The 576,716-nt window shown below is 42.1% G+C and overlaps 9 protein-coding genes, 1 long non-coding RNA gene and 1 pseudogene across 27 annotated transcripts in view; 5 read left to right on the forward strand and 6 right to left on the reverse strand.

Moving 5' to 3' along the window:
* Positions 1 to 4,717: 4,717 nt before the first annotated feature.
* ptch2 (patched 2) lies at positions 4,718 to 36,043 on the forward strand. Its single transcript, XM_024435600.2, has 20 exons — positions 4,718 to 5,252; positions 7,141 to 7,333; positions 16,335 to 16,524; positions 16,625 to 16,694; positions 16,831 to 16,922; positions 20,467 to 20,662; positions 20,786 to 20,907; positions 22,698 to 22,845; positions 23,837 to 23,968; positions 24,103 to 24,351; positions 24,631 to 24,756; positions 25,494 to 26,376; positions 27,316 to 27,458; positions 27,661 to 27,841; positions 27,954 to 28,234; positions 29,439 to 29,576; positions 29,842 to 29,984; positions 33,238 to 33,607; positions 33,741 to 34,266; positions 34,504 to 36,043. The coding sequence occupies exons 1-20, from the start codon at positions 5,106 to 5,108 to the stop codon at positions 34,536 to 34,538; spliced, it is 4,365 nt and encodes a 1,454-aa protein (XP_024291368.2). The 5' UTR covers positions 4,718 to 5,105; the 3' UTR covers positions 34,539 to 36,043.
* Positions 36,044 to 45,409: 9,366 nt separating this feature from the next.
* kif2c (kinesin family member 2C) lies at positions 45,410 to 67,945 on the reverse strand. 4 transcript variants are annotated; one of them, XM_042328777.1, is made up of 22 exons: positions 67,689 to 67,944; positions 65,539 to 65,633; positions 63,103 to 63,186; positions 62,945 to 62,993; positions 62,821 to 62,853; positions 60,835 to 60,966; positions 60,497 to 60,610; positions 60,179 to 60,279; positions 59,374 to 59,469; positions 59,234 to 59,288; positions 58,972 to 59,134; positions 58,706 to 58,796; positions 58,530 to 58,593; positions 54,508 to 54,599; positions 54,202 to 54,344; positions 51,617 to 51,821; positions 50,298 to 50,408; positions 49,955 to 50,022; positions 49,788 to 49,881; positions 48,865 to 48,948; positions 46,486 to 46,579; positions 45,410 to 46,353 (listed from the first exon to the last, which is right to left on the reverse strand). In XM_042328777.1, the coding sequence occupies exons 1-22, from the start codon at positions 67,747 to 67,749 to the stop codon at positions 46,277 to 46,279; spliced, it is 2,106 nt and encodes a 701-aa protein (XP_042184711.1). In that variant the 5' UTR covers positions 67,750 to 67,944; the 3' UTR covers positions 45,410 to 46,276. The 4 variants fall into 4 exon arrangements, 3 of the variants coding, with proteins under 3 accessions (XP_042184711.1, XP_042184712.1, XP_042184713.1); XM_042328778.1 differs by lacking the exon at positions 62,821 to 62,853 and having other exon boundaries at positions 67,689 to 67,945; XM_042328779.1 differs by lacking the exons at positions 60,835 to 60,966; positions 62,821 to 62,853 and having other exon boundaries at positions 67,689 to 67,945.
* A 54,545-nt stretch (positions 67,946 to 122,490) lies between these two features.
* Positions 122,491 to 135,546, reverse strand: kiss1ra (KISS1 receptor a). Its single transcript, XM_024435602.1, has 5 exons — positions 135,080 to 135,546; positions 134,025 to 134,149; positions 124,243 to 124,378; positions 123,888 to 124,126; positions 122,491 to 123,641 (listed from the first exon to the last, which is right to left on the reverse strand). The coding sequence occupies exons 1-5, from the start codon at positions 135,309 to 135,311 to the stop codon at positions 123,267 to 123,269; spliced, it is 1,107 nt and encodes a 368-aa protein (XP_024291370.1). The 5' UTR covers positions 135,312 to 135,546; the 3' UTR covers positions 122,491 to 123,266.
* Positions 135,547 to 184,877: 49,331 nt separating this feature from the next.
* On the forward strand, positions 184,878 to 194,241 carry atp6v0b (ATPase H+ transporting V0 subunit b). Its single transcript, XM_024435604.2, has 8 exons — positions 184,878 to 185,168; positions 185,947 to 185,995; positions 186,191 to 186,274; positions 187,931 to 188,008; positions 191,613 to 191,682; positions 192,527 to 192,578; positions 192,851 to 193,041; positions 193,182 to 194,241. The coding sequence occupies exons 1-8, from the start codon at positions 185,102 to 185,104 to the stop codon at positions 193,206 to 193,208; spliced, it is 618 nt and encodes a 205-aa protein (XP_024291372.1). The 5' UTR covers positions 184,878 to 185,101; the 3' UTR covers positions 193,209 to 194,241.
* A 1,167-nt stretch (positions 194,242 to 195,408) lies between these two features.
* LOC112260467 (beta-1,4-galactosyltransferase 2) lies at positions 195,409 to 329,695 on the forward strand. Its single transcript, XM_024435603.2, has 8 exons — positions 195,409 to 195,645; positions 195,914 to 196,397; positions 220,763 to 221,186; positions 275,407 to 275,642; positions 307,139 to 307,326; positions 308,882 to 309,004; positions 317,945 to 318,049; positions 326,104 to 329,695. Exons 3-8 carry the CDS (start codon positions 220,859 to 220,861, stop codon positions 326,252 to 326,254), a joined length of 1,131 nt encoding a protein of 376 aa, XP_024291371.1. The 5' UTR covers positions 195,409 to 195,645; positions 195,914 to 196,397; positions 220,763 to 220,858; the 3' UTR covers positions 326,255 to 329,695.
* LOC112260469 lies at positions 288,049 to 291,206 on the forward strand. Of its 2 annotated transcripts, none has more exons than XR_002955020.1 (3): positions 288,049 to 288,701; positions 290,119 to 290,219; positions 290,537 to 291,206. It is a non-coding gene; the product is annotated as an uncharacterized LOC112260469 (long non-coding RNA). The 2 variants fall into 2 exon arrangements; XR_002955021.1 differs by having other exon boundaries at positions 288,049 to 288,338; positions 288,607 to 290,219.
* A 9,438-nt stretch (positions 329,696 to 339,133) lies between the features above and the next one.
* LOC112260470 lies at positions 339,134 to 344,488 on the reverse strand (annotated as a pseudogene).
* A 93-nt stretch (positions 344,489 to 344,581) lies between these two features.
* ccdc24 (coiled-coil domain containing 24) lies at positions 344,582 to 364,388 on the forward strand. 2 transcript variants are annotated; one of them, XM_024435610.2, is made up of 9 exons: positions 344,588 to 344,958; positions 345,295 to 345,429; positions 351,100 to 351,266; positions 355,259 to 355,399; positions 355,551 to 355,658; positions 356,335 to 356,389; positions 359,512 to 359,578; positions 360,962 to 361,073; positions 362,681 to 364,388. In XM_024435610.2, exons 2-9 carry the CDS (start codon positions 345,307 to 345,309, stop codon positions 363,339 to 363,341), a joined length of 1,434 nt encoding a protein of 477 aa, XP_024291378.1. In that variant the 5' UTR covers positions 344,588 to 344,958; positions 345,295 to 345,306; the 3' UTR covers positions 363,342 to 364,388. The 2 variants fall into 2 exon arrangements, with proteins under 2 accessions (XP_024291379.1, XP_024291378.1); XM_024435611.2 differs by lacking the exon at positions 355,259 to 355,399 and having other exon boundaries at positions 344,582 to 344,958.
* On the reverse strand, positions 363,973 to 448,815 carry slc6a9 (solute carrier family 6 member 9). Of its 6 annotated transcripts, none has more exons than XR_002955022.2 (14): positions 408,756 to 409,002; positions 384,950 to 385,106; positions 383,104 to 383,235; positions 382,477 to 382,762; positions 380,222 to 380,354; positions 379,864 to 379,998; positions 379,482 to 379,585; positions 378,387 to 378,624; positions 377,964 to 378,098; positions 369,453 to 369,552; positions 369,232 to 369,332; positions 368,683 to 368,853; positions 368,062 to 368,386; positions 363,973 to 367,945 (listed from the first exon to the last, which is right to left on the reverse strand). XR_002955022.2 is itself a non-coding variant. In XM_024435608.2 (14 exons), the coding sequence occupies exons 2-14, from the start codon at positions 427,299 to 427,301 to the stop codon at positions 368,162 to 368,164; spliced, it is 1,947 nt and encodes a 648-aa protein (XP_024291376.1). In that variant the 5' UTR covers positions 427,302 to 427,547; positions 448,563 to 448,815; the 3' UTR covers positions 363,973 to 368,161. The 6 variants fall into 6 exon arrangements, 5 of the variants coding, with proteins under 5 accessions (XP_024291376.1, XP_024291374.1, XP_024291375.1 ...); XM_024435608.2 differs by lacking the exon at positions 408,756 to 409,002 and adding exons at positions 427,272 to 427,547; positions 448,563 to 448,815 and having other exon boundaries at positions 363,973 to 368,386; XM_024435606.2 differs by lacking the exon at positions 408,756 to 409,002 and adding exons at positions 427,272 to 427,547; positions 448,498 to 448,815 and having other exon boundaries at positions 363,973 to 368,386.
* A 4,953-nt stretch (positions 448,816 to 453,768) lies between these two features.
* Positions 453,769 to 456,518, reverse strand: klf17 (Kruppel-like factor 17). The gene is made up of 3 exons (XM_024435612.2): positions 456,296 to 456,518; positions 454,760 to 455,789; positions 453,769 to 454,615 (listed from the first exon to the last, which is right to left on the reverse strand). The coding sequence occupies exons 1-3, from the start codon at positions 456,380 to 456,382 to the stop codon at positions 454,440 to 454,442; spliced, it is 1,293 nt and encodes a 430-aa protein (XP_024291380.1). The 5' UTR covers positions 456,383 to 456,518; the 3' UTR covers positions 453,769 to 454,439.
* A 93,421-nt stretch (positions 456,519 to 549,939) lies between these two features.
* LOC112260475 (E3 ubiquitin-protein ligase RNF220) overlaps positions 549,940 to 576,716 on the reverse strand; it is a 158,064-nt gene continuing 131,287 nt past the window's right edge. For 3 of the 8 annotated variants that reach the window (XM_024435619.2, XM_024435618.2, XM_024435621.2), the window contains 8 exons: positions 575,872 to 575,993; positions 573,925 to 574,054; positions 567,655 to 567,838; positions 567,485 to 567,540; positions 567,243 to 567,357; positions 560,339 to 560,447; positions 557,677 to 557,751; positions 549,940 to 551,672 (listed from right to left, as the gene is read on the reverse strand). In XM_024435619.2, the coding sequence (XP_024291387.1) occupies positions 551,601 to 551,672; positions 557,677 to 557,751; positions 560,339 to 560,447; positions 567,243 to 567,357; positions 567,485 to 567,540; positions 567,655 to 567,838; positions 573,925 to 574,054; positions 575,872 to 575,993 (863 nt within the window). In that variant the 3' untranslated portion in view covers positions 549,940 to 551,600. Of the gene's footprint in view, positions 551,673 to 557,676; positions 557,752 to 558,002; positions 558,204 to 560,338; positions 560,448 to 567,242; positions 567,358 to 567,484; positions 567,541 to 567,654; positions 567,839 to 573,924; positions 574,055 to 575,871; positions 575,994 to 576,716 lie in introns of all 8 variants that reach the window. The other 5 variants (XM_024435617.2, XM_024435615.2, XM_024435616.2 and 2 more) reach the window with 3 other exon arrangements.

Raw genomic sequence — 576,716 nt, forward strand, 5'->3', positions numbered from 1 at the left:
CTTCATACACTGAGTGTACAAAACATTAAGAACACTTTCCTAATATTGAGTTACCCTCAAAACAGCCTCAATTAGTCAATTAGTTGCCCGTGTTGACTCCAATGCTTCCCACAGTTGTGTCAAGTTGGTTGGATGTCCTTTGGGTGGTGGACCATTCTTGATACACACAGGACACTTTTGAGCATGAAAAACCCAGCAGTGTTGCAGTTCTTGTCACAAACCGGTGCGCCTGGCACCTACTATCATACCCCGTTCAAAGGTACTCAAATCTTTTTTCTTGCCCATTCACCCTCTGAATGGCACACATACACAATCCATGTCTCAAGGCTTAAAAATCCTTCTTTAAATTAACCAGTCTCCTCACCTTCAGCCACAATGATTGAAGTGGATTTAACAAGTGACATCAATAAGGGATCATAGCTTTCACCTGGATTCACCTAGTCAGTCTGTCATGGAAAATATCAGCCGTTCTTAATATTTTATACACTCAGTGTATACTGTTTTCTATTGTACTAAATGTATGTAGTTCTGTCCTTGAGCTGTTCTTGTCTATTAATATTCTGTATAATGTCATTCTGTGTTATGTTTCATCTTTTATGTGGACCCCAGAAAGAGTAGCTGCTTTTGCAACAGCTAATGGGGATCCTAATCAAATACCAAATACCAAGGCTCATACTATATAACTACTGCTGTACATACCTTTTTTACTCCTATACTTTTCATAATGTCTATACACACCCTCGTATACATATATATTTATATTCCAGACTCTTGACATTGGTTGTCTTGATATTTCTTCATTATTTTCTTAAACTGTTGGGGATTTGTGTGTATTGTTAGGTATTACTGCACTGTTGGAGCTAGAAACACAAGCATTTTGTCTGCGATAACATTTGCAAAATATGTACGCGGCCAATAAAACTTGATTTGATTTATGTTTCAATGGATCATGATACAAAGATATGTCACAGTGCACTGACAACATGTCAAAGCATTTGATCTATAGTCTGTTCTCCTTGCTTTGTCTCAGTTCAACCCATCTCACAATATAGTCACATAATGGTTCTCTGATTCATAAGTGATAAGTTGATGAGAGCCCCATAAACAAGCAAAGTCTGATTCTGCCTTAGTTGCCACATGCTAAAGTCTGACAATACCTTTGTTAGAGAAACACAAACAAAGATGGACAGAAAAGTGTTGTTTTTTTCTTTAAAGAAACCATTCACTACAATGACAAAGGGGGAAAGAAATATATTATCATAATGAATCTTATCTCTGGCTGTGTGGCAGGTCTCTTCTTTTATAGACTGACAGAACCCTTACAATACTGATCTGTACACGTCATTCTGTTACAATGCACTTTTTGGCTTATGAATATTTAAGAAAGCCTTTTGTAAACATTCATTAAACCTGCACTCACGGAATATTGGTTTAGTTTGTCTTTTTGTTGCTCCAAACAGTAGGCCAATGGTAGAAGTAAACATCACTTAAAATAAGGTGATTTAAGAGTAAATAGGTCCCTCAATGGATTGAACACATGTACATTTGTGTTGTGTGCTTATTACTGTGTGTAAATATACTACTGTATATACTTCTGTTATTACTGTTATACTCTTATCACTTGTTGATTCAAATACATGATTGTTGTATGTTTTTTTATTTAATCAAGCCATAAATCCATTTAGTTAATAGTGATTGTAATAGATTATGGGTTCTGTTTAGACAAATATTGTTTTAAAGTGGACAATTTGTGTAATCTATCTAATGCGTAAAGGAAAATAAGTTATCCTTATACCACGGGCAACATTGTAATTACTTTGGCTACCAAAGTCCTGTACTCACACATACAGTAACAGCAATAGATTTACACATAGCCCATCAGCCAACGGAAGTTACAATTAGTTGCACTATTGTTAAGAAAATGTAAAATAATGTATCTATAGAGCTTTAAAGTTACTTATTTTGTTGACTTTCAAATTATGTACCAAAAAGGCACAACATGTCAATTTATACTCTTATGGGGTGGTTTCACGGACACAGATTAAGCCTAATCCTGGACTAAAAAGATAACTCAATGGAGAATCTTCATTGAGGGCCAATTTCCCATACACAGATTAAAGACATTCTCCGGTACTGCTCCGTATACTTTTTAGCCAGCAGTTCTATAAGTAGTGCTCATGAGCCAAAAGTGGTCCCCGAAAATTGCATAAGTACGTCACATATGTGCAGATATGTGCACCACGTCATTGCTCTCTCTCTCTCTCTCTCTCTCTCTCTCTCTCTCTCTCTCTCGCACTGTTGTTGGTGCATCTTGCTAGCTGTCACTCAAATGGCGAGGGGCTGAATCGCATTGTCTAGAACTCATATTGCTAGGGGGCTGGCCCACTTGGGGGGACATTTAGGAAAAATGGCACAGCACAGCTTCCAGAAAAACTGTCATTTTCAAACTAGGGATCATGTCAAATGAAGGTCAAATAGTAACTCTGCTCATAGATTATGCATGTATGAACTACACATTAACATATCCAGCCCAAAGTGGTAGGTTTTTTAAAAATGTAGTCGCCAAAATTCCGGAGCATGTCTTTAATCCTAATCCTGGAATAAAAAACTATTTTCAGGGAGAATTTCCATTGAGCATGCTTTTTAGTCCAGGACTAGGCTTAATCTGTGTCCAGAAAATCATCTCTTCTTAGGATTTTAAACTTGAACTTCTCTGCATATACTATTTCTCAAAATTGTTTCCCACCTTGTATGTGCTAACTTCAACTGCAAATGATTTAACCCTGTTAGTTCATGTGAACTCTAACCTAGTAAAATGTGTGCCTGTCTCCACTGGGCCATATGAAAAAAGAAATGCAAGCAGGCCTAGGTTTACGATAAATAAACACATGGTCGACTGCAGCACAGCTCAGCTGTCATGTGATGCGTGAGTGTGACAGTGGTTCTGTACTTTGCAATTGCACATACAGAACCAGGGCTATGCAGGCATGGCCATGGGCCAGAGAGAGCGGTTTATGTTGGGAGGCCTTGTGATGGCAGATATCTGGACAGCGCATGGTCATCTCTGGGGTTTATTTATCCAAGGCCTCTAGACCTTGGACCAGACCTCCCTCAGTTTGTTAGGCTTCAAGGGGCCACACAGGGCAATTCCTCACATTCCACATTAGCTCCAATTTCCAGCTGCCTTTTCCCCTCATCCAATTCAACAAATTGAGAAACTAGCTGATCATTAGTACCACCCCTGCCTGCCACCATGATATGAAATGAATATTGGGCTGAGTGTGTCCTTTCCCACACATCTCTGTCCACGCTCACAGAGTATTCTAGACTAGGCACGTAGGTAAATTATATTGTTGCCATTGTACATATATGCTTCTCAAATATCAAACATTTGAAAAAAGTGAATCTAAATCAAATTCGCAGTCCAATTGTCATCTTGAAGGGCTGGGTTGAAAGTGTTCTAGCTACATGTTATCCACAAACTGAAATGTTTGTATAAGTCGGGCAAATGATGAGTGGACTAAAAGTCAGTGTATATCTCAGTCATGTAGGTTTGTGCTAATCTATTTTAATGTGAAGCCATTGTCTTCTCAGCTTTTGAACAATGTTCCAAATGAAAGTGTTATAAAGTGGCAACTACTGCTGTTACACATCCAGAATGCAAGTAGCAAGTTTCTTTCCTTTAGCAGTTTGTTGTCCAAGCTTGATACCAAATTCATTTGTCATTATTTAAAAAAATGTTTAATAAAGTGGTTATGAAGACAAGGGAATTGATTTTTTTCCACTCCCTACTGACTTGTATTAAACCAATACAGTAGAGCACCAATATGTATTTAATTCACAAAGCTATACTGTGTATTGTTTTTGTGTAGGCCTGCACCAAGCTGGTGTATACATGTCTATTGTTCACTCTATAATAAACGATATTGCCTTGAGACTCGGGTAAACAATGTTAGAATAAAGTACTTGACAATGGACTGTGACAGAGAGGAAACAAATAACTACCTGGTTTAATGCCTTAATTAATCCAGGGTTGGTAGGTCTACAGCTGTCAATGTTAAAGACCCACACCACCCGCACTCATCACAGCTGTTTGGCAAACTGCACAGCACAGTGGAATTAAACATGTGTCAGTAAGTCCTTAGCAATTAAGTATAAATAGACAAGACAACTACACAGATGATACAGCAATGAAGGGATTATGTTGTTTTGTGAAATAGTGAGATTGGTATACATTAGTCCAATCAATGAGCAAAGTCAAGCAAATTAATGAACTTTGAAAGTGTGAATGATTAGCTACTTTAAACGTAACCTTGATTGTAGTACAGTTTATAATACTGAGTTTGTTTCTTGCCAATGAATAAAGCTAGTTTAGTACACAATTTCGACTATTCAGTCTTTTTTTCCCTTTTATTTGTGTGAGAAACCACTCTGGATTAATTTAGAATTTTGTTTATGTCAGACTGGATTAAATATAAAACTGTGTCTGTTGTATCAATATATGGCATGTGTGATTGCTTCGTATAACAGAGCTAAGGCAATTGGGAATGTGCAGAGCAGAGCCGGCAACAGTGTGCTGAGTTTATTGAAAGAGTTCCTCTCTCTGACGCCCCTTCGTTCTCCCCCCTCCCCTCGATTTGAAGGGCTGCCTGGGTGGTCTCCCTCTCTCTCCACTTTGGTGAGCTGTTGCTTAGCAGCTAATAATAGGAGATGTTTGCTAAGTAATTTGCCTCTTCCTTGGCCAATGAGAACCAGATCACTTTTCCACCAAACCACCCTTTTCACGATTTGCAGAGGGGCTAGTTTCTCCAAATGTCACTGCTACGGGATCAGAGGCAGACTTAAATATCTGCTCGAGACTTTACTTCGAAAAGTTGTTTTATAAGCTATCAGGACGGATGAAGACTCAAGGATCTATACGGATTTGGGCACATAATGTTGGGATGGAGTTGCAAGACTTTGGCTCAAGGAAAGACTAGTATATATTCTCCTAATTTCTACCCGGTGGATGCGCTAGTATTCTATCTTGGATTATTGTCGCTTTTGCTGAACTCGCACTGTTTCTCTCTCGCTTCGCTCTGTGCTTTGTTTTTCTTGTTTGGACTATGGCCTCGGATCCCAGAGTCCCAGGGGCCGGTGTTTTTGGAGATTTACCCCCAAGTTATACACGTTCTCCGCCGCGAGTAAACTCAGATCTTCTCCGGAGACCCAGTTACTGCCACGCTGCTTTCGCATTAAAACAGATTTCTAAGGTGACAAAATGCTTTCAATGGAATATACTTTGCTGTTTCATTCATCATCTCTGTGAATACGTGCTATGTTTTGGTACTTCTGAAGAAACGGGTGTTACTACCACTCGAAACGAGGAATATTTTAGGGAGTTTTATGTCCAAATGTGGTACAATGTGATATGCTGCCGTTTTCACATAATATTTCGATGTTACATTGTAACATTTACGAATCACTGGCACTCACATATTTTAACCTTCGATCCCGATCCCACTCTGAATGAAAATAACTTTCTCCGTTCATTTTTAGGAGCAATACAACCCATAATAGTTATTTCTACGTGTGTGGGATCTGTTCAACTCTATTAGTAAGAAGTTAGACTCGGGGTCCCCGTTGTAGGCTAGTTTGTTTAAGGCTAGTTGGTTTGAAAATGCGGTGGATCTTAGAGGAGTTCACTGATTAAGTTTTATCTGACAAAGCATCACTGGACCGCATGAACGGTTGGATATGTGTCAAAACTCCCAAGTGAAACCAAAACATCTGTCCAGTGTGTCTGTACTAGACCGGTGACATTGTTTGTAAAGTTTGAATGGGTATAGTAGACGGTCTTCAGCCAGTGTTTGAATTTTAAATGATAGGAGTAGGGCTTTTTGATATAGGAACTGCTTATTGTCAAATCCCTGCATAGCCTTTTAGAAGCTATGTAGCTTATTAAAGAAAGTATGGTTGGCTACATAACTCCTGACTCAAATGTGTGCAATCTTGTAATCTTTCGACTTCCACTTAAAACTAGGCATTAGTGCCCAACAGCATTAGGTTTCATAGTTTTTCCCAGGAGGTTGTTAGGGCAGCTGGCTGAGCATTTAAACATTAAATATAGGAAAAATGTTAGTCCTAGTCCAAATGCACAAAAGTGTTGTCAAATATATAGCCCCCAGTAGACCATAGATACTTATTTCATCCTAGTTGTTATTAGTGTATTATATATGTGTGTGTAATAGGCTACACCAGAACAGCATAGATGACTTTATATCCCATTTGACAAGTATGCCGTTTTGTTGTTGTTAAACCTGAACCCATGTAACCATAACTGTGAAGTCCTGTGTTTTGACTCCATAGCAAACCCCGTGCCTCTGGTGATGAGTGGTTAGACTCACCTGGCTTGTGCCAACTGTGAGGGCCCAACACCAAAGACTGGTTGGTCATTGCTTTACCCTCTTTGGTGTCGGGCCCTCAATTACCTACCATCAAATTAGGGTATCTTCTGACTGGTTATGTTCGGATATTCTCGTGGTGTCTATATATGACATCAGTTCAGGTGATCCAATTCACATATATATGATTTGCTTACAGGACATCTGACATGAAGACATATCACTCACGTATCTATCTAGTACAGTAGATACGGTAATGTTGAACATGCCCTTAAGTATGCCACGCTATCACAATCATACTCAGGCTATCTATTTTATTGGTATTCTCTGCCCTAGTAGGTCATTCTTAGTAATACTTGAAAGACCACTGTATTGATGGTTTATCTTACTTTTATAGAATTTTTATGTAACCTTTATTTAAACAAGGCATGTCGATTGAGAACAAATTCTTATTTACAATGACGGCCTACACCGGCCAAACCCGGACGACGCTGGGCCAATTGTGCTCCGCCCTATGGGACTCCCAATCACGTCCGGTTGTGATACAACCTGGATTCGAACCAGGGTGTCTGTAGTGAAGCCTCAAGCACTGAGATGCAGTGCACCACTGCGTCACTCGGGAGCAGTTAGATACAGTGTCGTCTTCCATTAGTGAATAGTTGTACTTGTCTATGCCATATCCATGCAGTCCATGTATAGCAATATGTTGTTATTAATGTGTGATGAAAATGTTTTCTCTCTCCTCCTGTCTCTTTAGGGGACGGCTGTGGGTCAGAAAGCCCCGTTGTGGATTCGGGCGAGGTTCCAGGCTCTTCTCTTTTCTTTGGGCTGTCACATCCAGCGACATTGTGGAAAGGTCCTTTTCATTGGACTGCTTGTGTTCGGTGCCTTGTCTGTGGGTTTGCGGGTTGCTGCCATTGAGACGGACATTGAGCAACTATGGGTGGAAGGTGAGTCAGGCGTTCAGTTTCTGGGTATGGTTTGAGGTGTTGTCTGGAAAGGGGAGAGAGAGGGGTATTCTTTTGCCCAAATTAACTTGTTGTAGACATTTTTCCATCCAGGCTACTGGAGGGGGGCAGAATAAACTGTATGGGTGCTGTCTGACTGACTTGTTGCGTCAGTATTTTTGCTCTAGTTATTTGAGGGGTGCTGCTCTTTAGTTGTTATTCATGATTGGGTGGTGGATACTATGAATTTGTATTTTTTTCTTGAATTTGACCATAACTTAGTCATTTTTGTATTGGAAGTTATTTTTAATGTATTCTAACCTCTGCACCTTTGTGTGTGTTGTTTGCTGATGGCAAAGCTGCTTTGCAATGGGAATGGAGAGTAGTTCAAGAAATTCCAACTTTATTGCATACAAGGAGCTCGTGTTGTTCCTTGCACACGCAAGCCTTCTCTTGTTCTTCTCATCAGCCTTGTATTGTTTGCCATGGTGGTTCCATGTTCCATGTTTTATTTGCCGTCCTTTCTGTGTGCAGGCTGGGTTATCGGTGCATATTCGGGCAGCTTTATTTGGTTTTCACACTGCCAAATTCCTTTTAAGCCCTCTAGGCTTTTGCCGCACTCCTGATCCCAAGAGCAGATGGGCTGTGTGAATCGTTAGCCATCTTTGAGGTGCTGACCCTCCCCCTAGCTCTCTGTGTGGTCCTTAACTATTCTTGGATTCCATTCAACAATAAAGGCACCCCCTTTCCTACAAAAAATAAGTGAATACAGCTGACGTTTACCCACCTGTTTTGCACACTCTAAAAAGAGTCACAACAGTTGTAGGATACTCTTAGAAAAAAAGGGTTCTGCGGCTGTCCCCATAGGATAACCCTTTTTGGTTCCAGGTAGAACTCTTTGTGGATAGGGTTCTACATGGAACCCAAAAGGTTTCTACCTAGAACCTAATGGGTTCAACCTGGAACCAAAAGGGGTTCTTCAAAGGGTTCTCCTATGGAGACAGCAGAGGAACCCTTTTGGGTTCTAGATAGCACCCTTTTTTCTAAGAGCGTATAAACACTCCCTTTATTCCTTCCCAAAACATTGGCTGGGAAGGGCTTAGATGTTGTCAATTAAATGCTTGTGGTCTGACACTGTGTTTGAGTTTTGGTAAAATTGGTGAAGCCAAAGATTTTCAGATTTGACTCATTCACTTGTCAGATTGTAGTTAAGTGGAGTCTGACTCACAAACAAGATACGAAATTATTGCAGTGTAATTTGTCACAATCATAGTATTTTGTTCATGTACTGGTGTGTATTTCGTACACATTAAAGAAGCTAACTGTTGGTCTTCTGAAAGGAAGTTGTTAGATAGGGTTTGTTGTGCCTAATCATGGAGTCATTCTGAGAGTGAAATACCCAAATGCTGAAAAGGAATGCTGTTCCTTTAAGAGGCAGTGGCCATGTTTCTAAAGTTTCTGCCTGCGTTGTTTCCCCAATAGCCCATTGACAAAGCTGCTCAGAGCTCAATGGAGAGTAAGTGGTTTGGTAACAAGGAGAGGTTGGTTCTCACACACGCACACACACAAACACACACACACACACACACAGAGAAACACATGCACACATCGCTCTCTCTCCCTCTCACTCACTCTCAAACACATACACATGCACACATAAACTCTTTCACAAAACAGAGGAGATATATTTCCTAATAGGACAGAGAATTGTATTGCTCTCTAAGAAAAGATGAGATGAGTGTCCAGGCAGCATCATTTTTTATTAGTAGCAGTCAGAGCAGTATATTTTTATTTTGAAGACAGGCATGTTTAAAGCTACTTTATAAATCAACAGCTTACATTTGGGCCTCAAACTTTCAAAATAACAGGTGTTGCAGGCTTAGTATTTTCTCAATAGAGAACGTAAGTCTATGTGGTCTTCTTGTCAACACATGCGGAGGTGTATTCTGACCACATATGAAGGATGAGGGTGCTGATATGAGGCCTCCTGGGCTCACACTCGGCCAGCTGGGAGTGCCTGGGAGCATATGCTTCCCATCATATATCCCCAGGCCATATCTGTCCCCCACCCAAATGTCATGTTTGCCACCTAGCTAGGGTAGATGACCTGCTGTGTGTGATGTCAGACCCCCAGGCTCTTTTTAATTGTTTCCTCTCGCCTACCCTAGCGTTACCCTACCTTACCCTATACCCTACTCTACCTAGCTTACCCCATCCCACCCTAGCCTAGTTTGCCCTACCCTAGCCAAGGATATTGTGCTAACACTTGGGCCATAGGACTGTGGAAAATAATGTTTTGGAGAGTATTTGTTTTCTCAACCTGATGCAAACCCTCCTGTACTCTGTAGCTTGTCTGTTCTGAATGTTGATAGGATATTGGTGGTAGTTAAACCAGTAGTTGGTGCCAGTCAGAAACATATGGGAAAAGGTGTAGTAGTTAAAAACAAGGTACCTGTTGTGAAAGGTGTTCATACTGTATGTAGTTATAACCGATACTAGTTCAACTGTTCCGTCTCTAGGTGGGTAGACTCATTAGACTGGTTGGCTAACACAGACAGAGTGCAGAGTGATAAAACACACTCAATTCAGCTAAAGATTTTTTTTTGTCAGTCATGTTTTCTTTTGGACGTTTATTTGATGAACTTTTCTACTGCAGAAGCAATGCAGAGCAAGAAATAACACAGGAAAATGGCCTGGCAGTCATGGGTGGGACCAGGGGGAGAATGTGACCTAGAGTGCATTGTCTCGAGGAAGAAAGGGGGGTAATAAAGAGGTGAAGTGCAGGCAGATGAGGATGGGGGTGGGGGAGCATTAGGGGCGAAGGTTTTAGGGGTATACACTTTAACATTTCCCCATTCCCTAAAAACAACAGTGTGGCCTCTTTCTCGGGACACATTTCTTTCACCAGTTCAAGCAGGACGAAGAAGAAAATGTATATTTGCTGGGTAGGGAGTTGTTTTTTCTGGAAGTAATATAAGCTTAGCTAGCATTATTACTATTGCAACAGTCATGTAGATTTCCCAAAAGGTTTGATATTTGGTAGTGGGTAGAATTAATAACACCAAAGAGCACCACGCAGTTTTGAATAGTGCATGTAGAGGGGGAAATAAAGGTTTACAAGTATGTACTTGTAGGCTAGCCCACATTAACTAAACCCATCCTTCTCGACACAGTTTTGGTGATCTTGACAGACATGTACACACAGACAAGCTGTGCAAATATTGCAACGTGCCAGGCCGCCATATGTTTTAGAAAGAGACTGTGTAGAATGGGGGGAAAAGAACATATACACAGCATGAATGAGCTACTCCACATGGCGAGCAGTAGGTACCTTCCAGAGCCCTAGCAGCATAAGCCAGGCCTTTCGGAGGGGAACATGTGGACGTTTCAATGTTTGGAACAGTTATCTAAACAAAAATGCAAGGTAAATGCTATAATTCATCAGAAAATACAGTCTTCCAGTTCAGGGCCTGCTAAAAGAGAAAGAAAGCTCTATGAGGCATTATTGGAGGTGAATGGAACGCCACAGTGCCCCAGCTAGATAAATAAACTCCAACTGCTGAGCCTCAGACCTCACCAGTAGAAAGAACAAACAAGGCCAGAGTCAACCTGGGTCAGTTGAAAATGTTTATTTCACCCCCCCCCCACCCTCTCCCTCCATTCATCCCCCCCACCACCTCCCACCAATCTGCAGTCCTCCAGCCCCAGTCCTCTCCTCAAGGAGCAAACACATGAGCTGAATACTAAACTTCATCAGATCCCTCCATTACTGAAGGAACCGTCCACTGTGTACTGCATTAATACACCGTGCTAATATCCTTTTTGGATATTTACAGTGTTAAAGCAGTGACTCGTATAGCGGTGTAGGCTTTCGCATGTTGTGTGGTGTTTAGTATTCCAAGGTATATAATAGAGATGAGATTTTATGGTACTTGTCTTTTTTACATTTACAGCAGTGCATCACACTTCAGCACTGTATGTAACCTGTATAGTGTCCTGTATTTGATGTTGCTTGACCGTCACTGTAGACACTGGGCCCATTTTTTGGGGAGTGCTGAAGGACTATCTCTGTTATAGAAAGCACTGTCTCACACATCTCCTTTACACTCTCTGTGTTTCTTGCACTTTGACACTTTTTATATCATGCCAAAAGAGATTGTTCTCCTTGGTCCACTGTAAATAAAGATACACCAGTCACTGTTTTTGGGGTAGAGTTTGTCTGTTTTCCTCTTACAGCATTTGCCCCCTCTGGAAAAAGAAGAAGGAAGAAAAACATTTTCTTGCTATTTGGGGGGAAATAAATGGTGCTTGGGCTCAATAAATTCATTTCTAGGCTGAATGAGACCAGCAATGTGGAAAATTTTTGCCATTCACCATTGGATGAATGTATGTTTCAACCACACATTAAGCTGCATTAGCAGCCAGTGGAGTGCCTAATGTGACTATTTTTCACAGCAGCCAACACTAGGGATGATTAGCATAATTAGTACAGGCAAGGCTATACATATGGAAATAGCAAGTGCCTAACTGCCAACACCAGTGGAAATGTATGTCAATGCTGACAGAAGTATCAAGATCTGAATAGATTGTAACTGAAGCGGATTATTTTTACTTTTTACTTTTGATGGCATTTTTACAGTTTTCCCTCTCAAATTGAACTTCATTTGTCATCCTCTCACTTTTTTTTGAAGGAATACCTCAAAATGTCCTTTTCCCACCCTGTCCAATTCACACACTCTCCCCCTCAAACACGGACACACAGACACACTGTATTTCTATCGGTAAGGTAGAAAGCCAAGCCCCCCACGCCTGCATTGTTTTATTTGCTGGGAAAAAGTCTTGGTCCATTTGCTTTTGTTGTGAAAGTTCCCCCGTTATTTTGTTCCTGTTTGTTGGGAAACATCTGAAAGAAATTCAGGAGAGGAGTGACAAAAGCCTGTATTCAATCTCTTCTGCCTTGCCTGGATCTTCTCTGTATAAGGGGCTTCTCCATCAGTAACACATTGGACTGGGATGGGGAGGTGCTGCAGCACTTGGTAAAGGATGGCCTATTGAAGAAAATGGCGGTAGGACTGAAGCTTGATTTCAATGAAGACTAATTTCGCTATGCCAGTCAGGGCCAAATCTATCCCTCTGGTGTTTATACTGCATGCTTTTTAAAACCATGTTAAATGGATAACGAAGTGCAGGGAATGGGCAAGATGAGGGACTGACGGTTCATAAGCAGAACCGGTCCAGCAAAGTCTACTTTCTGTGTGAATGTATAAGTGAGGGAGTGGGTGAGTGGCGAGGCTATGTGTGCGTTTGAGTTTGTACATTGTGTGTACTATAATCTGTGCTACGTTACAGGTAAAGCATGTCTCTTCCTTGTGGGACTTCCTCCAAAGCAGCATGGATCCTTTCAGTGGCTACATAATCCAGCTAATCTGACCCACAACACTTTGAAGGTGGTCTCTGCTAATGGAGAGTGGATTTGGACCTAGAGCTAACATGTGAATGGTGTTGCTGCTGGTTCAATCGTATTTGTTAATTGTTTCAAACAGTTGTGTTTTAGCCTCTGAGCCAAGCTGGAGAAATAGCTCGGCTACTTGTGTGGGACTTCTTCCACATTTGATTGGATACATTGTGTTGTCTGTGACCAACACTTTTGGAAGATACTGTTTGAGTTTGATGGCAAACGTTTACAATCACTAAACCTATGCACTAGTGTAGGCAGACAACATAGCATACAGGCAGACATGGAGAGGAAATACATTGATACAGTACAGTATGGCAACGGATCCCATACACAGACAGAAGCTCTTGACGACCACCAATCACGGAGTCTGAGGTTTTATTTTCAACATAAAATATCTTGATGGTAAAATTTTGTCCATTTTAGCAGTGAATGTAACAAATTAAAGGCCTATTATTATTATTCTAAACATTCAGCGTTATATACCATTAATACCTCCACCTGTTATTCATTTTGGATGACAGGTTGGAAAACGCTGCAGTATGGTAAGGGAAGGAAAGGGGGATACCTAGTCAGTTGTACAACTGAATGCATTCAACTGAAACGTGTCTTACACATTTAACCCAACCCCTCTGAATCAGAGAGGTGCGGGGGGCTGCCTTAACCTACATCCACGTCTTTGGCGCCCAGGGAACAGTGGGTTAACTGCCTTGTTCAGGGGCAGAACGACAGATCTTACCTCATCAGCTTGGGGATTCGATCCAGCAACCTTTCGGTTACTGGCCCAACGTACTGATGTCTCCTTTGGTCTCCTGAGGTCTGTGGGGCTGGGCTAGGCTGGGTGGTGGTGGGCTGGACATGAGGGAGATTAGAGCTGACAGGGTCCAACAGTGGTCTGACACCAAGGAGCAGGGGGCTCCTTCTCCTTGGTTAATTACATGCCACTTTCTATACTGCCCACTGAGAGGGGAACTAGCACTCGCACATACACACACATCCACACAAGCCTGATAGGCCTGCCTGGCCCTGTGTCCGGGCTTTGGGTGGGAGGCCTTCTCCCTCATACCTGCTACCGTTGCCTGTCTGTCTCTCTGGCCAGCCCCAGCCTAGTCCCACTGAGAAGCAGTGAGAACCCCATCTGGATGGAGATTAGCTTTAGCATAGGAATGGCTATTGCAGGCAGTCCTCACTCCAAAATGCCCAACGCTATAAAAAGGGTTGATTGATGGATCGTGTCCCTGCATATGCTTAGAAGATGAGATGGACCATAATTGTGGATAATTGGGCTGTATGGGGATGTCACCTCCGGGGGTTGATGTGAAAAATGGAAGAGAGGGAGAACAAATGGAGGTGCTTTGTTTGGAGCGCAGCACCCTGAGTGGCTTTGTGAAGAAGTATGAGCTCCCTGATCTCTTCTACCATGTTATGTTGATATTATTTACAGTTATCTGATTTCCCCGTCCAATATGGGATTGTTGAAGGATAACTACGTGTTACGTTTTGACAGTCTCCTCATGAAAAATGATTTGGGCCTAATGCTTCACATATGATTTCGCTCCACTTTTAATGTCAAATATTCAGAGAATCACAGGCCCCAAATTCCATACACTTTCCTCAAACTTTTCTGACTGCTTGGTGAGAAGTATTTGGGCGACTGTCTCTTTAAGGGCTGTTGGTTGCAGGCCGAGCGGATAGGAGCAGAGCGGAGCAGCCTCCATCTGGTGAGTGGCTGAGCTCTCTCTCTCTCGGAGCAGAACAGTGACTGAGTGGCGAGGCCGGGGCTCTAGTTGGGTGGTCCAGATGGGCGGAACAAGACACAAATAGCTATAATTTACTTCAGGAGCCCTGTAATTATAGGCCCAAAGATTGAAAATCAGTTCCTGTAGATGCCCCCAATGTATTAAATATGAGCAGAATGTCTCAAGTGAAACAAAAGTGTCTGTTCTTAAGCGTGGTTTGATTCTGTGAATTCACAAAGTCAACTATGAAGGCTATGAAGGCTAGAAGAAAGCCCAGAAAGATTTTCCAACCCAGTTATAATCTAATCTTACACTTCGAGAGCCGGGGAGAGGATCATTTTTTTCTTCTCCCTCAATTAGAGGAGCTACGTCTGGATTGGGTAAGGTGGTGCCAGGAAGAGAGGGAGAGGGGAGACAGAGGGAAAGAGTGGAAGAGAGAAAGCCAGGGAGAGAAGCTGGGAGGCGAGGTGGCTACAGTGAGAGCCAGCCTCTGCAGGATTGTCATGTAGTGGAACACGGAGGGGCAGACGGGCCCACTCTGATCCAGAGCGGTGCGTTTCATGTGCCCTTGGCATTGCCGCAGATACCCTGCTCACTCTTTTCAGGGCAGCCTCTGGTAATTACGGGGCTGGACTCCAGAGTTTCCTCTCAGGGCTTTGATGCTTTCATCCCGGCTCTGCATACCAGATCAACAGCATTTCTGCCTCGTTGTTCTCTCCCATCCAACCCTGCTACCACCTTTATCTCTCTCTCTCTCTACTAGAATCTCCCTCTCCTTCTCTGATGGGTTAGTTCTGGTATGGTGAAAGTCTGCTGTAAAAAATCGATGGTATGTTGTGCCTTCGTTTTGTACTGAAACAGTCTGACTAGGCTAGAGGCTGTGTTTTTGACCCTTGTCAGTTTTTACATGATCAGGTCCCAGGTGAAATAGACTGTGAAACTAGGGATGGTGGTGCTGCCATTCCGTGCCGTGTTGTTAGTGATGGGGTTTGGGGTTTGGGCACCAGGGCACAGTGAGGAGGAATTCCCTAACAGGACACATCTGTTTCACAGAGGGAGCCAATGAGAAGCTTTGACCAATTTCTCTTGGCTAGACGTCTTGTGTCTGAAGTGCCTTCAAAACCAACACGGGCAAGGGCGTTGGCCGATCTGTGTTCATGTGTATGTGCAGTGCATATGTGTACTACACTCACTATACTCACGCCACAGTCGTTTCAATACAGGGATCCAACTCGGAACTTGTGTGTGTGTTTGCGTGTCTGCAATGCTTGTTGTACTAGTGTGATTATAATATGAGCTGTGCATAGTCATATCCAGCAGAATTCTCTCCCTGTATATCTCGGTCTCTCCACCCCCCCCCACTCTCTGCTGTGGGTCTCTGTATCCTTTGGACCTGTGCCAAGGACTCTGGTTTGAACTACACAGCTATTTAGAATCCAAGTCTTGGGGAGTCAGAGGAGGGTTGGACAGAAATATGAAACTTAGAAAAGCAGCCTAATTAGTGGCTTTTTTTCCCACTACCGAGGCTGCAATTAAATTAAACTGTGAATCTTAAAAAGCTTCATATCTATCCCCAAAGCCCCCAGAACTGTACACTCTGTGGACCTTTCTGTGCTTCATTCGCTCTGTTGATTAACGTTTTAGCTTGCATCATGCTTCCTCTGCAGTGGTAATGAGGGTCAGTTGTCTTGTCAAATCGCAGCGCAACGAAGAGAAATAACCCAATAGCTCTTATATATGTGGGAGATGAGATGAGTCTTTAACCCAATCCCCCCCTCTCCATTTCTCTTCTTCTTCTTCTCTCTTCTAGCCGGTAGCCGAGTGAGTCGGGAGCTGCGCTACACCAAGGAGAAGCAAGGAGAGGAGTCTGTGTTCACGTCGCAGATGCTCATACAAACCCCCAAACAGGAAGGAACTAACATTCTAACCCAGGATGCTTTGCTGCTTCACCTGGAGGCAGCGCTCTCGGCCAGCAAGGTCCAAGTGTCTCTGTTTGGAAAGTAAGTAGACCCATGGGTCACTGGGGATTACCCTACAACTAAATAAAAGGGGGTTGTCTGTGGTCACATATCTGATGTTCTGTATGTCTTCTCTCCTCAGATCATGGGATCTTAATAAAATATGCTACAAATCTGGAGTCCCTATCATAGAAAATGTCATGATTGAAAGGGTAAGTTGAAAAAATGAAATATCCCTCCCTGTTATTTTTTGTCCATTGCGATCACCATGCATGGTTTTGGTTATGGATCTGTTTCATGTACTTTTGATAATGGATAATAACTGATGACTGTATCCATGTTTTGCAGATGATTGACAAGCTGTTCCCCTGTATGATTGTTACCCCACTGGACTGTTTCTGGGAAGGTGCAAAGCTCCAGGGGGGGTCAGCATACTTACCGTAAGTTCCAGAATATTTGTCCTTCAAATGGTGCAAATTATTTTCTTCCATATTACTTGGAAATACAGAATGTTTTTTTTGTGTTTTCACAAATCAGCTATCTTGAATCCCAGTATTAGAGTTACGGGCCCCTGTCCAGCTAGCTTGGCCCCTTTCACCTTATTTATACATTGGGTTTGGCAGGGGCCAGGGAATGTGGCTTGGCTACAAAATCTCAATTGACCTCCTGGTTCTCACACACTCTTCTTAACAAGAGGCTTTAGTTTGGATCCAATACAGTGGCAGCAGTAATAACCTACAATGGTGGCAGTAATAACCTAACATCAAGCTGTGACTAAAGAGCCGGTTAGCCCTGTTGTTAGGAAGAGGCCTACTTCAGTTGTCACCTATGCTTCTCCTGTCGTCGTAGCTCTGAGTGGTCTAACACACACACACACGCGCACACACACACATGCACACACACACGCACGCGCCCACGCACGCACACACACACACACACACACACACACACACACACACACACAGTCCCCCAGCCGAGCAGGGGAAGGCCCTCATGGAAAGGGGACAGGGAGAGGGAGGGAGGGAGGGAGGGAGAGATGGAGGGAGGAGATGGCTGCTACTGGGTGGGTTGGTAAAGGGGGGAGGGGAACCTTTGGGTCAGACAATGGTAAGCATTCTTTCAGTTTACGAGTGAGTGTCCATCAGTGAGGGGGCCCTGGAGGGGGGCTCAGCTTTGTCAGCAATGGGTAACACTGTGCATTCTCATGGTAATCGCTCGGGCTCTGAGCTGTAAGTTGTCCAACAAATAAAATGGGCATTATGCTTGGTCCCCAAAGAGCGTACAAGAAATGAACAGTGGAGTTTGGTTATTTTAAGATACTTTTTATCATATTCCTTGCGGGGGAAAAAATCCTAAAAGATAAGTATCACACTCTAAATTGATATTTCAATAAGTCCAATTGTTTTCACTTTCCGCATATCAAATATATTGATTATAAATTCAGGTAAAACCAATAGTTCAGTTTGAGGGTTTTGAAAATAGTTTTTTGCAGCCACAGGCGTGCACATTGAACAACAAACAGTGTTTTCTCCATTCACCTGGCAGGGAGCTCTCTCTCTCTCTCTCTCTCTCTCTCTCTCTCTCTGTCTCTCTCTCTCTCTCTCTCTCTCTCTGTCTCTCTCTGTCTCTGTCTCTCTCTGTCTCTCTGTCTCTCTCTCTCTCTCTCTCTGTCTCTCTCTCTCTGTCTCTCTCTCTCTGTCTCTGTCTCTCTCTCTCTGTCTCTCTCTCTCTCTCTCTCTGTCTCTCTGTCTCTCTGTCTCTCTCTCTCTCTCTCTCTGTCTCTGTCTCTCTCTCTCTGTCTCTCTCTCTCTGTCTCTGTCTCTCTCTGTCTCTCTCTCTCTGTCTCTGTCTCTCTGTCTCAGTCTCTCTCTGTCTCTCTCCCTCTGTCTCTCTCTCTCTCTCTGTCTCTGTCTCTCTCTCTCTCTCTCTCTGTCTCTCTGTCTCTCTCTGTCTCTCTCTCTCTCTCTCTCTGTCTCTCTCTGTCTCTGTCTCTCTCTCTGTCTCTCTTTCTCTCTCTCTCTCTCTCTTTCTCTCTCTCTCTGTCTCTCTCTCTCTCTCTCAATTCAATTCTAAGGGCTTTATTGGCATTGCCAAGCAAGTGAAATAGATGTTAAATAGAAATGAACAGTGAACATTACACTCACAAGAATAGAGACATACAGTACATCATGGCAATGTACGGTATTGTAAAAATGTGCACATAGTTGAAGTACAAAAGGGAAATTAAATAAACATAAATATGGGTTGTATTTACTTTTCTTCATGTAGTGTGAGAGGAGAGAGAGGGGAAGGGCCTTTGATGATCACAGATCCACAAGTATTCCCCTAAATCACGGTGTTGAAATATTTTCTTAAAAAATGTCTGTGTTGTTATTTATTTGCCATTTCTTTTTGCTGCGCTGAAGAGAGCTGGGGGTGGCCTGGCCACTGAGGCTAATGTCCCCTCTAGCTTCCGCTTCAGTTCAGCCGAGTTTTTTAATGCAAAAAGAGGGAGAGAGGGAGAGGGAGAGAGAAAAAAACTTGAGAGAACAAAGAGCAGCAATCTATGGAAAAACAAAAGGGCCTAGGCCGGTTCACTCAAGCAAAAAATAGCAGATAAAGGAGCCTCTCTTTGCAAGCAGGAGCAAAGGCGCTTGGTATGTGGGAATGGGAGAGTAGCAGCTTTATTTGAAGCCACTCTCTTCATGAATCATTGGAGTGAGGTTGGGCCCAGAGTTAGGACACTTTGGGGATTCTTTTCTCTCTCTACCAACTAAAGTAAATGGCCTTAAAGTATTTAGATTATTTTATTTATTTCTTTACAGCATTTACTTTTTATATGATTGGTACAGCATTATTTTATGACTTGTAATGGTCTGAGTTCTTGTTTCTTGTATATTTTTTGTTGTTGATAGTTTGATTATTGGATTTTTTTTGGAGATGTGAGAATGTAAATTAAAAATAAAATAATTCAATCGACCAAGGGTTATATATATATATATATATATATATATATATATATATATATATATATATATATATATATATATATATATATAAATGGACAATTTTAACACAGGAAGGAGGGAAAAGTTTTTTTAAAAACATTATGAGCCGGGAGACATTACGACCTTACGGAGCCGAGGCCATTTCTGGTTGTGTGGTGTATTATGGGTAATGTGGTAGAATACAGATGTTGCAAGGGCAATCCTGTAAAGCAGAGGATGCTTCCTCTTGACAAGTACTCTCTTTGTACTGGTGGGAGCCACTGAGTTAGCGCACTGTACTAAGTTTACTTGGTACAGCAAAAGCTGTCAACTGACACCAAAGAGTTATCCCTCAGGCCACATAATTGCCTGCTCCTTGGAGAAAATTATAAATGTAGCATGGAGGAGGACCCAGAGGCAGCAGCAGCGAAAAGCCTTAGGATTAGGCATTTTGAAAGGCTCTGTGAACATCACACCACTAAACAGCGTGAGATGCAGGCAGGCAATCAACCCAACAGAGAGAGCACACAGACAGACTCCCTGCTCAGCTACCCACCAGCCAGCCCTCTCACTGCTCCACTGCAGCCTTATCAAGATGTTTAGAGGCAGAGGTAATTGTTATGACTCGATGCACAAAGTTAAGAAATAGGCGCGAGCAGCCTGCCGCCGTGCCTTTCCCTCCGCATTGTGGCCCCCGTGTAACAGGATAATAAACGCTACTTTATAAACGCAGTATCTGCAGCTCCTCGTCACCAGGGAGAGCCCAGCAGAGGCGGGGCAAGATCAGAACCAGCCAGTAGCATACAGGAAGGGAGATGGGGAGGTGTAGGTACGGTGGCATGGGTGCAGCTGGAGGAGGAAAGGAAAGAAAAAGGGAGGGGCAGAACGTGCTGCAGAAAGAGCACAGCTGAACTGGACTTAACAGGACTGTATATAAAGTGATTTCTATAGCCATGGCATCGCTCTACTGTGCCCTGCGACTCCCACTGAGCCTGTATGTTGTTGTGTTCCTCTACAGGGGGATGCCGGACATCCAGTGGATGAACCTGGACCCTCTGAAGCTGATGGAGGAGCTCAGCCAGTTTACCAGTTTGGAGGGCTTCAGGGAGATGCTGGACAAGGCCCAGGTGGGCCACGCCTACATGAACCGCCCCTGCCTGGACCCCAATGACTCCGACTGCCCCCTCAGCGCACCCAACAAGGACCTGAGAGAGGTAGGCTGGTTCCACCCCACCCCCCCTCCTTTTAAAGAGGAGGGTATTCTTGTGAGCCTGATGTGCCTGGTTGTTAAATAAGCTAACTGTTAGCTCTGCCTGTCTGTCTCCCTCCCTCCGCAGAGTCCTGACATTTCTGGGCAGCTCCAAGGTGGTTGCTACGGCTTCTCCAAAAAGTTCATGCACTGGCAGGAGGAGCTGATCCTGGGCGGTCGGGTCAAGGACACCCAGAATGCTTTGCAAAGGTGAGAGCGGGAGGGGGTGTACACCGGGGACAGGGGGAGATTGAGGGCGAGGGTAGTGAGGGCCTAGCTAGCACTGAGGAATGCCTCTGACTCCTAATAACCTCACACATCTGAGGAATGCCTCTGACTCCTAATAACCTCACACATCTGAGGAATGCCCCTGACTCCTAATAACCTCACACATCTGAGGAATTCCTCTGACTCCTAATAACCTCACACATCTGAGGAATGCCTCTGACTCCTAATAACCTCACACATCTGAGGAATGCCCCTGACTCCTAATAACCTCACACATCTGAGGAATGCCTCTGACTCCTAATAACCTCACACATCTGAGGAATGCCCCTGACTCCTAATAACCTCACACATCTGAGGAATGCCTCTGACTCCTAAAACTTCACACATCTGAGGAATGCCTCTGACTCCCAATAACCTCACACATCTGAGGAATGCCTCTGACTCCTAATAACCTCACACATCTGAGGAATGCCTCTGACTCCCAATAACCTCACACATCTGAGGAATGCCTCTGACTCCTAATAACCTCACACATCTGAGGAATGCCTCTGACTCCTAATAACCTCACACATCTGAGGAATGCCTCTGACTCCTAATAACCTCACACATCTGAGGAATGCCTCTGACTCCTAATAACCTCACACATCTGAGGAATGCCTCTGACTCCTAATAACCTCACACATCTGAGGAATGCCTCTGACTCCTAATAACCTCACACATCTGAGGAATGCCTCTGACTCCTAATAACCTCACACATCTGAGGAATGCCTCTGACTCCTAATAACCTCACACATCTGAGGAATGCCTCTGACTCCCAATAACCTCACACATCTGAGGAATGCCTCTGACTCCCAATAACCTCACACATCTGAGGAATGCCTCTGACTCCCAATAACCTCACACATCTGAGGAATGCCTCTGACTCCTAATAACCTCACACATCTGAGGAATGCCTCACATGAAGCAGGATCAGTTTCCTCCTCTGACCCCTGCGTAGGACAGACCAATTAAACATGATGGACAGCCACATAAACTAAGGACAGATTTGTTGTGGAGGGGAGTGGGAGAAAGGTAGCCTGTCCTTTTAAGTCAGAGAAAGGAAAAGGGGACACCAACAATCATTTACAATACAGGGGTGTACTAGTACACATTTCCAGTGCTAAGGATTTGTAAAACATCTTGATAGACTGCCGTATGTGTGAGACATGATTCCTGGGCTCTTTTGAGTATTCTGAATACTTTCTTTCATTTCAATTTAATTTAAAACCACAGCACAAGTATGAATGGAGTGACAGTGTTGGGCCACTGCCCGGATCACGACCCTGGCAAATCTGGAGGGAAGTGATACAGTCCTTTAAAGCCACAGACTTTATTCCATGATTTGATTTACGGTAATCTCAATCACATTTTTACCCCAGAACTCCCACATCGGTGCCAAGTCGCCTTCAGGGCCATCTGTGCTCGCTGTGGAAAGGCAGCAAGACACCTGCTTTCCCCCGTTCAGGAGTTAGAGCCTGAGAACACTAGCCAACAGCTGACTTCTCCACCCACTTACACTGTATACAACCAGCTTTTGGTTTATATGCCACAGATCAGAGTATATAATATCTATGACAGCCAAGACAGGAGTCTCTTGACAAGAGGACTCCTAAGGTTCCTCTGTAGTATTTGGGGGGGGGGGTCTTGAATGGGGGGGAACATGACTCCTGTGTGTGGCTTGAGCTCACTTGGCCGCAGGCGTCTGACTGTGTCTCTCTCTCTGTCTCCTGCAGTGCGGAGGCACTCCAGACCATGTTTCTCCTGATGAGCCCCAAGCAGCTCTACGAACACTTTAAGGACGACTATGAGATCCATGACATCAACTGGAACGAGGACAAGGCCACCGCCATCCTGGAGTCCTGGCAGAGGAAGTTCGTGGAGGTATGTGTGGGTCAAAAGTAGTGCACTAAGTAGCGCACTATACCTGTTCAATTTATGACGTAGCCTATGTTTCTGGCCCCTAGCTCCCCCGCCTCTGCCACCTGCACCTTTCACCAACCTGTCTCGACCCATTTGAGTAATATACCGGCAAATAAGAAATCAGAGAGCAAATCATAGTGCGTCCTTAAAGTTGGCCTCGGGTTGGCTTGTTTTTCCCCTACCCTTTTAAGTATGAGTCATCCAGTTTACCTGCCACATGCATAGAGGAGGGGCTTTGGCCCAGGGACTGCAACGTCTGCCTGAATTCCATCAATCCTCAGCTGCCTAGTAAACGGAGTCCTCCGAGGAGGCCACTGACAGACTCCCAGTTATAGGAACAAGCTGTTTTTGTGATAGCTGACACCCAGCATGCTGACTGAATGGCTGGGGGGTCATGCCTCCAGCAATACCAGCTCGCAGAAGAGGAAGAAAGAGGGAGAGGAGAGAGGGAGAGGAGAGAGAGAGAGGGAAAAGAGAGGGGAGAGAGGAAGAGAGAAAGAGGGAGAGGAGAGAGAGAGAGATTGGGAGATGAGGAGAGGGGGATGGTCACTGTAAAAACAAAGTGCAGGGTGTTGGGTTCCCCTAAGGTTGTCGGCCATTCATGTTGCTGATGGAGTAGCTTGAGAGACCATGTGATCTCATTTGATCCCCCTGACCTTTGCTCTCTGGCATCTGTGGTCATTATTCCTGTTGTCAAGCTTCATAGGGGCTCAGCCATATCTTGTTTGCGTGTTGTTGATTTAAAATATGAAGTCATCTTTGAAGAATACATTGTTTGTATGGGAGAAGAATATCAAGAGGAATTTAAGTGTTAACTGACATGACCTCACGAGCCACAACCCAAACTAGGTCACTACTACTGGTGTACTTAATTAAAATAAAAAATAAACTGTACATTCTCTTTTTGACCCCTAACCTGTATTTAAATAAAGTTGTTTTATTTTCCCTCCAGGTGGCTCATGGCAGTATCCCCCAGAACTCCACTTCAGAGATCCACGCCTTCTCCACCACCACCCTCAACGACATCATGAAGTCCTTCTCTGATGTCAGTGTCATTCGGGTGGCTGGAGGCTACCTGCTCATGGTAAGTAGTAACCTACTCTCGCTACTGTAGGTTCATCATAGATGTCAATAGTTCTATACTGATTCCTTTTTGCCTGTGCTGAGTTCAAAGTTCAAAGCCTCTCACCCTCTCTCTTCTCTCTCGTCTTAATCTAGCTGGCCTATGCCTGTGCGACCATGCTCCGTTGGGACTGTGCCAAGTCCCAGGGGGCCGTGGGGCTGGCTGGTGTGCTCCTGGTGGCTCTGTCTGTGGCAGCTGGCCTGGGGCTGTGCTCTCTGCTGGGCCTGTCCTTTAACGCTGCCACCACACAGGTTCTCCCCTTCCTGGCTCTGGGGATCGGTGTGGATGACATGTTCCTTCTGGCCCACTCCTTCACTGAGACTGGCATCAACATCCCCTTTAAGGTAAGCTAGATACCTCCCCTCCCCATGACCCCCTAGTTCAATCACCTGTTGACCCACTGTAACCTTGTACTTAGTCTCTGTCCCAAAAGAGAGACACCCTATTCCCTATATAGTGTACTCCTTTTGACCAGCCAGGGCTCTGGTCAAATGTAGTGTGGTATATAGGGAATAGGGTGCCATCTGTGATGCATGCTTAGTTATGTTAGTTAGAACAACAACAGTTACTTATATTCTCTGGCTTGTCTGGTATTAACTGTTGGCTGTGTTTTGTCTCTGCAGGAGAGAACGGGGGACTGCCTGAGGAGGACTGGCACCAGCGTGGCGCTCACCTCCATCAACAACATGATCGCCTTCTTCATGGCAGCCCTGGTCCCCATCCCAGCACTGCGCGCCTTCTCTCTGCAGGTACTAGACTGTGCTGTATGCCCCACTGTGTTTACACTGCCTAGCTCTGCCATGGAACCAGTAGTGCCAGGCACACACACCAAGGGAAAACACACACACACCAAGAAAAGTGGGGCGCAGGCCTCTGCCACAAAGAGAAAGAAAAACTTTTCAGAAGTGACATTTATTCAGAGGGGGATCTTTGTTCTTTTCTCTTCCTCTTTTTATTGCTCACTGCACCTACAGTGCCAGGACAGCCCCCCTCTCTCAAGTGGGGAGGGTAGGGAAATAATCAGAGGAGGAGTGGATCAGTATATCACTGGGCCGTCAGCCTCTAGCTCTGTGATCTTCCCGCCTCCCCCTGGGTGGTCCGTGGTTCCTTGAAACCATACCGACTATAATGTCACCCCCAGGGCGGTAGAGTAGGGCGGTAGGAGGGGTCCTGCACAGACTCGCAGAGAGAGCAGCAGCAGCAGCCTTACGAGTCCCCTTTCCTTTACCTCAGTTCCCTGGCTTGTTGACTATTTTCGCTGGTGATTTAGGGAGCACTTTTTTTTTCTTTCTGGGACTGAATCCGAGGCACTAAAACAGCAAGGGAGCTTGAATGTAAAGCCCTTTTTTGTGGAGCTCAAGCGGCAGCTGTGGAGTCGGGTGGCGGCGTGGAGCGATGTCATGAACAGGGTTGGCCCCTCTCCTAAACAGTATTTCTCTCTCTCCTTTATCCCCCCTTCCCCCTCTCTTTCTATCTCTCTCCCTAGGCGGCCATTATTGTGGTGTTCAACTTCGCCATGGTGCTTCTTATCTTCCCGGCCATCCTGAGTTTGGACCTGCACCGTCGGGAGGTCAAACGTCTGGACATCCTGTGTTGTTTCTACAGCCCCTGCTCCTCCCGGGTCATCCAGATCCAACCCCAGGAGTTCTCCGATGCCAACGACAACACCACCCATAGCCACGCGCCTGGCGCCCAGACTACAACGACCTACACAGGCTCCACCATCACCACTAGCACCCAGATCACCACCACCGTCCAGGCCTTCACCCAGTGCGACGCTGCGGGCCAGCACATAGTCACCATCCTGCCCCCCACCTCCCAGATCTCCACCAGCCCTCCATCTGTGGTGGTGGCCACCTCCCCCGCTCCCCCTTCCCCCACCGACCCCTACGGCTCCCAGCTCTTCACCCCCTCCAGCTCCACCCGGGACCTCCTGGCCCAGATGGACGAGTCCAAGGAGGCCAGGGAGTGTGTTCCTCTCCCCTTCTTCCGCTGGAACCTGTCAAGCTTCGCCCGGGACAAGTACGCTCCTCTCCTCCTAAAGCCAGAGAGCAAGGTGGTGGTCGTGGTCCTCTTCGTGACTCTGCTGGGGCTCAGCTTGTACGGAACCACCATGGTTCATGACGGACTCTACCTGACCGACATTGTGCCCCGCGACACCAAGGAGTACGACTTCATCAACGCCCAGTTCAAGTACTTCTCTTTCTACAACATGTACCTGGTGACCATGGACGGCTTTGACTACGCCCGCTCCCAGCGTCTCCTCATCCAGCTGCACAACTCCTTCACCTCGGTCAAGTACGTGGTGAGGGACAGCGACCAGCAGCTACCCCGGATGTGGCTGCACTATTTTCAGGACTGGCTAAGAGGTAAATACAGGTTGCCTAAAGGAGATCTTGTTTTATTTCATTCCAGAAGCCCCATAGTGATTCTGTTATTAGGCCTAGTCAGTCAGTGTGTTTGAAAAGGAGCTCTGTTTGTGGATTCTTCCCCTGGCGGTATAGCGTTTTAGTGATGTCAGGGTCTTTAGAGGGAGAGGTTGGTTTTTGATGTTTACCTTCAGTGTAAGGATGAGGGTGGAGGATGGGGGGGTGAATAGGAGGTGAGCGAAAGCCTGCGGCGGTGAAAGTTCACCCCCATCCAGCAGGGCTGGAGGCTGTAGAAGAAAGGCCAGAGGTTACCTCCCTCACCTTTTGGCCTCTTCCCTCTGGCTAAAATATATTGGAGGTCCTAGACTAGTCATGAGGAAGTATTAAGCTATGAGGCGAATCGAGGCTGGGCCGCGGGTAACCAGGCTCGGCAATCCAAAACACGAGAAACAGAACTCTTCAATCGATTGAGAACTGGAGTGACATGAAAGACTCTCTCTCTCTCTCTCCACTCCTCCCTCCATGCTATTTCCTTTCTAGTCAGGTTCTCCCTGTAATTAGAGAAAGGCTGTCGAAACTGGTTTTTAACTGCCGCCAGACTTTGTCATTTAGAAAACACGAAAGGCTTTGCTGGTTAGTTTATTCAGCCCACAGACATATTAGGAACAGAGATGCGTGTTTTTGGATGTGTTTGTGTGTGGTTTTGTAGGAGGTTTATGTTCAGAACACTCTGTAAAACGTCTTATTTGACTTAGATGACTCATTCTAAACGTACCATCGTGTTTTCACTACTCTAAAGTATAACTCCTGGCATAGTGCTCCAAACATCTCAGCTTATGTTGTGGCCCTGTCAGCTGTATAATATAATAAACATGAGAATGTGGTGGTGGATCAGATCGGTCTAACTCTGTGCTCTCCTGTGTTCTCTCTCTCCTCTAGGACTGCAGGCTGCCTTCGATGCAGACTGGGAGGCAGGCAGGATCACCTGGGATAACTACCGTAATGGCACTGAGGATGGTGTTCTGGCCTACAAACTGCTCATCCAGACCGGCTCCAAGAAGGACCCCTTCAACTACAACCAGGTGTGTATTGTCACAGTACCACGCTCCTACTGCCTTCGATAGAACTCTGTTCCCCAGGTCTCCCTTGGGAAAAAGGTCTTCTGACCTCAATGGGACTTCCTGGTTAAGTAAAGTTTAAATGTAGCTTGAATATATTTGATGGTATAGTCCCAGTCCGGCTACTGAGAATGCTAACCCCAGTCCCTCTCTAAATGTCTAAAAGCTGACTTCGCGTCGTCTGGTGGATGAGGACGGTCTAATTCACCCAGACGTCTTCTATATCTACCTGACTGTGTGGGTGAGCAACGACCCCCTGGGCTATGCTGCCTCTCAGGGTAACTTCTACCCTCACCCCCGTGAGTGGATCCACGACAAGTACGATACCACCGGAGAGAACCTGCGCAGTAAGTCTCCCACTTGGCCTCTCTTTAAATTCACATGAAAATGCACCTTTTTTAATGAAGTTTCTACCATGAGCCAAGGTCATATGGTCTAACCTCTCGTGGTGCATTGCAGTCCCTGCCGCAGAGCCCCTGGAGTTTGCCCAGTTCCCCTTCTACCTGAACGGCCTGAGGCAGGCATCCGACTTCATTGAGGGTATTGAGAGCGTGCGCACCATCTGCGAGGAGTTCACCCGTAAAGGCGTGCTCAACTACCCCAACGGGTACCCCTTCCTGTTCTGGGAGCAGTACATCGGCCTGCGACACTGGTTCCTCCTGGCGGTCAGCGTGGTGCTAGCCTGCACCTTCCTGGTCTGTGCCATCCTCCTGCTCAACCCCTGGACCGCTGGCATCATTGTAAGTCCCCTCAGCTCAGCCCCCCTTTCCTTCTCTTTCTCCTTCTCCTCTTTCTCCTCCTACTCCTCCTCCTCCCAGGCCTCCCTCCCTCAGCACAGCTCAATAACCCTGCCACAGAGGGAGCGGAGGCCCCATCTCTGGGGAGGGCCCTTGGCGTGTTGGCCAGAGGGTGCTGCTCACACCCCCCAGGCCTTTGTCATTCTAATCTGTTCTGGCTGGGTTTAGAAAAGGAAATGCAAAGGAGCTCTCCTGAAGACTTTACCTCCAGCTCCCTTTGTCAAAGATTGGGGACAGGACGGATCTGCCCAGTTGCGACCTTGGCCTGCTAAACCCATCCATCAGGCCTGGGAGGGAGACGGCCTGTCAACTCAGCGGCTGGGAAACATTTCACAAAGCCTGGTGGTGAGGGGAGGGTCCCTGGGCCGCCCGCCTGGTCAGACCGCACTGAAGGGTGACTCTCGTGACCGACCATTGGGGCTGTAGTGGCACAATTCAGTCAGTGTGGCACAAGTTTCAGTTGGAATTGGAATGAATTTAACTTCTCTATTTAAGTAGTCAGTCCTACTGGAAGACAGACTGCACAATCTTCAGAGAGATTGAGAGAGGAGAGAGAGAGAGAGAGAGATATAGAGAGAGAGAGAGTGAGCAAGAGAGAGGGAGGGAGGGAAGGAGGGGGGAATGTCCTTTCAGGCCTACATGTGCACAGTCACATTGTCTCTCTTTAAGCTGGAGCCTCTATAGTTTCACTGCTTATATGTGGCCGTGCAATAAAACAGAGTTTTATCATTTCCAATTTAACCGTGACCAAATTGGGCCCCCTGCCAACATCAAAGGTTCACGTGGCTAAGAATTTTCAAAGTCCTCTCTCTCTATCTTGTTAAAAAATAGTGGAATATAACCCCGAGAGAGGGAGCAGCCCCGGGAGGGTGTGGAAGAGGGCTAGGGAGAGTGGGACTAGGGCCTGAGTGTAATTCGATGTCATGCAGATGACAGTGAGATCCTCCCAAATGTCAGGTCAAATATTCTGTTGTGTAAGACTTAACTCTTACCTAATAGAATCATGGAAACAGGCACTGGAGGTTATGGGTGCAAGACATGCTGTGAAAATGATCTCTAACATTTATACCTACTCTTTAATGGATGTGTTTCATTGTGACTCCAGAGTTTGAAGCAGTGTCTAACCAACCCGTGTTCCTCTCCTCAGGTCTTCATCCTGGCCATGATGACGGTGGAGCTCTTCGGTATCATGGGCCTGATCGGCATCAAACTCAGTGCCATCCCAGTGGTCATCCTCATCGCCTCTGTAGGCATCGGCGTTGAATTCACCGTCCATATCGCACTGGTAAGCATTTCGCTGCATCTGTTATAACATCTGCAAATGTGTGTATGTGACCAATAAACATTGATTTGATTTGATTTTGGTACGGATTTTTCCTCCCTCACTCTATGGACAAACTAGGAGAAAGTCAATGAAGATAAGAAGTAGAGATACACTACTACCATGGATGGAATGATGATGTCGCCACGAGCCACTACTCTTTCCCCATGAGTCTGTTCTGGACAGCCTGACCCTAACCCTCTGCCTCTGTCCTCTCTCTTGTCCCCAGGCCTTTCTGACGGCCGTAGGGAATAGGAACAGGCGTTCTGCGGTGGCCCTGGAGCACATGTTTGCCCCTGTGATTGACGGGGCCATCTCTACTTTGCTGGGAGTCCTAATGCTGGCTGGCTCCGAGTTTGACTTCATCCTGAGGTGAGTGTGAAAGGCTCCAATTCCTCCTGGGCAGATTCCCTCCAGTATTCCATATGTCGCCTTATGGAGGAAGTGCTAGTGTTGTGTTTATGCTACTGAAGGGGGCGGATGCATGGAGACAGTTGTCTGTTTCCCTCTGGGGGAGGGAGCCAGGGTGGTTGGGGGGCCACAGCGGTGCATGCAGGTGGGAATGCGCTCCCCCCCACCTGGCACTGTCTGTCAGTCCTTCGTGCTGCTGCCTGCAGGCCTCGCTCACCGCCCAGCGCCCAGAGGCCTAGTGGCCCCACCCTCACAGGAACAACAAATGGAGAAAACATCAAGGGTGTTGAACAGCTGCTCATAAACATGGACATGTTCTACTACCCACTGAGGGGTGGTGACTCGCACACACCACACATATGAGCACAGACACACACACACACACACATACACGCAAACATGAGCGCAAACTCACACACATACCATTCTCATAAGGAATCTGTAAACTTTCCAATCATCCGGCTGAAAACATTTCTGCCCAAATAGGGCACCACAATAAAAAAAAAAGCCTGGGTTTGAGCTGATCAGTGGTACCCTTACCAGTAGTCACCACCACCACCTCCAACCACCCCCCACCACCACCCCCACCCCCAACCAAGGCTTCTGGCTTCTGTTGGAGGGTTCTTTTTCACTGCTAAAATGCTTCAGTGGAAAAAAGCAAATAGCAATGTTTTTCAGCTGAATCTGGCCTCAGCTGGAACCAAACCACAGCCTTGAGAGCAGCCTCAAACAGGCCCATGACATAAAAATTGCTTACTGAGAAAGCAGGGCAGCACATTGAAAATATAAATACGTTCAGGGTGGCTTTTTGGCAGAAACGCTCCAAGCTTTCCCATTCTGTTTTTGTCAAGCGACATGGAGGAACTGGAAAGGATCGTTTTTCCACCAAAAAGGCAGAGAAGGAAAAAAAAGAGGAGAGGAGGAAGGACAAGAACAACAGGGTGGGAATAGAGAGTTGTTAGGAGGAGGAGGGTGGGTGGTTCTAGGAGAGTGGTGGAGCTTGGGAGGTTGGTTGGAGAGCTAACTGTGTGCGTTGTGGCGGTGGGCTAGCAGGCAGCAAGAGGAGGGCATTCACACTAGGAGGTCCTGTTTAGATGTAGCAGAGCAGAGCCGTCCCTCTCACTGGGGAGTAGCATAAATACGTTGTTGTAAACATCTCCTGGCGGTGGTACGCTGAATAAATAGGCCAGAAAGCTCAGCTGCCCCTATCCAAAGAAGCCACCCCTTCCAAACCCCGACTCCAAATGGAAAAGATTACAGTTTCTATAAACAACAGAATTCCTAACACTGTCTTCTTTGGAGGGAACGTGGATGGTTAAGGGTCTCTTTTTTAACCCTTAAATAAATCAAGCTCCACTTTCGGAATGTTGACGTAGTAAAATAAACACGTGACTTTTTTCCTTGACTTTTCACGGACGCAGGATTGTCATAGTGAGTGGCTGTATCTAACGAGTTGGACAGTAACTAGAGGTGAACACTGATGGGGGTTCCTGTTTCATCTGGTTTTCTGCTCTTCCTTAGGGCATGTGTGTTTTCATTTTAAACTACTTTCAAGGGCATAAGAAGTGACCAGTCACATTTGCGCCTCTTTTTGAAGTGAGGCATGGTCATGGCTGAGAAGACTGAACTGAAATGTTTGGTGAAGTATTTTGTCATAGCAAGTTAAGTTGACTTCCCAGAGTAAAACGGAGCGGACTCCATTGGCCTTGTTACAGAGACAGACACAGGGAGAGTGGAAGAGTAAATGGGAAGGCACAAGGGGAGGTGCACATGAGGTGCAGAGAAAATAAAGATACGCTCGATACCAAACTTAAAAGTGACCTTCCCTTCTGAGGTGTGACACCAACAAAGCCGGAGTGGTAGATTCAGGCGGGGATGAATGAAAGTTCCAGAATGCTATTATCCTTGTTCTTGTTTTTCATGATCCACTCTATTTTTCTTACTTAAGTCTGGACCGCAGTTAAAAGAGCCGAGCCCTCTGTTTTCTGTTAGCGTTTAAGTGGAGTCCTCTCTAATTTTCTCATACACTCTTTCTTGTGGCAACCGCAGCCCTTCCTCAGAGCACAGAGAGGCTCACAGAGACCCAGGCAACCTCACAGCTCTGTGGCCCATTACAGAGCACCCTTCACCACGCAATCATTTAGGGCAGAGCTAGGAACCACAACAGCTCCATACAACTCCAAGAGAGACAAAGAGAAGGCTCTTAACAGTACTACAAGCATCAAAGGATGTTTTAGTTGGAGCATGTTGAGAGTCTGATTTACCCCCTGCCCTTAACACACAAACACACATTTTCTTGCAGAGCAGCTTCCCATCCACTCCGGTTCCCTTCAGATACTAGACAGAGTATACAGTTCCCTCTCTGTTCTCATCACGAAGGGACACTGACTGTATATACACTACATGTATCTCTACTACCAATTGTGGCCCACTCCACACACTGACCAACAGTAGTAGTATTCAATATAAAACACGATAGTAGTAGTAGTAGTAGTAGCGCTGAGTGAGACTCATCCACCCAACAGGCCTTTGTTTATCTCTCTCATGTAGTGTCTGTGAGGTGTGAGGTGATGTGGCTGACATAGGCAGGCAGGAAGAGCAGGCAGGAAGAGCAGGCAGGAAGAGCAGGCAGGCTCCACTGGCCAGCCCAGTATAAACACAGAGGTGCCTTGCCCTCGCCACGGTGAAATTGGAGCTCATTGACTTCAGATATTAAGTTGTTGAAGGGAAAATGACATTAGCGGCAGCAGCGGCTCGGAGGCCAGAAGAGGGACACTTCTTCTCCCCAGCCTGCAGTGAGACAGGGAGGGGAGGGAGGGCCCTGGCGTTTCTGACGTGTAGGATCTGCTGGCTAATGTAAACACATATTTTCAGGAAGTGGCAGTGCTGTGGTGATAGATGAGGGCTCCCAGGCGGAGAAGATGGAGCCCAGGAATTTTCTTCCAACTTGTCAAGTTGCCAGTAGTAGAGAGGGACGGACAGAGGGAGAGAGGAAATGCAGGGGAAGGGAGGGAAAGAGAAGGAAATGGGGCCAAACATAGGGCTTGAGAGAGGGTGGTCTAATTCTACCCCCCCAGCTCTGCAGTGTCCTCCCTTCCAGTGCGTCCTCGTGTCGCCTGTTTACTAATGTGGCTGAGTGCTGGTGGCTCCGCTTATTCCCATTCAGAAGGAGCCTTGGTGACTAAATGTTCTCTCTGTGTTGGTTGTGTTCCAGGTACTTCTTTGCGGTGCTGGCTATCCTGACCGTGCTGGGGATCCTGAATGGACTGGTGCTGCTACCCGTGCTGCTCTCCCTCATGGGCCCACCCCCGGAGGTCACCCCGTCCGACAATGGCAGCTGCCTGTCGCCGGAGCCCCTCTCCCCTCCCATGACCCACCACGGCTACTACGCGGGACACGGCCCACTCAGCCCGCGTCAACAGGCCTTCTCAGAGTCCTCCGAGTCAGAGTGCTACTCTGAGACGACTACCACGTCAGGGATAGGGGAGGAGTACAAGTACGGTGACCGCAGTCCTTACATCACCCCTCCTACCTCCCACATACTGCTGGAGGCCAGCAAGAACCCCAGCTTCCCCAAGCTCACGGTATGAAAGCACCCCAGTATTAGTTGCTACTTCATACATAATACAGCCCAAATACAGTATGATGTGAAATACATTGTTATTAACAATGAATATCATGATTCTAATCATGTCTGTTATTGTTCTGCTCTTCAAGGTGGTGAAACCGTTCCAAGGGAACCAATCTGTAACTGCTCAGAAAGAACTCTTAAATGAATCTTTTCCGAATGCGGTTAACTCGGTCAGCTCTCAACTCAAGCAGTGGGATAACAAACATGATTACAATTCTGACCAGGGACCCAGGAGGCAACATTTACCCAGTGACAGGACCCAAGGTCCTGGGAGGACTAATCACTGTGGTCCCAGGTCTCAGACACACAAAGGGCCTCATCAGAACAGGACTAAGATGCCGGCCTATAATGGCGGTACCGTGCCCAGTAGTGCTGTTACTACCATGGTTACGGCCACGGCCTCGGTGACTGTGGCGGTGCACCCCAGCGTGCCGGGGGCCTACCAGGGTTACATGCATGAGGGCTACGAGGACAGTGAATCAGACTGTTTTGAGGACACTAAGAGGACTTCACAATCTTGTGGGAAAGCTCCCCAATCTTCCAAGCGTGAATCCTTGGAGCTTCAAGACCTGGAATCTGTACAGAACCACTATCAGGCAAACCTGGCACAAGGTGAGTCTAACACTGAAACACACTTTTACATACTTGAACTTTCATTTTATGGTAGATCAACATTAGGCTATATTAGAATATTTACACATTAACATTCTGTACATAGGCTGTCTGTGAATATGTCTGTGTGTCTGTGAATATGTCTGTGTGTCTGTGAATATGTCTGTGTGTGCAGCTATGACTGGTGTTCAACAATGGTTCTCACAGTTTTCTTTCTTCCTTGCTCTCGTGTTCCAGGTGGCCCATGGATCCAGGCAGCCAAAGATTGCTAGACACCCTGCTACCCCACCCTGCCCCTATGTCTGGAATCCTTCTCTGGCTGCCTCCGATACCCAGCCTGTTCTCTTTGATCTGTACATAGACCTCACACAGACAAGAGGATTTATTTGTAAAGATATTAAAAAAAGGTCTTGTTTTAAGAATATATAAATATATGAGTATATATTTTAATACTAAAAAGAGGGAAACAACTATTTAAAAGAGTACTGTATAACTTGGCTATTCTCTTGTGTAGAGTCAGATATATAAGATGATGGGGGGAGGGGGGGGTCCTCCCTTTGTATAGATTTAGAAGATGCTATATGTAAAACAGTTCAGAGTCAGGGGTTATTAAGATATTAGGTTGTTGAAAATACAAGGCCAGTGTTTGTTTTTTTGCTGCTACACTTCAAAAAATGGAAATAATTTGCAGTACCCCCCTCCCCCGATCTAAGTTGAGAATTAACTTGAGATATTCTAGATGTTCTTACACTGAGTGGAGGGTGCCTTATTGATTAAGCTCCGTAACACACACATACACACACACACACACACTAGCTATGATCCATTGTTGGTCATTGATTGCACTGTACAAATACAAACAAGCTCAGTAATCTTTTCTTCCTCTTCTACCAATAACAACCATTGTGCCTTCACAACACCAACCCTCTTGGAATTCATAAGCACAGTATATATATTCAAAGTTGGATGTAAATATGATATCTGTCCTGTTTGTTTGAGAGCATCATTTCATACCTTTTTTTTCACGTTTAGAATCCCCTGATATGTACAAGACGTGTCTTCATTTACTGGTGTGATATGATGCAAATACTATTAGCAAAACAATAGCATATTCTCCTTTGGTTTCTTCCATAATACACAGGCTGCTCATCCAGAATAAAGCCTGTGTTCAGACAGTAAATTAATATATTACCATGTATTGGTCCATTTCAATCACCTGTAGCTCTGTATGTCTGTGTGCAGTCAGCAACTTGACTTGGTGTCACTTTGGGTTGACGTTTCTTGAGCGTCGTTCATTGTTTCCCAGCTCACTGGCATGTTGCATTATGATCGTTGTCTCGTTGTTATTTTGCAGTCTACATGTTTTATTACTTGAAGGAGCTATGAGAAGAGTTTTTTTTCTTTCCTGGGGTTATCTAAGCTGTACTTTGGGTAAGGCTAACTTTGTCATCCCCCCTTGTCCTCCAACTCAACTGGGGTCTAAGGGGTCATATTTGACTAATGCTAGTTGTTTACCCAATTTTATTCTGAAAGGGAATTTATATCAAATGCAAAGGGAGGTTTTTGTTTTCTTTTAAATGTTTTGGCTGCTTTAGGTTTGTGGTAGACATTATTTCAACCCTGTGCAATTGTTGACTAGGTAGTGCATTTTGTGCAGAGAACTACTCCAAGAACCACTTACTGTCTCTCTCTCTCTCTCTCTCTCTCTCTCTCTCTCTCTCTCTCTCTCTCTCGCTCTCTCTCTCTCTCTCTCTCTCTCTCTCTCTCTCTCTCTCTCTCTCTCTCTCTCTCTCTCTCTCTCTCTCTCTCTCTCTCTCTCTCTCTCTCTCTCTCTCTCTCTCTCTCTCTCTCTCTCTCTCTCTCTCTCTCTCTCTCTCTCTCTCTCTCTCTCTCGCTCTCTCACGTCGTTGTAGCTCACATGCAAGCCAGCATTTCTGTGATTTTGTTTTTGTTTAATTTGTATGTTTGTATTATGGACAAAGTTCAGTCGTTCAGTATTGGTCACATCACTGCCAATTTAAATGCAGGGAAATGTAATAGATTTAAGTGTCAGCTTGGGTTTCTTTGGTACATAGAGTTATGAAAGAAAAATAAAGTAGCTACTGTGCATTCTGGAAGTAAACAACAAAATAATAAGAGAACAACCTACATTCATTCACTGCTTCAATACAGAAATACCTGAGTGTGTAAGTTATATGAGTGGGAGGGTGGGGGTTCGTTCAAATGTGTGTCATGCCATATAAATTATTTATATAACATTTTATTTTTGTAGTTTGTACAGATGTTAGTCACTAGACTGAAGTTCTATTTTTAAAGAGTAAATATATATTATATATAATTATATCTATTGTTACAGATTTGTTTTTTGTTGTTTTTGTTTGTTAGGTTGCTATTATTTTTGTGAGGGGTGGGAGAGCGGGGGGGGGAGTGGGAGGGAGTTGTCCACAATGAGTAGAGGGGGTTTCAGACAGACCCTGTTTTGTTTTTGTTTTTTGGAGAGAAGGGTACACTTGGAAAATGAAGGAGAGGTGTGGCAGACACTGTCCACCATGTTACGTTTCCTTACCTTTCCTTCTTCATTTAATGATTTGAAGTTGTACTCTTTTTGTCGATGTCTAAAACACTGTGACTTCCGAAAACTATGCTCAAGAAAACCCTTGTGTGACCATTATTTTCCCTCACCTTCTATAGGAATTTAACTAACAAAATAAATTCAAATGAAAAAAAATCCTGTCTGTTTCAATGTGTCTTTTCTCAGTCAACTTAGTCTGTTATGGTTTTTCTGTTAGCTTCTATTAGCAAAGTCAACAACTTAATGCCTCCCTAGGTCATCTTACAATTCTTAGACTTCCTGCTTCATTGTTACGACTCCAACACCACTGTCTCCCACAGGCCCACCTGTGTAGATGAAAGCTCTACGCTGTAAATTCCTGTACTTCCCACAACAACATCTCAGTTGTCAGCTACCTTGGGCCTGTCTGAATCTGATATGTCTGGGACTTCTGAAGTTACTGTCGTGCCCCTCGAGCCTTGGGAGAGGGAAGGTGGGTGAGAGGAAGGCTCCTTCAGTATTAAGTACACTGTGCATTACCTTCCTCAACATATTATACTGTGAAAGGAGCTTCAAAATGCCAGGATTTATAGTCCAAATTAAGCATATAATAAGCACAAAATTCTTACAACGTCTACGTAAAAGCACATGTATTACCAATACGTTACAGTCATCATTTCAGATAGAGGAATCAATGTGAAAGTGGTTATTCAAAGAGAGTTTATTGTCTACTTTCTATTTCCCATAATAGTTTCTATTTAAAAAAAGTAGTTGAAAAAGTAGCCGTCACTATTTACAGCTGCACAGAGGTGCTGGCGACCATGAAGTGGGAGAAGATGTTGCTTTCTGACCTCTATTGGTCAGCGTAGTGTTTGCTGAACTCCGTGGAGTGCTTAGGACTGTGCGACTGCACCGCACCATCTGGTTAACCTCAAATTGTGGTTTACAATTCTCCTCCAAACAGTGTCCAGACAGTCTGAAACCTACAGGGCTCTTCTGTCTCCAACCCAGGATTCACTCTCTCTCACCCTCACAAATGTAGTTTAATTGAGACAATGCTTACAATATGCATGGCTGGATGCATTTAGAAGGAAACAGTAACACTCCATACTAGGGGATAAAAGCAAAACGTCCAGTTTTCGATGGCATTGGTTCAGTCAAGTTCATTTAGATACGTTTTTCCAAACAACTAGAAAGCCACAGATTTTTTTTTTTTTTTTTGGGGGGGGTGATGATGGCACTGGAGGTTTCACAGCCCACAGAGTTTGGTCCTGACATAGTTTTAACCGCTTCTTCCTGTGGACCTCCGTGACGTAATGTATGATTTCAACAGTAAGCATCAGGCTGATGGTGGGAGTTGATATGGCACTGCTCATTCATGCCTGCTCCCTGCCTGGCACAGCTCTGACTGCATAGGCACTGAAGCCAAGAATCAGACTGAGTGGCACTTTGGGCAGCAGCAAAATCATGGGGGAGCTCTATTCTGTGAACAGTTCTCTCTCTTTATCCCTCCCGCTTCTATGAACTTTATCAAGACAGATTAGTGTTGAAGTTTGAAAAGGGGGTGGAAGGGAAGGATAGCGTGGGGGAGAAGCATGTGTGTGTGTGTGTGTGTGTGGGGAGAGGGGGAGTGAAGCTGTGCGTATGTGTGTCCATTAGGTGGGGAAGTGTGGAGGCAGGGGACAGCAGCTGGCACTAGCTGAAAGACCTTATCCCCCTTAAATAGCCAGCAATATGTGGGTGAGATAACAGCTGACATCTTTAACAACAGATAACTAGATCTTGAAGGCAAAAATCAGGACCAACCAGTCTCTGTAAAGAATTGGCTGAGGAGAAAAAACATATGGGGAACAAAAGAGCTAACATGATCTGCTTGTGCATCTTGGGTGGCCTGAGGATGAGCGGCCATTGTTGTTAGAATTCAATAGGGCTGATTAGTAAGAAGTGTATGTGTGTGCGTGTGTGTGTCTACATGCACTGGAATACTTGTTTGAGTGTGTGAGGGGGTTCTGTGTTTGCAAATTTGCAGCAACAGTGGAAAAAGGTAGGATGAATAGAATGACCAATGAAAAAAGGAAAAAATGTACTAGTTGAAACACATCTCCCAAAACTAATTCCTTCTGGGAAGTCTTCATTTGGATTAATACCCCTAAAGCATTGTGAAACATTTTTAACAGAGTGAATAACATCGCTTTAAAGAGGTACAACTCAAATGACTAATGCTATAATATTCACTGGCAATCACTATCTTAAATAGAGTATGCCACATCTTTTATTACTAACTTAATAGTAGTGGCAAATTAGCACAATATAAAACTTGATGCAATTTGCATTGTGTTTGTGCAGGCAGGCACCTATGGAATGTTGCTCCTATAGAATGTTCCTCCATTTTGTTTCTTCTAATCAGTCATCTGACTACACTCCATCACGCAGAGATCAATATTTACAAAATGTACGTCAAGCTAACAAATGTGTTTGCAATTTATACATTCTCTCTGACTGGAGGAACAATATGAATTTCCAGGCCGGCCCCTGCAGTGTAAACATGTTTTAAATAAACAGGAACCAACGTAATGCCCTTTTAATTGATTCATTCTGGCCCGCCATGTTTACAGAAGGGCCTAAATATGAGCTCGTAATGCAAACCTAGTGTTTAGAAGTGGTTTGTTTGGTTAAAACAATAACAATTTGAATGCCAGCCACATCGGGGTTGATTGCATTGTGTTTCCATGGCTGGGGCTCCGTTTTGGGATGACAGACTAGCGAATCCCTGCTGGCTACTCTTTTACAAATTACACACCACATCTCAGTGTGACTGTGAAATAACATAAGACTGGGTTCTAAATTCTAAATTGGAATGAATAATCATAAGGTGCCTTGGCATTGTACAGTGATCTGGAGAGGGAGAGAAGCAGAGGATTATAATTAAACACATGCAAGTGGCAGTAAAAGCTAATGAATAGTGCAGACTGGCAGGCATTTAACGTGGCCGGCTCAACATGGCGTATAGCTGTGGGAGCTGCACCATATGTCCCTCGCTCTGCGCAAACATCTCAGTTCTGTCCATAAAAAAAGATGCTTGAAACCAATGCTAACAGCACACTGATATGTTTCTGCACTAGCTATTTATGTTCCTTTTTATGTTCTCCCTAGGCTAACATACCTCTCTTTCTCTGTTCTGAATCCCAAGTGAATAGAATAGGATGTGTTATTAGCCAAAACAGCATATGTTATATCTTTATCCTAATGATGATTTCTATAGTCTAAAAACTACCTTGACTAATCATTTTGAGGAATGCATCCCAAATGCCACCCTATTCCCTATATAGTGCACCACTTTTGACCAGACTCCTATGGGCACTGGTCGAAAGTAGTGCACTAAATAGGGAATCGGGTGCCATTTTGGATTCAGGCCAGAGCTTTGGCCTGTTCTGTTCTATTCCAAACCAGAAGTCTGTCTGCTCTCAGCTCTACACTGAAGACCGACACAGGGTGGAGTATCAAATCAAAGTTTATTGGTCGCATACACAGATTTGCAGATGTTATCGCACGTGGAGTGAAATGCTTGTGTTTCTAGCTGCAATAGTGCAGTAATAATACCCAGCAATACAAAACAATAGCACACAATCCAAAAAGCGAAAAGAAAGAAATTAATAAATATCAGAATGAGCAATGTCAGCGTCTGGAGTATGTATGTACTGTATAATGCATAAAATGGTGTGTATAGATAGTATGGTCAGTACATGAATAGAAAAGGTGTGTACAGCAGTAGTTACCGTATATAGGATGTGCTTTGACTAGAAAACTGTATGTAAACATTATTAAAATGAAGTGTTCAATGACTATGTACATAGAGCCAAGCAGTCTCCAATGTGCAGGGCAGAGTACTGGGTGGTAGCTGGCTAGAACAGTGATTAAGGTTCAGGGCAGGGTACTGGGCAGCTAGTGGTGACTATTTAACTGTCTGATGGCCTGGAGACAGAATCTGTTTATCAAGTCTCTCGGTCCCATCTTTGATGCACCTGTACAGTCTCCTACTTCTAGATGGCAGCGGGGTGAACAGACAGTGGATCAGGTGGCTGAGGTCCTTGATGATCGTCTTGGCCTTCCTGCGATACCAGGTGCTGTAGATGTCCTGGAGGGCAGGCAGTGTGCCTGATGATGTATTGGGCTGACCGTACCACCCTCTTCAATGAGACTGAGGACCAATAGGGAAATTGAGAAAGACAGAGTGGCCCTACGGACTACTTACCACATGTAGAAAGGAGGGAAACTCTGCTCAAGCATAACAGCAGCTCCAGGAAAGGCCTCTGGAAAAAGACTGTTCAAGTGGGGACCTACACTACTAACTCTAATACTGAGTAGAGCACTGAAGGTCATCAAAGCTACAAGTCTTACAACTGTAGTTATTAGATTAGGTCACGTTATATGACTGTTATACTTAACTCTACACTATAGTGCATAGGAAATCATGTTGGAAGCTGTAAACATCATTTCTAAAGGCTGACACTGTTTTAGGTCTTAAGGTGCTAAGCACAATGAACTGTTTTCAGCTACAGTGTAATGGTTTGACTTGGAGGTTGATGCGTATGCCATGCTAGAGGAGGCTACAAATCCTTAACCAAATGGCTTTCATCTCCTACATCCATCAGTGGTGGGGAGTAGGTTGAGCTCTTCTAGGAGCCCAGACTACCTAGCCCCAACCCCAGTTCACCCAGCTCCAGCCCAGATTGCATGCTGCCTGTCCCAAAAGGGCCTTACCACATGAAACATGGGGTCTAGGCCAATGGCCTGTTCACAAAGACACATAAACTCAGCAAAAAAAGAAATGTCCCTTTTGCCCCTGTCTTTCAAAGATAATTCGTAATCACGATCTTCACGTAATTCACGATCTTCATTGTAAAGGGTTTAAACACGGTTTCCCATGCTTGTTCAATGAACCATAAACAATTAATGCACCTGTGGAATGGTCGTTAAGACACTAACAGGTGGCTGAAGTCCTTGATAGGCAATTAAGGTCACAGTTATGAAAACTTAGGACACTAAAGAGGCCTTTCTACTGTCTCTGAAAAACACCAAAAGAAAGATGCCCAGGGTCCCTGCTCATCTACGTGAATGTGCCTTAGGCATGCTGCAAGTAGGCATGAGGACTGCAGTAGTGGCCATGTCCGTACTGTGAGAAGCCTAAGAAAGCGCTACAGGGAGACAGGACGGACACCTAATCGTCCTCGCAGTGGCAGACCACATGTATCAACACCTGCACAGGATCAGGACATCCGAAAATCACATCTGCGGGACAGGTATAGGATGGCAACAACTGCCCGAGTTACACCAGGAACACACAATCCCTCCATCTGTGCTCAGACTGTCCGCAATAGGCTGAGATAGGCTGGACTGAGTGCTTGTAGGCCTGTTGTAAGGCAGGTCCTCACCAGACATCACCAGCAACAACGTCGCCTATGGGCACAAACCCACCGTCGCTGGACCAAACAGGACGGGCAAAAAGTGCTCTTCACTGATGAGTCAGGGTTTTGTCAAACCAGGGGTGATGGTCGGATTTGCGTTTATCGTTGAAGCAATGAGCGTTACACCGAGGCCTGTACTCTGGAGTGGGATCGATTTGTAGGTGGAGGATCCGTCATGGTCTGGGGCGGTATGTCACAGCATCATTGGACTGAGCTTGTTGTCATTGCAGGCAATCTCCAAGCTGTGCGTTACAGGGAAGATATCCTCCCTCATGTGGTATCCTTCCTGCAGGCTCATTCTGACATGACCCACCAGCATGACAATGCCACCAGCCATACTGCACGTTCTGTGCGTGATTTCCTGCAAGACAGGAATGTCAGTGTTCTGCCATGGCCAGCGAAGAGCCCGGATCTCCATCCCATTGAGCATGTCTGGGACCTGTTGGATCGGAGGGTGAGGGCTAGGGCCATTCCCCCCAGAAGTGTCCGGGAACTTGCAGGTGCCTTGAACTCCGGGAACTTGCAGATCTTTCTTACTTGTTGGCTTGGGGATTAGAACCAGCAACCTTTTGGGTTACTGGCCCAACGCTCTTAACCACCAGGCTACCTGCCACCCCATAGAGGACTAGACACTTCACATATCACTTCATTACTGTAAATAGGATCTTGAGTAAATGTGCTGCTATAATTTGTTGTGCGTAGGGAAAACATTTCTCCTGAATTAAGTATTGTAGGCCTAACTCAATGTGTGGATGAAATGTGAAATCATTAGCAGTGCTTGTAACTACTGGTCAAACAAATAGTATTTGGTTGCACCTGTGTGTACCAAGCTGACAAAAAGATTTTAGCAGCCAGCTGGGCAAAACTACACTAAAATGGGGTGTGGTTGAGCAAATGTGGATGGATGGATGCAGTAAATTCAGTAAGATCTGCATACAGTGCATCATTCTTGAGAACCGACATAAATCAAACGAAAATTACATCTATGCATTCAAAGAGTTTCGGGCAAAATTCTACAAATGTGACAGGTTGGACATTGTGTAAAGAAACAGGGCATTTCAGGATAGGCCACAATTTACAAGTATATACAGATTTTCTGGCATGCAGTTCTCTTTATTTAATCCCACTGAAAGATTGTATGAGTGGCCTACTTCATAGCAGCCCCTGTGTCTCCCCTGATTGCAGTTAGACTGACCTCTGCTGGTTAAACTGCAGAATGCATTATGAAACAGCACTCATACCAAAAACGGAGCCAATATTTCGAGCCAGGCAATTACAATAACAGAACAAAATGTTCTACAGATTTATTTTACTAAAAGTGTCAAGAGAATGTGACTAAGGTAAACAATCATGTTAATCCAAATAAAACATGATTTAATTGCATCATAGGTAAAGACAATACATATATAGGAATTAAAACTACACTTTCAGTCCCATGTTTGGCTTATGTATTCATAAGTGGGTCCATTAAAAGGATCAGCTTGGTGTTCAGTGCTGCAGACAGACAGGACTAATGTTGACAGACACATACACGCTCTTGTTCAGATAACAAACACCATAGAGACAGACAGCAGTCCTGAGAGGATTACAAGAAGAGATAATCAGAGGGAACAAGGGAAGGAGGCAGGAAGAAAAGAAAAACAAGGGCTGGCCCGGCGCTCCGCTGATGGACTAACTCACTGGGTGGTTTGTCTGTTTATTTAGTCTGTGGAGGTGATGGGAACCGAGCAGCAGCCACTGCCAATTTTCTTTGCACAGAGAAAATATTCATGTGGACAGCTGGAATCCAGGGAGCAGTCAAAAATGGGGCACTGGTCAAAAGGTAGCGCACTATAAAGGGAATGGAGTTCTATTTGGGATGCATCCAAACAGTCTCAGAGCCAAGAGATACAAGTCCCAGCTCACATGAAACAACACTCCCCATTCAAATCTCAGCATGGATGAGGCTTTAATTTTTTTTTATACACCCTCAAAAAATCTGAAAATAATTTGGAATTTGAAAGGAGACATAAGGGGATTTGGCAAAGCAATTAACAATTCCAAGCAGAAATTATCAGTGTTGTGAAATAGTAGATAAGAGTGAATTAAGGTCTGAATCATGAGCCTATGACCACCTTTTACAAATGAAAGATTCAACGATGTACTGCAACTGCTAGTCTCATAACTGATTGTGAAGTAAATGCAGTAGGTTGAGGTTCTGTTAATCCACTATACAACTGAATGTGCCTTTATAAAACCAACTATACTGAACATCACTATAGAGATCAGAGTGGTTCCTGATATCGCTGTATTTTACATAACAAAAGTGAACAATATGCTACCAGACGACTGAAGCACACAGCTGAGGGTGAGCGAAACAATTCAAATAAATTTTGGCAACACGAGATGGACATCAAGAAGCTATAGAACTTTCAACTTGATGTGGCTACGTGCGGTCTGTTTTCAAATTGTTTTCTAAGCGATCAAAAAGAAAAAAAAGGCAGAGCTACATATCACCACAAATAATAAAAACACTGCTCGTTAACCATTATTGAGACGCAGAGTTTAAAAAACGTTAGTGTTATACTAGGTCATTGAAAAGTGTTTTGCATAGCACTTGCCTGTGAGAACCGGCAGACAAGACTGCTGGTTGGGGGAGGGTTGGTTTGGGAGAAGGGAGGGGAGTACCACCCAGTGAGATGGGGGTGGGGGTTGTGCTCATAGGAAACAGTTGTGCTGCATGCAAGGCCTCACACCATGCTGTGGGGCCACCCAGTCGCCAGCAAAATTTGTTTATTTTTATTCTTCAGGGAAAATTGTTCAGTGTGAGATGTTTATTAGAGCTTTGATATGTCATGTGTCAGCTTTTGCTTGCAGGGTATGTGTATACACAAGCTGGACTTGTGTATAGTGGAGGTTGGGGTCGAGAAGCAGAAAGGAAGGAGGAAAAAAAGGGAGGTAGAAACAAAGCCCCCACACAGAGTGCTAGGCAGATGTGCACGGGTCATCCACCAGCGGTCTAGGTTGATGTCATGGGGCTAGAACACAGCTTCGTGGTATGGCATGGAATACAAACACATTTACATTTCTCTATGGAAATTAAAGAGCAGTAGCTAAATGGTTGGTTGATAAATGCTACAAAATAACATATTGGTAAATACCTTTATTATATTCACAAATCATTTAAATGCTGGACAAATGAATACAAATCAATTTAAAACATGAACTGTTAACATACTTTCACAGATATCTATGGTATGTAGTGAGAGGCTTTACACAGAGATCTATGGTATGTAGTAGTGAGAGGCTTTACACAGAGATCTATGGTATGTAGTAGTGAGAGGCTTTACACAGAGATCTATGGTATGTAGTAGTGAGAGGCTTTACACAGAGATCTATGGTATGTAGTAGTGAGAGGCTTTACACAGAGATCTATGGTATGTAGTAGTGAGAGGCTTTACACAGAGATCTATGGTATGTAGTGAGAGGCTTTACACAGAGATCTATGGTATGTAGTGAGAGGCTTTACACAGAGATCTATGGTATGTAGTGAGAGAGCTTTACACAGAGATCTATGGTATGTAGTGAGAGGCTTTACACAGAGATCTATGGTATGTAGTAGTGAGGCTTTACACAGAGATCTATGGTATGTAGTGAGAGGCTTTACACAGAGATCTATGGTATGTAGTGAGAGGCTTTACACAGAGATCTATGGTATGTAGTGAGAGGCTTTACACAGAGATCTATGGTATGTAGTGAGAGGCTTTACACAGAGATCTATGGTATGTAGTGAGAGGCTTTACACAGAGATCTATGGTATGTAGTGAGAGGCTTTACACAGAGATCTATGGTATGTAGTGAGAGGCTTTACACAGAGGTAAGGTTCTTTCATGTACCATTAAATGAAAGTTAGCAGAAGGGAATTTATGCCCAATTGAACAATAATGAATAGTTACTGCATGATAAAACTTATCAGAACATTATTCCCAAGTGAACAAGTTGAGGGATGTCCCTCTCAGCAATAACCTGATTTGGGTGACATCCTTGCCAATCGCTCTCCATCAATGGCAGACTGCAATGCCAGGACCGTGTCTGCGAAAAAAAAAAAAAATCAGTCAAGGCCACAGTGTTATAAAAGTTAGACGATACTTGGGATGAACTAGGCTGAGAATGTGTTGTTGATGGAATTACAAATGTAGCTGGTTTGTTAACACATCCACACACCCAGTAATTTTCTTGCGTAGTCCACAATATCGGTCGCCCCAGCCTCAATGTCATATGATGGCATCTCCATTAGCTTGATAATGTTACTTGCTCCCTGTACAACATAAGACAGTGAACTGAGTGATTTTTTTATTTTTATAAAATAAAGCCATTACACAGTATCATAAGTTGTATCATAAGTTGGTGGTTGAAGATATCCCTCTAGTGGTGTGGGGGCTGTGCTTTGGCAAAGTGGGTGGGGTTATATCCTTCCTGTTTGGCCCTGTCCGGGGGTGTCCTCGGATGGGTCCACAGTGTCTCCTGACCTCTCCTGTCTCAGCCTCCAGTATTTATGCTGCAGTAGTTTGTGTCGGGGGGCTAGGGTCAGTTTGTTATATCTGGAGTACTACTCCTGTCCTATTCGGTGTCCTGTGTGAATCTAAGTGTGCGTTCTCTAATTCTCTCCTTCTCTCGGAGGAGGACCTGAGCCCTAGGACCATGCCCCAGGATTACCTGACATGATGACTCCTTGCTGTCCCCAGTCCACCTGGCCGTGCTGCTGCTCCAGTTTCAACTGTTCTGCCTTCTTATTATTCGAACATGCTGATCATTTATGAACATTTGAACATCTTGGCCATGTTCTGTTATAATCTCCACCCGGCACAGCCAGAAGAGGACTGGCCACCCCACAGCCTGGTTCCTCTCTAGGTTTCGGCCTTTCTAGGGAGTTTTTCCTAGCCACCGTGCTTCTACACCTGCATTGCTTGCTGTTTGGGGTTTTAGGCTGGGTTTCTGTACAGCACTTTGAGATATCAGCTGATGTACAAAGGGCTATATAAATACATTTGATTTGATTTACATTTTTTAAACACTACAGTTATTTGTTATTTCAAGTCCAGTTGCAGTGATTGACATGAACTTTTCAGCCACTTGTCCAAAGGCTCAAGTCACTTGCTCCCTCACCCAAAAAAAGGTCTAACACCATTGACCAAAAAGGTGATTGAAAATGATGTTGTATGATGCAAGAACCACTACACAGAATAACCTTCATTATTATCACTAGTATTGACAATGGAAGGCTGCTGGTCTCTGATCCCATGTATTATATATATCTCCTCCCATTGAGGTCTTGAGCAAGGCACTTAACAAACTTACAAACTAAAAAACAGCACTGACAGGCTACTGTATAAAACACATTGGGTCCATCAACCCTTTATCTGGAGAGCGACTGGGGGTGCAGGCTTTTGATCCAACCTTGCTTAAAACACAAACTCAGATTATCTGTTGAGCAGCTGATTGTTCAAGCAGGCCTGGAGCAAAAGCCTGCACCCCCAGTATCTCTCGTGGATTCTCCAGGAGGGTTGGTCACGCTGCAACATTATTTTACAACCAAGTACTTTTAGTCTTCATAAAATAATTCCCTCATTCAACGAACTAGGGATCAAATCGCTAAGGCGGACAAGGTGGCTAACAAAAGACGTTTATCTATTGGTAAGGTTACATTTTTCAGTGTTCATGGGTAATCTTGACAGCATAGGAGTTACTTATCAACTAAGCTATTCTAAGAATAATTTGTCAGAATTACATGGCTAGTATTGAATAGTGGAGAACCCTAGCCAATTTTGAGTGCTTGAGACGGTTTTAGAACCGGAGTATGCAGCATTGGTTTCATCAACTGTGTTTTGGCCAGTTGCAGTTAAACAATAGTGCCAGTGAAAACTTATTTTAGGACATGGGACATTAATGCATGCTAACAGCTAAATAGTTCATTAGTGAGATAACCCAATTCAAAACAGTGTAGGTTGGCTGGTTATCATCTAGTTAGTCTGTTGTGTGTCATTATTTTACCTGCTTCACAAATGTCTTGCTCACTCCCTCCTCTGGCAACTCAAACGCAGGTGATGCACACATTATGACTTTTAATTGCTAACCAAAACTTTGCTACAACTGGGAAAATATCTCACTAGCAATTATCAACAAATGTGCAAACGCAGCTAGGCTCATTTTGACCTCAAAAACACATCTGGCAACTGAATGATTGAAAGACAGCTCGTGCTGTAAATAAATATACCCCGATGCGTTCTGCAGCGATTGGGAGGACAGTGAGTAAACATCACATCTGCAGGACACTGATCTAATTATGATCGGAGTAGCCTAATTGTTTGACAGCAATTTCTTTATTTTACTTGTCTGCTCAGACAACTTAAATCTATAGTCTGCTTGTCCAACAATTTGTTTTACTTGTCTGCTCAGACAACTTAAATCTAGTCTGCTTGTCCAACAATTTGTTTTACTTGCCCCGGACAAGCATTAATGTCAAGCCCTGCAGTTGCATCAAATTATATTGCAATTCCAGGATGTGTCAAACAAGGAGTCTTTGGGACAGAGATATAGGTATACCGTCAACTCCTCGTGCACCCTCTCCTCCAGCTCAGAAACCTGGGATATGGCCTCATACACGTCGGTCATGGGTACAATGGAGTCCTGCAAAGACCAGAAGTTAATAACATGCTCAGTTTAGTACTAATATACATATTTTTTAAAGGAACTCAGACCGGTTTTAAACTTACTCTTGAAAGTAGTAATAGTAGAACGCACAAGGTGCAATTTGGAAATAGGCTCGTGCATCAGCTCCTCTCGTCATGTCAGCCATTGCATACTTTAGAGTTATTTATAACCGGTCAGAAATGTCCAGATCAAGTAGCCATGTCAGATAACATTTTTGGGATTTTGTTTTTTTTAGCCCATAGATATTGCAGTAATGTTTTTGTCACATGAATACACACTAGACATAGCAAAATGTATATAACTGCAACAAAAAGTTAGCTTTAAACCTGTAAAGTTCTCTCCAACAACAAGAGGGGTGTTTTTATTTTTACTAGACAAGTCAGTTAAGCACAAATTCTTATTTACAACGACTGCCTACCCCGGCCAAACCCCAACGACGCTGGGCTAATTTTGTGCCGCCCTATGGGACTCCCAATCATGGCTGGTTGTGATACAGCCTGGAATCGAACAAGGGTCTGTAGTGAAGCCTCTAGCACTAAGATGCAGTGCCTTAGACCGCTGCGCCACTCAGGGCATGAACAGTTTGCCTCATGAACAGTGCTTGTTCCCATAGAAATAGACATGGCATGTGCAGGGGATGGGCACGGGATGCTCCCCAATGCTAGAAGAGCCCCCCGAGTGAAAAAGTTTGGGAACACCTGCTATAATACAGTCTGTCCCCTGAGGACCAATCAGTGGTAAGCAACTAAACAGGGGTTGCATCTTATTCCCTACATAGCGCTCTAATTTCAACCAGGGCCCATGAGGGGCCTCACCTCTTCTGATGAGCTGTCCTCCACTTCCATCTCATCAATCTTCTTGGGAAGATCCGCATCATTCATCTTTAACGTTCCATTCAGTTCCTTCACTCTAACAATAAATAAAAAGTTATATTTACACCTACTACTGAAAAATATCGATTGATCAATTGTTTTGACAGTACCTGTCTGCATAGCGTAGTGTGTTCACAGTGGAATCGCATGAGGACATTCCAGGAGACACCATTGCAATCTGGAAAATAAGAAAAACAACAATAACATTATGGCCAATATTAGGTCTACCGTCTAGTAATGTAGGGAGGGAAGGCCAATCTTTTAACTTTGTTTTATTTTAGCAATGTCTTTAAAAAAATGGTGAGCACATTATCCTTTTCAAGAGGGAAAAGGGGGGACCACCACAGCTTAGCCTGGTCCCAGATCTGTTGGTCTCGTGACAACTCCATTGCTGTCATTATCAAGCACATGTGCATCTAGAGCTAAAGCCCAAAGAAAGGAGACAAGCCTTACCATGCATGTCCTGGAGTTCTCGCCGATGAAGGAGTCTCGGAGTACCTGTGTCAGCTTGCTCATCCTGAAGGGGATGTGGTGGCTGTCCATCCCCAAGGAGCGAATGCATTCCTACAAGGAGAGGAAGGAGCAAGCACGGTTTAGACTAGGGGTGTCAAACATACAGATCCAATTAAATCCAGCATGTGGGTGGTTTGTGCAAAAAAAAAATAATAATAATAATAATAATCATTTGTTTATTTTTTTAAATAAACTAGAGAAAAACGATCTCAATTCGACACCGAAATGACTAAAACCTAGGGGTGAGAATCTTTCCCATTCAAGAGAACTCGATACGCATTTAGGTGCTCCAATACGACAAACTTTTTCGTTTGAAACGATTCAGTTCGATGCAGTAACATCTAATTAATTTTCCATTCCAAATCTGGTGCTGGGCCTCCTGAGCTAGATCTGTCCAAGCCGACTTCTCTGTGTGCGTAAATGATGCATGTCTATGGCGTATACTACTCTATGTAGGCACCTAATCTGAGCCCATTACCACCAAAACATTTGAATAGAAGATGTAACATTTAAATCTAAAATTCAATAAAATTACAGAAAAGGGGATCTCATGCTTATCTGAATAATTGTGGCCATTATCACGATGCATGTCATTAATTTCACAACGTAAGAAATCAACATTTGAAAATTGGACAATTGCTCTTTTGGATGCCAATTATGAGAATTCAGTGTTCTTTTACTTTTCTTGGCATAAAACAGTATATCGGCAGATGTATCATATTGGTAAGTTTTAACCCCCAAAATCCGGACGCAAAAAAATTGGTCAGGCTCTACTCCGGGCCTCGGGGAAGATCGAATGCAGCCTGCAAGGCTAACTGAGTTTGACACCCCTGGTTTAGAGTAAGGAGCTGCAGCTCACAGCATGGTTACATTTAGAAAGAAACCCTCCACAGAATTAGCTCCTCACTGAATATTCTCACATCATACACATTTAAACTCTCATTTTGGGTTAAGACACACACACATATATATATATATATATATATATTTTTTTTTTACATTAATACCACTGGTGACATTACCAACACATTTTTGAAGGGTTTTGCATGCCTGCTATATGATCATATTCACTAGGCACAAAACGGAAGAAAACTGACCGCAGAGGGACTAACTGAACATGTCCAATAAAAAAAATGTCAGTTTCCATTTTCCGTTGCAGAAGGTTTTGCTACCACATGTGCACTAATGAATAGGACCCAGGTAAAAGGGATGTCTAAAGATTGAGAATGAACGGACAGCAGGCTAGTAGTTGTATTCACCTTGAGAGCCAGCAGGCTGCGGTTGATCTCGGCCGTCTCTACGAGGGTCTGTCTGTCGCTACTGCGAACGTCAATGCCCCTCTCGTTCCCTGCTAGGTCCACCAGGGAGAACTTCCCGTGCACCTGGTTCCTCCTTCGCAGGATCACCTGCAGGACGGCGTGGGAGCGAGACGAGTTGGCGTTGGCTGACGTCTGGCCGGATGTCCTGAGAAAGAGGTGTGTCAGATCATTATTCACTACGCTAAACTTAATATATTGGCAGGGGTGAAAGTAAAGTGGTGCGGTACGTCAATCCGGCAAAAATAAAGTGGGGGTATGCTGTACCGGTAAAACATAAGCCTGTCACAATAATGAACACAATATGTCAAGAAAACTGTAGGTTAATAAACCATTATTTATCATTACCACATGTCAGAGGAATGAAGCATTTGCGAATAGACTTGAACGGGTGGTATAGTTTACGTGCCAACATGCGATCTGGTTTGACGAGAACAAGGCAGAGATGAGTGGCCGAAACCGAACGGGAACAGCAGTGGAGGCATTCATTCTGTCCTAATGACAATCGCCAAATGTCTTTACACTTGTGTTACATGTCTCTTTCCATTCACCTATTGTTTGGAGGCTTGAAATATGTTGCGAGTGAAGGAACGTGCGCGGCTAGTCTCGTAAAAGGAGCCCTTTGAAGTGACTGATAGATTAAAACAATGTGACTGGTAATACATTTTAAAAAGTCAAATCTTGATGACTAGGCTTACATGACTAGACCTGCTATTGAATTAATATGGATTTTAAATAGAACTCGATTAGGTCCCACAGCAGGCCTGCCCTTTAGGGTGGCAGTTTGATGTGGGCGACATTTACCGACCTAAAAACTGACCAACAACACATCACATTATTCTGCCCAAAAACAATGACAACTTCTCACCCAGTGGCATTAGGGCTATATAGATGAGCGCTGATGCCGCCCCATGATAAGCAGTGCCCACTTTGCCAAAGGCAGGGTGCAAATATTTAGCTTGTCCATGCCCAGCACGCCTCTCCAAGGGGTTGTTGGAGAGACGCAGCCCAGCAGTACTCCAGCAAATTAATTAACATAGGCTAAATGATGTAGCCTACAGTAGAAATAGTATTACCGTATGTGGTTTTTCTGTAGCCCATAGACTGGAGACCAAATGTATTACCATGTCACCAGAGACATTTAAAAAAAATCATTAACTTATGAGGAGTGTGCAGGACAAAGTCAACTAAAAAGGCAAACATCAGCTTTGGAGCGGATGTGGCAGAATCAGAAGTGGACATCAGCTTTGGAGCGGATGTGGCAGAATCAGAAGTGGACAGCAAACAGTGCAGAAAATAAGCATTTAACTAATAGTCTTCATTTTAATTAACTCCACTAACAAAAAGGGCTTTGTTGGAGCTTATTTCTTCCTATATATATATATATATATCTATCAAATCCTCCAATACTATCACCATGCACTCAGTATAGACTGAGGACTTTGTGTTTGGTTAAAACCAGGACTTTAAATTGAGTGAGGATATGCCATGCCCTTTCTTAAAAGGGCAAAAGGGACTTTACATTTTGAAATAAATAATCCAGATAATATAAAGTGTTTTATAACAATGCTTAACTCCATGATACCTTATGATAGAAACAAGCTTTAAAATAGCCACAAAAGATGTGACTGATGCATATGGGGATATATTGATTAGTTTCTATGACTTTCTGAAGCAGCCTTCAATATTTTAGGAGACAAAATGTACTTTGCTCTTTTGTCCCCATTAATTGAGCTTTTCACTTTCTAAAAAGAGAAGATGCTTAATGATTTTCTCAATGTAAATCAGATTGAAAATATTAGGATATGTTATGGATATTGAAGTGATTTATATAGCCTACTAACCAGATTTGTTAAAGGTAGTTTAAATTTGTAGAACAGGCATATGAATTGGGCTGCTGTTATGTTGCTCTGCTGCCTATTAGGTGAGAAAAAAAATTGGCCCAAGACCAAACCTACTGCCAGCCCCTGCTGTATCCTACACTACTCTAGTTTAGTGGGGATATTAGGGGGGCAATTGTCTCTAAGGCGGCAGAGTGTACAGGGCCATAATGCCGCAGATTTAAAAAAATATATTTTTTTATAGTGCACACACAGGAGGTCCCGTACTTAGAAGAAATGTCTGGAGACAGGAAAATGCACACCAGTGTAGTTGGAGTAGAACACTTAGAGAAAAGATAAGCAGTGCTCCGATGCAATGCTGCTTGCTTTTCTTTCCCCTTCTGAGAAAGATATTGGTGCCATGTCAAAAAAACAAACCAAGAACAACACACACACAGTTGACAAAGTCACGAGAGAAAGATAAAGGGGCCTGTTCAGGAGGGCGCAATGTAACAGAACGTTCAGATAGAAAAGTATTAGGTAATCAGAATAGGTAATCATGTCAACCATAAGAATTTGTTCTTAACTGACTTGCCTAGTTTAAAAAACAACATTCATTACGCTTCTATCTGTAAAGTTGAGTGTTTCACCTCCCTGAATACACCCTGGGTGGAGAGAGAGAAAAAAAAAAAAAAAAGTAGTGTGTACCTGCATGCACTGCCCATCTCAATCATCTTGATGACGTCTTCAGCACACGAAACGTACATCTCCTGCAGGCCGACCACCTGGACCTGTTGTTTCTCATCCTCTAGCACTCGCAGCTTGGCCTTCTTGTTCAGCAGATCAAATACCTGAGGAGTAAGCAAGTGTGTTAGCAAAATGTCAAATGAGTCTTCTCTACACTTTTGTCCTGTTATCATGGATTCTCCATCAAAAAAAAAAAAAAAAAAAAAAAACATGTCAACCATCCAAACCACCAAGCTGCTTGAGGAGCACTGAGCTTTTCCTTCTCACCTTGCTGTTGTAGATCTCAAAGAATGTCACGTAGGGACACAGGTCCAGACCGGAATATCTCCTCTGCTTCAGGAGGGCGAACACATCCTGAGCTGAAGAACAAGGATTTACAGGACACTGAAAGACATCATTGAAGTATGTCCTAAGTAAAGGTTATTCACATATAACCTTCATGTACAAAAACTTTTTCTTTGTATATAAAATGTGAGGTGGACAGATCTATTCCTTAGTCCTAAATATTTCTGAGATCAGTACTATCACAATATTTCCTAATCAAATAAGTTATCTGCTAACCTGTTTACGCGAGCAATTGTTATAGCGGGTGCAGCAAAACGCTTGTGGTTCTAGCTCCTACCAGTGCAATAAAAATGTAAGACAAGTACCAAAATCTATTTTAATAAATGAAAGAATCAAAGGATACCTCATAGGGATGTGCATCTTTCCCTTTAAAAAAAAAACTGAAACGTCTTTAAAGACTCGGTTCGACACGATTCAATAACGTGTTGCATAAACATACATTTTCCATTCTAAATTCAAATCTGCTCCTGATGGAGCTCATGAGCTAGGCCTCTCTGAACTGACCGCGTCTGGAAATTATTTATACGTCTATGGTGCATGTAGGCACCGGAGCTAAGCCATAAGGGAAACTGGGTATCTAGCCAGCAGCGTTGCAGTTCTTAACACTCAAACCTCTTGTCTTGCCCATTCACTCTTTCCAAGAGACTGACCAGCTGAATGCTATGATCTCTTATTGATGTCACTTGTTAAATCCACTTGAAATCAGTGTAGATTAAGGGGATTTTTAAGCCTCGAGACATGAATTGTGTGTGTACCATCGAGGTTGAATGGGAAAGACAAAAGATTTAAACTGCCTTTGAACAGGGTACGGTAGTCGGTGCAAGGCGCACCGGTTTGTGTCAAGAACGGAAATCCTGCTGGGATTAGGAAGGTGTTCTTAATGTTTTGTACACAATCCATGTCTCAATTGTCTCAAAAATCCTTCTTTAACCAATCTCTTCCCCTTAATCTACACTGATTGAAGTGGATTTAACAGGTGACATCAATAACAGATCATAGCTTTCACCTGGTCAGTCTCATGTTTTATTTATTTTATTTTACCTTTATTTAACCAGGTAGGCAAGTTGAGAACAAGTTCTCATTTACAATTGCGACCTGGCCAAGATAAAGCAAAGCAGTTCGACAGATACAACGACACAGAGTTACACATGGAGTAAAACAAACATACAGTCAATAATACAGTATAAACAAGTCTATATACAATGTGAGCAAATGAGGTGAGAAGGGAGGTAAAGGCAAAAAAGGCCATGGTGGCAAAGTAAATACAATATAGCAAGTAAAACACTGGAATGGTAGTTTTGCAATGGAAGAATGTGCAAAGTAGAAATAAAAATAATGGGGTGCAAAGGAGCAAAATAAATTAATTAATTAAAATTAAATACAGTTGGGAAAGAGGTAGTTGTTTGGGCTAAATTATAGGTGGGCTATGTACAGGTGCAGTAATCTGTGAGCTGCTCTGACAGTTGGTGCTTAAAGCTAGTGAGGGAGATAACTGTTTCCAGTTTCAGAGATTTTTGTAGTTCGTTCCAGTCATTGGCAGCAGAGAACTGGAAGGAGAGGCGGCCAAAGAAAGAATTGGTTTTGGGGGTGACTAGAGAGATATACCTGCTGGAGCGTGTGCTACAGGTGGGAGATGCTATGGTGACCAGCGAGCTGAGATAAGGGGGGACTTTACCTAGCAGGGTCTTGTAGATGACATGGAGCCAGTGGGTTTGGCGACGAGTATGAAGCGAGGGCCAGCCAACGAGAGCGTACAGGTTGCAATGGTGGGTAGTATATGGGGCTTTGGTGACAAAACGGATTGCACTGTGATAGACTGCATCCAATTTGTTGAGTAGGGTATTGGAGGCTATTTTGTAAATGACATCGCCAAAGTCGAGGATTGGTAGGATGGTCAGTTTTACAAGGGTATGTTTGGCAGCATGAGTGAAGGATGCTTTGTTGCGAAATAGGAAGCCAATTCTAGATTTAACTTTGGATTGGAGATGTTTGATATGGGTCTGGAAGGAGAGTTTACAGTCTAACCAGACACCTAAGTATTTGTAGTTGTCCACGTATTCTAAGTCAGAGCCGTCCAGAGTAGTGATGTTGGACAGGCGGGTAGGTGCAGGTAGCGATCGGTTGAAGAGCATGCATTTAGTTTTACTTGTATTTAAAGAGCAATTGGAGGCCACGGAAGGAGAGTTGTATGGCATTGAAGCTTGCCTGGAGGGTTGTTAACACAGTGTCCAAAGAAGGGCCGGAAGTATACAGAATGGTGTCGTCTGCGTAGAGGTGGATCAGAGACTCACCAGCAGCAAGAGCAACCTCATTGATGTATACAGAGAAGAGAGTCGGTCCAAGAATTGAACCCTGTGGCACCCCCATAGAGACTGCCAGAGGTCCGGACAGCAGACCCTCCGATTTGACACACTGAACTCTATCAGAGAAGTAGTTGGTGAACCAGGCGAGGCAATCATTTGAGAAACCAAGGCTGTCGAGTCTGCCGATGAGGATGTGGTGATTGACAGAGTCGAAAACCTTGGCCAGATCAATGAATACGGCTGCACAGTAATGTTTCTTATCGATGGCGGTTAAGATATCGTTTAGGACCTTGAGCGTGGCTGAGGTGCACCCATGACCAGCTCTGAAACCAGATTGCATAGCAGAGAAGGTATGGTGAGATTCGAAATGGTCGGTAATCTGTTTGTTGACTTGGCTTTCGAAGACCTTAGAAAGGCACGGTAGGATAGATATAAGTCTGTAGCAGTTTGGGTCAAGAGTGTCCCCCTTTGAAGAGGGGGATGACCGCAGCTGCTTTCCAATCTTTGGGAATCTCAGACGACACGAAAGAGAGGTTGAACAGGCTAGTAATAGGGGTGGCAACAATTTCGGCAGATAATTTTAGAAAGAAAGGGTCCAGATTGTCTAGCCCGGCTGATTTGTAGGGGTCCAGATTTTGCAGCTCTTTCAGAACATCAGCTGAATGGATTTGGGAGAAGGAGAAATGGGGAAGGCTTGGGCGAGTTGCTGTTGGGGGTGCAGTGCTGTTGACCGGGGTAGGAGTAGCCAGGTGGAAAGCATGGCCAGCCGTAGAAAAATGCTTATTGAAATTCTCAATTATGGTGGATTTATCAGTGGTGACAGTGTTTCCTATCTTCAGTGCAGTGGGCAGCTGGGAGTAGGTGTTCTTATTCTCAAATGGACTTTACAGTGTCCCAGAACTTTTTTGAGTTAGTGTTGCAGGAAGCAAATTTAGCCTTGGCTTTTCTAACTGCCTGTGTATAATGGTTTCTAGCTTCCCTGAACAGCTGCATATCACGGGGGCTGTTCGATGCTAATGCAGAACGCCATAGGATGTTTTTGTGTTGGTCATGTAAAGAGCAGGTGTTCCTAATGTTTTGTACACTAAGTGTATAGCACAACTTCGGATTTCACAGTCTCATAATCGAATAGTTTAGACCTTTTGGAAGTTGACAGATTTGGAGAGCTTATCTTGTTCTCTCGGTTGGACCATGCAGTACGGGAGGCAAAAGTATCCTGCGGCAGATGGCTATATAGGTCAGCTAATACATGACTAAAGTCCCAGTGCGCTACTTTTGTGAACAATATATATATATATATATATTATTTTGAATGGTGTGATGCAGCACCCCTACATCCCACAGCTATGCTAGAAGATCAATGACTGTCAACATAATTACATGCTTAGTGATCACAGAAATTAGTAAGAAAGACATTTAAGCAAAACAATTACGCAAACCCGTGAATCGTAAAATGTGAAACTATTTTCTGACCGTTGCATGCTACATTTGGATCAGTTAGGAGTCCCAGCCAGATCACTGCTCTCATGTCTTAAACATTTGAAACAGGGACCGATGCGCAACGGTGAATTGTTACATCCCTAATAACTAAGCCAAAAATGCAATGTTATTGAAGCCAATAGCAGGGAGACAATGAATTACCTGCCATGGCATAGATCCCTTTCGCGTTGTTCTGGCTTTTCCCTGAAAAATCTCCTCCCATTGTCTGGATAGGGTAAAAGATAGGTATACATTTTACATGACATGTTAAAAAAAATCTGGTGGACTTTGAGACAAAACTGCTCTAGTCAGTCTGTCAGGTAAACGGTAAGACTTACATGAGTTTTACCACTTCCAGTTTGTCCGTAAGCAAAACAAGTTGCCACCCCACCATCAAAGATGGTCTGGACAAGGGGCTTGGCAGTGAACCTACCAGTGAAAAATATTGGTATATAACCATGTTGCAAAAACAAGTAAATGATAAACTTCATAGGAGAACATACTTGCAAAGGGTATTAAGTTGTTTTTTTATCAGCAAATTGTAAAATAATCCTGAGAGAGAAAAACAGAACACTATTGTTTAGAAACCAATAAATGTGAATACCTGTACACTAAGTCATTGGTGGATGACTCGTCAAAGGAGTAGTCAAAATGGAAGACCTGGTTGTCAAGGTACTTTGTCAGGTCCACTTTCTGCTTGGGCTCATGAAGGAGCAGAGTTCCATTACCAGGGATAGAAACCACATCAATATCGTTCTTAGTCACCTCTAAGACAACCACACATAGAAAGTCAACATGAGAAGCAGCTTGGTGGATACAGGTCAGTCAGAGAAAAGTTTTAGTTTGGTCAATTAAAAGTAAGTAACCTTTACTGTTGAGAGGACGCTTGCGAACGCACACACAAATTCTACGAGCTTCAACCTGTGAATCAAAAATAAAATGACATAGCTGATAAACACTAGTTAAGAAAGGCCTCCCACATATTAACTCTTCTTCTCCATCTTACCATATCAGACAGAGATAAAGGAAGTACTTCCAAGGTCTCTCTGAATTCTTCAATCATCTGGTAAAACTGCTTGTTCGGTCGGTTTGTGTCTTCAAACTACAGCGAGGAGAAATACATGTAACGGAGAAAGTGATGGGTAGTAGTATTTAATATTGCTAATACATTAGTAAAGGCTTTTAATGTGTCCACAACGTCAAATGAAAATAAAAGGAGGAAATTGACAGTAAGTCCGATCTACCTACTGGTATGCATCTACAAAAAGAATTAACACAGGACACGGGCCAATAGTACCAGGTAAACAGACAAACAGTGGCCGTGTCTGAATACCCATACTAGAGTACTACATACTCAAACTGCAAACTAATTTCGGTGTTTGATCTAGTAGAACCCACTTGTCTTTTCCAACAGCTGATAATCAGATAAATTGACATGCCGTACCAAAATTAACAAATGACGAAGTCATTGCAAGTGCACATTAGGAGTACCATTTTCAAAATTTCACATACTATAAAACTTTATTTTCTCGCTACCATTTAGTCATGACCTCGACTAAACTGTACCCCCGCACATTGACTTGGTACCGGTAGCCCCTGTATATAGCCTTGTTATTGTTATGTCCTTTTATTGTGTTACTTTCTATTTTGCAAATATATTTTAAAAAATATTTATTGAACTGCATTGTTGGTTAAGGACTTTTAAGTAACATTTCCCAGTAAGGTCTACACGGTTGTATTCGACGTATGTGAAAAATTTAATTTGACTAAAATGGGTATTTGGACATTGGACATGTGACCAATTCTCTTACTTTTCCTTTCTTGGGCACCATGTCCAAGCTCTTGACTGCATGGGACAATCTTTTGTTCACTGGTTTGCTCATGTCTTGGGGTAGCACTGATCTCCGTCTGCCTGAAAGAGTGAAGTATCTAATGGGATGAAGATGCTCACAAAAGATAGCAGGGCGTCTCATACTAGGATCAGGTCCTCTGGTCTATTTAATCTTATTCATTGTGATCTACAAGGCAAAACTGATCCTAGATCAGCACTCCTCTTCTGAGGCAATATAAAAACACAGGCCCAGGGAAATAAACAGTGATGTGTGTGACTCAAAGTTCCTAAAGCTCACTTGAGGTGACTGAGGAAACACTCTTGGCCTCATTCTCCTTCAGGGCCTCGTTGACTGGGGGCAGGACAGCAGTCGGTCTCTGACTGTTCCTTTTCCTCTCTCGGTTGGGAACACCTGGAAAAAGGTGAATATCAAGAGTTCTCCGAGTCACTGAGTGAAGCATTCAGAGGGTAATGGGATAAATTATGCCAGTATGTTTGTGCCTTCATGCCAACTCCTTGTCACGCCAAACAAAGGTTTGACAATGACTGCAATGGAGTTGGCAAGAGCACAAACAGATCTGGGACCAGGCATTAGGGGAAAGGCAATAAGTCAGAAATCATTGAGGCACACCCCACCTGAAGCTTTGAGGACAGAGGGTGGATACTCTGAAGACAGGGAGTCATGCTTAGTCTTAGCAGCAAGCTCAGAGACAGGAGCAAGGGTCCGGAACAAGCATGTCTGCCGTGTAGACTTTCTTGGAAGTGGAACTGAGAGGAAATTAGTACATTTACCACTACAGTTAAATGAAGTAGATTAATAACTCCTGTTCATCATCCTACTGATCCCAAGACTAGACACCAAACCATAAAAATAATGATTTTATATGTAGTCCTACTAAACAGATGGCCACCTCATACCACCCCTAATAAGTGGGTTCAATTTTAGTTGGGTGAATCTGGCATGCCACAATCAAATGAGAATTGCAGCAAATGCATTACTTTTGATTTCAATATAAGCTGTAAAACAGAGATGAAGCAGAAACAGTGCAGTGTTTAAAAGAGAAAAGCTGACAGTAGCTTTGGGAACGACTTCAGTGCTTATTAGAAGGAATTGTGGCGAGTTTGTGGAAACAAAGAACACATTACTAGCATGCTAAGAAATAAGATCCAAATCACGGAGTCTGCATTTCACTAGAAAGAGTGCTAGTACACTTATGCAAACTGCTCAGGGTCACTATTCGAATTATATAGACATTCACACAGTCTTTTGGAACCCATCACATAAGGAACCTTTTGTCACAAAATGGCATTCTATACTGAACAAAAATATAAAAACACAAGTATTGGCCCCATGTTTCATGAGCTGAAATAAAAGAACCCATCATTTTTTCACATGCACAATCCCTGTTAGTGAGTATTTCTCATTTGCCAAGATAATACATCTACTTGACAGGTGTGGCATATCAAGAAGCAAATTAAATGGCATTATCATTACACAGGTGCACCTTCTGCTGGGGCAATAAAAGGCCACAAAAATGTGCAGTTGTGTAACACAACAATACCACCGATGTCTCAAGTTGAGGGAGGATGCATTTGGCATACTGACTGCCGGAATGTCTACCAGAGTGGATGCCAGAGAATTGTAATGTTAAATGATCTACCATAAGCTGCCTCCAACAGCATTTTAGAGAATTTGGTAGTACGTCCAACCGGCATCACAACCATAGACTATGTGTAACCAAACCAGCCCAGGACCTCCACATTCGGCTTCTTCGCCTGCGGGGATTGTATGAGACAAGCCACCCGGACAGCTCATGAAACGGAGGAGTATTTCTGTCTGTAATAAAGACCTTTTGTGGGGAAATACATTCAGATTGGCTGGGCCTGGCTCCCCAATGGGTGGGCCATGGCTGTGCCCCTGCCCAGTCATGTGAAATCCATAGATTAGGGCCTAATGAATGTCAATTTAGTGATTTCCTTATATGGACTGTAACTCAGTAAAATCGTTGACATTGTTGCATTTATATTTTTGTTCAGTATAGTTTATAGGTAACTGCCAAAATAAACGAAACACCAACAAAGTGTTTTAATAGATACGTCGGGCCAACACGAGCCAGAACAGCTTCAATGCCCCTTGGCATAGATTCTATAAGTGTCTGGAACTCTATTGGAGGGATGCAACGCCATTCTTCCACGAGAAATACCATAATTTAGTGTTTTGCATTCTAGTTGGAAACAGTACATTCCACATGATTATACTCTACATTAGTTAATCAGTCATGTACAGAAAACATACAGTCCCACTTTTGAAACAAAAGCATGTCCACTCAACCCCACTAGTAAGTAAAGACAGGAGTACAATTATTGTGCACCTGAAGATAGAACCACATAATGGCCTGTATCTTCAAATCAAGGTATCAGGCTGCCCACAGGGAGCCCCATTCCAAAATGTTGCCCAATTATGGGCAAAAAATCTGATCGGTCAAAAGACCAATTAATGTCAGAAGATCAGAATTTGGTTGTCTGTGTGTGTGGAAATAGGCCTATATGATGTGATTCCATCTCATATAAAGTGATTTAGCATATGATTTGCTTAGAGAAGAACATGCATTGCATGCAAACCTGTCTCCTCAGGAGGACCCGCTGGAGTAGAAGCTTATGAAGGAAATATCCATAATTAACCATCAAACACAAAACAATGAAATCCACACTTAAACCATACTGGAACTAGGCAAAAATCACTTACGACTGGAAGGAGCAGGGACCCCAGATGAACGAAGACGGCTTTCACATTTCTGGAGAAAAATCACAGGCAAACATTGCTCCTGACGTTAGGACCACAAACTTTCAAATGAATGCACTTTGAACCTCACGTTCCTAGGTCCATCCCTAGAGTACACTTACCTTCTCCGGAGGAGCAGGTATACTAGTTGGTTTCATGCGCTCAAAAAGCTCTTTGTTCAGGGACCATAATTCATTCATTTCAAGCTGAAGAGCAAAGGGCAGGAATAGTAGTGTCAACAATCAGTTTCAGTTGACAAGACTTACAGCACATAGTATCTTTCATTGATCTAGCTATGCTAATGTCTGTTAGTATTTTGATAATTATAGCACTGTTGATATGTCAGCAGTAAAGTTTTCAAGACGGAACATTTTCAGTACAAAGCTAGAAGTGTGACGATGCAAAATCATGACCCTTGCTGAATTGTACTCTAACATAATGGGCTAAACTCCACAGTGAAGGAAGTTCACCACAGAGTGGAGTTTAGTCCAATATCTGTACAGGGATGCAAACTGGTGAGGGCCCAAAAAGGTGACACTTTTTTTGCACTGAAACATGTAAAAGAAATCCCTGCTAGGGGGAAATACAGGCTAACTAATTAAACAAAGAATATGATATACATGATCAGTCTGTGTGTAAAATAAGTGGTTCATGTGAACCTAATACATAACTAAACAAATGTTTAGAGAATGTTATGTTGCCTAGACTTCACTGCAAATGACACTCGTTGTTGCTGCATTGTCGGAACTGGAAGCACAAGCATTTCGCTACACTCGCATTGACATCTGCTAACCATGTGTATGTGACAAATAAAATTTGATTTGATTTGATTTGAGCCTTGAGAAGAAAAAAAACAATACACTAAATTGTTGTTAGCCATGACAGCCTTTATAATAGAATGCTTGTGGCACATTCACAGAGTAAAAGCATTTAATAATCCCCCACACACACATTACTGTCAATTTCAACAAAACCGATATCTTTGGGCTACACTGCATTATACACTTTCTGCCTGTGGACATCTGTTCTACAATGTGCCAGCAGAGCATGAAACCCTTTGTTGGCATAATTGATCTCTTTCAGGTAGAGAGTACACCTGGCTACACTCTTTTAATCCACTATATTGAAAAAGTGAGAAAGAGAGAAAGTGTGTGGTGTTCCTTTCACCTAGTGGCATCCAGCTTAAGCCAGGCCCAACTCCACTTGTTTAAAAAGCAACATCTTATTTTCACCTAATTCTCCCATTCTGAAAATTAACCACATTCTGTAAAGGGAAAACATGACTTTGTTAGCTAATGAACACAGATTGCCAGAAAGCAACTAACACGTTATAACTTGAGGAACGGTGTTGTGCCAAAAATCTCCCCTCTGCCAGAATTCTTCCCACCTTCACGTGAACACGCACACACTCAATTCATTGCTGCAACTTGCTTGCTAGTTGAGATTCTGCCCTTCACTCCGTTGTCAGTTTAGCCAACATTTCACTGTGTCCTTCAAGATAGCTGTCAATGATCATGTTAAGCTGCATTTCATATGCCGGTTTGATCGCGGGGGAGGCACTAGTAATGTCTGCAGTTTTCGGTTTGACTATTAGTCTATAAATAAATCTCTTTGCAAAATTGAAATGTTTATTACCTGCCTACATTTTACTCCCTCTGTTTAATACAACACACACATACATTAATTATTAATTTTGGTTGCCTATCCTGACATGAAGCTTGTTCTATAGAAGGTATTCGACTCGTGACAAAAATAAGGAAATGATAAGGGGGGAGGGACAGCGCCAAGACCATTTTCTTGCCTGCTGAAATACTCCCCCTCTTCTAATTTCCTTAATTTTGTGGCTAGTGTCAAATACTTTCTATAGAACAAACTTTACATCAGGATAGGCAACCAAAATTAATACATGTGTGTGTTATATTAAACAGAGGGAGTAAAATGTAGGCAGGCAATAAACATTACAGAACAACTACTAGTTGAATAAGACATGGGAGAGATGACACATTTTGGCAAAGAGATTTATTCAGACGAATAGACTTGAAATAAATAGCCAAACCGAAAACTGCAGACATTACTAGTGCCTCCCCGCGACCAAACTTCCATAAATTTAACGAAACGCAGCTTAACGTGATCATTGACAGCTGCCTTGAAGGACACAAAAATGCATTCTGCTACTAAGATCAGTGAAATGTAGGATAAACTGACAAAAGAGTGAAGTACAGAAATCTCAACTAGCAAGCAAGTCGCATCAAATGAAGAATTGAGTGTGTTCGGCAAAACCGCAAGGAGTCGTATAACGAATTGGTTAGGCGAATCGTATAGCGAATTGGTTAGGTTACTAACGTTAGCTGTCTGACTTCATTAGCCAGCTAATTTTCACACCATGAACTCAATTCTTTGATCAGTAAAGTTGGCTCTTGCTCAACATTTATCTGGCTAGCAAAAGTCGTAGGTCACCTATTTTGGATTCAAAACAGCGAATTTCACCAAAAGGTGACTAGTTTGCATCCCTGAATCTGTAACATAGATAAGGCACTTGTCTCGCTCGAGCCACTTACCTCTTTTCCCCTGCATACAGATTTCTCTAACCATTCAACCGTCACAGTACGCTTTGTGGAATCCACAGATTTGACATTTGCAGTATGCACTCGCCCTGTAAAACACATTTAGAAGTAAGTAGTGATATCATGAAAATTAAACCTCGTTTGCTAGGCCACACCAACGCCCTAGACCAGAGCTACAGTTCTTTCAGAAAGTATTCACACCCCTTGACTTTTTCTACATGTGTTTCAGCCAGAATTTGATATGTTGTCACTGGCCTACACAAAATAATGTCAAAGTGTAATTATGTTTTACATGTATTTTTATTTACAAATTAATAAAAAATAAAAGCTTAAACATCGAGTCAATAAGTATTCAACCCCTGTTAATTAAGCCAAGAGTAAATAAGTGCTTAACAAGTCACATAAGTTGCATGGACTCACTGTGTGTAATAGTGTTTAACAAAGGTGTAACGTATTTAAGTAGTAGTTTCAAGTATTTTTACTTAAGTAGTTTGTGGTATTTACATTTGACAACTTTTACTTCACTACATTCCAAAAGAAAATTATATACTTTTTACAAGAAAATTATATACTTTTTACTCCATACATCTTCCCTGACACCGAAAAGTACTCGTTACATTTTGAATGCTTAGCAGGACAGGAAAATGGTTTAATTCACACTTATCAAGAGAACATCCCTGGTCATCCCTACTGCCTCTGAGCTGGCGGATTCACTAAACACATTCTTTGTAAATTGTCTGAGTGTTGGAGCGTGCCCCTGGCTATCCGTAAATTTAAAAAAGAAAAGTGCTGTCTGGTTTGCTTAATAAGGAATTTGAAATTATTTATACTTGATTATATTTTAGGGCCATTTGACCAAGGAGAGTGATGGTGCTGCATCAGATGACCTGGCCTCCACAATCACCTGACCTCAACCCAATTGAGATTGTTTGGGATGAGTCCATATCTGATGTGACCACCATTTGCCTCATGCAGCAGGACACATCTCCGTTATAGAGTTGATCAGGCTGTTGATTGTGGCCTGTGGAATATTGTCCCATTCCTCTTCAATGGCTGTGTGTAGTTGCTGGATATTGGTGGGAACTGGAACACGCTGTAGTACACATCGAGCCAGAGCATCCCACACATGCTCAATGAGTGACATCTGGTGAGAATGCAGGCCATGGAAGATATGGGACATTTTCACCTTCCAGGAATTGTGTATAGATCCTCGCGACATGGAGCAGTGCATTATCATGCTGAAACATGAGGTGATGGCAGTGGATGAATGGCACAACAATGGGCCTCAGGATCTTGCCACGGTATCCATGTGCAATCAAAATGCCATCGAATAAAATGCTATTGTGTTTGTTGTCCGGAGCTTATGCCTTCCCATACCATAACCCCACCATGGGGCACTGATGTCAACATCAGTAAACCGCTCGCCCACACAACACCATACAGTCTGCCATCTGATCGGGACAGTTAAATCCTGGATTCATCCTGTATAGCACACTTCTCCAGCGTGCCAGTGGCCATCGAAGGTGAGCATTTGCCCACTGAAGTCAGTTATGACGCTGAACCATTTTATTGTCCCCAGCACAAGGTTCACCTGTGTAATGAGCATGCTTTAAAACAGCTTCTTGATATGCCACACCTGCCAGGTGGATGGATTATCTTGGCTATGGAGAAATGCTCACTACTTTTTGTGCATATGGAAAATGTCTGATCTTTTATTTCAGTTCATGAAACCAATACTTTACATGTTCAGTGTAACGTTAGGTCACCTAACTTTAGCACTACAACGGCCATAACAAGTAAAAACATATCAAAGAATTGCTTTATTATCCTATAGCTAGCTGTGTCTACTAGCTGCTAACTTAACAACCACACAAGTTATGTTAACCGCACATGCACCAATAACAATACGTTTTTCGATTAGCTTGAGTGGCATTCAAGTAACGTTAGCTAATTCAATTCGTCGAGTTTTGTAACTTATTCACCTATAACTTACTGACCTGCGTTAAAGTGTATTACAACAAATAATGTTCATATTAACTAGGTAACGTTATTTATTTGGGAGGTAAATCTGGCTAACTGCAACACTAACAAGCGAAATAAACAAATTTAGCTAACAATTCCTTAAACTAGCCAAATTAGCTTACCATCGCTTCTTTGGATGTTGACTGAAAGTCCAACAAGAAGGTTCGCCATAGTTGAATCCATGTTAATGCGTAAACTCACTTGCCAAGTTTTTAAAAGTTATTTACATACAACCTAACGTTAGCTGGCTACAGTCAAGCACCAAACAAATCCCAATCCGCCGCCAAATGTTTGAAATCAGTTTCTCGTCAGCGGATGAAGTAGAAAAGGGCGATGCTGATTGAAGCAAGGGCGTTCTCAAAGATTGTCTATCAGAAAAAGTAGCTCGATAGCCATGTGGTATTATTGATTTTTTTATTAAGCTCAGTGAGTATAACCAATAACGATACATTTGAACGAATATAGTTTGGACATAGTGAAACATTGTTTGCATTTCCTGTTTTGAATACAGGTATATGGTGAAAAAAATAATAATACAGATAAAATACAATGCAATGTCATACATAACCACAGTGTGGCAGTAGCTAGCTACTATACAATTTGGAACCTCTGTAGCTACCAATTGCATGGCATGTTTGTTTGGAACCTCAATAATCAACTATTTGTTACTTTGACTCATTGCAAAGACACTCATTATTTGCTTATTATGTTAGTGTAATAAGTGCATAGGCCTACAGTCTTGAGCTTGATACTCCCAGCCCTGCCTGACCCCCCAAATGTTTTTGGAATCTGTCTTATGAGGACATCATTACCCTTTTCAGTGTGAATTGAGGGTAGTTACTTTATCTGCCATTTTATCGAGTTGTTTGGGATAATCATTTTGTTGGGCAATATGTTCAAACTAAAGTGCTACAGGTTGTTCTCTCCTTTATTTGTGGGTGGGTTTGAAAAAATAACTAGCCTAATCCATACTTGGGGTGGCAGGGTAGCCTAGTTGTTAGAGCTTTGGACTTGTAACCGAAAGGTTGCAAGTTCAAATCCCCAAGCAGACATGGTACAAATCTGTCATTCTGCACCTGAAAGGCCAGTTAACCCTCTGTTCCTAGACTGTCATTGAAAATAAGATTTTGTTCTTAACTGACTTGCCTAGGTTAAATAAAAACTTTTAAGTGGTTATAAAAAACTATTTACCAATACAGAACGGCCAGGTTACAAACCATGAAAACATATTTCCCCTGAGATAAACTAACTGTGGATGATAACCTTATGAGTCTAGATTAGAGGTAGATTAGACTCAATCAAAACCAAACCTGGCCAGAGTAGACATATTGTAGCTAAGATTGGGAACAGATGGACTGCGTTTTCAAACCCTCACTGACATGAGTTACAGTATTGTGGGGGGTGTTTACTTCATTGAGCTCAATGAGCTGTGATGATATTGTAAACAGAGTGGGTGATTGCAAATGTGACTAATAAAAACATTGCATTCAACCTCCCAATTTATGAATGCATTGTTTTTATTGTCAGAAACCACATAATTCCATGTTTGCAGCTGCACCCTGACAGCCTATGATGCTCATATAACATTAACTTTATGCAATGTATTTATGGATAGTATAGCTCAGCATGATGCTCGACTGCTCTGATCATTGAAGCACATGCTCTCTCCTGCAAACCAAATGTAATGAATAAACAAAGAAATAACATGAGGAGGATGGATCTAATAATAAACTCCTTGACGTTCATAAAACTAATGATGTACGCCTATTCTGTGAGGTAGCATTGAATGGCTGTAAGTGTAAAAAGTGTTGTGCAACGATATTGACCAGGGGTTTATGATTCACCACTCCTGCTGAGGTGGGAATAGGTTTGTTTTGGGAAGAGCCTATGAGGAGAAAGGTTGTTTCCCAAATGACACCCTATTCCCTATGTAGTGCACTACTTTTGACTATGGCTCATGCCCCTGGTCAAAAGTAATGCACTACATAGGGACAGGGTGACATTTGCGACGCCCTTATGCCTGAAGTGGTGTGAATGAACCTTACAAAACCCTGTGAACAAAACCAGCCAGTGTGATCTGAGCACTTACTTCTGTGTCTTATAACGGGGTTTAGGCCCAGAATGCTAAACCAGCTTTCTATGATAAAATTATGCCATATAAAATATTCTGCACACAATACAGTAAAAACTCAAGGGATTCTACTCAGGGTTCTTTCACTGACATAAATACACACATGAGGGAGATTCTCTTGATTGCCGAAGCAGAGCCTTGAGCAGAGCCTGTGATGTCATGAATCTTAATCTCATCTTTTGAGTGGATTTTGTGACCATGAAAGAAGACAGTTGTTCTTTCATTACAGTTCGGTCTTGCGTGAGAACTGGGGAGGGAGATGGATTGATAGACCAAAATAGGTTCTGTTTCTACTAAATCTGCATGAGGCCTATAAGACAAAGTTCCCCCAACCACCCTCTCTTGTACACATCTCTTGTACACATTTTTCTCTGACTCCATCGGAAGATGAGACATTGAAGACAAACCTGATCACTCAACAGAAAATATTAGTTTTCATTTTATCAGATTTCTCCACAGTTCGATTGATTCCTTCCAACCCCTAAAGACAAAGACAGATTGCTTCTTTATTGCTGACTAACCCATGTGCTGGTGATTGATGACTGACAAAGGGAAGAGTGAGGCCAGGGTTCGTATCCATAAAGCATCTCAGAATAGGAGTGCTGATCTAGGATCAGTTTGGCCTTTCAGATCATAAGTGATAAGATTATCAGGACAGGTGAGTCCTGATCCTAGATCAGATCTCCTACTCTGAGATGCTTTGTGGATACAGGCCCAGATCCAACTCTGGTGCTTCATCCCAGATGACTCAAAGATATAATATGAGAAAATATGTCATATTTTTATGGACTGCCATAATGACTGACTAGCTGAGGTTTATTAGTAGCAGTGGGACACTAGGCTATTTCACAGACTAAAAGGACAAAAACAGAGAACAGTACTTTTTTGAATGAATCTGGAGATTGCAAATGTGTCTAATAAAAACATTGCATTCAACATCCCAATGTATTAATGCATTACTTGTATTGTCAGAAACCACATAATTCCATGTCTGCAGCTGCACCCTGACAGCCTATGATGCTCATATAACATTAACTTTATGCAATGTATTTATGGATAGTATAGCTCAGCATGATGCTCGACTGCTCTGATCATTGAAGCACATGCTCTCTCCTGCAAACCAAATGTAATGAATAAACAAAGGAATAACATGAGGAGGATGGATCTAATAATTAACAAAAGAAGCCCTGTTTTACTCCTCGACGTTCATAAAATGAATAATTATGACTCGAAATAAGGTAAGTTGCATTTATGTTACAGTAGATTAGTGTATAGATTGCATCTGAGCTGTAGACGTGTGTGATCTGTTACTCAGTCACAGGCAAATATTTACACTGCTTCTGTGTTTAAAGCACATGGAGTCTGACAGGATGTGCCAGGACTTCAGTGAAGTACAGTAACTGCAGTGGTGCATGCAGTGGTGCATGCAGGATCTGTTGTTCCCATCATGCCATGGGAAGTAGGCGTCTACGTTGGCCTTGGCGGGGTGTTGCTTGTGTGAGTCACTCTCTCGTTGAGTCAAGCTTATAGTCCAGAGATGGATGATATCCGTAGAAATGACCACACCCATTGAAATGTCACCTTCAAATCTTCAAGCTACAGTAGTTATACTGTATGACCCCTTCACTTCCTCTAATAGTACTTCAAGTAAATCAAATATTACATTCCAGTCTTAGAAGAATGACAGATACTCAAATGACTGCTAGAAAATAAATATTGTTGTTTGTGGTGAAGAGTGTGTGAGGAAGTTCCTTATCCCACTTCAAGTGATGTAGGCCAATTCTGTGAGGTAGCATTGAATGGCTGTAAGTGTAAAAAGTGTTGTGCAACGATATTGACCAGGGGTTTATGATTCACCACTCCTGCTGAGATAGGAATAGGTTTTTTCTTGGGAAGAGCCTATGAGGAGAGAGAAAGGTTATGTCCCAAATGGCACTCTATTCCCTATGTAGTGCACTACTTTTGACTATGGCATCTTTTGACTAAAGCATCTCAGAATAGGAGTGCTGATCAAGGATCAGTTTGGCCTTTCAGATCATAATTGACAAGATTATCTGGACAGGTGGGGTCCTGATCCTAGATCAGATCTCCTACTCTGGACTGCCATAATGACTGACTGGCTAAGGTTTATGAGCAGCAGTTGGACACTAGGCTATTTCACAGACGAAAAGGAAGAAAACGGAGAACAACATTTGTTTTGGAGTGAATCTGAAAGGAAGAGCTTTTAATGCAAGTGTGTGTGTGCATGTCCTACATTAAATGTATGGCTTTTAAAGATTATCAACTGCCTCTAAAGACACTTTAAAGTCTAACAAGATGTGGTTGCCTAGTGAGCGAGGATAACTATTAGAAATAGAGACACAGTACATTGAGTTGTTGCTACTTACAGGGTTATGTTGCCATTCATATTTACTTTATTTTGATGTAAAATGTGCAAAATACTGTTACACAAGATACACTTTAAAACATATGGTCTGTGGTAGGCTCGGACACAGTGTTTCTCCAATATTAATTTAGCATTGGCGCACAGCCGCTTTAAAAAATATACAGTTGAAGTCGGAAGATTACATACACCTTGGCCAAATACATTTGAACTCAGTTTTTCACAATTCCTGACATTTAATCAGAGTAAAAATTCCCTGTCTTAGGTCAGTTAGGAACACCACTTTATTTTAAGAATGTGAAATGTCAGAATAATAGTAGAGAGAATTATTTATTTCAGCTTTTATTTCTTTCATCACATTCCTAGTGGGTCAGAAGTTTATATACACTCAATTAGTATTTGGTAGCATTGCCTTTAAATTGTTTAACTTGGGTCAAACATTTCAGGTAGCCTTCCACAAGCTTCCCACAATAAGTTGGGTGAATTTTGGCCCATTCCTCCTGACAGAGCTGGTGTAACTGAATCAGGTTTGTAGGCCTCCTTGCTCACACATGCTTTTTCAGTTCTGCCCACACATTTTCTATAGGATTGAGGTCGGGGCTTTGTGATGGCCACTCCAATACCTTAACTTTCTTGTCCTTCAGCCATTTTGCCACAACTTTGGAAGTATGCTTGGCGTCATTGTCCATTTGGAAGACCCATTTGCGACCAAGATACAACTTCCTGACTTATGTCTTGAGATGTTGCTTCAATATATCCACATTATTTTCTTACCTCATGATGCCATCTATTTTGTGAAGTGCAACAGTCCCTCCTGCAGCAAAGCACCCCCACAACATGATGCTGCCACCCCCATGCTTCACGGTTGGGATGGTGTTCTTTGGCTTGCAAGCCTCCCCTTTTTTCTCCAAACATAACAATGGTCCTTATGGCCAAACATTTCTATTTTTGTTTCATCAGACCAGAGGACATTTCTCTTCAAATTACGATCTTTGTCCCCATGTGCAGTTGCAAACCGTAGTCTGGCATTTTTATGGTGGTTTTGGAGCAACGTCCTTTGCTGTTGTTCTGGGATTGATTTGCACTTTTCGCACCAAAGTACATTCATCTCTAGGAGACAGAACGCGTCTCCTTCTTGAGCGGAATGACGGCTGTGTGGTCCCATGGTGTTTATACTTGCGTACTATTGTTTATACAGATGAACATGGTACTTGTGGAGGTCTACAATTTTCTTTCTGAGGTCTTGGCTGATTTCTTTGGATTTTCCCATGATGTCAAGTAAAGAGGTACTGAGTTTTAAGCATACGTCCACAGGTACACTTCCACAGGTACACCTCCGATTGACTCAAATGATGTCAATTAGCCTATCAGAAGCTTCTAAAGCCATGACATCATTTTATGGAATTTTCCAAGCTGTTTAAAGGCACTGTCCACTTAGTGTATGTAAACTTCTGACCCACTGATACAGTGAATTATAAGTGTAATAATCTGTCTGTAAACAATTGTTTGAAAAATTACTTGTGTCATGCACAAAGTAGATGTTCTAACCGACTTGTCAAAACTATAGTTTTATAACAATACATTTGTGGAATGGTTGAAAAACTAGTTTTACTGACTCCAACCTAAGTGTATGTAAACTTCCGACTTCAACTGTATATTTATATATATATATATATTATATATATATATATATATATATATATATATATATTTTTTTTTTTTTTTAAATGTCTGCCGAGATGCACTTTTAAGATCAGAGGGACAAGTTACAACAAGTTACATATCTTCCTCAAATTCTCATCAGATCATCTGAGAAACATTCAATAAAACTAGCTAGCTAGCTGGCTTGTAACCCTGGAAGTGTAGCCAACCCTATTAATAGATGTATGTAATCATTGTTATCTAAAATACAGTAACGTTACGCTAGCTATATTATTATTATACAGAAATGGCTGGTGTTGTCACTGAGATCAAGAGATAAAATTAAACTGCCCCTAATTTTCAGATGAGTTTCAAAGAACCACCCCAGCTACCCTCAGTGTATATTAGCTGTTCATCATGGCCGGTCTCCTACACTACTGTAATACTTGGTGAGAAATCCATCATGTATCGGACATAAGGTAATAGCTTGGAATTTAACATGGTTCACAGTCTTGTCACAGTAAGCTATATTAACTGTTATCTCAGAGCAGTCATACAGTGCATACTGTATGTGTACAGTACTTGGTTGCTTTTTAACACTCTACTTTAAGACATAAAAACTAGCCCCCATCTTGCATATCATGACAACAAAGAGGCAACTGTCCCTGGTGTTTCTCAGAGCGTGAGGAGAAGATTAGGAAACGATGATCCAATCACACGCAACCTGCCGCCTCAGAACTGACATTATGTAACTGTGTGGAGGCTTAGACAGCTCCGACGAATCTAACCCTGCTGTAAAACCAAACACGCCTCTTTATGTGACATGATGCCGACAGATTATGAGACAAACAGCAATGCACTCACACCCTCCGCCCGTATAGTATGATGTTTATAAAACAACTGCTCTAATGCATCAAACACCAAGTCTTAAATAAGATAGATGTATGGCATATGCCTCCATTTAATTTTTATTGATTATTATTTTAGAAGCCATCCTTATCACAACATTTTGAGAAGCAAAAAGAGGGCAGGCAAAGTTTGATAAAGGATTTTATTTTAGAACTGTACAATGCCAGCAGCATACCACCCCACATCCCACCGCTGGCTTGCCTTTGAAGCTAAGCAGGGTTGGTCCTGGTCAGTGGTGTAGTGGTTGGTGCCTGGAGAAGTGAGTATACTCTAATTTTGCCAAAAGTTTTCCAAACGGCCCGTGTGGCAAAGGAAAGGCAACCTGTGTGAAAAAAATATATGAGAAACAGTGACATACACTCTGAATGACCTAAAATTATTAATCTCATATTGGTCTTTCACAGTCAGGCCAACCCAAGCTGTACTGTGCAGTAGGTTAATAGTAGGCCTACTACTGAAACAGATACAAAAATGTTTCAGGTTTTTGTTCTCAAAGTCACACGTTTTTTTTTTTTACAGAAAAACAACAACATAGTATATTCTAAGTCCAAAACAATGCTTAGACCACATCAGGAGACCACTAGGTGCAGGCACATTGCACTATTTTTGATGAGTTGTGTTTCTGTAGCACATGAAATGGAGTTTGCAAAAGAAATTGCCACTGGATTAACGCAAATAATCATGATATAATTCTGAGGTAGGTATAGGCTACTTTGTAGCTAGTTAACAGAGAAGGTTTTTGGGAAAGCCTTTCCATCTACCAGAAGATGGTTAGGCCTATCATTAGCATCACTATATTTTTCCTGTTCCTTAATTGTTTGAAACCTGGACGTTTTACTTTATATTAGGCATGTCTTACCTTACATTAAAGTAGCCTTTAGCCAAAATACTACCATAGAAACGTGGAGGCAAGAATTTGTTATAAGACTTACTCATATGCGTTCTCTTGTTCTGTTGGTTTTCTTTCAACTTTCTTTCATTGTCTAGCAGGTAAAGGAATCATCCTAATCATCCTATCCCCATTGAGACCGGGTCTGTACCTCGATCTAAGTTGGATCGAGTTCATTTCCACCCGGCACAGCCAGAAGAGGACTGGACACCTCTCAGAGCCGGGTTCCTCTCTAGGTTTCTTCCTAGGTTCTGGCCTTTCTAGGGAGTTTTTCCTAGCCACCGTGCTTCTACACCTGCATTGCTTGCTGTTTGGGGTTTTAGGCTGGAATTCTGTACAGCACTTTGTGACATCAGCTGATGTAAGAAGGACTTTATAAATAAATTTGATTATAAACACATTTAATTGATCACAGGAGTTTCGTGGCACCTTCATTTTGGAGAACGGGCTCGTGGTAATGACTGGAGTGGAATCAGTGGAATGGTATCAAATACATCAAACACATGGTTTCCAGGTGTTTGATGCCATTCCATATGCTCCATTCCCATTCACACGTAGGCCTACTGCCGTGTGTACATTGCTTCGCCTAAAATGTTAAGAAATAATAGTTGATCAACATTTTAAGCTAAACATTCTGATCTGTACCATCAACCCTGTTAATTGATACAGCTTATACCTAAACTACACTACTTTGATAGCTATCAGCAGGTGCGCAACACTGGTTTTAGAAGTGGGGGGAGATAAAAAAAATTAAAAATACAAATTGCCAGTCGGATAAACACTCCAAACAACCTACCTGACCACTCGGAGGCGTCCGCATGGTCCTAAAGCACACCATTGCCTAGTTTTGTATACACATTCCAATGATAAAACTGGGGCGGGGGGGAATGCAATTTCAGAATGTGGGGGCATGTCTGTCCCCAGTGAAAGTTGTGCCCCTGGTTATCAGTGGGGATTAAGTGAGTATATGCATTCTCCACTGAAAAATAAGTGGATATACGGAGTATCCCTGCGTATTCCCTCCACTACACCATTGGTCCTGGTCAGTCCCTGGATGGGGGACCAGATGCTGCTGGAAGTGGTTTTGGAGGCACTCTTTTCTCTGGTCTAAAAAAATATATATCCCAACGCCCCAGGGCAGTGATTTGGGACCTTGCCCTGTGTAGAGTGCCGTCTTTCGAATGGGACGTTAAATGGGTGTGCTGACTCTCTGTGGTCACTAAAGATCCCATGCACTTATTATAAGAGTAGTGGTGTTAACCCCGGTGTCCTGGCTAAATTCCCAATCTGGCCCTCATACCATCATGGCCACCTAATCATCCCCAGCTTCCAATTGGCTCATTCATCCCCGCTCCTCTCCCCTGTAACTATTCCCCAGGTTGTTGCTGTAAATGAGAATGTGTTTTCAGTCAACTTACCTGGTAAAATAAGGGTTAAAAAACAATCTTGTGCTCAGACTGGTTGGTCCTTTCTGACACAGATAATTGTTTTCTCTCTCATTGAATAGACATAGAAGTTTCGATGTAGAAAACTAGTTACTCCAGTAGAAAATACATCTGGAAAAACTCTGCTCCTGTAATCTATTTAGAGGAGAAAATGACAGGAGCAGTATTCCTTCATGGGCTCGAGTTCGTGGATGACTGGGGTGAACCAACTTCTCTCTGCCTTGATTGCTGAATGCTTTCTGTTTTTTGATTGCCATGATTAAGTGAAGCCTAACGTTGAAGTTTAATTTCTTAAATTGTTTTTAGAAGGCATAACTCCGGTTCCTGCTGAACTGAGCCAGTGCTCATTATATCAAACTGTTATCAGCTCAGTAGGCACAGGAGGTTGAGCCCCGCGACTCGCAAAGTTCTGTTTTCACCACAGGGGGGCACACCCTCAATGTGGTGGGAGTTATTGTGTACAGTCCCTTTGTCCAGATAGATACACAGTTGAGTCCATGTGAGATCTGGTGGACGAGTCATTCCAAGAACAGCAGTCGTCATGATTATAATGCATACACCCACATGGTAAATTGTTTTCACAACATGAGGATCTAAACACGAGTCTCAAAATCACATGAGCACAGAGTAAACCTAACTACATAATATAATAACATAATGAAATTTAATTCATAATTCATTTCCTTACTAATTACAAACGCATTGCACATGCTGAGATAAATAGACTGTACTGAAAAATAAACCACTCGAAACACTTCACAGCACGACATGATATACAGTGTTTATATTTCTCAAGAGCAATTTAGAACGGCTTTGACCGTACCCCTCGACTTGACCCCCTTGATTGAAAATTTGAGCATTGTTCACAATTAGATTGTTTATGGTTTTCCCAATGGGACATTTTCTGTATTTCCTTCCTGTATGAGACAGAAATACAGCTCTCCCCCCTCCCGATAGTGTTTGCTCGCCCCTCCATCATGTCCAGGGTCTCACTCCACTGCTGATGAGAGAGGGCCTCTGAGGAGCGGAACTTAGCCACTGTGAACATGGGCTTTCACAGATCTGTTCACAAAGCGAGCTAAGTCCTGCACCTCACGAAACTCTGAACCCCGTATCATTAGATCCAGATGTCACCCATCTCTCTTGTATGTTCACATATTTTGGTATGCACGTTTTTTTCTTTTTTTATCCAGAAAGTTCGAGCTTTCAGCTATGGATAAGCATTGTGTTACGGGCTGCTGGTGGAGATATTTGGAGAAGATGGCTTAGGGATAATATTCTGGATGTTGTATCCCTGCATGAATAAAGTGCTAGAATATATTTACCAGTTCAGAGTGGGTTGTTGAGACTGAACAAGTGACTGGGAAACCACAATTAGATGTTGAGGAACATTTCACATTTGTAGCAAAGAATGCTTGTCTGGGGCCGTTAGCTATATCCTGAACATGAGAGCCATTGGCCTCAATAGTTGTGATCCTCATCCCCAGTGACCTTCTGAAGGAACATGTAGCATAGGGACGGTAGACAAAGGTTGAGTAGGCAACAGGCTCCAGCAGGATTGGATGGGGATGATGTTGAAGAGTGTGGCATGCAGCTGGTTGGAAATCCCTGGCAATGTGATTTTATGATACAATACCAAATCACTCTGCCAGGAATCCCACTGGCTGCCCCATGTAAGATGGAGAGAGAGAAAGAGAGAGAGGGGAGAGAGGCTGACAGACGGACAGATAGACAAACAGAATACAACAGCCTTATAGTCAGGTAGAGAGCAGACTGATGGCAGGTGTCTGTGCAGTATGGCCGAGTCCAGCCACTCATCACCCTGTAATTACAGTTAACACACGTCCCTCCCTGAGCTCACTGTTCCCCTCCTCATCCTCTTTTTAACAGTCCTATAGGAATAGTCCTGTAGGAGGGGGGCTCACATTCACTGATGCACCTGAGCAAACACACTCAATCTCTATGCCTGTTTAGAAAACCCTCAAACTGGACTGGATGTAGTTACACTTTCCACATCCTTTGACTACATGCTTCTTCATGACCTTTTGACCTGTACTATTAAATAATTTATTTTGCATTGTATTTACAGTCATACATACAGTACAAATTATGTCAATTAAATGAATGATTATGTAATTTAGATGTATGTGTGCCACAGCACTACATACGGTGCATTCGGAAAGTATTCCGACCCCTTGTCTTTTTCCACATTTTTTTTACGTTACAGCCTTATTCTAGAATGGATTGAATTGTTTTTTCGCCTCATCACTCTACACACAATACCCCATAATGACAAAGAAAAAACAGGTTTATTTAAAATAAAATAAAATAATATTACATAAGTATTCAGACCCTTTACTCAGTATTTTGTTGAAGCACCTTTGGCAGCGATTACAGCCTCGAGTCTTCTTGGGTATGACACTATAAGCTTGGCACACCTGTACTTGGGGAGTCTCTCCCATTCTTCTCTGCAGATCCACTCAGGCTATGTCAGGTTGGATGGGGAGTATCGCTGCACAGCTATTTTCACGTCTCTACAGAGATGCTCGATCGAGTTCAAGTCCGGGCTCTGGTTGGGCCACTCAAGGACATTCAGAGACTTGTCCCGAAGCCACTCCTGTGTTGTCTTGGATCTGGGCTTAGGGTCGTGGTCTGTTGGACCTTTATGGTAAACTCCAAGCGGGCTGTCATGTGCCTTTTACTGAGGAGTGGCTTCCATCTGGCCACTCTACCATAAAGGCCTGATTGGTGGAATGCTGCAGGGATGGTTGTCCTTCTGGAAGGTTCTCCCAACTCCACAGAGGAACTCTGGAGCTCTGTCGGAGTGACCATCGGGTTCTTATTCACCTACTTGACCAAGGCCCTTCTCCCCTGATTGCTAGGACAAGTCTTGGTGGTTCCAAACTTCTTCCATTTAAAAATTATGGAGGCCACTGTGTACTTGTGGACCTTCAATACAGACATTGATACCCTTCCCCAGATCTGTGCCTCGACACAATCCTGTCTCGGAGCTCTACGGACAATTCCTTCAACCTCATTGCTTGATTTTTGCTCTGATATGCACTGTCAACTGTGGGACCTTATATAGACAGGTGTGTGCCTTTCCAAATGATGTCCAATCAATTGAATTTACCACAGTTGGACTCCAATCAAGTTGTAGAAACATCTCAATGATAAGCAATGGAAACAGGATGCACCTGCGCTCAATTTAGAGTCTCAAAGCAAAGGGTCTGAATACTTACATAAATAAGGTATTTCTGTTTTGTATTTTTAATAAATGTGCTTTGTCATTATGGGCTATTGTGTGTAGATCGATGATGGATTTAAAAAAAAAAAAACATTTTAGAATGAGGCTGTTATCGTAACAAAATGTGTAAAAAGTCAAGGGGATGGAATACTTTCCGAATGCACTGTACATTTAAATGACCTTACATGCAACAGCTATTCACTGCCACGCAGTGAAAGTACTATTTATTAGATACTACCTAGCAAGTTTTTATGGCATCAACCATAGAGATACAATTAGTGTTCTTTATATGTCATTCTAACACTTAAAAGTTCATGTTCAGCTCACTCTATGTTGAAACATACTCACCTTCAGGATGTTGTCTATGTTGGACATTTTCTAAAACTCTGAGATCCATACTGTAAAGAAATTAAAAAAGAATAATTAATCCAGAGATGAAAATAATAACCTAAAGGTAAAGGGAGGTAAAGATAAGAATGAATTCAGAGATGAAAAGAACCAGAATTACAAGGTCTAAAGTAATCTACAGTACTTGGACCTCTGGGCACAGAGAGAGCAGCAGTGGCTGATGGACTTGAGACTAAAGGTTTGCCCTACTTGAAACACAGCTCAGAATCAGGGGACCTCTCCTCCCTATCAGTAGACAAGCAATCCAAAAACAGAACCAAGGTGCAAAACATGGCATTTCAAAATATTGATTCAAATATTTTCCTGTATCGTTTACAGCGTGCGGTTAACTCTTTCCGCTGCAGTCGGCTTTACACACTTCAGTTGTCGTCACTGACTGACTGCTCCTGGGTTGTAATAATGGGTGAAATGGAACATTTTATGCCATCATCATCATCGTCTCACGATTCTGTTTTGATTAGAATTTTGTGGTTCGTAAACTTTATTTAAGGTATCAGCAGTGACCATCACAAACTTTGGGGGAGGGAAATGGATGCATAATAAATATGTATCATCCTAGAAATTCATGACAGTATATCATCTGATAAAGGTTTTAATCGGTAATTGCATAATTTGTTCATTATGCTTCTTAATCACACCTTACAGTTATTTTGTCTTAGATCATGGCGAATATTTACAGACATGCTCTGAGGCAAGGAAGATAGCAGACATCTTGTGGCTTGAACGTTGGGCAGCTCCCTTCCAAGTCTGACAGCTAAATTCATGTTAATTAAACTGGCCCAGTTCCGGGAAACAAACTACTGAATTAAAGCCCATCTTTAAAGTTAAATTACTTGTGCCTTCCACTCACTCTCTTCTTTACAGCTCTTTATAGCCTAGAGAAAGACTTGATTGACTGAATGAAAGGAAAATCAAAGATAGCTTATAATGAAAGATAGGATGCCATCAAATTAAATACATTGATGTATGAGAGGTGTCAAAAGGACATGAAGAAATAACAGATTTTCAATTTAAAAGACTTTCAGATGAGTTATATGAGCAAAAGTGTGCAAGCTGTTATGTTCATACATTTTCCAAAAAATATTTTTACTCGTACAGAGATGTACCCTATTCATTGCTAGTTTCTTTTCACCACAAGTAAATTATAACTCAAAACATGTCAAGATTTTACATGTGACGTCATAAGCCTGTCCACAAAATTGGAGAGTATCGCTGCTTTGAGTCTATGGACAGACCACAAAGCCCTTTGATAATGGCCATAGTGGGATCACTCCCCTCTCCAATTACTGTATGAAGATCAGCCCTGTCCTGTGAACACTACTTGTCTTCATAATACTGTATATTAGTTTCATGAAGAACACATATACTGTACATTCTTCCCCATACATGTTAACAAGCTTTAGTCTGCTTTAATCAACTTTCCTACTATGGGAACTTCTGAAGTTTTATTCTTACATTTGAGGATAGTTTGTACATGGCAAGTCTCACTAAATCACACAAATCACATTTCTAGAATTGCAGAAGCTTGCTCTCTCTAGGCTAAATCATTTCCGTTTGAGACCAGCCATTGGCACCTCACTTGCCTCCATTATAAACCAGCACTCAATACTGAGATTGGCTGATGCATTACAGCCCTACTGCCACTGGCTGCCAAACAATCATGGAGTTCGTCTCCCAGTCTTTATGTTGTGCCAGAACCTTTCTCCTTGATTGCCCACAGTCTCAGCTGTTATGGCTAGACAACTACTCTGCTCTGTCAGCAGGCCAGAGAAAAGGGCAGCACGTTATTTGGTCTGGCCCTCAGTCAGATGCCATTCCAAATCAAATCAAATGCTATTTGTCACATACACATGGTTAGCAGATGTTAATGCGGGTATAGCGAAATGCTTGTGCTTCTAGTTCCGACAGTGCAGTAATATCTAACAATAATATCTAACAGTAATATCTAATAAGTAATCTAACAATTCCCCAACAACTAACAACTAACTAAAGTGGCCAGTGATTGGGTCTCGATGTAGGCAGAAGCCTCTCTGAGTTAGTGATTGCAGTTTAGCAGTCTGATGGGCTTGCGATAGAAGCTATTTTTCAGTCTCTCGGTCCCAGCCTTGATGCACCTGTACTGACATCGCCTTCTGGATGATAACGGGGTGAACAGGCAGTGGCTCAGGTGGTTGATGTCCTTGATGATCTTTTTAGCCTTCCTGTGACATCGGGTGCTGTAGGTGTCATGGAGGGCAGGTAGTTTGCCCCCAGTGATGCGTCGTGCAGACCGCACCACCCCTTGGAGAGCCTTGCAGTTGAGGGCGGTGCAGTTGCCGTACCAGGCTGTGATACAGCCCGACAGGATGCTCTCAATTGTGCATCTGCAAAAGTTTGTCAGGGTTCTGGGTGACAAGCCACATTTCTTCAGCCTCCTGAGGTTGAAGAGGCACTGCTGCACCTTCTTTACAACACTGTCTGTGTGAGTGGACCATTTCAGTTTGTCTGTGATTTGTACGCCGAGGAACTTAAAACTTTCCACCATCTCCACTGCTGTCCCTTCGATGTGGATATGGGGTTGTTCCCTCTGCTGTTTCCTGAAGTCCACAATCATTTCCTTTGTTTTGTTGACATTGAGTGAGAGGTTGTTTTCCTGACACCACACTCCGAGTGCCCTCACCTCCTCCCTGTAGGCTGTCTCGTCATTGTTGTTAATCAAGCGCACTACTATTGTGTAGTCTGCAAACTTGATGATTGAGTTGGAGGCATGCATGGTCATGCAGTTGTGGGGGAACAGGGAGTACAGAAGGGGGCTGAGCACGCACCCTTGTGGGGCCCCAGTGTTGAGGATCAGCGAAGTGGAGATGTTGTTTCCTACCTTCACCACCTGGGGGCGGCCCGTCGGAAAGTCCAGAACCCAATTGCATAGGGCGGGGTTGAGATCCAGGGCCTCCAACTTGATGATGAGCTTAGAGGGTACTATGGTGTTGAATGCTGAGCTGTAGTCAATGAACGGCATTCTTACATAGGTATTTTCTTTTGTCCAGATGGGATAAGGCAGTGGACAATGTGCAGTGTGATGGCGATTGACTAGTCTCTCAAATCACTTCATGATGACAGAATTGAATGCTCTTGGGCGGTAGTAATTTAGTTCAGTTATCTTTGCCTTCTTGGGTTCAGGAACAATGGTAGCCATCTTGAAGCATGTAGGGACAATATACTGGGATAGGGAGTGATTGAATATGTCTGTAAACACACCAGTTCCTTTTAACATGAGTCTTCAATATTCCCAGGTAAGAAGTTTTAGGTTGTAGTTATTATAGGAATTATAGGACTATTTCCCTCCATACCATTTGTATTTCATTAACCTTTGACTATTGGAGGTTCTTATAGGCACTTATTACAAAAGTGTATATATATATTTTTACCTTCATTTAACTAGGCAAGTCAGTTAAGAACAAATTCTTATTTTCAATGACGGCCTAGGAACACTGGGTTAACTGCCTGTTCAGGGGCAGAACAAGAGATTTGTACCTTGTCAGCTTGGGGATTTGAACTTGCAACCTTTCAGTTACTAGTCCAACACTCTAACCACTAGGCTACCCTGCCGTCCCATATACACATTTCCAATAATCGGTATCGGCGTCGAAAAATCATAATCGGTCGACCTCTAGTTCCTAGGCCGTCATTGAAAATAAGAACGTGTTCTTAACTGATTTGCCTAGTTAAATAAAGGTATAAAAAAATATAAAAATATCGGCACCCAAAAATACAGATTTACGATTGTTATGAAAGCTTGAAATTGGCCCTAATTAATCGGCCATTCCGATTAATCGGCCGACCTCTAACAGGGAGTGAGCAAAGCGGGCCTTTGGCTGTTTGGCAGGGTGGGTGGGGGTCACTCAGAGGAGCCATGATGTAGGCAGACAGAAGCACACTGATAACTTCAGTTGGAGACGAGAACAGAGAGGCTCAAACAGCCACAAGGCCTCTGGCTCTGCTAGGGAGTATAGAGATCTGTCTCTGTCAGGCTAGAATCACCTGCAGCTGGATTACAACCACCCAACTAAACCACTATATACAGTATACACCACCAGTCCATCAGTAAAGATACTATGAAATACTGACGGGCACCTATTTGCAATGAAATTATGTTAACATGGAAATACCCGTCATTCAAAGTGAACTCATGAACTGTGAGGTTCCTGTCACTGTTATGATTATAATTCAGAGCTAAACAGTAATTAACCAAGAATATATTTATTTGTGGTTTTTGAGATGAGTCTTCCCTTCAATTCATCAACTGTATGTTCATGCAAATCACAAGTGTTGTACCACTGTGGTACATTTAGCTAACCTAAAACATCTGAAACTTCAGAGTCTGTTAAAAGAAAACACATTTTATAGAACTTGCAACTGAAAACATTCTCTATAAGTGGCTGTTGTGTCAGAAAAATATGATAATATGATAATATTGCCCCTGTTACAAAGACAACAATACAAAAACAATGCTTCTATATAATTATGTGAAAAAAATAACTATATAATTCCAGAAATTATTTGATAGGTTGATGTACACTAACCACACCTAGAAGGTCTTCACACTTACTAGAATTTTCGCAAAAATACGTTGCCTACACGTATACTGCAATGTAAACTTGCGGACTTGTCACGTCTCAACCGCTACCTCACGACACTCGCCCAACATGTGCTGCCCTCTAAGCAGGGCAGTGTAAACAGAAATGTCTCGTTGAGCCAACAATCGTAATAGCATAGACATGTTTTTGAAACAGCTTTTACTTATATTTGAGACTATATTCAGTTTTTACCTGAAATTGTAGTAACAGCCTGTTATGCATTCTGAAATTGTCGCTGTAGCTTTAAATCTCAACAGGGTTTATTTATTGATTTTTTTGGACTACACTGAGCCACCAAGGTCCAGGCAAGAAGCAACTCCCACGGGAATTATCAACATTTTCACTCGCAATTTGCTTTTACCTCATATAATGTCTTCCATGATCAATAAAGCCAGCTTTGTTCTAAGGTAACCTTAATGCTGGTGTAAGCCTAAGAGCTCCTATGGTTCAGCTAAAAGTTAGCATTCACCTACAGCTAGCATGTTTATGTGAAGATGCAGCCATTATTTAGCTAGCTTGCGAGCAGTTACCTAGCTGTGTAGCCTATATTATAATATGAATGACACTGTATGATAACGTTACAGTACTTTTATTCAGTATTCGTATGGGAGGGGTAAATGTTAATTGTTGATATGCTAACGTTACTTGATCATGAAGCATGTCGTTAGTTAAAGCTATGGCTACAATTTCAGAACGTAACAGGCCGTTACTATAAAAACGAATTTCAGCTGTTTCAAAAACATTGCTACGCTGTTACAGTTTTTACTGTAAGTGTTGGCTCAACAAGACATTGCTGTTTACACTGCCCTGGTTAGAGGGCGCTAGCTCCGGAGGTAGCGGTCGAGATGTGACACGTTGGTAAGTTTACATTGAAGTATATGTGTAGCCGATGGTATTTTTAGTGAAAAGTTTAGTTAAGTGTGAAGACTCTCATAGATAACGCACCTGTCTAGTCTGTAGTGATAATCAGAAACAGTAAAAAAATAAATATACAAAAATACAAGCGCAAAGTATTTATTTGCGTGTGGAAGGAGTAAACTAAAAATAATTATTTTGAGGTTAGCAGCCAAATTAAACCTCTTCCATAGAAACTTCTTCAGTCACTAAATGTCTTACAGACCTTTAGCCCCAGGTATCTGGAAGCAAAGCAACCCTTAACTTTACAACATGAAACCAGTGAGTATGTTCAGGTCTTTAAAGTGCACTCTGAGGACACACATTTGAATCAAACCAGGCTCACAGACCAAATTAATGCTTTGGCTGCATGAAACCAAACAGCCTTTAACTTCCATCGCCAAAGAAAGCAGTCAAAATGCAAAAGCTTTGAGAGAAAGGAACACTCACTGTAGTCATATCTGAGCATTAGAGAGTCATAAGAGATGAGGTGGGTACATGCTATTCCAATGGGTGTTGAATGACGTGACTGAACTTTCATGGCCGGCCAAACAACCCACATGAAAATATACTATTGTGTACCATGGTATAAATACTGTAGCAGTACTATATTTATATACTATGGTGTTTTTGTGGACTTTACTGAAGTATTCACCGTAGTGTTTCTGCAGACATGACTGTAGTTTACACAATAGTGTTTTTGTTTCATTGATTTCTCCTTGAGGAAACCTACTGGACAAACACTAAAAGAGCAACTGTTTCATAATCTGTTATTAGGTAGGACTGGAGGCTGAATTTGGCAGGCAGGTTTCTCACTCATGGGTGGCACACATTCTGATATGCGGTAGTGTTTTTGCAGACACTGTAGTGTGTTGCGGATATTACTGTAGTATTTACTAGTGCTTTTTGTGGCTAATACTGTAGTATTTACTATAGTATTCTACAGTATACTACAAAATTATATCATAAGTACTACACATGATTGCGGGATACTACAGTGTGGAGAATAGTATACTGAAGAATTCTACAGTAAGTACTATAGTATTCTATAGTCTGCTGTAGTCTTTTTTTCATGTGGGAAAAAGAGAACTCAACCCTATGCTTATAGAAATGAAACATTTTACATCATTAATAAACTAAAATATAAAAAACCGACAGTGATAGTTTGCAATTAACCTGTCACAAGTACTTGCATATCATTTTCTGATTAAGATGCAGTGAGACAAGTAGCAGCAACAATGCTTTTTTTCTCACACATAAATGAAGGTAGGCAGAATTTGGGGACTTTATGAGGCTTGGGAAAATGCAATAAAATGTGAATACACCCATCTGTTGGACCTTAGAGGACTTCCTGTAAACAAGCTTGGGAGAGGAAAACCTCTACCACCAGCTCCTCGTCTATAATTGCTGTTTCATCTTTATTTTCTTCTTTCCATTAGCCTACCTACTCTTATTTTCTCTCTACCTACTTCTCTTATCTGTCTCCTTTCATTTTCTTTCACTCTCCCTCTCTCTTTGGCTTTCCTTTCTACAAATAACTCTAAATTATATTGTTTACTTGAAAATAGTGGTAGTAGTGGTAGCGTTGGAAGCTAACATTGCTTTGATGTAAAGAGGAAATAAAGACAGTATTGTTATTGTTAACATTTTTCTATATAGTTATACATGTATTGTATATAATATATACTTATATTTCCTAATTTATGAGTTTGATTAGATCAATATGTGATTTGATTATTCTGTAGTTTTATCATCCAGAATCAAATCTAGCATCAGATTTATGCATTATATCACAATATCTAACCCCTGCTGACACATCCCTCATGGATAATCATGCATACATACATCTATATTCCACCTGTAAACTACATGCGATTACATTTCCTGACACAGAAATTCACCAGGGAAATAATTTCTCAATGGAAAATGTTGAATTACATTAACGGTGACATTGTTGTTGAATGCTAGCAGACAAATTATAATGACATACATGTATTATATCTTTCTATTTAGGACTAAATAAATGAGTAATATCTAAATAAATATATTATAGAGGATATAGAATTTGAATAATGTATTTATTATATTCAATATATTATGTTTTATTTCCATTTACTCATGACCAAGGATTTTAGTTGCAAATAATATGATATTGTATAATTTAATTTACATTGTGCCCTGATATATTGCTTTGTGTACAGTTTGTTTCCTTTCAATCAATTAATTATCTATATTGATTTGTGTAATTTACTTATTCTTACAATAAAATGTAAAAAGTAACTATGAGCCTCATTTTTTTCTCCCCATTCCATAAAGACATGTCAAGGCTTTCCGTCAATAAGAACTCATAGGAAATAAAACCAACAACATAATAGTATGGTACAGACCGGGTTCACTCTATGGTTCAATTATATCTCCATTAAAATAGTTATAAGTTATAATCACTGAGCGCACCTCTGAAATCTAGTATCATCAACTGTAAATATATTCAATATTCATTTTGTTAGTGGTACATATAAATACATATATTCCAGTTAAATTAAGTATATGCACACCATTGGCTAAATATTATCAATATTTCAAGTGTAAAAAGTTATTTTTGAAAAGAATATTACAAAGAAACCATCCCAATCGTTTAAACATGACCCATCGCTTTGCCATTCACGTCTGTGGCAGCTATACGTATCTATGAATCGACTCTATTCAGTCCTGTCTAGACTCTAAAAAGGTATCTCTATGTTCACTAAGAATATGAACATGTGGGTTAGCTGTTTTTTCCCCCAGTGATATACTGTTGTTGGAGAATCTCAGTAAGATTTATAATGCTAGCTGAAAAACCCAACCCTGCTATATTATAATGGCCAACTGGCCAGCAACTGTCTGCAAAGAGAACCACAGTGTTGATCTAATCATTCAGTGATGTCAGGTGGAAAAGACGGCTTACTTCCTCCCTCTGTGCCAACACTCAGCCCAGAGAGAAAGGGGAGAGAGAGCGGGAAGGTTAGGCAAGGCACATGGCCCGGCTTTCTTATTCATTATACAACTTCTAACTTCTGAAGACTGTGTTACAGTTGTTTATTTCTCCCTACTTCCTCCTCTCATATTTTATACATTTTCAAGGAGAGCCATATAAGCAGTGAAGCATGGGAGGTTTACATTCATGTAAACACATCTAATTGATTCTGGGAATATTGTTAGATTGTGCTACATAAATTTTAAATTTAAAGCAATATGTCCAGGCTATAACAAAAAAAGGACTCTGGTACACATACTGAATATAAGACGGTTATGTGGCCTCTTTCTACACCGCCACCAATACAAAAAGGATTGTGATCCTCTGACGAGGTGCACTAAAAGCACAAGATATTTTCGTACAATTCCTTCCCAGATTTCAACCATCACAAAGCAATAGAAATTGTGTTTTGTTGTGGATCCAATTTCAAGTACATCTGCAACACACTGAAACAAAATGTGGACCCTAGAATTACCAGGCCATTGTTAAAACCTAACAAAAAGCGCAGTCTTGTCCAATGTACACAGTGAAACAACAGCATTGTGTTGAATAGTGAGAAAAGGCTGGAAAATTGTGTAGCAAAAGATCTGTCATTATTACGTTTTTTAAGTATTTTCCTTTTTAGTATATATTTTTTATTAGTAAATCAACTAACTATTGAGGATTAAAAAAAGTAAGTAAAGATGGGGCTGGCAAGGGGCTGGCAAGTCCTACAGTTTCGGCTTTGTTTCAATGTAGCATTTTGACATGTTTACATTCCTTCCTAGTCTAAACCAAAGCACTGAATTGCTATTGAATCTTTTCGCTCCAACTGTCATATATACTATGGGTGTTTTCAGAGGTTTATCTAAAAGGTTATCTTAAGTAATCTAAAAATTGTACAAAGTCGACTAAGCAGATAACTTTTCATTCATTCCCTGTACGGGTGTACAGGGGAAATACAGGTGCGAACCAAATGCACATTACACATGCTGGAGACCCGAACTGCTCTGAAGGATCAAACAGTACTCCAAGTACTTACTGTAAAGTACTATACTGTTGTATTAAATATCATACAATTACAGTTTCCATTTGCAACAAAAATCTTTAAGTTATTGTATGTAGTTAAACGGTTGCTGTAAGAATACATTTTTACATTAAACACAAACTTTAAATGTTAACAGATTTTGGAAAAGCACCTTCTTACTCACACAAAAGTACTGCCAGCTTCCATTTGGGATTGATTTAAAGCCCAATGATCTTTATATGAACTTAGTGCGGTGATCCCAAAGCCATTGGTTAAAGAGAGAATGCAGTGGATCATACATGTTGCTCCTTAGCTCCAATGCAACCCCAAGCTCAAACTGTGCTCCAACTAGTGCGCTCCTCCTCCCCTCTTTAAGTTAGGGACAGAGTCAAAGGCATACACATCATTCACAGAAGTTTCAAAACCACACCCAGAACTGCTTGCAAAGGAGGGGAAACACTGAGTTTTCCTTAAATAACACCAGGAGAAGGGAGGAAACTCCTGTTTTCTGCACAGCCAAACTCTCAAATAGCCATGTAGTAGGTTGTGTTTTGAAAAGAAAATGATGATGCAGTTGTCATTTTCAGGATGTTTATTTTTTTCAGCTAGGGGGGGTTCTATTTTAAAGAAGTAAGTAGGTGTTTGGTGGGCTCTGGCTCTAAACACCATAGAGTATAGAGATATGTGGTCTCAGGTCATAGTGTGTAGTGGTAATTGAATATACGCTGTGTTTGCATACTGCGTGTGCGTGTGTGGTTGGTGTGTGCGTAGGCACATGGGCATGTAGTTGAGAGCTCTCTTCATCCTGATTCCCGTCCTTGATGACAACCAGCTGCACCTCTTTCCTTTGTGAGTGGGCAGCATGTAGCCTTCATCCCTCTTCATACACATGAATCTCTTTACGATAAAGAAGCACACCATTTCTATAGCACAAATTGCGCTGCCATTTTTGTTGTGTGGGTTGTGCAATCCTGGTTGATAACATTGCTACATGCTTTTTACTTTCTGTAATTAGGGCTATATGAAATCTATAGTGATTTGTAGTTTGTAAAAAACAAAGTTGTTTCTTTTGGGTAATGAGAACAAAATTAATATGACATTAAAGCATTGTTTTCCAGCATGAAAATGCTATTGGATTTGTGACAAAATAGTATATTGTTAGGAACAGTACATCCTTTGATCTGTTATCTTTTCCCCAGACTAATCATTTACAAATGACAGCCCAGAACTAAAGGTGTAGCCTGGAGCTTGTGAGGGGTACCAGGGTTTGTCCACCAGTTTCTATTTACAGCATAATGTTATGTTGCTAGGGAACATCGTTGTATTATCAAACCAATCAAATGACCATAAATGTTTCTCTCATTATCTGGGATGCATATTGCTTTGCATATTCATTCCAGTATACAGTACTGTGGCTACAAAGAAAGCTTAATGCAGCTAAACAATATGCAACCAGATGTTCTTTCAAAGTCAACCTGACTTCTCTGACATAATCTAGTTGAAAGGCTGTTCTGAGTAGGAATTTCAAAAACTGGAGGAAAGAAGTTTCACAAACTTTACACTCCCATTTGTTTGTTTGAATAAATTGTCTTAAATACGCAATATCAAACAATGGACAACCCGTTTGAAAGCAATGTGAAAGCAGGTTGACAAAGGAGGGGTCTAGAACCAAACTATAAAATGTTGTATTTTGTCTGGCAGGTTGCCCAGACGGCAAGTGAAAACAAAGGCTGCCTACGCACTCCCTATCTGTGACTTGAGACCGACAGCCAGACACAGACAAGCAGAACCACAAAGGGAACACTTTCATCTGTATGTCATTGCATAGGAAACCCAGCTCACAAGAAAAATTACTACAGTTTACTATAAAATACTACAGTACTTACTAGATCATTATTTAGCTAACTGTAGTATACTGTAGAATACTATATACCACACACTGTAGTATCCATCGATAATGTGTAGTACTTACTATAGAATTTTGTAGTATACTGTAAAATACGGTCATGCTTTAAATGATGTGCAGCTTATAAAGGCTTAATAAAGCCTTCATAAACACTACATAAATGTGTTACAAATCATCTATAACCAAATGTCATGCTTTATAAAGGGTTCATAAATGTGGCATAACTGTGTGACATAACCACCAATGTCAAATGTGACATAACCCACTATGTCAAATATGACATAAACCTTTTTTTTTTTAAATAACAGGTGGCATAAGCACTGCTTAATAAAGACCTTATTAATCATATGAAATTGATACCTCACAAAGCATTTATAACCCTGTCATGCATCTTGGTAGAGCATTGCAACACCAGGATATTATGTTTGATTCCCAGGACCACCCATACGTAAAAATGTATTCATACATGACTCTAAGTCGCTTTGGATAAACGTGTCTGCTAAATGTTATATATTATATTTCACTGAAACATTTCTTGGATGGCCCAACCTCCTTCCCTCTTGGGTGTATAGTCAATATTGGACCTGACCTCAACTTCCCCCAAAATGCTGTGCTGCAGGATGACTCACACTCTAACGTGCAGCCATGCACAGCAAAAAAATGCCAAATTCTGATTTCTTGGTTTTGTTTTTCCAGGTTTCGTTACCCCCCCAAAAATCAAAAATAACCCAATTTGATGTTTGTGTTCACAACAATGCCTATATCACATCAGGGGGTGACTTTTGAGGTCTGGGAAAAATCTAAGGAATTTAGATTTTTTTTGTGTATATGCCCTTTAATCCAGTGAGCATGCCCTGCACTGTTGTTTGGTTAGCAGGCTTTCTGCAGTAAGCGCACATGTGATGTGATTTGTCCGCCAGTGAAATGGGTGGAGTAAAAGGCCAGCAACATACCGTATTATTTGAAGACCGATGAAATGACACCATATACAGTATGTGACCCGTCTCTAGATGACAGGCATATGTCACACGTCACTACTTCACAGGAGAGGCATTTGAAAGTAATATTTTTTTACTTGATTTGTAAATGAAAGAGAAATATAATAATACGAATTGAATGGAGTTTCTCATCTTCCAAGTTAGAGTTTCTGGCGCAGCACAGAAATGCCCTTATCCAAATGGTGTGATAAAGGCATTTCCTAACAGACCTGCTCACTTTTTGTTGTTGTTACTTTCAAGGTTTTAACCAACATGCAGTACCTCCAGCAGGAACAGAGGCAATAACCATTAATCCTCCGGCTCAGGGACAAGCTACACTATTCACAGCCCTGTGTAATGTTCAATGTCATTGCATTGCTGAACTTTTTAAAACTTTGTGTGTTTGTATTGTTTTAAAATGTAAAAATAAAAGGAAATGCATAGTTGGAACATGTCTTTAATGTTTATTTGTTTTAGCTGTTAGTGATCATTCCCTAAGTGTTAATACATTTGTGTTTACATCATTCAGCCTCTATGTATGTGTTATGAATGACCAAAGGGGTCTGACTTCATAGTAAGTACAGCCTCATATGATACAAGGCATTATGTACAGTATGTGCTATAAATGACCAACGGGTTCTGACTTTTTATGAAGTACAGCATCAAGCGATATAGAGTCTTTATGGATGTATTATGAATGACTGAAGGTGTCCCACATCAAACAAAGTATTACAGGACGCTACATAAAGCGTCAATAAATTGGTTATTAACGTTCTGCTGATTTATGAAGGTTCTCATGATCCAGAGATTACTGTCGGGTGTGAGAGGTATTTAAATGGGTGATGGACCTGCAAAGCTTGTGTTTTGTGTGTGTGTGTGTCAGAAACAAGATGATTTGGGGTAGTCCAACTTGAGACTACCACACCAGCTATTCCTCTTCTGTTCCCATGCTGGAGACCAGGGCTTGATTATAACCTGTTACAATGGTGCCAACATTTTGTTGCTGATCTTTCAGCAGGGGAGTGGGTCAATGTGACTGGGCCCAGCATCGTGTGGTATGGCTCGTTGTTGTTGCGTGCGTGTTTGTGTACTGAGGAACATGTAACTTGGTTCCAGAAGAAAGACACTTTCAATTTCTTTATGTTGGGGGCTTTCATCAAGGTAAGTGCTTCTTTGTGTAACGTCGTCTCCAGGCTATTGCGCACACAGCACATATATACCTGAGATATCAACCATTCAAAGTTGTCCTTAGTGGGAGTGACTATAGAAATCTATAGGAATTACCTTACTCACTAAATTATTTGTCGTCGCCACTACTTAACACAGTCAAAAAGTCATAATTATGGCTAAACCCTGCCCATTTCCACAATTTATCTTCTTAAAATGTGATTTTAAACCTAACCCTAACTAATGACAGCCAAATTTCATGGGTTGGTCCACCAGACGTTACGCGCATTTGGGCAGAAGTGTCTGGGAACGAGATTATGCGAAATGTGACAAACATGTCATCCCTTTTCTGTCCTTCAGCACAACATGTCATCCTTTATAAAGCACATGTTTATATCATATTTGACATAGTGGGTTATGTCACATTTGACATTGGTGATTGTCACACATTAATGGCACATTTATGAACCCTTTATACAGCATGACATACGGTTATAGATGATTTGTAACATATTTATGTAGTGCTTATGAAGGCTTTATGAAGCCTTTTAAGCTGAATGTCATTTAAAGCGGGACATGGAATACTATAGTAAATACTACAGTATACTACAGACCACAAAAACACTACAGTAAATAATCCAGTAATGTCTGTAAATCACTACAGTCAGCAAAAACACTACATTAATTACTTAAGGCCCGAGGGGGTGTGGCAATAAGGCCCGAGAGGGTGTGGTATATGGCCAATATACGGCTATGGGCTGCTCGTAGCCACAATGCAACGCAGAATGCCTGGATACAGCCCTTAGCCGTGGTATATTGGCCATATATCACAAAAACCAGAGGTGCCTTATTGCTATTTTAAACTGGTTACCAATGTCATTAGAGCATTAAAAATAAATGTTTTGTCATACCTGTGGTATATGGTCTGATATACCACAGCTGTCAGCCAATCAGCATTCAGGGCTCAAACCACCCAGTTTATAATATAGATTATATTACAGTGCTTAATTTGCATATACCCTGCCCATTCCCCTCCCAATTTGTGCCACCCATATGTGAGAAACCCGCAATGCTATGTATAGATCGTATATTGCTTTCCTTGCAGGTTATAGAAAAGAGCAGAAGATTTTTATATTTATACTATAGTAAACTGTAAATATTACTGTATGCTACAGTCTTGTCTGCAATACTACAGAAAAGTCTGCATAAACACTAAGGTGAATATTCTAGTATTTATACCATAGTTTATCACAGAATTCTTTTTCATGTGGGAGTGCTAAGGAAGTCGTGTGTGTGTGTGGGTGTGAGTCATATCCCCGGAGAGACCCCACCCTGCGTAGGCGGGAGATTTGGCGACAGTCTGTTAGCCTAGCCCATCCTAGAGAAGGACTACTGCTCAGACAACTGCGTTCTTTGTTCAAATGTCATTTTGAAAAAGTGAGAAAAGAGAAAATCTATTTTTCTGTGGCGATGATATGATCTATCTGCCACCACTGTGGGATATGTCTAAATGTTATGAAATAAACACAAAACACATGTCTCTAGTTTCAGCTGTCTTTATTCAAATAAATTAAACAGTGCATTAATGCTTTATCCCCTATGCTCAGGGACGTCTGTGATATACTTTATGCATCTCATCAACATTATTATGGATTATGTTATAAGGAGGATTGTTAGTATTGCTGTTTTTAGTAACAGCTTGACAGAATGAAGTGTTAAATTGATCAGACTAGGAATTTCTAATGTGTCATTTGGAGGCCCTACTGCTTGTGAAATGAAATCATGATAACAATAAAATAGTGTCAGAGCCAAAGATCAGGCTGTTACGGGACTAGCACGGTCCCAATCGATCCTGTTCCCAATTAGAGATTAATCTGCGCTTATGACTCCGACGTCTCTTTGAAGCTTCAAACTAAGCCCAGAGTAGCTGCTAGAAGATCAAGCAAATGTGGTTACGGGTGGCCTAATTTCACTTCAGTGGGTAACATTAGGTTGCTCTGAAGTAGAATGCCAATGGTTGACTGGCTGCCAGCGCCAACATCAGATATTCAGTTTTCGAGTTAGAGTGGCTCGATACAAGTAAGGCATTCCTTCCCCCTTCTATTCAGTCTAGTCTACCATCCACATCTGCATCCCTCTGTATCTCACTTAGTCCCACTAATTAAGAGTTCATTGGCGTTCAGCTTGGCTTCACTACTTGTAAATGAATGAACTATGTGGATACACAGTGACATTGCTGCTCTTTATAAGAATCCCAACAGTCTCTTATGTTCAGACGTACTCAATAAACAACTTCACTGGCCGTAAACAAAATTGGGCTGCTTGAGTTTACATTGTCTGAGTGAGTGTACACACAGAAAAGTTGACGTTTTAACATATAGTATAATAGTATGCGAATTGTAAGGCAGAGGTCAAATGTAAACTCAAACTTCAAGGCAGGCTGGCAATATGGAAACACTTAAACAGAGGCTTGTGTGCTCCAGCAGATGTGTACAACCGCAGTCCACAAGGCCCACTAAGACTCTTTATTTTTTTGTATTGAGGGTGCGAGTATCTTTGTCATCAAAACAGATTTGATATCATTTTATGATTTGCTGCAGCTGTCTATGCTAATATATAGCTAAGAATTCTGTGTAGAAATTGCACAAACGAACATTCTGTGGTATGTAGATACATTTTAGGGGCAGTACATATGTACTGTTGCTGTGGTTGTTTTCAGGCTAGTCCAGTGGAACAAATGAATCCATTAATCCATGTTTAATCTGAGTCATTAAATCAAACGTTGTGTTTACAATACTCACCTTTGTAGTATTTGCTTCACTATCAGCTATAAAAAAAAGAATGCCTTGTTTGCCATCTACACAAAGGACATATTCTACTTTACTACTGATGTCAGGAATTAGCAGCTAAACTGAGTGGACAAGTTTCAGCAATATGGTGATGGTAACAATAAATAAGGTGTCATTTGTTTGAGTCTCGCCCTACTGATTTATATATTCTATTATTTGACGAGTTATAGTCTAAAAGAAGAATGTGGGGAAAATGCAAACACCATTATTCACATGAGGGCACATGTCAAGCTGAAAAGACCAGGCTGCGCAAGCAATGGCATGGGTCAACGGCATTACACTTGGATCCATTTACCCTTGACTCCTTGGCTGACAGAATACTAGCTCCATTGTAATGCATTACTTGATTTTGGCCTACACATGGATGTCAGGTTTCAAATGGGGATAAGCCATTATTGTAGACTATCTTATTTTGTTAATATAGTAGCTTAACTACTTGAAGATACATTCAACTTAAGTTAACAGATGTAGCAGTCTCCTGTGTTTTATTTGCAAATGTCAAAATGGCTGATGTTCTTATTTTTCTGATGTTGTATTAGGCCTGTATAGATGTATTGTAGTTTGTGGTGACTTAGTCAAAAGCTAAAAATTGTTATCATATATTTTATACATTTGTGTATGAGCATTTTGCTATATGACAAAATTGCAAGGTTGGATCTAAGGCATTATGCACACATATCTAGATAAGAACAATGTTGTGCTTCATAAATAGAATGATTTAGGCAACTCAGAAAAAGTAATGAACTGCATCAGAAATGCAGGGCATTAAATGTTCACATTTAGCAGACACTCTCACCCAGAACGACTTACAAGAGGAATTAGGGTTAAGTGCCTTACTAAAGTACACATTGGCAGATTTTTCACACAGTCAGCTCGGGAATTCAAACCAACAACCTTTTGGTTACCGGCCCAGCACTCTTATCCACTAGGCTACCTGCCTGCCACACTATATGCACTCTTCAAGGTTATTTTGTACCCAGAGATTGACAATACTGTAACTAACTTTTGTAGAAAACATGGGCTATGTATGATAATATAATGAACAATGTCATCATGACACAAAGTCTATCTGCTAATAATCCCCCAACACTGAGGTATATTCCCTTAAAGCTGCAATCTTTTTGGGAGACCCCGCCAAATTCACATTGAAAAGCGGTAGATCTGTTTCATGTTCGACTGTTATTATGCTTCCCGTTCTTAAGTCTGTTTTTCATCTTTTATTTTTGGTTTTGTACAGCAGCTTCAAACAGCTGAAAATACAATATTTAGTGATTCTCTACACAATGACTGCTTGTTTCACCACATAAACTGAAATTAGGTGAACTATTAAAATGTTAGCAAACAAGAAAATGGCGGCGCAATTTCTGCATGTTGCACCTTTAATTTTGTCCACCACGGGAAGATAAATTGCTTATATGCCTTGTCAATAGAAGTGTAAAGATGAATCACTTTGTTCGCTAACATTCAGTGCAAATGTCAAAACCACTCTGTGGTTCATGATTCATCCCTCATATCTTGTTGATTTATGTGCTTTTCTTTTTTAATAGATTCCATTGGAAAGTAATACTCTACCAAATGAATGTCAAGAGATAAATGGACATACCTTTTGAAGACAATATTTATTCTAGGAGTATTTATGGAATACAGCCTAGCATTGCACTTTGTTTCCTCCTCGCTTCCCCCGTTATACTTTATATTTTATGGAGGCTCTCAAATCGTGCATTTACACATACCGCGTGGGTAAAGAATTCTGCCATGAACTTTAGAAAAATAAGTCTCATTCTGTTTTAACAAAAGGGTGCATCAATGTACACCGATGTGCCTCTGCATTGAATATGCTCTACACAATAGATCTGAAATAGTTAATTTAATGATTGCAGTACTATCAGTCAGTCTGTGGAAGTCTTTGTGTTGTTCAATGTCATTTTTCCCAAGATCATTGTGTACAAAGAAAGCTAGAAGATGATGATTAAAATGAAGATGAAAGTCTCACAGCACTAAATTAATATCCAATATGACAATAGAGATGAAATGGTCCAATTTCAAGGATGACAATGTCCAGAACCCAGAGACAGACCCAGAGTCAAGATATCTTGTACAGATGTAGGATCTTATTTGTTTACCCTGTTGAAGGAGAACTTTCATGCAATGCAGGAAATGTAACATTTCTAGTGCATCTTAGGTTTGAAAAGGCTTCTGAAATTTGTAATTTCCACTTCGACATTTCAGACATGATTTTCCCTTACAAAAAAAATGGATCAACCCCTAGAAAAATATCCATTAATTGTAATCCACATAATAATTCATATTTCCTGTTGCTGCAGGATTATTTTCCTGCAGTAGCAAACTGGCTCAAATTAAAATCCTACATATTTAATGTGCGTGTTCTGTCTTGGATGAGACCAGCCAGTGTGACTAGATAAAAAAAATGTTTTGTTCCCTTGTTGGCAAATGTTATTACGTCAATGGAGATGTATCCGGAAAAAATCTATTGTCATGACTCAGTTGGGCAATCTCTCTTCCTGGAATTGTACTGCAATTATCGTCACCAAATTAGAATGCATTCATCCAAGATCATCTTTTATAAATGCACTCGACCCAGATCAGTGACATTTCAAATTGGAATAAACCTCTAAATTAGAATTATCTGCGGAATATACAATATTGAGCAACAACAACCAAAAGCAAAAGGGCATACCAAGCCTCTCAGGTGAACACATTGTTCAGTGTAGAGGAGTGGGCTGGGTGTCGTGTGAGCCGGCCACCATTGGTTTATGGATATCTGTCGGCATCTGGATCTGATTTCCTTTCGCCATGTCACAGGCAGAAAGGCTTAAACCATGAGTCATGGTCCTGGGGCAGGCAGACTCTTTATGGCTGGCTGGTGTAGGCTACATACTATTGTTGTGGCCACTGTCCTTGCCCCGGACCATGCAGAGCAGAGTGGAGTATGGCTGGGATGATACAGCCATGTTGTTTTCCCACACTTAGTCCCAGACCCTAACCTCCTCAGGTCTGGTCTGGTCTGGGTCTGTCATGGCAGGCATCTGGGCCCTGGGGTCATCACTCGCACTGATAATGGCCAGATGGTGTGTGGAGCTGTCGAGCTGTGCATCCTCTGTTCGTTAGTTAGTCATAGGCCCTACCTCAGTTGAACCCTCAGACATTGGCCTAATTTTATAAGGAGCACAGAGACCGACCTCAGGCTGGAACGCCCTGCCTTGACTGGCTGTACAGGAGAGACCGTTCATCATAACGATCTGTTCATTAAAGTAAATGGCAAGATTGTGATTCTCAACATGACATTATAGCTCCATTGATCAACTATCATAGCTCCAGAGAGTCTATGGGCCATGTTTGTTTAAGTGTGTTGGTTAGTAGTATCACCTGTTGGTTAAAATGATTAATCACTTGGTCCTTTGACAAGTGTCCTTTTCACATTGTTTAACCAGCTGAATTGCATAGACTGGTCTCTGCAGCTGAACATCTCAACCTCAACCTAGCAGCGTGAACAAACCAATGTTGTGTACATTAAAGGTATACGACATTTGACCTAAAAACTGTTTATTGCAAATCCTCTCTCGCCTGCTTTCTTTCCTTTGTGATTCTGATGACTTTGGTTAAGCTGGCACAAAGCCCAGTGTTGAAGGAGAACCATCTGGAGAGCCAGGCCATTCCGACTGTCTCTCTCTACTAATGTCCCTGGCTTTGGACATTACCCAATAATGCCTAGCTTCCCATCTTTGTGATGAATTGTGAACACATTGATTGAAAGAGTGTAAGCAGGGCTTTAGGTTTACAGCTAATTTGCAGTAGCCTCTGTTGACTTCGGAAAATGGTGAAAAAAGAACCAACTTGCACATAGAAAGCAAACGCTAAACATTTTAACAGAATGTTCTTGTTATTTTTAAAATAAATGAGACGATACGTTCAGTCACGATTACAAAGAATCCATACTCTTAGAATGTAAAAATTCTGTAGATACAGTGCCTTCAGAAAGTATTCACACCCCTTGATTTCTTCCACATTTTGTTGTGTTACAGCCTGAGTTTAAAATGTATTACATTGAGATTTTGTTTCACTGGACTACACACAATACCCCATAATGTCAAAGTGGAATTTTGTTTTTAGAAATGTTTACAAATGAATTCAATAATATGAAAAGCTAAATTGTTATAAGTTAATAAGTATTCAGCCCCTTTCTTATGGAAAGCGTAAATAGGTTTAGGAGTAAAAATGTGCTTAACAATTCACTTAATAAGTTGCATGGACTTACTTTGTTTGAAATAATAGTGTTTAACATAATTTTCGTATGACTAGAGATACAATCTTCGGCAAAATCATTCGCATGGAGATTCCTGCAAAAATATTATTTGAAGATGTACCCCACACATACAATTATCTGTAAGGTCCCTCAGTCGAGCAGTGAATTTCAAACACAGACTCAACCACAATGTCCAGGGAGGTTTTCCAATGTTTTGCAAGGTCACCTATTGGTAGATAGGTAAAAAATAAATAAAATAGCAGACATTGAATATCCTTTTGAGCGTGATGAAGTTATTAATTACACTTTTGATGGTGTATCAATACACCCAGTTACAAAGATACAGGCGTCCTTCCTAACTCAGTTGCCGGAGAGGAAGGAAACCACTCAGGGAATTCACCATGAGGCCAACGGTGACCTTAAAACAGATACAGTTTAATGGCTGTGATAGGAGAAAACTGAGGAGTGAAAAGAAGGAAGCCTGTACAAAATAAAATTATTCAAAAAGAAGTGTCCTATTTGCAAGAAGACACTAAAGTAAAACTGCAAAAAATGTGGCAAAGAAATGAACTTTCTGTTCTGAATAAAAAGAGTTATGTTTGGGGCAAATCCAACACATCACGTCACTGAGTACCACTCTTCATATTTTCAAGCATGGTGGTGGCTGCATCATGTAATACTAGGGAGGTTTTTTTAGGATAAAGAGAAATGGAATAGAGCTAAGCACAGGCAAAATCCTAGAGGAAAACCTGGTTCTGTGTGCTTTTCAACAGACACTGGGAGACAAATTCAACTTTCAGCAGGATAATAACCTAAAACACAAGGCCACATCTACACTGGAGTTGCTTACCAAGACATTGAATGTCCCTGATTGGCCTAGTTACTGTTATGGCAAGACTTGAGAACGGCTGTCTAGCAATGATAAACAATCAACTCGACAGAGCTTGAATAATTTTTTAAATAATATTGTACAATCCAGGTGGGCAAAGCTCTTAGGGATTTACCCCAAAAGACTCTTAGCTGTAACTGCTGCCAAAGGTGATTCTAACATGTATTGACTCAGGGGGTTGAATAGTTATATAATCAATATATATTAGTGTTTTATTTTTCATAAATTCTAACATTTGTAAAATATTTTTCTTACATTTTGACATTACAGAGTATTTTGTGTAGATCGTTGACAAAAAAAAAGAATTAAATACATTTTAATCACACAACAAGATGTGGAAAAAGTCCAGGGGTGTAAATACTTTCTGAAGGCACTGTGTATTATATGTGAAAATAATGGAATATTGTGGTCTTGTACAGTTTGATGTTATTTCTACATTGTCTACATAGAATAGACCATTTATTGAAAGCCTTGAAGTGGTATAGTATGGAACCAGCAGATTCCAAGTAAATGAAGTAAATGTATCCGATACAGTAGTAGCCTAAGTAAGTAATTATCTTATGAATAATAAATATACATGTATTTTTGGTTCCAACAAAATTTGAATGAAAATAAAGCTTGTTTTAAAGACCCACAAACAGTATTTATCATTCATAGTCTGATACCCTCACAGGATACTGGAGGTTCTCCCAAAAACCTGAGATGAATTAAAATGTGATTTTTGTCGGACCACCATGCTCATCTGACAGCTCCAGTTTATTGTTCCAGGATCCTCGCTGAACCGTGCCTCCAGTACTACAGTTAATTATCTCTCTGATTCTCAGCCCCAAACCGTTCCCCAGATTGAATGTGGGTTTCTGTCCTCCACTCTCCTCTCACTCATTTCCCCCCATGATTCATTGTGTGGTTTGGAACGGGGATCAAGCGGCGACTGACTGAGACTTTCAGAATAGACATGAATTAGAAACCGTATGGCTTTGAGGTGCTTAAAGATGATAAATTTAGATGTGTATCTCAGGGACATGTCTAATGACCTGAGATGGCCTCTCTGATCTGAGGCATGTCCACCCTTTCCTTTATAGTGTACCATTTTTTTTTACTAGGGTCCATAGGCCACTAAATAGGAAATATAGGTGCCATTTGGGACGTACACAGCGGCACTTTGAAGGGCTATAACCAGAACTGCATAAACTATATACTGGGATACGTTACTATATGGATTATCTTGCAGCAATCCCTGCAAAACCATCTTTATATTAGCATATTTTCCACTGATGAATTGTTATTGGTTTGAAGCATCGTTTCTCAGGCAAGGAAAGCTTATTGCCAATAAGCTTCTGAACAGTGACATCTCTGACCCACTGTGTGGCAGATAGGTTAGGTGAACTAGGCTCACTGGGATAGGTTATACTTCCTAATGTGTCAGTGGAGGAGTAGAGGGGGGAATAACATACTACCTGGTTTTCATTAGCACTACCGGCTCAATGTAAAGCGAACCATGCCATGTTTCCTGTCTGAGTGGCTTAGGAGCCAGCTGTCGGGGACCTTATTGTCCACTTATCACAGTGAGGTAGTGTATGATACTTATTTGTCTTCAGAATGTATCCCTGGCAAACTGTTGTATGTAAAAAAATGTTGCGTTCATTTAGGTGTTCATGAGAGTTCCAATCCAGCATAGGCAGTTAATTGTTTCATCTTTATTGTCAATGCATAATGAGTGACAAAGTTCCTCGGGGTAACGTTAGCCAGAGTGCACTACTCTTCCTCAAGTCAGCCCTCATTACAGGGACGTACAGGAGATCAGCCCCAGACACACAGCCAAATGATATTTGTGGTGCCTACCTGCACACCCTTGATGTTGGAATATTCCCACTGGGAATAGACATCAATTCAATGTCTATTCCACGTTGGTTCAACATAATTTTGTTGAAATGGCGTGGAAACAACATTGATTCAACCAGTGTGTGCCCAGTGGGTTGGACCTGACAAGAACAATGTAACCATTGGAGTTGCATGTACGATATGTGTTTTGGTTTTTACTCAATCTATAAAATAACTGGGTAGAATTGAATATGTTGACATCATATCTACTATAACTCTCATGATAATAATTCAAATCAATATTAAAACCTTAAAAACCTGGCATGTAAATGATAAATTACATTTGACGTTGACTCCTGTTGCAGGTTGGTATCAAACCCTACAGTGCACCAGGTTATATATAGCCGTGGCCACATAATGATTCTGGCTGGGTCTACACAGGCAGACCAATTCTGACCTTTTGCTGATAAGTGTTCTATTGGCTACTCAGATCATATCAGAATTAGACTGCCTGTGGAAATGCAGCCTCTGTGTCTAAGATCTTGTGACACAAAGGTGGAACTGACTTACTTGGGAGTGCTAAGTCCTCGACCCAGCCTAGCTCTGCTAGGACTCTATAATGGTTCCCAGAATCATTCAGGTGCAGCACATCACAGTGCAACTAAGCAGTGGAAAATGTATAGTCAGACCTCTTTGGCGCAGAAAACACTGCCCCTATGGAACACGTGATGTATAGCTGTAGTTAAGTGGGTACCCAGGCTTGATGATTCACAAGCATGTGATCCTTAAAATGGGAAAATATCACAAAGATCCATATTGTCCTCTATTTGTAGGGTTATATTTTGAAATATCAAAATTCCTTGTGGAGTATCAAAGCCAACAGGAATATAATGTTCTCACGCTTTACTGCTTATACATCTATCCAAATGTTGTATTCAACTTAAATTTATTACATCTGTTAAATGGGTTTTTACAAAGGTCTAGGAAATGTCTCTTGATTTATATAACAGAAGTGTCATAATTTTGGCACACAATATTGGCAGTAAAACTAAAGACAAAAATGAATAGTAGCGACAGTTAGTGACCTAAAATCACATTTATCAACCATTATCCACACCCTTAATCACTTCATTACATTTCTCTACATCCTTAATTCCTTGAGGTCTGTGAAATGGAAAAGAAGCGAATGATGCCAGCGTCTTACTGGAATAGCCACAGCCATCATGTGAGGAACTTAGTTCAGGAAGGCATTGTTTCAATGTTTTGTAGGTCAGGTGCTCTATTGCTCCACAGGATGTTAAAGAGCCACAGGATGTTAAAGAAAAGACCTGTTGGTGTTATCCAAGTAAAAAAACTATCCGTCAAAATCAAAACTACAATTCATTGTTTTATATGAAGGCACCTTGTGACCTTATGACCAAGCATGGTTAGTGGGTGATGTAATGACTCAATAGCTGCATCTTGACAGGGACATCCAAAGAGCAATTTAGCATATTCTTGCAAACTGCTTAAGATTTTCTTTCCTCAAACTGTGGTTCGCCATTAAAACTGAGTGTGTGACAGGGCGGGACGCTCATGTTAGGTTTTGTGTTGTTTGCTTAATTTTTCTCTCTTTGTATATTCAGATGGAAATCATAATGTGATTCAAGCCTGATATGTGTCCATACACATTGCAATGAGATATGTATTGTGTCCAGGTAATAACTGCAATTGCTATAGCAAAGAAGCTCTAAATGAAACAGCTCAGTACCTGTAGGTCTAACTGTTAGCAGCATTACAGATTGAAATTGTCAATGCAGGCAACATCAATATGCCATTTCTATTGCAATCCTTACATATAGTGGCAGGTATTCATACATAATGGACTTGATCAGAAATGGCATGCCTACAATCATGTGTCTGATTATTCAGGAACCTGTTTTGCATTTGCATTACACACATGCAGTGTGTGGTGTAGTATTACTTCCTGGCTTTCCATTAAATACACTCAGAATACAATATTGAATGATACGGTAGCTTATGAGTCCACGGAAAGGCCATTAACGTTCTTCAACATGGAGTGGGGTAGCTTGGGCGTGTGACTGAGCAAGAGGAGCCTGTTGTAGTGCATCAGTCTGTTAAAGAGAGAGAACTGGTTGTGTGACTGGACTGGGGCTATGTTGGAGGGGTGTAACCCACGGTGACTCAATGATCAGCTATGTTCCTGTTCAAGATGAATGACTCACAGCACAGGGCTGAGGGCTGCTGGGAACTTAGTTCAGTGCCAATGGATATGCTTCTACCCTCATCTATTACCACCACTGCCCTTCCACCATCATTCAAGTGACCCAACGCGAAAACACAAATAAAAATGAATTTGGAACATGGAGGTTAAGTTGCCATTGGCGTATTATGAAACATTCTGGAAAGTGACAGCTCTATTCCAACTGAGAGAGAAAGAGAGAAAACCTTTGTCCTGCTCCAGCTCCACTGTGGGTAGTAAAATAAAGGTCTATTTGAAGCAGAATGCACTGTCAATATGCAGCTGGTAATGAGGCACTTGAGTGTGCCACAATGCTACCTTGAATCACACAGGAAAGATGAAAACAAACAGTAATGGTGTGACCACCAATGCTATTCCACTGGGCTTGTTTGGCCAATGAATGAAGAGTGATGCAGAGAGAGAGAGATATATCATCTAGTGCTTCTGAAACCAGAGATGGCTGATATCATGCAATTGCCCATATACTGTGTTTCCAAGGCTGCTCCAGGTCATCAGTATGTGTGCAGTGAGATGCAAAGAAACGGGAAGGAAAGTTTTGGGCCACAATGTTTTGAAGGAGAAACTGCACTGCCTTCATGTCTTTCCAACAGAAAATACATCTATGAAACTAGTATAGTGTCATACGCATGAGAAGCGCAGTGCGATTCAAGTCATTAAATGTAACCTGCTTTGGCACCATAAAATGGAAAAACTGCACTCTTTAACAATAATCCTGAATAAGTGCGTTGACTGAATGAACAGGCTTTGCATTCACATTAAAGTGGCGTGTCTGTCTCTGTTCAGCAATTAAGTTGTCTTCCTCCCACATACTGGGTGCTCAATGTAATCCACACTCAGAAATGATGATGAATGACTCCACTGAATGGAGATTTGCAACAGGCTCTAATCTTATTTCATTTCCATCTTCGTATTAAAGGAAATAATAATTTCCAACAAACTGGAATGAATCAACCCCCACGTTATTGCGCTGAGTAAAAGTACCGGTTTATATTGTTCTTTTCTGTTCCTTTTTAAACCTTTGAAATCTTTTTTTTTTGTTACATTTAGCTCGACATTGAATTACTTCACCAATCAATGCGGATAGAGCAGCTTGCTATGGAACGGGCAAGACATAATTGTTAACATGCACCATGAACAGACAAGTGTAGGGCGTGAGATGCAACTGAAATTTTGCGGAGGGGAGAGAGCAAGAGAGGGTGGAGGTGGAGCCTTGGCCTTGAAGGGCTGGGTATCTTGTTATGACATGCATTATCTGAATTAGGCCCACAGAAGAGTGGCTTCTATGGAGGACCTTTGAATGTTTTTGAACGTCAGTTGGCTTAACATTGGACCAGAGTTAGCTAGCTAGCTACATAACAAGCTTGTGTGTGCAGAGCAGCACCAAAGTTAAAAACACATCTCACGTTTTTGTAGTTAATAAATCTAATGTGAAACGTGAGGGGGGGGGCAGGTCGATGCAAACACATGGGCAGAAATGGACTTTCTTGGCTGTACACACCAACACAAGCCAGGAAATGGACTTGTTTGGCTGTACATTTGGTGTTTTTAATGGTAGTTTATCCATTCTACGGATTTCAGACGCAATCAGGTTGTCTTTTCTTTGTCCACTACTGTTACATTTCACAATTAACTTTCACCTACTAAGTAAATTAACTCACTCGCTTATCCCTCACTCTGCACTGTTTTTGACAGACTGTAAATGAACAACAGAATACAGCAGTGCACTTTAAGGTACACATTTAACTGGTTCCGTTCATTCACATTAGCAGGAATTGTTTTGACAGGTAAAGCCATTTTTAGCTTGGCTCAGTCAGTCTGAACTGATGTGTTATTTCCATGAAACGACTGGGGCTGCGTTGGAACATGGCAGTAGCGTGTTTTATTACATTATGTTCTGTGTAATGACTTCATAACACGGTATGGCAGTGGGTCATCACAACCTGACCCCTGTCTATGTGTCAATCTGCTGGGAGAATAATTCTGTAGATGTGTGGAAAGCATGCCTACTCAATATTAGATTAGAATCTTATCAAAATGCCCCCCCCCCCTCCCCCGTAAACTCTCCTTCCAGACCCATATCAAACATCTCCAATCCAAAGTTAAATCTAGAATTGGCTTCCTATTTCGCAACAAAGCATCCTTCATTCATGCTGCCAAACATACCCTTGTAAAACTGACCATCCTACCAATCCTCGACTTTGGCGATGTCATTTACAAAATAGCCTCCAATACCCTACTCAACAAATTGGATGCAGTCTATCACAGTGCAATCCGTTTTGTCACCAAAGCCCCATATACTACCCACCATTGCGACCTGTACGCTCTCGTTGGCTGGCCCTCGCTTCATACTCGTCGCCAAACCCACTGGCTCCATGTCATCTACAAGACCCTGCTAGGTAAAGTCCCCCTTATCTCAGCTCGCTGGTCACCATAGCATCTCCCACCTGTAGCACACGCTCCAGCAGGTATATCTCTCTAGTCACCCCCAAAACCAATTCTTTCTTTGGCCGCCTCTCCTTCCAGTTCTCTGCTGCCAATGACTGGAACGAACTACAAAAATCTCTGAAACTGGAAACACTTATCTCCCTCACTAGCTTTAAGCACCAACTGTCAGAGCAGCTCACAGATTACTGCACCTGTACATAGCCCACCTATAATTTAGCCCAAACAAGAAAGCAAAATATATTTTTTTGATTTTTTGATTTTTTTGATATGTTCTCTGTGATTCTTAATGTAAACATTTAGGGCAGTAGTGTATCTGTACAGGCACTCCAGTTATCAGTGTATCTGTACAGGCACTCCAGTGCTCTGACTGTGACGCAGGGTGGAGGGGCACTCTACAGTACAAACTTTTGAAATAAAATAAGAAAAAGAAAAGAAAAAAAAGCCAGAGTAGAAACTAGGAAACTAGAAACTACCTCTTTCCCTACTGTATTTAAATTATTTATTTATTTTGCTCCTTTGCACCCCATTATTTTTATTTCTACTTTGCACATTCTTCCATTGCTAATCTACCATTCCAGTGTTTTACTTGCTATATTGTATTTACTTTGCCACCATGGCCTTTTTTTTGCCTTTACCTCCCTTCTCACCTCATTTGCTCACATCGTATATAGACTTGTTTATACTGTATTATTGACTGTATGTTTGTTTTACTCCATGTGTAACTCTGTGTCGTTGTATCTGTCGAACTGCTTTGCTTTATCTTGGCCAGGTCGCAATTGTAAATGAGAACTTGTTCTCAACTTGCCTACCTGGTTAAAATAAAAATAAAAATAAAAACAATTAACTCAGAAGTAATCTAGAAGTCCTAGATTTGATTAATTAAGACCATTAAAAAGTGTATAAATGATGGATGTTAGTTATCCTTGTCATTGCACATCATTTGTAATTAATTGTCTAAAATTATTTTGATACTTTATTTCTGTTTTCGTATTCTATGCATTTGTAATTAAATATTAAAGTTCCGTTTTAAATATTAAAGTTCAGTTTTATACAGTTCTTTATTTTATTAGGTGAAGTACATGCTCTTTAAAGCAATTTAGAGATCTTCAATAAAAAGCAATTAACCACATTTTTTTTATTTTTAAATTGGCTGTGTTACATTGAAGCATGAAATTAAATATTGTTTGTCTTTATTTTCTTATTTAGTTTTGTATACTTTCATATAGTACTGTAAAATAGTAATAAAGAATTTGATTGGTTTGTGGCACATATCACACTAAAAGCATAGGGCTCCCTTTTAATATTGTTTGTGTATGCAAGTAGAAGCTATTATGTTACAGACAAGCACAGGCACTCATTACGGGCTACATTCAATTATCTTTTTATCTTTAATTACTTGAAAAATTAATTTACTTGCTTGAGCGATTATTTAATTGGCATTCCAAGCTGAAGGATCAAATCAATATACAACATGTGATGTAGGAAGGACGTGGGGAAGTATCAAATTAAACCATTGTGTCTACAATTTGCAGTGCACAAATTGTATTTATGTGGTATATTGAATAATCCTCAAATTTCATGTCATAACATCTTGGATCGCTACCAAATAACGAATGTCCTAATTTCCTCAACAGCGCCATGTTTTCTGTTTTAGTTCATATCGGTCCAATGTTCAGTGTTTTGTTACTGTAGACACCAGAAGGTTAAAGCCCACTGGGCACACAATGGTTGAATAAATGTTGTTTCCATGTCATTTCAATGAAATGATGTTGAACCAACGTGGACTAGACGTGAATTGACACCTGTGCCCAGTGGGAAGTAGCGTCCTACAAATGTAGGATTTTAATTTAATATCCCCTTTGCTGCTGAGAATTTTGCAGGAAATGTAAACTTGTAGTGTATTTGAGTTTTTAAAAAGTTTGTCAAAGTTTGTAATTTCCAATTTGAAATTTCAGACAGGATTTGCCATAATGAGAAATGTATCAATCCCTAAAAAATCTCATTAATTATAATCCACATAATAATTCACATTTCCTGTTGCTGCAGGATTATTTCCCTACTGTAGTAAACTGGCTCAAATTAAGGGTCTGTCATTTCAGAGATAGACTACAGAGAATTCCTCGTACGGTATACCAGCCACATAATTAACTCTGACATATTGAATTACTCAACAAGCTAAAAACTCACTTTACATGACCCTCTGTGGGTGTCTAGTCTGACGTACAGTCTACTCTACAGTAAAGGCTTTTCATTGTCAAAGAAGCTTCAAAATGCTCCTATATTGCCTTGTTCAAACCTCAGCATGTTCTGAGAGGTAATGCTAGTCCGCACAGAGAATGGCCGGGGAAGTTTCTTTGTTGGATTGAAAGTGTAGGTGATGTATCCTGTTGATGCTGTGGCAATTAGACACCTCCCAGGTGAATTATCAGTGTGTGATCTCAGACATGGGTGTCTGTGCTAGACTGAGCGGCTGCACTTTAAGTGTCTCTTGGCACCCACATTAATAATACAATACCTGCTCCAGGTGGCTTGGCAGCCCACCTCTGGGCTGCAAACACACAGTAAGGCAAGGCAAGGCAATGAGCCGAAACACAGATCCACTGCCAAAGTCGTAGTGGAAGAAACTAACGGTCAGCGACTGGAATGATAGTACCGGCACTATTCACATTTCACACCTTCCCCAGTCGGTTCATTGGCTTGGTCACACCAGCGTAAGTTCACTACCACTAGTAATAACAATGACGGCGCTAATCATACCAGAAAGGCTCTAACATGTTTTAATATCCCTAATACTCAGGGGGCATGTGTAGGAGCTAACACATGCAATACCCCACTGGAGTCCAACTGATATTTTGGGGCACAATATTAATTTCAGCCCAAGTAAACTGGAAAAAATAAAACAAACGTCTTCCACTGTTTATTTTTAGACAACCTCATTGGGTTTCATTGGGTCTGCTGCAGCCAGGGGCCCCCAGACGTCCCTCCCTACCCGGCCCGTGCAGTGTCAGAGGCACACTAGTTTCCTGCCTGTGCTCTGACTGTGACGCAGGGTGGAGGGGCACACACACCATTAGAATGGGCTCTTTGTACTGCAGTGCTGCCTTTCCTCTTTCCAGCGCTGAGTCTGACAATGTTTTTCCTCTCCGTTAGACAAAGTGTTTGCAGGTTGCTGTGCTTGCTGCTCCCCGGCTTTCTGTTTGAGAATGGGGTTGGTCAGAAAATAAAAAGCTAACCAAAATGTTTGAGTCTCTGTGCTAAAAACAGTAGGAACAGTAGGAGTGTTTCACTTCTCATTCTCCATCTATTACCCGATCCAACTGGGGCCTGACATCAGTCTGATGTGGGTTTTGGGGTCAGCACGGCAGCAGAGTGATATCCACACAGGTCCTCTCAGCGCTGTCTGTCTCTCCCCCAGTTAGAGCCAATACCCAAGGTAAGTTCAAGTCTCTTTAAAAACACAAAAACATGAATAAAACGTGTATTTTTCTCTCTCAAAGAACATGTTTTGCCAAGAAAAAACCCCTACGGTGGATTAGCCTCCTCAGCAGTTCATTGTTGGTGTATTATTTCTACAAGTGTAATTTACTGCTGTTCAACCCTGGGCTCTGTCTCCAAGTTACATTGGCTCTCTGCAGTGGAGGTATTTCCCCCCAAGTGCATGGTCCGTCTGTCACCCAGAATGAGAATATCTCCCTCATAAAGTTCACGCGTCATAAAAGTATAAATATTCCAATTGCCAAGTGTAATGTGTATGCAAAACACACTTCATTTGACTAATGTTTTGACCGTTGTCAGTACCCAGCTAGAACCATATGTTTCTTTGGTGGGAATTTCCGTACTTCAGCATAACGTTTTCTACAGGTTTCCTCATGTTTCTATTCAAAGTCATGTTCTCAGAACATTCAGAGTACGTTAAGAAACAACGTTTTCCTGTGGGAATTTCATTACTTCAGCATAATGTTTTCTGCAGGTTTCCTCATGGTTATATTTATAGCCATGGTGTCAGAATATAAATACAACTTTCCATAAAAAAAACAAAAGAAAACATTTGTGACATTCTAAGGACCTTCTAAGAATGTTATTTAAAAACATTACATTATGTCTCAGCATCAACAAAACTCTCTCTATCCTGTATCTTGTTAAGTGTATCCAGGTGTGTTGGTCGCAGCCACTAATTGGCCACACCTGATCTTAAAAGTGCTTGTTTAATTTGAAATGGGGTCTGTTCGCATAGGCTAAAACGAACAGCTTAGTATGAGTAGAAAACAAACATGGCATGCTAGCTCTATCCAGTTGGCACAGTGGACAGAGAATTCCATGGACAGAGAACAGAAGATCATAGGTTTGAATCTCACTGATGCCGTGTCACAATAAAAAATAAATGTGTTTGCATGATTAATGCCTAAGCAAACTTATCTGTGCTTGGAATTCAAAACAGTTAACCCAAATTAAGCTGGTAGTGTTATTAAGTCTTATTGAAACACGTTCTCAGAACGTTATTTAATTACCTTCAAATAACCTGTCATTTATTTTCTCAGAACATTGTTAAAACCACCCTGGAACATTTTCAGGGAACGTAAAACGTTCTCAGAACCGCCGTGCAACCTAAAATCTAACATTCCGGGAACAAGCAATATTTTCACCAAAGTGATGGCTTTGTTCCCAGGACCAATAGGAAACCAAAAACATATGTTCCCACTACTTCCAAGGAACCAAATCTGCTAGCTTGGTAGCTACAAAGGCTCCTGAGAAATGCCATAATGTCCAGAGTTGAATAGGTCAATCCATAGTTTACAATCACAATCTCAGGTGTATCTGCCATTGTTCCTACAATACTCTCAGCTTACTTATATAGTAGTATGCAATAGAGTTCTGGGGAATCGTCGAGACACAAAACCAGGAAGTTTATTAGCAGTTGTGCTCAGAATGGCTATTGTCTCTGACTCCTGTTAGCATTGTTTCATTTCATGGTACACTTTGAACCATTTATTGTCTACTTAGATGGTTGAGTACCTGAGTGTGTTGACATTTGTTTGCCTGAAAACAGGCACACTGTTTGTCCATCCACAAATGTATTTAGAAAAAACATTTTCTGTGGTGTCCCCATAGAAACAGGATCAATATTTTCCCTGCGGAAGTCATCATTTTGAGCCATGAACACAACAGTTGTCATCAACAAAAGTGTCATCTTCCCACTTGCATTACTCTGGCAGTGTTAACTTGAATTACTGGAGTGTCTCTGTATTTGCGTTGCTGCAGAACACACACAGTGAAGCTGGAATGCTACAGTATGGGTGGAAATTATACTGTGATACTATCAGTTTACCATGCATCATTAGCAGGGAGTAGAATAACTGTCACAGTTTGACATCAAATATGCATCTCCAATCAATCTCACTTAGGCTACTGGCTATTGAATGGGTGTCTGACCACAACACTGCTTCCCTCAGTATTGTGATCCTACGGGAGACGTCTATTCTCCACCCATTCCCACTATTCCTCTTGTTACAGTTCCAAACCCTTAGTTTAATTTCCTATGGGAAATTATTTTTCCCCAACGACCAGCTGAAGGTGATGATTCTCAGCATCGTACTTGGCTAAAGATGCTCTGCTGTTTCTCTCACTGTGCTGCCACACAGAGACAAGTTCTATGACCCTGCACGCTACCACTATCGTCCGGATTGGATGACACCCTGGGTGGCGAAAGATGGCTTATCTGTCAAGTCTTCTATCTGTCTCACAGTGTGCATGGCCAGTGGGTTATGACCTGAGCGGTGTGGCGTGGCGTGCACATTTCCTGTTTCATGAGAACAATACCGGACAATAGTGTTGTGTTGGGAGTAACCCAACAGTGAGAGAGTTAGGCATCCAAACCCAAAGCCAGAGAAATTAAAATGTGTTATTTGTCTGTCTGTCAGCCTGAAAGAATGCTGAGAACTTGTGCGAGCAAGTAGGGAGAGCGCATAATCCTAGATTGAACGTTTTCTCTGCTTACAAAGAAGAAAGGAAAACGTGTCTCCCTGTTGAATGATAGTGGGCTGATCACAAAGCAGACAGCTCCTCTCCTTCCTTGTGTCATGAGATATTGGTGAGCTATCTTACTGTGAACTTTTCAGACAGTATGGTTTACCTACTATATGATATAAAGTTACTGAACAGTATAACGAATATTCTGCCTATCAATGATAGGGCCCATCGTGGTACTTGCCAAAACAATCGCATAACAATAATATGTCAAATAAAATAATGTATTGCAAAAGGAAATACCGTAATAAAATGGAAGTGTACTGGGAAAGATGGGTTAGTCTATGGGCATCTGAGGGTTGGAATTAAGATTAGAGTGACTGATTGATTTGGAATCTTCACTTGGAATCCAAGAGTTCCTCTGTCCAGTGTCTGTGTTATTTTTCCCATCTTAAGTTTTTCTTTTTATTGGCCAGTCTGAGATATGGCTTTTTTGTTGCAACTCTGCCTAGAAGGCCAGCATCCCAGGGTTGCCTCTTCACTGTTGACGTTGAGACTGGTGTTTTGCGGGTACTATTTAATGAAGCTGCTAGTTGAGGATTTGTGAGGTGTCTGTTTCTCAAACTAGACACTCTAATGTACATGTCCTCTTGCTCAGTTGTGCACTGGGGCCTCCCACTCCTCTTTCTATTCTGGTTAGAGCCAGTTTGGGCTGTTCTGTGCAGGGAGTAGTATACAGCATTATACGAGAGGTTTCTTGGCAATTTCTCGCATTTATTAGCCTTCATTTCTCAGAGCAAGAATAGACTGACGAGTTTCAGAAGAAAGTACTTTGTTTCTGGACATTTTGAGCCTGTAATCAAACCCACAAATGCTGATGCTCCAGATACACAACTAGTCTAAAGAAGGCCAGTTTTATTGCTTCTTTAATCAGGACAACAGTTTTCAGCTGTGCTAACGTAATTGCAAAAGGGTTTTCTAATGATCAATTAGCCTTTTAAAATGATAAACTGGGATTAGCTAACAGAACGTGCGATTGGAACACAGGAGTGATGGATGCTGATAATGGGCCTCTGTACGCCTATGTAGATATTACATTAAAAAATCAGCCGTTTCCAGCTACAATAGTAATTTAAAACAATAACAATGTCTACACTGTATTTCTGGTCAATTTTATTTTATTTTATTGTTCATAAACAAGGACATTTCTAAGTGACCCCAAACTTTCGAACGGTAGTATATATATATATATATATATATATATATATATATATATATATATATATACATATATACACACATATATACACACACACACACTCACGACTAATAATATGCTATCACGGTAGTCAGGTCAAGCAGAAAGATGTGACCTTTTCTGTCACATGGTTTAATGGTTGCCGTTTTGTTGGGTTGCCATTTCAGTCGTATGTGCAGGTTCTCTCAACTGTAATGGTTCAGTACAGATCTCCTTTGAATGGTTTTGAAGAGGTGGTTAAATAAATCCAACCACATACAGTAAGATAATGGGTAGGTTATAAAAGCCCCCAGGAAAGCTTTCATTGGTCCTCTTTAATGCATTAAGTCAAATAACACAGAAATCACACATACATTTTCCTAATTGTATTATGTACAGAGTGTACGTAAAGTACGTAACGTTGCAAGACAGGGAAACGAATGAACAAGTAGCAGTGTTAAAGCTACAGTACATGTATGTTTGCATTTGCTGGACAGCTTACTGTAATGTTAGTAGCAAATGCAACGATAAGTGCTTTTCACATTTCTGGTTACACCAAAAGAAGGCAAAAAATACATATATAATCAAAAACAGTGGTTAAATCCACAGTACTGTACACATCATTGTTGGGCTCAATTCAGAATTATGGAATTGACTTCAACTCATGAGTTTAAATTCGAATTGAAATGGCCACACCCCACAGGATGTAGAATTTAAGTTTGAGTGACAGGAAGTAGAATTTAATTCTGTGCAATTCAAAGAAATTCCTCTCAGTCAAAGAACGTGAGTTTCATTGAATCTGACAGGTCACACTTCCAGATTCCATGAATGTAGAATTTTTCACTGGAAACAATGTTCAAATACTATTTTAACCTTAGTGCTTAAAATAGCCAATTATATTTCCACCAACCCTTTAATTTGTTTGGCTTATTTTTTAAGGTCTCCGAATCAACTTTTTAAAAAGTGATTAATGAAATGTAATAACAGAATATTGGCATACAGGTTTTGTTTTCCTTGATCACTAATTTTAAGAGTTTGTCCTGAAAATCAATTGTTTCAACAATATTTTATATGCATGTGTATAACAATATGTTTGATGTTTTATGGACAATATGTATATTTGAATAGACTACCTAATATAGAATTTAAATTAATTAAATGTCATTAATTCCATTTTTAATTGCTATTTTGGATCCTGTTTCCTAGTTCAATTCAAATTCAAGAATTGAATTGGAATTTGAGGCATTCTCAATTCAATTCCAAACTGAGCCAAACCCTGAGGCCTACAGGCATTAGCAAGACAGTGAACATTACATGAGTCATAGACCTTAGGGTAAGATCAATATACCTGTGTAATAAATACTGCAAATACTGTCAGGCAAGTCTACAAGAAAGGCTTTTTTAAAACACTTAAGTGGCGTGATAACCAAAACAAAATGTACAGACATGTGAAATGCCTAAAGACATGACATATTTTCACAGGGACTAAACTGCATTCAAGTGTATATGCAGTAAGGAAAATATAAAAATCTTTATGTACAGAATTCAATCTCAATCTGTTCAGTTTTCCCTAGTTTCCAAGGACCTTAGTTCTATTTGTCTTCACTCCTTTCTAAATCCCTTATTCCCTTTTCAACTCAATGCCAAAATGGTGCCAGAAAAGTACAATGTTTCGAGCCGCAATTCAAACAAAGACACGTTGCGGTCAGAGGAAAAGGAAACGATCGGTGACTAATAAGTCACAAAGTAATGCTGTGCGAATGTAAGGGTTGGCCAGTGAAGGTGTGATATGGCCTGGCTCCTGCTACCTGTGCACAGTGTGTAAAGGGAAGTGCCAGTCTAGAACATAATAGTAAAGTAAATACTCACCACACCTCATTGACTATGCCCCTAATTTAGCAGGCTCTGACACATCACATACACCCGTTCAATTGGCCTGAAATGTACCTCTTGACCGTCTCATTGTGCCATTCATGTGGAATTCCTAGCTACCATCATAAATCTCATTGAAAAAATGTGTAAATCAGGTGCAATCCTTTCACAGCTTTGAGATGGGTCAATAATAAAGACTTGTTAACATAATGTGTACTTCTGATAACATAATGGCCTCAAACCCATTTTGAGGTCACCGTGGACTGCTCATACAGTTCAACCATAGTGTATATTAGGTTTCCCATTATGTATGTGACTTCCAATAACCTTTTTTAGTGCAATTGTATTCTTTTCATATCATTGTGATCATTCTGCCTACGTGGTCACCTTTTTTTTAACTAAAAAAAATGTAATGATATTTGGATGAAACCAGATCAAAGTAGGACTACCAAAGTATGAAAAATTGTTGCTTCTACGTTGATAAAGTTTGATCATAAAGTTACTGGTCCCGTCCCCCATGTCATACACTTGGATTCTGGAGGCGGGATTATTAAGGTATTTTGGTGACATCACCAATGGTAATGTGTTATTCTCTCATTTAAATAAGTACCAATTTGTAACCACAAAATTGTCAAAGACTCCAGTCACCCAAGTCATAGACTGTTCTCTCTGCTACCGCACGGCAATATGTACCGGAGTGCCAAGTCTAGGACCAAAAAGATCCTTAACAGCTTCTACCCCCAAGCCATAAGACTGCTGAACAATTAATCAAATGGCCACCAGGACTATTAACATTGAGCCCCCTTTGTTTTCACACTGCTGCTACTCGCTGTTTTTTTAATCTATGCAATCACTTTACAAATGACCTCGACTAACCTGTACCCCCGCACATTGACCCCCTGTATATAGCCTCGTTATTGTTATGTCATTTTCTTGGGTTTCTTTATTTGATTTCGCTTTAGTTTATTTAGTAAATAGTTTCTGAACTCTATTTCTTGAACTGCATTGTTGGTTAAGGCCTTGTAAGTAAGCATTTCACGGTAATGTTCTGCACCTGTTGTATTCGGTGCATGTGACAAATAAAATGTGATTTTAACATCACAGAGGGGTGTGCTTTACATGGCTAGGTATCTAGTCTACTGGTGCCAACATTTGACTGCAGCGTTACAGCAAATATAATCTAAGGCAAAGATATTTATAGTTTTACGCTTTCATGTGTTTCTAGTGTTAGCTAATCTCTCATGTACAGATTTTGTGTGTAAACTGTGAGAATATTTTTGTGAGAATTTAATTTCTGGGTAACCGAGATTAAGTGTTAGCGAGTAACTGGCTACCTAGGTCTTCAGCCAGCATGAAACAAAAGCATGGAAAGGATTGCCCAAAACGCAGATGCAGTTGTCATGTCATTACATCAAGAGACATGCCAAACAGAAAATTCATACAAACTTGACATCATTGTTAGACATGCTATATAAATATTGTCTGACACATATCACACACACACACACACACACACACACACACCACACACAGCATTCAGAAAGTATTCATTTCCCTTGACTTTTTCCACATTTTGTTATCTTATTCTAAAATGGATTAAATCATTTTTTCCCTCATCAATCTACACACAATACCCCATAATGACAAAGCAAGAACAAGTTCGAAATTTTAGCAAATGTATTAAAAATAAAAAACTTTTATAAAAAATGTACATAAGTATTCAGACCCTTTACTCAGTACTTTGTTGAAGCACCTTTGGCAGTGATTACAGACTTGAGTCTTCTTGGGTATGAAGCTACAAGCTTGGCACACGTGTATTTGGGAAGTTTCTCCCATTCTTCTCTGCACATCCTCTCAAGCTCTGGCAGGTTGGATGGGGAGTGTCGCTGCACAGCAATTTTCAGGTCTCTCCATAGAAGTCCGGGCTCTGGCTGGGCCACTCAAGGACATTCAGAGACATCCCGAAGCCACTCCTGTATTGACTTGGCTGTGTGCAGGTTGTTATGCTGTTGGAAGGTGAACCTTCGCCCTAGTCTGAGGTCCTGAGCAGGTATTCATCAAGGATCTCGCTGTACTTTGCTCCATTCACCTTTCCCTCAATCCTGACTGGTCTCCCAGCCCCTGCTGTTGGAAAACATCCCCACAGCATGATGCTGCCACCACCATGCTTCACCTGGTGGCAGGTTTCCTCCAGATGTCAGGCCAAAGAGTTAAATATTGTTTTAAATCAGACCAGAGATGTCTGCATCATTGAAGGTCCCTAAGAACACAGTGGCCGCCATCATTCTTAAATGGAAGAAGTTTGGAACCACCAAGACTCTTCCTAGAATTGTTTTTTTATTTGTCACATGCACCAAATACAACAGACCTTACCTGGCTGCCAACTCTAGGAAGAGTCTTGGTGGTTGCAGACTTCCTCCATTTAAGAATGATGGAGCCCACGGTGTTCTTGGGGACCTTCAATGATGCAGACATTTTTTGGTACCCTTCCCCCAGATCTGTGCCTCTACACAATCCGGTCTCGGAGCTCCACAGATAATTCCTTCGACCTCAAGGTTTGGTTTTAGCACTGTCGACTGTGGAACCTTATAGACAGGTGTGTGTCTTTACAAATAATGCCCAATCAATTGCATTTATCAGAGGTGGACTCTAATCAAGTTGTAGAAACATCTCAAGGATGATTACAGGCTGCACCTGAGCTCAATTTTGAGTGTCATAGCATAGGGTCTAAAATACTTGGTTTTTTTGTTGCTAAAATGTCCAAAAACTTGTTTTTACTTTGTCATTGTGGGGTATTGTGTGTAGATTGGTGAGCGGATAAAAAAAAAAAAACTATTTTAAAATAAGGCTGTAACGTAACAAAATGTTGAACAAGTCAAGGGGTCTGAATACTTTACACACACAGTACTGTGCAAAAGTTACTAGGCAGATGTGAAAATGCTGTAAAGTAAGAATGCGTTCAAAAATAGACATGTTAATAGATTATATTTATCGATTAACAAAATCGAGTGAGTGAGTGAACAGAAGAAAAATTGACATCAAATCAATATTTGGGGTGACCACCCTTTGCCTTCAAAACAGCATCAATTATTCTTGGTACACAGTTCGAAGGAACTCGGCAGGTAGGTTGCCCCAAACATCTTGGAGAACTAACCACAGTTCTTCTGTGGATTTAGGGAGCCTCAGGTGCTTCTCTCTCTTCATGTAATCCCAGACAGACTTGATGCTGAGATCAGGGCTCTGTGAGGGCCATACTATCACTTCCAGGACTCCTTTTTCTTCTTTACACTGAAGATAGTTCTTAAATGACGTTCGCTGTGTATTTGGGCTCATTGTCATGCTGTAGAATAAATGTTGGGCCAAACAGATGCCTCCCTGATGGTATTGCATGATAGATAAGTAACTGCCCGTACTTCTTAGCATTGAAGAGACCATTAATTCTGACCAAATAGCCAACTCCATTTACAGAAATGCAGCCCCAAACTTGCAAGGAACCTCCACCATGCTTCACTGTTGCCAGCAGACACTCATTCATGCACCACTCTCCAGCCCTTTGGCGAACAAACTGCCTTCTGCTACAGCCAAATATCTGACTCATCAGTCCAGAGTACCTGCTGCCATTTTTCTGCACCCCAGTTCCTGTGTTTTTGTGCATAGCTGATTCGCTTGACCTTGTTTCCACGTCGGAGGTATGGCTTTTTGGCTGCAAGTCTTCCATGGTCACTTCTGACCAGAATTCTCCACAGTAGATGGGTGTACCAGGGTCCCACTGTTTTCTGCCAATTCTGAGCTGATGGCACTGCTGGACATTTTCAGATAGCGAAGGGAAGCAAGCATGATGCGTCTCATCTGCTGCGGTAAGTTTCCTTGGCCGACCACTGCGTCTACGGTCCTCAACGTTGCCCGTTTCTTTGTGCTTCTTCAAAAGAGCTTGGACAGCAAATCTGGAAACCCGGGTCTGCCTTGAAATGTCTGTCTGGGAGAGACCTTGCTGATGCAGTATAACTACCTTGTGTCTTGTTGCTGTGCTTAGTCTTGCCATGGTGTATGACTTTTGTCAGTAAACTGTCTTCAGCAACCTCACCTTGTTAACGGAGTTTGGCTGTTCCTCATCCAGTTTTATTCCTCCTACACAGCTGTTTCTGTTTCAGTTAATGATTGTATTTCAACCTACATATTGAATTGATGATTATTAGCACCTGTTTGGTATAATTGTTGGTATGATTGTTTAATCAAACACCTGACTATATGCCTACAAACTCCCTGACTTTGTGTAAGTGTACCTAGAATAATTGATGCTGTTTTGAAGGCAAAGGGTGGTCACACCAAATATGGATTTGATTTATTCACTCACTTTGCATTTTGTTAATTGATAAATATAATCTATTAACATGTCTATTTTTTTTAAAGCATTCTTACTTTACAGCATTTTCACACCTACCCAAAATGTTTGCACAGACTGTATATATAATGAAAGTTACCCAGACCTCACCCTGTACAGATTCAACTGAAAATGTCCAAGATGAACTAGCTAGCTAGCTTGATAAACAGTGCTGACAATTCAATTTGGGCTAGCTAGTTAAATTATACAGCCAATTTTGTCTACCGTATATTGATGCTGTTACAATAACCAAACAGTTGGATAAACAAATCATTTGTGAAACCATGTGTAACGTAAACAGTGTGAGTCAGGAAGCAGGAGGTGAGTTTAATAATACAATTATAAACAAGAACAAACATAAGCCACATACTGACCGTGCGAGAGAACAATACCACCTAATGACTGATGACAAGTGAGAACTAAATAAAGGGGGAGTAATCAAGGAGCAAATGATGAGCAGGTGTGTGGTTGCCAGGTATGCGCAATGTGAGTTGCCAGGTCCGGTGGTTTGTTGACCGGCGACGTCGAGCACTGGAGGGAGGGAGCAGGAATGACACCATGATGTGATGTATGACAGGATTGGAAGTTGCATGCAATTTCAATGATGTTTGAGCAAATATGCTTGAGATAATGTCACTGCATCCATGTTGCTAGACTTTTTCAAAGAACAGTCAGTCAAGGTGAGCTCCCCGCCCACTAGCTCCAATTCAGTATGTCTTTTCAGACTTCCTGGTTTGACGAGAGAAATTTGAGCATTTTTATCAGGAAAAAATATTATGGGTGTTATTTTATATGAGAGCCAGAATGACTGTTCGGGACCTTTAATGTCCTTTCAAGTCTGTAATATCAGAACAGAGCAGGATCAGTCAGATTTTGTAGAATTGCAAACAAACACATCAAGTGCCATTTTAAAATGCTGGTTCCACCAGGTGTTTGCCTTCAGAACAGTGTGATTTCACAGCAGGCTATGTTGAGCAGTGTGCATTCACAGCAGTCTGTCATGTGTATGTTTGTTTGTGTGCACAGTGAACTGAATCTCCAGCAGCTCTGTCCCCCGGAAGCTCACTCTGACCATGGCTCATTTCATTTCCCATCGTTGTTGCCTTCCTCTGCAGCAACTAACTTGATTTCTGCATTAGCCACGCGCGACATGACACTGCTGTCTCTCACTTTGTGTTTGAACAGGAAGGGGAAAGTCTTCTTGAAAGACTTGCGGAAACTGGCTCCCATGAAGCCGTAAACGATTGGGTTGATGGAGGAGTTAGCGTAGGACATGCAGTTAGCCCAGGTCTTGATCTTATAGGTGGCGTAGTTGACCCTGTAGTTGGGGTAGAAGGACTGGAACAGGGCGAAGAGCTGGATAGGCCCCCAGCAGATGGTGAATAGCAGGACAATCACCACCACCATCTTGGAGATCTTACTCCTCAGAGTGACAGTCCTCTCAGACAACAGGTGGACCTGTGGTAGAAATGTTGATGTTATCTCACTACCACTGTGATGGGCTTAGAAATGACCTAAACTGTATGTAGTTCAAATCACGGCCACAGGCTAAGGGTCTATATGAACATACTGTAGAATACCTGAAAATTGGAAGGGATCCAAATATGAACTCATGCTTTCATTGTGTAACCTTGACAAAGGAGTGCACCTATTAAAGTTGTAAACTGTCATAAAGGAACACCCAAAGTAATGTTCTTTCCATACCTGGTAATTATTGTCTACTGGTTCCACTGACGGCTGGCCCACCCTCTTCAGCATGAGTGTGTAGCAGAAGGAGATGGTGATGACAGGTAGTAGGTAGGCAGCTATGAACTGGTACAGGATGAAAGCCCTCTCCTGGGTCTTTGAGGGAAACCTCTCCATGCAGTAGTGTCTTGGTCCATACCAGTAGCCCTCCTCAATTCTCTGGTACATGAAAATCGGGGTGGATAGAATGAAGGAACCTTTAAAAAACAACATTTCATTAGTTGAATTTTGTAGAAAATGTTAGTGTTCACAATGCGTTGAACCAAAAATCCATGGTTTGCTATAAGTTCAGGTAGGATAGCATCTGACTTACCGATCCATATGCAGATGCTAACTATCATGGCGACTCGTGTAGTGCGATGGCGTAAGGACTTCAGGGGGTAGACTGTGACATAGCAGCGGTCCCCACTCATAGCAGTGAGTGTAATGCAGGTGGCTTGAACAGTCACCTGAGAAAAGAAAGTAACAAAATAATCTTGGCTGTTTGCAGGTGAAACAAGTATTTTACATCTGCCTGCCCTCACACTGGGAAGTAATGAAAATGATGAGCATATTATGAGAACATTTTACTTTACGAAGAAATGCATCTCAAATCATTATTAACTCATCCTCCTCGGTTAAGTGTCATTCACATTATTTTATGAATGTATAGGATAAAAGTACAAACAAACAATCTAGTTTCTTTCACACAGAATTAATCAAATAATTTTGAATTTGGACATCAGTTCCCCATAATAAAACTTAAATGGTTGCATGATGCCTTCGAGGGTCGGTGACAATCTGTGTTAACAGATAAGCAGGTTCTAAACAATGTATTGTCGTTACACATCACTCAGAGTGGGAGTTGTGACCTAGTTCAGTGTAACTACAGTACTTGATCTATCTAGCGCCCTTGTCTTTCATTGAAGAGCAAAAGGGGGCCTGTTCCGGTGTTCATCTTTGATCCGAAGATAAGTGCCCTACACTTATCATAATGTAGGGACAGAATACATTAGTCTCCTGAACAAAGAGAACCACTGCATGTGGGTTGAAAAATAAAAATAAAATAAAATGTACAATCAACATATTAACACAAAACAGCAAAGAATTCCAACTGATATTAAAATGGTTTCAAAAACGTTTGCATGAATTAATCCTCCCACGTACCTTCCACTTACACACTGCCCACAAAAAAAGTATTTCCTTTGCATATACACTGCACCATTCCCCTAACCCCATATCCCAATTCGTGCCACCCATAAGTGAGAAACCTACATGCCAAATATAGACCATATATAGTGTTCTCTACAGATTATAGAAAATAGCAAAAGCTCTGAACTCTGTTCAGACCCTAGTCTTACCTCCCTACCTACAGGTTATGGAACATTTCTCCAGTAGGTTTCCTCAAGGAGAACGCCTCCAATTGCATGTCAAAGATGATAAAACAAAAACACTGTAGGAAATACATCAGTAATTACCATAGTATATACTAGTTATTTTACTACTGCATTTATTCTATAGTTAACTGTAAAGACTAGTGTACTACAGTAAATATTACAGTATTCACTGCAAAAACACTACAGTGAATATTATATTAGACTGAACAAAAATATAAACACAACATGTAAAGTATTGGTCCTTTGTTTCATAAGCTGAAATAAAAGATTCCAGAAATGTTCGATATTATGCACAAAAAGCTTATTTCTAAAAAATGATGTGCACAAATGTTTACATCCCTGTCAGTGAGAATTTCTCCTTTGCCAAGATAATCCATCCACCTGACAGGTGTGGCATATACAGAAGCTGATTAAACAGCACGACCATTACACAGGTGCACCTTGTGCTGGGGACAATAAAAGGCCACTCTAAAATGTGTAGTTTTGTCACACAACACAATGTCACAGATGTCTCAAGTTTTGAGTGAGCGTACTGACTGCAGGAATATCCACCAGTTTTTGCCAAAGAATTTATCGTTAATTTCTCTACCATAAGCAACCTCCAATGTCATTTTAACAAATTTGGCAGTACGTCCAACCGGCCTCACAAATCGCAGACCAGGTGTAACCACACCAGCCCAGGACCTCCACATCCGGCTTGAGACCAGCCACCCGGACAGTTGATGAAACTGTGGGTTTGCACAACCAAAGAATTTCTGTACAAATTGTCAGACACCGTCTCAGGGAGCTCATCTGAGGGATAGTCCTCAATAGGGTCTTGACCTGACTGCAGTTCGGCGTCGTAACCAACTTCAGTGGGCAAGTGTTCACCTTCGATGACCACTGGCAAGCTGTTCTTCACAGATTAATCCCGATTTCAACTGTACCGAGCAGATGGCAGATGTGTGTGTGTGTGTGTGTGTGGTTTGCTAATGTCAATGTTGTGAACAGAGTGCCCCATGGTGGCGGTGGGGTTATGGTATGGGCAGGCATAAACTACAGACAACAAACACAATTGCAGTTTATCAATGTCAATTTGAATGCAGAGATACCATGACAAAATCCTGAGGCCCATTGTTGTGCCATTCATCCTCCACCATCACCTCATGTTTCAGCATGATAATGCATGGCCCCATGTCGCAAGGATCTGTACACAATTCCTGGAAGCTGAAAATGTCCCAGTTTTGCCATGGCCTCCTTACTCACCAGACATGCCACCCATTGAGCATGTTTTGGATGCTCTGGATCGACATGTACGCCAGCGTGTTACAGTCCCCCCCCCAATGTCCAGCAACTTCACACAGCCATTGAAGAGGAGTGGGACAACATTCCACAGGCCACAATCAACAGCCTGATCAACTCTATGAGATGTGTCACACTGCATGAGGCAAATGGTGGTCACACCAGATACTGACTGGTTTTCTGATCCACGCCCCTATCATATTTGTAATTCCCATTCATGTGAAATCCATAGATTAGGGCCTAATGAATTTATTTAAATTGACTGATTTCTTTATATGAACTCTTAACGCCAACATTTTAGAAATTATTGCATATTGCGTTTATATTTTTGTTCAGTGTATTTATACCGCAGTATACTATAGTAATTTTTTATGTGGGTGTACAGCAGCAGGGATATTAGCATTTGTGGGGGAGTAAATTATCAATTAGACTGCCAAAAATATACATCATGGAGAGAGCTGTTCCTTTTGATAACAAAGAAAAAGCTTAACAAAGAACTCAGGAGACTGAAAAGATTTGGCATGGGTCCCCAGATCCTCAAAAAGTTCTACAGCTGTACAAATTGAGAGCATCCTGACCGGTTGCATCACTGCCCTGGTGTAACAGTTTTGCTTCCGTCCCTCTCCTCGCCCCTACCTGGGCTCAAACCAGAAACCCACTGCACACATCAACAACTGCCTCCCACAAAGCATCGTTAACTATCGCTCCACAAAAGCCACAGCCCTTGCAGAGCAAGGGAAACAACTACTTCAAGGTCTCAGAGCGAGTGACCTCACCGATTGAAATGCTATTAGCGTGCACCCTGCTAATCATTTCACACCGGTTACACTGGTATGGCAACTGCTCGGCATCTGACCGTAGTGCCCAGTACCTCACTGGGGTGAAGCTTCCTGACATCCAGGACCTATATACTAGGGCGGTGTCAGAGGAAGGCCCAAAAAAATGGTCAGACTCCAGTCCCCCAAGTCATGGACTGTTCTCTCTCACTTTACAAATTACCTCGACTAACCTGTACCCTTGCACATTGACCCTCTGTATATAGCCTCGTTATTGTTGTGTCCTTTTCTAGTTTATTTAGTAAATCGTTTCTTAACTCTACTTCTTGAACTGCATTGATGGTTAAGGGCTTGTAAGTAAGCATTTTTACGGTAAGGTTACACCTGTTGTATTCAGCGCATGTGACTAATAAGATTTAATAGTCTATGTAGAATTTTTTTTGAGCATTAGTCATGATTTTCAAACCTTCACATAATAATAATACATTTATTTGCGCCTTTCAAGATACCCACAGACACATTATGTTTCACACTCCTTAAATTGAGACATTTCAGATATATTTCCAATGGAATGTCCCTGGTTCAATATAGTTCAGTTCAACACAATGAAATGTGTTGATAACATCCTGTGGCTTGCTGACTTGTAAAGCCAAGGTCATTCAGTGAAAGCCCTGGTTTAATGAGATGTTTGGGATTGACAAAGCTCACAGGAACCCCCTGGTGGCTGATGACGGTTCATGTGATGAAGAGAGGTCTGACTGACAATAGTGTGGTGCATGCTGCTAAAACCTCTCTTCTACCTTGCTCATAATTGCATTTTTGCACCTTCACTTTTGTACTGTGTTTTTGACAGACTTCTGTGTCTATAAAAGATGAATACTTTGTACTGTGGTGAAAATTAAACACTCTACACTGACAGCTGAGATTGGATCCTAGGATAGGTGTCTCTGTCCATCTATGCTCGGAACTTTAGTTATTTGACAATCCAACATATTAGTTTTAATCATGCAAACCTGCTTGAAGCTGTGGTTAACCGCAAGAAGTCTGGACTGTTTGTCTCAATTTTTTTTAAATGGAGAAAGGACATTCTTTATATAGACAGTGATTCATCATTCACTTGCCCAAATCAAGTCATGATTCATAACCAACCAGTCTTATGTTATACTGATTGCACTATACATTTGTGTGTGTACATATGGTTGTCCTTGTTTGATAGAGCTATTGGACATCTTTTAGCGATTCATTGATAAATATACAATATATTTTTTCCAGTCTCTGAAGGACTACAACTTGTATATCAGCTACATGGTAGATTAAAAAAACATGAGCTGGCACACACCCAGAATAATAGTTTGCGTGGAGGTGCTGACTAACAGCGAACAAACTATCAAAATAAAGTCGCACACTCCATGTGTAATCTCCCAGCAATTTAATGGGTATTAACCAACGTTTCAGGGTCACCTGAAGAAGGCACAGTGATGCTGAAATGTTGGTTAATACCCATTAAATTGCTGGGAGATTACACATGGAGTGTGCGACTTTATTTTGATAGTTCATATCAGCTACATGGTGACATTCAACCATACATGTTTCAACCGGAATATAGCGAAAAGGATTCGAGACAAAGAGTTGGACTTTGCTAATGTTAGAAGCTCAGCTACAGCCGATGCCAGGACCAAGAGGGCAGAAGACCGATATGGTGCCTAATTAATAAAGTTAGCCCACTGGCTAACTTTAGTTTATCTACTGAAACGCATATTGTGTGTTGCTGGCTAACATACTATTGTGTTACAGTGGTGGGGGAAATACAATTATTTTTATGCTTGCTAATTTAGCTAGGTAGCTAGCTAAGTTGGGTAAACGACTACCGGTAGCCATATCTACAGTGCCTCTGCAAAGTATTCAGACCCCTCGACTTTTTCCACATTTTGTTACAGCCTTATGCTAAAATGAATTCAATTGTTTTTCCCACCTCAATATCCCATGACAAAGCAAACAGTTTATTTTTTGTTGTTGTTGCTAATTTACAAAAAACTAACAGAAATATCACATTTACATAAGTATTAAAGATCCTTTACTCAGTACTTTGTTGAAGCACCTTTGGCAGCAATTACAGCATAGGGTCTTCTTGGGTATGATGGTACAAGCATGGCACACCTGTATTTTGGGGAGTTTCCCCCCCATTCTTCTCTGCAGATCCTGTCAAGCACTGTCAGGTTGGATGGGTAGCATTGCTGCACAGCTATTTTCAGGTCTCTTACAGAGATATTGGATTGGGTTCAAGTCCAGGCTCTGGCTGGGCCACTCAAGGACATTTAGAGATTTGTCCCGAAGCCACTCCTGCACTGAACTGTGCCACACTGTTAATTAAAAAAAATTGATGTTACATTTACCATATAACATTGCTGTTGAATACCCAGTAGCATTAAATAGTGTACACTACCCTGTATTTTTGATTTTGACATATCTGAATGCCAAGCATATTTTATGTTATAGAGCCCTGTACAGCTTATATAAATATCTTCTGTGAATCCATAAAGGCAGACAAATTTAGAAGACTGATATAAAATATCCATATTTATTTTCTAGTGGTTCTACATGGTCTTATGCTGCGCCACACAAACTGCATTTACAAAGGCAGACCAATTCTGATATTCTTCCCATTAAATTGGCCTTTTCAGAACTGATCTGATTAGTCAAAATAACAATTTGTGGAAAAAAATATCAGAATTGGGCTACCTGTGTAAACGCAGCCATAGTCCTTTATCTGGCTTCGGTACACTGGCAGTGGTGTTCAGCATGGTGGGCTGGGGAAGCTGAGACTCTGTGCTTATGGCGAATGGTCTTGTCCTGTCTGCGGTGAACGGTCAGCTGGATAAGACTCTGACGAAAGTGGCGGAGGGCTTCTTAAACACATGTTTGGTCCTCTTGCAGAATATTTGCTGGTACTGCAAGTCTCCTGTCAAGACATGGTTGTGATGTTAGCATTTTATATTTTTGGAAGGGACGTAGGGTAACATGCCTTTGTTGGTAAAGGTGTCAACCAAATGGGACCGGCTAGCGTATTGTTAAGGGCCAATGAGGGAACATTGGGAGCTGCTTTTGAGAGGAAAGATCAGTCAACCAAGTGAATGGGCTGGGGGGCTAAAGAATGTGTGAAAAGTCTTAGGAGGGCAATTCTTACACAGGGAGTTTGAGGAGAAATGGCACCTCAATCGCTGATACACAACAATACATTTACTTTCTAAGCCAGCATTTCCAAACTCAGTCCTGGGAACCCAAAGGAGTGTACACTTTGGTTTTTGCCATAGCATGACACAGCTGATTAAAATAACCAAAGCTTGATGAAGATTTCATTATTTGAATCACTTGTGTATTGCTAAGGCAACAACCAAAACATGCACACCTTGGGATCCCCAGGACCAAGTTTAGGAAACGATGGTCTAAGCACCACCCTGCAAAACCAAAACCCCTTCCTCATCTATAAGTACTGTCTGTAATCATCCCCCAGCCCATTGACAGATCATTCTGGTCAATAGTAGCCCTTTGCAGGGGTTTTTTGTAGACATGTCTGTGTACTGTGTTTTGAGAACCTGCTGAGAGAAGAATGAAGTGGTTGTGTTATTACTGTTGTAGTCTTGATTTTATACCTTTCAGTGTCCCTTGCTGGTTGCTGTCCCAAAATCTGTTGTGCTCCATAACCTTAAGTTGTGTCTGCTCCCTCATGCTTGTGTACTCAAAATGACAACACTTTGGGGGGTATGCTTCAGCAGGGCACCATAGAATAACTCCAGATTAGTGGTCGACCGATTATGATTTTTCAATGCCGATACCGATTATTGGAGGACCAAAAAGACCAATATTTATTTATTTGTAATAATGACAATTACAACCATACTGAATGAACACTTATTTTAACTTAATATAATACATCAATAAAATCTATTTAGCCTCAAGTAAATAATGAAACGTTCAATTTGGTTTAAATAATGCAAAAACAAAGTGTTGGAGAAGTAAGTAAAAGTGCAATATGTGCCATGTAAGAAAGCTAACGTTTATGTTCCTTGCTCAGAACATGAGAACATATGAAAGCTGGTGGTTCCTTTTAACATGAGTCTTCAATATTCCCAGGTAAGAAGTTTTAGGTTGTAGTTATTATAGGAATTATAGGACTATTTCCCTCTATACCATTTGTACCATTTGTACTTTGACTATTGGATGTTCTTATAGGCACTTCAGTATTGCCAGTGTAACAGTATAGCTTCCGTCCCTCTCCTCGCTCCTCCCTGGGCTCGAACCAGGAACACATCGACAACAGCCACACTTGAAGCAGCGTTACCCATGCAGAGCAAGGGGAACAACCACAGGCTCAGAGCGAGTGGCGTTTGAAACGCTATTAGCGCGAGCTAACTAGCTAGCCATTTCACATCGGTTACACCAGCCTCATCTCGGGAGTTGATAGGCTTGAAGTCATAAACAGTGCAATGCTTGACGCACAACGAAGAGCTGCTGGCAAAACACACGAAAGTGCTGTTTGAATGAATGTTTACGAGCCTGCTTCTGCCTACCACCGCTCAGTCAGATACTTAGATACCTGTATGCTCAGTCAGATTATATGCAACGCAGGACACGCTAGATAATATCTAGTAATATCATCAACCATGTGTAGTTAACTAGTGATTATGATTGTTTTTTATAAGATAAGTTTAATGCTAGCTAACAACTTACCTTAGCTTACTGCATTCGCGTAACAGGCAGTGTGGAGACCGAGAGAGGCAGGTCGTTATTGCGTTGGACTAGTTAACTGTAAGGTTGCAAGATTGGATCGCCCAAGCTGACAAGGTAAACATCTGTTCTGCCCTTGAACAAGGCAGTTACCCCACTGTTCTCCAGTAGGCAGTCATTGTGACCTCTGGTTACCTTTAACCACCTGTAACCCCATAACACAAACAAAACAAAAACTACCCAATTCTTGTTAATACCATGTGTACATTAAATTGAGCTCTCTTAGTCGTCAGCTTGTAAATATTTTTGCCAACTTGCCGTCACCTGCAGAGTTGGGGTTGGAAGCCGATTCTGTACCACCTACAACAAAATGCCCAACAATACACAATTTAACTACCCCACTAATTGTACTTATCTCTATTAGCCTGGCTAGTTTACGTAACCGAACATGGACATTTCAATATTGTCTGCTATCTAGCTTCATTAAGTTTGTCGGCAAAATGTATATCCTGCTGAGACTAGATGACAACCAACCATAGACGATTACACATATTCAATACTGCTAACGTTATCAACAGAGTGAGTTAGCTATGTCGACAATTCTATTCTTACTAAAGGAGTGTTTTCCAGGCGAGGGGGAATAGATAGCTACCCGATTGCGCTAATCTTATTTGCTAAAATGATGTAGTTTACGTTGGTCAAAGATATAACAAACATGTTTAATCTGCTGAAGGTAGTTAACAGTCTAGCAGTGACTACCATGGCATAGGCGAAATTGATTGACAGTGCGCATACTAAAAAAGATAGGCAACGGCTTGCGGAGTCCTATAGTATACAGCACTGTAACGTCAGCTAGCTAATTTAGCTAGTCCAGCAAGGCTAATTAATATTAGGTTACCTCTTATCGAGAATCTTCCATTTTGTTGTGAAGGAAATAAAAAATACAAAATCGATGGTATCGCATCACTTCTCAGCTGTCGTCGAAATGGATTCCCCAACAGTTCAGCCTGAAAACCCTTCTGACAATCTTTGGTCACCGTAATGCGCGCCATCATTCTCGATAGCCGCAAACCACTGACAGCATCCGGGGAAATCTCTGGTAGGTAGCACTGTGAAAGATGACTCATTTTCCCTCGTTTGTAATGAGCACAGAACACCACACAGGCGTAATGACAAACGTAAGTGAAAAACAGGTCTACGGAAGTTCTGAGATTGCTGTGTTGTTCGTCAGTACACAATGCCATATTTTTTGTTTGTTTTTGTCGGCATGCCCCAATCTACTTTAGCGGGCGGTTTACTATGACTTCGTGGTTTACCATGAGCAGACAAATACACAGGAGGAAGTCGAAACTTCCTGATTCTACCAGTGAAATTAAAATGTGTTCGTTCTAGCTTGTGGGTTGGATAATTGTGATGTTTATGATAAAAACGCAATGTTGTTAAATATAGTAATGACTATATGCCGTGGTGAAGCCAGGGTGAAATTCCCCTTTAACCAATCTGTCTCCAAATGGAGTAGGTACATATAAAGATGATCAGATAAGCCGGGCATTTTGATTTAATTTATCAACCTGATTGCTTTAATATAAAACAATAAAAAACATATATTGGTATTCAAATTGCATTTAAAAACACTATGTTGAAAAAATGAGCATGAACCTCTCACCAGGTAAATGAAATTGCACTGCAAGTTCAATATTGCAGTTCTGTAATTTAATTGAGTACAGCCTGGCACCAGACGGAAAAAAAGTATTATTCAGACTAATAGGACAAGTACCTCAGGGGTCCAGTCGAGGGAAATGCTACCCAAATGACATTATGGTGAGAAATTCCATCATTGCATGCACAGTAAATATATTTTGGCTGTTTGTTATCTAATATTAAAAACTGATAGAAGTTTGTGACCAGAGGCAATGTGTTTTATTGAAATGATTTACCTGTTGTAGAAAGGCAACAAATTTGCACATGAAGTCCCCAAATACCCACCCAGGAAGTGGGTAGAGAGTGGCTGTGAACGGGACACAACACACCAGGAAGATGATGTCTGTGGCAGCCAAGTTAGCTGTAGAAATAAGCTCAGTTAGGAGGGAACTCATTCATTTCTTACTGATTAACACACTTTTGCAACATAAAATAACCATTTGAACATTTGAGTCATAAAGCTATTAATTTTAATAAATACCTTGTTGTGTTAAAGAGTCAAAGGCATGTCACCAAGTATTTTGGCATTGGCATCAAAGAGCTAATTTATTTCACAAAAATCAGAAAGCTAAATACACATGGGTCGGGCGTACTGCAGTATTTCTTTCTGAAATGACGAGCGATATCATTGTTTCACTGCCATGGAGTAGTCTTATCACTGCAGGTGGACAGGACCTGCTGGGCTTGAATGTTGCCACCCATGGATATATTAGTCAATCATGTCAAATACACATGCACAAACACACACACACAGATATTTGCGCACATCACGTGCACTCACACAAACATGCATGTTGATGCCATTGTTATTTATAAGCACAGAGATAATAATGCTGTCCACATTCATGGTTCATTCATCATATCTCTACATGAACTCCATTGATGTATCACGTCTCCACTCCACACATGCATTTCCAATGTCAAACAAGATCCATTATTTAGTATAGACACATGATCCCTATATTTAATATTTAGTCTGTATGTATACAGTACTGTATAGGTACATTCACCAGACTATGGATAAGGTTACTATCGACAATATTAATTTACAGTCATCAACATAAAAAGACAAATACAGTCATTAAGGCTGAATGATTATACAGGCATCATTAGTCCTAGTTTACAGTGAAAATAAATGATTTATCTGGGCAACATACATAACATAACATTGACTGTGACAGTAACACACAAAGAACAAGTTTCACGACAATCCACAAGAATAATGATGTTCAGGGTATTATAAATGGAAAAACCTTTGTAACTGTGAGGGAAAACGTTTGGTCTTGCTTACCTATGTAGAAGTTGGTGGCAGTCCTCATCTGCCTGTGTTTGGAGATTACATAGATTACCAGAGAGTTCCCGATGAGCCCCACCAGCATGATGAGAGCGAAGAAGAGAGGCACCAGCCAGGCGTCCGTCAGGAATGGGTGCTCCCCCTCCTCCGGATTCTCCAGAGAAGCATTCAGCTCAGACGCATTGAACCACATCAGGACTGTAGAATTCCACACGTTTGGAGGGAACATCTTGATGTGTGAAAAGAAGTCGAAGATCTTCAAATGTAGCCTTGGGGTGATAACTTGTGTATAATAAATCCCTTTTAACTACTGAAAAGGAAAATGATATCTGTCCAGATAACATTGGGGAGTCATAAAGGCTCAGGTGGTGATGTCTTCTTAGGAGTCCCTAGATCTGTCTATGGTAAGAATGTCTATGGTTAGAATGAGTCTGACTGTAAGGTAGACTTCTGTTGAGCTCACAGCTGCCTCCTAAACTGCTTCTACTCAAGGACAAAATCCCGTTGGCTTTATACTGAGCAGGGACGCACGTGGCAACTGCCTGATTGTCGAATAAATAGGTGATGTCAGGTCTCCTAGCAACATTTTCCCTATCCAAAGTTTGGTACCTCATACACTCTGCTTTCAATGCAGTCGGAAGCTGTCTTATCATATGATATCGATCATATCCTTAGTAAATATAAGAAATACAAATGACGTGGTTTGTGAAAATGCATTCAGCGTGCATCAAGTTAAATTCACAGCCAAAAAAAGCATTTGAATCATGGATAAGCAGCACTTACAGTTAAATTGGAAGATACAATTCTGCAATTTAGTGCCAAGGAGTCTTTCTAAATGTTTAAGCTATTTTCTTAAGATCAAAAATATGGAGCTTGTTATCAGACATTTACCTGTGAATAATGATAGTATATATAATGTTACTGCAATTCAATTGGATCTTGTACTGTACATGTACAGGTACATCCATAGAAATTAGCATTACCACAGGTTTCGTCATGTTATGTTGATATGATATGTCATCATTAAATTAGCATTGAGGTATGCATTCTTTTTTCAGGACAAATACTCTCCTCCCTTACAAAAAAAGCCCTACAGGAATCCTGCACGAAAAATCTTGCGGAATATACACTGAACAAAAATATAAACGCAACATGTAAAGTGTTGGACGCATGTTTCATGAGCTGATATTATCATGACTCAGGATATGACCCAGATGCAGACACGGGAGGCGGATAGTACAGTTCTCAGATGATTTATTAGAAACACGGGGCAGGCAGAGGTTCGTGATCAGGTCAGAGTCAGACCGGTACAGGACGGCAGGCAGGCTCAGGGCAGGCAGAATGGTCAGAACCGGGAAAAATTAGGAAACAGAACTAGAGCAACAGGAAGATGGGAAAGAACGCTGGTAAAACCTGACAAGACAAGAAGAACTGGAAACAGACAAACAGAGAACACAGGTATAAATACACAGGGGATAATAAGAAGATGGGCAACACCTAGAGGGGGGTGGAGACAAGCACAAAGACAGTTGAAACAGATTAGGGTGTGACAGAAATAAAACATCCCAGAAAGTTTCCATACACACAAAAAGCTTATTTCTCTCAAAGTTTGTGCTCAAATTTGTTTACATCCTTGTTAGTGAGCATTTCTCCTTTGCCAAAATAATCCATCCATCTGACAGGTGTGGCATATCAAGAAGCTGATTAAACAGCATTATCATTACACAGGTGCACCTTGTGCTGGGGACAATAAAAGGCCACTCTAAAATGTGCGGTTCTGTCACACAACACAATGCCACAGATTTTGAGGAAGCATGTAATTGACATGTTGAATGCAGGAATGTTCATCAGAGCTGTAGCCAAAGAATTTAATGTTAATTTCTCTACCATAAGCCGCCTCCAACATCGTTTAAGAGAATTTGGCAGTACATCCAACCAGTTTCACAACCGCAGGCCATGTGTATGGCGTCGGGTGGGTGAGCAGTTTTCTGATGTCAATTTTGTGAGCAGAGTGCCCCATGGTGGCGGTGGGTATGGACAAGCATAAGCTACGGACAACGAACACAATTGCATTTTATTGATTGGCAATTTGCATGCACAAATATACCGTGATGAGGCCCATTTATTTAGGTGTCTGTGACCAACAGATGCATATCTGTATTCCCAGTCATGTGAAATCCATAGATTACGGCCTAATGTATTTATTTAAATTGACTGATTTACTATGAACTGTAACTCAGTAAAATCTTTGAAATTGTTGCATGTTGCTTTGATATTTTTTTTCTTCTCACGTTTATATCCTGCAGGAATAGGAAGTCCTGCAGGATATCCCACAGGATTTTCAGCACCACTTTCCTGTAGGACAATTCCTGCAGATAGTCCTCAAATATATCCTGCAGAATCTTTTCCTGAAGGACTACCTGCAGTAATTGTCCAAAATCCTGTGGGATATTCTGCAGGTAAAATTCCTGCAGGTAATTCCACAAGATTTTCAGGGCCATTTCCATTCCTCATTCCCTGTTAGACAATCCACAATCTTTCAAAAGATTGGAGAGAAAGCAAAAGATGTCATTGCATGGCAATGTTATTATTCAATGCAGCAACAATGGATGTTTTTGATTGTCCATTTCACCAGCACTGCATAAAACATGATTCAAAGGAGAAAGAAAATATGAGATTGAATAAGTATGGTAAAGGCATATTTTGTAACAAGAGTGAGAGTAAATAGAACATCAAAATCCTGCAGGATTTGTGCTGGAATTTTCTTGGTCCTGCAGGAATTGCCATATCCTGCAAGAATATCAAAATCCTGCAGGTTTCAGTTCTGCAGGATTCCTGCAGGAATTGTCATGTTTTTACAGGATTTTTAACATTTCTGCAGGACAAGTCATACTTCTGCTGGAGTCCTGCAGGAGCATCAGGGACATTTCCTGCAGAATTTTGTCCATCCTACAGGATTCCGGCAGGACACCTTCACAATTCATTCTCAAAGGGTTGAATTCCTGCAGAACGTTTTTGTAAGGGCTGCCAGATGATATACTACAGTATGTCTCCATTGTAAAACCACATGGCTTCTCCCTCCAGCATGTCAAGCTCCATACCAAAGTAAGGCTTTGCATTTTATTTATTTAAAAAAAAAAAAATTCACCTTAATTTAACCAGGTAGGCAAGTTGAGAACTGTAAGGGTTTTCTTCTGGTGAAAGAGGGGCGGAGCAAAACGCAGCGTGGTGGTTATTCATGTTTTTAATAAAGACGACTATACATGAACAGACTATACAAAACAAGAAACGTGAAAACCTAAACAGTCCTATCTGGTGCAAACACAGAGACAGGAACAATCACCCACAAAACCCAACACAAAACAGGCTACCTAAATATGGTTCCCAATCAGAGACAATGACTAACACCTGCCTCTGATTGAGAACCATATCAGGCCAAACATAGAAATAGACAAACCAGACACACAACATAGAATGCCCACCCAGCTCACGTCCTGACCAACACTAAAACAAGGAAAACACATACGAACGATGGACAGAACGTGACAGAACCCCCCAAGGTGCAGACTCCGAACGCACAACCTAAACCTATGGGGAGGGTCTGGGTGGGCATCTGTCCGCGGTGGCGGCTCTGGCGCTGGACCCCACTCCATAATTGTCTTAGTCCACCTCCTTAGTGTCCCTTGAGTGGCGACCCTCACTGCTAACCTTGGCCTAGGAAACCTAACAACGGGCCCCACTGGACTGAGGTAGCTCGGGACCGAGGGGAAGCTCGGGACCGAGGGGAAGCTCGGGAGTGAGAGGAAGCTCAGGCAGGTTGATGGATCTACCAGATCCTGGCTGGCTGGAGGTTCCGGCAGATCCTGGCTGACTGGCAGATCCTGGCTGACTGGCGGATCCTGGCTGACTGGCGGATCTGGCAGATCCTGGCTGACTGGCACTTCTGGCGGATCCTGGCTGACTGGTGGATCCTGGCAGACTGGCGGATCCTGGCTGAATGGCGGATCTAACTGATCCTGGCCGACTGGCAGTTCTGGCGGATCCTGGCCGACTGGCAGATCTGGCGGATCCTGGCCGACTGGCAGATCCTGGCCGACTGGCAGTTCTGGCGGATCCTGGCCGACTGGCGGATCCTGGCCGACTGGCGGATCCTGGCCGACTGGCAGATCCGGTGGATCCTGGCAGACTGGCGGATCCTGGCTGACTGGCGGATCCTGGCCGACTGGCGGATCCTGGCGGATCCTGGCGGATCCTGGCGGATTCTGGCGGATCCTGGCACACTGGCGGATCCTGGCACACTGGCGGATCCTGGCACACTGGCGGATCCTGGCACACTGGTGGATCCTGGCTGAATGGCGGATCTAACTGATCCTGGCTGACTGGCAGATCCTGGCCGACTGGCGGATCCTGGCTGACTGGCAGATCCTGGCCGACTGGCAGTTCTGGCAGATCCTGGCTGACTGGTGGATCCTGGCAGACTGGCGGATCCTGGCAGACTGGCGGATCCTGGCAGACTGGCGGATCTAACTGATCCTGGCTGACTGGCAGATCCTGGCCGACTGGCAGATCCTGGCCGACTGGCAGCACTGGCGGCGCTGGGCAGACTGGCGGCACTGGCAGCGCTGGCGGCGCTGGGCAGACTGGCGGCACTGACGGCGCTGGGCAGACTGGTAGCTCAGACGGCGCTGGGCAGACTGGCGGCACTGGCGGCACTGGGCAGACTGGTGGCACTGGCGGTGCTGGGCAGACGGGTAGCTCAGACGGCGCTGGGCAGGCTGGAGAAAAAGGCTCTGGCAGCGCTGGACTGAGGAGCACTGGTGCCTCTGGAATGAGGGCCTCTGGCGCCTCTGGCATGAGGGGCGGTAGCTCTGACAGCGCCGGACAGGCGGGAGACTCTGGCTGCGCTGGAGTGGAGGAAGGCTCCGGCAGCTCTGGACAGGTGGGACGCACTGTAGGCCTGATGCGTGGTGCTGGCACTGGTATGCCGAATGATGGACAGAACGTGACAAGAACAAGTTCTCATTTACAATTGAGACCTGGCCAAGATAAAGCAAAGCAGTTCGACACATACAACGACACAGCAGAGAACTGGAAGGAGAGGCGGCCAAAGAAAGAATTGGTTTTTGGGGGTGACCAGAGAGATATACGGAGCCAGTGGGTTTGGCGACAAGTATGAAGCGAGGGCCAGCCAACGAGAGCGTACAGGTCGCAATGGTGGGTAGTATATGGGGCTTTGGTGACAAAACGGATTGCACTGTGATAGACTGCATCCAATTTGTTGAGTAGGGTTTTGAAGGCTATTTTGTAAATGACATCGCCGAAGTCGAGGATTGGTAGGATGGTCAATTTTACAAGGGTATGTTTGGCAGTATGAGTGAAGGATGCTTTGTTGCGAAATAGGAAGTCAATTCTAGATTTAACTTTGGATTGGAGATGTTTGATGTGGGTCTGGAAGGAGAGTTTACTGTCTAACCAGACACCTAGGTATTTGTAGTTGTCCACGTATTCTAAGTCAGAGCCGTCCAGAGTAGTGATGTTGGACAGGCGGGCAGGTGCAGGCAGCGATCGGTTTTAAAAAGAGTTAACCCGAGTTTAAGGTGCTGAGCTGTTCTGAAGGTCACCAGAAGCTGAAACATGTTTGTGTTCATGATCTGTCATAGCGCCTGGTCCTTATCAACATTTGGAATGCAGTAGGTGGTTAAACTTTAAGATACAGGGAGCACAGCCTTGGTGTTAACAAGGCTGCCTGGGGTTCACAATCCTCAGGGAGCTGAAACAAAAACCCACAGTCACTGTTAATTTACAGCAAGAACACTCTGGCCTATTTTTAGGGAATTCTTTTGATATAGCACTAAAACATATAATACAATTGGTTAAATGCACAATGGTGTGAAAAATAATACTGTGAAAAGGTGATGTTTTTCTCTTTAATTCCACTTTTTGTTTGGTTTCTCATAAGCAAAAAAGGTTTATGTTTTCAATGACAGGGAAATATAAATGTTCTCAATTTCTCTCCTGTCAGACATGAACGATTTGTGATTGTGGGGACATATTTTGCCCCATCGTGTATAAGAGTTGAAACTACTCATGATGTTGGATAACAATCATCTCTCAGCATGTTGTTCTTTAATGAAGTCTGATTTCATTAACATACTGTGAAATCTTTCTTCTCTCCAGCAACATTCAATTGGCTTTGTTAGCATGAAACCAAAACTATAAACCCAGTCTCACAGCTTATAATACAAATAGAACTGTGTTAAAAATAAAGAAAATGTGACTCAACTGTCTCAGTGGAGCATAAGTAAAGTGAAAACTCAGAGAACGTGTGTGGGAAGCTTCATACAGTCACTTAGCAACCAATGTAAGTGGGTATGTGTGTTGATAGTCTACATGGAGAATGGTGTGTTTGATGACAAAATGTGAAGAGCTCCAAAATCAATGTACACTGCTCAAAAAATAAAGGGAACACTTAAACAACACAATGTAACTCCAAATCAATCACACTTCTGTGAAATCAAACTGTCCACTTAGGAAGCAACACTGATTGACAATAAATAATTTACTGTACTCTATATCATCTACTGCATCCTTATGTAATACATGTATCACTAGCCACTTTAACTATGCCACTTTGTTTACATACTCATCTCATATGTATATACTGTACTCGATACCATCTACTGTATCTTGCCTAAGCTGCTCTGTACCATCACTCATTCATATATCTTTATGTACATATTCTTTATCCCCTTACACTGTGTATAAGACAGTAGTTTTTTTTTGGAATTGTTAGTTAGATTACTTGTTGGATTATTACTGCATTGTCGGAACTAGAAGCACAAGCATTTCGCTACACTCGCATTAACATCTGCTAACCATGTGTATGTGACAAATAAAATTTGATTTGATTTGAATTTTCTAATGCGGTTGTGCAAATGGAATAGACAACAGGTGGAAATTATAGGCAATTAGCAAGACACCCCCAATAAAGGAGTGGTTCTGCAGGTGGTGACCACAGACCACTTCTCAGTTCCTATGCTTCCTGGCTGATGTTTTGGTCACTTTTGAATGCTGGCGGTGCTTTCACTCTAGTGGTAGCATGAGACGTCTACATCCCACACAAGTGGCTCAGGTAGTGCAGCTCATCCAGGATGGCACATCAATGCGAGCTGTGGCAAGAAGGTTTGCTGTGTCTGTCAGTGTAGTGTCCAGAGCATGGAGGCGCTACCAGGAGACAGGCCAGTACATCAGGAGAAGTGGAGGAGGCCATAGGAGGGCAACAACCCAGCAGCAGGACCGCTACCTCCGCCTTTGTGCAAGGAGGAGCAGGAGGAGCACTGCCAGAGCCCTGCAAAATGACCTCCAGCAGGCCACAAATGTGCATGTGTCTGCTCAAATGGTCAGAAACAGACTCCATGAGGGTGGTATGAGGGCCCGACGTCTACAGGTGGGGGTTGTGCTTACAGCCCAACACCGTGCAGGACGTTTGGCATTTGCCAGTGAACACCAAGATTGGCAAATTCGCCACTGGCACACTGTGCTCTTCACAGATGAAAACAGGTTCACACTGAGCACATGTGATAGACGTGACAGAGTCTGGAGACGCCGTGGAGAACGTTCTGCTGCCTGCAACATCCTCTAGCATGACCGGTTTGGCGGTGGGTCAGTCATGGTGTGGGGTGGCATTTCTTTGGGGGGCCGCACAGCCCTCCATGTGCTCGCCAGAGGTAGCCTGACTGCCATTAGGTACCGAGATGAGATCCTCAGACCCCTTGTGAGACCATATGCTGGTGCGGTTGGCCCTGGGTTCCTCCTAATGCAAGACAATGCTAGACCTCATGTGGCTGGAGTGTGTCAGCAGTTCCTGCAAGAGGAAGGCATTGATGCTATGGACTGGCCCGCCCGTTCCCCAGACCTGAATCCAATTGAGCACATCTGGGACATCATGTCTCGCTCCATCCACCAACGCCACGTTGCACCACAGACTGTCAAGGAGTTGGCGGATGCTTTAGTCCAGGTCTGGGAGGAGATCCATCAGGAGACCATCCGCCACCTCATCAGGAGCATGCCCAGGCGTTGTAGGGAGGTCATACAGGCACGTGGAAGCCACACACACTTCTGAGCCTCATTTTGACTTGTTTTAAGGACATTACATCAAAGTTGGATCAGCCTGTAGTGTGGTTTTCCACTTTAATTTTGAGTGTGAGTCCAAATCCAGACCTCCGTGGGTTGATAAATTTGATTTCCATTGATAATTTTTGTGTGATTTTGTTGTCAGCACATTCAACTATGTAAAGGAAAAAGTATTTAATAAGAATATTTCATTCATTCAGATCTAGGATGTGTTATTTTAGTGTTCCCTTTATTTTTTGAGCAGTGTATTTTCCTTACTTATAGTCCAACGGTGTCCTTTAATAATCATGTTATAATTGTGCTAGATCAACAAAGCATTGACTGCTATTCTTCTCTCAATACACTCATGGACATCTGTGTTCAGACCAGTGCACCTCAGAGGAGGAAGGGGAGGACCATCCTCCTCAGTGAATTTCATACAAATAAAAATTGCAAAACATTTTAAAGTTATCCTTTTTAGATAAAACTACACTAAATATATCCACGTTCTGAAATAATTGATTAGAACACACTATTTGCAATTAAGGTCTACCGTAGCCTCAGCAGCACTGTAGGGTAGCAGCATGGTGTAGCCAGAGGACAGCTAGCTTCCGTCTTCCTCTGGGTACATTGACTTCAATACAAAACCAAGGGGGTTCATGGTTCTCAACCCCTTCCCTAGACTTACCCGGTAATTATGACAACTTCCAGAGGACATCCTCCAACCAATGAGAGCTCTTGTAGCATGAACTGACATGTTGTCCACCCAATCAAAGGATCAGAGAATGAATCTAGTACTGAAAGCCTAAGCTACAGCTAGCTAGCACTGCAGTGCATAAAATGTGGTGAGTAGTTGAAGCAAAGAGAGTGAAAGACAATACTTGAACAGTTTTAAACAAATTAATGTATTCAGAAATTAAGGAGAAGTAACAGAGAGAGAGAGAGAGCTATAAGTGCAGCAGGCTAGTTTAGCCTACTCAAACAGCCATCTCAAACAGAGGGATGCTATGTTGGCTAGCTGGGTATGACTATCCAACACAACACTGGAACTCTTCCAAGTCAAGGTAAGCTTTTGGTTTTACTAATTTATTGCCACCGGAGTAACTGCTAAATTGCTTACTGACTGTACACTGTAACGTTACTGAATGATTGTAGCAGGTTTACTAACGTGTTAGTTCTATTAGCTATGTTGACAATGACGTTACGTTAACTGATATGGTGACATTCAATGTAGGCTGTGTGTAGCAGTTATGATATTGTTTGGCTTGGAAAGGTTTTTTCGCCTGGTCACATAAAGCTGATGTGTTGTGCACTGAAGTCCATAAGCAAAGAGAAAAGGTGAGAGGAGGAGAGTGCATAGATGCGAGAAGGAATACAACGTGACTGCTACGAAAGTGAACTGTGTTTACAAGTGATCAGGGGTGTATTCATTCAGCTGATTCTGTTAAAAAAAAGTTTCTTAAACAGAATCAAACGGGACAAAACATACCTGAATTTGTAAAAAATAAACTCTCATTTGCAACTGTTGGACTAATGATTACACACTATTTAATACGTTGCCTGTTTTGCATGTTATTTTGGCATTAATACGTGCCACACGTATTAATACGAACATAAAAGATGATGTATTGAGTTTATAAAGCTGTATACAAACATGGTCTCTTTTTTGCTTTCTTGAGTAAGGCAAGTCCAAAGTTGACATTAGAAGTGCCTATCCAAGAAGGCTCAAGGTCATTGGCCACAGATAAAATTACATTAAATCACGTTATATCTACCGTAGCTTTGATTGGACTGCACATATTTTCAAAATCTTAGCTAGCAAGCTAGACAAGCATTCATCGCCATGAATTACATAGGCAATCTACTGGCAAATCCACAGCACAACAACGATGAGTCCACCGATTCCAAAAATGTATTGTTTGCTGCTGCATAAATGATGTAATATGCCAGAGAGATATTTATAGTGCATCTTAAAAAGTAATACTAAGTGTATGTTGTGTAGTAAGCTGTTAGTAGCCCATGTGCCTCACCCTAATAATTTGGTCCCTTTCCCCCTCATAATTTAGCCTTCTGTTCTGACTTGGTGGTGCACATGTAGCCTATAGCCTGTTTTAGAGAAATGTCATCATCGTCTATTGAAAGAGCTTTTACTGTCTGCTTATATGCCCCCTTTATTTATCCTACAGTTCTGACTTGATGTACAGTAAGAAAGGCTCCATGTTCTGAATTCTGTCGCTGTACATTTCAAAAGTGCTGAACAAATAGTTATATTGACTACGTCCATCATTAATATCTTCATCGAAATTACAGATTGCCTCTTATCCGCTCATTGTTCCCTTATGCCATAGTTTGTACATCTCAATTGCAGAAACCACATTTGTTTAAGCAAGTCTGCCATATACGCTATGTTTTTTGAGAAGGCAGAAAATGAGGCTGGATGAACTGTTTCCCTGCCAGACAAGGGTCCGATAATAGCCAGGTGCAGCGTTGGTAAGGATTCACTTCATGGTGCTGAAAAGAAGGCTCTGCTGTTGGAACAGCTTTATGTAGGCCCTAACAGTTTGTGGGCACTGTTTGTCACTGTTATAGTGCAATTAATGTATTCTTTAGTGTTGTGTTGTGTAGTGGCTTTGCTGGCATGCATGTAAAAATAATGAGTTTGCCACACCAAGATTTACATGCTAAAATCGCCACTGATCATGTAGTAGCCTAAACCTATCGATGCTACATTGAACTGGGTAAATGAAATATGAATGACAGTAGCTGCCCCCGCAGCTACTCGCCCAAGCCTCTCCAGGTTCTCCTTTACCCAAATCCAGATAGCAGATGTTCTGAAAGAGCTTCAAAACCTGGACCCGTACAAATCAGCTGGGCTTGACAATCTGGACCCTCTATTTCTGAAACTATCCGCCGCCATTGTCGCAACCCCTATTCCCAGCCTGTTCAACCTCTCTTTCATATCGTCTGAGATCCCCAAGGATTGGAAAGCTGCCGCAGTCATCCCCCTCTTCAAAGGGGGAGACACCCTGGACCCAAACTGTTACAGACCTATATCCATCCTGCCCTGCCTATCTAAGGTCTTCGAAAGCCAAGTCAACAAACAGGTCACTGACCATCTCGAATCCCACCGTACCTTCTCCGCTGTGCAATCTGGTTTCCGAGCCGGTCACGGGTGCACCTCAGCCACGCTCAAGGTACTAAACGATATCAGAACCGCCATCGATAAAAGACAGTACTGTGCAGCCGTCTTCATCGACCTTGCCAAGGTTTTCGACTCTGTCAAACACCATATTCTTATCGGCAGACTCAGTAGCCTCGGTTTTTCGGGTGACTGCCTTGCCTGGTTCACCAATTACTTTGCAGACAGAGTTCAGTGTGTCAGATCGGAGGGCATGCTGTCCGGTCCTCTGGCAGTCTCTATGGGGGTGCCACAGGGTTCAATCCTCGGGCCGACTCTTTTCTCTGTATATATCAATGATGTTGCTCTTGCTGCGGGCGATTCCCTGATCCACCTCTACGCAGACGACACCATTCTATATACTTCCGGCCCGTCCTTGGACACTGTGCTATCTAACCTCCAAACGAGCTTCAATGCCATACAGCACTCCTTCCGTGGCCTCCAACTGCTCTTAAACGCTAGTAAAACCAAATGCATGCTTTTCAACCGTTCGCTGCCTGCACCCGCACGCCTGACCAGCATCACCACCCTGGATGGTTCCGACCTTGAATATGTGGACATCTATAAGTACCTAGGTGTCTGGCTAGACTGTAAACTCTCCTTCCAGACTCATATCAAACATCTCCAATCGAAAATCAAACCAAGAGTCGGCTTTCTATTCCGCAACAAAGCCTCCTTCACTCACGCCGCCAAACTTGCCCTAGTAAAACGGACTATCCTACCGATCCTCGACTTCGGCGATGTCATCTACAAAATTGCTTCCAACACTCTACTCAGCAAACTGGATGCAGTTTATCACAGTGCCATCCGTTTTGTCACTAAAGCACCTTATACCACCCACCACTGCGACTTGTATGCTCTAGTCGGCTGGCCCTCGCTACATATTCGTCGCCAGACCCACTGGCTCCAGGTCATCTACAAGTCCATGCTAGGTAAAGCTCTGCCTTATCTCAGTTCACTGGTCACGATGGCAACACCCATCCGTAGCACGCGCTCCAGCAGGTGTATCTCACTGATCATCCCTAAAGCAAACACCTCATTTGGCCGCCTTTCGTTCCAGTTCTCTGCTGCCTGTGACTGGAACGAATTGCAAAAAAAAAAAATCGCTGAAGTTGGAGACTTTTATCTCCCTCACCAACTTCAAACATCTGCTATCTGAGCAGCTAACCGATCGCTGCAGCTGTACATAGTCTATCGGTAAATAGCCCACCCATTTTTACCTACCTCATCCCCATACTGTTTTTATTTATTTACTTTTCTGCTCTTTTGCACACCAATATCTCTACCTGTACATGACCATCTGATCATTTATCACTCCAGTGTTAATCTGCAAAATTGAAATTATTCGCCTACCTCCTCATGCCTTTTGCACACAATGTATATAGACTCCCCTTTTTTTCTACTGTGTTATTGACTTGTTAATTGTTTACTCCATGTGTAACTCTGTGTTGTCTGTTCACACTGCTATGCTTTATCTTGGCCAGGTCGCAGTTGCAAATGAGAACTTGTTCTCAACTAGCCTACCTGGTTAAATAAAGGTGAAATAAAATAAAAAATAAAAAATCCAATATGCTGTAATAGACATAAGCCTATGCTCATGAAAAAAACCCATCCTCCCTCATCTTAAATGGAACCGACCGCCACTGGGTCAGACCTGAATGCTAATCGGTCAAACAAAGCGAGGGGACACAATTAATCCCATTCTAGCAGAGTAGGTTTGAAATGTATCATCTGCTGTTCTATACTGTCAGTGCATGTGTTTTGTCCAAATACAAATGGAGACTGAATTCCAAACTCCACATTCAGGATGAGTTGTCACGCCCTAACCTTAGAGAGCCATTTTATTTCTCTATTTGGTTAGGTCAAGGTGTGATGTGGGGTGGGCATTCTATGTTTTGTATTTCTGTGTGTTTGGCCGAGTGTGGTTCCCAATCAGAGGCAGCTGTCTATCGTTGTCTCTGATTGGGAATCATACTTAGGCAGCCTGTTTTGCCACCTTAGTGGTGGGTAGTTGGCTTTGTTAGTGGCCTGTATAGCCAAAGAGTCTCCTGACCCCGCCTGTCTTAGCCTCGAGTATTTATGCTGCTGCAGTAGTTTGTGTCGGGGGGGCAGTTTGTACTTCTCCTGTCTTATCCGGTGTCCTGTGTGACTTTAAGTATGCTCTTTCTTTCTCTCTCTCGGGGGACCTGAGCCCTAGGACTATGGCTCAGGACTACCTGGCATGATGACTCCTTGCTGTCCCCAGTCCACCTGGCTGTGCTGCTTCTCCAGTTTCAACTGTTCTGCCTGCGGCTATGGAATCCTGACCTGTTCACCGGACGTGCTAACTGTCCCAGACCTATTATTTGACCATGCTGAACATTTGAACATCTTGGCCATGTTCTGTTATAATCTCCACCCGGCACAGCCAGAAGAGGACTGGCCACCCCACACAGCCTGGTTCCTCTCTAGGTTTCTTCCTAGGTTCTGGCCTTTCTAGGTAGTTTTTCCTGGCCAACATGCTTCAACACCTGCAGTGCTTGCTCTTTGGGGTTTTAGGCTGGGTTTCTGTACAGCACTTTGAGATATCAGCTGATGTACGAAGGGCTATATAAATAAATTTGATTTGAAGTAAGCTTCACGGTCGTTTCCATATTCTTTGTTTTGTTGGCGACATTTATAAATAAAAAGAAATGTACGCTCACCATGCTGCACCTTGGTCCGGTCATTTCCACCCTGACGACGATCGTGACATGAGTGAACAGCAAATAAATGTCGACAAAATATGACATGGCATATAATTGGATGAGTTTTCAACTAGTGATTTGACTTTGCAACAAAAAATATTGGGCAATCACATGACACAGAGCCATCCAATTGCTATGATTGAGATGTGTGTTCCACTGACATGGAAGAAAGAGCTTTAAAGGAAGTTCATTGAGGAGAAGAACAATTAGTGAACTATTACTTTAGCATACAGTTTAATAGTACATCATGATGACTAATGAAGTAAAGTGAAATGAGTAAACTTGGGGGAAATTAGATAACATGTTATTTTACTCAGTGAAGCATTTAGGAGATGTCAAGTAAGTAGACTATTTCCGATAGAAAATGATTGTTCAAGGCCCTCATGTTCTCAACATTTAAGCAGGTGCAAGTCAGAGGACAAAACATGTACAGACTGCATCTGGGATCCTCTTCTTATTTCAAGAGCCGTCCCTAAATAACAAGAAGTACAAGAAGGCCTGATCAACAGATCTCATATTGGGAACACTACAGTGCCACTTAAGCAGTGAGAACTTCACTTTTCAGCTTTCACATTAGCAGTTTGCACACAGATAAGAGAAGTTGCATGTCTGTAAATACTGTGTGTTGATGAACTGCCTCATTTATTTGATCTGACCAGGATTCTATTGTCCCCTCTGCATTCATTATGATAAGTATAAGACTAATACATTACACAACAGATTGGTCTTATGCATGTGGTTTTTATAATAAAATATGTTTTCAGAGGCTGTTGGTCTCAGATATAGCATGAAGCAGTTTATTAATTTCTTCAAATTCATGGGAGAATATTTGTGGATTAATTAAGGGACGGACAAAATATGAAGCAATATATGGACATCATTCTCATCTGCCAACATCAATATATGAACATCATACTCATGTGCAACAGCGCACATGCTGGGGACTGAACAGCACATGCTGGTACAAAACAAGGCCTAAAAATGAATAATAATATAGGTATTTATACTACACTCTTAGAAAAAAAGTTGCTATCTAGAACCTAAAAAGGTTATTCGGGAAAACCTTTTTGGGTTCCATGCAGAACCCTTTTCACAGAGGGTTCTACATTGAACTCAAAAGGGATACCTGGAACCAAAAAAGGTTCTCCTATGGGGACACTGTATCTGTACGCTGTAGTAACTTACTTCCGAAATCTACAGTACAGAACATGAAAGCTGGGGGGTTATGCTAGCCATAAATAATGTAGAGGATGTACTCAGACCCCATGGTCATATTTCAAAAGCAAACAGTAGCTATTGGGAATGTTTAATGAGGCTTCATATCAAAATGGCTTTTCCTCATTGTTTCAGGTCGTCCTTCAACATCGTAGTGTTTATGTTCCAATATGCTTCTGTGAATAAGAGATATCGTTAACAAACAAGACTTAAAGAAGGGGAAGTTTTATAACGTTCAGGTTCTAGACTTTGCATGGAAAATGTGATAACATATTTTAATTCTATCTATTTTTCCAGCTGGTGTTGTTGTCTCATATCAATGACAGGTCAAAAACTCTTCCACTCACACATTTTTTATCAAGCAAGTGATATGATGATGATGATTATAGACGGGACGATAGTCGCGGCTATTATAGACATTGGTTGAAGCTCAGTGTTACAGTGCCTTGCGAAAGTATTCGGCCCCCTTGAACTTTGCGACCTTTTGCCACATTTCAGGCTTCAAACATAAAGATATAAAACTGTATTTTTTTGTGAAGAATCAACAACAAGTGGGACACAATCATGAAGTGGAACGACATTTATTGGATATTTCAAACTTTTTTAACAAATCAAAAACGGAAAAATTGGCCGTGCAAAATTATTCAGCCCCCTTAAGTTAATACTTTGTAGCGCCACCTTTTGCTGCGATTACAGCTGTAAGTCGCTTGGGGTATGTCTCTATCAGTTTTGCACATCGAGAGACTGACATTTTTTCCCATTCCTCCTCGCAAAACAGCTCGAGCTCAGTGAGGTTGGATGGAGAGCATTTGTGAACAGCAGTTTTCAGTTCTTTCCACAGATTCTCGATTGGATTCAGGTCTGGACTTTGAATTGGCCATTCTAACACCTGGATATGTTTATTTTTGAACCATTCCATTGTAGATTTTGCTTTATGTTTTGGATCATTGTCTTGTTGGAAGACAAATCTCCGTCCCAGTCTCAGGTCTTTTGCAGACTCCATCAGGTTTTCTTCCAGAATGGTCCTGTATTTGGCTCCATCCATCTTCCCATTAATTTTAACCATCTTCCCTGTCCCTGCTGAAGAAAAGCAGGCCCAAACCATGATGCTGCCACCACCATGTTTGACAGTGGGGATGGTGTGTTCAGGGTGATGAGCTGTGTTGCTTTTACGCCAAACATAACGTTTTGCATTGTTGCCAAAAAGTTCAATTTTGGTTTCATCTGACCAGAGCACCTTCTTCCACATGTTTGGTGTGTCTCCCAGGTGGCTTGTGGCAAACTTTAAACAACACTTTTTATGGATATCTTTAAGAAATGGCTTTCTTTTTGCCACTCTTCCATAAAGGCCAGATTTGTGCAATATACGACTGATTGTTGTCCTATGGACAGAGTCTCCCACCTCAGCTGTAGATCTCTGCAGTTCATCCAGAGTGATCATGGGCCTCTTGGCTGCATCTCTGATCAGTCTTCTCCTTGTATGAGCTGAAAGTTTAGAGGGACGGCCAGGTCTTGGTAGATTTGCAGTGGTCTGATACTCCTTCCATTTCAATATTATCGCTTGCACAGTGCTCCTTGGGATGTTTAAAGCTTGGGAAATCTTTTTGTATCCAAATCCGGCTTTAAACTTCTTCACAACAGTATCTCGGACCTACCTGGTGTGTTCCTTGTTCTTCATGATGCTCTCTGCGCTTTTAACGGACCTCTGAGACTATCACAGTGCAGGTGCATTTATACGGAGACTTGATTACACACAGGTGGATTGTATTTATCATCATTAGTCATTTAGGTCAACATTGGATCATTCTGAGATCCTCACTGAACTTCTGGAGAGAGTTTGCTGCACTGAAAGTAAAGGGGCTGAATAATTTTGCACGCCCAATTTTTCAGTTTTTGATTTGTTAAAAAAGTTTGAAATATCCAATAAATGTCGTTCCACTTCATGATTGTGTCCCACTTGTTGTTGATTCTTCACAAAAAAATACAGTTTTATATCTTTATGTTTGAAGCCTGAAATGTGGCAAAAGGTCGCAAAGTTCAAGGGGGCCGAATACTTTCGCAAGGCACTGTAAATTCAAATCTCCCTGCCATCACATCTAAGCCAATATGACACCAATCTCGATGAAAATTCGCAAATCAACTTGATTGGGGGTACACAACACACTCCCCACCTCTCGTCTTGAACAGTCCGGCTGTTAGAGAACCACATGCCAGATTTTTTAACAGGTTCATTAGCAATTGATTTTAAAGAGTATTTCTTACGCCTACCAAGATCAAATTCTATTAAAATAAGACTATAGCGTCATTAATGTGACCATTAATTAGACTTGTCGGATTGACCAAATGTGTAGGGGCAACAGTTTATTAAATGTATAATTTATCGTTCTCACGTGCTCATTTCTGTCCGTTAAGAACCAACGATGTGCTACCTTTGTGCTACGATGTGCTACCTTTTCGTGACAATGCTGACATATTTTTTTAACACTGGTCGGTTGCTTAGCAACAACAGAGCTGCTTGCACCATGCTGCCAGTCAGAATAAGTGTACAGTGGATTCGGAAATTATTCAGACCCTTTAACGTATTCCAAAGTTTACTACGTTACAGCCTCATTATAAAATTTGCTAAATCAACTTTTTTCCCTCATCAATCTACACACATAACCCCATAATGACAAAGCAAAAACAGTTTTTCTGAAATGTTTGCAAATGTTTTGAAAATAAAAAACTGAAATATTACATTTACATAAGTATTCAGACCCTTTATTCAGTACTTTGTTGAAGCACCTTTGGCAGTGATTACAGCCTCAAGTCTTCTTCGGTATGACACTGCAAACTTGGCACACCTCTATTTGGGGAGTTTCTCCCATTCTTTTCTGCAGTTCCTCTCAAGCTCTGTCAGTTTGTATGGGGAGCATGGCTGTACAGCAATTTTCAGGTCTCTCCAGAGATGTTAGATCCGGTTCAAGTCCGAGCTCTGGCTGGGCCACTGAAGGACATTCAGAGACCTGTCCCGAAGCCACTCCTGCATTGTCTTGGCTGTGTGCTTAGGGTCGTTGACCTGATGGAAGATGAACCTTCGACCCAGTCTGAGGTCCTGAGCGCTCGGGAGCATGTCTTCATAAAAGATCTCGCTGTACTTTGCTCTGTTCATCTTTCCCTCATTCCTGACTAGTCTTCCAGTCCCTGCCGCTGAAAAACATCCCCACAACATGATGCTGCCACCACCATGCTTCACCGTAGGGATGGTGCCAGGTTTCCTCCAGACGTGACACTTGGCATTCAGGCCAAAGAGTTCAAACTTGGTTTCATCAGACCAGAGAATCTTGTTTCTCATGATCTGAGAGTCATTTTGTGCTTTTTGGTAAACTCCAAGTGGGCTGTCATGTGCTTTTTACTGAGAAGTGGCTTCCATCTGGCCACTCTACCATAAAGGCCTGATTGGTGGAGTGCTGCAGAGATGCTTGTCCTTCTGGAAGGTTTTCCCATCTCCACAGAGGAACTCCAGAGCTCTGTCATTGGGTTCTTGGTCACCTCCCTGACCAAGGTCCTTCTCCCCCGATTGCTCAGTTTGGCCAGGCGGCCAGCTCTAGGAAGAGTCTTGGTGGTTCCAAACTTCTTCCATTTAAGAATGATGGAGGCCACTGTGTACGTAGAGACCTTCAATGCTGCAGAAATGTTTTGGTACCCTTCCCCTCGACACGATCCTGTCTCTGAGCTCTACGGACAATTCCTTCAACCTCATTGCTTGGTTTTTGCTCTGACATGAACTGTCAACTGTGGGACCTTATATAGACAGGTGTGTGCCTTTCCATAATGTCCAATCAATTGAATTTACCACAGGTGGACTCCAAGTTGTAGAAACATCTCAAGGATAATCAATAGAAACAGGATGTACATGAGCTCAATTTCAAGTCTCATAGCAAAGGGTCTATTTGCAATAAATTAGCAAAAATGTTTACAAATCTGTTTTTGCTTTGTCATTATGGGGTATTTGTGTAGAGTGACTATATTTTGGAATAAGGCTGTAATGTAACAAAATGTGGAAAAAGTCAAGGGGTCTGAATACTTTCCGAATGCACTGTATGTGAACAAACATAGGCTACTGTAGATATCTAGCTATATAGTGGTATTCAAGCTGACGTTAAATAAAAAAATACTAACAGATATTTAGATTAGCTATGTAGCTAGTTAGCTGACTTTACCTAGCTACCTGGTGGTTAGAGCGTTGGGCCAGTAACCGAAAGGTTGCTGGATCGAATCCCAGAGATGACAAGGTAAAAATCTGTCGTCCTGCCCCTGAGCAAGGCAGTTAACCCACTGTTCATGTAGTAACCAAAAAAAATGTTAAACAAATCCAAATATATTTTATATTTTATAGGCTTCAAATAGCCACCCTTTGCCTTCATGACAGCTTTGCATGCTCTTGGCATTCTCTCAACCAGCTTCATGAGGTAGTCACCTGGAATGCATTTAAATTAACAGGTGTGCCTTGTTAATTTGTGGATTTTTTTCCTTCGTCATGCCTTTGAGCCAATCATTTACGTTGTGACAAGGTAGAGGGGGTATACAGAAAATAGCTCTAGTTGGTAAAAGACCAAGTACATATTATGGCAAGAACAGCTCAAATATGTAAAGAGAAACGACAGTCCGTCGTTATTTTAAGACATGAAGGTCAGTCAGTCTGGAACATTTCCAGAACTTTGAACGTTTCTTCAAGTGCAGTCACAAAAACCATCAAGCGCTATGATGAAACTTGCTCTCATGATGGTATTTAAATGGCTGGATTGCTAAATTAGCTACTCATTCGCTTGTAAACGTACCTTAGCCGCACACCCCGGCCATAGCCACAGTGAACTGCGACGTCTTCAATGCTACCTAGCCTTAGCCGCGCTAGCTCGCGATTAGCATGAAAACATTTACAAAGCTCACAAAGCTCATTTGACCTAGGACAACCCTGTAAAAACGTTGCTAATATCTACAACATATCAGCTTTCCAACAGCACAGATATTAATTTGGAATACTCTTGGAAATATGAATATTTCATCTAAGCCTATGATGTAGAAATGAACCAATTCAAACATAAACCAGGGATGTTAACATTAGTCCTATGACACTGTTCGAATAGGAATCTCAGTCCCATTCATGGTCTCTATTTTCACAAAACGGTCGTCTTGCAGAATGGAAATCATGCAGAGGAGCCATGAGTGGGCTAGGGGGAGGCTGATAAATGTTGGGTGTGGTTGGGTTTACTGTTGACCAAGAACAAATAAAATGGGCAGCAGGAGAACAAAGAGTTCTCCTGCTGCCCATTCTATTCGTTCTTGGTCAACATTTCTATTTAAGTCTAGGCTTTAAAATCCATTATTATACAAACATTACTTGGCCACAATTTGTGACAGTTACTATAATTTAAAGGTGTTTTTTGGAATGGGGGTTGGACTGGGTCACAATACATTAAGTAGCCTAAACACAGTGTATTATTGTTACAGCCAGTTCCAGTTACCGGGCTCCTCGGACTTGGAGAGGAGCTAGAGGTGCATCTTGTTATGCCATCACTCAAGAGCAACTGAGGTATCTGATGTCCTGTGCTTTCAGTGTGTCTCAATGGCAGATATTCTACATGTGTCCTGATCGACAGTCAAATGTCATCTAAGGTCAGTTGTGCTTGGGAGTAATGCTATGAACTACAGACTTTAGATGCATGGTTTCCAGTTTCTTACCAATCAAACCATTTAGAATGACTACAATCAAGACGTTAAAATGATGATGATATGCATTTTTTTTACTAGGCAAGTCAGTTAAGAACAAATTCTTATTTTCAATGACAGCCTAGGAACAGTGGGTTAACTGCCTGTTCTGGGGCAGAACGACAGATTTTGTACTCTGTCAGCTCGGGGATTTGAACTTGCAACCTTGCGGTTACTAGTCCAATGCTCTAACCACTAGGCTACCCTGCCGCTACCCTTACCTCATCCCTGTCCTCATCCCTGTCCATTGAAGTGTCTGGGAAAAAAGTAACAATCTGTCACATGCACCGTTATATTCTGACATGTCAGACTTGGCTGTGGATGGAAAGATTAAGGACTTGGTGGCTGGGAACAACAAACGTGGACCGGAGGCTGTTCAATCACAATTCAGGGCTCTGGGTGGAGAGACGCAGAGTGAGGCACAGCATGCTCCGTGTTAACCCGAGGGCGGCTGCCCTCAGAGCCATGTCGCAGAGGCTGCATAGAAGGTCATACCGTGTTGCTGTACCAAACTCGTTATGGCACCTTGATTGGAAACCACAAACTGAAAAGGTAGATGTATCTTAATTGATAGACACAATTATATCACTGGTGAGAAGTTGTTCAATGTAACATCTCAAATTGTTCATCAACAACTTGTTCATCAACAACTAACAGTTCAGTAAGCAATGGCCCTTGATACCATATGTCACTCATGTGGATAATAATTGGTTTATTGTGTTTCTGCTACTTCTGTGATTGATAGAATATCTGCATCGTGAAATTACCAAACATGCTAATATTGAGGACACACGGAGGCCAAAACAGTTGGAGCAAAGTATTTGTGCCTAAGTGTGAACAACAGGAGAGTCTGTCCTCTTGACTCTTCAAGAGGACAATTATTAAATAATTGTTTTCCCTCAGCAATCTACACACAATACCCCATAATGACAAAGTGAAAAAAGTGAAAAAAGGGTTTTTAGAATTTTTTGCAAATTCATACAAAATAAAAAACAGAAATACCTTATTTACATAAGCATTCAGCCCCTTTGCTATGAAACTCGAAATTGAGCTCAGGTGCATCCTATTTCCATTGACCTTCCTTAAGATGTTCAACTTGATTGGAGTCCACCTGTGTTAAATTCAATTGATTGGATATGATTTGGAAAGGCACACATCTGTCTATATAAGGTCCCACAGTTGGCGGTGCGTGTCTGAGCAAAAACCAAGCCATGAGTCGAAGGAATTGTCCGTACAGCTCCGAGACAGGATTGTGTCGAGGCATATATCTGGGGAAGGGTACCAAAACCTGTTTTTGGATTATGGGGTATTGTGTGTAGATTGATGAGGAGAAAAAAACAATTTAATCAATTTTAGAATAAGGGTTTAATGAAGCAAAATGTGGAAAAGGTCAAGGGGTCTGAATACTTTCTGCAGACAATGTAGCCCTAGACACCACCACCTACACTCATTAAAACTTCTTCCACGGGACAGTTGAGCTAACAAAGACTAGTGCGATTAGCATGAGGTTGTAAGTAACAAGAACATTTCCCAGGACATAGACATATCTGATATTGGCAGAAAGCTTAAATTACTGTTAATCTAACTGCACTGTCCAATTTACATGAGCTATTACAGTGAAAGAATACAATGCTAATGTTTGAGGAGAGTGCACAATTTTAAACATGAAAAGATATTAATAAAACAATTTGGCACATTTGGGCAGTCTTGATACAACATTTTGAAAAGCAATGGTTCATTTGATCAGTCTAAAACTTTTTACATACGCTGTAAACACAAAATCTAAATTGCACCTGGGCTGGAATAATACATTATGGCCTTTCTCTTGCATTTCAAAGATGATGGTACAACATTTTTTTTTTACAAAAGAATGGTTGGTTTTTTCTTTGTATTAACTTTTACCAGATCTATCATGTTGTATTGTCCTACATTCCTTTCACATTTCCACAAACATCAACGTGTTTCCTTTCAAATGGTACCAAGAATATGCATATCCTTGCTTCAGGGCCTGAGCTACAGGCACTTAGGGACGGATCCTTCCCATTCCACTACTTTAACCCTAACTACTCCTGCACTATGCCAACGGCCTGGGAGGATGGGACACCACCCCTCAACACACCCTCTAATTCTTCTGAAGTCAACTATTGTATACCCAAATACATCTCTGCAGCTGCCACCACAACATATATTTCCTGTGATTCACGTTCCATTTCTGCAGTACAGTTGATAATCATTGCTATGAACGCTAAGAAGCCAACCTTACTGAAGCATAAATCACTCGTTAGCCTATCCCTCTGTGCTCGCACAAATGTACTACTAACTGGAATCCTCTCAGTATCCCTCACCCCTGACCCATCCTCCTCTACTTTCTTCACTGCCTCAGCATACAACACCTTCTGCACTACTCTGACTCTGGCTACTTCAACCTGCCTCTCATGCACTGTACACTTCCGATCCCCAGCAACATGGGCAGCCCTACAGTTTACACACACAACTTTATCCACCGAAACGACACAATCTTCTGTCCCATGCCTTCCTGCTCACTATCTTGGAAACTACTTCCAAAATGCTTGCGAAATGACTATAAATGTTGCACCTGAACCAATGCAGTGGATTTGTAAAAAAAAAAAACTCTGACGGGATAACTGATATATCCTAAAATTACTTTGTAAAATAATTTCTCTGTAATTAATATTTCCTGATGAGGCTAATGGGGCAGCAGGATAGCCTAGTGGTTAGAGCTTTGGACTAGTAACCGGAAGGTTGCAACTTCAAACCCCCGAGCTGACAAGGCACAAATCTGTTGTTCTGCCCCTGAACAGGCAGTTAACCCACTGTTTCTAAGCAGTCATTGAAAATAAGAATGTGTTCTTAACTTACTTGCCTAGTTTTAAATTATTTTAAATCAGGTAAATGTAATTAACTAGAAAGTCGGGGCACCACGAAATAATGTTTATAGAGCTGTTATCTTCTGATTAAACTCTAAAAGACTTTTACATCAATAGCAGTCAACATTCAATTGTCACCTTATTCAGTCTCATCTGAAAGTTGTAAATTCTTGGTTATCTTCACAAACCCTGGCTAACAAGTTGAATCAGCAATACAAAATGTGGTTTAATTATTTATTTACTAAACACCTAAATAATCAAACATAATTACATCTACACAGAATGGATCATACATTGATTACAAATTATGTCATAAAGGAAAACATCCCTAGCGGACGTAACAGATATGACAGCTTGTTACACAAAGAAAGGGGAGTTGGGTTTGAGTGAAAGAGCGGAAAGACGGAGGAGCAAAAATGTTTTGTGTCTCTATCGGGCTGTAGGCAGCTATGCTATCGTAAATACAGTATCTTATGCATTCTAAATAACCGCCCATTTGAAAGAGGAGAATGCAATAAATATTTACTCTGAGCTGCGCTTCGGTAGATTGGTCATCAATTGAAGGCGGGTTGGTCCAGCATGGATCTCTGGTCCTCTGAAGAATGTCTCTGGTGGTAAACTGGTTACGTTGTAGTATCGTTGTGTGTGTTAAAATGGATACGTCGTCCGTCCTTTCCTAGCCCACGTTTACAGCGACTGCTGCTAACTCAACGGCTAGGAGGTATCACTTCTGGAGTGAATAAGAGTTGAAAGTTCATACCATGTTGCCATACTTTTAAGCTCATGCTATATTCTGGCTGATATAGTCGAAATTCATCCTTTTGGCGTGTTGACAATCATCTTCACGTTGAAATTCGATGCTAATTTCGTTAGGTTATTATCTGAACCCTTTTAACGTAGGACCGTCGCCCTACTGTCCTCGGAACAGAAAGTTTTCTCAAAAGGGGCTTATATAGGGTTGGGAGAGAGGGCAGTGTTTCATAGTTTACAACCACTGTCTGTTCACATGGGCGGGGCCACTGAGTTGAGAATAGTTCACTCATTAAAACCAATTCTCTCATTTAGGAGCTAAAATTACATTTAATCTTTTCACAAATAGTGTCACATTTAAACATTTAAATTGCACAACAATTCCATGTGAATCTGATAACTAGAATGTGTAGACTTTCCAAGATACAGTTTGTGTCGTCCTATCATCAGTAATCATGTCTCAGACGCCAACTGAACTGACATCATATTCATTAAGTCCCAACGCATATTTTCAACTGGTTGGATTACTGGTTGGTTCCGTTTCCCATCTTTTGATGTCACCAGACTCTCTCTCAATGTTAACAAAGGCTTTACTCGAGTCACATCAGTAGAGTAGAGAGAGGAAAAAGGGGAAAGGTATTTATGGGGGTCATAAACCTCCCCCATCATGCCAACAACATGACACCCCATTGAAAGTGATTAAAACTGATACAAATTGTGGAATCATGCCATATTTGGACTAGATAATGCTAAACAAGGGCAGGGTATATTAGCTGTGGTATATTGGCTATATACCACACCCCCTGGGGCCTTATTGCATTATTATAATGTGGCATAATAATTCTGCATAATCACCTTCCGGTGTAAATCCCAGGAAATTAAAAACAAAGAAACAATGTTTTAAGTGAGAATAGGCATTGGTCTGAAGCCAAAAAATCAAGGAAATTCAAATGAACACCACAGAATTTTTTCTATTTTATGACATGTTTTACTAAAATAAAGAATTAAGGAAATACAGGCATGCACCACATTACTATTTGACAAAACAGCTCAATCAAGCCTGATGGTCTTAAAAGCAAAGCTTCTATTCATTTAATTAAAAAAGCATGAAAGGAGAGCGTAATGGGATAATGTCTTACTGTGCTGTGTGAAGAATCAAATACTTTACCTCACTCTAAGAGTATGAATTAGGCTGTTTGAGAAGGTTTGAATCCTAAGCAACCTACACATAGTTTGAAGTAGAATAACAACATAGCTACTGTAGTAGGTCAAAGCTGTGTGCTGGAAAACCTTGGTAGAGCATGGGTGGAATAGGCATTGTGGTGCTTGTGAATTTAATTTATTTCGGCTTCAGACCAATATCTACTCTCACTTAAACCATAGCTTTTTGTTTTTAATTTCCTAACCTATTGGTTCGATTGGTTCTCTATTTGAGAAAAAGAGATTCAATTCCCTTTGAGTGTAAAGAGATCAAATGTGCAGCGTACGCCGTACGTGCATCTGTGACTGTCTCTGTCTCCGTGAGTTTAAACCTTTTATACTACATCACTGAATGCCCTTGACCTCAGGATAGGAAAAGACTGTGGATGAAGCCTTGATCATGCACAGAGAGTAATGTTAAGTCATACCATTGAAACAAGTGTGTCATATGACAACAGGTGCATATCAGTGGACAAAACATGATGTACAAACTGCATCTGGGATCCGCGTCTTATTTCAAGAGCCATCCCAAATAAACGCAATGCAAAGCATGTAAGTACAAGAAGGCCTGATCAACAGATCTCATATTGGGAACACTACTGTGCCACTTAAGCAGTGAGAACTTCACTTTTCAGCTTTCACATTAGCAGTTTGCACACAGATAAGAGAAGTTGCATGTCTGTAAATATTGTATATGCTGACGAACTAGTTTGCATCCATTCCTGCCTCGTTTTTTTGATCTGACCAGGATTCTATTGTCCCCTTATGATAGGTATGAGAGTAATACATTACACAACATATTGATCTTATGTCTGTTGTTTTTTATAAAAAATATATGTTTTCAGAGGCTGTTGTTCTTCGATATAATACAGAACTTTTTTTTTCAAATTCATTGACAGATTTTTGTGGATTTGTGGATCAAATATGGGTCGGACATAATATGAAGCAATATATGGACGTCATTCTTGTCACGTTTTGACCTTAGTTCCTTTGTTTTGTCTTTTGTTTTAGTATGGTTAGGGCGTGAGTTGGGTGGGTTGTCTATGTTAGTCGTTCTATGATTTTCTATTTCTGTGTTTGGCCTTGTATGGTTCTCAATCAGAGGCAGCTGTCAATCGTTGTCCCTGATTGAGAACCATATTTAGGTAGTCTGTTTTCAATTGTGTTTTGTGGGTGGTTGTTTTCAGTCTTTGTGTGTCTACATCAGACAGAACTGTTCCGGTTGTTTCTTTGTTGTTTTGTTATTCAGTGTTCAGTTTACTTTATTAAAAAGATGAACTCGTACCACGCTGCGCATTGGTCCTCACCTTCTTCCCACGACAGCCGTTACAATTCTCATCTGCCAACATCAATATATGAACATCATACTCATGTGCAACAGCGCACATGCTGAGTACTGAACAGCACATGCTGGTACAAAACAAGGCCTGAACATGAATAATAATATAGGTATTTGTAGTACACTCTTAGAAAAAAAGTTGCTATCTAGAACCTAAAAGGGTGTCCCCATAGAACCCTTTGAAGAACACTTTTTGGTTTCAGGTAGGACCCTTTTGGTTCCAGATAGATACCTTTTGGGTTCCAGGTAGAATATTTTCCACAGGGGGTTCTACAATGATCTCAAAAGGGCTCTACCTGGAAACAAAAAACGTTATCCTATGGGGACAGTCAAAGGACCCTTTTGGAACCCTTTTTAATAAGAGTGTGTCTGTATGCTGTAGTAACTTACTTCCAAAATCTACCGTACAGTCATTGGCAATCCGTCATTCAGGGCAGGTGGTGCACAAGAAGGACCGCCAAGCCACCTTCCTGTTCAAGTGAGCACAGCACAACGCTGAGTCCAGAAATGTCTTGTATGCTGCTGCATTAATTATGTAATATTCCATGGAGATGTGTTTACTGTAGCTAAGAAAGTAATACTAAGTGTATGTTGTGTAGTAAGCTGTTAGTAGCCCATGTGCCTCACCCTAATAATTTGATCCCTTTCCCCCTCATAATTTAGCCAACTGTTCTGACTTGGTGGTGCACATGTAGCCTATAGCCTGTTTTTGAGAAATGTCATCATCAAATATTTAAAGAGCTTTCATTGTCTGCTTATATGTCCCATTTATTTATCCTACAGTTATGGTGTACAGTAAGAACGGCCCATGTTCTGAATTCTGTCACTGTACATTTTAAAAGTGCTGAACAAATAGTTATATTGACTATGTCCATCTTAGCTCGCTCATTGTGTTAATCAAAATTACGGATGGCCTCTTATCCGTTCATCATTCCCTTATGCCATAGTTTGTACATCTCAATTGTCAGTAGAAACCACATTTGTGTAAGCTAGTCAGCTACCCTGGGGTGGCAGGGTAGCCTAGTGGTTAGAGTGTTGGGCTAGTAACTGGAAGGTTGCAAGTTCAAATCCCCAAGGTGACAAGGTACAAATCTGTCATTCTGCCCCTGAACAGGCACTTAACCCACTGTTCCTAGGCTGTCATTGAAAATGAGTTTTTGTTCTTAACTGACCTGCCTAGTTAAATAAAGGTACAAAAAAATATCAGCTATGATTTTTTTTTAAAGGCAGTAAATGAATAAACTGTTTTGCTGCAAGACAAGGCTCCGCTATTAGCCAGGTGCAGCGCTGGTAAGGATTTACTCCATGGTGCTGAAAAGAAAGCTCTGCTGTTGGTACAGCTTTATGTAGGCCCTAACAGTTTGTGGCCACCGTTTGTCACCGTTATAGTACAATTAATGTATTATTTAGTGTTGTGTTTGTAGTGGCTTTGCTGGCATCCATCTCCCAAAATTCTGGGGGAGTTTGCCCCACGAATATTTACATGCTGAAATTGCCACTGAATGCAGTACATGAAAGCTGGAGGGTTATGCTAGTCATAAATTATGAGGATGTACTCAGTCCCCTTGGTCATATTTCAAAAGCAAACAGTAGCTGTTGGGAATGTTTAATGAGGCTTCACATCAAAATTGCTTTTTGAACTTTAACATAATTTTTCTCATTGTTTCAGGTCATCTTTCACATCGAATTATTTCTGTTCCAAGACGCTTCTGTGAAGAAGAGATAGAGGTAACAAAGAAGACTCAATGAGGATAAACGTTTATAATGTTCATTGCTTAAAGCAGTGTTTCCCAAACTCGGTCCTCGGGTCCCCAAGGGGTGCGCATTTTTATTTTTTACCCTTGCATTACACAGCTGATTCAAATAATCAATTAAGCATCAATATTTGATTATTTGAATCAGCTGTGTAGTGCTAGGGAATAAACCAAAATGTGCACCCCTTGGGGACCCGAGGACCGAGTTTGGGAAACACTGGTTTATAATGTTCAGGTTCTAGAGTCTGCATGGACAATGTGATAACATATTTTCATTCTCTCTTTTTCCAGCTGGTGCCTCATATCTATGGCAATTCAAAAACTATCTTCCCCTCACACATTTAAATTATTATCAAGCAAGTGTCCTCTATTTCTGTTTCAGTAGGAAGTGTCCTCTCTCTCTTTTCCCATTGGGTATGTCAAAGGCAATCTATGATGATGATAACCTATTGGTCCAGTTGGTTCTCCATTTGAGAAAGAGAGATTAAATTCCCTTTGGAGTGTAAAGTGAGCAAATTTGCAGCATACGCCTGCATCTGTGACTGTCTTTGTCTCCGTGAGTTTAAACCTTTTATACTACATCACCGAGTGCCCTTGGCCTTTGGATGGGAAAAGACTGGGGAAGAAGCCTTGATCATGTACAGAGAGTAATGTTGAGTGAGCCCATTAAAACAAATGTGTCATATGACAACAGAGTCCTTGAGATAAAAATTGCTCTGTAATATATTCAGACTTGCTGCCAACATGGGGGAATACATTTTAGGGAATGGGAAAATGAGGTAATGGAAGTGTTAGCCTCTCTTTCTGAGTGTAAAGCACCTTCCAAGCTGGTTTTAATGTATATGCTTCCAAGAGCTGCTGTTATAGCAGGTGGACACATCTAATTTATTTACAGATAGAGTGGAGACAATACTAAGGGCTGGTTTCCCAGACATGAAAAGACATTCCCAGAAATGCTCCATTGAACATGATTTTTAGTCCAGGACAAGGCTTAATCCATTTCTGGGAAACCACCCCCAAATGTTAAATGGGTCGTAACTTGGTAAACAAACATAAAACGTTGGATTTCACCTGATTTTAACATTCTGTCACAAAGAGTACATGTTCAACTTTATAAAAAAATAGATACAGTTGAAGTCAGAAGTTTACATGCACTTAGGTTGGAGTCATTAAAACTCCTTTTTCAACAACTCCACAAATTTCTTGTTAACAAATTATAGTTTTGGCAAGTCGGTTAGGACAACTACTTTGTGCATGACACAAGTAATTTTCCAACAATTGTTTACAGACAGATTATTTCACTTATAATTCACTGTATCATAATTCCAGTGGGTCAAAAGTTTACATACATTAAGTTGACTGTGCATTTAAACAGCTTGGGAAATTCCATAAAATGATGTCATGGCTTTAGAAGCTTTTGATAGGCTGATTTACATAATTTGAGTCAAGTGGAGGTGTACCTGTGGATGTATTTCAAGGCCTACCTTCAAACTCAGTGCCTCTTTGCTTGGAAAGAGGCACTGAGTATAAAGAAATCAGCCAAGACCTCAGAAAAACAATTGTAGACCTCTACAAGTCTGTTTCAATTTCCAAATGCCTGAAGGTACCACGCTCATCTGTACAAACAATAGTATGCATGTATAAACACCATGGGACCACGCAGCCATCATACCGCTCAGGAAGGAGATGCGTTTTGTCTCCTAGAGATGAACGTACTTTGGTGCGAAAAGTGCAAATCAATCCCAGAACAACAGCAAAGGACCTTGTGAAGATGCTGGAGGAAACAGGTACAAAAGTATCGATCCACAGTTAAACGAGTCCTATATTGACATAACCTGAAAGGCCATTCAGCAAGGAAGAAGCCACGGCTCCAAAACCGCCATAAAAAGCCAGACTACGGTTTGCAACTGCACACGAGGACAAAGATCGTACTTTTTGGAGAAATGTCCTCTGGTCTGATGAAACAAAAATAGAACTGTTTGGCAATATTGACCATCATTATGTTTGGAGGAAAAAGGGGGAGGCTTGCAAGCCGAAGAACACCATCCCAGTGGCAGCATCATGTTGTGGGGGTGCTTTGCTGCAGGAGGGACTGGTGCACTTCACAAAATAGATGGCACCATGAGGAAAGAAAATTATGTGGATATATTGAAGCAACATCTCAAGACGTCAGTCAGGAAGTTAAAGCTTGCTCGCAAATGGGTCTTCCAAAGGGACAATGACCCCAAGCATTATTCCAAAGTTGTAGCAAAATGGCTTAAGGACAACATAGTCAAGGTATTGGAGAGACCATCACAAAGCCTTGTCCTCAATCCTATAGAAAATGTGCGGGCAGAACTGAAAAAGCGTGTGCGAGCAAGGAGGTCTACAAGCCTGACTCAGTTACACCAGTTCTGTCAGGAGGAATGGGTCACAATTCACCCAACTTATTGTGGGAAGCTTGTGGAAGGCTACCTGAAATGTTTGACCAAAGTTAAACAATTTAAAGGCAATGCTACCAAATACTAATTGAGTGTATGTAAACTTCTGACCCACTGTGAATGTGATGAAAGAAATAAAAGCTGAAATAAATCATTCTCTCTACTATTATTCTGATTTCACATTTTTAAAATAAAGTGGTGATACTATCTGACCTAAAACAGGAATTTTTACTCAGATTAATTGTCAGGAATTGTGAAAAACTGAGTTCAAATATATTTGGCTAAGGTGTATGTAAACTTCCGCATTCAACTGTATATATTCCCAACTCAAGAGGTTAAATAAACAAAAAAAATACTATAGTGGGTGGCCATTAAGTGACAAATAACGTACATGGTCGACCATAGCAGGGTTGACGATTTCATCTTAAATCAGCCATAAATGGGAGATGGAGGAATACAGCTGTGCTGAGGCAGAGGGCTCGTTGTCAGGAAGACTGAGTACGATTTTGAACTTTGTGTGGTGAGCTTTCTGGCGCCCAGAGTTGTTGTGGCATCACCCAAGTGGGTGCTTCACAGAGTGCAAGAGGAGAGGTTCAGTGTCTATATGACATAGGCTGCTTCCCAGACTTGCCCTCTATAAGATCATCAGCAGACTCCATCACCATCATTTACCAGACTCTGACCAGCTCCCTCTGCTCAAGCCATGAACTGACCCTCTCCATCTGCAAAGGATGCAGCTTTTAAAAACATGGTCTCTATTGGTTGACCTGTCATTATATATTGCTTGTTTGTTTGTTTGTTTGTTTTTTGCTAAAGAGGCGCTTTGAGATTTCTATCATAAAAAGCCCTATAGAAGTTTAGGTAACACTTTACTTGACACCCAGTGTCATAAGACGTTATGAAACGGTCATAACAATGTCATAATGGCATTACAGCTGAAATAAATTGTCATAACATGGTCCATAACACTGTCGTGACCCATATATTTACACCTGTTGTGACATCTACTGCATTATTTTATGGCTGGTTATGACACCTACATAAGAGTGTAAAAACCCACAAAACCTACCACGATAGTTATTTTATGGCTGATGAGGGACAGTTTTTTTTATTACTTAAAATAAGTGGGTTAAAAAATCTTCCTAGAAGTCACAGAGGGTGCATGGACGGACATGTCAAAATGTTGGATTTTGGCACTTTCGCAATTCTTCATTCATATAAAAAAATCGGATTTATTGAATTCTCTATGTAGTCTATATTAAAGGGCACTTCATTTAATATAATAGGCTGTTCAAATCCCATATTGGTGCACAATTTAAACAAAAAATATCAAAAGGCACTCATTTTGTGGAATGGGCCAAATATTAGATCTATAATAACAATATTACATCACAAGGAAATACATTATTATTCACTAAATAGCCTGCATACAGTAGAATTGAAAATGATGTTACTATTTTCAGTGAGTGAAATCCTACACATAATGATGCATTGAAATAAAAGGCATATAATCAAAAAGGATTACTAATCATCAAGGACGCATGTAAGTCTAACAAAATCAACCAAACAATGGCGGAAATCACAAAGTACTAAAGGAAAATCTACACCTTTGCTCATCTGATGTGGCGCTCCGTGCTGGATGGACAGCGAGCAATATGTAATGTATGTACTTTTCATGCAAAGAAATACTGTCACATAACAAGATTACTTTTGTGAAATGTAACAAATAATATTTAATTACTTTTTCACAGAACAAATCCCAACCCTGATTGCAGCACATTTCTTCAACATCAACAGTTTAACAAATATATCCAATCACTTTTAAAAGGATGAGAGTACAACCCCATCCTATAATGGCAGCTCTGTTCATTATGCAGCTTCATCTCAGCTTGGTCTGCAGAGAAAGGATTGATGAAGACAGAAGATAGAGTGAGAGTGCTGCAGTGGGTGAACACATTATATGCAATTAAAACAGCATATTATGAACGTGCTTAAATATATCCCTGAAGTAGAAGTTGAAATTAAGCATTGCTAAAATTGTCTACCGACTTCACTTTCCAAAGACGCACGTGAAACAGGTAGAAGAACAATTTATTTACACTGAGTGTACAAAACATTAGGAACATCTTCCTAATATTGAGTTACACCCCGTTTTGCCCTCAGAACAGCCTCAATATGTTGGGGCATCAAATCAAATCAAATTTTATTTGTCACATACACATGGTTAGCAGATGTTAATGCGAGTGTAGCGAAATGCTTGTGCTTCTAGTTCCGACAATGCAGTAATAACGAGCAAGTAATCTAACTAACAATTCCAAAAAAAAACTACTGTCTTATACACAGTGTAAGGGGATAAAGAATATGTACATAAGGATATATGAATGAGTGATGGTACAGAGCAGCATAGGCAAGATACAGTAGATGATATCGAGTACAGTATATACATATGAGATAAGTATGTAAACCAAGTGGCATAGTTAAAGTGGCTAGTGATACATGTATTACATAAGGATGCAGTCGATGATATAGAGTACAGTATCAACGTATGCATATGAGATGAACAATGTAGGGTAAGTAACATTATATAAGGTAGCATTGTTTAAAGTGGCTAGTGATATATTTACATCATTTCCCATCAATTCCCATGATTAAAGTGGCTGGAGTAGAGTCAGTGTCATTGACAGTGTGTTGGCAGTAGCCACTCAATGTTAGTGGTGGCTGTTTAACAGTCTGATGGCCTTGAGATAGAAGCTGTTTTTCAGTCTCTCGGTCCCAGCTTTGATGCACCTGTACTGACCTCGCCTTCTGGATGACAGCGGGGTGAACAGGCAGTGGCTCGGGTGGTTGATGTCCTTGATGATCTTTATGGCCTTCCTGTAGCATCGGGTGGTGTAGGTGTCCTGGAGGGCAGGTAGTTTGCCCCCGGTGATGCGTTGTGCAGACCTCACTACCCTCTGGAGAGCCTTACGGTTGAGGGCGGTGCAGTTGCCATACCAGGCGGTGATACAGCCCGCCAGGATGCTCTCGATTGTGCAGCTGTAGAAGTTTGTGAGTGCTTTTGGTGACAAGCCGAATTTCTTCAGCCTCCTGAGGTTGAAGAGGCGCTGCTGCGCCTTCCTCACGATGCTGTCTGTGTGAGTGGACCAATTCAGTTTGTCTGTGATGTGTATGCCGAGGAACTTAAAACTTGCTACCCTCTCCACTACTGTTCCATCGATGTGGATGGGGGTGTTCCCTCTGCTGTTTCCTGAAGTCCACAATCATCTCCTTAGTTTTGTTGACGTTGAGTGTGAGGTTATTTTCCTGACACCACACTCCGAGGGCCCTCACCTCCTCCCTGTAGGCCGTCTCGTCGTTGTTGGTAATCAAGCCTACCACTGTTGTGTCGTCCGCAAACTTGATGATTGAGTTGGAGGCGTGCATGGCCACGCAGTCGTGGGTGAACAGGGAGTACAGGAGAGGGCTCAGAACGCACCCTTGTGGGGCCCCAGTGTTGAGGATCAGCGGGGAGGAGATGTTGTTGCCTACCCTCACCACCTGGGGGCGGCCCGTCAGGAAGTCCAGTACCCAGTTGCACAGGGCGGGGTCGAGACCCAGGGTCTCGAGCTTGATGACGAGCTTGGAGGGTACTATGGTGTTGAATGCCGAGCTGTAGTCGATGAACAGCATTCTCATATAGGTATTCCTCTTGTCCAGATGGGTTAGGGCAGTGTGCAGTGTGGTTGAGATTGCATCGTCTGTGGACCTATTTGGGCGGTAAGCAAATTGGAGTGGGTCAAGGGTGTCAGGTAGGGTGGAGGTGATATGGTCCTTGACTAGTCTCTCAAAGCACTTCATGATGACGGATGTGAGTGCTACGGGGCGGTAGTCGTTTAGCTCAGTTACCTTAGCTTTCTTGGGAACAGGAACAATGGTGGCCCTCTTGAAGCATGTGGGAACAGCAGACTGGTATAGGGATTGACTGAATATGTCCGTAAACACACCGGCCAGCTGGTCTGCGCATGCTCTGAGGGCGCGGCTGGGGATGCCGTCTGGGCCTGCAGCCTTGCGAGGGTTAACACGTTTAAATGTCTTACTCACTTCGGCTGCAGTGAAGGAGAGTGTCAGTGGCACTGTATTGTCCTCAAAGCGGGCAAAAAAGTTATTTAGTCTGCCTGGGAGCAAGACATCCTGGTCCGTGACTGGGCTGGGTTTCTTCCTGTAGTCCGTGATTGACTGTAGACCCTGCCACATACCTCTTGTGTCTGAGCCGTTGAATTGAGATTCTACTTTGTCTCTATACTGACGCTTAGCTTGTTTGATAGCCTTGCAGAGGGAATAGCTGCACTGTTTGTATTCGGTCATGTTTCCGGTCACCTTGCCCTGATTAAAAGCAGTGGTTCGCGCTTTCAGTTTCACGCGAATGCTGCCATCAATCCACGGTTTCTGGTTTGGGAATGTTTTAATCGTTGCTATGGGAACGACATCTTCAACGCACGTTCTAATGAACTCGCACACCGTATCAGCGTATTCGTCAATGTTGTTGTCTGACGCAATACGAAACATCTCCCAGTCCACGTGATGGAAGCAGTCTTGGAGTGTGGAGTCAGCTTGGTCGGACCAGCGTTGGACAGACCTCAGCGTGGGAGCTTCTTGTTTTAGTTTCTGTCTGTAGGCAGGGATCAACAAAATGGAGTCGTGGTCAGCTTTTCCGAAAGGGAGGCGGGGCAGGGCCTTATATGCGTCGCGGAAGTTAGAGTAACAATGATCCAGGGTCTTTCCACCCCTGGTTGCGCAATCGATATGCTGATAAAATTTAGGGAGTCTTGTTTTCAGATTAGCCTTGTTAAAATCCCCAGCTACAATGAATGCAGCCTCCGGATAGAATGCATGCATGGACTTTACATGGTGTCGAAAGCATTCCACAGGGATGTGGGCCCATGTTGACTCTAATGCTCTAAAGTCAAGTTGGCTGGATGTCCTTTGGGTGGTGGACCATTCTTGATACACACGGGCAACTGTTGAGCATGAAAAACCCGGCAGCATTGCAGTTCTTGACACACTCAAACCGGTGCGCCTGGCACCTACAACCATTCCCCCTTTCGAAGGCACTTAAATATTTTGCCTTGCCCATTCACCCTCTGAATGGCACACATACACAATCCATGTCTCAATAGTCTCAAGGCTTAAAAATCCTTCTTTAACCTGTCTCTTCCCCTTCATCTACAATGATTGAAGTGGAATTAACAGGTGACATTAATAAGGATTCATAGCCTTCACCTGGATTCACCTGGTGAGTCTGTCATGGAAAGAGCATGATGTTTTGTACACTCAGTGAATATATTCTCTTAGCACGAGGTCAGATCTAAACCTGAAATAAAGATACTGGGCAAAAAATGTTCACAAACAAACCTGCCTGCAGGTGGGTGTTTATTAAATAGATTTGAATAAAGATTGATTCTAATAGACATATACTTGCCTTTGATGACAATCATCATACGCTATCACGATGACCAAGGACAGATACAGTGCAGTACAGTGCAGTGCAGTACAGTGGAGTGAAGTAGGCCCGCAGTATAGGAAATGGCAGTAATGACAAAAAGAAGAACTAAGTTTGAAGAGACAGCTACAATTTCTACCTTACTGGTATTAGTGCTGAGTAGTCCACTAATGCATTTAGCTATTCAGCAAGCTAAGGAAGGGATTTTAAAACCACCCTACTGTAGCAGTGCCCTAGACAGGCATGTATTCATATTTTCATAGAAATGTAATTCAACAAAACTCCTAGGCCTGCTTCCATGTCATATTACATAGAGCCTTTATCAAATACTTTATCATAGTTCATCATATAGCATGTGAATCTTGTGTTAGGCTGAGGACTTGCTACCGATTTCTACACAAAGATTTTCAAATCACACATACACCGACTCTTTGCTGACCTCCTTCCAGGCCTTTAAATCAAATCAAATTGTATTTGTCACATACACATGGTTAGCAGATGTTAATGCGAGTGTAGCGAAATGCTTGTGCTTCTAGTTCCGACAATGCAGTAATAACCAACGAGTAATCTAGCTAACAATTCCAAAACTACTACCTTATACACACAAGTGTAAAGGGATAAAGAATATGTACATAAAGATATATGAATGAGTGGTGGTACAGAGCGGCATAGGCAAGATGCAGTAGATGGTATCGAGTACAGTATATACATATGAGATGAGTATGTAAACAAAGTGGCATAGTTTAAAGTGGCTAGTGATACATGTATTACATAAAGATGCAGTAGATGATATAGAGTACAGTATATACGTATACATATGAGATAAATAATGTAGGGTATGTAAACATTATATTAAGTAGCATTGTTTAAAGTGGCTAGTGATATATTTGACATCAATTCCCATCAATTCCCATTATTAAAGTGGCTGGAGTTGAGTCAGTGTGTTGGCAGCAGCCACTCAATGTTAGTGGTGGCTGTTTAACAGTCTGATGGCCTTGAGATAGAAGCTGTTTTTCAGTCTCTCGGCTTTGATGCACCTGTACTGACCTCGCCTTCTGGATGATAGCGGGGTGAACAGGCAGTGGCTCGGGTGGTTGTTGTCCTTGATGATCTTTATGGCCTTCCTGTGACATCGGGTGGTGTAGGTGTCCTGGAGGGCAGGTAGTTTGCCCCCGGTGATGCGTTGTGCAGACCTCACTACCCTCTGGAGAGCCTTACGGTTGTGGGCGGAGCAGTTGCCGTACCAGGCGGTGATACAGCCCGACAGGATGCTCTCGATTGTGCATCTGTAGAAGTTTGTGAGTGCTTTTGGTGACAAGCCAAATTTCTTCAGCCTCCTGAGGTTGAAGAGGCACTGCTGCGCCTTCATCACGATGCTGTCTGTGTGGGTGGACCAATTCAGTTTGTCTGTGATGTGTACGCCGAGGAACTTAAAACTTACTACCCTCTCCACTACTGTTCCATCGATGAGGATAGGGGGGTGTTCCCTCTGCTGTTTCCTGAAGTCCACAATCATCTCCTTAGTTTTGTTGACGTTGAGTGTGAGGTTATTTTCCTGACACCACACTCCGAGGGCCCTCACCTCCTCCCTGTAGGCCGTCTCGTCGTTGTTGGTAATCAAGCCTACCACTGTTGTGTCGTCCGCAAACTTGATGATTGAGTTGGAGGAGTGCGTGGCCATGCAGGCCTCTAACCACAAACTAGTTATGGACATGATATACAGTATAAGATAAAACCTACATAGTGTTATCTATACAAAACTATTGTCAATTCCCGAAGGTCAGGCTGTGAATACGGCATTAAAGGAGACTGGACTGCAGGAAGGATGAAAGAAGGCCATAAGGTACGATAGGAAAGGATCAACACCTCTGAGGTGTTATCTATCTGCCTCACAAAGGCTTGGATCGAGAAAAAATAACATTTTTGATTATATTAAGATATAGCAATGTTCAGTAACCTCACCACCCACAATACATATTTGCCATAGGCCTACGGTTGTAAGTGTATTGTAAAATGTAATTATCCATTGTATGTTTGATGATACAAAAAGCCCTAACTATACCATAACTCTGTACCATTCACAGGGTTTTGAACATCATTAATCATTTTGTTTCTAGTTTGTTTTAGTCAAAATGTTGTGTTCCGTGGATGCATACTCCTCCTACAGCATGGAAAGCACAAAAAAAATAAAATTGTGCTGAACCAAGCTGAAAAAGACCATTATTCACTTTCAATGAGGACAACCTTGATATATTGCCAATTCTTCTGGTAGAATGCTGCTGCGTCATAACTAATTTTTCATCTTAAAAGAAAATAACATAAGTGGGAAAGTGCCTCATACAATAAAAAGTTTGCGAATATGTTGTTTTGTAACACCTACAGTGTGTTACTACAGTAACACATGTAGTAATAATCTTGTAGTTACATAGGAACTCAATTGTAGATATCACTAAATGAATTCAACTGAAGCTTCAAATCAAGTCTGACATTTGTAAACGCTTTTCTTCTAAGATTGAATTTTTATTCGGTTATCTTTTTTTCTGCTATAAAACTGTATAATTCCAGCTATGACATGTATTCTGTTCTACATTTGACCCTTTTCTAGGCTGAGCTCATTTACATTTTGTATGTAAATGTGTGCAGGTCTACATCACTTCTGAGGAAGAAAATTCAAGCGTGGTTTGGTAAGAATAGAGTAAAATTATATATTTGGCTTGAAAATGGAATGATTGGAAGGTTTACTGCTCACATCACCCTTTCAGAGTAGGTTAATTAGTCTAAGGGACATGTTCTCTCAATTACAATTTGCAGTCTGACAGGCATATACCCACTGATGTTTGTGGCACATGCGAGCTCGTGCATCTGTGTTTAAATCTTGCATTACCAATTGAGAACAGAACACAATGAGACTAACAATACGTGATGACTTGGAAAATAACAATGTCAGCTAGATGGCAACAGTGGCCCTGTCATTAACCTAGCTACAGTTTCTGTAAATCTGAATACAGGTGTTCACTCCCTCTGTCTGTTGATACGTATCACCACAACACATTATGTTCTTCCATATAGGCAGCATTCTTTGTTTATTTAGTTCTATTCCCAGTTTATAATGTTGGTCTGGTTATGGCACTCATTGACTTCCATCTGCAAAATGTCAGATTCATTTTTGCTTTATGGATCTGAGCTTTTAGTGTGCTCTGAATGAATAAAGCTAACTTATGCACTGATTCCAATTCAATGTCTCTCTTTTTTCTCTCATGCTTAGCAATCTAAATGGATCTATTCAGCTATGTAGACTATTATACTGAACCAAGAATGTTGTTTTATATAAAAGTCCACAAGACATTTTGAAAGAAAAATCCAACAACCGGTATAAAAAAAAGTAACTTCAAAATATCAATTTCAGGCTGTGTGGTGCCTCTTCGACTGGATATCAAAGCAAATGTCTATTTAAAAAGGGCAGGCAAATTGAATGAATAAAAGGTTTCATGGATTGCAGGGTTTTTAAAGGATAAAACTACAGACATTTTCCCTTGACAAACCCTGGATTTTGTGCATGCTCTTGTCTCTTTCTGGCTGTGAAAGTCAATGTGACATCAGTCTGATGGTGAGCTTTCAATGATATTGAAAGGCAAGAACATCATACAATTCATTAATTTATTTTACGTAGGGCTACATAATGGGTTGAACGTTCAAATTATACATTTTACTGATTCCAGACTGAATTTGAAATGTACAAATAATAATGCATCACTTCTAAACAGATCCATTTCTGAACATAACATGCAATTTTATGGTTCAGAAAAGCAGCAGTCCATCTGGTCAAGTCATTTGCACATTCAACCAGGAATATAGCGCCATCAAGTGGTTATTGAACAACACAGAAAGGCACTGAATAACTTACACCTGTAATTTGCTACTTATTATTCCTAACATTGAGCTACAGCAGTCGTTGTCATGCCATTTAAGACAAGGGGGGACAGTTTGTTTAATGGCCTTATTTCTATTACAGCATATTGGATGACTGTCATTCAAATCAATTTCATTTGTCACATGCACCGAAATGCTTTACAAGCCCTTAACCAACAATGCAGTTCAAGAAATAGAGTGAAGAAAATATTTACAATATAAACGAAAGTACATTTTTAAAATAAAAAAATAACACAATAAAATAACAATAATGAGGCTATTTACAGCAGCAGTGTAAAAACAAAAGGGGGGGTGAATTCAATGTAATTAGTCTGGGTGGCCATTTGATTAATTGTTCAGCAGTCTTATGGCTTGGGGGTAGAAGCTGTTAAGGAGACTTTTGGACCTAGACTTGGCGCTCTGGTACTGCTTCATATTCCATTCATCGAGTTCAATGTAACATTGATAGGTTTAGGCTATTACAGGATACTCTAATTTTGCCTATACTATACCCACCATGAGTTTGATACAACATAGCCTATGAATTAAAGTTTACAAAGTAGGTGCACACAGGTCAAGAGAAAAAATGAAGGTAACAGTGACACATGGACAGAGTAATCCAAAAGTCCAAAAGTTGCAAACAAGAGTTTTCATTGGACAAATTCAGTTATGTTTATTCCCAATTCGTTCCTTTGCTTCCGTTTAAAAACGTTTTTCAACACAATCGGCAGAATGAATACACCCCTGAACATGCGTAAACACAGTTCACTTTCATAGCAGCCACGGTGCATTCCTTCTTGCATATCTGTGCTTTCCTCCTCTCACCTTTTCCATTCGCTTGTGGACTTCAATGCACAACACATCAGCTGTATGTGACCAGGTGAAAAAACCTTTCCAAGCCAAATCGTAATCGAAGCACAGCCTACAGCTTTTTCAGTTCTGCCCACACATTTTCTATGGGATTGAGGTCAGGGCTTTGTGATGGCTACTCCAATACCTTGACTTTGTTGTGCTTAAGCCATTTTGCTACAACTTTGGAAGTATGCTTGGGGTCATTGTCCATTTGGAAGACCCATTTGCGAACAAGCTTTAACTTCCTGACTGGCTTTTTTTGTGGCGGTTTTGGAGCAGTGGCTTCTTCCTTGCAGAGCGGCCTTTCAGGTTATGTCGATATAAGACTCGTATTACTGTGGATATAGATACTTTTATACCTGTTTCCTCCAGCATCTTCACAAGGTCCTTTGCTGTTGTTCTGGGATTGATTTGCACTTTTCGCACCAAAGTACGTTATAACGGCTGCGTGGTCCCATGGTGTTTATAGTTGCATACTGTTTTTTGTACAGATAGACGTGGTACCTTCAGGCGTTTGTAAATTGCTCCCAAGGATGAACCAGATTTGTGGAGGTCTACAATTTTCTTTCTGAGGTCTTGGATGATTTATTTTGATTTTCCCATGTTGTCAAGCAAAGAGGCACTGAGTTTGAAGGTAGGCCTTGAAATACATCCACAGGTACACCTCCAATTCACTCAAATGATTTAAATTAGCCCATCAGAAGCTTCTAAAGCCATTATATAATTTTATGGAATTTTCCAAGCTGTTTAAAGGCACAGTCAACTTAGTGTATGTAAACTTTTGACCCACTGGAATTGTGATACAGTGAATGATAAGTGAAATAATCTGTCTGTAAACAATTGTTGGAAAAATTACTTGTGTCATGCACAAAGTAGATGTCCTAACCGACTTGCCAGAACTATAGTTTGTTAACAAGAAATTTGTGTGGTTGAAAACAAGTTTTAATGACTCCAACCTAGGTGTATGTAAACTTCCGACTTGAAATGTATGAAAGATTCCTACACAGTCTTTGCTTACAGGAAACAGAGTGGAAGAGGCAAAGTCTCAGTATAGCAAAATCTTTGCTTGAAATTTTGTCTTTATTTACGATTGTTGGCCGTGGCCGTGTACGATGGCCGTGTTCTGACCAGGTGGTAGTGCTCCACCTCTCTCTGTCAGAATACGCAACAGAGGACTTGGAAAGCATATCAACTACTGTAGAAATGGCAATATGGTTATTGTGAGTAACCTAATTTATGTTATTTTAACTACACCTTCTAGTGAGTTTACACAAACTATCATCTCCTACCATTCTGATAGATTGGAAAACGTGGTTGTAACATTAATAATTTGGTTCTTACTCACTGGTAACCTCGAGGCAGATACCCCAGGCGCAGAGTGGCCCACACTCATGGAATATGGTGCTTTTAAATGTTAGTGCAATCACTCGTAAAACATTTCTTGTGAATGACCTCATTACTGAGCGCAAAGTTGACTGCATGTACAGTGGGGAGAACAAGTATTTGATACACTGCCGATTTTGCAGGTTTTCCTACTTACAAAGCATGTAGAGGTCTGTAATTGTTATCATAGGTACACTTCAACTGTGAGAGACGGATTTGAAGAGAGCTGGGACCACAGTCTCAAAGAAAACCATTAGTAACTCACTACGCCGTCATGGATTAAAATCCTGCAGCGCACGCAAGGTCCCCCTGCCCAAGCCAGCGCATGTCCAGGCCCATCTGAAGTTTGCCAATGACCATCTGAATGATCCAGGGGAGGAATGGGAGAAGGTCATGTGGTCTGAGACAAAAATAGAGCTTTTTGGTCTAAACTCCACTCGCCGTGTTTGGAGGAAGAAGAAGGATGAGTACAACCCCAAGAACACCATCCCAACCGTGAAGCATGGAGGTGGAAACATCATTCTTTGGGGATGCTTTTCTGCAAAGGGGACATGACGACTGCACCGTATTGAGGGGAGGATGGATGGGGCCATGTATCGTGAGAACTTGGCCAACAACTTCCTTCCCTCAGTAAGAGCATTGAAGATGGGTCGTAGCTGGGTCTTCCAGCATGACAACGATCCGAAACACACAGCCAGGGCAACTAAGGAGTGGCTCCGTATGAAGCATCTCAAGGTCCTGGAGTGGCCTAGCCAGTCTCAAGACCTGAACCAATAGAAAATCTTTGGAGGGAGCTGAAAGTCCGTATTGCCCAGCGACAGGCCCGAATCCTGAAAGATCTGGAGAAGGTCTGTATGGAGGAGTGGGCCAAAATCCCTGCTGCAGTGTGTGCAAACCTTGTCAAAAACTACAGGAAACGTATGATCTCTGTAATCGCAAACAAAGGTTTCTGTGTCAAATATTAGGTTCTGCTTTTCTGATGTATCAAATACTTATGTCATGCAATAAAATACAAATGAATTACTTAAAAATCATACAATGTGATTTTCTGGATTTTTGTTTTAGATTCCGTCTCTCACAGTTGAAGTGTACCTATGATAAAAATTACAGACCTCTACATGCTTTGTAAGTAGGAAAACCTGCAAAACCTGCAAAATCGGCAGTGTATCAAATACTCGTTCTCCCCACTGTATGTTTATCTGAAACATGGCTGTATTCAGACTGTAGTGCCGCTCTTATTGACCCCCGGACTACAGTTTTTGATACTCTATCAAAGGGGTGGGGGGACAGCCTCTATGCGTTTGGATACTTTGGGTATTTTGAGCATTATGCTATGGTGTTTAAATGTCAGCCACCAGTGTGAGACATAACCCTGTAACGGCCACCAAAGCGCTGCTCCACATTCTTTACTGATTTCTCTGAACTATTGTCTATTGTCCTTGAGAACTATGATAAAATCATTGTGTTAGGTGATTTAAATATTGATGTTGACAAAGAGCCTGACTCCAAGACTATTGAATGTATTATTATCTTTTGAGTTCTATGGACTTTATCCAACACGTTACTGGGCCCAACCATAACTGCGGCCATACTCTGAACCTGGTTATTACCAAGGGGCTTTCTATTGACACATCATCTATTCTTGATGTTGCTTTGTCTGATCACCACTACCTTGTTGCTTATAGCAGAGGGTAACACTGAACGCATTATTAAGAAACGCTATCTTACCTCTGAAGTTGCTACAGATTTTATTGAGTGTATGAACAATACTCCACCACCTATTCTGCCATCCTCTTGTGATGATTTAGTTGATGACTTGAATAGTGAATTAAGGGCAACCATTGATACCATAGCTCCAGTAAGGTTGATAAAGGCCATATCCAAATGGAGAGCCCCTTGGATGAGTGAGAAAACGAATCAATTAAAGAGAAATTGCAGAAAGGCAGAGTGAAAGTGAAGAAAGTCATAGTTGCAGGTCCATTATGATATTCTGAGATGGCAACTTGGCAATTAGAAATGCCAGATGGGCTAATTTTTCTAACTTGACCACTTATAATCAGAATAATTCAAGAGTGCTCTTCTAGAATGTTGATAAATTCTACCCCCACAAACCTATGAGAACTTTCCCTCACATCTAAATGGGGTGAGTTTGCAGCATATTTCCGTGATAGGATAAAACATTAGGCTGAGTATCAGACAAGCAAGACCTGATGAGAAGTTTGATACGTGCCCTAGTCTACCACGCAAAGTCATTATTGATTTATTTTCCCTGGTTGACACAGACATGCTCAGGAAAGTGATATCACAACTCAAGCCATCTATGTGCCGTCTTGATCCTATCCCCACCACCTTCTTCAAAACAGTTTTGAATTGCATATCTGAAGAATTGCAAGCTATTGTTAAACACTCCCTGATCACAGGCACTTTTCCTACTGCACTAAAAGCAAAATTCTGGATAAATACATTTTCAAAGAGCTAAATTATTTTTGTCATGACTGTCCTGTGAGGATCCGAATGGGTCAGATCAGTTTGGCAATGGATGACAGTAACCAGACCCTCGCTCACCCACAGAGGGGAGGAGGGAGCTGATGGGGGATGACACTTCATGCCCTGTTGTCAATCAAGGAGAGAGAACATCCCTCTCCAAATTTACACAGGAATACTCCTTTGTTCACAGACATTTTCCCCCAAAACTCCAACACGTTCTAAAGCTGGAAAATATTTCTAACATAGAAATGTGGAGAATGGTCAGATATCTAAAGAATAATAATTTAATATGGGTTGTTGTTTTGTGATGTCATTAAAAGTGTTATAAAAGAAAAACTGTAACTTGAAAAGTATATACACTACATGTACAAAGTCTCCATCCTTTACGTTGTGCATGAAACATAAACAATGATGAAAGTATTTTTGCTAAGATAATAATGTGATTTTAGGAGCCAAAAGAGATCATTTGTCTCATATAAACTTTGCACAGTAAGTAGCCACGCCCCAAATGAGGTCAGAGAGCGTAGCGTGTCAGCCTGACAGAAACGTCCCTTTCGACCAGAGTGCATAAAAGGATTGGTAAAAAAAATAACATTGAGACCAGAAAGGCATCGAGCTGCAGCTCACGTCCAAAGAGGTTCGAACTCTGAATATCAACACGAGGTAGAGGTGAGAAGCTCACCTCCCGGAAAATCCCTGGTATGGCTGATTAGCCATCCTCAGTAAAGTAACCAGAAAAGCTCATTTAAGTGGGACCATTCTACTACTCTTCAAACCATCCTGTTCTACCACCCTTCTCAAATCACCGTATTCTACTACTCTTATCACCAATGGGAACCATCGACACGGCCGGCTAGCCTATCTTCCAAGGTGAATAACATGGAGAGTCAACCTTTAGTTAATATGCTCCCAGGATCTGGAATAGCCTGCCAGAGAACCCCCAGGGGGGCACTGTGGACATATTTAAAAGAGATCTTAAAACACCCCTTTTTAGCTTGACTTTTCTTAGGGTTCTTTTTAGTTGTTCAGTTTTTATTGTTATTCTTCAGTTTTTTTTCTTCCTGTGGAGCACATTGTGTGGCATTCTGTCTGAAATGTCTTGTATAAATAAAGCTTGATTTGATTTTATACCCTAAACCCTAACCTCAACCCCTATCCTAACCCTAACCCTAAACGTAACCATAACCCTTACCAAACCCTTACCTTAACCATTTTAAATGTAAACTTCAATGGGGTGGGGACATCCCAAGGTTTCCAGATAACAAGGACCCAACAAAGATGGAAGGCAGGTGGGAGGTGGCGAGATCAGGTGGGTCCATTCTAGCCAATGATAGGGCAGATATGCATGTGACCAACAGATACAACTAAGTAATTTTTCTGAAAGTTGCCGAATGCCACATGCTTCCACTTATATCAGTACATTGTAACAGCCCAGTGGCGTGTATTCATGGATGCCAAGGGAAGCACGGGTTCCGCAAAAAATAGACCAAGAAAAAAACATGTATTTTTCATCTCTGTGTTTCATAATTTTTCTTCAATTCACAAGAGGCTGAATGTACTGTATCTCATCGGAGAAAGCATCTGAGGCCGCGAAACAGTGCCCATCTGTCTCTGTATGTGTAGGCCATCTATCTGATGCTGTCTGCTCCAAAAGAGTATGACATTGCAATAGCATTGACTTCAAGGGAAACCAGTGAGCATTTGGCCAAAGATTTTTTTAATCAAAACCAAGATGGACCACAGCCTGTCCTTTCCAATGCGAACAAATTAGTCATGGTGGGCAGAACAAGCAAGGAGGTGGGAAGAGCCAAGCACGAGCTAGAGAGATCCTATTGGCCCGTTCTAGCATGAGTTCCACTTATTTGTTGTTTTTGTTGTTTTTTAAAGTAAAAAATAATACAAACTAAATCTAAGCAGCCAATTACTTTGTTATTTATTTCCATCTCTCATGCCATATTCCCATTGCTGTAGTTATAGTTATGACATCATGTAATGAATGTAGTGCTCAGTAGAAAGTATATTTACTGGCGAATTGTAGCTAGCCATCAAGTGATTCTATGGAAATCAAGTCCAGTCTGCTGTAGAACTCGACTTTGTGCAATACACACTCTCGTTGTACTGAATGGGACTACTGGACTTAGTTTTTCTTTGTTTATAAATGATTTGGCAAAATAAATTAAACAGTTAAATATTGGAGTAAGATATAATGATGAAATGCTAAGTATCCTTTTATATCCTGATGATATTATTTTGATGGCAGAAACTGAACAAGACCTGCAGAAAATGTTATTATGTGCAGTCAATTGGTGTAAAAGATGATGAACCCATGATCAACCAGACAAAAACACAGATAATGCATTTTAGAAAACCAGGTGCTAAGAGAAGTGTTTTTCAGTTTTGTTTTGGTGAGACATTCTTGAGTTTACAAGCATTTATAAATATTTGGGTATTTTTATTGCTGAACATAGTTCCTTTCTTTACGGAGCATCTGCCCTGGCCGACTCAGCAAGTAGAGATCTTGGGGGAGTTATAGGAAAAACAAAAACACTCAAAGTTATTGGTTATGCTACGTATTTCAAACTGTATCAGACATGTGTGTGTCCTGTTCTAGACTATTCATCAGGAGTGTGGGGTGCTAAGATGTATTTTAGAAAGGAAAATGTCCATAACAGAGAGATGTATATTACTTTTTAGGTGTCCACAAGTTTGCACCCATACTTGCAATAACTAGGGACAGGGGCTGGGAACCCTGTAAGGTGAGATGGAAGGCATGTATGGTGAGACTTTGGAATAGACTGTTGGATATGCCAACTGCCAGAATAGCTAGTAACGTTTTTTTTATGGGATCTATCCATAGAGACAGCCTGGACAACTGAAATGTCTGACCTTTTTCAACAGTCTGACATCTGTTCAAAAAACAAATTAAGGGAGACATAAATATGATTAAAAAACAACTGATGCAATACAACAACAACAAATGGAGATGAATCATAAACCCAAATTGAGAACATTTTGTTTGATTAAGGGTGAATTTGTGTGTGAGCTGTATATTATGTATAACCTAGCTAAAAGCAAGAGATTACTATGTGCACAGGTAAGATCAGGGATATTGTCTCTGCGTATTGAAACAGGTAAGATCAGGGATATTGTCTCTGGGTATTGAAACAGGTAAGATCAGGGATATTGTCTCTGGGTATTGAAACAGGTAAGATCAGGGATATTGTCTCTGGGTATTGAAACAGGTAAGATCAGGGATATTGTCTCTGGGTATTGAAACAGGTAAGATCAGGGATATTGTCTCTGGGTATTGAAACAGGTAAGATCAGGGATATTGTCTCTGGGTATTGAAACAGGTAAGATCAGGGATATTGTCTCTGGGTATTGAAACAGGTAAGATCAGGGATATTGTCTCTGGGTATTGAAACAGGTAAGATCAGGGATATTGCGTCTGCGTATTGAAACAGGTAAGATCAGGGATATTGCGTCTGCGTATTGAAACAGGTCGGTATTGTGGTGAAATGGAAGAGGAAGGACTGACTATGTAACCTTTAAAAAATAGAGAGTGAAACTCAGTTTATCCTCTACGATATACGCTTGCTCTTATTCCAGAAAGCACACCAGATATATACTGGCATTATGTGGCTGAGTGATGAGGAGAAATGTAAGTGTTTTTTTGTCCATTGTGTATTTCCCTTTGCGGAATATTTAGATAAATCCTGGAATAAAAGAAAAAGGGCTACCTACAATTAAATTGTAAAAATATTTTGCTTCTATGTGGTAAATAGCATGTGTGTATATAGATTGTGTATAGGCTTGCCTCCCATATGAATCTTCTATGTGGTAAATGGCATGTGTGTATATAGATTGTGTATAGGCTTGTGTCCCATATTAATCTTCTATGTGGTAAATGGCATGTGTGTATATAGATTGTGTATAGGCTTGTCTCCCATATGAATCTTCTTTTTTTGCCAGACTGGTTTCAAGTGACTTCTGTTTCTTTTTATTTCTGTATTTATTTGTCTGTCTGTCGTAATGAATGTATATATGTATGTATATTATTTTACTGCTCTAGGGACGTAATTATTGTTTGGATAACCTTATTTACTATTATGTATAGATTATTATATTTTTTTTTTTACTCTTTATACAATGCAGTGAACACCGGAAGAAGAATTAGCATTTAATTACCATAGTGAATTATTGTAATGTTTGTTTATGTGTCAATTAATCCCATAAGGGATGGGTTGCCAATTGGCGATTTGACAATCAATTTGACCAAATCGGTATCGCTTCTCGACATGACCAGCGGAGGCTGCTTTGAAGCTCCCGCGGCTGTGGAAAACAGGAAGTAGAATGACGTTTGTTATCACAGTCACATGCTCAAGTCAAGCTCGATCAGCTGACTGTATTCCTTCCCTTTTTGATGGTTCGACTTTTCTTCTCCAATTGAACGATTTCGGGGGGTGATTAACATTATTTATATTATTCAGACCGTTTGGCGTCAATTGTAAACACCAACCTGAAGGTAGTGTTGTGAGATTGCCCGTAAAATATCGCGGTTTGGGTGATTGAGTGGATCATGAACGGACACGCCATTCTCTACACCGGGGTCACTTTGGCCTTCTGGAGTACTATTCTCATCGTTGGTAAGAAAACGTTGTATATTTGCTAGCTAATGTAATGGGTTTAGTTAGCTAATGATGATGGCAAAAATATACTTGATTTAAAAATAAAAAAAACACTCGTTTGTATTTATTGATTGTGAATGTCTGCTTGACAGATACTGTGCTGACTTGTTAACTAACGTGACGTTATCCCGCTGCGCTGCTAGTTAGTAGTAATTAAGTTGTCTCTGCAGTGATGTGATGGCTTGTTCACATATGTCATAATGTTTCAGGATCCCTAGTTATTTAGCTTTCTAGCTTCTTTGCAATGTATGTTGTTATTTACGCTTGTGGCACTGCCGTCCAAAAAACTTGTTTAGCCATTTGTTTGTAAGAATTTGACCAAATCCTTACAGGAAGTAACGTAGCTAACTAACTAGTTAACGTTAGCTAGCAAGCGATTAACTAACTCATGTTCGACTGCATAATATAAGGCCCTGCACTAACAGCATAACTTTACTATAGAAAACGTATATACCACAACATAGCTAAATAAATCAAGCTAGCTTAGTTTCTACAGTCAGAAAAAATAGGAACCTAAGCACTTCTCGTGTGAGGGTGAGCTATCACGCTTACCTTCTGACATTTCATAATTTCTCGGGCACAATTTGGCTCTGTAACTCAGTGGCTTGACATTGAGTGTACTGTACAGAACTGTTCTGTATTGCAACACACATACATCTACATACAGTGTACACACACATGCATAAACTCATGAAAACGTTTCCACCTTTTTTTCTGCTTTGGTGATATTTTTCAGGTATCTGCTACACAATCTTCGACCTTGGATTCCGCTTTGATGTGGCATGGTTAGTATGACAGTCTCTTGTCTTAGCTTAGTTGGAATAGTAGGATATATCATAGGCATAGAATTTTAGCCTATATTCTTGAGTCTGGTGCTGATTACTAATAGAATTCCAGTCAGGTGGTATTTCAGAAGTGTTGACCTAGACTAAAGCTTAGAATGTTTGATTTCCATGGTAAAATTATACTCTCTCACTCAGGTTCTTGACAGAAACGTCGCCCTTTATGTGGGCAAACCTTGGCATTGGCTTGGCCATCTCGCTCTCTGTTGTCGGAGCAGCTTGGTGAGTATTCTTCATTTCCCCCTTTTGAGTGTTGCATCAGAAGAGATTGTCCAATATGAATAGGGAAGTTCTGAAATTAGATTTGAAAATTCAAATAGCAACTAGTGTCTTGTCCCCATCCTCTTCCCTATTTCAGCAGGCTAAATTACTACTCGTGGATGGCAGGAGTATTATTTTAGTGTATCACTGTTTTTAAGTTCTGCTTTATGTAGGGTTGGTCTGATTTTTATGATTAAATCGAATATCTTGATTTGACATTGACGATATATTGTGACGTGCTAGACGATACTCTACTTGAACTTTACAATTCAAAACTGCAGTTTTATTAGTTAGGCGGTATCAATATGTTAAATGATGTCTACATTTAATTAACTAAGCCTTAGTTTTTCACCTAACTAAGCCTTAGTTTTTCACCTAACTAAGCCTTAGTTTTTCACCTAACTAAGCCTTAGTTTTTCACCTAACTAAGCCTTAGTTTTTCACCTAACTAAGCCTTAGTTTTTCACCTAACTAAGCCTTAGTTTTTCACCTAACTAAGCCTTAGTTTTTCACCTAACTAAGCCTTAGTTTTTCACCTAACTAAGCCTTAGTTTTTCACCTAACTAAGCCTTAGTTTTTCACCTAACTAAGCCTTAGTTTTTCACCTAACTAAGCCTTAGTTTTTCACCTAACTAAGCCTTAGTTTTTCACCTAACTAAGCCTTAGTTTTTCACCTAACTAAGCCTTAGTTTTTCACCTAACTAAGCCTTAGTTTTTCACCTAACTAAGCCTTAGTTTTTCACCTAACTAAGCCTTAGTTTTTCACCTAACTAAGCCTTAGTTTTTCACCTAACTAAGCCTTAGTTTTTCACCTAACTAAGCCTTAGTTTTTCACCTAACTAAGCCTTAGTTTTTCACCTAACTAAGCCTTAGTTTTTCACCTAACTAAGCCTTAGTTTTTCACCTAACTAAGCCTTAGTTTTTCACCTAACTAAGCCTTAGTTTTTCACCTAACTAAGCCTTAGTTTTTCACCTAACTAAGCCTTAGTTTTTCACCTAACTAAGCCTTAGTTTTTCACCTAACTAAGCCTTAGTTTTTCACCTAACTAAGCCTTAGTTTTTCACCTAACTAAGCCTTAGTTTTTCACCTAACTAAGCCTTAGTTTTTCACCTAACTAAGCCTTAGTTTTTCACCTAACTAAGCCTTAGTTTTTCACCCTAACTAAGCCTTAGTTTTTCACCTAACTAAGCCTTAGTTTTTCACCTAACTAAGCCTTAGTTTTTCACCTAACTAAGCCTTAGTTTTTCACCTAACTAAGCCTTAGTTTTTCACCTAACTAAGCCTTAGTTTTTCACCTAACTAAGCCTTAGTTTTTCACCTAACTAAGCCTTAGTTTTTCACCTAACTAAGCCTTAGTTTTTCACCTAACTAAGCCTTAGTTTTTCACCTAACTAAGCCTTAGTTTTTCACCTAACTAAGATTATTAAGTGAGAATGCGACAATAATATTGAAAATAAATGCTCATTACACAGTCTGGAATTATCTAGTCATTAACAGCGCAACATGTTTATATCGGATATTGCAATATTTGGAGTAACATTGTAGAAGAGGTCCCCCAGGTATCATCCAAACCTAGTTTTATGTTCATAATGAATTTTGTTTTCCTTGTTTTACAGGGGCATTTACATCACAGGTTCCAGCATCATAGGAGGTGGTGTAAAAGCACCACGGATTAAAACAAAGAATTTGGTCAGGTAAGATATTCAAAGTGAAAATGTGTCATTATGGGCTGGTTTCTCAGACCCAGATGAAGTTTACCCCTGGACTAAAATCACCATTTAAAAATGCTTTTTAGTTTAAATCTAGGCTTAATTTTTGTCTATATTTGCGTACTGTGTATATATACATTCAAAAGTTTGGGGACACCTATTCATTCCAGGGTTTTTCTTTCTTTTTTTATTATCTTCTACATTGTAGAATAGTAGTGAAGACATCAAAACCGTGATTGGGTGTCCCATAGGGCGGCGCACAATTGGCCCAGCGTCATCCAGGTTAGGGGAGGATTTGGCCGGTGTAGGCCGTCATTGTAAAATAAGAATTTGCTCTTAACTGACTTGCCTAGTTAAATAAAGGTTAAAATAAAAATATGGAATTATGTAACCACAAGTGATAATCAAAATATATTTGAGATTCTTCAAAGTAGCCACCCTTTGCCTTGACAACTTTGCACACTTCGCATTCTCTCAACCAGCGTCATGAGGTAGTCATTTCAATTAACAGGTGTGCCATGTTAAAAGTTAATTTGTGGAATTTATTTCCTTAATGTGTTTGAGCCTGTTAATTGTGATGTGACAAGGTAGGAGTGGTATACAGAAGATAGCCCTATTTGGTAAAAGACCAAGTCCATATTATGGCAAGAACAGCTCAAACAAGAAAAGAGAAATGACAGTCCATCATTACTTTAAGACAAGAAGGTCAGTCAATCCGGAACATTTCAAGGACTTTGAAGTGCCGCCGCAAAAAACATCAAGCGCTATGATGAAATTGGCTCTCGTGAGCACTGCCACAGGAAAGGAAGACCCAGAGTTACCTCTGCTACAGAGAATAGGTTAGAGTTACCAGCCTCAAATTGCAGCCCAAATAAAAGCTTCAGAGTTAAAGTAACAGACATCTCAACCTCGACTAACCGGTGCCCGCACACATTGACTCTGTACCTGTACCCTCTTTATATAGCCTCGCTATTGTTATTTTACTGCTGCTCTTGAATTATTTGTAACTTTTTTTCCCCTTATTTTTTTTTGGGGGTGTATATTTAAAAAAAAAAAAAAAAAAAAACTGCATTGTTGGTTAAGGGCTTGTAAGTAAGCATTTCACTGTATGGTCAGCCTGTTGTATTTGGTGAATGTGACATAAGATTTGCCTCAGAGGAGACTGTGTGAATCAGGCCTTCATGGTCAAATTGCGGCAAGGAAACTACTAAAGTACTCTAGAAAGAAGAATAGACTTGCTTTGGCCAAGAAACATGAGCAATGGACATTAGACTGGTGGAAATCTGTCCTTTGGTCTGATGTGTCCAAATTTGAGAGTATTTATTCCAACCGCTGTGTCTTTAAGACACAGAGTAGGTGTACGGATGATCTCTGCATGTGTGGTTCCCACTGTGAAGCATGAAGGTGTGGGGGTGCCTTGCTGGTCACACTCAATGATTTATTTTGAATTCAAGGCACACAACCTGTATGGCTACCACAGAATTCTGCAGCGATACACCATCCCATCTGCTTTATGCTTTTTTGCGGGACAATGACCCAACACGCCTCCAGGCTGTGTAAGGGCTATTTGACTAAGAAGGAGAGTGATGGTGTACTGCATCAGATGAGCTGGCCTCCACAATGGGATGAGTTGGACCGCAGAGTGAAGGAAAAGCAGCCAACAAGTGCTCAGCATGTGTGGGAACTCCTTCAAGACTGTTGGATAAGCATTCCAGGTGATCCTGGTTAAGAGAATGCCAAGAGTGTGCAAATCTGTTATGAAGGCAACAAGTGGCTACTTTGAATAATCTCAAATCTAAAATATATTTTGATTTGTTTTACTTTCATTAATTGTTTTACTACATGATTCCATGTGTTATTTCAGTTTTGATGTCTTCACTATTCTACATTTGTATGTTGAAGTCGGAAGTTGGAATCCGCTTCGATGTGAAAACGAGTCATTAAAACTCGTTTTCAACCACTCTACAAATTTCTTGTTAACGAACTATAGTTTTGGCAAGTCGGTTAGGACATCTACTTTGTGCATGACACGTAATTTTTCCAACAATTGTTTAGACAGATTATTTCACTTATTTCACTATCATAATTCCAGTGGGTCAGAAGTTTACATACACTAAATTGACTGAGCCTTGAAATAGCTTGGAAAATATCAGAAAATTATGTCATGGATTTAGAAGCTTCTGATCGGCTAATTGACATCATTTGAGTCACTCTGAGGTGTACCTGTGGATGTATTTCAAGGCCTACCTTCAAACTCCGTGCCTCTTTGCTTGACATCATGGGAAAACCAAAAGAAATCAGCCAAGACCTCAAAGAAAATTGTAGACCTCTGCAAGTCTGGTTCATCCTTGGGAGCAATTTCCAAATGCCTGAAGGTACCACGTTCACCTGTACATACAATAGTACGCATGTATAAACACCATGGGACTACGCAGCCTTCATACCGCTCAGGAGGGAGATGAACGTACTTTGGTGCGAAAAGTGCAAGTCAATCCCAGAACAACAGCAAAGGACCTTGTGAAGATGCTGGAGGAAAAAGGTAGAAAAGTATCTATATCCACAGTAAAACAAGTCCAGTATTGACAAAACCTGAAAGGCCACTCAGTGAGTGCAGCAAGGAAGAAGCCACTGCTCCCAAACCGCCATAATCAAGCCAGACTACAGTTTGCAACTGCACATGGGGTCAAAGATCATACTTTTTGGTGAAATGTCCTCTGGTCTGATGAAACAAAAATAGAACTGTTTGGCCATAATGACCATCGTTATGTTTGGATGAAAAATGGGGAGGCTTGCAAGCCGAAGGTCACCATCCCAACCGTGAAGCACGGTGTGGCAGCATCATGTTGTGGGGGTGCTTTGCTGCAGGAGGTACTGGTGCACTTCACAAAATAGATGGCATCATGAGGAGGAAAATTGTGGATATATTGAAGCAACATCTCAAGATATCAGTCAGGAAGTTAAAGCTTGGTCGCAAATGGGTCTTCCAAATGGACAATGACCCCAAGCATAATTCCATAGTTGTCAAAATGGCTTAAGGACAACAAAAGTCAAGGTATTGGAGTGGCCATCACAAGCCCTGACCTCAATCCTATAGAAAATGTGTGGGCAGAACTGAAAAAGCGTGTGCGAGCAAGGAGGTCTACATCCCGGACTCAGTTATACCAGCTCTGTCAGGAGGAATGGGCCAAAATTCACCCAACTTATTGTGGTAAGCTTGTGGATGGCTACCTGAAATGTTTGACCCAAGTTAAACAATTTAAAGGCAATGCTACCAAATACTGATTGAGTGTATGTAAACTTCTGACCCACTGGGAATGTGATGAAAGAAAAAACTGAAATAAATCATTCTTTCTACTATTATTCTGACATTTCACATTATTAAAATAAAGTGGTGATCCTATCTGATTTAAGACAGTGAATTTTTACTCAGATTGAATGTCAGGAATTGTGAAACTGAGTTTACATGTATTTGGCTAAGGTGTATGTAAACTTCCGACTTCAACTGAATGTATGTTTTTGTATTGATAAGACCAGTCTTTCCCATCAATGTTTTGTGTTAAATGCTATTATTGTCTCGTCCTGTCCACAGCATTATCTTCTGTGAGGCCGTAGCTATATATGGGATCATCATGGCAATTGTGATAAGTAACATGGCTGAGGTAAGCATGAGAGGTGGCTTATGATATGATAATCATTTGTGTCCTTTAACAGTGGTGGGAAAAAGTACCCAATTATCATACTTGAGTAAAAGTAAATATTCCTTAATCGAAAGTGACTCAAGTGATAGTCACCCAGTTAAATACTGCTTGAGTAATGTCTTAAGGTATTTAGTTTAAAATATACTTAAATATCAAAAGTAAATGTAATTGCAAAAGTAAGAGAACCAGATGGTATAATTGTCTTGTTTTTAAAGTTGACAGATAGCCAGGGGCACACTCCAACACTCGGACATCATTTATAAATTAAGCATTTGTGTTTAGTGAGTCCGTCAGATCAGAGGCAGTAGGGATGACCAGGGTTGTTCTCTGGAGTGTGTGAATTGGACCATTTTCTGTCGTGCTCAGCATTCAAAATGTGAAGAGTACTTTTGGGTGTCAGGGAAAATGTGTGAAGTAAAAGTTGTCAAATATAGAAATCGTAAAGTACAGATAAACCCCCCGCAAAAATGACTTAAATAGTACTTTAATGTATTTTTACTTAAAAAGCAGTGTTGTAAAGTACTTATCACTATGACTATGGTGATATAGTATTAAGATGTCTTTATCCCAAATGGCACCCTATTCCCTATATAGTGTACTCCTTTTGGTCAAAAGTAGTGCAATGAATAGGAAATAGGGTACCATTTGGGTGAACATGTGGTAACTAGCCGTAGCCTCAAGAAGGGACTTCTTGGAGAATAGCCTTGAATCTTTCTTCAGGCTTACTGATGTGACACTGTAGTAGATGGCTCCAATTTTATTAGACATCATTCTATTTCTTTACACACCATCTTTCCCTTTATAGAGTTTTAGCGGCACTACACCAGAGACCATTGGGGCAAGGAACTACCAAGCAGGTAAGAAGATACTTGCTGACATGGGTGTTAATTAGCCTGTTTTGCATGACCATGAGTGACAAGGAGTTGGCATGATGGCACTAACAGATTGGCACTCAGGCTAGTTGTTGATTGGAAGCCGAACACGTTCTTAATTTCCAATGATATAGAGGCAGGCTCAACATTAGATGTAAAGTAGGCACATTTTGCCATTGGCTTCAATAGCTCAAATGATAAAATACAATTTCAGGCTATAAAGTAAAGACTGTGCTGATTGTGTTCTTTCCTGACAGGCTACTCCATGTTTGGTGCTGGTCTTACTGTGGGCTTCTCCAACCTCTTCTGTGGCATCTGTGTTGGCATCGTTGGGAGTGGAGCCGCCCTGGCTGATGCCCAGAACGGCAGCCTCTTCGTCAAAATCCTTATTGTGGAAATCTTTGGCAGTGCAATTGGGCTATTTGGAGTGATTGTAGCCATCTTGCAGGTAACTGACATTCTTTTGCCACAGTTTTCATCCTTTGATTGGTTGAATAGCATAATCTTTCTGTAGCTGATTGCATGAACTGAATATAGGTTTGCTTCTTGTTTTTCTTATTACATAATCAAATATGTGTTTTCTTGTAGACGTCGAAAGTAAAAATGGGTGACTAGAAGATGTATCCGCAAGACATAAGATCACGATGACAAGATCAATGGAAGACGAAGCTGGAGAAGCAGATGGATTGTGTAAATTATTGAAATGTCTTTTTTGTCTGTGATTGTTTTTAACCATTTGCTGAAGAGTGACATATTTGCACCATTTTGTCTTAAAGGAATGCACCCGAAAGGTTAGATTAAACTGCAGGTGTTTAAGACAAAATCCTATTCCTTTTGAATAAAATTAATCTTCGTATTACCGTAGTTGTAGGAAAAAAGTAATTCATCTCTAGCAAACTTCTTGGCATTCCCCACATACTTTTACTGTCATATCAAATGTATTAGTCAGTAGTAGTAGGGACATTTTTTTATTATTGGGTTTCTTTAAAGCCATATTTTGGCAATGAGGCCCTGTCTACTTCCCCAGAGTCAGAAACTCATGGATGCCCTTTTCTGGAATCTGTGTTCAGGTAGAAGGAATTTAGAGTTTCATGAGCCATCGCAAATCTGTAAAGAGCTGTTCTGTTCATTACATGGAATTGTGATAAATGCCTGTAAAAAATGGTTTGAAGTATTGAAATGTTTGTATGCAAAAGTCATGGTGTAACAAAGCAAATTATTATATTTATGACTAATGTAATCCATAATGTTTTTCACTAGTTTCAGTTACTATATATTTATCAATGACTGGTGTAATTAACCAGTACTATAGTAACACTAAATGAATCAAAATGCATTGATACAAAGGTGATCTAAAGAGATATTACTCTGAAATGGTAATTGTTGGATTTTTTTTGACATTAGTCAGCTGTCATTCATTTAATTTGTGTGGATGTATGCATACCATTTTGGTTGGCACTCTTCGGTTCTGATTGGTTAAAAATGAGTAGTAAATTTGTTTGTGTATATAAAGGGTCTGTTTTGTGAACTGAGGGTGTTTACCATTCTATGTACCTTGGGTTGTAAGATTTGTTTTGTTGATGCAAGTGGTCTTTGTCCACAGTGAATGAGCTGTGGCTGAATATACATGTATATGATTTTAAGTGACCATCTATTTGTTTGTTCTTTCCTTCTCAGATAGGTCTGTAAACCCCCTGTTAACTATCTGTGGAGAGTGAGAAAGGTAGCGGTTTTCTTCAAGACCATTTGCCCGTGTACATTCTGCTTTCCTCTATTTTTGTGTAACTTTGAGCTTGAATACGCCAAGCTCCTTGTCTTGTAAATGGACTGACATGTATTATTTTGGAGAGATGGCACTCGAGCAGAACATCGATAAGAACTTCTTCAGACCGGTCGGCCTTTTTCTTAGTCGTGCTTTCGTTTAATTTTTAAAAATTTAGTGAATTAGCTGCAACATCCATGTCCACCAGTGCTACTGATTTTAAGACTTAGATTGAGCCCTTAAATGTTAAATACAATCCTTGTGTCGATTGTCATAAACTGGCATCCATTTTAATATTCATAACATCCAATTTGCTGTGACTGTGTTCGTCCCAAATTTCGCCCTATTCCCTACACAGTGCTCTAAGTTTGACTAGAGCATTATTTCCTATATATAGTGCACTACTGTTGACCAGGACCGGTCAACAGTAGTGCACTATATATAGGAGACAGGGTGCCATTTGAGATGCACTTATGGAGGGCTCCCACTGAGTCCCCATCCTCTCCTTACCAACCATTTTATTTAAATGATTCAGCGGTGTTCATTCCTTGCTTTTGAACATTCCTTAATGACCTTTGGTGTAATACAGGGGTGACCATCCTGGTCCTGGAGAGCCTCGGTACTGAAGCATTTTACTTCAATGGATAACATTTGGACTGTAAGTCCCAACTGTTGTTGGTTTCAAAGTATGCTGCTTAAGAGAGGGCCGTGAATGCTCATGGCTTCCTTTGAGAGACTAGGTCCTTGGTTGGCCACCTGTACTGTAGTGGTGTGTCATGTAAATGAAGATCTCTAGACCATGCCTCTGGCTTTAGTGACTGTGTTTAATATGTTGTGGTGAATCCATTGTTTTGTCATGTGTAAAAGTGGGTCCTCTTGACTTAATTGTCCTTGAAAGAATAAAATAGACCAAACTGACCGTTCAATCAAATGTATTTTATGAAGCTTTTTGTGTCTGCTGTTGTCAAAAAGGCACCAACTGCTCATAGTGTGGAACTGAGAGAAATGGCTCTTATTTACCTTGGTTTCACAGCATGACCCCCATTTTCTCCAAAATAAAATAGAGGCAGGATACTTGTCCCCATGATTAAGCATGTATTTCATGTATCAAAAATGACAACTATTTTTTTTTTTAACCAAATGAGCAGTTACTGCATTTTTACTTGGTAGGGCAGCCTGGCCTAGACCACAGAGCAAGCTGAGGAGAAATCAGTGTCCAAGAAAAACTCCCTAAAAGGAAAAAAACTTAGAGGAACCTGGCTCAGAGGTGTGACCCATCCTCTTCTGGATGTAAGTCGTTTTTTAACATTTTGTTTCTGTAATGATCTTCCTTATGTCCCATCCCACTCTATAATTTCGATAGATGGCGCTATATATTAAATAATTTGCACATTTTCTGGGGACCTATCACACCTTATGCCTCTGCCTTATTGCTTAATTACATTTACAAAAGTGGGGGCAGCAACATTTGCTATGTCAATAAAAGTCAATTAATTCATATCAAATTGTACCCCACAAAAGTGACGATATTACACTTACTGTAGTCCTGTCTTTTTAGCTGCAAACTACTAGAGATGTGCCATGCTGATAGGACCTGATGTAAGCTCCCTCTGGTGGCAGAATACCCGAGAGTTTGGACCAACTGAGACTCCGTACTGAAGAGAGAGAGATGAACCTGCTAGTCTCCTTTTTGCTTCATATCAACACCAAACCTAACGGATTGACTGAATTATGTAGATAGAAGATTTACTACACTATATTTGGCATATTGCCCTCCGTAAATGATCAAACAAAATGAGGCATTCATATCTGCCATGTCTTTTATATGGAAAACATTTTTTAACAGTATCTGCACGAAAAATGAAATGACCGATTTTATCATCAGAAATAAAACGGGCTCCATGCTTTATTACGTGCATTTTTTGTGAGTTTTTGTTATTTTAGTTTTTTTTAAATGACATTTACAGATTTCATATAAAAGCTTGGTGCAACAAAAAGGAAATGCATTCATAGAAGAGAGGAGGATTGCTTGCCACCTCAAGGTAAGACTATTCTATTTCATTTGTTCATCACATTTCGTTCTTTTGTTTACCTTGTATTTTTTAAATTTAGCCTGCCGTTTTGATTCTTTATTATCCCAAACATCTCCATTTATCAACATTTGTATGTTTAATTGTGGTTATTGATGTTTTTGTTATGCGATTTGCTTTGGTGTCATGCACATTTTGCTGAAGCATCCTAGACCCGCGATTCTACATGCATTTGCAACGTCCTTTTTTTTTCAAGAGACCCACACGTTCAACAACATTATTTCAATAAGCAGAACGGTCCTTGGAAGCAGCGATGGAAAGATCCATCCTGCGCTGTCCACTGGTATCAACACTGAACAAAAATGTAAACGCAACATGTAAAGTGTTGGTCCCATGTCTCATGAACTGTTCCATGAGCACAAAAAGCATATTTCTCTAATTTTGTCCACAAATTTGTTTACATCCCTGTTAGTGAGCATTTCTCCTTTGCCAATATAATCCATCTACCTGACAGGTGTGCCAGGTCAAGAAGCTGATAAAACAGCATGATAATTACACAGGTGCACCTTGTACCGGGGACAATAAAAGGCTTTTAAATAATAAAAGACTTTTTAAAGTATCTGTGACCAACATATGCATATCTGTATTCCCAGTCATGTGAAATACATAGATTAGGGCCTAATTAATTAATTAAATTGACTGATTTCCTTATACATGTAATTCAGTAAAATGTTTGAAATTGTTCCATGTTGCATTTATATTTTTGTTCATTGTAGTTATAAGAAGATGTAGCTGAAATGATAATTGTGTAGATAGGCTATAGCAAATAAACTCATGAAATAGAGATGTGTGTGTGTGTGTGTGTGTGTGTGTGCGTGTGTGTGTGTGTGTGTGTGTGTGTGTGTGTGTGTGTATGTGTGTGTGTGTATACAGAACCTGTCAAAGGTTTGGACACACCTACTCATTCAAGGGTTATTTTTACTATTTTCTACATTGTAGAATAATAGTGAAGACATCAAAACTATGAAATAACACATATGGAATCATGTAGTAACCATGTGGAATCATGTAGTAACCAAGAAAGTGTTAAACAAATCAAAATATATACTTTATATTTGAGATTCTTAAAAGTAGCCACCCTTTGCCTTGATGTCAGCTTTGCACACTCTTGGCATTCTTTCAACTAGCTTCATGAGGTAGTCACCTGGAATGCATTTCAATTAACAGGTATGCCTTGTTAAAAGTTAATTTGTGGAATTTCTTTTCTTCTTACTGCGTTTGAGGCAATCAGTTTTGTTGTGACAAGGTAGGGGTGTTATACAGAAGATTGCCTTATTTGGTAAAAGACCAGGTCCATATTATGGAATGAACAGCTCAAATAAGCAAAGAGAAACGACAGTCCGTCATTACTCAAAGACATGAAGGTCAGTCAATCTGGAAAATTTCAAGAACTTTGAGTGCAGTCACAAAAACCATCAAGCTGATGAAACTGGCTCTCATGAGGACCGCCACAGGAAATGAAGACCCAGAGTTACCTCTGCTGCAGAGGATAAGTTCATTAGAGTTAACTGCATCTCAGATTGCAGCCCAAATAAATGCTCCAAAGAGTTCAAGTAACAAACACATTGCAACATCAACTGTTCAGAGGAGACTGTGTGAATCAGGCCTTCATGGTCGAATTGCTGCAAAGAAATCACTACTAAGGATAGCAATACGAAGAAGAGACTTGCTTTGGCCAAGAAAAACAAGCAATGGACATTAGACTGGTGGTGCTTTGCTGGTGACACTGTCACTGATTTATTTAGAATTCAAGGCACACTTAACCAGCATGGCTACCATAGCATTCAGCAGCGATACGCCATCCCATCTGGTTTGTGCGTGGTGGGACTATCATTTGTTTTTCAACAGAATGATTACCCAACACACCTCCAGGCTCTGTAAGGGCTATTTGACCAAGAAGGAGAGTGATGTTGCTGCATCAGATGACCTGGCCTCCACAATCACCCGACCTCAACCCAATTGAGATGATTTCGGATGAGTTGGACCGCAGAGTGAAGGAAAAGCAGCCAACAAGTGCTCAGCATATGTGGAAACTCCTTCAGACTGTTGGAAAAACATTCCTCATGAAGCTGGTTAAGAGAATACCAATAATATGCAAAGATGTCATCACGACAAAGGGTGGCTACTTTTAAGAATCTAAAACATAAAATATATTTGGATTGGTTTCACACTTTGTTTGGTTACTACTATATTGATTCCATATGTGTCATTTCATAGTTTTGATGTCTTCACTATTATTCTACAATGTAGAAAATAGTAAAAATAAAGAATAACCCTTGAATGAGTAGGTGTGTCCAAACTTTTTATTGGTACTGTATATGTAACCATATAGATGTAACATTGTTTGCTGAATATGCTGAAATTATAGGCGACACAAATAGATATCACTATCTCTTAATCAGAATCTGGATGTCACATCATTGCAATTGTTCCTCATCTTAGTTGTCCATGTAACATTTACCCACTGTGTCATTTTGTGCATTGATGTGATAGGGTTTGTAGGGCCAAACTTATCAGAGATGAATTCTATCCACTGAAGTCTCACGCTAATTATATCCCGCCTGATCACAAACTATTTAGGAATAATATGTTGAGAACTACTTGATTTTAGTTTGTGCACTCTAGCAATGTGGCAGGGCTCTACAGTGCTACCATTTTACTTGCATATGCACCTAAATATGTTGCTGTGTGACCTGGATTCAAAATGTAGGAGCACCAGTGTGCCTACAAAAAAAAAATCATTGATATCATCATTTTTGCAATGATTACTTCACTGCAGCCCCTAAGTGCTATGGAGAAGACACTGAGTACAAATTCTTAATTTACAAGGCAAGTCAGTTAAGAACAAATTCTTATTTTACAGTGACTGCCTACCCCGAACAACGCTGGGCCAATTGTGTGCCTCCCTATGGGACTCTCAATCACAGCCAGTTGTGATACAGCCCGTGATTGAACCAGGGTCTGTAGTGACACCTGAGATGCAGTGCCTTAGACCGCTGTGCCACTCGGGAGCCCCACTTGCCCCACTCATGATCGCCACCACTACTACAAAGAAAACGTCTTGTTACCTCAAATATTTTTCATTGTGGTCCAAAATGTCTTTGTGTGCGCCTACATTTATCAATTTAAGTGTACATGGGCTCCCTGTAAAAAAGGTAAGCATAGGCTATCTGTAGGCTGCCAACACAACAATACTATTTATGATCCTGGAACTTGCTCTCACATTTGCTTTCAAATCATTTTAGCTCCTCATATGTAACTCATTTATTTTTTGTATGGCAACACCACCAAGTTGTTTACATGAGTACTCATTAACCTATTCAATCTGATGGCAACAGTCCCAATTTTAAGTCTCTTATCATTCACAATGCATGGCTTCCCCTTAGGATTACATTTGATGGAGAACCTTGCTGGACGGATACTGTTGTCTGGAGCTTTTGAGGCAAGTGGCCTTTGTGCATTCCAATGATTGTGGTCCAGAGCCTGAGAGCCCCCTCAGGGTGGTCAAAGCAGGTGTGGGGTGACCAGGGCCTGCTTTTAAGAAATCATAGGCCCTTTGTTTTTGTTTTTTTCATAGGTTTAGGTCCACTTGTAGAATCTATGCCATGGAACATTGAAGCTGTTCTGGTAGCTGGTGGTGGCGCAACACCCTTTTAAGACACTCTATGTTGGTGTTTCCTTAATTTTGGCAGATACCTGTATGTGCTTGTGATCAAACTTTATCCACGGTTATTTTGTCTAAGCTATTGATCCTCTGTGGCTATATTATGCTCTCTGGTGCATTTTGAACATTGAGAGGCCCTGAATCACAGAATTGACCAGTCACATTTATTTATTATGCAGTTTTTGATTCTTTAAAAAACATTTTTTTTACCCAATCAAGGCATGCCCCCCAGTTACCCACGTGGGCCCCCTACCTCCTCTCATCCCCCATCTGATGATTAGCAGAATGGCAGGCTGTCTACACTCATTGAGAGCTGGCTCCTGAGTTTTCCTGTGGTTGGCGGTTGCAGTGAAAAAAACATACTATATATACTACATATAATATATACTGTATATATAATATATAAAGTATATATTTCCTTAATTGTGTTATTTTACTCATTTCTTGCTGCCTTTTGGGCCCATCACAGGCCTGAACCCAGGGGCTTCATCCCCGGTAAAGTCCCTAGCATTAAACCGGTCCTGGGGGTAACTACTTACTTAGCACTGCCATTCACTTAATGGACTTGCCACTTGTTTCTTACACAACTGGAGAGCCACATATCTTCACAGAATCGGGTTCTTTGTTTAATCACTGGATTTACGACTGTCTCTCATTCATCAAAGAATACTTGAGCAAATGACCTTGCACGTTTTGAAGTTTAAATTAATGAAATAGAATAAACCAGTGCTTTGTTCCTAGGATGACTGCAATTGAAATGTTGATACAACATTCAATGTTGAGAACTGTTGCCATGGCAACAGTCCGACCTGAGCAACAAAGGTGCAGTTAGAGAAAATTGTTTCGCTCTATGCATTGACTTGGTGTTTTGTAAAAAGAAAAGCAGGCTATTCAGAGCTGTAAATTGTGAGTTTCTTTCAAAATCTCAAAGGATGTGTCCTTGCGTACATTGATTAATTAACAGTCCGAAAGCGAGAGGTACACTTTAAAATTAGGTTTCTATGGATCAATGCAGATAGGAGTAATCATCAATTGCATTAGTGACGGCATGGCACAATATACATACAATGATAGTTCTTGATGTGAAATGGTTTGTAACAAAACCCTTTTTGCTCATTGTAACAATACAGCCAGTTATTAAGGCAAAAAACAGGGAATTATGTCTGAGATGGTCCAAAACCTACCCTGACTCCTAGGCTGTCCCAATGAAACCTTCCTTCCACCCAAGCACTTAATTTTTTGGGGGGGGCTTTGTGGCCAAATAAGCAGCTGGATCTGAAGAGGCAGAGAGTGAGGCAAGGCAGGTCTATATTTGATGGTGGAGATTTTAGAGTAGAGGTCGACCTGATTTAAAGTTTTTATAACAACCGGAAATCGCTATTTTTGGGCGCCGATTTCCGATTAGTATTTAAAAAATATATATAATTGTATTAAATACCTTTTATTTAACTAGGCAAGTCAGTTAAGAACACATTCTTATTTCCAATGACTGCCTAGGAACTGTGGGTTAACTGCCTTGTTCAGGGGCAGAATGACAGATTTTCACCTTGTCAGCTCAGGGGTTCCAAACCTTACAGTTAACTAGTCCAACCCTCTAACCATTGCACTCCACGAGTAGCCTGCCTGTTACGCGAATGTAGTAGAAGCCAAGGTAAATTGCTAGCAAGCATTAAACTTATCTTATAAAAAACAATCAATCATAATTACTAGTTATAACTACTGATCCAGTTTAGCAGGCAATATTAACCAGGTGATATTGTGTAATTTCTCTTGTGTTCATTGCATTGCGAACTAATTCGCAGGAATGTTCCGTAATTATGACATACTGTACATTGAAGGTTGTGCAATGTAACAAGAATATTTAGACTTAGGGATGCCACCCGTTAGATAAAATACCGAACGGTTCTGTATTTCACTGATATAATAAACCTTTTGTTTTCGAAATGATAGTTTCCGGATTCAATCATATTAATGACCAAAGGCTCGTATTTTTGTGTGTTATTATGTTATAATTAAGTCTGATTTGATAGCGCAGTCTGACTGAGCACCAGTAGGCCCGTAATCATTCATTCAAACAGCACTTTCGTGCGTTTTGCCAGCAGCTCTTCGCAAGCACAGCGCTGTTTATGACTTCAAGCCTATCAGCCTAATGGCTGGTGTAACCAATGTGAAATGGCTAGCTAGTTAGCTGGGTGTGCGCTAATACTGTTTCAAACGTCACTCGCTTTTAGATTTGGTGTAGTTATTCCGCGGCTTTTGTGGAGCGATGGTTAACGATGCTTCGAGGGTGGCTGTTGTCTATGTGTTCCTGGTTCGAGCCCAGGTAGGGGCAAGGAGGGGGACGGAAGCTATACTGCTACACTGGCAATACTATAGTACCTATAAGAACATCCAATAGTCAAAGGTATATGAAATACAAATGGTATAGAGAGAAATAGTCCTATAAATACGATATTAACTACAACCTAAAACCTCTTACCTTGGAATATTGAAGTCTCATGTTAAAAGAAACCACCAACTTTCATATGTTCTCATGTTCTGAGCAAGGAACTTAAACGTTAGCTTCTTTACATGGCACATATTTTACATGGCACACATTTTTACATGGCACATATGACTTTCTTCTCCAACACTTTGTTTTTGCATTATTTAAACCAAATTGAACATGTTTCATTATTTACTTGAGGCTAAATTGATTTTATCGATGTTTTATATTAAGTTAAAATAAGTGTTAATTCAGTATTGTTGTAAAAAAAAATTGGCCGATTAAACGATATCGGCTTCTTTGGTCCTCCGGTAATCAGTATCGGTATCAGCATCAGCGTTGAAAAATCATAATCGGTCGACCTCTATTTTAGAGCTTAGCAACTCTGGAGCATGGCCAAAGAGACCTGTGTATGTATTGAAATAGACTTGGCTACATCCTGGTGTTTTGTTGATGGCAATCTCAACAAAAATATGAAAGAAATGCTTACAATGTCATATACTATATGATAAACATGTCATAACCAGTGCTCTTCAGAGTGTAGACCTATCACATGAAAGGAAGCACAGTGGTAATGTGATACCCGCTTGTACAGAGTTCTGTGGAATCCTGCTGTTAGCTCCTCTGTCAATGGAGATTAATGTAATGTCCCGTGAGTCAAATCCAGCAGTACTGTACAGTACTGTATTATCATGAGAACCTTGGTGGGAGAACATCATGGGATCATTGCACTACAATGTTAGAGCTTGAATGATGTATAAATAGCTTAGTTCACTAGTCAAATATTTGATACGAATATTTGGCATGTAGCCTGAATAATTTTTTATCTGGATTTCTTAGTAGAAGCACGACAGACCTTCCTTGACAAGAGTGTCAGTCCGTTTTCCATTCGTTGAAATGTGAAACATGCAGTGCTTATGACATGAGTCAACAGGCTGAACTGTGCGTGTGCTCAGTGTTACACAGTGTTGATGGTAATCGGGTGTGAGTGTGAATTCTGATATCTGGGATCATCTCCAGTCCTCCAGCTGTGAGAATATCTCTGTTTGTGATGTTACACAATATGCATTATCAATAGTTCTTCCCCTTCAATTGCACCACTTTTTTGTTTTGTTTTAGCCCTCTGTGTTATTCTGTATGGGTGCAGGTGAAAGATAATTATTTGTTTACAAATTTTCTGAATCAGTGCATTGCCCATAAAGGCCAAGAAGACAATATTGGCTATCAATATCATCTTATAATTTCCATATCTGTCCATCCCTAAGTGCTAGTAGTATCTCAAGCCCAAGTATTCACACACGTTTGCTTCCTAGAAATAGTGCCAGGTAATTTCTGGAATGTATTTTGTTCTCAGGGCCAGTCCTTGCCGTTCTGCCGCCATAGGCGAGACCAAAAAATACCGCCCCCCGCAAAACTAGAATCATTCCCTGTAAGCAAAATTATGTTGAAAAGACATCTAAAAGATGTATTTACCAGAAGTTGAAGTTCAATTTAGGTTTTGAAAAGGTATTTTCCATTTGTTTAAAATACATATTTTCCATAATGTTGAAAAGGCATATTTTCCAGACATAACAAAAATATGTATTTGGGCCTCCCGAGTGGCGCAGCGGTCTAAGGTACTGCAGTGCTTGGCCGGGCGGGATGTCCTTGTTCCATCGCACCTTAACGACTTCGACTCCTGTGGTGGGCCGGGTGCCTGCACGCTGACACGGTCGCCAGTTGTTTCCTCCAACACATTGGTGCGACTGGCTTCCGGGTTAAGCCAGCAGTGTGTCAAGAAGCAGTGCGGCTTGGCAGGGTCGCGTTTCGGAGGGCGCATGGCTCTCGACCATCGCCGCTCCCGAGTCCGTACTGGAGTTGCAGAGATAGGACAAGACTGTAACTACCTATTGGATATCACAAAAATGGGGTAAATAATAGAAATACAAAAAACATGTTTTTTCTCGACATTGAAATCAGGTTAATTTTCGGTTGAGTTGAAAATACGTTTTTTCCAGATGTTGAACTCAGGCCCATTTTTGGTTCTGAACGAAAGTTGAAAATAAATAATTTACAGACGTCTATGTTTGTGCCAAATCAAGTCTGGTCTCACCAGACAAAATCTGAACCAAACATCGGCGTCTATGATTGGTTCACATTTGGTCCGGACCAAAATCCAATGTCCGTGGATGTGTAAATCAAGGCTGGTCCGGAACTGCACCAACAAAAGACGTCAAAAAGGTGTCGGCTCGGGCCGTACTTACTGAGGTGTAGCCGACAGTGTTGCCTGACATTTTATTTTATGAATGCCCATCTATGTGGTAAGCCTACCATTTGTAAAGCACTAAAACATGTCTCGAACTTACTGGGATGTAGCCTACCATGTCAGACCACAATGGAATTTTATTTTTATTTATTTATTTTTTATTTCACCTTTATTTAACCAGGTAGGCTAGTTGAGAACAAGTTCTCATTTGCAACTGCGACCTGGCCAAGATAAAGCATAGCAGTGTGAACAGACAACAACACAGAGTTACACATGGAGTAAACAATAAACAAGTCAATAACGTAGTAGAAAAAAAAAATCTATATACATTTCTTGCAAAAGGCATGAGGAGGTAGGCAATAAATAGGCCATAGGAGTGAATAATTACAATTTAGCAGATTAACACTTGAGTGATAAATTATCAGATGAACATGTGCAGGTAGAGATACTGGTGTGCAAAAGCAGAAAAGTAAATAAAATAAAAACAGTATGGCGATGAGGTAGGTGAATTGGGTGGGCTTTATACCGATGGACTATGTACAGCTGCAGCGATCGGTTAGCTGCTCAGATAAGCAGATGTTTGAAGTTGGTGAGGGAGATAAAAGTCTCCAACTTCAGAGATTTTTGCAATTCGTTCCAGTCGCAGGCAGCAGAGAACTGGAAGGAAAGGCGGCCAAATTAGGTTTTGGCTTTAGGGATGATCAGTGAGATACACCTGCTGGAGCGCGTGTTGCCATCATGACCAGTGAACTGAGATAAGGCGGAGCTTTACCTAGCATAGACTTGTAGATGACCTGGAGCCAGTGGGTCTGGCGACGAACATGTAGCGAGGGCCAGCCGCCTAGAGCATAAAGGTCACAGTGGTGGGTGGTATAAGGTTCTTTAGTAACAAAATGGATGGCACTGTGATAAACTGCATCCAGTTTGCTGAGTAGAGTATTGGAAGCTATTTTGTAGATGACATCGCCGAAGTCGAGGATCGGTAGGATAGTCAGTTTTACTAGGGTAAGTTTTGCGGGGTGGATCAGGGAATCGCCCGCAGCAAGAGCAACATCATTGATATATACAGAGAAAAGAGTCGGCCCGTGAATTGAACCCTGTGGTACCCCCATAGAGACTGCCAGAGGACCGGACAACATGCCCTCCGATTTGACACACTGGTCTCTGACTGCAAAGTAGTTGGTGAACCAGGCAAGGCAGTCATTAGAAAAACCGAGGCTACTGAGTCTACCGATAAGAATACGGTGATTGACAGAGTCGAAAGCCTTGGCCAGGTCGATGAAGACAGCTGCACAGTACTGTCTGTTATCGATGGCGGTTATGATGTCGTTTAGTACCTTGAGCGTGGCTGAGTTGCACCCGTGACCGGCTCGGAAACCGGATTGTGCAGTGGGCAGCTGGGAGGAGGTGCTCTTGTTCTCCATGGACTTTACAGTGTCCCAGAACGTTTTGGAGTTAGAGCTACAGGATGTAAATTTCTGCTTGAAAAAGCTGGCCTTTGCTTTCCTGACTGACTGCGTGTCTTGGTTCCTGACTTTCCTGAACAGTTGCATATCGCTGGGACTATTCGATGCTATTGCAGTCTGCCACAGGATGTTTTTGTGCTGGTCGAGGGCAGTCAGGTCTACAGTGAACCAAGGTCTATATCTGTTCTTAGTTCTGCATTTTTTGAATGGAGCATGCTTGTCTAAGATGGTGAGGAAGTTACTTTTAAAGAATGACCAGGCATGTGGTAGGCCCACCGTTTGTAAAACAGGCCATTGCATTGTCTTTATTATTCCTGATTCCTGTGACAATTTGGGTATTTAAGCTCTGAATATCAGCTACCCAACTTTATCAGGAGTTATCGCATGCCTATTTGCGATGTGTTTACACAGCAGGAAATGTAGAAGTATTTTCCTTTTCACTTAATTTACAGATGACAGTTGTGATTGTCCATTTACAACAGCAGTTGTGACTGTCCATTCCATATTTTCCATTTGAACTTGACCTGTCCTATTTTAGGCATTGTTTGTTAACATGACAGCACATATTTTTTGATTGAGCGCCATTTAAGTTAGGCTATTTGATCGGAGAAACCTGCATGATGTAAAATGTGTCTGTCTCATTACATTGTCATACATTTTATCTCCAGCCTTTAGGCTACAGAAAAGGCCACATACACTTTCTACCATATCCTATATCTGCTATATGATTTGTGTTAGATATATTTTTGGGACGGAACGTTGTTGGAGCACTACAGAGATACATCTCTCCAACAGCACCCTGGAGAGGTGCGCTGGGAATATTTTGCGCCCCTGCTTTTGACAAAGTGGCCACTGCTTATCAAAGGGCCGTCATCAGCGCTCACCTAAAAATCATCCCATATGCCACTGGTTGAGAGAAATTGTAATTGTTTTTGGGAAGAATTATGTGATGTTTTATGTGTTGTTGTTGGAGGTGCGTCTTGGTCAGTTTAGCTCAGAAAATGCCCCCTTCGTCAATCTGCCGCCATAGGCGGTCACCTAATTCTGGCTAATGAGCGAGCTGTTTGTTTACAGCTCCTATACTGTATAAAGCAGGCCTAACTTTCCCCCAGGGGAGCGGCAGAGAGGAGTGTTTGTGCCAGTCAGAAGGTGAGGGATGTTCCCTCCCCAGAGTGGTTGGCATGAGCAAGATGAGATTCCAGACAAGAGGGCAGTGACCCACAGCTTGCCCTTCACACCCCGCACTGTCTCTGTTTATCTGGTCTTTAGTCTCGTAGTCATTTGACAAGAAACACCTTTGACTCCTTGTAGGACTCCCTGTTACTGAAAGACGTCTTGAGCCGACTGTAATGTTACATTTTACAAAAACGTATGCTAATTGGAGCATTAGTTTTATTATATATCCTTGAAATTGTTTTGTTAATGTGATGTCTCCTTGCAAGGCATTGCTTTTAATAATGTTTGTTTTTGTATGCCTGTATGTATGCTGAATGCTGATGTATAGTGTGTATGTGTATAATGCATATACACTGCATTTGGAATGTAAGTTGCAGCCTTATTCTAAAATTGATTAAATAGATTTTTTCCCTCATCAATCTACACACAATACTCCATAATGACCAAGCAAAAACAGGTCTTAAGAAATGTGCTGATGGCATATCACAGTTCAAATTGAGGAATGCGATTACATTGATATAACAGACAAGGTGCAGTGTGTTATTCATTACAACAGGGGTTTCCTAATATTTTTGGCCCACAACCCCACTGTGATACAATACAAAAAATTTGTGACCCCACCATTTGAAAAAAGTGATGTAATCAACGGCCAATGTTTACTTATTTAATTGGGCCTAAGACGGTCTATTACAACGGTCTATTACAATCAGTATTTCAATCTGTAGGAAGTATCTCTTGAAGTGAGTAAAATGCATCAGAAAGGTATTGGGAAGTTCAATAATTTTGTATGATCTTCTGTGTAGAAAAGAACGTCGTCATTGATTATGTTCTTTTCCCCCCAGTCAGATTTAATGCCTGGTCTTGTCCACTCTGTTCTGATGAGGCTTGTGGGTATTGTAGAGGGACATGCATGTTTCTGTGAGTCTTTCAGTGATGGTGTCATATTATTTTGTACTTTAAACCGTTCAAAAGATAGAGCCACATTTGTAGGGAAACTGTTACAAACGCATCTAGCGGTTACCGGAGGTTACTGACATAACCCCGGTTCTATGAACCAAGCGCAATTGTATCTATTTTATTTGAGTTCTCTCGCGACCCCATTTTCAAATCAGGCGACCCCTAGTTTGGTAAACGCTGCATTAGAATATCGCCATGTCTCCTTTGCATTTTCAACATGTTGTACATTTTGTAGGCCGACAGCTTCTAATTTATTCTATTCCATTTACACCCTTATCAGGTGGCAATTATCTGCATAATGGTGTGATACATTTTCAACATAAATCTATAAATAGCCCTAAATCTAACATATCTTAGAATAAGCAAGTAAGCAGAAGCATGTGGACAATGAACATTTTTATTGCATCTGCTCATTTTGACAATGGACATGTCACCAAGCTCAGTGTTGTGTTGTCACACTATTTTGGGTGACCCAGATCTGCTCTGCAGCGAGTGTGTTTTGATGTGTTACCAAAACAGCGTGTACATACAGGGGTGACAGGCAGCAGTGGCTGTGTTATCAAGGGAGCAACTCATCAGTGTGTTTTCTACACAGCATGTCATGACCTGTTTACAGGATGACCAGGGCTATGTTTAGGCATTACTCCTGCCAACACATTTTGAATGATATAGGCAATTGTGAAAATCATTGTGTGGAAAGTGCTGTAAGTACAGCTAGCCTTTCTGAGCGGGTGTACCTGTGATTTATTTGCTCAATTATACTGCATTATGAAGTTAATTAATACAATACATTACAGAATTGCTATTATCTTCACTATGCTATGAACATGATAATCAGTCCTCAATGTCACACGACACATACATTACATGCTCCCTATTTTATTGCACAGATCATGTGAAAGAAATGACCTCGGCACTCCTATCAACGTAAAACCAGATTCTGTGAAGTACATACCTACAGGTCGCACCAGAAGGACATAAATTCAGCCATCATTACATGTCCCTCCCTCACTGAGCACACAGTATACATTAACTATGAATAATGCCCCTCGTACATGCATGAGGACTTGTTTGTTGGAAACTGGCATATGGCACAAGTTAGTTATTCTTTTTTTCTAGTCAAATAATTAGGTGGGTGCTTACACTGAGTATACACAACATTAGGAACTCCTGCTCTTTCCATGACAGACTGACTAGGTGAATCCAGGTGAAAGCTATGATCCCTTATTGATGTCACTTGTTAAATCCTCTTCAATCAGTGTAGATGAAGGGGAGGAGACAGGTTAAAGAATCATTTTTAATCCTTGAGACAATTGAGACATTGATTATGTATGTGAGCCATTCAACTCCCACTGACACACCCTCTGAGAGTGGTTTTAAAGTGATAATACACACCAATTCACAAATTCGTATGATTAACAGTGTTAAATAACAGTAATATGTGAAAACAATGTTTTTTTGTTAAAAAATGTTTCATTTTGCCGTTATAACAAGGTTGGTAGCAATGTGAAAATTGTTGTGGAAGTCTGTTGCAGCTCAAGTCGACTACAAAACCCACAATGCAATGCTCTCTCTAGGCTGGCTGGCTAGCTAGGTAGCGAGTTAGCAAATTATAGTCCGTCCTCTGCCCAGAGCGAGTGCAGAGTATGTTGCTATGGCAACAACTGCCCTTTCCCACAGACACACAGGGCGCGTTGCGAGATGGTACTTGGAGAAACTGTGTTGAATAATTTGGTACACTGTTTGGATTTAGCACATCTAAGCGAAAAATATATATATATATATATATATATATATATATATATATATATATATATATATATTGAACAAAATATAAACACAGCATGTAACAATCAGTCAATTGAAATAAATTCATTAGGTCTTAATCTATGGATTTCACATGACTGACCCTCTTGGGGGCCAGGTCCACCGACTGGGGAGACCCCCCCCCCCGCGCACCTCAGATGATCCCGCAGGTGAAGAAGCCGGATGTGGAGATCCAGGGCTATGTGTGAACTGCGGTTGTGAGGCCGGTTGGACATACAGCCAAATCCTCTAAAATGACGTTGGATGGGGCTTATAGTCCTGAAATTAACATTAAATTCTCTGACAACAGCTCTGCTGGACATTGCTGCAGTCAGCATGCCAATTGCATGCTCCCTCAAAACTTGAGATATCTGTGGCATAGTGTGACAAAACTGCACATTATAGAGTGGCCTTTTTATTTTTTTTACATTTTTTTATTTTACCCCTTTTTCTCCCCAATTTCGTGGTATCCAATTGTTTTAGTAGCTACTATCTTGTCTCATCGCAACAACTCCCGAGAGACAAAAGTTGAAAGTCATTCGTCCTCCGATACACAACCCAACCAAGCCGCACAGCGCGCATCCAACCGGGAAGCCAGCCGCACCAATGTGTCGGAGGAAACACCATGCACCTGGCAACCTTGGTTAGTGCGCACTGCGCCCGGCCCGCCACAGGAGTCGCTGGTGCGCGATGAGACAAGGACATCCCTACCGGCCAAGCCCTGCCTAACCCGGACAACGCTAGGCCAATTGTGCGTCGCCCCACGGACCCAGTCGCGGCTGGTTACGACAGAGCCTGGGTGCGAACCCAGAGTCTCTGATGGCACAGCTGGTGCTGCAGTGCAGCGCCCTTAACCACTGCGCCACCCGGGAGGCCCTGAGTGGCATTATATTGTCCCCAGCACAAGGTGCACCTGTGTAATGATCATGCTGTTTAATCAGCTTCATTTATTTCAGCTCATAGAAAATGGGACCAACACTTTACATGTTGGATTGATATTTCTGTTCAGTATACTCTGTCATGACGATGTAAATGATATAGCACTGCATTGTTTGTATGTTTTTGAGGTGTCAAGCTAAAGAGAAGCCAATGCTTACTACATTAGTGCTGGAAATGCTCAAATGCTACACTTTTGCCCAATGTTATCAAGTGTACCATGTCTAATGCATATTTGATGAGGCCATGAGGGCTGGGTGGTGGGATGCACTAGGGCCCGGGGCCTTGGAGCAGAGCAGAGCAGGGAGAGGCTAGAATCCTACCCAACGTTTTCCCTTTTAAAACGCCACATTTTTGGACATCTCCTTCATCACAGCAGGGAGGCTGTTAACACATTTCTCTGTCTGACAACTGCTCATTATTGAGTAATAATGAAATAGTAACATGAAAAATAATAATATAAAGACAGAAATAAAATTATTCACATCTGGAGTTTATATTTTTATTTCACATCGGCATTCCCCCAGCTGTGTTGACAAAAACAATTTAACAGTGGAGTACTATTGCTTAAGGGCTATACTCTAAATATCTAACCTACTACTTAACCATCTCTCACTGCTGCTCTGAATTTGCTTTTGCTCTTTAACATTATGTAAACAATTCACTGAGTACTTTGTAATCTACAGTGCCTTCAGAAAGTATTCACACCCCTTTACTTTTTCCAAATGTTGTTGTTACAGCCTGAATTTAAAATTGATGAAATAAAAAATGTGTCACTGATCTACATGCAATAGATGTGGTAAAGAGGTCAACGGGGAACGCAGACCGTGGGAGTTAGAAGAAGGACGACGGATTGGCGCACATTCAACAAACTGATCTAACAAAGTGGATATTAGTCAAATCCATCATGATTTATGTATTATAAGAGGCCCACAATATTGTTACTAAAGTCTGATTTGGATATACATGTATTTGGCTGTTTTTGATTTAGAAGTAGTCCCTTTTCAGGTTTAGAAGAAATTACTTCTAAATTCTAACTCCCATCCGTGTAAGCTGGTAGCATAGCTATATTAGCATAAAGAAATCCGTGGTGATAGTCAAAGTTGTTTTTAACTGTAGTGGAGTTGATTGGTGACGATGATATGAACATGTATTGGGGTTGACATCTATACAAGCATTATACTCCGATTTTCACCTCAGCATAGTGTGAAATACACACATAAACAATAGCCTAAATGTAGGGTATTTTGCTGGGGGCAATTTGGAGATTTGGGATCTTTCCCCCACGGCATCTTTCCCTCACGAGTTTCCATGGCATTTCCATTGTTTTGGTCGAGTTCCATTGACCTCTACCACATCTATACCCCATAATGTCAAATTGGAATTTTGTTTGTAGAACATTTTAGACATGTATAAAAAATGTCAAGCTGAAATGTCTTGAGTCGATAAATATTCAACCGCTTTGTTATGGCAAGCCTGAATAAGTTCAGGAGTAAAAATGTGCTTAACAAATCACATAATAAGGACTGATTCTGTGTTCAGTAATAGTGATTAACATGATACAATTATCAGTAAGGTCCCTCAATGGAGTAGTGAATTTCAAACAAGAGATTCAAGCACAAAGAACGGGAAGGTTTTTCATTGCCTTGCAAAGTAGGGCCAATTGGTAGCTACAGTATATAAACATATATGTATATATACAAAAATGCTGAATATCCCTTGATGGTGAAGCATGGTGAAGTTGTTAATTAGGTTTTGGATGGTGTATCAATGCACCCAGTCAATACAAAGATAAAAGCGTCCTTCCTAACTCAGTTTCCGGAGAGGAAGGAAACTGCTCAGGGATTTTACCAAGAGGCCAATGGTGAGTTTAATGGTTGTGTATGAGAAAACTGGGGATGGATCATTGTAGTTACGCCACACTACTAACTTAAATGACAAAGAATGAATCCTGTACAAAATAAAAGCAGTCCAAAACATCCATCCTGTTTGGAACAATGCACTTAAGTAATACTGCAAAGAAAATTTGCTAAAAAATGTACTTCTAGTCCTGAATACAAAGCTTTATGTTTGGGGCAAATCCAAGTCAACACATCACTGAGTACCATTCTTCATATTTTGAAGCATGGTGGTGGATGCATCATGTTATGGGTATGCTTGTCACTGTCAAAGACTAGGGAGTTTTTTAGGATAAAAATATAAAAAATATAGCTATAAGCACAGCAAAAATCCTAGAGGAAAACCTGGTTCAATCTGTTTTCCAACAGACACTGTGTCACGGCTGTCGTAAGAATGGGACCAAGGCTTCAGCGGATGTTGAGTTCCACATATTTAATACAAAGAGAAACTTAAACAAAACAAAATATATCAATAAACAAACAACTAAACGTGACTACGTGGTGCACATGCACAAACACAAAACAATATCCCACAAACACAGGTGGGAAAAATAGCTATCGCGTCCTGACCATAGAAAGCCTGTATTTTCTATGGTAGAGTAGGTCAGGGTGTGACTAGGGGTGTTTAGTCTAGTTTATTATTTCTATGTGGGGTTCTAGGTTTATTTTTCTATGTTGGTGTTTGTGTATGATTCCCAATTAGAGGCAGCTGGTAATCGTTGTTTCTAATTGGGGATCATACTTAAGTTGCATTTTTTCCACCTGTGGGTTATGGGATATTGTTTATGTTTAGTTGCCTGTTCGCACTGCATTGTCATCACGGTTCGTCTATTCTTCATTTTGTTTTGTATTAGCTTAAGTTTCACTTTAATTAAAATATGTGGAACTCGAAGTACGACCATCATTATTACGAACATCGTGACAATAGCTACTTAAATATGATCAACCAATTAGAGACAACGATTACCAGCTGCCTCTAATTGGGAATCATACAAAACACCAACATAGAAAATATAAACTAGAACACAACATAGAAATGATAAACTAGAATACCCCCTAGTCACACCCTGACCTACTACACCATAGAGAAATAATGGCTCTCTATGGCCAGGGCGTGACACACTGGGAGACATTCACCTTTCAGCAGGACAGTAATCTAAAACACAAGGCCAAATCTACACTGGAGTTGCTTACCAAGACGACATTGAATGTTCCTGAGTGGCCTAGTTACGGTTTTGACTTAAATCGTCTTGGAAATCTATGGCAAGAGATGAAAATGGCTGTCTAGCAATGATCAACAATCAAATTGACAGAGCTTGAAGAATTTTTTGAAGATAATGGGCAAATTTTGTACAATCCAGGTGTGCAAAACTATTAGAGACCCCAAAAGACTCAGCTGTAATTGCAGCCAAAGGTGTTTATACAAAGTATTGACTCAGGGGTGTATATACTTATGTAAATTGGATATTTAATTTTCAATACATTTGCCAAAATATAAAAAACAACGTTTTCACCTTCATTATGGGGTATTGTGTGTGTGGATGGGTGAGAGATTTTTATTTTTTTCAATGCATTTTGAATTTAGACTTTAACACAACAAAATGTGGAATAAGTCAAGGGGTATGAATACTTTCTGAAGGCACTTTAATAGTAGGTCAGCCACAAATCCTTGGTTTATGTCAAATCTCAAACTCTGCAGATGATGACTCACCCAATAAGGCACATGAACTGCCATTGATTTTGGGGGTACTGTTCGCTCTCACTGTTATTAGGGTTGTTTGGAGTTTAAACACATCCATTGTAACATTACTGCGTAATTGTAAGACTCCTAATTGACAGCTTTGAGTGATAACAGTAATCTGTGCAGAGCGGAGGTGACACCACAAACAAAATAACAGGGATTGAACATATTACTCATCATCGCTGCAGCAATAGCTGGCCGATGCCAATAAGGTGGTAAATAACTTGTACTGGCCAGTATCATTGTTGTTTATGACATTTAGTCTTAATATATCTGTCACAGTGGAGATGGTTTTGGTAGAGAGACTAACTAACTATTTTATCATGAATTATTCACTGAAAGATTAACTAGGAGCCACATCAAGAGCCAACACGCTATTCAAATTTGAACATACACATGATGTAGACATTTGTTGCCAGCACATTTGTAGGACTTTACTGGTGTGTTGGTTAAATCTGAAAGCCTAAAAGAGTTAGCAGCATCCATTTAGTGTCCAAGGGTATGGAATTAACTATTCATTAGACACTGGCTTCTAAACCATTATCTTGATCCCGTGTTGACGTTCTCTAGTGCTAAAGCCTGGTTCGACTTCACATATAGGCTACTGTGTTCTTTTTAGCTTAGACATGTTATTGTAAAAAAAGCCTGCATTATTTTTTATTCCAAATGATGTTGCCTTGCCTTTAATGTTAGTGAGAGAAGTGCTAAACTTGTGTGGGCTTTCTAAAGGTTAATCTGTCTTTGTTTGACCTCATGCTGGTTAACAGTGTGGTGTTGCAGCCGTCTAGAGTGGCCTATTCTTAATGTAGAGATGATAAGACTTCTAAAGCTTTAACCAACTAGCCTACTCCTCCATGAGGTCAGTCTTGCTCTGGTGAATATTTGACAAGAATTACAACTGTACTGTTGGATGTACAAAATTGTTCTTTGAGACAGCATTTGGCATTCCGATTGAAATAGAGAGGATCTTCGCCAAGTCAATTTATTACTGAACTTACAACTACAGGTCAGTCAATATGTTACAATATTTGAAGTTTGCCTTAGAAGTCTGTCATATTGGCTGTAAACTACTAGGGAGTTACAGAAATAGCAGAATGTTTGGTACATCATTTATAGCTTCCTAATCAAATAGACAGCATCACTGTATTGTTTTTGTGTGCAAGTCTGCGAGACAACCAATGAGTGAGTCCAGACTGGGTGAGAGAGAGTTGGTTCTGATGTTGATAGTGGTGTTCCATCCCACTACACTCCTTCCACTGCCCTCCTGGCACTAAGACTGCACGACCTGTATAAGTCCATAAGCAAACAAGAAAATGCTATTCCAGAAGCTCCGCTCCTAGTGGCCTGGAACTTTAATGCAGAGAAACAACCAGAGTGAAAAAAAAAATTGACTGCCCAGTGACGTGAGCCTACCAGATGTGCTAAATGCCTTTTATGCTCGCTTCGAGGCAAGCAACACTGAAGCATGCATGAGAGCACCAGCTGTTCCGGACGACAGTGTAATCACGCTCTCCATAGCCGATGTGAGCAAGACCCTTAAACAGGTCAACATTCACAAGGCCGCGGGGCCAGACAGATTGCCAGGATGTGTACTCAGAGCATGCGCGGATCAAATGGCAAGCGTCTTCGCTGACATTTTCAACCTCTCCCTGACCGAGTCTGTAATACCTACAAGCAGACGTGTGCCCACGAAACCGAAGGTAACCTGCATAAACCACCCCATAGCACATACATCGGTAGCCATGAAGTGCTTTGAAAGGCTGGTCTTGGCTCACATCAACACAATCATCCCGGAAATCCTAGATCCACTCCAATTCACATACTGCTGCTACAGATCCACAGATGACGAAATCTCACTCGCACTCCACGCTGCCCTTTCCCACCTGGACAAAAGGAACACCTATATGAGAATGCTGTTCATTGACTACAGCTCAGTGTTCAACACCATAGTCCCCACAAAGTTCATCACTAAGCTAAGGACCCTGGGTCTAAACACCCCCCTCTGCAAATGGATCCTACACTTTGACGGGCCACACCCAGGTGGTAAGGATAGGCAACAACACATCTGCCAAGCTGATCCTCAACACTGGGGCCCCTCAGGGGTGCGTGCTTAGTCCCTTCCTGTACTCCCTGTTCACCCACGACCGCATGGCCAAGCACGACTCCAACACCATCATTAAGTTTGCTGACGACACAATAGTGGTAGGCCTGATCACTGATAATGATGAGACAGCCAATAGGGAAGAGGTCAGAGACCTGGCAGTGTGGTGCCAGGACAACAACCTCTCCCTCAACGTGAGCAAGACAAATGAGCTGATCGTGGACTACAGAAAAAGGAGGGCCGAACACGCCCCCATTCACATCGATGGGGCTGTAGTGGAGCGGGTCGAGAGTTTCAAGTTCCTTGGTGTCCAAACACACCAAGACAGTCGTGAACAGTGCATGACAACGCCTTTTCTCCCTCAGGAGAATGAAAAGATTTGGTATGGGTCCCCAGTTCCTCAAAAAGTTCTACAGCTGCACCATCAAGAGCATCTTTACCGGTTGCATCACCACCTGGTATGGCAACTGCTCGGCATCCGACCGTAAGGTGCTACAGAGGGTAGTGCGTACGGCCCAGTACATCACTGCGGCCAAGCTTCCTGCCATCCAAGACCTAAATAATAGGCGGTGTCAGAGGAAGGCCCAAACAATTGTCAAAGACTCCAGTCACTCAAGTCATAGACTGTTCTCTCTGCTACCGCACGGCAAGCGGTACCGGAGCGCCAAGTCTAGGTCCAAAAGGCTCCTTAAAAGCTTCTACTCCCAAGCCATAAGACTGCTGAACAATTAATCAAATTGCCACCTCAACTATTTACATTGACACCTCCCCTCCCCCCTTTGTTTTTACACTGTTGCTATTCACTGTTTATTATATATGCATAGTCCATTTAACCCTACCTAATATGTACAAATTAACCCGAACAACCTGTACCCCCGTACATTGACTCGGTATCGGTACCCCCTGTATATAGCCTCATTATTGTTATTAATATTAACTCCTGAACATCTAATCAAATGGCTACCCAGACTAGTTGCATTGCCCCCCTCTTTTACACCGCTGCTACTCTCTTTTGTTATCCTTCATGCATAGTCACTTTAATAACTCTACCTATGTGTGCATATTACCTCAACTAACCGGTGCCCCTGCACATTGACTCTGTACCGGTATCCCCCTGTATATAGTCTCGCTATTGTTATTTTACTGCTGCTTTTGAATTACTTGTTCCTTTTATTTATTATTCTTATCCATATTTTTTTAAACTGCATTGTTGGATAGGGGCTCGTAAAGTAAGCATTTCACTGTTGTATTCGGCACATGTGACTAATCAAATTTGATTTGATTTTACATTGCAGCTTGGACATCTATTTATCTGCCACGCTTGAGCCAAGCAGTAATCTGTGATATCAGGTGCTTTCCCCTTGATGTTTCCACCTGTGATCCCGCCAGGGGATCGAGCAGCGCATAGGGTGTTAGCCCTCAGGCTAAAGGCTCAGTCTGTTTACATACAAACCACCCACCTCTCTGCTTAGCTTAGACAATTCTCTCTCTTCTTGATAGAAAAAACAAATTGACAGCGATGCTGTGAAATCTATTGTTATTCTTATATTATATATTTTTTAATCTTCTTGACATGGTCAAATAACTCAAGAATAGATTGGTAATTTGGCACACAGAAACTAGAAGCCATGAGTAATTTGGTCAAAAGGACCGGCACCGATTGACCTATAGGTGGCTCTGTTACACATAGTCTCACTTAAATCCTCATATCCACCACCTTGTTGACCCAGAGAGTTGAAACTTTGTATGTAGATTTCTTTCCTCATGCTGATCAAACCCATAAGGTCCACCAGGATATATTTTCCTCCGTCTTGGAAATTTTGGAAAATAACTCCAAATTCAAGTGTGTAGGCCCACGGTACGTCTCTTCACATAGTTTGAAAAAAGCTAAGCGAATGGTTAAGATAAGGCTGAGTTTTTGATAAATCAGGAAATCCGATTATACTTAACTTTTACTTCACTACATTCCTAAAGAAAATGATGTACTTTTTAATCTATACATTTTCCCTGACACCCAAAAGTACCCGTTACGACGTTTTGAGTGCTTAACAGGAGAGAAAATTGACTAATTCACACTCATCAAGAGAACATCCCTGGTCATCCCTACTGCCTCTAAACTGGCGGACTCACTAAATACATGCTTCATTTGTAAATTATGTCTGAGAGTTGGAGCGTGCCCCTGGCTATCCGTAAATAAATAAAACCTAGTAAATGTGGCCGTCTGCTTTGCCTAATATAAGGAATTTGAAATGATTTATACTTGTACATTTACTTTTATTACGTTCGTCGTATACATAATGAGCGGACCAAGGCGCAGCGTGAGTAGAGTTCCACATATTTATTAAAGTGAACCTTCAAAAAACAACAAAGAATAAACTAAGGTGAAGTTCATTGCGCACGTAGCACTAAACCAAAACAAACAATATCCCACAAAATAGAGGCAACGATCATCAGCTGCCTCCAATTGGGAACCATACTCGCACCAACATAGAAATTCTAGACTAGAACACCCCCTAGTCACGCGCTGACCTATTGCACCATAGAGAACCCCAAGGGCTCTCTGGTCAGGAGGGCCTGACAACTTTTGATACTTACGTATTTAAAACTAAATACATTAAAACTTTAAATTGGTAGTTTTTTACTGGGTGTTCTTTCACTTTTACTTGAGTTATTTTCTGTTAAGGTATCTTTACTTTTACTCAAGTATGACAGTTGGGTACTTTCCCCACCACAGCTCCACTATGGCCTATCAACTTGAAACTTATGGTCATCAAAGACATTCCCATGAAGAACCGTGTTAAGTTTGGCCTTGACATCTTAAAAATATTAACAATGAACTTTTTTTGACTATGTAAAGCTCATGCTTAAAATAACAATAACTAAATAATAATAACTATCTGCCTTTTTGGACTAAAAGTCAGATTCACTCCAAATTTGGTCTTTGGACTCATCATAATAGTCCCTAAAGAGTTTGAGAAAATAACGATGATGTCTTCAAAGTTTGCCACACTAAACCAGTAGATGCATATTAGCATACGCAAAACATATTCTCATAAACTATAGGACCAAATGACACCATATTTGGATTGTACAAAATCAGATTTTATTTGTCCATTTAAACCACTGCAAATCCACTTCACAGTGGTCTATCAACTTGAAACTTGTCATCACTATCATGCACTTGGTGAAAAATCTGTTCATGTGCCCTAGAGCAAGGTACTTAACCCTAATTGCTCCTGTATGTCTCGATAAGAGCATCTGCTAAATGATTCAAATGTAATAGACGTCCTTAAGATGGACAACACTGAACTCATTCTTTGCATATGTAACACTAATGCTCAAAATCATCTGCGATCATCTTCTCCTCATGAACCACACATCAGATTCACTCCAGATGTTGTTTTGAGACTCATTACATCAGTCTTTAATAAACATGGTCATGTTTTCACTGATTACACATAGAGAAGATAGCTCCTACATGATGGTGCTTGCTTTGTTATCCAACTGATCTCCTTTCTCCTTTCGGTCGTCCTGTGAACCATGTTCATTGCTACTGGCAGATATATTTATGTGTTTTTCAAGTCACATTGTTGGCTGGAATGGACTATTGGCTACATTGGATTTTACTACCAAATTGGGTGCTGTTGGTTTATTCCTTGATTTGTCTTTTCTTTTCAACATGTACATGACATATAATATACTGTACATATACTGTAGAAAGGATGGACAGACACAATTCGATAAGGCTACTGCTCTTTTCCTGTGTTAGGCCTAATTCACTTGAATGGCAACAAAATATATATTTAATTTGAACATCATGTTTTTCCCTGGTCCTTCCATAGGTGATAGTGGGAGCCAGTGTGCAGCAGTCCAGGCCCAGGGGAGGGACCGACCGAGTGGATGCCCCAGGCTGTGCGGCAGGGGCGACAGTCTCGACCATGACTCGGCTGATGCTGGGCCGGACACTGGAGCGCATCTGCAAGGCTGTCCTGCTGCTCTGCCTGGTGCACTTCGTCATCATGATGATCCTCTACTTCGACGTCTACAGCCAGCGCTTCGACCAGATCTTCAGCCGCTTCAACAACGGCCGCAACGCCAGCCGCAGCGGACACCACTACTACTACAACCTCAGCCGGCCCAACGCCACCTACGCCAGCTACCTGGCCACCGCAGACCAGCTGCTGCCCACCGTACGACCCGAGGGAAACCACACGCCGCCCACTATCAAGCCCATACCACCTTGCCCGGAGATACCCCCTGGTCTAGGTAGTTGAGGACCTCCTTTTACACTAATGACTAATGAAATAGTACCCTGTTCACATTACCATGCCAACCCGAACTATACTGTGCTGGCTGAGATACTACTGTGGTTGATGCGTAACCAAACCAGAGCAGTTATTATAGCACAGCTCAGATACTATCATCATTAGGAAATCTGAACAAGGGGATTTGGTAATAGTTCATTACTCTAATTAGTATAGTGTGTTGTAATTTGAAAATAGATGTCAGCGAGATAGAGGCCTGCATGTGTTCGAGCAGCAGGCTCTCTGGCAACCACTTTCTATTCTAAAATGTAGTGGATGGAATGTTTACTCCAATTACTGTAAAAGCTAGTGTTTCTGTGTGTTTTCTGGGCTGCCCAGGTGAAACATAAAATGGATTTAATGTCAGCACTCTTGGCTGTAATATATATTTCATCCAAAGAAACACCACGAGTCCAATGCGGCGTTGGAAAGACTAACACAACAGTATTCTTTCAAATACTAGAAAATACAGTCAACTAAGATATGTAGCTGTGTGGCGTTTGAGGCTTTCAGCTAACTCAATTTAAAGCTGCTGCGATAGGGAAATCCCAGTTACCTTTGTAAGAATTCCCTTCATCAGCAGAAAACCTCATTAACTTCCTTGTCATTGCGAGGCTTTTCTTGCTCATTATGCCATTAGATATGCCTGCAAGCACAAGGCCTTTGCCACTCAGCTCCTGCTAATGAGTTTTAAGTAGAGGTCTTGAGGGAGTTGTGGGGGAACCAACTCTTTGTCTCATGACCCTCCCCTCCTATGCATCTGTTCCCCTCTTTATTTCTCTTGATTGAGGTTTCCACTGACTTTACAGTTGTTGACTGCATGTCTTTAGGAGACACATCAGCACTGAGTGGTTGTTTACTGTTAGACCTCCCCCCCACACTTGGCACACACACACACACAAACACACCATCCCTCCCTCCCTCCTACCCTCAATGAGTGGTTGATGCACTGGCTCTAAAGCTTGTTACAAAGCATGGGCTTTACCACGATCCGTAAGTGCCTTGTGTGATTGCAAAGAACAGAGCTCCAGCTTTAACTTTCATTCATGACCTCGTATTTTATCTAGCTAGAATAGATGCAGGCAGCGAGGTGCGTTGTGTAATTATGTTTATCTCAGCGTCTCTCTGTGTGTAGGGTATTCTCAGATAATCACTGTCTTTCCTACAGAGATGTCTGCCTGGGGAAACTGCTGTAGGAAGGCTTAAGTAGCTTATCTGCTGTTGTCTGGGTGGCTTGATGGAGCTGTTTTAGTGACCCCACTATGACAGGTTCAAAGTGGAAGAAATGAACACTTTGAACCTGACACTTCTCTTGACCATGTAGATAGATCTGAAGTGTGTGTATGAATTAGTGTTACTGTGTTGTTAGTCACATTATGGTAGTTGAACCATTCCATATCAGTAAATTAGTCCATTTGATACATTTTTGTTGCTGTTGTCGACCAATTATCTACCATGTCAAAATCCCAAATCAGAATAACGATTCATTATCCAGATGTGAATCAACTTTTCTTAGAGTACATAATGAATGTTATCAAATCATATCAAATCTAATTTTATTTGTCACATACACATGGTTAGCGGATGTTAATGCGAGTGTAGCGAAATGCTTGTGCTTTTAGTTCTGACAATGCAGTAAAAACCAATGAGTAATCTAACCTAACAATTTCACGACAACTACCTTATACACACAAGTGTAAAGGGATGAAGAATATGTGCATAAAAATATATGAATGAGTGATGGTACAGAACGGCGTAGGCAAGATGCAGTAGATGGTATCGAGTACATGATACTGTACAGAACTAGAAGCACAAGCATTTCGCTACACTCGCATTAACATCTGCTAACCTGTGTATGTGTGTATATCTGTGTATGTGACAAATAAAAATTCATTTGATTTCTGTAATTAAGCCATTTCAATTGAATTAGATTTGATATGACTCTGTGACTGCCACTGCCTTCTCTTTCCCTAGCATGGAGGGAGAGGAGGCTGCATGGTCTGGTGCATCATGGCCAGCCCAGGTAGCTAGCTGCCTAGCCTTCCTCCCTCCTTGCCTCTTCTCTCAATGATGGAGTAGGTGCCTGGGGTGGTAATGAATTGCAGACAGAGTCAGAGACTGAGAATGCCTCTGTGTTAGTCACAGCCAGGTGCAGATAGATAGATGATGGTGGAAGGGAGAAGGAGGGAGGCCCCAGGGAGAGGAGGCCTTGGCCAGGGGGAGACGTGGGAGACTCCCAACCCAGCTGACAGGTGCTGCTTGTGTTTGGACTTGCGGTGGGCTTCCATTCCATTGCAGCTTTCTCTCTCTCCATCTCCCTTTCTCTCACACTCTTCTCTCGCTCGCTCCCTTCCTTAAAGGTGAAATATGCAGAAATCGCTTGACCATTTTCTGTCTGTTAAAATTTGAATAGTTCGCCTAATAACAGTTTATATGACAAAACAAGCAATGTATCGTGTAGAGAATCATTGTACCATCTAAACTGGTGTGAAATATATGTTCAGTAACCTAAAATACTGTATTTCCAGCTGTTTGAACCTGGTGTACAAAACTGAAAGTAAAAGATACAAAAACTAAACATAAGAACGGGAAGCATAGAAATAGCGCACATAGGACAGATCTACAGTTACTTAGACTTGCTTTCAATGAGAATGACAGACCTATAACTCACATTTCTATATGAATTTGGTAAGGTCACCCAAAATGTTACATATTACAGCTTAAATGGCAGTCAGTCAGCTGTCAGTGTGGGTCTGCAACCTCTTAACGAAACAAATTGTAATGGCAAAATATGGAATATTTGCCTGACAGGGTTGCAGTATTATATGAATGCTGGAGCTATAACATTTTCCTAGACACTCTTATCCAGAGCAACTTACATTAGTGAATGCATAATTGTTTTTATTTTTCCGCACTGGACCCCTTTGGGAATCAAACCCACAACCCTGGCGTTGCAAGAGCCATGCTCTACCAACTGAGCCAGACAGGAGGACTGTGCTGGTGCATTGCTGGTGTTATCACTCCCAACAAATAATGTCATTTAGAACTCTTTAGGCACACACATCTTTTGTTGCCTATATTGGGGTTGGTGTCCATAGGTTTATTGATTTCAGTCTTTTTAACTTCCCTGCTGCACTAATACTAAAGCCAATCCTATGCCGTTGGGTGCCGGGCACTGAACCAACCCTAATGCCGAATTCTGCTGGGTTTTCAGTTCAGTCTGAGGTGACTGACACGACTCCCCATCAGAGGAGACAGCTCCAGTCTTTCTCCCTGGCTTGTCATTGGTATTTCTCCCCGTGGGATTACACCAATCACTGCTGTGGTAGTGTTGCTTTCTGAAGGAGGAGCATCGCTCAGAGAGAGTGCAAAGTTGATGGATGGCTGTTTGCTCAGCACGTAATTACCAGGTCTGGGGTTATACATCTACTACTGTAGGTCAGCTGAACAAAGCCATTACACTGCTTTGAGAAATGACACTGTTCGGAATGTCTACCTGGCTCCATCAAATCAAAATACAAATCTTGACCTTTTCTGTACTTACACAGTAATGTTTCAGATCCTGAAGGCCTCTACATCTGAATTTATCTTCCAGGCCAAAATGTGTCAAAGTGCAGTAGTTTGGGGTCCAGTGCATGTACAGTTGAAGTCAGAAGTTGAAATACAACTTAGCCAAATACATTTAAACTCAGTTTTTCATAATTCCTGACATTTAATCCAAGTAGAAAATCCCTGTCTTAGGTCAGATAGGATCACCACTTTATTTTAAGAATGTGAAATGTCAGAATAATAGTAGAGAGAATGATTTATTTCAGCTTTTATTTCCTTCATCACATTCCTAGTGGGTCAGAAGTTTACATACACTCAATTAGTATTTAAAGCATTGTCTTTAAATTGTTTAACTTGGGTCAAATGTTTTGGGTAGCCTTCCACAAGCTTCCCACAATAAGTTGGGTGAATTTTGGCCCATTACTCCTGACAGAGCTGGTGTAATTGAGTCAGGTTTGTAGGCCTCCTTGCTCCCATAGGCTTTTTCAGTTCTGCCCACATTTTTTCTATGGGATTGAGGTTGGGGCTTTGTGATGGCCACTCCAATACCTTGACTTTGTTATCCTTAAGCCATTTTGCCACAACTTTGGAAGTATGCTTGGTGTTTTTGCGCGATATTCCAAATGCCTGTATCGCAAGAATCAAGGTTTTGTTATTTTTTGTTTTTATGACCGTTTATGTCCACTTGTTTTCATGTTGTATTTTTGGTCTCGTCTCTTTCGTTCCTTCTGTGCTGTGTGCACCTCCCCATTTACACCAGAGATCCGTATATAATGAAGAGTTTCACGTCTCAGCCCTAACAATGGGAGTCGTTGTCCCAAACGCGGGAAGGCAGGTGACCAGTTTATATCCAAAATAAGCCCATAGAAATGCATTGGACTTATTTTGGACAGATGTTAGGCTTTGCCTCTTCCTCTATGGTTTACACATACCAAGCCCCTCCACCTGCCTCTCACGCCAACAAAGTTGAGAGATCACTTCTTCTTCTCTTACAAGTGGTTTCAACTCGCTCTTTGCATTTGAGGTTTGGTCCAACAGAATCGGTCATAAGGAAATTGAGACATTATTTTACTGTAAAAGGGTTGAAGTTAACTGTTCTAAATATACCCTTTTTATGTCTCAACTACTCAGATTGAGAGCAGACACTACTACAACATGAACATTAATGATCATTGGATCTGGAATATTCATGCTCAGTTTGTTGCACCTGGCATTGTTGTACCATGTACCGCTAGCAGCATTTTAGCCAAAGACTGTTATATTAGCAGTCTAGTCTGTGTTTTAAAAATGTGCAATAAGCATAAAACACAATTATATAAGGATTTGGCAACTCGTTATTATTCTGAGAAACAAGGTAGGCCACTTGCGTGCAACATCTGAACAAAGTGGACATGCTAACATGCTTTTCAAACAGTTGGAGACAGACAGAAGGGAGTGTTCATAACTGTTCAACTGTTAGCTAGCAAATAGATCCAAGTTGGTTAAACTTGAAATATAAAGATTAGCTGGCTAATCACTAGCACATGGGCTTGAGAGATTTTGAGACCTGTGTTCAATTTCTATAGCCGAAAGCCTGACACAAGAAGTTATTTGTGAATGTGCATTATGCATGGTTCTAGTTCAATTTGTAGACTGACTTGAAAGCCAGAAATGCAGTGTATTTAACCTTTAATTGTACAACTCTTATTTCAAGAAAACATATTTTTAGATATACAGGACCAGTCAAAAGTTTGGACACACCTACTCATTCCAGGGTTTTTCTTTATTTGGACTATTTTCTACATTGTACAATAATAGTGAAGACATTAAAACTATGAAATAACACATATGGCATCATGTAGTAACCAAAAAAGGGTTAAACAAATCCAAATATATTTTATATTTGAGATTCTTCCAAGTAACCAACCTTTGCCTTGATGACAGCTTTGCGCACTCTTGGCACACTCTCTCAAGAGGTAGTCACCTGGAATGCATTTCAATGAACAGGTGTGACTTCTTAACTTCTTAATATGTTTCAGCCAATCAGTTGTGTTGTGACAAGGTAGGGTTGGTATACAGAAGATAGCCCTATTTGGTAAAAGACCAAGCCCATATTATGGCAATAACAGCTCAAATAAGCAAAGAGAGATGACAGTCCATCATTACTTTAAGACATGAAGGCCAGAAAATGTCAACATTTCAAGAACTTTGAAAGCTTCTTCAAGTGCAGTCACAAAAACCATCAATTGCTATGATGAAACTGGCTCTCATGAGGACCGCCACAGGAGAGGAAGACCCAGAGTTACCTCTGCTAGAGAGGATACGTTCATTAGAGTTACCAGCCTCAGAAATCGGCAATTAACTGCACCTCAAATTGCAGCCCAAATAAATGCTTCACAGAGTTCAAGTAACAGACACATCTCAACATCAACTGTGTGAAGACTGTGTGAATCAGGTCTTCATTGTCAAATTGCTGCAAAGAAACCACAACTAAAGGACACGAATAAGAAAAAGAGATTTGGTTGGGCTAAGAAACACAAGCAATGGACATTAGACCGGTGGAAATTTGTCCTTTGGTCTGATGATTCCAAATTTGAGATTTCTGGTTCCAACCGCCGTGTCTTTGTGAGACGAAGAGTAGGTGAACGGATTATCTCTGCATATGTAGTTCCCATCATGAAGCATGGAGGAGGAGGTGTGGGGGTGCTTTGCTGGTGACACTGTCTGTGATTTCTTAGTGGGACTATCATTTGTTTTTCAACAGGACAATAACCCAGCACACCTCCAGGCTGTGTAAGGGCTATTTGACCAAGAAGGAGAGTGATGCTTCTACACCTGCAATGCTTGCTGTTTGGGGCTTTAGGCTGGGTTTATGTACAGCACTTTGAGATATCAGCTTCATAAATAGATTTGATTTTGATGGAGTGCTGCATTAGATGACCTGGCCTCCACAATCACCCGGCCTCAACCCAAATAAGATGGTTTGGGTTAAGTTGGACCGCAGAGTGAAGGAAAAGCAGCCAACAAGTGTTCAGCATACAGTAGCAAGAAAGAGTATGTGAGCCCTTTGTAATTACCTGGATTTCTCTATAAATTGTTTATAAAATTCCCGTGATTGTCTCCACCCCTCCAGGCGTCGCTTATTTTCCCCGGTGTATTTATCCCTGTGTTTCCTGTCTCTCTGTGCCAGTTCGACTTGTATGTTAGTCAAGTCAACCAGCGTGTTTTTCCCGAACTAATTTTGCCATTCTCACTGCCTTCAAGCAGCACAGCCTTCCACTAGTCGTCTTCCTCAGGAGGTTAGCAAGACTGTGGATGTCTCTATTATCCCCACGGAATACCATGACCTCCTGGAAGTGTTTAGCAAGGCACATGCTACTTCCCTTCCCCCGCACCGTCCTTATGATTGTGCCATTGATCTTCTCCCAGGCACTACACCACCTCAGGGTCAGTTGTACTCTATGTCCGGTCCAGAGACCATTGCTATGGAGGAGTACATAGAAGAGTCTCTGGACACTGGGGCCGTCCATCTGCATCTCCTGCCGGCACAGGGTTTTTCTATGTGGAGAAGAAGGACAAGACCCTGCACCCGTGCATTGACTACCGGGGACGTAACGATATCACTGTCAAAAAATCGTTACCCCCTACCTCTCCTTTCCTCGGCGTTTGAACCTCTCCAGGGGTCTACCATGTTTTCCAAGTTGGACCTTCGGAATACCTACCACCTGGTTCGGATACGCAAGGGGGATGAGTGGAAGACAGCCTTCAACACAGCCAGTGGACATTATGAGTACGAGGTCTTGCCATTTGGACTCACCAACGCCCCCACTGTCTTCCAGGCTTTGGTCAATGATGTGCTTCGGGACATGCTAAACCGGTTTATGTTCGTCTACCTGGACGACATTCTGTTTTGTACTCCATGTCAGACAGGTCCTTCAGCGCCTCCTGGAGAACCAACTGTTTGTGAAAGCCTAGAAGTGTGAGTTCCACCACTATGTCAATCAGCGTATTTTTCCCATACTCCTTTGTTATTCTCTTTTTGATAGTCTTCCCGGTTTTGACCCCTGCCTGACTATGGACTACCTTCCCGCCTGCCTGATCATCCTGCGCTGACCTTGATTCTGCCTGCCTTCGGTACCATTTGGACTCTGAATTTGTTTTTACCTTTTTGCCTGTCGACGACCATTGTCTTGCCTTACCCTATTGGATTAATAAATATTGTAAGACTCCAACCATCTGCCTCTTGTGTCTGCACCTGGGTCTCACCTTGTGTCATGATAAACACAGTCTGCTTAAACTTATAACACACAAACAATTATACATTTTCATGTCTTTATTGAACACACTGTGTAAACATTCACAGGGCAGGGTGGGAAAAGTATGTGAACCTTTGGATTTAATAACGGGTTGACCCTCCTTTGGCAGCATTAACCTCAACCAAACATTTTCTGTAGTTGCGTATCAGAACTGCACAATGGTCAGGAGGAATGTTGGATCATTCCTCTTCACAAAACTGTTTCAGTTCAGCAATATTCTTGGGATGTCTGGTGTGAACCGCTCTCAAGGTCGTACCACAGGTTGAGATCAGGACTCTGACTGGGCCACTCCAGAAGCTGTATTTTCTTCTGTTGAAGCCATTCTGTTGTTGATTTACTTCTGTGTTCTGGGTCGTTGTCCTGTTGCATCACCCAACTTCTGTTGAGCTTCAATTGGCAGACAGATAGTCTTACATTATCCTGCAAAATGTCTTGATAAACATGGGAATTCATTTTTCCTTTGATGATAGCAAGCTGTCCAGGCCCTGAGGGAGCAAAGCAGCCCCAAACCATGATGCTCCCTCCACCATATTTTACAGTTGGGATGAGGTTTTGCAGTTGGTGTGCTGTTCCTTTTTTTCTCCACACATAGTGTTGTGTGTTCCTTCCAAGCAACTCAACTTTAGTTTAATCTGTCCACAGAATATTTTGGAATATCCATGTGCACTTTTGCAAACTTCAGATGTGCAGCAATGTTTTTTTTGGACAGCAGTGGCTTCTTCCGTGGTATCCTCCCATGAACACCATTCTTGTTTAGTGTTTGACGTATTGTAGACTCGTCAAGAGATGTTAGCATGTTAAAAAGATTTCTGTAAGTCTTTAGCTGACACTCTAGGATTCTTCTTAACCTCATTGAGCGTTGTGCTCTTGCAGTCATCTTTGCAGGGCGGCCACTCCTAGGGAGAGTAGCAACAGTGCTGAACTTGCTCCATTAATAGACTGATGAACTTCAAGGCTTTTAGAGATACTTTTGTAACTCTTTCCAGCTTTATGCAAGTCAAACTGTTCTTAATCTTAGGTCTTCTGAGATCTCTTTTGTTCGATGCATGGTTCACATCAGGCAATGCTTCATGTGAATAGCGAACTCCCATTTTGTAAGTGGTTTTTATATTGCAGGGCAGCTCTAACCAACATCTCCAATCTCATCTCATTGATTGGACTCCAAGTTAGCTGTGTCCTGACTCCAATTAGCTTTTGGAGAAGTCATTAGCCTAGAGGTTCACATACTTTTAAATTATGTATTCAATATAGACAACAAAAATACAATAATTTGTGTGTTATTAGTTTAACCACACTGTGTTTGTCTATTGTTGTGACAGGAAGATCAGATCACATAAACCAATTTATGTAGAAATCCATGTAATTCCAAAAGGTTCACATACTTTTTCTTGCAACGGTATCTGGGAACTCTTTCAAAACTGTTAGAAAAGCATTCCAGGTGACTACCTCATGAAGCTGGTTGAGAGAATGTCAAGAGTGTGCAAAACTGTCATCAAGGCAAAGGGTGGCTACTTTGAAGAATCTCAAATATAAAATATATTTAGATTTGTTTTTATACTTTTTTGATTACTACATGATTCCATATGTGTTATTTCATAGTTTTGATGTAATCACTACAATGGTGTAAAAAAAAATACTTGAAAGTTCTACCTAAGTCTTTAACTTTACTATTTATATTTTTGACAACTTTTACTTTTACTTCACTACATTCCTAAAGAAAATAATGTACTATTTACTCCTTACATTTTCCCTGACACCCAAAAGTACTCGTTACATTTTGTCAGGAAAATGGTTTTGATTCACACACTTATCAACAGAACATCCCTGGTCATCTCTACTGCCTCTGATCTGGCGGAATCTCTAAACAAAAATGCTTTGTTTGTAAATAATGTCTGAGTGTTGCCATGGCTATCCATCAATTACATTTTTTAAATAAACTTGTGCCGCCTGGTTTGCTTAATATAAGGAATTTTAAATGGTTTATACTTAAGTACATTTTAGCAATTCCACATACTTTTGATACTTAAGCATATTTAAAACCAAATACTTTTAGACTTTTACTCAAGTAGTATTTTACTGGATCACTTTTACTTGAGTCATTTTCAATTAAGGTATCTTTACTTTTACTCAAGTATGACAATTTGTTACCTTTTCCACCACTGCTTCACTATCTTTCTACAACATAGAAAATAGTCAAAACAAAGAAAAACCCTTGAATGAGTAGGTGCGTCCAAACCTTTGACTGGTACTGTATATGTTGTGAATCTCCCTAACCCCCCGTCACAGTACAGCATGCAGTAAGTGACTTTCAGCTGTATGCACTACTCCTTTGAGCTTCAGGCAGGAAAAGGAGAGCACTCTCTTTACTTATTTATCCTAAAACTTTTCCTGCCTCTTTTTCCCCCCCCATTTCCACTTTTTAAATGTGTGTCTTTTCCGTTATAATGGTGGCCTGATACTGGGGTTTTGTATTTATTCATGTTTCCCTGTCTTGGACCGGCACTGGGGGAGGGCAGAGGTTGAGGGGCTTCTCTCCATGAGGAAGATTTTTGTGGCGTTATCTAGATCAGGGTTTCACAACCCTCTCCTCGGGGACCACCAGTCGTTTCACATAGTTGTTGTAGCCCTGAATTGGCACATCTGATTCAATTAGTCAAGGGTTTGGTTATAGTTGAATCAGGTGTGCTAGTTTAGGGCTACAGCAAATATGTGAAACGTCTGGTGGTCCCCGAGGAAAGGGTTGTGAAACCTTGATCTAGAGGAGAGTCTTCACCAGCCCTCACCACCCCTTCAACCCCCAGCCTCCCGCCTGCTACCTTTCACCCCTTAACCCCCCAGCCTCCCGCCTGCTACCTTCCAAATGCTCAGTGAATATTTAGGTCATGATGCAGCATATGTAATGATCCTCCTCCTAGGGTAAAATTGATTGGTTGGGAGGACAGTGTCATAGGAGTAGGTTCATTGGCTCATCTTACTGGCTGACATTGTTATTGTGTTATGAACAATGGCATGTACTGGGTGGCTAGAGAGAACACTTTGTGTTTTTAGCAGTGTGGTCTCTTTGGGACTGTGGTCTCCGTTTAGGGTGCTCTGTCTTCCTAGAACAGGGAATAGTGGAAGTATGGGGCTGTTATGAGTTTTACCAGAAAGTCAAAGTACATTTTTAATCTATTCCTCTGTTCTATCTGCTCACATTCCCTATGAATGAATACTGTAACGTTTTGTGAGTGCTTCCTGGAGCAAACTAAGACCGTCATCGATCTCAGCCCAGATGGTGAATTAGGAAACGGACATGTTATGACATACAGTATGTAAGAGAAACGACCGGGCTCTGAAAAGAGAACAGTTCATTATCTCAACTCAAACTGCAATGTGTTCAATAATACTGTGACTGTCCCTTCAGATACAGATGACCAGCTTCAATTACCCAGCGAGACATACAAAACCAGCCCGACAATGACACTAAAGTGCTCTGGACACCATAATAGCATAATAGGCACTTTAACTGCATATAAATTAGATGGTTTCCTATCCTCATCCTACTGCATCCAAAGGACAATCTTGTTGGGATGAACTTTTGGCCTGCCCAGATGCTTTGTGGATTCTGTAAATATATATTTTCAGATATTTAATGGGGTGTCGGTATTAAGATTGTCACATCAGGTCAGCGTCTCGGGAGAATAGTGGACACAGAATCAATGAACGCCAAAGCAAGGCTCCGGGTTTGTGCGTCTAGCGGGGATAGAAAATTGCTTCCGTCCCTTTCGTTCCTCCTCCACTCCCAGGCAACCATTAAGATATGCCTGGCCTAACTAGATGAACCTCTAGCTCTCTAAATGATAAATGACAAAACAGGCTTGATATTGTCATCTGCAAGGCTACAGAATTGTTTTCCTCTCTCTCTCTCTCTCTCTCTCTCTCTCTCTCTCAGCAACTCTCTCTCTCAGCAAGCCACAACAACAGAATGAAAATACAGAAAAGGCACAAAGGTCTCCACATACAGTATATTTACTACTCTTAGCATCTTGCTGCCTGCATTACTTCATATAGAATACCATACCGCATGTGGATTGTTCTCAATAAGAGGAATTGTAGAAACACGCTTCGCTTTATAATTGATCAATTTATTTATGATGCATTGTTTCTAATGCATGCGGAGGTATGCAGTGTCACAGGTTTTTAACCTGTACTGTACGTACATTGCACATGTGAGCCTTGAAAAGATCAAAGGATTAGAGACAGCCCAATTGATTTAGCCCTGGACCTATTCATACAATAAGCTTTGTCGGATGGTCATGAACAATACATAATAGGATGAGGGGTTTGGCTAGTAGTGTACAGATGTTATGATGCATTGTAGTTTGATGTTGCAGCTCGTTGACATTTTAGAAGGCCAAATGACCATGATCAATTTATTTTGTTCACTTATGACCCGAGGATTCCTGTGGATATTTTTCATATTGTATATCTATCCTGGATCATGTATAGCAATAGCTACCCTCCACTACCACTCATGACTCATCTCTAATATTGCTTCATCAAAGTGTTTTCAGATGTTTTTTAAATATTTTCTTTGGTTGAGAGCTATAACTCAGTCAGTCTGTCAAATTAGCTGTAGCATTCCTCACTAGATAAATGCCACAGGATATAGTGTGACAGACTGGCAGCTCTGACAAATTCTCCTCAACACTGTACTTTCGCAAACGGACAACTGTCTGATTAGTGTAGTTTTAACAAACGGGTGAACTGTCAAGGTAGCTGGAAAAAAGGTTATGAAAGTCAAATAAAATGTCACATCACCGTCAAAGAATGTTGTAACAAGATGGTTTTAAGTGACAAGAGGAAAAATATACAATCATTAGCCATTTCTCTGTCCATCACGTGATAGCAGATATTCCCTCCAATTAAATGATCCTGTTAGACTTGGACAAGGTAGTCAGGCAAACTAGCTAAAAATAGAAACCTCAGTAGAATTTTTTTCTCCCATATTTACATAAAAGAAAATGAAGAATTGTTTGAGTGACATTCTGTCTCAAAATGAAGGGATACTGCAGACTATTATATACCAGTTACAAAGGGGTCATGGTTTAGACTACATTTCTCTTTATAGTCACTTTATAGTTTACTAGTCTAGTTTATCCTTAGATTCATAATATGACATGATCATGACAATATTTCTGTATTTTAACTATTTACCTCACATCTGTGGTATGCAGCATACAGTAGGTTTATGTTTGGTGCATTGTAATACATGTAACTGCCAAAGTAATGGAAACACTTGAGTAAATGAGGGATACAAAGAATATTGAAAACAGGTGCTTCCACACAGGTGTGGTTCCTGAATTAATTAAGCAATTAACATCCCATCCTGCTTAGTGTCATGTATAAAAATGTTGGGCAGGCCATTATTTTGGCTACTATGGCTATGCCCCCATAGGATGACAATGCCCCCGCCCATAGGGCACAAGTGGTCATTGAATGGTTGGATGAGCATGAAAACGATGTAAACCATATGCCGTTGCCGTCTGTCACCAGACCTCAACCCAATTGAAAACTAATGGGAGATTCTGGAGCGGCGCCTGAGACGATGTTTTCCACGACCATAAACAAAACACCAAATGATGGAATATCAACTTGAAGGCTTGGTGTCGCGTCCAGACACTTGTAGAATCTATGCCAAGGTGCATTGAAGCTGTTCTGGGTCGTGGTGCCCCAACGCCCTATTAAGACACTTTATGTTTATTTTGGCAGTTAGCCCTAGATGCATAATGTACTGTATTGTAGCTAGGTGCTGCTTCCACAGTCCCTTACCACATCAATAGTTAATAGTTATTGTCCCTGCAAACTGCAATGATTTTTCCAATTGATTCAATTAGTCATGTCATAACGGTGTATAACTGAAAAGTTTACTGGTAAGTGCCATTGGACATCATGTCTAGTGGATTACCATATTTTAAGATTTAATATGGATTAGTCAAAAATAATTACTTCTGTTACTATGCTCTCTGATGGATAGGGTTTGAAGAGTATTTTGTCCCCGCAATGTGTCACAGACTCACACACGCACACACGCGCGCACACACACACACACACACACACACACACACACACACACACACTAAGCCCTCCCCCCACAGACCTTGCATCTCTTCCATCCTACTCTCTTCCAAATCAAATAAAGCTTTATTTATACAGCACATTTCAGACATGGAATGCAATGCAATGTGCTTCACAGGAAAAAACAACTAAAAAACGATGAAATATTTACTACACAAAAAACACAAGATAAAAAGCAAAACAATGACAAAAACTGAACGACTAAAAAGCACCCTAAGGAAAAACAAAGTAAAAAATATGCGTTTGAAGATCTATTTTAAATATGTCCACTGTTTCGGCCTCCCTCAGGTTATCTGGCAGGCTATTCCAGAGGCTGGGGGCATAGTAACTAAAAGCTGCCTCTCCATGCCCCTTGGTCCTAGGCTTTGGGATAAAAGGCCAGTGGTCGAGGACCTGAGGGAACAACTGGGAACATAAGTTAAAAGCATGTCTGACATGTATTGAGGTGCCCAATTGTGGATTGATTTAAAAACCAATATAAGAATCCTAAAATGTATTCTAAAACTCACAGGCAGCCAGTGTAGAGACCTTAAAACCGGTGTAATATGTGCTCTCCATCTGGTCTTGGTCAGTATCCGTGCTGCAGCATTCTGTATGTTTTGCAGTTGACCTATGGCTTTCTTGGGTAGACCAGACAGGAGAGCATTACAGTAGTCAAGCCTGCTTGTAATAAAAGCATGGATGAGTCTCTCTGTATCAGCCTGAGAGAAACGGCTGCACTTGGTCACATTCATAATGTGTGATTCGATATTTTGTTCAGATTCTAAAATAACACATAGGTTTTCTACTCCGACAAATTAAATCTGTATCGTGTGCCAGGGATGGTCTCCATAGAAGGAGCCATGCTGCCTCTGACCAGTAGGATGTAGTAATAAAGACAGAGGGCTTTATCTTTGGTTGGCAGTGAACAGGCGCAAGTGTCAAACGCATGTTGGTTTGCAATTTTGCCATGTAAAAACTGTTACACCGGCATTTTCCACCCCTTACTCCAGGTTTGGCAATTTACATGTCTAACATCATCTCGCTTGCTCTGAGGTGGGAGGGGTGGAATATTTGAGGTGTGTCCTTAAAAACGTGCACCAATATGCCAGTTCCAGTCAGCGCAACTAGAGATATTTAAGACAGACCAAATGCTGGTCTTAGTGGCAGGGGTTGGAACCAAAATTATTTTCCAATCGTTTAGTTCTGAACCGAACCATTTTTTTTTGTGTTCTGTTCAACTGTTCTGACCACCAAAACCGGTTTCATCTGTATAGGACAGTTGTTAAGAGCAAATTATATTTTGCTGTAACAGCATGGTTTAAAGGGATACTTCTGGATTTTGGCAATGAGGCCCTTTATCTACTTCCCTAGAGTCAGATGAACTTGTGGAAACCATTTCTATGTCTCTATGTGCAGTTTGAAGGAAGTTGTTAACTACCGTTAGCTCATTGACTGGAAGTTTATGGGTATCTGGTTAACGCTAGTTAGCATTGGCTACCTCTAACTTTGTTCATACTGGAAACAGAGACATACAGTACAAATGGTATCCACGCGTTCATCTGACTCTAGGGAAGTACATGAAGTGCCTCATTGACAAAATACAGAAGTATCGCTTTAATGAAAGACAAACACACACACTGTACTGCCAATCACAGTGTAGGGTGCAAGACGCAACTGAAATTTTGCAGGTGAGGATGGAGGGAAGCTTGCCTTGAAGCACTGGGCATCTTGTTATGACATGCATTATCTGAAATAACAACACAGAATTATACCTACTAAGGAGTGGCTTCTATGTGGGAACTTTGAATATCTTTGAACTTCCAAGTTGGTTTAACGTTGGACCACCAGAGCAAACTTTAGCTAGCTAGCTAACAAGCTTGTGTGTGCAGACCAGCACCAGAATTAAAACACATTTTACCTTTTTGTAGTTAATAAACCCAATGTGAAATGTGATAACTTGAATTGAAAAAGTTAATCCATTCTTTTAAACAACTCTCCCTAATTTCTGATTCATGCTTCTATAACGTTGTCAGTAGGCTAAAGTAACCTATGCTTCAGAGGCAGGTAGCCTACACACACGCACATCCATTGGCAAAGATTTCCAGCTGTCAGGAAGACGCTGGAATACGCTTCTGAGGGACAGAGTGAGGGCTTGGCAAAGGCTCTTGACATTTTTGGGGGACTGGAAAAAACAAAATGTAAAATAACATTATTAACCGTTTTTTGTCCAGCTTTTATGAAAAGTTTGGACACATTATGTGCGATGCCCATTGCATGAAAGGTGTGACTGTAGGAAGCCTGTTTATGGACATTACGTTATTTAAAAGATTGCTTGTTGTTTTTTGTTTATCATTTTGTCCAAAAATGATTTGACTTACTGTCAAATCGCTGGAATACCAATCGCTTTCTGTGGTGCTGAATCCTCTTGTAGGCTATATTTGCATATTTGTTTGTTTACCTTTCATGTGGAAAAGTCACGACTGGCCATATCAATGTCGATGGTAGGCAGTAGCTATATATATTTGGGAGCAGTAACGGTGTCTGGACATTCCCCCTTTCTCTTTATATTGGATATTTTTCCAGCTCCTGTGAAAAGTTTGGATGTGCGTAAAACCCTCCATAGTGTACATTGTTATTATTAATATAATATTAATTATTATTAATATCATATGCCCACAGGAGCAATAATGGTGCCTGTAACTGTATTTACACATATTTAAAACTAGTTGATGTTTCGTTTAATTAGAATTTGATAAGAATTATTCACAGTCTTTTAGGTCATATCAATAGTGACATTTGGCATGTCAATGGCTCAGACATAATACGTTTTACAGTAGGCCTACATCAGTGTGAATGCTATGTTAACAATATATTTCCAAATAAAAGCCATGTATATTTAGCAAATATTTTGTTTTTTTAGGCTATTTAACATACTAGGCTTTTACGGACTAACATTCAAATTTGTATTTATTATGGATCCCCTTCCTGGGGTCCAGGAAAATTTAGGCAGTTTATACAATTTTAAAAACATTACAATACATTCACAACACACTGTGTGCCCTCAGGCCCCTACTCCACCACTACCAAATATCTACAGTACATATCTACATCCATGTGTAGCACTGTGTGTGTGTGTGTGTGTGTGTGTGTGTGTGTGTGTGTGTGTGTGTGTGTGTGTGTGTGTGTGTGTGTGTGTGTGTGTGTGTGTGTGTGTGTGTGTGTGTGTGTGTGCCGATGTTTGTGTTGCTTCACATGCCCCGCTGTTCCATAAGGTGTTTTATTATCTGTTTTTAAATCTAATTATACTGCTTGCATCAGTTACTTGAAGTGGAATAGAGTTCCATGTAGTCATTGCTCTATGTGGTACTGTTTGCCTCCCATAGTCTGTTCTGGACTTGGGGACTGTGAAGAGACCTCTTGTGGGATGTCTTGTGGGCTATGCATGGGTGACCGAGCTGTGTGCCAGTAGTTTAGACAGACAGCTCGGTGCATTCAACATGTCAATACCTCTCATAAATAAAAGTAGTGATGAAGTCAATCTCTCCTCCACTTTCAGCCAGGAGAGATTGGCATGCATATGATTAATATTAGCTCTCTGTGTACCTCCAAGGGCCAGCCGTGCTGTCCTGTTCTGAGCCAATTGCAATTTTCCGAAGTCCTTTTTTGTGGTACCTGACCACACGACTGAACAGTAGTCAAGGTGCGACAAAACTCGGGCCTGTAGGATCTGCCTTTTTGATAGTGTTGTTAAGAAGGCAGAGCATCGCTTTATTATAGAGAGACTTCTCCCCATCTTAGCTACTACTGCATCAATATGTTTTGACCATGATAGTTTACAATCTAGGGTTACTCCAAGCAATTTAGTCATCTCAACTTGTTCAATTTCCACATGATTTATTACAAGATTTTGTTGAGGTTTCGGGTTTAGTGCGTGTTTTGTTCCAAATACAATGCTTTTAGTTTTAGAAATATTTAGGGCTAACTTATTCCTTGCCACCCACTCTGAAATTAACTGCAGCTCTTTGTTGATTGTTGCAGTCATTTCAGTCGCTGTAGTAGCTGATGTGTATAGTGTTGAGTCATCCGCATACATAGACACTCTGGCTTTACTCAAAGTCAGTGGCATGTCATTAGTCAAAATTGAAAAAAGCAAGGGACCTAAACAGCTACCCTGGGGAATTCCTGATTCTAACTGGATTGTATTTGATAGGCTTCCGCTGCACTGTCAATTTGTTTACTGTGAAATGGCATTTTCTGGTCAAACACAAGTTTTTCCAGAAGGTTACTAAGTATTGGTAACAGGCTGATTGGTCGGCTATTTGATCCAGTAAAGGAGGCTTTACTATTCTTGGGTAGAATTGGAGTTGATTGCAACGCAATACATAAAATACTAAAATTGAAGCAACCACATATTTAGCCATGGAGCACGTTCTGATTGGCCAGTGAGGGGCCAAGCCTCGACACACCGACAACATGTTTATTCTTCAAAACCTGTCCTTTTCGTTCCACCACCAGCCTCTGCGCTCATAATTCCGGTTATGAAAATAGCAAAAATATTTCTGACACACCCCTTAATACATAACACTACCGCTAGATTTATCATTGCGTTAGGTTTGTTAAAATATAGGCCAGAGGCTACATAAATCCCAAATAGCACCCTATTCCCTTTATAGTGCACTACTTTTGACCTTTTCCCTTTATAGTGCATATGGCTCTGGTCAACAGTAGTGCACTATAAAGGGAATAGGGTGCCATTTGGGCTTGATGGGAGTGGGAGTGGGCGAGGGAGGGAAGCAGCCCTAATGTGAGAAAAGGAAGAATGTCTGTATGTCAGTGGTGAGTCTCAGGCCCTGTGGGGAAATGGCAGCATTTAGAAGGTCATATGGAGCAACGCAGACACAGGGCCTGAGTAGAACATCCGGGTGGAGCATATCTACATATCTAGAATTCACATCTTTGTACATCACCTAGTATCTGCTTTATGTAGTAAACTGTAGTGGACAACACAGACCAATGATGTGGATGTTATTTGGAATGTGGAATTGTTTGTATCCGAATATATCCCCAAAGCCAGTTGTCTTCTTGAAATGATTTTTTTGCACGGCTGATGAGAGATTATGTATCAGGTAAACATTTTACTGATTTAATACAGTAATGAATATTCAATATGCTATGCTCTACGGGGGTTTGTCTATCATGGGCATGTCTTACAGACAGATCTACTCAGTTCTAGCAGAAATGTAAACAGTTTTTTCCTTTGAAAGAAAATAAATGGCATGATTGATTTATAAGGTTGTGTAGTGTGTGTAGGGCGGAAGGGTGGTACAGTAATATGTATTGGATAAAGTCAGAATTCCGACTGCAAGACTATCTAAAAGAACACTTTCTATACAGTGATTACAGTGCCTCAGACAGACCTTGTTGAAAGACAGTTTCATTTACTGTACTATCAGTGGTTCAACCACAGCTGAGCCATTCCATCTATAAAGTGTCTAGTGTAGCAAAGACCCACCTGAGACTGCAACCTCTGACTCCTTCACTCATGGGTCCAGAGTCCCACTTACAACTCCTTAGCTCCTTCAATTACGTTCTGACGTGACCACATAGGACACTAGTGGGTAAAAAACTCTCTGTGGTGTAACACCAGTAGTTGTAAGGAATTCATGTTTAGATCACAGAAATCATAAATCACAGAAAATATACATTTTGATGCTGATTAAATTGGGGTTCTTTGTTGAAGTTTTCCCAATTGGCCATGTAATAGTGAAGTACAGTGTTTATTTTGAATGCATAGGCTACATTTGTGCATTTACTGTAGATGTGATGATGTACCAGTTTGAGTCATGTAAGGCTATTTACTGATGCTAGTGGTCTTTTTCAATCAAAATCTAAATGTAGCTTTAATCCCACATCTCATCCTGTATCAAATCTGTCATTATTTATCCTCGTTGCGGCGCCATCTTGCCTTGACAGCAGTGTGCGTGTATGTGAACCATTAGCCCAGAGTGAATGGACCAAAGGTAACGAATGAAGGAGGCAGGCATACTGTACCAACTGCCCCAAAATGTTCAGTACCCCATGCATGCCAAAATTCTACTCTGCCCCTGCTGTGACTCATGTCTTGGATAATCCAACGTTTTCACAACGGATCATCACTGACAGTTGCTTGACAGTTTGCCTTTGACATTTGGAACATTGTTTAATCTGGAAATTAGTCCTTAATATGTTTGACAGATGGTGTTGACATTTAAAACACTGTTTCTGTAATCATGAGCAATATTTGTGGGGGACCCAGGCTATGGAGCATTCATTTTATTAGAATTAATGCAATTTAAAACATGTAACAACACTTAATTAGCTGCTTAAGGATTACAACAACATCGCTCAATATCAACTTTAGATTGGATTAAATTTAGGGCCATTTGAAACTGAATAATTAAATGCTTTTTTAACCTTTTGAGTTCATTTTGTGACGGGCTACCCTTTCTTTCTGATAAAGACAGAATATTGTTGAAGGTTGAATCTGGAGAATATCTTCTGTTCATTATGTGGCTGAATGTCTGAGTGGGCTGTCGAGAGTCGTAAATCTAGAGACTAATGAAACAAACAAAAACCATACAGATCCTGTTGACATACCTTCCATTCCTCGCTGCTCCATTTGATTTTTGCACCTGTCAATCGTAGCAGCAGCACAATTTAGCTGATTGTCACTGCTGTTGTGATTTGCCATTTCTTCAATGTTAAGCATAAGAAAATAGCTTAGACAAGTGATTCTCTCTCTGTATTGCCTTGGTCACAATCAAAGTAATAGGGGAATGTTTTATTGTACTGGTTGCTTTATCTGGGTGCTCAGGCTGCAATATTGCCAGGGCTTGTTAATTTCAGCTCCAGCTGAACAGTTTACGGTAATTCGCTTTAGAGTCTAGTGAAAGACATCCACCGGTTAGCAAGCCAGCTCATACATCATCTGGACTTTTGGTCGACTGGGAGGAAGGCTGTTAAGGCTGGCCATTAGAATAGCACAGCAGAATGTGGACAGAATGGGTAATTCCAAGACGAAAGTCAAAAACCTAGCAGAAAATCACTGCGGAAGCATGATCTTTTGTGGTGTATCCAGAGCATAGATAGAGATATACTGATCATGGCTCTGGGTGTGTCTAAATAACTTACATAGATCAATTCGTTTTAATCTGAAATGATTGCCAGAAAGCAGGAAAAGCCAAAGATTTATATCCATAGAGATACAATTATATTTCTAAATCAATATGCTCAATATCTATGGATGTATCCTTGGATTGATCAATTGGTTTCGGCTCTGTAATAAGTGGCCAAAGAGTGTCCGAACTCCCGGAAATGCAACATCGTGACAAGCTGTTATGAAGGTTAATGCATATTTCTCCCTACAGTTGGTATTGAACTGTAGACCACACAGCCATTCATCCTGGCTATATGTGCCAGAGAGTTGGCTTGACTTTTCTTTCTCATTAGTGACAGAAATATTCTCTCTCTCTCTCGCTCTCTTTCTCTCTCTGATTGTGGTGCATTATATATTTGGTATCCCCATTAGCTATCCCTTCCTAGGGTCCACAAAAAAAACATAAAACAGGACACAATACAGAACAATAATAGACACGAACAGCTCAAGGACAGAACAGCTCAAGGACAGAACTACATAAATAAACATGTATACTGAAAGAATATACAAACGCAACATGTAAAGTGTTGGTCCTATGTGTCATGAGCTGAAATAAAACATCCCAGAAATCCCAAAAAGCGTATTTCTCTTAAGTTTTGTGCACAAATGTGTTTACGTCCCTATTAGTGAGCATTTCTCCTTTGCTAAAATAATCCATCCACCATACAGGAGTGGCATATCAAGAAGCCATTAAACAGAATGATCATTAAACAGGTGCACCTGGGGAAAACAAGGCCACTCTAAAATCTCCAGTTTTGTCACACAACACAATTGGAATGCTGACTGTAGGAATGCCCACGAACTGTTGCCAGAGAATTTAATGTTAATTTCTCTACCATATGCCACGTCCAACATAGTTTTAGAGAATTTGGCAGTACGTCCAACCGACCTCACAACTGCAGACCAAGTGTAACCATGCCAGCCCAGGACCTCCACATCCGGCTTCTTCACCTGCGGGATCGTCTGAGACCAGCCACCCAGACAGTTGATGAAACTGTGGCTTTGCACAACTGAAGAATTTCTGCACAAACTGTCAGACTCCGTCTAAAGGAAGCTCATCTGCGTGCTCGTCATCCTCACCAGCGTCTTGACCTGACTGCAGTTTGGTGTTGTAACCGACTTCAGTGTGCAAGTGCTCACCTTCGATGGCCACTGGCACACTGGAGATTTATGCTCTTCGCGGATTAATCCCAGTTTCATCTTGTAGATGGCAGAGAGTGTCTATGGCGTTGTGTATGGCGTCGTGTGAGCAAGCGTTTTGCTGAGTGCCAGTGGTTTGCTGAGTGCCCTATGGTGGCAGTGAGGTTATGTTATGGGCAGGCATAAGCTACGGACAACAAACACAATTGCATTTAATTTATGGTAATTTCAATGCACATATATACCGTTACGAAATCCTGAGGCCCATTGTCATACCATTCTTCCGCCGCCATCACCTCATGTTTCAGCATGATAATGCACGGCCCCATGTCACAAGGGTCTGTACACAATTCCTGGAAGCTGAAAATGTACCAGTTCTTCAATGGCCTGCATATTCACCAGACATGTCACCCAATGAGCATGTTTGGGATGCTTTGGATCGACGTGTACGACAGTGTATTCCAGTTCCCGCCAATATCCAGCAACTTCGCACAGCCATTGAAGAGGAGTGGGACAACATTCCACAGGCCACAATCAACAGCCTGATCAACTATATGAGAAGGAGATGTGTCGGGCTGAATGAGGCAAATTGTGCTGACTGGTATTCTAATCCACACCCCTACCTTTTTTTTAAAGGTATTTGTGCCCAACAGATGAATATCTGTATCTCCAGTCATGTGAAATCAATAGATTAGGGCCTAATTTCCTTATATGAACTGTAACTCAGTAAAATCTTAGAAATTGTGTTTATTTTTTGTTCAGTGTACAATGTATATAGCAGATCCCACGTCTCTTCACCACCATGTCCCACGTCTCTTCACCACCATGTCCCACGTCTCTTCACCACCATGTCCTTCTGCCTGCCCGCGAAGAGCCTTCTCTACCTCCTGCTTTTTGGTCAAGAGATTTGGGAAGCTGTTACTAAATATATTCAGTTGGCAACATGTATTGGCAGATTCCATTATATATGTTTTTAGCATTAACTGTCTTTTTTTTAAAAGAAGACCCAGTATTGCTAACAAAGTTGGCAATACCATCCAGTAACTAACAAACGAATTGACTTAAAACAATGGCCGTAACAAATTGTGACTTAATTGTTAATTGTTGTTGATCTCGGGAACACAGAACCAAATCTCCAGCAGTCTTGTGACGAGAGGCTAGCTCAATAGTCCACCTGCGTAGAGAGAAGGGTGGAGGCAGATCCACCAAGCATTATATCCAGGTAGAAATAGGGCAACAGTTGCATCTCTAATGGCACCCTATTCCATCTTTACTGCACTACTTTTGACGAGGGCACATAGGGCTGCAACAAACACTCAAACTGGACAGTTTCATCTCAATCTCTTCATTCAAAGATTCAATCATGGACACTCAACCACTGACAGTTGTGGCTGCTTTGTGTGGTGTATTGTTGTCTCTACCTTCTTGCCCTTTGTGCTGTTGTCTATGCCCAATAATGTTTGTACCATGTTTTGTGCTGATACCATGTTGTGTTGCTACCATGTTGTTGTTATGTTGTTTTGCTGCCTTGCTATGTTGTTGTCTTTAGGTCTCTCTTTATGTAGTGTTGTGTTGTCTCTCTTGTTGTGATGTGTGTTTTGTCCTATATTTATATTGTATTTATTTTAAATGTTTAATCCCAGCCCCCATCCCCGAAGGAGGCCTTTTGACTTTTGGTAGACCATCATTGTAAATAAGAATGTGTTCTTAACTGACTTGCCTAGTTAAATAAAGGTTAAAATAAAATAATAAAAAATAGGGTGCCGTTTGAGAAGCATCCAACGCTGCTGGATTTAGAGTAAGCCAGCAGCAGTAGCAGTATCCATGGTATTGATCATGCTCCCACAGTGGTAAGGCTAGCCTACACTCTGTACAGACTGCACTGGCAGTGGCAGACTCTGCTTCCACACAATAAATTAATAGGCCTATAGTAATTTTTGGTGATGCACTAGTTTGAGAATTCCTGCTGGCAGGTGCCAGACAAAAGAAAATACTATCTGTCAAGGCACTTACGAAATGAAAAAAAGTTAAGTTGAGATTTCTTAATCTTACTACTGTAATCATGTTATTGAGTGCTCCTGACATCTTCCATCGAATTCATCTGAATTGAGTGTCAGATATTAGAGATTAGATATCTGACATGATAGTTGATATGCAGAAACAGAATACAACTGTTGCTATTGGACATGTATAGTATACACTGAGTGTACAAAACATTAAGAACACCTTCCTAATATTGAGTTGCAACCCCCCTCTTGCCCTCAGAACAGCCTCAATTCATTGGGGCATGGACTCTACAAGGTGTCGATAGGGCCCATGTTGACTAATGCTTCCCACAGTTGTCAAGTTGACTGGATGTCCTTTGGGTGGTGGACCGTTCTTGATACACACAGGAAACTGTTGAGCATTAAAAAAACTAGCAGTGTTGCGGTTCTTGACACAAACCGGTGCACCTGGCACCTACTACCATATCCCGTTCAAAGGCACTTAAATATTTTGTCTTGGCCATTCACCCTCAATGGCACACATACACAATCCATGTCTCAATTGTCTAGAAGCTTAAAAATCCTTCTTTAACCTGTCTCCTCCCCTTCATCTACACTGATTGAAGTGGATTTAACAAATGACATCAGTAAGGGATCATAGCTTTCACCTGGTCAGTCTATGTCATGGAAAGAGAAGGTGTTCATAATGCTTATTACACTCAGTGTATACTGGAAATTAATCCATTAGTCTATGGCCGTATACTTCATTCACACTCGGGGATAGATAGTCTTACAGTACATTTTCTAGCGTCACTCAATGACATAAAGCCCACTCTCTCCTTAGTCTGTGTAAAACATACTGCTTTGGATTCATTTGCTGCTGGTACCAGGCGTCCAGTTTGGGGGTGGTAGTCAAGCTATTTGCTTTTACATGCCTTTCTGCTCAGATAACCATCCTGCTGGTAAGGTACAGGGATTGTACTTGGCCCCGTTCTACATTTGGCGCTGCCTGGTCTGCCTGCGTGTCTGCCATGGCCATGCTTATAGGGATTGGCCCACTGAGGGCCCAAACCTTATGTCCTCTGACCCAATTAGACTGAGACTGGCTGGTTGGTTCTGCCACCTGTCTTTGGGATGGGACCACAGTCTCCTCTATCACTGTCAGGCCATTATCAAATCTGGTGGAAATATTCTCTCTCTCTCTCTCTCTCTCTCTCTCTCTCTCTCTCTCTCTCTCTCTCTCTGTGTGTCGTTGTCTCTGTCTCTCTCGCTGTGTCTCTCTTTGTGTCTCTCTGTCTCTGTCTTTCTCTCTCTCGCTCTCTCTGTTTCTCTGTCTCTCTCTCCCTTTGACTCTGCTGTAGATGCAGCGATCCACCTTGCTTCCAAACCACACCTGGCCATATTTGTCCTTTTTGCAATGCTAATGTTTGACTCATAGTTTCTGAGAGAGAGGCTCTTGAAGTTAATGAAGAGGTAGTGGTTTTTCATTGTAGCTACCAGCTACTGTTTAGCATACTGTGCGGTGTGATGGCAAAAATTGTAAGCTAATCAAGGCTGTGCTTTTCACTTTTATTGGATTTGAGTGTTTCGCTTCTATTTTTCACTAGGTGCCCCACAATGAGTCTGTATTGGCTACTTATTGCTCCACGATTCAAAACACTTGCAGATATTGAAGTGTTACATTATGTTAATGAAATTACTCCTGATTGCTCAAGTATTAGGCCTGCTGTCCACTGAAGAAGCAGTCTGCTATAAGAAGGCAGTAAAGGTTTGCCTTCTGACTTTTTTTGGTTGATAATAACTCCTAGCTTTTCTGTAAACATTATAGGTGGTAGGCAAAAATAACATGCAATACAAAATAGAACAGCAGAAGTTTGGAAGGCCTTTTCCTCCTCTGAGGAATTGGGATTATGTTTTAAACTGACAAATGTTGCCTCACTAAGTATTAATTAGAAGTGCTCTAGAGTTTTAGCTTCGAGGTATGGCAATATGGCTCTGAATATACCGGAATGAGAGATACAGTACTACAGCATGCCATAAACCCCCATGTCACTGCTGTAGTACTGGTGCTGGCCAGCTAACTAACCACTAATGACAAAACTCTTCCCAAGAAAACTTGATGTTTCCCCGCCAACTTACTTTTTTGTCACTTGTGATAAGGGCTGGGAGGAGATGAGAAGTCTCAAATAGCTGACAAAGTTGTACGCGTAGCTAATGGCTTGTCTTAATCTTTGCCTCTGGTGCCAATTTACCATTTGACTGCCGTACCTACACCAAGGGAGCTCAATTTCAGAGTGGAGGAGGGAAATGCAGTAAAATGATGCACGATATCCAACTCACTCAGCTACCATTAAGGCGTTTATATGGAAAGAACAGAAAAAACACACTTAACCACACTGACCTATCACTGGAACAGTAATACTATAGCCCAGGGATCATCAACTAGACTCAGCCGCGGGACGATTTATTTTATTACGCGGATGGTCAGGGGGCCGGAACATAATTACAAATCATTTGTAGACTGCAAATTTCCTGCAAGAAGCTCAAACAGATATACAGTGCATTTGGAAAGTATTCAGACCCCTTGACTTTTTCCACATTTTGCTACGTTACACCCTTATTCTAAAATGTATTAAAATGTTTTTTTCCCCTCATCAATCTACACACAATACCTCATAATGACAAAGCAAAAACTGTTTAGACATTTTTGCTAATTTATTAAAATAAAAACTGATATCACATGTACATAAGTATTCAGATCCTTTACTCAGTACTTTGTTGAAGCACCTTTGGCAGCGATTACAGCCTCGAGTCTTCTTGGGTATGACACTACAAGATTGGCACACCTGTATTTGGAGAGTTTCTCACATTCTTCTCTGCAGATCCTCTCAAGCTCTGTCAGGTTGGATGGGGATTATCGCTGCACAGCTATTTTCAGGTCTCTCCAGAGATGTCCGATTGGGTTCAAGTCCGGGTTCTGGCTGGGCCACTGAAGGACATTCAGAGACTTGTCCCGAAGCCACTCTTGCAATGTCTTGGCTGTCTGCTTAGGGTCGTTGTCCTGATCCCTGCCTCCCAGACCCTGCCACGGAAAAACATCCACACAGCATCCTTTAGGTGCCTTTTGGCAAACTCCTAGTGGGCTGTCATGTGCCTTTTACTGAGTGGCCACTCTACCATAAAGGTCTGATTGGTGGAGTGCTGCAGTGATGGTTGTCCTTCTGGAAGGTTCTCCCATCTCCGCAGAGGAACTCTGGAGCTCTGTCAGAGTGACCATCGGGTTCTTCATCACCTCCCTGACCAAGGCCCTTCTCCCCCGATTGCGCAGTCTGGCCGGAAACATCTCAAGGATGATCAATGGATAAAAAGGATGCACCTGAGCTCAATTTCGAGTCTCATAGCTAAAGGTCTGAAAACTTATGTGAATACGGTATTTATGGATTTTTTTCAAATATATAATAAAAACTATTTTTGCTTTGTCATTATGAGGTATTGTGTGTAGATTGATGAGGATTTTTTATTTATTTAATCCATTTTAGAATAATGCCATGCAATCTCCGTAGACGAACATTGGCAGTAGAATGGCCTTACTAAATAGCTCAATGACTTTCAAAGTGGCATCGTCATAGGATGCCACCTTTCTAACAAGTCAGTTCTTCAAATTTCTGCCCTGCTAGAGCTGCCCCGGTCAACTGTAAGTGCTGTTATTGTAAAGTGGAAAGGTCTAGGAGCAACAATGGCTCAACCGTAAAGTGGTAGGCCACACAAGCTCACAGAATGGGACCGGCGAGTGCTGAAGCAGGTAGTGCATATAAATCGTCTATCCTCGGTTGCAACACTCACTAGTGAGTTCCAAACTGCCTCTGGAAGCAACGTCTGCACAATAACTTAGTCGGGAGCATCGTGCCTAAGATCAGCATGCATAATGCTAAACGTCGGCTGGAGTGGTGTAAAGCTCGCCGCCATTGCACTCTGAAGCCGTGGAAATTTGTTCTCTGGAGTGGTGAATCTCGCTTCACCATCTAGCGGGGTAGCGGTTACGGACGGTTATGGCATTGAATCCCCGGGAGTTGATGCAAGGACATAATCCACCGTCTTTTTTGGCCATAAAGAAAAACCCTGCTCCCGCGGGCGAGGTGGACGGACGAATGAGGCCTGCTGCTAGAGCGTCCTTGATATAGGTATCCATAGCAGCTCGTTCGGGAGGAGATAGGGAAAAGATCCGACCCCTGGGGGGGCAGGTGCCCGAAAACAGGTCGATGGGGAAATCATAAGGTCTATGGGGTGGTAGCATTGTGGCCCTCTGTTTGCTAAATACCGGTTTGAGGTCATGGTAGCACTCGGGAACTCGAGACAGATCGATGGATTCTAGAGACTCGGGAGGAGAACTCGGGGAACTCTGGAAGATACAAGTGGCTTGGCACGTAGGACCACACTGCTTGACAGTGCCCACAGAACAGTCGATGTGAGAGTTATGGCTGTGAAGCCAGGGGTAGCCAAGGACGAGAGGGAACTCGGAACAGGAGATCAGATGAAAGTTCATCCCTTCCTGGTGTTGGGAAACTGAAAGTCGCAAGGGGGTAGTGACGCGAGTGATATGTCCAGATCCCAGAGGGCTTCCATCCAACGTAGTAACCCTCATGGAGTCCCTTAGAGGTTCAGAGGGGACGCCATTCTCCTTCACCCAGATACCATCCATGAAGTTTCCTGCGGCTCCAGAGTCTACCAAGGCTTGAAGGGGAAGCTCGGGGTTGTCCCAGGAAAGGGTGACTGGAATGAGCAGACGGGAGTTGGACGGATGGGAGGAGGTTATGTTTTCCGTTACAGTCCCCCCAGGCCTGCACGGGACAGTGCGTTTCCCTGGAGCCCGGGACACGTGGAGCGGAAATGGCCTGGTTTGACGCAATATAGACAGCATCGCTCCCTCATCCGGCGGTCTCTTTCAGCCTGGGAGATGCGTCCAATCTGCATGGGTTCTGGTGGAGCCAGCGAGGAAAAAGGTGGGGACTCGGAGCTGGGACCGATAGGAGCTAGGGCGAGAGGTCTATGGTTGAGCTCTCTCTCTCTCAGACGCTGGTCTATGCGAGAGGCCAACTTGATCAGGGACTCGAGGTTGTCCGGTGGTTCCCGAGTGGCCAGTTCATCTTGGATGGTGTCGGAAAGACCCTTCAGAAAGCACACTGTGAGCGCCTCGTCATTCCAGCCACTCGCTGCTGCGGAACTGGATGGCATAGTCCGTTACGCTGCGCCGACCTTGGTTGGAGAGTCAGGAGATGTTTGGCTGAGTCAGGGCCGCTGGTAGGACCTTGAAACACTCGCTTGAATTGCTCAGCAAAGGCAGAGTAGCTGGCACAGCAGGGACTTTGGGCACAATGGGGGCATCTAGTGGCCAAAACCAGAACAATCCTGGCCAAATCCTGACAGCGTTCAGTTCACAAATCCAAATTCATGACGCACGAGCAGACGAAAAGTCAAAACATTCCGTTACAGTCCGTAGAAACATGTCAAACGAAGTATAGAATCAATCTTTAGGATGTTTTTAACCTAAATCTTCAATAATGTTCCAACTGGAGAATTCCTTTGTCTGTAGAAATGCAATGGAACAGAGCTCGCTCTCACGTGAACAAGCGTCACGAGCTCATGGCACTCTGCCACACACCTGGCTCAAACTGCCCTTATGAGCCCCCACTTCACAGTAGAAGCATCAAACAAGGTTCTAAAGACTGTTGACATCTAGTGGAAGCCTTAGGAAGTGCAACATGACCAATATCCCACTGGATCTTCAATAGGGAATGAGTTGAAAAACGACAAAACTCAGATTTCCCACTTCCTGGTTGGATTTTTTCTCAGGTTTTTGCCTGCCACATGAGTTCTGTTATACTCACAGACATCATTCAAACAGTTTTAGAAACGTCAGAGTGTTTTCCATCCAAATATACTAATGATATTATCTTAAGATTATCTTATCTTCTGGGACTGAGTAGCAGGCAGTTTACTCTGGGCACCTTATTCATCCAAGCTACTCAATACTGCCCCCAGCCATAAGAAGTTCGCTACAGCATACAATGACATTCTAGGCGATTCTGTGCTTGCAAACAGCTTGTGGAAACAGTTTGGGGAAGGCCCTTTCCTGTTTCAGCATGCCAATGCCACGATGCACAAGCAAGGTCAGTACAGAAATGGTTTGTCGAGACCGATGTGGAAGAACTTGACTGGTCTGCACAGAGCCCTGACCTAAACCCTATCGAACACCTTTGGAATGAATTGGAATGCTGACATGAGGGAGCGTAATCATCGACTGACACTAATTAGCATAACGCAACGGGCATAAATATTCCTAGAAAATATTCCTATTCATGAAAATCACAAGTGAAATATATTGAGACACAGCTTAGCCTTTTGTTAATCACCCTGTCCTCTCAGATTTTCAAAATATGCTTTACAGCCAAAGATAGACAAGCATTTGTGTAAGTTTATCGATAGCCTAGCATAGCATTTTGTCCAGCTAGCAGCAGGTAACTTGGTCACGGAAATCAGAAAAGCAATCAAATTAAATCGTTTACCTTTGATGAGCTTCGGATGTTTTCACTCACGAGACTCCCAGTTAGATAGCCAATGTTCATTTTTCCCCAAAATATTATTTTTGTAGGCGAAATAGCTCCGTTTGTTCTTCACGTTTGGCTGAGAAATCGCCCGGAAATTGCAGTCACGAAAACGCTGAAAAATATTCAAAATTAGCTCCATAATATCGACAGAAATATGGCAAACGTTGTTTATAATCAATCCTCAAGGTGTTTTTCAAATATCTATTCGATAATATATCCACCGGGACAATTAGTTTTTCAGTAGGACCGATTGGAATAATGGCTACCTCTGTATTTTACGCGAGAATCACTCTGGGAGCATCAGGTGACCACTTGCGCAATGTAGCCGCTTACGGGTATTCTTCAACATAAATGCGTAAAACTATGTCACAATGCTGTAGACACCTTGGGGAATACGGAGAAAATGTAATCTGGTTGATAGCACATTCACTGCTCAATAGGGATGCATTGGAACGCAGCGCTTTCAAAACATGAGGCCCTTCCGGATTGGATTTTTCTCAGGCTTTTGCCTGCAACATCAGTTCTGTTATACTCACAGACAATATTTTTACAGTTTTGGAAACTTTAGAGTGTTTTTTATCCTAAGCTGTCAATTATATGCATATTCTAGCATCTTGTCCTGACAAAATATCCTGTTTACAACGGCAACGTTATTTTTCCAAAAATGAAAATACTGCCCTCTAGTCATGCTCTTGTGGCTGAATGGAAGTAAGTCCCCACAGCAATGTTCCAACATCTAGCGGAAAGCCTTCCAAGAAGAGTGGAGGCTGTCATAGCAGCAAAAGGGGGACCAACTCCATATTAATACCCATGGTTTTGGAATGAGATGTTTGATAAGTAGGTGTCCACATTAATTTGGTGTGGTAGTGTATCTCTCTGTTATGCTTGGGAATACTTTGGACCAGATTTCTAAAATAAATATAATTTGGAGCTGGTTTTCTGGTGTTTTTACAGCCCCCCCCAAAAAATGTTTTTTTTTGTAGCCAAATAAAATCACAAATTGGGAAACCCTGGCTGTTAGTTGGGGAACCCTGCTATAGTCCTATCATATTAAGCCAATATTGGCTATAGGTTATAGCTAAGTTTGTCACAGTTGTGAAATATGTTTTAATCAAATAATCACTCTCTTTATTAGTTTTGCCTGTCATTGGTCCACTCTGTACAGTCATTGTGTGTGTCCCAAATGGCATCATATTCCCTATACAGTATACTAACAGTATAGTGCACTACTTTTGACCTGAGCCCTATGGCACCTGCACTGAATAGGGAATAGGGGGCCATTTGGAACACACACAATTGAATTGTCCCGTGTGGTGCAATTGGTAGAGCATGGCACTTGCAACGGCATGTATGTGGGTTTGATTCCCACGGAGGATCCGTATGAAAAAGTGTGAACATGTGTCCACTCAGTTCTGTACGTCACTTCGGATTAGAGCGTCTGCTAAATGACAAAGTGTGAATGTAAAATTGTGTGAACGTTAGGGGTGTTGTAGGGAGCATTCACTCTGTGATGCTCTAGACACAGTCTACAGATTGAGGGTAAAGGGGGGAGAGATCACAAGAAGGAAGCTGTATAGGTACACAGTCAACCCTGAGAGAGAAGTACCTACCTGGCCAGAGGAAAGGCAGTGCTGAGAGGAGGAGATGAGTGTACAAACACATGGGATCACTTCCTGTGTTTTTCCTCTTACTCCCCTCTTCTTTCCAGTCTGCTGCTCTCATTTTGTGTCAATCCATCACCGAGAATGTTTGCCCTGCTGTTCATCAATCTATACACCCATGCAGATTTCCAATGTGGGGCCTCATAAATGCTTCGGTTATGCTAATATAAGCACTGTCAGAGTTCACTATTTCCAGGGCTTGGCAGAAAAATGGTTCTTTGCCTAGTATCCTGACACACGTCAGACCTTTGATTAAAAGTCTATATAATCATAATAGTCTCACCACCAGTTAATAACTCGAATGTTGTTATTGTAAGTCTAGTTTTATTGCGGATGGCAATTGTTTGATTGTCACTCACCTGAAATTTTGAACAGAAACTGATGTCTTTATATCCTGCCTTTTCTCCTTCTTTCATTGTCCGCCCCCTCTCTTACTATAATAATTTCCAGGCGTATTTGCATGAGATGCCATTTGAATACTGTTTTATATACTGTATATTACCTGAGTTAGGGCTGGCTGATATATCAAATTAATTTGATTAATTTGAATTGATGTTTTTGCGTGATATTCCAAATGCCAGTATCACAGATTGTAGGTTTTTTGTATTTTTCAGTTTTATGAGCGTTTATGTCCGCTTGAGCTCATGTTGTCTTTTTGGTCTTGTATCGTTCACTCCTTCTGTGCTGTGCACCTTCCCATGTACACCAAAGATCTGTATATAATGACGAGGTGCTCATGTCTCCGCCTTAACAATGGGAGTTGTTATCTCAAAGGTGGGAAGGCAGGAGACAAGATTAGGTTCAAAATAAGCGCATAGAAACACATTGGGCTTATTTTGGACAGATTTTGGTGAGAGTGAATCCTCTCGCTTTGCCTCTTTCTCCCAAGCCCCTCCCCCTACCACTCACAACAGCAAAGATCAGAGGTCACTTCTTCCTCTCTGAAGAGATTTCAACTTGCTATTTGCATTTGAGGCTTGGCCCAACAGAATCGGTCATGTGTACACCAAAACACATGGAGACATTATTTTACTGTAATAGGGGAGAAATTATCCTTTCAAACTATACCCTGTTTATGTTTCAACTTCTCACATTTTGAGCAGAGCAGACACTTCTAAAACGGATGTACTGTACCAATGAGCATTAATTCTGGAAAATGTATGCTCAGTTTGTCGCGTGCGCATTACGGTACCACATATCGCAAGCAGCATTTTAGTCAAATAAAGATTGTTATACGAGCTGTTTAGTCTGCGTTTTATGTATGTGTGATAAGCATAAAACTATTATATAAGGAAATAGCAACTCGTTCTCGTTCTAAGAAATAAGGTAGGCCACTGAACAAAGTGGACAGGTTTGTATGCTGTTCAAACAGATGGAGACGGACAGAAGGTTGTGTTCATAACAATTCAACTGTTTTGCCTTATTAGCTGAATTAAGAGATAGTGAAATTATACCTAGATACAAGTTGGCTAAACTTGAAATATGAATATTAGCTGACTACTCACTAGCACTAACTTCCGGCGCCGACAGAGATGGCCGCCTCGCTTCGCGTTCCTAGGAAACTATGCAGTATTTTGTTTTTTTACGTGTTATTTCTTACATTGGTACCCCAGGTAATTTTAGGTTTAATTACATACAGTCTGGAGGAATTACTGAATATAAGAGCAACGTCAACTCACCATCATTACGACCATGTATATGACTTTTGTCGTAAAAGGGGCAAACAAAGCGGTCTTCTGGTCAGGCTCCGGAGACGGGCACATCGCGCACCACTCCCTAGCATAGTACTCGCCAATGTCCAGTCTCTTGACAACAAGGTTGATGAAATCTGAGCAAAGGTAGCATTCCAGAGAGACATCAGAGACTGTAACGTTCTTTGCTTCACGGAAACATGGCTCACTCGAGACACGCTATCGGAGTCGGTGCAGCCAGCTGGTTTCTTTATGCATCGCGCCGACAGAAACAAGCATCTTTCTGGTAAGAAGAGGGGCGGGGGGTAGGCCTTATGATTAACGAGACATGGTGGGATCATAACAACATACAGGAACTCAAGTCCTTCTGTTCACCTGACTTAGAATTCCTCACAATCAAATGTTGACCGCATTATCTACCAAGGGAATTCTCTTTGATTATAATCACAGCCGTATATATTCCCCCCAAGCAGACACATCGATGGCCCTGAACAAACTTTATTTGACTCTTTGTAAACTGGAAACCACATATCCTGATGCTGCATTCATTGTAGCTGGGGATTTTAACAAGGATAATCTGAAAACAAGACTCCCTAAATTCTATCAGCATATCGATTGCGCAACCAGGGCTAGTAAAACCCTGGATCATTGTTATTCTAACTTCCGCGACGCATATAAGGCCCTACCCCACCCTCCTTTCAAAAAAGCTGACCACGACTCCAGTTTGTTGCTTCCAGCCTACAGACAGAGACTAAAAGAAGAAGCTCCCGCGCTCAGGTCTGTTCAACGCTGGTCCGACCAATCTAATTCCACGCTTCAAGACTGCTTCGATCACGTGGATTGGGATATGTTCCACATTGCATCCAACAACAACATTGATGAATACGCTGATTCGGTGAGCGTATTAGAAAGTGCATTGACGATGTTATACCCACAGAAACTATTAAAACATTCCCAAACCAGAAACTGTGGATTGATGGCAACATTTGTGGAAAACTGAAAGCGCAAACCACTGCTTTTAACCAGTGCAAGGTGACCGGAAACATGACCGAATACAAACAGTGTAGCTATTCCCTCCGCAAGGCAATCAAACAAGCTAAGCGTCAGTATAGAGACAAAGTAGAGTCGCAATTCAACAGCTCAGACACAAGAGGTATGTGGCAGGGTCTACAGTCAATCACGGATTACAAAAAGAAAACCAGCCCCGTCGCGGACCAGGATGTCTTGCTCCCAGACAGACTAAATAACTTTTTTGCTCGCTTTGAGGACAATACAGTGCCACTGACACGGTCCGCTACCAAAACCTGCGGACTCTCCTTCACTGCAGCCGACATGAGTAAAACATTTAAACGTGTTAACCCTTGCAAGGCTGCAGGCCCAGACGGCATCCCCAGCCGTGTCCTCAGAGCATGTGCAGACCAGCTGGCTGGTGTGTTTACGGACATATTCAATCAAAACTTATCCCAGTCTGCTGTTCCCACATGCTTCAAGAGGGCCACCATTGTTCCGGTTCCCAAGAAAGCTAAGGTAACTGAGCTAAATGACTACCGCCCCATAGCACTCAATTCCGTCACTTCGAAGTGTTTTAAGAGACTAGTCAAGGACCATATCACCTTCACCCTACCTGACACCCTAGACCCACTCCAATCTGCTTACCCCAATAGGTCCACAGACGACGCATTAGCAAACTACATGCACACTGCCCTAACCCATCTGGACAAGAGGAATACCTATGTGAGAATGCTGTTCATCGACTACAGCTCAGCATTTAACACCATAGTTCCCTCCAAAATCGTCATCAAGCTTGAGACCCTGGATCTCGACCCCGCCCTGTGCAACTGAGTACTGGAATTCCTGACGGGCCGCCCCCAGGTGGTGAGGGTAGGTAACAACATCTCCACCCCGCTTATCTTCAACACTGGGGCTCCACAAGGGTGCGTTCTCAGCCCTCTACTGTACTCCCTGTTCACCCACGACTGCGTGGCCATGCACACCTCCAACTCAATCATCAAGTTTGCGTACGACACTACAGTGGTAGGCTTGATTACCAACAACGACGAGACGGCCTACAGGGAGGAGGTGAAGGCCCTCGGAGTGTGGTGTCAGGAAAATAACCTCACACTCAACGTCAACAAAACAAAGGAGATGATTGTGGACTTCAGGAAACAGCAGAGGGAGCACCCCCCTATCCACATTGACGGGACAGTAGTGGAGAGGGTAGTAAGTTTTAGGTTCCTCGGCGTACACATCACGGACAAACTGAATTGGTCCACCCACACAGACAGGGTTGTGAAGAAGGCGCAGCAGCGCCTCTTCAACCTCCGGAGGCTGAAGAAATTTGGCTTGTCACCAAAAGCACTCACAGACTCCTACAGATGCACAATCGAGAGCATCCTGTCTTACTGTATCACCGCCTGGTACGGCAACTGCTCTGCCCACAACTGTAAGGCTCTCCAGAGGGTAGTGAGGTCTGCACAACGCATCACTGGGGGCAAACTACCTGCCCTCCAGAACACCTACATCACCCGATGTCACAGGAAGGCCAAAAAGATCATCAAGGACAACAACCACCCGAGCCTCTGCTTGTTCACCCCGCTATCATCCAGAAGGCGAGGTCAGTACAAGTGCATCAAAGCAGGGACCGAGAGACTGAAAAACAGCTTCTATCTCAAGGCCATCAGACTGTTAAACAGCCACCACTAACATTAAGTGGCTGCTGCCAACATACTGACTCAACTCCAGCCACTTTAATTATGGAAATTGATGGAAATTGATGTAAAAATGTATCACTAGCCACTTTAAACAATGCCACTTAATATAATATAATGTTTACATACCCTACATTACTCATCTCATATGTATATGTATATACTGTACTCTATATCATCTACTGCATCTTTATGTAATACATGTATCACTAGCCACTTTGTTTACATACCCTACATTACTCATCTCATATGTATATACTGTACTCGATACCATCTACTGCATCTTGCCTATGCCGTTCTGTACCATCACTAACCATATATCTTTATGTACATATTCTTTATCCCCTTACACTTGTGTGTATATGGTAGTAGTTGTGGAATTGTTAGGTTAGATTACTCGTTGGTTATTACCGCATTGTCGGAACTAGAAGCACAAGCATTTCGCTACACTCGCATTAACATCTGCTAACCGTGTGTATGTGTCAAATCAAATTTGATTTGATTTGAAAAGCACGTAGGCTTGTGCTTGAGAGATTGTAATGCCTGCTACATTATTGGTGAATGTGCATTATGCATGGTTCTGGTTACATTTGTAATTAAAAGGGCATTTTTATAGTCCGACCTGAAAGTGATTGCAAAAAAGCAGTTACAACTATTTTGATAAAATAATGTACTTAATTAGTGGGTCTTATGGTTGTGGAAGGAATATATTCAGCCGAAGTATAATTACACAAACTTTGAATTCATTAGATTATTTATGACTGTTTTAAATGCAGTGGATTTGACCTTCAATTGTAGAACAATCTTAATTTAGAGAACTTTTTTTTAAATTGAGATATATCATGAATTGCTTGAAAAAAATTGAACACGTTTAGAGTTTTAGGCCATATCACCCTAACTTGAGTCAGCATCTCAGTTCTGTTATGAACTTTATTTCAAGCCAGTATGAGCCAGTTTGGGATTTATTTACCAACTGAACACTGCATCTTAACCAGAATGTTTTCATCCTCTTTAAAACACAGACATGTTGGCTACCTGAAAGACTAGTCTACCTCTGTCACATTCGTCATATGGAGGAGACCAAGGCGCAGCGTGGTAAGAATACATACTTCTTTTAATGAAGAACACTTAACAAACTATACAAAACGAACGTGGCGCTATGACACACGAGTACTGACAGGCAACTACACATAGACAATAACCCACAAAATACCCAATGAACATGGCTACCTAAATATGGTCCCCAATCAGAGACAACGATAAACAGCTTCCTCTGATTGAGAACCAATCTAGGCAACCATAGACATATAAACCCCCAGACATACAAAACCCCTAGACAATACAAAAACTAAACAAACCACCCTTGTCACACCCTGACCTAACCAAAATAATAAAATAAACAAAGATAACTAAGGCCAGGGCGTGACAGTACCCCCCCCAAGGTGCGGACTCCCGGCCGCAAACCTAAACATATAAGGGAGGGTCTGGGTGGGCATCTAACTTTGGTGGCGGCTCTGGCTCTGGACGCCGCCCCCCTTCTTTACATTGAGCCCTCTGCCCTTGTAGCACTGACCCGTGGATCATCGCCGGAGGCTCATTACTGCGGATCATCGCTGGCGACCCCGGACCTTCGCTGGAGACCCCGGGCTGGGGACCATCACTGCATGGATCATCACCGGAGGCCCCGGGCTGAGCATCGTCACTGGAGACCCCGGGCTGGGGACCATCACTGCATGGATCATCACTGGAGGCCCCAGGCTGAGGATCGTCGCTGGAGACCCCGGGCTGGGGACTGTCGCTGGAGGTTCCGGACTGTGGCCCGTCGTTGGAGGTTCAGGACTGTGGCCCGTCGTTGGAGGTTCCGGACTGGGTACTGTCACCGGACGCTCTGGACTGGGTACTGTCGCCGGACGCTCTGGACTGCCGAGGCACACTGTAGGCCTGATGCGTGGTGCCGGCACTGGTGGTACCGGGCTGGGGACACGCACCTCAGGGCGAGTGCAAGTAGCAGGAACAGGGCGTACTGGACTGCCGAGGCGTACTATAGGCCTGGTGCGTGGTGCCGGCACTGGTGGTACCGGGCTGGGGATACGCACCTCAGGGCGAGTGCGGGGAGCAGGGCGTACTGGACCCTAGAGGCACACTGGAGGCCTGGTGCGTGGTGTTGGCACTGGTGTTACTGGGCTGGTGACACTCACCTCAGGGCGAGTGCGGGGAGGAGGCACAGGATACACTGGATCTAGGAGACGCATTGGAGATCCAGAACATAGAGCTGGCTCAATACGTCCCGGCTGGACGTCCTGGCTGGATGCCCCGGTGTCTTCAGTGCGCTAGAATAGCGCACTGGAGACACCGTGCGCATCTCTGCATAACACGGTGCTTGACCAGTAACACGCTCCCCACGGTAAGCACGAGGAGTTGGCTCAGGTGTCCTACCTGACTCAGCCAATCTCCTCGTGTGCCCCTGCCAAAACAAATCTTGGGGCTACCTCTCGGGGTTCCGTGCTAGCCGTGTACCTTCATGTCGTCGCTGTTCCTCTATTCTCCTGTATTTCTCCTCGTAGTATCGCCGTTCCGCTTTCATTGCCTCTAACTCCTCCTTAGGACAGCGATACTCTCCCGGCTGTGTCCAGGGTCCTGCTCCATCTAATGCCTCCTCCCAGGTCCATTTCCCCATTAATTGCTGTTCCTCCTTTTCACGCTGCTTGGTCCTGGTTTGGTGGGTTATTCTGTCACGTGCGTCATATGGAGGTGACCAAGGCACAGCGTGATAAGAATACATACTTCTTTTAATGAAGAATAAACACTTAACAAACTATACAAAACGCCTGTGAAGATATGTGACACGAGTACTGACAGGCAACTACACATAGACAATAACCCACAAAATACCCAATGAAAATGGCTAGCTAAATATGGTCCCCAATCAGAGACAACGATAAACAGCTGCCTCTGATTGAGAACCAATCTAGGCAACCATAGACATATAAACCCCTAGACAATATAAACTAAACTAAACAAACCACCCTCGTCACACCCTGACCTAACCAAAATAATAAAGAAACAAAGATAACTAAGGTCAGGGCGTGACAACCTCACATTGCTTTTAATCTTTTTAAATGAATTTATCTTATTAACACTTTGTTCTAGCTAGCTATTTGTGTAGGTAGCTATCAAGTAAACGCAATAATAATTGCATTTTGCAGTTGCATTTTGCAGAAATCGCACTGTCATTTCCTGGTGGCTAAATCTCTAATGGTTTATTTAATTTCAGTTCATGTGACATAAAGATAAGCAAGCATAGTGTAGAAAATCATTGAAGAATTTAAACCACTGTGGAAAATAATTTCCATAACCAAAAATATTGTTGTTTCAGCTGTTTGAAGCTGGTGCACAAAACCGAAAGGAAAAAAAGCAAAAACAAAAATGAAGAACGGGAAGCATAGAAATAGCACACTTAGATAGTACAGATATACCGCATCTTAGACTTGCTTACAAGTAGAATGATAGATATATAACTCACATTTCTATGTGAATGTGGTCGAGTCGCCCCCAAAGGTTACATATTGCCACTTTAAGATGTTTGCAACAGAATTGTTGCCTTATTGTGAGAGATTTAACTGCAGACGGTCAAAGGCCATTTTCATTAAGGAAAAAAACAACACTTTTGACAAGGATGAATGAGAACCAGATAGGTGACTTATAGAGGTGGATTTATCTCTATCCTCTATCTTTGTCTTTCTTTGTCTCTTTCTTTCTCTCTCGCTCTCTTTCCATCCATCCATCCATCCCTCTGTCTCTATCCTTCCCTCTCTCTCTCTTGCCAAACCTCTCTCTCTCTCCAAATCTCTCTCACATTCTCTCTACCCCTCTGTCTGTGGCTCCACATGAAAGAGCATGTTGACTGGAGAGAGGGCAGCTGGCGGTCTGAAACAAAAGGAGCCTTCTAGCTGCTCTTAGTCTCTCTTTCAGCTGTCTCTTTTATAGCCCGGGCTCCGGCCTGTTTGTAAATCAAATCTGTCTCACTGGCCATAGAGAAGATGGAATCCGGTTGCCTAGGTTTTATCGTAGAAAAATGCAAAAACTCAGTTAAAGCAGGATGGAGCTGAATCAGGGCCCATGGCAAAAGTTCAATCCCACAATGCACCTGGACTGACATCCGTCTCCTGCTTCTTTATTCAAATCGGCGTCTGTAGCCGAATCCACATTTTTTGACCGATCGATCTCAAATCGGTCTTATGTAGCAAAGAAATTTGAAATGGTGTTGGGTAAATGTAGAGAATCAGAGGTAGAAAATGATATATCATACACTGCTGTTGAGGAACACTGGGAAAGGTATTCTGCTTTGAGAAAATGGTGCAATGGTACAACTACTGGGGAGCTCTTCATTGTCTACACCCATTGAGCATCTTTCACACCCTTGGACCTCCCGAGTGGCGCAGCGGTCTAAGGCACTGCATCACAGTGGTAGAGGCGTCACTACAGATCCAGGTTTGATCTTGGGCCCAGGAGATCCATGAGGCAGCGCACAATTGGCCTAGCATCATCTGGGTTAGGGGAGGGTTTGGCCGGCCGGGATGTCATTGTCCCATCGCGCTGTAGCTAATCCTGTGGCATGCCGGGCGCATGCACACTGACACGGTCACCAGTTGGACAGTGTTTCCTCCGACACATTGGTGCGGCTGCCTCCCGGGTTAAGCGAGCAGTGTGTCAAGAAGCAGTGCGGCTTGGCAAGGACATGTTTCGTAGGATGCATGGCTCTCAACCTTCACCTCTCCCATGTCCGTACGGGTGTTGCAGCGATGGGACAAGACTGTAACTACAAATTTGATATCATGAAGAAGGGGTAAAAAAAAAATCTAATCACATGCGCCGATTACAGTGAAATGCTTACTTACAAACCCTTAACCAACAATGCAGTTTTAAGAAAATACCTTAAAAAAAGTAAGAGATAAGAATAACAAATTATTAAAGAGCGGCAGTAAATAACAATAGCGGGGCTATGTACAGAGGGTACCGGTACAGAGTCAATGTGCGGGGACACCGTTGTCGAGGTAATTGAGGTTATATGTACATGTAGGTAGAGTTATTAAAGTGACTATGCATAGATAATAACAGAGAGCAGCAACATTCTGGGGGGACGGCGGCAATGCAAATAGTCTGGGTAGTCATTTGATTAGCTGTTCAAGAGTCTTATGGCTTGGGGGTAGAAGCTATTTAGGAGCCTCTTGTACATAGACTTGGTGCTCCAGTATCGCTTGGGTGCGGTAGTAGAGAGAACAATCAATGACTAGGGTTGCTGGAGTCTTTGACAATTTTTAGGGCCTTCCTCTGACACCGCCTGGTATAGAGGTCCTGGATGGCAGGAAGCTTGGCCCCACTGATGTACTGGGCCATACGCACTACCCTCTGTAGTGCCTTGTGGTCGGAGGCCGAGCAGTTGCCATACCAGGCAGTGATGCAACCTGCCAGAATGCTCTCGATGGTGCAGCTGTAAAACCTTTTGAGGGTCTGAGGACCCTTGACAAATCTTTTCAGTCTCTTGAGGTAGGTTTTGTCGTGCCCTCTTCACGACTGTCTTGGTGTGCTTGGACCATGTTAGTTCGTTGGTGATGTGGACGCCACGGAACTTGAAGCTCTCAGTCTGCTCCACTACAGCCCTGTTGATGAAAATAGGGGCATGCTCGGTCCTCCTTTTCCTATAGTCCACAATCATGTCCTTTGTCTTGATCACGTTGAGGGAGAGGTTGCTGTCCTTGCACCACACAGTCAGGTCTCTAACCTCCTCCCTATAGGCAGTCTCATCGTTGTCGGTGATCAGGCCTACCACTGTTGTGTCATCAGCAAACTTAATGATGGTGTTGGAGTCGTGTCTGGCTTTGCAGTCATGAGTGAACATGGAGTACAGGAGGGGACTGAGCACGCACCCCTGAGGGGGGGTCAGCATGGCGGATGTGTTGTTACCTTCCCTTACCACCTGGGGGCGGCCCTTCAGGAAGTCCAGGATCCAGATGCAGAGTGAGATGTTTAGTCCCAGGGTCCTTAGCTTAGTGATGAGCTTTAAGGGCACTATGGTGTTGAATGCTAAGCTGTAGTCAATGAACAGCATTCTCACATAAGTGTTCCTTTTGTCCAGGTGTGAAAGGGCAGTGTGGAGTGCAATAGATATTGCATCATCTGTGGATCTGTTGGTGCAGTATGCAAATTGGACTGGGTCTAGGGTTTCCGGGATAATGGTGTTGATGTGAGCGATGACCAGCCTTTCAAAGCATTTCATGGCATGAGTGGCTTGAGACCTGAGTTCTACGGGTCGGTAGTCATTTAGTGTTCTTGGGCACAGGGACTATGGTGGTCTGCTTGAAACATGTAGGTAGTACAGACTCAGTCAGGGAGAGGTTGAAAATGTCAGTGAAGACACTTGCCAGTTGATCAGCGCATGTTCAGAGTACCCATCCTGGTAATCTGTCTGGCCCTGTAGCCTTGTGAATGTTGACCTGTTTAAATGTTGTCCGGAACAGCTGGTGCTCTCATGTAAACGGTACAGTGAAATGGTTACTTGCATATTTGCATAGTAGCAATATCCAAAATAGAAAATGTCCAGATTAAAATATTTTATGAATATTATATAATTAGGTGATGCTTACCCAGACAAACTTGTCAAAATTGATGGGTTGTGAAAGAAATGCAATAACCACCCCCCAGCCACATCTAGCTAAGTGGATGAGTCACTGTTGTCTAGACATGTAAACATGTTCATGAAATACAATAGATGGCCGTAATCAACCCCAGATACACCTGGCTTATTTGATGGGTCATGTAATCTTTTGGCAAAGTGGATTATTTTGATGGACATGTAGCTAGCTAAACAATGAACCATAATCCTAACCCATAGCTACAGTATAAACGGATTGTCATAGCTAGCCACCGTGCATGAAATACTGTGGTATGAATCTGCAGGTAGCTAAAGCTAAGCAACTAGGTTCAACGTTAAGTAGCTAACATTAGGCTATAACTAGCAATGCAAATTGCTTTCTGAGATACAAATAATATTACGACACAGATTATACCCGTAACAGTAGCTAGCGAGCCAGCAAGCTAATGTTCGCCAGCTAACTAACAGTACACTTTAACTTGCAATGAAACGACTTTCTGACAAAATTATAAACCTATAATATCTGCAAATGTAGCTAGACTCTGGCCCGCGTACATGGATGAACGATTCACGGCTTTAACTAAGTAAGACGTCCTGGGTCTTTTCAATTTTGTTTGTAGCTAGCTACAGCTTGTTTGGCCCGATGTGTCAAGTCACTCCGGTTCACACTGACCGTGTGCAGAAAGTAGTCTATCACAACTTTTTCCCACTGATCTTTGTCGATAGCGCCTGTTAAATTCAGGGCAGCAATGTTGTTGAGAGCAGTAGCAACACTTTTGCAATTCTTCATGGCTAACGTTATATCTTTCAAAAAAGCCACAGTAGCAATGTTTATCTACACATACTGAGCAGCTCATGTTATAGACAGAAGTGTGCTACTGTACATGGCTGACGAATCCGAACTCTCGGCATGTCGAGCCCATCCATTATCTCAGCCAATCATGGTTTGTGGGAAGGGTCCTGTCTTTTTCCGGTGGCTAATCCAACGAGTCTCATAATTTATCAATTGTATTCATAATTATAGATGTCATGCAAGTTTGTTATTAAGGCACATGAAAGTTCACATGTTCCAAGATGCATTTCTGCCAAAAAACACATTTTGATAAAAAAAATAAAAACTTTCAATTGCCTCTCTTGTGAAGTAGTGACGTGCGACATATGCCTAGCTTCTTGAAACGGGTCACATTTATGCTTATGTACAGTATTCTCAAGATGGCATATGTAGTTCTATTCTATCTAAGACAAATATGTATTTGTGATGGCCAGATTCACTGCTTGTCAAATCTTCATCATTATTGTCATTGTCCTCAACATCAACATCACCTCTTTACATTTCTGCTTACTGACACATTTTATACCAATGTACAGTATTCTCAAAATCACATCTGTGGTTCGGGGACTGATGTTTGTCGGATATGAACATAGACATCATTACCATTATCATCATTGTTGTCATCATCGTGACTGTCACCATCATCATCACGATCATCACCACCATCTACATCAATACAGGCTGGAATGTGTTCAGATTAAATGTAAAAGCTGGTTTTGTAGACCGAAAATTGGAGACCGAAAATAATGATTTAGTCTTTTGCATTCAGTATTGATTGTGAATGGCATGCTCTTGCACAGTACACTACATGATCAAAGTAAACAGTACAATAATTGTTTGTAGGTATGCAAAACCATGAAAACATTAGCTGTTAAGTTTTTCAATTAGCTTTCTTCCAGGCTGAGTTGTATTCATGTGTTAATGAAAGCAATGTTTCTCCTGAAACGTAGGCCTAGATTAATTTTGAGTTCTATATTTGAATAGGTATATTTCCCATAAGTCGGTGTTTTCATAAGGTGGTTTGTTCTGTAATTTAAGTCTTCGGAATGTGTGTGTGCGTGCATGCGTGCTGTCTCGGAGTGGAAGTGAATCACAACGTTGTGTCTGTTCGTATTACTCCAGATAGACATCAATTCAGCATGGAACAACAGCAGCATGAGCAGGTCAGCCATTAATGACTGTTACTGCCCAGTCCGCTATCATTCTGACTTCCTCTCTCTTTTTAGTAAATTACATTACACAGATCATAGAATTACATATGTAATAGGATCTTTATGACTCAGACACTCGGCTGATGCTACTTTCTCTGAGGCCAAGTCACTTTTTCCCTGGTTGTTTTAGGAATGAAAAAGTACCTTCATTGCCTTGGCATGAGTCTTTCCAACAAACGCTGAAAGAAATGATCAGACATGTAATGATAGTGTTTACCTCAAAAGTGCCTCAATCAATTCCAACGCTAAATAAATAACACACACTGTAATTAACAGATGGACATCATCATTTGCCATGATGCTGACAGTTATTGAATAATTTTGATGAAATTGCCCCTGCTGTTGCAGTATTGGAGTGGTTCAGGCATTGTTTGCTCTGTACTGGATGATGAGGGAGGTGGTGGTGGTAGATCCCCAGGTGCAGAAGACTCTCCCCATGGAAGAGCCAGTCTGTCAGTTTACCCCCTGGTGAGCAGGTGGATATCGCCTCATTTCTCAGACCTGTCTGCCACGCTCTCTCTCTCTCTCTCTCTCTCTGTCTCTCTCTCTCTCTCTCTTTCTCTCTCTCTCTCTCTCTCTCTGGTCAATGGGATCAGCTGTTCTGTCTCTCATCATTGCTGATTTTCTGGTAGAGTACTTTGTCCTGATATTTTACTGCATCCCACATTGGGCTAAGAATAAGCATAGGCACACACTTTTACTTGAATGGCAATGCCCTTTAGGCCAATACTATGTTGGCAGTGATTGCGGTGCTCTCTGTGCTGTCGGCTACGGTTGGCTATGGGTTTGAGTCATGCTGCTGACGATGACAAAGGCTGTAACCTCACCTCATTCTATCTAGCCCCAGTCTATAGCATAGCAAAGGCTCTTAACACTCTCAAATGTCATCTAACCTCTTAGATAACTGTCTGTCCTGTCCTGACACAGAGTCGGAATTCCAAATGGCACCCTATTCCCCATGGGCCCTGGTCTAAAGTAGTGCACTAAATAGGGAACAGTGTGCCATTTGGGACGCACAGAGTGTCCTCTGTTCCGGTTGCCAGGCAGGCACTCTGTGAAATGCTATAAACATCAGATCCAGCATGAGCTGAGCTGCATTCACCTCTGCCTCATCACCTCTTTCAAAGAGCAGCTCAATTAAACAATGTGATATCTATCGAGCTCTCCATAACCCAATACTCCAGGTCCACTGCCATGGGAGTTTGTTCTTAAACACAAGCCTTTGAAGTAGTCAGTCATTTGGGGACTAGATGTGTTTAAAATTCAAACTTTGAATAACTTTAAGCACAGCCTTGCATTAAAAAACACTGTCTAAGTGGTTGGTTGGTTGGTTGGTTGGTTGGTTGGTTGGTTGGTTGGTTGGTTGGTTGGTTGGTTGGAGGAGGGGATAGAGATTAAAGAAGAGTGCGAGAATAATTTGCCTTGGATTGAGGTGACACAGGGCAGAGCCAGATTACATAATTGGAATGGCACCTTTTTTTTCTGGTCGGGATGAAGAGGGTTCAACTCATATTGTCAGAAACCAATGTATCAACCTCCACTTTCATGAGTATCATTTGGATGGTGGTTGTAATGTAGTCAGTGCAGACAACCATCATCCCAGTAGACCCCTGTCTGTCTAACCCCCAGCTCCACTCCACATGTGGTGCCCTGGTGTGACCATGGGTGGTGTTAGGATGGCAGCTACTGTTGGGGGTTAGCTATTGGCCACTGTGCCCTGCTGCCCGCCTGTCATTGGCCCTGCCTGGGCCTGGGGGTCAGGGCAGATTAGAACGTGAAAAGCCTTTCCCAGGGGTACTGCCTGGCATGGCCAGTTCTGCCCGCCACAGGTCACAGTTCAGCTGTCTAATCAGGCGTAGCCACAACAACAGATTTATCACACACTCCTCTCTGTCCTCCCCCCTCTCTTTCTCGTTCTGTCTATCCTCCGGTTCCCCGGCTGCCAGAGTGCAGCATTGTGTTACACCCTTCCTCCATCTGGTTCTCCTTCCATCCATCCATCCCTCCCTCCTGTCCCTCCTCCCTCTGCCATGCTCTATCTGTCCCACCCTGCACCGTACCTACAGGATGTCCCTGTACACAGCACATATCTACCCTAGTGAGAATAGTGTAGCACTATCCCCAAAAGGGCCGTTGTGGGCACTGTTTACCAGTGTACGATCGACCTGGGGAACGGGTAGTCTGAGCCTAGTGGTCTCTGGGCTTGTGAACTTCCTCAGTAGGGAGAATCACTACCCATGCCCCCCCTTCTGGTACTGCACAAACATCTCATTTGCATTTGGAGGTAGATGAAGGGATTGGGTCTCCTGGCCCCTTTTGGGTTTCTACAACACCCTGGGTGCCAAATGCTTCCCAGCCTCCGCACCTTTCCATGTCCTTGTCTCTCTCCCCAGCCCCAGCACCTTTCCATGTCCTTGTCTCGCTCCCCAGCCCCAGCACCTTTCCCCATGTCCTTGTCCCTCTCCCCTACCCCCAGCCCCAGCACCTTTCCATGTCCTTGTCCCTCTCCCCAGTACCTTTCCCCGTCCTCCATGTCCTTGTCTCTCTCCCCAGCCCCAGCACCTTTCCATGTCCTTGTCCCTCTCCCCAGTACCTTTCCCCGTCCTTGTCTCGCTCCCCAGCCACAGCACCTTTCCATGTCCTAATCCCTCTCCCCAGCACCTTTCCCTGTCCTTGTCCCTCTCCCCAGCCCCAGCACCTTTCTCTGTCCTTGTCCTTGTCCCTCTCCCCAGCCCCAGCACCTTTCTCTGTCCTTGTCCTTGTCCCTCTTCCCAGCCCCAGCACCTTTCTCTGTCCTTGTCCTTGTCCCTCTCCCCAGCCCCAGCCACAGTACCTTTCTCTGTCCTTGTCCTTGTCCCTCTCCCCAGCCCCAGCACCTTTCTCTGTCCTTGTCCTTGTCCCTCTCCCCAGCCCCAGCCACAGCACCTTTATCTGTCCTTGTCCTTGTCCCTCTCCCCAGCCCCAGTACCTTTCTCTGTCCTTGTCCTTGTCCCTCTCCCCAGCCCCAGCCACGGCACCTTTCCCTGATACAGTAGTAGTGGTAGGAGCCATGCTCTCAGCAGCAGCACAGTAGTGTTCAGGCAGGATTTGTCTCCCTCTGCTCACGCAGCGTGTTGTCTCTCACACTGCATTATTTGTGTGGGTGTTATATAACAGCATGGCTCCTGGCTAACAGACCAACACAACCCCCAGCACGGCACGGCACAGGGAGGGGGAAAGAGCTGTGGGCACAGGGAGAGGGCAGGTACAGTACAATACATTACCTTACAGTGCAGTTAAGTATACTACTTTACTGTATAGTGCAATATAGTGCAAAACAATACTGTACAAAACATCACAGTACAATACAATACTGAACACTTTCACGCTAGCCTAAATTCTGCTGATACTAATGTTACCAGAGAGCACAACAAAACAAAGTCCTGAGTTGATGTCATGATATCTATTTAACTGGGGTCGAGGCTTTTCCCCAGGTGGCCGGAGAGGATACTATTATCTGCTGCTCCCTCCATCCAGATCTGCTGGGAATCTATCAGCCCACTCTTAGAGTCTTAACAACAGAACAGTCATGGTGGTGCTGGTGCTTATTGCCTGGCTGGCTTTCAGGAGATGGGGTCTGTACTCTGCACCACAGGAGGAGCAGCACACTGGCACCACGCTGTACTCACTCTCAACTCATATCTACAGTATCTGTATAGAGTTATACCAGACTGTACTCACTCTCAACTCATATCTACAGTATCTGTATAGAGTTATACCAGACTGTACTCACTCTCAACTCATATCTACAGTATCTGTATAGAGTTATACCAGACTGTACTCACTCTCAACTCATATCTACAGTATCTGTATAGAGTTATACCAGACTGTACTCACTCTCAACCCATATCTACAGTATCTGTATAGAGTTATACCAGACTGTACTCACTCTCAACCCATATCTACAGTAACTGTATAGAGTTATACCAGACTGTACTCACTCTCAACTCATATCTACAGTATCTGTATAGAGTTATACCAGACTGTACTCACTCTCAACCCATATCTACAGTAACTGTATAGATAGATCCTGTATAGAGCCTGTATAGAGTTATACCAGACTGTACTCACTCTGAACCCATATCTACAGTAACTGTATAGATATACCCTGTATAGAGCCTGTATAGAGTTATACCAGACTGTACTCACTCTGAACCCATATCTACAGTAACTGTATAGATAGACCCTGTATAGAGTTATACCAGACTGTACTCACTCTGAACCCATATCTACAGTAACTGTATAGATATACCCTGTATAGAGCCTGTATAGAGTTATACCAGACTGTACTCACTCTGAACCCATATATACAGTAACTGTATAGATAGACCCTGTATAGAGTTATACCAGACTGTACTCACTCTGAACCCATATCTACAGTAACTGTATAGATAGACCCTGTATAGAGTTATACCAGACTGTACTCACTCAGAGCCCACATCTACAGTAACTGTATAGATAGACCCTGTATAGAGTTATACCAGACTGTACTCACTCTGAACCCATATCTACAGTAACTGTATAGAGTTATACCAGACTGTACTCACTCTGAACCCATATCTACAGTAACTGTATAGAGTTATACCAGACTGTACTCACTCTCAACCCATATCTACAGTATCTGTATAGAGTTATACCAGACTGTACTCACTCTGAACCCATATCTACAGTATCTGTATAGAGTTATACCAGACTGTACTCACTCTCAACCCATATCTACAGTATCTGTATAGAGTTATACCAGACTGTACTCACTCTGAACCCATATCTACAGTAACTGTATAGACAGAGACTTATAGAACCTGTATAGAGTTATACCAGACTGTACTCACTCTGAACCCATATATACAGTAACTGTATAGATAGACTGTATAGAGTTATACCAGACTGTACTCACTCTGAACCCATATATACAGTAACTGTATAGATAGACTGTATAGAGTTATACTAGACTGTACTCACTCTGAACCCATATATACAGTAACTGTATAGATAGACTGTATAGAGTTATACTAGACTGTACTCACTCTGAACCCATATCTACAGTAACTGTATAGAGTTATACCAGACTGTACTCACTCTCAACCCATATCTACAGTGACTGTATAGAGTTATACCAGACTGTACTCACTCTCAACCCATATCTACAGTAACTGTATAGAGTTATACCAGACTGTACTCACTCTCAACCCATATCTACAGTGACTGTATAGAGTTATACCAGACTGTACTCACTCTCAACCCATATCTACAGTATCTGTATAGAGTTATACTAGACTGTACTCACTCTGAACCCATATCTACAGAACCTGTATAGAGTTATACCAGACTGTACTCACTCTGAACCCATATATACAGTAACTGTATAGATAGACTGTATAGAGTTATACTAGACTGTACTCACTCTGAACCCATATCTACAGTAACTGTATAGACAGAGACTTACAGAGCCTGTATAAAGGTGTACCAGGCTGCCGGTTACAGTCACTTCAAACCCTATCAATCTACTGTAATGTAACTGTATCAAGCCTGTACAGAGATTTACCAGCATGCAGGTTTCAGTCACATCAATTTACTGTAACTGTAGTCTGGAATAGGGATTTACCAGCCTGAAGGTTACAGTCACTCCAAACCCTTATCTACTGTAGCTATAGAGTCTTCACTTCACTGCATTAGATTTACCCCCAGCAGCACACAGAGGAGAATAAAATGCTTACTAACACTGCCCTGGCAGCTCCTAATACAACACACACACACACAAGCTGAGGAGCGGGAGAGCACTGATTCCTTTCCAGCAGCAGCCAGCGGCCTCTTTGACAGCATGCCTTTTTTCCCACATTAAGCAGCTAATTAAAAGTTGCTGGATCCCAATCTGCCTTTGTAGTGGGATCTCTTTAAAAGGGGCCGCCAGTTGGAGAGATAGAGAATGAATGGGGACACAGTGGGGAGAACAGCAGAGAACAGTGGTGGTGTGGTGAATTTATGGAAAGGCCGAGAGGGTTGCTAATTAGGTGGCTGGCCTCTGCATCTTCTAAAAAGTGGACACAAGCACCCTTTTCTCTCTGCCGCTGCTCTGCTCTCTGTCTGAAGAATAGGCCATTACAGGATGGGGTGTACGGAACTGATCTGACGGGGCACTGTTAGTGGGATCGTCAAGGAGGAGTAATGACATTCAAACATCTAAATGTGTATATTGTCATGGAGACTATAGTACTATGGGTGTAAATGGAGATGGAGAAAGACAGAGAAATGAGCATGGCCAGAGAACATGAGACCTTTCTTCATTAAATGTCTGTTATCCTAAGGCAGGCAGAAAACTCAATTACAGCCAAATATGCTTCCCACAAACTGACCCAGGGGCTGCAGATTTTGTTATTTCAATAATACAGGCTAGAGAGGAGGAAACAGCAACGGACTACTGCCGCAAATAGATGCCACACATTCAACTCCTGTAAACAATCTTGACCTCGTTTCTTTCCAATTACAAAGTCCAATTTGTGCACAGCATGCATCCTCATCAAATGTGGCTATATTGGCTACTGTATAGTGGTTTGTGGCTAACTATAGCCTGCATGCTACCAGCTTTGGGTCAGTGTTGATGCTAGTTTGTGCCCTTACTACTTCCATATTGTTCTGAGACCAAGTGATATTCCAACGTTTGGACCATGTCCCAGATAGCAGAATCATATACTGTGATTATAATTTACAACTTTTTTAAATCACATAATTAGCAAGTACTGTTGCAAATCCCAATGTCCAAGTGCTTCCATTCACTGAAGATGTGGAGGTCTCTTTAAGCTTGTACTGTATTACTGATTTGACCTGTCCCTTGTGCTCTATGTAATGCATGGTAGCGGGGTGTGATGCAACAATAACTCATCTTTTTGTCAGTTACAGTATTGTTGTGGTTTATACTGTATGCTGGTTATGTATGGTTACAATAGTATCTAACCAAGCATTTACATAGAGGATACCGGTGATGTTACACTAATACTGATGCTGTTGATGATAACAGTGGGGATATCACCATCATCAATAATTCAACAACTAACATGGTCAATAAAAACAGACCCGTTGCTCAGTGTTGCAGGATGATGATGTGTTGCTCTCTGTGTTTCTGCTTAGTTTTTGTTTATGCCTGTTTTTAATAGTCTCCTAGCTAGCAGCGAGGGAGAGAGTGCGCCATGTGTGTGTGCGCACCGTGTGTGTTCCAATTATCATCCCATTAGTGAGGTTCAGGTCCTCTCCTGCTATGTCCACTATACACATTAATGAATCGTTCTCTAACACTAACGAGTAGATGAAGGGAGGGCACCCAGTGGGAAATATGAGGAGGGAGAGGGAGCATACCTGGTATGAGGGCTTGTTGTGGCATGTGTCTTAAATTGCATCCTATTCCCTATGTAGTGCACTACTTTTGGCCAGAGGCCTATGGAGTAGTGCACTATATAGGGGACAGGGTGCCATTTGAGATACAAGTTGTATGTTTGTCAGTGGATTCAGGCATAACAGGCTACACTCTAGAATGATACAGTTTGGTATCTGACTCACCCTGCGTTGTCGATGACTCAGATAATATGGAGTGTCTGTCTATATGAGCCACATTCCGTTAGTTTTGTTCACGCTCTCAACAAATGCATCATGCTTTTCAGCGCGTAGTACATACAGGTAACTGCCAAAATAAAGGAAACACCAACATAAAGTATCTTAATTGGGCGTTTGGCCACCACAACCCAGAACAGCTTCAATGCACCTTGGCATAGATTATACAAGTGTCTGGAACTCTATTGGAGGGATGCGACACCGTTCCTCCACAAGAAATTCCATAATTTGGTGTTTGTTGATGGTGGTGGAAAACTCTGTCTCAAGCACCCCTCCAGAATCTCCAATACATAATTTTCATGCTCATCAAACCATTCAGTGACCACTCGTGTGCTGTGGATGAGGGCATTGTCATCCTATAGGGGCATAGCCATGGTAACCAAAATAATGGCCTGCCAAGCATTTTGATACATGACCCTAAGCATGATGGGATGTATCTTCCTTAACTCAGGAACCACACCTGTGTGGAAGCACCTGCTTTCAATATACTCTGTATCCCTCATTTACTCAAGTGTTTCCATTATTTGGGCAGTTACCTGTACATCAATCATAAGTGGATTACCTCATGATATGGTGGAGTTGTGGTAGGCAGCACTCCCTTTGGTGGCCAGAGACAAAGGAATGGTTTGTTGTGGAGTAGACTGATCATTAGAATGCTAAGAGTTTAGTGTTTGTTGTTGTGGCTCTAGATGGGCATTGCAGCTCCGTAATTGCTTTCCATGTATTTTCATCTCCAGGGAGAGAATACTTGAAGGTTAAGTCTTAGGTGTTTTTATTTCAAGCTATTGGTACTACTGCTTTTCAGAGGCAACCTTCTCATGAATTCTGTAAACATTGCGTTCCCACAGGCATTTACCCGTATTTGCACATTCCAGTTGGCTTTGATGTCGACAATGCATCCCCTCTTTCTTTCTCCAGTGGGCCGCCTCCTCATCGAGTTTGCCTCCCAGATGACGATGGAACGAGTGCAGAAGGAGAACCCCAACGTGACGGAGGGGGGCAAGTACACCCCACCGGACTGCCGCGCCAAACAGAAGGTGGCTATCATCATCCCGTTCAGACACAGAGACAACCACCTCAAGTACTGGCTGCACTACCTGCACCCCATCCTACGACGGCAGAAGATCGACTACGGCATCTATATCATAACCCAGGTCAGTGTTTAGGATCAACTGATTTAGGATCCACTTCTTCTACCCTGGACCTATTGTAACTTTAACTATCAATTAGCCATTTGCCACACAACAAAGTGGGCCATTGAACCGTAGATATTATGGAATTATAATGCTGTGCCTCACTACCTTTTCCAGTACAAGATGAATGATAATCCAATATACGCTGCTGTTTCATCCTTGTCCGTTCACTGAGTGACACATTCCATTCCCAAAACACTTCAAGAGAGGTCAAAGGAGCTTCTTATTCATGTAGGGGCAGGATCGTTCAACTTCAAGTGCCCCAGCCCCTCCATGTCCACCCCTGTTCCCCATGAGGCAATAGAAGTGTCGTACAATTCCACCATTCAGGGGAGGATGTTGGGTAATGTGCTCTGATGTCCTCCGTCAGTCATTCCAGTGGGTGCAGCACCCTAGTTACTCCCTCTGTGGAACAGGCGGTTTGGTTCCGCCTGCTCAGCTCAGCCCAGCGTGTCTCTTGATTTATGTCCCAGGCTCTCATATCTCCGTTATTATCCATGTCAGAGGCCTCATCTTCTCTATCATTAATGCTGCGCTGGTTCTTCTTCTGCACTGGGAACAGAGAAGTAGAAACTAGGAGTATGTGCGTGCATGCAATGCATTTGTTTCCCCTTTCATTTCCATCCGGTCTATTCTCCCTGAACATCTACTGTAGCTGTAGCTATTGTACTGTGAAAAGCAAGGCTATTATTTAGGCTATGCAAATGTTTGGATGATGAGCAGAACAGAGTTCTTTTCACAGTCTTGTGTTTGTTGACCTATAATTAAGGGTAACCTGCCTGTTTGGTTTTGGACTAGTTTTAGGCATTGTGGGAATTCTTATCTAGCCTAATAGGTGGCAGATCAAGTGGAGATCACCATTTGAGCTGTCAGATGCTGGTAGCACATAACATAATCCACGCAGCATATGTATATTAAATATAATGTAATCAGTTTCATATAGAGTTCATTTCCATTAGCAACAGTGACAAAGTAAAGTCCCTGACTCCCAGAGGATTGACTCACCAAGACACCAACCAGCAGCTGCAGGGAAAAGCTTTGATTATTTTTTACATTTTCTGTTGATTACATTTTTGTAGACTCATTTATTGGTACACTCTTAAATAAAACGTGCTATCTAGAAGGTTCTTCGGCTGTCCCCATAGGGGAACCATTTGAAGAACCATTTTTGGTTGCAGGTAAAACACTTTTGTTTTGGGTTCCTTTCTACAGAGGTTTCTACATGGAACCCAAAAGGGTTCGGTCTGGAACCAAAAAGGGTTCCACTATGGGGACAGCCGAAGAACCCTTTTGGAACTATTTTTTTCTAAGAGTGTAGTTGCATCTCTGGTTTGTGACTTTATGTGTTTTTGAAATAAAGCCTAAAATGACCTGTCCCTCCAAATTAGTGTTTTGTGATATATCTGACTCTTGTTTTTGTGCAACACAATTACCAATGTGACTAAGCTCAGTATTGAGCCTGAGAGAGCTAGGAAATGGTGTCTGTGTACCATGTACTAAAATACTTAGAACTACTAGGCTAAGAAGTAATCACATTTTCCTTTCGATTATTTCATTAACCTATATCATGTTATTTCAAGTTATTCCTTTGGAGCGCATGCAGAAGAGATTTTGAATGGGAGTAACGAGTGTGTTGATATAATGGTAATATTATCAGAATTCTGCTTTCAATCGACATAGTACTGTATGATTCAGTGCAATACCTATCACAACAAAGAGTCTTCTAATAACCCAATGAAAGCCTATAGCCAACATAACAAACAAGATGTTTACAATCAATATTATTTTGATAATAAAATTGTTAAAGTGAAACTCAAATAAAAATTTGAAATATCTAACTGAATATCACAGACCTGATTTGCCCTAAAGAAAATGGATCAACCCCCAACAAATATGTCAAGATATTATAATCTGCATAATAATCAAAACAACCTTATAATAAGTCATGATTTATATACTGTATAGCCAATAGAAAGAAGCATATATACACTATTTTTTCATCAACATCTTTGTGTTTTTGTTTATAAAATAATGATAAAAATACTAGGTGAAGTAGATGTGCTCAAAATGCCTCTAGTGCTTCAAATGAGCATTAACGTCAAGCACCGCGACTCGCTGACGCGTCAAACAGCACACCGCACACTATATGTAGTATGACGCAACTTTTAAACGAGGAACCACTATACACATCATGGCAGTTTTATTTCCTAGGTTAACTCTCAACATATGGCTCAGTCAGATAGTGAGTGCTGCTCTAGAATTGTTACTATAATAGGGGCTTCACACCATGGCTGCACTGGGATCTACTCCCTCCCACAACAACGCAACCAGAGGAGGAGGGAGAGAAGCCTTGACAATCACAAGGCAACCAGAGACCAAGGATACAAGGGATTTTGACTCACTAATCGCATCCACACCGTTCTGCTGCTGCCATTTCTTATCCTTCTCTCTCGTAGGAGGACACTTTATCCATCACGCGCACCAGAGTGTTAAATGATTGTAAGTCGGAGCCTTTTACTCAGAGCGGTGGGGAGGAAGCAGAGCAGTAGGGAGGAAAATGGGATAATTTCCCAGTTTATCATGCTTGCAGCTCATTTCTGCCATGTCCTATGAGTCAAAACAGTTGTTTGAGGGAAATTCACCAGAGACAGAGAGATATCTTCTCCAGCTGCCACACCCCGGGCCAGCAGCCTTAGTGCTGATTCAGTACCAGCTCTGTCACTCAGCAGAAGAGAGGGTCTACTCTGCTCTGCTCCTAATCTGATTCTGAACATGTGAACTCTTCCAGGAGATGCACAGACACAGGTGGTGCAGCGAAGAGCTTCAACCCTGTTACTGTGCAGTGAGCTTAGGCATCACATCATGGCATCACACATCACATGACCAGTGGGGAAACAAATGGGGGAAAACCGGGCAGACAGATACATAACCCTCCCTGTTCACCCAGTGGACTCCTACCTGATCTCAGATAGAGACTCAGCAGTGTATTCATAACTTACCAAGGACACTAAGCACAGCCAGCCATAGCTACTGTTATAGCTACTGTTATAACAGTATGTTCTGCGTGGGCGGCTGAACGTGGTGTCCGTGGGTCTGGTGGGGTCTGAGTCTAACTTCTGCAGAGCTGTAACACCTGCCAGGAACCAACGCCAACGTTTGCCTGTCGCCCCCATGATGCTCATCATGTTCACTGGAAGGAGGCCCAGATTGAGGGACTAAAAAAGGAACACTTAATATTGCTGGCGGTGCTGTTAACATGCTGTTGACAAGAGGAAAGGAAGATGCTATCTACAGTCACTGGAGAATATATGTTAGGTTAGATTCCATTTTCAACTAGATGATTAGAAACAATACCATATGATGTAACGTAATGACATCATAATTAGTGTTTAATCATAGTCTTTAAGTATCACCGACATGCGTGACAGAACAGAGTGTGAAAGCTGATCTACAAAGCAGCAGTGGAGTGATTGATTCTGTGCTGTCTCATCTGATGCCTCCGTGATCAGCACTAGCTGGCTGGCTGGGACGTGTGTGTTAGAGAGGGCGTGTTGGTCACCCAGACTAAAGCCTGCAGTCACAGAGGATGCTGCTTGTGTCACGGTTCATGAATCCACTGCCTCCCTTTCTCTCTCTCTCTCTCTCTCTCTCTCTCTCTCTCTCTCTCTCTCTCTCTCCCGTGTTTGTGTGGGCGTGGTTCCCAATCTCGGCCTGATTGTCTGTGCCAGCTGGAATCACTTATCTTCCCTTTATATGTTCTGTAACCAGTGTTTCTTGTTGTCAGATCGTTGTTACTTCTCTGAGGTTGTGTCGTGTGTCTGTGCTCATCTCTCACCGCCCTTGTGTGGATTATCTGCTGTGCTTCCTCCTACCCATCCGGACACACTCCCCTGGATTTCTCAGCACGCTATCATAGGAAGATGCGCCCTAGTCCCTGGGTCGGATTCCGTCTGAGTGCAGTCTGTCTGTCCTGTTGCTGCTGTAAACTGTATTCATTAAACCATCGTTGCTTGCATCTTGCATCCGCCTCTGTATTGTCACAGAACGATCTGACCAGACCATGGATGCAGCGAGTTCAACGAGTCTGACCGAATTCATTTCCCGCAGTATCACGAGAATGGATCAACAAGAGGAGAACATCTCCAGCACAGGTCGGGCAGTACAAGCCCTTGTCACGCAGGTATCCCAGCTGACCCAACAATTACGACATCTGAGGGGTCTCGCTGCGCCACCTACACCGGCAGTTCAACCCGCCCCGCCAGAGCCGGATTCCCAGCTAGAGCCACGGCTACCGACACCAGAGGGTTATTCAGGTGATCCTGACTATTGCAGAGCTTTTCTTACGAGATGTTCCATGCAATTCACGTTGCAGCCACGGACCTTCAACCGTGAACAGTCTAAGGTGGCATTCGTACTCACACTGCTATCAGGCAAAGCGGCTCTTTGGGGAACGGCGGTGTGGGCAAACCAGGACCCATGCTGTACCTCTTTCCAGACACTCTCCGAGGAGATGAGAAGGGTCTTCGATCGGGCTGTGGCGGGTAGGGAGGCGGCCAGACTACTCGCTGACCTTCGCCAAGGAGACCGTTCAGTATCGGAATACTCCATCCAATTCCGCACTCTGGCCGCAGAGTGTCAGTGGAACGAGGAGGCGCAGTGGGACATGTTCCTGCATGGGCTGGAGGACCGGATCCAGAAGGAGATTTATGTTCTGGACCTTCCCAGGAATTTAAATGGACTAGTGGAACTAGCCTTGAGGGTCGACGTATTAGCCGCCGAGCATGCCCTAACAGACCGTATAACGACACGGAGGGCTGGCATGCCAGCGGCGGGAACACGGCCAGTTCAGCCTCCGCTCACGAACCCATGCAGCTGGGGAGAGCTCGCCTCTCCCGGGAAAAGAGGGAGAGACGGAGATCCCAAGGACTCTGTCTCTACTGTGGTAGAGCGGGCCACTTTATCCACTCCTGCCCGGTAAAAGATCAGGCCCGGTAGTAAGCATGAGGCTACTATCGGGTGGTGTCACCACAGAGAAGACCTCATCATCTACTCTCCTCCCGGTAAGACTAAGATGGGCCACCCACACGCACGACAGCCAAGCCTTACTGGACTCAGGAGCAGAGGGTAATTTCATGGACTTCAAGCTCGCTCACAAACTCCAGATTCCTATCACCTCACTCTCGCACAAGATATCCGTCAACGCTCTCAATGGTCAAGAACTCCCCAACATTTCTCACACCACTGAACCTATCACACTCATCACTTCTGGCAATCACACTGAGACACTATCATTTCTACTCATGGACTCACCCCTTGCACCATTAGTTCTCGGCCACCCTTGGCTCACCCAACACAACCCCAGAGTTGACTGGGGTCATAACTCTATATCCATGTGGAGTAACAAGTGCCTTGAGTCCTGTTTGGTGTCTGCTTGTTCGTCTGTGTCTGATTCTGTGTTTCTAGAGGAGGCAGTGGATTTGTCTAACGTGCCCGTTGAATACCTCGACCTGAAGGAGGTGTTCAGTAAGTCCCGTGCTGCTTCTCTTCCTCCGCATCGTCCCTATGACTGTGCAATAGAATTATTGCCAGGTGAGTCTCCGCCTAAAGGCAAGTTATATTCACTCTCTGTTCCTGAGAGGGAGGCTATGGAGAGATACATCTCTGGTTCTCTGGCATCTGGATTCATTCGTCCTTCCTCTTCTCCAGCGGGGCGGGGTTCTTCTTTGTGGGGAAGAAGGACGGTTCTCTGCGTCCTTGCATTGATTACCGTGGGTTGAATAACATCACAGTGAAGAATACCTATCCCTTACCGTTGATGTCCTCAGCCTTTGAAAGGTTACAGGGAGCATCCGTGTTCACTAAGTTGGATTTACGGAATGCATATCATTTGGTTCGCATAAGGGGGGACGAATGGAAGACCGCGTTTAACACCCCCAGAGGGCACTTCGAATATTTGGTCATGCCTTTTGGGCTATCCAACTCCCCAGCGGTTTTCCAGGCACTCGTCAATGACGTGCTGAGAGATATGATTGATCAGTTCATATATGTTTACCTGGATGACATACAGATTTTTCTTCTTCTCTCCAGGAACACGTTCAGCACGTCAGACGAGTACTTCAGAGGTTGTTGGAGAATGGACTTTTTGTCAAGGCGGAGAAATGCATTTTTCATGCACAATCCGTTCCATTCCTAGGTTACATCGTCTCGACTGAAGGTATTCGCATGGATCCTGACAAGGTTAAGGCTGTGGTGGATTGGCCAAGCCCAGATTCCCGTAAGGCCCTACAGAGGTTTCTGGGATTCGCCAATTTCTACCGGCGTTTCGTTCGTAACTTTAGCCAGATAGTCGCTCCTCTTACCGCCTTAACCTCCCCCAGAGTGACGTTCAGGTGGTCCGATACAGCCGAGGCTGCATTCGCCAAACTCAAGAGCCGCTTTGTTTCGGCTCCCATCCTCATAGCTCCCGATCCCTCGCGTCAGTTCGTGGTGGAGGTGGACGCTTCAGAGGTGGGGGTAGGTGCGGTACTTTCCCAACGTTCCTCTTCTGACGACAAGATGCACCCTTGCGCGTTCCTTTCCCATCGGTTATCACCTGCGGAACGCAACTACGACATTGGCAACAGAGAGTTGTTGGCAGTGAAGTTAGCACTGGAGGAGTGGCGCCATTGGTTAGAGGGTTCGGGGGTACCTTTTATAGTTTGGACCGATCACAAGAATTTAGAATATATCAGAACCGCCAAGCGACTCAACTCCAGGCAGGCGCGGTGGGCACTCTTTTTCGGACGTTTTGACTTCTCTCTCTCGTATCGCCCGGGTTCCAAGAATGTCAAACCCGATTCCCTTTCTCGCATTTTTGACCATTCCGAACGCCCATCCACTCCCGAGTGCATCCTACCCGGGACCCTAGTGGTCTCCACACTCACATGGGAGGTTGAATCGAGGGTCAAAACGGCCTTAGAAGGGGTAACGCCTCCGCCCGGTTGCCCGCCTAATCGGTTGTTTGTGCCGGAGGGGTGTCGGTCCGATGTTATTCGGTGGAGGCATTGCTCCAACGTAGCGTGTCATCCAGGAGTCAGCCGCACTAGCTTTTTGGTTAAGCAACGCTTTTGGTGGCCACTGATGGCTCGTGACATTCACAGTTTTGTCTTGGCTTGCTCGGTTTGTGCCACTGGGAAGACTTCTAATCGACCCCCAGATGGGTTACTCCAACCGCTGTCGGTCCCTTCGAGACCCTGGTCCCACATCGCGCTAGATTTTGTTACCGCCCTCCCGCCCTCCCAGGGCAAGACGGTTGTTTTAACCGTGGTGGACCGGTTCTCGAAGGCGGCTCATTTTATTCCCTTGCCTAAATTACCATCTGCCAAGGAGACAGCGGTAACTGTCGTGGATCACGTCTTTCGCTTACATGGCCTGCCGATGGACGTAGTTTCTGACAGGGGGCCCCAATTTGTGTCCAAGTTTTGGCAAGAGTTTTGTAGGTTACTGGGAGCGAGTGTCAGCCTGTCTTCAGGGTTTCATCCCCAGAGCAACGGTCAAACGGAGAGGGCCAACCAAGATTTGGAGAGAGTGTTGCGATGTTTGGTTTCTAAGAATCCCTCTTCCTGGAGTCAACAACTCTCTATGGTTGAGTACGCTCACAATTCGTTGCCAGTGGCAGCCACGGGTCTCTCTCCGTTTGAGTGTAGTTTAGGTTACCAGCCACCTATCTTTCCCAGTACGGAGTCCGAGGTCACTGTTCCCTCCGCTCACGCTTTCATCCAGAGGTGCCGTCACGCATGGAGCAGAGCCCGTGAGACTCTTCTCCGGGTGGGGCGCGCACCAAGGCTAAGGCCGATCGCCACCGGTCGAAGCCTCCGGTATACGCCGTTGGCCAAAGAGTGTGGCTTTCTACTAAGAACATTCCACTCCGATCCGTTTCGAACAAGCTTGCCCCCAAATTTATCGGCCCGTTCAAAGTCACCAGGATCATTAGTCCGGTGGCGGTCCGGCTCAAGCTTCCCCCGGCGTATAGGAGAATTCATCATACCTTTCATGTGTCTAAAATAAAACCTGTGTTTCAGGCACGTATTAACCCGCCGGTCCCGGTTCCCCCGCCGCCACGACTTGTTGATGGGGAACCCACCTTTTCTGTCAATCGTATTTTGGACTCTAGAAGGAGGGGACGCGGATTCCAGTACCTGGTGGACTGGGAGGGTTACGGCCCGGAGGAGAGAAGTTGGGTACCTGCTAGGGACATTCTGGATCACTCCCTTATCGATGATTTCAATCGACAGGTAAATTCGCCTGGGAACGCCAAGAGGCGTTCCTAGGGGGGGTATTGTCACGGTTCATGAATCCACTGCCTCCCTCTCTCTCTCTCTCTCTCTCTCTCTCTCTCTCTCTCTCTCTCTCTCTCTCTCTCTCTCCCGTGTTTGTGTGGGCGTGGTTCCCAATCTCGGCCTGATTGTCTGTGCCAGCTGGAATCACTTATCTTCCCTTTATATGTTCTGTAACCAGTGTTTCTTGTTGTCAGATCGTTGTTACTTCTCTGAGGTTGTGTCGTGTGTCTGTGCTCATCTCTCACCGCCCTTGTGTGGATTATCTGCTGTGCTTCCTCCTACCCATCCGGACACACTCCCCTGGATTTCTCAGCACGCTATCATAGGAAGATGCGCCCTAGTCCCTGGGTCGGATTCCGTCTGAGTACAGTCTGTCTGTCCTGTTGCTGCTGTAAACTTTATTCATTAAACCATTGTTGCTTGCATCTTGCATCTTCCTCTGTATTGTCACAGCTTGTCCTAGTGGTGACATGGAGATTGCTTGGAGCCTTGGATTCATTTCAATACTTGTATCAGAAGACATGCATAGTCACTTGAATGATATCATTTAAATCCCCGTTTCCACAAACACAGTATGGTGCCCCTGCTAGAACAATCAACGTATGTTTTAACTACCTGCATGATTTGGAAATGATTCATAGTAATTACAATTTACAAGTACTGCAATTTGCTGAGGGCTCTATGTTTGCTGCCCTCTATGTTATAAGCTGAGGCTATAGGCTGAACTCCTCGTGATTATCAACACATGACATGGTTATCTCTCCCCCCTGAGATGGTGAGGTCATCAGAGGCAGATTACTTCATATCAGTATCCTAATGGAATGGACCTTGACACTTTTAGCATTTCAAAAGAATGGAACCTTATAGACGGGTAGGTTGTTTAGCAACAAAATCCATGTTTGCGCAACTATGTGGCAAAACAGACAGGTTTGGCTTAGTGTTGACAACATGTAAATTATATTTGGTCTTCATTGTTTATTGAAAACATAAATAGATTTGCACAATGAGCAAATACATCATTACAGTTGTTGGTTAGATAGCTAGTGAATTTTTTGCCATATTAGCATAGACCTGGCATCAGTCAAAACATCTCTAAACAAGTCATGGTATCAAGAACAATATGAAACTAACTGAAACAAGCCAACTACGATTCCTCACACGGAAGCTTCTTGTCATTTTCACTAGCTATCTGGCCACACAGAATCACCACAACACACGGACTGCTGACCCATTGCAGCGTGCACATCATTTTTGTGGCATTGTCAGCTAACTCATCTATTACAAAAAGTGTCAGTTATTTTGTCTCTAGTCTCTATCTATTGTTCCTGTTCCCAAGAAAGCTAAGGTAACTGAGCTAAACGACTATCACCCTGTAGCACTCACTTCCATCATCATGAAGTTCTTTGAGAGACTAGTCAAGGATCATATCACCTCCACCCTACCTGACACCCTAGACCCACTTCAATTTGCTTACCACCCCAATAGGTCCACAGACGCAATCGCAATCACACGGCACACTGCCCACTGCCCTAACCCATCTGGACAAGAGGAATACCTATGTAAGAATGTTGTTCATCGACTACAGCTCAGCATTTAACACCATAGTACCCTCCAAACTCGTCATTAAGATGGAGACCCTGGGTCTCGACCCCGCCATGTGCAACTGGGTCCTGGACTTTCTGACGGGCCACCCCCAGGTGGTGAGGCAACTTCTTCACCCCGCTGATCCTCAACACTGGGGCCCCACAAGTGTGCGTTCTCAACCCTCTCCTGTATTCCCTGTTCACCCATGTCTGCGTGGCCATGCACGCCTCCAACTCAATCATCAACTTTGTAGACGACACTACAGTGGTAGGCTTGATTACTAACAATGACAAGACGGCCTACAGGGAGGAGGTGAGGGCTCTCGGAGTGTGGTGTCAGGAAAATAACCTCACACTCAACGTCAACAAAACAAAGGAGATGATTGTGGACTTCAGGAAACAGCAGAGGGAGCACCCCCCTATCCACATTGACGGGACAGTAGTGGAGAGGGTAGTAAGTTTTAAGTTCCTCGGCGTACACATCATGGACTAACTGAAATGGTCCACCCACACAGACAGCGTGGTGAAGAAGGGGCAACGCCAGGAGGCTGAAGAAATTTGGCTTGTCACCAAAATCACAAACTTTTACAGATGCACAATCGAGAGCATCCTGTCGGGCTGTATCACCGCCTGGTACGGCAACTGCTCTGCCCACAACCATAAGGCTCTCCAGAGGGTAGTGAGGTCTGCACAACGCATCACCGGGGGTAAACTATCTGCCCTCCATGACACCTACACCACCCGATGTCACAGGAAGGCCAAAAAGATCATCAAGGACAACAACCACCCGAGCCACTGCCTGTTCACCCCACTATCATCCAGAAGGCGAGGTCAGTATAGGTGCATCGAAGCTGGGACCGAGAGACTGAAAAACAGCTTCTATCTCAAGGCCATCAGAATGTTAAACAGCCATCACAAACATTGAGTGGCTGCTGCCAACATACTGACTCAAATCTCTAGCCACTTCAATAATTAAAAATTGGATGTAATAAATGTATCACTAGTCACTTTAAACAATGCCACTTTGTATAATGTTTACATACCCTACATTACTCATCTCATATGTATGTATATACTGTACTCTATACCATCTACTGGATCTTGCCTATGCCGTTCGGCCATCGCTCATCCATATATTTATATGTACATATTCCTATTCATTCCTTTAGACTTGTAGTATAAGGTAGCTTATGTAAAATTGTTAGATTACTTTTTAGATATTACTGCATGGTCAGAACTAGAAGCACAAGCATTTCGCTACACTCACATTAAAATCTGCTAACCATGTGTATGTGACCAATAAAATGTTATTTGATTTGATTTGACGAGCCTTTAGATATCTTTCCGTGACCCAAGTAGTACAGAAATTCAAGCCCCCTCCCCCCCATAAGAGGTAATCATTATCTTCAGGCAGACTTAAGAAATCTGATAAACTGCTCAGACTAAAGGAAGGCTTATCCCTCACTTTATTGGTGTATTTTTCCTCCTCAGGTCTAATAACCCACACTGGTTGAAAAAGCAGAAAAGGAGGTTTGTGCAATTGACCAAGGAATAGGATATTGATCCTATGAGCAACTCTTTCGGGCCCTCTGTGACTGTGTGTTCCTGTGTGTTCTAAGAACCACTCGTACTGTTTTGCAGAGCGGAGAGCAGACAGTGTAAAGCTACTTGCGTTACAGTCTCCGACCCAGCGAAAACAAGCAGCCAGTCTGACTCTGAACTGGGCTGTTCATAACTGGAGTGCAGAGTATTACACAGAAGTCTCTGTTCAGAGTAGAGAGGAAGGAGAGGGAAAGAGGTGAATCATTCTCAAAGATGACAGGGAACGAACATTTGGAATGATTGGTGGGCTTGGAGTAGGAGCAAGCACAATATTACTACACTGAAGACCGAGGATGTCTATCAGTTTTTTAGTGTAGAAGAAGAGAAAAGGCCAATGACTTGATGATGATGTACGTTGGTACTTATTTGCTTGGAAAAAAGTCCCAAAGAGGGCTGATGTACACTATTGCCATATGCTGCATTAATAAAGAGGCAATTGATGTTTTATTTTATTGGCTGAGCACTTAGGTCCCAAACTCTCTGATTCGGTGCGGTTGGGTTAAAAGCGGAAGACACATTTCAGTTGTATTCATTCAGTTGTGCAACTGACTAGGTGTCTCCCTTTCCTTTCCCTTTCTCTTAGGTGTCCATTAGGACTCAGAGTGTTATTTACCACTTTGTCCCATTAAAGGCAGAACGCAGAGAGAAAGAAAAACAGTCCTCAAGGTTTAGTCGACAACCATAAAATAAATGGACTTAGAGCTCAATGAACATGGTAGATGATCATAAAGTGGTAGTCTCAAGACAACACTTTTCTCGTGTGACCGGGAATCTTAAGGATGCCTACATGTGGATATCATTAGATGTGGTAGTCAAGTGATAAATAAAGTCAAATATTAACTGTGTTCGAGGGATCATGATTTAGCCTATAACACGACTCAGGATAAGACCCAGATGCAGACACAGGAGGCAAACATTTAGAATCGCAGATGTTTATTACAAAACAGGGGGCAGGCAAACGGCAGGTCCAGGACAGGCAGAGGTCGGTAATCCAAGACAGCGTCAACAAGGGACAGAACGGCAGGCAGGGTCAGGGCAGGCAGAGGTCAGAACCGGGAGGACTAGAAAACAGAAACTTGAAAAAATGGCAAATGGGAGAACACGCTGGTAAGACAAGACGAGACCAACTAGCAACAGACCAACAGAAAACGCAGGTATAAGGACACAGGGGATAATGGGGGGAAATGTGAGACACCTGGTGGGCAGAGACAAGCACAAGACAGGTGAAACAGATCAGGGTGTGACAGCCTAAGTATTAGAGTTTTCCATTTAGCTAACTACATAAATTACTTAACGAATCCTGTCGCTTCGCACTATGGATTTCAGGTTCTCTCTTTCTCTCTTTTGGGTTGAAATGTCATGATATTTATACAGTGCCTCCTTTGTTATATACAATCTCACCCTTCTCTCTGTGTCTGACAGCCTCGCTATTCAAGAGACAAGGGAAATCCTGCCCAATTCCCATGACATTGACAAATCACCGTAAAACCTGGTGAAAATGTAATTCATATTCCAAGGTGATTCATTCTTCCTGCCTCCAATTTCTAATATTAATATTATTTGAGTTGCCTGTTGTTCTCTACCAAGCCAGCAATCCTTATCAGAGGCAGGATAGGAGCCACTCGGAGTGACAGCAAACCATAGCATGCTGATGGTGCTGGGGCTTTGTGTAAGCCGGGGGTAAACTTAATTGATTCTGTAATAAACCTTCCAACAATTCTCTCACTCTTTCAACGACGAGGCCTTGAATCAATCCCTCCTCAATTGTTAATGTATTAAGCCCGTCATAAATAAAACATAATGGAAGGAAACATATTATATTACGTCCCTGTAATGCCAATGGTTGTGGAGTGTAATTCCAAGGATAGGCAAGATTAAGCATTGCATACTGGCTGGTACTCCTGCTGTCTTTGTATTGTTGGAAAGGAACTCGTCCTCTCTCTCTCTTTCTCTTTCTCTCTCATATTTCCCTCCCACCTCTATCTGAGAATGTCTAAAATAATCCTTAGCACAGCGTGCTTTGCTGGGAGGACGTCTCTCTCACTCTCTGGTGTGGTGCGGGATTGTATTTCTGCACCACTGCTAAAGCTTGAGGACTCTAGAATCGCAGCGACAGTGAGATGAAATAATGACCTGCCAACAGCAGAAAGCCCATATAATATGTTAAACACTCCATGGAAGGAACTAGGCCAAATGTTATGTCAGAACTATGTCCTGTATACAGTGCATTATCAGCGCCCTTAAATGAATAACATCCAAACAACCTCCATTCAAATCAACACATATAGTGTTGAACAAACACTCCTTGTTATAATATACAGAATGTACAGTATAGCGGTGGAGTTAGACAATTACATTCATGGTAGAAGTGGTCAAGAAAACTCCACATCTAATCTGGGAGAAAAAGCTCTCCTGTCAATAGAGCTTTTCAGTTCTCAGCTGAAATGATTCATATTATTGATTGGTGTAGTATCAGATATTGTTATTCTCAAGGACTCCCTAGCCTGACGTTTCTGTTTTCAGGGCTGAAGCTCTATGTGGCTCTCATGAAAAATGAAATAGACCACCGGGATGTGCATCTTGTCAAGATGTTCGACACGTCCTTCAATCTCAATGCCTTTCAGCTTTCTTCCCTCACACCCCTGTGACCTCTCTGGTCTCTTAATACTAAATTACACACTTTGTTTCTGGGCAATAAAATGTAAATCATTTCATCAGGAGACAGATACAGTAGAGAAACTCAATTTGTCCTCGACCACTACACCTCATTGATTACATTTTAAAAACATAGCCTGAACAGACTTTGACAGACCTACCTAGAACTTAGTAGAGCAGTAGTGTGTTAAAGTTTCTATCAAATATCCTCTTCTTTGACATGTTCTTAATATGGAGGGAGTGTCAGGTCATAACCTATATACTGTACTTCCACGACAGTCTAGAGGCTTCACCACTGGGGTATAGAGAGCCTGCCTCCTGCAAACCCAATGAAACCTGACTCTGCAATTACAAGCTGCTGGAGTGGAACACGGCTAATCGTGAGTAACGGATGTCTGGCACCTTGACCCCCTGAAGCCAGTTCAATCAGCCGCTAGGTGCTAACGCTAGTCCACGCCATGCAGCCAAGGGGGGTGGGGGTGAGATGAGCTATGACCTGTGGGCGTCAGCACAATCACATCACTGTGTATGCAGGGCTGGTCCAGTCGGCAGCGCTCAACCCTGACCATGTAATGGGCTGTCCTTCAAAGAAGAAAGGTCCTGTGGGTGTGTCTCTCCCCCTTTGTCCCCCTTTCTCTCCTCTCTCCTAATCTCCCTCTCCTCTCTCTTTCCCTCCTCTCCCTCTCCACCGCGCCAGCCTCCGAGCTTATCGGAGTGCCAATCAGGGACGGACAAGGCTACTCGCCCCCTGGATCCAACACAGCCTTCCTAATCCATCATGCACCAGCAGAGGTGAAAGGGAGAGGAGAGCAGAAGAGAGGAGGAGAGCCCTTAACTCTATTCACTCATCACACTCTCAGGGTCTCAGGGACTGTGTCCCCAAATGACACCCTATTTCCTTTTATAGTGCACTACTTTTGACCAGGACCCATAGGGATCTGGTCAAAAGTATGGAATAGGGTGCTATTTGGGACACAAGCAGGATCTGGCCTGCTATGCCACAGCTGTTGTCTTGATGGTCGGTAGTCCTGAAATGAGAACATGAGTCACAAATATCAAGCAGTAATGGAAAACGTCTGTCAGGAATAACCAGTGACTGACTGTGATTGTAGGGTGTCTGTTGGACTTTGTGGATATTGAGAATGAGGATGATGATACGGTTGGAACTCAGATGTGATCTCAGAATTGGCTGCATTTGCTCTTGACTGTTTGGAAGATCAGTTCAATAGCTTGTTTGCTTTACTGCAGAATAGAATAGCATCTCTTTTCAAATGCCGACTTTAACCTCAGTGGAACCATTGCAAACAGTGCCTTGCAAAAGTATTCACGCCCTTGGCATTTTTCCTGTTTTGTTGCATTACAACCTGTAATTTAAATGGATTTTTATTTGGATTTCATGTAATGGACATACACAAAATAGTCCAAATAGGTAAAGTGAAATTTAAAAAACTACTTGTTTAAAAAATAAATAAAAATATTTTTTACAGAAAAGTGGTGCGTGCATATACACTAAAATAACACTTCCTAGATCTGAAAGAATGAAATATTCTTATTAAATACTTTTTTCTTTACATAGTTGAATGTGCTGACAACAAAATCACACAAAAATTATCAATGGAAATCAAATTTATCAACCCATGGAGGTCTGGATTTGGAGTCACACTCAAAATTAAAGTGAAAAACCACACTACAGGCTGATCCAACTTTGATGTAATGTCCTTAAAACAAGTCAAAATGAGGCTCAGTAGTGTGTGTGGCCTCCACATGCCTGTATGACCTCCCTACAACGCCTGGGCATGCTCCTGATGAGGTGGCGGATGGTCTCCTGAGGGATCTCCTCCCAGACCTGGAATAAAGCATCCGCCAACTCCTGGACAGTCTGTGGTGCAACGTGGCGTTGGTGGATGGAGCGAGACATGATGTCCCAGATGTGCTCAATTGGATTCAGGTCTGGGGAACGGGCGGGCCAGTCCATAGCATCAATGCCTTCCTCTTGCAGGAACTGCTGACACACTCCAGCCACATGAGGTCTAGCATTGTCTTGCATTAGGAGGAACCATATGCACCAGCATATGGTCTCACAGGGGGTCTGAGGATCTCATCTCGGTACCTAATGGCAGTCAGGCTACATCTGGCGAGCACATGGAGGGCTGTGCGGCCCCCCGAAGAAATGCTACCCCACACCATGACTGACCCACCGCCAAACCGGTCATGCTGGAGGATGTTGCAGGCAGCAGAACGTTCTCCACGGCGTCTCCAGACTGTCAAGTCTGTCACATGTGCTCAGTGTGAACCTGTTTTCATCTGTGAAGAGCACAGGGCGCCAGTGGCGAATTTGCCAATCTTGGTGTTCTCTGGCAAATGCCAAACGTCCTGCATGGTGTTGGGCTGTAAGCACAACCCCCACCTGTGGACGTCGGGCCCTCATACTACCCTCATGGAGTCTGTTTCTGACCGTTTGAGCAGACACATGCACGTTTGTGGCCTGCTGGAGGTCATTTTGCAGGGCTCTGGCAGTGCTCCTCCTGCTCCTCCTTGCACAAAGGTGGAGGTAGTGGTCCTGCTGCTGGGTTGTTGCCCTCCTACGGCCTCCTCCTCTCCTGATGTACTGGCCTGTCTCCTGGTAGCGCCTCCATGCTCTGGACACTACGCTGACAGACACAGCAAACCTTCTTGCCACAGCTCGCATTGATGTGCCATCCTGGATGAGCTGCACTACCTGAGCCACTTGTGTGGGTTGTAGACTCCGTCTAATGCTACCACTAGAGTGAAAGCACCGCCAGCATTCAAAAGTGACCAAAACATCAGCCAGGAAGCATAGGAACTGAGAAGTGGTCTGGTCACCACCTGCAGAACCACTCCTTTATTGGGGGTGTCTTGCTAATTGCCTATAGTTTCCACCTGTTGTCTATTCCATTTGCACAACAGCATGTGAAATGTATTGTCAATCAGTGTTGCTTCCTAAGTGGACAGTTTGATTTCACAGAAGTGTGATTGACTTGGAGTTACATTGTGTTGTTGAAGTGTTCCCTTTATTTTTTTGAGCAGTGTATATTCACCCCCTTTGCGATGAAGCCCCTAAATAAGATCTGGTGCAAACAATTACCTTCAGAAATCACACAATTAATTAAATAAACTCCACCTGTGTGCAATCTAAGTGTCACATGATCTCAGCACCTGTTTTCAAAGGCCCCAGACACTGCAACACCACTAAGCAAGAGGCACCACCAAGCAAGTGGCACCATGAAGACCAAGGAGCTCTTCAAACAGGTCAGGGACAAAGTTGTGGAGATGTACAGATCAGGGTTGGGTTATAGAAAAATATCCGAAACTTTGAACATCCCACGGAGCACCATTAAATCCATTATTAAAAAATGGAAAGAATATGGCACCACAACAAAACTGCCAAGAGAGGGCCGCCCACCAAAACTCACAGACCAGGCAAGGGCATTAATCAGAGGCAACAAAGAGACCAAAGATAACCCTGAAGGAGCTGCAAAGCTCCACAGCGGAGATTGGAGTATCTATCTGTAACGGCTTTCTTCCTGGGAAGGAGAGGACAAAAGCGCAGAGTGATTAGTGTTAAACATCTTTAATAAAGACGATAACCGAGAACACTACACAAAATACAAAACAATAAATGTGAAAACCGAAACAGTCCTGTGTGGTGAAAACAAACACAGACACGGAAACAATCAACCACAAACCCCAACACAAAACAAGCTACCTAAATATGGTTCCCAATCAGAGACAATGACTAACACCTGCCTCTGATTGAGAACCATATCAGGCCAAACACAGAAACAAACCAACTAGACACACAACATAGAATGCCCACCCAGCTCACGTCCTGACCAACACTAAAACAAGGAAAACACACAAGAACTATGGTCAGAATGTGACACTGTCCATAGAACCACTTTAAGCCGTACACTCCACAGAGCTGGGCTTTATGGAAGAGTGGCCAGAAAAAGCTATTGCTTAAAGAAAAAAATAAGCACACATGTTTGGTGTTCTCCAAAAGGCTTGTGGGAGACTCCCCAAACATATGGAAGAAGGTACTCTGGTCAGATGAGACTAAATTGAGCTTTTTGGCAACCAAGGAAAACACTATGTCTGGCACCAACCCAACACCTCTCATCCCCCTGAGAATACCATCCCCACAGTGAAACATGGTGGTGGCAGCATCTTGCTGTGGGGATGTTTTTCATCGGCAGGGACTGGGAAACTGGTCAGAATTTAAGGAATGATGGATGGCGCTAAATACAGGGAAATACTTGAGGGAAACCTGTTTCAGTCTTCCAGAGATTTGAGACTGGGACGGAGGTTCACCTTCCAGCAGGACAATGATCCTAAGCATCCTGCTAAAGCAACACTCGAGTGGTTTAAGGGGAAACATTTAAATGTCTTGGAATGGCCTAGTCAATGCCCAGACCTCAATCCAAATGAGAATCAGCAGTTTTGCCTTGAAGAATAGGCAAAAATCCCAGTGGCTAGATGTGCCAAGCTTATAGAGACTTGCAGCTGTAATTGCTGCAAAAGGTGGCTCTACAAAGTATTGACTTTGTGGGGGTAAATAGTTATGCACTGTCGGGTGTTCAGTTTTTTTCTAATATTTCTTGTTTGTTTCACAATATAAAATATTTTGCATCTTCAAAGTGGTAGCCATGTTGTGTAAATCAAATGATACAAACCCCCCAAAAATCTGTTTTAATTCCAGGTTGTAAGGCAACAAAATGCCAAGGGGGGTGAATACTTTCGCAAGGCATTGTATCCGCATGTAGTATTGGCTACTTGGGTCTACTCATACGTGCTTGTATTTACATCACCCATGCACTCTCTATATCAAGGACAGTTGTCTGCACACTCAATGAGCTACAAATAACGACTGTATTTCCAATACAACTCACCAGATACTTATTTTAAAGGCAGAGATGAATACAAAACAACCCAAAACAACCTAGACCATGAATTTGTTTTCAATAGTCTCTGTCTAGACAGCTGCACTAATGATTCAAGTTTCTAGACACATTTTATGATATACCTGACATGCTTTGTTGTTTGATGTTAGATTTGAAGTAGCAATTTGATCTGGAGCTCCAGTACTCTCTAAGGGGAGCCATGTTAAGCATTGAATTCATCCGGATCTGTTTCTATTCCACAACAAAGGACACATCTAACTAGCTCAAACCTACAATGGTCTAGTTACGTCATATTCATGTAATTCATGAAATCCTAGTGTCATTGTAACGGATGGATCTTCTATCCTTCTATCTCCTAAGTACTACTTTGGGTCTTAGTTGTTCGATTTTTCTAATGGCATTTGCCATTCTTGAATCCATGTCATTTATGGATAGAAGTGGAGTCATGCCATTAATTTATTAAATTGTGTGTGTGCACTTCCCTGTTTTATTCAGTGTAATTGGATGGGTAATTAAAGTGTAAAAGCAGTGTCATCTAACTGTAAATCCTGCTATTCACACTCTCTCTCTCTCTCTCTCTCTCTCACACACACACACACACACACACACACACACACACACACACACACACACACACACACACACACACACACACCAGGGTTTAAATACACAATCCTATTACTGGTGGTTGGAGCAGAATGAGGTCCATTTAGAAAATCAAAGACTAATTATTTAATTGCCTCTCTCTTTATACACTGAGTGTACAAAACATTAAGAACACCATGTTATAGACTGACCAGCTGAATCTAGGTGAAAGTTATGATCCCTTATTGATGTCACTTCAATCAGTGTAGATGAAGGGGAGGAGACAGGTTAAAGAAGGATTGTTAATCCTTGAGACAATTGAGACATGGATAGTATAAATATTGAAGTGCCTTTGCATGGGGTATGGTAGTAGATGCCAGGTGCACCGGTTTGTGTCAAGAACTGCCACGCTGCTGGGTTTTTTGTGCTCAACATTTTCCTGTGTGTATCAAGAATGGTCCACCACCCAAAGGACATCCAGCCAACTTGACAAAACTGTGGAAAGCATTTGAGTCAACAGTGGCCAGCATCACTTTTCAAAGGCTTCCGACACCTTGTAGAGTCCATGCTCTGACAAATTGAGGCTGTTCTGAAGGTGGGGGGGGGACAAATCATAAATAGGAAAGTGTTCTTAATGTTTTGTGCACTCAGTGTATGTGCCCCATTTTTTGTGATTGTTTGACAGCAATTATGTGGGAATGATCAAGTTGCTTCTTTTGACATTTACAAAATTACATTTTAGATTGTGAGACAGCTTTATTCACTCATGTTTATTGGAACATGTATTGATGTTGTTAATAATGTCTAATGCACATGTTGGATGCAGTTTATTTGTCTTTTTCATGTGCAAGATATTAATAATGAACCATCTAAAAATGTCTGGGGTCTGCAAAACTGAAGAGAGTGGATTTAGTATTTAAATATTTGATTGGTCAAACACAAATCAGTAGGAAAATCCTGCGAACGCAGCATACATGATGATGCCAACAAAGTGATAACATTTGACAAGGGTTAACACCAACCATGGATGGCATCTTCTTCCATTGCTTGTAGTAAAGTGTCCATACTGCAGTATGTTTGGCTGCAGGGCCGTTGCCTCTCCATTCTGACGGTGAGTTTGTCTACTGCAGGTGGACAGAATGCGTTGCGTTATTACCATTCTGACACTGAGGTTGTCGAGGTGGACACACAGGCAGCAGACTGCTCTGGGCTCCTGCGGCTATGGAACTGGGGGTTAACCTATCTAAACTGCCCATACTGAGAGTTGTTATAGACAGCAGGGGCCACAGCAGGAGATCTGTGTCCCAAATGGCATCCTATTCCCTTTATAGTGCACTACAAAGTTGACGTAGACAAGAAGCTTTAAGTGCACTTTCGCATTCGATTCGTCAAACGTAGTGCACTTTAAAGGCACTAGGATGCCATGTGAGATGTAGCCATTGTTTGTTCTCCATATTGCTGACCTTTAAAGCAGTGGTAAATTGGTCAGCTTTTGTCATGCTTTAATTATAGACTGACCTGAGATAAATATATAAAAGGATTTAGGCTACCCCCATCCAATCACATTGTTGTCCAGGGCACTGAGAATTGACACAGTTCAGGTGGAATCAATTTACAAAGAAAGGAAATGGAATCAAATCCTGCCATGCAAGGATCCCCCTTCAACCACCCAGCAAATGCATCAATAGCTTCATGTTCACATGTCCAATATTTTATGACGGGTATGAAGCCAGAATACTCAGTACAGAATGTTTCTGTTTTATATACACCACTCTGTTCAAATACCAAAACAAATATGTTGCCAGTCTGAGTAAATCCATTAAAAAATAATAATAAAATACCCAGGCTCAAACATTCAATAAACAGTACGATATTGGATTTACAGTAATAACATACAGCAATTATGATATACTTGACAGAATGTGTTCAGATTTTCCCAGGTAGGATATATTTACCAGCACGCCATTTGACTACATTGAGATGATTTGTGCTTGGAACACATCATGAGGAACATGATTTCATACAATGTTCTCTCTAGTCGTTAATAGAATGATGATTCTCTATTTCAATGATTCTCAACACATGGTGTAAAGCAACACAAGACATGATGAGACAGATGCTCTTGGAATAATGAAAGAGAGCATTCTGAAGGCTCTTGATCATGTTCCAATGCTCACCACTGGGACCAAGTACAGTATTAATTTACATTCGTATCATTCTGATAGTACTACTACATGTGCTCCTGCAAAGACTGCTGCTCGCCAGGTGTAGACGCTCTCATCTTGACTAATGTGAGGATTTTCACAGACATGTAGCTGCATTTCTAATTATGTATCTGTGCATAGGCCTGAAGGTACTAGTAGGGTTGCACATTTTGGGGAATATTCAGAGGTGGAATCTTTCCATGGGAATTAATGGGAATATATGGGAATTAACGGAAATATATGCAAATTAATAATAATACCAATTAAATGTAGATGTTTTTTTGCATTGGATATATTTAGCAGATCATATGGAGACAGAAAACATAAACATTTGACCTTATCATAAGTAGACATAATTGCAAATGATTAAATCCTTCTAATAGAAATTTAAAAAAAAAACTATTTTGTTATGAATTTAACTTTAATTAAATGAGTTAACTCTTCACATGGGATGATTTCACTGAACAACAAAATAAAAGGAATATTGAATGGTCCCCAAAGATCCATCGCGTCTCCCAAAAACGTTTTCAACATACATCTGTAAAATGATAATCTAGAAACTAAAGCTTTGGTTGTCTTCCTCTCTCCCTGGACTCTCTCCCTGGACTACATTGAGATGATTTGTGCTTGGAACACATCATGAGGAACATGATTTCATACAATGTTCTCTCTAGTCGTTAATAGAATTAATGTGGTACTCTTATTCTTCTCACTTTGCTTGGTGAGGTAGATTGCTGATATAACTTGATGAGCCTTCACATACCTAACCATTTCCTTGGCTCTCTTGTAGAGTGTATCCGTTGTTTTCAGTGCCATGATGTCCTTGAGGAGCAGATTCAATGCATGAGCAGCACAGCCAATGGGTGTGATGTGAGGGTAGGACTCCTCCACTTTAGACCAAGCAGACTTCATGTTTGCAGCATTGTCTGTCACCAGTGCAAATACCTGCTGTGGTCCAAGGTCATTGATGACTACCTTCAGCTCATCTGCAATGTAGAGACCGGTGTGTCTGTTGTCCCTTGTGTCTGTGCTCTTGTAGAATACTGGTTGAGGGGTGGAGATGATGTAGTTAATTATTCCTTGCCCACAAACATTCAACCACCCAACAGAGATGATTGCAGTACATTCTGATTTCTCTATGATTTGCTTGACCTTCACTTTAAATTAGTTGAACTTTGCATCTAGCAAATGAGTAGATAAAGCATGTCTGGTTGGAGGGGTGTATGCTGGGCAAAAAACATTCAGAAATCTCTTCCAATACACATTGCCTGTGAGCATCAGAGGTGAACCAGTTCCATACACAGCTTGAGCAAGACATTCACCAGCATTTCTCTGACTACGTTCCTCCATTGAGGTTGCTTGTTGTGAGCACTGAGGGAACTTTATGCACATGGCCAGATGATTCTACATCTTTCTTGCATTCTTCACATATGATTTTGCACTGCATTTGCAAATGTATACAGCTTTTCCTTCTGCATTAGCTGCAGTGAAATGTCTCCACACATCAGATAGTGCCTGTGGCATTTTCCTGTAAAGATTAGAGAAAAATTAGTTTTAAAAAACCCAAATACAATTCCATGTACAGATCGAGTTAAACGGTTAGACTAAACAACTCCTTTGTAAGATAAATGTTTTAAAATGAAACATGTATGGAAACAGGTGAATTAACACTCCTCAGTTAGCAGGCTCAAGCAAGCTAAAACCCACACGGTAGCAAAAACAAACTATCAGAAATTGTTAACAAGTTAGAAATGATTTAAACACACTTTGCTGTAGCCTACTATTTACTAATTAACAAAAAATAATGTATGTCATATAAAATATATTCACCCCACCCAGTATTGTAATCAAAACTTACCAGAAAGCATGTGGTCCTTGGCTCAGACAGTGTAGTAGTGTGGGCTAAATAGCATCTCATTAGTTTGCAAGATCTTGAGAATCAGCTGTACATGTGATGGAAGAATGCACTGTGCATGCAGAGGGTTGCAGTTCCATTGAATTGGGGATAGTTTATCCAAAATATGCCACAAGACCTAGAATTGCCTGATGTGTATCCCACAAAAAAAGGTTGACTGTTGTAAGCTAACATTTTTGATGAATTTAAGCAGAATTCCCCAAATTCCAGAGTTTAACTTCCCATGAAAAATTTCAGAAATTTATCGGAAAGTTTCTGACCCTTTGCAACCCTATGTACTAGGAGGATAGTTACACATCTTCCGACCACGTTTCATTTGTAAAGTCAAATCTCCGGTTTACTGACGTGAAAAGAGTGCTACAGTTATTCAATCTGTCGACGTGCCCTTGAGCAAGGAGGCTGACCCTGTAAAACAACACATTTTACTCCACCTATGTGACGACAAAACATATATATTTGTATCTTTTTGGGGGGGAGTGAATGTAGTCAATGTGGGGGATAACAACATCCCTTTTTTATCCAGTTAACAGGTTAATTTAAGAGAGTGGCATTCCTATTCAATTTCTAATATCTCTGTGAAGGGGAATGAATAGGCAGTTCTTATAAAAGCTCTTGTGGATAGTATTTTAATTAACAAATGGAATACTGCAGTACTGGCAGTAGGGTTGTGTCAGAAATGTCACCATATTCCTTACATAGTGCGCTACCAAAGCCTGATCAAAAGTAGTACACTATTTAGGGAATAGGGTGCCATTTGGGTACAGATTACAATTGAAAGTACCAACTGTACTGTAGTTGATCCAGAGTTATGCATGTATCATGAGGAGCTATGTTATAGTTAAAATATGCTCTAAAATGGAAATGAAAAAGATAGGGAGGAAATCCCTTTGCCGACATCTTCGTCAAACAGAGACAGTAGAGAGACACTTGCATGTCATCAGATAGATAGACCAAGTCTACATGCTACAGTAAAACATAGTAGTTGTTTCCGGCTCAGGGGACATGGTTGAAAGTGAACCATCCAGTCATTTAACAGCAAGCCATCCATCCACCACAGAGAGAGGAGTCCATCAACTCTCTCCACCTTCCATCCTGGAAGAGAAACAAATCATGTGTGGTTTGCCTAGTATCCTGTGTGCTTGGCCTAGTATCCTGTGTGGTTGGCCTAGCATCCTGTGTGGTTGGCCTAGTATCCTGTGTGGTTGGCCTAGTATCCTGTGTGGTTGGCCTAGTATCCTGTTTGGTTTGCCTAGCATCCTGTTTGGTTGGCCTAGTATCCTGTTTGGTTTGCCTAGCATCCTGTTTGGTTGGCCTAGCATCCTGTTTGGTTGGTCTAGCATCCTAGGCATGTTAGTGCATTATATTGAAATGTGTGATTTACAACAGTCAGAATGACATCCTCATTAAAATGGCAATTAGGTATTATGATTATGGCTCTAGATTGCAGGAAAAATCTGTTTCAGGTGTCTGAAAAATGCAAAATTCTCCAACCCCATCCATTCTCACGTACTTTGTGCCCCTCTAAACGGGTGCATGACGCCCCTGCTGCTGTCTCAAAATGTATTGACCCTGTATGTATGGTCATGAATAAACAACAGTTTTAAAATTCCTAATACATCATACAGGCACTATCTCTGTATCAACCACGTTTATTTACAAATAGGTGATTTATGTTCCCTCGGCCCAGTAAAAGCCTTATCAGTATCTCACTGCACCAGTTAATAACCAAGCGTATGTCCCAAATGGCATCATATTCCCTGTATAGTGCACTACTTTTGACCAGATCCTTATAGGCCCTGGTCAAAAGTAGTGCACTTTGTAGGGAATAGGGTGCCATTTGGGAGAACGCCCAAGTGGAAGCCATGGTGTGTTAATCACACTACAGCCGATGAGTTGGAGACTGCTCCATTTTGCTAATGTCTGTTACAATTTCAAACCAGGCCATGTATAACTAACAGGTTTAATTAGTTTGGATTGATATTCATATCACATGTCCAATGGAATAGATCATCTTGTGACAACTTGTCTCATCTTGTGTACAGTTTTTTCAATGAGATACTTTATCCTATAATGGTGTCTGTTGATCAATGAGGAATTTCTCTCTCTCTCTCTCTCTCTCTCTCTCTCTCTCTCTCTCTCTCTCTCTCTCTCTCTCTCTCTCTCTCTCTCTCTCTCTCTCTCTCTCTCTCTCTCTCTCTCTCTCCCTCTCTCTCCGTCTCTCTGTCTCCCTCTCTCTCTCTCTCTCTCTCTCTCTGTCTCTCTCTCTCTCTGTCTCTCTCTCTCTCTCTGTCTCCCTCTCTCTCTCGGTCTCTCTCCATCTCTCTCCGTCTCTCTCTCTCTCTCTCTCTGTCTCTCTCCGTCTCACTGTCTCTCTCTCTCTCTCTCTCTCTCTCTGTATCTGTCTCTCCGTCTCTCGTCCTCTCTCTCTCTCTCTGTATCTCTGTCTCTCTCTCCGTCTCTCCGTCTCTCCGTCTCTCTCTCTCTCTCTCTGTCTCCTCTCTCTCTCTGTCTCTCTCCATCTCTCTCTCTCTCTGTCTCCCTCTCTCTCTCTGTCTCTCTCCATCTCTCTCCGTCTCTCCGTCTCTCCCTCTCTCTCTCTCTCTCTCTGTATCTGTCTCTCTCCGTCTCTCTGTCTCTCCGTCTCTCTCTCGCTCTCTCTTCCCTAAGAGTAGAATATGCTCTTTCATAATAGTTAGTGTATCATGTTGCAGTTGGTAATGGAAAGGGATATGAGATTACAGTTATGTTACATCTATTCTTTAATCAACTATCAAAGAGATGTTAACTGGTTTCTCTGATTGGGTTGAAGCCTTTTCATGTTCAGTTGACTATCCGAGGTCATTAAAGGCGCTTTCACACAAACCTACAGTAAAACCAAGAAATTAATTATTTGCTGATGTGAACCACATCTAGGCTAGTAATTTGTTTCACTCAATATCTCTTGTATACCAATACTACAGCAGAAAGGTCCTTCTTTGTGGGATGTTGTTAATGATATTTCCAAATGTTTTGTGGCATGCTCGCATGAGATCCAGTTAGTTGCATGTGGAGAGTTGCCTTAAAAGTAAATGGCAGGATAAGCGGTCTTTTCATGCCATGTATGCTTAATGCATCCGGACAGATACGAGAACATCGCAATCAAATTAGCAGGGCTTGTCGTGCATGCTTACACAGCAGAAGCCCCAAATGTTTTGTTCTTCTCTTAGCAGCAATAACACCAACGAACGGGGGTATAACTCACAGTGACAGGGGGATTTGAGGAGCCTCCGTCAGTATTATTGCGAGGCAGCTTGTGCCCAATTGCTCCTAATACAAAGTGATTTGAAGCCATCAACACTATGCGTGACTCACCCACCCAGAGAGTCATCCACAGGCACCTGGCCCAGTTAACATGGAACATCCTCCTAATAATGCAACAATGTAGAATGTCTTGGCTCAGCTTGTCAAACTGTTGAGAGTGGTCCAGTAAATCCTCTCTTTCCACCTCCGTGATCATTTGGCACGTCTGACTCCTGTGACTCCTGCCTTTGTGATGTGGCAGTTACCACCTGCTCCCCATGGCCTGAGTGCTGCTTGTCTCAGTCTAATTCAGGGACATGTTGGCCGAAGCCATTTGAGAACAACACAGTGAGTGAAGGACAGTCCTGGTTGGCTGTCGCTGCCTGGATGACTGATGATGTGTGCTGATCTGCACTGAGTGACACATGCCACCAAACCTCCCATAAAGCTACTGTGACCTATGCTGTCATGTCACAACATTCCAAATGCTACAGTCTGCTTGTTTATCAGTGTACATTCCTGCTGCACAGTACCTAGCCATAGTTCCTTTAATGCATGCATTATGTTTTATGTTTTGTACCATGAACTCTTTAATCCTCAAGGGAGGTTTTGAATTGCATTTTGCATTTGAGTAATTTAGCAGATGCTCTTATCCAGAGCGACTTGCAGTTAATGCATTCATCTTAAGATAGATAGGCCCAATATGTCAAACCATTTGATATTGACTTTCATGTTGGAATGCCTGTGCTACTTCTAATCTCTCTGCTTTACATTCGACCAGCTATGCAGCTTATGCAGCAGCACAGCATCAGAGTGGAGCATACTGTTGGATCGATGTGTGTACATGTACTGCGTGCCTCAGTGGCTTCGTGAGATAATTGCGTGCTTGTCCATGTCTTATGTCTCGCACAGTATTTTATGGCCTGTTTTGTCATGTTCCTCCAGTGTGATTTTCGATGTAAAGCTATTGATGAGACAAAGAGAACCTCCAATTGAATTCTCTGGAGTGCGTAGCCTTTATTATGACGGGAATTGTCTTTGCTTCAATAGCCCTGATTCATTACTGGAAATGAGTTAGCCTGGCCCTTCGCCAGCCAGCACCTCTCCCTTGTAAGAGCTTTCATAAAGACAATGCTATGGTGGAATATGGTTATTATGAAAGCAAATGCTAATGGGGCTTTAATGAGCGTGCTAGAATTCTAGATGTTGATGTGAAGAGGAGATCACGCCTCCAAATCAAAGATACTGTAGTTTACAAAAACAACATCAGCAAGTTGTTAGGTATTGAACAGTGAATCATCTTAAAACAGAGTGCATATTTGAGTTTTATCTGATAGTGTCATGCTTTACCTTATTATGCAACTTGTTCCCTTACACACACAGCCACACACACACACACACACACACACACACACACACACACACACACACACACACACACACACACACACACACACACACACACACACACACACACACACACGCGGTCAGCGACGGCCCTCAATCTAGTTTAGTTCTCACTGGTGACCTCCCTCACCCTGCATTGATAGCAGCAATGGGTGATAGGGTCAGTCTGCTGAGGACTGATAAACTCAGCGCACGGCGGCAGTCCGTCCGACAACGCTGAATGCAATCACTCAAGAATGACCCAGGCATCGCTGGGTCTGAGGGTTGGACCTAATCTGTCTCCATAGCAACTGTCCAGGTACATCAGACTGTGACTGCGGTCGGTCAGCCAGCTGGGAGAGTTGGAGGGAGACAGCGTCGGCGTGGCAACACAGTGGCGATACAGAGGGAGAGCCCTGATGAGTTATCCTGGTGATTATCAGATAAAGATAATGGGGTTGATTGCCTCTCACAGGGCATGTATAGAGAGAACACCACTGAGCTGCCAGAGAGAGGCAGGACAGGACAATACTGTAAGATGGAAGGGAAAGTTATCTCTCTGTCTCCTGTTCTTGGAAGTTGTGGAGTTTCTACGGATGCGTCTGTCAGGTATGGGCTGAAGGTAATGGTGGATTGGACAGTACCATACGCCCAAACATCAGTCATTTTAGGTGTACTATAGTTAGAATTTTGGAATGATAAAAAAAATACATAATTTTCTAGCTCCTCCTTATTCTGTCAATAGTTAAGGAATCCCCTCACCTTAAGGCTACTGCCAGTCTCTTTTCATTCAAGGTTACTTTTTGTAGATTGACAACACAGACAGATACATGTCTGCTGGTGAAGGTTAAGCATGAAAACCTTTTCCAACCTGAAGCTGAATCTGACACTGAAATGCATGAAATATTGGACAATTAATATTTCAGAACAACCCAGAAAAATAGTCAGGAACTTTCTGTTGTTGTGCTGAGTGATGAGATTTGCTTGATTTTGGGGTGGCAGGGTAGCCTAGTGGTTAGAGCATTGGACTAGTAACCGAAAGGTTGCAAGTTCAAATCCCTGAGCTGACAAGGTACAAAATCTGTCGTTCTGCCACTGAACAGGCAGTTAACCCACTGTTTCTAGGCTGTCATTGACAATAAGAATTTGTTCTTAACTGACTTGCCTAGTAAAATAAAGGTAAAAAATAAAAATTAGCAGGTCCCATTCAGACTCTCTAACCATCTGTTTAAAACCCATGTCTCCTGACGCTATCATCCTAACACCAGCACTCTTCTTCTGTGGTGGCAGAATGGTGGGTATGCAGTCCTATCGTCCCTATTATGGATGTGAATGTTCCTCACAGCCTTGTGATTACATAAGATATGCAGCTCTGTTTGCGATGCCTGGTGGTTCAGGGGGAACGTGTCTTATTAAAGCAATAAGAATGACTCCAACAATGTTTAATGAGCTCACCAACTGGAGAAAAAAAAGGCAATTTGGCATTTTAAAGATATATTACCTTATCTGTCTTTGTCTGTCGGATAAAGCCGCAAGTCTCTAATGTTCCATTTTTTGTGCCACTGAAAATATTAAAATGAACATGAGTATTGATTGGAACCAGAGGCTGCAAAAGAGAGACACTCTATCATCTTCTCTGCAAGAAGTGGGAGGAGAAACTTTTTGTAACAGAATATTTTTGTTTCCTACTTTAAATATATATATATTTTTGCTTTTAATTTTTACCCCCTTTTCTCCCCAATTTCGTGGTGTCCAATTGTTAGTAATTACTATCTTGTCTCATCGCTACAACTCCCGTACGGGCTCGGGAGAGACGAAGGTCGAAAGCCATGCGTCCTCCGTGGCACAGCTAGCGCTGCGATGCAGTGCCCTAGACCACTGCGCCACCCGGGAGGCCCTGTTTCCTACTTTTTAATGACGAAAAATATGTTTTTAATGTATTATACAGCTCTTAGCTACGTTAAATCTAAAAACAGATTTTTATGAAGCCAATATAGGTTGAAATCTTGTCAAAAAAATAGATATAAACAAAGGTGTTGACCTTGTTGATCTCATTTTACTGATAAATGTCCTCAGCGATATGTTTGTACCAAGTTAATGTGCTCCTCATGTCTCTTCGTGTTTGGAATGCCAGTGCCAGTGGATTTGTAACAATAGATTTTACCTGAGGATTATTTGGTTGCATCTCAGGTATTACAGGATTACAAGGGATTATGTGTTGAACTAGATTATGAGTTCAAATGTTTAAACTGGTACAGTACTTGACCTGCGACACTCTGATTGGACCTGTAATCAAAATAAGCGAAGCGAAGCGAAGCATGATGTGTAATTTTTCTTTATGTAACATCGTTTATTTTTAGTTGTCAGACATTTAATGACGGCCATTATTCCTGTGGAGTTCTTTACAACATGGACCTTTGTCTAAACTGTCCTTATGCACAACATGGACCTTTGTCTAAACTGTCCTTATGCACAACATGGACCTTTGTCTAAACTGTCCTTATGCACAACATGGACCTTTGTCTAAACTGTCCTTATGCACAACATGGACCTTTGTCTAAACTGTCCTTATGCACAACATGGACCTTTGTCTAAACTGTCCTTATGCACAACATGGACCTTTGTCTAAACTGTCCTTATGCACAACATGGACCATGGTCTAAACTGTCCTTATGCACAACATGGACCTTTGTCTAAACTGTCCTTATGCACAACATGGACCTTTGTCTAAACTGTCCTTATGCACAACATGGACCTTTGTCTAAACTGTCCTTATGCACAACATGGACCTTTGTCTAAACTGTCCTTATGCACAACATGGACCTTTGTCTAAACTGTCCTTATGCACAACATGGTCTGACAGGACCATCAATCAACACATTCAATTGAGGCTTGCAAATTCATCCTTCAGAACCCATTATGAACTATGGCAAAAATATAACTGAATTCACTTCAATCTCAGTGTCCATCAGTTTCCGACCAGTTTTTTTCCCGGTGTTATCTTGCAGCTTGGTGAGGAAACCTTCAACAGAGCCAAGCTCCTGAACGTGGGCTACACCGAGGCCCTGAAGGATGCAGAGTATGACTGCTTCATCTTCAGCGACGTGGACCTCATCCCTATGGACGACCGTAACCTCTACCACTGTTACGACCAGCCACGACACTTTGCCATCGCTATGGACAAGTTTGGCTTTAGGTAGGTCGATTGTATTGTGTACTCTCACTCCCATGTATATTTACTCTAAAATAAATCTGTTATTCATTTTCTGAGCCTATTCTCCTACCATCTTAAGCTTATTCATTTGGAAAGGGATAGTCCTCATATAAAAGTTTGAAGGTATTGTTTTGGGACTGCACACGTGATCTGTACAGGATGATGTAACCAAAAGTACTGTTGGAGACTCATCCCCAGTTCATTTGACTGACTTTAAGATGAACTTTCCCTCTGTCTTTCATTGGAATCCGCCCAGCGCTCTCTGATGTTCAATCTTCTGTATGGGGCCAAAGAGCAACCCGATCCTAACACATTATTATACATCACTCTTGTTAATGTCAGCAGTCAAGACATCTTTTTGGTGGAATCATTTTACGAATAACTTTACGTGCTGTTGATAACACAAGCATTTTAATGTCAAACTGAATACCCACAACTTTATCCAGTGAATTTGTCCTGCCCCTACTGTACACTGACACCCACAGCCTGAGTTAAAGTGAGCCTTTAACCACATCTAACTCAGCCCTATCCACATACTTTATAGCCTTCAAATTGGCAATATAGTTACAAAAAGCCCAGAACACACTCATGCCAACAGACAAATGCACCCCAATGCCATTTTACCTGCTTGGATATGCAATTAAAATTGCTGTGTAATTTGTGACAGATTGATTGAACACAATTCCTCAGCATCTAGCCAGGCTTTGTTTCCAGTGCATGTGGACTAAGCAGTCTTTTTGCTAAACATCTTATGCAAGTCCCTCAATGCACCAGCGTTGACTGCTAATATCAATAAACTGTGATGATAATCCCATTTCTAAACTGTATGGAATTCACACTAGAGGGGCTTTCTCCTGGCTACAACATTACATTCTCTAATGACTCACACATCCTCCAGCAAATAGGCTGCTTAGAAACACACATGCACGCAAGCACACACACACAGACACGGATGCACGCATACAAGGACACACACACACAACATTTTCTCTATATTGTTTGTGTGAAGGCTGCTGCTACAGCAGATGTCCTCATTAGTTTTTTGCTTGTTGTCTTTTTACATAAAGCTCCCTGTCGCTGGCTCTGTCTGACGTCACAAACACACACACACTCACCACTGGCCTGAGGCAGACTCCAGGCACCCGCCATGATACTCGGCTAACCTTCTGCACCATGGAACATTACAATGGGGCTCTGTAGAAAGGCTCTCTCTCCATCTCCAAATCTTCTGCATATCTTCAAGTCATGTGCATAAATAATAGCACCTCACATCAAGTGACATTTTCCCTTTAATTAACTTTTGAAGCAATCCGAGCTACTGTAGCTACAGAAACAATACATTGTTCATTTATGTATTTTTATTTTGTTACTTCTGCTCGCATTCTTACAGTATACACATGAAGTGCATGAATACAAAATGTGTTATGTTGTAATTTTCAGTTGTCTTGAATGCAATACAGTAGAGTATCCATATTTGACAGGCTTGTTTTTTTCTGACAACCGCCTCAATGCTTTGACAGTTATTTTCCCCTTGCAGGCTTCCTTACGCTGGGTACTTTGGCGGGGTTTCTGGGCTGAGCAAAAAACAGTTTCTCAAGATCAATGGCTTCCCCAACGAGTACTGGGGCTGGGGAGGAGAGGATGACGATATCTATAACAGGTAGGACTGCATGGCAGAAATATTCAAAAAAACACCCATCAATCCCAGCACAGCACAGTACCAGAAAAAGAATGGTGCAGCTGTTTTATTTGACACTTAGATCATAGCTGATACAGTAATTTGCATATTGGTTAGAATATTTTTTACCTTTATTTAACTAGGCAAGTCAGTTAAGAACAAATTCTTATTTACAATGACGGCCTACTTTGGCCACACCTGGAAGACGCTGGGCCAATTGTGCGCCACCCTGTGGGACTCACAATCACAGCCGGATGTGATACAGCCTGTAATGATGCACTCTTGCACTGCGATGCAGTGACTTAGACTGCTGCGCCACTCGGGAGCATTATCAGTCATCGCTACTTTAACAGCTGTACTTTAACAGCTTTGAATTATTTAACGCTGATAACATTCTAAAGGCACAGATGAGGTATTAAAAGAGTGAAGTAGGCACAGCTACAGGTCTTTTTAAACGCAAAATGTATGCCTGGCCTGTCACTTTACTTTATCATTGAAATACTTTTTCCTGAATGTCCAGATAGAATGTCATTGTCCTTCCCGACCACATTCTCTCGCAGTGCTGCTAGCTCACAGACAGTCAAAACTTTAATAGCATGATAGTAGCTGCAATAGATTTGATCCATTAAAGCATCAAGATTTCCCCTGAGATGTTTCCTTCAACAGAGCTATTTTTGTTTCAGTGGATGATGTGGGAAGCGCTGGGATGTTATCCTCCTGCATGCTGCTGCTTAAGCCAATACATGAGTGTGAAAGGCTACATTCAATGTTGTAGACACCAAAATAAGCATGTATAAAAAAGCATAAAGGTTGTCTTTCATTGAAATCTAGAATATTTTCAGGGCTCACTTGTTTTAATATCATTTTATATAAAGCAATTTGAAATGTCCTTGAATATACACTGGATCTCATGGCCAGGCAGAGAGGGGACTGATGATGATGGTGTTAGGCTAGCTTGCAGCAGAGTGAATAGACTCAGGCTACGTCCCAAATGGCACTCTATTCCCTATATAGTGTACTACTTTTGGCTCTGGTTAAAAGTAGTGCACTATATAGGGAATCGGGTACCATTTGGGATACAGACCCAGACTGAGCTGTGCCTAAGGGGATGCTGTTGGTCGCTCCCCTAGGCACTCAGGGAGATGGTGATGTGTGAGTGATGGGGCCTGGGCTGTTGCTGGTGTCTCTCTTTCTCTCCCCCTCTCTTACAGCCCCTGTGGGGATGGCTCCTTTCCCTGGGTCTAGCTGCTACAGGACATGGCATCCTAGCCCAAATTGGGGCCTGCCAACACAATCCCAGCTCGGGGGAATCCATGTCCCTGTTCAGTGCTTTGAGGCCGTGCCCACAGTCTGTTGATCAGAGGTCCAAGGGATGTCAGTGACAGCACTCTTCCCTCTTTAAAATCACATCTTCTTTGTAGGCTAGCATATGGGTCCTTCCACATAAAAAAAACACAAGAAAGAGGATTTTGACACCTACCATCTCAGATTGTTCTGAAATCGTTTCTGTAGTTAGTGACAGATACGATTAGCATTCCTGAAACATTATTTTGTTTAAATATAATTTGATCTCTGAGAAATTAAACTAATTGATTGCATCCAAATTTGCCATTTTAATTTATAGGATTCAGATAATATTCAATAAATATAGTACCCAACATCCAATTTGGACTAAACTTCTTCCTACCAATGAGTAATCCATGAAGGAATCGCAACAAAATGTCAAACGCCACCCACGGACCCCCCATACCCTATGCCAATCCCACCCCAACAACCAGTATACCAGTTCTCTATGTTTGACAAGTAGTGTGAAGCTATGGCTTGTAATATTACTTCTCCATACCATGTAATGTAGAGAACCCAGCCACAAAGTCATAACAGCTTTTCCAATTTGGCAACAAATGCCACTCCGGTGGGAGAAATCAATAGGCGAATATCACAGACAATCACTGGCGAGTAAGTAATACTGTGAAACACTATGATTCCAATATTAGTGCTAGATATGTTATGGACATTATCTGAAATTACAATGCTAAAATTAAAAATATTAAAAATATGTGTAGCAACTTTCATTTCCATGAGATAAAATTTCAACAAAATAATGTTTAATGAATGCCAATATTACCTGTTTGTATCTACAGAAATGATTTCAGAACAATCTGAGATGGTGGGTGTCATTGCTTGCTGAAATGACATGGAATGACTCCTATGACTTGTAGAGAAAGAGAGAGAGTGATTGATTCCTTTGTGACAGTAAGGTTCAGTGGGTTCAGCCTAAAGCAGGGACTGCACCTGCCTGGAGTGCACTATGTGGCACTGGCATACTGGCTCACGATCCCGTATTGTAATAATAGCTGATGCCTCACACACTCTGTGATGTAGCACAACAGATCTTCCAGCAATGAGAGAGGCTAACTCAGATTAGAGTGATTAAGGGGAGTAGTGTGTTACTGTGTTGACACATTGTAGTTCAGAAGAGCACAGTCACCAAGAATCCAACCACAGTTAATGTTAGAGCAGTAAAGACAAAACATACATTTTATGAATCATGATTTTTCATACCTTTATTTAACTAGACAAGTTAGTTAATAACACAGTCTATTTTCTATGACGGCCTAGGAACAGTGGGTTAACTGCCTTGTTCAGGGGCAGAACGACAGATTTTTACCTTGTCAGCTCAGGGATTTGATCTGGCAACCTTTTGGTTACTGGCCCAACACTCCAACCACTAGGCTACCTGCCACCCCCAATCTATGAGTCATAATCTATTAACATGTGTTAAGACCTCAAAGTGCATTTTGTGACATTTCCATTTTGTCATTTATTTACATCATATCTTGGTTAGACTGCAGAGGCTATACTGTGCTGTAACTCCAGTGACAGCATAGCACACTTAGTGGTGATGCATGGTAGTGCACTCAGAGCCTTGTGTGAACTGTAGAACAATATTGTGGGGAGTTCCTTGTTTATTGTAGTGCTTTTTGGAACTGTGCCATGCTGTCAGAACCTGCAGGGGAAAATCCCTTATGATTTGCTTGGAGGGAATACCTCATGTTACAGACGGTGCCAACTTAAAAAAAATAATCATACGTCTTCAGGAAAAATGCCTGGGTTGATTTACCCCCACTCAAATAAACAGTTAAAGGGAAGAGGGTGGTTATTTTCTGGCGTTTTTTTAATGGACTGTTTTGGGCTTACCTCCTCCTGATGTCTGTCCATTCTCCTTCTTTTGTTAGAAAAAATCTAGATAATGAAATGATTTTGAATGTACATTCAGACACTTAATTGAACTCTATGGTGTTCCTTAAGGGCCCAGTATCCTCAGTTTACTAAGTACCATAGTATTGATTATCTCACACCATGCAAGGCTAACCATTGATTGGGAGATAGAGTTGACACTGAGCTCCGTCATCACCATACAGTTTCATTCAGTAAAGGATGGAAGGGTAGACAGAAATAGCTGGAGGTGATGGTGGCATTACTGGAGAAACAGATAGATGACACTATTTTCCCTGCTTCCTGTAGAGCCCATTCACCCTGAGACCAGCAACTGGAATGGAAGGATACTTAAAAAACTCTCTCTGTCACCCCTCCTGGGCATGTACGTACAACTGAAGAGCAGCAGATCCATCCAGTGTCTTGGATGGGCAACTCCTTGGCTGTCAGCATCTGTGCAGTGAAACAGGGACCTGGAGGGACAGTTAGTTCCCTCATATTTACTTCTACTACAAGGTGACTAACTGTCAGAGCTCCGACTGTCTCTTGTCACAGACAGACAGGCTCTGTCTGGTGGCAAGTGCTCTCCCTGGCCTAGACGTACACCTGGCTGATACTGAAAAATATACAAGTCATAGCCTATTTCATGGGCATAAGTGGTCCGTTAATACGTTAACTATCATAGGATTTTCTCTGACAAACACCTAACAGTCCAGACACTATCTATTCTACATTTACATAGTGCACAGTGTCACTCTACTGTGTTCTGTCTTTAATAGAGAGAGGGAGATACAGGAGAAAAATGGCAGCTTTGGCAGGATTCTCATTTCTCGATTGCCCTTGTGTGGCTATTTCTAATTAGAGGGAGACAGGAGGGAGTGGATAGAGAGTGGGCAGGCAGGCAGCAGAGCTTGAACCACCGCAGTCAGCAAGACAGACAGAGCACACACTCAATCCAACATGAGCGATTTCAGGTTCGTTCCACTCATCTCCTCATCTCTCCCCAATGGCTTCATTCTCTGCAGCACTCCATTCATTTCGGTTCTGATGAGGTAATGCCGCAGATTCCGATTCCCCTGGACTCCATGAGTCTAATGCATTTAAGAAAGACTGGAGAGAAATGGGAAAAAAGCTAGAGAAATTCTTCATTAATTCAATCAAAAGGGCACACAAGGCCAAATTAGCTGACCAGACATCTGTATCAAAATTACCACTGTGCCTCAGGAAAACAATTATTTTTTGTTTCAATATTTAACAGGTACACAGAGAGTGAATGATATCAGTGGCAATGTGAGAATACAAAGGAAGTCAACAAAGGAACAACTATTGCAATGTTGTATGTATTGAGAGAGAGAAACCATTTTGCAGGAATGTCAACCATACATCAACCATACACACAACTGATAATGTTACTACTTCTGTTTCTTCTCCTTTCACGAAGCCTGAATAATACTTTGCTTTCAAGGGCAATGTTAATTTAGGAAAACAGATATTTTGCTTCTCAACAAAGAACATGTTATGCCATTGTGCCTGAAAGCAGAGTGAAGAACAGATATTAAAAAAAATATGTTGTGAAAGGTTGTTTTTCCTTTCATTTTTCCTTTCTACCAAAAACGCTTTGTATTATATTATTATATTATATCACTCAATGCTCTCTCTTCATCTTGGCCCTTTCTGAGAGTTCTGAGAGAAAAGGTTTGATGGAGTTCAAGGAATCTGGTTCAGAATGAAAGGGCCCACAGATCCTTGGCACACAGCACTGTTCAATACGATTGAGCCAATTTTGTGTGCTCGCTGGGCTGAGACAGCAGCATGTGAAGGCATGGAGGAAAGAAGTCAAGCTAATGAGTCGAAGGGTGCAGCAGCAGCACATGGATCCCCATGCCTTTTGACTAAACACAACAGTAAATTATAAAGAAAACCTGTCAGAGGCCCATGTTGTTGACCCATGTTTCATACAGTACAGCTCATGTCATGGACACTACATCTTGCAATCATTCAAGGTCTCTGGTGAAGACTATTCCCAGAACGTGTCCAAATATGTACTCTTCAACTTGTACTAAAGTAAAGAAACGGTTAAAAAAAGGATGTATGCCTTACCTCCTCCTGATGTCTGTCCATTCTTCTTTTGGTAGAAAAGAATCTAGTTAAATCAATTATCTTGAAAGTTCTTTCAGACACTTGGTGGTCCTTAAGGACCCAACATCCTCACCTTACTCCGCAAACTAAGTACCATAGTATTGATTAACTCACACCTGGATTACCCAGCCAAGCCTAACCATTGATTGGGAGATATAGCTGAGACTGTGCCCATCCCCCTGCCTGCCCCTTTATCTCCTTGAAATCACTGCAGATGGTTGAAGCTTTTTCAACCTGATACCTTGAAACCACAGTGAACACTACAGAATGTCCTGAAGCCAAATAAGTCACTGAATAGCTCAGTTTCCAGCTGGACTGAATGATCATCATGTAGGTATGTTAGTTAACACAGACCCAGTTCGTTTTAGTAGCTTCTGCCAAGCACTAAATGAGCAAGGTAAACCTACCTATTCTGGTTGAATTTTTATTTGACTAGGCAAGTCAGTTAAGAACAAATTCTTATTTACAATGACTGCCTAGGAACAGTGGGTTAACTGCCTTGTTCAAGGGCAGAACAACGCTCTAACCACTAGGCTACATGCCACCCTGTTGCATACAGTAGGCTTCATCCCAAATGGCATCATATTCCCTACACAGTACACTCATTTTGACCAGAGCCATCCCACTGGACACAAACTGGTTGAATCAATGTTGTTTTAATGTAATTTGTCAACATATTGTGACATGGAATCTACGTGGAAAATACATTGATTTTGAAAAAAAGTAATCCACGTAAACAGGTTGTTTTGAGGATGAAATTTCAACCACAGGATTATGTCATCATGGTAACCAAATTTCAATATAAACAAACCTTGTTTAAAATATGTTGAATTTGTACCTTTAAAACAATGTCTGATCTTCAACATTATATCCTCTATCAGAACAAAATACAATAGGCTGGGCAGCACCTCTTACTGGAGAATTGATCTATCTATAGCTACCCTTTGGTCTCTCATCCAGGGTTTTAACCAAACCCAGCCCTGCTTAGCTATGATATTTGTCCCTGACTGTGCTATCATAGGAATCATTGTTGAGAGATCTCCGCTTAAAAATGAATTAGATTCACTGATTCTATCGAAGTCATTCCAAAGGGTAGGTTTAACAGAGAGCATTAAATGTGACCATATTTTAACACTCATATATCATAAATGATACTATTTAGGCCTATATAGAATTTTCTAAGTCATCAATATTGTTTCAAAACAACCCAGAATTCAACTAAAAATAGACAATACAATATGCCTAGGGTTTCAAGCTCTGGTTGATTTCAAATGTAAGGATATTTAGTGATATTGAATGGTGTTTGTGAACCCAACCAAATATCAACATTAGAAGGAGATGTATTCTCTGCTTGGATAACTCCATCTGTGCCACTGACTTAGGCGCCTTTAATTCCAGTTGGATGCACGTCTCCATCTCAACCAAAAATATAAGTTAAATAATATCTAAAGTGCATTTAAAGTTTTAATCGGTTTAGTGCTATTCTATTCTTTAACTTTTTGATTGAGATGGAGACGTGAATCTAACATATCAGTTATTAATTTGTAGCTAAACTGGAATTAAAGCCAAACTAAGTCAGTGGCACAAGCAACACTGAACCATGCATGAGAGCACCAACTGTTCCGGACAACTGTGTGTTCTCTCTCTCTGTAGCGTATGTGAGTAAGACCTTTAAACAGGTTAACATTTGCAAGGCCGGTGGGCCAGACTGAATACCAGAATGAGTACTAAGCGCATGCGCTGACCAGCTGGTAAGTGTCTTCACTGATATTTTCAACCTATCCCTGACCCGGTCTGTAATACCAACTTGTTTCAAGCCTAACACCATAGTCCCTGTGCCCAAGAACGCCTAGGTAACCTGCCTATATGACTATTGCCCTGTTGCAATCACATCTACAGTCATTAAATGATTTAAAAGGCTAGTCAACACCATCATCCCAGACACCCAATCCAGTTCTTCTAAACAAGCTACCCACTGCTGCTACTGTCTTAACCCTACAGTGGGTTAACTGCCAGAAAGACAGATTTTTACAGTGTCAACATTTTTACCTGGGATTCGATCCAGCAACCTTTCAGGTACCTTTCAGGCACAGGTCCAACGCTCTAACCACTAGGCTACCTGCCGCCACTATATGTACATAACTACCTCAAATACCTCATACATCAACTCGGTACTGGTACTCCCTGTAAATATCCATGTCATTTTTACTCGTCATTGTTATTTGTTATTCACTCGTTCACTATATCTATTTTATTTATTTATTTTTAAATCTTAACTCTGCGTTGTTGAAAAAAGACCCGTAAGTTAGCATTTCACTGTTAGTCTACACCTGTTGAAGCATGTGACAAATAACATTTGATTTGAACCTATTTTTTTAAACAGGTAATCCTTAGTGATATTGTTTCTGGGTCAAGAATACACAAGGGGAATATTTTGAATTCACTCTCTGCATTATGTATTACCAAACCTTCTCGCTGTTGTTACTTGCAGAAAACACACACACTCTAACACAACAGAAACACTTACTGTACACACACACAAACACAAACACACACAGAGACAGACAGACACGCACTCACGTGCGCACAAACACACAGTGTTTATGTTATTGATCTCCAAGTACTCCAGAGAAAGAGGGAGGTTCAGAGAGAAAGGCAGAAGCTAGCTTAGTGACCCAGCTGGAGCAACGTGATGCTCAAATGACAAATGCAGGGAGGGTCATTTCTTTTATCCAGGGGCTTCACACGGATAAAGAGGCAAGGGGGATATTATAATGACCTCATTCTTCAAGCAATCAAGCAGCTGGAAGCAGCATTTTACTCAAACAAATGGCTTTGTTTTCCAAGACAGTTAGCATGGAGGCTTAGGCTGGTCTCTTCAGGAAAGCTAAGAGACACTTAATGGGAAGAGCCTGGATTCTCTTCAATCTGTTCTACTGAATTTGTTTTCATAAATGTTCTCTTTGACTCGCTTGGCATTTTCTTCTCATCTTGGCTAATGAGGCTTTGATGGCGGGATGCAGAAGCAATGTGTTTTACCATTTGTTTGTCAGTCAGTAAGTGCGAGGCCCACAGATACAAACTGTCAGGCTTGGCTGCACCAATAACACAGGAGATTTAGAATGAATCAGAGCATTACAGAGTGAAATAAAACCATTTCATCCCATCTTGGGGACCAAACATTGTAAACACCCAAACACACACACGGTTCCATGTTGCTGCGTGAATGAATATCATTTCTTATTTTCCTCCATCTAGGTCTAGGGTAGGCTTTAGTTTGTACAGATTGGTTGTCTCCAGTCAGTGCCTTGCTTTACCCCATTTTTGTTGCATTACAGCTGAAGCTTAACTCGAGATTGCTATTACAGTGTCTCGTCATGGCTGGCATTGCTACAGCTGCTTTGGAGCAGTTATGACTTCCCAATTGGCAACCGACAGTATTTCTTATGTAGTGTACTTCTTTTGACCAGGGCCCATAGGGCTCTGGTAGTGCACTATGTAGGGAATAGGCTGCCATTTGGGATGCACATTCTAACTGATTCTTTCTAAAGCATGACTCTGTTGTAGGATCACCCTCAACGGGATGAAGGTGGTTCGACCGGATGTCCGGATCGGCCGCTACAGGATGATCAAACACGAAAGAGACAAGCACAATGAACCCAACCCACAAAGGTTTGCCTTTGATTCCTATCTTTTCCTCCCTAGACACTAGCCTGGCCCCAGATCAGTTTGTGCTGTCTTGCGAACAATGACATAAAAGTTGGCAAAACAGCACAAACCGATCTAGGACCAGGCTATCTTTTCCTCCCTAAACACAACATTCATTCTAACTATAGAATGTACAGAAAGTGTAGGTTCTCTAGCTATTGTCTGCTCAGTTACCAAAGTTGTCTTTTTGATAAAGGTTGTCTCACACTCACACATTATACTACCATCTTACGGTTGAAGGCTGCTCTAAGATTAATCCCCCATCCCATAGATTTGGCAGGAAAATAACACCTCATAGAAATGGATTATCACTATTTATTCACTGCTAAGAGGGCTTTTTCATGCATGAATAGCCAACCCATCAATGACTCTAAAAAGAGCAGATCGATAACAGCATGGCTATATGCAGCACTGTTAGTTGTGATTGTTCCTAAACCTCAGAACCCTACAGAGCTGAGCTGCAATTTGCAAAACAGTTATTGCATAGCATGAATGGACTCACTGTAGAATTTACAGACTTTTATTGATCACATCTAACCCCCTAGCTGGCTCTTACCATGATAGAAAGGCCAAAGAACCACGGGTAGCCATTTAATCCTTGGGCTACTCTTGTTATTCGTTTTCCATGAACTCACAGTCCCTAGGACTCCCAGTCTGCGAAGATAACAGCCACAGAAAACAACAATCATTCTGACGAGTGCCTCATACATACGAATAATGAACCAATGCAGACCCCTTGCATCGCAAGCTGGAGAGCGTGATAAACTAATTTCCATGGGAGATGAGAGAATAACTGAATTAAAAGGAATTTGTTGTTACTGCGCTTATAGCCGTGGGAAGTAGGAGTGCTGAGGTTGCGGCAGCACACCATAAAAAAAAATAAAAAAAAAAAAAAATGTAATACATTTTTTTTATAATAATAGGATCGATATATTTTGTATTGATTTTGGTGAGAGCGAAATCTCTTCCTCTGCAGCAACCCCCAAAAAATATTGCAGCACCCCCACCCCCAAACTACTTCCCACGGCTATGACTGCGCCTAATGTATTGAAACACATTGATGTAAGAGGGGTTTGCTGTGCTGACAGAGCCAGGGAAGCATGCTGTTGTCTGTTTGGCTTGTGGCTGTGTGGTGACAAGTTGATGGGTTGATACATGTTTGAATGTGTTGATAAAATGTGGGACATGATTGTTTGGTGCAGGACAAAGGGACAAAATATGGGACTGTCCGACTGAATCCAGGACATGTGGTCACCCTACTTATAACATATGTATAAGAGATGTAGCTACCCTGCTACCCTGCACACATAGGTATGTGGAAACCCCTTCAAATGAGTGGTTTCGGCTGTTTCAGCCCCACCCGTTGCTGACAGGTGTATAAAACTGAGGACATAGCCATGCAATCTCCATAGACAAACATTGGCAGTAGAATGGCCTTACTGAAGAGCTCAGTGACTTTCAACATGGCACCGTCATAGGATTCCACCTTTTCAACAAGTCAGTTTGTCAAATTTCTGCCTTGCTAGAGCTGCCCCGGTCAACTGTCAATGCTGTTATTGTGAAGTGGAAATGTCTAGGAGCAACAAAGGCTCAGCTGCGAAGTGATAGGCCACACAAGTTCACAGAACGTGACCGCCGAGTGCTGATGCGCGCAGTGCGTAAAAATCGTCTGTCCTAGGTTGCAACACTCCCTGCCGAGTTCCAAATTGCCTACGTCGTCGGGAGCTTCATGAAATGGGTTTCCATAGCCGAGCAGCCTCATGCACACAAGCCCAATATCACCATATGCAATGCCAAGCATTGGCTGTAAAGCTCACCGCCATTTGACTCTGGAGCAGTGGAAACGCATTCTCTGGAGTGATGAATCACGCTTCACCATCTGGTAGTCCGACGGACGAATCTGGGTTTGGAGGATGCCAGGAGAACGCTACCTGCCCGTATGCATAGGGCCAACTGTAAAGTTTGGTGCAGGAGGAATAATGGTCTCGGGCTGTTTTTCATGGTTCGGGCTAGGCACCTTAGTTCCAGTGAAGGGAAATCTTAACGCTACAGCATACAATGACATTGTAGATGATTTTGTGCTTCCAAATTTGTGGCAACAGTTTGGGTAAGGCCCTTTCCTGTTTCAGCATGACAATGCCCCCATGCACAAGCGAGGTCCGTACAGAAATGGTTTGTCGAGATAGGTGTGGAAGAACTTGATTGACCTGCACAGAGCCCTGACCTCAACTCCATCTAACACCTGGGGTTGTGGTGCCCGACCTTACTAAAGCTCTTGTGGCTGAATGGAAGCAGGTCCCCGCAGCAATGTTCAAAACATCTAGCGGAAAGCCCTCCCAGAAGAGTACTCCAACTCAGTGTTACTGTAATGCCCATGATTTTGGAATGAGATGTTTGACTAGCAGGTGTCCACATACTTTTGTAGTGTAGTGTATGTACAGTGCATTTGCAAATACTTTTTCCAAATGTTGTTATGTTACAGCCTTATTCTAAAATGGATTACTTTTATTTTTTTCCTCACCAGTCTCCACACAATACCCCATAATGACAATGTGAAAACAGTTTTTTTTTATGTTTGCAAATGTGTTAAAAAACAAACAAAACAGAACCTTATTTACATAATTATTCAGTCCCTTTGATATGAGACTCGAAATTAAGCTCACATGCATTCTGTTTCCATTGATCATCCTTGAGATGTTTCTACAACTTGATTGGAGTTCACCTGTGGTAAATTCAATTGAAAGGACATGATTTGAAAATGTATAAACTCCCACAGTTAACAGTGCTTGTCAAAGCAGAAACCAAGCCATGGGGTTGTCCGTAGAGCTCCGAGACAGGATTGTGTCGAGGCACAGATCTGGGGAAGGGTACCAAAAAAATGTCTGCTGCATTGAAGGTCCCCAAAAACAGTGGTCTCCATCATTCTTAAATGGAAGAAGTTTGGATCCACCAAGACTCTTCCTAGAGCTGGCCGACCGGCCAAAGGGCCTTGGTCAGGGATGTGACCAAGAACCCGATGGTCACTCTGACTGAGCCACTTCTCAGTAAAAGGCACATGACAGCCCGCTCAGACCATGAGAAACAAGATTATCTGGTCTGATGAAACCAAGATTGAACTCTCTGGCCTGAATGCCAAGCATCACACCTGGAGGAAACCTGGCACCATCCCTACTGTGAAGCATCATGCTATGGAGATGTTTTTCAGCGGCAGGGACTGGGAGACTAGTCAGGTTTGAGGAAAGATGAACAGAGCAAAGTACAGAGAGATCCTTGATGAAAACCTGCTCCAGAGAGCTCAGGACCTCAGACTGGGGCGAAGGTTCACCTTCCAACAGGACAATGACTAGGTGATTTGAATCTGCCACTGACGTACTGTGTGACAGACAGACAGACAGACAGACAGACAGACAGACAGACAGACAGACAGACAGACAGACAGACAGACAGACAGACAGACAGACAGACAGACAGACAGACAGACAGACAGACAGACAGACAGACAGACAGACAGATAGATAGACAGACAGATAGACAGACAGACAGACAGACAGACAGACAGACAGATAGACAGACAGACAGACAGACAGACAGATAGACAGACAGACAGACAGATAGACAGACAGACAGACAGACAGACAGACAGACAGACAGACAGACAGACAGATAGATAGATAGATAGATAGATAGATAGATAGATAGATAGATAGATAGATAGATAGATAGATAGATAGATAGATAGATAGATAGATAGATAGATAGATAGATAGATAGATAGATAGATAGATAGATAGATAGATAGATAGATAGATAGATAGATAGATAGATAGATAGATAGATAGATAGATAGATAGATAGATAGATAGATAGATAGATAGCCCTTCATCCGCTGACTGGCATTTCTAACAAAGCTTTATTTATTCTCCAGCCTGACTTGGTTCTGATCCATGAGCCTCGGCTTTAGCGAAAGTTGAGGTGCCATGTATACAATTTGTTTGGGGCTAATAAATTATTCATTCATGTCTTGAAGAGGAAAGAGAGACAGAGAAAGCCCTATTAGGGAAACCCCCCCTACCCCCCAAAAAATGTTTGTCCCTCATTAAAATGCTATGGGGATTATTTGAAGAGTGTTTTGATTCGTATAATAAGAGATTTGGGTTTTAAAATGGAGGAAAGTAGAAAGGCCTTGAAAGGATCTGGGTTTTTATAGCCAAACCTTTTAGAGAGAGTGCACTGCTCAAAATTCTGCCAGCGTATTTACTGGGCTGGTGCTGTTGAACTTTTCCTCTTTATTCTTGGGTATTAAATGAGGAGTTTTAAGGTGCTTTGATCAGTATGTTTAGGGCCTTTAGCCCGGTTCACTGGAGTTAAGATATTAAAGCCTCTGATGTTTTAATAATAAGGTCATAATAAGCCTATATACTCGTCAATTATGATGTGTGTAGCACAGGAGGCTGCTGAGGGGAGGACGGCTCGTCATAATGGCAGGAACGGCTCAAATGGAATGGCATCAAACACCTGAAACCATGTGTTTGATGTATTTCATACCATTCCACTGATTCCACTCCAGTCATTAACACGAGCCAGTCCTCCCCAATTAAGGTGCCACCAAGCTCCTGTGGTGTGTAGTACATAGAGGAAGGATGCACAAGAACAACAACAGTGTCTTGTTCCTAAAACTCAATGTAATGTATTTGGTTCAAGATATATGCTTGCTGATGATCCCCAATTCAATTTCTCGATGAATAGAACGCATGTAGAGCAAGTGAGAAAAACGAAACTACTAGGACGCAGCTTTATCATGGTCAGAACACATAGATAATATTGTTATTAAGATGGGTAAGGGAATTGCTGTTACAAGAACATTTTCAGAGTATGTAACATCTAGCCCACTGAATCAGGGGATTCAATCGCTGGTCCTATCACACTTAGAGTACTGTCCAGTTATATGGTCAATCCCTGGTCCTAACACACTTAGAGTACTGTCCAGTTATATGGTCAATCCCTGGTCCTATCACACAGAGTACTGTCCAGTTATATGATCAATCCCTGGTCCTATCACACAGAGTACTGTCCAGTTATATGGTCAATCCCTGGTCCTATCACACTTAGAGTACTGTCCAGTTATATGGTCAATCCCTGGTCCTATCACACTTAGAGTACTGTCTAGTTATATGGTCAATCCCTGGTCCTATCACACTTAGAGTACTGTCTGGTTATATGGTCAATGCCTGGTCCTATCACACTTAGAGTACTGTCTGGTTATATGGTCAATGCCTGGTCCTATCACACTTAGAGTACTGTCTGGTTATATGGTCAATCCCTGGTCCTATCACACAGAGTACTGTCCAGTTATATGGTCAATGCCTGGTCCTATCACACTTAGAGTACTGTCTGGTTATATGGTCAATCCCTGGTCCTATCACACAGAGTACTGTCCAGTTATATGATCAATCCCTGGTCCTATCACACAGAGTACTGTCCAGTTATATGGTCAATCCCTGGTCCTATCACACTTAGAGTACTGTCCAGTTATATGGTCAATCCCTGGTCCTATCACACTTAGAGTACTGTCTAGTTATATGGTCAATCCCTGGTCCTATCACACTTAGAGTACTGTCTGGTTATATGGTCAATGCCTGGTCCTATCACACTTAGAGTACTGTCTGGTTATATGGTCAATGCCTGGTCCTATCACACTTAGAGTACTGTCTGGTTATATGGTCAATCCCTGGTCCTATCACACAGAGTACTGTCCAGTTATATGGTCAATGCCTGGTCCTATCACACTTAGAGTACTGTCTGGTTATATGGTCAATCCCTGGTCCTATCACACAGAGTACTGTGCAGTTATATGGTCAATCCCTGGTCCTAACACACTTAGAGTACTGTCCAGTTATATGGTCAATCCCTGGTCCTATCACACAGAGTACTGTCCAGTTATATGGTCAATCCCTGGTCCTATCACACTTAGAGTACTGTCCAGTTATATGGTCATCTGCAGCATAGAAAGATATGAAAAAGCTCCAAATGGCTCAAAACAGGGTTGCCAGATTCTCTTCATTGCTCTAACCGCATGAATATTATCCAAATGCATCAGAATCTCTCATGGCTTCACGTTGAAAACAATTTACTATCCAGTCTTCTGATTTTCTTCTGAATGTTATATTTTAAAAAAAACACAGTATTTTTCAGTCCGGTTAGTACATACTAGCAACACGCATAACCACCAAACCAGACAGGCAAATTCAGGGCATCTAAGACAACCCAAGCCAAGGACAAATCGCCTTCATCTACAGTTTTATATCGAGCCATAGCTGAACGGAACTCTTTACCATCCATATTTCTCAGGCAAAAAGTAAATCCACCTTCAAGAAAAGAATAAAATAACATCTAATGTGATAGACCATATGACTGGACAGCAAATAGAAAGCATCAACTGAATGTTAAATGTATTTCCTGTCAGGTTTTTTAATTATCTGTATTGTCTACTTGTTGAATGTTTATGAAGTCTTGATTGTGGTTGTTTGTAATGTCTTGTTAATTGGTGTTGGACCCCAGGAAGATTAGCTAGCGTTATGGCGTTAGCTAATGGGGATCCTAATAAAAAATATTAATATATATGTATTTTTTTAAGTCACTGTCTCTAAAAACTGTTTTATTTCCTGAAAAAAAACGAATTATTCTATCCTTGCACTCTGATTATTATGTTGTACCTGTCCTCGCATGATAAAGCATTATGCCTCCAAAATTACTCTTAGCTCAACGAATTAGCCTTGTTTACCATAATTATGCAGATTCTGCTAGAAAACCAATTTTACCATCCACACATTCCAGGGCATCCGTCAGTGTATCCAGGAGAGAGTGGTTCTAATCTCCTACTACGGCCAGTGTTTACTGTTTACCAACATGGATGTTTTTGTTGATTCATGTTGACTACCTTTACAGCTCTGTTACTGGCCCCACCCTGCTCTGTTTGGTCAGTAGGAAGTAGGAGATGTGGTTTGGACATGGTAATGAGACATTAGGCTTGCCAAAAGAAGAAAGCCTACCATTCATCTCAAGTCCAAAAGATTAGTTAGCACCTCCATGCACCGGGGCTCATGCATATTAAATCAGTGGATACAAGGCTTCCTCCTTCCAGAGTAGCGTCATCATCAAATATCCAATCATAAATCATCTCATATTAAGTGGTGGTTTTATGGCTTTTTTGCCTGCTGCCTTGCCTAAATAAGTAGGCACCAAAACATGAATTAGGGAAGCTTTTAGTGTGACTCCTTACTCTAAGAGATGCCATTTTCCACTATTACAGTCCATATTTAAGTAATATGTGAGAATATCTCAGATCTCTCCAACACAGGCCTCATTGTGAGATCATTGAGAGACTGATTAAGTACAGTAGTAGAGCGCAGTCAGGCTTTTAATCTTCTCTCCTCTTTATAGATAAATCTTTCCCCCCTCTCTCTCTGTCACTCTTTACCCTGTCATTTAAAGGGCACATAGCCTAAAAGTAATTTAGCTTTAATGTAGATTCCTGAATAGATCTGTGTCTATAGAAATCTCTGTTTAGCTGCTGCTGCTGGGTTCTTCTTGGGTTGACTTGGATTGTGTCGTAGTGGGTTAATGTCAAAGCACATAAAAATACATCTTGTTTGAGCCATTCACTTTTCTTTGAAGATCGGATATGCCCAGCACACAGCTACCGAGGCAGTTTATCCATGGCTTTCTCAAACAGTAAAAGGACATCTGAGAAAACCATTGGGCATTGCGGCCTTGGCATTGGACAATGGATGACTGTTACAGCTGGATGATTCCTGTATGTGTCCTCTGAGTTCCAATACATGCCCATATCACCACCTATTGTCCAATATGGGAATAACAAGAAACATGCAAAACCAACCTGTACAGTACGTTAGCCACAATGATGAAAAAGTAAAACATACAGTAACATTTCACTGCTTGCTACAATGATAACATTTCCCTGTAATAATAATAATGACTTTTCCCTTCATCTTCTCCAGATTCAATAAGATCCAGAACACCAAGAACACTATGAAGAGAGACGGGATCAGCACGTTAACGTACCGCGTGCTCCAGTTTAAGAAGTACCCTCTCTACACCAACATCTCTGTGGAGATCGGCAAGCCCCCGCCCCGGCCTTTTAGGGGATAGACAGATAGAGAGACCCGGCCTGGACATGGAGATGGAGGGAGATGGGGCAGAGAACGATAATGCACAGTAGAGAGCCTCCATCTCTGCCTCCACCTCCCTCAGCCCGACGCAGACCCAGATACCCCCCACTGACCTGGGCTAGGAGCCCGCCAAGACCCCTCACAGCCCACTCTGAGTGGAGATACATACCTGTTGCAGTCCAACACTGCTCACAGCTCAATGGTTACGGCAGGCCTCCAACCTGGGATGCTGACTAGCTGACTCTGGGGGGGACTAACTCTCAGGAATAGATGAAGAAGGGGGATGTATTAGATCAGATTCATTCTCCTGGCTGGAGCCACAGTGCTGTTCTGGAAATGTGCATACTGTACATGAAACACACAGCAATAGGGATGAGGATGTCCAGGGTTCAAGGGGAGTCATATCGACATTGGATCGTTGACACGCTGGGGGCTGGGTTTGGGATTCAGAGGTACTGGAGCAGAACCAAGAAGAGCAGCCCTGATCTCTCTGTGAGAATCTATCTGTCAATCAGAACATACTATATTGGCGCAAAATGAATGTGTACTGTCTGTGCCTGCATCTAACGCAGGCTTTCTCCATTTCCCATGTCTCTGCCATTGACAAATGGTTCTGAAGCAGAGCGACATTGTGCACCAACTCCGGTCTCTCTTTGGTCTCTTTTGCTTGTGACAAAGAATTGTTACTATCTGTGGATGGAAACAAGTTTGAGAGACATACAGTGAATAAAGACCTAGTAGTTTATGGGTATGACTATCTAAGGAACTGGTTTTGACCTGTTTGTGGAGAAGAGAGGTCCAGTAAAAAGAACATAAGATGAACTTCTGGCATGGTTCTAACAGGTGACCATCAGACGTGTTCTGACGGGTTCTCACTCACAAAGGTTATAGTAGATAGTGATGGGAGTTTAAACCTTTGCTGTTTAACAATGGATACTGGCAGTTTTAGAAGAGGATCATATCTTGCTCAAAATACAAGACTCTTTACTCGTTTTTTTTAAAGTTTTCATTTTGAATTTAATAAAATGATAAGGCATTGATAACCTAGTGGTGGGAATTGTGAATGATGTTGATAAGGAGAGTCTAGTATGGTGAATATTTGCATTGTAGCATTCATTCCATCCATTCCGAGGCAGAAGCACACTGCACTGAGGTGATAAGAACACAACGGAAGTTAGTTATTTCCTCGGGGTGGATTCCCCTAGAATAAATGGAAAACTAGCCCACATACAGTAAGAACAAATCTAATATCGTATTACTATTAACACTACCAGTGTATGAAAGCCTTTTAACGTCTTAAGTAAGTAAGCTTTTTCTTCTCTCACTCTCTTCTCCTTTTTTTGTACTGCCTAAACACCAAACTGATGCCTTCAGAATTTTTATGAGGGGCAATGATAAGGAATGCTGCATTTTGGGATTTTTTTTAATGACGTTCCTTTTGTGTGAAGTGACGTGGAAATCTTTTTGTACTATCAATGGTTTTCTTGGCCAGGCTTGAGTCAGTGAGTATTTAGAGATGCTCCAACCAACCAGTTTCCCCTCTGTTTATTTTGAAGAGTCTTTTAAAGATGGAGTGCATTTCCCTTTTTTCCTCTCGACAACACCCTCCACTGCCTTTTATTCCTCTCTCTGGCAAGGCCATATCTCTCTCTTTGTGCCGTGTGTGTCTGTGAACACCACAATGTTTCTCTGTACTTGGCCATCTGATGAACACACAGACAGCTGTATCTGAAGCACAGTGCTCCTCTATAGAAATATCAGCGGGATTTCAACAATCCCTCTCTCTCTTTTCTCTCCTCTCTCTCTCATTCTGCTTTTTCATTTTTCAGTTCGTTACTACTGGTGTGAGTTGCTGTGCCCTTGGAAAAGAGAGCACTCCCCATTCAACACTGGAGACTGACATCGTTTTACACTACTCTATTTAAATGTAACTGTCAAATGGATGTACTGTGTATGCACTGCTCTCTGATGACTGTGGGCCACAGGATTTAGAATTTCACATATTCCTGCCTATGGTCCCAGTATAGTATGATTCATCAGGCTGCCAAGCTTCTGCTTTTATGTTCAATGCTGAGGGAATAATTCTCCAAAAGGCTAAATATACTACTTGGAACTTTGGGAAGGAGCTTTTACATATAGCTAGCATCCTCATTGCCTAAAATCTGTTTAACAGATTCACTACTGATGCAGCACACAACCCGAGAAAACTTGGTACTGAAGTTGTATTCACTGGTTTCATTAAATTCATTTATTTTTTATTTTTCTGACAATGATGGCTTTTTATCATAACTCCAGTCCAAGAAATTGTTGCATATTTAGTTTACTGTACGGTAGACTACAAGATGTGATTTCTGTACATATCAGACTTGTAGACTCACTCAACAGGTTAGTAGCGATCATTACAGGTGCATGGACAGGCATTATCATGTCATTTGTGTTGTGAACAGAGAAAAACGTATAATAGAACTCAGTCTGTTCTGTTGACTTGATATCTATATGGAGATCATGAACCAAGTAGGCTACAACAGGAATAATAAATCCTATTGGTTCTATTATATCAATCTAATCATGAATCATATTGGTATATCCATGATATTATCTTGTTTGGCCTATAGGCTGTATTCTGCCCCACTAGTGACTGTGGTATAACATTGTAGGTACTGTATAATATAGATTTGATATGATGCGTATTGACAGGGGGACCTTTCAGCATAAGCTTAGAGACATCCTTCCCAGGACTATCTCTCTCTTTCACAACACGCCAGCTATGAATCAGTGCTAAAGCACCACTCTTCGGCTGCGTCCCAAATGGCACCCCATTCCCCACATAGTGCACTATGGGGCCCCTATGGGCCCTGGTCAAAGGTAGTGCACTATGTAGGCAATAGGGTGTCATTTTGGCTGCATCCCTTTGCTCCCACCCTCCCTGCAGTCAACTATTATTATCTTCAGTTTGTCCTGCTAATGTATAATTGCGGAGCATCAGCTTTTTTCGTTGACCATGTTTTTGATGCAGCCTTGAGTAGGAAAAGCTGACAGGTGGAATGCTAATGTACTATCCAGCCTTTGGAGTGTCTGAAGTTCTCTCTTCATCCATCTCCTGTTGGCAGACATTGCACAGCTTCCTCCTTCTTATACGTTTCAACCTACTGCTCATTGAGCAATCTTTTCCATAATTGTCAGAGCTGTTGTTTAAAGGAAGTGGTGGGTAACTGAAACAGGAACAAGATAGGATGAGGGCATTGGAGAACAACATCAACTACTGACTGCCTCAGGTCTTCAAGCCTGAGTGCATTTTTAAAGATTTACTGTATCTATCTAGGTTTTGTACATTGAATGTTGAAAATGTTATATCTTATATAGAATGCATAATGTCATATCAAACCTACTTTTTCTATACAATCAATAAATCTGATGGTAAATGAGATACACTTATCTGATTGGTTTGTTTTTCCTTGCCAGATGGAGGAAATAGATTTCACATGCATGTTGTCAGTTGCATCCCAAATTGCACCATATTCCCTTTATAGTGCACTTTTGTCCAGTGTCCCTATTGACCAGGGTCCATAGGGATTCAGGCAAAAGTAGTGCACTAAGTAGGGAATAGTAGTGCCATTGGGATGGATCTGTCCACGGTCCTGACAATGGGGCTGATAATAGTTTTTTCCCTCCATTGTTTCCAGTTGCCATGGCATTCAAAGAAACTTCTGAAACATTTCTCATTCACTCTGTCTTTGGGGCGTAATAGAAAATAGAAAATGTGCTGAGACTGAAGAAAGAACTCCTTCTGCTTTTAAAGACAAAGTGGAATTGGTAGAGGTAAAAAAAAAAATGTATTTGAATTTTTTATATATCAGTAATTATAAATGTTGAAAAGCTGTTCTTTCGACTAGTAAGTCTTAATGTTAGAGGGAGATTAAGAAACACCATCACACTGCATTGCGGCAAAAATTGAAACACTAAAACTACTTTGCTCCTCTAAGGGGGGGCTATACCTAGGTTACAAATTGTTTGCGTTAGCCAAATTCTAATAATGTGGTGCACATTTTTGGAATTATCATCAACAATATAATATTTACTAATAGCAGTATGGACCAAGCCCCGCTCCCATCAGTGGATGCATTACAAAGAAAGGATCATTTCTAGGTTGTGTTAGAACTATGTTCATACTGTCTCAGAGAGAAATCCACACCACCTTGGTTAAACAGAAAACCAAACAGTTATTGTTGAGATGCCAGCACTGTCCCCAAACTGTCAACAACAGGGATTTGGGGAAATAGGACAATGGACCACAGGCATCCCCTTACTGACAAGACATCCAGTGTGTAATAAACATCCTTCTACACAACAATGGCAACACAATGTAGACAGTATAGTCAATGGACATACAAGGACAAACAAAGACACTTTATTTTCACTTACTGTAAGTTTACATTGGGGTTTTAATGAAAGATGGAGGGAGTTACAAAAGGCATGGATAAAAGATAAACTATGTACAACAATTCAATAACATAATCAAGAGACATGAGGAGAGTCGACTGGAGAGGTGTAATCAGAGCCAGTCCTGAAATGACAAGGCTTGGATGTTGGCATAAAGTCTATCTATCCATATAGTCTATCTATCTATATAGTCTATCTATCTATATAGTCTATCTATAAAGTCTATCTATCCATACAGTCAATCTATCCATATAGTCTATCTATCCATGTAGTCTATCCATATAGTCTATCTATAAAGTCTATCTATCCATACAGTCAATCTATCCATATAGTCTATCTATCTATATAGTCTATCTATCTATATAGTCTATCTATAAAGTCTATCTATCCATACAGTCAATCTATCCATATAGTCTATCTATCCATGTAGTCTATCCATATAGTCTATCCATATATTCTATATCCATATAGTCTATCAATGTAGTCTATCTATCCATACAGTCTATCCATAAAGTCTATCTATCCATGTAGTCTATCCATATAGTCTATCAATAGAGTCTATCCATATAACCTATCCATATAGTCTAACCATATAGTCTATCCATGTAGTCTATCCATGTAGTCTATCCATGTACTCTATCCATATAGTCTAACCATGTAGTCTATCCATTTAGTCTATCTATCCATACAGTCTATCCATAAAGTCTATCTATCCATGTAGTCTATCCATATAGTCTATCCATATAGTCTATCTATCCATGTAGTCTATCCATATAGTCTATCCATGTAGTCTATCTATCCATACAGTCTATCCATACAGTCTATCCATATAGTCTATCTATCCATACAGCCTATCCATAAAGTCTATCTATCCATGTAGTCTATCCATATAGTCTATCCATATAACCTATCCATATAGTCTAACCATATAGTCTATCCATATAGTCTATCCATGTAGTCTATCCATGTAGTCTATCCATATAGTCTATCCATGTAGTCTATCCATGTAGTCTATCCATATAGTCTATCCATGTAGTCTATCCATATAGTCTATCCATGTACTCTATCCAGAAAGTCTATCCATGTAGTCTATACATGTAGTCTATCTATATAGTATATCTATCCATGTAGTCAATCAATGTAGTCTATCCATATAGTATATCTATCAATGTAGTCTATCCATAAAGTATATCCAGGTAGTATATCCATGTAGTCTATCTATCCATACAGTCTAGCCATATAGTATATCTATCCATATAGTCTATCCATGTAGTCTATCCATATAGTACATCTATCCATGTAGTCAATCCATATAGTCTATCCATATAGTCTATCTATCCATGGACTCTATCCATATAGTCTATTCATGTAGTCTATCTATCCACATAGTCTATCCATATAGTCTATATATCCATATAGTCTATCCATGTAGTCTATCCATGTAGTCTATCCATATAACGTATCCATATAGTCTATCCATGTAGTCTATCCATGTTCTCTATCCATATAGTCTATCCATGTAGTCTATACATGGAGTCAATCCAAATAGTCTATCCATGTAGTCTATCCATATAGTCTATCCATGTAGTCTATCCATGTTCTCTATCCATATAGTCTATCCATGTAGTCTATCCCTATAGTCTATCTATCCATATATTCTATCTATCCATGTAGTCTATCCATGTAGTCTATCTATCCATACAGTCTATCCAAAGAGTCTATCTATCCATAAAGTCTATCTATCCATGTAGTCTATCCATATAGTTTATCAATATAGTCTATCCATGTAGTCTATCCATGTAGTCTATCCATGTAGTCTATCCATATAGTACATCCATATAGTCTATCCATATAGTACATATATCCATAAAGTCTATCTATCCATGTAGTCTATCCATATAGTACATCCATATAGTCTATCCATGTTGTATATCCATGTAGTCTATCCATATAGTCTATCTATCCATGTAGTCTATCCATATAGTACATCCATATAGTCTATCCATGTTGTATATCCATGTAGTACATCCATATAGTCTATCCATGTTGTATATCCATGTAGTCTATCCATATAGTCTATCCATGCAGTCTATCCCATATAGTCTATCCATGCAGTCTATCCATATAGTCTATCCATATTGTACATCTATCCATAAAGTCTATCTATCCATGTAGTCTATCCATATAGTCTATCCATGCAGTCTATCCATGTAGTCTATCCATATAGTCTATCCGTGTAGTCTATCCAGAAAGTCTATCCATGTAGTCTATACATGTAGTCTATCCATATAGTCTATCCGTGTAGTCTATCCAGAAAGTCTATCCATGTAGTCTATACATGTAGTCTATCCATATAGTCTATCCGTGTAGTCTATCCAGAAAGTCTATCCATGTAGTCTATACATGTAGTCTATCCATATAGTCTATCCGTGTAGTCTATCCAGAAAGTCTATCCATGTAGTCTATACATGTAGTCTATCCATATAGTATATCCGTGTAGTCTATCCAGAAAGTCTATCCATGCAGTCTATCCATGTAGTCTATCCATATAGTCTATCCGTGTAGTCTATCCAGAAAGTCTATCCATGTAGTCTATACATGTAGTCTATCCATATAGTATATCTATCCATATAGTCTATCCAGAAAGTCTATCCATGTAGTCTATACATGTAGTCTATCCATATAGTATATCCGTGTAGTCTATCCATGCAGTCTATCCATGCAGTCTATCCATGTAGTCTATCCATATAGTCTATCCGTGTAGTCTATCCAGAAAGTCTATCCATGTAGTCTATACATGTAGTCTATCCATATAGTATATCTATCCATATAGTCAATCCATATAGTCTATCCATGTAGTCTATCCATATAGTACATCTATCCATATAGTCTATCTATCCATGTAGTCTATCCATATAGTCTATCTATCCATGGACTCTATCCATATAGTCTATTCATATAGTCTATCTATCACATAGTCTATCCATATAGTCTATCCATATAGCCTATATATCCATATAGTCTATCCATATAGTCTAACCATGTAGTCTATCCATATAGCCTATCCACGTAGTCTATCCATATAGTCTATCCATATAGTCTATCTATGTCGTATATCCATGTAGTCTATCCATATAGTCTATCCATGTAGTCTATCCATGTAGTCTATCCATATAGTCTATCCATGTAGTCTATCTATCCATATAGTCTATCTATCCATGTAGTCTATCTATCCATATAGTCTATCAATATAGTCTATCCATGTAGTCTACCCATGTAGTCTATCCATATAACCTATCCATATAGTCTATCCATATAGTCTATCCATGTAGTCTATCCATGTAGTCTATCCATAAAGTATATCCATATAGTCTATCCATGTAGTCTATCCATGTAGTCTATCCATATAGTCTAACCATATAGTCTATCCATGTAGTCTAACCATATAGTCTATCCATGTAGTCTAACCATATAGTCTATCCATGTAGTCTAACCATATAGTCTATCCATGTAGTCTATCCATATAGTCTATCCATGTAGTCTATCCATATAGTCTATCCATGTAGTCTATCCATATAGTCTATCCATGTAGTCTATCCATATAGTCTATCCATGTAGTCTATCCATATAGTCTATCCATATAGTCTATCTATGTCGTATATCCATGTAGTCTATCCATATAGTCTATCCATGTAGTCTATCCATATAGTCTATCCATATAGTCTATCCATATAGTCTATTCATATAATATATCTATCCATATAGTCTATCCATATAGCCTATCCATATAGTCTATTCATATAATATATCTATCCATATAGTCTATCCATATAGTCTATTCATATAATATATCTATCCATGTAGTCAATCCATATAGCCTATCCATGTAGTCTATCCATGTAGTCTATCCATATAGCCTATCCATGTAGTCTATCCATATAGTCTATCCATGTAGTCTATCCATATAGCCTATCCATGTAGTATATCCATATAGCCTATCCATGTAGTCTATCCATATAATCTATCCATGTAGTCTATCCATGTAGTCTATCTATCCATACAGTCTATCCAAAGAGTCTATCTATCCATAAAGTCTATCTATCCATGTAGTCTATCCATATAGTTTATCAATATAGTCTATCCATGTAGTCTATCCATGTAGTCTATCCATATAACGTATCCATATAGTCTATCCATGTAGTCTATCCATGTTCTCTATCCATATAGTCTATCCATGTAGTCTATACATGTAGTCAATCCAAATAGTCTATCCATGTAGTCTATCCATATAGTCTATCCATATAGTCTATCCATGTAGTCTATCCATGTTCTCTATCCATATAGTCTATCCATGTAGTCTATCCTATAGTCTATCTATCCATATAGTCTATCCATATATTCTATCTATCCATGTAGTCTATCCATGTAGTCTATCTATCCATACAGTCTATCCAAAGAGTCTATCTATCCATAAAGTCTATCTATCCATGTAGTCTATCCATATAGTTTATCAATATAGTCTATCCATGTAGTCTATCTATCCATGTAGTCTATCTATCCATGTAGTCTATCCATATAGTACATCCATATAGTCTATCCATGTTGTATATCCATGTAGTCTATCTATCCATGTAGTCTATCCATATAGTACATCCATATAGTCTATCCATGTTGTATATCCATGTAGTCTATCCATATAGTCTATCCATGCAGTCTATCCATGTTGTATATCCATATAGTACATCCATATAGTCTATCCATGTTGTATATCCATGTAGTACATCCATATAGTCTATCCATGTTGTATATCCATGTAGTCTATCCATATAGTCTATCCATGCAGTCTATCCATATAGTCTATCCATGCAGTCTATCCATATAGTCTATCCATATTGTACATCTATCCATAAAGTCTATCTATCCATGTAGTCTATCCATATAGTCTATCCATGCAGTCTATCCATGTAGTCTATCCATATAGTCTATCCGTGTAGTCTATCCAGAAAGTCTATCCATGTAGTCTATACATGTAGTCTATCCATATAGTCTATCCGTGTAGTCTATCCAGAAAGTCTATCCATGTAGTCTATACATGTAGTCTATCCATATAGTCTATCCGTGTAGTCTATCCAGAAAGTCTATCCATGTAGTCTATACATGTAGTCTATCCATATAGTCTATCCGTGTAGTCTATCCAGAAAGTCTATCCATGTAGTCTATACATGTAGTCTATCCATATAGTATATCCGTGTAGTCTATCCATGCAGTCTATCCATGCAGTCTATCCATGTAGTCTATCCATATAGTCTATCCGTGTAGTCTATCCAGAAAGTCTATCCATGTAGTCTATACATGTAGTCTATCCATATAGTATATCTATCCATATAGTCAATCCATATAGTCTATCCATGTAGTCTATCCATATAGTACATCTATCCATATAGTCTATCTATCCATGTAGTCTATCCATATAGTCTATCTATCCATGGACTCTATCCATATAGTCTATTCATATAGTCTATCTATCCACATAGTCTATCCATATAGTCTATCCATATAGTCTATATATCCATATAGTCTATCCATGAAGTCTATCCATGTAGTCTATCCATATAGTCTATACATGTAGTCTATCCATATAGTCTATCCATGTAGTCTATCCATGTAGTCTATACATGTAGTCTATCCATATAGTCTATCCATATAGTCTATCCATGTAGTATATACATGTAGTCTATCCATATAGTCTATCTATCCATGTAGTCTATCTATCCATATAGTCTATCTATCCATGTAGTCTATCCATATAGTCTATCAATATAGTCTATACATGTAGTCTACCCATGTAGTCTATCCATATAACCTATCCATATAGTCTATCCATATAGTCTATCCATGTAGTCTATCCATGTAGTCTATCCATAAAGTATATCCATATAGTCTATCCATGTAGTCTATCCATGTAGTCTATCCATGTAGTCTATCCATATAGCCTATCCATGTAGTCTATCCATATAGTCTATCCATATAGTCTATCCATATAGCCTATCCATGTAGTCTATCCATATAGTCTATCCATGTAGTCTATCCATATAGTCTATCCATGTAGTCTATCCATATAGTCTATCCATGTAGTCTATCCATATAGCCTATCCATGTAGTCTATCCATATAGCCTATCCATGTAGTCTATCCATATAGTCTATCCATATAGTCTATCTATGTCGTATATCCATGTAGTCTATCCATATAGTCTATCCATGTAGTCTATCCATATAGTCTGTCCATGTAGTCTATCCATATAGTCTATTCATATAATATATCTATCCATATAGTCTATCCATATAGCCTATCCATATAGTCTATTCATATAATATATCTATCCATATAGTCTATCCATATAGTCTATTCATATAATATATCTATCCATGTAGTCAATCCATATAGCCTATCCATGTAGTCTATCCATGTAGTCTATCCATATAGCCTATCCATGTAGTCTATCCATATAGTCTATCCATATAGTCTATCCATGTAGTCTATCCATATAGTCTATTCATATAATATATCTATCCATATAGTCTATCCATATAGTCTATTCATATAATATATCTATCCATATAGTCTATCCATATAGTCTATTCATATAATATATCTATCCATATAGTCTATCCATATAGTCTATTCATATAATATATCTATCCATGTAGTCAATCCATATAGCCTATCCATGTAGTCTATCCATGTAGTCTATCCATATAGCCTATCCATGTAGTCTATCCATGTAGTCTATCCATATAGCCTATCCATATAGTCTATCCATGTAGTCTATCCATATAGCCTATCCATGTAGTCTATCCATGTAGTCTATCCATATAGTCTAACCATGTAGTCTATCCATATAGCCTATCCACGTAGTCTATCCATATAATCTATCCATGTAGTCTATCCATATAGTCTATCCATATAATATATCTATCCATATAGCCTATCCATGTAGTCTATCCATGCAGTCTATCCATATAGCCTATCCATGTAGTCTATCCATATAGCCTATCCATGTAGTCTATCCATATAGTCTATCCATATAGTCTATCTATGTAGTCTATCCATATAGTCTATCCATGTAGTCTATCCATATAGTCTATCCATGTAGTCTATCCATATAGTCTATCCATGTTGTATATCCATGTAGTCTATCCATATAGTCTATCCATGTAGTCTATCCATAGTCTATCCATATAGTCTATCCATATAGTCTATCCATATAGTCTATCCATGTAGTCTATCCATAGTCTATTCATAATATATCTATCCATATAGTCTATTCATATAATATATCTATCCATATAGTCTATCCTTGTAGTCTATCCATATAGTCTATTCATATAATATATATATCCATATAGTCTATTCATATAATATATCTATCCATATAGTCTATCCATATAGTCTATTCATATAATATGTCTATCCATATAGCCTATCCATGTAGTCTATCCATATAGTCTATCCATGTAGTCTATCTATATAGTCTATCCATGGAGTCTATCCATATAGTTTATCCATGTAGTCTATCCATGTAGTCTATCCATATAGCCTATCCATGTAGTCTATCCATATAGTCTATCCATGTAGTCTATCTATATAGTCTATCCATGTAGTCTATCCATGTAGTCTATCCATATAGTCTATCCATGTAGTCTATCCATAGTCTATCCATATAGTCTGTCCATATAGTCTATCCATGTAGTCTATCCATAGTCTATTCATATAATATATCTATCCATATAGTCTATTCATATAATATATCTATCCATATAGTCTATCCATATAGTCTATTCATATAATATATATATCCATATAGTCTATCCATGTAGTCTATTCATGTAGTCTATCCATGTAGTCTATCAATTTAGTCTATTCATGTAGTCTATCCGTGTAGTCTATCCATGTAGTCTATTCATGCCAGCATGGACCAATATGCTGCACACAAACATACAGAAGAAGAACAGTTTCTCTTCCCAGTTCCCACCAATAGCTAGCAACTTCGCACAGCCATTGAAGAGGAGTGGGACAACATTCCACAGGCCACAATCAACAGCCTGATCAACTCTTTGCGAAGTCGCACTGCATGAGGCAAATGGTGGTCACACCAGATGCTGACTGGTTTTCTGATCCACACCCCTACCCTTTTTAAGGTATCTGTGACCAACAGATGCATATCTGTATTCTCAGTCATGTGAAATCAATAGATTTGGGCCTAATACATTTATTCAAATTGACAGATTTTCTTATATGTTGCATTTATGTTTGTTCAGTATATTATGGATCCCCATTAGCTGCTGCCAAGGCAGCAGCCACTCTTCCTGGGTTCCAGCAAAATTGACACAGTTACATACAATTATGGGTCTCTGACATTCTGACAGTGAGTTGTTTATAGTTTACAAAACTATAATATTCATACACAATGTTAATGTTTCTTACACTAGGCATTAGCTTTCAGAACCTATTTTTTCACATCTATAATGTTCCATTCATATCAAATTCAAACGCAATGGAGATGTTATACCTCAATTAATAAAATCTTCCAATAAGTGTAACATCTCAAAATGTAAGGTAGTCTCTATAATCTATATTACATCGGAACAGTCTAACTAGCGTAGAAATATGCATTTACTACTTCACTGGCTTAATCCTTGTTTACAGTATACATACAGTTTAAGGAGGCAGTTGGGTCAAACTGCCCCCTCCTTCAACTACATTAGGAAATGTTTTCGGCAAGGAATGTTCAAAAGATAGTTCACTCCCAAATCTAAGTTAATCAGATGTGTTTTCAGATCTTAAAAGTGGTCTAATATCAAGATGAGAATCATGAGATGGTCCCAAACCATTGTGTAGATCCAGCTATCTGCCTCTATCTCCCAAAAAATAGATAGTGCCATTGTTTCCCATTCATTTGGGATGGAGGCTTATAGTTGGAGCTTATAACATAATATATATAATATTTAGCAGGCGCTTTTATCCAAAGCGACTTACAGTAATGCATGCATACGTTTTACGTATCGACAGAAGATTGTGTGGGACGTTAACTCATCTTGACATTAGACCACTTTTTAAGCCTGAACAAACTTTGATTTGAGAGTGAGCTGCCACTTCACAAGTTCATTCATTGATAGTCATTTGGAATAGGTTTAGACAAGAGAACGCAAATAGATCCACATTGGTACTACATGCTACAGTTAGTGTCTCTTCCTCTTCAAGTCCTGCTGATAACCACCTAAGTAACCTTCAGCGGTTGCCCTCCCAGTAGCCAGCGTCACCTGAGTCGTGACAGTGACACTTTGTGCAGGAGTCCACCCATACAGGTTCCCCCCCTGGGATCACCTGGCTGCGGGTCAAATCCACATAGCAGGAGGGCCCTGGGGAAACACACAATAATTTATCTTAACTTGCCATTTGGTTGTGATATTTTGCATTGCACTTCTCTTTCCATGAGGATATAACTGTCACCTCTACCGTAAAGAGGAGAGGGTATTTTCAGTGGAAGTTTAACTACAGACAATAAGACTTGATTAACTCTGAATTACTGTAATTTAAAAAACTATGTATACTTAATTGTGCAGTCATAGACCACCTAAAATCAAACCATGAATGCATCTTCAAATGGCCATTTTCCAACTCGATAAACTGCCTTTTAAATAGCTATTGTGTGTCTCAGGTAGAATAGGAGAGAGTGGATCGGTCATTGGTAACGGTGTGTGAAGATCATTATTTCATACTGATATAGTTATTCTTCCCCCACTACTTCTATTTGTTTGGATAAATGATCACATTCATACAGTATATTGCTGCTTGTGGTGCTGACAACAGTAATGTGACAAAACTAACGGCATGCATCAATCACAATAAGAAGTCAATTATGAACAACTGTTTCTGCACAGAGAATAGACAATGTGAGGAATGTGAACATCATCTTCCCTGTATCTAGCCCTCTCTCATCTCCCTTTGCCCAGAGTAATTTAAAATAGAATGCTTCCTTGTCAATAAAGAATTTGATGACCTGTGATATCGCACAGCCACTTACTGTAAGCGTGTGTGGAGAAAAAGAGGTGCTATTTGAGTGAGTTTTGCTAATTATTATTTAGGAATCATGATTGTAGCTAGCTAATATTGACACTGATGGATATGCTAGCTGCTACTTAGGTGAAACATACTTAGACACGTTCCTTCTTTCCCTATTTCCCTCAATGTTCTATATCATCCACAGGAGATTACCCACTTCTCTGTCTCTCCGGGACATCTTTCAAAAAATTGTAATCCGTTCACAGGTTCTATGTAATAACCACGAGGTCAGTTCACTCACCCTCTGGGCATTCAGGGCAGCACTTCCCATTGGTGTTGACAGGGTTGACGCAGGGCGGGGGGGGCACAGTCTGCCACTAGGCAGCGGGCGATGCCATCACTGTCACAGGTACACTGCTCGCACTCACTTGGCTGCCAATCACACAGAACAGAACACAGGCTGTCAGAGACGGTGTCCCAAATGGCACCCTATTCCTTTTATAGTGCACTACTTTTGACCAGAGGCCATAGGGGAATAGGGTGTAATTTGGGTTGCAACCACAGACATAGTCCTACCAGTGTTCTTTAGACTGCCACTGGCAGATATTGTATCACTGTTAGACATGAGCAGTTGGACAGAAAATACCTCCCAAGATGTTATTTGTCATTTATTGAGACAGGGCACTCGACCAAGTCCATATTATGGCAAGAACAGCTCAAATAAGCACAGAGAAATGACAATCCATCATTACTTTAAGACATGAAGGTCAGTCAGTCTGTAAAACTTTTAAAGTTTCTTCAAGTGCAGTAGCAAAACCCATCAAGCGTTATGATGAAACTGGCTCTCATGAGGACTGCCACTGAGAACAGGGTAGGTGAATGGATGATAACCACATCAATGGTTCCCACCGTGAAGCATGGAGGAGGAGGTGTGATGGTGCTTTGCTGGTGACACGGTCTGTGATTCATTTAGAATTCAATGCACACTTAACCAGCAAGGCTACCACAGCATTCTGCAGCGATACGCCATCCCATCTGGTTTACGCTTAGTGGGACTAAAATGTGTTTTTCAACAGGACAATGACCCAACACACCTCCAGGCTATGTAAGGGCTATTTGACCAAGAAGGAGAGTGGTGGAATGCTGCATCAGATTACCTGGCCTCCACAATCCCCCGACTTCAACCCAGTTGAGATGGTTTGGGATGAGTTGGACAGCAGAGTGAAGTAAAAGCAACTAACAAGTGCTCAGCATATGTGGGAACTCCTTCAAGACTTTTGGAAAAGCATTCCAGGTGAAGCTGGTAGAGAGAATGCCAAGAGTGTGCAAAGCTGTCATTAAGGCAAAGGGTGGCTACTTTGAAAAATATAAAATATATTCTGATTTGTTTAACACTTTTTTGGTTACTACATGATTCCATTTGTGTTATTTTATAGTTTTGATGTCTTCACTATTATTCGACAATGTAGAACATAGTAAAATAAAGAAAAACCCTTGCATGAGTAGGTGTGTTCAAACTTCTGACTGGTACTGTATGTGTATTGAGTTCATGTAAACCGTTAACAGATGTTTTCCCCTGTCACGGTATTGGATGTTTATCAGCATCTCTGCATGTGGTTCAGATACAGAGGTTGGGTTAAATGAAGTGGAAGAAAATAACACCATGAGGCTCTGGGCTTAATGTCTCTTAGCTCATCCAGTGCTGTGTCAGAGGGCCTCTGATTATCCCCTTAGGGATCTCCCATTAACCATAATAACCTCATCAAGAGGACAATGAGCCAAGAGTAAATCTCACTGGCTTGGCTTTTCTATTGCCAGAGTCGTTTCATATTTTAATTCATTGACTGAGGGGGTATTGAATTTCTGCTTGGCTTTGTTGGCTCTGCTTTCCTCTTTCCACTGAAGCAAAGGAGTTTATTCTTCAAGCAGGTTGAACTGTGGCTAATGACTCTGCTGATTACAGCAACAGACAACAAAGAGTTGTATGCAATCAATAGCACAGCAACCTAATCGCAAACTAGAAACATAGGTGCAATTAGAAACAAACAACAAATATTACTGAAGAACCCATTCAATATTGTGGATGAGGACTATGAAGGAGATTATCAAAACACTTACAATGTGCCCCCAGAAGAATCTCAATATCAACTGGGTGATTTATGTCTATATCTGTTCTCTCAATTTACATCTGCACTGTCACATTTGAATAGAGTGGCTGTAAATGTAGCAAGATTCAGCATTTAACAGCAGCATACTGCCTCCATGTGGCAGTATCTCCACAAGATACAGTCCCTGTCAGTAACAGCTTTTCAGCTTCTAACCTAATTGAGCAGGTGTAAAATTAACCAGCTATACTGTATCCAAACAAGATGGCATAGCAGTCAGACGTCTTTGTCTTGTCGTGTCATGTGTATATATATCTTTTTATATATTTTTTATTCGCATATATTTAAAAAATATTATTCTTAACCTCAATTTCAACATCCTCTCCTGCAATCCGCCTCACTTAATGTGGTATGGATCTGCTATTTTCTTTACTTTTGAACTGGAACCCCCAACAGAAGCTAGCCAGCTAACTAGTTACTATCTAGTAGTCAGCTAGCCACTGCTAGCGGTCATCAGCTAACCTTTAGCCCGAACAACACTTGCCAGTCTGCACAGCGTGATTCAAACCAGAGCAAATCATACTTATTTTTCTCCATATCTCCATACTTCTTCCGTCGCTACGTCCCTCATCCTTCTTCTGCTAGCTTGCTAGCCCCGGCCCGCTAGCTGTCTGAATCGCTGTGAGTTTATGTGGCCTACCACTTTGCGGCTGAGCGGATGTTGCTCCTAGATGTTTCCACTCCAAAATGACAGCACTTACAGTTGACCAGGGCGCACAGATAGACTTTGGAGCGCCCACTTCAGGAGGTAGCAGAACGACCATCATGACTGTAAGAGGAAAAGCAATATACATCAGTCAACTCAATAGACATTTGAGAAGTAAATGACAACCCAGAAATATTATTTTTATTAATTCGAGAAAAAGATTTACCTGATCATATCGTGCCAAGTACGGCAATATTTATTGTAGCCTACCTGGAACTTTTGTCCCAGTTCGTACACCTCTCCCCTGGTACTCACAGCCTATCTTCTCACATCTTGGGCAGCAATCAGTGGGATAGTGGCTGACATGGATGCAAGCGGTGGGCAAAGAGGTGCATTCCGTCCTTGCACAAGAAGACCCCCTCTGTGGTGCATTCACACTGCATGCAATGGTCCGAGTCTAAAAAATGCCATTCTCCTACATTGTAGACGCTGCCGTTTGCATCACAGGTATTCTCCTGTCCAGCCACAGAGAAAGCCAGACCGACCTGGACACAGAACAGAAGAGACATCACGGAACGCAGAATCCCCATCGAATAGTGTTTATTTTAAAACATTTTCATGACCAAAAAAAATATTAAAAAACCCCCGAAAGATTGTGTTCCAGTGTCCACGATTTAAAAATGCCAAAATGTGCTTTAGTGTTTATGGTTATAGAGCAATATCTGCCACATTGTTGCAGAATATAACATCCTCACAACATTTCTTCAGATGTCCTAGCCTAAAACCTTTCTAAGGTTATGTTCTCGACTCCCGGTCTTTCACAGATTAGAAATTTGTAGAGGGAAAGTTATTACGCCTCTATGTGGGTTAAATTACAATTCACACGTGACAACCTAGTCCAGTGCACATACTCTGCTCTTCCGTCAACTGTCTGTGAGCTATAGCCTACTAATTTATGGTCAAATTATGAGAAGGGGTTTTCCCCTACAGAAATAACTGTTATTCATTGTCTAGACAATATTTGAACTGCTTTGAGATAATATTAACTTCTTTTTTATCGTACCATTTTATGAATCAACAGATTCATTAAGATAAATGTGGTTGTTATATAGATAATACTTCTTGTTTGACTTTGTATTCAATCTTGGTAATGACATTTGAAAGTTTAAAAAAAATGCAGCCTCTATTATATTAAGTAGTAATAATGTTCCCATGGATTTCACGCCCAAAATTAAACCTTTGAACATTTTATTTACATTAGCCTGGTGTTAGAAATAATTTATTCCAAGACGAGGTAGAGGGAGAGTGATCTCGCGATATTTCTGCCTTGGAGACAAGAACGCTTACATTGGAAACAGAAAGCAACAAGGTAAGTTTACTATTTTTATTTAGTAGCATGTTAGTTCCTCTGAACAGTTGTAAAATGTAGAATTTAAGCACAAAAGTAACGTGCATTAAATAACTAAGTGAATGGTTTTACTGAGACGCTGGACGTTCTTGTAAATGCCCTTATTCTAGACAAACTAGCTAGCTAACATTACCCAATTCCGGTTAACGTTAGCTACCAATGCCAGGCAATTGAGGCAACCAACCCACGCTAGCATCCTTCTTGCAAACCGGCTAGGACGCAAAATACTTTTAGCCCAGACATACAGTATTTCACTGACAACTTCTGATTCCCTCTGTTATACCTTTCAACTTCTAGATAAAGTTCCTCATGGAAGAAACCGAATCAGTGTGGAATATTATCGTGGAGCATGTCCCAGAGTCAGAGCTCTCAGAGATCCGGGTCCTTCTTGGAGATGCTCTGATTGACATATACACAGAGATGTATTCAGAGGTAAAGACCAACACATCTCTGTAATGATGGATAACTGAGCATGAGCATTTTTCCAAACATCTGAATTTAGGTAACAATCAACAATAGCTGAAATTAACACTTGGCCCCCCAAAAAGGGTGGAATACAATCGAACAACGTGAAACTATGGACATGCCATCATTACAGGCAAATCACGAGAAGGCATTTGTAGTCTTTGAAGTAGCTCTAGTTTAGCTGCATTACATGAGTGAGGCTATACATACAGCTATGTAAGACTAGATCCTCAGATTGTTTCCAAAACAACACACTCATTGTGGCCCTTGAGACTATCTTTAGGCCTACGCACTGTTTGTTCTGGAGCCAACTACTCCTTCTGGAGATGGTATTAAGTAGCCTACAACAGCTCAAAACAGGGACAGGAATGCTGTCAGCCAAAAATGCTACACATATTTTTCATAATATTATACCAGACTGGCTTGGAAATTACAACTCCATTAAAAATGCAGAAATAACTTAAAATGGATTGGATTATGTTGAGTTCATATTCAAAAAGGGAAAAGAAATACGTTTGAAACCACACATTTCCTGTCTAGGTCATCATACAGTTATGTTCTGATAGGGGCAATGGTTTTAATATCCATACTAGCTCAATTAGTTACATAGTGTAATTACATTCAAACTATACAGGCCAAATTGCTAATAGAAGGAGACCCCTGGAATAGAGTGAATAGAGCATGCATATGACACAGGCCCTCAAATGAGCTAAGCAAGTCAGGGGACCAATAAAGGGGTTGAGAAGGCTACCCCTGTCTTGTTGCAAAGACCATTAAGGGAAAGGTAGTACAACTGAATGCCTTCAACTGAAATGTGTCTTTGGCATTTAACCCAACCTCTGAATCAGAGAGGTGCGGGGGGCTGCCATAATTGACATCTTCGGCGCCCGGGGAACCGTGGGTTAACTGCCTTGCTCTGGCAGAACGTCAGATTTTTATCTTGTCAGCTCAGGGATACAATCCAGCAACCTTTCGGTTACTGGCCCAACACTCTAACCACTAGGCTCCCTGCATTATGAACATATACCGAGTATACTGTATGAAAACAGTACGACATTCCATGGCATAGATGACATAGATGACATGACCAGGTGAATCCAGGTGAAAGCTATTATCCCTTATTGGTGTAACTTGTTAAAACCACTTCAATCAGTGTAGATGAAGGGGAAGAGAGGTTAAAGAAGGATTTTTAAGTCTTGAGACAATTAAGAAATTGATTGTGTATGTGTGCCATTCAGAAGGGGAATGGGCAAGACAGAAGATTTAAGATGCCTTTGAACGGGGTAGTAGGTGCCAGGCACAGCAGTTTGAGTGTACCAAGAACTGCAACGCTGCTGGGTTTTTCATGCTCAACAGTTTCCTGTGTGTATCAAGAATGGTGCACCACCCAATGGACATCCAGCCAACTTGACACAACTGTGGGAAGCATTGGAGTCAACATGGGCCAGCATCCCTCTGGAACGCTTTCGACACCTTGTAGTCCATGCCCTGACAAATTTAGGCTGTTCTGAGGACAAAAGGGAGTGCAACTTAATATTAAGAAGGTGTTCTTAATGTTTTGGACATTAGGTTCAAGACTCTTTAGATATACAGGAAGGACTTAATATTTCTAGTAAGTATTAGAAGGTAGCCCTATTCACACAACAAGCCTTACATTTCCCTCATTCATTTTGTTTAGCTTTCTGCCCTGTAGTAAATTAATGCTTTCCCTCAGCATTAGATCTCTAGATGAGAATCATAATAATACTACCCAGACTGGCCTCTCCATCAAGGTCACCATTGTTTGAAGCTGTTCAGAGAAAAATAGCCAGCTCCTTTCAAGTTTAACACAGGATATGACACAATACATGTTTTCTTGGATCTCTGCCAAACCATGTGGGTTTGAGCTATCATGTTCTCTAGACATTTGTAATGCCCGTGTCACTGGGTATGGTTAAGGTACAGTCAATGTTTGGTTTCTTAATGGATAGCATGAAAAAGCAATAATTATTTTTTTAATAAAGAAAAAAACATACTTAGCCTATTTCAATTGTTTATCACATTCAACCTCTTCAATCTACATGTTGAAGTGAAGTTAACAACATGTCAATAAACCAGTTTAACTGCACTGGAGTTCCTCCCCCATTTCCTCTGATGGGTTTCACTTGGAGATTTACACAGCAAGGAGCAGCTTGTTACTGTTGTTAGCATCCTGGGGGCTCACACCATAAACACCTAAGTGGAGAATGGCTGGCTGGGGCATTGCAGGAAGCAGTGTCGCTGCCTGGCCGGAATTCAGCTAGACATAGTGGTAGTGTATGTGCAAAACACTGGGATCGACCGTGTTTAAAGTTCTCCTCTGGACAGCAGTGGGCTTTGAAGTTGTCCTCTCCATGGAGAATAGGAAGTGAAGGTCAGGGACCAAGTGTAGAAAACGTTAAAAGACTCCAGACTCTTCTTTACCAGCGCTGTGTCTCTACCACAGGCCAGACTATTTGCTTCACTTTTTCTCTTTTCTCTTTCTGTCTGGCTTAGGGTTGCAATGGGAGGGTATATTACTGGAAACGATCAATGTTTACGTAAGTAGTAAACTGCCAGTAAACTTTTTCAAGGACATCTAGTGGCCCTTTTGGGTTCTTCAGATTATCACAGGTGTCTAGAATTATCTCCGGCCCTCTGTGAGGCCTTAGCAGATGTAAAATATATAATTAAATAAGATAATTTTAGAATGACAAAGCTGTAAAACATTCTGAATATAAACCATTAACTTAGTGAATTTGTGTTTTATGAGGGTTTCAGCATGAAATATATATATACACACAGTGGGGCAAAAAGTATTTAGTCAGCCACCAATTGTGCATGTTCTCCCACTTAAAAAGATGAGAGGCCTGTAATTTTCATCATAGGTACACTTCAACTATGACAGACAAAATGAGAAAAAAAATCCAGAAAATCATATAGTAGGATTTTTTTATGAATTTATTTGCAAATTATGGTGGAAAATAAGTATTTGGTCAATAACACAAGTTTATCTCAATACTTTGTTATATACCCTTTGTTGGCAATGACAGAGGTCAAACGTTTTCTGTAAGTCTTCACAAGGTTTTTCCACACTGTTGCTGGTATTTCGGCCATTTCCTCCATGCAGATCTCCTCTAGAGCAGTGATGTTTTAGGGCTGTTGCTGGGCAACACAGACTTTCAACTCCCTCCAAAGATTTTCTGTGGGGTTGAGATCTGGAGACTGGCTAGGCAACTCCAGGACCTTGAAATTCTTCTTACGAAGCCACTCCTTCGTTGCCCAGGCGGTGTGTTTGGGATCCTTGTCATCCTGAAAGAGCCAGCCACGTTTGATCTTCAATGCCCTTGCTGATGGAAGGAGGTTTTCACTCAAAATCTCACGATACATGGCCCCATTCATTCTTTCCTTTACACGGAACAGTCGTCCTGGTCCCTTTGCAGAAAAACAGCCCCAAAGCATGATGTTTCCACCCCCATGCATCACAGTAGGTATGGTGTTCTTTGGATGCAACTCCGCATTCTTTGTCCTCCAAACACGACGAGTTGAGTTTTTACCAAAAAGTTATATTTTGGTTTCATCCGACCATATGACATTCTCCCAATCTTCTTCTGGATCATCCAAATGCTCTCTAGCAAACTTCAGACGGGCCTGGACACGTACTGGCTTAAGCAGGGGGACACGTCTGGCACTGCAGGATTTGAGTCCCTGGCGGCGTAGTGTGTTACTGATGGTAGGCTTTGTTACTTTGGTCCCAGCTCTCTGCAAGTCATTCACTAGGTCCCCCGTGTGGTTCTGGGATTTTTGCTCACCGTTCTTGTGATCATTTTGACCCCACGGGGTGAGATCTTGCGTGGAGCCCCAGATCGAGGGAGATTATCAGTGGTCTTGTATGTCTTCCATTTCCTAATAATTGCTCCCACAGTTGATTTCTTCAAACCAAGCTGCTTACCTATTGCAGATTCAGTCTTCCCAGCCTGGTGCAGGTCTACAATTTTGTTTCTGGTGTCCTTTGACAGCTCTTTGGTCTTGGCCATAGTGGAGTTTGGAGTGTGACTGTTTGAGGTTGTGGACAGGTGTCTTTTATACTGATAACAAGTTCAAACAGGTGCTATTAATACAGGTAACGAGTGGAGGACAGAGGAGCCTCTTAAAGAAGGAGTTACAGGTCTGTGAGAACCAGAAATCTTGCTTGTTTGTAGGTGACCAAATACTTATTTTCCACCATAATTTGCAAATAAATACATTTAAAATCCTACAATGTGATTTTCTGGATTTTTTTCCCCTCATTTTGTCTGTCATAGTTGAAGTGTACCTATGATGAAAATTACAGGCCTCTCTCATCTTTCTAAGTGGGAGAACTTGCACAATTGGTGGCTGACTAAATACTTTTTTGCCCCACTGTATATATTTTTTTCACACTTTTATTTTGCATTGCCAATATGTATTTGTTGTCAAACTATTGGCAGTTGTGAACATAGTCAATAGTTGGAAGAGTTGCAGTTGAATAAAAATAATGCCATTATTGATTCGATAAGTTTTTTCATTAATTAGTGTAATGAACATGATGGAGACAGAGAGCTGGTTTCAAGGGCAGGGCACAGCAGGTGTTTATTGCAAAGGACCACAGGAGGAGGCGGGTAGCTGGGTCCAGTGGCAGGAAGAAGGTCATACACAGGGGGTCTAAAAAGGCAACAGTACAGGCAGGGAAAAGGCTAGTAACATAGTCCGGGAGATCAGGCAATAGGTTGATAACTGGAAATCCGATAAAGTACAGTCAGGGAATAGGCAAAAGGCTTTGTTAGTGAGGCAGGCAAAAGGCATCGTTAGTGAGGCAAGCAAAAACTATCATTAAATTACGGGAAAACCAGCGCTTCCAATAGAAGTGTGTCACAAAACAAACAATATCTCACAATGATGGGGGGGCAAAGAACTGAACTAAATAGTGTGTGATAATTACATACAGGTGTGTGAACAGGTGATCAGAATTAAGGTGATTGGGTTCTGGAGAGTGAGCTGCGTTCAGGGGCTCTGCGTGTTTGAGAGTGTGAGTTGGAAGCAGATGTTACAATTAGGCTATTTCCTGTTGAACCATATGGTCTATCTACTAGAAGCTCATGGACAATATGGATACAGATTTAAAAAATGTATAAAATATGTATGTATGTATGTGAATATATTAAAGTTATTCAAGTATAAATTACCATTGCCATAATTACAAAAATTACTTAAGTTTCTGGTAACTTTAGTAAATTACTGGTATCTTTGCAACCCTAGTCTGGCTACAGTTTTACTACACTTTATCTTTTTCCAGAAGTAGCCACTTTAATAGCTTTTTCCCTGAAGGAAGTGTTTTTAAAGAATAGGGTTTAAACTTGTTGGGGGAAACCAGCCAACTGAAAACACATGCAGTAGTTTTATGCCCAACAGTGGTCAGGGCCCAGAACTAAATAGAACACCTCCATTATAGGATGTCTATGGGCCAGGGTCTCAATTGAATATCATGTACATTTCGCAGGCCTTTCTGATACTGTATCTCATAATTCATAATGACTCATCGCTCTTTATTGTAAGCCTAAAGTTACACAGTGTTGTCTCCTGATGTCCTATCCCGTGTCTCCCCATGTTTCCTACTGCCAGGTCACTATGTGGCAGCAGATTTGGCAGACGTTGCGCCTTAAACAGGGTAACAGGCCGAAGGCCCCTCGCTGCCCCCTGGCGGACCCCCCTGCTATCAAGGAGCTGCTGAAAGCTGAGATCCAACTGCTGCTTGCCACCGTGAGAGAGAGAGCAGCCCAGGAGGGCAGGTGAGGAGAAGACTCCTGTGTGATTTCAAAAAAGACTCATTGCATCCCAAATGGCACCCTATTCCCTATATAGTGCACTATGTAGGGAATTGGGTGCCATTTGGGACAAAACCCATTACTATGCATTTACAGTGCAGTTTCTTAAGTCCTAAGTAACAACAACATGTTTATGGCCTATTAATCATTGTTGCCAACTTGTTTGAATATCAGCACAAGAATCCCTGGAAGAAAATACTATTATAACGCTGTGGGCATTCCTTCCCCTTCCTTTTATTGTTTTCTCTTCACGTTGGAATTGATAAAACATTCATTAAATTGTCTTACACCAACACTTCTTCTTATATCACGATGTTTGATTAGCCTAGTACTTTAATTTTTGTGATAAAAATATGTTAACATTTTCATTCATCAGACAGAGGACCAAGGAGAACGTGACGTTGTTGGGATGGATGTCTGGATCTCGTTTCCCAGGCCATGCTTCTTCTCCCTGTCTTTCTCTCCCTTCCTGTCTCCCTGACGGTCTTTGTTAGTTCCAGGTGATAAATGTTCAGACCCCATTAGAACCATTGAGACTTTTATTTCCACTGGAAAAGGGTTGGGCCTAGTAGAACAAAGTATAGGGAATACCTAATCAGTTGCACAACTGAATGTATTCAAATGAAATGTGTCTTCCGCATTTAACCCTGAATCAGAGCGGTGCGGGGGGGCAGCCTTAATCAACGTCCACGTCATTGACGCCCGGGAAGCTGTTGTTTGGGGTTAACTGCCTAGCTCAAGGGCAGAACGCTAGATTCTTTCCATCTTGCCAGCTTGGGGATTTGAACCAGCAACCTTACGGTTACTGGCCTTATGCTCTTAACCGCTAGGCTACCTGCCTTTCCATCTCTCAGCAACCGGTAGAAAGCTCTGAAGAATGTAGCTCTGCCTCAACTCTTCCCGTATAATTAGAATTGTGTGACTTTTTGGGGGGTAAAATCAAACAATTACTAAAGATTGTTTCCAATTTATGTGATGCACCAGTTCAGTATTTTGGCAGTGGCTATCTCACCAAAAACTCATTCATAGCTGTATTGTAACATAAAATCAGACCGCCTTATCTTCAACATCAGATTTTGCTAAGACTATGAGACTATTCAAGGGTATTCTAGGAATGTGTATCCTTTTTATTTCACTTAAAACAAACCCCGGCGGCACTTACAGTCCTGTGTACAGATCAACGAGGTGTTGCAAAGACTTTGGGTATCAGTGCCATGTTAACCCTGCTGCCACGTTATGCTTTGAACATCTGCCCAGTTCCAACCACCCTGCTGCCTGCCGGTTGGTCCTGTTGGTCTCTGCCTCTGCCCTGTGTTTGTGGTTGTGTCCCAAATGGAACCCTATACCCTACATAGTCTAGGGCTCTGGTCAAGAGTAGTGCACTGGCTGTGTTTACACAGGCAGCCTAATTCTGATCTTTTTTTCACTCACTTTTTCACTCTGAAAAATATTTGATGTGAAAAGATCTGATGTGATTGGTCAAAAGACTAATTAGTGGAACAAATATCAGGATTGGGCTGCCTGTGGTATGCCTAGTCAGTTGGGAGTAGGGTGCCATTTGGGATGCAGCCTGTGTGTATATTCCCCATGATCCCCTGTCTTTGATTAACTAATTAAGACGTCACTGTAAATCAGCTGAACTCCTTTCAGGACAAAACTGCTGGATTATTTCCCTTTAATATTGCTCCAGGTTTGGGCGTTTCTCTTTTTCCTTGCCAAATTCTTCCTACCCAAAGGAAACTGTTGAGTTGACTCAATACCCTGCAGCCTAGGGCTTTTTAATGAACAAGGGTATCTCAGTAGAGCAGCTAGAATGAATCTTTCTTTGAAAGTGAACTGATTTAATGGACCTGGTTGGCAACTGTTTGGACCACCTCTCCCCTTGTGTGGTCGTCCCTCCATGCCATTGTCTTTGTGATTTTGTGGTTGGCGTTCTCAGTGCAGCTGCACCAGTTCCATTATAGAGAAAGAGAGGGGGTATGCTGAATTCCCATTGATTAAAGACCCTACTCTGAATAAATAGGCTTCAAATGGTGGTTTGATTTCTGAAAGCGGGCCCAAGGAGGTCTTAAATTCTCAGAACGGAACTAGCATAACAATTGGAGCTGGGAAGTGGGTTAAAAGTAGTTGTGTGTATGGTGTAATGTATTTTACAGCCGTAGATGATCAATCTTCCAGGATGGATGGGGATTTGAACAGTCTTTTTTTGTGTATTGTTAACATGGTGTGGTTTTTGATGTCGTGGCGGGCATCTATGCCATTTTTGTTAACTGAGATTAGGACTCCTTCTCTCCCGGGGATTAAGATGTTTAGTGATCTATACTACACTGCCTCACAATGTAGCTTTTGTTTCTGTCATTACAGCTATACCGGGTAGCTCCACAAGCAGCCTGTCACTGGAATGGGACTGTTACATCTACTCACTCCCCCCCTCCACACACTCTTGATTTATTCACCACACACCACATAACCGCAGCTGCAAACAACACCGATACAAAGTCACAAGCACAAATATTTATAACTTCTGATTGGTCCCCCCTCCCCTTCTGAGTCTAGGATAAATAATCAATCTCTGTTGCTGAGCAGGTGGTGTTATCATCCCAGCTTGAGTCTGGAACCTTGGTACTCCTCCACGCCTCTCACAGGACTTCTTATCAGACAGGAGAGGCCTTGAGTAAGGGAGTACACATTCTTGCAGTTTACCACAGTCCACTAGATAATTCTTCTTCTCATACACAAAGAGCATAAACCTAACAATACTTTCAATCCCTAATAATATGTATAAACTGTAGATTCATATTAAGAGCATATACAGTTATGGTAAAGAACAGTGAAGATATTAGACAGTGAAGATATTAGATAGGGGCGATATTAGACAGGGACGATATTAGACAGGGACGATATTAGACAGTGAAGATATTAGACAGTGTTCTAGAATAGTAATTACAATCTATCAGCTCTAACTCCAGAAACTTTGCTCCTATTCAACCCTTATAGAATAATTATTGGCCTCAGAGACAGGCCCTCTTTGTACTTTCTCTCTGCCCAAATGCAATGCACATGTTCCATCTAACCCATAACACAATAATAAATCTACTAGGCTAATTATACAATTATAAACAGATCAAAACTGGCTCAAGTCCATAGCCAACACTATGCTACGGCATTGTTACTTGGTTTGGTAACCTGACAGTGCAGCTCAAAGCCTAAATCTTGAGACTGACCAAGACAGCAGGGAAGATTACAGGTATGACACTTCCCTCCAGGAGACCATCCACAGACAGGCCATTAAATTCATATTGGACCCCACACATGCACTGAACGTAGAGGACAATACATTATTATCATATATCAAAACAGGCCGTGGTCTAGAATGTTGGCTTTGACCAAAAGGATAGGGTGTATTTTGTAAGCTTCTTAGGGGGATTTCAAAAAGGGGGGTTGGGCATGCTTGGCCAGCATCTGCAACAGCCTTTTTTCTGGAGATCAGAAGTGTTTCAGCAGGTGCAGGTAAATGGCAGTGTCCACTCCGTGGCAGCCTCCTGATTTAAAGCCCTCAGCGTAGTAACACAACATCCCCACTTTGACGCAGCTGGGTGTTCTCCTCAACCATAATCCAACAGACCTCGTTCCATGGCTGGTGACTCTTGGAAGCAGGACTGTTGCTGCTCTCTCTTGCGCTCTCTCTCCTCTCCATCGCTCTCTCTCCTCTCCATCGCTCTCTCTCCTCTCCATCGCTCTCTCTCCTCTCCATCGCTCTCTCTCCTCTCCATCACTCTCCATCGCGCTCTCTCCTCTCCATCGCTCTCTCTCTCTTTCTGGGTCACTGTCTTTTCAGCATTGGAGTCATGAAGATGCATGAAGATTAGGACGGGGGGTTTGTCATATTATCCCTTCCTGTCTGACTCCTTCACAGTATGTTGGGGGGTTATTTGTATGTATCTATTTACTTTCAGGGATGCAGACGCAGACTTGTTCCGGTACAGTCCTAGTGTGGTGAATTATGCCTTGGGTGTCCCGCGCAACCGTTGCGACACTGTGAATAGTAGGCCTACCTCTAGTGGAATACAGTTCAGCCAGAGTCAACATGTAGGAAGGTTAGTCTAACTGTTAAGAGTTAGAAACATTCCCACACTCTAATATAATATGTTACAACACAAGAGGAAAGTGCAGCTGAAAACACACATGGTGTATTTCTTGTTATCTGTCATATGGATAGACCTTAGACATGCATTTCTGGTTCCACAGGTCCTGTTCACAGAGCTCAGTCACTTCTACTACCAACCAAGATGAAATTGATGCCATGAGACACATGCTGAACATCACCCACATAGACGACATTGTGGCCCACCTCAAGTAAGTGACTAATTCCATCAGAGCAACTGTTTAAAAAAAAATCTAAGTAGAGATTTGTAGGCAATAATCCCTATAAAATGCAACCCATTTGAAATTAGTATTGTGATAGACAGTAGTAGTTTTAGTACAGTATGTCTGGCATCAATGGAGGGGAGCTGGGGGAGAGGAGGAGGGGTGGAGGGTGGGGGACAGCCTGCCCTCTCCCCTCTCCATCCCCCCACAGAACAAAAGCCCCCATTGTAAGAAAGTGAATACCAGATCTTAGCATGCAGAAGATTCCTTTGCTTCTAAAAAATAAAGAAGTGCATCAAGTCTACAATAGTTAGATAACTGAGAAAGAGAAATATGCCACTGCTCCCTGAACACCATAAGAAAAGTCTAAAAGTGGATATGGATGTAGTGGTCCCTTTGTGGACTCAGTCTCTGCTTTTGGCTGTCTGTTTAGGATTCAAGGTTGTATTCTGTGAAAACAGGCGGCCGGGTTCCTGGAAAGCTGCCCCTTGATTGCATGCTAAGTTAGAATAAATACATTTGAATTCGTTTTTGTTTCACGCTTTTCACTTTTCTTAAGTTTATTCGTTTTAATTAAATGTCTATCAATTCAAATTTTCAAACAGTCATTAAATGCTATGGTTTTAGAATTTGACGAACAGTTGTGTCCTCTCCTCACTACCAGATCAGTCCTGTCAGAAGAATGCAATGTGCTGAAAAGCAAAGTTCAGTTTCTGCAGGTAAGATTCAGTTTGATTCCAGTCAATACCAGATAGTTATTTTGGAAAATAACACTTTTTTTTGTTCCAATTTAAATATGGCCTGCGCTCTGAGAAAATGGTCTGTATGTGCAGTAGTCTGTGCTTGCACTGAGATACAGGGTATGCTGTACCAAGGGTCTGAGCTATAGCCAAAGCCATGAAAATGAGATAGCCAGACGATAATATGTATTTGTATTTATTATGGATCCCCATTAGCTGCTGCTAAGACAGCAGCTACTCCTCCTCGAGTCCAGCAAAATTAAGGCAGTTTATGCAATGTTAAAAACATTACAGTACATTCACAACAGATTGTACAACAGATTCTTAAAATATATATATACACTACAGTTCAAAAGTTTGCGGTCACCTAGAAACGTCCTTGTTTTTTAAATAAAAGCACCTTTTTTGTCCATTAAAATAACATCAAATTGATCAGAAATACAGTGTAGACATTGTTAATGTTGTAAATGACTTTTTTTAATGGAATATCTACAGAGCCCCATTATCAGCAACCATCACTCCTGTGTTCCAATGACACATTGTGTTAATAGCTAATCCAAGTTTATAATTTTAAAAGGCTAATTGATAATTTGAAAACCCTTTTGGAATTATGTTAGCACAGCTAAAAACTGTTGTTCTGATTAAAGAAGCAATAAAACTGGCCTTCTTTAGACTAGTTGAGTATCTGGAGCATCAGCATTTGTGGGTTCGATTACAGGCTAAAAATGGCAAGAAACAAAGACTTTCTTCTGAAACTCATCAGTCTATCCTTGTTCTGAGAAATGAAGGCTATTCCATGCGTGAAATTGCCAAGAAACTGAAGATCTCGTACAACTCTGTCTACTACTCTCTTCAAAGAACAACGCAAACTGGCCCTAACCAGAATAGAAAGAGGAGTGGGAGGCCCCGGTGCACAACTGAGCAAGAGGACAAGTACATTAGAGTGTCTAGTTTGAGAAACAGACACCTCACAAGTCCTCAACTGGCAGCTTCATTAAATAGTACCCGCAAAACACCAATCTCAACATCAACAGTGAAGAGGCACTCAGGAATGAGTTGCAAAGAAAAAGCCATATCTCAGACTGGCCAATAAGAATAAAATCTTAAGATGGGCAAAAGAACACAGACACTGACAGAGAAAGATTAGAAAAAAAGTGTTATGGACAGACGAATCTAAGTTTGAGGTGTTCATATCACAAAGAAGAACATTTGTGAGATGCATAAAAAATGAAAAGATGCTGGAGGAGTGCTTGACACCATCTGTCAAGCATGGTGGAGGCAATGTGATAGTCTGAGGGTGCTTTGGTGGTGCTAAAGAGGGAGATGTGTACAAGGGATCTTGAATAAGGAAGGCTATCTCTCCATTTTGCAACGCCATGCCAAACCCCGTGGACGGCGCTTAATTGGAGCCAATTTCCTCCTACAACAGGACAATGACCCAAAGCACAGCTCCAAACTAAGAACTATTTAGGGAACAAGCAGTCAGCTGGTATTCTGTCTATAATGGAGTGGCCAGCACAGTCACCGGATCTCAACCCTATTGAGCTGTTGTGGGAGCAGAAGTGCCCATCAAGCAAATCCAACTTGTGGGATTACCTGATTACCTGAACAAATTGAAAACTAGAATGCTGTAATTGCTGCAAGTTGAGGATTCTTTGACGAAAGCCAAGTTTGAAGGACACAATTATTTCAATTAAAAATCATTATTTATAACCTTGTCAACATCTTGACTATATTTCCTATTCATTTTGCAACTCATTTCATGTATGTTTTCATGGAGAACAATTGCTAAGTGACCCCAAACTTTTGAACTGTAGTGTGTGTGACGCTGGGCCAATTGTGCGCTGCACAAACTCCCAATCATGGGCCGGGTGTGATACAGCCTGGAATCCAACCAGGGTCTGTAGTGACAACACACATCTCCAACCCACTATCACACGCAGGACACATCTCCTGAGATGTGGGGACTAGGATAGGCTAGAACAGAGACAGTTTGTCAGTGTTTGATCTGTTAGGGATGTTTATTCCACAATTTCTGTGCTATGTTAAGCGCAATTCAAAGGCATACTGAAAAGTAGTTGACAGCAATTTGTACAAATATAGGTATAATGTCCCACTTCCCTGAATGGGCAGTCTACGGTAATGACTAAATTACCACAATATCTCATGATCCTCGAGCTTGGAAAGTATGTAGACTAGTTGACATGGTCCCAAATAGAGGTCACATAACACTGGTCTCAGTAGGAGAAAGATTAGACTGAGAAGGTGGTGTCGTGTGTTGTCCTTTTACCACTGCAATAGTAGGCTGTATTATTTTCACAGTAAAGGGGGCTGCCATTTCTGTGAAGCAGGGTTTGGGTTTTAAGTCGACGCTCCTTTGAGAAGCTGTGGGCTGTGTGCATCTTAAATATTACCCTATAGTGCACTACTTCTGATCAGAGCCCAATGGGCCCTGGTTAAATGTTGTGCACTACATATGGAATAGTGTGCCAGTCTGGTATTCCATCTCCTTTGGCAGCAGCCTGAGCCAGGGTATAGTCTAACCACCCTCCTCTCAGACCTCACATCTAAAATGAATAGCCTCCTCTGTAACTCGATCCCTCTCTTCTTCTGTTTGTTTGCATTTCAAAAACTAAGACGATCGACAAGCCTCCGCTAGCTAGACAGTGGGAAGTGAGGATGACGGATAGCTCCATGATATGTCAGTGGCACACAGTGAGACTTCGCATAAATACCTCAAAGCAAAAAGCATGGCTGGGGGCAGGGAGGGAGGCTGGTGGTGGGGCTCCTAGGTATTACCATTCATTATCAGTAGTATTGTAAAATGAGGACAGATATGACCTGGCTGCCAGCATATTAAAGACCCTGTTGGTTGGAACTGTGATTGATGCACTGAGTCTGGATATAGATGTTGAAAGAGAGACCAAATCCTTATGGAACGAACACTGCTGCTGCTGAATCGTTTAGTGGCTTGTTCTGCATGTAACACCCCTCTCCATCCAGCTTCCTTATTTCTCATTTGTTATATTATTACAGCGGTAGCTGGCTCCGGTAGTTCACCTGTTCTCTGGTGTCTTGTCTGTGGGATTTGTTCCTTGCAGGAGAGTGTGGAACAGGAGCACCAGACACAGCATGATGTCACTGAGGCTCCAGAGCCCACTGTAACAGGTGAGTGAAACACTTACAGTACAGTCATATAGTATTTGGATTGAACAATTCTTGTAACTTTACCAACATTCTCAGGTTTTAACAGAAATCTTATTTGGAATATTCCTTCCAAATCCAGCAATTCTCCAACCTGGATTCCCTACCCAAAATGTGGGGAAAGTTACTGTAATTTTGCAACCCTAACAGTAATACACTATCCTGGTTGACATAACAGATCTATATTTGGCCAGCTGAACACCAGAACCCAGAGTTAATAGAGATGACTGGGCTCAGATCCATAATAATATCACGAGTTCTTCCGTAACATGTGAACTACACTGTCCTGACAATGACTGTCGGTCGCTTTTGAGGTATACATTAGTGTCCTAAGTCTTTTGACATGCAATGCACACTTCCTAAAAATCACTTACCAAAAACACAGTTGCTTTTCTTTATTGATGTATTGACCTGACATAAATGACGGAGTCCTGAAATGTCTGCTGTATCTAGAAGTCATTTAGATAAATTGAGCCTTACTACCATCTAGTGGTTTATTGTTGCAAAATACTTATTTTTTTACATTTTGTAATTTCAAATAACCAACAGAAGCCAGTGTTGTCAAGCTCTAATCTGCAACAAATATTGAAAAACATTGCAACTTGAGTAAGTAGAAGCAGTTAATGAAACTCCAGAAACACATAATCAGGTGAAAAAGGTAATGGTCAATAGAGTGTTAATTGAACTCAGTCTACAGGTATTACCTCTCCCCTCTCAATGTCCTGTTATCTGGAGCTTTGTGTCCTGGCGCTAATTTCAAACAGGCCGACCCGGCTTTCAGTCTTCTCACCATTTCCAATCGGATTGCGTGGTGTTATTAAACTTGTCAATCCCATGGCATTGTTTCCCTGTCTAGTTGATTTGATCCAGAGTTGAGCCTTGCTGTTTTCTTCTCTGTTGCAGAGTAGAATGAATCCCTGGGAGGGTGTCTTTCTGACCGACATCATTTGTAGCTTAATTAATACGCTTTAAATTGAGGCCTGTCACTGTATACATCACAATGCCACCCTATTCCCCATGTAGTGCACTACTTTGGCCTCTGGTCAAAAGTAGTGTACTTAAAAGGGAATAGAGTGCAGCTTGGGACACCAGCACAGTCACCAAGCCACAGCAGAGAAGAGCAGCCGTCTATAGGGGTAATCTGAACTCCTCTTCCTAGAAAAACTGCTCCACCACACCAGTAATTTATTTCCTTTTTTGCTAAGGGCCCCTGTGTTGGTGGTGGCTGTATGTCTGTCTGCCATTGGAAGTGTGGGTTGGAACCTGGCCCTGCCTGCCTGCCTGCTCTAGAATTGTGTTGTAGAAATGTGTGTGAGTGATTTTCTCCTGGTGTGGGTTGATTTGCAGAGCTTAAGGAAGAGAGGAGAGCCATCCAGATGGATATGAAAAGGCAGAGCCTCAGCCTCACCCACTGTTCCTCCTCCTCCCCTGTGGAAACAAGCCTGCAGATCAGATCCAGGTTGGCCTCTAGTCTGCCTATACTCTCCTTTCTAACAAAAACAAAATACCTATTTTACCACTTTCTGTTCTGTGGATTTACAGGCATTTTTTTGTCTGAAGGTTTACATGTGTACTTCCTAGACAAGAACAGTTCCTATTTGGTGAAATGATCTTAAAGCATCATACTGCAGGGGCTCTATTCAATGACTTAGAATATGTGGACAACTACAAATACCTAGGTGTCTGGCTAGACTGTAAACTCTCCTTCCAGACTCATATTAAGCATCTCCAATCCAAAATTACATCTAGAATCGGCTTCCTATTTCCCAACAAAGCCTCCTTTGTTGTGAGGGTGGCAGGGTAGTCTAGTGGTTAGAGCGTTGGACAACTAGGTTGCGAGTTCAAACCCCCGAGCTGACAACCCACTGTTCCCAGGCCGTCATTGAAAATAAGAATGTGTTCTTAACTGACTTGCCTAGTAAAATAAAGGTAAAAAAAACAAAAACATTTTTTAAAAAAAAGCCTCCTTCACTCACACTGCCAAACATACCCTTGTAAAACTGATTATCCTACCGTACCTTGACTTCGGCGATGTCATTTACAAAATAGCCTCCAACACTCTACTCAGCAAACTGGATGCAGTCTATCACAGTGCCATCTGTTTTGTCACCAAAGCCCCATATACCACCCACCACTGCGACCTGTATGCTCTCGTCAGCTGGCCCTCGCTTCATACTCGTCGCCAGACCCACTGGCTCCAGGTTATCCCACAAGTCTCTGCTAGGTAAAGCTCCACCTTATCTCAGCTCACTGGTCATAACAACACCCACCCGTAGCACGCGCTCCAGCAGGTATATCTCACTGGTCATCCCCAAAGCCAACACCTCTTTGGCCGCCTTTCCTTCCAGTTCTCTGCTGCCAAAAACTGGAACGAATTGCAAAAATCGCTGAAGTTGGAGACTTATATCTCCCTCACTAACTTTAAGCATCAGCTATCTGAGCAGCTTACCGATCACTGCCGCTGTACACAGCCCATCTGTACATAGCCCATTCATACAACCAACTACCTACCTCATCCCCATATTGTTTTTATTTTATTTTTTTGCTCTTTTGCACACCAGTATTTCTACTTGCACATTATCAACTGCACATCTATCAATCCAGTGTTAATTTGCTAAATTGTAATTACTTCACCACTATGGCCTATTTATTGCCTTACCTCTTTACTTCATTTGCACACACTGTATACAGATTTTTCTATTGTGTTATTGACTGTACATTTGTTTATGTGTAACTCTGTGTTGTTGTTTTTTGTCGCACTGCTTTGCTTTATCTTGGCCAGGTCACAGTTTTAAATGAGAACTTGTTCTCAACTGGCCTACCTGGTTAAATAAAGGTTAAATAAAAAATAAAAATCCGTATTGAGGAAGTTCAGCACTAGAGTGTGATTGAAATTTAAAGGCAATGTTCCCGCGTTAGCGTAGACTGCATTGATGGTAAACACTTCATGTCGTCTCAATCGGATGTTACCTTCACATTTTTATCGCGCAATCTGTAACACTTCAGATATACAGATTGAATAGAGCCCGACTTTGAAGGTTTTAATGGTGTTGTTGATCTTCTCAGGTCGACAGGATGGACAGGTTTTCCTGCAGATGAGACACAGAGACACTTGATCCCTGTGGTGGCCACCAGACCCCATCCTCCTCATACCAAGCCACCTCTAGTAACATCTCTAGTAAGGAGTACTCCTCCATTAGACAGGATGAGAGGCCAGCCACGTAGCTCACCCAACACCAGAGAACCCAGCCCTCTCCAACCGTCTAAATGTGAACAGCTAAGGACTTACAGTCAGAGCTCTGAGGCTTCCCACACCTGCAACAGAGGACCCACCACCACCCAAGACAGGGACAGCTACCTACCACCCCTGGTCCTCTCTGCCAGTACAGTAACCAGCCTTGAACCCTACCTTAATCCTCCCTCAGAAGAGAGAGTAAAGGGCAGAACTTGCAGGCGTAGTGGTCAGACTGTGACTGAGGGAGCTCAAAGACATGATGACTCATGGTCAGACTCAGTGAACAGCTGGCCCTCTTTATCCTCTGGTGGACACTGTCCTCTAGGCTCCTCCACACAGCCTCCTGGGAGCAAAGGGAGCTGTGAGCAGATGAGCCCCGTAAGGATGTTCCACCCTGCTCCCCCCGCCATGCAGAGGCCAGCCAGTAGAGGGCAGAGTGTGGCCAGGCACATGTGTCTGCCACAGCGGGACAGCCTGGTCAGCTCCTTGTGAACTGAACTCTTTACTACAGAAGAAGATACACAGGCAGCTCAATTCAGATTGTTTTTTTGACCAATCAGATCTGAAAAAGATCTGATGTGATTGGTCAAAAGACCGATTTAGTGGGAAACGTATCATTATTGTGCTGCTTGTATAAAGGCAACCTCTGATACTGTAATGTATGTTCTAGCTGCAGTCTGGTCAATGTATGTCACTCCTAAAATGAGATATCCTCACAAACATTTATCTTATCACGGGTCAATAGTACTCATACTTGTAAAAGGGATGTCGTAATCTCTTTAATATAAAGAATGAGTGCTGGCATTGGCTAGTCTTCCACAATGAGACAAGAGGCACAGGGATGTTATATGGTGACTTTCAAGAGACTGGTAGAAGACCTGAAAGAGAACAAGACAATATGGTTGAATGCTTTTGAAATGATTAAACATTTGATCTACATATTCAACCATTTAATGAATGCATTTTGAATAAATATGAATGTATTTGGATAAATGTTCATATGTCTCTAATACATGTTTTATTACGGTTCTGCTTTCTCCAATCTAACGAAAGTGATTACCTGTTCAGAAAGAGAAAACACTGCATGCTGTGTAATCTAGATGGGACATAAACCACACTTGAGTGATCTTTAAAATAGATTTTATTTACCATTTGTAATTGAACAGTTTACGATATACAGCTGACATGACTAAGACAATTCAATGGATTTTGGCCCCAAGGTACAAGAGACATGGTTAGATATATATGATAAAGTACCAGTACTGTGTTCATTTCATTTGTGCTTTATTCTCCCTCATGATAGAATTTACATTGGCATAACATGTCTACTCTGCTGACAGTGACAACAGTTTACTCAGACCATTGTAAAGCCTTATTTCAAAACGGAAGTTTGTATTATTAGATATGTTAAAAACACATGACTTGATTTAAAGTGCTGAAACAACTTGTAAAAAATTCAGACATCTCTGTGATTGTAGTGAATCACAGAGCAGATAAATCCGTTTTAGTACAGTAAAAGCCTACTATGTGTTTTCAGAATTGCTAACATGTATTCATTTCTTACATTCCATATATAGAAGACTTTTACTACAGTGATTTCAATATGAGTTGATGAACAATTTGCTTCTATTACAATGTCACAAATATATGAATATTCATTCAATGTGTCCTTTTACACTACTTGCTTAGGTTGATCATTTTAATGGAAGGGTCTCACCAAATGATAAAATGCCAAGCTAATGAAATAATAATCCCAAAAAGGAAGAATAAGATGAAAACAAAATCACCCTTTCATACATAGTTCCCCAATACATTGATATTTTGATCTTATGTCATGTATTGCATTTACAATGTTATCTAGTCTTTTATTCTGATCCCCATTAGCTGAAGCAGCAGCTACTCTTCCTGGGGCCTGAGCAATGTTGCTGATTATGCTGTTTGATTTTCTTTTCTTTATTTGCCACATAATGCTCGTAAACTACTCCTCCACCAAATTGAAAAGGCCAGTCTGTTTACACAAAAAATGTACAGCACAGTCGCTATATTGTAAACAGATGTGACTGCAGTACAGTACCACAGTGTTCACTTAATACTGTTGGCATTATTGCTATGTAAAATAGATTAACACTTATTATGGACCGTCTCCAACAGTCATGTAGCTGCAGACATGTCATGTACCTCCAACAGAACATACTGGTAAATGCATTCCTTTTGAATTTCAAGTTTCAACCCAAGCTTTTTTTCGGCAATACTTTTGATATCAGCTGGCTTTTAGAACAAGATAAAGGTAGTGTCACTGAACATGGATGATGAAATTGTGACGATAAAATACATGTTTGTTTTTTTTGTACAAAAACAAAAGGTCTCTTAAATAGGTAGTTTGTGTTTTGTTAGATGAAAAAATGGATTGTTACTGATTGATTAGAATTACATGACATCAATACTGACACTATCGTGGTTTAAACATAGTAATTATCAGTAGGGTATCCACTACACATAAATACATATTACACTAAACACTGGATAATTATACTATAAGAAAATAAAAATACACCCAAATAAAAACACACAAACACCAGTCCCCTGATAGAGGAAGAATTCCGGGGATAGCAGAGACCAAAGGGTTGCAATAGCATGGTGGTTATCCTAACTTACTACTATTATAAAGAAGAGGACTACAAGTCAACAGTTCAACAAGAAGAAGAAATAAAAGTCCTAGAGGACTCCCTAGCCTCAGCCGGCATGTCGAGAATAATTCTGTTATCAAATGAAGTCACCAGGGTCATTATATACTAACCCACTTTAGCTCATTTACACCTGCTGTCAACTTCTTATTACCAAAATGATATGTATCCATAGTGTTTCTAACTTTTCAAGACACACACATCAGTTAAAAGCAACATCATTATTAATATCCTGTGCTATCGTCATTCCAGGAACACTACTACTCTGCTTTATAACAGATTCAGTAGTGTGGCTGTACTGTGCTTCTGTCATCATCATAGGAGAACACACTAGTCTTGTCTCCATCTGAAGTAAAACTTGAGTCTGTTGGGCTGCATCTAACCTACTGGTGTGCTTGTTTTTTTGTTTAAATAACCAACAACTTTGGGTAGGTCCCAAATGGAACCCTATTCCCCATTACATAGGCAATAAGAAGCCATGTGGGACAAAATAACCACTACCTACTCCCCTGAGTGTCAGACATGCCTCCTGTTGGACTGCAAGGTTTCGTTTCTATTTTGGACAAAGTCTGGATAGCTAACTGTCATGACACTTTTAACACAGTGAAACTGAAGTAAAATGGAAGGAGAACAACTCATAGTCATATGACAGCAGAAACTAGATTTGTGCAGTCAGATAAAGATGTTGAACATTATATACAGTGACGTACGTACGGGTTAAAGAAGAAATACAAAATCTGTAGTTTCACCAAGATACGATGCTCTAGCTCTTTAGCAGCTGCATTGCCAGACTACCTCTCTCCATCAGTGTAGGCCAGGCAAGGACCCAGTGGATTTACAATGTTACCACAGACTGGTCGTTGCCTCACTGCAACACAGATGCAACGTAACAGAGCGGAGACAAATGCCTCAAATTAGATGGAGAGATGGGACTTCTTGACAATTGCCAATTCCAGCAACCTGTGAGAGCACTACTCCCACCCTAAACACAACCACAACAGCATCCTTTCACAAAGTGACTGAAATACATGTCCCTCCCACTCCAACCCCCTAAAATAAAACAATTACCAGTAAAAAATCAAGTCATGGATGAGGAATGGTAAACATTACTGTTATTTCTTAAGATACTGTTGCTTCTTACAACATCAACATGTTTTCCTTATAATTATTTACTATGTTAATTTACAATAATAAAAGATAAAAATAAGACAATTCTATGGAGAGAACGATACTATACAACTACATATAAACTACATAATTCAGTAAAGATGACTGAAGTTTTTTAAAATTCTCCTGGAGACAAGCTCCATTACCAGGCTAACCAATGGCCTCTCTCCTTCCTGTTTCCACATCCAGTCACACCATTACTTGGCTCAGAGCTTTAAAACGCTTGTAAATACATTTATTTTCCTCTGCAAAGACACCTGCTGATGCAAGTCTCTCAGTTTTGAAAAAGTTAACAAAGACACATACTCCAGCTATGTCACCGAGATATTAAAGTTCATGCATGTTCAACATGTTTTTTGGTAACATGCCTGGTTGGGGCAAATCCTACTTGTGAGTAACAGAGGCTATGAGGCAACACCACTGTGTACTCCCTCCTCGATATGCTAGCTGCTTCGGTCCTCAATCAAATGCTCCCTTCACAAGTGAGATGCGAAAAGTGAGATGCCACATTTCGAGATGCATTTCCCGCGGAAATGATTGGAAGACTAAAAGAGAGATGGCACTTTATTGTACTGAGTTGCATCCATCCACCCATTTGTTTTTGTGTGTGAACATGTTATGGTTGTCTTTATCTTAGCTCCCTCTCTAATGTAAAGCCTACCATAATCATAGAAACATTTACTCAGGTATTGAACGTGTTCAGTAAGTAGTCAATTTTTTTGGGACCCTGAGAATGGGCATTGGGAAGTCATGTGCTTCAGTCAGGGTAGCTGTTCAGAAAGCTGGAGACCAACATGCTCTGTGTGTGTGGGGAGTTGGTGCTGTAATGCATGTTAGTTGTTTACATCATTGGAAGTACAAGGGCTTAACTGTATAGTTAGTCAAATGAAATATGTGTCAGATGAGTAGCTAAAAAGCCATTGGCTTACTCCAATTTGAGTTGTTCTGGGTAACACTAAAGCAGCATACGTAACAGTCTGAGTAGTGGACACTATATTGTATCAGAGGGTACTGAGAGTCAAAAGCTATACCGTAGTTAAAACAGCAGAAGGGAAAGATCAGTCCCTAGAGTGGTTCCATTCAGATGTCTACAGCACTGGCCCAAAGAACACCTGGCCTCCAGCTTTAAAACCCCCAGCACTGCCACTTGAAAAGTTGCCAATTCCGCTGGATATCTTTACAGATGAAGGAGAAAAATGTTGTCCCTCCCCTATTGTGCCATGTATTCACAGTGTGTACACACACCTGCATAATATGAAGAAGAGAAAAAAAATGCATAATTAAATTATGTCGAAACAAGAGGTGAAATTCTTTTGGATGACGGCCAATTTCTCTAGAGGTTAGAAATAATAAGCCCTTACAATATGTAAAGGTCTCCAGTGAGTGGGCTCTCCCCCACGTTGCGGTGTGCTGTGGGAAAGGGTTGTTGGGTGGGGACTGGCACTAGCCCAGTGGGGGCCTCTATGCGCTGGGGGTAGTGTTGTGTGCTGTTGAGCCATTGCTGCCCTGGATGGTGAGGCTGATCTCATCCCTCTTCTCATCCTCCTTCTCCTTCTCCTTCAGCTCCTCTTTCAGGGGACGCACCTCCACTTCTCCCTCTGAGCCTGGGGTGGCGTAGAGGCCTATCCGATGCTCACTCAGGGCCGGGCCCCACTTCACGTCTGGCTTGCACGAATTCTTCAACCGCTGTAAGGGGTGGAGGGTCAGAGGTCAATGTGAGTGAAGCGACATAGGTTCATTATGTATTGCTAATTAGAGGCAGGTAAAGCAGTTGGGAAAATGATGTAAAGCAAGTTACGTAATAACATAACTCCCATCGGGTACTCCCTTTTACCATCCATTTCTTTTAGATCGAGCGCCCCTTCGACGAAATGTTCCATTTAACAAACAAAACAAAACAAAACACTTTCACCAGTCTTAGAATGCCAACCACATCTGCTTTCCAACACAAAACACAGACAGAGCGCTACTGTGGATTTTACCTCTAAAAATGTGGTTCCCTCAGACTTGGCAATCTTGTAGAGAGCATAGATGGGTATGCAGATGACGGAGGACATGGCCATAAGGAAGCCGATGGCTAGAGACCAGCCGGGGTACACATAGTCGTTGTAGGTGATCGGCTTGTACTGGATCACTGTGAAGATCAGGATAAACTGCAAATATAAAAGACAGAGAGGGACCATTCGTGTCAAGTACACATAGGGATCCTACAAATCACTAGTCACTCAGTTCTATCTGTAATTCTTTCGACCAGTAATGAATACTTTGAAACGGACAAACATTATTGACATTTGCATAAAGAAAGTATGTACAGTATGCTCATCAAGTCGTGTTCTAGGTCTAGGTCATTCTGGTATTCCGACATATATTTTGCACAACAGGTTTTGTTGAGAACAAGGCAAAAGTGAAAGTGTAGCCATACAGATTAACGACAAGTGTGTGGAATGCAGAGCAGGTGATGCCTCATAACATGTCAACTCGGGGGCCCTGGAGGGTAGCTACTGGGAACGGGGCTGATAAAATGCTCTTACAGATATGATGATGGGGGACACGAATCTCCAGCAGACCCGGAAGAAGATTGGAGGGGGAAAACCCAGCATCATCTCAACATCCTTGAAGTATTTCTTGTGTCCTGAACACAAACAGTACGGCTTGTTGTCAGTCATTCAGTTTGATTAGCTTTCACCAATAGCCTTGGCAGAGCATTGTGCACAATAGATATTTATAATCAAGGAAAGACAGTTGGACTCACCATAGACGTACATGATACAGATGCACATGATGCAGGAGATGATAACCAGAGAGAAACTAGCAGCATAGTTATCCATCAGCAGCAGCCAGTAGATCCCAGCCTAAAGACATGAGAGCACAGGTGGAGAATACAAAATCAGTATACATCCTGAACATTCGTGCCCTGGGGAGTATTCACTAGGAACCAGAACGGAAGCAAATGGAACAAAACGGTGAGGGACCTACCTGAATTTGTCCAATAGAAACAACAGTTTTCCAAACAGTTTTCCAACTGTTTGGACTAATGATTATACCCCTGAATAATTACGTTTGTGTGTGTGTGTGCACATGCATCTATATTAGGGTTGAATGGTGGGAACCCAGTTATCAAGATTTCTCAGCCAAAACAACTCCCTTTTCCCGGGATAAATAACTGCGTGAAACCGAAACATTATAATAAATTACTTCTATGAGCTGTTAGATGATATGCGATGTCTGAATCTGGCTTCTCTGCGGCCTTCTGCTCTCTGCATTAATCATCAATGCTCAGGGTGGGGACATACTGTCCCTCTCAGTATGGAGCACAGTTCACAATGCATGTAGACATATCATCTCATCATGGTAGGCCTACATTTGCTGCAGCATAGTCTATGCTACAGTAATATAAAGACAGAATGTGCGTCTAATTTACACATTTCCATCTCAGTGGAGGCTGCTGAGGGAAGGACGACTCATAATAATGGCTGGAATAGAGTCAATGGAGTGGTCTCAACCACACGGAAACCATGCCTTTGATACCATTCTATTGACTCCAATCCAGACATACAAATATTGTTGTTTTAAATCCATGCAAGCGCGAGCACTCTCTGGCAGTCTTTCTTTCTCCATCAAGTCCCTTCAAATTGCATCCAAAATAGATAATCCTGTTCAAGTTTGAGTGGGATATATATATATATATATATATACTAGCCTACCTCTTTCAGGTAATACATTCAATGCAGCCTTGTATTTAGCTAATGAATGATGGGTTGTGCATAATAAGCTTCTAACTTATCGCCTCTGACTCTTGCGCAATACGCACAAACCTGTGCTCCGCTAGCCTCTACTTAAATAACACTCCTTAGCTCTTGGAGTCCCATGCAGGAAAAGATAGTCTAGAATAGCTTGCTGGACATGTTTATTTTTTAGCATTTCTTATCCCTTTGCTGAATGTTACATACAGCAGTCAACAGACCTCACGGGTAGTTTGAAGAGTGAACACGTGATGGCGGTAGACTATGGCAGTTATTTATTCAGACGGACAAAGACTTTCCTATAGGCTCAGATTAAATATATGACATATAGGAGTGGCTATAGAGTCAGCTACCATCCTCAGTAGCTCTCCATCTAAGTTGCCAATGCCAGGGGGTTTGTCATTATTGATCGATACCAATATTTGTTCCACCTCTCCCACACTAACTTTACAAATGTCAATTATTTGTTTTTTTATGCATAGCTCACTGTTCATTGTAGCATTTCCTGCCTGAGTTTGCAAACTTTGCCAATGAAGTAGTCTTTAAAATATTTGGTAGCATCAAATGGTTTTGTGATGAATAAGCCATCTAAGTTGAATTGTTGAATTCGTCTTTCTGCCCATAATTTTATTTAAAGTACTTCAAAGTTTTTTTTGATTGTGAAGGAATTTCTTTGTTTGTGCTTTTCTAATAACCAATTTGACTGGGATCATGCAAGTGACTGATTGATCATGCCTGGGAGGAATTCTCAGTCTCAGAAAGGACGTGTTAAGCTGTATAAGTGATTGGCAGTATGCCCAGAACATTGTTTTGAGAACCGAAGGGGTGTCTCAGTTACAAGGTCTCAGCTTGGAGAGAGGAAGCCTCGTGAGGTATTGGTCGGTCACATGCATGAACCAAACGTTAATGATTAATTAATTATGGATAATGAATAAGCAGTATATAAGAGAACTAACGGGACTGCCCCGGCGGAGCTCCCGACCAGCTTGTGCATTAAGTTTGTTAGAATCTCTCCAGTTTGCTGATAATAAATAATGATGAATTGAATTGACTTCAGGTGTCCCTGGTGGTCATTTCCACAACACCATGCGTTATATCATTGATCTTGGCTTCATCATACAGTTTATTTTTCTTTTCTTTTTGTTGAGTTTAGTGACATCACTTCTCAATTTGCAGTAAGTTAGCCAGTCAGATGTGCAGCCAAATTAATTAGCCACTGTCACAATCGTCGTAGTGAGGAGACCAAAGTGCAGCGTGATGTGAATACATCTTTTTAATGAAAGACGAAGTATACTAAACAAACAAACAGAATAACAAGACGAACGTGACCGCTATCAAAACTGAGTGCAAACATGCAACATTACATAGACATACATAAACACTTAGATGGTAAACAACCCCATAAACCTACAAAACCCCTAGACAGTACAAAAACACATACATCACCCATGTCACACCCTGACCTAACCAAAATATATAAAGAAAACAAATAATACTCAGGTCAGGGCATGACAAGCCACTACATTTGCCGCATCTCTTTCAACCATACAGTTTTTCAATTCCTCATCAATCCATGGAGCCTTAACAGTTCTAACAGTCAGTTTCTTAACAGGTGCATGTTTATCAATAATTGGAAGAAGCAATTTAATAAATTAATCAAGTGCAGCGTCTGGATGCTCCTCATTAATCACATCAGACCAACAAATATTTTTAACATCATCCACTTAAGAGTCACAGCAAAATCTTTTGTATGATCTCTTATACACTATTTTAGGCCCAGCTGTTGGAACTTGGCTCTCCTGGATATAGCCACAATATTGTGGTCACTGCATCCAATGGGTACGGATACAGCTCTAGAACATTTGTATGATGTTGTTCCTGTACGGTTTGTAAACACCCTGGTAAATTGATTAATAACCTGAACCAGATTACAGGCACTGGTTACTGTAAGAAGATTCCTCTTCAGAGGACAGCTTGATGAAAACCAATCAATATTCAGGTCGCCAAGAAAGTAGACCTCTCTGTTTACATCACATACACTACCAAGCAGTTCACACATATTATTTAGATACTGACTGTTAGCACTTGGTGGCCTATAGCAACACCACAAAATAAAAAGCTTTAGATGTGCCAAGTGAACCTGCAACCACAACACTTCAATACCACTTGACATAAGATCTTCTCCAAGCATTACAGGCATATGGTTCTGAATATATATAGCAACACCTCCCCCATAAGCATTCCTGTATCTTCTATAGATGTTATATCCTTGTATTGCTACTGCTGTATCATCAAATTAATTATCTAAGTGAGTCTTAGAAATGGTTAATATATGAACGTTATCTGATGTTAGCAAGTTATTGATTTCATGAACCTTATTTCTGAGGCTACATATATGGGCTATTTTCAGCCCTTTCCTGGGTAGCTTATCAGAGATAGACATCATTTGGAAAAGTGCAAACAAAGCAAGAGAAAAAAAATACATTCAGCAGTCAATTAATCTGTTGGTGTGTGTAAGTGTGTGTGCTGCGGGTTTTTTAATTTTACATTTTATTTCACCTTTATTTAACCAGGTAGGCTAGTTGAGAACAAGTTCTCATTTGCAACTGCAACCTGGCCAAGATAAAGCATAGCAGTGTGAACAGACAACACAGAGTTACACATGGAGTAAAGCTACACACCCATAGGCTTGGCTCTCTCTCATTCCTTCCAGGCTTTTGGGAGGGATGGTGGACAAAGAGCCTGTCATAGCGGATGTAAGCAAGGTCCCCATGAGCTCTGGCATTTTTCATGGCTGGGATAAGTTCTTTCCTCTTTTGGCGCACAGCTTCCGGATAGTATTCGTTGCGGAAGATATATGCTCCTCTCAAGTTCTTGGCTCTTTTCAGAACAACTACCTTGTCCTTGAACCTCACAAACTTGACCACTATCGGCCTGGGCCTGACACCTGGGTCGGTGGGGGGTTTTCCAGTTCTGTGGTCACGCTCCACTTCAATCTTCCTGTAGTCCATCTTCAGTTTCTCCAAGATCATTTCCCTTACTTTGTCCTCAGACTCCGTTCCAGGTCTCATGTGGAGATTCTGCAATTCCGTCCACAACCATGTTGTTCAGTCTTGATTGTCAATCGACATAATATTGATTTCTCCATCATTCTTATCACATACAGAACTGATGTTCTCTCTTACTGATTTACAGATTGCTGTCATCTTGCCATTCTCCTGCTCAAACTCATCGAGCTGAACCTGGGAGAACGGCAAACTGTTCTTCAGGTCCTGGACCTCTTTGGTCAGGTTGTCCATTCTTTTATTAGTTGACTCTTCCAGTATTTGGACACTTGAATCTATGTTCTTGTTGCTGTAACAACTGCTTGTAGAACTATGTTCGTTCGTCTAAAAGATCCTTCACCTGTGATAGAGAGACACCACTGTCCTCAACAACATCGGTACTCCAGCCGTTTTTGGTCTTTGTCATGGTAGCAGCGTAGGTTACACGGTTACTCCTCGCAGTTCCAGACAGGGCAGGTCGTAGGGAAGATTGAAAACAACAACAAACAGCAGGGATCTAGCCAGCCACAATCCCGGGACAATCCTCGGTCCCAGCCACAATGGCTAACCACATCGCGGGCTGCGTTCAAGCCCTCCAGAAAACACTGCTAGCTTGACAGACAGCTAGGCTAGCTGCTACTCCAAACAGCTCCTCAGACCCGCCTAGGTCGTCAGGAACACAGCAACTTATGCCAACCGTGTCGCAGGATCCACACTCAGAAGGTAGCTAGCTAGTAATAAACTTCTCAATAGACTTTCAAAACTGTCCAATAGAACAAACTGAGCTCTCCCTCGTTCCGCGTTCAACCGGAAGTGACAAAATGCATACTAACAGTTTAATACAATACAGTGCAGTAATACAGTTCACACTGTATTAGCCTACTGGAGCTAGTTTCATTAATTTACCCAGGAGAGCATATACAGTTGAAGTCGGAAGTTTGCATACACCTTAGCCAAATACATTTAAACTCAGTTTTTCACAATTCCTGATATTTAATCCTAGTAAAAATTCCCTGTCTTACGTTAGTTAGGATCACCACTTTATTTTAAGAATGTGAAATGTCAAAATAATAGTATAGAGAATGATTTATTTGAGCTTTTATTTCCTTCATCACATTCACAGTGGGTCAGAAGTTTACCTACACTCAATTAGTATTTGGTAGCACTGCCTTTAAATTGTTTAACTTGGGTCAAATGTTTTGGGTAGCCTTCCACAAGCTTCCCACAATAAGTTGGGTGAATTTTGGCCCATTCCTCCTGACAGAGCTGGTGTAACTGAGTCAGGTTTGTTAGCCTCCTTGCTCGCACATGCTTTTTCAGTTCTGCCAACACAATTTCTGTGGGATTGAGGCCAGGGCTTTGTGATGGCCACTCCAATACCTTGACTTTGTTGTCCTTAAGCCATTTTGCCACAACTTTGGAAGTATTCTTGGGGTCATTGTCCATTTGGAAGACCCATTTGCGACCAAGTTTTAACTTCCTGACTGATGTCTTCAGATGTTGCTTCAATATATCCACATCATTTTCCTATCTATTTTGTGAAGTGCACCAGTCCCTCCTGCAGCAAAGCACCCCCACAACATGATGCTGCCAGCCCCGGGCTTCACGGTTGGGATGGTCATTATGGCCAAATAGTTCTATTTTTGTTTCATCAGACCAGAGGACATTTCTCCAAAAAGTACGACCTTTGTCCCCATGTGCAGTTGCAAACCGCAATCTGGCTTTTTTATGTCGGTTTTGGAGCAGTGGCTACTTCCTTGCTGAGCGGCCTTTCTGGTTATGTCGATATAGGACGCATTTTACTGTGGATATAGACACTTTTGTACCTGTTTCCTCCAGCATCTTCACAAGGTCCTTTGCTGTTGTTCTGGAATTTATTTGCACTTTTCTCACCATAGTACGTTCATCTTTAGGAGACAGAATGTGTCTACTTCCTGAGCGGTATGACGGCTGCGTGGTCCCATGGTGTTTATACTTGCGTACTGTTGATTGTACAGATGAACATGGCATTTGGAAATTGCTCCCAAGGATGAACCAGACCTTTTTTTCTGGGGTCTTGGCTGATTTCTTTTGATTTTCCCATGATGTCAAGCAAGGAGGCACTGAGTTTGAAGGTAGGCCTTGAAATACATCCACAGGTACACCTCCAATTGACTCAAATTATGTCAATTAGCCTATCAGTAGCTTCTAAAGCCATTACATAATTTTCCCAAGCTGTTTAAAGGCACAGTCAACTTAGTGTATGTAAACTTCTGACCCACTGGAATATTGATACAGTATACAATTATAAGTGACATAATCTGTCTGGAAACATTTGTTGTAAAAATTAGATGTCCTAACTGACTTGCCAAAACTATAGTTTGTTGACAAGAAATTTGTGGAGTGGTTGAAAAACGAGTTTTAATGACTCCAACCTAAGTGTATGTAAACGTCCGACTTCAACTGTAGCTAGCGACATCTATCGTCTTTTATGTTTTTCTGTCGTGCATATGTGCAGTAGCCTATATGTCATAAATGTATTGGATAAGGGCACCATAATTTGGGCTTTTTTGGGCTTGGGCTCATAAAATGTATTTAATGTATGACTCATCAGTCTCGTCAGGCTAGCGTCAGGCTTGAATTTTCGATCAAAGCTCTAATCAAATCTAGACATAGACCTACAGTGCCTTGCGAAAGTATTCGGCCCCCTTGAACTTTGCGACCTTTTGCCACATTTCAGGCTTCAAACATAAAGATATAAAACTGTATTTTTGGGTGAAGAATCAACAACAAGTGGGACACAATCATGAAGTGGAACGACATTTATTGGATATTTCAAACTTTTTTAACAAATCAAAAACTGAAAAATTAGGCGTGCAAAATGATTCAGCCCCCTTAAGTTAATACTTTGTAGCGCCACCTTTTGCTGCGATTACAGCTGTAAGTCGCTTGGGGTATGTCTCTATCAGTTTTGCACATCGAGAGACTGAAATTTTTTCCCATTCCTCCTTGCAAAACAGCTCGAGCTCAGTGAGGTTGGATGGAGAGCATTTGTGAACAGCAGTTTTCAGTTCTTTCCACAGATTCTCGATTGGATTCAGGTCTGGACTTTGACTTGGCCATTCTAACACCTGGATATGTTTATTTTTGAACCATTCCATTGTAGATTTTGCTTTATGTTTTGGATCATTGTCTTGTTGGAAGACAAATCTCCGTCCCAGTCTCAGGTCTTTTGCAGACTCCATCAGGTTTTCTTCCAGAATGGTCCTGTATTTGGCTCCATCCATCTTCCCATCAATTTTAACCATCTTCCCTGTCCCTGCTGAAGAAAAGCAGGCCCAAACCATGATGCTGCCACCACCATGTTTGACAGTGGGGACCGTGTGTTCAGGGTGATGGGCTGTGTTGCTTTTACGCCAAACATAACGTTTTGCATTGTTGCCAAAAAGTTCAATTTTGGTTTCATCTGACCAGAGCACCTTCTTCCACATGTTTGGTGTGTCTCCCAGGTGGCTTGTGGCAAACTTTAAACAACACTTTTTATGGATATCTTTAAGAAATGGCTTTCTTCTTGCCACTCTTCCATAAAGGCCAGATTTGTGCAATATATGACTGATTGTTGTCCTATGGACAGAGTCTCCCACCTCAGTTGTAGATCTCTGCAGTTCATCCAGAGTGATCATGGGCCTCTTGGCTGCATCTCTGATCAGTCTTCTCCTTGTATGAGCTGAAAGTTTAGAGGGACGGCCAGGTCTTGGTAGATTTGCGGTGGTCTGATACTCCTTCCATTTCAATATTATCGCTTGCACAGTGCTCCTTGGGATGTTTAAAGCTTGGGAAATCTTTTTGGATCCAAATCCGGCTTTAAACTTCTTCACAACAGTATCTCGGACCTGCCTGGTGTGTGCCTTGTTCTTCATGATGCTCTCTGCGCTTTTAACGGACCTCTGAGACTATCACAGTGCAGGTGCATTTATACGGAGACTTGATTACACACAGGTGGATTGTATTTATCATCATTAGTCATTTAGGTCAACATTGGATCATTCAGAGATCCTCACTGAACTTCTGGAGAGAGTTTGCTGCACTGAAAGTAAAAGGGGCTGAATAATTTTGCACGCCCAATTATTCAGTTTTTGATTTGTTAAAAAAGTTTGAAATATCCAATAAATGTCGTTCCACTTCATGATTGTGTCCCACTTGTTGTTGATTCTTCACAAAAAATACAGTTTTATATCTTTATGTTTGATGCCTGAAATGTGGCAAAAGGTCGCAAAGTTCAAGGGGGCCGAATACTTTCGCAAGGCACTGTATTTATATGCCTTTGAATGACACTTCTGGTTTTGACGGGAAATACCGGGTAACCCGGGAGAAAAGTGATTTATTCTCGGTTTGGAACATTATAAAATACCGGAAAAATATTCAACCCTAATGTGTATTTTGTGTGTACGCATGCAGTGTATGTTTGTGTGTGTGTAAACATCTCTTATCCATTACCTGTGTGGTGAGCGGCACCCCCAACAGGAAGCCCACTATAGCCACTCCTCCTGTGACTACCGTCTTGTTCCTAACGATCCAGTCAGTACCAATCTCATCCACAATGGCTGTCACCAGGGTCTCCAGCAGGCAGAACTACACACAGGGACACATTGACAGGTTATCACTCAGCATTGACTTCTTTTAAAAACTTTCTCCAACATGAAAATAAAATAAAAAAATCTACGTGTCAAGTTGAGCCCAACTGACTATGTTCGGTCATGCAGCCGTTAAATTCTATAAAAAAATGTGTCCTAATAGACAGGTGCGGCATCCCAAATGGCATCCTATTCCCTACATAGTGACACATTTTCACCTGTGCCTTGGGGGAATATGGTGCCATTTGGGAAAAAGCCAGGATGTCATGGTGGTTGACTGACTCACCTGCGTCCCCAGGCCCAGCAGGATGAGCATGAAGAAGAAGAGCAGGGACCAGAGGGGGGAGATGGGCAGCAGAGTGAGGGCCTCTGGGTAGGCCACGAAGGCCAGGCCGGGACCGTGGTCGGCCACCTCAGATACATCCACGTTCAGGTGGTGGGCCATGAAGCCCAGGATGGAGAAGATGACAAAGCCTGCATACACGCTGGTCGCACAGTTGGTGATGCTGATGATGATGCTGTCTCTGTATGGGCGAACAATCAAAAAAGAGAAAACAGGAAGAACATTTTATTAGTAAAAACTAAGAAATAGGATACGTTTTATAGGTCTCTGTATAAGTAACCACTAAGAAGCCATCTGTGCATTTCACCATCATTCTTCCTTCCAGTGCAGATTCATGAATACTAAACAGTCAAACTCTTAATGACATAATCAAAAATCATGATTATACTAAATAGTGAGATATTTTTCCTGGTTTCTTTCAACTGGTGGGTTTATCAGTCACTACACGATCATTGATTCATAGTATCCTGTCTGCCACTTCACTGCTTCCACCACATGGTGGTGCTAATCAGAAGAGAAAACCTCTTCCAGTTTGCAAGGGAGCTTTGAGTTTGACTACTGTAAACTACAATGAACAATGCAACCGCAGGTTAAACAAGAGTAAAAAAAAAATGTGTCTCTCTACTCCCAATGCGCGGCCTCTGGCCTCCACCTACAGTACAATGGCATGCAGTGCACACCATCACACCATATTCCATCAATTCCTGCGATTTGCAGCTGCCCTCCTCCATTCTGCACCCTTTCTGTTAATCACTGCTGACACTGTAGCGTGATTGCACCCAGAGAAGCAACAAAGACCCTTTCTGATTCACTCCAACCAAGCATGAAAAAGTACTGCAGTGTAACCGCACACACTACCCTTCACTTCTTATACAACTCAGATTGCAGAAGTGGCCCAATTGGTATCAATTTTCCTTTATAGTGCACTACTTTTGACCAGGGCCTATAGGGTGCCATTAGGGACTCACACAGGGTTTATTTAGTAGTAGAGGGGAGAGTTAAGGGGGGAACAGCGGGGGAAGAGGAAGAGTAGAGTACCTGTAGCAGTTGTTGTGGAACTTGTTGTAGGAGGCCATAGTGATGAGCCCACCCCATGCACAGCCCAGAGAGTAGAAGATCTGAGAGGCAGCGTCCCCCCACACCTGGACAGACAGAAAACCATGCGTCAATACAACCACTGAAGAAGACTTATTTCATATCTGAGGCATATGACATCTGATTTTAAAGATGTCTCTGTGTGATGAGACAGCATACAATGTTACACTATGAAGAGCTACAGAGCTATTATATGAGTTATAAAAAGACAATGTCAACAACTCATAAAGTAGTTCTTAACTAGCTGCAGTAATGACATGGTAATGACATAGATTTACATGACTTATTACTATATTTACTACATTTCCTATATGATTACCCATACCTTAGCGTCGAGGATCTTATGCCACTGTGGGGTAAGGTAGTACTTGATGCCGGTGACAGCTCCCTCCAGGGTGATGCCTCTGATGAAGAGGATGGTCAGCACCACGTAGGGGAATGTGGCTGTGAAGTACACCACCTGAGGACCGCCGAGAGGTGAAGAATGAGTTAGAACATCTCCTAATGGGTGTCAATGATACATTATGACTAGGAGTTCTTCTTGATCATAGACTAAGTAACCTGACCAGAAAAACTACTGGCCCAATCAAATAACTTTTGGAGGTGAGAGAGAGAACGTAGAGAGATGAGCGAGATAAGAGAGAGAAAAACAGGGAGACAGAGCGATAGACACTGCTGCTCACCTTGCCTGAAGACTTGACTCCTCTAATGAGACAGAGGAAGACCACCACCCATGACACGGCCAGACATCCCAGAATAGGGAGACGGACTTCACCGAAATTCCCGATGTCGTCTGAGATCTGTAGAACGTAGTGTCTGTGGGGAACGCACACAATTAATCACAGTGTCTATTCACAACAACACCTTAATAGAGAAATGCAGAATGTAGAGTCAGTGCCGCAGGGACAAACAATGGCTATACGTTCATTCATGAGAGATAGAGAAGGAGAATTGTTCGGATGATCCCTTGTATTACAGCGAGCGAATCACATATTTCAATGTAGCAGCATGACTGAAAAACAACTTGGTGACAACACAATGGTTTATCTTAACTGACAATAGGCAGGAAATACAAATCCATTCATAGTATACTGAAGACATCACCCGGAATGAAAGCTGAGCAAAAACCATTTAGAAAGCCATTAACCAAGCACACCGATCCCTTCGAATGGCCCCTATTTTCTATGCTAGGGGAATAAAACAGCTACACTACTGGGGATCAAGATACTATTCTTGTCGAGAAAAATATACTTAACATCTAATCTTGTGTACTTCAGACAGTCAACTACAGTATGTGTAATGCTTGTTGAATGCGGGATGATTAATCATAGGCCAGGATTAGCAAGGCACACATGCCTGCCATCTGACTGGACAGGACTAGAGCATCTGAAACAACATTGCCTTACAGAGATACAAACACTCTTCTGTTTACCCATGGTCAGACATGCACTATGTGACCAAAAGTATGTGGACACCTTCTCGTCGAACATCTCATTACAAAATCATGGGCACTAATATGGAGTTGGTCCCTCTTTGCTGCTACAACAGCCTCCACTCTTCTGGGAAGGCTTTCCACTTGATGTTGGAGCATTGCTGTGGAGACTTGCTTCCATTAAACCATAAGAGCATCAGTGAGGTCGGACACTGATTCTGGGCGATTAGGCCTGGCTCGCAGTCAGCGTTCCAATTCATCCCAAAGGTGTTGGAGGGGGTTGAGGTCAGAGCTCTGTGCAGGCCAGTCAAGTTCTTCTACACCGATCTCAACAAACCATTTCTGTATCGACCTCGCTTTTCCTTTACTGGAACTAAGGGGCGTAGTTCGAACCATGAAATTCAGCCCCAGACCATTATTCCTCCTACACCAAACTTTACAGTTGGCACTATGTATTCGGGCAGGTAGCGTTCTCCTGGCATCCACCAAACCCAGATTTGTTCGTCAGACTGCCAGATAGTGAAGCGTGATTCATCACTCCACTGCCCCAGAGTCCAATGGAGGCGAGCTTTACACCACTCCAGCCGACGCTTGGCAATGTGCATGGTGATCTTAGGCTGCTCGACAATGGAAATCCATTTCACGAAGCGACTAACAGTTCTTGTGCTGAGCAGCCTAAAAGGCAGTTTGTTACTCTTTTGTGAGTGTTGCAACCGAGGACAGACAATTTTTACGTGCTACGAGCTTCAGCACTCTGTGATTCCCTTCTGTGAACTTGTGTGGCCTACCACTTCACAGCTGAGACATTGTTGCTCCTAGACGTCTCCACTTCACAATAACAGCACTTATAGTTGACCAGGGCAGCTCTAGCAGGGCAGAAATTTGACAAACTGACTTGTTGGAAAGGTGGCATCCTATGACGGTCCCATGTTGAAAGTCACTGAGGCCATTCTAATGCCAATGTTTGTCTATGGACATTGCATTGGTTGAGTGCTCAATATTATACACCTGTCAACAACAGGTGTGGCTGAAATAGTCGAATACACTAATTTGAAACCGTGTCCAGATACTTTTGTATATATTAGTGTACTTTATGTGCCAAAACATTTTGAACACTACTTTACTACCCATATCTAGGAGCAGTAGAGTGTGTATTAACCCTTGCAGCATCTACTCCAGTCTCTTTAATCTTGTAGGCCTGACTCAGAGTCAGCCGTGCCTACACCTTCCCACTCAGGTACTGATGGGTTGCAGAATTACAGTAACTCCCAAAATTCCCAGAAGTCCTGGCTGGACGAATCCGGATTTCCTGCTTATTCCTTTCTGATTCCGGGAATCTTCCAACCGGCAAGTGTACACTCAGGCCTTACTTCCAGTACTCAACAGATTTCAAATAAAATCAGTTAGAATTCAAATAAAGATTGATAACCAACTCTGAGTCCGGGTTAGGCCTTACTTCCAGTACTCTACAGGTCTAGTAGTAACTCCCTCTCACTCGAGCCTTACTTCCAGTACTCCTCGCTGGGGCTGGTCCTCTTGGTCTTATTGACCACCTCCACGGCAACCTCAGTGGCCCCGGTGACCAAGCTGCGGGTGACATTGGCCAAGGTGTTGTTGATGCCCCTGGGAGTCACCACACCGTTGCAGGTGGGCGTGTTCCAGGGGTTGTTGCAGTAGGTCCACGGCAGGAGGTTGGTCATGGAAGAGAAGAAATAGTAGAAGGCAATGCAGATCACCACGTTGTAGTAGATACCGATGTAGGTGGACACCACCATCATCCCGTAGCCCACACCTGGTGAGGGAGAAAGAGAGAGTGGAGGACTTCAGAATACTACCAGACAAGACTGTGGCTCTCTTACTGAAGACATGTTGAAAATCTGTGGGTTTTCTAAGAATGTTTACATATGCATTCTAAGCTGACAATAGATGCTGCAATTTATTTTCAACCTTTCAGTTTCTTAAGCATCAGATAGTCAGTTATTAGTTGGATGCCACTGACCAACGGCAGTGATATTAATGCCAATCACCAACACCAGCACTGGTTGTTGGCTCACTTTTGAACATGACTGAGCAATGGCAGCAGTGTTTTAAACATGACTGACCAACAGCATCAGCGGTTGTTAACTGGCTCACCTTTGAACATGGGGCTGATCCTCCAAACCCCCAGACATCCCTGGCTGGCGAACTGTCCAAATGAGAGCTCCAGGAAGAACAGGGGGATCCCACAGAACACCAGCATGATGAAGTAGGGGAACATGAAGGCTCCTGTAGTGCACAACACAACATATGGGTCAGTCAACTCTACAGGGCCAGGTCAACAGTTTTGATGAAATTGATTAGAACTCAGATTTGTGTTATTTAACTCTTTACACTATTACTTTTTGTAAGTAGGTATATGTTTATTATTGCTTCTCACAACCAATGGCTTATCTAATGGTTATTCATATGAAACATTTATAAATATTACAGAAAAGTTCCATGCCATGACAATATCCCATTTCTGCTATGTAATGCTCGCTCGGTGAGTGAGTGGACGGATTTTAAGGTCATGTTTCTGTCTAGAATAGAAAATTAGTTCAGAAATAGAAGAGTTGTCATCCCATGACATTGACAATATCATATTTCTGCTATATAATGCACTGTGAATAAGCAGTCTAATTGTAAGGTCATGTTTAGATCTAGACACAAAAAAAAGGTCATATAGAAAAGCATCCCATGACAATATCCTGTTTCTGCAACGTAGTGCCCTCACGGTGGTCATATTGCAAGGTCGCTGATGTTTTTTACAGCCGGCCAGCCAGCGGTGAGAAAATGTCATCAAGCCAAAGGAGGTGAATGGTGTCCACATCGCCAACAAATTATCATGGTCCAAACACACCAAGAAAGTTGTGAAGAGGGCACGACAACACCTTTTCCCCCTCAGGAGACTGAAAAGATTTGGCATTGGTCCCCAGATCCTCAAAAAGTTACACAGCTGCACCATCGAGAGCATCCTGACCGGTTGCATCACTGCCTGGTATGGCAACTGCTCGGCGTCTGACATAAGGCGCTATAGAGGATAGTGCGTACAGCCCAGTACATCATTGGGGCCAAGCTTCCTGCCATCCAGGACCTATGTACTAGGCGTTTTTAGAGGAAGGGCCAAAAATGTGTCAAAGACTCTAGTCATCCAAATCATAGACTGTTAATTTTTTAAACTTTTTTTTTTACTTTAGTTTATTTAGAAAATATTTTCTTAACTCTATTTTCTTAAAACTGCATTGTTGGTTAAGGGCTTGTAAGTAAGCATTTCACGGTAAGGTCTACACTTGTTGTATTCGGCACATGTGACAAATTCAATTTGATTTGAGTCCTAAGGAGCATCAGACAGAGAGTGATGCTAAGCGAGGCAGCAATCCTCTGTCTGCTTGATTGGTTTAACAGGGGGCCAATGTATCTGGGGAATAACAACCTCAGTGCTATAGTCTGAGATCATGGGTTAAAGGAAGGACTGGAGAGTGAAGAGCAGACTGCATGTATCCCAAATGGTACCCTATTCCCTATATAGTACACTACTAGTGGGTATAGGGTGCCTTTTGGGCTACAGCCCAGGCCACAGCCAGCTGATAAAGTCTACTGTGATGTTATTACTGCAGAGCTTTGAGCTACACCAGCCCCCTTGGCTATAATACGCAGCTATGTGATTGTGTGACCTAATGCACAGGCTACTGTATATGTATGCCCTTCTATGGTGATCCCTGGTCGCAAAATGTATAGAAGACTAAAGCCAACTGTAGGAGTGAATGAGGGGGAATGAAGCCAAGAATAACTTGGATCCATCTGAAACAATGTGAGGAACGTAAACTTAAACTTGAACATACTTGACAACTCTTTCTACTTTGATTGCTTTTCAAAGCACTGCAAAAGGCATTGTGGATAAACTACAATGTATTGCTGTCATTACTACTATATAATCAGTGTGTTGAGTGTGAAGACGTACCTCCTCCATTTCTGTAGCAGAGGTAGGGGAACCTCCATACGTTTCCCAGGCCCACAGCATAGCCCACGCTGGTGAGGATAAACTCTATCTGGTTTCCCCAATTCCCTCTCCTGGAGTTCTTATCCGTCTTCACAGGTTCTCCTGGAACAGCTCCATTCTAGAACACAAAGAGAGAAGAACATTAGAGATGTTAGAACGTTAGAGAGGAACTGTATCTAGTCTACCTCCAGACTGGAGTATGTAAGCCATTCTCTCAATGTGACACCCAACTCAAATCAACAACAACAAACTCAACAATAGGCCTATTAGACCAACTACATTCAGCTGAATGTAAAGTTCCAGGGTGCACCAATTTTGAACACAAACCAGCAAAACAGTGTGAAATCGGCTACTGTGCTAGTGAGTAGACAGTAAACACTATACTGTATTAGATGTCCAATGGTCAGGCTAAAACTGCGGACGGCAAAATGAACAAATTATTTCATTCTAGAGTACTTTTTTCATTTTCTCCAGTTCTAGGCCTAGTTCTGCATGGCATGTTAGAACTCTAAAGTCGAGATGGGCACATTGGAGCGAACTTGATTTAAACTGAAATAACCATTTGTTGTGTGCACAAAAATCAACATTTGGACTTGTAGTCCTGATTTGAAGTTTGCTCCCTCCATCTGTTGGTATCAGATGGTCCTCGTTCTGACTTGACCTCCTCACTAACCCCAGGAGTTGACTACTGAGATTCCATTACGTCTATCTGCCTCTAACTCACACAGCCTTGTCCCTTCACATGGCACCACAGAAGCAGTATAACAAATCAGTTTATATATTACACTTAATACAACTCCTTCAATTAAATGTTATACTGTAGTAATCATAAATGTGACAAAGGTTTGGATTGCTTTGGGGTTTTGGTGTCTCTTATGGTGTGGCCTGGAGTGCACTGTGGAATGTGTACATTGGTTAACGTGCAGTCATTGTCATGGAAGGCTCAGTACGTGCACACGCACCCACCCACACACACACACACACACGTCTGCTTGCTGAGTTCCCTGGGCCATTGCTCCCAGCATGCAAGCAGGCAACTTATTTATCAGCAAAAAAATGAAGAGAAAAAAAACAGAAAAATCCCATATTTTCATGATTGACCCATAGACATTCTTGGAGTCTGATTGCGCCCAAATGTTCTATTTCAAAATAAATGTAACCTTTTCACAACAATCCCCAACCATTTGGTCTTGAATTGTAAACTAAAGAGAGAATAAATACAATATCACCAAACAGAACTCTTGTAAATCAACAACATTATTACAGCCAAAATGTTCCTTTAGTAATCTTTGGCTGTCCATTGAGTGTGAGACGTGTGCACCTGGGCGGGTGCGTGAGAAACAGTGTGTTGAGGCTGCTCTCCTCAGCGTGATGTCTGTGTTTGTGTGTGTTGTGTAGAGTGCGATTGTTTTAGGTGCTGAGAGTATGGGGGAGGCGCACACCTGCTCAGTGCGAGGTGAGGCCAGCTGTACAGCTGAGAGGGCCCAGGGTGGAATGAGAGCCCAGCCAACCCACACAGTACAGCACAAAACACAACAGACAGACTGGGCTACATGTAGCCTGCTGGCCTCCCACCTGTGAGAAGCCAGATCTTTCAACACATGATCAGTAGGCACGTTTCCATTGACCCAGGTTAATTCGACAAAAGCAATGGTCGCAAAAAAAATATCGCGGCATGTGTAGTAGGCCTTATGGAAACGGCAGCTATAGGACACATGTTCTAGAGATCAACAACATTTTTATCCGTTCGACAGGAGTGGATTTTTCTTTATGATGGAAACAGTCTTGTTCCAATAAATTATCATGGCTGAATCATTTTAAAGGTACGCGGAGCACGATGTCATAACGTGACTATAAAGCGCCACTCCATATTTAATTATAAACGCCTGCTGCTTGCTCAATACATTTTTTCAACTATAAAATAATGTTTCTTTGCAGGATTTTTGTCCTGACTTTCAAGAATACCTGAATTGCATCGCCTTGCTCTTCTGGTTGGCTGCAAATTTCACCATGCAATTATTTCAGATCTACAGGAGTGTAAGTTTCACCATGGCACAGACCTTGGCGATACGTTGACACAGGATAGTTATTAGAATATAGCAAGTATTAGTAAATTCTTGCATTCTATCCATGCTGGCTTTTGCGGGCTACCTGAGACATGAAACAGGTAGGAGGACATATACAGGCTGTCGCCAATGTATTATTATGCAATTTGCCTAAATGGATAATGGAAACTCTTCAAACACACAACCGTTTATTTATTTGGAGTGACATCTGTTTTTTTGACACAATACAGTTTAATGGAAACACATCGTGGCAATTTGTATGCAAACGTTCGATATGTCGACAGAAAATCCATGGACAAGTTAGTGGAAACATAGCTGGTGTTTTCCCCTAGGATTTTTTTCAGCATCGTTGTAAAATGTAGTGGTTGGGTGGTGGGTCGATTGCTATTTCCTAGGGGGGTCTGGGGCATGATGAGGAGCAAGCGGTGGCTGTGCGCTCGTCGCTCTCATTCACACCACTGCCTGCTCTGTGCTACAAATTCGCTGTAACTTCTCACACTATTCTTAAAGGGATAGTGCAAGATTAAGCCCTTTTTCTACTTACCCAGAGTCAGATGAACTCATGGATACCATTTTTATGTCTCTGCATCAGGGGTTGAAACCGGTTCAGGGAACAGAACTGAAAACCGAAAAAATACAATATGTTTTCAAGGAACAGAATCAGAACCGGGAACAAAAGTAATTTACAATTTTACCGAACATAACCACTATTTTAAAAGCATGGGTTAATAATGTTATTTTACATTCCAGGCAATTTTTTTTCAGTTCCACAAAAATTGCAACAAAGCACCTATACAAAGCCCTCACTCTGTCACTCAAAAACGTATTCCAGTGTCTCTTCAAGCCAAGCCTCCACATCCTCCTCCTCCTCCACCATCTCTCGCACTCTCCCCACCCGCAAAATTTTAGTAGTCTTGCGCCCTACACTCATCTGTCCAATGCATGTACAGGTAATAGCTTGCCCTCTCCATAGCAAGCTGCTCTATTCGCACTGATTGGTTAAATAATATAATGTTGAGCTAAATAAAAAAACAAATTTGGGTTCGAACCGGTTCAGAATTTTATTTTGCTGGTCGAAACAGCTCTGCGTGCAGTTTGACGGAAATTGAAGGCAGTTTCGTGAGCCATTTAGCATGCTAGCTGTTCCCAAAGACTTCCAGTCATTGTGCTAATGGTAGTTAGCAACTTCTTTCAAACTGCATGCTGAGACATGAAAATTGTATCCATGAGTTCACCTGGCAAGTATAATTAGGCTTAATTAAGACATTTTCGCATTATCCTTTTAAAAGCCTGTCTCGGCAAATATGTTTAAAAAAACATTTGTTATATATTTTTTTATGAAATTATATTTTTTTGGGAGTAACAATTAAGCAGTGGCGGGCCTGGTGGCAACTCATAGTTTACTCATAGCAACAAACTCAGCAAATAAAACAGACTGAACTTTGACTTTACATGTTCCATCTTGGCTTGAATGTTGAGTAAGTTAGAATTTTGTCTGCAATGTAGCCAGAATTCTAATATATTTCAATAGTTTTATGATTAGCCAATGTCATAATGTAGTTCTTTTGTTAAATACTTCTCCCTATTATCTTAAATGTTATTTTTTCAAAGCCATTTTACCTGTCATGCTAGCTGTTCAGTCTGATCCGATTCACAAATCATGGGAATTTAATCGTGCCATGTAGACATTGCCTCCATCCAAGGCACGTGTTGCTTGTCAACCCCCTGGACTTGTCCCGGATAAATCCAATGTCAGAGACTTGCTAGCAAACACTTATGCAATAAAACTAAATAAATACTGCACTCTGACCCATTTGCTAGATTCATGATAGATTCATGATAGCAGTGTTAGACAAAGCACGGAAAGTGAACTACAAAATGTGATGGATCTTTATTGGGATTTGCAGTTGCATGCTAGCATCTGAAATAACTTACTCATCTTTTAATCCAGTGGTTCCCAACCTTTTCCGGTTACTGTCCCACTAACTGAATTTTGCTCTGCCCGGAGTACCCCTGAAGTACCACCTCATGTACATTTTACCAGTAGGCCTATGGTTTCATGAGTCCTCTCAAGTACCCCTTGTGGATTGTCCAAGTACCCCCAGGGGTCCTAGTACCCCTGATTGGGAACTACTGCTTAAATCAAGCATTGATAGGACTTTTTTCAATGCATTAGAGTTTGGAAAACTATTGGAAAACTATGGAATTAAAATTATTCCTAGAATTTGCTCTATTCCGACTCCTCTCCACTCCACTATCTGTTCTGATACTCTCTCTCCAAGCGGTCTCTCTGGCTTGGCTACTTGCATCCCAAATGTCACCCTATTCCCTACACCATATGGGTCTTGGTCAAAAGAAGAGCACCAAATAGTGCCATTTGGTCTGTTGCTCTGGATGCTGGCTGTCCAGTGTTTAGGCCAGTGGTGTGTACTCCCTGGAGCACCCTGCTTGGTAAGTCACTGCAGTGAACAGCACAGAGCAGACAGACCACCCCATTCAGATCCACACACTCAGCCCCATCTCTTCCTTCCCCATCCACATCGCACGCCCAGCTGGGCCCATCTGCCCTTTACGTAAGATGCACACATGGTCAGGCCATAGCCCTTCTCTCTCCATCTCTCTGAGGGGCCCTTCCAAATCAGTGGACCCAACCTAACTCCCAACACCCTGCCCTCTTCTAGCGCACTGCACACAGGTGCACCGCAAGAGAGAGAAAGAAAGGGGAAAGAGAAATAGAGGGGGGAAAGAGGGAAAGAGACAGGTTTTGAAATCATGCAAGGAAGTGTGAAAGGGTGAGTGAGCTCAAAGTTTATGTAAAGAGGATTCCCATTCCCAAGACTTGGGCAAATACTGTATATATACAGTACCAGTCAAAAGTTTGGATACACCTATGCATTCCAGGGTTTTTCTTTATTTTCTACATTGTAGAATAATAGTGAAGACATCACAACTATTAAATAACAAATATGAAATCATGTAGTAACCAGATCTCAAATATCTCAAATGGGATCTCAAATGGGTCCATTTGAATGTGGGTCATTTGGTGCAAACATGGCTTATTGGCTTGTCATGCTTTAACGCGGTGATTTTAGTTCTGGTGAAAGATCATTTACAAGATACAACCAAATTAATTTTATTAAACCTGCCTGGGTCTTGGTCCACATCTGTCGTGGTAATATACATGCTCCATCTCCACTTGATTGTAAACCCAACCTAGGGCTTGACAGGACTCCCAGAGAAGCAGTCTAATATTACAGTACATACAGTATAGTAGAGACTAAAATACAGAATTTTGGACAGAGACATGGACCAAGACAAAAAGGGAGAACCAAAGCTCCTGATAATACTACAGTATATTGGTATTAATCGCTGCCTGGCGCTGTTGCCCATCTTGATTACTGCCTGCTGTTATTGTGAAGTTCCAGCCTACGAGGCCTGCTTAGCAACCCAAAGCTCCCTGGCATTTACTGACCGTTCCTGCGTGCAGCCTCACTAGGCATGCAACCAGCACAAGCCATTATGTAGCCTAACGAGCCTGGATGAGCAGCACTATTCCCAAGAATGTGTCTGTTTACTTGCCTGACAGTGAGACATGGCAAGTTTTGCCTGAACTTTGTTTGTCGTGCAAAGCACTGTGCAAAGGACTGGCCCAAATGACTGAGTGATAGGCAATAAACTATAGTATAAGGATACAACTCAATGATCAGATCAGCAAAGGAGAAATTCTGTAGAGGAGATTGAGAGAACGAAAACAAAACTGAGTTTTACACTACTATGTATAAGTGACTTTTTAGCAATGCACAATTTCCCGTTGCACTGTACATGGAGGGAGATTGTGCGTGTTCACTTATCGTAGCTGAGTACACACAGGCCAGGGGACCTTAAGACACTTCTGCACATGTACTCCAGCACCTGATTCACACAGCTAGTTACCTCCTGTTGCACCACTATTACTGGGAATTGTAGACTCCTGACCATACCTGAATGAACAGGGTGGGAAGCAACCTAGCGATTAAGAGTGTTGGGGCAGTAACCAAAAGGACTGGTTTGAATCCCCGAGCCGGCAAAGTGAAAAATCTTCCGTTCTGCCCTTGAGCAAGGCAGTTAACCCCCAACAACAACAACAACAACTGCTCCCTGGGCACCAATGATGTTGATTAAGACAGCCTCCTGCACCGCCTCTCTGATTGAGAAGGGTTGGGTTAAATGCAGAAGACACATTTTGGTTGAATACATTCAGTTATGCAACTGACTAGGTATCCCCTTTCCTCTCATTACTATCAAATCAGTCTGTAGGCCTATGTACAGTAGATCTTGTTTTATGGATTCTTATTCAGCTCTTGGGCCTGGTCTTGTAAATATAGTTTTTAAGTTATGTGCTCAGGACTTGCTTAGCTGCCCTGGTGTTATGCAGTAGTGTTGAAAGTGCAAGTCAGAAGGAGCACAATATATCACAAAAGAAGTACAAAAAAATGCTATCACAGTTGCATTTAACCTGGCCAGTGCACTTGTCTCTGCATGTGGGCTATAGTAAACTGCTGGTGAGATGATTACTCAAACGGCTTAAGAATAGGCCTTGCCTATGATCTGTGTCACCATCACATGCTAAGACAACCATCAGACAAGACATTGAGGCTTAGCAGCCCATAGGACACATGTATAGCAGCTCTCTGACAATCCTCACCAACCAACAGTATTTCACGGACCCCATTCTTAAATAAAGAGATAAGAAAGGAGTGATAGAAGGAAGCGTCGATGGAGGGAATGTGCTCTGTCAGCACTTCTAAAAGGGCCTGAAGACATCTGTTCAAACCAAACATAAAGGTTAGAACAGTCATCTGATCCTTCAGTAGGAGGTAGGTCACCAAGTATTCAGCCACTGGTCTGACATGATCCTCAACAGGGGGAGGGTCAGATTCCAACAAAACAATTCAAAACAATTATATATTTGCAGAGGGTGATCAAAAAGTGCATTTAAATCAACTTTGTTCAGGTAAAACAATAGGTAAAATAAAGTTGTTTAACTAGTAAAAATCCTCGGGTTTAAAGTTACAAGGCACTTATGTTGCCTTGCGATTCATCCTGAATTTAATTCCGCTGCTCCATCGATCGCTCCATACATTAGTCTGAACCTACCATCCTAGAAGTTGTTTGTGCTGACATCAAAATGAGGTGATTCATTATTTGTGTAGTAGGCCAGCTCTGGTCCAACCCATCGGTTTCTGGGGCTAATCAGAACGGTGTGAATTTGTTTGCATCCGACAAGTCGTCGGGGAGGAAGCAAATCCAGACTCATTGTGTAGAAGAAATGTTAGTGGGCGTGGCATTTTGCTGGAGAGATGGGTAGCCAGGCAAACTCCTGTCCACCAATTTTAACAAGCATTTTAGTTTAAAAACAAAACATGTATGTGACTGTTGGTTTTAAAGTTTTTCAATACAAAGTGTAACTCTTTTGCATTATTGCCCAGAAGCGAAAACTCTTCCACTGAAAGAACACCCTCCCAACAAATCTAACATTGGAATCGAAGTAGCCTAACACTCCTTCCACCATATCATTTGAAAATAACTGAAGCTGACAAAAGACCAGGTTGTTATTGAAATTCAAATCAAACAAAACCAAGAGTGATTTGATCATTGTAAGCTAAAAATAATTTCAGTAACAATCATTTAGTGGCACACGTAGATACCCTTGTCAACGAACAACAATTTAACAATAATTTCAAACGGAAAAGTGGTGCGTGCATATGTATTCAACCCCTTTGCTATGAAGCCCCTAAATAAGATCTGGTGCAATCAATTACCTTCAGAAGTCACATAATTAGTTAAATAAAGTCCACATGTGTGCAATCTAAGTGTCACATGATCTGTCACATGATCTCAGTATATATACACCTGTTCTCAAAGGCCCCAGATTCTACAACAGCACTAAGCAAGGTGCACCACCAAGCAAGCAGCACCATGAAGACCAAGGAGCTCTCAAAACAGGTCAGGGACAAAGTTGTGGATAAGTACAGATCAGGGTTGGGTTATAAAAAAATATCAGAAACTTTGAACATCCCATGGAGCCCCTTTAAATTCATTATGAAAAAATGTAAAGAATATGGCACCACAACAAACCTGCCAAGGGAGGGCCGCCCACCAAAACTCACAGACCAGGCAAGGAGGGCATTAATCAGATAGGCAACAAAGAGATCAAAGATAACCCTGAAGGAGCTGCAAAGCCCCACAGCGGAGATTGGAGTATATGTCCATAGGACCACTTTAAGCCATACACTCCACAGAGCTGGGCTTTACAGAAGAGTAGGCAGAAAAAAGCCATTGCTTAAAGAAAAAAATAAGCAAACTTGTTTGTTTTTTACCAAAAGGAGACTCTCCAAATATATGGAAGAAGGTACTCTGGTTAGATGAGACTAAAATTGATATTTTTGACCATCAAGGAAAATGCAATTCTGGTGCAAACCCAACACCTCTCATCACCCCAAGAACACCATCACCCCAAGAACACCATCATGCTGTGGGGATGTTTTTCATCGGCAGGGACTGGGAATCTGGTTAGAATTTAACGAATGATGGATGGCGTTAAATACAGGGAAATTCTTGAGGGAAACCTGTTTCAGTCTTCAAGAGATTTGAGACTGGGACGGAGGTTCACCTTCCAGAAGGACAATGACCCTAAGCATCCTGCTAAAGCAACACTTCAGTGGTTTAAGGGGAAACATTTAAATGTCTTGGAATGGCCTAGTCAAAGCCCAGACCTCAATCCAATTGAGGATCTGTGGTATGACTTAAAGATTGCTGAACACCAGCGGAAGTCATCCAACTTGAAGGAGCTGGAGCAGTTTTGACTTGAAGAATGGGCAAAAATCCTAGTGGCTAGATGTGCCAAGCTTATAGTGACATACCCCAAGAGACTTGGTGGCTCTACTTGGTGGCTCTACAAAGTATTCACTTTGGGGAGGTGAATAGTTATGCACGCTCAAGTTTTCAGTTTTTTTGTATTATTTGTTGTTTGTTTCACAATAAAACATTTTTTTTGCATTTTCAAAGATAGGCATGTTGTGTAAATCAAATGATACAAACCCCCCAAAAATCTATTTTAATTCCAGGTTGTAAGGCAACAAATTAGGAAAAATGCCAAGGGGGTGAATACTTTCACAAGCCACTGCAACTAACGTCACCTTGGGATTAAAAAAGGGTAGGTTCAGTTCTACTCAACTGTAATTAAATAGACCCGGGTCCACAATGTCCTCAAAGGCTGCATTATAAAATGTCTGTGAGGTGAAAGTAATTCCACTAAAGACAGCGAGACTGTGGCTTCTCACCCGGCTAGCGGAGGCCCACATTCCTCCAAATCCCATTGGGCATCGTGTGAATACCTACTTTCCATGGTTGATTAATAAAGTGTAATGGTGAGTTGTCAGGAAAGACAGGAATGTTAGGCACAATCACAGCAGACGGATGGCTACGATGGCCACCCAGAAGGGTACATCTCTGGGTTACATCACTCAAACAGTGCGTACAGTCACAATCATATCAAGTTCCCCTGGCTAGCTAGCTGGAAGACATGATCCTATAGTATGCATCATGGCCAGCAAAACATACATTTCCAGTTTCCACTGTTGAAATAGGCCTATGTTTAGAATATTTGAGAATTGACTTTCAATAGGTTTTAAAGCCCTATCTTCTCATATTGAATTTGAAATTGTGTATCCATTTTTATATAAAAACATTAAATCAAATTATTTGATCAATTCATTTCCCCCCCAAAAGCAACAAATTGAATTTGAAAACTAAAACAAGCAATATGCGAGATATTAGGTAGGCTAAATAGTCTGCCATCCCAAATCTAAATAACTAGCATATAATAAACAAATATACAATTCAACTCAATATCCAATCACAAAAACACAAACTGTTTCCCACTTCTTAATCAGATAAAAAAAACTGCAACAATTGTAGGCCAAAAATATTGAAAATATTGAAAGGGTCGACAAATACAAATTCTACCTTTAGTCTGAATTTTTAAGGCCGCCAAATACATAATCAAAACACTGAAATCGCCTTACCTTTGAGATTTCCATTGTAAATGTTGGTCACATACCCCTTTCCATGCTCTGATGCAACTTGAGGATCTGACTGATACTTACTGTAGGGAGTGTCTGGGGGAGCAGTAGGAGTGGTTTCCAAGTCAGAAACCAAGAGCTGCGCAAAACAGCCAGTGAGTAACACATCCTTACACAACAATAATTATGCGTACTTAGAAGCAGAACAATATTTCAAGGTGAACAAAAATGTACCTCCTTGATTGGTTTTCCTAAATATTTTTAAATGGCTTGGCATGTATGCTGCCCTTTTAATACAGGGTGAAACCCGTAATGGCATTGAAAAACCAATATAAATGTAATTATTTGTATGTTTAGGCTAAATGCGTTGGGAAAAACACAGGATTTGACATAAAAATGCAAGATCAACGGCAAAAGAGGAATTGCCTTGCTAGTTGACAATGTTAGTAGTTAAGTTACCACTAGTCTCCTACTGCCAGTCTCTGTAGGCTATTGAGACCCTGGTTCCATTACCACCTTCATGCTCATAATAATCACATCATAAGTTAATATTAATAGGATAATGTTCAAATCCAATAACTGGGCGGATTTATGCAGATAAAACAAAAGGATTGCAAGGCTGAAAGCTACTGACGCTCATACAGAAACAACTGCCAGCGCTGATTTGTGCAGACAACCAGGTCTAGCTTCAGCCACGCGGTTCGCTTAACTAGATCATTCAATTAGTGTGCACTGTGCATGGCTGTTAAGTGATGCGGGAGACTAGCCCGCGGAGCCATTGGCCAATGCAAGCTGTTCACCTGACCCTCGATCCCCCAATCACATACACAGAAAACCAACCGCACACACTCGCAGAATCACTTAAGCATACACAAATACAAACACACACACCTCATCCCCTCAACCTTATCCTCTCTCATCCCCAAATCCATCGCTCTCTCTTCCTGACAAAAACATCAAATATATCATGAACTCTGACAATTCACCTAGCAATACCTCTGAACCCCATCCCAGTTGGCAGAGAAGTTAGCTACATGTAACTGGCCTTACTGCTCAACCATGAATGAGCATTATTCTTTGGTCTTCATTGTACTGTATAGTTTTGAGCTACAGTACACTTTAAAACAGACATCCCATGCTGCTCCAGAATACTGACAATGTACAGTAAACATCAGACAATGCAGACTACATTTACTTTAATCCCTGACAAGACTTAAAAGGCTAACTTTACCAATTCAATTCAAGGATGATACAATTTAATAGACCTTTAAAAGAGTATTCATCATTGTAATAGTACTCAAGAATTTCAGGATTACATAAATTGACCCAGTTTTGTCTCTCCTCAAACAAGAGAAGACAAAGTCATGCAAGATGGTATGATTAGGACATAAACATCTTCAAAGTCTGTTAGCATACGGTCCTGACAGCCTCCCATCATCATCACGCACATGGCTGAGGTCTGATTAAGCACACAGAGCTGGGAGCAGGGGAGGTCAGTTCATAATTTTAAAGCAAACCACAGATATGATTTGTGGTTTTGTCCAGCCAGTACCCAATATACAATAATGTGCAACTAAAAAAATTAACTAGGTTAATTATGTTGACTTATTGAGAACTTTTAAGTGACATGCCTGGGATTCTACGGTGGGTATTATTACTACATGGGTCTATCAAGATCTGCACCAATTACTCTTCTAAAATATCTTCAGACAACTGCATCCTAGATGTGTAGCACAATCTTTTGTAAAGATGTTTAGTTGAGAGATATGAGCATTCAACTCAAAAAGCAAGTTTTGAGGAGAGGGAGACTTCTCATTCTATGCTTTTGCCTTCCGTTCATGACAGTCCCAAATCTGAGGACTAATTTGCTTCTTCCAAGCCGTGCTCCCAGTCTCCAGGGCATGGTCTGTCAGGTCATGAACAACACTGCACTGTAGATCAAGACACTGAGTTGTGGTAGAGGAGTCATGAAACTGTCCTGTATATGCTACTAAGTCCCTAGGCCATTTACACAGAAACTTACCTGCCAAAGTATGTGTCCCAAATGGTACCCTATTGCCTATGGGCCCTGAATCAATGAAGTGCACTACATAGGGAATAGGGTGCCATTTGGGACATACACAATGCTTCAAACAGGTCCAAAGCCTGAGGAAATAAACGTTCACACACACTGTTGTTGAACATATTAAACCTTGCTCTTTAATGTCTGCACCAAACATTTGAATACGTTCTGGACTGTCTATTCTGAAGTAAAGACCTATGTTTTGACAACGGTCCTCAGTGGTAAACTCAGAGTAAAGTGTGATTAATCCCTTTAAGGGCAGACTCCCCGCCAGCCACATATACAGAAGAAGTAAAATCACATCAAAGTTTATTGGTCGTGTATACAGATTTGCAGGTTTTATCGCAGGTGCAGCGAAATTATTGTGTTTCTAACTACAACAGTGCAGTAATAAAAAAACATACACATAATCCAGAAAAATAACACAATTAGTTATACATGATGAGCCATGACTAGATTACAGCATATACAGTGCCTGGCGAAAGTATTCATCCCCCGTGGCATTTTTCCTAATTTGTTTTCTTACAACCTGGAATTAAAATTGATTTTGTTTTTTTTGTGTCATTTGATTTACACAACATGCCTACCACTTTGAAGATGCAAAATATTTTTTATTTTGAAACAAACAAGACAAAAAAATGGAAAACTTGAGCGTGTAAACTATTCAACCCCCCAAAGTGAATAAAAAGTGAATACTTTGTACTTTGGATTGAGGTCTGGGCTTTGACTAGACCATTCCAAGACATTTAAATGTTTCCCCTTAAACCACGAGTGTTGCTTTAGCAGTATGCTTAGGGTCATTGTCCTGCTGGAAGGTGAACCTCCGTCCCAGTCTCAAATCTCTGGAAGACTGAAACAGGCTTCAAGCAATAATTTCCCTGTATTTAGCGGCATCCATCCTTCCTTCAATTCTGACCAGTTTCCCAGTCCCTGTCAATGAAAAACATCCCCACAGCATGATGCTTCCACCACCATGCTTCACTGTGGGGATGATGTTCTTGGGGTGATGAGAGGTGTTGGGTTTGCACCAGAAATAGTGTTTTCCTTGATGGCCAAAAATATAATTTTAGTCTCATCTCATCTAACCAGAGTTTTTTTTTACACCTTTATTTAATCTTTATTTAACTAGGCAAGTCAGTTAAGAACACATTCTTATTTTCAATGACGGCCTAGAAACGGTGGGTTAACTGCCTCGTTCAGGGGCAGAACGACAGATTTTCACCTTGTCAGCTCGGGGGATCCAATCTTGCAACCGTACAGTTGACTAGTCCAACGCAATAACGACCTGCCTCTCTCTCGTTGCACTCCACAAGGAGACTGCCTGTTACGCAAATGCAGTAAGCCAAGGTAAGTTGCTAGCTAGCATTAAACTTATCTTATAAAAAACAATCAATCATAATCACTAGTTAACTACACATGGTTGATGATATTACTAGATATTATCTAACGTGTCCTGCGTTGCATATAATCTGACTGAGCATACAAGCATACAAGTCCCTAAGTATCTGTCTGAGCTGTGGTAGGCAGAAGCAGGCATGTAAACATTCATTCAAACAGCACTCTCGCGTGTTTTGCCAGCAGCTCTTTGTTGTGCGTCAAGCATTGCACTGTTTATGACTTCAAGCCTATCAACTCCCGAGATGAGGCTGGTGTAACCGAAGCGAAATGGCTGGCTAGTTAGCGCGCGCTACTCACTCTGAGCCTTGGGGTGGTTGTTTCCCTTGCTCTGCATGGGTAACGCTGCTTCGATGTGGTGGCTGTTGTCGTTGTGTTGCTGGTTTGAGCCCAGGGAGGACCGAGGAGAGGGACGGAAGCTATACTGTTATAGCAATACTAAAGTGACTATAAGAACATCCAATAGTCAACGGTTAATTAAATACAAATGGTATAGAGGGAAATAGTCCTATAATTCCTATAATAACTACAACCTAAAACTTCTTACCTGGGAATATTGAAGACTTATGTTAAAAGGAACCACCAGCTTTCATATGTTCTCATGTTCTGAGCAAGGAACGTTAACATTAGCTTTCTTACATAGTACATATTGCACTTTTACTTTCTTCTCCAACACTTTGTTTTTGCATTATTTAAACCAAATTGAACACGTTTCATTATTTACTTGAGGCTAAATTCATTTTATTGATGTATTATATTAAGTTAAAATAAGTGTTCATTCACTATTGTTGTAATTGTCATTATTACAAATACATAAAAAAATATATAAAAAAATAAATAAATAATAAAATAAATATATATAAAAAACACTTAAAAAAATCGACCGATTAATCGGTATCGGTATCGGCGTAGAAAAATCATAATCGGTCGACCTCTAGCTCTAGTTAGGACATCTACTTTGTGCATGACACAAGTAATTTTTGTTTACAGACAGATTATTTCACTTTCACTGCATCACAATTCCAGTGGATCAGAAATGTACATACACTAAGTTGACTGTGCCTTTAAACAGCTAGGAAAATTCCAGAAAATGATGTCATTCCTATAGAAGCTTCTGATAGGCTAATTAATATCATTTTAGTCAATTGGAGGTGTACCTGTGGATATTCTTCAAGGCCTACCTTCAAACTCTGTGCCTCTTTGCTTGACATCATGGGAAAATCAAAATAAATCAGCCAAGACTTCAGAAAATAAATTGTAGACCTCCACAAGTCTGGATCATCCTTGGGGGCAATTTCCAAATGCCTGAAGGTACCACGTTCATCTGTACAAACAACAGTACGCAAGTATAAACACCATGGGACCACGCAGCTGTCACACCGCTCAGGAAAGAGATGCATTCTGTCTCCTAGAGTCGAACGTACTTTGATGCGAAAAGTGCAAATCAATCCCAGAACAACAGCAAAGGACCTTGTGAAGATGCTGGAGAAAACAGGTACAAAAGTATCTATATCCACAGTAAAAAGAGTCTTATATTGACATAACCTGAAAGGCCGCTCAGCAAGGAAGAAGCCACTGCTCCAAAACCGTCATAAAAAAAGCCAGACTACGGTTTGCAACTGCACATGGGGATAAAGATCGTACTTTTTGGAGAAATGTCCTCTGGTCTGATGAAACAAAAATAGAACTGTTTGGTCATAATGACCATTGTTATATTTGGAGGAAAAAGGGGGAAGTTTGCAAGCTGAAGAACACCATCCCAACCGTAAAGCACGGGGTGGCAGCATCATGTTGTGGGGGTGCTTTGCTGCAGGAGGGGCTGGTGGACTTCAAAAAATTGTTGGCATCATGAGGGAGGAAATTTAGGGGGATATATTGAAGCAACATCTCAAGACATCAGTCAGGAAGCTTCCAAATGGAGAATGACCCCAAGCATACTTCCAATGTTGTGGCAAAATGGCTTAAAGACAACAAAGTCAAGGTATTAGAGTGGTCGTCACAAAGCCATGACCTCAATCTCATAGAAAATTTGTGGGCAGAACTGAAAAAGCATGTGCGAGCAAGGAGGCCTACAAACCTGACTCAGTTCCACCAGCTCTGTCAGTAGAAATGGGACAAAATTCACCCATCTTATTGTGGGAAGCTTGTGGAAGGCTACCCGAAACGTTTGACCCAAGTTAAACAATTTAAAGGCAATGCTACCAAATACTAATTGAGTGTATGTAAACTTCTGACCCACTGGGAATGTGATGAAAGAAATAAAAGCTGAAATAAATCATTCTCTATACTATTATTCTGACATTTCACATTCTTAAAATAAAGTGGTGATCCTAACTGACCTAAAATAGGGAATATTTTTTACTAGGATTAAATGTCAGGAATTGTGAAAAACTGAGTTTAAATGTATTTGGCTAAGGTGTATGTAAACTTCTGACTTCAACTGTATATACTGAGATCATGTGACAGAACATGTGAAACTTAGATTGCACTAATTATTTAACTAATTATGTGACTTCTGAAGGTAATTGGTTGCATCAGATCTTATTTTCAATAGCTTCATAGCAAAAGGGGTGAATACATATGCATACACCGATTATTATTATTTTTTTTCACTTTACCAATTTGGCCTATTTCATGTATGTCCATTACATGAAATTCAAATAAAAATCAAGTTAAATTACAGGTTGTAATGCAACAAAATAGGAAAAAAGCCAAGGGGGATGAATACATATAAAGTGGTTGAAATAGTATGTAAACATTATTACAAGTCACCAATGTTCAATGACTATGTACATTGAACAAACCAACATGTACAGTGTTGGTCCCATGTCACATGAGCTGAAATAAAAGATCCCAGACATTTTCCATACGCACAAAAAAATGTATTTCTCTCAAATTTTGTTCACAAATTTGTTTACAGCCATTTCAGTGGGCATTTCTCCTTTGCCAAGATAATCCATCCACCTGACAGGGGTGCCATATCAAGAAGATGATTAAACAGCATTATCATCACCCAGATGCACCACTATAAAATATGCAATTTTGTCACACAACACAATGCCACAGATGTCTCAAGTTTTGAGGGCGCTTGCAATTGACATGCTCAAACCAGGAATGTCCTCCAGAGCTATTGCCAGGTAATTGTATGTTAATTTCTCTACCATAAGCCACATCCAACATTGTTTTAAAGAACCATAGACAATGTGTATGGCGTTGTGTGGGCGAGCGGTTTGCTGACGTCAACGTTGTGAACAGAGTGCCCCCATGGTGGCGGTGGGGTTATGGTATGGGAAGGCATAAGCTACAGACAACCAACACAATTACATTTTATTGATGGCAATTTGAATGCACAGAGATACCGTGACGAGATTCTGAGGCCCATTGTTGTGCTATTCATCCTCCGCCATCACCTTATGTTTCAGCATGATAATGCACGGCCCCATATTGCAAGGATCTGTACAAAATTCCTGGAAGTTGAAAATCTCCCAGTTCTTTCATAGCCTGCATACTCACCAGACATGTCACCCATTGAGCATGTTTGGGATGCTCTGGATAGACGTGTACGACAGCGCGTTCCAATTCCCACAACTTTGCAAAGCCATTGAAGAGGAGTGGGACAACATTCAACAGGACCACAATCACCAGCCTGATCAACTCTAAGCGAAGGAGATGTGTTGCGCTGCATGAGGCAAATGGTGGTCACACTAAATACTGACTGGTTATGATCCACTCCCTTACTTTTTCTAAAGGTATCTGTAACCCACCAATGCATATCTGTATACCCAGTCATGGGAAATCCATAGATTCGGGCCTAATTCATTTATTTTAATAGACAGATTTCCTTATATGAATTGTAACTCAGTAAAATCCTTTCTTGCATGTTGCGTTTATATTTTTGTTCAGTATACAGTGGCAGTGACTAAGATTAAGGGCACGGTAATGGGCGGGGGTGTGGAGATAGACGTTTCTCAGTCTCTCTCGCTTTGATGGACCTGTACGGTCTCCACCTCATAGATGGTAGCTGGGTGAACCGTGCTGACATCCATGCTAATCAACCACACAAAACATCTACGCTTGTAATGGCATGACACCCAACTAGCAACTGAATCCACTCCGCAACACTACCGGTCAAAAGTTTTAGAACACCTACTCATTCAAGGGTTTTTCTTTATTTTTACTATTTTCTATATTGTAGAATAATAGTGAAGACATCAAAACTATGAAATAACACATGTGGAATCATGTAGTAATCAAAAAACAAATCAAAATATATTTTATATTTGAGATTCTTCAAATAGCCACCCTTTGCCATGATGACAGCTTTGCACACTCTTGGCATTATCTCAACCAGCTTCATGAGGGAGTCACCTGGAATGCATTTCAATTAACAGGTGTGCCTTCTTAAAAGTTAATTTGTGGAATTTCTTTCCATCTTAATGTGTTTGAGCCAATCAGTTGTGCTGTGACGAGAGAGAGAGAGAAAGAGAGAGTTACAGTGCATTCAGAAAGTATTCAGACCCCTTCCCCTTTTCCACATTTTGTTACATTACAGCTTTATTCTAAAATTGATTAAATTAATTGTTTTCCTCATCAATCTACACACAATACCCAATAATGAAAAAGCAAATACAGGTTTAGACATTTTTGCAAATGTATAAAAAATAAAAAACAGAAATACCTTATTTATATAAGTATTCAGACCCTTTGCTATGAGACTTGAAATTGAGCTCAGGTGCATCCTGTTTCCATTCACCATCCTTTCTACAACTTGATTGGAGTCCACCAAGGGTAAATTCAATTGATTGGACATGATTTGGAAAGGGACACACCTGTTTATATAAGTCCCACAGTTCACAGTGCATGTCAGAGCAAAAACCAAGCCATGAGGTTGAAGGAATTGTCCGTAGAGCTCCGAGACAGGATTGTTTGAGGCACAGATCTGGGGAAGGGTACCAAAAAATGTCTGCAGCATTGAAGGTCCCCAAGAACACGGTGGCCTCCATCATTTTTAAATAGAAGAAGTTTGGAACCACCAAGACTCTTCCTAGAGTTGCCTGCCTGGCCAAACTGAGCAATCGGGGGGTGAAGGGCCTTGGTCAGGGAGGTGACCAAGAACCCAATGGTCACTCTGACAGAGCTCCTCTGTGGAGATGAGAGAACCTTCCAGAAAGACAACCATCTCTGCAGCACTCCACCAATCAGGTCTTTATGGTAGAGTGGCAAGACGGAAGCCACTCCTGAATGCCAAGCTTCATGTCTGGAGGAAACCTAGCACCATTCCTACTGTGAAGCAATAATGCTTTTCAGTGGCAGGGACTGTGAGACTAGTCAGGATCGAGGAAAAGATGAATGGAGGAAAGAACAGAGCAAATAGCTGTGCACCGACGCTTCCCATCCAACCTGACAGAGTTTGAGAATATATACAGAGAGGAATGGGAGAAACTCCCCAAATACGGGTGTGCCAAGCTTGTAGCGTCATACCCAAGAGGACTCAAGGCTGCCAAAGGTGCTTCAACAAAATACTGAGTAATGGGTCTGACTCTGAATACTTGATTTAAAAAATAAATAAATAAATACATTTGCTAAACAGTTCTTGCTTTGTCATTATGCGGTATTGTGTGTAGATTGATGAGGGGGAAAAAAGCAATTTAGAATAATGATGTCAATATTTTAGAATAAGGCTGAACGTAACGAATTGTGGAAAAAGTCAAGTCAAGGGGTCAGAATACTTTCCGAATGCACTGTGTGTGTGTGTGTGTGTAATGTATATATATATATATATATATATATATATATATACACTAGTCTAAAGAAGGCCAGTTGTATTGCTTCTTGAATCAGAACAAGTTTTCAGATGTGCTAACATAATTGCAAAAGGGTATTCTAATAATCAATTTGCCTTTTAAAATTATAAACTTGGATTAGCTAACACAATATGCCATTGGAACACAGGAGTGATGGTTGCTGATAATAGACCTCTGTACGCCTATGTAGATATTCCATTTTAAAAAATCAGCTGTTTCCAGCTACAATAGTCATTTACAACATTAACAATGTCTACATTGTATTTCTGATCAAGTTGATGTTATTTTAATGGACATGTCTTTCAAAAACAAGGACATTTCTAAGTGACCCCAAACTATATATATATATATATATATATATATATATATATATATATATATATATATATATATATATATATATATATATATGTGGTATGGTATGGACCGGGGTTTTGCACACATTATGATGATTTGCGGGTGGTTAACATCATTGGCGAAATGTGAGAGGTCAGTGAGAATAATTCAGGAATGTTATAACCATCTCAAGAACTAGGCCTACATGTCTGGGCTCAGCTGTGTGATTTAACACCAACTACCAGACAAATCAATCGCTGCTATTGTTGTACAGCTGTCAAATCCACACCACATAGGCCATTTCAGTCAAGGAAGTTATGTTTGAAAATGGCCTAAACCAATTACATCTTATATTGTATTTCTTACATCAAAGGAAGTTCACATTGGGCAGTCCTATCTGCGTTTATTATCTGCAGTATGTCTGCTAAATCAGATGGAACACTATGTATTGCATCCCAAATGGCACCCTATTCCCTTTATAGGCCTAGTGCTCTATAAAAGGGAATACGGTGCCTTTTTGGGACAAAGCCTATATGTCCGCTGGTTCTTCATACTGATCTCACTAGCAGTAAATGATTTGATTGTTTCTATACAGCAGTGAGAGCATGTCCAGCCAGCTAGGCTGTATTGTATTGCAGTGTGGGGCTAGCTGCCTCTCCCCTCCGCCAGCTGTGGGTCCATGAGCACAGCATGGATAGAGACAGAGCCCACAGCACAGGGAGAGCAAGAGGCCCTGAGCACACATACGACTGTGCACTCGCTCTTCTGCTGCCTGACCCCGCTCTCTCTCCCCCTTCACGTAAACACTCCCACCACTGACTTCCGCTCCCTATACTGGCCCTCTTACCACCACCTGAACCCAGATGGGAGCGCTCAAAATAGGCCAGAAAAAAAGGGGAAATGAATGTTGGATTGGAGTCAGGTGGAGTGAATATCGGGGAGCATCAGTGGTACCTAAACAGTGGTACCTAATTATGGTATGTCAACTATACATTGGGAACTGAAAATCACTGATTTAGCTCATTTAACACCCATTGCTTAAAAAAAACACAATTACATGTTTACAGAAACTAGGCCTAAATAGTAGCATACCGTTGGTATTTTAAATCAATCCCATCATTTCAGAGTCCATTTATCCGCTATAATAAGAAGCAATTAATCCCCCTCTTTTGTAAACCGTTGGTGAAAGAACATGAGGGATATTTTCACAGGAGTTAATCTTATTACAGTATTGCAGAATTAGTCTAACATTGCAATCAAACTTCTCCACAGGGTATTGAAGTGAAATATGCAGTACAATAATATAACTCTCGTACCCAGACTTAAGAACAGCAGTAATCTGCTCCAAAACCTCCACTGGGAAATCATTTCTACCTCTCATTATAACGTTCTGACAGTCTGTCATGTGCTATAAAATCTGTTAATGTATAGTGAAATCATTTGGGTCAATCATTCCAAGCCAAGTTTTCAACTGCAATATTTACTTGTCCAATTGAAAACTGTTCGGACAAAATAAAGAGACTTCAGTGTCACCCCACTACAAAAATCACCCCACTACAATTTAGTAAATAAAACAGAAATATATATAAGGATTAAACAACAATTTGTGGTCAAATCTTTACATCAAAATCAATAAAGAAATCTTGCAAGCTGTAGCCTATTCCCAAACTACAATCTATCATGGCTCCAGACACCAGAAACAATTTCAAGCAGAGTTCAAACAATAACACCACCAAATGAAGCCAAACTATCTTCTATTCTTCCTCATTGTTAAAGGAAGTCAGACTAAGTCAGAGGTGCTTACACTACCCTACCATGCAATTAGAAAATCTTCTGAAGCTCTTATTACTTCAATTATTACTCAAGCATGCTTTACAATCGCAGATGACCTTAGACAACTGTATTCCTACAGTGGGGTCGGACTACCGCAGAGAACTCATGTAGGCTAGACAGGCTCCTTTATGAACAAGGAAATGGGGCTTGACTTGGGGCTTGAAACAGAAAATGTATTTAGAGAACAACAAATTGAAAAAGATGAAGCGGTTTTAGCAGTAGCCTATACCATAAAAGTAGCTAGTAGCTATAGCTCCTATTTGGTGCGGAGAGAGAAACTTATGACACATGATAGTCAGTCAGGGTTGTGTGGCTGTATGGTAGGTAGGTAGGTAGCGGTCCTATACAAAGCGACAAGGCACTGTCTGTCTGAAGGGTCTGTCGTGTCAGCTGCACCTGATCCTAGACCTCTCTATGTGACACATCGTCCTGTCAGATATATCAGTTCACATCCAACCACTTCTGTCCCTTAGTCAATTAACCTTCTCAATATAACTTCACTCAACAAAACCTTAACCTCAAACGGCTTACCATACAATTCACCAATCAAATAGTATGTGGTCTATATCAACTTTTAGGGATATGTCTATAGCATAGTGACAATTATACATGACATACAGCACCAGGTATACACTGATGTTGATGTTACCTGAAACCTAAACTTTCTGAAGCACACAATATCAAATAGACCTAGATTCCAAAGCATGTCCCACACCAGGACTGAATCAGAGGGACATTATATCATTTAAGGAAATAACTCTTCAAACATTTATTGCATCCTTTGTCACAAGCACCATGGGCCATCACTTCATCTGAAGTGCAAATAAACACACATAGATGAGAAGACTGTCACTCAAATCCGTGTACATCCTAATAAAGGGGGCGATGGGAGGCGAGGCGCTGACAAAGTGAACGAAGATAAGTCTGCAAATGGCATAAGAAACTCAAAGGTCTAAATAGAGTATTTGGACACACACTAGAACAACCTATGTCATGTTCAGTATTAGCTAGGTCATGCAGGAAGAAAATAAAACCATACATGGAAAATGGCCAAGTTAGACCAAATAGACAAGCGTTATACCGAACAGCCCAGAGCCTTTGGAGAGTTATAGCAATAAATATTGGCTTTCAAAAACATTTTTTTGTGGTGAAACAGCATTGTAAAAGAAGCACTGTTCTACAGATGAGAAATCGAGATGACTACTAGTCAACACTTAAAGTGCCCCTAGACTACTAAGGGCACAGTACATTCATTTAGATCCATGGTCGTAACAAATAGACTCTACATGAACTTTACACACACTTCAAAACAAGGGCGTACACTGTACAATCAAAATATACTGTATATCTCAAAAGAATATTGCTAAATTCAAGCTTTACCTACCGCAAGCAATGCCATTTTTTCTCTTCATAGAAATGTTTCTTTAAAAGTATATGCAATGGTCTCAACGGCCCGTTTCTTTGTATTTGCTACTGAACTATAGGAGGCTTGCTCAGTCTTGACAGCGGCCAACCAAAGGACGTGACAAGACTTGGCGCTCCATATAAATCGGCAAGGAACAAAGTGCCATAACGGATATCTATATATTTTATTTTAAACAAATCTTTTGGTGGAATTGTTTAACTGACAAGTCCCTTGGCCACTAAAGAGGGGCAAAGGAAGAGAGAAATAACATATGAGCCAACCCCACTTTTTAGGACACTTTTCCTACTCTTTCACAGTTACCCTGCCCACTTCCTTAGAAACTATCACACACCCCTCTGCCAGCACCACCAGAACTTCCCACTGCAATTAGTTATAAAAACTTTTAAGTCCCGCGACACGTGGTCTGGTTTTTAAAGAGCTGTATCCCCCTCCTCACGTGGTATGGGGGCTATTGAGTCGTCACAGACACCCTGAATGATCGCAGAAAAATAAGGCAGTTCAGACAATAGGTCGTCTTGATTAATTCAATTCTTTCAGGACCTTGAACCGTCGTCCGGGCAGCTCCACACAATTGCTGCTTTGATAGTTTGGATTCACTCTCTCCCTCTAATTTGAAAAATCCAAAATTACTTTGATTTAATTTATTTTCTTTCCTGTTAGTAACTGTCGGAAGTGTTCTCCATGAGCTGACAAAATTACAACATTTTGCTTGAGATCAACTGTATCACATCTGTGTATCAAATAGGACACAAGATGAAAAGAACGAGAGAAAAAAAACAGACCTGGTCGGCTGTACAGGCTGCATTGCTGTTGGACTCTGACATGGTTTGATAGTGCCCAGTGGTTCTCTCGTTTCCACTCCTGAGTTCTTCATTCACACCTTTCCTTTCGGTTCCGCAGAAAGAGGGAGAAAAAGAACAGCCTCCTTTTGCTCGGGGTTGATTAATGCCTGAATTATTTTCACCTCATTTCATCTGATGGAGATCTGTTTCCTCTCTGCCTCTCTCAATCATGCGGCATAGTAGCCCTCTCACTCACCCTCCCTTCCTCTCTCCTTCCCTCCCTCGCTTTTGCTTGCCCTCCCTCTCAGTGTCCCCCTTCTGTTGTACTTCACGATTTCAGGAAAATACCCCCCTCCCATTCCCAAAAAGACAGGCGAGATCCACAGCCTTTGCCTCTACCTCCACAATGAATGGGTCGTTGTCATTCCAGCACCTTGGCTGAATACAGAGCGAGGGGAGTTGCTGGTTTAGCTGCCTGGAGTCAGGGCTCCTGCCAAGCCTTCCTCAAGAGACTAAAGAAAAAGTGAGGAGCCGTACGCTTCCACTGGACTCACTACCCTTGCTGTCTCTAAATTTCTTCCACTTTTTTTCAAAGCAGCTGCATCCAGACCACCAACACTCCCATTCATGAACACTTGACTCTCAAATCCCTGTCCCTTGACAGGGCCAATTCCTCCCTGTATGTAGTGCAAAAGGCACAAGGATATATACCCTTCTCACTGCCTACAGCCCCCCCTCCCCCTTTCAAATTATGCACCTTCCTCTTTTTTCTTCAGAGGTCCAAACATATTATTTCCACTCTTGACAATGTCTGGTCAACCAATTCGTGACAGCATTGCGAGAACCATAATTGCATCACAATTTATGGGAAGAGATTCCAAAATATGTCACAAAGGAGGGCTTTTAAAACTCTGCTTATGGCCAAGTCCTCAGAGTATCCAGTTAGTGGGGTCAAAAGTTGACTGACACCTGGCATGGAGCCTAATAGACATTTGATAGTGGCGGACAATGGAGGCAACCACTTCAGTGAATAGACTCCATGAGTTAATGTGATGAGCTGTAGAATGCAGACAGAAAGTATTGATTTCTCAATCAGTGTTGGAACATGACTTTAAAGGCAAATTACCATACCCTCATTGGAGGAAATGAGTGCGTACAGACATTAGTTTAAAAAGAAACAGAAAGGTAATTGTGCACTATTGCTATTGTAAAGAGCAAAACAAATATTCCAACAATTAGGCTACTATTTGCTAAATAGAATTTAGGACATTTGAAATTTGATGAGCAGAAAAGTTTCTTTTGAAATGAACAACATAAAGGGGCAAGTTATGCTAGTAATCAAGGTAGTGGAAATCATTTAATGTTTTTTGTATACACAAATGAAATGCTATAAAACAACGTGTAGAAAAAATAACTGACCAGAGATGAAGGCTAAATCAGATACATTTTCATGCATGCTAAATTCCAGAAATATGATGGCTGATGCTTAGCTAGGCAACAGCACACTTTCTGCATGCTCTTTAGTAGTAAACGTCTGCAGACGAGCGAGTGTGTGGGATAGCAGAATAAATTACACACATGCAGAGCTCCTCTGGGGTTCCATCTGAGGCCCAGGCAGCCACAAGCCTGGCGGTGGGGGATTCTGACACTGTAGGTCATTAGAAACTTCACAGGGTCCGCAGCCAACTCCTATTAGTCAGCCACCAGAGAGCCTGTACACCACAGAATAGGTCAGATTTAATGAGGATTTTGCACTGCGCTATTTTGCCTGCCGCTTATCAATAGTTGAAAGGAGAGTGTTGTGGAGAGGGTGCCTACAACCATGAAAAGAGACAAGATTACTATAAAAGCCAGTTGACATGTTGGGGAACTTGTTTCCCTAATTGCTCTGTTATGTCTGCTATTTAGCTCCAATTAAACATCACAGATGCCATGTTCTGTAATTGCCCGGATCTGTTAAATGTTTTAATTTTTTCCCCCTTTACAACTACTGCTTGAGTGTTATTTCAAAATCATTTAAACTAACATTCCCACATAAGGATTTGTCATTAAAAAGTCTGATCCAATGGCATAGTCCCTTGGGAAGAGAGCAAGAGCGTGATAGTTCAATCTCCAGACTCCACAGAGACAGACAGATCTCCCAGGACAGATGATGGGGGTCAACCGGTTAACCTTTTCCAGGCACCTCCCTACTGGGTGTCAGTCATACCCAGGTCATACCTTGCCCATCGCACACAACCTTGCTGCTAAGAATATATAGGCTAACCCCAAACAAGACAGGGAGATGGGGACCTTCCTCAGAACTCACCACCACACTCCTCACACTAATGACCCTGAATATGGTAGTGGCGGGGGGGCAGGGTGATGGAGGCCATTGGGACAGGACAACTTCCGACTAAGGCATGCAAGAATTTAGAAAGGGTCGTCTGGCTGTGCACAGCCCATCAATGAGGTGGCCCGGCAGCCTGAGAAAAGCCCAGTTGCTATGGAGCAGGGGTAGGCCACAGTCCTGCCAGAGAGTGAGAAAGGAGAGAGAGAGAGAGAGAGAGAGAACACGAGAGAGGGAAGGGGGCGTAGCATTGGGAGTTCCATTTCAAATCTAAACTTGCAGTTTTTATTTCCTACTACGCTCCTATCAGAGAGTAGATCTCACCCATTTCAAGCATTTGAGTTGAGTTCTCTAGAACATCAAATCTGAAAGCATTTTTTTTGCAAAGGATATTCTCATACTTCTTGAAAGGATAAGGCTACCGTTATATCAGCAATAAGATAGAAAAATCTTCCTATCACACAACATTTCAATCTAATAGAAATAAAACCAAAACAAGCCTTAAAGTGGCACAGAATGCTCCCATGTTTGAAATTAGCTGCCTTTGGGACTCTTTCCTATTCAGAGCACGCTGCCTCTATTGACAAGCAAACAAGGGTCTTCAGTGTGTGCTAAATTACTACTGCTGACCAAACATGTCACTTCGCAACTTACTGCCCTGCTGGATGTGCCGTTTCCAGATCTCACTCAGTTGGTATTCAGACTAGAGATACCAACACACACACACACACACACACACACACACACACACACACACACACACACACACACACACACACACACACACACACACACACACACACACACACACACACACACACACACACATATATATATATATATATTTACAAATATTGCAAAGGCAAGCTCCAACAAACATGACTTTTATCCCACCACTTGACACACAAAGCATTTTGCTGAAATATTTTTGGTGTCGTCTAATTTCTAGTTTTGGGTCTTGAGAGGAGGAAACAGAGTCCATGAAACAGTCATGCCCTTATATTGCAGGCAAGACAAATGTAATAGCATGTTTGTTTTTTGTTTTTAATTGGCAGCATCAAAATATCAGTGCTAACGTTGAGGGACAAGCTACTCAGAGAATTTCCAATGTACAGTGCATTCGGAAAGTATTCAGACCCCTTACCTTTTTCCACATTTGGTTATGTTACAGCCTTATTATAAGACTGATTCAATTGTTATTTTTCCTCATCAATCTGTACACAGTACCCCATAATTACAAAGCAAAAACAGGTTTAGACATTTTTGCAAATGTATTAAATATAAAAAACTGAAATACCACACAAGAATTCAGATCCTTTACTCAGTACTTTGTTGAAGCACCTTTGGCAGTGATTACAGCCTTGAGTATTCTTGGGTATGATGCTAAAAGCTTGGCTTACCTGTTTTTGGGGAGTTTCTCCCATTCTTCTCTTCAGATCCTCTCAAGCTCTGTCAGGTTGGATGGGGAGCGTCGCTGCACAGTTATTTTCAGGTCTCTCCAGAGATGTTCAATCGTGTTCAAGTCAGGGCTCTGGCAGGGCCACTCAAGGACATTCAGAGACTTATCCCAAAGCCACTTCTGTGTTGTCTTGGCTGTGCGCTTAGGGTCTTTGTCCTGTCGGAAGGTGAACCTTCGCCCCGGTCTGAGGTCCTGAGTGCTCTGGAGCAGGTTTTCATCAAGGATCTCTCTGTACTTTGCTCCATTCATCTTTCTCTCTCTCCTGACATCCCCACAGCATGATGCTGCCACCACCATGCTTCATCATAGAGATGGTGCCAGGTTTCCTCCAGACGTGACTCTTGGCATTCAGGCCAAAGAGTTCAATCTTGGTTTCATCAAACCAGAGAATCTTGTTTCTCAAGGTCTGAGTCCTTTAGGTGTCTTTTGGCAAACTCCAAGTGGGCTGTCATGTGCCTTTTACTGAGGAGTGGCTTCCGTCTGCCCACTTTACCATAAAGACCTGATTGGTGGAGTGCTGCAGAGATGGTTGTCCTTCTGGAAGGTTCTCCCATCTCCACTGAGGAACTCTGGAACTCTGTCAGTGACCATCGGGTTCTTGGTCACCTCCCTGACCAAGGCCCTTCTCCCCAGATTGCTCAGTTTGGCCGGGCGGCCAGCTCTGGTCTTGGTGGTTCCAAACTTCTTCCATGTAAGAATGATGGAGGCCACTGTGTTCTTGGGGACCTTCAATGCTGCAGAAATATTTTGGTACTCTTTTCCAGGCCTGTGCCTCGGCACAATTCTGTCTCGGAGCTCTACGGACAATTCCTTCAACCTCATGGCTTGGTTTTTGCTCTGACATGCTCTCTGAACTGTGGGACCTTATATAGACAGATGTGTGCCTTTCCAAATCATGTCCAATCAATTGAATGTAACACAGGTGAGCTCCAATCCAGTTGTAGAAGCATTTCAGGGATGATCAATGGAAACAGGATGCACCTGAGCTCAATTTGGAGTCTCATAGCAAAGGGTCTGAATACTTAGGTAAATAAGGTATTTCTGTTTATTTTTAATACATTTACAATAATGTCATTATGGGGGTATTGGGTATTGTGTTTAGAATGATGAGGGGGAAAATAATTGAATCAATGTTAGAATAAGGCTGTAATGTAACAAATGTGGAAAATATGAAGGGGTCTGAATATTTTCTGAAGGCACTGTAATGTTGCATAAGCAGAATAAGATTTACTTGAATACTCCATGGTTCATGTTTCCTATGAGTGGTGGGATTTTTAGCTACCCTTGAGCAAAAGTAGGAATTAATCTTATGTTCCTTCTCCTCATTTGATTTCTTTTAGTTGATACCGATTTGTTCCCCCCCCAAAAGTAACAATTGCCTAACTATCAGGCTCAAAATGAGTACTGAGTGTGGGCCTCTAGAACATCTCACTGTAACGTCCACAATACGATCACAGAACATATTTTAATATCAGGTGTAGACTGGGTCACGGGATGTGTTTAGCAGTCATTCAACTTTATCGTAGAGACCTCTGTTAATTGGTATGACATGTATTTTTTTCTCCATCTAGTCTTCTTTAGTGATAGATGTAGCATCCAGTGCAGTGCTGAAGAGATGTCCAGCTCACTCGTGGAGATGCTAATGTTTGGTCCTATTAAATCTGCCTGCATAAAGATCTCTGTCCCTTATTGCAATTAACTTAATATCTCATCACCTCTGATTAGGTTCCCAAGTAAGTGATGGGGTGTGCGAAGGCTTGGTACATGGAAAACTTGGATAACCCTCAATTTACTCAACAGTTCAGACCGGGAAACAGAAAAGTGACAGCAAGTAGCTCTGGAGAATCTCTCAGGCTGGAGGGACTACATGATACGGAGGACAGAAACCAGAGAAAGTTTTTTTTTAACTGCCATTTTTTGGCGCGACTGACAGCCTTTGTCTGGGCAACAAAAGGACAAATTCATTGGTCGGAAAACAACTTCCTGAGCATTTCTTCCAGTTTGAAGTGTGACGTTTGCTTAGCCTGGCAGCATTCAGGGACACAGGAGAGCAATCTCTAACGCTTGGGTTAACCTGAAGTTTCCATGATAATTTCTCCCCTCCGTTATTTAGCTGGAAGGGCCCCAGCTGTTAATTCTTTATAAATAGCGTGTAGCTCATATCCCCTCCAGGGAGAATGGGGCTCAGTGGAGTAGCTTGGGAACAAATCGGGCTGGAAAAAGCACACAACATACACAATTTGACAAACATATGGGATCATTGCTGGAGATTAAAGTTAGTTATATGTGACTTGAGTTCGCCTCACGTGGATTCAACAATGAGCAAATTAGAAGAGCAGCAGCAATCGTAGTTGAGCTGAAATACCATGAGAAGTGACAGAGGTTTGCGGGAAAAAAACTAAATTCCCACATTTTTTGGGGAGGGGGAATAGGTTACCAAAAGTTTGAAAATCTCATTTTGACTCGTAGCCTACATACACAGCAAATATTTCTGGAGTAACAATGAATTTACTAAAATCATTCAAATAGAAAATGATCATTTGAATGTGTTGGCATCAGCTCATTGTGCTAATGTATCTGGTATTTCATTCTTCCTGCATACTTTCATAATCTTAAAATTAAATTAACTAATATATAAGAGGGGGAAAAACTTCAACAGAGGAACATTTTTGTGCAATGGCCAGGTTGAAGGCCTTGTCTCTAGCTAGGTCAACATAACTGGTCCAGGGTGGTTGTAGGATTCTAGGTCCTATTTGGAATTATGTCAGAGTTCCAGGAACCAGATACAATGTAACATAGCTTAAGTGAACATGTGAATAATCAACAACAACAAAATATATACAGTAGCAGTCAAAAGTTTGGACACACCTACAACTCATTGCAGGATTTTCTTTATTTTTTACGATTGTCTACATTGTAGAATAATAGTGAAGACATCAAAACAATGAACTAACCCATATGGATTCATGTAGTGTGTTAAAGTGTTAAACAAATCTAAATATATTTTATATTTGAGATTCCTGGAATGTATTTCAATTAACAGGTGTGGCTTGTTAAAAGGTAATTTGTGGAATATCTTTCCTTCTTAATGCCTTTGAGCCAATAAGTTGTGTTGTGACAAGGAAGGGGTGGTATACAGAAGATAGCCCTATTTGGTAAAATACCAAGTCCATATTATGGCAAGAACAGCTCAAATAAGCAAAGATAAACAATAGTCCATCATTACTTTAAGACATGAAGGTCAGTCAATGCGGAAAATTTCAAGAAAGTTTCTTCAAGTGCAGTCACAAAAACCATAATGCAACTGGCTTTCATGAGTACCACCACAGGAAAGGAAGACACATAATTATCTCTGCTGCAGAGGATAAGTTTATTAGAGTTACCAGCATCAGAAATTGCAGCCCAAATAAATGCTCCAAAGAGTTCCAGTAACAGACACATCTCAACATCAACTGTTCAGAGGAGACTGCATGAATCAGGGCTTCATGGTCGATTTGCTGCAAAGAAACCATTACTAAAGGACACCAATAAGAAGAAACACGAAAAATTTACAAATTTGAGATATTTGGTTCCAACAGCAGTGTCTTTGTGAGACACAGAGTAGATGAACAGATGATCTCCCCATTTGTGGTTCCCACCTTGAAGCATGGAGGAGGAGGTGTGATCACTGTCTGTGATTTATTTAGAATTCAAGGCACAATTAACCAGCATGGCTACCACAGTAATCTGCAGCGATACACCATCCCATCTGGTTCGCGCTTAGGCAGACTATCATTTGTTTTCAAACAGGACAATGACCCAACATACATCCAGGCTGTGTAAGGGCTATTTGACCAAGAAGGAGAGTGATGGAGGGCTGCATCAGATGACCTGGCCTCCACAATCACCCAACCTCAATTAAATTGAGATGGTTTGGGATGAGTTGGACCGCAGAGTGAAGGAAAAGCAACCAACAAGTGCTCAGCATATGTGGGAACTCCTTCAAGTCCGTTGGAAAAGCATTCCAGGTGAAGCTGGTTGAGAAAATGCCAAGAGTGTGTAAAGCTGTCATGGCTACTTTGAAGAATTTCAAATATAAAATATATTTTTTGGTTACTACATGATTCCATATGTGTTATTTCATAGTTCTAATGTCTACACTATTATGAAAAACCCTTGAATGAGTAGGTGTTCTAAAACGTTTGACCAGTAGTGCACGTTGATTCGATTTGAAATGGTGGGGGAATTTGAGATGCTTTTGGTGAGCCTTGGACATTGAAGGAATCAATTGAAGGAATCAAAGTGATAACTAATGTGAAGACGGGTGTTCCTGTGTGGGAGCCCTGAGAACAGCAGACCCGCTTTATCCCATGTCTATATCTCCCATTCACTAGACAAGGGGCAGAGCAGGTTGAGTTCAAGCGCAACAAATTACCTAAATATGGGGTGAAAAGCCTTTGAAAGACCTCAAATGGACTGTTGAAAATAATAATAATAAAAGAGATGAGAAGATTTAAGAGGCCCGTTGAGGGAACACAATGCTCAATAGCTGTCCATAATTTTACAAACTCGCCAGCGGATGAAAGTGGGTCTCTTTTTTAACTTTGTTTACCCTTTCTTTGGAGGGGGCTGCCATTAAACAGAAGGGAGAGGAAGAAAAGTTGGAAAAAACGTCATTTTCAGCCTGAGTGGTTTCTTCAAATGAAATCTAAAGGCCGAAACTCAAAGGGTTCTTTGGTTGGGGGATCTTTAAAAGGAAGCGAAGCAGTGGACGTGTTTGGCATTTGGTGACCTTCCTCCCCCCACTGTACCTTCGCCACAGTGGCTGCATTTTCCCTGGCTCTGCCACTTGGTGCACTGTACAGTCAGAGGTTCAAACATAAACAGAAATCATGTTTAACTTCCCTTTTGCTCCCTCACACCTGTTCCCATGCCCTGAAGGCAGCACGATTGCACAGTTACAAAGATGTGAACACTTAAGCTAATATAAGTGAGTGATTGACAGCTGAATATGGTCCTCCTTACATAAGGAGGAAAGAAAAAGCTTTTGGGCAAACTGAAGTTGTATGGGACAGACAAACTTAACTTGAGACTTATTGTCTTTACGCAAACTTCACATGGCAGGGCAACTGTTAACAACATAAAGTCATTGAGACCATCCACTCATACACACCTCAATACTACAGTCACAGTCTTGCCAGTTTTCCAAGGTGAGAATGTAGATTCGGTGTTATGTAGCAACATTTGAAATTGTGCGTTTTACTTTGGACAAAAGTAGACTCAGAGCTAGAAAATGGGATATCATACACTACAGTTGAGGAACAATGGAAAAGTAATTCTGCTTTGGAAGTTGCTAAACTTGAAAACCCACGTTTTGAGAAAATGTCCCTTGAATGTTTTGGTATACCTACTGGAGAGCTCTTCTTTGTCTACACCCATTCAGCATCGTTCACACCCTCTAAAGCCTTAGCCCCACCCATCTCTTTAAGGATTCTCATGTGAGTCTATGTGGTAAACACAAACACACGCTATATCAAATAAAAATCTAAGTTTATTTGTCACATGCACAGGACGCAGACGGTGTAAACGTTTACTAGCATAGTGGTTACTAGCATAGTAGCAATGTCCAAAACAGATACAAATATTTAAAACATGTTGTTTTCTTATTATTAGATGGCGCTTACCCGACACACTTATCTAAATTGATGGGTCATGTGAAGGAAGACCTATAACCACCCACCAGCCACATCAAGCTATGTGGATGGGTCACTATTGTCCGGCCGAAGTGGAACCTTTTGTTTGGACATGTAGCTAGCTAGGTAGCTAGCTAAACAATGAACCGGCATAATCCCAACTCATACTACTACCAATACAAACATTGCCATAGCTGTAGTATGAATCTGCAGGTAGCTAAAGCTAAACAAACAAGGTTCAATGTTAGCTAGCTAACATTAGGCTCTACCTAGCAATGCAAATGTTTTTCTGATTCGAATAATATTACTACACAGATCATACACGTAACGTTAGCTATCGAGCCAGCAAGCTAACATTTGCTAGCTAACTAACAGTACGCTTTAACTTGCAATAAAAAAAAACAACTTTCTGACAAAATTAGAAACATATATCTGAAAATGTAGCTAGACTCTTACATGGATGAACGCTTCACAGCAGACTTGAAACATTTAACATTTAACGTTTTGTTTGTAGATACATGGCTAGCATTGTGTCAAGTCACTCTGGTTCACACTGAACATGGCGTGTGCAGAAAGTAGACCATCACTTTTTCCAACTGATCTTTCGATAGCGCCTGCTAAATTTAGGGCATCAATGTTGTTGAAAGTAGCACAACTTTTGTAGTTCTAATAAATGTTTACGTTCAAATGCTGCTCCTGTGAAGTAGTGACATGGAAATGCGCCTAATTTCCTGAAACAAGTCACAAATATCTAGCCAACATTTTTCAATTGAATAACATTGTTTGTGAACTTTAGAGCTGTAACGATTTGACACTTTGGCTTTGGTTAAAGGCAAGTACAAACGCATACTAGTAGTAGTCATCGCTCCTGTTCGAGAGTCTACACATCCTGTGTGATGGGAAACAAGATCATCATCTCACTGGCTCCTTCTCTTGCGAGGTCTCATTGGCTATTGCCGATCACTGTTCTCAAAACGTGTCGTTGCACATCACACTACAAGAGCATTGCAGATTGTGTGACTATAAAATCAAACATGTTTGAAAATATTGGGATGTCTGGGACTGGTAGCCCTCAGATTGCGTTTCTAAACCGCTCACATTAAAACTAGCGTCGGTGACGAGGTAGGCAACGACATGGGGATTTTTGTAAAAAAAAAAATATTTTAGAAGTGATATGATAGAAAGCACTTTTCAAAATCGTTTGACATGCTCGTCACCATTGTATGACTAGAGCCTGAGCGATATGGTATTATTGGATATCGATACCGATTTTAGAAAGGCAAAAGTCACCGATTACCGTTAGACCTGCTGATATAAAGTAATTTAGAGGTGAAAAGAATTTATTAAAAAATATATTACAAAATGACACAATAATCTTTTACACTAATTACCAGATACTCTAAATTATGATTTAACAAAATAAAATTATTATTTATGAACATTTTATTTGTGGTTTACAGGATATCCACCAAAAAGCAACTACATCCTCTATAAATACAACAGTAAATATAAAACTTGTTTAGTTTACCTTCTTAGGTACAAGTTAAAGATGTGGCACTGTATAAGAAGTTCGCAAAAGTGTTTGTGCTAGACCACCACAAGGGGTGGCTGGCTGAATTAATTAAACTTTGTCTCAAAGTAAATCTGAAACTGCACTGTTCACAAATTCACAAATAAGCATTGAAATGCAGTAACATGCTGTTCGTAATGTCACCGCTACTTGTCAACGGCAGCATTTTCAAAGGTTATGTAAACAAACACTTCATGGCAACCTCGCAATGAGTACATTATGACACGCACAAGCTAGCTGTTCATTATGACAATGTTTTCTCACAGAACCCATATGTACATTACCCTGTCAATACAACATATATTGGCTATACATTTCAACTGCAAATGGCTATGCGCTGATGACTGGAAACGTTTAAGCAGGCAAATTCTTGTCGGACTGCTTTTAGTCACACATTCTAATTTAGCTAGATAACTAATGATAGCTACTTATCTCCCATGTTAGCACATGGCCCGAATGATAGATCTGTGCCAACTGTCTTGCTTTTTGAAGATGGCATATTTTGGAAAACAAACAAAATAAACACACTAGCTAACATAATAGGCCTAGACAGTAACAGTATTATTTTTGTGTCGAGTGTTCACTTTGGCACCAGTCCAGTGTTAGCACACAAGTAGCACAGATAGCTAGCTAACTACAGTGCCTTGCGAAAGTATTCGGCCCCCTTGAACTTTGCGACCTTTTGCCACATTTCAGGCTTCAAACATAAAGATATAAAACTGTATTTTTTTGTGAAGAATCAACAACAAGTGGGACACAATCATGAAGTGGAACGACATTTATTGGATATTTCAAACTTTTTTAACAAATGAAAAACTGAAAAATTGGGCGTGCAAAATTATTCAGCCCCTTTACTTTCAGTGCAGCAAACTCTCTCCAGAAGTTCAGTGAGGATCTCTGAATGATCCAATGTTGACCTAAATGACTAATGATGATAAATACAATCCACCTGTGTGTAATCAAGTCTCCGTATAAATGCACCTGCACTGTGATAGTCTCAGAGGTCCGTTAAAAGTGCAGAGAGCATCATGAAGAACAAGGAACACACCAGGCAGGTCCGAGATACTGTTGTGAAGAAGTTTAAAGCCGGATTTGGATACAAAAAGATTTCCCAAGCTTTAAACATCCCAAGGAGCACTGTGCAAGCGATAATATTGAAATGGAAGGAGTATCAGACCACTGCAAATCTACCAAGACCTGGCCGTCCCTCTAAACTTTCAGCTCATACAAGGAGAAGACTGATCAGAGATGCAGCCAAGAGGCCCATGATCACTCTGGATGAACTGCAGAGATCTACAGCTGAGGTGGGAGACTCTGTCCATAGGACAACAATCAGTCGTATATTGCACAAATCTGGCCTTTATGGAAGAGTGGCAAGAAGAAAGCCATTTCTTAAAGATATCCATCAAAAGTGTAGTTTAAAGTTTGCCACAAGCCACCTGGGAGACACACCAAACATGTGGAAGAAGGTGCTCTGGTCAGATGAAACCAAAATTGAACTTTTTGGCAACAATGCAAAACGTTATGTTTGGCGTAAAGCAACACAGCCCATCACCCTGAACACACCATCCCCACTGTCAAACATGGTGGTGGCAGCATCATGGTTTGGGCCTGCTTTTCTTCAGCAGGGACAGGGAAGATGGTTAAAATTGATGGGAAGATGGATGGAGCCAAATACAGGACCATTCTGGAAGAAAACCTGATGGAGTCTGCAAAAGACCTGAGACTGGGACGGAGATTTGTCTTCCAACAAGACAATGATCCAAAACATAAAGCAAAATCTACAATGGAATGGTTCAAAAATAAACATATCCAGGTGTTAGAATGGCCAAGTCAAAGTCCAGACCTGAATCCAATCGAGAATCTGTGGAAAGAACTGAAAACTGCTGTTCACAAATGCTCTCCATCCAACCTCACTGAGCTCGAGCTGTTTTGCAAGGAGGAATGGGAAAAAATTTCAGTCTCTCGATGTGCAAAACTGATAGAGACATACCTCAAGCGACTTACAGCTGTAATCACAGCAAAAGGTGGCGCTACAAAGTATTAACTTAAGGGGGCTGAATAATTTTGCACACCCAATTTTTCAGTTTTTGATTTGTTAAAAAAGTTTGAAATATCCAATAAATGTCGTTCCACTTCATGATTGTGTCCCACTTGTTGTTGATTCTTCACAAAAAATACAGTTTTATATCTTTATGTTTGAAGCCTGAAATGTGGCAAAAGGTCGCAAAGTTCAAGGGGGCCGAATACTTTCGCAAGGCTCTGTATATTGCTGGCTAGATAGCTAAGCTAACAACCTTGCTGGCTAGCTAGCCTGCTAATGTTAACTAAGTGAGAGTGTGATGAGGACAGGGCTGCTTGATTGGTGTACTTTTTTTCATTTACAAATACACTGGCTGTTATAAACTACTTACTGTTAAACCAACATGCTTACTCTCTCTCACATTGTGACCTAGGGCTGTATGATGTTCAATGAGCAGCTAGTAGAGAGCCCTCTTCAGGTAACCATTGAAAATGTTTTTTAAAAATACCTGAAATGAGCAGACATATTTGTTTATTCTATGTACAGTTGAAGTCGGAAGTTTACATACACCTTAGCCAAATACATTTAAACTCTGAGTAAAAATTCCCTGTCTTAGGTCAGTTAGGATCACCACTTTATTTTAAAAAGGTGAAATATCAGAATAATAGTAGAGAGAGTTATTTTTTATTTCTTTCATCACATTCCCAGTTTGTCAGAAGTTTGCATACTCTCAATTCGTATTTGGTAGCACTGCAACATTTAAATTGTTTAACTTGGGTAAAACGTTTTGGGTAGCCTTCCACAAGCTTCACACAATAAGTTGGGTGAATTTTGGCCCATTCCTCCTGACAGAGCTGGTATAACTGAGTCCGGGATGTAGGCCTCCTTGCTCGCACATTTTCTATAGGATTGAGGTCAGAGCTTTGTGATGCCACTCCGATAACTTGACTTTCTTGTCCTTAAGCCATTTTGCCACAACTTTGGAAGTATTCTTGGGGTCATTGTCCATTTGGAAGACCCATTTGCGACCAAGCTTTAACATCCTGACTGATGTCTTGAGATGTTGCTTCAATATATCCACAAAATTTTCTTTTCTCATGATGCCATCTATTTTGTGAAGTGCACCAGTCCCTCCCGCAGCAAAGCACCCCCACAAAATGATGCTGCCACCCCCGTGCTTCGCGGTTGGGATGGTGTTCTTCAGCTTGAAAGCATCCCCCTTTTCCCTCCAAACATAACAATGGTCATTATGGCCAAACAGTTCTATTTTTCTTTCATAATTTCTCCAAAAAGTATGATCTTTGTCCCCATGTGCAGTTGCAAAACGTAGTCTGGCTTTTTTATGGCGGTTTTTTTTATGGGGGTTTTTGAGCAGTAGCTTCTTCCTTGCTGAGCGGCCTTTTAGGCCTTTTATGTCGATATAGGACTCGTTTTACTGTGGATATCGATACTTTTGTACCTGTTTCCTCCAGAATCTTCACAAGTTCCTTTGCTGTTGTTTTTGGGATTGATTTGCACTTTTCACACCAAAGTACGTTCATCTCTAGGAGACAGAACGCATCTCCTTTCTGAGCGCTATAACAGCTACATGGTCCCATGGTGGTTATACTTGCATACTATTGTTTCTACAGATGAACATGGTGCCTTCAGGCGTTTGGAAATTGCTCCCAAGGATGAACCAGACTTGTGGAGGTCTACAATTTTTTTTATGAGGCCATGGCTGATTTCTTTTGATTTTCCCATGATGTCAATCGAAGAGGCACTGAGTTTGAAGGTAGGCCTTGAAATACATCCACAGGTACACCTCCAAATTATGTCAATTAGCCTATCAGAAGCTTCTAAAGCCATGACATCATTTTCTGGACTATTCCAAGCTGTTTAAAGCCACAGTCAACTTAGTGTATGTAAACTTCTGACCCACTGGAATTATGATGCAGTGAATTATAAGTGAAATAATCTGTCTGTAAACACTTGTTGGAAAAATTACTTGTGTCATGCACAAAGTAGATGTCCTAACCGACTTGCCAAAACAATAGTTTGTTCACAAGAAATTTGTGGAGTGGTTGAAAAACTAGTTTTAATGACTCCAACCTAAGTGTATATAAACTTCCGACTTCAACTGTATATAATATTGGCATAAGTGGAATAATATTATATAATAATATTGGCATCTGTGGAATAAAGACCAATAGAAATATTTCTGTGAAAGGCTAATATCGGTCATCTTATTTATTGGTCGGGCTCTATTCGAGGTGGGGCTTTGAGTTGTGTTCTCCATTTGGCTGTTCCCAAGAGACGAGCAGGAGAGCAGCAGTCAGACAGGATGCTACTCATTGTCCTACCACATCTAAATGAGGTGCCAAGCAGACAAATGTGCAAATCCCTCACCCCACTCCCTTCCCCAACATATCTTCTCTCAAAGCATAAAAGACATCTAGCTGTCTCGTAAAACGGTCTGCCAAAACCTCATCCGGCTGCCAATTCAGGGAAAGTGAGCCCAAAGCTATAAAAGATGTTAGAGAGCTATTCAAAAGATAAGGCGTTCCTTAGAAAGGTTGGAAAGAGTCAGAATTGGGTTTCTAAAGCACAATTGCAAGCAAAATGATACCAGCCTGTCCATGCAATATAAATACTCTGCTTGAATAGATAGAAAACCAGGAAGAACAATTTTAGCAGCAAGGGAAATTAAGTATACAACGTCTAAAACATAAATTAGGTTTTGTATAACTATCTGTATATACACTATTATTAAAAAGTATGTGGACACCCCTTCAAATTAGTGGATTCAGCTATTTCAGCCACACACATTGCTGACCAGTGTATAAAATCGAGAACACAGCCAAGCAATTGCCATAGACATACATTGGCAGGAGAATGGCTGAAGAGCTCAGTGATTTTCAACGTGGCACCGTCATAGGATGCCATCTTTTCAACAAGTCAGTTTGTCAAATTTCTGCTCTGCTAGAGCTGCCCCGGTCATCTGTAGGTGCTGTTACTGTGAGGTAGAAAGTCTAGTAGCAACAGCGGCTCAGCAGCAAAGTGGTAGGCCACAAAAGCTCACAGAACGGGACCACTGAGTGCTGAAGCGCGTAGTGTGTAAAAATCGTTCCAAACTGCCTCTGGAAGCAAAGTCAGCACAATAACTGTTTGTCTGGAGCTTCATGCAATGGGTTTCCATGGCTGAGCAGCCACACATAAGCCTAAGATCACCATGTGCAATGCCAAGCATCGGTTGGAGTGGTGTAAAGCTTGCCGCCATTGGACACTGGAGCAGTGGAAACGCGTTCTCTGGAGGGATGAACCACGCTTCACCATCTGGCAGTCCGACGGACGAATCTGGGTTTGGCGGATGCCAGGAGAACGCTACCTGCCCCAATGCATAGTGCCAACTGTAAAGTTTGGTGTAGGAGGAAAAATGATCTGGGGCTGTTTTCATGGTTCAGGCTAGGTCCCTTGTTTAAAGTGAAGGGAATCTTAAAGCAACAGCATACAATGACATTCTAGACAATTCTGTGCTTCCAACTTTGTGGCAACAATTTGGGGAAGCTCCTTTCCTGTTCCAGCATGACAATGCCCTTGTACACAAAGCAAAGTCCATACAGAAATGGTTCGTCAAGATCGGTGTGGAAGAACTTGACTGGCCTACACAGAGCCCTGACCTCAACCCCATCAAACACCTTTGGGATGAATTGGAATGCCGACTGCGAGCGAGGCCTAATCGCCCAACATCATTGCCTGATCTCACTAATGCAGTTGCGGCTGAATGGAAGCAAGTCCTTCCCAGAAGAGTGGAGGCTGTTATAGCAGTAAAGGGCGGACCAACTCCATATTAAAGCCCATGAAATGTTTGACGATCAGGTGTCCACATACTGTAGATACTTTTAATCATGTAGTGTATGTAATGCAATATACTGTATGCAAGGGAGCCGGGGCAGTGAAGCAGTGACAGTTAGTGATGGCGGGAGAAGGGTTCGGTCCTGTGGAATGACTAGCATCACTGTCTGTCAGTAGAAGACAACAGACTCAGCCATTGCGACTGGAGCATGGGGGAACCAATCACAGAAGGGGAGGGAAATGGAGGGGAGGATCTCTGGCTCTTATCTACCTTTGACTTCACGTTTGGACCTCAAGGTCGACCTCAGGGTTTGACCTTACTCATTCAACCTGACTTTTTTCCTGTCCAGATAAGAGAGGTTTAACATTCTATCTCTTTTCCTGTTTTACTAACAGCAGTGTGAAATTTGAAGTTTGAAAATGTTGTTGTGAAGAACATGTGATGTTGTTGTTACTGAGGCCTTGGTCTGAGCATATTTACAGCCAGGGACACACTGTCCAGACAATTACAGAAGTGGCTGCTGCAAAAACCACATCGGCCAAGTCAAACAATCAGCCTGTAGTATACCTGCTTGACAGACACATGGGTCCGTTTGGGTAAAGACACACAAGGTCCAGTTACTTCAGTACTACTACTATAGCCAGCCACTATCCCCATCTTCTCAGTAGTTAAACATTGAAAAGGATGAAGGCATGACATACAAGATTAGGGATGGTCAAAACCAGTTTCTTACAAACTATGTAAACATAAGACATAGAAAATACATAAAAAAGACAAATGGAACTTCAGAAATTCAAGCTAGCGTCTTGTAGAATCACATCGATCAAGTACAGGCAACACCTTGTTGATGACGATAAATAGGGTAGGCACGTCTTCAATGATAGGCTGAACCAAAATAACAAATATTCACCCAAAATACTACTAAAAGAGCATTCAAATGAAAGTGATATTTATTGACTTTATCCCAAGTAAATGTATAATCAAAATGACCTTCCAAGCTCTTTGGTTCATATGCAATAATCTTTCATTTTGAGTGCGAAACAATCATTTCATTTTCCTTTGATCAAATTATAAAATATTTTTGGGAGGACAGAATTTATAGCCTTTTCGGTTCCCAATTGGATTCTCTCTAACACAGTACAAATGTGGCACTATTAACATAAGAAATGTAGACAGTAGGTCTACAGTAAAAAATTACAGCTAATGAGACCTCCACATTAAATCATGTTACAAATGTTTTTACAACTAGCTAGAATTCTACTATATTTACTTTCTCTAATGAACATCGTTAGCAACAATAAAAATGGTAGACATGCTTTTATTTAATTAGCCTACATTTTGTTAGGTAGGCCTATAGGCCTCTTCAATTCACCTCCACTTAGCTGATCCTTGGAACATCTCTGTACAGAGCTCATAAGGGGAGCGTAGGGTCAACTGATGGTCAACAGCTGTACACTGCTATTCGTCATGAATGACAACAATACTGCTCATGTGAGTAGCTTCAAGAAGAACTGATTTCAAATCGGACAAAAAGAACACTCTGTTTCTGACAAGGTGTGTGTGAGGAGATCAGTAATGTGGAGGGGGGGGGGGAAAGAATAGAAATACAAACAAAAACTCCAACTCACCACAATCACCGAAAATGGCTTTTCCTCCATGCTTCAGTCAGGGGGCGCTTTCAAGTGGAGGGACCTCTTCCTCTTTCGTGACGATTTGGTCTATGTCCGTGCTGCTGTGTGTCTCTTTTTGGGACTTGTCTTCTTCTGGACACTGGTGTGTTTCAGTAGCAGCAGCTGGCGTGCGGCTTCGCCCCGTTGCTCACTCGATTCCCTTGTTTCAGACCGCAGCTGAAGTGGCGTCTTTGCTTTGTGTTAATTCTCCCCTAATCCAGGAACGTTTCTATGCTGTGAAACAGACATGTGACAAGGAGGGGAGTGGAGGCAAAACTTTAAGTACCTTTCCCAATTTCAAACAATTTCATCACTGGAAAAATGTAACTTTTGTCCTTCCCTGTCTAAATGTTCAGGACACTTGTTTTTATCTGAGCACCAGTGGTGCTGATATCTCTCCAGATAGGAGAGAAAACTAGATGAGCATTTTCCTGAAAACCCATCACTGAAACAATGTGCTATTGTACAAACAGATGACTCTACTGTTGGTTAAAAAAACTCTGACTTCTCATTGACTGCACATTGCACAACATGTGCAGAGAGCAGTAATCAAAATTAACTCAAGAACATGGGAAATTCACAGTGTATATAAATACTTCTCAGCATAAATTGGTTTGTAACTTCATTTTGCATTTTTCCATTCGATTCATGTATGTAACAAATGTTAAATTGTTCAACTCAAACACTATATTTGGAGCACTTTGAAATACATTTGGCTACTCTGTATCAGGGGAGGACTGTTAATCCTATAAACAAAATCATTTCATGGGAAAATGCATAGAAAATCACAATAGCAAAAATGTGTTAAATTGAATTACTCAACAACATGACAATACAATTGATCTAAGTATTATTACAGCATTTTTTAAAATATAAAATAATAAATTAAAAAAGGCTTCCAGGAAATATGGGCATTATAAAGCTACTATGCCCATTTATCCTTAAGGGGGAAAAGGAATGAAGTAACACACAGTTAACAGATTTAAGCTGATCTATATCTATTTAACCTGTTTTTCAAGTACTGTATGACACATCTTTTTGATGTTTTTGAGTAGGTACAATGTTATATAATATATCTGGAACTTAATCCAAACAACATAGCCTACTTCTGAAGCCAGGACCCTCTGGCAAAACAACATAATATGACAGTTGTAACTTGTAGCTTCACCAGTTTCACATCTCCCAGGTCATACTTGTCTACAGTATTTTACACTCGCCAGGTCTTAACCTCTTCAGCCAAGTCTTAACCTCTTCAGCCAAGTCTTAACCTCTTCAGCCAAGTCGTAACCTCTTCAGCCAAGTCGTAACCTCTTCAGCCAAGTCGTAACCTCTTCAGCCAAGTCTTAACCTCTTCTTCACCTCTTCAGCCAAGTAACCTCTTCAGCCAAGTCTTAACCTCTTCAGCAAGTCTTAACCTCTTCAGCCAAGTCGTAACCTCTTCAGCCAAGTCGTAACCTCTTCAGCCAAGTCTTAACCTCTTCAGCCAAGTCTTAACCTCTTCAGCCAAGTCTTAACCTCTTCAGCCAAGTCTTAACCTCTTCAGCCAAGTCTTAACCTCTTCAGCCAAAAATAGCTAAAATATATTTATGCTACAAAGTACTACTTTAAAAAACTAATTTTGTCTTAGTGTTTTTGAGGGACATACATCAAATCCAAATCATAAACATGACCACAGCAATTCAGCAAAGGCACTTTCTACAACAGGCCTACTTCTCTATCAACACTACATCAAGAGCATGCTGTAAAAAGGTTTGCCAAATATAGCTCCCGTTCAAATGTAACGCAGAGATAAATCAAACATGCTCCGTGGCCAAATGTTGAACCCAATGCAACAAAGAAACATTTAAACATTGATTAAAAAACATGTCTTACCATCACAGAAGTAGCAATGCCCCTCAAAGAAAACAAGGGTTGGGTTTTACCAGACAGCGTAGGCTTTAAAAGGAACTACTAGATAAAATAGGATGTCAGGCTCAACGGTGAGAACCAACTGGTCTGCAGAGTGTACCGTTCTGTAACTATCCCACGCTCTCCACACAGTTAGTTCTGTTAATTTCCCTTAGGTCTGCTCCAGTAGTACATATAAGTGTTGCGCCACAACCATTGGAAACCCCTGGGAGGAGTAAAAAGGGGTTATTGGTGGAAAAATACAGGTCTGGTCTCCTTTCTTGTGTTCTCAATCTGAACACCCATTGCCGAGAATGAGTAGACTATGTCCAAATCATCTATTTATTTCTTTGACTGACCTATATCTAACTGCATCGATGTAGAAATGTTCCTGCTGACAATGTAAAAAGGATCAACTAGGCAGTGATTAAGCCTAGGGTTTCTTAGAATATTAGGAAACAATTTACAACATGATCATAATCATAACTTATTATTAAGAACAGTGGCAAGTTGTTATTTGTCATTGTAACACTGTACACCAAATTCAGTCACAGAAGTATGTTCTACAAATCTAAAAACTAGCTTAATTTAAACTGTTTTAAGTATAATAATAAGTAATAAAGATACATATTACATTGTACTTACAAGAATAATTAGGCCACACAACACTAAGAGTGCAGTTCATCTATAGGCCAACATGCCCATATGTGACCGACCACCTAGATTTGGTCTTTTGTAGCAAAATTGTGTTTTTTACATCGTCTAAAAGTAGAGACTCAGGAGATACAAAATGTTATATCATACACCACACATTCCCAGTGGGTCAGAAGTTTACATACACTCAATTAGTATTTGGTAGCATTGCCTTTAAATTGTGTAACTTAGGTTAAACATTTCAGGTAGCCTTCTACAAGCTTCCCACAATAAGTTGGGTGAATTTTGGCCCATTCCTCCTGACAGAGCTAGTGTAACTGAGTCCGGTTTGTAGGCCTCCTTGCTCGAATATGCTTTTTCAGTTCTGCACACAAATTTTCCATAGGATTGAGGTCAGAGCTTTGTAATGGCCACTCCAATACCTTGACTTTGTTGTCCTCAAGCCATTTTGCCACAACATTGGAAGTATGCTTGGGGTCATTGTCCATTTGGAAGACCCATTTGCGACCAAGTTTTAACTTCCTGACTGATGTCTTGAGATGTTGCTTTAATATATCCACATAATTTTCTTTCCTCATGATGCCATCTATTGTCCTGCAGTCCTGCAGCAAAGCACCCCCACAACATGAAGCTGCCACCCCCATGCTTCACGGTTGGGATGGTCTTCTTCAGCTTGCAAGCCTCCCCCTTTTTCCTCCAAACATAACGGTGGTCATTATGGCCAAACGGTTCTATTTTTGTTTCAGTACCATCTTTGTCCCCATGTGCAGTTGCAAACCGTAGTCTGGCTTTTTTATGGCGGTTTTGGAGCAGTGGCATCTTCCTTGCTGAACAGCCTTTCAGATTATGTCGATATAGGACTCGTTTTACTGTGGATATAGAAACGTTTGTACCTGTTTCCTCCAGCATCTTCACAATGTCCTTTGCTGTTGTTGAGATTGATTTGCACTTTTTGCACCAAAGTACGTTCGTCTCTAGGAGACAGAACGCGTCTCCTTTCTGAGCGCTATGAGAGCTGAGTGGTCTCATGGTGTTTATACTTGCGTACTATTGTTTCTACAGATGAACATGGTACCTTCAGGCATTTGGAAATTGCTCCCAAGGATGAACCAGGCTTGTGGAGGTCTACAATTATTTTTCTGAGGTCTTGGCTGATTTCTTTTGATTTTCCCATGATGTCAAGAAAAGAGGCACCGAGTTTGAAGGTAGGCCTTGGAATACATCCACAGGTACACCTCCAATTGACTCAAATTATGTCAATTACCCTATCAGAAGCTTCTAAGGCCATGACAACATTTTCTGGAATTTTCCAAGCTGTTTAAAGGCACAGTCAACTTAGTGTATGTAAACTTCTGACCCACTGTAATTGTGATACAGTGAATTATAAGTGAAATAATCTGTCTGTAAACAATTGTTGGAAAAATTACTTACACAAAGTACATGTCCTAACCGACTTGCCAAAACTATAGTTCGTTAACAAGAAATGTGTGGATTGGTTGAAAAACAAGTTTTATTGACTCCAACCTAGGTGTATGTAAACTTCCGACTTTAACTGTACATTACATCTAATCTCGTTCCTGACACTTCCGCTCAAATACACGGAAGGTCTGTAGGACAAACCAATCAAACGTGGCCTTCATTAGTTAGTGTTAGGTTTAAAAATCAAATTTTAAGAAGATTTTTACCTTCATTTAACTAGGCAAGTCAGTTAAGAAGAAATTCTTATTTACAATGACGGCCTACCCCAGCCTGGACAACGCTGGACCAATTGTGCACCACCCTATGGGACTCCCAGTCACGGCCGGTTGTGATATAGCCTGGGATGCAGTGCCTTAGACCACTGCGCCACTCGAGAATAGAGGTCGCCCGATTATGATTTTTCAACGCCGATACCGATACTGATTATTGGAGGACCAAAAAAGCCGATAGCGATTATTCGGCCGATTTTTTAATTTTTACAATTTGTAATCATGACAACAATTACAACAATACTGAATTAACACTTATTTTAACTTAATATAATACATCAATAAAATCAATTTATCCTCAAGTAAATAATGAAACATGTTCAATTTCGTTTAAATAATGCAAAAACAAAGTGTTGGAGAAGAAAGTAAAAGTGCAATATGTGCTATGTAAGAAAGCTAACGTTTCAGTTCCTTGCTCAGAACATGAGAACATATTTCAGACATGAGTCTTCAATATTCCCAGGTAAGACGTTTTAGGTTGTAGTTATTATAGGAATTATAGGACTATTTCCCTCTATACCATTTGTATTTCATTAACCGTTGACTATTAGATGTTCTTATAGGCACTTTAGTATTGCCAGTGTAAGAGTATAGCTTCCGTCCCTCTCCTCGCTCCTCCCTGGGCTCGAAGCAGTAACATAACGACAACAGCCACCCTCGAAGCAGCGTTACCCATGCAGAGCAAGGGGAACAACTACTAGAAGGCTCAGAGCGAGTGACGTGTGAAACGCTATTAGCGCGCGCTAACTAGCTAGCCATTTTAATTCGGTTACACCAGCCTCATCTCGGGAGTTGATAGGCTTGAAGTCATAAACAGCGCAATGCTTGACGCACAATGAAGAGCTGCTGGCAAAACGCACAAAAGTGCTGTTTGAATTAATGTTTACACGCCTGCTTCTGCCTACCACAGCTCAGTCAGATACTTAAGATACTTGTATGCTCAGCCAGATTATATGTAACGCAGGACACACTAATAATATCTAGTAATATCATCAACCATGTGTAGTTAATTAGTGATTGTGATTGATTGTTTTTATAAGATAAGTTTAATGCTAGCTAGTAACTTTCCTTGGCTTACTGCATTCGCGTAACAGGCAGTCTCCTTGTGGAGTGCAACGAGAGAGAGGCAGGTCGTTATTGCGTTGGACTAGTTAACTGTAAGGTTGTAAGATTGAATCCCCCGAGCTGACAAGGTGAAAATCTGTGTACTGCCCCTGAACGAGGCAGTTAACCCACTGTTCCTCGGCCGTCATTGAAAATAAAAATGTGTTATTAACTTACTTGCCTAGTTAAATAAACTTACTTGCCTATAAAAAAAATTAAAAATAAAATTGGCAAATCGGCGCCCAAAAATACTGATTTCCGTATGTTATGAAAACTTTAAATCGGCCCTAATGAATTGGCCATTCCGATTAATCGGTCGACCTCTATTCGAGAGCCCCAATATAAATTGTGGAAATGGGCAAGGTTAAGCCATAATTATGACTTTTTGACTGTGTTAAGTAGTAACCGTTTGTAACGGTTCTCTTGAGGTGAAGGAGAGGCGGACCAAAATACAGCGTGGTTTCCATTCATGTTTTTTTAATAAGACAACTAAACATGAATATAATACAAAACAACAAACGTGGAAAACCAAAACAGCCCTATCTGGTGCAAACACAGAGACAGGAACAATCACCCACAAAACCCAACACCAAACAGGCTACCTAAATATGGTTCCCAATCAGAGACAATGACTAACACCTGCCTCTGATTGAGAACCATATCAGGCCAAACACAGAAACAGACAAACTAGACACACAACATAGAATGCCCACTCAGATCACACCCTGACCAAACAAAACATAGAAACATACAAAGCAAACTATGGTCAGGGTGTGACAGTACCCCCCCTCCCCCAAAAGGTGCGGACTCCGGCCGCAAAACCTGAACCTATTGGGGAGGGTCTGGGTGGGAATCTGTCCACTGTGGCGGCTCTGGTGCTGGACGTGGCCCCCACTTCACCATAGTCTTAGTCCGCCACATTGTCCGCTTCCGTGGCCTCCTAACCACGGCGACCCTTCTAAATAACCCCACTGGACTGAGGGGCAGCTCGGGACAGAGGGGCAGCTCGGGACAGAGGGGCAGCTCGGGACAGAGGGGCAGCTCGGGACAGAGGGGCAGCTCGGGACAGAGGGGCAGCTCGGGACAGAGGGGCGGAAGCTCTGGCAGCTCTGGGCTGAGGGGCTCTGGCGGCCCCTGGCTGACTGGCGGTACTGGCGGCCCCTGGCTGACTGGCGGCTAACTGGCGGCACTGGCGGCCCCTGGCATACTGGCGGCACTGGCGGCCCCTGGCAGACTGGCGGCACTGGCGGCTCCTTGCAGACTGGCGGCGCTGGGCAGACTGGCGGCACTGGCAGCGCTGGGCAGACGGGCGGCTCAGGCGGCGCTGGGCAGACGGGTGGCTCAGGCGGCGCTGGGCAGACGGGTGGCTCAGGCGGCGCTGGGCAGACGGGTGGCTCAGGCGGCGCTGGGCAGATGGGAAGCTCCGGCAATGCTGGAGAGGAAGGCTCTGGCAGCGCTGGACTAAGGAGCTCTGGCGCCTCTGGAATGAGGGGCTCTAGCGCCTCTGGACTGAGCGCCAAACAGGGGGAGACTCCGGCTGCGCTGGCAGCGCCAAACAGGTGGGAGACTCAGGCAGCGCTGTAGAGGAGGAAGGCTCCGGCAGCGCTGGACAGGCGGGAGACTCTGGCAGCGCTGGAGAGGTGGAAGGCTCTGGCAGCGCTGGACAGGCGGGAGACTCCGGCAGCGCTGGAGAGGAGGAAGGCTCCGGCAGCGCTGGACAGGCGAGGCGCACTGTAGGCCTGATGCGTGGTGCTGGCACTGGTGGTACTGGGCCGAGGACACGCACAGGAAGCCTGGTGCGGGGAGCTGCCACCGGAGGGCTGGTGTGTGGAGGTGGTACTGGATAGACCGGACCGTGCAGGTGCACTGGAGCTCTTGAGCACCGAGCCTGCCCAACCATGCCCGGTTGAATGCTCCCGGTCGCCCTGCCAGTGCGGCGAGGTGGAATAGCCCGCACTGGGCTATGCAGGCGAACAGGGGACACCGTGCGCAAGGCTGGTGCCATGTAAGCCGGCCCAAGGAGACGCACTGGGGACCAGATGCGTAGAGCCGGCTTCATGACACTTGGCTCGATGCTCACTCTAGCCCGGCCGATACGCGGAGCTGGTATGTACCGCACCGGGCTATGCACCCGCACTGGGGACACCGTGCGCTCTACCGCATAACACGGTGCCTGCCCGGTCTCTCTCGCCCCCCGGTAAGCACAGGAAGTTGGTGTGTGCCTCCCCCCAATAAATTTTTGGGGCTGACTCTCGGGCTTCCTACCGCGCCGCCGTGCTTGTCTCTCCAACTCCATTCTCCTATACCCCTCGTCGCACTGCTCCAGCGAATCCCAGGCGGGCTCCGGCACTCTTCCTGGGTCGACCGCCCACCTGTCTATTTCCTCCCAAGTAGTAGAGTCCATACTCTTGCCGTCCAAAACGTCCTCCCATGTCCATTCCTCTTTTCGCTGCTCGTGCTGCTGCCCGTTACCACGCCGCTTGGTCCTGTTGTGGTGGGTGATTCTGTAACGGTTCTCTTGAGGTGAAGGAGAGGCGGACCAAAATGCAGCGTGGTTTCCATTCATGTTTTTTTAATAAGACAACTAAACATGAATATAATACAAAACAACAAACGTGGAAAACCAAAACAGCCCTATCTGATGCAAACACAGAGACAGGTAGTCTGGCCCAGGAGTGGGAAGTGGGAAGGTGAACGGAAAGGCTCTGGAGCAACGAACCGCCCTTGCTGTCTCTGCCTGGCCGGTTCCCCTCTTTCCACTGGGATTCTCTGCCTCTAACCCTATTACAGGGGCTGAGTCACTGGCTTACTGGGGCTCTCTCATGCCGTCCCTGGAGGGGGTGCGTCACCTGAGTGGGTTGATTCACTGTTGTGGTCATCCTGTCTGGGTTGGCGCCCCCCTTGGGTTGTGCCGTGGCGGAGATCTTTGTGGGCTATACTCAGCCTTGTCTCAGGATGGTAAGTTGGTGGTTGAAGATATCCCTCTAGTGGTGTGGGGGGCTGTGCTTTGGCAAAGTGGGTGGGGTTATATCCTTCCTGTTTGGCCCTGTCCGGGGTGTCCTCGGATGGGGCCACAGTGTCTCCTGACCCCTCCTGTCTCAGCCTCCAGTATTTATGCTGCAGTAGTTTATGTGTCGGGGGCTGGGGTCAGTTTGTTATATCTGGAGTACTTCTCCTGTCCTATTCGGTGTCCTGTGTGAATCTAAGTGTGCGTTCTCTAATTCTCTCCTTCTCTCTTTCTTTCTCTCTCTCGGAGGACCTGAGCCCTAGGACCATGCCCCAGGACTACCTGACATGATGACTCCTTGCTGTCCCCAGTCCACCTGCCCATGCTGCTGTTCCAGTTTCAACTGACCTGAGCCCTAGGACCATGCCCCAGGACTACCTGACATGATGACTCCTTGCTGTCCCCAGTCCACCTGGCCTTGCTGCTGCTCCAGTTTCAACTTCCACCTGACTGTGCTGCTGCTCCAGTTTCAACTGTTCTGCCTTATTATTATTCGACCATGCTGGTCATTTATGAACATTTGAACATCTTGGCCATGTTCTGTTATAATCTCCACCCAGCACAGCCAGAAGAGGACTGGCCACCCCACATAGCCTGGTTCCTCTCTAGGTTTCTTCCTAGGTTTTGGCCTTTCTAGGGAGTTTTTCCTAGCCACCGTGCTTCTACACCTGCATTGCTTGCTGTTTGGGGTTTTAGGCTGGGTGTCTGTACAGCACTTTGAGATATCAGCTGATGTACGAAGGGCTATATAAATAAATTTGATTTGATTTGATTTGAGACAGGAACAATCACCCACAAAACCCAACACCAAACAGGCTACCTAAATATGGTTCCCAATCAGAGACAATGACTAACACCTGCCTCTGATTGAGAACCATATCAGGCCAAACACAGAAACAGACAAACTAGACACACAGCATAGAATGCCCACTCAGATCACACCCTGACCAAACAAAACATAGAAACATACAAAGCAAACTATGGTCAGGGTGTGACACCGTGACAAATACTTTACTCAGTAAAAGTAATTCCTATAGAATTCTATGGTCACTCCCCCTAAGGACAACTTTGAATGGCTGATATCCCAGGTTAGATGTGCTGTGTGCGCAATAGCCTGGGGACAACATTACACCAAGAAACACTTACCTTGATGAAAGCCCCCAACCTAAAGATATTGAAAGTGTATTTTCTTCTGGAACCAAGTTACATGTTCCTCAGTACACAAACACGCATGCAACAACAACGAGCCATACCACACGATGCTGGGCCCAGTCACATTGACCCACTCCCCTGCTGAAAGATCAGCAACAAAATGTTGGCACCCATTGTAACAGGTTATAATCAAGCCCTGGTCTCCAGCATGGGAACAGAAGAGGAATAGCTGGTGTGGTAGTCTCAAGTTGGACTACCCCAAATCATCTTGTTTCTGACACACACACACACACACACACACACACACACACACACACACACACACACACACACACACACACACACACACACACACACACACACACACACACACACACACACACACACACACACAGGTCCATCAACCCTTTTGAATACCTCTCACACTCTACAGTAACATGTGGATCATGAAAGAACGTTCAGAAATCAGCAGAATGTTAATACTTAGTTTGAAGTGAGAAACATGCATTCATAGCACATCTATAAAGACTCGCATGAAGCAATACTTAATTTAAAGTCAGACCCCTTTGGTCATTCATAACACATACATAGAGGCTGAATGATGTAAACACAAATGTATTAACACTTAGGGAATGATCACTAACAGCTAAAACAAATAAACACATGATATGTTCTAACTATGCATTTCCTTTTATTTTTACATTTTAAAACAATACACATACATTGAGTTCTTAAAAGTTCAGCAATGCAATGACATTGAACATTACACAGGGCTGTGAATAGTGTAGCTTGTCAAATGGATTAAATTGTGGGGTTTTTTGCTAATCAATCTAAACACAATACCCCTGAATGACATTGTATGTAGATGGAGGAGCAATTTTTTTATTTAATCCATTTAAGAATAAGATTGTAATGTAACAAAATGTGGAAAAACTGAAGGGTCTGAATACTTCCCGAAGGCATTGTATATATTTTTAGGAACTCAGTTGGGGTCTCGACTTACTGTTTAGAGTTTTAATAGTAGAATACACAAGGTGCGGTTTTGAAATTTGGTTGTGCATCAGAAGTTTTTCTCTTGTCAGTCACTAACAGTCACTCAATAAGCCATGTAAGTTAGTCTAGCCAGCTACTGCATCTAAACTTGTAGTAATCATGAACGAATACCGACCGGGCACACAGGGCACGTGCCCAGAGCCCCTGACCTCCAGGGGGCCCCATTGATTTTTTTAGTCACTGTCACTCAGATATCATATTAACATGGCATAAGTCATAGGAAAGTGTGTAGAATTGCGGGAAATTGTTTTGCCCACAAGGTGAAGGAGGTCCCCCAATAAAATCTCACTTAGGGCCTACCAAAAAGGGGCATGTTTTAAAAACATGAGCTTGTATCACAGGAAAACACTAAATTTCTGAAAAAGTTTAAGAACATCAGACATAGACCATATCTATGAGATCATCAGGTCCTAGATACACTTGCCGGGAACACATCTTCTTCAATGCTCCCTTTTCTGAGTAGACCTTGGCTTAGGCCAACTTATCGATATTGAGATGGCTCATGTTCGGGAAGAAAGATGACTGTATATTCAGGAGGAATTGTGGGAGTAATGACCAAAGGTCAACATCTAGCCTGATAACTACGTATTTGCAAATAGGCCAGTGGTTCCTTGTTAAGTCAACTTGTATCACTCTAATTAAAAGGTGTAGTGAGGCAGCTAAGCTGAAATATCCATAACGATAGTTCATTTTGTGTAAATAGCACCAAGTGGGTCTAGCTGTTCGGCTCTTGCCATTTAAAAACAATAATATATTCTAACAATGGGATCAATATTGGCTTTGGTTAGGATTAGCTTATAGAAGAATGAGTGGAGTATGCATGCCGGTGTCTGCCATCACATCAAGCAGATTAATTCATATTAAGTGGGCAGGTTCTAAAACTCACTTGACCTATATTGTCCTATAGCCTCTTCATAGCCAATTTTAGGCTAAGTGGTGTAGTGGAATTCAGCAAATCCCATTACTCTTATCCTAAGCAATGGCAGGAAAAGCAGTAATGACAATCTGCTATGGTATGATTGGCCTCCTCCTACTGTCTCTGTAGCTACATGATACTAAACCTCCTCCCCTGCCCTCCACCCACCGCCCCATAGATAGCACTGGGGCTCACACTACAGATCCTCACTGCTGTTTGTTGGGCTAGGGCTAAATATGGCTTTAGCTTTTGAGAGAGTTCACTAAAACCAAATCCAACCAGCTACGTGTGAAATTGGGAAAGACATTCTAGATACACTTGAAAAGTTATTTTCGTAGTAATTACTGGCATTATTATCAGTTGTGTTGTTTCGCTTCTCCTTTATATCCCCTCTGTTATGTCTGAGTGTGTAAGAGGACACACTACTTCACCAGAGACAGATATAGGCCTAGACCTAGTGTCAGTTTCCTGGTATAGTGGAGATGTACAAAGTATTGAATTTCACTATTCTGGAGTTTCTGGTTTATGCTAAGGATGAGTGACATCCAACTGGTGTCTGAATATGAAGCAAGTTACTCACTGGACTTGAGTAAACATCAATGAACATCTATAAACATTGTGGTCTGCCTGTAATACGGCAAAGCAGCTTCTCGTTGGATTTTTCACTTTTCACTGGGTGAAAACACTAAGCCAAACTCTACTCCAGTCCACCTGACTATAACAGAAAAAGTTCAAAATACACCACTTTGCACTGGGTGGGAAGGAAACATTTTATAATTGATTTCTGTGGTAAAAAAAAGTATGAGAAACATGTAATGTTTAATTTCATGTTACTCAACAAATAAAACGGGTTACATAAACAAGATGGAAATGTCCGTTTCAGGCCCTGTGGGGTGGGGCGGTTGAATGACCTATCGTTGAATTAACAGTGATGACATATGTGACTAATTTCCAAGAAGAAGCTAGGTGTATGTCACACGTCACTAGTTCACAGGATAGGTATTTGAAGATATTTTTTTTGTAGAACTTCCTTCTGGAACATGTGAACTTTCATGTGCCTTAATAACAAACTTTTATGCCATCTGTAAATACGAATAAAATTGTTAAAATTACGAACCTAGTTGGTTTTGCAACGGAAAAAGTCAGGAGCGGGACGGAAGGTACACTGGCAATACTAAAGTGCCTATAAGAACATCCAATAGTCAAAGGTTAATAAAATACAAATGCTATAGAGAGAAATAGTCCTATAATAACATCCAATAGTCAAAGGTTAATAAAATACAAATGCTATAGAGAGAAATAGTCCTATAATAACTACAACCTAAAACTTCTTACCTGGGAATATTGAAGACTCATGTTAAAAGGAACCACCAGCTCTCATATGTTCTCAGCAAGGAACTTAAACGTTAGCTTTCTTACATGGCACATATTGCACTTTTACTTTCTTCTCCAACACTTTGTTTTTGCATTATTTAAACCAAATTGAACATGTTTCATTATTTATTTGAGGCTAAATTGATTTTATTGATGTATTATATTAAGTTAAAATAAGTGTTCATTCAGTATTGTTGTAATTACAAATAAATAAAAACAATCGGCCGATTAATCGCTATCTGTGTTTTTGATCCTCCAATAATCGGCGTCGGTATCGGCGTTGAAAAATCATAATCGGTCGACCTCTAGTAACAACATCTCCACCCCGCTGATCCTCAACACTGGGGCCCCACAAGGGTGCGTTCTCAGCCCTCTCCTGTACTCCCTGTTCACCCAGGATAGTTTTAAGGTGGAGATATGGTTCTTCTGTTGCAGTCATGCACAATGTTCTTGGTTGGTCATCAATCGATAAGATAATTGAAAGGAACATGCTTATTTTATTTCATAATATACATAATTTAAAACGGCCAAGTTCTATTCACAATGGTATTCAGTTGGTAAGAGACAGACATTCCGTAAATACTAGGAATAGATTGTCCACCATCTATGCGTTGTCCTGGCAGAAAAGAGAAATAAGCATTGATTTAGAGCAATAAAGAAATTGAATAAATTAACTGAGCAAACCAGAATACTTTCAATATATACATTTAAACATGATTTTAAAACGATTGAAATATAATACATAGAAATGTTGTGGGACTATCGTAGATGAAGAATCAATATTTTTTTAGATTGAGTATTTATTGGGTCATTATGTTAGTATATTATCTATGTTTGTAATAGTGTGTTATATGTGGAAATGTGTTCGTATTATAAATTGTATTTGAATGTTTAAGGACTCTTGGAAGATTAGTCCAAATGGGGACCAAAAGAGATCCAAATCAAATAAAAAAATCAATCATGACTGCGTGGCCATGCACACCTCCAAGTCAATCATCAAGTTTGCAGACGACACTACAGTGGTAGGCTTAATTACCAACAACTATGAGACGGTCTACAGGGATGAGGTGAGGGCCCTCGGAGTGTGGTGTCAGGAAAATAACCTCACACTCAACGTCAACAAAACAAAGGAGATGACAGTGGACTTCAGGAAAGAGCAGAGCGAGCAGCCCCGTATCCACATCGACGGGACAGTAGTGGAGAAGGTGGAAAGTTTTCAGTTCCTCGGCGTACACATCACGGACAAACTGAAATGGTCCACCCACACAGACAGCGTGGTGAAGAAGGCGCAGCGGCGCCTCTTCAACCTTAGGAAGCTGAAGAAATTTGGCTTGTCAGCAAAATCACTGACAAACTTTAACAGATGCAGCAAAACATGGATGTTGGCCTATATACAAAATACATGGTACCTGCTACTACTCATAATACTGCATGCCTGGCATTCTGAGATGCCCTCTCATACCAGTCTGGTTAGTTGTGAGATATGCACCGTTAACACCATCCCAAAAACAACAATGAAATATTTGGGCACAAAAGCACACATTGGACACGGCAGTCTCCCTTCAGTTTAATTATAGAGCTTTGGGAAATTTCCATTAGGGCCTACAGTGCTGTGTCTGTCCGTCTCTCACCCATCCTTCATCTTGGGCATCTTCCTACAATGCAGTAGTGAGTGTCACGGAGACACTCTCCTCATTCACACACTGTGATAACTGAAATGTAGGCTACTCAATAGGTCTAGGCTACACGCTATATTCGGATTCATTTCATGGTTTTGATTTAGTGCATTGTCGTGCATTGCGGCCTTATGTAAGAGTAGACTACTTGTGTCGTAGCATAACTAGTGGCACAATCCAAATTATATGATACAAATTAGGCCTACTACAAATGTCTTTGATTTAGGCCTATATCAACCATGTTTATGTAACAGGTCTTCAGCATAGTGCAGGGTAAGGTTTAATAAAGGCAGTGTAGCACTTACAGTGCCTTCAGAAAGTATTCATTTGATAACACTTGACTTATTCCACATTTTTCCGTGTTACAGCACGTGTCAAACTCATTCCACTGAGGGCCAAGTGTGCAGGTTTTTGCTCCTCCTTGTACTTGATTGATGAATTACGGTGACTAATTAGTAAGGAACTCCCCTCACCTGGTTGTCTAGGTCTTAATTGAAAGGAAAAACCAAAAACCAGCAGAAACTCGTCCCTCCGTGGAATGAGTGTGTCACCCCTGTACACAGCCTGAATTCAGAATGGATTCCATTTATTTTTACCCCATAATGACAAAGTGAAAACATGTTTTTAGATATTTTTGCAAATGTATTGAAAATTAAATACAGAAACATCTAATTTACATAAGTATTCACACCCCTGCGTCAATACATGTTAGAATCACCTTGGGCAGTGATTACAGCTGTAAGTCTAAGAGTGTTGCATACCTGAAATGTACAATATTTGGACATTATTATTCTTCAAGCTCTGTCAAGTTGGTTGTTTATCATTGATAAACAACCATTTTCAAGTCATGACATACATTTTCAAGCCGATTTAAGTCAAAATTGTAAATAGGCCACTCAGGAACAATGTCGTCTTGGTAAGCAACTTCAGTGAATATTTGCCTAGTCTTATAGGTTATTGTCCTGCTGAAAGAAGAATGTGTCTCTCAGTGTCTGTTGGAAATCAAACTGAACTAGGATTTTGCCTGTGCTTAGCTCTATTCCATTTATTATACTTTTTTTTAACTCCCTCGTCTTTGCCAATGACAAGCATACCCATAACATGATGCACCCCTCCAACATGCTTGAAAATATGAAGAGTGGTCCTCAGTGATGTTGGATTTATTCAGGACAAAAAGTTTGCAGTTTTACTTTACTGCATTCTTGCAAACAGAATGCATTTTCTGGAATATTTGTATTCTGGAACAAGCTTCCTTCTTTTCACTCGATCATTTAGGTTAGTATTGTGGAGTAACTAAATGTTGTTGATCAATCCTCAGTTCTCTTATCTCAGCCATTAAACTCTTTCTGATTTAAAGTCATCGTAAAGTCAGTCATTTAAAGTCATTGTGAAATCCCTAAGGGATTTCCTTCCTCACCGGCAAATGCCTGTATCTTTGTAGTAATTGGGTGTATATGTTTTGTAAATTTCATTTAACCTTTATTTAACTAGGCACGTCAGTTAAGAAGAAATTCTTATTTAAAATGAAGGCCTAGCCCGGCCAAACCTTAACCCGGATGACGCTGGGCCAACTGTGCACCACCCTATGGGACGCCCAATCACGGCGGTTGTGATACAGCATGGAATTGAACCAGGGTCTGTAGTGATGCCTCTAGCACTGAGATGGAGTGCGTTAGACCGCTGAGCCACTCGGGAGAATTGGTGTATTGATACACCATCCAAAGTGTAATTAATATGCTCCATGCTCAAAGGGATATTCAATGTCAGCTTATTTTTTTTTTACCCATCTACCAATAAGTGCCCTTCTTTGCGAGGCAGGAAAACCTCCCTGGTCTTTGTGGTTGAATCTGTGTTTGAAATTCACTGCTTGACTGAGGGACCTTACAGATCATTGTATGTGTGGGGTACAGAGATGAAGTAGTTATTCAAAAATCATGTTAAGTCCATGCAACATATTATGTGACTTGTTAAGCCATTTGTTTAATCCTGAACATATTTAGGCTTGCCATAACAAAGGAGTTGAAGTTGAATACTTATTGACTAAAGACATTTCAGCTTTTAATTTTTATTAATTTGTAAACACCGTTAAAAACATAATTTATTCAACCTTGGGGTATTGTGTGTAAGTCAGTGACACAAACTCTCAATTTAATCAATTTTAAACTAAGGCTGTAAAAACAAAATGTGGAAAAAGTCAAGGGGTATGAATAATTTCTGAAGGCACTGTATCTGTATGACTTTAGTTCCACAATACAGGCCTAGGCTAGGCCTAATTCTGGTTTCACACTGCTTTGTGAAAACATAATACAGTACCAGTCAACATTTTGGACACACCTACTTATTCAAGGGTTTTTCTTTATTTTTACTATTTTCTACATTGTAGAATAATAGTGAAGACATCAAAAATATAACATAACACATATGGAATCATGTACAGTAGTAACAATTAAAAAAGTGCTAAACAAATCAAAATATATACTTATATTTGAGATTCTTCAAAGTATCCACCCTTTGTCTTTGATGCCAGCTTTGCACACTCTTGGCATTCTCTCAACCAGCTTCACCTGGAATGCTTTTCCAACGGTCTTGAAGGAGTTCCAACAATTGCTGAGCAGTTGTTGGCTGCTTTTCCTTCACTCTGCGGTCCAACTCAGTGTGCCTTGAATTCTAAATACAGCACTGACAGTCTCACCAGCAAAGCACCATAACACTTCCTCCTCCATGCTTCACGGTGAGAACTACACATGCGGAGATCATCCATTCACCTACTCTGCATCTCACAAAGACATGGCGGTTGGAACCAAAAATCTCAAATTTGGACTCATCAGACCAAAGGACAGATTTCTATCGGTCTAATGTCCATTGCTCATGTTTCTTGGCCCAAGCAAGTCTGTTATTATTATTGGTGTCCTTTGGTAGTGGTTTCTTTGCAGCAATTCGGCCATGAAGGACCGATTCACGCAGTATCCTCTGAACAGTTGATGTTGAGATGTGTCTGTTACTTGAACTTTGTGAAGCATTTGTTTGGGCTGCAATCTGAGGTGCAGTTAACTCTAATGAACTTATCCTCTGCAGCAGAGGTAACTCTGGGTCTTCCTTTCCTGTGGCGGTCCTCATGAGAGCCAGTTTCATCATAGCACTTGATGGTTTTTGCGACCTCACTTTTAAAGTTCTTGAAAATGTCATTTGACTGACCTTAATGTCTTAAAGTAATGATGGACTGTTGTTTCTCTTTGCTTATTTGAGCTATTCTTGACATAATACGGACTTGGTATTTTACCAAATAGGGATATCTTCTGTATACCCCTACCTTGTCACAACACAACTGATTGGCTGATATTCATTTTGAAGGAAAGAAATTCCACAAATTAACTTTTAACAAGGCACACCTGTTAATTGAAATTAATTCCAGGTTACTACCTCATGAAGCTGGTTGAGAGAATGCCAAGAGTGTGCAAAGCTGTCATCAATGCAAAGGGTGGCTACTTTTAAGAATCAGCATTTTGATTTGTTTAACACTTTTTTGGTTACTACATGATTCCATATGTGTTATTTCATAGTTTTGATGTCTTCACTATTAATCTACAATGTAGAAAATATTAAAAAGTAACGAAACACCCTTGAATAAGTAGGTGTGTCCAAACTTTTGACTGATACTGTACGTCAGCATAAATACGAATTAAATGCAACATATTAGCTTACATCAGCTCCAGAAACTTGAGTTCTGGAGCCAGAAACTACAAAACATGTAGCTAAACTCTGGGTAGTGGAAGCAGGCTATTTCTGTCAAAGGAATGTCTTCAGAATGCCAGTGCAGGGCCAGCTGGCCAATGGTATCAGTTCACATTCTATGCACCTGGTCAAGACTTTCTCCACAACAGTGGTGTTTAGTCCCCGACCTAGGCCCTACATGTTAGTACAGTATGTAAACCATTTAATGTCAACGTTTTCCTGCCAGCCTCCCCTCAGAGGATATAAACTCCTTAAATGTGTGGATATTAGGCCTACTAGCTTTTAAACAATGGACAAATAAGCATAACATATGTAAAGATAAGTAAAACAGGTCAAATTCTTCCAAATGTGTCTTAACAGTAGGCTACAACAACAATAATAAATGCCATTTAGCAGACAATTTAATCCAATGCAACTTCCAGTCACGGATGCATACATTTTGTTACATATGAGTGATCCTGGGAATCAAACCAACTATCCTGGCCTTACAAGCGCCATGCTCTACCAACTGAGCTACAGGGGTACAATATTGTGTAACATTTCCACTTAAGAAGACAATAATTTAGTTGAGCTAGTCCTAACTCCTAGCTAAGTGGGAGAAACGAGACATGACAACTAGGTGGGAACTGATAGGACACCTACTGTACAGTGTTGATGTACAGTGTCTTTTTTTAAAGGTGAATTAAATCCCATGTATTATTATTACATTATAATTATTATTATTTTTTTTTATTATGCTATTGCAAGCAAACAAAATAATGAATGAATGTCTTCCGAGTTCTAACATGACTGAACTGGAACAACATTCATATTGAAGCCAGGACTTTGATATCTTTAATGGTCATTTGTGGCAGTTTGGCAAAGGACTGTTATTAGAGAATACTTTAGAAAATAAACCTAGCTGATAATTAATAGGTCTACGCAAAACTAACATTTAGATACAGATCTGTGTGATGGATGCATTCTGTATGTTGTGTGGGAGGTTGCTGAAGGACTTATTGTAAGTGATGAGGAATGTATACATTTTTTAACTTTTTTTTTTAAAACAACACAAACCATAGTAGTAGTTGGGCTAGACCTGTTATTTTTCTACAGTGAAGTTTGAGAAAGTATTATTGTAGAGTATTTTTGGCATTTGGAAACAAGGTGGCAATTAGGGTAAATATTTAAATGAAGGAAACCTGCATGAAGGAAACATTCACAAGCCATAACAGTGGGCTAGTTAAAGTACCTGTACCTGTTCATTTCTAAAGGTAAAGTGTGATAAAGTATTTTTGGAATTTGGAAAATAAACCTCATACTATTCATTCCAATCCAGTTCATAGTGGTGTAGTGGTTCCGGTCTAAACTGTTGAAAAATACATCCATTATTTCTTTTTTGAAAGTTGACAAAGTCCCGAAAAACATTTGCTGTGTTATTTTTTCTTTAGAAAAGTAACTAGTGCTATAAAACACCATCAATACCACCATCACATTTACAATGGCAACATTGACCCCTGGGGGTAGCACCACTTCACAGCAGCAGCGCAGAAGAAATAGGCCTATTGAAAAATCACACTGCTGCTAAATGATAATAACAGTCACAAATCAAAATATGTTTGGGACATTCGAAAATGTTCACAAGACATTTTAGCTAGCTATTTTGGTTGTGATAAAAGTTAGACCCTAGAATTGGGTGTGAGAGAGGCCCTGCTGTGAAGGTGAGGGGGGCTGGGTGGCATACATGCATGTATGGTAGAGCTACTATTGACATAGGCTATTTCCCAGCTTTTTCACAAGCATTAGAGTGAGTATGGTTATAGACAAAAACCCTGACAAAAACCATAAAGATTACTGTCACTATAAATAATAAATTACAGTAAATTACACATTACATTGGGGGAGATTCACAAACGTCCATGGGGGTTCCAGGTGTTAAGTTAAAGCTAAAGTCTAATATGTTCTGCTATCCCATGGTCATTTCAATAAATGGTACGAAATGATACTAATGGGTTAAATGATAACCCAAGATCTCAGACTGTATTACTCAATTGTTTGTTTTTTTCTTGTCACTTGAGTGTTTGTAAACAAACAAGCTCCAAAATATGTATAATAAAACTATGACTCAAACCTTTCATCTCTACATTAGAATATATCTATGAATTAGAGGGTGATGATGATGATGAGCAACGGCTACGCTATTTCCCCAGGCTTGATCCAGACCAATCCCTCAGGTTACCAAACAGTGTCATGCTTTTGAAATGGCAGAATGCGCCTTTAAAATGTTTGTAGACTTCTTGAACTAACTTTTGAGAAATGTTCAACGTTGCACAGTGACTTCCTCTGGTGAAGCCCTGACATCGTGTAAAGGTTGGTCAAGATTCTCACCGCGTATTTTGACAAAACCCACAGAAGCACAGCAACCGGGAAAGTAACGTTAGCTGACACACTGCCACGTAATGTTACATTTGGTCTTGCATTTTGTATCAGTAACTTGACACCACTGTATCTTAAGTTAATTCATTAAAAAATCGACTTAGCTAGCAAGTGAATAGTTGGAGATAAATTCACTCGAGTTTTCGTTGAACAGGGAAACAACGTAATTGGCAAGCGTTGAAACGTCTGTATCACATCCTTGTTAAACAAATATGTATCATTCTCTGAGTAAACAACTAACGTTAGCTAGCAAGCTAATTTCAAGTATCTTCAGGAAAGCCAATATTGAAGCATTAACATATTTCTAGCATCCAGACATGGCAAGCCTACTGGCCCTTGTCTTTACTGTTGGCTAATAAGGTTGATTGACGCCTCTATTCAAACTACTGAATGTGGCAAAACAACTAGCTAGCTATAACAATGTATGAACATCTTATTTGAATGGTTTGTGTCATTAATTGCTTACCATAGCGTGGTGTCGTGAACATATGGTGGCAAAATATCAATATAGAATGTTCGGAGTTTCATCACCTTGTCTTGAGCCTTCCTCTTCTTTCAAAATACGCCCCGTCTTTTACTAACATAATTTCAATAATTGCTCCGTCTATAATTTCAGTCTTGAGTGATGAGCAGCAGCGCGTGCATTAATCCATTCGCCACAGTTTGGTCCAGTATCCACTACAAATGATGAGCTGGAACCGAGAGATTGAGAAACAGCTTTTATCTCCAGGCCACCAGACTGTTAAACACTAGCTGACCTCCGCCCAGTACCCTGCCCTGAACCTGTCACTGTTACTAGCAGGCTACCCGCCCGATACTCTACCCAGAACCTTAGAGACTGTCGCCCGATGTACATAGTCATTGAACACTGGTCACTTAATAATGTTTACGTACTGTTTCACCCACTTTATATGTATATACTGTATTCTAATCACGACTCATCCTTTATAATTTATTTTCTTATTTTTCTGGACCACTAAACTTTGATTTGATGATGAATAATGACAATGATAAGAGATACTCGTGAATATTACACTGATGGGTCAGGTAGCTTGCCTGACATGCTTTTGTAACAGGCTTGCACATGCTGAAGAGAATGTGAAAGCTCCTTTGTGTGAAATCAAGTGGCTAGAAACAGCTAAACGTACTATGCAGTAGTAGGCTACTATGCATTGTAATTGAACCACCATTTGTCATGGAATGATGTACGAGAATGACATTCTCAGGCTAAAATGATATCTAATAGCTGTCTACAAGTTTGTATCATTCGCAGGATGTCTTTGCTGATGTCAGTGGAGAGAGACAGATGCCAAGTGAGCACAGTTCAACTGTCACATGAAAAGACATTGAAATTTGGTCTGTCCACCCTGGCCTTGATTTCAACGTCAACAGATGTCATTTTGTGGTCTGGACCGGCTTTGATTTCAGCATCCACAGATGTACAGTACAGTACAGTAGAGCAGCAGTAGAGTAAAGTACAGTATAATGTATTATATTGTACTATACTGTACTTTACTATACTTCACTGTACTATTCTCTACTGTACTCTACTGAACTAAACACTACTTACTGTACTGAACTAAACTCTACTGTGCTCTCCGGGATGCTGGCCGGGTGGCCCCCCGGGGGGTACTGTCATGCCTGCCCCCGCTCTCCCTCTCTGGCGCTCAAGGGCGCCAGGCTGCCCTTCATTACCCACACCTGTCACCATCATTACGCGCAGCAGCGCTCATTGGACTCCCTTTGTTGATTGCCCCGTCTATAACTGTCTGCTCCACAGTTTGTTCCCTGTGTCTGCATTAATGTCGTTTTTTGTTCTTGTCCAACCGCTGTCCTGTCCTGTTCCATGTCATGTCCGTTGATAATTAAATGTTCCCTCCCTGTACCTGCTTCTCGCCTCTACCAGCATCAACACTTACATAGTCTTTTACTATGATATCAAAAACAGTATTCCTTATCTACAGTAGTTTACCACTCAGAGTAGAATAACACAAATATTTTCAATTTGGATTCAATCCCATGTTATAAACATATTATTGAAGTATGCAAATATAAAAGGGAAAATGTGAATGCCATTGGGTTGCCTGGTCAGAGCTGTGCCCACCCCACTGGTTAGTTTAGCTTCTGACCTAGTGCGGAGTTGACCCAGCTCAGGATTCCTCTTACGTAAACAAATGAAACCATAACAGGGCCTCCATGACAACAAGCCACAACGCCAAACAGTGTACATTTCCTTCGGAAAGTATTCACACCCCTTGACTTTTTCCACATTTGTTACATTACAGACTTATTCTAAAATGGATTAAATACATAAAAAATCCTCAGCAATCTACATACAATACCCCATAATGACAAAATGAAAACAGGTCACTTTTTTTTAGCAAATGTATTAAAAATAAAAACAGAAATACCTTATTTACATAAGTATTCAGACCCTTTCCTATGAGACTCAAAATTGAGCTTGGGTGCATCCTGTTTCCATTGATCATCCTTGAGATGTTTCTACAACTTGATTGGAGTCCACCTGTGGTAAATTAAATTGATTGGACAGATTTAAAAAGGCACACATCTGTCTATATAAGGTCCCACAGTTCACAGAGCATGTCAGAGCAAAAACCATGCCATGAGGTCGAAGGAATTGTCCATAGAGCTCTGAGACAGGATTGTGTCGAGGCACAGATCTGGGGAAGGGTACCAAAACATTTTATGCAGCATTGAAGGTCCCCTAAGAACACAGTGGCATCCATCATTCTTAAATGGAAGAAGTTTGGAACCACCAAGACTCTTCCTAGAGCTGGCCGCCCGGCCAAACTGAGCAATCGGGGGGAAGTAACCAAGAACCCAATGGTGACTCTGACAGAGCTCTAGAGTTCCTCTGCGAAGATGGGAGAGCCTTCCAGAAGGACAACCTTAGTTGAGGCACATGACAGCCTGTTTGGAGTTTGCCAAAAGCACCTAAAGACTCTCAGGCCATGAGAAACAAGATTCTCTGGTCTGATGAAACCAGGATTGAACTCTTTGGCCTGAATTCCAAGCATCACGTTAGGAGGAATCATGGCACCATCCCTACTGTGAAGCATGGTGGTGGTAGCATCATGCTGTGGGGATGTTTTTCAGCGGCAGGGACTGAGAGACTAGTCAGGATTGAGGCAAAGATGAACAGAGCAGAGTACAGAGAGATCATTGATGAAAACCTGCTCCAGAGCACTCAGGACCTCAGACTGGGGTGAAGGTTCACTTTCCAACAGGACAATGACCCTACGCACACAGCCAAGACAAAGCAGGAGTGGCTTCGGGACAAGTCTCTGAATGTCCTTGAGTGACCCAGAGCCTGGACTTGAACCCGATCTAACATCTCTGGAGAGACCTGAAAATAGCTGTGCAGCAACGATCCCCATACAACCTGACATAGCTTGAAATGATCTGCAGAGAAGAATGTGAGAAACTCCCCGAATACAGGTGTGCCAAGCTTGTAGGGTCATACCCAAGAAGACTCAAGGCTGTCATCACTACCAATGGTGCTTCAACAAAGTACTGAGCAAAGGGTCTGAATATTTAAATATGTAAATGTGATATTTTCGTTTTGAATTTTGAATAAATTACCAAAAATGTCTGAACCTGTTTTTCTTTGTCATTATGGGGTATAGTGTGTAGATTGATGAGGAAAAAATATTTAATCGATTTTAGAATAAGGCTGTAACGCAGGGGTGGGCAACCGTTTTGGCTCGAGGGCCACATCGGGATTTTGAAATTCAACAGAGGGCCGCATGTTTTAGGGGAACAATTGTCTGCACCACTCGGCCTCCCGAGGTACGCAGCGGTCTAAGGCACTGGATTGCAGTGCTTGAGGCGTCACTACAGACCCGGGTTCGATCCTAGGCTGTCTCACAGCTGGCTGTGACTGGGAGACCCATGAGGCGGCGCACAATCGGCCCAGCGTCATCCGGGTTAGGAGAGGGTTTGGCAGGCTGAGATTTCCTTGTCCCATCGCACTCTAGTGACTCCTGTGGCAGGCCGGGCGCATGCATGCTGACACAGTCACCAGGTGTACAGTGTTTCCTCCTACACATTGGTGCAGCTGGCTTCTGGGTTAACCGGGCATTGTATCAAGAAGCAGTGTGGCTTTGCTAGGTTGCTCTCGACCTTCGGCTCTCCTGAGTACGGGAGTTGCAGTGATGAGACAAGACTGTAACTACCAATTGAATACCAAGAAATTGGTATCTCGCAGGCCGGATTGAAGTGCCCAGCGAGCCGTACTTTGCCCCCCTTGCTGTAACAAAATGTGGAAAAAGTCAAGGGATCTGAATATTTTCCAAAGTCACTGTATATTCATGAGTTAAAATCTGCCATCGCTTTGACTGTGTCAATACTTGGCTTCTAGAAGATTTATGTTATTACTGTAAAATGAGAAGTAATGTGTTTTAGCACTTATGACCATATGTCTACCTCAACTTTTTGACACTGTTATTGAATGGTACAGTCAACTGTCCAAAAATATAAGATATAGTTAGGCCTATATTTGGGGGACGTTAAATTATTATACATATCCTCATTCCCTGCAACCATAAGAATAATAGACAAGCAACTCAGTTACCCAGTCACTTAGGATGCCTATCTGTTAGAAGGGAAGGGGCACAGCTAAAGTAAACATTGTATTTCCCACACTATGCTCAGTAAAATCCAGGTTGAACCACCCATATTTCAGACAGAGTTGTTTTATTCAGCTCAATGTAGGCCACATAGCAGGCAAGGGGCGGAGGAAATGTTACGTTGACACAGAAGTCCCAATTGACTTAAGACACACGCCACCTTGTTTGGGATCAGAGTCTAGAATACCTACAACATACAATTCTAATTCCACATATGGACCAGAAACACTTTTGAACTTTAGCCCATTCATATGTGGAGGTAATGGGAAGTAAAATGAAAAATGAGACCACATTATACTTGCAATATTATTACAATGTGGATCAACAGTTTTGGTAAGGACTGCTTTGTCAGGAAATGTGTTTGTGTTTAGATGAGTGTATTAGTTAATGTAATTTTGGAGATTAAGGTGAACAAAGATAATACTTTTCTTGAGTACAAAGACCAAGGAAGGAGTAATTTTCTTGCCTTGACTTGGCTCAAGTGAATTCTGATGTTACAGCTTGGTTACATCAGTGCAATGGTACAGACTGCCCTCATGAGGTAGATGATAGAATTGACAACATACTTCACTTTTAAGTGCCTAATAAATGCAAGTCGGTCAAATGAACAGGAGAGGGCGACAATCGCTATCTGTACAGCCAACCATGATATTGACACCTTATAACAGTGTATTACTGTAAATATAGGCCTAACTATTGCTATGACATCTCTTCAGTTTGGCTTTGAAATAATTCAATTACATTGGTGGGTGAGAAGTAGTGAAGTATCCAACCTATAGTTCTTAAAATCATTGTGCAGCGTACTTTATGGGGGCATCATAAAATGCCTACTAGGTGTCTGTGAAGGTGTGTAAATAATATAATTTTAGATCCACAGTATACTATGGGCCATGTTCAGTAGTATGTCCTTAGGCTTGTCTTAGGAAGCTTCAATGAGTGTTGCCTGTCACTATTACAAAGGGGACGTCAGAACTCATCCTAGACCCAGTGTTATAAAAATGTATGCCCTTTGAGTGTTTCGATTTCTTGGCCAGACCCTTGGACACTAATCTTAACACTATTCATGTCAAATAAGAAAATTCAAACAATTAATTTCCATTTTATTTTATTTTCATAAAACACAGCTCTTGTAACACTTTGTCTTTGTTATTTTACAAAACTATATTGCACTTAGAGTGGATAATATTTTCCCAGAGCTTCAAGTATTTCTAGTACAGTTTTGGGAGAATATTTCCTTACAACTTTAGCATCATTTTGTATACAAAATGTATGAAACTTTGAAAGGCAGTGTTAAGTACCTGATTTAATTAAGAGCACTTTGAGAAGCATAAGCCTAAGCATTCAAACAATTAAATAGAAAAGTGTTTTGAAATACACATTTTATTGTAAGAACTATAGAAAACCATGGAAAGTCTGGTGATTCTTGTAAACAGCAACAAAGTATTAAAGTTATGCAGTAGGCCTAAGTGATAGAAAACAAATGTCCTTTTACATGTAGGCATATGTACAAAAAATATTGGGTAGGCTACAGCAAGCCGTTTTTCAGTGTTTTATTTTAAAAGACAAAATAGCAACAATCAGCAGTCACCAACACTCAATAATTTAAATGCAAGAGTAAGCAAGAAAGGCTCTCCTTTTCCTTAAATATTGTACTCCCATCATTTAGAAGAGAATGATAGTATGTACAAGCATTTACATGTCCAGTCTATCGCCATGATACAAAAATAGAACGTTCAAAGTCAGATCCAACTGTCTCTGTTTACATGTGCCTCTTCATGTGCAGTGCGAGGTGATCTGAGCGCGAGAAGGCCCTCTCACACAAGTGGCACTGGAAAGGCCTCTGACCGGTGTGCTTTCTATAGTGACGAGTCAGCTCGTCAGACCTCGCAAATTTCCAACCACAGCCTTCCCAATTGCAATGGTACGGTTTCTCACCTGTGGATTACAAGGACAATACAGTTAGATTTTCGTGCATAATAGGCTAGTGTCCATTTTTTTGGAGGGGGGGGGGGATTGAAGATAGATTCCAACAAAACAGAAGAACATATAGGTTATATTGTAAATTAAATGTGTAATTACCTGTGTGTGTTCGCATGTGAGCCTTTAGATGGGAACTCTTGGTGTAGGTCTTCCCACATCCAGGGAATTCACAGCTATGAGTGGCTGTGCGCTTTCTCGCCCAAGACCGACGGCCCCGTTTGGGTTTGCTATCTTCCGGCGCGTAAAACTCCAAAAGTGGCGATGATGGTGGGGTCAACATCACCCCCGGCATGGACGGGTGGTGCACCCGCATGGGCTCCCTGAACATCCTGTACTGTCCATGATACTGTAGCGCACCTTGGTGATGCGTGTACTGCGGTGGATATGGCTCATACTGTTGCAGGTGTGCCATGTTAGTATGCTGATGAGAGTTAATCTCTGTCAAGTGACAGTCTTTGCGCCCCATCCCATCTCGGGACACACTCTGTTGCATGCCATGAGGTGCAAACCCCTGAACAGCAAGTTGATGGTGCGCGAACTCTGTGTGCAGGGAACGCATGTGTTTCTCATCATACATGTGTCCTATAAAGTCACCTGCCATCATGCACGACCGCTCAGTGTTTTCTGTCTTTATTTTGTATCCCATGGGATGAGAGTCGGTCACTTGTAAGTGGACTGGAGTAGCAGTAGCTATATTCAAGGCCCGCAGTTCAGTGTACTCCCGCCTGACCGTGGCAGGCTGCTTCAGCCTGTAGTCTAACAGCGTGTCGCTCTGATAATTCATCTCTGGGGTTAGCAGCTCGGCTACCAGACTGTGCCCAGGACTTGTGTTGAAGTTATAGCTGCCGTAAGCATTGGGTGTGAGCTGAGAACCGTCACTGTCATGCCCTGTGCTGCAGCTTTCCGGCGACTCAGGCAGTGAGTATGAGCACGACTGTTGAGATGAGTTATTGGTTCCACTTTCAGATCCAATGGTGTTGGATAAAATGAACTCTAAATCCAAGAATTTCCCCAGGTCATCTTCATCTCTGGTCACTGCAGGTGATTCAACGATACTGAGCTCCACTTCAATCTGGGATCTCAAGTCATCACCTGTTGTGCTGGTATTGCAACCATCCACTTCCCAGTCCTATAATGTAAATAAAACGACATTGTCATTTGAATATTGTTTCAGTCAGAACCTCTTTCCAAAACAGTTGTGGGTTTTTCTTTGTGTAGCCTATATAGGCTATACCCACTGGGCACAGACGTCAGTTTTGAATTACCTTTGTTGGAGTCAACAAACATGAAATCAACTAAAATCAACCAAAAATGTCACCATGTATTTGGAGTTAGGTTAAAAATTGGGGAAAATTACGAAATTCCCTTAGGTTGATTACTTTTTTCAAATCCAATTAGTTTTCCACGCTGATTCAAAGTCATGACATTGCATTTTTTCTGTTGAAATGACGTGGAAACAACGTTGATTCAACCAGTTTTTGCCCAGTGGGTATATTTCTCTTGAGCAAATAAAATAGCGAAATAAACAAAAGAAAAGCAAGCATTATAATTAAAAATTGCACACTATGTTATCAACTTTGTATGTTCAGTTAGTTACTGTTGAAGAAATTACATCGGGGAAAAAAGTACACTTACATGGACAATTGCAGACTGTCTTTCCTCCATCGTCTTACTGCTTGAAAACGTAGTAATCGACGGCAGCGTCGCATCAGCGAGAGCCATTATGAAATGTTATTTTAGTTAACCTTTTACACCTGTCCAAATTCAGTAAGGCAAACGAAGCTGAGATATTTACCCCAAAACATCTAACGCTATGTAGCAATCCAAGTCGAACCAAACGATATAACCCCTGATGACTGTAGTGCCCGCCAGTTATAGCCCCGTCCTGGACAGACTTTGTGGGCGTGTCAGAGGTCGTTTCACCTGTTGACCAATAGGGTGAAGTGTTGAGGTAGACTTTACTACGATTTTACATGCCTCCATGCATATGTATGAGAAATGCATTTATTTTAAAAGCTTACAAAATATCTAAATCGTATTTACAAAAGCCATAGCATGTTTGCCTTAATTCAATAATCAAAAGGTTGAATGGGCCTATAAAAGTTTACATTTCAGTGCGTTTTAGTTTGCAGAGAAAGCTCATTTTGGATTTTTAAAAAGCCAAGTTGAATTTGTTATCATCATTTGTGAAGTCTATAGTTGTGCAATTACATTCATTGCAAGTCTATTACCCTCTAATTTCAATCAAATTATCAATCAATAATAATAACCATGTATTCATATTATTCTTCTATATGTTTTTATACATATATATTAAGGAGATGTGTTCTACATTTATATTTATTCATAGTTATTTTAATCATTGTCCTCTGTGCTTTCCCACTCAAAAACAAGGACTTCAGATTCCATCAGGGAATATAACTGAAGGGGGCGGGCGACACTTACCGCGTGCAAACTCGCTGTGCAATTAGTTCAATAATATGATAATTTCTCTGATATAATTGATCTGAAATAAATGGATAAGGGTTTATACGCTTCAATATATAGTAATCACGGTATGGCCTTCTGAATCAGCCCAGTCAGAAATAAATATTTTCAAGTGTAAAAAAAAAAGTAGCAATCCTAGGCCTAACTCTCATGAATGTATCACCCGATGATAGCATAATTTTGCAAGTAAAATATCCAGCTACTTCTAGTTTCTTTTCACCTCTCTCGAACATACCATATGTTCGATTTGACAGTCTATAGATATGCCTAATCTCAATCGGCAATATCATATATCACATAGAATGTGTGACATTGTGCCATTCTCAGGACCATCGAAACAACGTGTTAATCTTAACGGTACACAAAGCAGTTACATGTTCGCTTTACATCAACAAACCCATTCGTTGGCTTGATTATCATCCAAATCAGGGTACTTGGCACATAGAGCATCTGCTGCTGGGCTTGTCATCCTGATTACAAAGATAAATTGTTCAAATATGTTCAAATATGTCATAGAATCATATCTTTTTTTTGTTGAGCTGGCAATATACAATTGAAAGAATAAACAAACAAATGTCATCTGATGCTCAACATGACAAACTGCAAAAACATATTTGAAACATTGTGTTGGGCAGCCAAAATTCTGCTTCATGCACTATCGTGCTACATTGTATGTCTATTCTTTAATAGACTACAATAGTTGTTTCAAATTGAGCATAAAGTGATTAAGAAATATGTATATCCTAATTTATTCAGAATTAAACCAGAGACTCCTAGACTATCAAGAGCTCATGTGCCGAGTAGACTGCCCTGCAAGATAATCTCCTCCGTGCCTTTATACTCCGTTATTTTTAAACGTCCTACGCAAATCAGATTCCGGAGTAACCGTTGTGTCGATAGCCAAGTGGAAATGGAGTTAGTTTCCTGAGGAAAAACTGGACACTTTTCCTCCACTCCACTTTCACTCTTCTGTGACTGCGTGTACTACACACGCACTCGCACATGTTTTTTTAGTGTCATACACACCCAACCAGTCAAAGTCATGTCCAACGATATCAAGTAGATATTTCGCTTTGGGATGTTGGCTCAATGTCAACCGAAACGAAAGCACGATTGAAAAGTTTTAGTAAAAATTAAAAACGGCCATAAACAACTTATCATTAAACTCATAACGTATAGGTAGCTATATACCTGCTACATTTTAAGAAAGAGAACAAAGGGCATAGAAATAAGAGGCTATAGAAAGGCACAAAAGGAGAACGCTATTTCCTATCTTGTATAATCAAATACAATAAGACATCTAGGACAAATAGAGAGAAAGATATGAATGGTTGGTAAAAGGGTCACATTTCTCCTTTTGTATTTCTCTGTGTTCAAAGAGAGGAAGGCTCCTCTTGTTTTCCAAACACAATTTAGAAGATTGCACATTGGCAGACAGTGCCATGGCCCACTTCCTGGATCCATTTGATTTTACTTACAAGGAAATCTATGATGGGACATCACTTATCTTGATGAATTATCTTGCAAGCAGCTCATTCCAAAAATATTATTGTTCTCTCGGAACTGTACTTTTCTCATAACTTATGCCTAAACCATATACCTCACAATTACTTATTATTGTGATTCAAATTTTAGCTTGCAAATCTAACTTGTGTTGCTGCAGCAACCATTGGTATCAGTGAATGAAAACATAGCAGAGGTGGTGTAAAAGTATCATTTGTTTCCACACACAGCAGTGGTCCTCTTCCATGACATTGTCATGCATCTATGTGCTATAAGTGCACGATAACATATGTTTACACAAATGGGTTTATGTCCAAAGATACAATCATGTTTTGCAGACTATGCAGCATTCACACCACAATAAAAGAGTACTGTGTCAATTGGCTTTGTATATATACAGTAATGCATTTATTTTGGCCAGATTTCGACTATTGTAAGCACCCCTTAGCCTTAGCACCTAAATCATGGCCTTTTGTGCATGGATGAAATGCTTCTACTAATGGCTCTATATGAAAGTCTTCTTTCTGTCAAGATTACACATTGTGGCTTTATCAAATATATTTTGTAGTTTAGTCACACTACTCCAATTGATGATTACCACCTTTTATTTTTGAGTCATTCATCATTCTGCCCTGTAATTGGCTCTCTGTCTCTACCGCATGATTGTCCGTCATCACAAGCTAAGACAGATGGATCATGTCTGTTCAAAATAAAAAACATTATCACACTATGTCAGACGTAGTATGGAGGTTGATACCCGGACAGCAGTAGTTGACGTTACTTCAATCCATGGCAGCCATATCACTCAGCCCCATTAGTGTGACCAAGTAAATATTTGTGCCCACCATCACTACCCCCTTTCCCGTTCAATCTTCCCTTAGCCTGCTGACCATGTTATCTGTATGAACAAGCCTAGAAGGCTTCTCTCCTCTCTATCTCCTGTAGGAGACTGGACAATAACAAAGAGGCTGGAGACGAGACCTCAATCACCACATGACTGGTTAAATGTCCCAGCCAGGAGCCAGCCGACCTGTCTGCTAGAATGAAAGGAACAGACCCAGGTTACTTCAGATGCTGTATCTTAATTTGATCATCCTGTTGTTGCACAACTTTTCCTGAACAGCAGGAAATGCAAACTTGTAGTGCATTCAAGGTTTTAAAAAAGTATTCTAAAGTTTGTAATTTCCACTTTAAAATGTGATTTGCCCTAACTTGATTTGCCCTAATGAAAAATATCAACCCCTACATGAAATGTCCATGAATTATAATCCACATAATAATTCACATTTCCTGTTGCTGTAGGATTATTTTCCTGCTGTAGGAAAGTGGCTCAAATTAAGATTTTACTGTAGTTTGTGTGTGGTGTGTGTGGACAAAGCAGAGAAGCCTGCCTAGATAGCCCATACCATGATAGTCTCAGGACAAAGCACACAATTAGATATTTTCACTGATTGTTGTTTTGTTTTTGTTTGAACATATTTTAAATGTTGTTGGTCCTTTAATCATGGTGTGTTGTGTTGGTCATTAGACCATCCTACATCCTTCTCCTCTCTCTTCTCTCTCTTTGATGCATGATAATAATAACCCAGAAGTGGTTGGGACATACTGTAGTCTTTATTTCTTCTTCTTCTTCCCCCTGTTTTCCCACTGTTCTGTTTATCTTCCTGTCCGGCTGTAGTTTCACTCAGGCACTTCAACAAATGAATAACAATCTAATCTAGTGACTCCAGTCACTAGTAATTATCCTCCATCCCAGAAGCAGAGGGGAAACCCACTCCTATCTAATATAATTACGCTGCCTTGCATGACATAAAAAAGCAACACAGAAGCTTTACCTTTTCTAATATATCAAAGGAGGGGATGCCATTGGTCAACTAGAGTGGGAGTAGGAACAAATACAGTCTTGGGATAATCATGGGAAAAGAAAAGCAATAACACTGGCTGGGTAGTGGCTGGTTGGCTGACTGGCTTGGTAATCAGCAATTCTGCTCTTCCTGAGAGCAGCACATGCATGCTACATGAACTAGTCTGTTGTATGGACTGTGCTGGAGGAACCTGCTGGCTTTCTGTGAACATCCACATTAAATATGTTTGTTAGTTCACCAAACCCCATATGCAGTTAGAAACTTTCAGGTGCTATAAAAACAACATGAAGAATTTCTCTGGTCTCTTTATCACACATTTTAAAGGGGAACCTGTATTTAAAAATTATATATAATATCTATTTCTATGTACTGCTGCTGTATGTTTAGTTTTAAGTATACATTGTTTCCTCTCCATGGTTTAACTCCTGTGCACTTAAGTATCTAAAGTGTGTAAAGTGTTTTGGTAGCATTCACCACTAATTCACACTTAATAAGATCAGGACGACAGCTACTTAAGTAACAGCTTCCAGCAGCAGTTTATCATTATAACGATGACCACAGGGATTGAGGAGAAACAGAAACACTACTAGACTGAGACAGAGCAGGATAAGGTGTAGAAATGTTTGCTCTGGGCTGATATTATGAGGTGGGGATGGGGTGTAGGTTCGGGATGGGGAGGTTGAGTGGAGGTGTATGGCACTATAATGATACCTGAGTCTACTGTACCTGAACTGGCCATCACTGTCTTTTCGCACAGTGATTTTGCAGTGATGTCCATCTCTTTCCACAGAGTTTAACAGTCTGCTGCTTTCACTGGCTCACTGGCTTACTGGCTCCTGATGGCCCCTGACCCAGCCAGGGTCCTGTTCTCAGTCACTCATCCCCCTCTTGGGCCCTTTGTCCTAGGATGTAATTGCCCTTGCCGGCTTTGGAGGAACCCTTGTCTGGGGACACAAAACCGTCTCTCTGTGTGTCTGCATCTGGCTGGGGTCAAAAGGACAGCCCAAGAGGACCCGTTTCAGCCCTCCTCGCTCTCCTACTCACTAACAATGGCGTAAATACCTGGGAAAAGCAATTATTTGCTCTCCTATCTGTTCTCCAGCTTTCATATTCTACTGCTGCAGTCAGAATTTAGTTGAGCCAAATAAATATTGTGTCACTTACTAGAGTCCCTGCTTGAACACAATTTGGCTAGCTAGACTCTCCATCTCCCGTTTGAAACTTCAGCCACCTAAATGTTTACAGCACAGGGAATCACATTTGATACTCCTTCATGTGTGATGCCACTACCAACTGAAAATAAATACATCTCATTATCAAGTAAAATTCTGAATCCAACAGTATTTGCCCACCTGCATATTCACATCATGGACTGATTTGTTTACATTGGAAGTTGTACATGTGGTTCTCTTTCAGTCAATCACTCGGGATATAGAGCCACAAAAGTGGAGGTGTCATAATACCCATAAAACCTAGTGGCACACAGGGAAATGGTTCCAATTGTTTTTCCACCATTCATTTATCTCATATGAAATTTTAGGAACACTTCAAATAAGGTGTGTGTTTCATGTAGGCTTACGCTGGCATGACGTTTTGATAACCATGTAAATCTCCTCAGACAAGGTGACTGTTATTAATATATTTAGCTCTATTTACTCTTAGATTCGAAAATGCTAATTAGCGTCAAATTAAACATCATGCAAGACTACAAATCCCTGCAAGCTCCTGCAAGTCATCTCTAGCTGATGCTTTTGCTAACAGGTATTGTGTCAATTTCAAATTTGCACAACACAGTTCACAGAATTGTCCATTTAAAGATGTCCATTTAATTTAGCCAAATTATTCATGACTAAATTTAACAGTAGATAGTTAATCCAGAGATTCTTACCTTTGTCTAGATTTGGCAGTCTCGTCCAGATCATGGCATTTGTATTTCTTTATGATAGCTACATTAGCAGCTAATTAGCATTTTATTTTTGGGGGGTAAATAAAGTCAAATATATTGATAAAAGTCACCTTTTCCAAGAGAGATTTACACGATTATCAAAACATCACACCAGGGTAAGTCAAATCAAATCAAAATCAAATCAAATTTATTTATATAGCCCTTCGTACATCAGCTGATATCTCAAAGTGCTGTACAGAAACCCAGCCTAAAACCCCAAACAGCAAGCAATGCAGGTGTAGAAGCACGGTGGCTAGGAAAAACTCCCTAGAAAGGCCAAAACCTAGGAAGAAACCTAGAGAGGAACCAGGCTATGTGGGGTGGCCAGTCCTCTTCTGGCTGTGCCGGGTGGAGATTATAACAGAACATGGCCAAGATGTTCAAATGTTCATAAATGACCAGCATGGTCGAATAATAATAAGGCAGAACAGTTGAAACTGGAGCAGCAGCACGGCCAGGTGGACTGGGGACAGCAAGGAGTCATCATGTCAGGTAGTCCTGGGGCATGGTCCTAGGGCTCAGGTCCTCTGAGAGAGAGAGAGAGAGAGAGAGAGGGAGAGAGAGAGAGAGAGAAGAGAATTAGAGAATGCACACTTAGATTCACACAGGACACCGAATAGGACAGGAGATGGTACTCCAGATATAACAAACTGACCCTAGCCCCCGACACATTAACTACTGCAGCATAAATACTGGAGGCTGAGACAGGAGGGGTCAGGAGACACTGTGGCCCCATCCGAGGACACCCCCAGACAGGGCCAAACAGGAAGGATATAACCCCACCCACTTTGCCAAAGCACAGCCCCCACACCACTAGAGGGATATCTTCAACCACCAACTTACCGTCCTGAGACAAGGCTGAGTATAGCCCACAAAGAACTCCGCCATGGCACAACCCAAGGGGGGGCGCTATCCCAGACAGGATGACCACATCAGTGAATCAACCCACTCAGGTGACGCACCCCTTCCAGGGACGGCAAGAGGGAGCCCCAGTAAGCCAGTGACTCAGCCCCTGTAATAGGGTTAGAGGCAGAGAATCCCAGTGGGAAGAGGGGAACCGGCCAGGCAGAGACAGTAAAGGCGGTTCGTTGCTCCAGAGCCTTTCCGTTCACCTTCCCACTCCTGGGCCAGACTACACTTAATCATATGACCCACTGAAGAGATAAGTCTTCAGTAAGGACTTAAAGGTTGAGACCGAGTTTGCGTCTCTGACATGGGTAGGCAGACCGTTCCATAAAAATGGAGCTCTATAGGAGAAAGCCCTGCCTCCAGCTGTTTGCTTAGAAATTCTAGGGACAATTAGGAGGCCTGCGTCTTGTGACCGTAGCGTACGTGTAGGTATGTACGGCAGGACCAAATCAGAGAGATAGATAGGAGCAAGCCCATGTAATGCTTTGTAGGTTAGCAGTAAAACCTTGAAATCAGCCCTTGCTTTGACAGGAAGCCAGTGTAGAGAGGCTAGCACTGGAGTAATATGATCAATTTTTTTGGTTCTAGTCAGAATTCGAGCAGCCGTATTTAGTACTAACTGAAGTTTATTTAGTGCTTTATCCGGGTAGCCGGAAAGTAGAGCATTGCAGTAGTCTAACCTAGAAGTGACAAAAGCATGGATTAATTTTTCTGCATCATTTTTGGGCAGAAAGTTTCTGATTTTTGCAATGTTACGTAGATGGAAAAAAGCTGTCCTTGAAATGGTCTTGATATGTTCTTCAAAAGAGAGATCAGGGTCCAGGGTAACGCCGAGGTCCTTCACAGTTTTATTTGAGACGACTGTACAACCATTAAGATTAATTGTCAGATTCAACAGAAGATCTCTTTGTTTCTTGGGACCTAGAACAAGCATCTCTGTTTTGTCCGAGTTTAAAAGTAGAAAGTTTGCAGCCATCCACTTCCTTATGTCTGAAACACATGCTTCTAGCAAGGGCAATTTTGGGGCTTCACCATGTTTCATTGAAATGTACAGCTGTGTGTCATCCGCATAGCAGTGAAAGTTAACATTATGTTTTCGAATAACATCCCCAAGAGGTAAAATATATAGTGAAAACAATAGTGGTCCCAAAACGGAACCTTGAGGAACACCGAAATTTACAGTTGATTTGTCAGAGGACAAACCATTCCCAGAGACAAACTGATATCTTTCCGACAGATAAGATCTAAACCAGGCCAGAACTTGTCCGTGTCGACCAATTTGGGTTTCCAATCTCTCCAAAAGAATGTGGTGATCGATGGTATCAAAAGCAGCACTAAGGTCTAGGAGCATGAGGACAGATGCAGAGCCTCGGTCCGATGCCATTAAAATGTCATTTACCACCTTCACAAGTGCCGTCTCAGTGCTATGATGGGGTCTAAAACCAGACTGAAGCATTTCGTATACATTGTTTGTCTTCAGGAAGGCAGTAAGTTGCTGCGCAACAGCCTTTTCTAAAATTTTTGAGAGGAATGGAAGATTCAATATAGGCCTATAGTTTTTTATATTTTCTGGGTCAAGGTTTGGCTTTTTCAAGAGAGGCTTTATTACTGCCACTTTTAGTGAGTTTGGTACACATCCGGTGGATAGAGAGCCGTTTATTATGTTCAACATAGGAGGGCCAAGCACAGGAAGCAGCTCTTTCAGTAGTTTAGTTGGAATAGGGTCCAGTATGCAGCTTGAAGGTTTAGAGGCCATGATTATTTTCATCATTGTGTCAAGAGATATAGTACTAAAACACTTGAGCGTCTCTCTTGAGCGTCTCGTCTCTCTTAAGTGTTTCTGAAATCCCCTATGGAAAAAAGAATGGTGGAAAAACGATTGGAACCATTTCCTTGTTTGACTGCTAGTTTTCAAGGGTATTATGACTCATACTGTGGTACTCTGTAACATACTATGGAGAGTCAACGACCAATCCTATTCACCTGAAGCAAACTGAAATCACGCCTGCCGAGCCCACCCTCGGAAAGCCCAGCCTTCCTGGCTATAATCCTGGGGTATGCGGGGCTATAATAAGTGGCACATGTTTGAGGGTTGGTGTCAGGTTAAAGGCGTTTCTCCTTGGACATTTTGATGTTCTTACAAGAGCTTTTTGAGCAGGGCCTTTCTTTTTTCACATTGACGGTTTATATGGCAGCCATCTTGGCGTTTCATGTAGGGATTGACAGTTCTACCCTGGAGTCTCATCCTCTGGTGGTGCAGTTCCTGAAAAGCGTGCATTGGATAAGACCAGTGTATAAGCATATGGCACCGACCTGGGACCTGCTTTTTGTCCTGGACGCTCTGTGTGAGCCTCCGTTTGAACCATCGGAGTCTGTGGACCTGAAGATCCTTTTCTACAAAACTACCCTGCTCATGGCCTTTGCATCAGCCAAGCGCGTTGGGGATCACCACACAGTGCACCTTTTTTGTTTGGAGTTGGCTCCTGGCAACTCCACATTGATGTTCCATCCTAAAGAAGCTTTTGCCCATGTCTTAAAGGTCCCTGACTTTGGAGCTGTTCCCTTTCTCACCACATCTGTTTGCTTCCAGTGAACAACAGAGGTTGCATGGCCTGTGTCCAGTGTGCAGTTTACACACATACTGTATGGTAGGACCAAGTACATCTGTGTTTGGTACCAGCTTTTAGTCTGTTTAGCTAATCCAGCTCAGGGTAGGGTGCTTTCTAAGCAGCACCTTTCTCTTTGGAATGTATCTCCCTGGTATATGACAGCAAAGGACACCTAGCAGTGTACGTGCTCACTCCACTAGGGATGTGACAGCTTCTTGGGAATTGTTCAGGGGCATGAAGATTTGTGATATCTGTGCTGCAGCGAGATTGGGTTCCCCACAGACCTTTGTGAGGTTTAATCACTTGGATGTAACTGCTCCCAGTGTGGCTCATAGTGTTCTTATGGCTGGGTCTGGGTGTTAGGCAGCGTGCACATTTATCTGGATTACATTTACATTTTAGTAGGTGCTCTTATCCAGAACAATTTACAATAGTGAGTGCATATATTTTCATACTTTTTTTCATACGGGTCCCCTGTGGGAATCAAACCCACAGCCCTGGCATTGCAAGCACCATGCTCTACCAACTGAGCCACATGGGTTACCGCAGTTCCCCTGTGGGATTGAGCCTTGGGCTTCCTTGGTGTCCGGCAGCCTGCAGATTGCGCAATTTGCCGGGATACCACACTTTCCATGTGGGTTTGATCCTTGGGCTGCCGTAATACGTTGATGAGGCGGTGCACGAATAATCATTATCATGTCACAGCAGGTGCCCTGCTTGCGTGAGCTCTGACATTCCAGACTCCTTGGGTCTCTGTGTGAGCCTTTTTGGAACTCGTAAGGTCTATGGACTTGGACAGCCATGGTCATTGTGTTTTGTCCGGGTTACCACAGTTTCCCTGTGGTTTTGAGCCTTGGGCTGCCTTGATGGTCAGCAGCGTGCGCATTTTATCAGGGTCACCAAAGACCCCTGTGGGTTTGAGCCTTGGACTGCCGTGGCTCATCGACTCTGGTCGATGCTATGCAGAGCATGTGTGCACTTTACCAATTCACGACACATGCTCTGTTGTTTTGGACTTGCGGTTCCTTTGTACAAGTTCTGACATTTCAAGCTCGCAAGGTAAGTATTGTTCTTGGAACCGTGGGGTCTATGGACTTGGGATGCAGTGGCAGTGTGTAAGTGCGAATAGACAAGTTGTAGCAGTTCTGGTTCCCTATATGGGGCTTTGACATTTCAGGCTTCTTGGGCTTCTGTAACCCCTTTTTGAAGACGGTGGAACCTGTGTGCGTTTGGGCTGCCGATCGCCTCCTATTTTGGTACCCTCTGAGCCGGCTTGGGGCATGATTGTATGTCCCCATAGTAATTTATACAGAGTGACTGACTGAAAGGGAATGTACAGTTATGAATTTAACTACTGTTCCCTGAAGGACGGAATGAGGTTTAACATATTTTGGTCCTGCTCTGTCAGGGCTCGCTGAAGAGTGGTACTGAATTGAGAAGATGTATGCGAGCCCCGGTATTATAGCCAGGAAGCCGGGGCTTCCGGGGGTGTGATTTCAGTTTGCTACAGGTGAATAGGATTGGTTGTTGACTCCCCATAGTATGTTATACCTCATTCCCTCCTTCAGTGAATAGTAGTTATATTCATAACGGCACGTTTTACGTTTTGAGCCACGGCAGTCCAAGGCTCAAACCCACAGGGGTCTTTGGTGACCCTGATAAAATGCGCACGCTGCTGCCCATCAAGGCAGCCCAAGGCTCAAACCCACAGGGGTCTTTGGTGACCCTGATAAAATGCGCACGCTGCTGCCCATCAAGGCAGCCCAAGGCTCACAACCACAGGGAAACTGTGGTAACCCGGACAAAACCCGGACAAAACACAAAGCACGTTTTACATAGACAAGTGCCTGGATAGTGTAATGTTATTCCAACCAAAGATGCATGCATGTGAATCGTGTGGGCTGCAACAAAGACACAACAAATACAAATAAGCGCTGTGAAAATCACACACTGTGGCCGCATGGGTCTTTGAAAGCCTCTGAATATTTTCTTTGGCTGCTTAGGTCTCTTGACTCCATGACAAGACTGCACTGATTTCAGGTGGTTACATTTTCCATTAGAAATACACCTTGAAAAAACAGTCATGACGCCTGCAGACTTGGCGTCTTGTTTCAGTTCATTGGGGCTGACTTCTTTAGTAAAGAATGTGAAAAATAGAGTCTAAAAGTATTGTCTCTTTGCACCTGATTGTCTCTTTCACCTTTCAAGACCAGTTCTCATTTAAAGTCATTGTCATTACTCAGTCTACACCCGCTGACATAATATAAATGCTGAAGTCAGATTAAATAGTAGAGACTTGCATGCAGTGCATCACCCCTTGACCTCTCATTCACACCAGGTCCACACTGATTTGTCTAAGGTTTTCAAAGAGCCTTCATCAAAAAGAGAAATAAATGACATCAATCTAAACATTGCATCATCTGACATCCATCCAACCCATTTGAATATCGCCTGATTGCTTTGCTTTGGTTTTCTTCAAGGTATGAAGGTTAACACTTTCTTAGGGTTCACATACAGTATAACAGTATTGGAGCTCTTTGAACCGCACACCAATCTGATATAAAACACTGCTTTTGTGTCAAAGAACCAAACATCAGGCAGCCTTGCATTCCTAACGAAACACTCACAGCACAACAAGAAAGTTCCAACTCGTGTTGTTGTCATGGATAGTTCTAAAATATCATTATGCTTGAAATACAGCTACTACTTGACAACTGAGGTGGTTGGTGTGATGGTTCAGTTATTGTCAAGTTATTGTGCCTTATGTTACAGTACTGAAAAAGGGATCTGTTTTCAGTTGTTCTCAAAAAAAACAACCCACTTGTAATGATAGGATTCTATTCAGCAATAATACACACATCAGCCTTACTGGTGAGATATTCTGTCTTTCTTATATATATAAAAAAAAGATTTGTTACAAGTGGTAGTAAGAAGGTACATTTCATTTAATATCAGCCAATGTGTAGCTAGTATCAGTGTGCAATAAGTCATCAAAAATCAAAAATTGACTGCTGAGAGATTATTGTTGTGCAGTTGTCTGGATACAATCAATTAACTTTGGCTAGAGACATTATTTAATATCCTTGCACTTCATTCTGTACATCCCCCCAAGTACACAAGGAATGGCTCTCTCTAGCTGGGTAAAACAAACTCATATTGACAGTTGACAGAATAATCCTGGGTAGATCATCAGAGCATACCTGTGGCTCTAGTCCTGGACCAAACAGGTGGAACAGGTCCATCCTATAATCCTGCTGGTTGCCATGGAAGCCTTTGGGCAGCTAATAGGCAGACATCTGAGAGACTCCAGGATAGCTGCCAGTTCGGTTGTTCTCTCTGTGTTACCCATTCACACTTGACCTGACTGAGCTTAAACCTCTGTGGATAGTGTACCACATGCTAATTCTTTGCTCATTGGACATAGACTTTCTGGCATTGTCACCCAAAATAATTCCCTTAGCCAATTGAGCTGAGAGCAACATGGATATTAAGTTATGTTAAACTTACTTACTGATTCCTTCACATCTTCATATCAAACACTCTGGTTGTAGAGACATGAATGAGGCATTTTGAATATATTTCAAATATCTATGTTATTCATCCGCATTATCCTTATCATTTCCATTCCATTGTCAGCATTGAAGGGATGTTGAGACAGATATATGTCCAATAGGTTTGCACAGTCAGTGGGGTTTATTGCAGTGATACTCATGACCATTCTAATGACTACCAGGTGTAAGTATAAACACTCTACATGGCCTTGTCGACAAACACCTCACTAATTTGATACGGTTCCCCCTGAAACCAATGTGTATACTCAGTTGTCACTTGGGTTGCCATTGTCATGCTGAGTGTCATGGGACAAAGAAAGGCCCTTATCCACAACAAAGACTCTCACATCCAAGTGGGATGTCTATTTTATTATGTGTGTGTCATTGGCTTTCTATTATTCACAAGAATCTCAAAAGATGTGACCATTCACTGAACATAGCTTTTTAACATTGCATTTGAAAATAGCAGATTTTGTATACAGTATTTATCTTGTTCAGACACTCAAATGAGCACCCTACAGGATAGAAGCCAATGTGGTTGGGGAGGGAACAAACTGGAAACAAATTCATGGTTTTATTTAGCATTGAGGAGCCCAGGCAGCTGGGATGCACATGTCTGAGCCTACAGGAACGTGACAGATGCATGCACGACGGCTGCTGCTTCTACTGCAGGGGGTCTTCTCCGTTCTACATGCCCAGAGTTGGCGGGAAACACCGGGGCTTGCCAGGACAAGAGGAGACCCTGACGAGCTGTGCAGTTACACCCCAGCTACCGTGTCACTGTCTGACACTACCCGCAACCCCACATTGGGACAACCGTCAGCACCACATTCAAGCATTCGTGGACTCAATTTCATTGACCAAACCTTTGCCAGAGAATTACAAATCCTCTGCGTGAAATGTCCCATCCCTCTGCAGATGCAAGCCCTCGATGGACGCCCTATCGGCTCCAGCCAGGTGGACTATCAGACCAAGCCCATTCTACTGCAGGTTGGGGTGAACCACTCAGAGACTCTTAGTTTTTTTTTAAATCACTGCTCCCGAGAACCCTCTTATCCTAGGGTACCCTTCCTAGTGTAACCCACTATTGTCGTGGTCCACGTGACACCTACTAGGCTGGGGTAAGAACTGCCGGAATTGATCCCTAAGACCCCCACCATGAGCCTCGCCGTGTTCCCCATTGAAGACCAAGACTTTTCCACTCTCCTTCTCAAGGACTTCGACCTCCGGGAGGCCTTCAGTAAGAGGCAATCCACACCCTGCCTGCTCATCATCCATTTGACTGCACCATAGAACTCCTACCCGGCTCCACCCCTCCCAGGGGCTGTTTGTACTACCTCTGGACCCGTGAAGCAGCAGTCATGGACAATTACATCCGGGAGTCGCTGGAGGCAGGTTCATTCACTCCTCTACATCCCCAGCTGGTGCAGGCTTCTTCTTCGTGAGAAAGAAGGATGGAGGTCTGCGTCCCTGCATCGATTACAGAGGGTTGAACAGATCCCTGATGTCTACCGCCTTAGAGTTGGCCTATGGGGCCCAATTCTTCACCAAACTGGACCTCTGCAATGCTTACAATCTGGTGAGGAGGGAGATGAATGCAAGACTGTCTTTAACCCCTCGAGTGGCCACTATGAGTATTTAGTCATGCCCTTCAGATTATCGAACTCACCGGCAGTCTTCCAAGCATTGGTCAATGACACGCTTAGGGATATGCTGAATTGGTTCGTCTTTGTTTACCTCAACGACATCCTGATATTCTCCAAGACCCTTCCGGGAACACATCATGCACATCTGCCAAGTCCTGAGATATCTCCTGCAGAGTCAACTATACATCAAGATAGAGAAGTGTGAGTTCCAATTATCCCAAGTTTCTTTCCTGGGCCACATTATCTCTACTGCCGGCATCCAAATGGACCCCGTAAACCGACTGCCCCCGCCCCGCCTCACTTAAACAAGTCCAGCGGTTCCTCAGGTTTGCCAATTTTTACAGGTGTTTTATACTCAAATTTGGTGCGGTGGCAGCGCCTCTCCCGGCCCTAACCCACAAGACCCGGGAACCATTTTTGCTGCACGCTTGAGGCTGACAGGGCATTCATGGAGCTCAAAGGACGTTTCACCTCCAGACCCATCCTCGTCCATTCTGATCCTACCCATCCCTTCGCGGTAGAGGTGGTCGCCTCGGACACCTGAGCAGGGGAGGACCTTTCACAGCGGATTGAGGGGGACAAGAAACTGCACCTTTGTGCCTTTCTCTCCAACCGGTTCTCGCCAGCGGAACGCAACCATGATGTAAGCAGCAAGGAGCTCTTGGCAGTTAAGTGGGCCTTTGGGGGGTGGAAACACTGGTTGGAGGGGGCACCTCATCCTTTCGAGATCTGGTCGGACAATAAGAACTTGGTCTCCATTCACGAAGCCAAGAGGTTGAACGCTCACCAGGCAAGGTGGGCTCTGTTCTTTAACAGGTTCAACTTCACACTAGCCTATCGCCCAGGATCCAATAATCAGAAAGCAGACGCCCTGTCCCACCAACACGATGTGTCTAATGTTGAGAGGGACTCCGAGCCCATCATCCCCAGCTTCCGCATTGTAGCCCCCGTGATATGGAGTATTGAGACCAAGGTCCAACAAGCCCAGACCAGGGAACCTAATCACGGCGGGGGTCCCACTAGCAGACTTTATGTTCCGCGATCAGCCAATTCCCAAGTACTACAATGGGGACACTCCTCTAAATTAACTGGGCATCCAAGGGTTAATCAGAAACTGGAGTTCCTGAAGTGGAAATTCTGGTGGCCCAACATGATTGAGGATGTGAGATCCTTCATTACGGCCTGCTGCACCTTTGCCCAAAGCAAGTCCTCATGACAGTGACCGGCTGGGTTGCTTCCCCCTCTGCCCATCCCTAGCTGGCCCTGGTCCCACCGCTCCCTATACTTTATTAAAGGGTTACCCCCATCCCAAGGGCTTGCCACTATCCTGGTGGTCGTTGATCGGTTTTCCAAGGCAGACCATTTCATCGCCTTACCCGAGTTGCCCTCGAAGGCGACCACTGATCTCATGATTACCCATGTCTTCGACTACATAGACTTCCCCAGGACATTGCTTCGGATCGTGGGCCCCAGTTCATCACACGGTATTGGAAAGCCTTCTGCCCCCTGTTGGAGGCGTCGGGGAGTCTCTCCTTGGGGTTCCACCCCAGGTTGAATGGGCAAACGGAGAGGGCCAACCAGGAGCTGGAGAAGTTCCTCCTTGCTCTGCTCCTCTGTCCGACACCAACACCAGGCAAACCGGCACCGAAGGTCTCTTCGGCTTCCCCAATCGGATCAACAACTGTGGCTGTCCACCCGTGATCTTCCCTTAAAGGTGGACTCGTGGTAAGCTCACTCCACGCTACATGGGACCATTCAAGATCCTGAGTCACATCAACCCGGTCACCTATCATTTCCAGCTTCCCAGGTCTATGAGGGTCTGTCCATCCTTCCATGTCTCCCATCACAAACTGGTAAGGACCAGTCCCTTCTCTCCCCCCACACCTGCCCCTCAGCCCCCTCAACTTGTTGGTGGTCGCCCAGCCTACACTGTCCGACGTTTGTTGGAGGTTTGTCGGGTTCGAGGCACCCTGGCGTGGGTGCCTGCCCGGGACATCCTGGATCCAGGACTTGTTCGGGACTTCAACCAACTACGTGAACAGTCCCTGGAAAGGCAATGTCCACTTTACATTCATTTCATGGACTTCATAAAGGCATTCGACACGGTAGACTGACCAACCATATGCGACCCTTTTCAAGAAATGTCGCACGTCCCATGTGTAACTCTGTGTTGTTGTTTTTGTCACACTGCTTTGCTTTATCTTGACCAGGTTGCAGTTGTAAATGAGAAATTGTTTTCAACTGGCCTACCTGGTTAAATAAAGGTGAAATAAATAACAAATAAAACGTCACTACTTCACAGGAGAGCCATTTGAACATATATATTTTTTAATGATCAAAATACATTTTGGGGCGTAAATGCCTTCTCGAACATGTACACTTTTATGTGCCTTAATAACAAACTTGTATGCCATCTGTAAATACAAATAAAATGGTTAAATAATGAGCCTAGTTGGTTTAGCCACTGAAAAATACAAGAACTGTGGCTAAGATAATGGATAGGCTGATCATGCCTAGAGATGAGTTTGGATTGGTCTGCCTTGTAGCATGCTTCTGTCTGGAACATGAGCTGCTAAGTATGTGTGGATAATCCTGTCTACTGCAGCTTTTTTGAAAGTTATCATGAAGAACTGACAAAGTTTTCCTACTGCTCTCAACATTGCTGCCCTGAAGTTAATAGTACTGTCGACAAAGCTCAGTGGGAAAATGTTGTGATGGACTATGTTCTGGAGGATGATCATGCCATGCTGACTTTCTGACTCTGAAAATGAATTAGACAATTAAGAAATCCCTGATTTCGGTAAAAACATTTTCATTGAACCAGACATTGTAGTTTTCTGATTACAATGGTGGGGAATAAATTTGACAGAGTTGACAGAGTTTTGAAATCAGTGGAATGCTGGTGGAAGCAGAGGGATGTTTGCCAAATGCGGAGAAAGAAGGCTGTTGAATAAAACTCCTGTCTCTAAACGAAGGGCAACCATGGCATCCATGACAGAGGGAGAAGTCTTCATCCATGTACACGTGTAAGAGTCTAGCTACATTTTCAGATATTATACGTTTCTGATTTAGTCAACAAGTCGTTTTCATTGCAAGTTAAAGCATACTGTTACACTGGATGGCTTGATAGCTAAAGTTACGTGTATGATCTGTGTAGGAGCTCTAGAAAGGCATGAGTTCCCAAGTTGGAATTTCAAGTTGGATGACTGTTCAAATCAATTTTTCCTGGTCTGAGTTTTTTTGAGGGGGAGTTCCCTGTTGTTTTGAACACGGCATTAAAGGGACAGATACATCTGATTTGATTTGATTATGGTTAATTGTTTAGCTAGCTATCTACATGTCTAAACAAAAGACTCCACTAAGCAAGTAACCATTTCACTGTACCGTTTAAACCTTCTGTATCTTGTTCATGTGACAAATAATCATATATTTTATTTTATATAGTGTGTGTTTACCAGAGAAGGTGATGTGAAGAACAACATCACCTGCACCAAAGTTAGTTTGGGATATAGGCCAATTTTTACTACTACTCCAGCCACTTTAATAATGGGAATTGATGGGAAATGATGTAAAATATATCACTAGCCACTTTAAACAATGCTACCTAATATAATGTTACATACCCTACATTATTCATCTCATATGCATACGTATATACTGTACTCTATATCATCTACTGCATCCTTATGTAATACATGTATCACTAGCCACTTTAACCATGCCACTTTGTTTACATACTCATCTCATATGTATATACTGTACTCGATACCATCTACTGTATCTTGCCTATGCTGCTCTGTACCATCACTCATTCATATATCTTTATGTACATATTCTTTATCCCCTTACACTGTGTATAAGACAGTAGTTTTGGAATTGTTGGTTAGATTACTTGTTGGTTATTACTGCATTGTCGGAACTAGAAGCACAAGCATTTCGCTACACTCGCATTAACATCTGCTAACCATGTGTATGTGACAAATCAAATTTGATTTAATTTGATTTGATTTGATTTTTGCTACTACTTTCACCACTTTTTGTTTTGAAATCTTTGATTGTTTACTGAACTGTGAATCCTTAAAGAGATGGGTGGGGCTGAGGCTTAAGAGGGTGTGAACAATGCTGAATGTGTGTAGATAAAGAAGACCTCTCCAGTAGGTGTACCAAAACATTCACATGCATTTTCTCAAAAGTGGAGTTACAAGTTTATCAACTTTCAAAGCAGAATTACTTTCTCATTGTTCCTCAACTGCAGTGTATAATATACCATTTTCTAGATAGGAGTCTACGTTCATCCTGTCATGTTCTGACCATAGTTCTGTTATTTTATTATTTGTTTTAGTATGGTCAGGGCGTGAGTTGGGGTGGGCAGTCTACGTTTGTTTTTCTATGTTGGTTTTTGTGTTCGGCCTAGTATGGTTCTCAATCAGAGGCAGGTGTCATTAGTTGTCTCTGATTGAGAATCATACTTAGGTAGCCTGGGTTTCACTTTTGGTTTGTGGGTGTTTGTTTCCGTGTGTGTGTTTGGGCCACACGGTACTGTTTCGGTTTTGTAAATTCACGTCATCGTTTATTGTTTTGATTCAGTGTTCAGTGCTTTCTTTAATTAAAATCATCATGAACACTTACCACGCTGCGCTTTGGTCTGATCCTTACTCCTCCTCAGACGAAGAGGAGGAAATCCGTTACACATCCAATGTTAAAAATAACATTTAAAATGATTTTGCTACATAGAACTGAATCAAGGTGGTGGGTCACGTATGGAAAATACTGAAAAATACAACAACACAATCTGCCATGTCATACACAATGCAACCTGCTCCGTACTAATCTCAGTGTGCACGGGAATAAGACAAGGATGTCTTCTCTCCCAAATAATATTCTCCCTGGTCATGGACTGGGTACTGAACAACCATCAGCCAACCACAGGGAATCCAGTGGTCTTTAACTTCCAAGCTGGAGGACTTAGACTATGCAGATGATGTGGCACTGTTGTCACACACATCACAACACATGCAGGCGAAAATGGATAGGCGCACTGTCGCCTCGAGCACATGCCTGGACATCAATGGAGGAAAAACCAAACTGATAAGGATCATAGGTAACCCCAAACCTCCTGGAGGAACAGAAGGCATAGAAGATATGGGACCACATGACCTACGCAGTATTATAACTAAAAGTGGAGGATCAGATGAGGACATAAAAACAAGAATAGGAAAGGCTAACACTCAAGCTAACTTGGAAAAACATCTCACTCAAAACAAAACTCTGCCTTTTTCAATCCAACATCATGTTTGTATTACTCTATGGTGCAGAGACATGAAGACTGATCAAGAGCCTGGAACACAAGTTACAGGTCTTTGTCAACTTCTGCCTCTGAAAAATCTTGAGCATATGGTGGCCTGAGCACATCTCTAATATAGACCTGTGGAAGAACAAACCAGAAGCCCATCTCGAGCATCATCCAAGAGCAGAAATGGAGATGGGTTGGTCATATGGTCTGGAGAATATTGCAAAACATGACCTTGATTGGAATCCACAAGCAAAGAAGAGGGTGTCCAACAATGACCCGGAGCAGGCATCCAGACCGAGAAGATCCGCTTGTCATGGCCTGAGGCAAAGAAAGATGCCCAAGAAGGGCAACATTGGAAAACTTTAGTACAGGCCCTATGTTCATCTGGGAACGAAGAGGATTAAGTGCATAAGTAAGTAAGTCATTAAGTAAGTACTGGGGTAAGACTCCCATAGGAAAGGCCTGGCAATGTTCACACCCATGTGGATTTTGATATTAAAACCTGACACCCGGTCCTATATCTATTGGCCCAATGTCGCTGTGATGATAAAGACAGAGGCATGTGACATGGCTGAGCAGGCTGTCAGGTACAGAACTAGCTGTAAGAGCCAACTCAGGTGAATAAACACAGCACTGTGTTACGAGCTGTTTTCTACAGGCCCCTGGAATGTACATGACTCATTCAACCTGGTGAAGAGGAGTGACAGTTGTCAACACTCTCAAGTGAATTCGTATGTCGAGCGCAATAGAGACGTATCAGTAGAAAATATATACAGATATACACAGACTTGAGTGGCTACCGGGTGGTGGCAAACAGAAGGGAAATTGTGGACTTTTGTATTGATTGCTTTACAAAACATTAAGAACATAAAACATTAAACATTAAGAAGCTCTTTCCATGACATAGACTGACCAGGTGAATCCAGGTGAATGCTATGATCCCTTATTGATGTCACTTGTTAAATCCATTTCAATCATTGTAGATGAAGGGCCGGAGACAGGTTAAAGACATGTTTTAGCCTTTAGACAATTGAGACATGGATTGTGTATGTGTGCCATTCAGAGCGTGAATGTGCAGGAACTGCAACTCTGCTGGGTTTTTCACTCTCAACAGTTTCTTGTGTGTATCAAGAATGGTCCACCACCCAAAAGACGTCTAGCCAACTTGACACAACTGTGGGAAACATTGGAGTCACTATGGCCCAGCATCCCTGTGGAACACTTTCGACAACATTTAGCATCCATGTAAAGCTGTTTTTTTTTTTTAAGCTGCATGCAAATACTTGAGTTGGCATTCTATAATCTACAAATTTGGCCATTTGTACCCAAATATTTTGACGTTATAGAATTGTTTGAATCTTGTGCATGCCTCTGCTGAGGTAAGATGTTTCATAATGTTATTATCTAATCTAAATTCAATCTGCTGGCCTTTGAAATGCTGACAGGAAGATGAGACTGTTGTTGAACCTATTATGAGATTTAGCCCTGAATGTCTCCAGGCCTTTGAAAGTGCAAGTGCTCACTCACAAGCTCCTCCCCTCATATTCAAACCAGGAATTAGAGCTGGCATTGGTTAGAAATGATTTATGTCAGCATTTTAAAATTATTTCCCTTATGTCTTAATTCACTTTTTGCTAATGTTTTCTTACAGAACTAAACAGGACATGACAGCATTCAGGAGCCTTCATGCCATGCAAGTACTTGATAACTACTTTGGTACAGAATGAAGTTACTTAGCTGTACATGGTAACTGCTGATAAGCTGCATGAGACAATGATTAATGAAAGAACTCTGCATGAGTATTCCATTTTTTTAAATGTACTATTTACTATTTGCATGTAATTAAAATGATTTATTACTACATATCATCTGTGGAAATGAATATAAAACATGACCCGTACCAAACAGAATACAAAACACACATTATAATATAACAAATTATTAGGCTATAACTAATTCACATTATAACGTTTTTCATGGTGCAATTGCAATCTAACCAAAATCAGGATTAAAGGGGAAAAATTCTTAAAAGAGACCAATCAAGTTCCACGGGAACACAGAGGTCACCAGCCTATCATTAGGACCAATTAATGAAAGCCTTGATTGGAATGGGGAAAAGGACAGGCCTGGCCCAGGGCTAGATGAACAGAATTCCAGTGCTGTTCACAGCTATAATTATGTCCTTATCCATAAAATATGACTGGCATCTCCCAGGTAAGGGTCAAGCCATGTCACCTGAGGTAAGATTAATGTAACACGGCCATGTGACAATGTGATGTGAACCTATTGATAATCTATTGATTCAAGTAACAGAACCAATATTTACACTGAACAAAAATATAAACGCAACAATTTCAAAGATTTTACTGAGTTACTGTTCATAAAAGGAAATCAGTCAAATTGAAATAAATGTGTTATTCCCTAATCTATGGATTTCACATGACTGGGAATACAGATATGCATATTTTGGTCCCAGATACCTTAAAAAAGGTAGGGGCATGGATCATAAAACCAGTCAGTATCTGGTGTGACCACCATTTGCCTCATGCAACGTGACACATCCCCTTCCCATAGAGTGGATCAGGCTATTGATTGTGGTCTGTGGAATGTTGTCCCACTCCTCTTCAACTGCTGTGCGAAGTTGCTGGATATTGGCGGGAACTGGAACACGCTGTCGTACACATTGATCCAGAGCATCCCAAACATGCTTAATGGGTGACATGTCTGGTGAGTATGCAGGCCATGGAAGAACTGGGAGATTTTCAGCTTCCATTGTATACAGATCCTTGCAACATGGGGCTGTGCATTATCATACTAAAACATTAGGTATTGGCAGTGGATGAAGGGCACGACAATGGGCCTCTCGTCACTGTATCTCTGTGCATTAAAATTGCCATTGATAAAATGCAGTTTTGTTCATTGTCCGTAGTTTATGCCTGCCCATACCATTACCCCACCACCACCAAGGGGCACTCTGTTCACAACATTGACATCAGCAAACAGCTTGCCCACACGATGGCAGGTTTGCCATCTGTCCGGTACAGTTGAAACCGAGATTCCTCCGTGAAGAGCCAGTGACCATCGAAGGTGAGCGTTTACCCACTGAAGTCAGTTACGACACTGAACTGCAGTCAGGTCAAGACCCTGGTGAGGATGGCGAGCACACAGATGAGCTTCCCGAGATGGTTTCTGATAGTTTGTGCTGAAATTATTTGGTTGTGCAAACCCACAGTTTCATCAGCTGTCTGGATGGCTGATAATGGGACGATCCCACAGGTGAAGAAGCTTGATGTGGAGGTCCTGGGCTGGCGTGGTTGCAAGTGGTCTACGGAAGTTGAAGCCGGTTAAATGTACTGCCAAATTCCCTAAAATGACGCTGGAGGTTTGAGAAATTAACATTAAATGATCTGGTAACAGCTCTGGTGGACATTCCTGCAGTCAGCATGCCAATTGCACACTCCCTCAAAATGTTTGACATCTTTGGCATTGTGTTGTGTGACAAAACTGCACATTTTAATAAGCTTCTTGGTTTGCTACACCTGTCAGGTGGATGGATTATCTTGGCAAAGGAGAAATGCTTACTAACAGGGATGTAAACAAATTTGTGCATAACATTTTAGAGAAATAGTTCAAACCTTTGTTAAATTTCCAAGCTGTTTCCCAAAACCATTGTTATTAACGTTGTACTTGAAAATGCTTGAAATGTAACACTTGCTGATGGGGAACAAGTCACTATTGTTTGAGTCACAAGCAAGTCTGAAGTCACAAGGTTCGAGTCTCAAGTCGAGTCCAAAGTAGAACAAGTCAAGACCTGAATCAAGTGCAAGTCATACGTTCTAAGAGCAAGTCAAGTTGAGTCGAATCACAAGTTTTCAAGTCAAGTCTCAAGTCAAGCAATAAAAAACACTATACATGCAGCGACTTGTTCAAGTGCAAATCTTTGTCTATTTATTGAGACTACCAGACAGCCCTTTTCATTATTTTGTCTACAACACATTTTGATTAGTTTATGTCATTGTAAAATAGGGGCCTTGTATCAGTCGTAAGGGCATGACATCAGCAGAAGGCAAGGCAGGTTGACATGCTCAGAGTGTACATTTACGTACAATTCTTGGTGATCCAATGGTGACAACACAATATACAAAATATATACATTTACCAAATATACTGTACATAGCAAGAGCCCAAAAGAAATAGCCTCTGTATCAAGCTAGACCTGTCCTATCTGAATGGACACAGATAGATGGCAAGACTGTACAGCCTCCCCTTGAGAAACCAAATGGAATCTGTCTAACAGGAGCTCAAACAGGTAGGCCTACATAATATAAGCACATGGCTCCAAGGACCATACAATTCCCCAATTGGCAATTACAACCAATAAACTGGTTCTACAATGTAAAAGGCAATTTCCATATCCATTGATACATTGGTACATTTGTCTTAATGAGACTTAATGATTATTCATGATACTTCAACACCATGCATACATGGAACAATAATTGTATCTTATTCAACGTTCCGACTCTAAAGCGTATAGTGCAGGCCACGTAGCCTACTTCTGTGCACACTGAGGCACGCACGTTCCTATTGCACACAACAAAAATGACAGAGACATAGGACACAGAACTCTGACATAACCTGGGCAATATGAACAAAAGAAACCATAAATTGAATTAAATAACAGAACCTCTACCTCAGGATTCTTGCGAACGTTCATGTGCACTATAAACATGTCTCTGTCTGTGGGTAGCATAATCCACGTAGGCAAAGGTACCACAAAATGAGTGGCAAAACATTACAATACCAGGACAGATCATTTCAAGTCCAAATCAAGTCTCAAGTTATTTGATTTTCTATCAAGTCGAGTATCAAGAAGAGGTCAACCGATGAATCGGAATGACCGAAGTTTTCATAACAATCGGAAATAGGTATTTTTGGACACCGATGTTTGGTCCTCCAATAATCGGTATCGGTATCGGTGTTGAAAAATCATAATCGGTTGACCTCTAGTATCAAGTCATCAAATTTGTGACTTGAGTTCGACTCGAAGTCCACAACACTGCCTGTCAGATCAGCTCTGAAAAAGGTCAGAGCTGATCTGACCAATTAGTGGAGAAAATATCAGATTTGGGCTGTCACTTTGAATGTAGCATAAATGCAGAAGTTAGGACATGCTGGTCAGGAGTGGATAACATTAATCATAGATTTTTTTAAAGAGACCATAATGATGGACACTAGTGGTTGTCCATCATTATGCATAGGCATCCCCTCCCCACACCTGAAGTTTAAACACAGTTGCTTGGGGGATAGGGATGAGTGAAATGGGGAGGGGAATAATTGTTGGAGTCAAGGAAATTCAATGAATCTATACTGCAGCTGCTGGTTATCAAGCCACTCTTATGGTAGATCTCTCCACCATAGTTTGTTTCACATTCGTCTGTAAAGAGCAAGTGAAAAGCAAAAGTACATTCATTTTGAGAATTATTTTTCTGCCTATCACCTACAAATGTAATATCTTAGTTTGAGCCAGTTTAGTACAGCAGGAACATAATCATGCAGAAACAGGAAATATGAATTATTATGTGGATTAAAATGAATGGACGTTTTTGTAGAGTTTGATACATTTTTCATTAGGGCGAATCAAGTAAGAAATGTCAAAGTGGAAATGATCAAATTTAGAAGTGTTTTTAAAACTCAAATACACTACAAGTTTGCATTTCCTACTGTGCAGAAAAATTCTCAGAAACAAAAGAGTGATCAAATTAAGATCCTACATCTGTGGGCCTGGAGCCTGAGTAGAAGGGTCCTAACCCCTTATCACGCAGTCCCTCTTGAGTTTCCGTTGGTGCTGAAATGCTATCTCCACCTGCCTTTGGCCCGACCGGCCTGTGAACGAGTGATTACAGGACCAGCCACATACTCCGGCTAGCTACAGATTTAGGATCTTCATTTGAACCAGTTTGATACAGCAGGGAAATAATCCTGCAATAACAAGAAATGTGAAATATTATGAATATTATAACTGATGGATATTTTTTGTAGGGCAAATCAAGTCCGACAAAGTGGAAAACTTTAGAAGCCTTTTAAAACCTAGAATACACTACACGTTTGCATTTCCTGCAATTTTCAGCAACAAAAGAGTGATCAAATTAAGATCCTACATCTGTACAAGGTGTTCTTCTAATATCAAGCTGTATTTCCTAGGAAGACAGTACTGAGACTAGGGAGACAATAGGTCATTTACGTCACAGTTCAGCTCCGTCTCTGTGGTTCCAATGGCTTGTTACATAGCCTTCTTACAGGCAAACCTAAAATGGGTCATAACCAATCTAGCACAATATGATGATAATTTTTTTGAATCATGTTTTTGAAGTTATGTGGTTTATCTTGTCTCTTGGTAGAATGTCGTTTGTGACAGTTTAGATTCTAAATTGGTCCTCCACTTTGACCATTTGAATCATCGCAGAAAAAACAATCAGCAACAAAATCATTCACTAACATGGACATCCTGTTTATCATAGCATGCTGATACATCTCAAGAGCCATGTGGTTACATACCATATAGTTTATCTCACCAAAACAGTTATTCAAAAGACAACACTGACTGGGGTAAGGATCAGGTCACAAAAAGTTCTTCACCTCAGACATATCTGCATTTATTACTAGATGCCACTCAGAAGATGCCTTGGGCCCATCAGCGTGCCAGACATCTCTGGAGTTGGACAACATTGGACAGATGACAAGAGAATGCAGAACAACAATTAGGAGCAATCAGATAGTTGTTTGTACGCCTTGCCAGAAAATACTAAAATCCTTGCTTAACTTCTTCAACTCTAAATATGTGGGGAAGACGTGCACTGCAGAATGACATTTTCTTCTTAAAGGGAGGTAGAGATCAGGCCAAAATGGAGCACAACTGTCAATGTACAAAACTGCTTATTGCCATGCTATAGGAATATAGTTTTAACATTTTCCACAACTATAATGTCATTCTAGGTTGGAGCAGAGATTAGTTATAGGCTGGTGAGTTGAGCACATGCATTTCTTGTTTTTCATTTGATTGAAAATAGGATCTCTCAGAACCACATGTATTAAAGGTCCAATGCAGCCATATTTATCTCAATATCAAATCGTTTCAGGGTAACATTTAAAGTACCTTATTGTGATTTAAGAAAAATGTAAATGGTCAAAAAGGAACAACAATATAATCTTAGCAAAGGGAAATTTCTCAAGCAAGAATTTTGCTAGGACTGTCTGGGATTGGTCTGAGTGGGGATGGGGAAACTGAAAATGTTCTGTTATTAGCAGGGAGGTTTGAAACTCAATTTCTTATTGGTCTTATTTGATGTTGAGAAAGGGAGTTTGAGATTGAACATGTGGAGACTTGTCCATTAAGAAATGCACTTTCTGGAAGTATACCCACATTCTGAAAATATATCCACAGAACATATTGGAAATCCACTGGGCACACAATGGTTGACTCAATGTTGTTTCCAAGTCATTTCAATTAAATTACGTTGAACCAACGTGGAGTACACATTGAATTGACGTGTGTGTACCGTGGGAAGTGTGCAAAACGTTGATGCCTGAGGATAGGGCGGTAGCGTTGGACTAGTAACCGAAAGGTTGCAAGTTCATATCCCTGAGCTGACAAGGTACAAATCTGTTGTTCTGCGCCTGAACAGGCAGTTAACCCACTCTTCCTAGGCTGTCATTGAAAATAAGAATTTGTTCTTAACTGACTTGCCTAGATAAATAAAGATAAAAAAATGTCCAAATTGCATCATTTCTGGTAAAGGATATACCATGTGTACATTTTATCCATTTTGTTTGAACATGTTCTTAATTTACTGTAAAGTTAATGACTCATCTTCACTAGTAATAGTTATCAAACTTTTTTGGTTACTGTACCACCACCTGAAATTGGCTCTGCCCGGAATACCCCTGAGGTACATGTGCATTTTATCAGTAGGCCTATCAGTATGGTCTCATGAGTCTTCTCAAGTACCCCCTATGGGTAGACCAAGTACCCCAGGGGTCCTAGTACCCCTGGTTGTGAACCACTGGTTTACAGTAATATCTAACCGGATCATATTGAACAGTCTCACAAACAATTTCCACACTTGTGTCACGACTTCCGCCGAAGTCAGTCCCTCTTGGGCAGCATTCGCCGGTCAACGTCACCGGCCTTCTAGCCACCGCTGATCCACTTTTCATTTTCCATTTGTTTTGTCTTTGTTTTACACACCTGATTTCAATCCCACAATTACTTGTTCATTATTTAACCCTCTGTTCCCCCATGGTTTTTTTTGTGAGTGATTGTTTATTGTATTTTCGACCTGTCATGGTGTGCGTGTATTTGTTACTTTGTATATTTGACATTTTGAGTAAAAGTACGTCGATTACTCATATCTGCTGTCCTGCGCCTGACTCTCTACACCAGCTACACATAGGACCCATTTCAACTTGTGGCTGGTGGTGATGGGAATTGATGGGAATTGTTATTGTCGATAGAGAAAAAAGGGCCCAGTACTTTGATCTACATTTCCTGCTGAACCATGAATTTGTTTGGGGAACAACAGTAGGCAGCCAGCAATCTAGCCAGGTCTACCCCGTTCCTGCCTTGCTCCAAACCCTATCAGTCCTTGCTGTCCCCAGTGATTTGAAAATGTGTTCTGACCGCCTTATGACACAACTGGGACCAAGAACCAAGCCCCTAAACAAACACAGACTCAGTGACACTATGCCAGTTCCCATACCAGACTACAGACCACACAATTCGCCAACGTAATCGATGGCACGGCAGAAAGCAGATTGTCATTTTCCACAGGTCCTCCTCCAGAAATGGCGCCCATGATAAAATCTCACCATGACCACATGAAGAGAAAAACCAACATCTAATTATCCAATTAAAGCTGATGGGGACGAGGGTGAGATAAAGAGCCCAATGTCGATGTTCACAGCCACTGGCAAAAACATGGAGTATTTTTTCTGGCAGACGCCAGAGATGAATGTTCTGCCCTAAAAGGTCCACATCCTGTGAGGCTGTTTCTTGGAGATTCTCTTTCGAGGGCGATGGACAACAGTTAGAGCTATGTAAAATGTTGTAACTCGCTGAAGCAGCTGACAAAGGCTTTGCATTAGGAGGTCAAGGCATGTCCATTACAGATTGGGAAGAATCCTTTCAGTAAAGCAGTGAAACCTGCATCTGGACGAGGAGAAGAACACCGAAGTCACAAACCACAGTGATCTTTGGGTGGTGCAAGAAAATGTCAGATATCAGAATAAAAGAAAAGGCAAAAACCTCCCTCCAATGATATCTGAGATGAGTCATCCTGGCATGTTGTGTTCAGCTTGGTTTTTATCCATTTCTATCGTGTGCTTAGGGCTAGAATAAAACATTTCAAAATAGATAAACAATTCTGACCTTTCTGCAAACTATCTTTTCTGTCTCTTTCCTTAAATGATGATGATTCATTCCCCATTTAAAACGTATTAGATCTTGTCTAAGCTACGTTCCTGAGCAAGGCCTTATCAAAACAGCAGTCATCGTCACATCAAATACACACAATGAACCGCTTTCATCGCCATTCAGAAACTCTTATTCAATTCACGATACAAATCTTTAGTACAGAAAACACAGCGGTTGTGTAGCTTCAGCTTGTATTGTCAGGTGCTTGTGTGAGATTGTAAAACTTGACACTGAGTTGAAAGCCTGACATGCAGGGGCTTCTGGCGAGTTTAAATAAAAGCTTTCTGGCATTCAGCAACTATAGTGCCTGGTTAATAATTATGGTCTAAGGCCAGGAGCAACTCTGCGTCTGTTAGGGGGATTCATCTCAAAATGAGAGTGAACACATGATGGTAAAAGACAGCTAGACCCAGAAGTCAGGTAATGCAATGTCTTCTACCCAAATGCAGCATATAGCTAACACACTCAGCTGAAACAGAAAGAGATTATATATTGTTTTGTTGCTATGCTCTGTGTGAAAGAGATGAACCAGGCAGTAACCCATCATGACTTTATGTTCTCTCCTGACAATGGCCGGGTCCCAAATGCGAGTCTCAAATGACTAGCTATTCTCCTATGTAGTGCACTACTTTTGGCAAGGGTCCATAGAACTCTGGTCAAAAGTAGTGCACTACATAGAGAATAGTGTGCCATTTGGGATGCATGCTATGTCTCTACAGCTGCTCTTGGGTTTCTGTCTGCCCCATGTCATGATAATATACTCCAATCCCCAATGACCCCATCTCTTTTCAGAGCAGCATATCTAATACCAGGAAGCAGAGCTACCTGCTTAAGGCTACTGTACTCCGACCTGGTGTATTTGTCCCTGGAGGCCCACTCAGCCACAGTACGGTTGGTGCCTTGCTTCAATGTGACACCTATCGCCACCACCCCAAGGCACTGTGACAGAGGACTTTTCTATGAGCTGAGCAGCCTGAGTTCCCTGGTGCCTGAAACCATATAGCCCCTACAAAACAAACAGTAATTAACAGAGAACACAAGGACACACAAACTGTAATGCAAGTCCTCTCCTCTCTTTCACTATTTTTGTTTTGTAACTTATTCAATTTGGTAACAGGAGCTGAGGGGATTTTACCATGTTGTGGGACTGAAGGGAGTGGAGATGGGGGTTTAAGGACTGCTCCAGGGGCTTTGAGGCAGGATAACCAGGTAAGGCTGGTTTCTGAGGTTGTGAGAAAAAAATATTTCCTCACGTTACACTTACCCTTACAGGGTCTTCTTCCCTCTGAGGATAGTTTCCTTACCTCCATGACCTGTGGCTTTTTACACAGGCTATGAATCTCCTCTTGAATGAATGAGACAGTGCCACAGAGACTAGAATATTTACCATATCCTTGTTTGTTGGCAATGTCTTATTTCTCCCTGAATGGGTAATCAATTAATTCCCTTTTTGCACTTTTTGTCTGTTTTAAATTACGTTTAAAGATATTTCCTCTGGCAACACTACTATAGAAAACACAACTATTTTCCTGTTCTCTGCCAACTCTGCTTCTCTTACCATGTACTTGACCCAGAGGTAGAATACACCATATTAATTTACAAAAATTCAAGTGACCCCATGCCATGACTATATGGCTCATGGATATGTTGTTTGAAAGTATGAAAGACACTTGGGAATCCAAGTCTGTACACCTGATGTAACTAGCTCCACAAACTCTTGATAAATAGCATTGATTTTTGACCTCAGAACAACAACAGTACCCTGAAGACATGGAGCAATTTGTTATGGTGCTGCTCAGAGGTATTGCCTTCTCCTAACATACATCCCTTTTAACTTTTACTCATCTCAGCTGTCACTTTCACAGAGTGACACTGCTCCAAACATGGGGGATCCTTTCCTCCCAGTTCTTGACACATTGTGTTCTGTGTAATTGTAGCTGCTTCACCAACTCTCTCTCTCTCTCTTTCTCTCTCCCTCAATAAGTATCATTGTCTTTAAAGGAACACTATTCTCAGGGGAGCAGCAGAGATCAAACAGCATGTCTCCAGTTGACGTTCCGTTCGGAAGGAAGTCATGGAATTCTAAAGCTCTGGGCAGCGAGGATTTAGCTTTGAAGGATCAGGAGAACATTCCATGGGTCTGTGGGCCATCACGAGTCACTGCTGATGATACATACAAGTCGCATTTTTATCTGATTAAAAACCAGAGGCTTCGTGACAAACAATTTATTTTGCTGCTATTTATTTTGCTGCTATCCTGCTATTACAAGATTATTGCGTAGCCTCATCATCATTTATAAACATTGTGGCTTATCTGGTATTGTAATTCTGAGCAGGCCTTATTATATTGGCACAACTGGGTACAGTGTGCCTCGTTGTATCAGTATTACAATATAGGCTTACTGTTATGATAAGGGAGTAGTGAAGTGTTAGCACACAGGCAGGCAACACACAATTCCACACTCCATCCCCCAGGTGGCAGCACCAACCGGGTCAAGGGATGGGCTTTGCCAGGAAGCCTTGATAAGCACATCAGGTGCATCCAATTAAGGTGATTGTCAGACCATAAGCCTTTCAGGCAGCTTTTTGTTTCTTTCTTTGTGTTAACATCTTTAGTTCGGCATCCCTTTTTAGTTTGGTATTTATTTAGTCACCATTTGAACAAATAATAATCCGCTTGGACTGACCGACCAAGCGGTCAAGATTGAACTGTCCCTGGACATAAGGTAAGGTAGCTGTCTCCTGGGTACATACATTCAACACCTAGGCACATATGTTTACTTTTCATATTAATGTACACATCAAATCAGGTTATAGGCCAGTTAACTAGGCCTATGACCCCTAGACTTAGCAAGTGTAGCAATATTAGCAGGCTAATAAATCGGATTTGTAACATATGGTATCATTTATGGTTCTAGTCTGGGTGGTTTTGAACCGGTTTGGTTTTGGTGCATTTGTTGAGGATGTAGCAGATGTTTGTGTCGAGCTAGCATACTAGGTGAGGCTTGCAGAAGTGCTAGTGTGAGTGTCAGGTTGCTTTCTAGCAAGATAGCTGACGGTTTTGGCCAACAGAATCGTTTGATATGGCCGTGCCCTTGAAGGTAGTCAATTTCTTGCAGCTGTTAGTCGTAGGGCTGAAGAGATGTTTGGCTTGTGGGCCAGAACATTTTGTGTTCTGTTTTTGGGAGCTTTTGTTGGAGCTGTTTGCTGGATTAGATTTCACACTTTGGAGTCTGGAGGACTCTGTTGCACATGTGTTAGTGCTAGTGGTTAACTTTGGTTATGGTTTGTAGCTTTTGTGCATGGTGTGCTGGTTTTTGCCTGGTTGGTGTGGTTATCTCTGGGGGTTGGAGCGAGTGCATGTCTGGGTTGGTTAGTGGTGAGCTAGTGGTTACTGTGGTTATGGTTTGTAGCTTTTGTGCATGGTGTACTGATTTTGATTTTGCCTGTTTTGAGTGGTAATCTCTGGGTCTTTGAAAATGTCTGTTTTGAGGCTGTGAGCTAGTGGCTGTGACTTCTAGTGGCTGTGACTTCTCAGTTGATTTATTGTCTCTCTTTATCATACTGATGTTGACTATGGGGGTGTTTGAGCCAGTGGTGTGTTGTGGATAGTTAAGGTTTTCTCAAGCTAATGAAGGATCAGTTATGTCAGGTGGCGGAATTGCTGGAGGCTGAAATAGCAGATGAGTTGAACAAGTTAGACGTTGCAGTGCCATTATGCGAGAAGTGGAGTGAGTCCTTGTCTCCTGTTTGGGTGGATAGCAGTCAGGAGGAAGACTTGGAAATGGCAAGGCTATAACAGGAGATAGTACTGCTGAAACGGCAGATGAATGAAACTGCATGGAGGGGAGAACGTTTGTTGCCAGTTGTTCAGACAGTCTTGTCACTAAACCAGTTTCCACCAGTGATCAAAGTGATGAGCTAGTTTCCCCAAGTGATGTAACCCCAGTGTGAAGTCAGGTGTGTCAGGGAGAAAAATATTTTTTTTGACGTATTTTGACGTTTTGACGTATCCAGTTTGAAGTTACTCGTTCCGAAAAGTGCTGATGGAAAACCAGATAGGGAAGAGGATGATTTGTGTGGGAACTTGGAGGAAACATTATTTGCCAAAGTAGAGTGATTCCCAGGAAATTGATCTCCCTAGTGAAGAAGGTGATTCTTGTGCATCTCTAGCTGAGACCTCCTGGGCAGAGATATGTGATGGAATTTGCCCTCTGCAGGTTGAGGATGAAGTTGATTCAGTTGTCAATTCAGGGGAGACTTTCTTTGTTGTTGAGTGACACTGAGCAACTAAGTTCTCTTTGTGGTTTGAGTAATGATTTGGTTCCCCCAAGTGATCTGTTGGATTCAGTGGTTGTCAGTGATTCTTTGGTTCATTTAGTGGACACATTCTTTGCCACAGTAGCGGTTGTGGTTCTTCCGCAGGCTGCCCATGAGGTTGTTTTGGTGTCAGGTGTTGATTTAGCTGACACATTTCTCGCTAAGCTGTGCGAGAGAGGAAATTCTTCACTGTCATGTTGTGATGTTCATGGGGATACGCTGGAAGGCCGGGTCTGGGTTTTGCAGGTTGACACGGCTGTGTCTTGTGATGAAGAAGTGAGTTTGGTGGAAAAGCCAGATCCACCAGTGTTGTCACTTCCTATTGTTAAGGAGCTGTTGACAGTTCCTGCAGCATGTAGGCCTAGTGAGTCTCCTGTTAAGGTGTTGGAAAGTGTAGAGGATATAGCTAACAGTTCCCCTCCAGTGAGTGCTCAGTGCTGGAGAAAAGAGGCATTTGGGAATGTGGATGGTGTTGCTAGTGAGTTTGCTGAAGTTGTAGTCCATGTTCACTTCACAGCACACTCCGGTATGATGAGGGGGGGGGCAGTCTGTGCATATTTGTAAACAACAGTTGGTGCACGAAATCTAAGGAAGTCTCTAGATTTTGTTCGCCTGAAGTAGAGTATCTTATGATAAAATGCAGACCACACTACTCGCCTAGAGAGTTTTCAGCTATACTTTTCATGGCTGTTAATTTACCACCACAGACAGATGCTTAGATACACTAAGACCACACTCAGTTGTATAAGGAAATAAGCAAACAGGAAAACGCTCACCCGGAGGCGGCACTCCTTGTGGCCGGAGACTTTAATGCAGGGAAACTTAAATCAGTTTGACCTCATTTCTATCAACATGTTAAACGTGCAACCAGAGGGAAAAAAATTCTAGATCACCTGTATTCCACAAACAGAGACACTTGCAAAGCTCTCCCTTGCCCTCCATTTGCTAAATCCGACCACAATTCTATCCTCCTGATTCCTGCTTACAAGCAAAAATTAATGCAGGAAGCACCAGTGACTCGGTCTATAAAAAAAGTGGTCAGTTGAAGCAGCTGCGAAACTACAGGACAGTTTTGCTATCACAGACTGGAACATGTTCCGGGATTCTTCCTATGACATTGAGGAATACACCACATTAGTCACTGGCTTTATCAATAAGTGCAACGAGGACGTCGTCCCCACAGTGACTGTACGTACATACCCCAACCAGAAGCCATGGATTACAGGCAACATTCGCGCTGAGCTAAAGGGTAGAGCTGCCGCTTTCAAGGTGCGGTACTCTAACCCGGAAGCTTATAAGAAATCCTGCTATGCCCTCCGACGAACCATCAAACAGGCAAAGCGTCAATACAGAGTTAAGATTGAATCGAACTACACCGTCTCTGACGCTCGTCTTATGTGGCAGGGCTTGCAAACTATTACAGACATAAAAGGGAAGTACAGCTGCGAGCTGCCCAGTGACACGAGCCTACCAGATGAGCTAAATCACTTTTATGCTCGCTTCGAGGCAAGCAACACTGAAGCATGCATGAGAGCATCAGCTTTTCCGGACGACTGTGATCACGCTCTCCGTTGCCGATGTGAGTAAGACCTTTAAACAGGCCAAAATTCACAAGGCAGTGGGGCCAGACGGATTACCAGGACGTGTTCTCTGGGCATGTGCTGACCAACTGGCAGGTGTCTTCACTGACATTTTCAACATGTCCCTGATTGAGTCTGTAATACCAACATGTTTCAGGTTGCCTTCCTGTTCTCCTTGTGCCCGAGAACATGAAGGCACGAAGGCAACCTGCCTAAATGACTACAGACCTGTAGCACTTACGTACGTAGCCATGAAGTGCTTTGAAAGGCTGGTAATGGCTCACATCAACACCATTATCCCAGAAACCCTAGGCCCACTCCAATTTGCATACCGCCCCAACAGATCAACAGAAGATGCAATCTCTATTGCACTCCACACGGCCTTTTCACACCTGGACAAAATAAACACTGACGTGAGAATGCTATTCATTGACTACAGCGCAGCATTCAACACCATAGTGCCCTCAAAGCTCATTACTAAGCTAAGGATCCTGGGACTAAACAACTCCCTCTGCAACTGGATCCTGGACTTCCTGACGGGCCGCCCCAGGTGGTGAGGGTAGGTAGCAACACATCTGCCACGCTGATCCTCAACACTGGAGTCCCTCATGGGTGCGTGCTCAGTCCCCTCCTGTACTCCCTCTTCACCCACAACTGCGTGGCCAGGCACGACTCCAACACCATCATTCAATTTGCAGATGACACAACAGTGGTAGGCCTGATTATCGGCGAGACAGCCTATAGGGAGGAGGTCAGAGACCTGGCCGGTTGGTGCCAGAATAACAACCTATCCCTCAACGTAACCAAGATGAAGGAGATGATTTTGGACTACAGGAAAAGGAGGACTGAGCACGCCCCCATTCTCATCGACGGGGCTGTAGTGGAGCAGGTTGAGCGCTTCAAGTTCCTGGTGTCCACATCACCAACAAACTAGAATGGTCCAAACACACCAAGACTGTCGTGAAGAGGGCATGACAAAACCAATTCCCCCTTAGGAAACTGAAACGATTTGGAATGGGTCCTCAGATCCTCAAAAGTTTCCACAGCTGCAACATCAAGAGCATCAAGAGACTGGTTGCATCACTGCCTGGTATGGCAATTGCTTGGCCTCTGACCGCAAGGCACTACAGAGGGTAGTGTGTACAGCCCAGTACAACACTGAGGCTAAGCTGCCTGCCATCCAGGACCTCTACACCAGGCGGTGTCAGCGGAAGGCCTGAAAAATTGTCAAAGACCCCAGCCACCCCAGTCATAGACTGTTCTCTCTACTACCACATGGCAAGCAGTACCGGAGTGCTAGGTCTCTTACAAATAGGCTTCTCAACAGTTTTTACCAGGTAATCAAATGGCTACCCGGACTATTTGCATTGTGCCCCCCAACCCCTCTTTTATGCTGCTGCTACTCTCTGTTTATCATATATGCATAGTCACTTTAACTATACATTCATGTACATACTACCTCAATTTGACCGACCAACCAGTGCCCTCATACATTGGCTAACTGGGCTATCTGCATTGTGTCCTGCCACCCGCCACCCGCCAACCCCTCTTTTACGCTACTGCTACTCTCTGTTCATCATATGCATAGTCACTTTATCCATATCTACATGTACATATTACCTCAATCAGCTCGACTAACCGGTACCTGTATACAGCCTCGCTACTGTTATGGCCCCGCTACTGTTATGGCCCCGCTACTGTTATGGCCCCGCTACTGTTATGGCCTCGCTACTGTATTTAAAAAAAAAAGTTTTTATTTCACCTTTATTTAACCAGGTAGGCTAGTTGAGAACAAGTTCTCATTTACAACTACGACCTGGCCAAGATAAAGCAAAGCAGTGTGACAAAAACAACAACACAGAGTTACACATGGAATAAACAATAAACATGTCAATAACACAGTAGATAAAAAATAAAGAAAAAAAGAGTCTATATACATTGAGTGCAAAAGGCCTGAGGATAATGAGAATTTAGCAGATTAACACTGGAGTGATAAATGATCAGATGGTCATGTGCAGGTAGATATACTGGTGTGCAAAAGAGCAGAAAAGTAAATAAATAAAAACAGTATGGGGATGAGGTAGGTAAATTGGGTGGGCTATTTACCGATGGACTATGTACAGCTGCAGCGATGAGTTAGCTGCTCAGATAGCAGATGTTTAAAGTTGGTGAGGGAGATAAAAGTCTCCAACTTCAGCGATTTTTGCAATTCATTCCAGTCACAGGCAGCAGAGAACTGGAAGTGTATATAGCCTCCTATATAGCCTCGCTACTGTTATAGCCTAGCTGCTGTTTAAACCCTCCTATATAGCCTAGCCTACAGTTATTTTTCACTGTCTTTTTACTGTTTTTATTTCTTTACTTACCTATTGTTCACCTAAACTTTTTATTTAAAAAAATATGTTTACTTAGAAATTGCACTGTTGGTTAGAGCCTGTAAGTGAGCATTTCACTGTAAGGTCTACTACACCTGTTGTATTCAGCGCATGTGACAAACTTTGATTTGATATTCACTTGTCCCTAGTGGAGGGTGTTCTAAGTCTCTCCTCGTTGCTTACATCAGATGGAGCTTGGTGCTTGTGACCACGAGTCTAGGAAATGTGTGGGTCTCTCAGTTTAGAAAGAACCAGAGGGGTCACCGGTTGTTCCCTGGTTTGTTCAAGTCAGACTTTCGGCAGGAAGAAATTAGTGCAGAGCAGTGAATTTTATGGTTTTGGTTTTTGACTGGTTTCTAGATTTTGAGAATGACTCTCACAGTTGAGGGTTTCTGTAGTCAAGTTTCATAGTTTTGTCATAGATATTGGTAACAATTATTTGTTTTTATTTTCTTGTTGGGGGAGGTGTTAGGATATGGAGGTTAGTGTAGTGTTAGCACACAGGTAGGCAGCACAGTATCCAAGATGCACTTCTACACTCCATCCCCCAGGTGGCAGCACCAACCGGGTCAAGGGCTCTTCCAGGAAGCCTTGATAAGCACATCAGGTGCAGCCAATTAAGTTCAGTCCAGGAGAAACAGGAGGTCAGAAGCCTCTCAGGTGGCCTTCTGTTTGTTTCTTCAGGTTAACTTCTTTTGTTGGGCATGCCATTTTGTAGTTTGCTTTTTCTACATATTTATTTAGTCACCATCTGAACAAATAATAATCCACTTGGACTATTCGATCAAGAGGTCTATTCCACATCAAGTAACTCATTTAAATCTAATTTAACTGCTTGCATGAGTTACTTGATGTGGAATAGAGTTCTGTACTCCTCCCATAGTCTGTTCTGGACTTAGGGACTGTGAAGAGACCTCTGGTGGCATGTCGTCTTGTGGGGTGAATGGGTGTCTGAGCAGTATGCCAGTAGTTCAGACAGCTTGGCGCATTCAACATGTCAATATCACTCACAAATACAAGTAGTGATTAAGTCAAGCCTAAATGAGTTCAGGAGTAAAAATTTGCTAAACAAGTTAAATAATAAGTTACAAGGACTCTATCTGTGTGCAATAGTGTTTAACATGATTTTTGAACTGCCTCATCTCTGTACCCCACACGCACAATTATCTGTAAGGTCCCTCAGTCGAGCAGTGAATTTCAAACAGATTCAACCACGAAGACCAGAGGTTTTCCGTTTTGGATGGTGTATCAATAGACCCAGTCACTACAAAGATACAGACATCCTTCTGAACTCAGTTGCTGGAGAAGATGGAAACCGCTCAGGGATTTCTCAGAGGCCAATGGTGACATTAAAACAGAGTATAATGGGTGTGATGGGAGAACTGAGAATTGATAAACAACATTGTAATTACTCCACAATACTATCCTAATTAGCAGAGTGAAAAGGAAGCCTGTACAGATAAAAAATATTCCAAACGTGCATCCTGTTTGCAACGAGGCACGAACGTAATACTGTAAAAAATGTGTCAAAACAAACTTTGTCATGAATACAAAGTTATGTTTGGAGCAAATACAACACACTGAGTACCACACTCCATGTTTTAAAGCATAGTGGTGTAATCGTTAAGGACTGGGGAGATTTTCAGGATAAAGAAACGGAATGGCGCTAAGCACAGGCAAAATCCTAGCGGAAAACCTGGTTCAGTCTGCTCTCCACCAGAAACTTGGAGAAAAATTCACCTTTCAGCAGGACAATAACCAAAAACACAAGGCCAAATCGTCACTGGAGTTGCTTACCAAGAAGACAATGAATGTTCCTGAGTGGCCGCGTTACAGTTTTGGCTTAAATTTACTATGGCAAGACCTGAAAAGGGTTGTCTAGCAATGATCAACAACCAACTTCAAATCAAATAGTTTTATTGGTTACATACACCTGTTTAGCAGATGTTATTGCGGGTGTAGTGGAATGCTTGTGAATTTGACAGAGCTTGAAACATTTAGAAAATAATAATGGGCAAAGGTTTCACAATCCAGGTGTATAAAGCTTAGAGACTTACCCAGAAAGACCCACAGCTGTAATCACTGCCAAAGGTGCTTCTACAAAGTATTGACTCAGGGGTGTGAATACTTATGTAAATGAGATTTAATTTTCAATAAATTTGCTAAACGTGTTCATAATGATGAAGTGGAGTATTGTGTAGATGTGTGAGAAGAAAATCAATTGAATCTATTTTGAATTCCATTTAAGTCTTATGATGAAATGAGCCATTTGCAGTTTCACTGTACCGGCCGTGTGTACTTAGACTTGCATTGCTTAATCTTTAAGACATATGAGCATATGATACTGGCAGGATCAACGTCACAAAATGTGGAATAAGTCAAGGGGTATGAATACTTTCTGAAGAAACTGTATGTTGAAAAAAACATTTCCAGTGGTCTGGGGGAGCTATGGAAAGTGAAGTTTACTTCCTTCATACTGCAGTACTCTCTCCAGCCCTTTTGGAAACAGGAAGCCCCTCTATTTGTGTGGTCATGGAAGGGGTCAGCTCACCTTTCCATCTGGTTAAGTGCCTACCACTGAACTCTGGTTATTACACCTGCCATAGGTTAGCCTGCACACGCACACTGGGCTCCAGAATAGACATACTGCTCTCTGGTGATAAGGCCTATACTCTGAAACAATCCATAAACAGCCATGTTTCATTTGTCACTTGTCAGAATAGAATACATAATGGCATGGTGCATAAAAATAACTAACTTTGTTGTTGATAGGCAGTAAAATGAAGTTCAAACAAATGAAAGTGAAGAGTTGACATTTTCCAAAAGTCAGTCAAATCAGTCGATACATAGTTAGCACACTGTATTAAGGTGAATCAGACTGCAGGTGAGACTGGATCTTGGCACCTCTACCTTACACTGTTACTGATTTTGTGGCATTATAGGACATTTTACAGATACTATCAGATTTCTACTGAAATTCTGGATGCTTTGGTACGGTTGTGTGGGTGAACGGAGATGGACAGGAAGACGTCATACTGAATGATAAGCATCCTTCTGGAATGTGCTTGTGCTTCTTACCAGCCAATCGACAGCAAACACCCAAATACACTCTATAAAGCACATGTCAAACTCAAGGCCCACGGGCCGCCTTTTCAATCTGCCCCATAGGTAAAGTAATTGTTTTGTCAGGAAAAACTCTGTCGACATTTAAATGACTAAAACCGAAACGGTTTAGAAGTGATAATGGACCTACAGCTTGCTAACAGTCATTTATAGTCTCTTCACTCTGTTCAGCTTGCTAACAGTCATCGTAAAGAAAGCAGGACTGTCAAGGAGCATAAATTCCAAAAGCGATGGATAGAGAATGTTTGTTAGCAAATTGTGACTCTGAGGAAATATGTTTGAAGTGCGGCACTCAGGACCTCATTGAACACTGAATGTGGCCCATGGGGAAGATAAGTTTGACTCCCCTGCCCAACAGCATCTTTGGTTGACAGTGTTGGTTCCCGGGAAGACTAAAATAGGAATCTCATCCGAGCTGCAGGAAAATTACAGCTTTCTTCTTTGGCGTGGTCCTCATCTACCTGCCATTTTCAAAGGCTGCCCCTTGCTAAGCCTGATGTGTCCAGGCTCCTCCCATCCCAGGACTCCCTGTAGAGCTCAGAGACCTGTCCAGATCAGTCTCTCTCTCTGAGGGTCGAATGGACAGTTTGGGTGGCTCTAATCTAAATTGGAATTCCATTACAGTCTAGTTTACAGATGTTTAAATACTACATAGCATCAATAAAATGTCTGCATTGTTACAACCCCAATTGATTTAGATGGCTATTCATATTGAAATGAGGTCTACTTACATTATGAACCAATTACTTAAAAAAATGGTGTGCTGTGTGGTACTACTGTACCTACAGTACATTTATGCATCACCAAATAGGACCCTTACTATATAAAGTACAGTACTATGAAGTTGACAAATGTGGTTGAATCAAACGGTTGTGGATATATATTTAATATAAAAGTCAATCTAACATGAGCGATCACCATTGCCTTCAGCGACCAGGGCATGCAGTATCTGTCATTTAGGTGCTGAGTCAATTACAGGCCAGAGTTTTTTTTGAGTGGCCGGGGGTTGGGGCCTAGCTACCTGCCCACAGGTGTATGGGTCTGGCTAGTGGACATGTCCCCTGCAGTGCAGTGTGGTGGTGTAGGCCTGGGGCAGAGCAGAGTTTGAGGCAGGGAGTGGGGCTGCCTGCTGGGGGTCATAAGGAGCCCTCCTCCCCTCTCTGCAGGGTCCCTTACTACAGCACAGACCCCTGCAGACCCTCAGACCTGCCGGTCTCTCACCTGTGTGCCTCAGCAGACACAGGTGAGTCTCTCATGCCAGTCTCTCTCCAGGTGCTCCGCACCACTGGCACACACTTTTATACCTGTCTAAATTGAAACTTGTGAGCAATGCATGTTGCTTAGTGTAATTGAATGTACTATTTCTTATATCAAAGCTAACATTGTATAATGTCTTGATGGGTCTGAAGAAAATTCTGGTAAGTGAAGCGTAATCAATCAATTGTGATTGTTATAGTTTGCACATTTGTCAGTTTTCTTTTCCAGAAATATGTAAATCGACAACTATTTTAGTTTAATTTTGATTTAATTAGACATTCCTCAATCAGTTAAGTTGATTAACATGTTTAGAAATGTGTTTGTCTGTCAATCAAAACTTGTTTAGTGATTACAGAATGTAACGTGTTACAAACACAAACTGATGTTGTCTAACTGCTCAATGTTAACTGTCGAGCGTTCCAGTTGATTGTTATAATTACTCCATAACCATACACACATCTCAGATATTTCTCCAGGGACGCTAAAATAACTTAGTATTTCTCCTTTAAATAACATGCTGTCAAATGATATGCACACATTGGGTAAAGGTTTACGCTTGTGATAAGAGTTCAGAGGAAAATAATTCCGTTAATTACAGTAGTCACAGATTCCTGGCAGAGTGGAAATGTTTCCATGACTGAGCTTCAAATGTGAAACTGTGGTTGTCCCAAATGGCAACCGATTCCCTTTATAGGTTGCTATGGGTCAGGGTCAAAAGTTGTGCACTATAAAGGGAATAGAGTGCCATTTAGGAGACATACTGTGTTTAAAGTACCGAAATAAAGGAATGGCCAGTGTACCAGTGGATCAGATGTAAAGATTGAGGCCAAAAACAACACTGAGTTTACAGCCAAAAGAATCGCAGGAATGTCTCTTTGATTCCACAACCGGTACATTGTTCTTAAGGGAACAGCTAGTGACGTAAACATTCGCAAGGGCCAAACATGGATCAGGTGTTTCAGAATAGCATGTACTTTCCTAAGACCTATTCTGAACATCTACATGTTCTGAAATAGGATACAAAATAACTATGCATTATTGACACATTTAACTATGCATTATAATGCAAATGGACTATATATGAGACTTAAATCACAATAGATCATGTTGGACAGGTGTGAGAGAACTGGTGAAAATTGGTGTCATTGGTTTGAACAAGTTCTTCAATGGCAAGCCATCACACAGATCAGTCTTGTGCAAGTTCAGGCTGAGTTTGTAGGTTAACTGTAGGCCTCCTGTGTAGACTGTGCCCTATCTGAGGCCTTGATTAGGGTGCGGCTGGCTACTGACTACACGTGAGCTAGTTGGTGGCTGAGTCATAGGAGTCAAGTCCAATAAAACAATATAACATATCTGAGTTTTATATGGTTAATCACTCAGCACACTTTGACATTGACAAATTGTTGGATGTGTCATCAATTGCTAGTCCCTTAAGCTTCACCGTTTATGCGTCTTGATATAAAGTGGATATAATGCACACTCATAACTACCATTGAACTGATTCTTGTTATGTAACATGATTTTTGACTTACTCTACATACAGTAGCAGTAGGATGAACTTTATGGAGCATGGTAGGACTAATAGTTCTCAGGCAGGCCTACTGCTACTATCAAGCAACTTCTGACCAGGAGGTTGATTGAAGCCTAATGTTTGATGGCCGCTGGGTTGGGGACTGATGCCACTTGTCTGCTCTGTGGGCTTCCCAACAGTGTGCCAGCAGGCATCCCTGGGATGGTCTGCTGGAACAGGAGTCGGAAGAGGTTGCACACTGAGGAACGTTGTTGAAATTTAAGCGGCCATTACTACCTGCTAGCTGTCTGTCTTGCCGGCCTTTTATTGCCCGGGGATTCAATTGGATTGGAGCTGTAAACCCTTGTTTCGTGGGTCTGGGCAGGTAATTGAAGGAAAGCAGGCCCTCATTCAGGCTCCATGGGGGGCTAAAATCGCAAGCCAGCCCTGCCTTTGGGCCTCTCTGCCAGGAGTTAAAGAGGGCACAGCAGGGGAGATTATCAAACACCACTGGAACCTTGCTTCAACTCCAAACATGTAAAACTGGATTCCAACTACTTGTTCTATGCCTGTTATGTCTTGTACTGCATATTGCAATGAATAATCATCCATGGTATGATTTAAATTCATGTACTATTTTGATATCGAAACTAACCTTGTATAAGGTCTGGAGAAAATTCAGGCAAGTCAAGTGTAATCATTAAATTGTGCTTGTTAAGATGTAGAAATATGTAAATTATGATACCTATTGTAATATTTAATGTTGATTTTATTATAAAAGAGAGCCGCACACTCTAGGAGCTCAGATGCAACATTTTTATTACCAACGTTTCGACAGCCAAGCTGTCTTCATCAGGGTATAATCACAAACACTGCGGGATGACTTGTTTATATAGTGTAAAAAGACACAGGTGTCTGTAATCATGGCCAAGAGTGGCCTAATATCATTGGTTAAATATTAAAATGGCATACAAAGAACAGCATACAAACAACAAATGGATAGCATACTATCATAAATTCATTTTCGACTACACAAGCTTACAAACAATTACAATGACAAAGTCACAATAATCACAATAATGGCTTCTGATCAAAGTCTACGTTGAGACCGAAGGGAGCAAGTGTCATTAAGTTAAAGATCCAGGCAGCCTCTCATTTTAACTATAAATTATCAAGGTCACCCCCTCTCCTAGGGAGGGTGACATGTTCGATGCCTATATAACGCAGAGACGAAATCAAGTGGCCTGACTCCAAGAAGTGGGCCGCAACTGGGTAAGTAAAGTTTTTACACCTACGATGCTGGTGCTACGATGCTCTGAGATACGTACTTTTAATTTGCGCTTTGTTTTACGCACATAATTTTTACCACAAGGACAAGTTATAAGGTAAATAACTGCCTTATAGTGGAAGTAATAACACCTTTGATTGGGATTGATTTCCCTGTTTGTGGGTGTTTTGAAGGATCTACATTTATAAGTGCCATTGCATTGAGCACAGCCATTACAATGTAGTTTCCATCCAGTAGGGGTGCAAATAGACGTTCAGGAATATCTTGGGGTGGTAAATCAGAGTTCACCAATTGGTCTCTGAGATTTCTGCCCCGCGAGAATACGACCAAGGGAAGGTCCGAAAACACATTACCGAGACTATCATCGGATTTTAGGATGTGCCAATGTTTGTGAACAGTTCCCTTAATTTGTTCAGAACGCTTTGAATAGTGGGTAGTTAGAACACAAGAATGCGTCTTTTTGCGAGACTGACCTTGAAAAAGGTCATGTTTTGTTTTTAATTTCCTCAATGGCAATATTAATCTGATCATTCTTGTAGCCCCTCTCCTTGAACATTCTTTGCGTCTCCGACATATTTCTGTCGAAATCTGATTGTTTTTTGCAAATTCTTTTGATTCGACAGAATTGGCTGTAGGGCAAACTATTTTTCAAGGGAAATTTCCTCTGCATTATATTGGCATCGAACATGTCACCCTCCCTAGGAGAGGGGGTGACCTTGATAATTTATAGTTAAAACGAGAGGCTGCCTGGATCTTTAACTTAATGACCCTTGCTCCCTTCGGTCTCAAAGTAGACTTTGATCTGAAGCCATTATTGTGATTATTGTGACTTTGTCGTTGTAATTGTTTGTAAGCTTGTGTAGTTGAAAATGAATTTATGATAGTATGCTATCCATTTGTTGTTTGCATGCTGTTCTTTGTATGCCATTTTAATATTTGATAATTAACCAATGATATTAGGCCACTCTTGGCCATGATTACAGACACCTGGGTCTTTTGACACTATATAAACGAGTCATCCCGCAGTGTTTGTGATTATACACTGATGAAGACAGCTTGGCTGTCGAAACGTTGGTAATCACATTTTTGCCTCTGAGCTCCTAGAGTGTGCGGCTCTCTTTAATTTTCAAGTTTTCTACTCCGCTAGCCAGCACCTCGCCTCAATAGGTGTTCTACTCCGCTAGCCAGCACCTCGCCTCAATAGGTGTTCTACTCCGCTAGCCAGCACCTCGCCTCAATAGGTGTGCGTTTCTTTTTCTTCTAGAATGTTGATTTTATTAAACATTCCTAAATACATTTTGTTGATTTAAAATGTGTTTAGAGATATGTGGCTGTCTATTATGCGTCAATTACAACCCGATCACAACATGGATACTAATATTTGATGTGTTAGTTGGGATTTGGCAACTGAGCTCCCTTTACACAGGTGAAGTTTCTATACAAGGCAAAGGAGAGCAACCCGTAACCGGAAGAGAGGCCCTGAAAACCTCAAACCTTCCCTTAACCCTCCCCACCACACCAGTCCTATGCAAATGACAAGGAGGTATAGTGTCAACTCTTCAATAGTAACCGAAACAGCAAAAAGCAACAGGAAATACTCCCAATAATCCCACTGTGAAAGAAGGATGTGCTAAAATGGCACAAAGAGGTTCAAAGAGTTCAGCATTGTATACATAAAAGGGCTGGGTCCCCGACGTTAAGTGCTAAGCTTAGGAGTCGGACAGTGAACATCTCAAATGTCTATCGTGAGCTGTCTCAAATAGGCTTGAGATAAGAGGGATGCTGAAAGCATGGGTGTTAGGCACAGTCACAAGCTTTTTATTAAGATGAGCAAGCCCTAGTAAATAGAGCACAACGTCTTAACCATTTAAAAATTAAAACACCTAACCACAATACAATAGACTGTCTATCTAGTGGTCAATAGGTTTTACATTCTATAAAATTCCAATGACATGTAATTTTGAGGCTTCGCTAGCATGTCAGTAGTACGACTGATCAAACGTGATCCAAAGGCTAAACTCATGTTCCTCTTTTGGCTCTTCCCTGTATTTTCACAGCTGGCTGACGGTGGTTGTTTCAGGCCGAGGTGTATTCTGGATGGCAGGCGGGGGAAGACGGGATGCCCTGCATGCCCTGTCTCCACGTCACCAGCTGCCTGGGTCAGGTCTGTAGACAGAGAGAGAGAGAGAGAGGGGCAAGGTAGTCCTGGCCAGGCTTACAGTACCTGGCTCTGGTTCTAGAAGTTGAGTAGCAGTAAAGACTATCACACCAGAGAGCACTTCCCCCATCAACACTACAATAACTCACCACTGCTGACTGATACACCCCAGCCTAGGCCAAGCCAGAGCCACTATCACCTCCTGGGACACATTGTAATAGAGGCATGGAGTATAAATGCTGACGATAGTAAGCAGTTTGATAATGCCCTTTTAATGTGTTTGATTTAACAATAAAATGTTAATCCCAGCACTTATCCAGCCCATATGTACAGTAGATATAGATTACAATGTATGAGCACGTACCTGTATATCCTCATCGTGTAAGCATGTGATACACAAACCCATGTCAACGCTTTGATTGGATTGAACCTTCTAAACAGAGGTACGGTGTAGGTGTCCCTTAGACAGCCAATGGGGCCACTAAAGATGCTGTATGGAGGCAGAGGATAAGAGAGACCAGGGGATCCCTGAAGGTGTCAGCAACAGCAGTGCGGCCCACGATAGGCAGATAAAGATCAGTATCAGTCCATATCTGCACTCATCAGCTGCAGGGTAGTGGCTACACAGTCAGGGCCTGGGGCTGCTATGGTGGGGGAGAAGTACCTCCACTATCAAATCAACTGTATGTGTCACGACTTCCACCGAAGTTGTTCCCTCGTTCGGGCTTCGTTCGGCGGTCAACGTCACCGGCTTTCTAGCCGCCACCTATCCATGTTTCATTTTTCCTTTTGTTTTGTCTATTCACACACGTGGTTCCCATCTCATAATTATGTTCCTTATTTAACCCTCTGGTTTCCCTTTCTGTTTTGTACACGATTGTCTTTCGTTTATTCTGGTGTGTCGGATTTTGAGTCCTGTTTTGTCCTTGTTTGGAACTCCTTCACTAACCTGTCACCTTTTCAGTGTGTGCTAGGTTACCAGCCGTCCTGGCACCATGGCATCAGAGCCAGATCGAGGCTCCTGCGGTGGATGAATGGTTTCGGCACTCGGAGGAGACATGGGACACTGTCCATGTGCGTCTGCAAAGGGCCATCAGGCGGCAGAAGATGAGTGCTGACCGCCACCGCAGTGAGGCCCCGGTGTATGCACCAGGGAATCGGGTCTGGCTCTTGACCCAAAACCTGCCCCTTCACCTGCCCTGCCGGAAGCTGGGTCCGCGGTTTGTGGGGCCATTCAAAGTCCTGAGGAGACTGAACGAGGTTTGCTATAGGTTACAGCTCCCCCTGATTACCATATTAACCCCTCGTTCCATGTGTCTCTCCTCAGGCCGGTGGTTGCTGGTCCGCTCCAGCAATCTGAGGTGCGGGAGGTTTCTCCGCCTCCTCTGGACATCGAGGGGGCCCCGGCGTATACAGTGCGAGCCATCATGGACTCAAGGCGTCGGGCGAGAGGCCTTCATTACCTCGTGGAGTGGGAGGGGGTATGGCCCGGAGGAGAGATGCTGGGTACCGGTGGGGGACATCCTGGACCCATCGTTACTCCAGGAATTTCACCGACTCCACCCGGATCGCCCTATAATAACAATTAAGTTGTTCAAATGAGAAGTCATTCAAACAGAATGCCTTATCTCATTTGAACGACTTAATTGTTATTTTGTCTAATTAGTCCACATTTGTTATGCAGCTTGTCAGACCGTGTAATGGTTGCTGCAGCCATTCATTAATGGATTCCATCCATTGATATGATTATTCATTGACAACTCTTTGATAGCCTAAAGCAGGGCTGCTTTTGAATGCCAGAGTATATAAGTGGGCGAGTGTGGAGCGAGGAGCAGAGCATAATTCGAGCAGATTTTAAAAATGGTGTCGTCCTTCTTTCCCGCTCCAATTTCGCTCTGGTACCGCTCTGCCACAAGCTCTGGGCATGCTCTGCCTAGCATTTTTTTCATTTCCTTTATCACTATTTGTTTAATTAGGGCTATTTGGTTGCAATTTTTCACCCACAGTAACCTAAATCTAGTTTATATTCTACTTTATAACATTAGGATATATAGTTTTTATTTTGAAGGACTTCAAATGTATTAACGGGTGTTTTAGATTAGCAATACATAGGCTACTGTAAAATGTATTTTAGTATTTCTTGAAATAGAAACACCATAATATAAAATAATTTAAGCTCAAATATCTTAAATTGTAAATAATAAAGGCCAGTATCAGCTTCTTTTCATAAATGAAAGGGAATAAATTATCTCAAACTGCAGCAGTCAAATGATTTGTGCACATAAGCAAGCACCAACAAGCTTCACATGTACGTTGAGCATTGGAAATGCGCTCTACAAATGAAATAATATTATTATTAAAAGACTGAAAATACACTTGCAAAAACTTAATAAGATAAAGAAATATTAGTAGGAATATAGCGATAATATAAAAAAGAGAAAGGAGAATGGAATATATGAAAAGTCTAAAATTAGAAAAGACATTGAGATGAAGCTGTCTGTGAGTAGATGCTATTTCTCAAAGATTTTGATATTTTTTATAGTGTCTATTGTGCTTTTTTTTATTTGATTGGAGAAAGAAAACAAGTAGGCCCTCAGGTCATGTCTCAATATTGCCATCTGCAGGACTCTATTAGTACTATATTAGATTTAAGTAGGGAGTCTAGTAAGATAGCCCCACATAGTCAAAGGCCTACACTTCACTGCTGGAGGGATTACACAGTGGTCATTGATTGTGAGCTAGAATTACATTTTTAATGAAATGTGTGCAACACAAGAGGTAAACAAATGTAGGGATGTAACGTGATATCATAAAGGAATCGCTTAGACCGCCTTTAGCAATAGGACTAGTTATCGCAGGAGTGTAAGCTAAGGGTCAGGCAGATTGACAGACAAGACTCGGAGGTGAGTCCACGAGACCAAAGCTGGCTGCCTCAACTCACCTGCCTGGCTGCTACAAAGGACTGTTATTACCACTGTCAGTACTGTGAGGGCATGCAGGATGCTGGGTGCTTTGGGAAGCTGATAGACTGGATAAGAATCATGGCTCCCATAGCAGGGGGTCAACTCTTATTATAGCCTAGGCCAGTGTTTTCCAACTCCAGTCCTCAAGTTCCCCCAACAGCACAACTTTTTGTTGTAGCCCCAGACAATCACACCTGATTCAACTGATCATCAAGCCCTCAATGAGTTGAATCAGGTGAGTGTGTCCCGGACAACAGCAAGAATGGGTGCTGTCGGGGGTCGTCTAGGACTGGAGTGGGGAAACACTGACCTAGGCGGTATTATGAGATAGGAGTTCATTATAGCTGACACTTCAATTGTTTGTTCTATAGAATAAATCCATTTAATATTGATGTTTTTATGTTTTCTGTATAGAATACGCCACATAAGGCTATTACACTGTATGTATCTTGTTGGATTGTGCAAACGATTGATCTAATTTAAACTTTTATTTTAAAGGAGACATTCTGCCTTTGACACTAAAATGGAGGTTGTGTTAACAGGGCAGTGGTTAGAGGACCAAGGCAGTGGCTTCCCTCAACACTACAGCTCAAATATAACATACATTACATTGTTACTGTAGCTTAGTTACAGTATATAAGACCTTTACTGCAGGGGGGTAAGAATGCAGTTTGACCAGACTCACATACAGTTGATTTGATAGTGGAGGTACTTCTCCCCCACCATAGCAGCCCCAGGCCCTGACTGTGTAGCCACTACCCTGCAGCTGATGAGTGCAGACATGGACTGATACTGATCTTTATCTGCCTATCGTGGGCCGCACTGCTGTTGCTGACACCTTCAGGGATCCCCTGGTCTCTCTTATCCTCTGCCTCCATACAACATCTTTAGTGGCCCCATTGGCTGTCTAAGGGACACCTACACCGTACCTCTGTTTAGAAGGTTCAATCCAATCAAAGCGTTGACATGGGTTTGTGTATCACATGCTTACACGATGAGGATATACAGGTACGTGCTCATACATTGTAATCTATATCTACTGTACATACGGTCTGGATAAATGCTGGGATTAACATTTTATTTATAAATCAAACACATTAAAAGGGCATTATCAAACAGCTTACTTTCATCAGCATTTATACTCCATGCCTCTATTACAATGTGTCCCAGGAGGTGATAGTGGCTCTGGCCTGGCCTAGGCTGGGGTGTATCAGGCAGCAGTGGTGAGTTATTGTAGTGTTGATGGGGGGAAGTGCTCTCTGGTGTGATAGTCTTTACTGCTACTCAGCTTCTTTGCCAGAACCAGAGCCTGGCCAGGACTACCTTGCCCCTCTCTCTCTCTCTCTGTCTACAGACCTGACCCAGGCAGCTGGTGACGTGGAGACAGGGCATGCAGGGCATCCCGTCTTCCCCTGCCTGCCATCCAGAATACACCTCGTCAGCCAGCTATGAAAATACAGGGAAGAGCCAAAAGAGTCATACTACTAACATGCTAGCGAAGCCACTGACCACTACTGTAGATAAGGTTTTTGTCCCCTTGCATACGGGAGAATTTTGGTGGTTAGGGGATCTAGAATGACAAAGGTTAGGTGAATTTAGAAAGCAGGTTAGGTGAATTGGGTTAAGTTTAGAATTGTCACGCCTGCTCCCACTCCCCCTCCCTGGCGTTCGAAGGCGCCAGGCTCCCCAGCATTACGCACTCCTGCCACCATCATTATGCACACCTGCCTTCCCCCGTCACGCGCATCAGCGATTATTGAACTCACCTGAACTCAATCACCTGTGTCATTACCTCCCCTATATTTGTCTGTTCCCAAGCTCTGTTCCCCACTTCAGGATACATTTTCATATGTTGTTGTGTTACCTGTGTGCTGATGCTGTTCCTGTCTTGTTCAATGTTTGTTCCTTATTAATTGTTGACTCCCCGTACCTGCTTCTCTACTCCAGCGTCTGTCCTCACAAGAATAATGGTTAGGGGAAGAGTTAGCTAAAATGCTACAGAGACTACAGAGACGAGACTCGAATACGCAACCTGTTGATTGCTAGATGCCGATTTCACCCACCATTCCACCTTGATGAACCTCCCTATTTTGTTTCTGTCTAAAGTCATGACTAGGAAATACGTTTTGAACTTTCATCCAACTCGGACAAAATTTGCCCACGAAGGACCGCCGCTGTGCTCACCTGTTCAAGTGAGCACAGCACAACAAGGTGAGTCCAAACATATCCTGTATGCTGCTGCATAAATGATGTGAGATGCCAGGGAGATATGTATAGTGTAGCTAAGAAAGTAATACTAAGTGTATGTTGTGTCATAAGCTGTTAGTAGCCCATGTGCCTCACCCTAATAATTTGGTCCTTTTCCCCCTCATAATTTCGCCTACTGTTCTGACTTGGTGGTGCATGTGCACATGTAACCTATTACCTGTTTTTGAGAAATGTAATCATCGAATATTGTAAGAGCTTTCATTGTCTGCTTATAGGCCCCTTTTATTTATCCTACGGTTCTGACTTGGTGTACAGGGAGAACACTGTAAGAACGGCCCATATTCTGTCGCTGTACATTTCAAAAGTGATGAACAAATAGTTATATTGACTACGCCCATCCTAGCTCGCTCATTAATGTCTTAATCGAAATTATGGATTGCCTCTAATCCGCTTGTCGTCACCTTATGCCATATTTTTATTTAAGCAAGTCAGCCATATCAGCTATGTTTTTTAAAATGCAGTAAATCGGCTGAATGAACTGTTTCGCTGCCAGACAAGGCTCTGCTGATGGCCAGGTGTAGCCGTGGTATAGTGCATTTAATGCATTGTTTAGTTTTGTGTTGTGGCTTTGCTGGCATGCATCCCACATATTTATTTATTTATTTATCTCACCAAGATTTACATGCTAAAATTGCCAATGGGTATCATACGTCTTGGAGGTGCACAGAAATATGTAAAGTGTGTTTCGTATGACTCTGAAGTCAGGCTGAACCATACCTTTGATGTCATTTAACAGGGATGGCCCTCTTTTGGCAGCCAAGCTGAAACTCAGACACTCAACTCAGATTATTAAGTGCAGACAGGATAGGCGAGGAAGCTGTATTCGCACGAGGACCAGGGGATTATTAAAGAGTTAACAGAGTTCCAAGGTCTTGGCTGAGATGGCAACGGGCGGCCCTTGTGTTTCTATAGTCATCATAGCGAGTCGCTCCACACTTTGCAAGAAAAAGCCTCTCCCATTTCATCGTATTGGTATCTGAAGCTGTAGTCCTGCACTAGTACCGTCCATTCTGGAGACATACGTCATGCCATTTCACTTTGCAAAAGCATTCCATGTCCTAGGAGGAAATACTGCTTTTATTTTTTTATTTACATACATTTTCACATCCCTCCTTTTTGCATCAACAGGGGAGGTGAAAAAGTGGGGAAATCCCTTGTTTTCTGTTCCATTTGTGTGGCCTACAAACTCTTGATTCAGAGGTAGAGTAGATGCGACCACAAAGTAGCCCCCTGTTGCCGTGCGTTACATAGTTAAAGATCTGAGGTTAACTGATGGAGACATGCAGTCTAACGGAAGGGGACCTGGCTGGTCCCCTAGCGGCAGGCATGAGAGGAAATGCCTCTGTTCTGGAGACCATTAGTCACTGGCCCATTAGGAGAGCATGAACTACTACAGGCAAGAACATGATCATCCAACACTTCCTCCACCTCCTCAGTCATCAAACAGATCCGTCAGGAGGCTAGGAGAGTTAACCCTGTTCACTGGCCATGAGGAGTGATTGGCACTGTAACATTAATATGCGCATAGTGACACACGTTTTACGGTCATGCTTAGTACGAGAAAGGTGATTGGCCTGTATGTAGGACTTGGTTAACTATGCCCAGTACTGTTGAGACACCATATCTGAATTGCCCTCAATACCTCTATCTGTATACAGTACATCTGTGTACACTCCTAGATCCATTGCCCCCAAAAAACAGATAAAGAGGATCCAATTCAGACACTCAGTGGTCATTGGTTATTCTGTTCAAACAGAGACAAACACTTTTTGTTAGAGGTACTTTGGATTGATGCAGAGATTGGATTTTCCCTAGTAGATAGCAACCATTCAAATAGCACAAACCGTGGCCTACCACAAAATATACTAACAATACACAATACATTAATTTTATTTTGTAAATATTTTCTTAACTACATTGTTGGTTAAGGACTTGTAAGTAAGCATTTCACCGTATTGAAAAATAAAATTTGATTTGATTTTGATTTGATTGGAAAGGTAGATGGAGCACCTGGTATGAGCCCCTTTGACAGAGACAGTGCAACAGGGGGGGTTGGGTTGCTTATGTATTTTCCTGTGATATCTTTGGAGATCTACCTGTATGGTGTAGAGAGCACAGAAACCACAAGTAGGCCTATGTCATTGGGCCAGCACATGAAAGAGTGCATTTCACATACATTAACTGAATTAGAATGTAGAATAAATAGGAGTTAGCATTGTATACTTGCAAGGTTGGAGTCAAGCAAGCTTAATGGCAGTTCCTTTGATCTCTGTATTTGGCACAATGCTGAGGTGTGGTTCTCTTTGATGACTGATAAGAGGATGGGCACTAAATGCATATACCATCAGTCATTTAATAGTTAGTATTAATACATGTATATACATGCACTGGATTACGTGAATGTGGGAATGTTTAAGAGTCCGACAGTCCTTGTTTCATAAGAAAAGCAGCCAGATTCACATGGTTGATTATGAACAGACAAACCCACAGCCTGGTACTGTGTATGGGGATTCTCCTCTTGTGATTTGATTGTCAGTTCATTAACTGCTGCAGCCATTAATGCATAAACAATTGTGGTCACACTTACACAAAACAATTGTGGAATTTTTTGCTCGCTTGCTTTCATCTCATCGACACGATGATGACTCACTCTAAGGAAACCTAAGCTGTCTTCTAAGGTCCCCACCCTTCATGTTCAGCACCCATACACACTACATTAACGTCCTCTTATTGGTTGGCCAGGTGGCAGATAACCACAGTGCAGAGGTTGGAGAGGAGGGTGGAGCTCGCCATGAGTCATTAACTCCTATGCCACTCTCACAAACTGGTTCCCCTGATATCTCCAGATCAGTCATTTCTATGAGGATAGATTGACAGTTGTGTCTTCTGTCAACAAAATTAAGCAGAAAAGAAAATGCCCTTTTTCAAAATCTAACGTTAAGTTTTCATACAGTTTTTGTTAATGATAGCACTATTGTTTAAGTAGCCTACCAATCAATGAATCTATTGACCAGGTAAAGCAATTCAACAGTCTATTCCATATCAGTGCATATCGTGCGCCCAACCTACACCAACCAGAAGGGAGAAAGCCTCTGCATGACTACTACAACATGCACTGGTTCACAGCTGTGCAAACCTGCCACAATCAGCCTCTGAATCACCACTTCATTCCCCCCTCGGCAAACTGAACTTGGACTGTAAATAGAAGATTAAGAAACCCAACACTTATTCACACATTAGAACATCAATCACCTGAGAACTGTGGTCCAGACTGACTGGGGTAGATTTCAGTTACCCCATTCCTCATATGGGCCTCTTACTGAAGCGAGATCAGAAAGCTGTTTGCCAATGCAACTTCAGTGATAAGACAATCTCTTTCAAACTTTACTAGACATACATTTGAAAATGTTTAAATTATTTCTGATTATCACAATTGATAATTGTAAAGACACATGACTTTTACAGATGCACAATTGAGAGCATCCTGTCGGGCTGTATCACCGCCTGGTACAGCAACTGCACTGCCCACAACCACTGGGCTCTCCAGAGGGTGGTGCGGTCTGCACAACGCATCACCGGGGGCAAACTACCTGCCCTCCAGGACACCTAGAGCACCCGATGTCACAGGAAGGCCAAAAAGATCATCAAGGACAACAACCACCCGAACCACTGCCTGTTCACCCCACTACCATTCAGAAAGCGAGGTCAGTACAGGTGCATCAAAGCTGGGACCGAGAGACTGAAAAACAGCTTCTATCTCAAGGCCATCAGACTGTTTAACAGCAATCACTAACACTGAGAGGCTGCTGCCTACATCCAGACTTGAAATCATTGGCCACTGTAATAAATGGAACACTAGTCACTTTAATAACGCCACTTTAATAACGTTTACATATCTTAAATTACTAATTTCATATGTATATACTGTATTCTATATTATCTATTACATCTTAGCCTATGCTGCTCGGTCATTGCTCATCCATATACAGTGGGGCAAAAAAGTATTTAGTCCGCCACCAATTGTGCAAGTTCTCCCACTTAAAAAGATGAGAGAGGCCTGTAATTTTCATCATAGGTACACTTCAACTATGACAGACAAAATGAGAAGGAAAAAAATCCAGAAAATCACATTGTAGGATTTTTTATGAATTTATTTGCAAATTATGGTGGAAAACAAGTATTTGGTCACCTACAAACAAGCAAGATTTCTGGCTCTCACAGACCTATAACTTCTTCTTTAAGAGGCTCCTCTGTCCTCCACTCGTTACCTGTATTAATGGCACCTGTTTGAACTTGTTATCAGTATAAAAGACACCTGTCCACAACCTCAAACAGTCACACTCCAAACTCCACTATGGCCAAGACCAAAGAGCTGTCAAAGGACACCAGAAACAAAATTGTAGACCTGCACCAGGCTGGGAAGACTGAATCTGCAATAGGTAAGCAGCTTGGTTTGAAGAAATCAACTGTGGGATCAATTATTAGGAAATGGAAGACATCCAAGACCACTGATAATCTCCCTCGATCTGGGGCTCCACGTAAGAATCTCACCCCGTGGGGTCAAAATGATCACAAGAACGGTGAGAAAAAAATCCCAGAACCACACGGGGGACCTAGTGAATGACCTGCAGAGAGCTGGGACCAAAGTAACAAAGCCTACTATCAGTAACACACTACGCCACCAGGGACTCAAATCCTGCAGTGCCAGACGTGTCCCCCTGCTTAAGCCAGTACATGTCCAGGCCCGTCTGAAGTTTGCTAGAGAGCATTTGGATGATCCAGAAGAAGATTGGGAGAATGTCATATGGTCAGATGAAACCAAAATAGAACTTTTTGGTAAAAACTCAACTCGTTGTGTTTGGAGGACAAAGAATGCTGAGTTGCATCCAAAGAACACCATACCTACTGTGAAGCATGGGGGTGGAAACATCACTGATCCGTGTAAAGGAAAGAATGAATGGGGCCATGTATCGTGAGATTTTGAGTGAAAACCTCCTTCCATCAGCAAGGGCATTGAAGATGAAACGTGGCTGGGTCTTTCAGCATGACAATGATCCCAAACACACAGCCCGGGCAATGAAGGAGTGGCTTCGTAAGAAGCATTTCAAGGTCCTGGAGTGGCCTAGCCAGTCTCCAGATCTCAATGCCATAGAAGGCACTGTACGTCACATCATCACACCATACAGAGTGTACAGTTACAACAAATCACCTGGTCTTACATAATGGGCTGTGACCAGGGGAAGAACCAATTAAATAATATTAAATGGGCCCAGGATGTAGTTATTATGCAATTTCCAATCTAATCTGCAGTAACAAACATCAACATTGATTGATAGAAGTGGGTGTTTTTCCTTTCAGACTGATAGGTTTGGACTACACTGTACTGTAAACCTTTGCCCTCAAGACATACAGTAGATGAAACCTGATTATTAGCAACCCTGACGTATACACAATAAAAACATAGAGACAGATATGCTCTAAATCTGACAAAAGTTTGCACCATCTAATTGGCTAAGCCACTGATCTGGCATTAGACAAGTGACTCGCAGTTTGAAAAATACTGACTTGGTAGTGTTAGTCCTAACCCTAGCTTCATGTCCACATTCCAGCTCAACCCTAACCCTAGCTATGACCCTAACCCTAGCTATAACCGTAGCTATGACCCTAACCCTAGCTATGACCCTAACCCTAGCTATAACCGTAGCTATGACCCTAACCCTAGCTATGACCCTAACCCTAGCTATAACCCTAACCCTAGCCTCATGTCCACACCACGTGTCAAAAAGAACAGAAAAGCCGCACACTGAATATGCTCCAATTACCACCTTTATTGACAATGTTTCTATCCACAAGGATCTTCCTCAGGTCAAACAGAGTGAGTGCTCACATCCCCACATGACGCATGGTGGGTGTGGAAACAATTTGAAACAATTAATTTGCCCAGCACCTTAGGATGTGCGTATGACACACAAACTTTTCTACACCCTGGCTCAACCCAAACCCAAACCCTAGACATAACCCTAACCCTAGCTTCATGTCCACATCCTGGTTCAACCTGAAATCTTTACAGAAATAGTTACATAGTAATAAGCACACTGTCATGTAAAGGTTGACCCAATGTGCTTTGTGAGTTGGAATTACTCTCTATTGACAGAAATTGTAATGACATGTTATCACCATGTTACTCATTTACTTGACTCCCTTACCGAGTTCGGCAAACAAGTCAAGCTATATTTGGTGCACGACAGCTTGTGTGTGTGCGTGTGCATACTTAGTAGTGAATACTGTAAGTTTGAGAAGGAGAGAAAGGAGGAAGAAATAATGAGAGAGCAAGAGGGCCAGGAGGAATATAGCGTCTCTCCAGAGTGGCTGGGGCATGGGCCACGGCACGTATCAGAAGGCCTCCTGGGACACTACAAAACAACGAGCTGCTTCCAAAATCAAGAGGAAATTCAAGGTTTCGCTATTGCACAACTTCAAAGCACTGAGATGGGACGGCAATTTACATTGGTGATTTTCTATTTAGATGCCATTGCAACAGTGGCACCATTGTATCTAATATCTAAGAGTCTCTCTCTCTCTCTCTCGCTAGGCAAAGAATGGTACATAATACATGCATGCCTGACAAATGACTATACACATCAAAATGAAAACGATACAAACAGTGTATGAATCAGAGATTCTGATAAGTACATTTGTTTGCGTTAAGCTTTGATATCCATCTATGGTTATTTTTCAACGTAGGCCTCATGTTTTTTGTCCTGCTCTTCTCTCTCTTTCTCGCTCTCACTCTCTCTGCACGGTTCTATGTGTGTGGATTCCGTCAGAAGGAGTCTCGCTGGCGGCTGCAGTGGATACCAGTCTGTCATTATTGCCCCTGACTTATCCAATATCTCATAAACAACATGATGGTGATAAGAACCTGCAGACGTGATGACACGTCAGACGTGATGACATTACTCTTGCATCTCGCTGTCATTCAATTTGTGGATGGTACATACCTGCCAACATCAAGCGATAAGGACATCTAGGAATATGAGGAGGGGATAGAGAACATAGTGAGTTTGACTGGTCCCACGTGGCTCAGTTGGTAGAGCATGGTCCCACGTGGCTCAGTTGGTAGAGCATGGTCCCACGTGGCTCAGTTGGTAGAGCATGGTCCGCGTGGCTCAGTTGGTAGAGCATGGCTCAGTTGGTAGAGCATGGTCCCGCGTGGCTCAGTTGGTAGAGCATGGTCCCGCGTGGCTCAGCTCAGTTGGTAGAGCATGGTCCCGCGTGGCTCAGTTGGTAGAGCATGGTCCCGCGTGGCTAGAGCAGTTGGTAGAGCATGGTCCCGCGTGGCTCAGTTGGTAGAGCATGGTCCCGCGTGGCTCAGTTGGTAGAGCATGGTCCCGCGTGGCTCAGTTGGTAGAGCATGGCTCAGTTGGTAGAGCATGGTCCCGCGTGGCTCAGTTGGTGGTAGAGCATGGTCCCGCGTGGCTCAGTTGGTAGAGCATGGTGGCTGGCTCAGTTGGTAGAGCATGGTCCCGCGTGGCTCAGTTGGTAGAGCATGGTCCCGCGTGGCTCAGTTGGTAGAGCATGGTCCCGCGTGGCTCAGTTGGTAGAGCATGGCACCTGCAATGCCAGGGTTTTCGTTTTTTTTCGTATTTATTTTTTATTTAACCTTTATTTAACTAGGCAAGTCAGTTTAGAAAAAAATATTCTTTACAATGATGGCCAAACCCGTTCGAAGCTGGGCCAATTGTGGGCCGAATGTGATACAGCCTGGATTCGAGCCAGGGACTGTAGTGACGCCTCTTGCACTGAGATGCAGTGCCTTAGACCGCTGCGCCACTCGCACCATTCCGTCGAGTGCGAATGAAAATGTATGTGCACTCTACTGTAAGTCGCTCTGGATAAGAGCGTCTGCTAAGTGATAAAAAATATTATATGAGGAAGGAATACTTTTTTTTTCTTCAGTCAGTTGTTTAATCAAGAGTTAACTTGTAGATATAGAGATACAGGATAAATATCCGTGACAGAAACTACTTCCTCTGGAGGTAAATCACTCACGGAATGTTGACATATACCTGCCTAGCACATGCCTTTTCTCTGGAAGAAGTAAAACAAAGGACAACAACCATCAGAGGCAGCACCAAGCACTGTGTACTTCTCATGGGTTTGGTAGAGTAAAATACCACATAATTACCACAAACTCAAAGTGAATTTAGTGAAGTCTTGTTTACTCAAACCTTGGGAACTGCCAATGTATTTTGACAGCCTTCACAGACTGAGACTCTCTCCAATACAACCCAACATTGCAGAGTCATGTGCATCCTTTCAAGCACACCCTTCTCATTAACCTGTGGTGAGTTATTCACAATTTTCGATGAACTAATAAGGTTTTATATGTAAGATGGCTAAAGAGCAAAATGATTGATTATTATATTATTATTTGTGCCCTGGTCCTTTAAGAGCTCTTTGTCACTTTCCACTAGTCAGATTGAGACAAACTCATTCTTATGTTTAATAAATGTATCGTATAGTGCATGTGTGGCAGGCTTACAATGATGGCCAAAAACAACATTTGACAGTGCTCTGACCCTGGTGCTAGAGGGGGTATGCAGCTTGAGGTTGAATGTTTGAAGGGGTACGGGACTATAATGTTTGGGAACAACTGGCCTAGAACATATCAATGATAAAATAATGAGCACACAACACAGGATGTGTTGTATGGACTGCTCTTAATCTCTCATGGACAGATTCTGCAGTGGTGGAATGGAATGTGTAGCGAACAGTAGTAGTTCTAGTGTTTGGGTTTTCATCACTGATTATTTATGTACCAGGATTGGGCGAAAGCAGTGCTTAAACTTTGCAAACCGGGAACACCCAGTTTCTAACAGAATTGAATCACGCAGCTGACCACATTAGGCAATATGTTAGTTCTGGGTTAACTTGAGATTACACCACAATCCACACTTTGGTTTTGGTTGAAATGTCACGGCCAAGAAAGGCTAAAGTTAGCATTTTCAGACAAATATTTGACTCAGCATAGAGTGTCTGAAGTTACACATCACGCTATTACAGCAGTGTGTAACGGCTCTCTTCTATCTCCTCCTCTGACGAAGAGGTAGAACAAGGATCGGACCAAAATGCAGCGTGATGATTATTCATGATATATTTTAATGAAGGAAAACCTATACATACAGAAACTACAAAACTAACGAAATGAAATAATGAAAACCGAAACAGCCCTATCTGGTGCAAACACAAAGACAGGAACAATCACCCACAAACACACAGTGAAACCCAGGCTACCTAAATATGGTTCCCAATCAGAGACAATGAGAATCACCTGACTCTGATTGAGAACCTCAGGCAGCCATAGACTATGCTAGACACCCCTACTCAGCCACAATCCCAATACCTACTAAAACCCCCAATACCATAACACAACACAAAATAACCCCATGTCACACCCTGGCCTGACCAAATAAATATATAAACACAAAATACTAAGACCAGGGCGTGACACAGTGTGACTGTTTTGGAATAAAATGTTCAATACATTTTCTTAAACATCCTCTGTGTGCTTTTTGTTCAAATAAGTACATGTATAATATATGTTAATAATAATATAATATAAATATATGTTCTAGGCCATTTTGAGAACTTAAGGAGCATCAGGTACTGCTGGAATGTCTACCATGTCCATAGTTTTGTGGGTAATTACATTGGTCACTCAAAACATTTATAAAGTATAAATACCCCACACTTTAGATGAGGCCACACCAAAAAATGTTCCTAATGATTAGTAAATTGTTTATAAGGACCTATATTAAACATCTTATGAATGATCTAATGCTTAGAGAAGATCTTATGTTAAGTGTTGGTACATCTTTGGCACATCTAAAGCCTTTTCTTATCGGGTGTTGCTGTAGGCCACCAAGTGCTAACAGTCAGTATCTAAATAATATGTGTGAACTGCTTGATAGTGTATGTGATGTAAACAGAGAGGTCTACTTTCTTGGAGACCTGAATATTGATTGGTTTTCATCAAGCTCTCCTCTGAAGAGGAAGCTTCTTACAGTAACCAGTGCCTGTAATCTGGTTCAGGTTATTAATCAATTTACCAGGGTGTTTACCGTACAGGAACAACATCATACAAATGTTCTAGAGCTGTATCCGTACCCATTGGATGCAGTGATCACAATATAGTGGCTATATCCAGGAGAGCCAAAGCTCCAACAGCTGGGCCTAAAATAGTGTATAAGAGATCATACAAAAGATTTTGCTGTGAGTCTTAAGTGGATGATGTTAAACATATTTGTTGGTCTGATGTGATTAATGAGGAGCATCCAGACGCTGCACTTGATTCATTTATGTTAGAACTGTTAAGGCGCTTGACGTTAAGGTTAAGGATTGACGAGGAATTGAAAAACTGTACGGTTGAAAGAGATGGGGCAAAATGAGTGGCAAATAAGTCTGGCTGCACATCTGACTGGCTGACTTATTGCAAATTGAGAAATGATGTGACTAAACTCAACAATAAGATGAAGAAACTGTATTATGAAGCCAAGATCAATGAGATAAAGAATGATGGGGAAAAACTTGAGTACTTTATATGAAATTATGGGCAGAAAGACAAATTCAACTCCATCTTTCATCGAATTAGATAGCTTATTCATCGTGAAACCATTTGATGTTGCCAATTATTATTTATTTGGCAAAGTGGGCAAACTTAGGCAGGAAATGCTAACAACGAACAGTGAACAATTGTATTCGTGCATTAAAAAAAACATAATGAAAGAAAAGCAGTGCAAGTTTGAATTTTGTGAAGTTAGTGTGGGAGAGGTGGAAAAAGTATTGCTATTGATCAATAATGACAAACCTCCTGGTGTTGACAACTTAGATGGAAAGCTACTGAGGATGGTAGCTGACTCTATAGCCACTCCTATATGTCATATCTTTAATCAGAGCCTAGAGGAAAGTCTTTGTCCTCAGGCCTGGAGGGAAGCTAAAGTATTTTCGCTACCCAAGAATTGTAAAGCGCCCTTTACTGGTTCTAACAGCAGACCTATAAGCTTGCTGCCAGCACTTAGCAAACTGTTGCAAAAGATTGTGTTTGACCAAATACAATGTTATTTCTCTGTAAACAAATTAACAACAGACTTTCAGCATGCTTATCGAGAAGGGCACTCAACATGTACTGCACTGGCACAAATGCCTGATTGATTGAAAGAAATAAGAAGAAGATTGTGGGAGCTGTACTTTTAGATTTCAGTGCAGTCTGATATTATTGACCATAACCTGTTGTTGAAAAAACGTATGTGTTATGGCTTTTCAACCTCTGCCATATCATGGATTCAGAGCTATCTATCTAATAGAACTCAAAGGGTTATCTTTAATGGAAGCTTCTCTAATGTCAAACATGTAAAGTGTGGTGTACCGCAGGGCAGCATACTAGGCCCTCTACTTGGTGACCTACTATTTTTACCAATGACCTGCCACTGGCATTAAACAAAGCACGTGTGTCCATGTATGCTGATGATTCAACCATATATGCATCAGCAACCACAGCTAATGAAGTCACTGAAACCCTTAAAGAGTTGCAGTCCGTTTTGGAATGGGTGGCCAGTAAAAAACTGGTCCTGGACATTTCTAAAACTAAGAGGGAATGATTCTACCAAATACAATGCTAAGTTCTAGACCTCATCTGAATCTGGTAATGAATGGTCTTTTGTCAAACAATTTGAGGAGAATAAAATACTTTACTTTAGACTGTAAACTGTCATGGTCAAAACATATAGATTCAATGGTTGTAAAGATGGGGAACGTCTGTCCGTAATAAAGAGATGCTCTGCTTTTTTGACACCACACTCCAAATAGCAAGTTCTGCCGGCTCTAGTTTTGTCTCATCTTGATTATTGTCCAGTCGTGTGGTCCAGTGCTGCAAGGAAATGCCTAGTTAATAAGCTGCAGCTGGCCCAGAACAGAACGGCACGTTTTGCTCTTAATTGTAATCATAGGGCTGATATAAATACTATGCTTGCCAGTCTCTCTTGGCTAATAGTTGAAAGACTGACTGTATCACTTTTTATAAATATTGTGTTGAAAATCCCAAATTGTTCAGTCAACTTACACAGCTCTGATATACTTATCCCACCAGACATATTTTCACAGTTCCCAAATCCAGAACAAATTCAAGAAAGCATACAGTATTATGTAGAGCCCTAATTGCAAGGAACATCCATCTCATATTGCTCAAATAAACAGCAAACCTGATTTCAAAAAACAAACACCTTGTGGCACAACGCCTCTCCCCTATTGGACCTAGTTTGTGTATGCATTGATGTAGGAAACGTGTGCCTTAAAAGTTCTGTCTTTGAGCTGTTCTTGTCTATTGATGTTATGTGTTATGTTTCATGTGTGGACCCCAGGAAGAGTAGCTGCTGCTTTTGCAACAGCTAATGGGGATCCTAATAAAATGTGTGAAATGTACTAAAATGTTCAAATGTGGGAGAATGGATCAATGATTATACTATTTATTAAATGCTTTGTGATGTCGAGCAATGTTGAAGTGCAACCAATTCTCTGTCTGTAGTTGTACAAAGTACAGCTCATTGAGTGGTTGGCTCTTTCAGGATAGAACATATTTCCTGAGAAGCGTGCAAAAACTGTTTGTGAAGATAACAGCTACACTGTTTACCTAACAGCTTGTATCAAAGGTTCACTCTGATCTTTTCATTCTCCCAAAGTCAAACAGGATGTGATACCTTAACTCTCATGCATCCCTGCACCAAAGTAACAAATGCATTCTATAGAGCTTGGTAGTCTGACATACAGGCTGGTCTGACATGTACATATACGCAGTGTCTGTTATGCGGGATGGAGCAGGTGAACCCAACTGCAGACGAGGGGACAGGGATAAGGTATTTATTGAAACGCAGGGGAGGGGGATGGGGTGCAGGCCAGGGGAAGCTCGGGTAGGTAGCAGGGAACCAGGAACTGAGGCTGGAGCAAGGTAAGCAGGTCCAGAGCAGAATCCAAGGAAGCAGTTGAGCAGGGGTCCAGGTCAGGGAAGCAGGACGGATGAGACGAGGGACTGGAGACAGAGACCAGAGTGGATGGAACTGTAGCAGAGAGAAAAGCAGCGTCAGGCTAGAGAAAAACTGGATAACAAGCTCTATGCAGGAACAAACGGCTTGAAATGCAGACTGAACAGAGGCTACAATCTGGCAGCATGGAAGTGGCAGAGCTGAGTATTTGCCGAGGTCTTGATTATGGAACAGGTCGCAGCTGGTGGGGATCCGCTCTGCCTCCAGCTCACCTGTCTCCACTCACACAATCACATACACCCACATACAGAGAGAGAGAGAGAGAGAGAGAGAGAGAGCACTGGGGGAGTGGGGGCAGGTTAGGAGAGACACAGGATGAGAAGTAGAGGGCGTGGCAGGAGAAGATGTAACATCTTGTGAGAAAAGGATCATGAATAGAGATGGTATGTCAATTAAGTAATGATACATTCTTAGAAAAAAATATTCCAAAATGGTTCTTCGGCTGTCCCCATAGGAGAACACTTTTTGGTTCCAGGTAGAACTCTTGAGTTTCAATGTAGGTTCCTCTGTGAAAAGGGTTATATATGGAACTCATATGGGATCTAGCTGGAACCAAAAGAGGTTCTTCAAATGGTTCTCCTATGGGGACAGCCAAAATACCCATTTATGTTCTAGATGGCACCTTTTTTGTATAAGTGGGGCCATGTATGTGAGCGCTATTTTAATTTGATCAATCTGTTGTCACAGACAGTTTTCCTGTGCAGCAGGAAATGCAAATTGTAGTGAATGCATGGTTTTAAAAGTCTTCTGAAGTTTAATGTCCAAACTTCAGTATCAACTCCTACCGAAATGTTCATGAATTATAATCCAAATAATGATTCACATTTCCTGTTGCTGCAGGATTATTTTCCGGGTGGGTATAATTTGTGGAACGTTCCAACAGGAATCTGTTCCAAAACCTTTTGAAGTACAAGGTTGCCAACAAACGACACATACAAAGTAACACGATCAAGCCACCTAGCTAACTAGCTGCCGAATGGGCATCAACTCACCATGTAATTTATTTTGAATGTTTGTCAATAGCCTACCAGAGTAGACATTTTTCGGAATAAACATGAGTGAAAAACATAATTAAATAGCTCACTCCCTACCCTGTATTTTATTCTGTTGCTATACACCTTTGTACGCGTTGTTTGTTGGCAACCTTATTATTTACGAAGTTATTGGAACAGATTCCTGTTGGAACGTTCCACAAATTAAACCCACCCTTATTTTCCAGCTGTGAGAAGCTGGTCAATTTAAAATAGCACCTATGTACATGTGTTTTAAGATTGATGTCACTGATGAGGTACAGTAGGTCCTCTGTAGTGTTCAGCAGAGAACTACATGCATTAATCACTCCACATAAAGATGAGCTCTGCTATGGGAGGATTACTGTCAAGTGGTTCACCTGTCCCTCTCTTTGTCAACAGTCAAACCTCTTCACCCCACAACTTTTTCATTCACTCATCACAAAGTGTTGTGGAAGTCATCAGGTGCATGGCTGAGTTGTAGGCCACACCGGTAGAATAGATGGTACAAGCTATATAGGCCTAGGATATAAATTTGATCATCTTTTCACAGCAGAAAAATAATCCTGCAGCAACAAGAAATGTGGATTTTAGTTAATAAAAAAAAAATTGTAGGGGTTGATACCCTTTTTAGTTAAGGCAAATCAAGTCTGACAGCTTTAAGTGGAAATTACAAACTTTAGAAGCCATTTTAAACCATGAATACATGACAAGTTTGCATTTTGTGCTGTAACAACAGGGTGATCAAATTAAGACAAGTTTCAATTGGTGATGTCACTTGCTCTGAGACTTTGAAGTAGTTGTTTCCCTTTTGTGGAGCGAGCCAGCTACAGATAAAAAAAATATTACTGTAACTCACAGGTGGCTAGTGGCACCTTTATTTGGGGAGGACGGGCTCATAATAATGGCTCGAAGGCCATTGAATGGAATGTTTGAAACACTTGGTTTTCAAGTGTTTGATACTACTCCATTCCAGACATTATGAGCCATCCTCCCCTCACTAGCCTCCTGTGCTAGAATGACTTACTGTTGAGAACTGTTTGATATCCAAGTTGTTATAATGAAAAATCACAGCTTTTTTACAGATCCAGATATAGTCGTGTGTGGTATTACCTGACTGCTGCTGTGTCAACCCACAAAACCTGGACAGGCCAACTGCAGTGTGTGTCACATGATCATGTGGACCGTGAAGAAGTTTTGAACCATTTACAGACACACACAGTTGATCCTGGTTCAGAGAACTAATTATATCCTCCCAACATCAGACTCAGTAACCCTGGGATTCGGATGTCTAATCTTTCATAATCTATCATTACCACTACGTATGATCACAACATTTCAGTCAGACACATTCATCCGCTTGATAGGATCGGGTTGCAGGTAAAGCTCCATGTGCTAAAGAAGGAGAGGCTTTGTAGATGACCTGCAGAAAGCTCAGTCTTCCACGGGGGTCAGGTTGGACCTGTGGCGCCTCCCCTCGCCCCTCGTAGACAAGGCTTGGACAACATGTCCCTGATCAAAGAGAGCACGGCCGACCTAGAGGATACGGGGAGAAGTGGTGACAGTGAATCTGATCTGTGGTCAGTGATGCATCACGTCTATACTTTGAACGAGACCCTTCTGGATGCCAGATTAAATACCAAGGAGGGTTTGTGAGCGAGGAAGCTATACTGTTGTTAAGCAACAGTATAGCAACCTCGGCCTGATGAAGTCTACCAGAGACTCCAAGCCAAACTCTACAGAGTCCGCCAACTGGATGCTTCATCTGCAGAATCCTCATTCTCACATCCATTCCATTTCCTCAAATATTCTAAACCCATTTCAATGTGTGCTCCTTAAAATTGTGAAAATGTTTTAGATTTCCCAAGAATTTTACGAAGCTCTTTTTCCCTCAATATGATTCAATGACAATCGGGGCAACGTGCATGGAGACAAATGAGAGAAAGCAATGTGCATATGGCACAATGTGAGATATTCTCACTTGTCTCGTGGTGTTCAAAGTCAAGTGCTCAACAAGAGACAGGCAGAGGTTGACTAAACCAGTCCAACAGGTTGGTTTCCCCGCAAGCCTTGTTCATTCCTTTTTGATGTCGCTCTAATAATAGGCATCTTCTTTCTAATGCACACTACTTGAATAGTAAAGATGTGAAGAATGCAAAGAGAGGAAGATCAACTTTGACTTCCTCAAACGTTTCATCTCTATCACACAGCTGGGGGAATATAATACAATACTGTGCCTACAAATTAATACACAAAGAATACATGACATGGTGGAAACCTTAGTTGATACATCCATTTTTGGACTTAATGATATACATTGAGTGTACAAAACATTACAAACCCTTTCCTAATATTGAGTTGCACCCCCTTTTGCCGTCAGAACAGCCTCAATTTGTCGACTTGAGTATCTGGAGCATCAGCATTTGTGGGTTCAATTACAATTACAAACTAGACACACTAATGTACTTGTCCTCTTGCTCATTTGTGCACCGGGGCCTCCCACTCCTCTTTCTATTCTGGTTAGTGCCAGTTTGTGCTGTTCTGTGAAGAGAGTAGTACACAGCATTATACGAGATCTTCAGTTTCTTGGCAATTTCTCACATGGAATAGCCTTCATTTCTCAGAACAAGAAGAGACTGACAAGTTTCAAAAGAAAGTTCTTTGTTTCTGGCCATTTTGAGTCTGTAATCAAACCCACAAATGCTGATGCTCCAGACACTCAACTAGTCCAAAGAAGGCCAGTTTTATTGCTTCTGTAATCAGAACAACAGTTTTCAGCTGTGCTAACATAATTGCAAAAGGGTTTTCTAATGATCAATTAACATTTTAAAATTTTATTCATTTATTTTTTATTTTACCTTTTATTTAACCAGGTAGGCAAGTTGAGAACAAGTTCTCATTTACAACTGCGACCTGGCCAAGATAAAGCAAAGCAGTTCGACAGATACAACGACACAGAGTTACACATGGAGTAAAACAAACATACAGTCAATAATACAGTATAAACAAGTCTATATACAATGTGAGCAAATGAGGTGAGAAGGGAGGTAAAGGCAAAAAAGGCCATGGTGGCAAAGTAAATACAATATAGCAAGTAAAACACTGGAATGGTAGTTTTGCAATGGAAGAATGTGCAAAGTAGAAATAAAAATAATGGGGTGCAGAGGAGCAAAATAAATAAATAAATTAAAATTAAATACAGTTGGGAAAGAGGTAGTTGTTTGGGCTAAATTATAGGTGGGCTATGTACAGGTGCAAAATGATCAACTTGGATTAAGTAACAACGTGCCATTGGAACACAGGAGTGGGGATTGCTGATAATGGGCCTCTGTACACCTATGTAAGAATTCCATTTTAAAAAATCAGCTGTTTCCAGCTGACGTAGTGATTTACAGCATTAAAAATGTCAACTGTATTTCTGATCAATATGATGTAATTTTAATGGACAATTTTGTATTTTTTTTTCTTCTAAAAACAAGGACATTTCTAAGTGAACCCAAACTTTTGAACGGTAGTGTGTATGTATATATAAAAGTGTGACATTTCCTGAACTTTCCTACTGTATATCCCCTAGATATGGGACAGACACTTCAAAAGCTCATTCCTTATGTTTTATTTTTTGACTGTCTTTTTTTGCCATTTATAAATGTGTTATACCAATGTGTTTCCATGGACTATAGTAGAAAAGGACAAATTCCATATTTTATCAAATAATTTGTTTATATACAGTATCCTAACCAGCAAATACAGAAAGTGCGCTGTAGGCTACAGTCAGAGACGGCGGAATTATTTTTTGACAAGCGGTGCAGGATTTTTGGGGGGCCTAATTTAGATATGTTTCTGCATATAATTTACAACAATTTGGCAGGATATTTGTTTGTCAACTTGTCTATAATTAGATACATGGAGCTTCTGTTCATTCATGATATGTTGCCCTAGAACAGGGTTTCCCTCCTGGGGGCACATTTTGGTTTTTGCCCTAGCACACACAGCTGACTCAAATAACCAACGGATCATCAAGCTTTGATTATATGAATCAGCTGTGCAAAAACCAAAACGTGTACCCAGGGTGGGCCCTGGGGCCGAGTTTTGGAAACCCTGCCCTAGAGGACAAAATAAACCCGTACTCACCAGAAAATTATCATAAATCAAAAGAATGAATGCTTCGATCTAGTTTACATCTGCCGTCTCTGCTTCTTTTGTGGAGAAAATGTGTTTAGGGACCGGGTTTTCAGTTTCCCAATCCCCACTCAGACCACACCCAGACAGTCCTAGCTAAATTCTTGCTTTAGAAATAGTTTTTTAATGTGAATCTATTACAGTAGCTAGGTTTCCATTTAATTGGCGACAGATTTTCATGCAAATATTCTAAAATACACAAAGACAATATTAAAATATTCCCACCAGTGATTGCACCAAATGGAGTTGTTGTGGATCGGGAAAAAAATTGCGTAAGTTTTCATGTACCGAATAAAACAAGTTTCAATGCGTTTCCCGTTAAATAGCAAATGTGCCTACTCTGGTCTTTTCACTGGCTCTCTAGCCAACACCTCGCAGATACAGTGCCGGTAGGCTGTGAGGGTAGGCTAGTCTACTGAGATTATTATGGATACTAGAGAGAGAATATTTGTATTTGTCAAATGGCAGTCAAGCATCATTCATCATGTCACCAGAATAAGACCTTCAGTATGGAAAGGAGCATCAAGCTCATCACTGTGCACTTTCACCACCATGTGAAGTTCATCATAACTTGTTTCATCTGTAGCCCAATGAACAACACGGTGTCCTGGGTAGTAGTGGGAGGACCACACAACATATCAAAATCAAGTCAAACTTTATTTGCCACATGCGCCAAATACAACAAGTGTAGACTTTACAGTGAAATGCTTACTTACAAGATCTTAACCAACAGTGCAGTTCAAGAAGAACATATTTACCTAGTAGACTAAAATAAAAAGTCATAATAAAAAGTAACACAATAAGAATAACAGTAACGAGGCTATATACAGGGGGCACCAGTACCGAGTCAGTGTACAGAGGTACAGGCCAGTTGAGGTAATCTGTCTGTACATGTAGTGACTATGCATAGGTAGCAAACAAACAGTGAGTAGCAGCAGTGTACGGGGGGGGAGGGGGGGGACTCGTCAATGTAAATTGTCCTTTGGTGATTTTTATGATTGTTCAGCAGTCTAATGGCTTGGGAGCAGAAGCTGTTGAGGAGCCTTTTGGTCCTAGACTTGGTGCTCCGGCACCGCTTGCCGTGCGGTAGCAGAGAAAACAGTATATAACTTGGGTGACTGGAGTCTCTGACAATCTTATGGGCTTCCCTCTGACACCGCATATTATATAGGTCCTGGTTAGCAGGAAGCTTGGTCCCAGTGATGTACTGGGCCGTTCGCACTACCCTATGAGGCGCCTTACGGTCAGATGCCGAGCAGTTGCCATACCAGGCGGTGATGCTTTCGATGGTGCAGCTGTAGAAACTTTTGAGGATCTGGGGACCCATGCCAAATCTTTTCAGTCTCCTGAGGGGGAAAAGGTTTTGTCATGCCCTCTGACTGTCTTGGTATGTTTGGACCATGATAGTTCGTTGGTGATGTGGACACCAAGGAACTTGAAACCCTCGACCCGCTCCACTACAGCCCCGTTGATGTTAATGGGGGCCTGTTCGGCCCGCCTTTTCCTGTTGTCCACGATCAGCTGCTTTGTCTTGCTCACATTGAGGGAGAGGTTGTTGTCCTGACACCACACTATCAGGACTCTGAACTCCTCCCTATAGGCCGTCTCATCGCTCATCGTGATCAGTTGTGTTGTGTCGTCAGCAAACTTAATGATGGTGTTGCAGTCGTGTTTGGACACACAGTCGTGGGTGAACAGGGAATACAGGAGGGGACTGAGTACACACCCCTGCGGGGACCCCGTGTTAAGGGTCAGCATGGCAGATGTGTTGTTGCCCACTCTTACCACCTGGGGGCGGCCCGTCAGGAAGTCCAGGATCCAGTTGCAGAGGGAGGAGCTTCTAAAGCCATGACATCATTTTCTGGAATTTTCCAAGCTGTTTAAAGGCACAGTCGACTTAGTGTATGTAAACTTCTGACCCACTGTAATTGTGATACAGTGAAATAGTCTGTCTGTAAACAATTGTTGGAAAAATTACTTGTGTCATGCACAAAGTAGATGTCCTAACCGAGTTGCCAAAACTGTAGTTTGTTAACAAGAAATGTGTGGAGTGGTTGAAACACTTAGGTTGGAGTCATTAAAACCAGTTTATGTAAACTTCCGACCTCAACTGTAGGTGTTCCTTTTGTCCAGGTGAGTAAGGGCAGTGTGGAGTGCGATTGAGATTGCGTCCTCTGTCGATCTGTTGGGGCGGTATGCGAATTGGAGTGGGTCTAGGGTGTCCGGGAGGATTCTGTTGATGTGAGCCATGACCAGCCTTTCAAAGAACTTTATGTTTTACTGACGTGAGTGGGCGGGTAATCATGTAGGCAGGTTACCTTCGCTTCCTTGGGCACAGGGACTATGGTGGTCTGCTTGAAACATGCAGGTATTTCAGATTCGGTCAGGGTGTGGTTGACAGTTGGTCCGCGCTTGCTTTGAGTACACGCCCTGGTAATCCTTCTGGCCCAGCAGGAATGTGAATGTTGACCGGTTTGAAGTTTTTGTTCACATCGGCTACTGAGAGCATTATCACACAGTCATCCAGAACAGATGGTGCACTCATGCATGCTTCAGTGTTGCTTGCCTTGAAGCGAGCATAAATAGCATTTAGCTCATCTGGTAGGCTCGTGTCACTGGGCAGCTCGCGTCTAGGTTTCCCTTTGTAGTCCGTAATAGTTTTCAAGCCCTGCCACATCCGACGAGCGTCAGAGCTGGTGTAGTAGGATTCATTCTTAATCCTGTATTGATGCTTTGCTTGTTTGATGGTTCGTCTGAGGGCATAGGGGGATTTCTTATAAGCTTCCGGATTAGTCTCCTGCTCCTTGAAAGCAGCAGCTCTAGCCTTTAGCTCGATACGGATGTTGCCTGTAATCCATGGCTTCTGGTTGGGATATGTACGTACAGTCACTGTGGGGACAATGTCATCGATGCACTTATTGATGAAGCCGATGATTGAGGTGGTGTATTCCTCAATGCCATTGGATGAATCCCAGAACATTTTCCAGTCTGTGCTAGCAAAACAGTCCTATAGTGTAGCATTTGACCACTTCCATATTGAGCGAGTCACTGGTACTTCCTGCTTTTTCCTGCTTGTAAGCAGGAATCAGAAGGATAGAATTATGGTCAGATTTGCAGAATTGAGGGCGAGGGAGAGCTTTGTATGCATCTCTGTGTGTGGAGTAAAGGTGGTCAAGGATTTTGTTCCCTTGGTTGCACATGTGACATGCAGGTAAAAATTTGGTAAAACGTATTTGTTTCCCTGCATTAACGTCCCCGGCCACTAGGAGCGCCGCTTCTGGGTGAGTATTTATTTATTTTAATTTCTTATGGCCTTATAGAGTCGGTTGAGAGCGGTCTTAGTGTCATCTTCGCTTTGTGGTGGTAAATCGACGGCTACGAATAATACAGATGACAAATCTCTTGGTAGATAGTGTGGTCAGCAGCTCTCATAAGGTACTCTACCTCAGTCGAGCAATACCTCAAGACTTCTTTTAATATTAGTTATTGGCAAAAAGACACACACCCCCACCCCTCGTTTTACCAGAGGCAGTGTCTCTGTTCTGCTGGTGCATGGAAAATCCTGCCAGCACTATATATTCCGTTTCTTCATTCAGCCACATCTCGCTGAAACATAAGATGTTACAGTTTTTAATGCCCCGTTGGTAGGATAGTCTTAGTAGTAGATCATCAAATTTATTTTCCAATGATTGCAGGTTAGCAAGGAGAATGGAAGGCATTGGGAGTTTGCTCACTCGCCTCTGGATTCTCAGAAGGATCCCCGAATTGCTTCCTCTTTTCCGGCGTCTTTTCTTCCTGCAAAAGGTGTGGATCTGTTCCAGTGAAAGCAGGATATCCTTCTCGTCAGGCTCGTTACAGTTTTTCTCAATTACTAAAACCCATTGGCTGAACAAAGTTCTCAGTTGCCTGGACTCATTTAGCTAATTATGCAGTCTGTTGTCAATACCTTAAAGCCTTTCACATGGTAAAACACAATTTGCAGATCTCACTCAGACTTTCCAGCAAAACTCTAAACACATTCTCATTCTCAAAACACATTCTGCACTCTAATGCACATGTCATCCATACTGGTAAATACAAGTGGCAACAATCAAATACAAATAGAGAACACATGTCATTGATTGAACACAACCACTCAAAATTGATTTAACCTGTTTCAAATGATGTGACACAACCAATATAAGTCAGTTCAGAGAGCAAACAGGTTGTTGATGGTGGGAAAGAGAAAGTCTGAGAATGGATAGAAGAAACAATGTGAGAGGACGAGGAGGAGGAGGGCCATAAAGAGGAAGAGGAAGAGGAAGGCAAAGAGTGGAAATATCTGCTGAAATTCGAGCAACAGTTATAGACCATGTTCTTGTCCATGCACTGACAATGAGGGAAGCAGGACTTAGAGTGCAACTGAATTTGAGACGATTTTCTGTTTCCACCATAGTAAGGACATTCAGAGAAGAGAACAGGTACAGTATACTACTTTATTTTTGTAATTGCAAATTTACTGTACTACACTATATGCAGCTGTTTCAATAGACATTTGTAAAGTTAATCACTGTATGTATTATACTGCAAGAATATGTTTTGTAACTGCACAACTACTTTTTGTAGAATTGCAAGGCTGCCACGTGCAGGTGGAAGGACAGCTATATTCACTCGGGAGCAAGAGGCCGTTATAGTTGGCATGGTCCTTCAAGATAATGCAATACGACTCAGAGAAATCCAGGAACGAGTGATACAAGACAACACACACTTCCAGGGAATCGACAGTGTGAGCATTTCCACAATTGACCGTGTCCTCCATCGTAACAGGATGCGAATGAAACAAGTATACAGAGTACCTTTTGAGCGCAACTCACCAAGGGTGAAAGAACTGCGAGCTCAGTATGTGCAAGTGTACATTCAGAAACATTTACTGTAATCCAGATTGTCTACAGTACTAACACATACTATGTGAATGACATTACTCTTCAGTACATACAATGTATGTGAATCAGAAGCCTAATTGTACTCTACAGTATAGCACTGTCTCTGTACGACTTACAAAATCCTACATACAGTGTATTGTATTTCTACAAAGACAAAATTTGACGTGGAATCCTTGGACAGACCCCATGAGTTCATCTTTGTCGATGAAACAGGCTTCAATCTAACAAAGAGGAGAAGGAGAGGCCAAAACATGATTGGACAGCGGGCCATTGTTGAAGTCCCTGGTCAACGAGGTGGCAATGTCAGAATCTGTGCTGCTATCAGCAACCATGGTGTTCTACATTACCATGTTACATTCGGGCCATATACTCAGGCTGCACTCAGGCTCTGTGTGTAGTTAATCCGACCCTCCCTGCCTAGTCATCGCCATTTTACCTGCTGTTGTTGTGCTAGCTGATTAGCTGTTGTTGTCTCACCTACTGTTTTAGCTACTGTTTTAGCTAGCTCTCCCAATTCAACACCTGTGATTACTGTATGCCTCGCTGTATGTCTCTCTCAAATGTCAATATGCCTTGTATACTGTTGTTCAGGTTAGTTATCATTGTTTTAGTTTACAATGGAGCCCCTAGTTCCACTCTTCATACCCCTGATACCTCCTTTGTCCCACCTCCCACACATGCGGTGACCTCACCCATTACAACCAGCATGTCCAGAGATACAACCTCTCTCATCATCACCCAGTGCCTGGGCTTACATCCACTGTACCCGCACCCCACCATACCCCTGTCTGCGCATTATGCCCTGAATATATTCTACCATGCCCAGAAATCTGCTCCTTTTATTCTCTGTCCCCAACGCTCTAGGCGACCAGTTTTGATAGCCTTTAGCCGCACCCTCATTCTACTCCTCCTCTGTTCCGCGGGTGATGTGGAGGTAAACCCAGGCCCTGCATGTCCCCAGGCACCCTCATTTGTTGACTTCTGTGGTCGAAAAAGCCTTGGTTTCATGCATGTCAACATCAGAAGCCTCCTCCCTAAGTTTGTTTTACTCACTGCTTTAGCACACTCTGCTAACCCTGATGTCCTTGCCGTGTCTGAATCCTGGCTCAGGAAGGCCACCAAAAATTCTGAGATTTCCATACCCAACTATAACATTTTCCGTCAAGATAGAACTGCCAAAGGGGGAGGAGTTGCAGTTTACTGCAGAGAGAGCCTGCAAAGTAATGTCATACTTTCCAGGTCCATGCCCAAACAGTTCGAACTACTAATTTTGAAATAAGTCTCTCACTGTTGCCGCCTGCTACCGACCCCCCTCAGCTCCCAGCTGTGCCCTGGACACCATTTGTGAATTGATCGCCCCCCATCTAGCTTCAGAGTTTGTTCTGTTAGGTGACCTAAACTGGGATATGCTTAACACCTCGGCAGTCCTACAATCTAAGCTAGATGCCCTCAATCTCACACAAATCATCAAGGAACCCACCAGGTACAACCTTAAATCTGTAAACAAGGGCACCCTCATAGACGTCATCCTGACCAACTGGCCCTCCAAATACACCTCTGCTGTCTTCAACCAGGATCTCAGCGATCACTGCCTCATTGCCTGTATCCGCTACGGAGCCGCAGTCAAACGACCACCCCTCATCACTGTCACGCTCCCTAAAACACTTCTGTGAGCAGGCCTTTCTAATCGACCTGGCCCGGGTATCCTGGAAGGACATTGACCTCATCCCGTCAGTTGAGGATGCCTGGTCATTCTTTAAAAGTAACTTCCTCACCATTTTAGATAAGCATGCTCCGTTCAAAAAATGCAGAACTAAGAACAGATACAGCCCTTGGTTCACTCCAGACCTGACTGCCCTCGACCAGCACAAAAATATCCTGTGGCGGACTGCAATAGCATCGAATAGTCCCCGCGATATGCAACTTTTCAGGGAAGTCAGGAACCAATACACGCAGTCAGTCAGGAAAGCTAAGGCCAGCTTCTTCAGGCAGAAGTTTGCATCCTGTAGCTCCAACTCCAAAAAGTTCTGGGACACTGTGAAGTCCATGGAGAACAAGAGCACCTCCTCCCAGCTGCCCACTGCACTGAGGCTAGGTAACACGGTCACCACCGATAAATCCATGATTATCGAAAACTTCAACAAGCATTTCTCAACAGCTGGCCATGCCTTCCGCCTGGCTACTCCAACCTCAGCCAACAGCTCTGCCCACCCCCCCCGCAGCTACTCACCCAAGCCTCTCCAGGTTCTCCTTTACCCAAATCCAGATAGCAGATGTTCTGAAAGAGCTGCAAAACCTGGACCCGTACAAATCAGCTGGGCTTGACAATCCGGACCCTCTATTTCTGAAACTATCCGCCGCCATTGTCGCAACCCCTATTACCAGCCTGTTCAACCTCTCTTTCATATTGTCTGAGATCCCCAAGGATTGAAAGCTGCCACAGTCATCCCCTCTTCAAAGGGGAGACACCCTGGACCCAAACTGTTACAGACCTATATCCATCCTGCCCTGCCTATCTAAGGTCTTCGAAAGCCAAATCAACAAACAGGTCACTGACCATCTCGAATCCCACCGTACCTTCTCCGCTGTGCAATCGGGTTTCCGAGCCGGTCACGGGTGCACCTCAGCCACGCTCAAGGTACTAAACGATATCATAACCGCCATCGATAAAAGACAGTACTGTGCAGCCGTCTTCATCGACCTTGCCAAGGCTTTCGACTCTGTCAATCACCATATTCTTATCAGCAGACTCAGTAGCCTCGGTTTTTCGGATGACTGCCTTGCCTGGTTCACCAATTACTTTGCAGACAGAGTTCAGTGTATCAAATCGGAGGGCATGCTGTCCGGTCCTCTGGCAGTCTCTATGGGGGTGCCACAGGGTTCAATCCTCAGGCCGACTCTTTTCTCTGTATATATCAATGATGTTGCTCTTGCTGCAGGCGATTCCCTGATCCACCTCTACGCAGACGACACCATTCTATATACTTCCGGCCAGTCCTTGGACACTGTGCTATCTAACCTCCAAACGAGCTTCAATGCCATACAACACTCCTTCCTTGGCCTCCAACTGCTCTTAAACGCTAGTAAAACCAAATGCATGCTTTTCAACCGTTCGCTGCCTGCACCCGCACGCCTGACCAGCATCACCACCCTGGATGGTTCCGACCTTGAATATGTGGACATCTATAAGTACCTAGGTGTCTGGCTAGACTGTAAACTCTCCTTCCAGACTCATATCAAACATCTCCAATCGAAAATCAAATCAAGAATCGGCTTTCTATTCCGCAACAAAGCCTCCTTCACTCACGCCGCCAAACTTACCCTAGTAAAACTGACTATCCTACCGATCCTCGACTTCGGCGATGTCATCTACAAAATTGCTTCCAACACTCAACTCAGCAAACTGGATGCAGTTTATCACAGTGCCATCCGTTTTGTCACTAAAGCACCTTATACCACCCACCACTGCGACTTGTATGCTCTAGTCGGCTGGCCCTCGCTACATATTCGTCGCCAGACCCACTGGCTCCAGGTCATCTACAAGTCCATGCTAGGTAAAGCTCCGCCTTATCTCAGTTCACTGGTCACGATGGCAACACCCATCCGTAGCACGCGCTCCACCAGGTGTATCTCACTGATCATCCCTAAAGCCAACACCTCATTTGGCCGCCTTTCGTTCCAGTTCTCTGCTGCCTGTGACTGGAACGAATTGCAAAAATCGCTGAAGTTGGAGACTTTTATCTCCCTCACCAACTTCAAACATCTGCTGTCTGAGCAGTTAACCGATCGCTGCAGCTGTACATAGTCTATCGGTAAATAGCCCACCCATTTTTACCTACCTCATCCCCATACTGTTTTTATTTATTTACTTTTCTGCTCTTTTGCACACTAATATCTTTACCTGTACATGACCATCTGATCATTTATCACTCCAGTGTTATTAATCTGCAAAATTGTAATTATTCGCCTACCTCCTCATGCCTTTTGCACACAATGTATATAGACTCCCCTTTTTTTTCCTACTGTGTTATTGACTTGTTAATTGTTTACTCCATGTGTAACTCTGTGTTGTCTGTTCACACTGCTATGCTTTATCTTGGCCAGGTCGCAGTTGCAAATGAGAACTTGTTCTCAACTAGCCTACCTGGTTAAATAAAGGTGAAATAAAAAATATAACACTCAGAACCTTCTAAGATTTATTGCCAATCTAAGAGATATTTTATTTGGGCAGCAGGTTCAAGAGCAGCAGGGTCAAGAGCTAAATGAGAATCCCATTCCCACCTATGTGATAGTGTGGGACAATGTCAGTTTCCACCGAGCTGCTCAGGTAAGGGAATGATTTAACATCAATGGGCAGTTTATGAACTTGTACCTCCCTCCATACTCGCCTTTCCTGAATCCGATTGAGGAGTTTTTCTCATCTTGGAGATGGAAAGTGTATGATAGACAACCCTACACCAGAGTAAATCTGCTGCAAGCCATGGATTTAGCCTGTGGTGATATAGGTGAAGAATCATGTCAGGGCTGGATACGGCACACAAGAGGCTTCTTCCCCCGTTGCCTCAGGAGGGACAATATTGCTTGTGATGTCAACGAAGTGCTCTGGCCTGACCCAGCCCAAAGACAAGAAGAAGCACATTGATCACATGTTTACTCCTTTGATTTTTGTCCCTTTTAGTATTGTATACTGTAGTACAGTGCATTGTAGGCTGTATACTGTACAATGGACAAATTGTATGGCCATGAACATTGTGCTTTCCATTTATTAACAGTACTGACTGCGCAATAGATTTTGACTGGTTGCAGGTTCATATCAACAAAGAACAAGTATTACAGTATCACAGAGACAAAGGACAAGTTTGAGATGCAGGGTACAGTACTGTAAAAATAGGGGTACGAGGAGGAAGAACAAAAAACAAATTGCAAAGAGCAATTTTGAGCTACTATGATAGAATATGTTTTCGTTCATCAAAAGACAATGACGGAAAAATATGAATTTTTTTTAGATTAAAAATGTACTTCTCCCTGAGAATTGTATGTTTTGAACATTGTGTTTTCTATTTTTCGGTGTATTGTTTACTGACTGCTTGAGAGTGTATATCATTTTGATCACTTTGTTTATGATTTGAGAGCAGTGTTTGATTTTGAACACAGGTAAAACTGTTTTGAGGCGAATGTTTCATTTTGCGAGAGGAGTCAGAGGTTATGTAAACAGTGCTTGAAGATGAGGTTTTGTGTTTATTGTTTTCAGGAAATGGAGCAAGGTTTCAGAAATTGTGTTTTAGCAATTGAGAAAAACTGTAAAGGAACAAGTTTCTTCCAGTCCGCGGTGAGTAATCGCTTTTCTGATGTCCAGAAGTTATTTTCGGTCATAAGAGACGTTAGCAGCAACATTATGTACACAAAAAGCAAAAAAATAACAATATTGCACAATTGTTTGGGAGAATGTAAAATGTCAGCCATGTTCTTCGGCGCCACATATTGTTTGACTTCATGTTTACTTTGATGTGATGGTTATTATATAAATATTTGCACTAAAGTCGTTTCCACTGCCATTTCACGCATAGTTAATTTTAGCGACACAAAAAGATCCCACCATGTCGAATGAACAAAATATCTGTTGGCATTTATAACATTTTACCAAAACTTCCTGTTTCCATCACAGCTGTCATGAACACATTTATTTGGTATGACTTTACTTGCATAAAAACTGTGGATGGAAACATGGTCAGAAAGGTACTTAATTGATACCCAGAAATGATTTTATATTGATATAAAAATTACTGCATTGGGCCTTTAATGACTGGCACATGCACCCGTGCGCGCGCATACACAAACACACACACACACACACACACACATTGGATCAGCAACAACCACGCCAACACACAGTTCTTCCTCAGGTGTAAAATTATTCTTAATATTTTATGGACATGCTTGGACAAGATAGAAGCCCAGAATCCATCTCTGACATTTCCTGGTGTTGATTCCTTACTATCTGTCACCTCCGTTTACCTGCTGCCATGTCTGAACTCCTCAAGCAGGAGTCTCTGTGTTGACATGGAGGAAGTTAACAGAATGCCTTTCCATAACATAATGCTCAAGCCCCCGAAAAGGCAATCCATCTAAAATGTACTGTTCCTCCATGCAGACAGCGTCAGGTGAAATGTCAGTAGTTTATGTTTAAGTCCATTTTTCACAAACAAACAAAATCTCTCATTTTGACTGGAAGGGATTTAATAGAGAATTAGCTTTAGTCTCAGCTATCTGTCTGATGTAACTTAACCTCAACGTGTCTAAAATCACAGTAGAAAAAGAAACAGCCGTTTGAAACCCCTCCATTATCAAACCGGATAAAAGCTATTGTCTGCTTCAATGTGCAATTTTCCTCAGAGAGATCGTGTGTAGAAGAGAGAGCCATATAAAATAGACTCTTCACACGTCAAGCAGAGGTCATAGGAGCCAGCAGTACCCGTATAAATCACACCACAATGCCTTTGCATCCCTGTATTCAATAGGTGACATAAATAACCATTGGGACTTCTGGTTTCCACTGTTCCGACCGGGACACAAAGGCTTCTGAAACAGCACTGCCTTAGGACAAATCATATGACACTCTCAAACAGGAAATCTCTAAATTGCACACTCATTGTCCAGCTACATCAAATCCCTTTTTCACCACAAAAAGAAAGAGCTGGGGGAAGGGAAGAAGACAGAGACACAAAAATTACACTTACTTTGTTTAACAAGACCCTTTATGACTTAACATTGGAGGCTTTTACACTATTGAAGGCATTCTTAAGCAGCATTTTCAGGAGCATGTGAAACAAAACTCACAAAAGATGGAAGCATTCGTCACAGGTATGTCAGATTGCCAGTTACTGAAAATCGGCCGTACAGAAATAAAACGATAAATTCACACATCGTAGGAGACATTTCCTGCTCCTGTGTAATGAGTTTGATCTCAACTGTCATAGGAGACTTCAGACCCACAAAAATATGATGACAAATATGTCACTCTCAAGATGGTAACATTAGTCTTAGCATACTATTTGCATGAAGTTATTCATGTTTGTTTAAAAGCCTACAGTACATTTGGGCATTTCCTTGTATGAAGTATAAAGTACAGTACAACTTCAACATACATTATATTGCATTTGGCAACACAAATGTCCTATATCCCACTCTCACATTAAGTGGAGGACTATCGTCACCCTCATCTGCCCCTACAGTGCTACAGTAGATCTCCTGAAAGGGGACTTCAGAAGTTCATTCATCAAAGCAGGTATTTGAGTTTTTAAGCCCCTGAAACAGGAAAATACATTATTTGGGGGGATCCTGGTTTCCTGGTGGTGTCAGGCCTAGTCAGACATGATCACGTGTGGCTGATGAGGGATTGAATCCATGGTGGACTTAAAACCGTTCTCTTCATACTGCCTGCTTCTGTTTGCACAGGTGAGGACAGTCCCATCCAAGTGTGCCTCAGGCAATCGTTTCTGTCCTTTTCAATGTGAGAGATAGCTGGAAGTAGAGACAATATAGAGGTACCCCTCCCCCTCGTGTATCTCACTACAGTGGATGCATGATGGCAGGCAGGTAGGGAGACAGGCAGGTAGGGAGACAGGCAGGCAGGCAGACAGACAGGCAGACAGACAGGCAGGCAGGCAGGCAGGCAGGCAGGCAGGCAGGCAGGCAGGCAGGCACACACGGAAGGATGAGGAAGCCAAGATTAGTTGAATGACTCATGGCCAGACTTTAGACTTGCTGTCTTTTTAATTAAAATATTTATTTAACCTTTATTTAACCTTTAATTTAACCTTTTATTTAACTAGGCAAGTCAGTTAAGAACAAATTCCTATTTTCAATGACTGCCTAGGAACAGTGAGTTAACTGCTTGTTCAGGGGCAGAACGGCAGATTTGTACCTTGGCAGCTCGGGGGTTTGAACTTGCAACTTTCCGGTTACTAGTCCAACTCGCTAACCACTAGGCTACCCTGCCGCCCCCACAGTCTTTCAGCTGTGATTATATATCTAATGTATAGTTTCATGCTCTGATAAAAAGCCATAGCCTCTGTCCCCGAAGTGCCAAACCCAGAGGCATGTACAGCATGCCAGCTGACAACCAAACCCACGGAACTCATTGAATTATCATAAAACAACATCGATTCATATTTTAACTCCAAACCAACATTTGCATTTTAGTAAAGGTATTTTAAGTAACATGCAAACATGCAATGCAGCAGCCAGGAATTGTATAACCTTAATTTGTTTCTATTGCCCTCCAGTGGCTTTTATAGGCATGTCGATTATGAGGAAGGATTTCAGGCATTCTTTCCCTCACAACTTCCCATTAACCAAAACATCACTTACATTGTTTCCTATGATGTTAAACAGTAAGCCACTGAATAACCAGGTACAGTCTTTTATATTTTGCATAACGTCAATAGAAAATAACATGTAGCAGAGATAGAGGTATAAGCACGAGGGTGCCGTTGTCAGTCTATCCCTGTGACTATGCATCAGATAACATTAGCCCCCTATGGGGATAAAGCACTAGGAAGAGTCAACATTGTCCCCCTTGTGTCCCACTGGTTTCATATTGACTGGAAGGATTAGTGTATTGTCATCCTGGAGATAGGAGATAACAGAGGACAACTCAGTGAGGACTCCCCTTCCTCTTTTATTAATCTCGCCTGTCAAGTGGATTCAGTAGTGGTGCTTCTATATATGGGCTGTCAATCATTCTACTGACCTAGATGTGAAGGGTCAACCATCTGAATTCAAACAGGCCCATGGTAAAAGTCAGGGGTGTCCAACAAATCCCTTGGAGGGTCTAGTGTCTGCAGGTTTTAGTTTTTTCCTTTCAATTAAGACCTAGACAACCAGGTGAGGGTAGTTCTTTACTAATTAGTCCTCTTAGTTCATCAATCCAGTACAAGGGAGGAGTGAAAACCTACATACACTCGGCCCTCTGTGGAATGAGTTTGAGACGTGCTCATGGATTATTTTTTGTGGTTTAGGTAATCGTGAAAGGTGGCAAAAAATATTTTGGCCCGATTCTGGTGACTGTGCGTGTGAATAGCCCTGAACAGCCTGTTTCCGTAGCATACTATTTTACCCATAGCTGGGGTCCCTCATAACCCTGAAAGGGGGGGCCTTTCCAGCTACTGACAGACAGCACCAACTGAGCCTGGGACTCGGGTATGGCAGAGACATCACTAGCTGAGGTAGTTAGTGTAATAAACCAAGTTACTCTAAGTAGAAATAGAAATGTAGAAAAGTACAATGTTGAGATAAATAGGGCAATTACTTGGCACTGTTGTTTGAACCTTTCTTCAGCATCTCAAGACCTTTTGCAGCAGTTCAGAGCTGGCTATGGCTAAGTCTATACTTTTTGTTAACACATCTATACACAGTGCACTACATCATCAACTTCGCAATTGTCCCTAGACAGACTCTGGACTTGTTAATGAGGCTCACAGTCAACACTGCACTGAAGTTGGTGCTTGTTCACTTAATCCATGTGCATGCTAACATTAGAATTGAGCCGGCGCAAACCACTGTGTTCTCTAGCCAAACAAACAACATTGTAGAACTATGTCAACACATTGTAGGGGACTTATCATACCTTAAAAACCTAAGTCCTTCTTAACCATGCATTGTGTTACTGTGTGTTGTGGTATAAGTGCAAAGTTTACTGTGCCTTGTAAAAACCTCAACAACAATAGCCCACTTGCAAGACACTTCCCTTTAAACCAACTCATGTCCCAGTGGCAGACTTATCACATGGATTAGTACTGTCAATTAGAGGTATTACTATCCAATTACTGGGTAATATCCCATTGAGACTTTACGCAGCGACTTGCGGAAAGAGTAGCGACATACTGGTGTTGTAAATGTACCTTCCATTCAGAAACAGGTCCAACTGAGAATTAGCCTACAGTCAACATGTCTGCCCTTACAGAATGTGTAGTGGTGCTTCTCTACAGTCATCTACCACTTAGCTTTTTTTTTAAAACATGACTTAAAAAATGTAGGCCCACTGTCACATAGAAAGCATTTATTTTCTATGGTGGAGTAGGTCCGGGCATGACTGGGGGGTGTTCTAGTTTATTATTTCTATGTTTTCTATTTCTTTGTTGGCCAGGTATGGTTCCCAATCAGAGGCAGCTATCTATCGTCTCTGATTGGGGATCATACTTAGGCAGCCTTTTCGACTTGTTGTTTGTCTGATCTTGTTTTTGTATTGTTGCTTTTGAGCCCTACAAGACTGTACGTTTGTTTGTTTGTTACTCTTTATTGTTTTGTTGCTGGTTCACATTTATATAAATTATGATGAACCCAAACCACGCTGCGCTTTGGTCCACTCCTTATAACGATCGTGACACCCACGCAACATTAACCAATTAAAAACAGTTCTGTAGCAATGAGGTTTGTGCAGTAGGCTATAGTCCCAATACATTATCACAGCATATTGACTATGCTTGAATTGCCCTTCCAATGTTGTTCTTCTCAGACCATTTTGAAATTATATTTTAGGTTTGATCACACTAGTAATAGATCATTTGTTGTATCACTTGTGAGACAGCTTTTTACTGGACTGATGGCCTGTGTCTGAGGGGAGGGATGGAGCAGTGGGGAGGCTGCCACTCACCCGACTCACCGTCCCTCCTCTCTCCCTCTCATCGCTGAGAATTATTTCTGCCTCATTCACCAATTCATGTTGTTATTCACATGAGCAGATAAAGTGAAATCGTCCTCGATATTAAAAAAGACACAAGCCGCTAATAATAACAACACAAGCTTATGGAACACTTTGCGCCACTAATTCATTATAGCTGCAGTCCTGGTTGTAGCGTGAGTGGAAGTAGGGAGAACACACGTATGGCTTATCAAACTGTTGAACAAAGTGTTGAAATGGCTGAATAACAACTTAAACATGAACTTACTCATACAAAAAAGCATCTCTTTGGTGTATTTGTTGGTCATGGTTTTAAAAGTGTTGAAATCTCACATCTTCTTTGCTATGCGTTCAAGCCTTCTTTTCTACACTTGATTTGCTCTCTGGGCCTGCTGGGTAGGCAGATTTCTACTTTCAGACACATGCACTTGGGCTGCTGAATGAAGTGCAACTACTGCCGACAGCACAAACTAATAAAAAATAGAAATGCAAGGCTTTATCATTGGGGTTTTTAGAGAAATGTTTGGTGATCGAATAGAAGTGGCTGGCTTAGAGGTAACTGGCTTAGCTAATTGCTTTGACTGTTTACATTAGACTAAGCAAATTATTTACCTTGGAATTACTATTACTTCGTATGTATTTATGATCCTGTCTGCTGTAACCTTAGAGGACTGATTGCGAAACATAAACACATAAACATTGCTGTTAAACTGAAGTATACTCCCGTCATAATGTTAGAACGCCACTACTGAAGGAACTTGACTTCCCAGTGTCTCTCTCTCTCTCTCTCTCTCTCTTGCAGAGCTCTGGCGTCTGAATGTCATGCACAGTTGGCCAGGTACAACGTCAGTCAGAAGTGGGGGGTCCCCCCCCAACCCTCTCTCCCTCCCTCACCCCTCCAACCCCACCGATCTCCATTTGTCATCTCCCCCTTTCAAGATAGGAAAATAGCTGGATACTGTGGTAAGAACCCCCCTCCCCCTTCATCTCCCTCCTACCTTTACCTGTACGAAGCAGTCCCTCAGCAACCTTGACCACCACCTCGCATTCCCCTCCACCGCTCTCCCCCACCCGGTCCCCTCTCTCCCCACCACCACACACAAAACAGTCAGTGTTCCCCTGGGGCCAACTGGAGATGAAAGTCGGTGTGTTGAAGCTGGGGACAGAAGGGAGAAGATGAAATGTCTCTGATAATTGTGGGAGCATCTCTGCCTTCATTGCAGGGCCCAATCAAAGGCCTTCGTTGTCTGAAGCCTGTCTCTGCTGGGTGGCGTGGGGGTGACAGAGGTGGCAGGTTTCATGATCCTGTCTATGTGGGGGGTGGCCAGCAAGGCAGCAGGTTTATATAAGATAACACCACCCTGGCATGGTTAACATGAACTCTGGGCAGTAGCCTATATTAGAGAAAGTCTTGTAATGCATCGTTTCTTTATTGCATTTACCATAGGCTGAAAAGTATACTTCCTTTTCAATTGTGTTTTACTAAAGTAAGTGTGAAAACACCAATAGCATCATATGCCTGAGATAGTGGAGTAGAAGAAGAACCCACCTACTCCGTGCAATGAATTCACATCTCCGTCTCTTCTACTGCATTAGTTTATTATCAAAACAGCTACTATTTAACTGATCATCACTCTGATTTCAAAGGGTAATTTGTTTAGCTTTTTTTCTCTCACCCACAGTACTTCTACCATTGACAACCTGACCAAATGTACAGGCATGGACTGCCTCCTTGAAAAAATGTTGTCTTGCTTCTAGTGCTCTCATGTGGACAGTGAGAGTAAATGCCAAGGTGGCTGAATAACAGACATTTATGTAGATATTTGTTGCATACAGTACAAACACTACATACAATTCAATGGAAAAATATCATGCCAAAAATTTGTTGGATATAATAGCCTAGTGTGAGAACTTCATACTAGGCATCAACACTGTGTGGGATGTGGGTGTGTGTGTGGGCAGCCAAATTGCACACTTTTAAAATCACCACAATAGCTGTAAAACATTAGGAGGCAGCTAATGTAAGTCAGCCACAACTTTGTGAGAGAGAGATTAGGGAGGTAACTTTGGAGCACTCCCACATGTCGGTTTTCAGTTTCTCTGGTGGCTTTGCCTTAATGTCTCATTGCACACCGCAGATTACAGTAATCCTGTACATGAATACACACAGAAGCAGTTTCACCTCACCTAGTCAGTCGCCTTGTTATTGAAAAACATCCCGCTCTAAATCCACATAATGTCATTCTCCAATCTCTTAAGCATTCATGGATACGAAAGCAATTTGGAGAAACTGTAATTATGGGATTAGCTAGGCAGAGAGGAGAGGACCCTGAAGATCTTTACAACCACGCTAGCTAGGGTTTCCTCTTTAATTCTTTCTTTCTTTTTCAGATTTTGTATATCCAAAAAAGGTAAAGATTATTGAGATGACAAACACCTGGACATCTGTGCAAAAGAGAGTAAATTCATTCAACAACTTCCACAGCAATTTTAGGACCAACGATAGATGGTAAATAGGAGAGATTGGCTATATGATCGGCTGATTGAGTCTTAACTGGTTCAAATTCCCCTTTCTAATTGCACCTCCAATCCACGATGGGTCATCTAAAACGTTGTCTCTGGCACCACCAAGGCGAGAAATAGAAAAGGACACAACACCATATGGCCTATGTCAAACACTCTCCCTTCCCCTTTCTCCAAACAGGGATCCCTTGACTGACGGAATCCTTTTCCGATGAACCACCCTGGGTTGGATCGATGTTGTAAAAAGGCCATGGTGGAGAGCAGGCTCTTAATTGAATGAGTTGTACCAGCAGCAATATGCTGAGTGCCAGAGAAGGAAGAGGAGGATGCTAGTAGGGGGAGGTAAGGTAGGGGGTCCAAGTCAAATTCCCACATGAAGGTGTAAATTACCATTGGTACAGACGGGCAATGCAATAGAGGAATTACCGAACACAGCAGGGAAGGCCTGTCCTATTGATCGGTCTGTGGAGATGTTTGTAAACTAGCAATAATGGCCCCCACACTCTATACTCCCCCATCAGGACAAGCTTTGACCTCCAAAAGCAATTTCTATAGATCTGCTTCGACTTGGGGCCCCCACTTCCTGGGTCCAGAGCCACTCAGGCTCCAAGCCTAGCCGTAACCCGACCCTCAGTCACAGCCCTCCTAATGCACCAATTATGGATTGGTTGGGTGTCTGGCCTACAACCTCTTGACAGGCTGGGCAGGGGGGTAAACGATACAGGCTCTGTAACTTTCATTTAACCATAAAGCCTTAAAGGCACATTTAAATAACATTTGATTTGATTTAATCTGGCCCCCTGCCGTCAAACCCCTCAGTCTTCTCTTCTCCTCCAGGCTAGTGGTCACTCCTTCTCCACTTTAACCTCCACACACTTCACACTCAGGGGATCAAGCACATGTATATCCACTGGTCAATCCTAATCTGATTGACCTCAGCTTGTCCTCTCCTGAATTGTTGGGGTGAGATTGAGTGTTGATATCCAGACTAGGGGCTTCACCCCAGAACCTTCAGCAGGAGTACAGGGAGAAGTTCAGTTACACAAGAGGTTTACTAGAACCCTTGCTGGCATTCCCACTCATTTAGCACTTATTTATTAGCATATGATAACAACAATTCTGGGGATTGTTTTGCTTTCTACTGGATGTGGCTTTCTTTACGTAGGCATGGGAAAGGTAATATTGGTTGAATTCAAAGTTTGGCCAAGGATCTAAGAGGCGGCGAGGGGGAAAAATTACTTTCAGTGATCATCTTGTAGTTTTCCACCAAATTACTGTAACAGGTTTCTGCTGAATGGGCAGCGTTCCTTGGCTGAATTGTTCTAGCGATGTTAACAAGCACATACACTTTCCCCTGCCTCAGCTTGCCTGCCTGCCTGCTGCACCATCTGGAGAGCATCCATCATTGGGAGTGTTGGGAAGTTCGAAACCCTTTGGAGTTAATGGACACTTTTTGCCTCTAAATGGTATCGGAGGCTGCTAGTTCCAGCGACATCTATTTTGACTAGTTTAATTCTAGATGAATGGCTATCTATTGGCTTGGCTGTTGGGAAAACATAGACATTCTGATCACTCACCACGTCATATGAAACATTCCCATGCTTTTAAAACGTGATTTTCCTGAGGTTGGAATGATACTGAGAAATTGTGAAAATGGGGATAATGCAATTTCAGTGTTAGAGCTGATTGGAAAGACAACATGAAAGTTCTGCGTATTTAGTGGGATGGAGTTTTGGCCTGCCTGGTAACATCACCAGGTGGTAAATTAGTTAATTAAGTGTTTTTTGGGATGTTATTTTTTTTAAATTTCACCTTTATTTAACCAGGTAGGCCAGTTGAAAACAAGTTTTCATTTACAACTGCAACCTGGCCAAGATAAAGCAAAGCAGTGTGACAAAAACAACAACAGAGTTACACATAAACAAACATACAGTCAATAACACAATAGAAAAATCTATGTACAGTGTGTGCAAATGTAGAAGATTAGGGAGGTAAGGCAATAAATATGCCGTAGAGGAAAAATATTTACAATTTAGCAATTAACACTGGAGTGATAGATGTGCAGATGATGATGTGCAAGTAGAGACACTAGGGTGCAAAAGATCAAGAAGATAAATAACAATATGGGGATGAGGTAGTTGGGTGTTCTATGTACAGATTGGCTGTGTACAGGTACAGTGATCGATAAGCTGCTCTGACAGCTGATGCTTAAAGTTAGAGAGGGACATATAAGTCTCCAGCTTCAGAGATTTTTGCAATTCATTCCAGTCATTGGCAGCAGAGAACTGGAAGGAAAAGCGGTCAAAGGAGGTGGTGGCTTTGGGGATGACCAGTGAGATATACCTGCTGGAGCACGTGCTACGGGTGGGTGTTGCTATGGATAAGGGGGAGCTTTAGCTAGCAGACTTATAAATTACCTGGATCCAGTGGGTTTGGCAACGAATATGAAGCGAGGGCCAGCCAACAAAAGCATACAGGTTGCAGTGGTGGTTAGTATATGGGGCTTTGGTGACAAAACGGATGGCACTGTGATAGACTACATCCAGTTTGCTGAGTAGAGTGTTGGAAGCTATTTTGTAAATGGCATTGCCAAAGTCGAGGATCGGTAGGATAGTCAGTTTTACGAGGGTCTGTTTGGCCGCATGAGTGAAGGAGGCTTTGTTGTGAAATAGGAAGCCGATTCTAGATTTAATTTTGGATTGGAGATGCTTAATGTGAGTCTGGAAGGAGAGTTTAGTCTAACCAGACACATAGGTATTTGTAGTTGTCTGAACCATCCAGAGTAGTGATGCTAGTCGGGCGGGCGGCAATCGGTTGAAGAGCATGCATTTAGTTTAACTAGCATTTAAAAGCAGTTGGAGGCCACGGAAGGAGTGTTGTATGGCATTGAAGCTCGTTTGGAGGTTTGTTAACACTGTGTCCAAAGAAGGGCCAGAAGCCGTTTGGAGGTTTGTTAACAGTGACCAAAGAATGCCCAAGAAGCCAGTGTTTGGAGGATATATTGGCACAGGTGATGTTAGGCCCTAGACAAAGTTTTTTCGGATGCCAGAGACAGAACCCAGTCGTTCAATCTTTTTGTTCTGTATCTATGGATGTGCTCTCTCTCGTCAGGACACTGTTGTCCAGAGGAGCTAGCCAACAACACAGATCACAACTTCAAACTGAAGCATGAAAGACTGCAAACAGGCTGCACATAATTTCGTTTTTTCTTTGTAGATATCCATAAAAATTATGTTGATTCATGATTTCGACTGGCTAAGAAAAGCTGCCTGCCTGTCTGTCTCATCCTGACCGACATGTTCATTATTTAGTATGCAACAGCTAGAGATTGAATTTGAATATTGAAACAATGTTGAAAATGTCAGAGAGACAAACAGTAAGGTTTATACAAATCTCCACTGTTGAAAACGTAATGTTAGTCTAAAAGAAATGTGAAATAATGTCTAGATGCTTTTTATAGCAGAGATCAAGCTTTTATATTGCCTGGCTGGGCTGATAAGACACTGAATTGCGCAGTCAGATGGAGTAAATATGCATTTTAGCCGGTGGTAAATTGTGGAATAAACACCGGCTGGAATGCGGGTTTTAACCAATCAGCATTCAGGATTAGACCCACCCAATATACTGTATAATAGACCCACAACCGCTCTACCAATAACAGCTGGTTTTCAGTTTTCCCCTCCCCACTCAGACCACTCCCAGACAGTCCTAGCAAAATTATTTGACAAATTGCTTTTTTTCTTTTTGATCCGTTTTCTTGAAAACAATCATAGTTGTTATCCATAAATGATTTGATATTGAGATAAAAACGGCTGCATTGGACCTTGAACTAGATTTATATTCCGGACCTAAAGAGAGTAAGGAGCAATGAGTGATGGGCTCTGGCGATAAAGGCAGCACGCGAGGACAACTTTCAGATTTACAATCATTTAATTAAATGTCAAATGTAGTTTACAAACGGGAAAGACACGTACCATTTTCAAGAATATACAAAGACACAAATTATTTGACACAATCATCTTGTGCAATTTGTCATCTTTGGGGCAGGTTGAAATAAATCTCCAGTTGAAGGAACCACAGTGAGAAGAGCTTAACCCTTAATTCTCAAGTGTTGTGAAGCAGATTCACAGAAGTCACAGCTCTTGTCTTGACACACAGGTGTAGCAAGCTTAAACATCCTACCACGGGTTCAAAGGTGACCCACACATACCTTAGCACAGCTTTAAGTGTTAATTTTCCTATGCATGGTTACCTGTACATGTGACTGCAAAGTGGAACTAGAACAAAAACCTATACATGTACTGTATGAACAGAGGTATTGGGAAAATAACTTTGGAACAATTCTACAGATCCTTTTAGGTTCTATGAGCCTGTGATCATAACTTCTAACAGGCTGCTCCAAAACATACCCTTTATAGAAACAATACTGTACTAAAGATGTGTACTGCTTCTATGAAAACAAACCTGCTGTCTACATTGTAGCGATCATTATCAAATAGTCACCATAAAATAGCATCTAAATCAACAATGGAGGGAGATGGTGAAAGAATCTTAAACCTAAACCAATGCAATAAGCACTAAACTGGAGAAAGTTCTGAAAACAGTAGTCCATGAAGAGAAACCTGGTCTGGACTGAAATAAATATACAAATCTTTGCATTTGTGACTAAAGTCTTCATCTATTGTTCCCCTTCACAAAAAATGGAAGCTTTCTGTACATGTGTTAATATATCTTCAGGGTTTCCGTTGGGGTTTGAATTCAGTCATAAACCTTTCATTTCTTTATTTTTTGTCAGCATACATCAATACAGACATCACAGGATACATGGTTTTACAAATACAAAGCACACCACCTTGCTGTGGGGTAGTGTTCAGTCACTGGGCTTTGGCAATCAGTTGGCCAACCCAACATGGCGGCCCACTCCTCTTTTCCCTTACAGATGGGAAGGACCTACCTTTACGAGTTGCCAGGGTGGAGCCTTTGCTGGGTAGCACAATGGAAGGAACACTCAAACATTTCTGGAGGAGAAGCATTTTATGAGGCTTTATCAGAGCGGAGGACAAAACAGAAAACCAAAGTGATTAGTAAAGTTATATGATCAAAAACTGAGGTGGGAGGTGGAGGTTAACTCAACTGCGTTCCAGGTTGCGATTTTGAAAACAGCTGTTTGGCCAGCGTTGCAGTTCTGTAACAATTCAAAGCCATCATCTCTCCTAGTCTAGGGTTAGAGCCATTTGAATCTTTACATTCCATTAAAAAAAACCTAAATAAAAATAAACATTATCTTCTTGCTTTAAGTTTAAATCTCCTACAGATGTTACTGTATAGTTTAATGAAAAATGTACACCATCTAAACCTTGAATTTCTAATTGAGTAGTTTATTATTATTACTTTAAATGTATTCCTGTACAATGAAATAGAACTTCAACCTCAAGACGACAACATTGGTTTAAAAATACAGAGGGCTTTCTTTTTGTCCATTTTTTTAAAAACACCCCCCCACCAAAACTCAAAATAAAACTGGACTTTAATAATATATACTTTGTGTGTGTATGTGTGCGTGTGTATGTGTGCGTACATATGTATACAAGTGTAACCTCTGTCATTTACACAAAACACTGTAAACATACACAGACTAATATACATGTGCTTGCACTGATTCTTGGGATTTGGTTGACTTCACTATAACACCACAACTGAAGGGAAAAGGAGGTTGAAAGGAAGAAGAGGATGGATGCTCCGAGGTTGTCGGTTTGGTTGAACGCTGAAAGAGTTGATTGTTTTCCTTTCCCCCTTACCAAGTCTTCAAGCAGGGTGCGACTACCGGTGGTCAGCTTAATATCTAGCTTGGCTGTCCTGATGGCTTGAACCAAAGGGGGTTTCTACACAGAGTTACACCACCACCTCCTCCCACCTGAACACACCTCTCCGCAGGGATGATGGTGCTCAGTGAGTAACACAGCAGTGTGAAGCTGGGTCATCGGAGCAGGATCAAAAAACACAGAACCCGAAGTGTCAGCCAGGGTGGAGAGGGTATCTGACTGGACTAGACCACCCACCACCAGAGGGCATCTGACTGGATAGATCGTCCACCACTAGAGGGCAGGGTGGAGGGAGCCAGTGAGGGGTGGTTGGTTAGTCATTCTGAGAACACTCGGTCATAATGAACTACTTGGTTAGGTTCTGTTCCAATGTTTGGTTGGTTGGTTGATCAGTCAGTCCTCCCCTGGTCTGAAGAGTCATTCAATACATCAGTAATCTCTCTAAGCTCTGAAGGGGCTTCACAAACCCAGGCTCACGCAAGGTCAACAAAAACAAATACTGAGAGAGCAAATGGAAATATGAGGAACAAATGGAGGGAGGAGGGGTTGGAGGTGTAGGCCGGTCAGGGCAGGCGCCATCTTCTTCACATGTAGACGCGCCTTAGATCTCCTGGCGACGTGATGGTGTTGCATTGTGGGCACAGTTTCTTGTTTCCCTGTGGGACAGAGAGAGAGCGAGAGGAACATGTCATTGTTGAGGCCACAATATGAACAGTTGAGGGTTTCAACAAAGCATAGAGAATGCATCGGTCCTTTTACTACCCTGGTGAAATAGTATGCCGTACTTAGACTGACAGTACAGAGATGGTCCTGTAATAAACTCAGCAATAAACACCCTCTCACTGTCAACTGCGTTTATTTTCATGTACAGTAGGGCAAAAAAGTATTTAGTCAGCCACCAATTGTGCAACTTCTCCCACTTAAAAAGATGAGGCCTGTAATTTTCATCATAGGTACACTTCAACTATGACAGACAAAATGAGAAAAAAAATCCAGAAAATCACATTGTAGGATTTTTAATGAATTTATTTGCAAATTATGGTGGAAAATAAGTGGAAAATTTAGTCAGCCACCACAAAAAGCTGACTAAATACTTCTTTGCCCCACTGTATGTACTTAACATGTATAAATACTTGTATGGACATAAGATTCAACAACTGAGAAATAACTGAACAAGTTCCACAGACGTGACTAACAGAAATTGAATAATGTGTCCCTGAACAAATGGAGGGGGGGGGGGTCAAAAGTTAGTTAGTATCTGGTGTGGCCACCAGCTGCATTAAGTACTGCAGTGCATCTCCTCCCCATTGACTGCACCAGATTTGCCAGGTCGTGCTGTGAGATGTTAGCCCACTCTTCCACCAAGGCACCTGCAAGTTCCAGGACATTTCTGGGGGGAATGGCCCTAGCCCTCACCCTCTGATCCAACAGGTCCCAGACGTGCTCAATGGGATTGAGATTCGGTCTCTTCGCTGGCCATGGCAGAACACTGACATTCCTGTCTTGCAGGAAATAACACACAGAACGAGCAGTATGGCTGGAGGCATTGTCATGCTGGAGGGCCATGTCAGGATGAGCCTGCAGGAAGGGTACCACATGAGGGAGGATGATGTCTTCCCTGTAACGCACAGCGTTGAGATAGCCTACAATGACAACAAGCTCAGTCCGATGATGCTGTGACACACCGCCCCAAACCATGACAGACCCTCCACCTACAAATCAATCCCGCTCCAGAGTACCGGCCTCGGTGTAACGCTCATTCCTTCAATGATAAACGCGAATCCGACCATCACCCTTGGTGAGACAAAACCGTGACTCGTTGGTGAAGAGCACTTTTTCCCAGTCCTGTCTGGTCCAGCGACAGTGGGTGTGTGTCCATAGGTGACGTTGTTGCCAGTGATGTCTGGTGAGGACCTGTCTTACAATAGGCCTACAAGCCCTCAGTCCAGCCTCTCTCACCCTATTGCGGACAGTCTGAGCACTGATGGAGGGATTGTGCGTTCCTGGTGTAACTCGGGCAGTTGCTGTTGCCATCCTGTACCTGTCCCGCAGGTGTGATGTTCGGATGTACCGATCCTGTGCAGGTGTTGTTACACGAGGTCTGCCACTGCGAGGACGATCAGCTGTCCGTCCTGTCTCACTGTAGCGCTGTCGAAGACGTCTCACAGTACGGACATTGCAATTTATTGCCTTGGCCACATTTGCAGTCCTCATGCCTTGCAGCATGCCTAAGGCACATTCATGCAGATGTGCAGGGACCCTGGGCATCTTTCTTTTGGTGTTTTTCAGAGTCAGTAGAAAGGCCTCTTTAGTGTCCTAAGTTTTCATAACTGTGACCTTAATTTCGTACCATTTGTAAGCTGTTCTTGTCTTAACGACCGTTCCACAGGTGCATTAATTGTTTATGGTTCATTGAACAAGCATGGGAAACAGTGTTTAAACCCTTCACAATGAAGATCTGTGAAGTTATTTGGATTTTTACAAATTATCTTTGAAAGACAGGGGCAAAAGGGACATTTCTTTTTTTGCTGAGTTTAGATCAAAACAACCACATCAGTACAGAACGGGTATAAAACCACATTCAGCCAGATCCCCACACATGCCTTCGTCAGTGACAGATGGCCTACAGTGGAGCATCAAAGCCTGCTCATCATCCTGTTCCAAGGTTCCTGCTCTGCTCTCTCCCACTTTGAATCACTGCCATCTCCTATAAAGCTGTGTACAGGGTGTAATTAAAAGGCAGTGGGTGCAGGAGCTGGGAGCAGGGCAAGGTGAGCTGTGTGGTCTCCTCTCTCTCTCTCTGTATAGCTAGCCATCTAGCTTGCAATGGAAATCTATTAGCATATTTCATGAAATGACTGTTCTAAAACATCTTCTTGGGTTTAAAATAATCAATACTGAAACTTGTGAGTGAATTAAACATGTTCAGTTGCTTTCATGAGCCTATTCTCTCACTGCCCAGAGTTTAAGACAACGGTTTAGCTATCTTGGAAGTAAGAACAAATCCAAGAAATGTACACTGCTCAAAAAAATAAAGGGAACACTTAAACAACACAATGTAACTCCAAGTCAATCACACTTCTGTGAAATTAAATTGTCCACTTAGGAAGCAACACTGATTGACAATAAATGTCACATGCTGTTGTGCAAATGGAATAGACAACAGGTGGAAATTATAGGCAATTAGCAAGACACCCCCAATAAAGGAGTGGTTCTGCAGGTGGTGACCACAGACCACTTCTCAGTTCCTATGCTTCCTGACTGATGTTTTGGTCACTTTTGAATGCTGGCGGTGCTTTCACTCTAGTGGTAGCATGAGACGGAGTCTACAACCCACACAAGTGGCTCAGGTAGTGCAGCTCATCCAGGATGGCACATCAATGCGAGCTGTGGCAAGAAGGTTTGCTGTGTCTGTCAGCGTAGTGTTCAGAGGATGGAGGCGCTACCAGGAGACAGGCCAGTACATCAGGAGATGTGGAGGAGGCCGTAGGAGGGCAACAACCCAGCAGCAGGACCGCTACCTCCGCCTTTGTGCAAGGAGGCGCAGGAGGAGCACTGCCAGAGCCCTGCAAAATGACCTCCAGCAGGCCACAAATGTGCATGTGTCTGCTCAAACGGTCAGAAACAGACTCCATGAGGGTGGTATGAGGGCCCGACGTCCACAGGTGGGGGTTGTGATTACAGCACAACACCGTGCAGGACGTTTGGCATTTCCCAGAGAACACCAAGATTGTCAAATTCACCACTGGCGCCCTGTGCTCTTCACAGATGAAAGCAGGTTCACACTGAGCACATGTGACAGACGTGACAGTCTGGAGATGCTGTGGAGAACGTTCTGCTGCCTGCAACATCCCCCAGCATGACCGGTTTGGCAGTGGGTCAGTCATGGTGTGGGGTGGTATTTCTTTGGGGGGGCCGCACAGCCCTCCATGTGCTCGCCAGAGGTAGCCTGACTGCCATTAGGTACCGAGATGAGATCCTCAGACGCCTTGTGAGACCATATGCTGGTGCAGTTGGCCCTGAATTCCTCCTAATGCAAGACAATGCTAGACCTCATGTGGCTGGAGTGTGTCAGCAGTTCCTGCAAAAGGAAGGCATTGATGCTATGGACTGGCCCGCCCGTTCCCCAGACCTGAATCCAATTGAGCACATCTGGGACATCATGTCTCGCTCCATCCACCAATGGCACATTGCACCACAGACTGTCCAGGAGTTGGCGGATGCTTTAGTCCAGGTCTGGGAGGAGATCCCTCAGGAGACCATCCGCCACCTCATCAGGAGCATGCCCAGGCGTTGTAGGGAGGTCATACAGGCACGTGGAGGCCACACACACTACTGAGCCTCATTTTGACTTGTTTTAAGGACATTACATCAAAGTTGGATCAGCCTGTAGTGTAGTTTTCCACTTTAGTTTTGAGTGTGACTCCAAATCCAGACCTCCATGGGTTGATATTTGATTTCCATTGATAATTTTTGTGTGATTTTGTTGTCAGCACATTCAACTATGTAAAGAAAAAAGTATTTAATAAGAATATTTCATTCATTCAGATCTAGGATGTGTTATTTTAGTGTTCCCTTTATTTTTTTGAGCAGTGTATTTTCAAGAATTAGAGTTATCTTTTTGCTTAAGGAGAAGCATAAGAAATAGCGCAATAACATTTCCAATAACCTTTTTAAGGAATAGCAACTTCGCTTTACTTTCTCCATAAGTCTATAGTTAAGTTAAAAATGCAGTTAAGAAGAAATGTCTTAAGGTTTTGTGAATCTGGGCCCTAAACACTTACCCTGGCATGTATCCGACCTGTGTTCTAATTTGTTTTCTTTTAAATATTTTGAGCGTTTGATTGAGCCTGCCAAGTGACATCTAGCTGAACCCCTCCCCCTACAAGTGCTGACACACCACCAGCTCAAAACACGAAAGACATGTAGACTACCAGCTTTCACTGGTCTCCTGTCACTGGCTCATTAACAGGAAAGAGAAATGAGAGTTATGGGGAAGGTTACTGGAGCCACACTGTGAAGAGGTATAGTCTATTACCAGTGTTTGTGCTCAGAGTGAGACTCAACTTCCAGCACACAGGGACCTGTGTATGTAAAGTCAGAGGTACTCCCTGACTGACTTGGGATCTATCTGGCTAACGGTTCTAGTCAGAGTATGCAGAGGACACAGAGTTCATACACTGATCCCTGACACACTGATGTGGTGGGCTGGGTTAGCCCTGTGTGTGTGTGTAAACCTGAGTGCACAGGGTCAGGCCCTGGCTTGCAGAAAGGGGTAAATAAATCTTCGCCAGACAAGGGAGCACACAGCTGTAAGCAAACAGTGGAGTCTCTGTGCTGCCAGAAGCAGGAGTCGGGGGGCAGCTGGGGGCCCGAGCAGCTCTCACACCACGGTGCAAAGAGGATTTGTGGCTCCCAACAAGTTTGCTCATGTCTAGAGATGACCAGGCTAAGAAGATGGCAGATGGCCTTGAGTAGAGGTGGTCTCCATAACAGCAGCATGCAGTAACACAAAAACTGTTAGGGAGTCTTGGACCAAGCCCAAACTTGTTGTCTTCACAGCCTACAGGTTCATTTTGAAAGTGAATAAAATCAGACACACCAGCTACCGTACCAGCTGCCTTCTTATACACTAAGAACCCCCCCCCCTGTCCTCTACCCTGCACCCTGCCTCCAATGACAACCAGGTTCCTACATCTCTCTTCTCTTTACCCAAAGAAATGACGGCAGGTCCTTTCTTTCTCTTCTTCATATAGAATAAAATAGTTACCTGATCTTAATGAGCCTGGTGTACGGTGTGGACATATGGTTACACGCATTTACTTGGATCAAGATGAGGGGAGCCCTGAAGCGCAACGCTTGTATTGCTGTCTTCGGGCAACATTTGAATGCCCACATTAGGAACAAGCTGCTGCAGTAGGCACACATTTGTTATACACCCCTCAGACTTCCCCTTCCCCCTCCCACCACACAGCAGCATATTTAATATATTGGGTATTGGAGGAGGATGAGGGGGGCTGACCTGTGGCTGGGAAACATTTTCTTACGAATTGCTTCCGTGTGTAGTAGCAAAACACAGGAGGAGAGGATGAGGATGGAGTGCCTTAGTGACAACAAATCCTCCCCAAAACATACAGAAGAGATCTTGGAGGTTTCCCTGCCTGGTTGGGCCTACTGTACTGTACAATAAGGGTTCATGAGTTAGGTGGGACTTACTACTGTGTTTGTAAAGAGAGGAGAAGAGGTACTTACACCCTTGTGGTCAGATGTGACAAAATTGTCTAAATAATTTACTTCATTATCCAAAGCTTCCACTGGCTAATCACTGACAAACGACCAAATTAGAAAAAATGAACAACAAAACAAACATAGCTCAAGAGTGTGTGTGTGTTAAGTTTGTGTGTTTACACCTAAGAGGGTATAATTCAGAGGTTAGAGTAGACCTCTTTGTTTCAGGGGGTGTGTGTGTGTGTGTGTGTGTGTGTGTGTGTGTGTGTGTGTGTGTGTGTGTGTGTGTGTGTGTGAGTGAGAAGTGGGATGTTCACTCACTATGAAACTGTTCTATAATCAGTGGCTGTAATGTGATGAAGTAGTGTTGCCATGCAACAGCAGTGTTGTGATGTGTTTTGGAGGCTGGGTAGATTGGTGTTGGGTTCTCACCAGAGTCCTGAGCCAGCATTCCTCACAGTGGACATGCCAGCACTGGATGGATGTGAGGGGCATCGTGTACGAGTCCTGCCACAAGGGGGGAGACAGAACATTAGCATAAGAGTTTAAAGGGGAACTGTGTGGACTGACACAAATGTACACAAACGCACGGTTGCAGGCACACACGGCACAACACTGGACAAGTCTTGACGAACGACGGCACCAAACCAAAGCACCAGGCAGCACAGCTAGAAGCACAGGCATGGAGGAGGGAGGCGGCCAGCCCAGCGAGCAGACGGGCAGAGGGAAGGAGGGTGGATGAGCACAGAGAGCCTTACCCTCCGGAGCGGGAGCAGCCGTTTAATCCCGCCGCCGCTGCAGCCCATAACGTATCCTCTATACAAACAGTAAATGCTCAGCGGGGGGAGGGGCTTTGAGCTCTCAGCAACCCGCCTCTCATTTGGCGCTGTTACCGCGAGGGCCCGCCCCCATTGGCCCAGATTCTTGTCTTCAGCCCTGTCTGTTTGGAATCTCTTCCTCTGTAGGGAAGTACAGAGGGGGCACTGCTGAGCACTAGAATGTGGCGGACTACAAAGCATAGAAAGAAACGGGTACGGACGGACTGGACTGGACGGACACCGACACATGCACTCACACACACAACATCAGGCGGCACTGGAGAGAGGCCAATAAGAGTTTCTGTTGCAGTTCTTGTGATGTGTTTGAGACTTGTGGCAGGCTCTGGTCAAAATAAGCTATAGATCATTTTACAGGCCAGAATATGCTCTTTGTATGAAATGTACTGAAACAGAACAGGGAACACTGAATGTGAAGATGATGTGAAATCCAATGCATCCATCTAGTGTCCAGTTCCATAAAGCAACAGTAGGAGGTGGTAGAGATTCACTGACAAGAACCTGCTGAGGTGGTCTGCCTGTATGAGTGTTCAGTGTTCAGATAACACAGACTACAAACAAACTCCTTGACGAGCTTGTAGAGAAAGATCCTCAACAGTACTGCCTAACAAGCCCATGCCACTTTGTGTTTCAAAATGAGTGATGAGGTGTAAGCAGTCAAATATAACTCCTGACCAACTTTGTTGGTGGGTTAGACTTTCAGGTCATTGCATAGGCTATTTCCTCGCCCTTCTAAAAAATGAGAACAAAACCTAGTCAACAAACAGGTGTGAAGAGCTTCTTCACTCCTCAGCCTGGCTGAGTGAGATTTGTGACGGGAGGAAAAGACAGTAATGACGAATGAGCTTTACGATGGTCACCGGAGGGCAGGAGTTATCAACATGCATCCATTCTCCTCTCCTGTCTGTCACCCCGGGGCTGAGACAACCTTTAGGAGGGGCAGGCGTCAGTAATTGCTTGCTTTTCACAGAGTCGTGGGCCCGGGCCGGGGCCAGGGAGCAGGGGTTGCTAAGGCATCTGGCATCTTCACTCATGCTGCAGGGTGATAGGATGGCAGGGTGGGTGGGGTCTAAGTACCACCACAACACACTATCAGGAACACCTCTGAAAGGATTCTGATTGGTCAGGTGTGAGGTGTTGTTAATCCATGTTGTCTGATTCTCTCTCAGAAGAGCTGAGCCAGTCATTAGGGACATGACAGATAATCAACTCTCAAGGAAGTGGATGCATTGATGGATGTCATTCACCAAGGTGACCATCAATAACTAAAAGAGAGGAGTTAATTTTGGGAGGGGGTTATAAGTTATAATGAACCATCAGTTGAAATGGTCAGAGAAAGTCCTCAAAGCTGCAGGGTGGTAATTGGCCAATTCAATGGGATGGTTCCAACTGGGGCTCCAAAGTTATACGACAGTTGGTGCAACAGAATCTCTCTGACACACACATCAGGGGGCAGGGAGGGAGGAGGGCTGACTTTCAGGCCATGCAGGAATCACTTCAACCACCAGACAGTAGACGTCAACACAAAGTCTCTGCCTGCACACCACAACGTTGCATCCATAATGGCACACTAGTCCCTATATAGTGCACTACTTATGACCAAAAAGTAGCACTCTATTGCGGGCCTCCCGAGTGGCGCTGTGGTCTAAGGCCACTAGAGATTCTGGTTTCAAGTCCAGGCTCTGTAGCAGCCGGCCACGACCGGGAGACCTATGTGGCGGCGCACAATTGGCCCAGTGTCGTCCGGGTTAGGGGAGGGTTTGGCCGGCAGGGATGTCCTTGTCAGAACGCGCACTAGTGACTCCTGTGGCGGGCCGGGCGCAGAGCACGCTGACACGGTCGCTAGGTGTATGGTGTTTCCTCCGACACATTGGTGCGGCCGGCTTCCGGGTTAAATGGGCATTGTGTCAAGGAGCAGTGCGGCTTGGCTGGGTTGTGTTTCAGAGGACGCACGGCACTCGGCCTTCGCCTCTCCCGAGTCCGTACGGGAGTTGCAGTGATGAGAAGGCTAACTACCAATTGCATACCACGAAAATGGGAGGAAAATAAGGGGGTAAAAAATCAATTTAAAAAAGTTTATAAAAAAGTAGCGCTCTAAAAAGGGGAATAGGGTGCCATTTGGGAGGCAACCTAAGAGTTGGTATACTAGTGGATGGGCGGGTTGCTTGGGTTCAAAAACTCTTATGGTAGACATGCATAGAGACAGAGAGAAAAGCACATTGATGGCCAGAGAAGAAAGGAGTGTAGTGGTTCCTTACCATGCAGATGAGACACTTATATCTGTCCCCTCTGAGGATCTGTTTCTCCAGCTCCCGGATACGAGCCTTTAGTGCTTCGAACGTGGTGGCTGTCGAGCCCTCTGTGATCCTGTAAAGAAGAAAAGCTGGGGTTGGGTCACAGTGACACTCAAAGAGAAAGGATCAGTACAATTACATAATGGAATCTCTTGTTTTAACTCTTCGGTAGCAGCACTGCAGGGATGCAGAGGCCAAGGTATTTTGGTGGCCATTTTATTCATTATCATTCTTAATCTTCTACCTCAGTCCCAGTATCTGAATTGCTTTGAGATTGTTCCTGGTCAAGTTTTTCATTCAGTCCTTGCTTGTCAGGACACCGACACTGTGCATGACATGTCCCTATTTAACAGCTGTCTATCTGTCTGTATCCTCCCAGGTCCTATCCCTACACTGACTGATCCAAGATTTACAGCTCCCTCCCCTCTCAGGCCCTCCACTAAATATCCCCTGATTAATGCCCTTGCCTGGAGAATGTACATTTAAAACTGTCCTGCAGCATATGAACGAGCAGTAACTAAGTCAATATGGCCATCAGTGATTAGCCGGGACGCGGCGCTGGCCAGATGTTTATGGTGATCCGCTCATTTTCCAGCCAGATGGAGCGCTGATCTACAATATTGATTTACTATTGGACCAGCTCTCAGCGGGAGGCAGAGCGCTCCCCCACTCCGATTAGTGGTCGGTCGGAGGGCCCATTGCCTCGGCTATCTATGGCTTCATTTATTATACTACCGGCCTTGTGTGGTTGTTCAATGAGGAGTGAGGGCTCTGAGGACCACATACACAGTACAGGAGAAGAGATAGACAGGCTACTTACCTAGGGTGATCGCTACATTGAATAAAGCACTGTTTTTGTCTTTTCATATAGACATACTCACACCAATGTCATGTTTTCTTAACAGAAGGACGCATCATTTGAGTTAAGCTGAATATGACTTCAAGACCTTGAATGTTCCTTTGTCTCCTGTTAGTCCAATAAAATGCAGCTGATTGTGACTCAAGTCAACTTGAAACTCGTTTGACTGGACAGAGACCTTGGCTACAGAAAGGAGAGGCCAATCATTGTCTCCTGTCCTGTGACACCACGGCCATAAAGCTTTAAAATCTCCTCTTATTAGTGAGGAGCTTGTAAAAATGCATTTAGTCTTGATTAGCGTGCCAGCTTATAAAGCAGCCCCAGAAGCGCTGTCCTCCGTAGCATGCTGTTTTCCCTTTTAACAGCTTCATAAATCCCTGCAGTGGTTCACTCAACCAACACTGTCATTGGGCCGCACGGAGTAAAACTTTACCCTATAAAGACCAACCCTTCTCTTGTCTTTCTCAGACACGAGACGGGTTGACAATGAATATTCATTTAGCCAGTGATTTATAAGAAACCACATTCTAAAAGTTATTTAATTCCCTCGTGCAATAAAAGGGGGTTTTAATCTTTTTTTATGTGGAGGCCTGAGCCATTGGAAAGATGGATGGTGGACCAGAGTGGGGGTGTGTGCCCCTGGTTTACTACACACTAGGCAGAGGGGACTGGATTACCTCACCGGGCTGAAAGTAATCAACCATTTGATGACTGTATCAGGGGGGGGCCAACCCCAACCCAACCACAAACAGGCAGGCTGGCTGGACATCAGGCATGCACTGCATTACTAAACTGGATGATAGCAATTATTAGTATCTATATACCACTCTCAACATACCTTGACATAATGACTCCCTGTCATTGTCACGTCACAGCGCTACCTCATTGTATTGTCTTCATGGATAGGTAACCGTGTCTTTACTGGGCATAAGCCTGTGTATAAATGATTACAATTCAGCTTGACTGGTAAAGGAAGACGGTCTACGCAGTTCCTGTTTCGCTAGACTTAGACGCCAAACTACTATCATTTGTAATGCTACACCTCAAAAATCCATGCTATGATAGTGGCTTATAATATACCAAACAACCTGTGCTTAAACTTGAAATGATTTATAAGATGAGTTATTGGCTATACGTTATGCTAAGGGAAATACAAGTAAAGTAAACATTGTGGGCATAAAACAGGGCCGTGAATCAGGCCTGGGCTAGGTTTCTGACCACAGTGGGACTCTGTGGGGCACTGAAGCTGTAGTAGCCTTGAGTACAGATAAAACCTTACAAGACTTACAATCTAACCTGAAATACTACATCATGCAAAGAGGAACCTGGCTGCTACACCAGCTCTGTGTAGCTGGGACACTACAGACTACAGGTCTTTGGAGGACTACCTGGGCTTGTGTTCCGAAGGGCACAGAATTTAAAACTCGTTCTCCCTACTGAACACAATCCCTGAAGCAAAAGAAGGGGAAGATGGGGCCAGAGAACATCTTACTAATATTGGGTTGCACCCCCACCCCTTTTGTCCTCAGAACAGTCTCGTTGAGGCATGGATTCTACAAGGTGTCGAAAGCGTTCCACAGGGATGCTGGCCGATGTTGACTCCAATGCTTCCCACAGTTGTTTCAAGTTGGCTGGATGTCGAGTGGTGGACCATTCTTGATACACATGGGAAACTGTTGAGCGTGAAAACCCCAGCAGCATTGCAGTTCTTGACACAAACTGGTGCTCTTGACACAACTCTTTTTGTCTTGCACATTCAACTGGTCAGTCTATGTCATGGAAAGCGTTTTGTACACTCAGTAAATGTCATCTCAGCGGTGATCCTCCACTCTGACCGCTACAGGATGGAAAGCGAAAGAAATGGAGAAAGAGGGAGCTCGTCCTTCTTCCCCGTTAAGTGTTCTTTGTTCAGTCTGAATGTGTGCGAGAGGCTTTGCCTCGCGCCCATTTCTCATTTGATTAGCCAGCCTTGCTAGGCTCCCGGCACCCCCCCTTCCCGGGTCTCTGCCCCCTTGCAATCCATCTCCATCAGCCCGTTATCTTCATCTAGCGTCCACCTATATCCCAGCCTTTCATCTCTCAGGCAGGGAGAGAGGCAGGCAAGGAGGGCCAGTGGTGGCCTCCTGAGCACACTACTGGCTGGTGTAATTACAGTTAGATACGAGTGAAAGGGAAGAGGAGAAACCCAGGGGACTGAAAGCCTTTTACAATGGGGATTAATCCACGTCCACCTCCTTCCCCATTCACCCATTTCATTCTGTCATCTGTACATACAGCATCTTTGTGTGATAGGACTATGCAAACATGTATGTGAATTTACAAACCCTCGGAAACTCAAATGTAGATATACAAATAAAATCGTGAATACTGTTGAAGACTAAGATCAAGTCAGAACATAGGTCTAGTTAACAAAACCCACACATTCCAACAAAAATATAAATGATATCTATGGAGAGTGGGACATCACTATTATTATTTTTTAATGTAACCTTTATTTAACTAGGCAAGTCAGTTATGAACAAATTCTTATTTACAATGACTGCCTACTTGTAAAGCTCCCCAAACCCGGACAATGCTGGGCCAATTGTGCGCCGCCCTATGGGACTCCCGATCATGGCCAGTTGTGATACAGCCTGGAATCAAACCAGGGTGTGTAGTGACGCCATTAGCACTGCAGTGCCTTAGACCGCTGCGCCACTCGGGAGACTTACAGTCCATGGCTGCCTCAGCTTGGTTAACTAAGGCCTTAACTAAACTGACACCAGAAAATAAAAGTCCCAAATGATTTCTTCAGCTCCAGCCGTATGTATGTGAGGAGGGTCTTCGATGGCTATAGGGGGAGGGCTCCTCTTTCTCACAGGGTCCGAAGGGGGAGAGGCAGAGGGAGGGGGTTGGGGTAGAGTCATCACATATAAATTGAGGACAGATTCAATTATTTGCGGAGCTACATGGAAATCTCTTCCATTGTTTCAAGTTGAGCATGAAATTTTGCAGCAATCACATTGGCGGCATTGGAGAGGTCATTTATCTTGTTTGGGAACGAGTGGGTCTGGAGACCCCGATGCCAAGAGATCATTACCCATCTGGGATGAGATCAGAGATTTCACTACCGCAAAACGCAAGAGCACACACACACACACACACACCGTATCAACGTAACGAAAGGAGACATATCTCATTTTCATCTGGGATCGAGGGCTGAGAAAGCCATACGCATTTTGCAAACAGCAAAGTTGTTCCTCTGAAATCATTCAATCCCTTCAATTTGGACTCTTTAAAAGGATTCTCACATGAAGTCTCTTTTCCATCAGGAAATTGCCCATAAAACCCTGCATGCCCATTTGTTTTCTAGATTTTGGCACAGAAGTCAGAATGTAACAACATACAAGCAACATTGTACTGTTGAGGAATGAATGACATCAACTCATGTGATTATTATTTATTCCTTGTCTGGTCTATGACAATAGTAAAAATAATCAAACAGGCTTGTTCCTCCCAATGAGCCAACAGATAGTAAGGAGGGACTGTTAAACTATTATTCCCGGAAGAACCCTTCTCTCGGTGTTTGACAAATGACATCATCTCCCGCCGTATAATACAATACCCTCCCAACATCCTGTGGAACCTGATCAAATAAGGCCTCGCAGAAAACAACGGCAGGCAGAGAGAAAAATGCTAAATATCTGTCAGAAATATAGGTTCAGCTAGAGAGTTACTGTGACTGTCTGTAGATGCATCCTAAATGGCACTATGTAGGGTGCCTAAAATCTAGGCACCCTACATAGTGCACTACGTTTTACTTTCTTTTTCCCCATAGGGCACAATCAAAAGTAGTGCACTATACAGGGAATAGGGTGCCATTTAAAACACAAAGTCAGTGGCTCCAGAAACCTCTCTCTCTCTCTCTGCCTGGCTGATGGAAATATGATATTAAATAAACAGGTGTGTCACGTCTGGAGCAGAGCAGCCGATAGCTAAGCTAATAAAGCTGATTCAGGGGGCAGGCTGGAGGCCCTTCTCATGGCTAAGGTCTACTCTTCCTTCAGTCTGACAACCAGCAGGAGTGATCTATGCCCAGTTCGCCTAACATGCCTAATACCCCTACTCCTTCATATAATGGCAGAGCGGTATTCTCTCTCTGTGGCGAGTGTGTGTCTGGGTGTGTCTCTGAGGGCACGCGTGTGCATGTGTGTATGAGAGGGGAGGCAGAGAGTTTCAACATAGTTACAGCGATTAATCAATCTCCTAAGCCGTCATGCTTCTGGCCTCACCACTTAGGGAACAATCCCCCGTCTAGCTTCAAACTGACACGGACAGACATCTACACACCGCAAACTCACTATTCCTACACACTCCCTTTTGCCTAAACCCCTACACCGTTTTCCTGATGGACACAAGGCTTTCCCTCCCTATCCCTCAGACAGTCACTGTGTTGACATGTCTCGGTCGGTCTGTCTGCCACACAGACAGATCATAATGACGCTGCCACAGAGGATGTGCTGATGATGAATTCATCCCCCCACTCTGCACACACACACATTTATCCTGGGTACACACACCTTCAACCAGGGGAGAGGGAGGGAGAGATCGGACCAGATACGTGATCACAGTGCACCGATGAGCCCAGATCATGTCTACATCCCAAATGGGACCTTATTCCCTTCATGGTGCAGTACTTTTCTATGGGCTCTGGTTAAAAGCAGTGCACTATGTAGGGAATAGGGTGGCACCATTTGGGACGCAACCAAGATCAATGCATCTCAAGCTGCTCTGATTATGCACCAGTTCAGTTCTCCAACAGCAGGCTGATATTTAATATGTGGCCAGAACAACTCTACTCCGATAACTGTGCAATGAAGCATTTAGCCTGCCGGAGAGGCAGACAGGCAGGGCAGCCCTGCCAAGAGGACACAGTCAGTGGAGATGAGTGTGTGTGCGGCTACGGGTGTTAACAGGAAGTAATCGTGTGTGTGGATTTATAAAACACTTGCTACGATAGTACTACTACTACTACGCCCTTCACAGGAAGTCAATGATGATGGCGGCTGAGGGAGAATAAGAAATGTTTGGCTGCTTTGTTGAAACCAAAACATTCATTTATCTCAGTCAGTGAGCAGTGCTGGGGAAATTGACACTGAGGAAAGGAAACAGTCAAATGAAATGTGAGGAAGGGGTGAGAAAGAAGAAACAGAGAGATTGTGATGGAAGACAGTTTCCGACCCGTGGCCACATTTAAGATAGGGGTGGAGGAAACTGAAGCAACTGAGCCAAAATGGAGAGCAAGAGGAGGAATATGCCAGACATGCAGAAGCAAGCAATCAACAAAAGCCCCCCCCCTCTCTCCACTAGCTGTGCTACTCTGACCCCAATTACCCATTCAGAGGGGCTGGCCATGCTTCCGGGCACCGCTTGTCGGGGAATATGGATGAGGACACGGAGATGAGGGAATTAGAGAAGCTGCCCTTTCACATGCACAGATTATTCACATTTATCTGCTGCTTGGTAGGGAGGCAGGGGAGACGGTGTTTCTACTACACTAGGAGGTCTGCCAACCTGCTACTTCTCCCCAGGCCCAGTGTGTGTGTGTATGTGTGTACCACCTTCCACTAAGTGAACACTCCTGGAGGATGGTAGAGCAGCAGCTAGGCAAACAATTCCACATGATTAGGTTGTAATGAATTGGGGAGGTAGCCGGCTAGGTAGCAAAAGGGGGAGGTAGTGTGTGGGGTGATATTAGGATTCCTGCTTGGTGCTGTGTGTCTGGCCCAGATGGAGCACACAGCTAGAGAGGGGATCAATACGGTGGGACCCTCCTGTGATCAGACCAGGGGATGAAGTGAGACTTCGCTAGATTCATTGCAGTAGGAAAAAATGACCACACAAAATGCATCATTTATGACACAACAGGCCAGTCGTAGGAAGGAAAGAAACTCATCTGAGAGTAATAGAAACGTGATATGAGAGGGCTGGGGGAGGCAGTGGATGGATTTCAGGGGGGGTGATTCTTACTTCTCAATTTCGCTGTTTTTACAGGTCCGGGGCGCGTTGGAGGATGAGCAGGCGGCGTTGGGGTCCTGAGGCGGCTGCTGCTTGCTGCTCTCCCCGTTGCTCGTAGAGGGCATCTCTGCAGAGAGAGAGAAAGACAGGGAGATATTAGCACCGACCTCAACATTCATCAATACGGTCAAAAAAATGTCAATAAGGTAACCATAAATACAGAGGATGACATCTTGTTTCAAGCCTAAACTCACCATCACTGGCCCATTTGGAGAACTCTGGTGTTATTCTGTTGGACGGCATTCCGCCACTGGAAGAGCAGAAACAAACATAATGCTGTGTCTTGAGAAGGAGCTCAACGCCACAAAGCAGAAGGTGACAATAGAGTTTACTAGCGTACAGTAGAGTAGGAGGGAGAACCTACTTCAACACCGCCCCGCGCAGGGCCTCCCGTTCTTTGGCTTCTCCTTGGTCCTCTCCGGAGCAGGGAATGATGTCTGCCTCTGTGTACTGGGCCTTGCCGTACTCCAGCGTGTCGTCTCCATCCACGTCCAGGTCAGCGTCGCTGTCGTGGTTCTCCTTTGTGCTGCACATGGCAAAGCCTGTTCCTGAGGAGAGGGAGGGAGGCGAGAGAGGAGGGCAGCAGGGGTGGGCGTCAGTGTCTAGGCACTTTCAGACCATGCAACCTTTGTCAATGTTGAGGAGGAAAATAACCGTACTCAACTACTATTTGGGAAGATCCAGAAATGTTCTAGGTGGCAAAGGTCTGGATGGATAATGTCATTTATCGGCGTAGTAACAAACTCCCACCTCGCAACCCATGCGACCCTAAACTGTTCACACCTCTTGTTGGTGGAGAGAACATTTTGCAGTTTTAAAGGTAATTTCCTTCAAATCTACACATTTTTCCATGTCTTATGTGAGTTCATATGAACAAAATCAATCTGAACAAAATCAATCTGACCATGATAACCACAAGATTTAGATAGTTTATCAACTAGTAGCCTATCTAGCTGTTATCCAGAGTGACTTATGCATACCACCAGTTGAGTATGGCTGGTATATACTACACAACCTCTGAAACATTCCTTTCTGTCATTTCAGATGGGATGACATTGCAAACCAGGCCTCCAACAAACAGTAGCCTTTCCTCTAAGACCCTGTCTGCCTATCCCTCTCTCTACACATGTAGACCAGCAGGGTAACAAGGTCTGCCTATCCCTCTCTCTACACATGTAGACCAGCAGGGTAACAAGGTCTGCCTATCCCTCTCTCTACACATGTAGACCAGCAGGGTAACAAGGTCTGCCTATCCCTCTCCCTACACATGTAGACCAGCAGGGTAACAAGGTCTGCCTATCCCTCTCTCTACACATGTAGACCAGCAGGGTAACAAGGTCTGCCTATCCCTCTCTCTACACATGTAGACCAGCAGGGTAACAAGGTCTGCCTATCCCTCTCCCTACACATGTAGACCAGCAGGGTAACAAGGTCTGCCTATCCCTCTCTCTACACATGTAGACCAGCAGGGTAACAAAGATCTGAGTTAGTCTATTAAACCTGCTGGTCGAGCACATTGATTGAAATGGACATGTTGAGATGCTGCCATCTCTCCCTCCTTTCCTGTGAAGTATTGTTGGCCAGGTGAGGCTGTCAGCGGCAGACAGAGGGAGGGGCTGTGTCAACTGCCAGTGGCTGGTTATCTAGTTATGGAGGCTGGCTGACTGGCTGTAGGTCTGACTGGCACCTCTATAAACTCTGTGACAAGCGGCTCGCCAGACAAACTCCTGCTGCTGTCTGACTGGCCCTTTCAGCTCCACTTAGGGCCCTGTCTCTCACCTTGCCTGTGCTGCCATTGAGAGACACACAGTGCTGTGGGCTGATTGAGTGGTCAGGGGCTGACTCTCCCACTCATCTAGGACTGGACACTGATAGCTGACTCATGTCAAGACAGGAGATGGTACAATGCTGTGGTGGAGTACAAACAAACTCGGATGTTAAGGATAAAAAAATGGCATGGGCTCATATGAAGACATAGGCTAGGTAGAGACATGGATAGAGGTTCTAAGGCCAACCTTCTACAGAGACCCAGAAGACAGGTAGCAGAAGACAGGTAGCCTTCCTCCAGCCTCTTCCCCTCTCTCCATTGAGGCTGAAGGAAGCTCTGTGCTAAGGGACTGGAGCTGCTGCAGGAGAAGAGGGTAAAACCCATGTCCCTGCCTGCTACCAAGGATAACCCTTTTTACAATTCTCCCATGCTTGTTAGTGATCATATATACTGAACAGAAATATAAAATGCAACATGCACCAATTTTTAAGATTTTACAGTTCATATAAGGAAAGTCAATTGAAATAAATTCATATGGATTTCACATGACAGGTCTCTACTGGGAAGCCTGGCCCAGCCCATTTTTCCCCCACAAAAGGGCTTTATCAAAGACAGAAATACTCCTCAGAACACCCCCACCCCCCCTCAGACAATCCGGCAGGTAAAGAAGCCAGATGTGGAGGCCCTGGGCTGGCGTGGTTACACGTGGTCTGTGGTTGTGAAGCCGGTTGGACGTACTGCCAAATTATCGAACACAAAATCGGAGGCATTTATATTTTTGTTCAGTGTTAAAATGGACGTTTTAAGTTGGATTTGATCCCTGTGGCTGGGTGGAGCATATGGAGCATATGTGAACAATGGAGCATATGTGAACAATGGAGCATATGGAGCATATGTGAACAATGGAGCATATGGAGCATATGTGAACAATGGAGCATATGTGAACAATGGCTGTGGTGCACAAATATGTCTGTTCAGCTGCTGGTGGCGGAGACAGTAGTACCAGACAGCTGAAGGGGCCAGTGGGCAGCATAGGAGCCTGTCCTATCCAGATATACCACATCACCACCATGCAGGGACCTTGAAGTTATTTAAATAGTATCTGCCCACTGGCCCCTTCAGCTGTCACCTGGACCTGGGGAATACCTCAAAGGCTGCTGTAAAGGAGGGAGGGAGGCGGTCACAAAAGGTAATACACTGCAAATGATGCCCAGCATTTCATGAATCTACTGTGAACGACTGGTGACACGTAGGAGAGGCTAAAACAAATAAACAGACTGACCCTTTGTCCCGCCCAGTAATGGCGTCCAGTGACCAGGCACATTGGGGAGGAGAAAGTGACAGAGGGTTGGTTGGAAGGAACCAGAAATCACTGTTAATCCAATCAATTGATCAGGGTATTGATACTGCGGCTAGTTAGCGATGCATGGCTGGAGCCAGGAGATGGGAGGGGAGAGAAAACAGCATTGATTTTTAAAAGGCTGTGGTGTTGAGTGGTGGCAAGAAAGAATGGGTCTAGATGCTTTCACTGTCCCCAACCCCCAACAGTTTTGGGGCCACAGTGGCCCCTAAGAAGAGGACTTTCCAGAGTTCAGTTTTACTAGATGGGATTAGCATTAAACCCAGTGGGACATGGATAAATATTCCCCTTAAATATACTCTCCCCAACTGGAACTGACGGAGATGGGCAGACTACTACTGCTGCATTCCATCCAGTTCAATCTTCATTTCACCACAGCGGTAAGTGTGGAAGAGGACTATAAAGACAAGTTGGGAAAACAAGATCCCCATCACACTGATAGTTGACTGCTAGAAAGTAAAACCAAGGGATGCTATAAAAGCAGGTGGCATGTAATCTAACCATCCAGCCCAAATTGGAGTGTCCAAAGTCTAAGTGTCAGACCCGGTTGTTGTCCCACGAGCAGACGAGAGGACTACCGCAGTCTTAAGTCACGGGCTGCGTCTCAAATGGAACCCTATTTCCTATAGAGTGCAAAAGTAATGCACTATACAGGGAGCCGTTTGGGACTCAACCATGCTGTTGGGCAAGGCAGGCATGGTCTGGTCCTGCTGCTCAGCCCCTATCTCTCCCTTTAACCAGTCTTGTCAGGCAATCTAATCTCCCCTGAAAAGGTCAACGCCACCATAACTGCCTTTCAGTCACATGATTTCATTATTTATTTATCCTCTCCACTCCTCCTCCTCTCCGCTCCACCTCCTCGCAGCCCCACCTCCTCGCAGCCCCACCTCCTCGCAGCCCCACCTCTCTGGCAGATCAGCTAGGGTCGATATACAAACACACCAACGCACACATCCCTGCACACACACACACACGGGTGCACCTAAACATATCCACCACATTCATTATCATAACCAATCTTGTGCATCTCCTTGACTTGAACATGTAAAATGCATGTGTTCTTGCCTGTGTAACATGGACCTGACCGTGACATGGCACACCTATCTCCATATAACACCCATTACCACGGAGACAGACTCAGAGACAACGTTAGGTTTCTGAGCTGTGAGGAGCGAGGGAGGGTCAAGGGGCCAATCAACATAAGAGACAGCCTGACCAACAACACCCGGTCGCCATGGCTCTGATATCCCTTATCATCCTTCCCCAGTCGGCTCTGGTCGAAGGCCGTCATATCTCACTGGCATTTACAGGACACATCTGGGGAGATGATTGGACAGAGATGGAAGAAACAAAGATGGCTGCCATCTTTGAAGCCCATTTACAAAGGAGAAAGCGCTGCCTTATATCCCTGGTGCCATCTTCAGTCAGCGGACCCAAATCCCCTCTCCCCGGATCGGCCCCCTTAGCCTTGGTCTTCACTATCAGGCTGTAGGGATCAGATCTGACCCTCTTCATCAATACAACAGCCTTTAGAGCTGTCTCCCAGGTCCTCATAAGCCATGTACACAGGAGGACCAGGGCCCCACACGTCTCAAGCAGAAAAGTGTTCCTGTTTGATTATCCTCCCTCCCTCTGACTGTCTTTGACTTTTCTGTGCTGTTTAAAGGGCTTCCCTTTGCCTTTCTTCCCTCCCCTCAAAGGGAGAGAGGTGTCAGTGTTGGTGCTGGTGTCTCACAGAGGATAGCTTAGGCCTCTTATCCAATTGAAGCCCCTTGTCTCCGTCTCTCCTCTCCTCTCCGCATCAACCACCCCCCCGTGGGCTGGATGGATGGTGGATTCTGCCTGGCTGGACCCATTGAACCATGGTCGACTGCAGCAGAGCTTTCAAGGCAAATCCACCTTCTGAGGTTTTGGGGGGAGGGGGTCGCTTTCAAGTGGTATCACCAGCACCTCTGACTTTGACCAGCCCTTATCTGTGTCACATCACAGCCCGCCAGAAGGGGTCTACTGCTCATTAGATGAATGGACAGACAGACGGACAGCCTCAGGAGGTTCAGTTGAGAATTCAAACTGATCTGTAGGCCGTTGATGTCTGTCTGTCTGTCTGTGTTTGCGGTGAGAGTGAGAGAGAGGGGCCAAAAGGCACACATCTTATTGGGCTTTGTAATGCAGTTTGGGGACTTGGGGGGTTTAGCGACTTTGCAAGGTTGAAAGAGGCCCTTAGAGAAGACTTGACTTTCCTGTGATCTCCAGAGACACACCACGAGGACCTGTAGCCAATTCATTTTTACAGCTCTCTATAGCAATGAAGTAAGGCCTGTCTGTCAGACATGAAATAATGAACGCTGACCTATGAACAAATCATACACTTGTCCAATTAAGCGGACTACACTAGTAATTGATCATAGACCAATGACCTACTAAATATTCACAAATCATGTAGGTGAGCACACAGTGGCTTGGCTGGATCAATGTATTACAGCTTCTAAATCACTAAACTAGATATATCTGGTTGCTTGATAACCTACATTTAAAAGTCACTATTGGAGAGGGAGAAATGAAAATATATACAATTTAATGGGCAATGTAATCAACAGCCCAATGCCGTCTCGTTGTCAACGACTACTGATAATGGACTATGTATTGAATTCTAGCCCTTCCTATTGATGATGTGGGCTAAGATATGTTTCAGAGGGAGACAGATGGAGAGAATGTGAGAAAGAAAGTGAGAGCAATAGAGAAGGAAAGAGCAAGATAAATAAATAAATGGAGAGAATATGAGAGATCAGTCTGTGTTCCCTAGTGGGCAGCTTTGTGTCCATGGCTATAATTGCATCGCTGGGCTGAGGGGAACCCAAAGGGTCACTGGTCCCTTTCCACACACACCACTCCTCACCGGTTCAGACAGGTCAATTGCACAGCTAAATGTGTTTTCCTTTCTCTCCTAAAGGGGCTGGGGCCAGGCCCGGACTGGGCTGACCCCTGCCTGGACCGGGGCTACATGCCCTCACACTGTAGCTGGAGCCAGAGGCACATCCCAAATGGCACCCTACTCCCTATTTAGTGCACTATGGGCCCTGGTCAAAGGTAATGCACTAAATAGGGAATAGGGTGTAATTTGGCACGCAAACCTAGAGCTGTCCACCCTGTAATTGTGGGCATGGTAGGCATGTTAGCCTCTGCACCCAGTCACGTCCTTTTAAAAGGCAATGATACACTGCCTCACTCTGTTGTTGTTACTGAGGAGGCTTGGGACTAGCAGGGACTAGCGTTTAGAGTGAGTGCTGTGGTGGAAGCCATTTGGTGCACTGGGTTTCCAGACTCATACTTTGTCACCCTAAACATTTAGTTGATTCTCAAATGTTACATAAATGTTTTAGAACCTAAGTAGCCTAATTGATTTTTTTTGTGTGAAAAATAGGTTTGCAATTCAATTGGCACCCTATTCCCTTTATAGTGCACTACTTTTGACCAGGGCCCATAGGTGTAGTGTCACTGTTGTGTACCTCTGAAGCCTCCTTCCAGCAGGGTGGTAGCTCTGACCCTCTTCTGGCCGCACCACTCGTACTCCTCGAAGCGGGTCCCGTTCTCTCCGTCCATGTCTGCAGAGTCATCCTCAGCAAACGCACCCTCCCTCTGAGAGAACAAAGACACTGTCAACACTGAACCAGACACAGGGTAGGGCTTGGAGTAGAAAAATACATGTTCTCCTATGTCAGAATTTGGAACTATTCGCATAATCAAAAGGATCAACCAAAAACGATCTGAATTCTTTGAATTCCAATTATACTATATCACCAAAATGCTTATCAATACTTTTAATATATTTGTTATTAATACAAAACTATTTGGAAAAACCATCACTAAAGTAAGCGACCGAGGGCAGAATCATGACCAACGTTATAGAAAGCATGACTTCTATAAATAAATACATTATGTTCTGGGAGCTAATGACATGTGTTACAGTGTGAGTGAGCATGATACCTCACTTGCCATCTATTATATTTAGGAACCAGAGATTCAGAGGAGGAAGAAGACTTTCCTACAGGGGAGAGAGGTGGGCGGACCATTCGACAGGAGAGGGGTGGGCGGACCATTCGACAGGAGAGGGGTGGGCGGACCATTCGACAGGAGAGGGGTGGGCGGACCATTCGACAGGAGAGGGGGTGGGCGGACCATTCGACAGGAGAGGGGTGGGCGGACCATTCGACAGGAGAGAGGTGGGCGGACCATTCGACAGGAGAGGGGTGGGCGGACCATTCGACAGGAGAGGGGGGGTGGGCGGACCATTCGACAGGAGAGGGGTGGGCGGACCATTCGACAGGAGGAGAGGTGGGCGGACCATTCGACAGGAGAGAGGTGGGCGGACCATTCGACAGGAGAGAGGTGGGCGGACCATTCGACAGGAGAGGGGTGGGCGGACCATTCGACAGGAGAAGGGTGGGCGGACCATTCGACAGGAGAGGGGTGGGCGGACCATTCGACAGGAGAGGGGTGGGCGGACCATTCGACAGGAGAGGGGTGGGCGGACCATTCGACAGGAGAGGGGTGGGCGGACCATTCGACAGGAGAGGGGTGGGCGGACCATTCGACAGGAGAAGGGTGGGCGGACCATTCGACAGGAGAGGGGTGGGCGGACCATTCGACAGGAGAGAGGGTGGGCGGACCATTCGACAGGAGAGAGGGTGGGTGGACCATTCGACAGGAGAGGTGGGGGTGGGCGGACCATTCGACAGGAGAGGGGTGGGCGGACCATTCGACAGGAGTGGGGTGGGCGGACCATTCGACAGGAGAGAGGTGGGCGGACCACCATTCGACAGGAGAGAGGTGGGCGGACCATTCGACAGGAGAGAGGTGGGCGGACCATTCGACAGGAGAGAGGTGGGCGGACCATTCGACAGGAGAGAGGTGGGCGGACAGGAGAGAGGTGGGCGGACCATTCGACAGGAGAGAGGTGGGCGGACCATTCGACAGGAGAGAGGTGGGCGGACCATTCGACAGGAGAGAGGTGGGCGGACCATTCGACAGGAGAGAGGTGGGCGGACCATTCGACAGGAGAGAGGTGGGCGGACCATACGACAGGAGAGAGGTATTTGCCTAGACTAATGATTCTTTCCCCTGGACGCTTCAGTTGAGCATCTAACTGCTACTAAGATATGACTAAGATGTTATTACCAGCAGAAAGCAGAGGAAAGCTCTTTCTTTAAGACTGGAGAAGTCCAGGTTCAGTGTTTGGTGAACAACTAAAAGAAGAGGCTGTCAGACAATGTGTCTATGTGTTCTGAGTCTTTGTCATGTCTATGTTGTGTCAAGTCTAGGGGAAAGAAAGGGAGTAGGGAGTTGATAGATACTAGATAGCGTGGTGGTGACCAGTGACTAGAGAGAGGTGACTGGTTGACTGGAGGACTGAGGGGCCTGAGGCTATGGGGGAACGGGTATGGACGTGAGGCTACCTTGAACAGACATTGTTCCACATGCCTACTCATCTCCTCCTCTGTCCCTGCCAGCGGCGCGCTGCACAGTGGACATACCTGCCCATCCTCTGGCTTCCGGCGCTTCATCTTCCCAATCCGGGCTGAAACACAAAGAAACAGGGGAAGAGGTGTTTAGAAACATGGGGAAATACAGGGAAATCTGAGACTTGTTTTTGTATTTCTCTGTTTTAAGTTCTGCCCTGAAATATCACATCGGTAGGTGAAAAAAAAAGTCCATCGACTTCGGCAGACAGCCATGCGGCTACAATGACATGATTGGTTGAAATGCAGCAAAAAAGGACACAATCCAATGAAAATAGAATGAACGGAATGTTCTTGATTAGAATCTAATATAATGAGTCGTTTGATCATATTAAACCCGTGTGGATAACCAGGCTCATAGCAGGCAATACAGCCCAGCAGAAAGTGTGACAGAGGCAACCTTTTAATATGGCAACATGGACCAAAAACACAAAGTAAATTCATGGTAGGCTATTGGGAGTTTTCTACCTCCTCTGTCCTCCAGCTGTGTACGACGTGGCGCTCTCCTCTGCTTGGCAGAAGATCAGCAGTGAACGCTGTTGGCATTCACAACATGTCAGAAAAGTTTGCTGCCTTGCTGGGAATAACGTGGGTCAGCGGAGTGGAGGGGAATCGTTGCGCCACAGGTCTCCTAGACGACGCCACAGCGTTTAGTCTGGTACCAGAAGATCAGGAATTACAAAAGCGGGCGGGGAGGCCGTCATGACAACCATCCTCAGTGCCACAAATACTCTAATGTCATGAGTCTACCCGCTAATGTTAGGCCTATAACACATTGACAG

The sequence above is a fragment of the Oncorhynchus tshawytscha genome, linkage group LG10 (genome assembly GCF_018296145.1).
Source record: "Oncorhynchus tshawytscha isolate Ot180627B linkage group LG10, Otsh_v2.0, whole genome shotgun sequence".
Taxonomy (NCBI): domain Eukaryota; kingdom Metazoa; phylum Chordata; class Actinopteri; order Salmoniformes; family Salmonidae; genus Oncorhynchus; species Oncorhynchus tshawytscha.

Excerpts from the sequence above, each read along its gene's own strand:
- slc6a9 (XM_024435605.2), bottom strand. The coding sequence starts at position 408,797 with ATGTCAGAGTCCAACAGCAATGCAGCCTGTACAGCCGACCAG. Across the intron at positions 379,999-380,221 it reads GAGTCAAGTCTTCAGGCAAG|GTGGTGTACTTCACAGCCAC; the intron begins GTGAGCAGCAGT and ends GGCGGTCCTCAG. Across the intron at positions 369,553-377,963 it reads GGGTGCCGCTCACCACACAG|GCTGGGATCTACTGGCTGCT; the intron begins GTAATGGATAAG and ends TCATGTCTTTAG.
- kif2c (XM_042328777.1), bottom strand. The coding sequence starts at position 67,749 with ATGGATTCAACTATGGCGAACCTTCTTGTTGGACTTTCAGTCAACATC. Across the intron at positions 59,470-60,178 it reads TGGTGCCCAAGAAAGGAAAA|TTTGAAGACACAAACCGACC; the intron begins GTAAGAGAATTG and ends TCCTCGCTGTAG. Across the intron at positions 58,594-58,705 it reads CTGGAAGTGGTAAAACTCAT|ACAATGGGAGGAGATTTTTC; the intron begins GTAAGTCTTACC and ends TACCCTATCCAG.
- klf17 (XM_024435612.2), bottom strand. The coding sequence starts at position 456,382 with ATGGCTCTCGCTGATGCGACGCTGCCGTCGATTACTACGTTTTCAAGC. Across the intron at positions 455,790-456,295 it reads GACAGTCTGCAATTGTCCAT|GACTGGGAAGTGGATGGTTG; the intron begins GTAAGTGTACTT and ends TTTACATTATAG. Across the intron at positions 454,616-454,759 it reads TCACATGCGAACACACACAG|GTGAGAAACCGTACCATTGC; the intron begins GTAATTACACAT and ends TGTAATCCACAG.
- LOC112260467 (XM_024435603.2), top strand. The coding sequence starts at position 220,859 with ATGACTCGGCTGATGCTGGGCCGGACACTGGAGCGCATCTGCAAGGCT. Across the intron at positions 307,327-308,881 it reads ATGGACAAGTTTGGCTTTAG|GCTTCCTTACGCTGGGTACT; the intron begins GTAGGTCGATTG and ends TTCCCCTTGCAG. Across the intron at positions 309,005-317,944 it reads GATGACGATATCTATAACAG|GATCACCCTCAACGGGATGA; the intron begins GTAGGACTGCAT and ends ACTCTGTTGTAG.
- kiss1ra (XM_024435602.1), bottom strand. The coding sequence starts at position 135,311 with ATGTTCCCTCCAAACGTGTGGAATTCTACAGTCCTGATGTGGTTCAAT. Across the intron at positions 134,150-135,079 it reads TGCCACCAACTTCTACATAG|CTAACTTGGCTGCCACAGAC; the intron begins GTAAGCAAGACC and ends TTATTTCTACAG. Across the intron at positions 124,379-134,024 it reads TTGTTGCCTTTCTACAACAG|GTGACTGTTCAAGCCACCTG; the intron begins GTAAATCATTTC and ends TTCTTTTCTCAG.
- ptch2 (XM_024435600.2), top strand. The coding sequence starts at position 5,106 with ATGGCCTCGGATCCCAGAGTCCCAGGGGCCGGTGTTTTTGGAGATTTA. Across the intron at positions 16,923-20,466 it reads GGGGGGTCAGCATACTTACC|GGGGATGCCGGACATCCAGT; the intron begins GTAAGTTCCAGA and ends GTTCCTCTACAG. Across the intron at positions 29,577-29,841 it reads TCACCGTCCATATCGCACTG|GCCTTTCTGACGGCCGTAGG; the intron begins GTAAGCATTTCG and ends TCTTGTCCCCAG.
- ccdc24 (XM_024435610.2), top strand. The coding sequence starts at position 345,307 with ATGGAAGAAACCGAATCAGTGTGGAATATTATCGTGGAGCATGTCCCA. Across the intron at positions 355,400-355,550 it reads CAGAGTCAACATGTAGGAAG|GTCCTGTTCACAGAGCTCAG; the intron begins GTTAGTCTAACT and ends CTGGTTCCACAG. Across the intron at positions 361,074-362,680 it reads AGCCTGCAGATCAGATCCAG|GTCGACAGGATGGACAGGTT; the intron begins GTTGGCCTCTAG and ends TGATCTTCTCAG.
- atp6v0b (XM_024435604.2), top strand. The coding sequence starts at position 185,102 with ATGAACGGACACGCCATTCTCTACACCGGGGTCACTTTGGCCTTCTGG. Across the intron at positions 185,996-186,190 it reads TTCCGCTTTGATGTGGCATG|GTTCTTGACAGAAACGTCGC; the intron begins GTTAGTATGACA and ends TCTCTCACTCAG. Across the intron at positions 192,579-192,850 it reads GGCAAGGAACTACCAAGCAG|GCTACTCCATGTTTGGTGCT; the intron begins GTAAGAAGATAC and ends CTTTCCTGACAG.